The sequence below is a fragment of the Meles meles genome, chromosome 4 (genome assembly GCF_922984935.1).
Source record: "Meles meles chromosome 4, mMelMel3.1 paternal haplotype, whole genome shotgun sequence".
NCBI classification, from domain to species: domain Eukaryota; kingdom Metazoa; phylum Chordata; class Mammalia; order Carnivora; family Mustelidae; genus Meles; species Meles meles.
Window position 1 is genome coordinate 21,880,263 of NC_060069.1, and position 576,716 is coordinate 22,456,978.

Sequence of the window (576,716 nt, forward strand, 5' to 3'; positions counted from 1 at the left end):
ATTCCACAAAAGGTCCCTTGATGATCCATTAGAAAAGTAATTCATGAGGAGTCAAGATGGCGGAGAAGTAGCAGGCTGAAACTACATCAGGTAGCAGGAGATCAGCTCGATAGCTTATCTAAACATGGCAAACACCTACAAATCCAATGGGAGATCGAAGAGAAGAAGAACAGCAACTCTAGAAACAGAAAATCAACCACTTTCTGAAAGGTAGGACTGGCGGAGAAGTGAATCTAAAACGACGGGAAGATAGACCGCGGGGGGAGGGGCCGGCTCCCGGCAAGCAGCGGAGCAACGGAGCACAAAATCAGGACTTTTAAAAGTCTGTTCCACTGAGGGACATTGCCCCAGAGGCTAACCCAGGGTGAAGCCCACGTGGGGTCAGCGTGGCAGCAGGTCCCGTAGGGTCACAGAAGGATCGGGGGTGTCGGAGTGTCGCAGAGCTCGCAGGTATTAGAACGGAGAAGCCAGCTGCAGAGACAGAGCCGAGGACTGAACTCTCAGCTCGGGGTTACCTTGAACTGGTCGCGGGCTGGGTGAGCTCGGAGCGCGGCTAGAGGCTGGGGATACGGGAGTGATTGGGTGCTGTCCTCTGGGGGTGCACTGAGGAGTGGGGCCCCGGGCTCTCGGCTCCTCTGGGCCAGAGACTAGGAGGCCGCCAATTTCATTCCTGTCCTCCGGAACTCTACGGAAAGCGTTCAGGGAACAGAAGCTCCCAAAAGCGAACCCGAGCCGATTACTTAGTCCAGCCGCCAGTAAGGGCGGTGCAATCCCGCCTCGGGCAAAGACACTTGAGAGTCACTACAACAGGCCCCTCCCCCAGAAGATCAACAAAATATCCAGCCAGGACGAAGTTCATCTATCAAGGAAAGTAGGTTCAACTCCTAAGAAAGCCTCGCAATTCCAGAGGAGGAGAAAGCAAAGCACGAAACTCATGGCTTTCTCCCCATGATTCTTTAGTCTTGCGGCTACATCAATTTTTTTTTCTTTTTTCTTTTTTCAATTTTTTTTCTTTTTTCTTCTTCTGCTAAATTTTTTAAAACTTTTACCCTTTTCTTTTTTAACGTTTTTTGACTAGTTTATCTAAATATATATATTTTTTCTTTCTTTTTTATATTTTTTCTTTGTTTGTTTTATTTTTTAAATTTTTTTCTTTTTTTTTTCCTGAACCTCTTTTTATCCCCTTTCTCCCCCCCACAATTTGGGGTCTCTTCTCATTTGGTTACAGCACATTTTTCTGGGGTCTTTGCCACCCTTTTAGTATTTTATTTGCTCCTTCATATCCTCTTATCTGGACAAAATGACTAGGCGGAAAAAATCACCACAAACAAAAGAACAAGAGACAGTACCGAAGGCTAGGGACCTAATCAACACAGACATTGGTAATATGTCAGATCAAGAGTTCAGAATGACGATTCTGAACATTCTAGCCGGGCTCGAAAAAGGCATGGAAGATATTAGAGAAACCCTCTCTGGAGATATTAAAGCCCTTTCTGGAGAAATTAAAGAACTAAAATCTAACCAAGTTGAAATCAAAAAAGCTATTAATGAGGTGCAATCAAAAATGGAGGCTCTCACTGCTAGGATCAATGAGGCAGAAGAAAGAATTAGTGATATAGAAGACCAAATGACAGAGAATAAAGAAGCCGAACAAAAGAGGGACAAACAGCTACTGGACCATGAGGGGAGAATTCGAGAGATAAGTGACACCATAAGACGAAACAACATTAGAATAATTGGGATTCCAGAAGAAGAAGAAACAGAGAGGGGAGCAGAAGGTCTATTGGAGAGAATCATTGGAGAGAATTTCCCTAATATGGCAAAGGGAACAAGCATCAAAATCCAGGAGATGCAGAGAACCCCCCTCAAAGTCAACAAGAATAGGTCCACACCCCGTCACCTAATAGTAAAATTTACAAGTCTTAGTGACAAAGAGAAAATCCTGAAAGCAGCCCGAGAAAAGAAGTCTGTAACATACAATGGTAAAAATATTAGATTGGCAGCAGACTTATCCACAGAGACCTGGCAGGCCAGGAAGAGCTGGCATGATATATTCAGAGCACTAAACGAGAAAAACATGCAGCCAAGAATACTCTATCCAGCTAGGCTATCATTGAAAATAGAAGGAGAGATCAAAAGCTTCCAGGACAAACAAAAACTGAAAGAATTTGCAGACACCAAACCAGCTCTACAGGAAATATTGAAAGGGGTCCTCTAAGCAAAGGGAGAGCCTAAAAGTAGTAGATCAGAAAGGTACAGAGACAATATACAGTAACAGTCACCTTACAGACTAATAATGGCACTAAATTCATATCTCTCAATAGTTACCCTGAATGTTAACGGGCTAAATGCCCCAATCAAAAGACACAGGGTATCAGAATGGATAAAAAAACAAAACCCATCAGTATGTTGCCTACAAGAAACTCATTTTAGACGCGAAGACACCTCCAGATTTAAAGTGAGGGGGTGGAAAACAATTTACCATGCTAATGGGCATCAGAAGAAAGCTGGGGTGGCAATCCTTATATCAGATCAATTAGATTTTAAGCCAAAGACTATAATAAGAGATGAGGAAGGACACTATATCCTACTCAAAGGGTCTGTCCAACAAGAAGATCTAACAATTTTCAATATCTATGCCCCTAACGTGGGAGCAGCCAACTATATCAACCAATTAATAACAAAATCAAAGAAACACATCAATAATAATACAATAATAGTAGGGGACGTGAACACTCCCCTCACTGAAATGGACAGATCATCCAAGCAAAAGATCAACAAGGAAATAAAGGCCTAAATGACACACTGGACCAGATGGACATCACAGATATATTCAGAACATTTCATCCCAAAGCAACAGAATACACATTCTTCTCTAGTGCACATGGAACCTTCTCCAGAATAGATCACATCCTGGGTCACAAATCATGTCTCAACCGGTATCAAAAGATTGGGATCATTCCCTGCATATTTTCAGACCACAATGCTCTGAAGCTAGAACTCAATCACAAGAGGAAAGCTGGAAAGAACCCAAATACATGGAGACTAAACAGCATCCTTCTAAAGAATGAATGGGTCAACCAGGAAATTAAAGAAGAACTGAAAAAATTCATGGAAACAAATGATAAAGAAAACACAACAGTTCAAAATCTATGGGACACAGCAAAGGCAGTCCTGAGAGGAAAATATATAGCGGTACAAGCCTTTCTCAAGAAACAAGAAAGGTCTCAAGTACACAACCTAACCCTACATGTAAAGGAGCTGGAGAAAGAACAAGAAAGAAACCCTAAACCCAGCAGGAGAAGAGAAATCATAAAGATCAGAGCAGAAAACAATGAAATAGAAACCAAAAAAACAATAGAAAAAATCAATGAAACTAGGAGCTGGTTCTTTGAAAGAATCAATAAGATTGATAAACCCCTGGCCAGACTCATCAAAAAGAAAAGAGAAAGGACCCAAATCAATAAAATCATGAATGAAAGAGGAGAGATCACAACCAACACCAAAGAAATACAGACAATTATAAGAACATACTATGAGCAACTCTACGCCAACAAATTGGACAATCTGGAAGAAATGGATGCATTCCTAGAGACATATAAACTACCACAACTGAACCAGGAAGAAATAGAAAACCTGAACAGGCCATAACCAGTAAGGAGATTGAAACAGTCATCAAAAATCTCCAAACAAACAAAAGCCCAGGGACAGACGGCTTCCCAGGGGAATTCTACCAAACATTTAAAGAAGAACTAATTCCTATTCTCCTGAAACTGTTCCAAAAAATAGAAATGGAAGGAAAACTTCCAAACTCATTCTATGAGGCCAGCATCACCTTGATCCCCAAACCAGACAAGGATCCCACCAAAAAAGAGAACTACAGACCAATATCCTTGATGAACACAGATGCAAAAATTCTCGCCAAAATACTAGCCAATAGGATTCAACAGTACATTAAAAGGATTATTCACCACAATCAAGTGGGATTTATTCCAGGGCTGCAGGGTTGGTTCAACATCCGCAAATCAATCAATGTGATAGAACACATTAATAAAAGAAAGAACAAGAACCATATGATACTCTCAATAGATGCTGAAAAAGCATTTGACAAAGTACAGCATCCCTTCCTGATCAAAACTCTTCAAAGTGTAGGGATAGAGGGCACATACCTCAATATTATCAAAGCCATCTATGAAAAACCCACCGCAAATATCATTCTCAATGGAGAAAAACTGAAAGCTTTTCCGCTAGGGTCAGGAACACGGCAGGGATGTCCATTATCACCACTGCTATTCAACATAGTACTAGAAGTCCTAGCCTCAGCAATCAGACAACAAAAAGAAATTAAAGGCATCCAAATTGGTAAAGAAGAAGTCAAACTATCACTCTTCGCAGATGATATGATACTATATGTGGAAAACCCAAAAGACTCCACTCCAAAACTACTAGAACTTGTACAGGAATTCAGTAAAGTGTCAGGATATAAAATCAATGCACAGAAATCAGTTGCATTTCTGTACACCAACAACAAGACAGAAGAAAGAGAAATTAAGGAGTCAATCCCATTTACAATTGCACCCAAAACTATAAGATACCTAGGAATAAACCTAACCAAAGAGGCTAAGAATCTATACACAGAAAATTATAAAGTACTCATGAAAGAAATTGAGGAAGACACAAAGAAATGGAAAAATGTTCCATGCTCCTGGATTGGAAGAATAAATATTGTGAAAATGTCCATGCTACCTAAAGCAATCTACACATTTAATGCAATCCCTATCAAAATACCATCCATTTTTTTCAAAGAAATGGAACAAATAATCCTCAAATTTATATGGAACCAGAAAAGACCTTGAATAGCCAAAGGAATATTGAAAAAGAAAGCCAAAGTTGGTGGCATCACAATTCCGGACTTCAAGCTCTATTACAAAGCTGTCATCATCAAGACAACATGGTACTGGCACAAAAACAGGCACATAGATCAGTGGAACAGAATAGAGAGCCCAGAAATCGACCCTCAACTCTATGGTCAACTAATCTTCGACAAAGCAGGAAAGAATGTCCAATGGAAAAAAGACAGCCTCTTCAATAAATGGTGCTGGGAAAATTGGACAGCCACATGCAGAAAAATGAAATTGGACCACTTCCTTACACCACACACGAAAATAGACTCCAAATGGATGAAGGACCTCAATGTGAGAAAGGAATCCATCAAAATCCTTGAGGAGAATGCAGGCAGCAACCTCTTCGACCTCAGCCGTAGCAACATCTTCCTAGGAACAACGGCAAAGGCAAGGGAAGCAAGGGCAAAAATGAACTATTGGGATTTCATCAAGATCAAAAGCTTTTGCACAGCAAAGGAAACAGTTAACAAAACCAAAAGACAACTGACAGAATGGGAGAAGATATTTGCAAACGACATATCAGATAAAGGGCTAGTATCCAAAATCTATAAGGAACTTAGCAAACTCAACACCTAAAGAACAAACAATCCAATCAAGAAATGGGCAGAGGACATGAACAGACATTTCTGCAAAGAAGACATCCAGATGGCCAAGAGACACATGAAAAAGTGCTCCACGTCACTCGGCATCAGGGAAATACAAATCAAAACCACAATGAGATATCACCTCACACCAGTCAGAATGGCTAAAATTAACAAGTCAGGAAATGACAGATGCTGGCGAGGATGCGGAGAAAGGGGAACCTTCCTACACTGTTGGTGGGAATGCAAGCTGGTGCAACCACTCTGGAAAACAGCATGGAGGTTCCTCAAAATGTTGAAAATAGAACTACCCTATGACCCAGCAATTGCACTACTGGGTATTTACCCTAAAGATACAAACATAGTGATCCGAAGGGGCACGTGTACCCGAATGTTTATAGCAGCAATGTCTACAATAGCCAGACTATGGAAAGAACCTGGATGTCCATCAACAGATGAATGGATAAAGAAGATTTGGTATATATACACAATGGAATACTATGCAGCCATCAAAAGAAATGAAATCATGCCATTTGCGACGACGTGGATGGAACTAGAGCGTATCATGCTTAGTGAAATAAGTCAATCGGAGAAAGACAACTATCATATGATCTCCCTGATATGAGGACATGGAGAAGCAACATGGGGGGGTAGGGGGATAGGAGAAGAGTAAATGAAACAAGATGGGATTGGGAGGGAGACAAACCATAAATGACTCTTAATCTCACAAACAAACTGGGGGTTGCTGGGGGGAGGTGGGATTGGGAGAGGGGGAGGGGGCTATGGACATTGGGGAGGGGAGGCGAACCATAAGAGACTATGGACTCTGAAAAACAACCTGAGGGTTTTGAAGGGTCAGGGGTGGGAGGTTGGGGGAACAGGTGGTGGGTAATAGGGAGGGCACGTTTTGCATGGAGCACTGGGTGTTGTGCAAAAACAATGAATACTGTTATGCTGAAAAAAATAAATAAAATGGGGGAAAAAAAGAAAAGAAAAGTAATTCATCACAGATTGGTCCCTGTGTCGATGTCTTATTTTCTTGAACACACAAAGGAATACGAGAGAAGACAAAATGATGGGCTTTTTTTTCCCCCAAAAAATGCTTTTATCTAAAGTATACATACTTTTAATACATACTATGCTGTGTTTATTTGAGGGACAATCTGAACAAAATTTACTTTGTTCAGTCAATGAAATTGCTGTAAGCTTTATGATAAAAATCAGAAGAAAATGGCCCAATGAGAACCATGTTCATATGTACAATTGGCCTTTGATCACACAAAATAGAACAAGACTGCTGGCCTCCAGAGAACTTCTCTGGTTCAGTCTGCAGATGCAAGCCTGAAAATAGAGCTGTCTAGAAGGCTTAGTATTGGGGAAGGTCATAGAAATGACATGACCAACCATCGATCCATGAACTGGACCCAGGACATCGGTGGCTCCTCACATTGGCCTCTGTCTTTGAAACGTTGGTTCTGCTTACCTTTTCTACTCTCAGAGGCTGCTCCAAGGACATAGGACACAACCTTAAGATGCTGATGTGGTTTATATGACTGAACCCAGTTAAGGCCTCTAAGTAAACTTGTAAGGTTCGGGAGGTGGGTGTAGGACCCCCGTCTTGCTGCTGCCTAAGACGACCCGCATATGTAGGTTCCCTTTGCTTATTAAACCTGCCCCTTGCCCACCTGGAATAGCCTGGCTTTCTCTTCCATCTCTCCCTACCCTCCACACATGGAGGTCAGTTTCAGATAGTACCAGGAAGCTCCCAAGAAGGTTATAAACCAACACTAAGGAGAGAGAGATTACCAGCAGGAAGGAAAGATGAAAACAATTTGGAAAATGTGCTCAAGATGGCTTCTTCTCAATTCTTGCTGTCGTCAGCTTCCTTGGGTTAAAAATGAATTTTAGGATGTACCGTTCACACTACAAATCCCAGTGGAGAGATCTCTTCACACTTGAACCAAAGGCATAGATCCAAAAGGCTTAATCAAGCAACACCAGGTGCAGGGGTTTATGAAAAGGATGTTCCAAGTTTTCCAAATGCTCTCATGGGAATTCTGGAACTACAGCAAGACTCTTTTCAGTATTTTTCCAGGTCTGATACTTCTCCAACCAGTTAGAGAATCATTTTTTTAAAACTTAAGCATGTCTTGCATCAATACTGAATTTAAAAGAATAACATTAAGCATCTCCTTTCCTTCCTTGACTGCAGAGGACTTGGATTTGCATTGGAATCCCACCATCAAGCCAAATGTGTCTTCAACAAATGCACCTAAACATTTATTTTTGCCTTTCAGCAAGGTCAGGTGAAAGTGGTCCATGAATTTCTCCCATAATTCACAAGAGTGAGGGCCAAATGGATGTTTTCTGGACATGATGATATATAGGAATTTTAAAATTTTATAAATATATTATGAAGCGTCAAGCTGCAGAGCAAGAAACTGAATGACCAATATTATGAAAATCATTTAGCTTTATTTATAATTAAAAAATGGAAATGAAGACGTTAGGATAGCATCTTCCTTATAAAATTGATAATAAATAAAAATATCCATGGTGGTGAGGATTATGGACAAAGGCCATATTCATATACTACTGAGGGCGAAGTGGTACAACCTGTCTGGAGGGAGATGTGGAATTTGGCAATACTTATAAAATGTTTATAAAATTCACATACCCAGGGCACCTGGCTGGCTCAGGTGGTTAAGCACAGTTTCAGTTCAGGTCGTGATCTCAGGGTCTTCGGATCAATCAAGTCCCACATGGGGCTCCTGGCTCAGTTGGGAATCTGCTTCAGATTCTTTCTCCCTCTTCCTCTGCCCCTCCTACTTATTTGCTCTTCCTCTTTCTCTCTCTCTCTCTAAAATAAGTAAATAAATATTAAAAAAGAAAATTCACATACACTTTGGATCCTAAATTCCATTTCTATGACTATATGCTAAGAAAATAATTAAGGATGCATACAAGCCTTCAACTTCAAGGATATCCAGCACAGTATTTTTTAAAATAATAACAGAAAAGCAGAATCTAAGTTTTCACAATTTCCCAGTTGAGAAAAATACTGTATACCCATAAAATGGAATAGGATTTTGCCATTGGAAATCAGACTGCAGATTTTTTATTGATACAGACACTTGTAGCATACTTTTACCTAAAAAAGAGATTACAAAAATGATGATTTTATCATAGTAAAAGAAAAGTATAAAAGGTGAAAATGTGCATAGGATTCTGATGGTGTTAAGTATCAACTGGGCCAGGGACTCAGGAATGCCTGGCTTTTGCCCTGGCAAGTTTCCCAATTTCTTTCAGCTTTTCCAAAGAAGAGAAATTTAAGGAACAAATTCAAACAGTAAACAGAGTACCAATTTAATAGCTGGGTCAGTGCCTGAGATGTTCATAAGACTTCTCAGTTAAAAGTGAACTAGCTGGAGAGTGTAGGGGAGCGCATGAGTCAGTTAAGCGTCCGACTCTTGATTTCTGCTCAGGTCATGATCTCAGGGCTGTGAGCTCAAACCCTGCATGGACCTCTCTGCTGGGCATGTAGGCTGTTTGGGATTCTCTCTTTCCCTCTCCTTCTGCCCCTCCCTACCTGCCTCTCTGTCTCCCTCTCTAGAAGAAGGAGGAGGAAAAGGAGAAGAAAGAGAAGGAGAAGGAGAGGAAGAGGAGGAGGAGGAGGAGAAGGGGAAAAGGAGGAGAAGGAGAAGTGGGTGGGGGAGAGAAGGGGGAGGAGGAGAAAAAAGAAGAAGAGGAAGAAGAAGGAGGAGGAGGACGGGGAGAGGAGGGGGAGGAGGAGGAGAAGGAGAAGAAGAGGAAGGAGAAGAAGAAAAAAGAAGGAGAAGGAGGAAAAGAAGAGGAGGAAGGGGGAGGAGAGGAGAAGGAGAAGAAGGAGGAGGAGTAGAAGAAGAAACGAACTGGGAATCTGTGTAGGGCGTCTGTCTCCCCATCACAGCCAAAAGCAGGGATTTCACTTAGGTGCACATCCAGACAAGAGAGGAGAGTCAGACCTGACTTAGCTTTTTGATCTCACTGCAAGGAATGAAAAGAGCCAGTAAACATGAACTATCAAGGGAGACCCACCCTTTAATGACAGTGAAGAGGCCCATTAGTAACCATGACCCCATGATTAACATAGAATCTCATCAGTAAAATTATCTTCCCTAGGTTGGAGGAGTGGGGAAGGAGGTGTGTGTGTGTACATGGGATGAAAGGCAGACCAGAGCCACAGGGTCCTGCTAAACGACATGATTTCATTAATCTGCTGTGGCATAACAAACCACTCCAAAATGCAACTGCTTCAAAACAATGACACGACTGCTCACAATCCTGTGGGTTGCCCGGGCTCTGATGTATGGCTCTGCCCCATGCAGTGGACCTGAGCTTACTCAAGCGGCTGCGTTCAGCTCAGAGCTCAACCTACACCAAAGCCTCCAAATGGACTCCGGGGCCTCACTCGTCATTCAGGAGTGTTGCCCGAACCTCTTTGTGCGCAGTGACTGGCTTTAAAGTAAGAGTGTTCTAGGAAAATACACCCTGTTCTAAAAGCGTGCCTGGGATCCGCCTGGATTTCAGACAGAAATGATTGTCGTGAAGGAAGAGGTTTATCAAGATCCCTAGAAACAAGATCAAGAGGAATAGTGGCTTGGTGTGTGATGTAGATTAAAAAGAGTTGGCATTGTGGGCTCTGGATTGGTTAGTTTGTATTGTGCATTAAAGATGCCAACACAGGGGGCGCCTGGGTGGCTCAGTGGGTTAAGGCCTCTGCCTTCCGCTCAGGTCATGATCCCAGGGTCCTGGGATCGAGCCCCACATCGAGCTCTGTGCTCCTCAGGGAGCCTGCTTCCTCCACTCTCTCTGCCTGCCTCTCTGCCTAGTTGTGATTTCTCTCTGTCAAATAAATAAAATATTAAAAAAAAAAAGCCAACACAGGGAAGCCATTTACTATCTCCAGATATTCGAGAGCCTGGGAGGGACAGTGTCTCTAGGATCAAAGCCCCAAATACCAGGGCATCAAGAATAAGAAAATACATGGGACACCTGGGTGGCTCAGTCGATTAAGTGTCTGCCTTCAGCTCAGGTCATGATCCCAGGGTTCTGGGATTGAGCCCCACATCGGGCTCCCTGTCAGCTAGGAGTCTGCTTCTCCCTCTTCCTCTGCCTGCTGCTCTGCCCACTTGTGCTCTCTCTCTGTCAATAAATAAATAAAATCTTAAAAAAAAGGGGGGGGGATAAGAAAATACGTTCCCACCAGTCCCAACAGGCACACTAAGCTCTTGCCAGCTTCTATTTGAATCATGTTTGCTAAGATCCCTTTGACAGGAGCAAATCACACGATCAAGGCAATAGGAGGGGATGGAACAAGGGCACGGATACGGGAGATATTGCCCATTGAGGCCTGTCATTGTAACAGCTCCTGCATAAATATTTCCAAGTGGAAGGATATTTGCCACGGTCAACAATGGTCACTCCTGGAGTCAGACTTACATACTGTTCCATCCTTTTATCCTATTTTGTGGTTTTTATCCTATCGATTGTCCAATTTTCAACAATGAGTATGAATTATTTTTGTAATAAGAACAAAGCCAAAATTAATTAACAAAATAAATACTACTGTCTTACATAAGTTTCCCCAGCAGCTGAAGCTAAGACGAGGATTCTTGTACAAGTGATTTAGTGCCCCCATGAGGAAAACCACCAGAGGGCGTGAGAAAAGCGGGACAGGGCCGGTGAAGGAGCTGACCAAGAACCTCAGCCTCAGCCTGAGACCCCAGGGAGCTCCGCAGGATGAAAGGGGTCACGGAGCTTTTTCACCATGAGGCTGTACTCCATTTCAGTTAGCCATTAGCTGTGGCTAACCCTGGGCAGGAAGGAATAATCTCTCAGGCATCTCCTGGGAATACAGATCCCATAGGGAAGACAAGTGGCTGGAGAAAGATGCTGCTTTCAGCCCTTATCAGGCAAGCTCAGAGCAGTCAAGGGACAGGTGTAACCACTCCATACGTGGGCCAACATATCTAGTGGAGCTACTCCAGCTTATTCTAAAAGGATGTCTCTGCGACACCTCACATGACTGCCTCCAACATCTGTCCTATGTTCCAAATGTGCTCTCAAAACAGAAAACAGACATCCAATAATATATACTGGGCGAATAATCCTTTTAATGTACTGTTGAATACTATCACCTCACACCAGTCAGAATGGCTAAAATTAACAAGTCAGAAAATGACAGATGCTGGCAAGGATGCGGAGAAAGGGGAACCTCCTACACTGTTGATGGGAATGCAAGCTGGTGCAGCCACTCTGGAAAACAGCAGGGAGGGTCCTCAAAATGTTGAAAATAGAACTACCCTATGACCCAGCAATTGCACTACTGGGTACTTACCCTAAAGATACAAACGTAGTGATCCGAAGGGGCACGTGCACCCGAATGTTTATAGCAGCAATGTCTACAATAGCCAAACTATGGAAAGAACCTAGATGTCCATCAACAGATGAATGGATAAAGAAGAGGTGGTATATATACACAATGGAATACTATGCAGCCATCAAAAGAAATGAAATCTTGCCATTTGCAACGACGTGGATGGAACTAGAGGGTATCATGCTTAGTGAAATAAGTCAATCGGAGAAAGATAACTATCATATGATCTCCCTGGTATGAGGACATGGAGATGCAACATGGGACATTAGGGGAATAGGAGAAGAATAAATGAAACAAGATGGGATTGGGAGGGAGACAAACCATAACTGACTCTTAATCTCACAAAACAAACTGAGGGTTGCTGGGAGGAGGTGGGGTTGGGAGGGGGGGAGGGGGGTTTATGGACATTGGGGAGGGTATGTGCTATGGTGAGTGCTGTGAAGTGTGTAAACCTGGTGATTCACAGACCTGTACCCCTGGGGATAAAAATACATTATATGTTTATAAAAAAATAAGAAATAAATAAAAGATCAAAATATATATATATATATATATATATATATGTATATATATACTGGGTGAATTGACGTGCATATATGTGAAATGCAACATTTCCCTTTTGTGGGTATACCACGTATCCTTAAAGACGTCTTCAGAAAAGGGGGAATCTAGAGAGTATAGCAGGAGATTATAGATGAAATATCACTCTTTCTCTTTGAATGGCTCTACAACTGTGATGATAAGGCAGATTTTGCCACACTTTCAAACAAAATTCTCCTCTGGGCTAAAATCATGCATGAGAAGTTTCAAGGGGGAAGGATAATTTTTTTCTAAAGGTTACAGGCCTAAATTATAAACTCAAGTCAATAAGTTAAACGTCTAAAAATTCTAAGAATAGGGGTGAATAATAAGAGTGCTTTCTCAACCAAAACCACAACCTTCCCTCTGCTGCACTCAGAGAAAGCAGCAGAAACACATCTTTCTCCCCAAGTGGAAAAATGGGTAACAGAAAATCTACCAGATGCCTTAAATTCTGTGCACTGACAGTGTGTTTCCATCAATCTCATTTTTTTTTGTCTGAAGTCTTATTTTCAGGTCATTACATTCAAATACCAAATCAGGCCATATTCACCAAGATGCTCTGGGAGGAGGAAATGCCTTTCATTTAAAAGGCATGCTTATGTTCTCGGTTTTACCATCAACGATGGCAAGTCTCCACTGAAGGAGGGAGAGATGATGGCTCATAGAATCTTAAGTAAGCAATTTGGTAGAGGTTCATAGAAACATGGAGAAGTCTAGAGGTCTCTCTGTTAGGTGAACTATGGACGGGACAGAGAAGGGCCTTGTCAATTTCACTAAATGGAGAAATGCCCCCCCCCCAAAAAAAAATAGAGGGAGAGAGAAAGAGAGATATAAGGGTTCCAGCACTGTCATGGTCCAAGTGAGATGGAGTGGGAAGCCAAAGTCCTGCCCACCTACCTTCTTCCCTAATTGTACCCACCTTCAACAACGGACCTATAAAACTGACCAGAAAGGAAATAATTGAGGCCCAGAAAGAAAAAAAGAAAAGGCACACAGCTCTCACTAGCTCAAAAGATAGCCCAAACTCTAATCCAGAAATATTATGACCTTTCCACATCATTCCTCAACCATTGATTAAATATAATTTTATTCTTTTCAGTATAGGTAAGATATTCCAGACTTTTTTAGAATGATTTTTATATAAAGCAATGCACAAAACAATAGATAAATCTTTTAACAAATTGTTTCTTTTTTGAAATTTGGATTCTTCAACTGACCTCATTTTTCTCAAGTAAGATTTGCAGGGGGACATATATCTAGCAAACTAATTTTCTGTTTCCAAGCTTCAGGTTTCAATTCCTTCTCTCCTCCATCGTTCTTTCTCCTCCTTCTTTCCCTCCTTCCTTCAATTCCCCTCTCCCCAACCCCACTTCTCACACTTCAATTAAACACTTGACAAATCAGCTCCTTCCCCTCCTCATAGGGGCTCACCACAGGCCATCTGTTCCTGATATTGCCAGGAAGGGCTGGGGAGATCTCTGAGAGATTCTGCAGGATAAGGGTAGTCTTTTGAAAACACCAGCTGCTCTATCTATGCCTGGGAAGTTGAAGGAGATAGCATTGCATGCTGACACTCCCTCCCCCTGAGAAGCAGTCTTTAGAAGAGGGGTGAAATCAGCAGGGGTCCCCTGATAGGGGCTTGCAAGCTGACTCCACCCAGTGGGGGACAAGGAAGGGAGAGTATTCAAAGTCCTGAGGGGTCCTCCCCTGGGTGTTGCCCTCATCCAGCTGGCAGGATACAGCAGCTGCCAATGGACAGGAAGAACATATTCTAGTTTCTACTCCCAAACCAGAAGTTCCAGGCCAGTTTGAGTTACTTCATTTAGCGTACTTTAGGTGAAATCCCATTAAATGACATATATCTAACTGTTTTGACCTACAAAATGGTCAAAGCCAATCTCATGAGAGTCTACCCAATCCAACCTGTCTGATGTCTCTGAATGACAAGGAAATCATGGCAGAGAAAGAAAATCTTTGGAAGGCCTCCATTCATCATTTTGACTGTACCAAAATAGTGATTCAGAGTAGCACTATTAACTCCATGATAAAGTTTACACTCATCATGGTGGCAAGCAAAGCCCTCTGCAAGTCTTCTGCCTAATTAGTAGTATTCATTCCTATCTCCCAGCACCCACCCACCCTGTCCTCTGAACCTTTTCAAACCTTTCTCTTCCTCTGCCTCTTGAAGTTTCAGGGTAAGTCGTAGAAGTTTGCAGAAAGTTTCCAACCTACCTCTAATTTATTTGCACATTGCATTTAATTTGCTAGTCTTCTTAAAAACAAATGATAAGACATAAGAGTCATAATCAAGTAGGGTGAAGTTGGTATTCATTTCCAGAAATGGATGTTCATTTAAAATTGACATGGCAGATTGAAAAGACAATCTTGAGTTTCTGTCCAAACAGTAATGTTTTGCTTGCTCTTCAACCAGTAAAAGGAGAGTCATGTCAGGAATAAATTTCAGTGTAGTGCACACTTCCATGGGGTTAAGGAAACTGACCACTGTGCATTTTCCAGGGTAGTATCACACAGAATCCTTGGGAGGAAAAAATAATTGTTTGCCCAGTACCTTCTGTGGGGGCACCCATGTGGGATCTTCTTCCAGGAGTTACTCGGGTGATTGGTTTCATAAAAAAAAAAAAAAAAAAAAAAAAAAAAAAATGGTGTTTCTGGCACTGTGTCTTTCCATAATAATGAGAAACTATCGGAATCATGAACAAATCAGAGCCCAACTGACCTCCTTGCTAATAGTAACATTATAAGGTTATTGGGTCTGTTTAGGAACTGCAAACATGTTCCACTACAGAGGCCCAGTGTCCTTGATTGGCTCCCTTCCCAGAGCTTCTACAGACCACATGTCTTATGTAAGACTCTGACCCTGCCAGTGATTTATTTTCTGGGCATGTGATATAGGATATTTTCTGGAACATTACTAATAAAGACCTTCATCTATGATATGTCTCCTCTATCAGAATGGGTACCCCTTCTTCTTTGCACCTATCTCTCCTCTTACTTTTCTCTAATAGACACTTTTCCCCTGGACTTTTCTTTTTTTTTTTTTTTTAAGATTTTTTTTTTTTTTTGACAGATAGAGATCACAAGTAGGCAGAGAGGCAGGCAGAGAGAGAGAGAGGAGGAAGCAGGCTCCCAGCCAAGCAGAGAGCCCGATGCGGGGCTCAATCCCAGGACCCTGGGATCATGACCTGAGCCGAAGGCAGAGGCTTTAACCCGTTGAGCCACACAGGTGCCCCTGGGCTTTTCTTTCTTTCTTTCTTTCTTCCTTTTTTTGACTTTCAGAGAGCTTGAATCAGGGATTGATGAAAGCCTGTTTTAGTTTGGGTTGCCCCAGACACAAGATTCATGCCTCTCCAAGACACAGATTCAAGTGCAAGTAGTTTATCGGGCAGGTGATCCCAACAAACACTCACAAGGGAGTGGAGAAGCAAGATGGGTAAAGGAAAGAGCCAGAACATGTTCAATATCAATGAAGAAAACTTTATGGGTAGTTGGAGCTTAAATTGCTGAGGACCTCTGGGAGCAGCATAGGACACATTCTTCAGAGGTACCCCACCTGAGGGGTGCAAAGGAAATGGAATTTATACACCTACCTCCTCAGTCATTCAGGGAGTGGTAAGTTCCACAGAGGTTCTGACTACCCAGCAGAGGAAGACATTAAGCAAAATAACTGCTGGCAGTTGGAAATTAAGGGGATGAGTGCCAGGAGTGGAGAGGGGGTACTGACAGTGTCTGCTACAAAGCTAAAACTGAGTTAAGGGAAAAAGAAAAGCAAGTGCATTAGGAAAAACAAAATGAGAAAGATTAATCAGAAGAAATTAAAAAAAAAATTGTTCTAGAATCTCAGAGGGCTAGTTAATCCATTCCTAGTCTCCAACACAGACCATCCACAAATTATACCGAAATGGTAGTTGTAGAAAAAGAGGCACTATCCTCCACATCGTGGTTGAAAATGTGAGCCTTCATCCCAATCTTTCATAGTTTTCGTTCCCATCATCTTCCAATTCACACTTCTTTTCTTCAGGTAGACCCATCTCCTTCCTGCCCAGTGTGTTCATGCCAAGCTCATGGTAGCCACCGGGCCTTTGCTGGTGCTGCCCAATCTGCCTGCACCCTCTCCACATCATGAAAAGCTCCCCATCTTTAAGACCTAATTTGAACCCTCCTCTGCCCATTGAGGTCCCATCAACACTGATTGTTCCCTCCTCTGCTCTCCTTGTTAGTTGTTATGGTAGGCAGAATAATGGCCCCCAAGAAGTCCACATCCTGATTCCTAAAATCTGTAAATAATGTTACTTGGCAGAGGGACGTTGTAGATGTGACTAACTTAAGGATTTTGAGATGGGAAGATAATTTTGGATTAGCCAAGTGAACCCAATGTATAATTAAAAATGGCCTTAATGGGGCGCCGAGGTGGCTAAGTGGGTTAAAGCTTCTGCCTTCAGCTCAGGTCATGATCTCAGGGTCCTGGGGTCGAGCCCGGCATCAGGCTCTCTGCTCAGCAGGGAGCCTGCTTCTTCCTTTCTCGCTGCCTGCCTCTCTGCCTACTTGTGATCTCTCTCTCTCTCTGTCAAATAAATAAATAAAATCTTTTTTTTTTATGGCCTTAAAAGACAGAAGAGTCTGAGTCAAAAAAACAATGAAAAAATCCCAAGGATGTGACCCAATTCAGAAACGGGGTCATGGGTCCTAAACTCAATGAGACTGGTGTTCTTCTCAGATGAAGAGAGACCCACAGGGTGATACCATTTGATGATGGGGCCAGAGATTGAAAGGATGCATGTAAAACCCAAGTATGCCAATGATTGTCGACAACACCAGAAGCTAAGAGGAAAATATGGAACAGATTTTCCCCTACAGCCTTCAGAAAAAGCATGGCCTTACCAACACCTTGATTTTGGACTTCTAGTCTGCAATATTGTGAGAAAATGCAGTTGTATTGTTTTAATTCACCTAGTTTGTACTTCTGCTAACATCAGCCCTAGCAAAAAAATCCACTACCTTATGGATTTGCTGTGAAGATTAAATGTAATTGTAAGTGTGAAGTCCTTAGACCATATCCTTGGCATACTGGAAATGTTAAATAAAGATAAGTTGTCATCATTCCTTCATAATTATTACCATTAGTATCATTAATCATAAAAACACTACCAGAGTCACCGCTGGCATTATCTCTTAAGTATCTCATATGCAGAGATCACTTTTTATACCTCCTCACTGATAATAAATCTTTTCAAGTTTTCATTTTTAACTTTTAATGTGATAGACATACAGAGCTCTAGCTAACATAAACAGGGGCTCTTAGGGTCCTCAATAATTTTTAAAAGTGTAAGAGGTCCTGAGAGCCAAATGGTTGAGAAATTCTGAAAGAGACTCTTTAAAATTTGAGGCTTTATTTATTTTTAGTTCTTCAGGCCCCTGGTCTTCCATCTTCACACGAAATCATTGGAGGGTTGGATTTGGATAGTGATACCCTAAAAAATTATCTTATGCTTCTTTACTACTGGCTGAGTTAAGAGTATCTAAGTGTACGTTTGTGTGTATAGTTGTATACAACAATTCTACCACTTGACAATGTCCCAGTTGAGATTTTAAGAATGAACAAGGGGAAAAACAAAAGAAGGGCCCAACATGCACTTGCATGAGAGAAAGTTGTGTAGCAGGGGAAGGAATAGAAATGATATTGACTATAAAAAGCTAGACCCTTGCAGACAAGTCAATACCAGAGAGATTCATTTCAAAATTCTCTGACTTCATTCTTTTTTTTTTTCTTGGTTACTTTGGGAGGCATCAGAATTACTTAATAACGTTTTGTGTAATCCCCAAATCCAGGCAAAACTGTCCAGGCAAATATGCCATTGCTTGGACCCTGGCAGGGATTTTCTTTTTTGCTCAAGATGCTCAGATAAGAATCCAGAAAAGGCAGGTATGGTATCTGAATCTAGTATTCTCAGCAGAAGGCAAGTGCCATAATTCTGGAAGAGTCCGTGGTTTCCTACATTATGGTGCTCATCGGTCACATCCATTCCAAGTCTTTAGAAACCCAAAAAGGGGAGCTTTTGGGTTGGACACGACCGGGCTGTCAAGTAGACAGCTTCTGAATGCTGACCCAATTCTGACCATTGTGTTTCAGCAGACTGATTTCCCAATAGCCCGAGAAACTCTCGGGAAATGGGGACAAGACACAGGCATGCTTTGTTTCGCAAAGAAAGTCACTTTGTCTGTTCTTAATTCTTTCTTCATGGAAGAATAGAATTTATATTAGTTGACTCATCCACTTTCTTGCCAGAGAAGAGAGAACACACCAGCTCCACTAATCCCCAAGCTAATTCCTTGCAGATGTGTTCTCAAAGAGGCCTGAAATATGGACCCTGATTGCCCCTGAGGATTGTTGCAGTAACCTGAGAACTCTACTCGGGGAGCTAGACATTGGAAGGGAGGCTGGATCTGGGGGACCCATCTTCATGCAACACAGTAGATTATTATTTTCCAAGCAATAGTTTTGCTTTAGCATTCTTAAACCTCATATTATCATCCCTTTGGCAAGAGATTATTTGCCCCTAATTCAATGGTTTTGATGATGATGATTGACTTATTGATCCATGAGGTATTATTGTATTTTGCATTGTATTTTTTTCCCAACCACTTTTCCATCCTGTAACACTAGGAAGATTCTACAATTTTATGATCACTTTCAGTTATTGTAAGACTAGACTGGACAGTTCAGTGTCTTCAGTTTAATCAGACGTCTGATCCGTTTTCCTCTATACGAAATATTCCTTCATGCACCTCTCTCTTTGCTTAGGATTCTCTCTCTTATTTTATAGGAAAAGCCAACAAACCAACCAACCAACTGCATGCAATGCATCCCGCTAGGCTAATGATCTTTCTAAAATGTAAAGTTTTCTTTGCCTCTTCCCCAGTCTCTTGATGTTTCATTTGTGTCTAATTTATTCACTGCTGGATCTCAGGTGCCTAGTACAGTATCTGTCAGAGAATTGGTGCTCACTAGGTATTTGCTGAATCAGTAATTGACTGAATGTCCCAGACCAGGAAAGGGTGTGACTTCGGAATTCAGGAGGTTAGCAGAGCCCATCTGGTTGCCCACACTTAGTAAGTCCTAGAAGGAGAGTCAGGCCACCAATTCATTTTCAGCTTCATGGATTATGGGGCTAGTACCACCATCCCCCACCATGTTATTTTACCCTTTTCCCCCCTCAGTCTTACGTTCTAGTTTCTAATCCTGGGGACAATCAGGTGGAATATTTCATGACAATAAGGCACTTACAGCAGCAACTCCTACTGTTTGCTCAGCACAACTGGACCCCGGGCATTGTTTTCTGTATTACCTTCATTTCTTACTACCACTCTTGCAAGACAAGGATTATAGTCTCCATTTTCAAGTGAAGAAACTGAGTCATACTTTAGGGAATGTGTTCAAGGTCTCAGTTAAGAAGTAAAAGAGTTGAGAAATTCAGAAAAATCATGTCTCAATCTTTGGTGTGTCATTAGTTCTCAAAGTGATTACATGTGGAAATGAAAAGGGCTATGGAAATTAACGAATAACTTAAATACATATTTTTATCCGTGCTTTTCATTTTATCTTACTCCTTTCTGCATAGCCTTCATAACCACATTGTTTGTCCTAAACAGACAAACAAACAACAACAAAATAAATTAATAAGTATAAATAAGCTTCAATACCTTTGAAACACAATGGCTGTTTTTGTTTTCTCTTTGTCTCTCTCTCCCTCCCTCTCTTTTTTCTTCCTTTCTCCTTCTCTCCCTCTCCCTCTCCTTCTTTCCTTCTCTTTTAGTTGAGAAGTTTTAGTTTAGACATTATTTATGATTCATGAAACATGACCATCTTTGATCTACCCATGGTTCACTTTTGGCATTATATTTATTATTTCCTAAATATTATCTAATATAACACCTATGAACCCACCATCTAATAATTTAAAAACTAGAACAGCACCTGTAACTAGTATCTATTTGTATCTTTGTGCTCTTCCTATATCGAAACACCCTATCATATTTAACTTTCAAAACTAAAACTCTATCCTAAACCTCGTGATCATCACCCTTTGCTTTTTTGTTTCTTATTTTTGGTTGCATTCTCTGACAATGTAACGAATCATTATGTCTTTTTACTTACTTTGTTGGTCTTTAAAATAATGAATTCACGGGCCTAGTAAATAACTATTTTCAGCATTTCCAGCCCATTCTAGCTTCCAGAACCATACTGTTCTTAAAGAGTTAGAAATAACCAAACTTTAAAATATCCAGCTAGACTTCCATCAAGGAAGAAAAAAATCACAATGACCTAGGCTCAAAATCTTAATGCTTTCTCTGACTTCAACTTCTCCCTCACCTCCAAATTCTATTTTGACTATTTATTAGTATACATTTAGACTTGGAGCAACTTAACTTGAATTTATAACCTAAATTCTACCAGGCTTTAGGTTAATTTTCTGAGGGATCTTCTTAAGTTACCAATTATCTAGTTAAGAACAAAATTGTAAAGACGCAGTCTTTGGTTTCCATAAGCCAAAACCTTCTGAAGAAACACACCAGACACTCCCCTTATAGGGCAGAAGGACAATTTGACCTCTGATAATCCCAGGGCAGAAGCCAAAGCGACCATACCTTTCAAGTGATCAGGCCCTTCAAGGTTGTATACACAATATGGCCGCTATTTAAGGAACCAATTTGGTCCGTCTCTAGTGTCAGGGCAGGAAATACTTTGAAGGGACTGATAAATTGTTTGATAACCTATCTAAATAATAGTAAACACCCTACTCATATTAACCCTTTCAGAATCCTGGGGTAATTCCATCTGTAACGAAACAACCAAGATGTGAAATGAGTAAGCTTTAATGATTAAGAATTAAATACAACTTAATTAAATTCTTTCTTTAAGGGATGATGGAGTGCTGGGTTAGACAGAGTGCTCTTGAAGACTAACACCCATTCTCAAGAGTATTGTCTTAGGTCAGTTTCCCTAAGTGGAGTCTGAGAGGGGCGTTTGGCTGTAAACAATTCACTGAGAAAGTATTCTTAGGGGAAAAACTTTAAAACAGTGAGGGAAGCAAAGCAGGGAAGGGGGGTGAATTGAAGCATGGGACTCTGGGAAAATGAAGCTTTGGCCTGACCACTTCTACCCCCTGATAGGGGAGGGCTCTAGATAAAAAGATACATGGTATCTCAGTGAAGACTCCCCCCTGACAATCAACCTAATTAACATATGCCTCATCTCATTTAGTGGTGTGTGTGTGTTGGGGGGGTGGGTAAGAACAATTTGGATCAATTCTTAGCAAATGTCAAGTATACAGTACAGTATTAATGAAAGTAGTTACCATCTGCACATTAGATCTCCAGGACTTATTCATCCCACATTACTGAAACTGTGTACCTTTCATTAACATCGAATTTTCCCCACTTCTTAGCCTATGGAAATGACATTTCCAGTCTCTGCTTTTAGGAGTTCAACTTCTTTAGATTCTGCATAGAAGTGAGATTATATAATAGTATCTGCATGTCTTATTTAACATAATGTCCTTCAGGTTTATCCACGTTGTTAAAAATGGCAGGATTTCCTGGATGCCATTCCAGAGTGCGCATGCACATGTGTGTGTGTGTGTGTGTGTGTGTGTGTGTGTGTGGTCTGTGTGTAGATAGATCTATATACCTCACATATTATTATCCACTCATCAACAGATAATTAGGTTGTTTCCATATCTCAGTTATTGTGAATAGTGCTGCAGTAAATACGGGGCTGTGTGGAGAAGGAGATCCTTGTATACTGCTGGTAAGAACAAAAATTGGTATAGTCATTGTGGAAAACAGCAAGGAGATTCTTTAAAACATTTAAAATAGGACGATACTCTTAAAAATACTCATCCTTTGACCCAGCATTTCCACTTCTCAGAGTTTGCTTTCAAGAAGCAATTAAGAATATCATCAAAGATCGAGCCGCCAGATTTGCACATTAGTATTATTTATAATAGCAAAAATTTGGAAAAATCTAAAGCCCAACCATAAGGGATTTATTAACTGAATTGTTGTCCATTCACAGTAAGGAACACAAAATAGCCATTAAATGTTGTAGAGCAATATGAATTCACTTTAAGGAAACAATGTTTAACTTAATTTTTTCAAGCAAGCTACAATTGATGATGAATTGGATGATGTAATATCGTTTTCCTAAAAGAAATTGTAGGGGTGCCTGGGTGGCTCAGTGGGTTATAGCCTCTGCCTTCGGCTCAGGTCATGATCTCAGGGTCCTGGGATCGTGTCCCACATTGGGCTCCCTGCTCAGCGGAGAGCCTGCTTCCCCTCTCTCTCTCTCTCTGCCTGCCTCTCTGTCTACTTGTGATCTCTGTCTGTCAAATAAATAAAATAAAATCCTTAAAGAAAAAAGAAATTGTACAATATGTACAATAAATAATGTACAATAAATCATATGTTGGCAAACCATATGTACCACATGTATAGAATACATGATACTAGATTATTTACAGACATGTAGGTGGACCAATCGCTTAGCAAATAGACAGACAGATAGCTAGACAGCAAGCTAGAGAGCCCAGAAGGAAGTATGGCAAACTGTCATAGTGATCTTTTCCGGGACGCTGGAATTAATTACACGTGATAGTAATCTTTACCTTTTTGCTTATCTGTGTCTCCTAAGTGGACTTATTTTACTTTTATAAAAAGAAAAATGTACTTGTCAAAAACATATGTTCCTGATAAGATGTGTCTGTCAGATAGGAAGGTACTCCTAAAAAATTGGCCCCAGGGTAGCTACCACTCAGAGCAGAGGCTCCTTTGAGGGACCATCCGTAGAGCAGGTGTTGCCGCGGACTTGCCCAGCCTGTGTTGAGGCTTCTATGCACATGGCCCCTTCCAAGTCATTGCTTACAGATCTTCAAGCCTTGGTAGAGTTTGTAACTTCCCCACTCTTCTCTTAAGGTTTGTCATTTATATACCCAAAGACTATTTGCTCCCGGAGCCCCCAGGCCACTCTGTTAATTTGCTGCATGGTCCTCAGCTTCCAGGCTACTTGGCACAAAAGCACAACATCAGATCTTGTCAATGGATCAAGAGCCAAGCCTGGAGGATTCATGTTGTAGGCGATAAATTGTCCTTCCCCAGGGCCCTCTTTCAATACTTTCTGTCCTTGAAATTCCACATATTTACATCTCTGAAAGGTACCATATTGCAGAAAATGCTATATTATGATTTGATTGGCAATAGCCCTCATGAGGAAGAATTATTCAACTCATGATATATTTGTAGATGTGAAAGATGAAAAGGATAGGTGTATTTTTTAAAGTATATATGCTACCATGATCTCATCATGTCTTTTTTTAAAACTATTAATTGGGAGAAGATGGCCTTCAAAGCATTGAAATATAGAGTTACCCTGGCATTCATGAAATTAAATCCATATGGTCGTGATCTAGTACCAAATTCCATCTGTGATTATTTTATTAGGATTTTTGAATCATTATTTGCGAGATTAATCTATTCTTTTCCTGCTGCCCTATTCGAGATACCTCTTTTTCCCTTTTTTCTGTTTAATTGATGATGATTATTTTATGGGGGGAAAAAATAGAAAGCTTTTCTCTTTAAGTCATAGAAGCAAACACTGAAACAAAGATCCTGGGTAACCTACTTATTGAGAAGTTTCTTCCAGAAGAAACCAGTGTAGCAGGGATGGAAGCAGGCTAGGGCAGACAAAGAAGTCATGCCATATCCTCTATCTAATTCCACAGGGAGCTCCAGCATGTAAACGGTGCCGCAGAGCTATGCCACCTTGAGGCAGGGGGACAAGGTTTGTCCCTTCACCATAGGGCATCATTTGCTGTGGGATCCTCCAGGGAAATAAGCAGAACCAGTCAGATATTTCTGGGTGAGGTGGCTGCCGGAGGCAGGGGCAGTTCTCCTATGTAGGACACAAGTGTGAGCCAGTAGCAGTCAATAATTATAGCAGCTCAAGAATAGGCTACTCTGGACCATGAAAGGAGGTCAAGGTGGGACACCAAAAGCATCCACTGAATTTCCCTCATTTTTCTATGCTCTGGAATAGTCAAGATATACTCAAAATAATCCATCACTTAAGGGACTGAAGAATTTAATAGACAAAGTATGAGATGGGTATTTACTGAGTGGAAAATTCTTTGACCACATTCCCAGTTGCGTCCTTGACAACTGGTCTTCTTAGATTTTCTTTTTCTTCCAGAGTCAGCTTTAGTCATTTGTATTTTCTTTTCTTCTTTTTTATTATGCTCAATTAGCCAGCATATAGTAATCTTTAGGTTTTGAGGTAGTGTTCAACAATTCATTAGTTTAGATAACCATTACTTCACCCAGATTTTTAGAATGTTTATCATAAAGTTACACAATGTAAATTATCATAATTCTTTTGATTTGTTTCTTTAGTTGGGCCAGTCCTCAAGTTATGGTGGCTGCAGTGTGGCCCCTTTCCTTCTGGTAACTTCTGTCCACGAAAGTGAGGGATTGTCCGCTCCCTTTGGGTTTGATCTTTTGACCCTGAAAGAAGTGTCTACTTGACTACACTTCTGGAATGCATTTCCAAGTCCTATTTTTTTTTTCGCCAATTCAACTATATTCGTGCTGCGGTAAAGTGAGCAGAAAAGGAAAATGCCCACTCCCTGAGGCTTGATTAGCAGTGAGGCTTGCATGTCAATGTGTAACAAAATGGACTGAATCCACTGTTCCAATGTTTACTATAATTCTCTCTTTCCCAAGGCCTCAATTAGGCTGGAACTTGAGTCAATTAACAGCCTTCTTACTGTGCTCGGAAGCCTCTTAAGGCTTCATTAAAAGAGCCAATGGCTTTACGCTTTGTCAATTCATCTAAACCTGAACAACATACCCCAAATTCCCTGCCCATGTTGTTCTAGGTTAGGATTGGCCACAGAGAAACCTCATTGAAGTTTAGGGAGCAGAAGAGTATCCACAGCAATTTTGTTAACCTGTGAGGCAGGTGTGTGGCGAGGTACTGATGCTGCTCATACACACCGTCATTGGTCTCTGGCTGACTTGGGTGGTGAGGGGCAGCAGCTGGGCTGGCAGCTAATTCAGGTTCTACCAGATCTCTGCCTTCAGCTTCTCTCTAGCCTGGACCAGGTGTGTTTTCAGCTCTATGGGGAGGGGCACTAGCATTTTCAGTAGGTCACTCACTGGAATTAAATGAAGTGAGGGATAGGCATGGATATCAGCTCATCCTTGCAGATTTCATTTTGCCATTGGTGTCTGCCACTACATTTGATCTTCCCTTCCCAACTGTCTGCCCAGGACCAGACACAAAGACACCAGTCTTCCATAGACACTTAATAAGCTCCAAGACCGTTTAAGGTCTCATCCTATTGAATTTAGAGTGGGTTTTTTTCTTCTGCGCTTGACCCCTGACTGATATTAATGATCAAGTTCATGAGGCCTGGCTCCTTCTTACCATAAAATAAATATTTGTCTAGAAGCTTCCTTAGAGCCCCTGAAAATCTACTTCTTCAGGGAGAATCTGCAAATTTGTCAGAATCTGAGCCCCATGGCAAACCCACTCAAGGTTTAAGCTGAAATCTCCTTGCCATGTGCATTGTTTCAACTAAAACTCATAACACTGTGGGACACCTGGGTTGCTTAGTCAGTTAAGTGCCTGACTTAAGCTCATGTCATGATCTCAGGGTCCTGGGATGGAGCCCCATATCGGGCTCCCTGCTCAATAGAAGTCTGCTTGTTCCTCTCCCTTTCCTTCTGTCCCTACCCCCCTGCTTGTAGGTGTGCTGTCTCCCAAATAAATAAATAAAATCTTTAAAATAAATAAATAGGGGTGCCTGGGTGGCTCATTAGGCTAAAGCCTCTGCCTCTGGCTCAGGTCATGATCCCAAGGTTCTGGGATCAAGCCCCATATCAGGCTTTCTGCTTAGCAGGGAGTCTGCTTTCCTTCCTCTCTCTCTGCCTGCCTCTCTGCCTACTTGTGATTTCTGTCTGTTAAATAAATAAATAAAATCTTTAAAAATTAAATAAATAAATAAATAAAATTTACAGCATTACAATGTAGATATTATTTTTAAACTTTATAGATATAAAAATAAAAGCAAAGCTCAGAGATTATGTATTTGACTTACAGTGACACAGTTGATAGGTTACAGAGCAGGGATTTACACCCAGGTCCATTGGAATCTAGACAGGGGCTGTATTTTCCATGTTATGTCCCATATCAGTCAAGACTGAGCTGAGGCAAGGCAATCAAAGGCAACAGTCCTAAAGTTCCCTGATCATAGAGATTCCCCCCTTTTCAGCTTACTTCTTTGAAGCTTCAATCTCCTCTATCCAGCCTTTCCTCCCAACTTCTTTTTTTTTTTTTAATATTTTATTTATTTGACAGAGAGAAATCACAACTAGGCAGAGAGGCAGGCAGAGAGAGAGGAGGAAGCAGGCTCCTCGCGTTCCTCCCAACTTCTAACATCTCTCTTTCAGGGGTGTGAGCCTTAAAAGTACCTTAAATGGGCAGGCAATCAGGGTTTGGGAAATGTGGCCTGCTAGTTTCAGACACTTCCTTGTCCAAAAGTGTGCTGCCTGGAAGTTCTATTTACCACCTTTCAACTCCACACAGGTTGGATCCTTGGTCCTTGTTCGTGTATTTTGAGTCCGACCTCCCTACCCTACCTGTCTTTTGAGTGTTACACAGTTTTAGTACAAAAGGTGACCTTAGAGATAATTTTATATAAAAACCTCCTTTTACAGGTAAGGATACTGAACTCAGAGAATAGAATTGACATGATCAAGATCACATCTTGTGATTTGCAGTTAATATTAGGGGAACCCCAGTATCTGATTGCGATTAGAAGCTAAGGGAAGTGCCAAGGACCACAGCCATGGACTTGGCATGGGTTTAGCACATGAAAAGCTAGATTATCCTACTAACTTCTGAAAAGGAGAACGTCCAATACCTTCAGGTTTTTATACTGACGGAACAGAACATTTTGTTGTTGTCATACTTGGTTTAATCCCTCTGCCTCTAAAACCCCCGAGAAGTCCATTTTTTCCCAGTGTCACAGACAGCTGTGCTCTAACATTGCAGCAAATTAAAAAGTAATTACCTCAATAATGGGTTAGTTGCTGAATTTAATCACTCTGAAAAAGTACTTGGCTTTTCCACGTATGGAATTAAAAAAAATGTTTCTTTTCTGTGTGGTCCATCATTTAGAGGTCCCTAAGAATTTTATGCTTTGGTGACCCAGACTGACATTAATAGCAGAAGACAAGTGGGTGGATGGATGGAGCCAGAGTATCTACAAGAGTGAAGGAAGGCTGGTGACCAGTAATATTTAGGGAGCTAATTTTACACTTATCTAGGTAAGGGGTAACAACAAACAAACAAACAAACAAAAAAAACCCCAAATCTCACATCCTGGGGTTTTTCAATAGAAAAAAATCAAATAAATATGATATAATCAATATTTTTATAACTCGTAGCCACATCCTCTCTCTTTCCATCTACTAGGTTTTATCCAATTTCTCCATTTCTGCCTAACTATAGTGAAACTCCCTGTTAATTCAACTGAGTTCTACCTTAAGCAGAAAGTCAGGTTTTCCCTTTATGCCGCATTCTGCACAGGATTTCCAAGTCCCCTACCTTTTCTCCATAAGGCTTGCAAGTATCCAAAATGACTAAGCATCAGGTCATTTGTTGACAGGTGTACCCATTAACTATGGCCATAATAGTGCTATGAAACAAACAACCCCAAAAACCCATGCTTCAGAACAACAACGGTGTATTCTTATAGATCTGTGAGATGGCTGACATAAGCTAGATGTGGCTGAACTCCTTCACTCACCCTGTAGCTTTCTGAGAATCCACCAGCCTAGGTTGGGCTCAGCGCTGCTCTACAAATCTCTCATCCCTCTCTGGACTAGTAATCAGTCCAAACATGTTCTTCTAATAGTGATGGCAGAGGCCCAAGAGCAAAAGCAAAACAAATCTGCTCGAGACCTGGTCTTGGTTCAAACATCGTCATTTCTGTCACATTCTATTGACCAAAGCAGGTCACATAGGCAAACCCAAAGTCAAGAAGCAGAGAAGCACTCTTTGCTAACATTGGGAGGGAGCTGCAAAGTCACAGGGCAGAGGACATGAATAAAGGGTGGGTAAATAATGGGGACTCAATCTAGGATAGCAGGATTTTAAGATTTTTATCCTAGAATCCCTTCCATTCTGTTTTTGCTCTAAGAGGGAGATTCTTCATTCTCACTCCCACTCCAATGCCTCTTTTGCTCTCCAGATCACTCTGTTTTACTTTCTTTTCTATCCTTTCTCTCCCACTTCTCCCAAAGCAGGTTCATCTAAAACTCTCAAGGGGAAAAGCCAACTTCATGAGGCTGCACCCAAAAATTCAAGTTGCAAGTATCTTGAGCCTTCATTTTTGATTCATTAACTAGAAAAAAATAGAGATGCGGCTAGCTTTAGGTCTGGGCTTTTTATCTCTCTCCTTCTTATCAGTCCTGCTTCTCTTTTTGTGGCCTTATTCTTTACACAGCCTCCTTCCATGTAGCAGGCAAGATGACTGCCAGGAGCTCCAAACTAACATTCTCCAAACCCAACAACCCTTCTTCCAAAGTGTACACATTAACCTTAGCTCTGTTTGGATCACTTGCTTATGCTTGCATCATTCACTATAACTAAGATAAAGGAATAACCTTATTAACCAATCCTGGTCATGTGCCCACTGCTGCAATGGGTGGTAGCAGGCTTTGCTATTACGACAGCAATAGGACCACATGGCATGGGACAGGGATTATTCAAATGAACCAGGGGAAGGATGTTAGGAAAGCAAGCTGGCCAGACAAAAACTCAAGCTAGTGAAGTACATTAAAACTAACGACTTAATTATTTTGCAGGATGGCTACTATTAATGCCAGGAATATCCCCCCTTCCCAGTTCCTATATCCACTTATCTCCATTTGCATGAAAACTTTTTTTTTAATGTAACTGGGAGAAGATAGAGGAAACTATGAGAGAAGAAGAATTTGAAGAAGAAAAAAAATGGTACATGAGATGGATTAAAAGAAGTCTGTTTCCCCACTGGTTTCTTTTCATTAATTTTAGAGTCCCTTTGGTGGGAGGAGTCATTAAAAGGGAAGTGGATCAAAGAGGACTTTTGATATTCTGGGTCCAAAGAAAAGTTCTTTGGGGTCCAGTTGAAGTGGAAAACCTTTAGAAAGAAGGTTCATTCACATGCATTTTTATGGCATAAAACACCATCTTTAGTGTTCCAAGGACTTGAAGTAGTAGAAGTATCCAGAGCCATTTCCATCCTCATTTTGCTGGCTTGGCAATGGAGGCTTCTTGTAGCAGTTAATCAGACATCAGATATGGCTAGGGGAAGCCAAAGTGTGATCAAAAGATACTTGTGAGCCCCTCTTGTGAGACTGCAGAAGATGATATCCAGTTTGAAGAATTGTCCAAATACTAAACTAAGTCATTTAATGTTATTGAAATCCTTAAGTTAAAGGAATATTCAAAGTAGGATAAATAAAAGATTAATGGTGGCACTTGTTACAAGGTACTGTTCTTTTGTTCATTTTTAAATCATTTTTATTGAGAAATAATTGACATACATCACTGTGTAAATACAGGGCATACAGTGGGATGGCTTGATTTATATTCATTGTGAAATGATTATTATAATGGATTCAGCTAACAACCATCTTCTCATATGGATACGATAAAAAGAAAACATTTCTCCTCATGATAAGAACTCATAAGACTTACTCTCTTTATAACCTTCCTATATACCATGCAGCAGCATTTGCCGTAGTCAACATGTTGTACTTATATCCCTAGTTCTTATTTATCTTATAACCAGGAATTTGTACCTGTTGACCACCTTTCTCCAGTTTCCTCTCCCCACCTTCCATTTTTGCTCATCACAAGTCTGTTCTCTTTTTCTATGTGATTCTTTTTTGTTTTTATTCATTTTTTTTTGATTCCATATGTAAGTGACATCATCCAGTATTTGCTTTTCATTCATTTCTGACAACAGAAACAAAAGGAGACATAGAGAACGAAATTGAAGAACATTGACTGGAGGGGTACCTGGGTGGATCAGTCGGTTGAGCACTGGACTCTTGATTTTGACTCAGGTCCTGATCTCAGGGTTGTGAGACTGGACAGTGGGCATGGAGTCTGCTTCAGATTCTCTCTTCCTCTCCTTTTGCCCATCCCCACCCTCCCTCTCTCCCTCTCTAGAAAATAAAAACGAACAGACAAACAACAAACCATTAACTATATAATACAGGTAACCCTTAACTGTATAAAACAGGTAATCCCAAATATCTTCTTTACAGTAAGGTCATCACAAAATGAAAAAGTACACATTTGAAAAAGAAAAGAACTTTTCTCTGCATGTTCCTTCTCTCGTTCATTGGTTAATATGACAGTTTATATTCCGTATTATTTCATGGAGCTCTACATCAGACAGTAAGATCAGACATAAATACGGCCGTAATAAGAGCAACACAGCTTTTGTTTCTTCCCAGAGTCCAACATAAAAACAGAGCACCTAGATATCAAAGCCCACAAACACCAAATGCACCAAATCATGAATAAATAATGATATAAAAATTGGTTACTTTCAAGGATTGCAGAAAACAAATTCATTGTTTTAAAAACCAGCAACTAAATAAAGTTACCTTTCCTATGGGAACTGTACCACTGAGTGACCAAACCTTAGATGAAGGGAAATACTTCTTAATAAAATGATTCTAGCTCAAAAGTGCAAATAAAATGCTAGACTTAGAGCATCACCATTTTGCAATCCCCAAATAGCTAGATGGAAGCATCAACTTCTGCTAAGATACGTAACTACGTACCTGCTGATAAAAGAACACATTACCTAGACTCTGGCCAAAGGGAGTGAAGCTGAATCTGATAAAATTTCATTTCATTGTAAATTTGCATAGGTATAGAGGGACAGAGTTGACTCCACCATCGTTATATCATAAAACCCAGAATGTGCAAAACTACAGGTGAAACGGCCTAGGTCGGTTAACAGATAAAATATAAGGAAAGAAAAGGATAAGGGGGAATCTATAGATTTAAACGAACATTTTAAAAAGTTTTAAGTTATTAAACTTGGGCAAGTTTAAACTATTATATTAAAGAATAAACCTTTGCGGGGCGCCTGGGTGGCTCAGTGGGTTTGGGCCTCTGCCTTAAGCTCAGGTCATGGTCCCGGGGTCCTGGGATCGAGCCCCACATCGGGCTCTCTGCTCTGCGGGGAGCCTGCTTCCTCCTCTCTCTCTGCCTACCTCTCTGCCTAGTTGTGGTTTCTCTCTGTCAAATAAATGAAATATTTAAAAAAAAAAAAAGAAACCTTTGTGAGATGAAACCATCAAGAAAGGAAAGAAAATGATTATTCAAGAGGTAAGGTGGTGCTTACTTTTGAGGGCCTTCTGTTGGGAGAAGCACCTGGAAGCCTCCTGGGGAGCCAGCAACACCGTCTTTGTTGACCTGGGCAGTGATTTCAGGGGTGTTCACTTTATCTTGTTTCTCCAACTTGTACATTTGTGTTCTGAGGTTTCTGTTATCTGTATTTTCTTTTAAAATAAGAAGCACAAGTTACAAAACAATAAAGGGCAAAAAAAAAAAATACAAATGGAAAATAACACAATAAGGTTACCTTAAATTCAAGGCCATCTTTTCATTGGAACACCAAAGCCAATCATCTTGGGGCAGAAAAAAGGAGACAGGCTGTCAGTCCCCGCCAGAGATGAGACCCTTGAGACAGCAAAGTGTCAGAGAAGAACCTGCTTCAGGAATCCGACAACTTCCACCAGGGGGAACACACTGACATTCCAATCCCCCAGACAAGCAGAGAAAGTAATCATAAAGATACTTTCAAAAAGAAATTATCAATGAATGTAATCCAGGCAAGGGGTTGAGAGGATTTTACTCTCACTATAGAGATTATATTCGTAAAATGGGAAATAGAATCCACTAAAGGCAAATGCACTTTGTCACCAACTTTCCTGGAACAGCTCTGTTATGGGAGGCATGGGCCTCATTTTGTCAGTCATCTTACAGAAGCTATCAAACTTCGTCATATACTTCTGAGCAGTAGTGACTCCTTAGTGAGCCAGTATAAACTGAGTAACCTAAATGGGCACCTCAACTTGTCTATCCCGTGACCCTCCAGGATAAAAGAGATTCATACATTACCTTTCCTTTTCTTAATTGAAATATCTTTCATATAATATTGTGTCAATTTAAGATGTACAACATGTTGATGTTGATACATTTACCTATTGTAACAGGATTGTCATTCAGTGATAGCATCTCTATCATGTGACATAATTATAATTCCTTTTTTGTGTTGGGTTGCCCCTTTTTTTTTAATATTTTATTTATTTATTTGACAGAGAGAGAGGTCACAAGTAGGCAGAGAGGCAGGCAGAGAGAGAGGGAGAAACAGGCTCCCCACTGAGCAGAGAGCCCAATGCGGGGCTCAATCCCAGGACCCTGAGATCATGACCTGAGCCGAAGGCAGAGGCCTAAACCACTGAGCCACCCAGGCGCCCCGGGTTGCCCTTTTTTGAAGTAATTTATTCTTCATGCTAAATCAGCCAAAAGGAATGTAACTGGAGTTCTAGTCCCAGTGGGACAAGCAGCTCTGTTCTGTCTTCCTTCCTTAACACTTCCCAAAGAAGACGACGAAAAGCTTTGACCAGGCCTAACTGGGACAGATTGAGTTAGTGGCAACATTTCTTTACCCGTCTTTGGATCCACAACCTTTGCTAAGCAAATGAGTAGCTCTTCCTCCCAGAGGCATTCTTCTTCCTTTCTCTCCCTCTCTTCAAGAATGAATGTGAATAAGAGTGGCAACGTGCCAGTTCCAAGGGAGGCCTTAAAAGGCATCACCTGTTTCCTTTGTCCTTCTTGCACTTCTGCCATTAACACGAGAAGAGTTTCCCCCAGGTCACATCTGCCTTCTTATTTCAGACCCCAGCGTGGCTCTCCACAAAGGAGACCTGAGCCCAGTATGCAGTGAGAAGCTAAGCCCAGTGACCCCGACAACTTGCAGAACTACCACCAAGCTGGCTTGGCCAGTTGGCCAACAGACACGTGAACTAGAATGCATGCTGCTTTAAGCCCTGGAGTCTGCGGTGGTTTGGTACATCACCACAAGTAGCCGACACACCAACTAGGCTACTGCCATGTGTGATCACTCGCTCCTGCCTTAGAATACCAGCCTCCACTTGACTTGTTCCATAGCTAAAACACAAAAGTGTGCCATTTTCCGTATCATGCTGTCCTCTTTTTTTGTCTTCTCCTCCAATCCCTGATCGCACACTAAAAGAGAAGATAATGCAATCCAGACTTCTGCAATACAACCCGTGTATAAAATTAGTACTAAATACATATATATATTCTTTGCAGCCTTCATCTTTGGCCTCACTCTTGCTTTCTTCTCTCTCAATTGTGTGATTTTATGATTTGGTCCCTCGCACGGCCTACATGAGTGGAGTACATGTACTCCCTGCATTGTCTTTAGCCTCTATTCCTAGATAAGGGTTAGAAAGTAGGGAGGAGGAAAGAAAGCAAAGGGAAAGGAAAGTTTAGCTCCTGTTCATGTTCCATTTTAAACTGCATCCCACCTACGGCCCAATTTGTCATTTCTGAACCATCACTCTTACCTGTGATTCATTTTTGCAAGTTTTGTCATTCCCAATTTTGCAATTTCAAGACACTACAAAAGAAATATGCCGGGAGATAAAGAAGATTCTCAGAAGGAGAAAACCGATGCTATCTTCTCCCACTAGACACGTTATGAGGATGGAGTGAGATTGCCAATGATCCTCTTGGAGGCAAACAAAGTGCCACAAAAAGACCACCTCATAGGTCTCCCTTTCATCCCATGAACCGGGATAAAGTAGCAGATGCCTCACATCCCTCCTGTAAGCATGGGGCTCTTCTCCAGAGAGCAGTCTCTACCCAGACAGGGCTGGATGGCCAGCATCATCACTGAGAAAGAGAGTGACCACGACAATCAGTGCCTCCTTCCCTTGGAAGTTTCTCTCTTTCTGGCTGGGTTACAGCCTGGTAGCCACCATGGCTGGAGTTCACATTCCTGATGCTCCAGACCACTGAAATCTCGTCTGTGAAATAGCCTTCTATCTTTGATGCAGGGAATTTTTTGGATGATCATCTTTTCACAAAACCTGAACCAAAAGTTTCATGACGACATCAGCGAAACTAGGAACTGCCGAAGAACCTTCGGACACCAATGTCCTTAAATTTTGCAATTTGGTTACCCCAGAGGGTAACCTACTCTCTACTAGGTTACCTACTGAGGGAACACTGCTGAACACTGAATGGGCACTATTTGCTAAGTACCTTATATACCTTATATTTTACTCAATTCTCAGAACATCCCTATAAAATATGTATTTTCATTCCCATTCTACTGACCAGGACGATTAAGGGCCAAGGGAGTCAGTTACCTTCTTTAAGGTTATACAGTTGACAAAAGGGATAACTGCTTGTGGGAAAAACAGGACATCTCACCAATTTGGCAGAGGTGTTGTAAAGAGAAGATGCATTATTATATGATGTCACATGGTATTTAGGTGTGCAGGAAAGGCTCACGTTGTCCTCATCATCCCCCAACACCCACTCAACATACAGGACTCTCCTCACTCACCCATTCACTCATTCTTTCAGCAAATTCAGACTGAGTACGTTCTCTGTCAGAGACTGTGCCAAGTACTGGGATGTCCAGCCCTCAAAGACAGATACAGAAACATAAAAAGAAAAAAGGGTTTATTGTCGGATTATACACGATATGCTCAGTCTACTTTGCAGGTAGCCTTTAGATTAATATGCGCTTCCCTCTTACGAAAGCAACCAGATTGGGCCCAAGAACTGTCACTCACACTAAGTTCCACGTCAAACTTAAATTTAACAAATGTCTGGGCTCCGCTCTCCCAGAAATGGAGAGCCAGTTTTGTCCGATCGCCCGGGCCAGCCGAGGTACCTCACCCAGCTGCGAGAGACTTCCCTTTGCTCGGTGTAAACAGAGCAACGCTGCCGGCACCAACAGCACAGGCGCAGCCTAACCCTCTGGTCCGCGCCCTCGGTGGTCTTCGCCTTGCTGAGCCCTTCGGAGCTCCTTTCTTATCTGCTCGGATGGATGCTGCCTGACTCATGAATGGCTGAATAAAAGCGTAGTGATCAGTAAATTGTCTGTGGAGGATTTTCCTTCACACTAAATATGGCAGCATCGTCTGTGGCCTGGTCTTGCCAGCCAGGCTTCCTGATCACTGCCATTGTGGGGACCAAGCCCTGCTCTGTGCCCTGAGGCTTCCAGAAGCTCTGTTTTCTCCTGGGGAGAAGGTTAATGTGTGTTTGGAAGAGGGATAGATGGGCTCCAATCAAATCTCCGCAGTGATCAGTTCATTATGTCATATTGACTTGAAAACTTTCATTGAAATTCGCCTCTTACCCACAATAATGATGATGGGATGCAATCAAGCCAGGTATTAGTTCCAATCAGGGGCTTGTTAACTTCCTAATTAGCTCATTGTGGCTGCCGTGTATATAAAAGGCAGACCCTAATGACAACCACTGAAACTTCACTTTGTCTTTCTTACTCTTGAGTATTTGGGTCCTTCTGTTTTCACCTCCATAACAAAAGCCACTGAAGCCCAGCGTGGGCTCCGAATCAGAAAGCTGATTTCGCCAAACTGTGGAAAGAACCAAGATGCCCTTCAATGGACGAATGGATAAGGAAGATGTGGTCCATATACACAATGGAGTATTATGCCTCCATCAGAAAGGATGAATACCCAACTTTTGTAGCAACATGGACGGGACTGGAAGAAATTATGCTGAGCGAAGTAAGTCAAGCAGAGAGAGTCAAGTATCATATGGTCTCACTTATTTGTGGAGCATAACAAATAACATGGAGGACATGGGGAGATGGAGAGGAGAGGGAGTTGAGGGAAACTGGAAAGGGAGATGAACCATGAGAGACTATGGACTCTGAAAAACAATCTGAGGGTTTTGAAGGGGCGGGGGGGTGGGAGGTTGGGGAACCAGGTGGTGGGTAATAGGGAGGGCACGTACTGCATGGAGCACTGGGTGTGGTACAAAAACAATGAATACTGTTACACTGAAAATTTAAAAAAAAAAGTGGTTTGAACAATGGGATACATATTATCCATAACAGAGACCAGGAGTTTATACTAAAAAGTTTATACTAAAAAGTCTAGCTTACAGCTAGACTATGGAGACTATGTCTCCAGCCTCCGGGCAGTTAGATGGGGCTGTCGGTCAATATTTAAGTTCTCTCCAACTGAACATGAGTGGTAGTAAGAGGTCACTTTCCGACATGGCTCATAAAACCCCCTTGATGTATGTACATTTTCCCATGCTCTTTCTCTTTTCAGTGGCTTAATACAAATAAGAAGTCAGAGCAACAAGATGGAGGAAGCCTGAGTCCCTGAATGACTATAAGGAAAATAATTGTTCCCACTGTCTTGAATATCATTATATGAGCAAGAAATAAATTGCCTTAAGCTGTTGATTTTAGGGGGTTTGATTTTTTTATAGAAACTTAGACTACCCTAATAAATTATTTTTCTTCCTTTTTTAAAAGATTTTTTTTTTATTATTGACAGAGAGATACACAGTGAGAGAGAGAACACAAGGAGGGGGAGTGCGAAAGGGAGAAGCAGGCTTCCCGCTGAGCAGGAAGCCTCTGCTGGACTCGATCCCAGGACTCCAGGATTATGACCTGAGCTGAAGGAAGATGCTTAAGGACTGAGTCACCCAGGTGCCCCAGTAAATTATTTTTCTATATGAAAGAGATAGAAAAAAAAAAGAAATGGGTTTGAGTTGGCATCTCAATGAGAGCATCAAGGACTCGGGCTCTACACTCTCTGTTCTTCTCTGCTCTACCCAGTGTGTTGGCAAAATCTCCCAGCACAGCTGCAAGACGTCTGCTGCTGCAAGCATCATGCTCTCACCCAAATGGTCCAGGATCAAAAAATGAAAGGATTTCTTATATGCGTCTCTTTTATCAGGAAGTAAAACTTTCTCTAGAAGCCCTCAGCAAACTTCTCCTTATTTCTCGCTGGCAAGAACTGGGTCACACCCCTCAGTCATTAGCGAAAGAGCTAAGAACACCATGAGTAAATAAAGCGAACTCTGATTCATCCCTTAAGACTGGAAAAGGGTCCCTGCCCTCTTAACTTAAATTGTTTAACTACCTGTCTGATACCTGACCCAAACTGAGCTCTGCTAGCAAAGAAGAATGAACTGGTGTTGGATAGGAAACCAACAGAGTGGCCACTTGTCCTTTCCAAGCCCCCAAATTGTACATTGCAAAGGCCCAATATATAGTCCATCTGTGACAGGATCCTACCCACCGATGACAGAATTGGGAAATGCAGACAGGCACAAAGTCTCTTTAGCAGAATCAGACAAGAGGTTGGGAGCTTTTAAGAGTTTACAGGGTCTGTTGATAAGCAGGGCAGACCACGCTGAGTGGTGTGCAAGAAACATGAACACAGAACTACAGGAAATTAAAAGCAGGAGAGAGGAACCACAATTGAAGAAGATGAATGGTCGTTTGGAATAGGCCTTCAGAGTTAGTGATACTGGAGAAAAATATGAGGATTAATTTAAAATGAAAGGAAAAGCATAACCAAGTGCACAGAAGAGAAAATACTGAGAAGAGAGGAGAACGAAGCCACAGAGAGCTCTACTTTCACGTGTACCAGGAAGGCTGGGCAAGTGAGCATACAGATAGCCCTAAGAGGGAGTTGTCTACTTTACAGCATATACTCAAAGCTCCTTGGCCAGAGTATTATGTATGGGTGACACCTCACTTTGCCCAAATCTTATCATTGACCTCAACTCTTGAGACGTCACTAGACAGATGTTTCCTGACGATGCCAAACAAACCTGCTTTCCAACCCTCTCTCAGACCTAAAGAAGTTTGTTTCCCCCTCCCTTCCTACCAGGTGTCTTCTATGATTCCTCTGCCAGAAACACATCCTAATCCATCCCTTTGATTCTCTAATAAAAATTGTAAGGGCCTGGTTGGCCAGAGGGAGCCATTTCGTTGTGGGCTTGGGTTGACCCTGCCCCTCCCGGAGGAACTTGCTTGCAGGCCCCGGATATGGGGGTGGGCCAGGCCAGATGGAGACATCCAATCAGTGGGGCACCCATATATTTGCTGTGGTGAATTGGAATTCAGTTGGCCACTGGTATTGCTGACCGAGCGTGACTGTGCAGTTTTCCCTGTGTGTTGCAGTCTCATTGGCCAGCTGTGTGTGGGCCGGGCTCTAACACCTCTATAAACATTGGTCTGTGAAGCATGGGAGGAGTAGTGTAGGAGTGATAGTGTCGGGGTCGTCAGGAGCAGCATCTTGGGGAGTGTGGGGATCTGGGGATCTTTGGGAGCAGCATCTTTGGGGGAAGGGGAGGCGTCGGGTAAGGGGAAGCTTCGGGTAAGGGGAAGCGTCGGGGTCCGTGTCCTGGTCGTGGTTGTCTCTTTGTAAGAGTCGACCCTGACTGGTCAGTTTGATTTTCGATGCTTAGCATGAACTAAAGCTTTGCTTTACTTTCACTTTGTGTCAGTCTCGTTCCTTTGATCACGGAACCTAACAAAAATGACGTGTGTTGTTCATAGATCTACTTTGCACTAGGCCTCAACTCTATGTAGGACTGTGCCATGGTCTTTAGCTACCTTATTTCATTATATGTCATCCCAGTCTGAAGAGAGAGATACTAATATCTCTATTTTATAGGTAAGGAAATTTGAACTCCAAAAAGTTAAATAATTAGTCCATAATCACAGACTTAGCATGTGGTAGAGAGACAGGAGTTAAAGACAGATGTGGCTCACTCTGAAGTTAATGATTTTTCCAGAACTCCACACTGCTTTATTGAGACAATGACCATGCTATATTTTCTCAAAGAGATTTTCTTTTCCTCCAACTATATTCTCAGTCTTCCTGAAGATCATATTAATGTCAGGTGTCCCAGCAAGCAGCAAGTGACAGAGCCTTTTAAAGCAGAGAAGAAACAAACAACAAAAAAAAAGGAGTTTGACAGTGTCTTAGGGAGGAATTGTAAAGATACAAGGAACAGAAATCCATTTGAAGAAATTCATGAAAATGGAATTTCTATAAGGTTCCATAAGAATCTCATGGAACCCAATTGCAAAAAAATGCAGCTGGACTCTTGGGAACTGGACTGTCCCCAGGTAGTTAGTGTCCCCTTACCACTTCTCTTGGGTCCTGTGTTTAGCTCCAGGCTCACATTGTCTATAAGCTTCATTCTTCTCTTCTCTTCTGCAGAAAAACATCTATGCTCACTCATGAACATCCCAATGACAGTCTCAGTCTTTGTGTCAGCCTGACATTCAAAATCAACTTCTTAGAAATAACTGACTTTGTTCATCCTTTTTCCAAAGTCTCCATAAAGAAAACGGCCGTGGCCCATCTTGATCAAATATTCTCCCCTAATCTGTTCACTGTGGCCATATGAGTTGTAGGGCTGCCCTTCTGGGACATCAGGCAATGTAGATTCTCTAAGTGACAGGCATGGAGGTGGGTGTGTTGGGGTAGGAGGGACAAGTCATAGTGTGGGGAAATTATTTTGACACATCAGACTCTCCATAAGGCTGCCACAACCACAGACAAAGATGACGGGCTCAGAAATCACATGAAAAAGAAGCAAACTACTTCAAGTCATAACTATAATAGGGTTAGCCACTATTTTTAAGTAAAAGAATACCTTTTATCATTTGTGAACTATTTTAAAGGACTGGGTAATATACAGGACACCAGAGTGGCTCAGTCAGTGAAGCATTTGACTCTTGGTTTCGGTTCAAGTCATGATCTCAGGGTTGTGAGATCCAGTCCCACATGGGGCTCCGCACGCTGTGCAGAATCTGCTTGAGATTCTCTTCCTCCCTTTGCCCCTCCCCCCACTTTCACACACTCTCTCTCAAATAAGCAAATCTATATAAAGGATTGGATAATATAGAACAGAGATCAGTTAACTAAGGCCTTGGCAGTACCCTGTTTTTGTAAATCAACTCTTATTGGCTGTGGCTGCTTTCCTTCTACTATAGTAGAACTGAGTAGTTGTCAAAGAACCCCTATGGCCCACAAAGCCTAAAACATTTATTATCTCACCCTTTAAGAGAAAGTGTGCCAAGTGGGTTAAACCTCTGCCTTCGGCTCAGGTCATGATCTCAGGGTCCTGGATCGAGCCCCACATCAGGTTCTCTGCTCAGCAGGGAGCCTGCTTCCCCCTCTCTCTGTCTGCCTTTCTGCCTACTTGTGATCTCTGTCTGTCAAATAAATAAATAAAATCTTTTAAAAAAAACTATGCTGCTCTGTACAGGATCACTATTTTCATTAGGTAATTTACAAAGTCATTGTTAATTTTTGGAAGGACCACATAAAGGAGGCTGGCATTCTGGAACACCAGGGTGAGTCTGCTAGAGTACCATAGGCCTTTTATAGAAAATGGAAAATGGTCTTCTCAGGGTTAGCATTGGGCTCCTAAGTTAGGTCTGGTCTCGCGAACGACAGAATTCACTAACACATGCCGGCACCTCTTCTAATTTTCACCATCCCTGAGGAGACATTTTGTGGGTTGGAGATAGATAATAAAAGCCTTCAACTGAAAAATAATCTATTCCTCAGTGTGTGTGTGTGTGTGTGTGTGTGTGTGTGTGTGTTTATTACAGGCTTACAAGGTGTCACTTAACAAATTGTCATTTTAATTCCTGAGGTAGCCATAAATACCTATATCCTGGGCTGGACACCATAGCATTCAAAGTTAGAGCCCTGGCTTATCCTCTTATAAAACTAACGTGTGTCAGGATTTCCTGTCTCCAAAAGGCAGCACCGTTACTGGCATTAAGTGTGACAAAAAACGTGAAAGGGTTTCTTTTGAAGCATCTAGGTGCAGTATAAAACAAGATGTTCTTGGGGTTATTTATTTAACATTCCAGCCGATCTTTAATAAAGCCCTGGATAGTGACAAAACCCATTCTCACCATACCATGAAGGAGAGCACAGTGTTTCTTGGGCAGCCCATCTATGCTATTTCTTTTGAACACACTACCTCACGGAATCCTCATAACCACCTAATGAATAATCCACCCTGTGAAGTAGGTACCATTATTTCCATTTCACACATGAGGAGGCAAAAGTGAAATGTTTCTCAGGGTCAACGAGGCTGACCAACTTATCCTGGTTTGTTTGAGGCTCTCCTGGTCTTAGCACTGAAGGTCCCACATCATGAGAACCCCTCAGTCCTAGAAGAGCCACAACACTGGGTCACCATAAGCACAAATAGAAGCCCCAGCTTAGCCCCAGCTCAAACCTCAGCTGCTAAGTGCCGATACTTAATGATCTTAATAGCTTAGCTATCTACACATTCACTTGTCCTCACTGAGTTCATCTTATCACAATGTCCACATTGGAGGTCTGAGGCAGTTGCCAAGAATGTGTTTACTCACATGATAGATTTCTCACCACTTCATAAAAAAGGTCCTTTTCCACAAATGCTAAACCCCAACAGAGGAAGGACCCAGCCAGAACAAACCCCCGTGCATGGTTGCCTTCATCATCACTGGTTCAAGTGGCAATAGGATGAGCCCTCCTACCACTTCTGTTATTCCTCGGCAAAGGCCTAGGGTAATCAGAAGGCAGCTAGAACACTGGCTGGAAGTGGCCAGAAGACAGAAGCCTGGACAGTAGCGAACTTGAAATCTTGAAATAAGTCTGGTTTTCCTCTGGCCATTCCCCTCCCAGATGCTTCACTTGCCTTCTTCCCAGCAACTGAGTAACATCACGCTTTCACTTTACCCTTAGGGAAACATGCTCCTGAATAAGAAGCTAAAAGCAATCACTCTGAGGTGGAAAGAGAACTTGAAATTCTAAATATCCTCTCTAGAAGGAGTTCTAGGTGCTATGATCTAGCCCAAACCAATCCTATGAAAAATGAGAACACTGTGGACTACAGAGAACAATAGATTTTGCACCACCACTCATCTCTCACACTTACATCTTCAGGCCAAATCTCTCCCCTGAACTCCAGACTCATATATCCAACAATTTAGCGGACATCTCTATTTGGATCTATAGTAAGTACCTCAGATTTCATATGTCCCAAACCAAATTCTCAGTTTTCCTTTGTGTACCATATGATACGGGTCCCCAAGACCACCCTTGGGCTTAAGGATTCACTAGAAGGATTCACAGGAACAGGAAGAGTTGTTATACTCACAGCTGTAGTTTGTTACAGTGAGAGGATACAGATTAAAATTGGCAAATGGAGAAAGATACATGTTCAGAAGAAACCATATGCAAGCTTTCAGGAATCCCTCCCAGTGGAGTCAGATGGGGGCACACTTAGTTCACCCAGGATGGGGGAATTGGTATATGATAACACATACACAGTATTGCCAGCCAAGGAAGCTCACCCAAGTTTTGGTATTCAATGATTTTGGGGGGATGGAGGGGGTTAATCATGTAAACATTCAGTGACCACACAACTGATCTCAGTCACTCAATCTCTGACTCCTGAGAGTAAACAGTCATTCACCGTAATAATAGTATAATAGATAGTATAATAGTATATAATATAATTATAATATAATAGTATAATAGATAATCTCATCTCTATTTTGGGCCTATTTCACGCACATTGGTATCTAGTGGTCCAACCAACTCCTCAGACATACAAAAGGGCTCTATCAGGCAGAATATCCCAGGGGCTCAGAGGTTATCTCACAGGAGCTGGTCAAAGATCAGTCCTGAAGACTAGCTTCTGTGCAGTCTGCAGGGTTTGAGCAATGCAGACCTGCTGGGTTAACCCTTTCCTGCACACCTTACTTCTCCCTGCCTTCTCTGTGCCAACAGAACCTCGTTTTTCCAGATATCCAAGCTGAACCTGGATTAATTCTTGACGCCTCTTGTTCTCCTTATCCCACATCAAATCCATTGGTAAATCTTGCTAGCTCTACCTACATAAGTTATTCAGAATTTCAACCACTCCACACGACCATGGGCCAAGCTACCATTATGTAGTACTCAGGTTACTGCAGTAGCCTCCAGGCTAATCTCTAGGCCTCCATCCTTACTGGACTGCGATCTGCGATCTGTCCTCACTCAGCACAGCAGCCGGAGTAGATCTTTTATGATGGAAGTCAGGTCAGGTTCCCCTCTGGGCAAACTCTCCACTGGCTTCCCATTTTATTTTTATTTATTTTTTTTTTTTTAAAAGATTTTATTTATTTATTTATTTGACAGGCAGAGATCACAAGCAGGCAGAGAGAGAGAGAGAGAGAGAGAAGTAGGCTCCCCGCCGAGCAGAGAGCCCAATGTGGGGCTGGATCCCAGGATCCTGGGACCACGACCCGAGCTGAAGGCAGAGGCTTTAACCCACTGAGCCACCCAGGTGCCCCTGGCTTCCCATTTTAATGTCCTAGGGACATCCGCTCTCTTCTACGATTACTCCTCATCAAGCCATAGTGGTTGCTTCATGGTTTGTTAAACATATATACCACACTCCTGCCTCAGGGCCTTTTGGACTTGCTGTTTTGCTTGCCTAAGACACTGTTCCCAGATATCAACGAAGAGGAGTCATTCTTTCCAGACTGGTCCTCAAATGTCAGTGTATTAGTAAATTCTACCTTGACCATTGTATGTAGAATGATAGTCCTGCCATAACCTCATCACAGCAGCCCTAATCCTGTTCTAATTTTTAAATGTTACTTGTAGGGGCCAAGGGTGAGGGTGAAATGTGCCACTTTGGCATATTGATTATTTTACATAAAAGTTACTTAAGAAAAAACAAATGCAAAAACAAAACAAAACAACAACAACAACAAAAAAAACCCCACCTCTAACAACCCCGCCACCTTTGTCTCCAGAAGCAAGAAATAAATCTATCATGCAAAAGACACTCTTCCAATACCAGGAGGCAAAGAGATCCTTATGATCAGAGATAAGAAATTGAAAGCTAAGAAGGCTGTATAAACAATCCTTGTAACTTTTTTTTACCACTGCAGCCCAAGTTCTGCTTAGATGTCTTACTAATTGAAACTCCCAACATTAACTTTTCTTTTGTTCTGCCAATTCCTCACAGATACTTGTCTCTTTGTTTAAAAAAAAGCATACAAACTGCCTGCCTTGGTCATTTCTTGAGGTCTCAATTTCATTTTTGGGTTTCCCTGTGTACTTAATAAAACTGTCGGGTTTCCTCCTGGAAAAACCTTAGAACAGAGGAAGAATGATAGTCATGATAGACAGAGGGAAATTTCTTCCTCCCCCACATACTTCTTATGGTACATCTTTATGTTACTGTATATTTACCTGTTTGTTTATTGCCATCTCTTACAACTAGATACAAACATTATGGGGATAAGAACTTTATTTTGCTCACTACTACGACCCATGTCTAGGTAAATGCTGGATACATGATTTACTAGAAATCCACAAAATAAATGAATGTGATCCCCAGACCAGCAGTAGCAGCAGCAGCAGCAGCAACACTAGGGAACTAATAAGAAATGCAAATAATCAAACTCCAGCCCAGACCTACTCAGTCAAACTCTGAGGGTAAAGGCTGGCAATCTATATTCCACGAGTCTTCCAGGCGATTCTAACACAAATAAAGTTGGAAAACCACAGCTCTTATAAATACCTTACACCCGTTACCTACAGATAATGAAGTCTGGAAAGACAAAATTCCTCCCTGGGGCCACACCCCTGGATTTTAACTACAAGGGTGTCTGGTTCCTGCCGCTGCCCACTTCCTCACCATACTGTGATGGCTGCAAATGAGATTACTCTCCTCTCCTAGAAGTTCTTACATTTCCCTCATTGGAGAGAGGTGACCAGCACTATTTCCTACTCTGAAAGCACAGTAGACTCTTCCAAACAGTTGCCAGAATGAGGCACAGACTAAGACCATGCCAGAAGCTACCTTCTTGGAGGGACAGTGACTTCTTGGACCTCCTGTCTGACTGCAAGACACGCGTTGCATCTTCAAACAGCCAGCAGAAAGTCCCCACCTCCCGGCTCCGCCAACACACCTATCTGGGCTGCTCTCATCACCAACCAAGCACAACCACCGTGGCCTCCTGGAAACTGGTTGTTAAGAGAAATGAATAAAAGGAGCTCTGTGTGATGTGGGAAACAGAGGCAGAAGAAAATCATTAAAATTCCTTACCTACCGACAAGCCCTTGAAACAGACAGAGTGGCGCTCCCCTGGAGACTCAACTGTCCTCACCTTGAGGTTTTGCTAAGGACAATCCTAGCCTTACCCCTACCCCAACAGGTCCAACCAGGATCCTGTAAATCTACTTTAACAATTCCTTTAGGAAACTTTATCTCTAAACCTCCAAGATAGTGTCGAGAATCATTCCCAAGCATATGGACCACTGATATCCATCTAAAGGGTCTCACGGGAAGATTTTTACTACTGGTAATAAATAACCTTTCTCCCAACAATAGCTAGCCCCTCAAGGTCCTGGAGACCTTGCTTCCAAAAGTCCTTAGGGACTTACATCATCCATAATCCCCTTTGTCCTCACCCACCGCCAAGTCCACCCCTACTCTGCCTTTAAAAACTCTGACTGTAATCTGGTTCGGGGTCCAAGTCCCTACTCCGCTGTATCGGGTATTCTTGGGCCCAAGCTTAAGCGTGTTAAATAAACCCTCGTGTGATTGCATCGGTGTTGGCTCCTTGGTGGTGTCTCAGATGCAAAAACTCGGGCATAACACTGTGGACCTGAAAACCTTTGGTAATAAAGCAGACCCACAGCTTCGAAGATCTCTTCCTGTCTCAGCTGTCAGGTGGAATGCTAACTGCTGGTCCAGGGAGAAGCAGCTGCTGAGATTACCTGCATAAGAGCTCTAGGACAGCAAGAAGCCTCTCCTGCAGTCGGAGGCCTGCCAGCTGCCGGGGGTCAGCATGGCTCATCCTGGTCCAGCTGCTTACTGACAGTTTAATCCCCTTTGGTGTCCCACTGTCCTCCATCTCTCTGCCACCCTTCCACCTTCGTCTCCAGCCATAGGCTTTATTCCTGGGGAATTTTAGTAAGAAGAGGCAACCTAACAGGCATAGCCTCCCCCTGGTGATTCAAGAACCAGAAGGACAAATAAAGTTCACTTTCCCCCCGTTGCTCTCACACAAGCCCCTTGCTTCATTTCCTCCTTAAAATTCAGTCTCACTTGCAGTGTTTTCTGTCACATCGGGCAATCTTTGAAGGTTTAAAATTGCCAAGAGGAAATTGGCTGTGCAGACCCAGGAACCTAACTGCTTTTATTTATCTAAATGCTAAGGACGGCAGCTCAGCAGATCAGGAGAGGAGAAGGCAGGTGGGTGGTGGTGGGGGGCGGGGGGGATGCTGCTTGTCTGGACTATCATCGGGCCCCAGCTAAAAGTAGCTAAAAGTTGCCTGCTTTTCAGCCTGAGCATCAGAGTGGTCAACTCAGCAACTGTTTCCACAAGGAAAGCCTGTGACAAGAGCCAGGAAAGCTAAATGTGGCCTTTGGGGTCCTGGGGGAATATAGGAAATATCCTTTGACCCAGGAACGTGCATCCTACAACCACTGAGTCTCAACCAAAGTTGTACCATGGCCGCCTTTTGCCATGGGCCATTTCTAGAAAATCAGCCACATGAGAAATAGAATGATATGAAATGAAATAAACTAGAATTAGTTAACAGAAATAGTGGGCCAAACGCTTTAAATATATCAGCCCTTATGCCATACACTTCGATTTCCTGAGAGGCGGAGACATGGAAGCAAATGAGCATGACCTCAGACGTGAACAGATTTGCTTTCCAGGGTTACCTACAAAATGTATTCCCGAGTCAGTCCATTATGGTTACTGGACCTCTCCTTGCAGGTGGCCAAAGGGGCTTCTGTGAGCCCTGGTTGTCATCCTGCCGCAAAGTAGAATCCCCTGGGGCTCAGAAAATACCAAGGTCTTGCTCTGGGATGTAGCCTGGTCACTGGGACTTGTTGTCAACTTTCCCAAGCGATTCTCATGCACTAGAGTTGAAGCACCGCGGATGGTAAGACGTAAATGAGATTCTGGACGTCAGCCCCTGCTAGCTGCTTACTTAATGCCTCCACAACCGTCTTCACTGCTTGTCATCCCTTGCAGCAGAGAAAGAGCCTGGCGTTAAGAATGTGGGCTGTGTGGGCTCGGAGGATCATCTATCGATTTACATTTTTTCTAGGTCATCCACTGTAACCTGGGACAGGCGACTGGCAGTGGCTATCTTTAGCAAGAGATCACGTTACCGGACCTGAAGGTGATGTCAGTGAGATAACCGTAAAGGATGATATACATGTAAGGAATTATTATTAGATCCCGTAAGGAATTGGGGATTGGGGATTTCCCCCTTGTGAGAACGTTGCAGATACACACCTCTAAAATTAGACACTGAATTAGCTTAAAAAATAAGAAATTTAAATCCAGCCATGATAACTCCTTACTTAACCTCCCAACTGATATCATTCAATTATAATATTCTTCAGGTTGGGATAACTGCTCCCTAATTATAGAATCCTAATAGGGTCTGAAATATTACTCCTGCTCTGACAGCTGACAACTGAAATTCTTCATTTTCTGTTCCATCCTACACCAATTCTCAATTCCTAGCTTCTCATGTCTCCATCAAATTTTATATTCATTTTGAAAAGCAAAACAAACCAAAAAAAAAAGGAAAGAAAGAAAAGAAAAGGTAACCTGAACATCACAGCATTGGGATCACCTGAAGTCTTCCTAACTTCATGGCTTTCAAACAGAGAGACAAAGACATTGGTAATGATGACGAGGAATAAGAAATAAACTTAGTTTTCAAAACCCAGCCATGACTAGGCTGAGCATAAGAAAGCATTAGTCATACATTAACTTGAAAATGCATCATTTACACTGCACTTTGGCAATGTTCAATGTGTTTGTGAATTTTAATTGGATGAACTAATTTATGTTTGGTAATTGTAAGGAGAGTTTGAGTTCTCTATGACAGCATATCTGTGTGGACGAGATCTGTTGGCTTCAAGGATCACCCCCGGGGCTCTACGTGTCTATGTGATAACGGGCAGGGGAGGAAGGACACAAAGCAAATACAGATAGAAGATGAACCCTGCAGATGGTGGGTGAAAATTTAAGGGCCCTTGTGGTATCTCTGCGAATAGGGTTATACAACTATGTCCAACTGAAAGCAGACCAGGAGAGCAAGCCCAGGAGGAGCTAGATGGCAAATGAGAATTTAGCCAGGTCCATGGAGGTACAAGTGAGTTGAAATGGACAATCACGTAGAGAAATCCTAAAGGAATACCAGCAATAGGGACACACACACACACACACACACACACACGAGCCCAGAATGAATTCCATCCGGTGCCTGCAGAATTCAGGAATGAGTCATGTCTTTCCAATGGGCACATACTGCTCTTCCTCCCTCTTCTGGTAATCATAGCTCAGGAAGGATCAGAAATGGAACACACTGGGATTTCAGCAGCAAGGGATTCATGAACAAACACACCAGGACTAAATGGGAAAGGTCGGAGCTGGTATGGCCCAGCCCCCAAAGTCAGGCCCAGGAGAGTCAGTAGAGTTATAATAAAAATAATATTCACAATAATAGGTGATGGGCATCAACTATATTCTTAGTACTTTAAATGCTTTATTCTCACTTAGTACTGTCAATAACCCTACTTATAAGTTAAGATTCTTTGGGCCAGAGGTGCCTTTTTGGCTCAGATGGTTAAGCACCCAAACCTTGATTTCAGCTCAGGTTAGATTTCTGGCTTGTGAGATCAAACCCAGTGTGGAGCCTGCTTAAGATTCTCTCTCTCCCTCTGCCCCACTCCCTACACTCTCTATAAATTACTTACTTACTTACTTACTTACTTAATTTGTAATGTTCTCTTACCCAAAAGAAATAAAACCTCTTACTCAAACTGACTTAACTAGGAAGTAAATCTATTCTCTCTATAAGGCCATAGACAGTGGAAGGGCAGACTTCAGGACTAGGTTGATCCAGCAAGTACTAAATATCTGCCTGTGTCCATGCTCTTCCAATCTCTGTTTTGGTTGCAAGTGTAACAAGACATAGCAAGATGGCTACAGTAGCTCTGGGTTGTCACATCCAATATGTAGCTGGAAAACTAACTCTCCTTGTGGCTCTCTCTTAGGAGTCAGGGAACTGGGGATTAGCAGATTTCCCTTCAATTCTCCGTGAATGTTACTAGGACATGTGCCCATTCATGAAGCAAGTGATGCGAAGCTCACTCTCCCTGAGGGTCTATGGAGGAAGGATGGAGACCCGGATGGAGCTGGAGTTCAGTTAGAAAGAAACAACAAGACTATGTCTACCACACAGAAACTGTTGTTACCCTCGGAGAGAGAAAAAGAAGCCCAAGGAAAATTGAATAAATTTCCCAAGGTCACAAAACTATCCAGGAGAAGAATCAGGAAACACTCCAGGGTAGTCTGACTTCAAAGCCCCTACTTCAGACTTTTAACCACACTGCTGTGCGGATGAGACAGAAGAGGAAAGTTGAAACCAAGAGAAACAACCCATGGATATCTAGCAGTAATGTAGGGAAGCCAAATCTTTTCTTTTCTCTCTCTTTTTTTTTTAAAGATTTATTTATTTATTTAACACACAGAGAGAGATCACAAGTAGGCAGAGAGGCAGGCAGCGGGTAGGGGGAGGAGCAGACTCCCTGTTGAGCAGAGGACCTGATGTGGGGCTCTATCCTAGGACATAGAAATCATGACTTGGGCTGAAGGCAGAGGCTTAACCCACTGAGCCACCCAGGTGCCCCAGGAAAGCCAATTCTTAATGCTGTAGAGTTTCTCAGCATTTCGTCTCTTGTCATCCAGGATTCAAGCCAGTAGCTGGGTCAAAGGGAGCAAATCCAACCTCCTCAAAGAACTGGGCAAGAAGTGAGGCAGGGTTTGAGGTTTCCACACATGTGCACAGGCTAAGACCCTGCAGGAGGGCAGGGTGAGCATCCAGGGAGAGAACCCAACTGACTGACTCCAGCCCCTACGGAAGGAAGTCCAAGGCGATGGGAGACCTGGCGTTTGAACCTGGGGAACCAGAAGCTGGCTGGGGGAGGTAGGGACTGATCGAATTTCTCAGCCCTAGACCACCTTACCATTAGCCATGTGGGGGAATCCACAGTCCCAAATGGACCTTGTGACTCCTTAACACTTGTTCAGTGCACGACAAGCAACAGCCACCGTCTTTCACCCATGCCAGCCTCTAGTCGGAGACAGCCTATTAAGCAGGTAAAACATCTACAGCTGGAGTAATGGAAACAGAAGTGAAGAAATAATAATGAGTTTAACACAGGGTTTTCTTTTCTTAGTAGAAAGGCTGATAATTGCTCAAACTCTGTCCCTTATCTCAGTTTAAAGACACAAAGTTTTCCTTCAAGAATATACTGGAGACTAATAAGCATCATCCGTGAAAACCACAGACAATATATTTATTCTATCTCTGGCCCCTGTTGGCTTCTGAATATGTTCTTTTTCTCAGTCTTCTCTTAGCTGTGAGGGCCCTCCTCAAAATCTCTCTGTTCTCGGGTAGGAGCTGTCTCAGTGACCCACCTTAAAACAACTTCTGAAGAGACAAAGACAAAGACCCAGGGCTGTTTTCCAAGAATGCTATTCCTATAGAAAATTTCTACACATTGCTCTTCCTGGGTAAAATAATTTTTTAAAAATATTTTATTTATTTATTTGACAGAAAGAGACAACCAGAGAGGGAATACAAGCAGGGGGAGTGGGAGAGGGAGAAGCAGGCTTCCCACCGAGCAGGAAGCCTGATGCGGGGTTCGATCCCAGGACTCTGGGATCATGACCTGAGCCAAAGGCAGATGCTAAATGACTGAGCCACCCAGGTGCTCCTTGGGCAAAATAATTTATATTCAAATCACAACAAAGCAACACATGAAATGGGAAGCTGGGCAAGGATCTGGCTAACTTAAGGTAACGAGGCCCCAATTTCTCTTTAATTATGTGGATCACTGGCAAACATCAGGCGTGGGTGGGAGGGGATCTAAATTCTCCCTGTAGTAAGGTAAAAAGTTTTCAATTAACCTGTGCATGATTCTCCTGCGGTTCCGATCACAGCTGTCCCGTCCCCAGTGTGCACACAGCAACTAAGGACTTCCTGCTATACGCTGCCCTCAAGAGAACATGGCCACAAAAAAAAAAAATGCAGAGAAAAAAAAAACCGGTGGTGGCACAACCTTGAATTTCAAAATGCACATCTGAGGTCCGTGGCGAAGACAGTTGCTTTTAAAAGGAAAGGCTTTCTTGCAAGAACCTGGCTATTTTGAGTAGCAAGAAAACAAACAAACAAAAAACAAAACAAACAAACAAACAAAAAAAAAAAAAACGCTTGTGATCAATAATAGATTTCAGGTTGAAAAGCTGGCTACCCCCATTCCATTTGAGAGCACTGGGGGGAAGGGAAGAATAGACCAGGAAGAGACTGGGGGTTGGGGCAGCATGGAGGATTGTGTGCAGAGGCTGGAAGAGACCACGGAACCAGTAAGAGAGTTAGTGTCACAAGATTCCTTGGAATCTGCCTGCACGAGGAGGTCAGGTGACAGCACTAGGGAGCTCTTGGGAATTGAATCAATGTTTGGAGACCTTCGGGTTGCCAGCGAAGACTGTACCATACACTTGACTCTAGCAGGTCATCAATAAACAGCATTCACCCACAGTAGCCAGAGATGAGCCTGTGAGTCCTCCAGTAACAGTGATATCATCGGACTCTCCCCAATTGTGCTCAGTCTATGTGAACGACTACATGAGTCAATTGACCCTTGTCAGTGATCCAGGACAATCAGGAGCCCCACGAGTCTGAGGAGAGGGGACTAGAAGCCTAGAAATCTGCTGACCACAAAGATGGAAAAGACTATCATAGGATGGAAGATCAGACTTTCTGGAGATCCTTTCAAGCCCCTCCAATGGTACATGTCCCCGCCTTCTCTCTCCAGCAGAGTTGGCTTACAGCATTGACCTATCTAGGTCAAGTTCACAATATCCATTATAAACCCAAAGTGTATTAACAGTCCCTCAATAATGTCATAATAACTGCCTTCAGCTCACACAAGTGTTCACAGGATTTGGCCAGAAAGACTGAGAATCTTTCTGTTCCAACACAAGTATCAAGATCGAGACCCAGCTTGCCGACTTAAGTCTGGATGCAGGTCAGCACTCCACAGCCTCAGAAGCTCCTTATGAATTCTCCAGGGATCACCTGCCAGTGAGAGAATAACATCACCCCACAGCCTCAGTTTCCTCCCTATAAAACGAGAGGGATGGGCCAGATGGTCTCTATAGTCACAGATTCTATGATTTCCAGAGACTTTGTCTGGACACCAACAGAAATCTTTCATTTTTTTAGAAAAGATCTTATTTATTTATTTGACACACACCCACACACACATAGAGAGATCACAAGCAGGCAGAGAGGCAGGCAGAGAGAGAGAGGAGGAAGCAGGCTCCCCACTGAGCAGAGAGCCCGATGCGAGGCTCAATCCCAGGACCCTGAGACCATGATCCAATCTGAAGGCAGAGACTTAACCCTCTGAGCCACCCAGGCACCCTGTAATCTTTCATTTTTATTTATTCCTGTCCCCAAGACTAAGAGCTGTAAAGCTAACAGGCAATCAGCAACAACAAAAATCGAGAAATGCAGAGGAAAAGAAAACCACATCCATTCAAACAGCCTGATTCCTCAGCTGTCACTTAAAGATGCTGCCAACAGCTGGAGTTCTACTGATACCGGCTTTTCCTCGCCTTGGAGACCCTGCCATCCTCACCTAATGGGTGGGCCCAAGGAGAAACAGAACAGGGATATAAACTAGAGAGGAACGTCCTTTGCCAAGCTGTCACTGTAGGGTTGACGGATGAGTTTTCTTCTTAAATGTAGACTATGCCTCAAATTTGAGCTGAGCTCTTACTTCTGACTCTCCTTGGTTTGGGGCTCGTCTGTCATTAGTCTTAGTGACTCTGACAAATGATGTCACATCCCGAGTGTTTCTAAAATCAACGGTCATAAACAGACTACCTGTGGACATGCTTTACATGCTAAAATGCCCACCTGGAGCCTTAAAATATATATATATTTTAATTAACTGCCAAATTTGCAAAAGAGAATAGGAACTGACAATTTTACTGGAGCCCGGCAGCAGCTGCCCCCTTTCGGGATATGTGGCCGCACTCTCCTCAGTCCCCGCCCTGCTCAGTTGCTGCCTGTCCCTGTAGGCATTTGAGTTTATACACTCTGGGGTGAAATCACAGCTACAAAACAAAACCCACCTCCACCAGCATCCTAGAGGATTCTAGACACTCGCAAAATACGGTGAATCAAATTCCTGGAAAGTTCAGCAGCTTCTCCATGACATAGACAAAATTCCATTTAAGCGGGACTTGAAGGTCTTTGCACGGGAACAGTTTTCAACTCATGCCTAGATGCCTCGGAATATTTGGTGAAGAAATGATCTCAGTGGAGAGGGAAGCAAAGATTCCTAAGCGAGACTTCCTTGCAAAGACTTTACAGAGTCTCCGACCTCCTGTGACCTCTCCTCCCACTTTCTCCACAACCTTTCCTTCCAACATGCTTTATACATCCACGTTGTAGCTCTGATTACATTGTATTCTAATGATTTGATTAAAAATCCATCAGCTTTGGCTGATCAACTTGCCTGGATGGCTCAGTGAGTTAAGCATCCGCCTGTGGCTCAGGTCCTGATTCTGGGGGTCCTGAGATGGAGCCCTGCAGAGGACTCGCTTCTCCATGGGGAGCCTGCTTCTCACTTCCCACCCCCACACCAGTAGTCCTCTCTCTCTCTCTCAAATAAAAAGAAACAACAATAATAAACAAAATCTTTTTAAAAATCAATCAACTTTGCTAACCTGGGGACTTCAGGGGAAGAAAACAGTGCATCCTAAATCTTAGCCTCGTGGTTGGCACATAATAAGCGTTCAGAATTTGGGTCCTCGAATCACCCAGGAGCTGTTTAGGCAGCTGCCATACTCAGTGCCAAACCCTGAGGCAGGTCCAAGGACGGAGCCCTGATCCACACTGCAGCACATACATGTGTGCCTGTGTGCGTGGTCGCAGCCAGCCGTGTTCCTTGTGTCTGAGGCTGTAGATCACCAGAAATGAAAATGAGCACAGTCGGATTAGACGCTGGTGCCTCCTGAGCAGCTCCCCTTATACTTGGCACCTTCTGAAGTTGGAATGTCAATGGCAGCCCCATATCAACATCCCAGTTCCCAAGCACCGCTCAGCCTGGTCGCTCTCAGACTTAGTAGCCTCTATGGTCAACAAGCCACTTATGCGGTAGAGCTCGAACGGCTTGGCAGACAAGAACCCTTAGGATCTCACTCCAGCTGTCCAAGCTCCTGCCTCCTGTCCAACTCATCTCTCCTCTATCCTCTGCTCTTAGGAAGCCTCGACACTCCAACAACCCCAAGGGGCATGGCACACTGCCCAGAAGGGCCATGTTTCCACGCTACCAAGTCTTTGGTCTGCTGTCTCCTCTGCCAGGAATGCTATCTCCCTGCTTCACCATCTGGCCGCAGCAGCACGCCAACCTCCGGCCAGGCCCTCCAGCACGGCGGCTGGGCCGGGGGAGCAGGGCTCGGACAGGTGGGCTCGTGAATGCTGAGAACCGTGTGTCCCCGCTTCTGCAGGCAATAACGGAATAGTCAAGGCTGTTATGACAGCGGTGGACGGGGATGGCTCCAAGGCACAGGATCGTACGGCATCCACAGGACCAATGACAGCCAAATGACAGGCCTGCTCGTTCCTGAGCAGACTCTCCAATTTCCTCTGCCTGTTGTTTGAAATCAGCAGTGCCCACCTTGGACACAAATAACCCCCAAAGTTTTAGGAAAATCTGCAAGGGGAGCGGAAAGAGCTTACATAAGGATATACTCTTTCTTCCTCCAGTGGGTCAGGAAGAGCTCAAGAGAGCAATGTGGGAAATGAACTATACGGAGCTAGATCTGCAGCCCAGTGACCAGGCAGGGAGACCCCCTCGCCTGGATGTTCTCTCAGCACGAAGCACACCTGCTCCGCACCTCTTCCTGGAAAGAACGACACAGGACTCAGGAAATACTCAAGCCAGATGGGAGATGCCCTATTGGGTGCAGATGGGGAAATTCCATGAAATAATGAAGTTTGTATTTTAGAGCGTTTGTTATATGCCTGAGTTATACACTCAGGTTCTGAGCGGTTTGCTCAGAACATCATGGGCACGAGTCCCCTTTAAAACTCACAACACGGCATAAAGGGTGCCCGTTCTAAAAGAGGCTGGGGAGAGCCCTGCGTATCGGTGACCTGAGGAACCTTGTTTGGGTCGGTCAAAGCCACAGCCAGTGCTGAGTCCCGTCTGATACAGCTCTATAAAAAGGACTGTTTTCTCTTTTTTTGGCCAATCCAAGCCTCTCCCAGAGGGAGAGAAGAGAAGGTCTTGACAGCGCATTCATCTTGCTTCCTATTTGGAATCTGAAACGGAAGGTTCCAGGTGAGGCCACTGTGTCTGGGCTTGGGGCAGTATTTTCGTTGAAGGGAAGAGTCAGAAGGAGAACGTGGAGTTGTAAGGCCTTCCTAAAAGGACTCAGGGCCCATTCAGGACATTCCTGCTTTGATGTAGGCCTGCTCTGTCCTGAAGCATATGGCCTTGGGTGTCCGTGTCTGCTTAGGTTAGCTCAGAAAAGTTTGCAATCTCTGGGGCACCTGGGTGGCTCAGTCAGTTAAGGATCTGCCTTCAGCTCAGGTCATGATCCCAGGGTCATGGGGTCGAGTACCACGTCGGGCTCCCTGCTTAACAGGGAGCCTACTTCTAACCCTTCCCCCAGCTTGTATGCTCTCTCTCTTCCTGACAAATAAATAAATTAAAAAAAAATTTTTTTAAATGGAGGAAGGGCATCAGGAAGGAAGAATATCCATGTTTATTACACATTCCATGTGCCAGGCACACCAGGAGGCATTGCTACGTGGGTTGTTGTGTTGATGTCACAACTCTGTTCGGAGTTCATTGGACACTCAGGTAGTCAGGGCCAGGGTCCCCAACAACAAAGCAAAACAGCCAGGCCAGCCAAGACCAAAACCACACCAGCATCATGTTTTACAGCTATGACAAGACCCCAACAGCAACCTCTCTGGCAGCCTCTGAGGAGTGACTTTTGCAAAACATCCTGAAACAGAATAGTTAACCATAAAACATTGGTCACTATCACAAGTCGAGGCGGTTAGTCTCCTGATGTCAGCCCCAAAGACCATCAACACGTCAACAGCATCCTGATGGGTAGACAGGTGCATGATCAAAGCCCTGATTGGCACACCTTTGCAGCCAATCCATAGAGGTCCCACAGTCAAGATGTTCAAGACAGTTCTGGGAAAGATCTTATAAAAATCCCTAGTATTAAACACAAAAATAGCAACCCTCTGGGATCCCCTCTGTCTCCAGGAGCTCTGTGCTATTGCTCAACAAACCTTGCTTTGCTGCCCACCACTCCTCGTCTGGTCTCCCTCTTCATTCTTCCAAGCAGCATGACCAAGAACTGGGGGCACTAAGGGGACACAAATCCTATAACACCTCTGCTAAGGACAGTGCTGTGACCATTTTACAGATGAGCAGGCTATAATTCAAAGAGAGCTTCTACCCTTCCCCTACTTTAGGACTTTCAGAATCTTGGCTAAGGGGGAAAGAGTACGTCCTTCTGTTTCTCACTCTGCTCCCAAAACAGGTCAACTAAGAAGGGGGGTTAGGAAAAGGGCAGCCCTCTGTGGTCCTGGTGTGACCTGGCTTCAGGACCAGGTGATTCCCTCTCATATGAATGATCATGAATGATGACTATGATACAATGGAAGTTATTACATATTATTTTTGGCACTTGAAGACCTCAGTGAACAAAACAGACATAACCCCCTGCCCCAGTAGAGCTTTTATTCTAGAAGTCTCTGCATCTGGGGATATCGCTATGGATTCTCCGAGGCTCTTGCTCCACAGGCCATCCCTGTAGGCAGGCAGGTCATCTCCTCCAACCATCTGCGTCCACGCCACATCAGCGCCTGAAGGGATCTCTCCAGTGTTTGGGAGGAGGAGTTTGGGCAGCGCTCTTTCAAAGCTCCAGCCAGACCCTCCAGTGTGTCTACTTGCCTCCATTGCCCATGGCCTTCCCCTTAGTCCTGTGCTTTGTGCTTCCTCCTTGAGAAGTGTTCTGGCCATTTCTCTTCACTTCAGGTCCTTCCCAGGAGGAATTTATATTCCAGACCTTATGTTGTACAAATTCCAAGGGGCTATACACCAAGCTCTTGGAGAAAGTCCCTTGAAGTTCTTTCACTTGGGTAGACGTGAGAGGACGTGCCCTCCTCCTAACTCCTGAAGGGAGTAGAGAGAAGACAAAACCACAGCCCTCCACTTTCTTCAAGAAATGCTCCTCTCTGCGCCTTTTCAGCCTTCACCTCTCCCAGACTACAAATCTGTGCTGGTACTAACCACCTGTGGCTTACTGAGCCCCAGAAATATGACTAGTTCAAAGTGAGATGCGTTATAAATGAAATTCAAATTCACACCGGATGTGGAAGACTTTATTTTCTCATCAACAAACAGAACAAAGCAAGCAAACAAAAACAAAGTAAAAAAAAACCAAACTTCTTAATAATGTTCATATTAAAGACTTGTTGAGATGATCATATTTGGGAAACATTGGATCCAATAAAAGATAGTATTAAAATTCATTTTTAAAACTTTTTCATAGGACCACTGGAACATAAAATTACATCTGTCACTCCCATGCTCTTTCTGTTGGGTAGCGCTGTATTAGATGAATGATCTGGTGACACAGGAGGGCTGGTTTCACAGTCTCAGCCTGTCCTGCACGCACAGTCTTGCAATTCCACTGAGAGGGTGCAGGCTATGACTGCTATTGTATTCTGCTAGGCCTTTGGGGGGCCTAGAAATGCATTTTATATATGCATTTCTCTGGAGAGCACTGTAGCAGCTCTCACCAGATTCTCTAGAGGTCTGTCCTGCTGTCTCTCAAAAAATAAAAAAAGTTTAGAATTCTTATTTAGTATATTACTAATGTATTTCAGGGACTAATGCATCATCCAGGGTTGAAACCAGGAAATAAGAGAAACATGCAGATCTGCGGTCTACAAGGCCAGTGTAATTCCCAAGAGCTTTAAGAAATGCAACTAAACCATTGCCTGAGGTCCATGTATGGTGTTCCAGGACTGGAACTCTATTTTTAACTCTCATTTGGTGTATTTCAGAGTCTATTATCTTCAGGTTCTAGGTTTCATTTCTTTTTTTATTATACTTTGTTGCATTTTCCCCCACTAAAATGGTAACAGAGCTACAAATCCAAAGGAGAGACAAACAGAGGAGCAGAAAAGAAAGGGGAAAAAATAGCATTATCCATGGCCCTTGGAGTTAAAAAACCTGGGTTCATTTTGGGGATCTTCCTCTTGGTTTCTTTCTAAACTTGATTAGAACTTTTGATCTCGCTGAGTTCTTTGTTCTTGTCTGTGAAATGTAGAAAACTGTGCTACATCAGAAAATGTCTTTGAGAATTAAGAAAAATCACTAATTGGAAGAACTTCCAAGATGTTATTTTCCTCATTTTGATCTCATCAACCAAGCACACACACTGGAAATATTTTTGTATGTTTCCTTTCAAATAATTTTCCAATAAGCAGAAATTTAGTGGTAATGAACAGAATATAGATATGACTTTTTGGCATGCTTTCTGAATTTCTAATTTGAAATAACTTTAGACCAACAAGAAACTGCAAAACTGTAGAATCCCTGTATACCATGCATCTAGCTTTCCCTATTGTCAACATCTTACATAACAGTGGCAAAACTATAAGAAATAAGAAATTAACATTTGCACAAGACTTGGAGTGAAACTATTTTATTTGGCTTTTGTTAGTTGCTTATTTCAGGATTAAACTCAGAATCCCACACTGCAATTTGTTGTCGTGTTTCCTTAGTCTCCTTCAAGTTGGTAACAGTTTCCAGTCCTTCCTTGACTGTCATGGATTTGACACTTTTGAAGAACACCAAAATATCCTTTAATTGGGGTTCGGGGGTGCTTTCTCATTAGTAGACTGATGCTATGCATTTGAGGTAAGAATACCACATAGGTGACGTGCCCTTTTCATTGCATCCATTTGTCTCTTTACTGATAAAGTTACTACTATTTGCTTCGCAACTGATACATTCCTCCAGGCAGATACTTGGAGACTCCGTCTCTCCTCAATCTTCTTTCCTTCATTTTAACAACTATCAATGGATCTATTCTTGCCTGCAACAATCATTACTAAAATGTTCTAACAATGATTATCTATTTTCTTCATTATTTCTACATCTCTTCATTGAAATTATTCTGTAAAGGGGAGAGCTGCCTTTCCCCCCATATTTATTCGTTCCATATTATTATGTCACTATGGGCTCATGGATCTTCAGTTAATTATTTACCCTTGTTAATTATTTTATAGTTCAAATTGTTTCAGCCTTGGATATTGGGAGTTCAGTTTGACTCTTGTGACCTTTTAGCATATCCTCATCCTTTTTTGAACATTTTGTTACTCTTGGGCATTATGAACAGGCTCCTGGCTCATGTTTTAGTCCTCCCCCTGCTCCCCCCCCCACCCCCCCACCCCCTCACCCCACCCCCCCACCCCCCACCCCCCTCACCCCACCCCCCCACCCCCCACCCCCGGCCTAAGGTATTTTATTTTGGTTTGTTTTCTGTGCCCTTGCCCCAGCTACAAGGGCTTTTCACAGGCATACCACAGGGATTTCTGTTCCTCTCCCTCCAGACTGAGGATTTTATTCCATAGGGGAAATAAGAAGGGTGCAGGGTCTTAACACGAGTCTTATGCCTGTCCTACAGCAACTGCTTTTAGTCTCCCCTGGGTCTGCACCAGATGGGGGTTTTCTTGGGAACCTTCTTGGTCTTCCCTGTGAACAACTAATAGGTTTAGAGAAAGCCTACAAGAGCTTCCTGTTGTTCCAGGATTTTTTGTCCCCTTAGTAACTGAGGTCTTGGTCACACCGCTTGGAAGAATGAAGAGGTAGACCAGACGCAGAGTGGTGGGCAGCAAAGCAAAGTTTATTGAACAAGAGTACAAAGCTCCTGTAGAGAGAGAGAGGCCCGAGAGGGTTGCCCCTGGAGTTTCTAAGTTGAGGTAGTTTTATGAGCTCTTTTGCAGAACTATCCTAAGCAATTAGAGTGAGTCATGCCAATCAAGTCTTTGGTCACGTATGTGTCCATGAAGTTAATGTCCACGTACAAATAGTCGTGGTTTTTTTTTTCTTTTCTTTTCTGACTTCTGGGGGCTTAAGTCTTAACTGCCTCTTGCCTGTGATACTGACAAATGCTTTGTGGATAATTGTCTTATTTTAGGACGTGTTGCAGAAGTCCTTTCTGCAAAGGCTGCAAAGCAGAATTTCAGTGTGGTCCTGTCTAAGCTGCGATGCAGGTTGGCCATGCTGTGTGGATTTTAGCTGTTCTGACTCCATATTGTCTTGTTGGGGACCCTCGATACCTAACCATCCAACTGACTCCTAACGCTGGGTCTGTAGCCCCCAAGGGCTTTATACTATTCTACCAGCCCAGATTTGCTGTCCACTATTTTGTCAACTGTTCCAGATGAATTCTTGCAGGTGCCTGTCTCACCTCAGGTTTTAGGTACATTGGTTGCCCTCTGGCAGGTTCCAGAAAAGCCAGCACCTTGCATTCTGTGTGCCTGCATTCGTGTGGCAGGGATGGGGGTGATGCTCTCCCTGACTCCGTGCCTAGGGGAACCTAGAGACCCAGCCTGACTAGGAGCTTACACCTGCTCCTGTTAGCAAGTTTCCTTCCTCCCTGGGTCAGGGACCCATCCTCGTGAGCCTAACCTTCCTGATTAGTAATCATCACACAAACATGCACAGCTCCCAAGTGCTATCAGGCTGAACTTTTTGTAATTACAAATTTGCTTAACCTTTGGACCTCCCTGTGATTCTTCAGTAACTGCTTCTTGTTCTGCAGTTGAAGTTGAGAGAATCTTAGCATAACGCCGCTGGCTCTCAGAGAAAGTGCTGGTGCCGTTGGGAGCGGGAAGGAAAGTGCTGGTGCATCCATGATGCCAGGACAGAGCTAGAAGCCGAGATGGGCAAGTCAATCCAAAAGAGTTGAGTTCAATAAATATTGGGGGCCTGTTATGTGGCAGGTGCACACTGAGCAAGTCTCATGGATTAGAATGACATGGGTCTTGCTTCCTCTTCCTACGCAGCCTAACACATAAACAAATAATTGCACTAAATTGTGATAAATGTTGCACCAAAGGTATGGACAAATATGATAGGAAAATAGGTAGGCAAGCATTGTTCTTCTCCTGGGGAGTTCTCAGAAAGCCAGAAGAGCAGAGCAGGCAGAACCTCAGAGGAGGATGTGAAGGTAAGTAATTTTGGAGGTGATCCCAGGAACCACTGGTGGAGAAGTGGGATGAGAGTGAGGAGAGAGGAAACAACAAGAGGCATTTTGCAGCAAGATCGATGCTGCAGGAGAATCTGGGAGCCCCCAGGCAATCTGCACCTGGAGTTCTTCTGCCCTACCAGTAATCCTGCTGGTTACAGCTGAGAGCTGCTGAGTCCGGGGACAGGGACAGGAGTTCTGAGTTAGTTCCCCTGCGTTGGCGGCTGGTCTGGCCACAGGCCGGTTGTGGCTAGAGGGCTCTCAGGCAGTCACTGCAGCGGAATGTCGGAAGTCAGGTTGGCATGCACAAAAAAAAAAAAAAAAAAAAAAAGATGCTGAGGGGCCAGAGGTGGGCTGCTGGCAGTATTGGTGGCGAGACATGTCATTTGAGTTGAAACTTGAAGGGATGAGTGGCTCCAGAGGGAGGGGAATCCCAGCATGGGGGAGATGGAACGGCAGCAGCAAAGCATGAGAGACAAGCCTGTGCTCAAGAAAATAGCTTAGGCAGGTAGGATCAGTGGAAACCAGCTGGGAAATCCAGTGTGTGGAGGACTTGGGATTTACTCTGTAGCCAGCAAGAAACAAGAACCAGCGAGAAAGAGCAGGTGAGGAGATATGGGAGAGGTGGGGTGGGGCGGCGGTGATCAGGGTATGTTGTGATGTTCTCCCCCACCCGCCTCCTTCTCTCTCCGTCTCCCCTGGATCTAGTTCCACATACAATTTCAGATCACTTCTGGGTTGTGTCTGACCCCATTCCAGAGCTTGGATTTCAAAGGAAAATGGCAAGTTCTGGTCCTTGAGGAGCTGACATCCCGGAGCTTTACCTCTCCTAACAACTTGGAAGAAAAAAAATGATTTCTCCTCCCTTCCTCCTTCCCAGAGAGCCTGCAGCACTCCGGGCTCAGAGTAGACCTTCCGTTTGTATTTGTGAGGGAATGAATAGCATTTGTTGTCACCCCTCAGCAATCAAAGCAAAAAGAAAGAGCATCAAGGCCCAGATTTCAGACCAGCATCCACTGGCCACAGGGAGATAGTGATAAGAAGAACAGCTAACATTCATTGTTTTATCATGTACAAGGAACCCCTTTGAACATCTTATAAATGTTAAAAGAATTAAAACTTAAAACGCCCCTATGAGGAAGACATTGTTGTTCTTATCTTACAGACTTGGAAACTGAGGCACAGATAGGTTAAGTGGATTGCTTCAGCGACAGAGTTGAGATTTGAACCCAAGTGGACGGGATCCAGCACCCACACACTGGACTGCTGTTCCTACTGCCTTTCTAAAGAATGAGACAATGCGTGTGATTGTGACTTTCCCTGAGGCAAACCGTAAAACAAACCCACTGTACGGTCAGTCCCCGTGATTCCCACGAGGCCCCTCCCACTCAGATGTCCTCTCACTGTGGCCGCCCAGGTCCTGGTCCTAGACCTGGGCCAACCTGTCAAAACAGAGCGACCTTATTTGCCATTCCCTTAAGATGCTTTTTAAAAATAAGGATAGCTAATCTAATAAACCAGCTGTGTTTTCTTTCCTCCAGCTCACACCTGTCAGACATCCGTCATGGATCTTTCCACCAAAAAGAACCTTAGAGGCCACAAATAATACAACTTGTGTTTTACAAACAAAGACATGAGGCTTAGAAAAGTTGAGCGATGGGGTGCCTGGGTGGTTCAGTGGGTTAAAGCCTCTACCTTTGGCTCAGGTCATGATCCCAGAGTCCCAGGATTGAGCCCCACATGGAGCCCTGCATCGGGCTCTCTGCTCTGCGGGGAGCCTGCTTCCCCGCCCCCCTCTGCCTGCCTCTCTGCCTACTTATGATCTCTGTCTGTCAAATAAATAAATAAAATCTTAAAAAAAAAAAAAAGTTGAGCGATTTACCAAATGTCACACAAGGAGGCAGTTACTAGAAACGTGTTTTTTTTTTTTTTTTTTCTGATTCAGTTTTCTCAGTTCAGAATGTTCTTCCCCACTTTCTCTACCTCTCTAGGTCCTACTTCTCTTTGAAATCCAGCTCAAATCCATCTTCAGTGGGAAATCACCTGCAAACAATAACAGCTCAATGAGCAAGCAAGCAGATCCGATGTCCTGGACAAGCTCTGGTCTCAGGAGCCCACAGCAGTGAGCCTCACACCTGGAGAAGCCGGGACAGCTTTCTTCTGCTCACCCATCATCTCTCCTGGGAAGTGGACTCGGATAAGAAACTATATTTTTAGGGGGCGCCTGGGTGGTTCAGTGGGTTAAAGCCTCTGCCTTTGGCTCAAGTCATGATCCTAGGGTCCTGAGATCGAGCCCCACATCGGGCCCTCTACTCAGCAGGAAGCCTGCTTCCCTTCCTCTCTCTCTGCCTGTCTCTCTGCCTGCTTGTGATTTCTGTCTGCCAAATAAATAAATAAAATCTTAAAAAAAAAACCCTATATTTGTAGAAGCAACTGTAGGCTCAACATGGGGACAGTGCTGTACTTCATTCCAAATTCCTCATAGCTCAACATTCCTAACAGACAGTCTGTCTACAAGAATTCAAGGAGAAGCATTTATGTCCTTTGGGCAAGCAAAGCCCTTTTTTATAAAAGAAAAAAAAAAAAAAGATTTCTCAAGCAATTCCTAATGAAATAGGTAGGACTTGTCCCTCTCTGTATTTGCTCTCAAAAAAGAAAGAAAGAAAGAAAGGAAGAAAGAAAGGAAAGAAAATAGAAAAAAAGTTTCTCTCCAGTCTAAATAAACCTTGACAGCTTCCCAGAAGCAACCACAGCCTGCTGAATAAACAGAGAACATTTGAATTAACATTTCTTAGCTCCCTTAGCAGACAAGAGTTGTTTTTTTTAACTAAGAATGAAAAACAATTTTAATCTGATGATGTAATCCTTGGCTTCAGCAGGCCATGTTTCTTTATTCTCTCAACTGGGTTGTGGAAGGAAATTCAAGGAAGTAAGGAGCAGGGCTGAGGTTGATCCGAAACTACAGTCTTCAGACTTTAGTGTGGGTAAGAACTACGTGGAGATCGTATTAAAATGCAGATTACGATTCCATAGGTCTGGGTTATGGCATGAAACTCTGCATTTCTAGTACATTCAGTTGACACCATTGCTGCCGGTCCTCGGATGGTAGTTTGAGTAACAGTGGGCTAACATTTACTCTCAAGCATTCAGCATGGCCTCGGGGTGAGCCCAGGGTCTTTTTTCTCTCACTTCACTGTCATTGAATAAACTCGTGCGTATACCCCCATCAGTGCACTGAGAATTCCAAAGTCTCAGAACCCAGTCCAAAACTCGGACTCCCTCCATGAGAAGTCTCCGTTTGGTGTGCTCATTCTCCCTACCACTTCTTAGACGTGTTCCTCTCTCTTACTGTCTCCCCTAAATGGCGCCACCACTCACCTATTCAAACCAGACACTCCTGAGTCCAGATTCTTTCTTTCCCACTTCTTTCTTTATCACTTACATATCTTTTTTTATATATATATAATCAACTTTACTGAAGTATTACTTACACATAATATAATGTACCTACTTAAAGAACACAGTCCAATAAGTTCTGACAAACTGTACAATTATGTTACCACCATCACAATCAAAACGTAGATATTCATCACTTCAGAGAGTTACCCTGTGTCTCTTTGCAGTTGATGGAAACTCACCCCAAACCCCCTGGTAACTAGTAATCTATTTTCCATCACTATAGTCTTGCCTCTTCTGGAGTTTCATGTAAATGGACTCATTATAGTATGTACTCTTCTCTGTCTGGCTTCTTTCACTTAACATAATGCTGTTGAGATCTATCCGTGTTGTGTGTCTCAGTAGATGGGTCATTATCAGAGCTGCATAGAAATTCATTGTATGACTAGCTATACTGGTAGCCACTGGATGGCTGAGAGTTAGCTGTTTATTTCTGTTGGCTCTGAAAAGAAAAAGCAAAGGAGCTGCTTGTCCCAGGAATAACTGCCGTGCAAGGTCGTCCCACACAGAGCAAAAAATCACATGCAAAATCACACAGAGCACATACAAAATCAAGTCAATTTTTTGAGTGGACTCTTCCACATTAATATCAGATGTGTGTGTGTGTGTGTGTGCAGCTGTGTGTACATGTATGTGAACACACATGCTTTTAGAGCCATAGGAAGAGACTGGCAAATGAAGAGACAAGGGAAATGCCCCCCATCATTTTCTGCTGTCTACCTTAACCCTCTCCTTGCATCCTGGGGAAAGATGGCAGACACTATCCATGAGATGCCCAGCATTCATCCAGTTACAAGTGGGGCTTCTGAGGAACTCAAGGCTTAGACCCAATTCTAGGCAGAAGCATAGACACCACTTCAAGCTCTGGCTAAAATGGACAGAGACAGGCTGACAGACCAGACGCCAACCATGACAGCCCCATCACTCTGGGAGAGGCATCTCTTGATGTTCTCCCTTCAAGACATGCCACAAACCACCTAAGCAAACAGCATCGTTGTCTCTGGGCTGCCTCCACAAGCTGGTTATTTATTTGATGACTGCTGTCTCAGTCAGGCTGGAGGACAAAACCAACGGCACGGAAAGGGAGGGGATATCCCTCACTCCCTGTGTCCAGCAATTCTTAGGGCTGTGACTTTAGAGTTCAGTAATGGAGTCTGTCCCACTACCAAGCCCCACGAGGTGGCCTATGTGGTTTTCTGATTTTCTTGGTTTCTGAGAATAGCTTTGTACATAATAAGCAAGAGAAACTGTGGAGAGCAACATCTCCGTTTCAGCCGTTACCATATTAAGAAAAACTCCCCTACCTAGAAATGGAAAAAATAGGATAATGGTTACCAAAATCCTTTAAAAGGGAAAGATTAGAAAATCCTTTAACTTAGTAAATTCCAGTCCTCAGCAAGTTTCCTAATGGAATATATAAAAAAAAAAAAAAGGCAAATATGAGCATATTCAGCCTCGTGTTAAGTATAATGGGAACCAATCTAAATGTTTAAAATAGGAAACAATGCCGGAGCTGGGGAGAGCTGAGGTGGCTGGGTGATGGACATTGGGGAGGGTATGTGTTATGGTGAGCGCTGTGAATTGTGTAAGACTGATGATTCACAGACCTGTGCCCCTGGGGCAAATAATACATTATGTGCTAATAAAAATAAAACAGGTAACAATTTACATGTGCCTCAATAGAAACTATTTAAATAAATAATGATATGATGATACAATGAAATATTGCTCAAATATTAAAAAGTGATAGTGTAGATCAAGAGTCAGGCAAGTCTTCCTGTAAAGGGCTAATAGTAAATATTTTAGGCTCCGTGGGCCAGCTTGTTCTTGTTGCAAATACTCAACTCTGTCACTGTAGCTTACAAGCAGCCAGAGACAATGCATAAATGAATGAGCATGGCTGTGTTCCCATTAAATTTTACTTACAAACTCAGGCAGTGGGCAGGATCTGGCTGTCAGGCGACAGCCTGCTGAAGCCCGGTGTAGAGGAGGATTTTCTCGACATAAAAATGTGCCCACTTATATTGATAAGTGAAAAAAAATGGAATTAGAAAATGTGCAATATCCTTAAAGAATAATAACAAAATGCCTAAGCCTTTAAAAAAGATCTGAATGGCAGGATTATAAGTATTTTACTTTTTCCTTTGTGAACAATTTTTGTATTTCTTTTTTTCTGGGGGAAGGGACATGTGAATCAGAAAACAGTGTTCTAACCTAAAAAAAAATACCTTAGAGAGACACTGTCCTAATATGTAGATAACTGTGGTATTCTTAAAATCCTCCAGTTTTTGGCCACTGTCATCCAAATCAGAAGCGTCACACTGTCACCAGACACAGCACCCAGCTAGCAAGCATTAATGGAACAAGCCCAGCCCAAGCCATTTGTAATTCAAGTATGGCTTTTTCAATACATACTTCCAAATTCAGCCTGAGGGCTCTTCCCAGACTGTCTTCTTCCATGAGTTTGAAATGATGTGACATTGAACAAGTTTTATAACCCGCAAAGCGGAGCCCTTGGACACTTCTCTCTAGGCTCATCCTGTAATAAAAGTCCACGATTCAGTGGCTCTGCTGAGGGACCGTTAGCTGCTCAAAGGGTGTAGTTCCAAGTCCTCGGATGCCAGTTAAATCTACAATGGTTATAACAGCTAAGATATTGAAACTTTGAGGACAGACATTGCCTCCTCAAAAAGTTGATGAAAGTCTTTGGTTGTCTTCTAAAGCCTGCTGAATTGTGATCATGGGATGTGGACATTTTCCGTTCATGACCTCAGGTGAGCTCACGTTTATGGCAGGTTAAACTGAAATGGTACACCGGCTGAATGTGAACTCAAATTTAATCCACCTGCTATTAAAGGTGGAAAGAGAGCCCATTCTATCTACCCTTCTTCCTCCCTTCCTTCCTTCCTCCCTTCCTCCCTTCTTTCCTTCCCTCCTTTTAGAGAGAAAGCAAGAGCAGGGGGAGAAGCAGAGGAGAGGGAGGAACAGATTCCCTGCTGAGCCTGGAGCCCAACATGGGACTCAGTCCTAGGACCCCAGGACCATGACTCGAGCTGAAGGCAGATGCATAACCGACTGAGCCACCCAGGTGCCCCAGGAAAGTCTATTCTAGAAAGAAGAAATGAAATTTAATTTGTTATGTGGATGGATTTAGGAGGACAGGTAAAGTTGTTTGAGGTGATGCTTATAGGAAACTTACCATTAAATTTTACTTTAAAAAATACATCCCCAGCTCAATATACCTGAGGAACCAGAGCTCTGCATAATTTCTGTCTGAGGTAATAATGTCTGTGGTCTATAGGAATACAGCAAAGGGAGGCATTTGGCTGGCAGGCAGAGAGGTAACTACTACATGAGCATTCCTCATTTCCAACAAGTTTCAGCTAAGAGCAAAGTGTTCATTTTGTGGAAAACTGAAGTTCAGAGGTAGGAATGACAACCCTAACGCTTCCACCAGCCACCATTATCCCCTCTCCAACACCAGCCTCCTCTCTAGACCTCTTGGGAACTTCTAATGAGCTCTTCACAAGGCAAGATTATCTAAGATCCACAGAGAATGGGCTCCCAACTGACCTCTATGAAATGGCTTGTCTTTGACCCGCTGTGTTCTTCCTTCACGAGCAAATCTCTCCACAAACTATGCTATGAGCTGAAAAATGAACTTTGAAGGTATAAAAGAAGGTTTGCTTTGTCCAGCTAATCCACATTGGCAAAGAAATCAAGCCAAAGGTCAGGTAAAGAGGAAGAAAATGGTAGGGATGAAGTGGGGTAAGAGGCCTTGTTTCTTGTGAGTTATCTCGGGCACTCTCCATTCTCTACCTGGCTTGAACTTTTGTAACATTGTTGGTAATCTAGACATGCCATGCCATGAATCGTCTTGGTGTCCCGTATAGTTGGGGGATGTAGGTTATTGGTTACAAATAAATCATCGATAATTAGACATCATTGTGAGTGTGTGTGTGTGTGTGTGTGAGAGAGAGAGAGAGAATATAAAGCCACACTTATACAGAACATATTGGAAAACTGTGAGTATGGTTCAAAAAGAACAGACAATAGGCTTTTATTTTTTTTAAGATTTTATTTATTTATTTGACAGGCAGAGATCACAAGTAGGCAGAGAGGCAGGCAGAGGGAGAGGGGGAAACAGGCTCCCCACTGAGCAGAGAGCCCCATGTGGGGCTTGATCCCAGGACCCTGAGATCATGACCTGAGCCGAAGGCAGAGGCTTTAACCCACTGAGCCACCCAGGTGCCCCAGACAGCAGGTTTTAAACATGAAATAACTGAAATGCTACTCTGAAGTTGGCTCTGCTACCTTTAGCAGGAGGCCGGGGAAATCCATCAAAGGCCGTAAGGATGGAAGGGGCAGCGCGCCACAAAAACCTCAGCTGACAGAGGCTTTAGCCTTTGACCTCGTAACTGTCACTTGCGAATAACTTGCCAACATCATGCCTCTCTTGTCTCCCTAAACTGAAACTTTTGTTCAAAACTTTGCTTCGGGTTTTCATTCAGGTTACATCCAACAAATGTTTCCTGAGTTTCTGTAGTCCTCGTTTCTGAAACTGCCATTCATGAAATGTCAGCAGGTGTAGGATCTAGAAGCTTCTTTAAAATACAGAAGCCCAGGCCCCACCGCAGCCCGACGGAATCAGAACCCACGTTTTAGTAAGTTCCACAGGTAATTCGTACGCTTGTTAATGTTTTAGAAGCACTGGATTATGTGATGAACACTTGTGGTGTGAATAAATAAAGGGGTGAATGAGCACTTGGCTCAGGAGAGGCTCTCAGTCAGGATGACCCAGCTCTGCCATGTTTACACAGGGGGAACTCCCCCTGGGGCCGGAAGTCCCATGAACAAGCTCGGCACCAAAGCACAACGGAAACTTCCGTGCCCGGTACAGAACTGGAATGTGCGAACAGGACGAGTTGGGCCCCTGTAAGCTGAGGAAAGGATCTACCTAAATATCATTATCCAGTGGACACTGACAACTTGGGCTTGATGCAAAGGTCATTAGCCACGGGGCCACTCTGTGTCTGGTGAGTGGCAGGCTCTGTTTTGGGTTTCAGGTGCTAAGTTTATTTGGGATTCAGCCAAATGGGTTGGGGTGAAAGGCCAGTCCGGGGCCTGGGTTACAGTCAGGCAGATAACGCCTAGAAGAGGGTCCGATGACAAGGGTAACAGACGGTGCTAAGGGCCCTAATGGACACAACGGGCAGGCCAGCAGGAACAAGGCGAGATCCCAGCAGTTGTGGGTTGGGGAAGAGGTTTCCTGTGACTTTGAGCTTGTTAGTCACACTGGCTGCCCAGGCCTTGGAAGGCCTGACCCTACAGGTTCACAATCCGCCCTGCAGGCTGAGGAGTAGAGTTTGGGGAAAGGCTGAGGCATACTCCCGCCCGAAGGAGGGGAGTGGTGGGGAGAAACAAGGGCAGCATCACCGCCCAGAATACAAAACACGCCCTCAGGGAGCAGAAGAGCTATTATAAAGAGGTAATCACAGGTGTTACAGTAACAGAGCAGTAAACTGACCACAGGGAAGGATGTCTATTCCTTCAGCTTGCTCGCGGTTACTCCTTTGTCTGCCATCACCCAGTGGGCTTTCTGACAAATGAAACAGAACAGCGAGGCCGACAGTTGTTCCCGAGACTTCCTGATTCACTTTGATTATACTTCTTCCCTGCTAACATCTTTTACTTAAGAGACGGTTGATCTAAGTACCTGGAAGCAAACTGAGATGGCGGAGTCATGAGGCAGGAAAAGTTTGGCCAGAAATCTCTGTCGATGGTCAGACGCAAACGCTTCCTGGCAAGACAAAGCCAAGTTCATAAACATCTACGTTTTGTCTGCCCCAAACCCAACTGCTCGTCATCCTGAGAGTCCTCCTTCCCACCCTTGATTCCTGGCGTTCCTTGGGCTCCTCTCCCTGGGTCTCCAGGGATGGGCACCTCATTTCCCTGGACACAGTGATCAGCTCAAGGGCAGTCAGGGGACCCAGGTCAAAGTCAATCAGCATATCCTATTACCCTCTCTTCTTTCAGCTTAAGTGGAGAGCCTGTTGTCCAGCTTGGTCCCCTGAGACTTAATTCTACAATTTGTCCAAGTGGTAAGGGAATCTTTCCGATGGACCAGGGACTGGAAGGATGTAATTCTAGTGTCCCCGGGAACCACTGTGGGAAGAAGACCTGCATGGAAGTAAATGCATGATCGAGGAGGGCAAAACTCAGAAAAGAGCGTCCAAGAAGGAGAGAAAGAGAGACAGAGGGCCTTCCTGATACCTCCTGAGCCCTTGAGTTTAGCAATGCCTCACACTTTCCCATCCTGAAGATTTCAGCTAAATGAGTCAATTGATTCCCTTTTACTCTTTGAACCAGTTGGTGTTCGAGCTCTTGTACTCCAGAGTTGAACAGGATGCTGGATTATCAACAGACCCTTCTGGCACCGGCTCACTGGAACCCATGTCTTTAGGGTTAGACATCGTCAAGGAGACAGTGCTGGCTGGGGCATTTTAAAAATGAGAACACTTTCAAGTGCCTGGGTGGTTCAGTGGTTAGGCATCTGCCTTCGGCTCAGGTCATGATCTCAGGGTCCTGGGATCAAGTCTCACATCGGGCTTCCTGCTCAGCAGGGAGTCTGCTTCTCCTGCTGCTGCTCTCGTTGCTTGTGCTCGCTCTCTCGCTCTCTCTCTCTGTCAAATAAATAAAATCTTAAAAAATAAAAATAAAATAATAGGGACACCTGGGTGGCTCAGTTGGTTAAGCATCTGCCTTCGGCTCAGGTCATGATCCCAGCATCCTGGGATCGAGTCCCACATCGGGTTCCTTGCTCTGCAGGGAGCCTGCTTCTCCCTCTGACTCTGCCTGCCACTCTGTCTGCCTGTGCTCACTCTCTCTCTCTCTCTGACAAATAAATAAAATCTTAAAAAAAAATAAAATAATAAAATAATAAAAATGAGAAAACTTTTAAGTGAGTCAGCAAGGTTGTCATTTAACCTCTGGGAAACGGCAACTTAATAAAACTGGTATTGATTTAGTGTTTCCTTGCCCACACATTGAACCATGTCTTATATGTTAGCACCTTTAATTCTTACGGCGATACAGTAAGAAAAGCACCATACCTCTGAAAACGGAGGTTCACAGCAGTTAAGTCATTTACCTTGGGTCTCACAGCCAGAATATCTCACTTTATCTTTGAAAGGCAAACCTCCGGTCTGTTGTGTGTGGGTTTTTGTTGTTGTTGTTGTTGTTGCTGTTGTTTTGTCCATTGACTTTTATAGACTAAATGCCAGATTTATTTTTGAGCCGTTTAATTAGTAAGTATTACCTGCAAACTTACAACATATCAAGAGGTTACACGAGCAGGGTCATCAAAGCACTTTATAGAAAGTTGGGTCGTACTGAGAACATTAAAATGTGGGTTGGATTGTGAGTATTCCCGCGTGGCTCATGCTCCAGCAGTGAACAATTATTGAAATGCTGGAGTGGTCTGCATTTCTGCCTTTGGAAAGAGTGAATAGCATTGTTGTCCTGTAACTATTATAAAGCATTCCTCGGTGAAACATACAAAGCAGATGCTAGGAGCTAAGAGGCAAAATGACACCATTAAATAAGGCATAAAGAGAATTTTTTAAAGTCCCATAAATTGAGTAATCTTATCTTGATATAAACTAAGAGTTTTACTTGGCGAGACTGAAAACAGCTGGGTATTAGAGCCGTGCAAAATCTTGGTTTTCCTCCGGGGTTCCGGGTTTTCTTGTTTTGTTTTGTTTTTTACCACTAGCTATTGGCTTCTTAATGTTCCTGAACCTGGTTTTGTTTGTTTCATTTCTACAATACTATTAGTTACGACCTCTTGCACAGTGCCTGTTATGACGACTAGAAATCTAGAAAGTGCTTTGTACACCGTCTGCATGCAGTAACCACTCAACACACCTCTCCCTCCCCAGGACAAAGTAGAGACTGTGAATTTTGAGGTGAGAACTTTAGAAATTAGTCCCATAAACTTACTGTTCGAGGTAAATCTAGCACTTTTTTAAATTAATCTGATTACTATGAAGTGGACCAAAGACTTTCTGATTCAAATAGTATTGGTCGACTTCTTATTTGTTTGTGTGTATGTTTTTTAATCCATGTAACTCAGTGAAACTTTTGAAAATAGAAATGCTAGTTAAAGATGAGGTCAGAATTTCATTTCAAAGTTAGCAATTCACTTCTATTATTTCTGAGGGAAAACAAAAACAAAAATCTGTGGGTTTATAAACGCTCCCGAGGCTGTTACGGAGTCTACGGGATAAAGTAGGAAAGCAAATATCGTTTCCTGATATCTCATATCTTTAATGTATAAGATGTACATTTAAACTATTTCAAAATTTAGGAGAAAGAGAAAAAGGAGACAAACTTTGAGATTAAATAATATAAACAGTATTGCCTCTTGAGGTCATAATGTTATGTAGAACAAAATATTTTCCTATTAGACACAGAGTTAAACAGGGTTAGCATATAAACCAACACACTCCAAATCTAGAATAAGGGAAAAGTAATGAAAGAGTTGAGGAGACGACTGGAAACATGGCGAACATAAAGCTTCATGCCATCTCACCTGACCAAGGAAAATGCTAATCAATAGGAAAAGAATTGGAAGATTCTGTCCACCTTCTTGAAAGAGTGGAGGGGATGAATGCGTATGCGCACATGCAGGCAGGAGCAAAGGCAGGATGGGGAAGGACTGGTGTAGGAGGAGAAGGGGCCAGGAAAGTGTTTCTGGTGGCAGTTCTCCTACTGAATCCTTCAGGAGTGAAGACTATGGCCAGAAGTGAGTGCTTTTCCTCCCCATATCTGGCATTGTCTAGGCAAGCAGACTGTGAAGGACCAAGTACTTCACTACCGCTTTCTGCCTTTCTGCACTGCTGACTTTGGAATACCCTTTCCAAACTGGAGCACCTGTTACCAAAATGCGAAGGACACTGCCGGTAGGACCTGACCAGGCAAAAGACAAGAGAAACAAAGCAGGACGTGAGACCTTTGGAGATTGTCTTAACAATTTTTTTCCAATGAAAATAGTCTAACTGAACAGAGATGAGATGCTGATAAGCATTTCAATGGAATAGTCACTTGTTATGTAATTCACGCTGAAAGGTTCATGTTTGTCCTAAGAATTCATTTTTTGGAAAGGCAAAAGATATGATCATCTAAAAGGCTCACAGTGGGATGATTAATAAACAGAACTCAAATGCATTTTAAAAATAAATTAGCAGACACCATGATGCTCTTCACTTGGGTTAAGGTTATTTGAAAAAAAAAAAAAATCTCAAAGGAAAACTGGTGAAGGACAAATGAGAAAACCATTCCATCTCTCTTAGAGACCAAAATGGGAGCCAGCTACCCTTTCCTTCTAGATGGCAGGGAATTTTCCCTTTAGCTGAGCTAAGTCTGTGTGTGGTGAATAGTGGCGGAGGAATACCACTGCCCCATCTAACGGTTCTCTCAACTTACTGGGACTTCTTTTCTTGAAATTCTGACCTCATTTGATCTAAAGTATAACAATAGAAGCACGGGGTGGGTGGGGAGGGCAGAGGGAGCGGCTGACCCTAGGGATGGAAAAGAAGGCCTCCAACCCGTTCTAGGAGGCCAGAGGAGGGACGTCACTGTGCCTAGTTTCGTTCCTGCTTAAAGGGGACTCTATACCAGGCCCACGGTGACATATCTTCGGCACATGTACCATTAAGGGATTATCAATCCACTTTCCTTAAACCAGAAATTTTAAGTGAATTTTAATTTGGCCATTTATATTTTGCCAGTGCCTTGCGTGGTCTTCCCTAGAAGCACACCCCGAGGTAAGGGATGGATGCGTCGGGAAGTGCCGTCAGGAAATGTGATGAGCGGGGAAGAAGGGCAGGGATCAGAAGGAGCCAGGTGAGGATGCCCGGCGGCTGGAACCCCCTCGGTTCCACGGAGGGTGACTGACGCAGGTCTCCAAGGGAGCTGTGAAACAGTGATGGGCCTACCCCAGAGCTGTCCCGGTCAGGGGCGAGGGTGCTGGAGGGTTCCTTCCCCTCAACATCAATATAAGGGGTTAAGGGCTATTCTGGAGAGTGAAATTTCCAGGTGTACCCAGTGCCAGCCCACAAAACCGGTTTCTGCAACCCGAGGACAGTTCTCACCAGAGACATCCAGATGCAGGCTGTGGGGAGAGAAAATCCACAGGAGGCCACAGCTACAGAAACAGCACAGGAGCTGCGGAGCTGGGCGCATACTGGCTGATGCTGCCCGAGTGCCTCACCTTTACCCAGATATGGAATTCTTACACCGAGTCTGGGTTCAATAAGCTTAGAAGGTGGAATCCACTAATGTCTACCTTCTACAGATGAGGCAGCTAAGCCCTAGAGAGGGTGGGTCCTTGCTCTGCAGTCATCCAACAGAAAATTCTGGAGCTAGCATTCAGACCCAAGTCTGCGTGAGCCGAAGGCCCAGATCCTTAATTGTGTTTACCTCTTGCTTCCTGTGCAAATAAATTGAGGGAATTTTAGACTTTAAGTGATTTGTTTCTTGATCCTTGAACAATTCACAATATGTGCACCTAGATCCTTATTATGAAAATTACAACTGCTTTCCTGGGTTATAGAAACAATCTTTTTGCATGTACCAAAGATGGTTAAAACATCTGTGGGAACATTGCATGGCTCAAGAGATAAAACCAGTACATGAGTAAAATTAACTCATGCCATTTTAGTCTTCATATAGTATGGCAGCAAACGGAATCTGCATGATAGGGACAACTTTATATAAAGCTCGTATAAAGAGCAAAATGAATATGAAATTACGTGCTCAATCTTGAGAAGAGGGACAGAATCTTTATATTTGGATGCCATTTTCCTTTACTCATGGCTTATGATACATTCTTTTCTTTTGATGTATTTTTTAAATTGTAGTTTGTAGCTATATCAAGCTATACTCTACAATTCCCTATTTAATTCCTGTTCTCTGCCATACAGACAGAACACTGAGAATAATCAATTTGTTCCCATTTGATAAAGAACTAAAACGAAAAAGCAGATTACCCTGCAGAGTTTGAAGGATGAGGTTCTCCCAAAGGTTCTCTGGCTTCTAGAAAAAAAATTTCCATTCCCACTTCTCATGCCGGTGACCGAGGTCTGTGGGTCTGTTGGTTGGGTTAGCCTTGATTTTCAAACAGCCTGCTGGAGACATCTAACTGAGTCCTGGGATGGGGACTGGAAATGCTCTAGAATTCAGGTCCTGTGGTCTGAGGTCATCTTCCTGAGATTACTTTACACAACTCTTCCTTCTCCAGGTATGTTGATACTGTGATATTTCATATTTTGTGCCCCAGTTTCTAAGATCTCCTGATTCTTATGCTCTTTAATATTACATTTGTGGCAGACATACCCTAAGGCGACCCCCAGTGACCCATTTCCTTGTATAAGGCCCTCCCTTTGAGTACAGGCTGCACCTGTGACTTGTTTACAACAACTAGAATGTAATGAAGGTGACGGAATGTCACTCACCTGATTTGGTTGTGTTATAAAACTCTCTTCCTCGGGTACCTGAGTGGCTCAGTGGGTTAAAGCCTCTGCCTTCGGCTCAGGTCATGATCTCAGGGTCCTGGGATCGAGCCCCACATCGGGCTCTCCGCTCAGCAGGGAGCCTGCTTCCTCCTATCTCTCTGCCTGCCTCTCTGCCTACTTGTGATCTCTGTCTGTCAAATAAATAAAATCTTAAAAAAAAAACCAAACAACTCTCTTCCTCCACAACGAGAAGGGAAAGAGATCAACTCTCCTGTGGGTCTTGAAGAAGCAAGCTGCCTTGATGTGAACTGTCTATGGGCGAGGCCATATGGCAAGGAATTACAGGTGGCATCCAGTTGCTGAAGACTACAGCCCTACAAACACTGAACTGAAGATCACATGATCTTGGAAGAGGATCCCAAGCCTTGGATGAGACCCCAGCCCCCCTCCCACCCTTTGATTCCAGCCTGTGAGAGGACCCTGTTAAAACATGCTCAAACTTCTGACCTACAGAAATTTCGAGATAAAAGAATTTGCGTCATTTCTAACTGCTAAGTTTATAGCAATTTGTTACACAGGGATAAAGACCTGATCTACCTTCTCACATTCACGCAAAATTTAACTATGGCATCTGCTTTGTTTGGCCAATGGGAACTGGGAAAACCTGATGCAAGTAGAAGCTTGACAGGGGAATCCTGGATTTCTGCACTGGCCCTTGCTGCCACCACAAAAAACACCTGGGCTAGGTGTAAGAGACACGTGGGGGAGAACTGACCTGTCCCATCTGGGTCCATCTAGACCATCCAGAACCAGGCAACCTGACAACTGACCGGAGGCTCATGACGGAGCCCAGCTCAGATCAACAGAACACGCAGCTGACCTACAGATTCATGAGAAATCATAAATGCTTGTCCTTTTCAGTCACTAAGTTTGGAAATACATGTTATGTGACATTGGTGGCAGTAGAGAGTTGCCACCAATTAAAACTGTGGGACATATTTGAACATAAACATATATGATCACCTTTTGGGAGTTTTTTTTTTTTTTTAATCAGAAGACTCATAAGCATAAAGGAGAGATTGAGAGAGTTGGTCAGAGAAAAGCGACAACAATTTCCTATAAACTCTTGACAAAAGAGAGATTCTTTTCCAATAAGATTGAAAATACGTATTTAATTTTCTTTAGCAATTTACAGAGCATATTTAAGCAACAGCAAAAATAAAGGTCACTTGGATCTTTTATATAAATCTTTCATAGAGGCATTGCCTTTTTCTTCTCCTCCGGGGCCTCAGAATTTGTCACCTTGGAGCCCTCAGTGTGCTCCCAGCAGCAGTGTTTTGGAGGTCTGGGAGGACAGAATCACGTGCAGAGGAAGAAGCCCATCATCCCTCTGCCTTCCATACCGCGCACCGTCCCCAAACTCCTCACATTCCCTCTAATGACACAGGGTCCCCGACAGGAAGCCTTGTAGCTGTGCACTTCCTCCTCTTGGAGGAACTGGCAGCTGGGGCGTGTGCCAGACAGGAAAGAGGCCTGCAGATGGGACTAGAACAGAAAAGGTTCTGCTCCTGCAAGGTAAGGGAGAATAAGCAAATTGAAGATACTTTCCCATTCTGTGGGTGCAGTGGGGCTGTGGCTGTCCAGAACACGGAAGCTCTGGGCCACATAAGATGGGGGGCTGTACTCCCCCCCCCCACCCCCCAGAGGATATTTCTCTGTTCTTTTTGATCTTCCCAAACTCACCACTGGGAACAACAGAATACAGGAAGCGTCATAATTCAGTTTTGATCCACTAAATGTCAGTACACAAAATGCACTCGAAAGATTGTCCTTTGAAGTGATTTTTGTTTCCCATTTTGGAAGAGCAAAATGATGGCATCTTTCCATAGCTTGATTATCAATTGGTTTACTCACAAACAACTGAAATACATAGAAATGCTGCTTTTTGAATCTAGCCAAGTGTAAATGTATTCAGATCTGCCCGCACTTATCTATTTAAAGCCCACATATATCTCTTGCAAAATTTGTTTTGTTAGAAAAACAGGCCCGAGGCCATGGATAAAAGATGGGGAAGCAAACATATTGTCAGCAGTAGAAACACGTTCACTGAATGCAGACACAACCTGTGTCTTTGAGAGGAGTCTAAAGTCTTTGGAATGCTTCACAGGGACCTGGTCCTAACAATGGGATCAACACATTACCAGGGCGCCTTAGGGGCCCATCTGCTACTCTCCTGAGGGGTCAACTCCTCGGTGACAGTGCCGAATGACCAGTTCCTCAGGAACTGCACGTCGGGGAGAGACCCAACCCGTTGCTTCCAGGAGAACCCAGGGGCAGGAATCATTCAAGCATCAGGAACTGCCAAGCCCCTTGCCAATCACCGGCCACCCGGGGACTGGCCTGCTGGGAGGTGCCAGGCTCTGGGACACCACTCGCCTCCTGCTTGCCCTATGACTTCTCAGTTTTTGTTTGCAGACTGTCCTACCTCCTTGAAAGAGTCATCTTTTATCTCTAACATTCGCCTCCCTCAATGTCATGCAGGGATCATACAAATACGTCATGCATTCCTTCTTGGTCCCTAAGCCAGCTCCATCTCCTTCCAAACTCACTGAAATATGAGGTAAACATACTTGTATGAAGGGCAAGGAAAACTAAAATTTATTAGCCATTCGTAAGCATTATATTCCTTTCCAGAATTCTGACTCAAATGGAACTTGAAATGTAAAACTAAATCATGGGTTAAAGGTATTATTTTATAAGTGGCCTCTGCAGTCTGACTTGTGGGTGCTGAGACCTTCAGCTGTTGTTCCTCTGGGCTTGTTAGGTTAGTTCAAAACCTCTCTCTGCTGGTTTTATGGGACGGGCTCATCACACATTTGCAAAACCTTCAGCTAATTTTTTACTTGTGAGCGCATCACATCAATTCCAAGCACCTACTCACACTTGCTGATTAGCTGTCAAAGTGACACTGGTTTTCTATAAACAACAAAATTTCTATCTTTGTTCGGAGGAAACAAAGGTAAAGCTATTTCCAAATGACAGCCTCTACGCAATCGCGTATTTCCTATGATGCATGCACTTCTGTTACCTCTAAGTACACGTCCTGGGTACAGTGCAAAGCTTCATGGCACAAAAGGGGGGGGGAAGGGCAGCTTGCTACAGTTTGAGGAATAATATTCAGTCTTCTGTTGAGAATAGAGTTCACTTTTATGATCAAATCAATAAACTTTTAAAGATGCTAACAACTGGTTCATGACTGCTTCTATGTATTTAAAAAAAAAAACAAAAAACTAACCTGGCTCACAGACTAAGAATGCTGCTATGCTTCTAGGGTGCATGATGTTCATTTTTAAAATAACTGTTGTTTATGGACCCAAAAGACATGTAAATTTGCAATATCCATCAGTCACTCCGTCAGAATCATAAAATCTTTCCCATCCCTCTTGCAAATCTCAAAGTAACATCACAGCAGGAATGTAATCAACCATAACAGTTCTATTTACAATATGCAATTTAACCGCAATGACACACATAAGAATTTCTTTCTTTATCACAAAGTTGTTTCCCTGAGACATTTGTGTCTTCCTATCAACGTGAAAAATGGCATCCAAGGGTAAGCACACTGTTAGCAGCACATTGCAATGGAAAAGATAATCTATCCGAAATTCTGTCCATTGCCATCAAAGGACACAATCCGGAATATCTAAAGGTACATAAAATATACTTATTATTACATTTAGTTGTTGAACATGAAGAATTTCACGTTTAGATGGAATTTCACCCCAAGAGTCAAGGTCACCCTAGGGAAGCACTGAGCTTCCCTTGCTCACAAGCTCTTCATAGCTGTATCTCCCGCTTGCCGAGGAGCTGCGGCCTGGTTCGTCTCCATCGCCTCCAGCAGATTTCTGTGTTCATGAATACGCACCGCAGGAAAAGTGAAAGGCAAGCAATAAAAGTAGCTTACAAAGGAGTTTTTCCTGCCTTCAAATAGAAGCTGAAGCCATTTCTACAGGAGTCCAGCATATTTGCTGTACGTGGCTCCTCACCAGTCCCACGAAAGAAAAAGAGACAATAATAAAAATAGTCTGCAATTCAGCCAATCAAATAGAGGGATGCGGATACGATGCATATTAATACTGATACAACTGACTAAGCAACGTTCTTGCCTTCCCACATCTTAAATATGAGTGGCGAGTAACTGATGATATTGTTGGAGTTGCATGCCCTCAACCACTCTTGTATCTGTTGTTGATCATCAAAATTCGTAGTACTTACTAGTCATTGATGGTACCTCTAAGGAGACCCTACCTCCTGATCATTTCCATCATTTGGGTAGACTGCATAACAGTGTTTCTTAATTAGATTCTGCTTTCAAATGACCAGAGTGTGCACACCACCCAGCGCCATCCAAGTGTCCACGTTAAACTTAAGCAGCGTTTCTCCAGCAAGGTCCTGAAATTCACCCAGGAGCACTGGGTCTGGTATCCATGTCACTATTCCCTGGAGACCTCCAGTGAAATAGCACATATCTGGAAGATATATGCAATATCTATATTTTGTATATATACAAAAAATATATACAATATATTATCATTTGAGAAAGAACAAGGTCAACAACTGGCAAGCACACATGCCTGCGGCAGTCACTTCCTAAATGGAACATTTTGCTTTTAAAAAGCAAATTAAGGTTTCAAGTACACATATTCAGACAGAGTTCGTAGATCAAAACATCATTAACTGAAGCATTTGTGTATCCAAAGCGATCTGGAAAGTTTGATTCGTATTCTCTCCCATACCAATATCCAGTGACTGAGAACGAGACGAAGTCACAGGGATACCATTGCACAACAAATAATTAACAATTATACAAGAGAAAGAGAAAAAATTTAAAGGCAATCAAGAAAGATCATGAGGCCTATTACACTCAAGTAACAACATCTTTGCACTAGAGGGCAGTTTGGAGAGTGAAAGTAAGATGATGGTTCTTGTTCCCATGTGAGGCCAGGGGGCTTCTCATCAGGAGATCAGAAAGTGAGGGCTTTTGAAAGGGCAACATCGCTATGGGGATGAGACTCTGTGCACGAGATGGGTCCCTTACCAGCGCCCAACTTTCTCTTAGAGGCCTGCTCTTGAGCTGCGAGAACGTGAATCCAGCGACTGGTAGACTATGAAGGGAATCAAACAGCACACATTCGTGACCTTGGCAAAAGAACGCATCTGTCAGCATAGAGTTAAGAGACCTAAAGCTGCTGACATCCATTGGTTTATCTTTGTTAATTCATCCTGGCTTCTAGCATAGTAAATGCCACGTCTATGGTCTAAAAGAAACCGTTTGATGGAAACATTTTGTTCCCTTTCTGGTCAACTGTATGCATTCAAAAACACCTTCAAACAAATCATTTCTCTCTCTCTCTTTTTTAACCAAAACGCAACCTCTGAATAGTATTCTTTTCTAAACATCGTTGACAATATATTATCATTTGAGAAAGAACTTTATTGTTCAAACTTTCATCCCAGCAGCTTGGTTTATTTCTAGGTATTGGCTTCTATCACAATGAAAATTTATGCCCTTGTAGGCCTCTGCCTCTTAAATAACAAGGAAATGTGCCCATTCCATACATGAAAAGATATAAAAAATAGTAGTGCAAGTTCAAATTCAGTTGGGCTAGGAATAAAATTTTACCTGGGTAAATCAACAAAATCATAGCATTTTGATTTTACATATAAATTTCACATATGAATGGAATTGGTTTGAAAGCTGAAAATGACATTTTTCACTACTCTAATTGCATCTGTTATTTTAAATTACAGTATATTTATAATCATTAATTTGGCCTAAAGACAAAGATTCATTGGCAATTTTCAAAGGCATTAGTTAAAGGAAATTTGGATAGCCTTTAAGTGTTGAACAAACAAATTGTAAAAATAGTATGGGTTCACATTAAGAGATTTTCTATACTATACAAAAGGCTATTATGTTTCAGACACTGTAAATATATGAACTAAATCCTGTTCAATCATACTAAAAATATATCAATGTAAATAAAGATACCAGAACTAAGTGAGAAGTAAATAAAAAGCATAATTTCAGCTTTCAGATTACTAATTATATAGAATTAAAATGTTCTTTAAGCAGTTAGAAGTGCAGTCTGACTTGGCAATAAGGGCATTTCTGGATATTAAACCAGTTATAAACCAGTTGAAGAGATGTTAGCCCAATAAGAATCTATAAAATTTCCATCACAAAGTCTCTAGGAATGAAACACTATCTGGCATTCTGATTTCCAGGTTTTGTAGGAATGTCTCAATGAATAAAGAAGGGACTTACATTTAATTGTATAACTTGTTTTCATTTTAAATCCCCAAACAATAAAACATAGGTAATTTTAGTGAGAAGGGACTTAGAATAAGGAATATTGCATCGCTTTCATAGATTCTATGAACTCTTCAAAGTGCTCTAAAAACACTATAAGTTTGATTAGCAGCAAAGCATTAGCCTAATCAAAACCTCTCCTCCCTCCCCCCATATATATGTATATATACACACACTCTGTACAGCAATATATCCTGTTAGTCTAACTTACATCCGACAATTTGACAGTTATTCCCAGAGGCTGTGCAAAGGTTACAAATACTGTCTACTGTCTTCAGACCACTAGCACCCACCAATCCTTTCCTTAAAACAACAACAACAACAAAATTCAATCACCTATTTTAAATTTCTTTTAAAATAAAGGAAAAAATTGGGGAATACAATGAATTGCCCATATATTATTACTCTGGGGTCTGTAATTTTCTCTTTCTAAAACTATTTTTATACACACATAAGGCTAGATGCCTTTAAACATAGTTTCTGCAATCCTAAATATAAAACATTCTGTTGAAAAATATGACTTTGTTTTGGTTTGTTGTTGTTGTTGTTGTTGTTTCTTTTTTAACTTGGAGGAAAGTTCTGTGAGGTGCAAGTTTTCTCCCCATAGATGAATTCTGCAGCATTTTCTCCCAGGAGCACACTGACAGCCCTGTCATTCTGTGTCTACCACATCCGGGGAGCAGAGCCTTCCCATGCTGGAAGTCCTAGCACAGGACATGAAGGTCCTAGCACAGGACCTTCAGAGAGAGGCCTGGAGGGGCCAAGGCATCCTGGTCTTGTCTTTTCCACACCCTTCCAGCAGCTCCCAATCCTTGGGCGTCTGGTAGAGCTGAAGTCCAGAACTTGAACTTCACTAGGAAAACGAAGTCCATTCAAAATGCTGGGTTTTCATCTTTTGGTTGGGTGAGTCTTGGTCCCCCACGGATAGGAGTGATATCTAGAAGATTCAGAAGTGGCAAGAGTTCACTATAGTCATATATATATTTGACTTCACACATGCAACTTCAAAGGCAGTAGCTCAGGGATATATGCAAATAAATCCCAGGGAAGAAAAGATGATTCTAAACATAGTAGGATGGGACAATTTTAGAAAGCCACATTTTGCTGAAGTTTGGGGCTAACAGGGTCTTTCTCAAATTATAAACTCTGTTGGAAATGATAACCCTTTAGAGAAGAAAAATAAACACCCATTCAAAGTAGCTTATAGTTTTAAACATCTAATTTACATGTTATCAGTTAATTGGGGGGAAAAGCAATGCAAACTATAGATTTCTTTTTCTCTTGCAAATTTTACTTCTCAACGCAGATTTCATTGTTAAAAATGTTAATGTGTACCCCTAAGTATATAAGGAGGATATGTCTGACGTCTGTTCACCCACAGGATTCAAACAGTTTTACTCTCACAAACAACAAGGATAAAATTGAGGCATGCTAGGCTGTCTCCTTCTGGTAAGGAAGCTAAATGTTTATAAATGTAAACTATAATTTAATCATACATTCCTGCAAAGATCGAGAATAGAGCATGCTTTGGGCTGGCCAAGTTTGTTTTGAGCTTATTTTATTGTCTTTATACTGCTTTCTTCCTCTCAACTCATTCTGCCTCCCCTTCCCGGAAGCCTGGAAGTGAAGGATCCCCCACTTTGCTTAGGGCTCCTTGATGCTATTTTTGTTTCTGTTACTATTTTCCTTTTCCTAATGCAGCATTTTGTGCCCAAGACAAGCTTCTTAAACAACAGTCCAAGTAGTCTCCCCATTATTTAAACAGTTGCAGTAACTGTCCCTGAAGAGAGCTAACGGATAATGGTTTTATCCTGAGGCTTTCGGTTTGATGATAGCTTCTATCGCTAACTAAATATTCACTCAGGGACCTAAGCTAAAAGTGTCCATGTCAACAGACACATGAAAAAGTGCTCCACATCACTTGGCATCAGGGAAATACAAATCAAAACCACAATGAGATACCACCTCACACCAGTCAGAATGGCTAAAATTAACAAGTCAGGAAATGACAGATGCTGGCAAGGATGCGGAGAAAGGGGAACCCTCCTACACTGTTGGTGGGAATGCAAGCTGGTGCAACCACTCTGGAAAACAGCATGGAGGTTCCTCAAAAAGTTGAAAATAGAACTACCCTATGACCTAGCAATCGCACTACTGGGTATTTACCCTAAAGATACAAACGTAGTGATCCCAAGGGGCACGTGCACCCGAATGTTTATAGCAGCAATGTCCACAATAGCCAAACTGTGGAAAGAACCTAGATGTCCATCAACAGATGAATGGATAAAGAAGATGTGGTATATATACACAATGGAATACTATGGAGCCATCAAAAGAAATGAAATCTTGCCATTTGCAATGACGTGGATGGAACTAGAGGGTATTATGCTTAATGAAATAAGTCAATCGGAGAAAGACAACTATCATATGATCCCCCTGATATGAGGAAGTTGAGAGGCAACATGGGGGGCTTGGGGGGTAGGAAAAGAATAAATGAAACAAGATGGGATCAGGAGGGAGACAAACCATAAGAGACTCTTATCTTACAAAACAAACTGAGGTTTGCTGGGGGGAGGGGTATAGGGAGAGGGGAGTGGGGTTATGGACATTGGGGAGGGTATGTGCTATGCTGAGTGCTGTGAACTGTGTAAACCTGGCGATTCACAGACCTGTACCCCTAGGGCTAATAATACATTATATGTTTATTAAAAAAAATAATAAAAATTATGGAAAAAAATGTGCCATGTCTTGGGTTCATGCTTTAGCTCCTGTCTGGGTGTTTGGGAGATGCGTTTAAGTTTGAACTGACTGTCTGAAGTGGTAAACTTCAGTAATACAGAAAAGATATATGCAATTCTCTGTGTGACCAACATCACCAATGATATTTTGCAATGATGATGACAATGACAATTAAGATGATGACAAAGAGAACGAGAACAGCAGCAGATCTGGGTAGATGCTGGTGACTGGTCTGGGAGTTCAGACCACGTGTCCCATTTCTAACCACAGCACGAGGGCTGATTTCTGAACTTGTGTTTCGTGTGAAAGATTGCACAAATACTGGGATAAACAAGGTTAACAGATTTCTTACAGCGCATCTCAGACTCTGTGATATGGTAATGTGTGTCAACAGCCTCTAAATTTGGAAAAGTATACTTTCAGAGTTTCCCAAATCTATTTGATCACAGAATTTTATTTTTCAGGGAGCATCTATTGGCATCTTTGATAATATTGGCTATTGGCTATTCTGTGGAACCTATTAGGGAAAATACATTCTTCTGGTTCCAAATTCTTGTTCATGTCCAGGGATATTTAGCATCCTCTATCTTTTGACCGTGGAAAAATCATCACTGACTACCTGATTTGGTTCATATTTGGAATTATGTGTCTTTCTAGCATGTGAACCCTTAGGTGCTTCTAAGTGGAGGCTGACTTATCTTTTGGTAATTCATCTGGAACACCAGTAAACGAGTACTTCAAGCACAGCCAAGGGTTATTCTTACTAGTAAACTGTGAAGAGTCTTCTCTCAAGATATAGTCTCTCATTGTTATAAGAGCATGAAAAGGAAATATCATGGATATAAGAATGTTTTGTGAGTGATTCACTTTAATTTGGAGCATTTTGAGAAAATCTTATGTATGTCATATCCAACGTATTTTTCTTGAACTTGATCATTTAAACCATTTCTCCATATTCTATGCACAACTCTGAATATAACTGTAAGTAACTTTTTGTCTTCATTATTAGGCATCTGATTATCTATTCCTTTGAATAAGAAAATTTGCGATGTCTTTTAATAGAGGGGTACAGCTTTGGAAGTAGAAATAGAAAGTAGAAATAATGTTTGAATTTTTTAAAACTTAGGGATAGAACTGAAAAGGGATAAAATTACGTTTTAAGGAAAAATAAGAGCTCTCGTAAGAGCTTCCCTAACTTCCTTACACACCTGGTTTTTCACTCATGCTTAGCGAAGTTTCTGCAAAAATAAGAAGCCATTCAATGCTCAAGACCCTGAGTCTCTGAGAATATGCAGACAAATTATGACAAAATTGACGTTTGCCCCCACTCCAAGCCAAAGGCACTTAAAATAAGGAGCTAAGAGTCTAGAACAAAGACAATCATTCTCTCCATGAAAAGCTGGATGTACGCAGCCCAAGAACAGAAAATGAAGATTCCAAGTCTCTCCAGGGAATGTGAGAGGAGAGCAATTAGGAAGATGGTGATTTCTATTAATAATATGCCTTTGGAAAATGAGAATTATTCATCATTTGGTCGTATTTTGGAAATATATTATCAAGCCCAAAGAGCAAGCAGCTGAATAATCTTATGTGTGATTTATATAAACAACTTGTTGAAATAAGAGAAGTAAAAAAAAAAAAAAAAAAAAAAGGTTGGAGACTGAACTAACCTCAAAAAAGAATCAAATTTCCATACAAGAACCTAACGGGATGCTCTTGAGGCCTCTTTCTCTTACCATGGCGAATAGCTTTAGAGACAACTTCTGGAATGACTTAAACAGTGGTCACAGAGAGCTTCAGCAGTGGGAAGGAAGGCAGCTCCTTCAGGCATTAAAGGCCACTCTGAGAGAACAAACTGAAGGAACATGGAGCCACAGAGAATGGGGATGTGGCTGCTTATGATCAGTCTCAGGACTCAGTTGTGAGGGGCTCCTTGGAAAAGTCAAGAGACAACTCATGTGTAGATACTGTCAGTGCCCTCATCCCCTCATCCACGGCAAGCGGGCCTGCTTTCCAGCTGCCAGCGCCTGCTCTTCTCTTCCTGAGTATTTCTCCGGTCTCTGGAATCTGTTCTGTTCACCCTTACAGAAGGCCAGAAATGCCAGGGAACTACCATTCTCTGGGGAAAGGCTGCAAACAATGACCAGTGGAAACACGAGGACAAACACCCTAGGACAAAGGACAAACATCCCTCTGCCCTTGAGTGGGGTGGATACCTGAGGTACCTGTTCTGTGACTGGCTCTCAGATTTCCCCAGTGAGACCTAGCCCCGGTCAGCCACAAGAGTTACTTGCTTGAAAATGAAACCTTTATTGAATTATTTCTTCACTCCCCTACCAGTGTTTCCAGAATTGCCTCTCAAGTAAACTAACTGCACCCAAATCTTTGTGGCCAACACTGTGCCCAACAGTAAAATGCAGGAATCAGAACTGGCCAGAAGTGATAAAACACTGTATTTTTAGAGCACAAATAGTTCTTATGTTAGAAGATAATACACAATAAACTGAGGTTTCTTACTTAGGGTAAGCAAATGGCAACACGTAACAACAAGTCCTTCTTCCACAAGCATATCTTTTTTTTTTTTTTTTTAAGATTTTATATATTTATTTGACAGAGAGAGATCACAAGTAGACAGAGAGGCAGGCAGAGAGAGAGAGAGAAGCAGGCTTGCTGCTGAGCAGAGAGCCCGATGCGGGACTCGATCCCAGGACCCTGAGATCATGACCTGAACCGAAGGCAGCGGCTTAACCCACTGAGCCACCCAGGCGCCCCTCCACAAGCATATCTTAAATTCACCAGAAGTGATCCTTTGTTTAGTTGCATTCCCCCCTGCATTCTATACAAATAATGGGTACATTTCAGTGATGGAACTCCGAGTTTACAGCTCTACTAGCATGGAACAAATGCTTAATTTAAAAACAAAAACAAAACCAAAAAACAACCTAGAAATGCTTTTCCATTTCATTATGTTTCTTATTTTTTTCTGGGAGTAAATTACCACTAAGCTATCACCCTTTCTTTTCAACAGAAAAATAGCAGCTGCATCCATACAAAAGATGGGCAACATATATTCTACCCATGGTTGTATCGGTCTAAGCCAAGATTTACAAAAGTATTTAAAATAAAAGTTGGGAAAAAAAGCTCTGGAATCCAGGATAACTACATCTAACATCCAATGATCTCAACTGAACTTTCACATTTAAAAGAAAACTCTAGATCTCACCTGGTAGATGTAAAGTTGTAATAACCACTTTCCTCTAGGACTTCTTCAATCACAGTCTGACGTTGAAAAAAAAATATTCGGGTTAGTACTGAATTAAAAGCAACAAAATAAAATAGTTCAAAGGCACTACAAAAACCTCACCTGCATCTGCTCATATGTTATTCCCTCCTCCAAGTCCGAGCTGGTCCGTAGACCTGAAATAGATAGGTTACGGGAAGTCTGACCTTCGGTTCACATTTTCTTAGTTGGACTTTGTTGACAATTACAACTCAACTGTAGTGAAAACAGGGTCAACTTAGTCATGATGAAGAGAAGTACTTCTAAGCACATTCCAGAGCACCTTGCTTGGAATATTCAAAAGCTTTGTTTCTCTTCTTTTATTTTTTAATTTTTTGTTATTGTAGTTTCTCTTCCTTTAATAGTGGCTCCTTTCGGGTGGCCATCACAAAATAATACACAAAGATCTCGGAGCATTTCTCGGGGTATAAACTGGGCATGTTAGAGAGTTAGTTAGTTAGTTAGAGAGGCATGTGTGAGCCCACCCATTTATGTGAACACAAAGGACAGGTGAGGGATATTCCCAACACAAATGACCCAAAGGGCAAGTTTTCTGATTTAAAAAACTCTCCTTAAGCTACAAGCAAAACCAGTTCATGTGTGCTAGAAAGAAAATGAATTCTTAGAGGGAGGCAGAAGTAGGCAGGGGAAGACATGAAGATCTGGCTCTTTCCATGACTGCCTACAGGGAAATACAGCACACTTAATGCTAGGAGGCAATACTTTCTTTGCCAGTGTTTTTGTTTTTGTTTTTCTCTTTTTTTAAGTAGACTCCCTGCTGAGCAGGGAGCTGACGCGGGGCTTCATCCCAGGACCCTGAGATCCTGACCCGAGCTGAAGGCAGACGCCTAACAGACTGAGCCACCCAGGTGCCCCTGCTGGGTGTTCTAAAGATGATAGACTAGCACCTCACCCAACTGAGTGCCCCCCAAAGCAATGCTGGCCATCTTCTACTGTGATCAATTAATACCGGTGTGTGCAGGGAGGCCCAGGAACCCCCTCCACTTAGGAGAGACAAGAGGGAATAGGTTGAAGTGGAGGGGAGGCAGGAGGCTGATGAGTCCTGGCAGCTCCTCTTCAAAGCTGTGAGCTAAGGTGTTCCCCAAAGTGCCTGCAGGCTCTGCTGGGCGAGCCTGTAGCCAGCCTGCTAGAACGGCACTTGCCTGCTCCACCCCAGGTTGGCCCCTCCAGCTGCCCTGGACATCCGTTGACTGTCTCTCAGGCCACCCCGAGATTTCCACCAGAGCTCCTGGTTTCCGCAGAATCGCTACTGTAAGAAGTCTGGCCTACAAACTGCCTGACCTGCCCTGGGGGCGTTTCTCAAAGCAAAAGACTTTAGACAACAGTTCATCTTGATCTTATGGGTTTCTCAGGGACTATTTTAAACAAAATTCAGCCTACAGGTTGGCTTTATCCCAGGAGTCCAAGATGTAGGGAAAGTTTGAGATTAATACGTGAAATGATTTGCCTAATTTGAGGAGTGAGGGGATGGAGAGTCTCCCTTTAAGCCGTCATATCTATCTATGTGACTGAGTGATGTAACTATAGTTTGTAGGGATTTGAAAATTATTAAGGAAACTTGAAACTTCAGAGTAGTTTGAAAACCTCTTCTGAGAGTTCAGTTATCTTGAGAAGAGCTACATTATGCTGAGCCCCTGTTAATGGTCAAGTACCTTTTATATGTTTACATTGATTCTCATTGTAACCCTATAGTGCAAGTTCCACATTTACCCCCATTTTATAGGCAAGGAAACCGGGGTTCAAGAGGTCAAATAATTTGTCCAAGGTCAACTACTAAATGCTGGAGCTGAGATTCAAGTTTAGGCATCCAGGTTTTGAGAATCTGCACCTTTAATCCCCATGATACATTGTCTCGTCTCCCTATGTGAGATTAATGCAAAAAGGAAAATCAAATTAAATATGTGTGATGTACATTCTTCACGTAAGTTTCAAATGTTCTCCATTTTGAATATTCAAAGTCTTCATTTCTGCTTTTTATCTCCCTGGATGCTTTTGGGCATTTGATTTCCCATCATCAGATAAGAAGAAATAAAAGGAAATACAATTCACTCAAACAGATTCTGCTGTTTGTTTATGGCATGAATAAATGATCAAGGAAGCTGCCACAACAGGGCATGATAAACCTCACAGGGAACTTCTATACTTGTACTGTGTATCTCTTCCAACTACTGCCATAGATAATCAAAATAAGCTCTATTTTTCTTTTAAATTGAAGATAATCATTTAAGGATAGCTGTTGATCCAAACAATATATTTCTTTATGAAAACCAGATTTCCTGTGGTGAAGACCATTACCTGTCGGGTCATCTGGGGACAAGCTGTTTCCACCCGATGGGCGATGTAATAAATGGTAATCTGCTGTGAAAAAGTTGGGCTCAATGGGTTCTGGAGATCCCTGAGATAACTGGAACAGAAAAGGCAAAGCCACATGTTATTCTACTGTCAGAAGCAAAGGACAGGAGACCTCTTTCCCTATGTCTCGGCGTGGAGAATTTAGTGCTTGTGGTTTTCAGGCTCTTGTAAACAGAGAAAGGCACATTCTCCTTTCAAAAGAACTTCCAAATCAGAGGCAGGCAAATTACAGTGAAAGCAAGGTAGATAATTCCCTGGTCACATGAAAACATAAAAACAACCCTGCACTTCATGGCTTTATGAGAGCAAGATAAAAATGGATAGAAAAATAATGGCACAGGCTTGGGACATCAAAATGTTCTTTGTATCAGGTGTATGAGAAATAAACTCAATTATTCAGCAGAATGATATGCTTATTAGCCCACATCATCATTGTTTTTTGTGTATCTCCTCTAAACAAAGCCTTCTTGATTGACTGGGGCAAACGAGTTTCTTAATACATTTTTCTAAATTACCATTGCTTAATTTTAATCTCCAAACATTAATCCCCAACACTCTAAAGGAGAGAGTAATTCACTAAATGACAATTGTTTGATGCTCTCCCACAAAGCTGAATTTTTTTTTTTTAAAGATTTTATTTATTTATTTGACAGAGAGAAATCACAACTAGGCAGAGAGGCAGGCAGAGAGAGAGAGAGAGAGAGGGAAGCAGGCTCGCTGCTGAGCAGAGAGCCCGATGCGGGACTCGATCCCAGGACCCTGAGATCATGACCTGAGCCGAAGGCAGCGGCTTAACCCACTGAGCCACCCAGGCGCCCAAAGCTGAATTTTTTAAGTGGAATTTTAGGCTGTAAACATTTTGCAAACTTCTTTTACCTTTAATTCCAACCAGCACTTGGGCTGGTCGAGTTTTCATGCCATGTTAATATAACATACTTTTAAAATGCCAATTCTTACTAATAAACCAGAAATAAATGGCACAATTTAGACTATGCAACAGCAGTTACCTTGGATTCCCCTATTCTGCTAATGAGTTAGAATACACCATGGTTCAATCACTTGAGAAAACTGGCAGTATTCATTGAGATACAATGTTTACCGTATGACTCTGTAATTCCACTCTTAGGTATACACACGAGAGACATGAGGACCTCTGACCCCAAATGTCTACAGATGGAAAAATAGATAGATTGTGGTGTGTTTATACACTGGGATTCTGCAAAGCACAAAAAACAGCAACATGAATGAATGTTGAGCAAAAGAAGCCAAAAACACCAAAGAAGAGATATATAAGATGTATAACTTCATGTACAGCCATTTTCACAAGCAGACAAAACTAAACAGTGGCGATGAAGATTAAGATAATGATTACGTTATGGCAGAAGATGGGATCTGACCAGGAAAAGGCAGGCAGGAGCCTTCTTCAGTACCGGAAGTGTTCTACCGAGTGAAGTAAGTGGTGATCACCCGGAAGAGCATGGACGTGCAAGTCCACAGAGCGGTACAGGTCCCTCACTGGGTGCATTCTGCATTTTATACCTTAATAAGAACATTTCCGATGAGTAATTGATCATTATTCCATCTGTGTACTTTGGACACTACAAATACAAATTATTTCTGTGTTTACCAATCTCCATGTTGCCAAAGAATACTACACTCCAGGAAAAAACTATGGTTCCATCCTTTGTTATTCTTGAAAATTTATTTCCCTTGCTTCACTGACAACTGATAAAACGAATAGCCCATCTGTAAAATGACAAGATCGTAAGATTGCAGGAGGATCTGATGGTCACATGCCTTAGTAACATTCTCATCAATGTTATTAGGACGCCACAGAGGTAGGCCTAAGCACTCTATTTCTTATAGCCAAGCTAGTAGGTTGCTCCAACTAAGTTTCTTGCTCTGTCTTGTAATGCTGAGAATGATTTCCTGGTATTGCCTTCCAAATGACTTCAGATGGGATTGTTTTTCATGTGGTTGAACATCGGAGTAATTTGGCTGCCTAAAACGCTCATTCTAATTATAGAAAGCTTAGTTAAGTCAACTTAATTATTAAATAAACACCTTGGAATCCTAGCTCGTCCAGAGACAGGAAGGTATTTAAAGCTACACAGTGAAATGTGTGAATTGTGAGCTGGGCAGGTCAAGATAGCCATTTTATAAAAAAGGACGAGTCCTTTTCGTTGTTTCAAACCTTGAAAAGAGGAGTGTTTGAGGATGCGGGTGCCTCCTCCATTAACAGTCTCCTTCAGCTTAAGAACTGCAAATCCTCAGAGGAGTGGGCCTGTGGATGAAGCCAAGGACTAAAATTCATTGGTCTTGTGTTTAAATCCCAGGTACATTTATTTTTCTTCCAGAAACTTCCCAGAACTTCTTGCAGTTCTAGTTTCTGACATACATATTCTTTCAGCGCATCTTTTTTTGCCCCTTAACTCTGTGTCGTGCTCTGAGCGGGTCTTGCAAAACAGAGATGGAAACCACCGGATCTCATATACCAGTGATCTATCCAGCTTGTTAGCACCATGCCGGGCTCCAGGGAGGACACAGCAAGGACGCGCGGCTTGCCATGTGACTGGGAAAGTGGGCTCATGCCCACGAACAAGAAGGAGAATGAACTATGAAGTGTAAAATGAGGCAGGGAGTCCCGAGCTTCCAAAAGTCCGACCTGATTTTCAGAGCCCTGTAGCAGAAGCCCTGGAGCCGAGCCTTGAAGGACGGATTTGGGCGGATGCAGGGAAGCAAGGCAGACATTTCAGGTGAGTGGAACTTGGGGGCAAAGGCTGGGCACTGCCTACCAGTAGCAAGGGGATGAAAGGGTGATGACAGAAGTCCACGGTACAGGGGTGAGGGGATCTAGGTTGAAGAGAGGAAGGCAAATGCTGTTCATTAATTCAGTGGGGATTTTTATCAACTCTTATGTGTCACAGATCCAAACAATAAGAACAACCAATGGTGGCCAAAAATTGTACTCTCAGGGGGCGCCTGGGTGGCTCAGTTGGTTAAGCAACTGCCTTCGGCGCGGATCATAATCCTGGAGTCCCGGGATCGAGTCCCGCATCAGGCTCCCTGCTTGGCGGCGAGTCTGCTTCTCCCTCTGACCTATTCCCTCTCATGCTCTCGTTCTCTCTCATTCTCTCTCGCTCTCAAATAAATAAATAAACTCTTTTAAAAATTGTACTCTCAGAGCTAACTTCCTAGTTATGGAGGACTATAGCTGTGAAGTGTCCCTCTGCATCTACGTGAAATTACAACTGTGCGGAATGCATTGAAGGACGGGCCGGTGGTTCTCGGAGGTAATGGGCAGGTTCAACTTAGACAGGAGTGGCATTCCTGAAAAAATGATGCACTGAGAACTGAAAGAATGGGAAAGAGTGAGTGAAGGATGCGGCGGGAAGATCTGGAAAGGCGGGAACACGAGCATTTGCAAAGACTCAGGAGGAGGCTGCATGGTGGACAGACGGGATCTGCGGCTGGTATGAGACCATGAAGAACGAGAGAGGGATGAGATGAGGACCGAGAGGTGGGCAGGGCTTGGACCAAATGGGACCGGGAATACTGTGGGGACGATTTGGCAGTTTCTACTTAGAGCCCCTGAACAGCTTTCTGTGTGTCTGTGTGGGTGGGTGCGTGTATGACACGGTCAGATTTCTGTTTTGAAACAGTCATTCTGGTGCAATGTGTACCAGCAGTCTGCATGGGCTGGGGACATCCGGGTGGAAGCTCCTGCAAATAATGGGGGACTAGAACACTGGATGCCAGTGTTTAGATGGTGAGGCAAGAAACTGGAGGCTTACAAGGTTTTTTGGTATGCTTAAAAAAAAAAAAAAAAAAAAGAGCCGGTATGTTTAGAAACTTGGTCTGGCAAGATGGATTGGAGAACAGGGAAGTCAGCAAAGAAGCTGCCCAGAGAAGCGTTAAGACCTTGAACCAGGTGGTAGCCAAGAGGAAGATCGAATATCCTCCCCTAATAACACCAGTAGCTCCTACAGCCACCTACTGAGTCCTTAAACTGTCCGGTCACATTGGGTGTTCCGTTTGGTTCCTACAACTACCTCTAAGGTAAGCATTATCTCAGGTTTACAGATGGGGACATCGAAATGGAATTTGCTCAAGGGTCACAGCTGGTAAGTGGCAGAACCAGGGCTATAACCCAGGGCTTTAACATCAAAGGGCAAGTAAAACTGCCTACAGGAAGACGATGCAGGTGTTAATGACCTACGGGACAAAAGAAATAACATGGAGCAGCTGAACGTGACTGCAAGGTTTAAAGACTGAGCAGAAGGAAAACGTGCCTCCAGCGATAGCGAAGCAGATGTAGGAAGGAAGAAGGTGGTGAGCCCAATTCTGGACACACCAGATAGGCAAGAAAAGGCTCATCCCGTAGGGGGACTATGGATGCTACCACAGAACGGTTCAGAGCAGCCCCTCTGGCGGGCAGAGGCCCCGAGGTGGTCCAGCAGTCCTGGGCCTGTGCCATGTCGGCCCTCTCTTGCTTTTCAAACATTCAGCTTAGAGGGGTTCTCCCATCTTTGGCATATATGCTCTCTTTGGAAGAATGCTTAAGACCCTCTTTCTGAACTGCCATGAAAGGTTCTCCTGCTCTGAATAAACATCTACAGTTCAAAAGAGCCAATGACCGTACACACTTTTGAACCAAAGCCAAGCAAATATTAAAGATCACTGTATCACTGTTACTACCCCCTCTCCCCCAAAACTCACTCACTGATTTTGAGCAAGTATTTAGCAATTTTAGCACTTCATTGTTCAATTGAGAGTCTAGTACTTTTTAGGCCGAATCTAAAAGAGAAACACAAACTGTAATCTTCATTAAATTCCCCAAACTGTATCTTCTCTTCCATATCATAAAATAAGGTTATCTTTGCGGCAGAACAACTATGCCAATTATTTGGCATCTAATCAGATGAGGTAAAAAAGAAATGAAACAGCAAAAGTGAAATTAGGGGCCAGAGGGGATAAACTTTTTAAGGTACCACATCACACAGCACTCACCCGTCCTCTGATCTTTTTTTCCTTTAGGTTTAGCTGTCTTCTTCGACTTAGTTATAATACGTTAAGACATAATATATTGTCTTATTTTTCATCTTTTCTAACCCATAGCTCCTTTTTGTTCTTTTTTATTAGGTTTCTGTAGACCACTTCGTCAACAGACATGTCCAGTATTTATATTCCCTTTTCTCTGATACGGAAGCGCCCACGCACACGTACGCATGGTGCCTTCACAAGGATGGTCCATCATCATGTCCATGGGATGCACATCGCATCCCCGCCCTCAACCCTACTTCCCCCGGAAGCAGCCTTGCTGCCCTGCTGTTTACATTTCCACCAAAGATCGTGTTTAGCAAAGAATTCCACAACTCAGCAAAGGCTGGCAAACCACTGTCTTGTGCTATTTCCAACCACGAGCTCTTCCTCCCAGGACCTCCATTCGGACACTGAAGGTGGTGTCCAGGGAGAAAATGAACAATGGCCTGACCCTGCTGGGCAGGAGAGCCCTGCTCTAGGAACTTCTCCACTCGGTCCAAACAGGTTGGCGCTGGGCGCTGCTGATTTATGATGCCTCCATGGGGCCCTGACAAGGGCTAGGCAAATATAAGGCATAATTATTATGTGCATCAAGAGACATTAATTAAAGCATGAAGAGAGGAGCAATCTGCTAACTGGAAAAGAGCCGGAAACCTGGAGTTGGGAATTAGAGAGACTGCCAGCTCCTGAATAAGGTAAGCTTGACCTTGCTGATCGGAGTTGAAGTACAGATTAGGAACCAAAGAGAAGTGCTCGTCTTTCCTTGCAGTTTCTTTATATAAGAACAAGGGTCATTTTTCCTGTACAATTCCCTAGTCTGGATTTCCTGCTTATCCCCATGGTGTCATTTCACATGTTCTCTCGTCCCCTGTATCTGCTACATGTGCGCGGCTTGAGGTAGAGCAGGGGCTGGTAAATTTCTTTGGTAAAGGGTGAGATAGGAAATACTGACAGATTTACAGGCCGTGTAATCTGTGTCATGGCCACTCAACTGTACCTACGTGGTGGTGAATGTGACCACAGACAATACGTGAGGGAAGGCGTGTGGTCGTGTTCCAGTAACTTTATTTCCAAAAACCATATTTAGAGGCTTCCTCGGACGCAGATCCAAGCCTTTAGCAAATATACTTCATGGATGGTACTGCACATCCATCAGGAGCCATATAACATCTGGCTGTCCCTTTTTTGCGGTATTAGCAAGCCACTGGGTTGATGTCTAGATCCATCATTCCACTAGAGGCTGCAGAACGGCAACGTTTTTTTATTCCTCTAGCTCTTATTAGCTGAAGGACTACTTTAATAAGAAATTTCCCCTTCATCAATTTAGTTACCCTGGGATAGAATTCATAAGGCAACGGCACAATAAATGTTTGATTCGTTCCTTTTGTAAATAATTTTCAAAGTAATGAGTTGGTTACTTAGCATCCTCCAAAGGAAACCAATGAAGGATTTTTCTTTTTCTGTCATGAACTCTTAGATTTAAACTTTAGTTAATTCTTTCAATCCATTGCAGTCATTATTCTTATTGATGCTCTAATTATCCAATAGCTAGCCAGTGGGAGCCTCTTTAAGTTGGTGCCTGAGTCCTTTTGACACATCCTCAGTAATCCTTGATGGCATCCTCACTAGACGATCTATTACGTCAAGACATTCCACCTAATTTAGTCCCTGCTCTAGCTCTATCGGCAGTCAGCCGTATCTCCGAAGAGGCGCGAGTGCTAAGGAAGCTCACTGCTGCTTGCTTAGTTTCAAGACGACTTAGAAAATATTAGGAAATACGTGCATTTTTTAAAAAGATTTATCATTGGGGCACCTGGGTGGCTCAGTGGGTTAAAGCCTCTGCCTTCGGCTCAGGTCATGATCCCAAGGTTCTGGGATCGATCCCCGCATCGGGCTCTCTGCTCCACGGGGAGCCTGCTTTCTCCTCTCTCTCTGCCTGCCTCTCTGCCTAGTTGTGATTTCTGTCAAATAAATAAAATATTAAAAAATAATAATAAAAAAATAAAAAGATTTATCATAAATTCATACTCATTCATACTGGGATCTCCAATTCTAATTTGAATTAATATATTCCATCTTGTTTTTGTTTCTCCTCTCTCCCCTGCCGAAAATCCTAGTTTCGCAAAACACTATACAATTACTCCCATGTTTTATTCCCCTCACAATTTTTAGCCAAGGTTGAGCAGATTGGACAGAAGATCAGCTTAGGTAAGTCATAAATAAAGAGCTTAGTTTCTTAGGAAATGGCTTTTCTATTCTTTCACTCTTCTATATATCCTGCTGGGTCTCGGGCCATTCATTAGAAGGCACAATCACCCCATAATGATTCCTCAAACTGGAGACATGGACTCCCTGGATCTCAGGACAAGTTTCAGAGGGGAGGGTGGAAATCAAGTGCATTTTATGAACTATCACTGCTTGCTTCTTCCACGGCCCTAGGGTGGGGGACTATTAGTCAAAAAAGCTAACTGGCCACTCCACCAAGATTATATAGGGGATAAAAATCCATTTCTTTTTTCTTTAAATTTTATTTATTTATTTGACAGAGAGAGAGCACAAGTAGGCAGAGAGGCAGGCGGGGGGTGGGGAGGGGAAAGCAGGCTCCCTGCTGAGCAGAGAGTCCGATGTGGGGCTCGATCCCAGGACCCTGAGACCATGACCTGGGCTGAAGGCAGAGGTTTTAACCCCCTGAGCCACTCAGGTGCCCCTAAAAATCCATTTCTAAACAAAAATTGTCACAAACAAAAGATTACACTAGAAAGGGAGAAAAACAGAGGCCACAGACTTTTCTCATTTGTGTTTAAATGAGGGCAGGAGGGCTTCTTTTTATATCCATATAAAAATATATAAATACGGTATATGTCAATATATGTCATATAATATGTTATATACATCAATAAAGAATAGACCCAATATAGACTATATTACACAGAATTTATTTGTCAACATAGAATATATTCTGTATTCGACGATCATACATTGAGCTCTATCATGTGCCAAGCACCGTGCGAGACTGCAGGTAATCAAAGATGCATATAACACTCCCACTGATTTTGGGGGCAACAAAAATGTAAGCTAGATAAAGAGCTATTTAAAACACAGCAGTGTGAGGGACAGCTGGGTGACTCAGTCGTTGGGCATCTGCCTTCAGCTCAGGTCATGATCCCTGGGTCCTGGGATCGAGCCCTACATTGGGATCCCTGCTCAGCGGGAAGCCTTCTTCTCCCTCTCCCATTCCCCCTGCTTGTGTTTCTTTCCTCTCTCACTCTGTATCTCTCTGTCACTTAAATAAATAAAAGGTTTAAAAAAACATTAAAAATTTGGGACGCCTGGTTGGCTCAGTAGATTAAATAAAGCCTCTGCCTTCGGCTCAGGTCATGAATCCAGGGTCCTGGGATCGAGTCCCACACCAGGCTCTCTGCTCAGCAGGGAGCCTGCTTCCTCCTCTCTCTCTGCCTGCCTCTCTGCCTACTTGTGATCTCTGTCTGTCAAATAAATAAATAAAATCTTAAAAAAAATTTAAATTTTAAAAAACTACAACAATACGGTGAAAAAATGCCTGAAGCACAGAGAAAGGGAAGATTAATTCTGAACAGGGAAAATCAAGGGAGATTTTTATGGAGGAGCTGGCCTCTTGGTTCAGTGGTGGAGAACAGGAAGCATGTTAATATTCCAGGCAGAAGATTGGTTTTCCTCACAGAAGAGGAGGCCTGCCTCCACCATCAGGAGGGTAAACACCATGATGGTATGAACCACCACAGCTTGTAATTATCAGAGAAGGGGACCATAGCATTCCTCACAGGAGAATTTAAATTGCCTCTAAACGACGCTGAAAAGAAGGCTAAGTCTATGCCCCCTTGAGTTCCCTCACCCAGGCTCCCTGGACGCCCTCTACCACCTCATTAATCCCTTTTCATTCCCCAAACCAAGGACAGAAGGTAAGTGCTCTAAGAGAGGCTGCCACTGTTCCGGGGAAGGCCAACAAGGCAGGCGGAGCCATTTTAACGAAAGAGAATCTTTCTTCTATCAGGAGAGACAAGAAACACAGCAAGGAAGGGATGCAAACCAGTACACCTCAGTAACAAAAGAGCAAGCGCTCTGTTTTAAGGACGTGCATGGGTGGAAAATCACAGCATTGGGGAAGAGTTGGAGGCACCCCTGTGCATCAGACAGCCTGCTGCGGGCACTTTCATCTCTTAAAGCTGGGATTTCTATTAAAATAAATTTGTGTACAAACTGGATTATTCTGCATATCATTTTAATAAGAATATTAAACCTAGCAACATGTAATATTTTCATGGGAGATTTGAGCCTCTGTCTTCCTAAAATATATTTATTGGTACTCACGGTACAATATGTAAATATCATAAAACAAATATCCGCAGTCTCATCCACCTGTTTTGAGCTCCTTGAGCTTTGTTTCTGGGCCTGATTGGCCGACACAACCGTGAAAGGAATTGTGCTCTTTCATCTCTGATGAGGTAGATTTCTGTTTTGTTTACCTGCCACTGTTATCTCTTTTCCCATCTCCTGTTTGTGTAGCTGCAGGCACCACAGAGGGAAGGCAACAGAGCAAACACACTGTTTGCATTTCTTTACCAAAGAGTCCATCATACTGCCTGAATAAGAAGTATATTTATGCTTAAGACTGGATCCAGGAAAGGAGAAACTTTAAAGAAAAAAGTTCATTGGCCATGTGATTGTTTCAAAGTTTAAGAAGATGATAAAACAGATGATAGACAGACAGACAAACAGATAGATTGATAGATAGATAGATAAAGATGGATACATTAAAATGGGAGCAGGCCCAAACTGCTTGAGCCTCAAGTCTTTCCAGGACAGGAGAAGGGGAGCTTGTGACCACCTCCAAGGGATGCATGGAAATGGCTGTCAGCCAGGACAAAGGGGTTTCCTGTCATCAAGGTGTGCTAAATAGAGATAAATAATTTTCCTTCTGTCTGGTTGATTTAACTTCTCTGTGATTTAGATTTTGTGTATGTGAACAGAAATATTTACCAACACCCGAGGTCTAGGAGATTACAGAATATCGAAGATGGAAAGAAGCTTAAAAAATACAGTTGGCTCTTGAACAACATGGGTTTGAACTGCATGGGTCTACTTATCTGTGGACTTCTTCTAGTATAGTACTGTAAATGTATTTTCTCCTCCTTATGATTTTCTTAATATTTCTTATTTCTAGCTCACTTTATTGTAAGAATACAGTATATAATATATAACATACAAAATGTGTGTCAATCCCCTGGTTATGCTATTGACAAGACTTCTGGTGAATAGCAAGCACTTAGTTAAGGTTTTAGGGAGTCAAAAGTTTTATACATGGATTTTCAGGGAACCTGGCTGGCTCAGTCGGTTAAGTGTCTGACTCTTGGTTGTGGCTCAGGTTGTGATCTTATGGGTCATGAGATCAAGCCCCAAGGCTGGCTCCACACTCAGGGGGATCTGCTTGAGATTCTCTCTCTCCCTCTGCTCCTCCCTCAACTTGCACGTGCTAATGCTCTCTTTCTCTCTAAAATGAATAAATAAATATATATTTAAAAAAAAAGACTTTCAGCTGTGCAGGAGCAGGGGATCAGTGCTAGTCCCCGTGTTGTTCAACGGTCAATAGTGGTTCATTCCACCCTCGTAGGTGATCAAAATCATAGCTTCAGATGGTTAAACGACTTGTCCAGAGTAGCACAGCTCAATTTAGAGGCTTGTTGGAGAACGTTCTAATAAAATATTGGGATAGAATTCTCTTTAAAAAGGCTAAATTATATTTTTTTAATTAAAGGTATTTAAAAACATTTGTTTTTAGGAAAACAAGTAATCATACCAAAAGAACTTCCTGTTAAGCTTCTGAGATGACGGCCACAGAAATAAAGGTGAGAAAATCAGAGGCAAGACATCCTCAATTTCATATCATAAGCAGGGCTACTATGGTCTGAATGTTCGCATCCCCTTAAATTCCTATGCTGAAACCTAACCCCTCGGGTGACTGTATTGGGAGGCAGGGTCATTGCAAGGTAATTAGGCCATAGGACAGAGCCCTGGAGTGCTCTTACAAAAAGTGCTCTTATGAAGAGGCCCCAGACAGTTTCCTTGCCTTCTTTGCCAAGCAGGGAAAGAAGTCACAAGTCTGTAACTGGGAAAAGGGCTTGTACCAAACCTGACTATGCTGGCACCTTGATATTGAACTTCCAGCTTCCAGAACTGTGAGCAACCTCTGTGGTTTATAAACTCCCCAGTTTATGGTGTCTTTTTTATAGCAGCTTGAAAGGACTAAAACAATGATAACATCCTTTAATAGAGGATAGAGTTTAAAGTACAAAGCAGAGAAGGTATAAAATTTAGCTCTTCTGATGTGTTTTTGTTAGCCAGAGAAGAACTCCTAGGTGTTGAATACTGTACCTTTTTAATTTCAGATTTCAAATTGCAAGGGTTACTCTGCTGGCTGAAGAGGGATTTCTTGAATCTCTCAATAACCCTTCTTTTCAAATTGTGGTGCAAAGCTGGAGGAAGCTGCATAAAATGAGAAAACAGTTATTATAAGCAAATTGTTAACCCTGCACAGATGACTCCCAGGCAGCATTCACTGAGGGTCAGTGTAACGATATTAATTCAAAGGGAATAAAAAAGAATAAAAATTCTACTTCAAATAGCATGATGAAGTGCGATATTGTTTCATTCCATAATCCAGAAGGAATATGTTACTCTTCTCTCTTTCAAAACGCTGCTTCTATTTGTTCTATTGTTCTTTCATTCTATTGGTATTATTTTCACAGAACAACAACACTGCAGCTATAAATTGAATTTGGTAAAAGAGAGACTTCACAAGGAAAGATGCATATTCTAGCAGGTGTTCAGTGCTTATGTCATGCCCAGGATTTTGCTAAACACGGGAAGCAAGGCATTTGTCCTGAGGGATCTGATACTTTAGAACAGGAAGTACATATCTGCATTACTACGTAGTCCTGTGCCTGTCTGTGGATGCTCCTGAGTATTCACATAGAGGGAAGTCGGATTCTAGGGACCAGTTTTGTCAAGAAGAAAATGAATGGGCATACATTGGGGCTGGGCCAGGATGAGCTGGATTTAATAACTTAGTAGGAAGTCCCTCTTAAAATCTTAGAAAATATGGTGATTGGATGAAACTGGGGATTTCAAAAATTGATTTTGTAGTGCTTTGCAGTTGAATTTAGACAAGGAAACCAAAGATCCTGAAAAGCACAGAGGGATGAAGTAAAGTTTGGGAGAAGGATAAGAGAGCAGAGAAATAGGGTCAGAATGATAAGGGGTTTCAGAGTGCAAATAATGTCTGGTTTGTTTAAAATATGGAGAGGACCTGGAAGGAGACGAAAAAGAATCATTAAGAACAAAGATGGCTAAGTAGGAAGGAAAATGCGGTTGTAGGCGCTCTTAAGAGTAAACGCAAAACCAAACAAATCAAACAAACAATAAAAAAAAGAATATAATTCAAAGTTTACATTAAAAGAAAGAGCAACATGGTAGTGACAATCATTTACCCACCCCCACTCCATTTTTCTATCCTCTCTTATAGCTTAGGTTTGGTGCCCTGTGACGACTTTGGGCCAATGGAAATTATATGTGTCATTCTGAGGATGAGGAAATGCAAAGCCAGTATGTTTCCTCCATCCCTGCCCACCCTGGGCAAGGAGTTAGGATTTGACCCATTCCAGATGGCATAGCCACAAGGAGGAGGGCCACCTGACCTGTCTAACTTTAGCTAAGTGAGACATAAACCTCTATTGTATCAAGCAAAGAGATTTCGGGGCTTGTTAGTATAATGTAACTTTCCATATCCCGGTTACTACAAGAAATGTCTGTTTATTCAAGTTTCATGAAGCAGGGGAATGTATAAAAGGTACTAGGGAAGTGAGTAGGGTCACTGGGGGCTCACAACAGCTTATTTTATAGCCAAAGAAAACCTGTTCATCAGTCTAAACACAATAGAATATGGGACCCATTAATAAGCACCATAATGCTATAAGCAGAGAAACAACATAATTGAAATATGCTTTTACAATGCAGCTATAATCCTAGGCAGTCCTTTGACTCTATTTGAGTCAAAGCAGGTTTAAGTACAGAGGAACCAAGGCTCTACTGAAGGGTCTGAAGCCCTTTGTTATACTGAAAGGTTCTGTAAATGACAGCGCTGAATCTCTACTGAGCTCTTTTTATGTCAATACTATAGCATTCTTGTACTTTGCTCCAGATGTAATCACTCTCCCTATCCCCAGCAAACAGTCATAATTATTGCTGTCATTTTACATAAAATGAAAAGGGAAATAAAGAAATGTGGAGAGAGAGAGAGGGAGAGAGACAGAGAGAGATTTCTTGGCATTAATGGGCAAATTGTCGGAAGACAGATGAGAAGGAAAATGAATATACATGATATATGTGTGCATGAGAGATTAGCAAAAGTGAAATGAGGTTTACTTAAGAGGAGGACCAGACAATGAAGAGAAGGGTTATTTGCACACTTTCCTAGCAAAGGAATTGGTTAGAGTGGAGAAGGGATGGGAGAAGCGCCTGAAGATAACCTTTTGGGATTTGGTAATTCCCTACTGTTTGACACTGGAAGTTGCCACTTCCCAAAATCAAACACCAGAGGGCAGTGTTGGCCTAGGACCGTCTAGTTGTTGCCTTGCATGATTCTAATTGCCAATGAGGTGAAAGGCAGAAGCCAGCTCTGATACCTCTAATTGTCTGCACAGCAAACTTTGAAGGCGTGAAGACCAGTGGGCCCTCAGTTTCTTTCCAAAGAGACTTACCCCAACACTGGCAACTATCAGTATCAGATTACTAATTCAAATATTCTAAAAATCCTTGCTATTTATTTAACTTGATAAACTTCTCGTTAACTTAGAGTTGCTTTCATTGCTCCTGATCGCTTGAATTAATTCTCATAAAAGCTTTCTTGAATAAGTTAACAGTGAACTCAAGATTCACACACAAGGAAGTATTAGAAAGCTATTTTATCTTACTGGAGAAATTGTCACTATACACAGCATCCATCTTGAAAAGTTTCATGGAAGAATTTAAAATTTTACACAGAATGATGACTCATGCATAGTTCAATTGCAGAAAATGTAACTATGTTACTATATTATATTTAAAGACAATTACACTAAGAATATTAATACCTGCGATTTGTATGTGCCAGTTACTATGATCACTCCTTTATGTGTATTATGTCACTTTTCTCCCCACAATAAACTTATAAAGCAGGTACTAGTCTATAGGTAAGGAAATCAGAGTTTAAAGACATTATGCAAACTGCAAAGATATTTTCTGATGTAGTGTGTCTTTTAACACAACTATTATCCTAGAGCAAACATACCACTATAGCATTACTACCGTTTAATACTTTATAAATACTTCACATACTTTATCTCCTTTAATACAATAGCCCCATAAACTACCCGAATATTACCGATAAAGAAACTGATTCTAGAAAAGGTGAGTCTCTCACCACCCATCGAAGAGCTTATTTTTTGTTTGTTTTTACCACACCAAACAAAGTCACAACAGGAAAAAATGAAATCTGATCTCTGTGTTCTATACTATAGTTTCTTGAACTTGCATTATATTCAGAGACTTTCTAAAAACACACTCTCTAGTATCTCCAAGAATATGTTAGCAGACCATCAGTAGGTGAGAGGATGCCATTTGAAGTGACTTAAATAATATCTTATTACAAAAATAAACTATTTTGATATATTGCTTCTTAAGAGGAGATTTCTGTAAATGCTAAAAAAATACTCAATGATTATTATCAAAATAAATAGACAAAATGTAAGCTTTCTTTTAGAATTTGCAAACCCCGAAAACACGACTGCACTTAGATACATGGGTTTCCCCTCAATTCTGTTTAATCTGTCCCCCTTGCCATTAGTAGCCAGGAGACCCAGATAAGAGAAAGTAAGGATGGTTCTAGCTTCATCTATCACTACTGCTGAAAAAACCAGTCTGTTTCACTGATGACAGTAGCTAGCAAAACGGGGGGAGCACATTGCTGTTCCCGGTCACATTTTTTTGTTTTGTTGGCAACAGCTGAGAGCGTTAAGATGGCAGTCCAACGCAGATCCATGTAAACTCTCTATCTGTCCTCTAAGAGACAGCTGTTTAATTTTTTAAAGTTGCCATATGCTGATTTTCAAAGCATTCCTTTAACAAAGCAATCAAACCGTAAGTACGGAATTAAATCCAGACCTTCAGCGGGCTGCATGGTTCTACCCAAGCAATCATACACAGACTCGGACCAAAAGGGGCCATATGTATACACTGGTCACCTTATGTGCCCAAAGATCGATTCTGGTTTCCAGCAACGGAAATGAACCACTGATTTCATTCTCAGCAGGCTGTCCTAAGATCACAATCTCAGTTTTGATAAAAACAGATGTCAAATCTGTTTTGACAGCGTAAGGATTTTAACATCCTGCCTTTTAAAATAGTTGCTTTTAGATGATTTCCAAGATCTGTCTCCATGGAAACTGGATGGGAAAGGCCACCACGGGCCAAAAGTAAGCAGTTTCCTCTGTAAGGTTATCTGCGGTTGTCAGGAGGGACCTGGCCCTGCGACTCAGGGCAATTATCACAGCAGAAGTCTGCTAGGGAGTCTGACCTAGAAATAAACACGCAGACAAGAAAAGTTGTTTGTTTGCCTGTTTGTTTATTGGTCCAGGTTTACTTTCAGCAGTTTTCCTTTGTAATTAGCAGACACAGAAAACTGATCTTGGTCTTTAACCTACAGCAAATTCAATAATATAATGTTTCGACTTGTTTTTATCTCCTTTATTTGAAAGGCACATTGACTTGGGTTAACATTGTCATTTAAAGGTCCCCAAAGGGGGGCAATGTCATAAACCTTCAAGTATTCTGGAAATACATTTTAAAAAAAACCACAATGGTTACGTCTGAGCTTGTAGCAAGGAATGCCATCTTGCCAAAAAATATGAAATCATTTGGTATGCTGGTAGTGTGAGAGCATAATAATAAGATATTTATAATCATTTCATTCTTGCTTTAACATATTTTGAAATCCAATAAAGAAATGGAATACATACATTAAAAAGTTTTTTATTATATAAAAATTAGCAAGACAGGCATATGGAAACTATATTTAAATTTCAAAGCCTATTTTCTCTCAATTTAGTACTTAAGCATTGAGTAACCAATAAGCTATTTACAGCTATTTCCATAACACTAAAGTTAAGAATGCTTCCCCATATTTCTACATCAGCATTTAAATGGAATGCATTTTTGAATATAATATCTTTACTCAACAGAGGTATAGCAGATTATGTTTTGATTTTTTAAACAATTTTCCACGTCCCCTCACGTTGCTGTGGACCCCTATACCCTCTTTCATTTAATCAGGTAGACAATTCAGTGGGATTGCCTAAAGGAAAGGCTGACAGCAGAAAATGAAGGAAAGACTCTCAAATTCAATTTCAGACTCACGAGTCTCAAAAGGCTAGTCTTCATGGTGATTGAAAAGAATGCCCAATTTGGGGGAAATGTGATGAATAAGAGCCAGGCTAGGGAAAAAGGGAAAAGGGGAAAGGAAAGCAGTGAGAACTCAAAGGTGAGTAGGTCCCACAGAAGGGAGCCCCTTGCCTATCCCCCCAGGCTAAGTGCGCCAGCTGCCCATGGGTTGCTTCTCAGCTCCAAATCCGCCCTTCAGTGCCCTGCATGTGATACCGGAATTTCTTCCTTGACACGATGTTCAGCTCCCTTGGGAGAGAGCACTGGAGGGATGCTAGAGGAGGAAGAGGCTTGTGCCTCAGTCCTGCAGCCCTGAGTGGATAGCTGGAATAGGAATACCCAAGCGGTGCTCACTCCCAAGCAACTTCAGTGGCACCAATCTTGCAGGCAGCTGCCCAGAATGTTCCACGGAGTAGCACCTACCACTGGACAGCCTCCTCTGGTCCCATAGAGGGCATTTCCCAGTCCAAGCCTCATGCGCTGATTTCCAGCAAGTTCCACAGCAAGACAACTCACCATGGATGACTTGCCCCAGTCCCCCAGAGGAAGACTTCCTTGCAAGTTTCTCTAGCACAGCACCTCATTGGATTTCTCAGATCTTCCCAATAAGGTCTGGACTTCAGCCTGGGATGGGGTTGTCCTCTTTTATTTTGTTCCTTTCTTGGATGCTCTCTGCGCCAGCCTTATAAGTAGTGACTTCCTCGTCTGGACTTCCTATATTCTTTAGATTTTTCTTTTCCCCTCCTTTTTAAATAATACCCTGATGTTATTAATAATTTTAAGCAATTTTTTATATTAAATCTTCCCTGTTGAAATTACCATGTAGTTTCTGTCTCCAAACTGGACCCTTGCTGATACAGAGTGGTTCCAGGAAGGTCCCAGGAGAAGGACCAATACAGATGGGATTTGGGAATTGGTTTGATGGTTCCCCGAAAGTGAGTCCAGTGCTGAGTTTTGCCATAGGACCGAGGATGTGGGTAACCCATGGCACGCAGTGGCATCGCAATCAATCAGGGTGTCACTGTGATAGCCAACTGAACCAAGTGCCCCGCGAGCTCACGTGGCTGCCGCACTTAACTTCTAGGCAGTATGAGGACTACGAGGACTGAGTTGGGGGAGGCATTCTTCTGAGTGCATCCAAGCACTTAAAAAAAATGACAAGCCTGGGTCCTTTAACTCTCGGTTCAAGTCAGAGGCTAAGACCCAAAGAGATTCCATTATAGCTATAAAAGGACCTGCTATTTCTTGCTACCATAGCACTGATATGGCTGATAATCAAATACGAATTTAATTGGGCAGGTTGCTAAATTACAATGTCAGTTAAGTGCACGCCATGCCAAATTTCTCATGTGAAAGTTAGGAAAAGAATGGGATCCTAAAACTTGAAATAGGGACACTTTGCTGGATCCAGATAAAAGTATCAATCTTGAAATTCAAGTCACTTGGAGCTATCATTGCCAGCAGAGGTAGCTTGTCACTCTGTGTCTGAGATGTCAAACCTTCTTTTGCTTGAAAACTTTACACCAAACACATCTGGGACCGATGAGGAGTGATACCTTAAAAAGGAATGCTTATTCCTCATAAGGTCCCCAACAATGAGGCTCAAGTCCATTACTAGGGTCATGACTCAATATGATTCCAGGGAACTGGTATGCAGTATGACCCAAGAGGAAATAGCTTATCCGTCAAAAGAATTGCAAGACTTTGTTATTATATATCAGCAGCAACCCAGAGAACATGTGTAGCAGGCTCTCAGGTTTTAGGCCAAGGGGGATGAAATACAGCACTAGAACAGGCTGAATCCATTCATCTGAGTGATCTCACTACAGAGTTCAGATTTCATGTATTAGTCATGCAGCTGAAGGTGACTGCTTAATCGGTCGGTGTACTACAACTTGAACTCAGTGGTGGCCTACATTTAATAGGGATAAAATGCCAGAGCTTCCCTGGTATGTGGAGGGGGGAATTCAAAGGCCTGGAGATAGGAATGTTGGGGTAGATTTACCATATGTGACCTGCACACTCACTCCCCAATTACATTCAGCAAGAACACTGAGAAGCGACTCCTGTCATTAAGGCAGTGAGAAATACATTAGAGGGGGAGCCCCGGCATCCTTAAAAACTACTGTGGTTGCTTTCCTTTGTGGGCCAGGGACAACACGGAAACTACAGGATTCTGATGAGGATCATGCGACCCCAGAGGAGCAAAAGCCAAATGACAGCACTTAACCACCAGCGACAAACTCAGGGCATTTACCATAAAGGGTGAGAGAGATGTACTGTTAATTAGAATGCCTTGGCCCATAGAGATTTTTGGTGGTGGTTAACTGACGAGGGTGTTCCTGAGAAGGAAATAGGTGGTCAGTTTACTAGATTATTCCTTAGTCTAAACAACAGAAAAGAAACACTAGGCCTGGTAGACAAAACAAAAACAAAAACAAAACAAACCACCAAAAAACAAAACAAATAAGAAAAACAGCCCAAAACCAAAACAACAAAAAACCAAACTGATTTTGTTGCTGTTGCCACAGTGGAGAGTCACAGACTCTCCTATAGTTTCTAGACTTCAGTCAATTCAAAGACCCAAAGCCCTTGATTAGTGGGAAAGCTGGAACCCCTTTAGGAAGGGCCCCCGAAACACTGTTGTTAAGTATACGCTATAAATTTTCCTTCAAGCCTTGCCCAGAGAGACCTGCAGCCATTTATCAGAGTGACTGTTCACTGGGGAGAAGGAAATACACAGCCTTTCAGAGAACTGGACACTGGTTGTAAACTAGCACCAATTGCTAGAGTCTGATCGTGCCACTGTGGCATACCAATTGGCATGTATCTTTTGTTCGTTTGTTTGCTTTTGGGGAGAGGTTAAGTGTAATAGACCAGTATGACTTACAGTGGACCCAGCTGGTCCACAGACCTGTGGAATTTCCCTCCAGTACTTGAATGTATAATTGGAATTGCCACAACTGGCAACTGACAGAATCGCCGGATTGGCTCTCTGGATCTTAGACTGAGGAAATGTTTATATGTTTCGCTCTTTGATATGTTTCAAGTCCATGGAACAGTAGCACCTAATCACAGGCACCTAGTAACTATATGTCGAAGGAAGGAATGAATGAATGAACTGTATAAGATATGCGATCATAAGCTGCAAAACACTTGTTACTTTCTTCTCCAAATGCTTACACTTCATCTATAAAAATTTCTTTTCTTATTAACAATAGGACTTTCGTCAACTTTGATAAATGAACAATTTGCTTATCAGATAGCTTTCTGTAAATTATTAGATAGATAGATACTAGATAGATTTCTGTAAATTATTAATAGCCATTTTCTAATAGTGGATGCATCCACAGTGCCTAAGAGTCAATAATCTCAGACCTTGTGTTTTCATTTCTCTGAGATGTTCTAGTTTTAACCCAGCATCCTCAAGATTAGTGAGTGGGCACTCCTATTCTTTCTTTCCTGTAGCGAAGCTGTTCAGAACCCAGCTCTGTCCCTTTTCACCCCCACACTGGAGGGCCGTTTGTATTGTAGTTTGTTTTTAATGGGACACTGACAATGAGTAGGTTAGGAACCACAGGGGAAACCTGCCATATTTGCTTTTTTCTTTTTTTTTTTTTTTAACCCAATGACCTTTCCAGCCCTGCTGCTAAGCCAGAATATTCCCAAATATATGTAGTTGGAGAGGATAAAAATCAGCATTCATTCCAAGTGAAAGTCCCACAAAGTAGTTTTCAATAATATCAGCACCAAACTCGTTCTTAAGATGAAAAGGAAATAAAAAGCTAGTGCGCTAACCTGTGTGATGTAGATGATTTTGTGCAGCTGAATTAAGATCTGCTGAATAGGATCGCTGATCTGTCGTACCTTCCTCTGGGACACAGCAATCCCTGCAGACGCTGCGGATGATACATTCTGCAGTTAGTCAAGATCCTGGTTTTCTCTTTCAAAAGTGATATTAGTGAAAAATGGTATAAAATTCTGAAAAAAAAATTAAGCTAAGATCCTTATCCTACCAATGAAATAATATGCAGAGACCCTGTAACACTTCAATATTTTACAATATGGGATGCAAGCCTTCTCTCCTTTACTTATAAGACTGCTAAGTAAAATGACCATGTCACCTTTTTTAACATCTAAAAGACTCTTGGAAATTTTGCCGGCAATCATGTCAGGCCGTCACCAGGAGTCAGTGGTGCTTTGGATACTGCGACCTTTGAAAAGCTGGGCTTCAGATAGGTGCAGTTAACAGACTATCAGCCCGTTAAATTTTACAGTCATTATGCCTTAATACCATATTTTAAAACTAATTTTATTAAAACTACTAATGCAAATGCTGAACAGGCAATCTTACAGAGGAAAAAACAAAAAGAACAGAAACAAACAAAAACCAAAAACCAAAAAAGGTATCATTTGTAACCATCAAGGGACTGAAAGTGATTGTAACCTTTGATTAGTACGAATTTTCACCTGGATTTTTCTCCAGGTCTAAATGAGACACATTTCATAACTTATCCTGAGTTCTTATCATCCAGCCACACCACTTTTCACAGTTTGAGGCTAACTTGGCATCAAACTGCATATGAGCTGCTTTCTCGGCTTCAGTTGTCATAGCCACAAGTCGCCCATTCTAAAATTTGAGGAATATAAGACTCTAGATTAGCCGCAAGGCCACCTCTGACTCTTCCCACTCTCGGATCCACACTGGAGAAAATGGAAGAGAGACTTCAGGTATGTGGATGGATGGAATCCTCCCCCCAACCCCCAGTTCCTCTTGCTCTTGCCCTTCCTTGATGTGACCTATAGCGTGCTTTCTACAAAAAGCAAAGCTCTGAAGGCCCTCTCTACTTCCCTCCATACCACCTTGAGTCTGTAGAAAGTTCAGTGTGAACATAATCATTGCTTTAGCAACAGCTAAAATTTTGAAAAATAATTCTTATATAAATGCTTTCTGAGAAAGTTTGCCTATTTTACCATAAAAAATTGTTTCCAGAACATTCAACGAAAAAATTTCATGTAGTCATTAAAAGATTCAACCTGTTCTATTATAAGCATGTGACAATTTATATTTAGGACACAGACACAAAAAGAAAACAATGTTTAAAGAAGTACCATTTTCTTTATGGGTATCTTTACTGAGTTGAGAAATACATATAAAGAATTATCCAGTTCCAGCTTATCTGCATTTAATACGTTGTTTAAATGTTTGAAATGCAAAAGATTTACCTACCCTAGGCACTGTGTCTAAGTCCTTTTAAGCATCAATTACTTGACATTAGGATGATGTTTGATAAATTACCCTTAGGGTAAAAATGTGAAGGTAAGTCGGAAAGAATTAAAGTAGGTCTAAAATAGAAAACAGAATGCTGGAGTATCTGCTCCAGCCTGCAGAGATGGCCACGTTGTACGTATGTCAAATTTTCTATGGTTTCCTGTAGAAATGATTCTTAAAACGTAAGTATTTGTTTTTCTAGATCCATACCGAGAACTACAGACCGTGTAATGTGGCCAAAACGCTGTTGCTACAGGAACACTAACTTCACATTTTCTGAAGCTGGAGGGTTTGATCTTTTGGATCACCTGTGTGTTGACTACTCTATGTTTTTGATACGTGGACTTAACATTCATAGGGAACGAGTTAAAATCTCACAGCGTGGCAGAGAGTTCTGAGATTGTGATGACATTTTGAGTGGGATATCACACGGGTTTGACTCTACCTTGCCACAAGAATGTGCTCATCTGTGGCCCTAAACACAAAAACAGAGATGGTTAGCTAGAATGCCTGTCTTCTGAACTACTCAATTATGCAAAGCAACTTAAAATTTTCTTAAGACTTCTTGACCACTCTTCTCAGTCCCAGTAAATCTTGGTCATTCAAAATAATTTTGATTGTTCATTCTCTAAAAAAATCAATTTAAAAATGTTTAATTACACGTGTCCATCATAAAACAACCCAGGTATTACAGAAAGGGCTGGAGGTTCCCTGGAACGACCCCCCACCACCCTAGCGCCCCCCCCCCCCCAGAAGTGACCTCTGACATCAGCTTGGTGTGTTACCTTCCGGTCCCTTTTCTATCCATTTACTGTGTACTTTCAGAACAGTATTTTTCAAATGCTAGTTGAATCCTGAAAGCAGTTTAATGGGTCATGACCAGCATTTTGATAAATGGAATGGAATGACATGGAACAGGATAGAAGAATTTCAGAGTGCATCGCATACAGTAAGGGTCTGCTCAGTTGCAATATAAAATGTGTTTCCTGTTGAAGGTCATTTCCAAAAGAGTTTGAAAGCTACTATTGTAGAAGTCTAGTATTACCTCATGCTTTCTTTCTTTATTTCTCTCTTTTTAAATAAATGGGGACACATCATAAGGTTGTTACAATTTTTTTTTTTTTCTTCTTGACTCAGTCTGTCATGGAGATTCTTTTTTATCAACACACACCGTTCTAGGCCAGCCATTCTTTATAACCACCGTTAAAGAGTGCTACATGTTCTGCATGTGGCAGTTACTTTAGCCACTTCTGTCTTAGAGGGAATTTAATTTGCTTTCAGTCTCTCATGATTATACATGATGCTGCTGTGAGCACACAGGCACCTCATTGTGTCTAAGGACAAAAGGTCTCTTCAGGGAGATAGCAGAAATCAAATAGTTGGGCCCTCAGATACACATATTTCTTATTTTAACAAATACATATTTAAGTAGCTGAAACAATTTGCACTCTGACCGGAAGAGAGTCCATTTTTCTACACCTCAATCAACACTATACATTATCTAACTTCTCAGTTTTGCCGATCTGAACTTGTTTTATTTTGTGTTTACCTAACAGAAGGCTATTGAACTTCTTTGGTGAATTTCCTGTTTCTGTCCCATGCTTCTTATTCATAGTGATTTGTAAATGCTCTTTATGTAGTCTAAATACTAATGATTTTATTGTATTTTGTATGTTAAGAGTATTTTTACCCAATTTGTTACTTCTTTTCAATTTAAAGGGTATTTCCCATCCCTATCACCAGATTAAAGGTAATTTTTAGTCTTAGAGACCACCAGAACATTCTCTCAGATACCTACTGCTGCTGTAAAATGGCAAGACAGGATCCTAAAACCAGTTCAGCACTTCAGGGGTGCTCTGGCAGGATTACTGAGATGTGAGTAATCTCATGAGTTAGGATTGGAGGAAAAAAGGAACTCTGAGACTACGAATGATAGTTCTATATACTGGTTATACCATTTACAAACCCTCTTGATTTCTTGAACTACTTCAGCTAATCCTGGGTATGAGAACCATTAACCCCCCCTTCTACCTGATCAAATGCTCACAAATTTTTATATTTCCTTACATCAGAATGTATGTTTATTTAGTCCTTAATAATTTTAGGAAAACAATAGTGATAAAAATTCACATAGGTACTGTTTTATAAATTTTTATTGTTTATTTAAATATTGATAACTACCAAATTTGTGGCAAATGTTAGCCATACCATTCTGAGTTTTAAAGCACTCTCTCTCAATAAATCTGTCAGATCGGCAAACTAAAAATACTACGCTTCCTAACTTTTCACAAAAAACATGCAAACATAATTATGGTGATAATTTTGTCCTGAATAATTTTATTAAAATAATTTTTTCTTAAAAAATATCACAGAAGGTGATTATATTCCAATGTCAGTCATATATAGTATTCCTATGATTCATATAAAAACATATAGTTCCTACTACAAAAGATAGACAATATTTGGTCCTATTAAAATTTAAATCAAACCAAAGTTTAAAATTGACTCAATTTTAATTTCCTTTTCCAATTTTATTATAATAGTGACTTTAATTAGTGGATTTAATTTTAAAACTTCAGGAAACTTCAAAATTTCTTATAAAAGTTAATTTATTTAAAGGTATCAGAAATTTTTTAAAGTAATTATATTTGTTATCTTACTCTGGTGAGCATGACCCTAAACAGCATTTGTTTTTTCCACCTCTCTAGGGTAAAAAGTAGGAGAACCTAGAGGAAGACCAGTGATTTTTCAGCATGAACTTGGGGCAGACACTGGGATGGGTTTTACATATTCAGCTTCATCTAATCCTTGAAAACTTCTGAAGGGTAGCTGTTCTTGTCTCATCTTACAGATAGAGAGAGTAAGATTAGATGGGGCACTTGGGTGGCACAGTCGGTTGGGCTTCTAACTCTTGGTTTAGGTTCAGGTCATGATCTCAGGGTCATGATATCAAGTCCCACATGGGGCTCCCATGCCCAGAGCAGAGGCTGATTGGGATTCTCTCCCTCTGTCCCTCCCCTCACTCATGTGCTCTTTCTCTAAAATAATAAATAAATCTTTATTTTTATTTTTTTTTTTAAGGAAGGGTAAGATTAAGGAAACTGTCCAATGACATCACAGAGCAGGTGATGGCTGGACCATGAAATGAAGCAGGTCCTAAAACAACCACTGACTCAGTCTAGACAGGAGCTGAGGGGCTCCACTTCTCTTCCTGACTCATCACTAACACAATTCCTCTGGTTACCTCCAATATAAAATAGTATTTATGCTCCTTCCCAGGTCTCAAATACTATTTCTCTTAAAAGGGTCACTATTTTTTTTTTAATATTTTATTTACTTGACAGAGAGAAATCACAACTAGGCAGAGAAGCAGGCAGATAGAGAGGAGGAAGCAGGCTCCATGCTGAGCAGAGAGCCCAATGCGGGGCTCGATCCCAGGACCCTGGGATCATGACCTGAGCCGAAGGCAGAGGCTTTAACCCACTGAGCCACCCAGGCACCCCAAAAGGGTCACTATTTTTAACATGATGTTCTGTCTAGGCCTTTATACGTTTAATGGATTAAATATTTTTGGAAAGCATCTACATGTAGTAAACCGGAAGCATTAGGTCTTTGTAGTCTGTGCAATACACTCTCTCTGGTTTTTCACTCATGGCACATTACAATAGACAAGTTAGGGGTTCTTTCGTGGTGCTTTGAGACTTGATTTATGCTATATATCCAGTCTACTGAAACTACAATTCACAACACAAGCCCTGAAGCTGTTAATTACTACGATTTGAACAAAATATGGGTTCCACTTCAAGTTTGTAACCAAGCTGACCAAGATATAGTATAAACTCCTATTTTCTGAATTCTCTCTGCTAAGAGTCAGGAAATTCTGAACAACTGCAGAAGAGAACATTTTGGGTTCTGAAGAAGCAAGAAATATTTTTACTCTATGGATTGGGCCAAAACATATATTGGCTTCTCTGTATTTGACCAAATGCCCTGCTGAAAGACAATGTAACCCTTTAAATTTTAGTATAGTAAATCAGATTTGCTCTCACCTTTCTCCTTAGCTTCTGTAAAATGAAATAAAGTAACTGAATTATAGTTCAAAACCACAAATGTTCAACAATCTACCCCTACGGCTAACAGCGTAGAAGGCACCAGAAGTACAACAAAGGACACTGCACCTAAAAATGTTCATGAAAAGTTCACCCAGATAACCAGAAGATGGGGGATAGAGAGTTACATTTGAGAAGACTATGGAGAATTGGTAAGCCTTCAATAAGCAGAAGCATAGGACATGGATTTGGTGTGGGTGTGAGGAAAGGTATACATGAGCGGCAGCTTCTGAGCAGAAGGAACGGTTTTCAGCAAAAGCAGGAGTCAACTAAGTGAAGGTGTCAGCAAGTTGTCTAATTTATCTAGTGTGCCCTATAATAAAAAGGTACAGTACTGAGTATAGCTAAAGAGGTAGCCAGGCACTGTATACGATGGTGAGGAGCCATAAGGGAGACTGTGCTTCAGGAAAGGTGATCTCATAAGAAGAAGCCCAAAGCCAAAGTCAGAAGATCTGGTTTGGAATAGCATGTGGTAGTCATCTGCCCATGGGGAACAGATGCCAAGAACACTGCTGAAGACTGGATCCCAGTCACTGGGAGAAGGACATCCCATGGAAAGTGAGAGGGAAGTGACAGAGAGGATGATGACGACTGGGCTTGGGCATGGAATCCTTCCCAAGACTGACCAGCACTTCCACAAGCAGGTAGGAATTATTAGGAAGAGACTTGACAGTCCGCACCTAGTCACCCCCTTTCGCCTCCCGCCCGCTCCACTTCCTCCCACTTTCCCTGGTGGTACTTCCCACAGGATGGCAGGAAGCTCCATTAAAGTCTCAGCTTCTTTTACTCACTGGGTGATCAGACTCTTTCACCCCCTTTCATTGGACTCTTCAGAAACAAACTGTTTAAAGGCCAAAAAAGCAAGGCTACATTGAAGACCTTCCTTCTTTTTTTTTTTTTTTTTTAAGATTTTATTTATTTACTTGACAGAGAGAGATCACAAGTAGACAGAGAGGCAGGCAGAGAGAGAGAGAGGGAAGCAGGCTCGCTGCTGAGCAGAAAGCCCGATGTGGGACTAGATCCCAGGACCCTGAGATCATGACCTGAGCGGAAGGCAGCGGCTTAGCCCACTGAGCCACCCAGGCGCCCAAGACCTTCCTTCTTGAATTCTGGCATAATCACCTTTACAATATGCACCTCACATCCTGTTCATGTTTAATTTGTGCATGTATGAGGATTAGGGTTTTCCTCCCTTCTAAACGTGGGACCTCTTTAGTTACTTTTCCAAACTATAAAAATATAATCTCGGGATGTGTGAAGTCGAAGTTCCTAGAAGTGATTATATAATACCCAAGGAAGATGCTGTGTAGAGAATTTACTGCTACATCATTTCCTACACTTACTTTTGACTTCAGAAGCCTCCTATTGTCAAGCAGTGGAGTGTGAGGCTAGCATTGCCCAAGATGGGGTAGCAGAGAGGAACCAAAGAACAGAGAGAGTACATTTCTGGGCTTTAAAAAGGAATAGTCTAAGTAGAAGGCAAGAGAGATTCAAAAGAATTGTTGCCAAGCAACATTTCCCTCCCATCCTCCCACCCCTCTGGCATAAGAAAAGCTCTGAGGAGGGAGGACAGAAAGACTAGAAGAAAAGAAGTCTCAGAAGAGACTTTAGGCAGTCTGGGTGGTGGCAAGAGGAAGGGAGAGTTGGATGATGGAGCTCTCCTTAAGTTGGGGATTCAAGAGTGGTAGGGCTGTGGGCTCAGGTCCTGTAGGGAACGCTGACAACACTAGTCATGAGCTGTTCCCTGCACCACAGCAGGGAGGTAGGGTGTGATAGGAGAGATAGCTCTCCAGGGTGTCAGAGGCAGAGGGCCTGCTGAGTTCTGAAGTCTCCAGGCCCAGAGAAGTGGAGAAGAACCAGTCAACCCTCCCAGGCCCCTGAGATGGTGAACTGACAGAATGAGAGTGTGTGCCCTATAGAGGTCTTGCTTTCATTCATGGCCACGAATGAAACCATGTGGACTGGGAACTGGAAATCAGGCAGGGCCACTACATTCTTTGGATGCCAATGTGGAAGGATAATCGTACTCAGTAGTCAGATCAAATACCAGCACAGGCAGTCTCAAAACCCCAGTACCATAAGGCCAAAAATGCCACTCAGAGAAGAACAGAGAGAAGAGCAAGCCTCAGCTTGTCTAATTTTAAGTTGACAAAGAAATCACTAACACACTGAAATTTACCTATAAGGTAATTGACCCTGTGTTCTGATATGTGGAATGGGGCTCCATATAAGAATTAAGTTTAGTGTTGGGAAAATATAAGAAGTTAGATTTTTGGTGTTGAATCTGTGGCCTAAAAACAGCATATGCATTTGGTGTACTCCGAACAGCCTGACTTTTCTCCACTGACTTAGTTATTTCTTTTACGATGCTACAATGACTATGCTTGCTCCCTTTAGTCTTCCTAGAGGGAACATTTTTTTAAAAAGTCAACTCTATTGATGTAACCCAGATTTCTCAAGAAGAAAATACTGTGGTGCAAAAACACACTATGTTCAGCACTATGGATACAAAACGAATCAAGCAAACTAAAGAACAAAACAAAACAACACAGAAAAAAAAGATGGCACACCAAGCCCCATTCAATTACCTGAACAAGAAGAATTTATCCCAGTCATGGAGAATAGGCAAAATTATTATTGTATGAATCTCGGACAACATGCTAGAGCATTTTCTAATAATTCCATTTGATCCCATTCTAATGCTACTGGGTAATGTCCCAGTATACCTAACCAATAATTCACACCAATAAAGGTACAAGCAGTTTACATCCTGTAGTGTTCATGATTACCCTGCAGAAATTGATGTATTGGTATGACTTTACAGACTGATCAATAAGTTAATTACAAAAATATGTAGTTTTATTTCATCAGTCTTATGCTCAATTTAATTTAACAATGTTATTTCAGCTTTTCTTTCTTGACTAAACAAATCCTTGTTCTTCAAATGCTCTTGGAACTAGCTCTTTTATTCTCCATCTAGTTCTATCAATAATGGGTTAAATAAAACTAAGACACTTGCTAAAGAATAACTTTAAGAAGAATTGTGCTTTTGCATTCCGATACAGTAGAAAACAAGAAATAGTTATACAATTTTTTTAAATTAATTAACACACTCTCTAAAATATCCCAAATAATCTATAGAATCCACAGTGAGGAATGTCAGTTAAGAATGGGTGAGGTCTGGACGGCTGGGTGGCTCAGTGGGTTAAGCCGCTGCCTTCGGTTCAGGTCATGATCTCAGGGTCCTGGGATTGAGTCCCGCATCGGGCTCTCTGCTCAGCAGAGAGTCTGCTTCCCTCTCTCTCTCTCTCTCTCTCTGCCTCTCTGTCACTTGTGATCTCTCTCTGTCAAATAAATAAAATCCTAAAAAAAAAAAAAAAAATGGGTGAGGTCTGGGGCACCTGGGTGGCTCAGTCAGTTAAGAGTCTGCCTTCAGGATTCCACGACAGGGAGATTGAGCCCCCTATAGGGCTCCCTGCTCAGCGGGGAGTCTGCTTTTCACTCTCCCTTTCCTTCTGCCCTCCCCTTGCATGTGCTTTCTCTTTCTTTAATAAATAAATAAAATGTATTTTAAAAAGGTGGAGGGCACCTGGGTGGCTCAGTGGGTTAAGCCGCTGCCTTCAGCTCAGCTCATGATCTCAGGGTCCTGAGCTCAAGTCTCGCTTCAGGCTCTGTGCCCAGTGGGGAGTCTACTTCTCACTCTCCCTCTGCCCTGCTTGTGCTCTCTCTTTCTCTCTCAGTCTATCTCTCTCTCTCAAATAAATAAATAAATAAATAAATAAAATCTTATAAAAAAATGGGTGGGTTCTATGGGATACCTGGGTGGCTCAGTTGGTTAAGCAACCAACTCTTGACTTCAGCTCAGGTCATGATCTCAGGGTCCTAGGACTGAGCCCCATATCAGGCTCTGTGCTCAGTGGGGAGTCTGCTTCAGGATTGTCTGTCTCCCTCTGCCCCCACACCTGTGTGCACACTCATTCCCTCTTTCTCAAATTAATTAATTCATTAATTAAGAAGAATGGTGAGGTCTCAGCTATATGAGAGGGCAGGTGGTTGGTTAGCTAGAAGAAAGAGGTCTCTTGCCTCTTTCTTATTAATATTGACTCACCTGTTACTGTACTCAATATTCAAACTATCATATGAAAATAATTCAGAGGGGATTGTAAACACTCTGAAACTGTTTTTAAGTTCTATTAAAAAACATTAGTAATAATAGTCTGGAATTTGAGAGCCTTTGTCTTTCTCCATTGACTCAATTATTTTGTACATTGCTACAATCTATCCAAGCCACACTGACCTCCTTTATTCCTACTGAATGGTATTGTAGTTTTCTTCCCCTCCTTCCACTTAGCCTTCCCTCCTGGGCAAAAACCCCCAAGGCAGGGTTGTGGGCTACCATTTAATAGCTGATCTGCAATTTGCAAATTTTGGTCTTGGATTGGACCCCTCAATAACGTCCATGAGACTGAGTATCTCTTTGGAGAGAAGAACTTGAAAAAATCTACATCTCCAGGCAGCATTCACCTGCGACCTATCTCCTTTGGCAGGAAGAATTAGGAAGGAAATCACCACTGGTAAAAGAAATTTATTGCCTCCCACCGCTTCCCCAATCTTAAATCTAACATTAAAGTATCATTTTTCCCCATTCTTTAAGTCATCATAAGATGACTTATGCAAGTTGCTCTCAGTAGCAAGGATGAACAACAGTTTCTATTGTGGTAATATGCATCAGTTACTCAATAAGTAGTTTTCAGGGGCCTGACCTCAGAGAAAGTACCCAAGATATATTTAAACTTTCCTAAATAAATATATTATAAATTATATTTATAATTTGGTTGGGAAATCTAACCAATATATTCAAATCCCAACAACAATATTAAAAAGTATATAGGGGTGCCTGGGTGGCTCAGTGGTTTAAAGCCTCTGCCTTCCGCGTGGGTCATGATCTCCGGGTCCTGGGATCGAGCCCCATATAGGGCTCTCTGCTCAGCGGGGAGCCTGCTTCCCCTCACTCTCTCTCTGCCTGCCTCTCTGCCAACTTGGGATCTCTGTCTAAATAAATAAAAATAAAATCTTAAAAAAAATAATAAAAAAATAAAAAAGTATATAATTATATGCCAAATTGCATGGTATAGACAAGTATTATAAGACATTGTATTAAAATCTGGGGAGCACTTTTTTATATGCTAAAAGAATGGCCATGAAATAAAGAGAAGGCATGTACTCCAAACCACTTTGTCAATTGCAAAATTTAGCATTAATTACTGTATGTCAATAACTAACTTGAAAGTGAGCTACTGAAGGTTGCTAATGACAAGGGCTGGAATATTAAGCTGTGCTCTCTGGAATACTTGGATGAAACACTGACTACTTTATTTAGATCTGACCTTTATGAACAAAAGACAAGTATAAAAATAGCTTCTCAGTCATCTAGTAAGGAAGCATATTTAAGAGCCCAGAAATCATGAAGTGACAATTCCTATTCAAAATGCAGAGCATAAGAATTCCCATATATCAGCTCAGTGCCTGGCTGTTCGCTGCTGTGAAATGGAAAAGTGAGCAAGGAAGAGGAAATGTCAGTGTTACTCTAGTCAAATTAGGCCATATTCGTAGTTGACATTACATTTGCACTTGAAACTTGGGCTTGATTGGCGCTTCCCAAAATTTACATTTGACCCCTGCTAATGGCATCCACATTATTAAAATGTACTCTATGTACTTGACAAGGGATAAAATTCTCATAAAATGTTTTGGTATGATTTAGTTTTCATGGATATATGACACCATGTCCCCTACCTCAAGAGGAAAGAACTGTTTCTTTTTTAGACACAACACACCACATGCTTCCCCCCATTCAAAATATCCAATTGTTAGACTGACACACAACAGAACCAACCAATTATTTTTTAAAGAACTGAGTCTCCTTAATACAGCATAATCTTGCATGTTAATTAGAATAGATATAAAACTCTTCCAATTTTCTTTTCTATTGATTATATTAAGGAGTAGGTTAGTATAAAGCAAGTATATCATCACCATTTCTCAAACAGTAACTAATGTTCCTTCATAACAAAGAAAACAGACCTCAGGATAAGCAGATAACAATATGTAGTTAGAATTTAATATTTCTTTTGCTTATACTTCATTTATTTTTACAATTGCCATCTATTTTTGGTAAGTCATTCTATACTGGTTTCCCATTTGTAGCAAGAATATAAACTCTCTAACTAAATTTAAGTTGAGAAAGTGAGTCAAATTAAGAAACTTTTATTAGGAAAAGAATAATACAGATGATACTCTGATATGGTCAAATTTGTGTACTTAGGTAATCCATCAGTGACTAAAGTTAGGGAAATGCAATTAAAATACTTAACATGTTAAAAATGTTTGTTCGTTCATTCAATCCATGTTAATTAGTGTCAGTATTTTCATCCATGCAGGGTAGAAATTCTTAAGTTTCCATTTCTGTTGGCAAAGAACTGCATGTATCTGTATATGTATATGTCATATGTGTAAAATATGTATAAAATGAATTCTTTATCCAATCTAGTTAGTATTAAAAGACAGTAATAGTGCTAACTTGAAATGGTTCCATAGTTATTCGTTCTACAGGAGTTTGTATCACCACAATATGAAGCTAGAAGTTCACTTCAGGACTACCAGACAGATAAAATTATATTATAATAGAGCCACTTGGTACTCTAAAATCACAGCTCTCACCATTTGTTTGGCCGGAGCATATGGAAAATGATGTTTACATTCTAGATATGGTCCTGGGAGCACACCCAGGTTTTGACAAAATTCTCCCCTCCCTGAAAATTTTTTCTGGAACATTTAGACAATACAAGGCTGGGGCTGTTGGTTATACACAGTGTTCCTTTCATCCAAGCATGTTCTTATCTATCCAAAAAGGCTAAATCAAATGTTAAATAAATGAAAATACATTAATATAGACTGCTTGTAAAAAAGAAAAGAAGTTAATTATCCACACATTTCAGTGCTTTACCTATTTTGAGTAACTAATATTCAAGATATAACTTACAACTGCCCAAACCAATAGTGTCTCATGACACCTTGGTCCAAACTTGCTTCCCTATTGTTGGAGGGCTCTATTAATGTACCTTTTCATTTTCTCAAGCTAGAGACAATGGAGGTAACAACTGGAATGGAGCATGATTTGCAGACGTGGTAAGTTAAGTGGATAGGGCGGGTACCAGATGTTGGTGATTTGGTAAAGCAACAATAATTAAAACTCAGCCACAACACTTTAAAAAGTATGACTTCTATATTAAGCAGAAAAGTAATTTTGCATTAAGATGCAGAAAAACCAAGAGTTCTTTTACTTAAAATTAGAATAACCCATAGATACCAACCCAAATGTTTTCATATGCACTAATATGTCTATAATATTAGTAGAAATAGAGTTCTGTGTGGGTGAACTTTAGCAGTCACTGACAACACTATAGTATATTCTACAATATCTGTCAGTATACTTTACGATGGTCTAACACACTCTAAAAAATACAATAAATTACATGTAAACTGTGCTATAATGCAGTTAGTTTGTTTAAAGGTCAAGAGATCTGACCAATTTCATGGATATAAAGTAAGTCTTAAACTAGGCCAATTCAACATGCCCTTTAGGAAAAGGAATTCCTATTATGAGTCACAGCAGAACTGTGAATTGCTTACATAAATACATTTTTCTGCTTTGTTATTATAAAATCAATCAACAACCACTTTAGCTTCATGATTACGTTATGTATAAACTTACCTTATGCCAAACAGCATGGTCAGCATGATAGCTATGACATCTTAATAACAAAACCATCTTTTTTTGCATCTATGCTGATGGTGTAAATGGACCCAGACTGTCAATAACTCTTCCAAAGCAAATTTAATACATTTGAAGACATGGACTAATGTTACAGTAAATCAATTCACATCGCTTATGTTCACCATAGGTGTTAACTCTACAAAAGAATGTGAATTAAGGAAGCCAAAATGAAAACAGTAATGAGCAATATTTCAAATTAACCAAAACAGTAAAGTAGAACTTTATACTAAAGAGGCACATACATATTCATACGTATGTTAAAAGTACAATCACCATACGTTTTCCCTGAATTGTCCAGGTTTAGCTAACAGTTTAACTATTACTATTGAACTTTGGTCCTCTTTAATAGAAATTTGAAACATCAACTAATACACTCTGTTTTCCCCCAAACCATTACTTTTATGTTTTAAGAATCTGTAATTTCTAAATTATTAGAAAAACGTTATATAATATTGCTTTAATCAAATACGAAGTATTTGAAGTAACCAAAAAAGACTATCTAAGTCAGAATAAAGGAGATAAACTTCTCTCCCTCATATCATATAGGTGTAGAGTTTATAGAAATATGAATGTAGGGTGCTTGGGTGGCTCAGTTGGTCAAGCATCCAACTCTTGATTTTGACTCATGTCATGATTTCAGGGTCATGAGACTGAACCCCACATTGGGCCCTATGCCAGGTGTGGAGCCTGCTTAAGATTCCATCTCCCCCTCTGCTCCTCCCCACCCCCTTTTCTCTCTTTCTCTCTCTAAAAAAAAAAAAAAAAGAAGAGAAAAGAAAAAAAAAAGAAATATGAATGTAAAACAACTATTATTTTTGTTCATAGGTATACACTTTAAGCACAGATAATTGAACGGGTTAACATCCCCACCAAAACAAAAATGTAAACTTTAGAAAAACAGCCTATACTATATTTCAATCAAATAAGTGAACACAGAAAGCATTTTGATACTGTTAAATTGCCAAACTAATAATCATGGACGAACAAAATGAAATTCTCCTGCTGTTTGTATTAAAATTACCTCCCAAGAATCATTCAGACATTTCAGGCCCAACTATAATTCTGTATTCACCCATTGTGGGCTTGACATCAACTTGATCTAATAAGTACTACCATGATCTTTGAGATTGCGAAGAATCACAGCGGGAAGGCTATGGGACTGCCACCCCGTCACTAACTCGGCCTCTATCTCCTTAACGTGGGCCCTGAGCATGAGGGGTGGTACTTTCAGAAGCAGGTCAAGAGGCAGCAAAGCTGAAGAAATAAAAGGGGGAAAGATATGAGACTGTAACATAAATCACACTGAATATCAGGGAGGCATGCACAAATTTGTTACTGCTAACACGCCATTACCTGGTCTTGGTCTGTATCCTAATCCAGCAGTGAAGTCCCTGAAAAGAGAATTAGGGGCTGTTAGAAGGATTTACTCAACTTGGACTTGACTAACATTGACTGAAAGTCTATACCTTACTATGGTTTATAATACAAACATTAAAAAAGATTATTTTCCTTCAAGATGCTCTCAGAAGCTTAATAAAGAGGAAAACAAGCCCATTCGAACCCATAGCAGACCTCACATTCTACTGGCACATCGAGAACCCTATCTCATCACAGTGATTTATAAGCTCTAAGAATAACTAAGAAACTACATCTCAGTGTCTTGGATAATCTTTTTATACTTAAAATCAAAATGATAATGTTACATTAAAGTAAGTGTTTAGGGGCATTAGTTAGCTCAGTCAGTTAAGCATCTGACTCTTGATTTCAGCTCAGTTCATGATTCTGGGTCATAAGATTGAGCCCCAAGTCAGGCTTCGTGCTCAGCAAGGAGTCTGCCGGAAATTCTTTCTCTCCCTCTGCCCTTCTGCCTCACTTCTGGGCATGCTCTCTCTCTTTTTAAAATAAATTAAATCTGTAAAAAATACAAGTGTTTAAAATTTCACATGTGGTATTTTTTTATGCTTTGTTCCTGTCATCTTAAAAAAGAAATTATAACTATTCCTATGAAATAAGATGACTTTTGCATTTAAGAGGACTACCTTTTCCCCTGTTTTCAGTGTTATTGACATCACTCGTTTGCCTTGGCCTGAAATTCTAGACTTCCTGAGCATTTTGCATTTTTGGTCTAGTGCCTTCCAACCCCTCGAGGTGGCCTTCAAGACCACCAGGGACAGCCATAAATAACCTTCAACCTTGTTTTTTTCTGCTGATATCTAGAGCTAATTTCTTAATAGTTATTTTGGAATGAAATAAGAAACATCTGTGCCCTGACAAGTTATAAGAACTATACTAAATTTAATGTAACACAATGTAATGCAAAATTTAAGCCCAACAAAAACATATTGAACATCTACTACATTCAAGGCACATGATAGGTATCTGCTGAGTAGGAATGGAGGGGGGGATTTAAATACAAATAAACATGGCTAGTAAATCTCTTACCCCAACATTTTCATTTTAAGCACAGAAATCTGGATATGTAAATGCAACACATACCTAAATTATGAAGCAAAACGAAATTGGCTCTCATTTACCCTCCGCCCAACGAGAGTACAGGAATAATACTAAAGCCGATTGTAAGTTCCTTCCCCATCCTTTTTCACTCCTCCTGACCCCCCACCAAGCCAGGCCTCTCCTGATCCCACCATTTTCTCTGTCCCTTTCTCAGCACAAGTTCTCAAGTCAGTGAAAAGTCTATAGTAGTCAGGGGTGGGAGGTTGGGGGAACAGGTGGTGGGTGATGGGGAGGGCACGTTTTGCATGGAGCACTGGGTGTTGTGCAAAAAGAATGAATACTGTTACACTGAAAAAATTAATAAAAAGGGAAAAAAAAAAGTCTATAGAAACTTGCCATACTTATACAGTTAATAACTCTCCCTAGTTCTGGGATAAGGGCATGTTTAAAGAAAGAAAATGGATAAGCCCTGCCCTCAGAAAGGTCAAAGAGGGGCATAATCTCAGTAGTATCCAAATATGGGCAGGGTGCTTCAGGGCTGAGCTGAGGAGCAGAATATCTTTGGACACATGGTATATCACAGCATGCACGAGTAACCCTGTGCCATAGCCTTGTAGACAGGTCTACCACTGTCCAACAGAAATGCCATGCAAATCACAAATAAAAGTTTAAATCTTCTGGTAGCCACATTTTCAAAAAGTAGAAATAAAAGGGTGATGTTAATTTTAAGAATATATCCTATTTAACCAAATTTATCTAAAATACTATTTTAGCAGGCACTAACTATAAAAAACTAATGAGATATCTGACGTTGTTTTACATTCAAGTGAATATTAAAATGAAATTAAGAATTTCGTTCCTCAGTCACACTGGCTACATTTCAACTGCTCAAGATCCACATGTGGCCAGCAGCCTCCATATTCAACAGTGCGTGCCAGACTCTTCTTTGGAAGGTCTTGTCATTGTCTTTGTAAACATTATGCCTGAGGCTAATACTCATGGCCTGTAGCTGCTAAGCCAGCAATACCTCTTAGACAATCTTAAAAAAAAAAAAATAATAATAATCTTAAAAAGATCTTAAAAGATCTTTTATTCCTAAGGTTACGGGTACTTTTGATAGCTGATAACCACTCACATGCCGAGCTAAGTAGATGACTATTCCAGTTGTCCTGAAGAACCCAAAGCTTCAAACATTTGTACGTATTAAAAAAGGGGCCAGTGATATATGTGAAACAGACTATCCTAACATTGCCAAGTTGCTGTTACTCCTTAATATAACGCTAAACTTTGTTACTCCTTAATATAATGCTAAACTCCTCCTTAATGAATTTTAGGGGATCTTTAAAATAACCACCACACATTCATTAAAACAATATTTATTAAGGGCCCACTATGTGTAGAAACTGTGCCAGGCAATACAGAAGGGATGGTGAAAAGAAATAGTCCCTCATCTTGAAACTCACAAGCTTGCAGGGGTATGGCAGGAAAACTGTTAATTTCTCTGGAAATTATATCATGGATCACAAGAAAGATTAGTCATCTGAAATTTCCAAATAGAACAGACTCATTGTAGCCAGAAGTGACAACATTTAACTATACGACTGTTAGGTCCACAGATGGGCAAAAGATTGAAATTATGCAGAGCCTGAGGGAAGTCTGCCTCTAGACTGAACCGGATTGAATGTTTATGTCCAACAGAACATTACGGCTGCAGAGGACGGTTTCCCTTGATAGTGTAAGTTGGAAACCAGACAAAAATGATTTAACACAAAGAGAACATTCCAGAAATGTTCTTTTCTGGTGAAAAGGCTTAATATAATGAAGCTTGTGTCTTCTGAAACTTTTGAAATGGGAATTGACTAATAGGACTTCAGGCTGATGAAACAGAATTTCAGAGAAACGGAAGGTTTCAAAGGATTCTGAAAGGTCATCCCTTCCAACTCTCTTCAGATCTGGGGTAACTTCATCCAGAATTTATAAGCCAAAGCAGAAACTGAAGCACTGGATCGGAATATTGGCCTACAACTTCCACCCCAAAGCAGTAACAGGTAAAGCGGAGACTGAAGGTATTAGCTTTGAAATTTATTAAATCCACTTTTCACTGAATGACTTCAAGTAAAGGGTAAATTACTTGGATAATTACTGTGTCAGAAGAGCCTTAGCCATGGGGGCGCCTGGGTGGCTCAGTGGGTTAAGCCGCTGCCTTCGGCTCAGGTCATGATCTCAGGGTCCTGGGATCGAGTCTTTGCTCAGCAGGGAGCCTGCTTCCCTCTCTCTCTCTCTCTGCCTGCCTCTCTTCCTAGTTGTGATTTCTCTCTGTCAAATAAATAAATAAAATCTTAAAAAAAAAAAGAAAGAAGAGTCTTAGCCATGAAGAAGATAGAGTTCTAGAATTTTTATTTTATAAAATTCTTCTGAATATACTTATGAACCAAGGGAGGTGCATTATGTTACTTAATTCAATTGTGAAAAGTAGTATTAGCTGATGTTGATAAAAGGAGAAATATTTAACATTTTGAAATGAGGGGGTGACTTACAGTATTAAGATAATGCCTTCTGAGGCTACTGTAATCACATCATCTGAGCTAACTAGCACTTAACTGCTTAGAAGTCTCTTTCAGGTAGCAACACTCATAATGTGTGGAAAAAAACCGGCATTATGCGGGGTTCTCTTGTCCCCTATCTGTGAAGTTAACGGCAGTGATGTCACTACCGGAAAGGAGAACAGTCCCCCTGGGGCTCTCCTCTCCTACTCCAAGAACAGCTAGAAACGAACAAGCAATTAGCCACAAAAGTTTAGAACTAGCCCAGGAAAGGAATAAAGTGGTCTTATTGATAATACATTGTTTCGGTAAGACTGTTTGATAGGCTAGGTTGATTCTGGCAAGTAGTGATCAAACAGTATTTATTTGATGTAAGTAAAACTAGATATGCACTATGAAAAAGGGGAGTAGAAAATACCCACAAGTCAAAATAAGCAAGACTTCAGCTAAAAGGAGGCAAGACCGATGGGCCCTGAGGTTATACTAAGGTCTTTCTAGTCACATATATAATGCTGGATGGTCTCAAATGTCCACAGTTGTCTTTGATGTGACTCAAAGACTAGAGTCAGTTCACATGCTTGAATATGATTATGCATACCCTGATTTATCAAAGAAGTTGCGAGCCATAGGCATCTCCCAAACCGCAAACATTCAATGTCTCAGACCAACCTGCCAACAATACCCTGTTGCCTTGGCAACGGAATGCAAGCAGGCATGGAGAAATCTTGTTGCCTAAGCAACAGAATCTTAAAAAAGGGGGGGGGGGGTTGCTTAAGCTGTGGTTATGGCAAAGGCTCATAGGTTCTAGTCGGTAGGTGGGATTTTAGTCCTCTTCTAAAGAAAGGTATCGAATATATGGTAAGATAACAGTCATTCATTTGTTAATTAAAAAGTATTTGTGGCCTGGCACCTGTGTGCAATACATTGCATCCTGAGAAATGCAAAGACAGCCCAGGCATCGTCTGGTATGTGACAGTATGAAATAATAAATATTAATTGAAGGAATGAATGAATGAATATTCTTAAGAAAGCCATAATACATGGCCAAAGCCTACTAGGAGTGAGTGCACGTAATAGTTCAAGAGGTTGAAGCCCCTGTGTGCATTATTAAGTTCCACTATACAGGATCATTTATTTGTAAATTGAAATAAAATGTTACAGTTCATCGGGTGAGAACTATCTACCTATGTACTGACACTTTAAAATCCAGATAAGAAACTGATGAAAGTCAAACCCATTCCTAATTCTTTCCTAACAAGGAGTAATGGAGGCAAAATTTACATGATTTAAGTTGAAATTTCAAATGATTAAAGTTAGAAATTTCAAAAGCAGTCTTAATTATCGATTTTGGGTTTTTTTTTTCCTTGACACAGACATTAATTAAGCAAGCTCTTGACTAACTCCATCACTGTTCACAAAATATCAAATAAACAGTAATAATAAGGATATTTACTTAATATGATTACTTCAAAAGAGCTATTTTGTGACAGATGGCTATGAAAAGTAAATTCCACTTTCTTACTCCTTATGATTTCAGAGATGTACACATTAAAATAAAAGATGATTTCCACAAACACTATCATGCACTTCAACCTTTCTCAATGTATAAGTAGGGTTCAAATCTCTAAAACTGGAAATGTAAAAATCGTACAACCACTCTGGAAAAGAGTTTGGCAGTTTTTTTAAAAGTTAACAAGATGGGACTGGGAGGGAGACAAACCATAAATGACTCTTAATCTCACAAAACAAACTGGGGGTTGCTGGGGGAGGTGGGATTGGGAGAGGGGGAGGGGGCTATGGACATTGGGGAGGGGAGGCGAACCATAAGAGACTATGGACTCTGAAAAACAACCTGAGGGTTTTGAAGGGTCGGGGGTGGGAGGTTGGGGGAACAGGTGGTGGGTAATAGGGAGGGCACGTTTTGCATGGAGCACTGGGTGTTGTGCAAAAACAATGAATACTGTTATGCTGAAAAAAATAAATAAAATGGGGAAAAAAAAAAAGTTAAGCATACACCTACCATATGTTCCAGTCATTTCACTTCTAGGTATTTACCCAAAATTTTTATTTTTTTATTGACTTTTTAAAAATTTATTCATTTGAGAGAGAGAGAACATGAGTGGGAGGGGAAGAAGGAGAGGAAGAGAGAGAATCTCAAGCAGTCTCCACACTGAATGTGGAGCCAGATGCAGGGCTCTACCTCAGGACCCTGAGATCATGACCGGAGCCAAAATCAAGAATCAGATGTTTAATCCACTGAGCCACACACAGGCTCCCCAATGCAAGACTTTTAAAAGCATGTATCCATACAAAAACACAAATGTTCATCACAGCTTTATCTGTAATGACCAAGTACTGGAACTCTAATGTCCATTAACAGACGAATAGAAAACAAACCATGATAAATTCATACAACGGACTACTCCTTCACAATAAAAAGGAATGAACTATTGATACATTATGAAAACTGCATGGGTAGATCTCCAAATAATCATGCTGCCTAAAAGAAGCCAGACAAATAAAAGTATGTACTACATAACTCCATTTAGATGAAATTCTAAAATGCTGACTAATCTAGAGTGCAACAAGCCGATTAATGAATGCCTGGGGTTGGGGAGTGAGAAACATAAGGGAAGGTAAAAATGGACACAAGAACACTTGTAGGTGGATATGTTCACCATCTTAATTGTTATTTCACAGAGATATACATATTCAAAACTTATCAAATTACACATTTTAAATATGTGCAGTTTATTTTGTGTGAATTATACCTCTTTGAAACTGTTAAAACAAACTTCTCACATTCTCATTTAAGAAAAGTTGTTCAACTAGACCATCACATGACCTGTGTGCATTCGTTAAAAGCAATATATAAAAATATATACCATTAAGTTCATTGTTGGCTGCCTTTCGTTATTTATTAGCTGGAACTTCTTGTTAGTTCTAGTTATCTCATGGTTCTACATCTTCAGGAGAACTATTAGACCTTAGTAGAATGAGTCTATTGCAACTAAAGCAGTTACTTGGTGACATTCATATTGAAAAACATCTGTAAGAGTATCCCAGGTGATGTTTCTGCTAATGATTCTCCAATAACATGCAAAGATGTAAAAAATGAAGATGTAAAATCAATTGGCTATTCTAGTAAGTCAAAAGCCTAAAAGCAAATTATACTACGTGAATACACATACAGTATGAATGACCTGTTTATTATTAGGAAATGTAGGTCAACTAGAAGCTCCCCAAAGTCCACTGCTGTAGTATAAAAACTGCTCCATCGACATCTTCAGATTTTCTGGGGAGCCAGGAGAGCACTGGGAATGGCTGCTATATGGATGACATCCTGATGGGGGAGATTTCATCTGGAGACTTGGGAATGGGGATTTGGAGATTCATCTCTGCTTTGTGAATGGCTCCAGTTCCAGACCTGAGGAATGGGGTTCTCTCTACTGATCTGGTTGTTTTCAGTTTGGCTTCTAGGACTTTTGGTGATTTGAGGATGGAGGCTTGAGATCTGGGGAGGAGTTTGGCAAGGAAAGGAGCCCAAAAGAATTATTTGTTGACTTCATGTCATTTCTGCTAAGTAATTCATAGATGGAACATATATATAACTTCCAAGAGTTGAGAACTAGCTCTCTCTTGGTCTTGTGATTAATTATAGTCCTGAAAGCATTTCATCATCTGGTGATGACTTGGATCACCAGGTGCCTTTCAGTCCTAATGTGATGTTTCCTCTCATCAGCCTTGATACCAATATCTCTCTAGGGAGGACAGAAGCTGCCCTTCCTAGTTCCATTTGCCTAGTTCCATTTGCAGGTCTATGGTGAGTTATTAGGGAGCTACCTTGGTTCTTCAGCAGATAATTGGCTTAAATCTGGGCCCTGATATCTGTGTTGACATAAGTTCAAAATTTATTCTTAAGTTTTCTCTTTGAACTAGGTAGCCAGGATGATGTTTGAATTCTAAGCTCTAGTAGACATGCTCAGGTCAAACATGCACTTACCTATGGCTTTTTCTAAATGAGACCAAGTCTCTTGTTTAAAGAGCCAGTAAGGCTCCCCAAGAAGGAGATCTGCTCCGGGTCTCATTGTAACTGGTCTACCATTTCATATATATGGCATAGAAGAGCCAAAAATCTCTACAGCTTGATTTTCTATGCATCTTTATTCTATTTTGCAGCTTTGCTACCTTGTTTTAGACTCTAACTTCTTATTTAACATCTAAATATTTTCTATTATGTCACTTTGTTATTTTCTTTTATATCCTAACATTTAATTTAGCTTCTAAATATTTTCTAGTACGCAGTGTGGCTATCTTCTTTAAGATTCTAACTTCTCATTTAGCTTCTAAATATTCTGCAGGATGGCTTCACATTTCTTATTGGTATAAACCAAGAAACCCAGAAAAATCCTAAACAAGTTAGATTGCAAATAACTCAAGCTTTATTTAATGTCTTTTAATTTAAAGAATCATAAGTACATTTTAGAGTTGTCGCTTTTCAATTTAGAGAAGCTCTGGGTATTGTTTGGAAGGAAATCAAAAGTCATTAATCTTCTTTCCTCTCATTTGGCATGAATCATAGGCTATCTTTTGTCATTTCTTCTCTTCTGAAGTCTGCCCTGGTCTCCCTGTTACACTCTGAGTTCCTTGAGGGAAGAGAGCTTGTCTTAAAACAAACCGTGTTCCCTGATGGCATGCACACTCTATCACACACAGTACAGTTTTCAAATATGATTTTAGCTTCGGTCCTATTCACTTAGGTGACTTCTGATCCATCAACCTCAACATTTGGGTCATTTCCCATTTTCCACCTGTTGATGTGGTCATTAGCCACAATTCAAAGGGGTTAATGTAATAACACCTTGTAATAACCCCTTTTTCAATGAGCTTCAGTTTGAACTTCTTTCTGTTGATTCTGTTGAACTTCACCCAACTAGCTATAAAATGTTAATATGATGACTAGCTTTTAAAAACCATCTCAAGGGGTGCCTGAATGGCTCAGTGGGTTCAGTCTCTGCCTTCGGCTCAGGTCATGATCTCAGGGTCCTGGGATTGAGCCTGACCTTAGGCTCTCTGCTCAGCGGGGAGCCTGCTTCCCTCTCTCTGCCTGCCTCTCTGCCTACTTGTGATCTCTGTCAAATAAATAAATAAAATCTTTAAAAAAAAAACCATCTCAAACTCTAGAATATGTAATACATATGTTTCTTTTGTTTTTGAAGGGCTGGACTTCAAGTGAATTCTTGCAAATAACACAATTCCATGAGTCCTTTGAGAAAAAAAAAAAGACTAGAATTATTTAACAATTTCAAGATACCTAAATTTATCTGATTGGAAATTCCCATTTTAACATAAAATTCTTTTAACTGGGGAGTAAAACCCATATGTCATAATGTATTTTTGCACTAAAATACTTGTTTTGCACTTCTTCTATACATTTAAGCAATTTCATATCAATGAATAAATTATCCAATAATGGAAAAAAAAAGCCTTCTGATCATGTTCTTAGAAATATAAATAATCACAAAATTGGGAATTGTTAGATTCCCGAGGGCGCTTGCTAAGTAGTTTGCAGGAAAACATGTGGAACATTTTCCTATGCAAACACTGTTCCCAAGCAGTTGGAAAGATTTCCAGATCAGCTCACAAAAATCTATTCAACTTGCAATGTGGTTAAGACAGAAGCTCTGATGCCAGAGTCCATGGTACCAGGTGTTCAGATTCCCAGCTCCATAGCCATTTCTCCCAACCCTGTCTACCCCCTTGCTGGGCCAAACGAGCAAGAGCTCCCATGGCTCCAGGCTCCTGTGTGGGGCTTCCACGTCTGTAGAAAGTAGGGGTAGAGGTGGTGACTTAAGGACAACACGACAGAAGGTAGGCTATGAGAGAGAACTACAAGCCAGGGAAATTCCTTAGGTGATCTTATCATTCAAGTCCCAATTCCTCCAGATCCCCCATTCTCGTTCTCCATTCTCCTTGGGGTTTGGGACTGTTTCTCTTTCCCCTGCTCTCTCCATTACTTCTAACCACCACTCCTCTGCACACTGGCCCACTAAAAAATGTGTAGGCTTTCCTCAACGATGCTTCTGGTATTTTATGCACTCGGATCAGTTTTCCTTGGGTTTTTGTTATTAGCAACACTAGAAACGAGTTAGGAAATGGAAAAGTTTCACGCTAACCTTTCCTGAACCTTATGTGAAAAAAAAATCAGTAATCAATGGTATTGTATCTTTGACTAAACAAAAATGATTTTCTATAGGAACTCTCCTTTGCCACCTAAATGAACCCCTCAGGATTTTGCTAGGCAGGTTCTTCATTCTGAATTCATCTTCCCAACAGCACCCTTGAGCCCAGAAGCGGACAAGAGTTCCATTCTGGCTGCCTAGCACCTAGAACCTGCTCCCTCCAACAAAGACCCTAATGGACGTAGATCCAGGAGCTCAGCCCTCCCTTCAGCAGTGAATAGAGTGTTAATTCAAACCAGGCCCCCCGACTCTCTCACACAGGACACCGGATCCTGAGAAAGGTGACACATGGATGGAACAAACAGACTGGGAGCTCCTTTGTCCCAACACCAGGGCCTTTCTGAGCCTGTGTCTCCTCTACAGATTGCAGTGGCTCACCTAATTTTATTCCTTCCTAAGTTTGATTCCCTGGTTCCTCATTATGTGAGCTCCCCAAAGCCTTTGACTGAACCTCCCTGTTGCACAAGTCAATCAGAATCATGTTATTTTACCTGGTCCAGAAAGCCCAACTGCTAAAGCCCAGCATGGCCTTAGCCTTTTGTCCCAGGGCATGTAGCCACGCCCCCGACCAAGGTCCCCCGCAGCTTCACTTCATTCCAGCCTCAACCAGCACCTTCACCTCAGAGCTGTCTTCCCTCAGGTGTCTGCCCATTTTTATATTGGTTCTTCCTCACTGACCACCCTCCTCAAATCTAGACCATCCTCACAGCAGTGAACATAATCTAATGACCAGAAACCACCAAGTATTATCTTTTCTAACCCTCTTCTCTGCTTTTCTAGCTTAATTTTATCTCTGTCTCCCTTTCTTCAGACACAGAGAAAGGGGCCGTCCCTTCCTCTTTCCCAGACCTGCTCTGGGCTCCACTACTCTGTGCCAGTGTTCCAGCAATTTCTTTCCCTCTTTATCTCTCCTCTCTACTGGCTGCCTCTCCTGAGTCCCAGGCACCCTGCAGTCATCCTGAGTCTAAGAAGGTCCTTTTCCATCAAACATCGCTCGTCAGCTAACTGGCCAGCTCACTGGTAGCTTCTTTCCCATCTCTGCTTCTGCAACTTCTGAAAGTACCACGATCGGGCTTCTACTCCTGTACACCTCACCCCGTGTCATGGAAATCACCCTCACGAAGGTCATCAGGGACTTGCAAAAGGTCAGACTTAATAGTTTCATTTTAGTCTTTCGTCCAAGAGATAACTGTTGGAGAAATTGCTGGTGGTCCTAAAAGAGTTCTTTTTCCTTTTAAAATAGAATCCCCCAAACATATTTATCCTCCCTTTCAGCTGGATGTGTTTATATGATTAAGTTCTGGCCAGTGGTATGTGAGCAGAAGGGATGAGCACAATGCCTTAGTCATGTCCTTAAAAGGAAGGGGCCTGTCTCCACGTGCTCCTTCCACTTCCTGCTGACTGGGATGTGGAGGTGATGGGGTCCACGTTTGCCACATTTGCCACGAGGATGAGCCCTATACCCTGGGGTTGTGGAAAAACAAGATATAAGGAGCCAGGGCTCCAGATGGCCTCATAAAGCATAACTAACTACTCCTCTGGTCCAGCTCTGAGCTCCACTAGGCTAATGACTTAGCTAAAGATCACAAAGCTAGATTAAACCCAGGTCCAAGCTTAGTACTCTTTCCAGTACGCTCCCGGTAAACTGCAATCTGTGCTGGGAGGGTGGGTCTAATCAGCCTCTACCACCCATATCCATGGTGACTTCTGGCTACCAGGTTTTAGTTTAGCCACCAATATGGCTCTCTGCAGACTTCTGGGAGCTCAATGTGTACACACCTTGTTTGGGATTGTCTTTCTCCTCCTGAGGCACTAAAACTTCTCTTTAAAATGCCTGAAACAAGAACATAAAAATAGCTTACATTTTCCCTGTTCAAATATTTTATTTATTTATCTGTTTATTCATTAAAGAAAGCTGCATTCTATTATGTGAGCAGTATTTAGCATACTCTAAAGACGGTCTTCATTTATAAAAGTATCAGTTAAAATAGAAAGCTTCAAATTACTGTTTACTTGACAGGATTGTTTAAGGTCCTTTTTCCAAAGGAAACTAAACAAGCAAACTCTGTTATTAATAGCTAATAAAATACAATAAAATATCTATCTCAGAATTATCCTAAAGGCCTTGACAAGGTAAGTTACCACACGCAAGTTTAAGGGTTCAACTTTTCCTTCCTCGCTTCCCCACTGACCTTCCTCACCATTGTTACCCCGAACATACAAAGCTGAATTCATCTCAAAACAGCCAGTAATTAACGGCTTGTAGAATTTGCTACATAGGTATGAATATTTTTTCCTGTATAGCTTTCATGTTTTCCTAATCACCAATCAGGACATTTTTATCTAGCAAGTAGGAATTTATGGGAAAATAGATCAATGACGGAAACAGATTATCCCAGAAAATCTGGAACATCTAGTCACTATTTTATGGACAATTAACTTTGGAAAGGAACAAAAAAATGAAGCAAATGAAGAAACTCCTTAGGGTTTTACTTAGGTCCTTGGGGAGACTATTTTAAACTTTCTTTTATGAGATTTTCAAGGTATAGTCATTAATGAGAGGAAATCGTTTACACTAACTTTATTTCAGAATATTTCTACCTATCTAATTAATGTGCCTTCAACCTACTCTTTTAAATGAATTATTCTTTCCTCTCCATATTCTATTTTAACCTTTCTTTTCTTTCAGTTGCAGATTTGTTGAACAAATTGAATCCTATCTTTCCTTATAATCTTTACATTTTTCCAAATATATCTTTCCTTTTCTTTTCCATACATCATACCCCAGACTATTTACTTTCCTGTTTTAAATCAAGAGTCAGAATTAACACATGGACTGAATTTACATATTCCACTTTTTCATAGTAATAAACAATTAAAATATTTATTTTTCTTTAGTGTTTGAAATATATCTCTTCATAATGGAAATAAAATTGTACAAAACGTAGTCTACCCCAGGACTAATTTCTTCTCCAGGTCTCTAATCCCTATAGACCAGATTCATAAGAAGTCACTTCCATTATTCTTGTGGTTATTTAGTGTATCTCCGAATTCGTTATCGCCACTCGCCAGTTGGAATCTGGGTTTGCTGGTAGAAATAGTGAAACTATTCACTATAGAATAGTGAATAGAAGACCGCGGTGCCGGCTGGCCTCTGGGCCAGTCAGAGGGCTAGACCCACCTGTTCTAATTAGCACCGCACCTGGAGAACAAACTTCTGCCTACGTACATGATGGCATTTACTCAACTCCCAAGCGTGATTCCCAAACCATGACCTACCGGAACCCTGCAGGCCAGCAAAAACTTACTGAATGTAGATTCTTTTAAAGGGCTTGAACTGGAGCTGCTGGAGTTGTCCGAAATGTCCAGTTCATCATCTAGCTCTGAGTACATATCTGTATGTGAATCAAAGAGTAACAATAAAATAAAAAGCAAATAAGCCTCGAAAGAGACCAAAGTCGAGAGCTCATGCCTGCTGTCCCCGTTTCACTAGAAATACCTTTCTCGATATTTTCCAAGTTGAAGTTCTCCTCTGACAGGATTTCATCACAGGCCTTGTCTTCCTCCTTACTGCCGGGGGCCTGGAAGCCCTCGGGGGGCAGGTCTGCGCTCTCTGAGAGTTCGCTTTTCAGGCTGGCCGCCCCACTGCTGCTGCTGCTCAGGCTCGCCTTTTCGAAGGTCTCCTGCAAGACAGATCTAGCTTAGGGTGGCCTTTCCTTCCTTCCTTTGGAGGATCCAAAGCTTGTCAGCGCGGATAAGAAAATGCTGGCTGCGTTCTTACAAACGTTCGTGCTCAAGTGCCAGTAACATTGTAGCCACACGCTGGCGATAGAGCTCCTTCAGTCTGGGACTAAGAAGAAAGTGTAGCTGCACCGCCGGACAAACAAGAGTGGATATGCCAAGATGCTCAGCGACAGAGGTCTGTACAGTCTGGCAGAAGAAAGTGTGGCACTAAGGAAAAGATATGTGCCAATGAAGCCGAAATTACTTTCCTTTAAGTTATCTTAATAATATTTGCTCTGTCTCGGGTGCCTGGGTGGCTCAGCTGGTTGAGTGTCTGACACTTGAGTTCTGCTCAGGTCATGATCTCAGGGTCGTGGGATCGAGCCCCACACTGGACCCTAATGCTGGGCATGGAACCTGCTTAAGATTCTCTCTCTCCGTCTCCCCCTTCCCCCCACCCCACTCTCTCTCCCTCTAAAAACAAAACAAAACAAAATAATAGTAATAATAATAATAATAATATACTTGCTCTCTAAGTCATGGGGATAAAAAGTAGAGCATAAGGAGTATAGTCAATGGCATTGTGACAGCACTGTATCATGACAGACAGTAGGCACACTGGTAGTGAACAGAGCACAAAGTTTAGAATTACGGAAGCACTATGTTGTACACCTGAAACTAATGGAACATTGTATGTCAACTATACTTTAATATTAAGAAAAAAAACTGCTATCAAATCTCAGCACCACAATGGGTAAGTAGGGCTTAGTTTTTTCAAATCTCAGGGAACTTAGTGGCAGACACAGCCAGGCCATGGAGGCAGAGAGGTGCGGTCCCCTGAAACATGAAGACCTGGGCAGTGGCTCCAATGATGACCAATGCTCGCTAGAGACACAGGTCCGTGGTTTTTTGTTTTGTTTTGTTTTCAGATACTTTTTTCCAAAATGAAAGTGACACCCACAGCTACCGGGGGAGGTTCCTAAAAACTCCATAGTGATGGAATTGAAGGTGAAGAAAACCTAAGACGTTACGAGTGACTGGACTTAGAAGTCAGCCTCTGAAAGCTTTCACGTGTTTCTGTTCACTAAACAAGACAAACAATGAAAAGAATATTGAAGACATGTTGTGCCATGCAAACTGTGCAACCAATTTCTGCTTATTATCTCTGTTTCCTGAGAATTTTTTCATTGTTCTTTCCTCAAGCTTTCACCAAGAGGCTTGGAGATAGTTCTCATTCTGTTGAAGCCAACATGCAGTTCAAGGAGCATGTTAATTTTGTTCGGCTAGTCCTCCATCCCACATCTTCCTGCTTTCGTGACTCAGCATTGTTCATGCCTGCCTTTTGGATCTACTCTCGTCTGAGAACTTAGAACCCAAAATGGAAAATGCTTCGGACACTCTTTGGCATTGCTGAATATGTGCTTCTCTGACATTTTCCCCATGCTTAAGACTCATAAGGGGCTTCCAAAGTCAGCCTCAGCTCTGCCCAAGCTCAGCCCCTGACACCAAATCCAGGAGGCTCCTTCTGAGGCTCAAAACTTTCCTGCCAAACTCCCTCAACTCCTTCCATGCTTTCCTCCTTTTTCTGTCCCAACCCACAAATCCTTCTTCTTCCAACATCCTCAGCTAAAGTCAGAAATGTACATAGAAATAAATGTAGGGTTTTTTCCTCCTATGGCTTTTTTTTTTTTTAAGATTTTACTTATTTATTTGGGAGAGAGAGAGAGAGAGTAAGAGAGAGAACATGAGAAGGGGGAGGATCAGAGGGAAAAGCAGACTCCCTGCTGAGTCAGGAGCCTGATGCGGGACTTGATCTTGGGACTCCAGGATCATGACCTGAGTTGAAGGCAGTTGCTTAACCAAATGAGCCACCCAGGTGCCCCTCCTCCTATGACATTTTTATCCAAAATTAATCATCCACTGCCCTATTCTACTTTTTAAAAAGATTTTATTTATTTATTTGACAGATGGAGATCACAAGTAGGCAGAGAGGCAGGCAGAGAGAGAGGAAGGGAAGCAGGCTCCCTGCTCAGCAGAGAGCTGATGTGGGGCTCGATCCCAGGACCCTGGGATCATGACCTGAGCCGGAGGCAGAGGCCTAACCCACCAAGCCACCCAGGCACCCCTCCATTGCCCCATTCTAAAGGCCATAACTAGATTTACAACCTTGTAGGGACTATACACTCAAGATGTGTCAATGCTATCAACATTTTAAAAAAAAGAGAGAGAGAAAGAGAGAGAGAGAGATCATTTTTGGGTTGACAAAACTGTTTATTGCACGGAAGCAACTGCATGCCAGAATCCATGTATCTCTAAAACTCGCAAAACTGCAGCAAACGCTTTGTTTCTTTTTAGACAGACATGGATAAGATATTTTTCTTTGGACAAATGAAGAGTGAAGAGAAGCTGTGAGTCCTGATGCAGGCATTCCAGACTTGAGGACCTTTGACTTGCAACCAGTAATCAAGACCCAGTTGGGCTGCAGGTGAAGTCATTTGCAATCACCAAAATTGCATCCATAAATAATTGGGTGCTTGCTTAGCATCTAATAAAGGGGTATTCGCATTCAGAGAGAGATGCTTTTTCAAACTCTGTAAGCATGGAAGATATGATAAAGCAATGTAGAATGTATAGTTGTTTTAGTTTTTTTTTTTAATCATCTGTTTTTATAGGCTCTTACAGCAGTTTTTGCCTCATAAAAATCGATAGAGTTCTTGACCTTGACATAAACGATATGCCACATTTTCCTGAATATGATTTCCAGAGTTTTTCCTTGTGGATATTTGAGTACCCAACTTATTACCAACTCTTCCCTTGAACAACTGGGGCTATTTCAGTCCCTTTTGGATCCCTCCATGCATTGGATAATGTTTTGTACATACCAACTGCTTAATAATTAGTTGCTGTATTGAGATCAAAGGGAGAAAAGGGCCAGGAAAGCAGGTGAATTCCCCTATATGGTGAGTAGGTTTTGTAGCTTCTAAGTTTTTTGTTTGTTTGTTTTGTTTTTATCTTGCCTGTTTATCCAGAATCCTACATTGTGATTTTTCTCTAAGAGCTGAAGAGACTATCTGGTAACACACCAATAAGTAGGAGTGAATGTCTCCCTTCCTTTTTCCCCTTTGCTCTTACAAGAAGTTATAAAACTCCACTCATCTGGATTAGAGATGGCTGGCCCAGAAGACAAAATGCCTCTGTAACCCAGTAGGCATTGGCCAAAGGCAGAGATGCTTAAATGCTTTTAGCCTGCGGGTTGAGGCTATTAAGGTATTTTCAAAAGTTGCCTCCAGCAAGTACATAAACCTATTAAAGGGAGTTGGGTGTATGTGGGGGGGGGGGGGGGCGCAGGGTGGGGACAGCATTGGGGGATGCAATTTGGCTGCTGTCATCTTTTTTACTTTCTAATTACTTAAGATTTTTCTAGGAATAGGAGATGGAGCTAACTATATATATTTTTTGGCATCTATATATTTCCTAGGAACGGATGGACACATTCTGTGCATCAATATGGCAGCAAGAAGAAGACAATGCAAATCAGACAATAAAATTATCCCTGATATGGAAATCATCACCGTTACAGGAGACACTTCCTGTCACAGTGCTGTTATAGGCACAATTATGTTTAGCTTGGTTTTGCTCATTATAATGTAATTTTTTATGTGTGCACCAGATTATAATACATTTTCAGTTGAATAGCAATTCTAACAGTAACAGACTGACATTGCCTAAATTAACTGCAACAGTAGGGAAAGAATTAAGAGAGTCTATTTTATTAAAACTAGTGCAAACTTTTTAAATTGCCCAGAATGTTTTATCAGGAGAGACAGAGAGAGCGAGAGAGAGAAGAAAAAAAGTGAGAAATAAATATAAAGCATGACACTAACTATATCCTGTAGATGCCTTACTTTAGAACCATAAAGAAGGCATCATTTCTTTTGTTCTAAAATAGTCATTCTATTTGAGCTGTGTCTTTGCCTACTATCTTCTATACCTTTATAATATATAAAATACCTTTATATATATATATATAGGTATATATAAAATATATATAGGTATATATAGGTATACCTATATATTATAAATATAAATATATATATTTATATATATAAATATATATAGGTATATATAAAATATATATATAAATGTATATATAAAATACCTTTATAATACCTTCTATTACCTTTGTTTAGGTAATAACTGTGACCTTAGTTACATAAAGTTAGGGCTACCCAGTGCTTGACAGCAATTCACCTGGCTGAGGTGATCTTTTTTAATGGCAAACCACATTCCATGCTTGTCATGGGTGACAGCACAAAGAAAACCCCAAATATGAGACAGATCGTTGACTAGGTATTATTGTGCAAAAATGCAGTCCCTAAATTTCAAAGTATTAAAAAAAAATCAGCCAGGGGCAACCTCAGTTGGTTGGGTTTCTGACTTTTGATCTCGGCTCAGGTCATGGTCTCAGGGTCCTGGGATCCAGTCCCACATCAGGCTCCCCACTCAGCAGGGAGTCTGCTTCTCTCTCTCTCTCCCTCTTCCTCCTCTGTCCCTCCCCCAACTTGCATGCTCTCTCTCTTTCTCTCTAAAATAAGTTAATAACTCTTAAAAAAGAAAATCAGCCAGTGTGACCAAGAGGGCTGAAGGGGGTCACACTGACCCCGGCCACAGCTGAGTGGCCTGACCAGTTCAGCAGGTGTGGCAAGAAGCTCCTGTCTAGGACCTCACTCTGAGCCACTTGGTTTTGCCACTGTAGAGAGGTGGGCCACAGCATCAAGCTCGGAGCCTGGTCCCTTACTATGGTAGCTGCGGATCTTTGAGCTTCAAAGCTGTTTGGTTGATATCTATGTCTATTTTGTTTATGAAACCCTGAAGTATTTCCCTGCCCCTGTGCTCTGTACATCAAGTAGAAGAGCAAAACGTTCAAATGAAACCAGAAAAATTGGTGTGACAGGTGCTGAAAATAACTAAGATTTATAAGTATTGTATAATGAAGGAAATGTTTTCTTCAAGTTTGGATATTAGTTGTTTTTCTTATTTTGAACTTCCTAACAATATTCATACAAAGCTAAATATTTTGCTTTAATATAATTAATTGCATATAATTATGACCCCACTATTATCATGACACTCTCTTAATTAGAACTTCTTAAAAGCACAAGAACATACTAATGAACTGTCACTAAAATAAGTAAATTAGAGGATGAATTAATTATTACAATTCAGTCTAAAATTCCACTATTAAATTTACCATGCTTGATAATGTTTCACTGCCTCCCCATAAGTATCTAGCATCTGCACAGGTTCTCTATTATTCCTAATTCAAAGATAGGTTTTCTAGAAGAAATAATAAGGATGAGGAGAACAGTGCCATAATCTGAAGTTATACCTTATTAAAAATACAGAAGATATGGTCCACATCAACTGACTAACCACCATTTTATTTCAAAACTACATACTACCACAGGAAAAGAACTGAATGTGTGGGAATATTTTTGACAGCATTCCAAAGGAAGCCAGAATCAGGTAACATATAGAAGAACCATTTAACATACAGAAGAAACCATGCACAGAGAATCATTAAGTGGTCACGTTTAAAGGCATTCTAATTTGGATTGCTCAAAACAAGACATGGAGTTGCAGAGCCGCACTGCTTAAGGTATGAAACAGTATGTTCTTAGACATGGGTAGCATTAGTACAAGAAACCCCTCAGATTAGAACCTTGCTTACTGTTTCCTTTTTAAAACAGAATTACATAAGGGAAGGTCTAGTTCTTGTCAAATCACACACTTGGTACATCAAAATACCAAACCGATTAAGTGCCAATAAACAAAGAATTAAAAACCAAGGCAAAGAATCACCGTCATCTTTTATCCCTCTTCCCACTTCCATCCTTGACTCTCAGCAGTCGATTCACACACGGCAGCCAGCTATATAACTTTAAAACATTATGTCACCCCTTTGCTCAAAACACGTGTCACTCAAGTCTGTACCGTGGACCACAGCATCCTCATCTCCCTTCCCCTGCTTCCCTGTACTCCAGCCACACAGGCTTCCTTGCTGACCTCTTAAATCTGGCAGGCATGCTCCCACCTCCGAATATTTGGATTTGCTGTTCCCTCTGCCATCGATGTTGTGCCCCCAGATAATTGCACAGCTCACCCTTTTAACATATTCAGGTTTCTACTCAAATGTCTTGCAGGTATAGTGGCTTTCCATGACATCCCTATTTAAAACAGCCTATCTTTCCACATCTACTAATCACTATTACTTTGCCTTTATATTTTTGTCCATGGTACTTAGGTGTATATTAATTCACTTATAATTTGTCTTCCTCCATTGTGAAGAAGGAGTTCTTCTCTTTACTGTTAAAACACAGACTAGAATAGTCCCCAGAAGAAAACAGATCAATCTTGTTGAAAAAGCGAAGTAAAAGACTGATTTTTCAAAGTATTGCAAAGCTCTTCACCATATTAAAAAGAAGGGTAGAAATCAAAATAGCAGCATTATTTTTCAAAGAAACTGACAAACTCATTGCAAAACTAATAAGTAAATATAACAGATCTAGAATGGCCAAATCAAATTTGACAAAGAAGAATGAAATTGGAGCACTCATACAACCTAATTTCAAGACTTACTAAAAAGCTACAACAATCAAAATAGCGTGGTATTGGCCTTAGATACACAGATCAATGAACAGAATAGAGTTCAGAAGTAAATCCACATATATAGTGTTAAAAGATTTCCAACAAAGACCTATAGTAAAATCAGCGAGCAAACATTAGACATTTTAAGAAATGATGCTGGAAAAACTGGGTACTCATATAGGAAAAAAAATCCCAAATTTCAATATTTTTATTATTCTACACATGAAATTAAGTCAAAATGGATCATAGACCTAAACATAAAATCTATCACAAGAAGGAATTTACAAAAATAAAAAAGAGCCAATTTTTGCAGCCTTGGGATAAACCAAGACTTCTTCAGCAGCACTAACAATAACAAAAAACTAAATAAGTAAATTGGACTGCAACAAAATTAAAATTTAACAAAACTTCTGCTCATCAAAAAAAAAAAAAACAGTCAAGTCATAGACTAGGGAAAAATATTTGCAATACTTAATATTTGCAACAGAGTTCTATGTGGAATATACACAGAACTCCTAAAGTCAACAAAAACAGACAAATAATTCAATAAAATAATGACCAAAGATTTGAATAGATAGCGCGCACGCACACACGCACACACACACACACACACGTAAATGATCAATATGCATATGTAAAAGTGCTCAGCAGCCAAGGTGATCAGGAAAATCAAACTAAAACCACAAAGAGATACCTTCCTGTGCCCCCTCCAGAGGTTAAAATCTAAAAGACTGACAACACCAAATGTTTACAAGAATGTGGAACAATTGAGCAACTCTCATACATTCTCCTAAAAATGCTAACCAGTACAATTTTGGAGAACTGCTTGGTAGTTTCTTTTTGAATTAAACGCACTACTACCTTAAGACCCTGAAATTGTACTCCTAGGTATTTGCCTAAGAGAAATGACAGCATCTGCACAAGAAGACTTATGTAAGAAAATTCATAGCAGTCTTGTATAAAACCCCAAATCTGGAAACAACAGTGTTCATCAACAGGAGAATAAATTATGATATGTTCATACCACATGACACTATCGAACATTATAAACAAAGAACTATTAAACACAACATCACGAATCAATCTCAGTGACATTAGGTCACGTGAACTAAGGCAGACGGTAAAGAGCATGGACCGTTTGTGATTTATACGAAGTCAAAATAAGAAGCAAAAGTAATCCACAGTGTCAGAAATCATAAGTCTGTCCATGGGCAGGGAACCATATGGGAAAGGGCAAGAGGGAAATTTCTGAGTTCACAGAAATGTTCTGAATCTCGTTTTGGGTGCAAGTTAACCATGTGTCAAAAGTTACTAAACACAAGTAATTAAAATTTGTACATCTTCCTGTAGGCAAATTATATCTCCATAATCAAGGGGGGAGTTATGGTGTGGATGTGAGAATGATATATACATTTGTGCGGGAGCCTAAAAGGCATTGCTTTATTTTCTTAAACCAAAACAAGTATAGAATGCTGCCAAAACAAGTCATGATTTTTCCCGATACTTCTTTCACTGCATCATTATTTGTTGCATTTTCACAGCCTTGGGGGAAATTCGGTCAACAATTAACCAGACAATAAAAGCAAAGATGTTCACAAATATATTGTCCCTTTAAAATACATCATTTTCTACATGGCTTAATTTAATCTCTTAGCAGAGGATTGCAGACACACGCCTTTAGTGACATGCTCAGAAATTGTAAATGACATATGGTGTAATAAAAATAAAACAGCTCAGATAAATAAATAGCACAACAGTTTTTTAAATTTTCAGTAAGAAAATGAGAATCAGGTAGTTGCATATTTGCTCAATTCCTATGTGGTCCACTTTAAAGATATTTGAGAATTTAGGATTAATATCAAATGCCTGTCAATAAAGTTTGCCAAGAACATATACAGATTGTATTAGAAAACTACAAGAAGATTCCATTTCTTTAAGTGAAATTATAAAGAGTTGGTGGATTTAGAAAATAATCCTTGTGGACAAGTGCTCTACTAGCTGCTTCCCCCAGCCCCAAGGTAGACGGAATTTAGGATAATAATTACGTGCGCCGTATTTCAGTAGTTTGACAACATGAGACTATCACAGAAATCTCCCTTTTTGTATTTTTGTAATTCACCAAAAGCTTAGAGTACATTTCTAGGACTCATTATGGGAACATTTACTCATCATCTTAAGCATGAGATGATTTATCAAGATCAGATGTGATTTTTGAAAGATCATCTTGGTAGGCACATAGGGGATGGTTAAGGGATGGAGCTGATTCTAGATAACCCAAGTAGAATGGATTTGATCATTTGGAAGGTCTTTAAAGCTGAGGCTTCTTTGAGATGAAAAAGAAACTCCATCTGTGGACAGCAGGTTCAGCCCATGTCCTAAAGTTTCAGCCTGCCCTTCCTGCCAGCCTATCTTATTACCTAGCCAGCCCCCACAATTGTATAAGATAATTCCTTCCAATAAATCTCTTCATATGTACCTTCTACTGGTTCTGTTTTATACATTCTCTGTAGGACTGTTCTGTACACGGCATAATATTAGCAGACCTGGCTGCCTCCCCTTAAGTGCCAGTAGCAGTCAACATCATTGTGATAAACAAAATGGCTCTCCCTCCACACGCACACAGTTTCTGAGGACCTTGTAGACAGTGCAGAGGTGGTACACTGAATCACTGCCAGGGTTGAGGAGGAGACCAGAGAAGCAAGGAAGCTGGATATTGCAATGACCCAATGTGAGACAATGAGATGAGAACTGGAAGGTTAAGATGAATTTGTTAGGCATTTCAAAAATAGGACTGGTAAAAGATTGCTAATGAAATGGATGTAGGATTTGAGGGAGAATGAATTGAAGATGTCCAGGTTTCAATTAAGGTGATGAGGTGTAGAACATGACTGGGTTAAGGAAAGAGAATCCATTTACTGTGGGACTTGCTAAGCATGAGGTACCTATTAGACTCATGGGTAAATGTCCAGCTCAAAATTTAGGTCTGTCATGCGGGAAAGGCTGGGATCAGATACATAGTTTTGGAGGTCTTCAGAAAATGGATGTGTTGTAAAACTCATCCCAGTGTATTCGGCCTTCTTAGAAAATACTGTGTACTTTTCCTTCCCGAACGCTTATACTGTTGAGACCAGACCAGAAGGCTGGGGCTTATACACCCAAGGAAAGTCCTAGTCCTGAATGAAGAACAGCTGGACAAGAGGAGGATGTGGTAGAAGGGCAGTTTCGAGCGTGCAGATGGGGAACTGGGAAGTCTTCCTGAAGTTCAAAGAAGGAGCCAGAGAGAAGGATAGAAGATAAGAAGGTAAGTTCAAACATCTTTGTTCTTCCTCCTCACATCCTCTCCAGCAGAGGTGAACCTTGTGAGTGAAGCAGAACAGAGGGTTTGAGAGAACAAGTCAGGTTCAGCCAGAAAAGACTGAAAGTTCCAGAGAAGCTTCGTGACCATCATGACACTCTATACTATGTAGCTAATATGGGCATTTAGTACAAGGCCCGTGAGGGTAGAAACACTGTGCTCACTGTGGTATCCCCTGTACCTAGAATAGTACCTGATACCTAATCGGTACTCCATAAATATTTGTTGAATGGATAACGTAGGGCTGATATTATGCCCCCACTCTCTGTTAGTTCCCCATGGACTACGCGGCATAGGTGGGAATCCAAAGCTCCCATGTGCCACAATGGGAACGTAGAAAATGGATATAGCGCTCACTGGTGAGTCCACCAGGTTTTCACTTCATGGAGGGAGCAGACAGCTCAAACCAGGGATTCTGCCGTAGGTCGCCCAAAGCCACAGAGAGAGGTTCACCTCATCTGAAGTCAACGGAGGCCAAAAGAAGAAGGCAAAAACACACAGAAACCCCTCCCAGTGGCATGAAGATACCTAGGCTTCCTCCTGTATCCAGCTGCCATCTTGGGAGACAGAGATGGAGAGGAGAGCCCTTGAAATGGGAGAGAAACTTTTAGACCAAAATAGCTGATATAAGTGTTCATGCCTATATCCACCATTTTCTGCTATCAGCAGGAACAGGGGTTCAAAACAAAATGATATATGATTATGGAAGATAAAGTTCCCATTTTATACAAGCAATTTTTACCCAAATTCATATGAAATGAAAAACCATGAAACTGGACAGAGCTCACTGAAGAGAAGAGCAAGAAGAGAAGCAGAACATCAAAGCTTAAGAGTACAGGGTCGGAGGAGAGAATAAGAAAAGAGTGTTCAGAGACGTAAGATGGAAATCAGGACAGAGAGGTGTGGTTAAAACCACAGGGGGGGGAAATTCAAAAAGGAAATATGAGTGATAAGGAAGAACTACCCTTCAGTTTGATAATTTGGTTGTTAATTACTCTGGAGAAATATAAGGTTTCAGTCCACATTACCCAGGTTCAATCCAAACATGAGGTATGAATACCATGACTAGGTATTCCACAAATTTCTGCCAGCTAGCACCAGCCTACTTTCCCAGAATTTTCAAACTATATATATCAAAATATGCATTATAAATCAGGAGATCCAACTATCAGTCCAAGGTCTGAAACCAGCAAACTAGTTTGGTGACCTTGGAAAAGTCTCTTCTCTTGGTTTCCATTTCCTTGTCTTTTAAGTTAAAGCATAAAACAATACCATTTCTAAAATGTGATTAGTATGGGGCGCCTGGGTGGCTCAGTGGGTTAAAACCTCTGCCTTCCGCTCAGGTCATGATCCCAGGGTCCTGGGATCGAGCCCCGCATCAGACTCTCTACTTAGCAGGGAGCCTGCTTTCTCCTCTCTCTCTCTCTGCCTCCTCTCTGCTTGCTTGTGATCTCTGTCTGTCAAATAAATAAATAAAATCTTTAAAAAAAAATAAATAAATAAATAAAATGTGATTAGTAGCCCTAAGTGTGCTAAGCTGGTATATCCAGAGCTCGTGCACTTTTACTATGCTCTTCCATGCAGGAGTGACTTTCTTACCTACTTCAAGGCCAAAACTTACACCACTTGTTTTGGGAGCCTCCCTAAACTCTATCAGCCCGGGATATCCGTTGGTATTTACCAAGATTTCCTCCTGCATAAATGTCTTGGCTTCCCAGGTAGACTGTATAAGTCACTTCACGACTGCGACCACTCCTTATAATCTTTTGTAACCTTCACAATAGCAAGCACCATGTCTTACATTCAGAAGATATTCAACAAATCTTTGTTCTTTTATTAATTATAAACTGCAAGCATTTTCAATTTTTCTTTTTGTTTTGTTCCCTGTTAGTCTTATGGATGTGAAAGTTCTCCAGACTGAAAAAGCTCACTCTACTGGTAGAAAGAAAGAATCATGTAGCTTTAAAACAGAGATGGTGAAGATAATAGTACCTGTCAAATATCACTGGAAGAGAAGTGGGAATCCCTGCAAAACTCACCCTTCAAGAACTTGCTCCTTTCACTGATTACCCATCAGTCTCCCTAGTACATTCAACTCTGCTCCATTTGTACACATAGAAATATGCTTTATTTACAAATGTTAATATTAGCTTACAGTTGGATCCACAAAATCCCACTTATCTGAATGAAATTGGAGTTTTCTATTGATTACCCACATTTTTCAGGCTGGGTTTTAACACTCATCCTTGCATTTGCTGGTGAGGATCTAGGCAGCATGCAGTTTAGAATTTTCTGCAACTGATTTTTCTGTCTGGGATACAAGATGACAACCACAGGGCGGCTCCTCTGTGTATTTAACATGTTGTGCATAATGCTAAAATGCCAATCATGATTTTGATTACTACAATGCCACAGTACCCTCTGTAGCACAATAGACTTTTATTATTACATATTTAAGTAAAAATTACACCTTATTTTTCTCTGCTTGGTTTTATTCTTTTTAAAAAATATATTATTTATTTATTTATTTGAGAGAGATAGAATGAAAGCAAGTACGAGCAGATAGAAGAGCAGAGGGAGAGGGAGAAGCAGACCCCCAGCTGAGCAGGGAGCCTGACTCGGGGTTCGATCCCAGGACCCTGGGATCATGACCTGAGCTGGAGGCAGACGCTTAACTGACTGAGCCACCCAGGCACCCTTAGATTTTATTCTTGACTCTGCTCTCCTCATGATCTTTATTTTGAATTATAAAAATTAGACAGTTTAACATTCTTTGATAAGAAAATTTTCTTCTCGGGGCGCCTGGGTGGCTCAGTGGGTTAAGCCACTGCCTTCAGCTCAGGTCATGATCTCAGGGTCCTGGGATCGAGTCCCGCATCGGGCTCTCTGCTAAGCGGGGAGCCTGCTTCCCTCTCTCTCTCTCTCTGCCTGCCTGTCTACTTGTGATCTCTCTCTGTCAAATAAATAAATAAAATCTTTAAAAAAAAAAATTTCTTCTCTTTCTTAGGTCTAAACCACAGTACACAGGCATGAAATTTATTAGTGAAGATTTCTGTGTCCTCTTGAAATATATATTAATATCTGTCTTTACTAGACTATTGCCATAATTGAGAACAAGCGAATATGTGAAAAAGTTAGTAGCATACACCCCATGACACAGGAGTCCTTAACATTTCTTATCAATTGTTTGCTCGCCCCTTAATTTGCAAAATTCCAGCAATTCACAATGGCTCTCCTTATCAGGGCTGAGAATTCATAAAGTTTTACGTAATGTACCCACTAATTTCCCTTTCCTTTGACTATTGCTTATCATTGGATTGTGTAATTGTATTGTTGATATTAACTGCTCTGGGAGACATTCCACCATATTTGAAATGAAATAATCATGATACTATAACAAAACTTAAGAAAAAAAGAAACATAAAATTTTATACATGTAATTTTCCATCAGCAATGGTGTCGATGTATGTTTTTAAAAAGAAATAATTAGTACTTAGCAAGGATAATGCCAATTAACTGCATGCTGTCTTTTGATTAAATGTAATCATATTTCCTTCTCAGTTCTTTAATAAAGCTGCACTTTTCCTTTTAACTAACATTTTATTAATCCAGAGATGAAAAACGATCAGTATACATAAAATAGTGCCAAAGGAGATGATATCTGATTGTTCTTTAAATGTAGTAATATAAACTGCCAAGAGGCAAAGCACTTCTCTATGGTTCCTATGAGATTGAATGCTCCATGAGGGCATCAAGGCTGGCTGGTAACACGTGCTCAATAGATACTTATTAACTGCATGAAAACCACACGTGGATTTGGCCCTAACGGACCAGTTAATACTGGATTAGCAAATTGCACCAACAATTATTTTTTTTAACATAATCATTGCTCACTTTATATAACTGGTGCTATCTTATAATTTTGTGTCACTTTTTCATTTGTACAATTTATTCAAATACATAAATTTACTTAATCCTAGTGCTTTCTGTGATAGGTAATATGTTCTCCCTAATTTACAGATGAATACAGAACCTCTAGAACCTCGAAACTGCCTTGACTACGGTATCTCCCTTTGTTTAACCCAGTCATGGCCTGAGAGCTGGATTTCTACAGCTAAAATGGCTCTCCAAATACGTACTGAAATATTGATGGATGACATGATATGGTGGTTTGGGTTTGTTTCAAAATAACCTACGGAGGGCAGGGAGTGGATAGTGGGTGGGCATTAAAACAGTATGTGATTGGCCCAAAGTAGCAAATTCTTGAAGTTGGGGGGTGGCTACACGAAGCACAATCTTTGTTTCTGTAAAGGCATGAAATTTTCCACAGTAAGAGTTTAAAAAAAAAAAAAAAAGGCTGTGCAGTAAATAAATAAATAAAACAGTCATTCTCAAGGTGTTTTGCTAAAGATAAGAGGATTTTTGTGGTTAGATTTTAAACTAACTCCGCCCATCCCCACATCAGCTAAGGGAATCTAATATAAACGGACTCTTTTATATCCAACTGGAAATTGGCTAAGTAGCTTTGCAGTGCAGAACTTACCTCAAATACTTAAGATATATAGAAATGGCTAAATTTCTTGCATTTCAGTTTCCTGGGAACACCGTACTCTGAATGTAACATGACATGCATAGAAAGGTGTGTTTCTCATAGTTGCCTACTTTTTACGAAGTCAGGTAGTAAAATAACAAGAAAAGTGAGCTTTAACTCGCTGTATATAAGATTTAACTGTGTTCAGCAAGAGCTATAACTCCAAGTTATATGCTCCTAAACATAAACCAAGGCCTTAGATAATCACCAAGTATTGTTCTGTGAAATTACAGTTGGGCTCAGCAAGGCAATAAAGATGAGTTTTTCCCCCCCAAAGGAAAACTACACTGAATCTTCAACTTCCAGATTCCAAGAATGTCAAGACAAGCACACCACACAGTAGTGCTTTCCTTTTCATAGAAACGAGTTTGATGGGAAGTCTGTTATCCAAGAAATCAGAGGAAGGGAGGGAGGGAGGATGGAAGGAAGGAAGGAGGGAAGGAAAAGAAATTACAGCTGTCTCTTCTTTAAAACGAACTCTTCATATTATTTTCCCAGCTGAGGTAGAACAGGTCTTTAGGGTCCTGGAAAGGAATTTGATGACCGAGTACTTTGATTAATAATGGGTGTTATGACCCTATTTCCATTTCCTTGGGCCCCCTGCCCAAGAGGGAAGAAAAGAATATGTACCAGGTTGAAGGGTCCCTGACTAGATCCCCGCTTGGGGGAGCCAAGAGTATGAGCAAAGAATGGATCATAGGTCATGATACAACAGAAGCACACGGGGAAAACAAGAGACAGCAACAAGAGCATCACTGGCATGGTCACTTGCATATGTGGACATTTGTAGCTTTTCCCTTTTTCAAGCTCTGCTCAGAAACAAACTTAAGTATCAAACTAATTTAAAGGTTATTGGCAAGAAAAATTGAAGGACATATTCTTATTTGAAGCATGGCAGCATTATTACCACCACAAACAGTAATAAAAACAACTAGACTAAAACGAAAAAGTTTTAAGGCAATTATTATTTCCTTCTCTGAATTAACACATAACATTTTCATCCATATTCCCCAAATCACGTTTCTGAAGAAATAAAATCTATGTATTCACTGCTATCTACACAAAGAGCATAGTGTAAACTTAATGGAATTGCTAAGGGATCTACTTGATGCTGCCAGTTTTGCAATACAATAAATTAGGGGTAGCTCATTGGAAAGCCATTTATGTTGACTTTAATTTTAATTTTCATTATAAGGTCTAGAAAGGAATCCAAATATGGAACTATATAATGGTGAAATACTGCATGTAGCAATTAATGTTTTCCTAACTTAAGATAATGCTCCCTTAAGACAAGCCTGAACCACTGCAGGTGACTTTATAACGGAGTACATCGTGAAGACACTGACAGCTGTGCACTTACATGACATAACAGAGCCAGCTCATGGTGACACGTGACCGCATTCCGGTTGGCTTCCATAAAGTACCTCTGTGTACGCTTCCGTTCCCGTTCCAGCTTCTTCTCCAAAGCCAGCTGGGATGTGGACAAGTTGTCTAAATACTTCATCATGACGTCTGATATCATCGAGCTGACTTCTACAATATCTGGGCGGGCTTCTGCATCAGGAGTGAGGCACCTACAAGAAGACAAGCTGATTATAGCTCTCTGGTCAATGTCAGGACCAGGCCACGGGTGTGGAAGGTCAAGGTTAAACCCCCCACTGTGTGTCCACCATGGTGTTCACACCCAAGAACTCCTGGGATAAGATGAACATCAAGCACAGCTTGGAATCCAAGACTTCTCAAAAAGTATTTGGAAAGTTTGGGAAGCAAAGGGAGGCAGCACTCTTCTCTTTGCAGTTGGGATGTCAGGCAAGGGCTACTGGCTGAGCATGAAGCCGCTCCTCGGATCTCAGGACAGGTGGATATAGTCATCTTCTCCCATGTGAAGTCGTTATTTTCTATAATCACTGCCAAACCATTGGTCAGTGAAACAAAGAGGGATCCCAAGAATGTGGTCCCTGACACACCAAATGGAAGGTAGGTTTCTAGAGAGTCACAACTTGTTGGCCTTTTCTAGCTGGATAGCAGCAATATCAACCCAACTTGAATAGTGTGTGTCTTACAAAACCTGAGTCATAAAAATAAAATGCAATGCAGTTACTTAAATGTTTAAGATGTTTGTAATAATTTTTTAAAGTAACTAATTGGACATGTTTCATGCTAATATTTTCTGTGATTTGGAGGTAGGAAATGGCAATCAGCTGACTAGAGTGAACATTATTTATCGTCTAGGTAAATACTAATAGAAAGCTATTCTAGACACAGTGGAATCAATTATCAAGATCATTGTTAGCATGTTTTAAGTACTTCGGCATTCACTATAGTATTTTGTCTATTTTTAAAATTTATTATTTTTTTTAGATTTTAGTTATTTGAAAGAGCAAGAACTCGCCCATGAGAGAATGAGAGAAAGAGAACGCATGTGCACAAGTGGAGGAGGGGAGCCGAGGGAAAGAGAAGCAGACTTGTCACTGAGCAGGGAGCTGGACACGGGGCTTGACCCCAGGACCCCGGGATCATGACCTGAGCTGAAGGCAGACGCTTAACTAGCTGAGCCACCCAGGCACAGCAATATTTTGTCTATTTTTCAAATTCAAAATATGCAACTTTACTGAAGTCATTTGCTTCTTAATAAACTTGAACTTATTTGGACTTTGAAAAAAGGATCTAATTTTCACTTTTTGTATTTGATTTAGTGACCTATAGTTCACACAACTCTCACCTACACTGATGTCTCCAGGAAAGATTTGAGAACTATTCACCACAGAAGTCAAAATAAGACTCTAACTTGTTAATTTGCTGATTACTCTTTGTTTTTTACTTGATTATGAGTAAAATATACATATCTTAGACATTATCGTCTCATGCTTAATCTTTATGTTATTTCTCTCTAAGGCAGTGGGTTTGCACTATGGTTATGAGATGTACTTACCCATCTGCTGAATTCATATTTAATGAAGTTCAGTCTATGCATTTATAACAAAGAAAGACAAGGCCAGCTACATAATTCTGGGGGTGCCCAGTAGAAAATGAAAGTGTGGGGCTCCAGCCCAGAGTGAGGAAGTCAATCTCCCCTCCCATAGACCAGTGTCCTAAATCATGGTAGATAAGGAGACTCCCAAGTGATTGCAAACTCCATGTCATCATGATGCTCTTGGTACCTGGATTGGAGGTGGGCAAGAGGCCCCACTAAGCCACCCACTGAGTGCACCCTGGTGCTACCAGCCTGGTTAAAGATGGCTTCCTTTTTGCCTCACCTCAAGATTCAGCAGGGTACATACTGCACCCTGATCCTCTCCTTGTCTGCATTCACAAACCCATAGGGGAGGAGGGTGAAGATGGAACACAGGCCTTCCCTGGTGACAGACACAATCACCATACCAGGGAGGGGCCACGGGGCCAGGAGCAGACAGTTGAGAATCTATGTCAGAGAGGTAAGAAGTTGGAGGGACCTCACAGTAACTGAGACTTCCAAGCCCCAAACATACATGCTTCTTGTATCATCAGACTTCATTTCCAAAACACAGAATATAAGGATTTCATGACTTCGAATACAGAGTCTTAACCCCTAAGCCCAGGACTGTTTTGAGTATGGGAGCCCTGAGCATTGGTCATAGCACGTGAAGCTGAACGTCTGTGCCAGTGACATATTTGTATTCAAATTTCTTGTTTTAGTTCATAAACATGAAAGAAACTAAAATGTTGAATTTCACCTTCTAATTAAATTGGTTTCTTTATCCACCCTCACTTAATTAGCAAAAGTAATTAAAGCTGATAAAAATGGTTGGTTGACCTAGCGTTGCTTATGACTGCCATGGGAGGGGGAAAAAAAAAACAACAACCAGCATCTAAGCCTTTCATTAGTGCACTGGACTAAAGTCTTAGTCTGCAGATATTTAAACTGATTAAAGATAATATTAGCATTTGCCAATAATATCTGCCCTTTTCCAGATCCCATCCCTATCTGCTTGCCAAAAATCCACTTTTTTCCAAGTCTCCATTAGGAAGACTTCTTAGATCACCCTCAAATGACTTATCAACCCTTTTTTTTATATCCTCATTACATTTAAGTCCTTAAATTACTATAATATTGTATTGCAATGATCCATTTCACCACTAGAAACCAGAAATTTCTTGAGAGCACAGACATATGTCACCTTCACTGTGATCTCCTCAGCATGTAAAATGGAATCTGTGTCCTATAGGTACTCAGCAGATGAATGAATGAATGAACGAACTTAGGCTAACATCTAAGAATTTATCTGTCCCATGGGGGGCGCCTGGGTGGCTCAGTAGGTTGAAGCCTCTGCCTTCGGCTCAGGTCATGATCCCAGGGTCCTGGGGTCGAGCCCCACATCGGGCTCTCTGCTCAGCGGGGAGCCTGCTTCCTTTCCTCTCTCTGCCTGCCTCTCTGTCTACTTGTGATCTCTGTCAAATGGGTAAATAAAATCTTTAAAAAAAAAAAAAAAAAAGAATTTATCTCTCCCAAAAGATATACCCCAAATATTTGGCCACAAACTTTTCCAGAAACATCTCTTTCCATAAGGTCTAATTTAGTCTCAACTCTCTGAAATACATCCCTGCTTAGATATTTCAGAGAAATTCCTTTTTTTTATTTATTTATTTTTTTTTTTTTAAAGATTTATTTATTTGACAGATAGAGATTACAAGTAGGCAGAGAGGCGGGCAGAGAGAGAGAGAGAGGAGGAAGCAGGCTCCCAGCCAAGCAGAGAGCCTGATGCGGGGCTCGATCCCAGGACTCTGGGATCATGACCTGAGCCGAAGGCAGAGGCCTTAACCCGCTGAGCCACCCAGGCGCCCCGAAATTCCTTTTTTTTAAAGATTTTATTTATGTATTTGACAGAGAGAGACACAGTGAGAGAGGGAAGCAGGTGGAGTGGGAGAGGGACAAGCAGGCTCCCCCCCCCACCCCCCACAGCAGGAAGCCCAGCATGGGGTTAGATCCCAGGACTTGGGATCATGACATGAGCCAAAGGCCGATGCTTAACGACTGAGCCCCCCAGGCACCCCAAGCAAATATTAACAGATCTTAGAGGAGAAAAAAAACAATACAATAATAGTGGAGGGCTTCAGCACCCTATCAGCAATGGATAGGTCATCCAGACAAAAAAATCAACAAAGAAACACTGGAATTAACAACACTTTAAAACAAATGAACTGGTATATATATATATCAGTATATATATGATATATAAATATATATATATATCATATATATATCATATATGATATATATGATATACATATCAGTTCATTTGTTTTAAAGTGTTATATATAATATATATATTTATATATATTACATATATATGTATATATAACATATATATTATAATATATAAATATATAAAAACATATATACATATACATATATACATATAAAACATATAAACATATACATATATACATATAAAACATATATATATATAAAACATTCTATCCAATAGCAGCAGGACACACATTTTTCTCAAGCACACATGGAATATTTTCCAGAACAGATCACATAAGAGGCCATGAAACTAATTTCAGCAAATTTAAGAAGACTGACATCATACCAACTATCTTCTCTACTACAATGATGTGAAATTAGAAATCAACAAAAGGAAAGTAAGAAGATTTTAAATTTGTGGAAACTAAACAATGCATTTCTAAATAACCTATGGGTCAAAGAAAAAATCAATAGGGAAATAAAAAATTCTTTGAAACAAATTAAAAAATGGAAAATGTAACATATCAAATTTTGTGGGCTGTTTTAAGAGCCCATAGCAATAAACACATATATTCAGAAATTAGAAAGATCTCAAATAAACAACCTAACTTTAGACTTCAAGGAACTAGAAAGAGAGGAACAAATTAAACTCAAAATTAGGAGAGAGAAGGAAATAATAACAGAGTATAAATAAATTAAGTAAATTAAGTGAAGTCCAGAAAAGCAATAGGAAGAATCAATGAACTAAAAGCTGGTGCTTTGAAAAAACAAATGGACAAATCTTTAGGTAAGCTAAGGAAAAAGAGAGAAGACTCAAATTTAGAAATGAAAAAGGAGGCATCACAGCTGATACTACAAAAATATAGACAAGAAATGGATAAATTTCTAGAAACACACAATCTACCAAGACTGAATCAGGAAAAATAGAAAATTTGGACACACCAATCATGACTCAAGAGATTGAGTCAGTAAAACTCTCAACACAGGACACTCCAGGACCAGAGAGCTTCACTGGTGAATTCTACTAAACATTTATTACTACTTTTTTAAAGATTTTATTTATGTATTTGACAGAGAGAAATCACAAGTAAGCAGAGAGGCAGGCAGAGAAAGAGAGGAGGAAGCAGGCTCCCTGCTGAGCAGAGAGCCCGATGCGGGGCTGGATCCCAGGACCCTGGGATCATGAGCTGAAAGCAGAGGCTTTAACCCACTTAGCCACCCAGGCACCCCTCTACAAAACATTTAAAGATGAATTAACACCAGTCCTCTTAAGACTCTTTAAAAATATTGAGGAGAAGGGAACACTTCCAAACTCATTTATAAAACCAGCATTGTCTTGATAGCAAAACCAGATAAAGACACAAGAGAAAATTACAGACAAATATTCCTGATGAATATAGATGAAAAATTCTCAACCAAATATTAGGAAACAAATTCAAGAATGCATTAAAAGGATTAAGCACTATGACCAAGTGGGATTCATCCCTGGGCTATAGGAGGAGTCAACACACACAAACATGTAATTTGTCACATCAGTAAAATGAGAGATTAAAACTATATGATCATCTCAATACATACAGAAAAAATATTTGACAAAATACAAAATCGCTTTATGATAAAAAATCCTTTACAGATTGGGTATAGAAGGAACATATCTCAACATAAAAAAGTCAAAATATGGCAAACCCACAGGTCACATTATACTGAATGGAGAAAAATTGAAAGTGTTTCCTCTGAGATCACGAGCAAGGCAAGGTTCCCTACTCTCATCATTCCTATTTAGTATAGAATTGGAAAAGTCTTAACTAGAACAAAACAAAGAAATAAAAGGCATCCAAATCTGGAAGAAAGAAGTAAAAATTTCTCTATTTACTAATGATATAATCTCACATATAAAAAATCCCAAAGAGTCAATCAAAAAGACTGTTGGAATTAATCAATGATTTCGGGAAAGTGGCAGGTTACAAAATCAACTTACAGAAATCAGTGGCATTCTTTTAATACTAATGATGAAGCACTGGAAAAAGAAATAAAGAAAACTATCTAAATGGCAATGGCATCAAAAATGATAAGATACTTGGGAATAAATTTAACCAAGGAAGTGAAAGATCTATACAACAAAAACTGTAAGACTTGGCTAAAAGAAACTGAAGAAGACACAAACAAATGGAAACACATTTTGTATTCATGTTTTGGAGGAATAAGTATTGTTAAAATGGCCATACTACCCAAAAGATCTACAGATTTAATGCAATTCCCATAAAAATACCAAAGGCATTCTTCACAGAAATAGAAGAAACAATCCTAAAATTTGTGTGGAACCACAAAGGACCCTGAATAGCCAAAGCAATCCTGAGAAAAAAAGACTAAAGCTGGAGGGAGGTATCACACGTCCTGATTTTAAACTATACTACAAAACCATACTAATAAAAACACTATGGTACTGGCACAAAAACAGATCCATAGACCAATGGAAGGGCATAGAGGGTCCAAAACTAAATCCCAGCATATCCAGTCAATGAATATTTGACAATGAAACCAAGAACAACCACTGGAGGAAAGACAAGCTCTTCAACAAACGGGGCTGGGAAAACTGAAGTATATGCAAAGCAAAGCAAGTGGCCCCCATCTCACACCACCCACAAAAATTAACTCAAATCCATCAGAGACTTAAACCTAAGAATTGATATCCTAAAACTCTTGGCTCAGTGGGTTAAAGCCTCTGCCTTCTGCGCTGGTCGTGATCTCAGGGTCCTGGGATCCAGCCCCGCATCCGGCTCTCTGCTTGGCGGGGAGCCTTCTTCCCCCCCCCCCCCGCCCCCACCCCTGCCCTCTGCCTGTCTCTCTGCCTACTTGTGATCTCTGTCAAGTAAATCTAAAAAAAAAAAAAAAAAAAAATTCTTGAAAGAAGAAAGGGAAGGAAGAAGCTTCCTGATATTGATCTTGGCAATGATTTTTTGAATGTGATGCCAAAAGCACAAACACGAAAGCAAGAAACAACAAATGGGACTAGGACTACAGCAAACTCAAAAGCTTCTGCACAGCTTTTGCTACTCCGTTAACAAAATGAAACAGCAGCCTATAAGCAGAGAAAATTTTTACAAACCACATATCAGAGAAGGGGTTACTATACAAAACACATAAAGAACTAAACACAATATAATAACACTTAAACAAATAATTTGCTTAAAAATGGGCCAAACACAATAGATATTTTTCCAAAGAGGCCTTCAAAATGGCCAAAAGGCACATGAAAAGATGCTCAACATCACTAATCATCAAGATGATGCAAACAGGGGCACATAGGTGACTGCTGGTCAAGTAGCGGACTCTTGTTTTTGGCTCAGGTCATCATCTCACGGTCACGAGATCAAGCCCTGCGTTGGTCTCGGCACTCCGCGTGGAGTTTGCCTCAGATTCTCTCTCCCTCTCCCTTGAGCCCGCTCTCTCTCTCAAATAAATAAATCTTAAAAAAAAAAAAAAAAGATGCAAGTAAAAACCACAATGAATCACCTTACACCTGTTAGGATGGCTATCATCAAAAGGAAAAGAGGTAACAGATGATCGTGAAGATTCAGTGAAAAGGGAATATACACACATTGCTGGTGAGAATGTAAACTGGTCCAACCACTATGAAAACCAATATGGAGATTCCTTTAAAATATTAAAAAATAGACCTACCATATGACCCAGCAATTCTGCTTCTGGGAATACACCCAACAGCAAAGAAAACAGAATTTCAATGAGGTATCTGCATTCCCATGTTTATCGCAGCATTATACACAATAGTCAAGATATGGAGAGCCAAATGCCCACCCTCATACGAATGAATAGAAAAGAGGTGGTACGTGTATACACGGGGATATTACCAGCCAGGAGAAAGGAAGATAGAGTCCCATTTTTGACAATATACATGGAACTCGAGCACATTGTGTTAAGTGAGGTATGCCACAGAAAGACAAGTACTGTATGATAACACTTATATGGAATCTAGAAAAATCAGACCTATTAAAAAATGGAGAACAAATCGTGTTTACCAGGACATGAGCAGTGGGGGGATAAGAATGATAGTGTCTAAGGATACAAACTTGTAATGAGTCGTAAACAAATAATGGAGATCTAACGCACTGAATAATGAATACAGCCAATGATATTGTAATATAATTATGTAATGTGATGAATATTGCTTCATTGGCAATCGTATTACAATATATAAATATATCGAAGTGACACACTGTACACTATAAATTTACAAAATGGAACATGTTAAATTTACTTTGGGGAAATTTTTAAAAAAAGAGAAAACCAAAGAACTGAAGGTTGGGTGAAAAATGTAAAGATCCACTTGCCCTTAGAACTAGCTGAAAACATTAACTGTGCTAGTCATCATAACTGCCTCTGAAACAAAGCACCAGACGGCTTCTGCAACCAGGCACAGATAGAGAGATGTAAGGCAATTAGAAGATTTTGTGCATAAAAGGAAATGTTCTTCTCTTTTAGAAAGTAAACAGACAATATTCTCTGAACAGGGTACTGGAAGGTAAAAATAGTAATGCTGGTACTGGGCAGAGCAACAAAATGGATTTATTTTCTGCCCCAGACTCTTCAGGGTTGCTAAGTTATTCTCCCAGTGCAAAAGCCTGCTAGGAAAGAAAGTTCCAGTGACAGAATGTGCTGATACACCACATGAACGAACAAGAAAAAGGAAGGAGATTGCATGTGAGACACACAACCGCATGCGCTCTACCCAAGACAGGGCGTAGAAGGTGAAAATGAGAAGATACAAAAGCAAAACAAGCAAGAAGATCATGTAACTAGAAACACCAGGTGTGAAATTAAAAATGAGTCTCGTGAACTTGCCCATGGAGGCTCTCTTGCATTTCAAAGGCTCTATCATGTTACTGGTAATCAGCTCTGAGCCTGAGATTTGCTGAGTCATAAATGATCATTAAGACTATTTTTGCCTTTATGTATTCCTTGCATCAATTTTCCAAAGAAAACAGGAAACTAAGAAAATAGAAGATTAAATTTGCTTCCTTATTCTTTTGGAACTTAATTTTTAAAGATTAAAAATCCAAAGCAAATTAAATATGTAACTGCATAAAATTCATGACTGAATTTGATTTTATGTCAAATTTTCTAAAGATAAAAACTTTGTGATGTGAACCCAGACAATGAGTCTTGAAAAACCTTAAGTGAAAACCACATCTGCTATAGAATGCACGGTCATCTTCATGTATAATCAGTTATAAAATTAAAATAAAATTGTCAGTTCTTACTTATGGCATCTTAGTTATTTTGAATTGAAAGTGCCCTTACAGGGGTGCCTTGCTGGCTCAGTTGGTTAAGTGTCTGCCTTCAGCTCAGGTCATGATCCCAGGGTCTTGGAATTGAGCCCCACGTTGGGTTCCCTGCTCAGTGGGGAGTCTGCTTCTCCCTCTGCCTCTGCCCCTCCCTACTCCAAACCCTGCTTATTATCACTCTCTCTTGGGCTGTCTCTCAAATAAATAAAATCTTAAAAAAAAAAAAAAGGCATCCTAACAAATATTTAATCTAGAGTCCCCTAGTAGTGATCATTCATACTCTTAAACATTCTGGTGACAGGGAACTCACTATCCCCCCAGCAGTCTGCCTCATTTGGGTATCTACAATTCTGACACACACTTCTAATGACAAACTGACCTGAGCCTCCTTGGAACTCCACTCCATGGTCTTGGCTCCACTTTCTGAAGTTCCACAGAATAAACCCAATTGTTTTCACATTTTCAGTGTCATTCCATTTTCATGCTTGTACCCCCAAACTTGTTAACTCAACTGCCAAGCCACCATGGAAACAGCTCCATTTCTTTCCATCAACAATACCACCACTCCAGTCAGACCTGCCATCACGTCTTGGTGGACAGCTGGACCTGTTTCGCCTCCTGCCCCCATTCCCTGCTGTCTATTCTCCACAAAGCAGCGAGGGTGATCTTTGTTACAGAAGAAATTTTCTCTATATCCCACATGTAAATAACCTTAAGTTTTCTCCTCAATACTCATGAAAAAAAATCAAAAACACTCAAAGGGGCCTGTCAGACCTAGTCAATCTGGCCCCATCAGCCTCCCCAGGCCCTAATCATTTTGGTTATTCTCTCCCTGACTTAACATGCTACATCTCCAACTTCTTTTAGTTCCTCAAACTAATAAGCTCTATGTTGGTCTATGAAACGCTTCCTCTACTCTTTACTATTTGAGGATTAATGGTTGTTCAGGTCTCAGATATAGGCTCTTTCTTCATAGAAACTTCCTAAAGTCCCTAGAGTAGGCCAAGTCCTTCTGGAATCACTCATTGATCCCTTTACCATTCTTCATCGAGTCTATCATAATTTAGTTTCTATGCTTAATTCCATAAATAGTAACACTACTATTATTAATAATAATATCTAATTTTATTGAGGGTTCACTAAGTGCTGGGTACCATGCTAAAAGCACTGAAAGCATTATCTTATTGAATCTTCAGAACTACCCGGTGAGTGGTTACTATTGCTACCCGTACATCACAGATGAGAAAGGGGGATAGGTGGAAGAATAGGGATTAAAACCCAGCTGATTCCAGAATCTACTGACATTCTTAACCTTTCCATGTGATTTTGGTACCTGACTCCTCCACCAACTTGTTAGCCCCAGGCACATGGATACCAATAGCCAGGGAGCCTGTCAGAAGCAAATTAAGGTCCTGTTTGCCCAGTGCCACAAAATCAGAATAATGTCTCTGTATATTTTCACTGTGCCACCCCTCCCCTACTCTTTGTGGTGCTCAAATACCTATGAAAAGAAGAAATTAAATGAGTAAATCTGGTATTCTTGTCTTGACATCTCTGGAGACTTCTTGAATTTTTGAGTCACCCTCCAGAAAACAAACAGCAGAGAACAGGTCCAAATCATGGAGAGGAGCAATTTAAATACATTTTTTTTGAATTCATTAGCAACAGGGCATGATCTAATATATGCAGAATTCAGATTATTCGAAAAGGGGTTTCAGCTCATTTCTCCTAATATTAACAATGACAACTGCCAGTATTGCTTAAGATTTACCATTCATTCTTTTATTTATTCTTTTAAATGAAACAAGATGGGATTGGGAGGGAGACAAACCATAAATGACTCTTAATCTCACAAAACAAACTGGGGGTTGCTGGGGGGAAGTGGGATTGGGAGAGGGGGAGCGGGCTATGGACATTGGGGAGGGGAGGCGAACCATAAGAGACTATGGACTCTGAAAAACAACCTGAGGGTTTTGAAGGGTCAGGGGTGGGAGGTTGGGGCAACCTGAGGGTTTTGAAGGGTCAGGGGTGGGAGGTTGGGGGAACAGGTGGTGGGTAATGGGGAGGGCACGTTTTGCATGGAGCACTGGGTGTTGTGCAAAAAGAATGAATACTGTTACGCTGAAAAAATAAATAAAATGAAAAAAAAAAAAAAGATTTACCATTCAACAAGCTTTATGCTAAGTGATTTTCACAGTTACCTGGTATAATTATTATACCAGCCTAACTGGATGAGGGAATAGAGATGCAGAAAGAAGGGTCAAATGTTTGCTCAGAATCTGCAGTTAGTAAAACTCAGCCCTGGCGGGGCCTAGGGCCCTTAGAACTGTAGAGGACAGCATAGTGCTGAGCAAGGAAAGATTCAAGATACAACTCTACAAACTGTGAGGAGTACCTATTAATGCAAAACGATGAGCTGGGAGGAGAAAGTGAAGGGAAAGTATCTCTTACATTCCATCAGAGGTGGTGCTAAGTGCCAAGAAAGATACAGAACCAAATTTATAGGGAAATGGGCAGGAGAATGGATAGGTATTCTATCTGGATGACTCTGGGATTTCTATAATAAGGAATTGACTCAGCTCTATGGGGCAGGGAAGTAATCTTGAGCCAACTTAAGAGCATGTGTTGATATAGAAATAACAACCAGTCGGAAAACAAGTCATTTATTTATACAACCAGTACTCGTTAAGGGTTGATCTTGCCCAGGCACTGCTCTGGGCACTGGAGAACTATGAACCAGATTGGAAAAGTCTGAGCTCTTGTAGAGTTTTCCTTCTGGTGGGGACAAGACAGGCAATAAAGAAACAGGTCTGCGGGCGTGTGCACGCGTGCGCAAGCACACATACATACACACACGCACACACAGGTGTCTACCATGTTGGGAGATGGGTGCTGCAAGCTTTAGAAAGCAGGCAAGGGGGCAAAAAAGTGGAGAGGCTGTGGGGGATCAGAACGGGCTCCCTGATGATGGGAAATAACAGCAGAGACACAAAGGAAGTGGGGGCCTGTGCCATGCATGTACCAGAGGGAAGAGAAGTCAGAGAAAAGGGAAGAGAAGGATAAAGGACCAGAGGCAGGCACATGCCAGGACTCGCAGGGAGCTCCCTGTGGCTGGCAGCGAGGGAGCAGAAGGCAAGTGGGAGAGAAGGGTGACAAGTCAGCTGTGACAAGCCCCGTGAAGTCAGAATTCTGTGAGTGCAACAGGAAATGACTTTCATTAAACTCCTACTATATTGATGGCTGGAGCACTTCTTTCTGACTTTCTTTGAAAAATTATTATACAACATAACATGACCAATTTAAAAATAGAAATGAAAAAGTGCTTGCAATATTATCATCTAACATGGTCTTCTTTAGTTTCCAATGTCCTTGTCTAGTCTTTTCTGACATTCATGCATGTATTTACAGTTTTTATCATAGTTACAAACAGCTCTACATCCTGTTTGCTTTACTAAGCTTCTTATCGTCTTTGTTTCACAGGTTGATACAAAGCCTTCTGAATAATCATTCTAATGGCTACATATTTCAAGTGCATATACCACTTCCTCTTGGACACACTTCAGTGGCTTCCAGATGGTCACCATTACTGGTGATGCACAAATATTTTTCTAGGTTTGGATTATTTGGGAGCCCTTCCTCTTCATGAATATTTACACAGTAAATCTGTAGAGATGAGAAGTATTTCTTGATAGTCCCGAAGGGTTTGAAATGGTGAGAATGATTACCTGCTGATGGTATCTGTCACTCTCTCAGAGTAGATGCCTTCTGGCACCGGTTCATATACCGCCTCCACTATCTGCAAAACAGACAGACCAGCGTGATGGACGTAAAGAGGCCATTAGTATGTACAATACTTGGCCACAACATGAAAGCTGCTCAATGAGCATTATAAGCATGCACAAATTTTAATCAGAAACAAAAACATCCCAACAAATAAAAAATTAACATCAATTAAGCAGCTCTTGAGCACAGATTGTATTCTTCAAACTGAGTTAAAGTTAGCCTCAGATCCCCAATAAATGAGTGTAGGATAATATCAAGTGCTGATTGCAGGCAGTCCAAACCACAATTAAAAATAAAAGACCAAAAGTAATTTGATATATTTATTTGTATAATTTTCTATGATAAATGAAGACAATTATAGGGGGAATGCGCCATAGTACATGATGTATATTTAGAAGAAAGGGGGAAAAATGAACTGGATCATGTGGCCAATAAAACAATGTGCCTGCTTTTAATTGACGGTTTTATAAAAATCACAAATGTTCTGTTTAGGAAGAAAAGGAATGGCATTTTTAGCAACACAAGACCCTTTTGTCTCCCAACAGTGCTTACTTTTGTAGCCAGAGAGAGCATGTTGGTGCTATAGAAGGGGGGATTCAGAGTTGCCATCTGATAAAGGATGCAGCCGGCTGCCCAGACATCAGCCTTCTCCCCATACGGCTCACTCTTCAGTACCTCGGGGCTGAATTAAAATAAGGGTGTTAATAGATACTGAAAAAGGGAGAAGAAATCGGCACAGAAAAAGAGTCCAATTTTCAAGCAATACTTGGAGATATGAGAAAAAAGAACTGAAATGCTTCCTCACTGATTCAAGTAAACTTATTATAGAAAGTATCTTTGAATTCTCCCAGACTCAGATGAATCAAGAAACACAATCATGCAATTCCATTTTAAGCACTAAATATCAATGAGCCATATAAATATTGCCCATTAATTTTCCAAGGAAGTTTTTATTTCCAGAAACAATTACCCCTCTGTGGTAGATGGAATTGTTGGCCCCAGTTCTTTACCATTCTGGAGATTTCGTGCATCTCACTCTTACAATGGCCTCTTGGTGAGCAGTATGCATTATCCACACCTGCCTCTGGTTTTGTTTTGTGTTGCTTTGGCCAATGGAATATGGAAATGTCAGTGAACCACACCAGAGCCTTTGTCTTAACAAATATTGAGTGCTTTCATTTGTCCTTCTAGGAGATTCTGTGCATTACCAAGAGAAGACATATGCCAGTGACTGCTCTCCCACCAGCTTGGGTCCAGCAGAAGATACATGAAGTAGATCTAACCCAGATGATGCATAAATCTACAGCCTGAAGAAGACCTAGACCTGTGAGTCTGACAATAAATGCTTATTGTTGAATGCCACCAAAATTTTTGTAACTTGTTAATCAGCATTATTATGGGAAAAACGGACTGATACAGTCCTCTCTCCTTTGCTACTCAACTCTAGCCTAAGAGGCAGGAAGAAGACCAAATCTAAATACATTGCAGAAAATGACAACATCCATCAGGTTCATGTCTTCTGAAATTCCCTTTCCAATCTGGGCATGGAAGCTGTCAGCTTCTAAATAAACTTAAGCCATGAGAATTTATGGATTTGACACCTTTTGTTGTTTGTTTGTTTGTTTGTTTTTTTAATGTGGAGGCAAGTGAAGTTCCCTTGGATATTTTGGAGTAACGTAAGTTTCCTCTATCATATTTGTAGAATGAAACTCAGCCAAGGGTTGAAGGCTTTTAATACCCACACATCCTAAATTAAATAGTTTAGCAATTCATTCTATGGTGTATTTAGGACTATGCTCAGCCCTCTACATAAATAGAGGAGGGATTAAGAGTTAACTTTGATGGTGGATTAAGGTACAAAGAAACTGACAAATTGATATTAGAATGATTAAAGTAGACATAATCAATGGTGACTATCAGGAATAATCAAAGAGTTGCTCTTTTTGTGAGATTATGAATTCCTGATTTTAGATTTACATTACGTGTTTGCAGAGGAAAAGTATGATTTCTAGGTCTCTCAGCTGAGCATTTCATTTTTGGTATTTTGAGTTCAATAATATGGCAATGGGGGAATTGGGAATGAAATTTCCAGAGCTCTGTTCTTTTTAACTGTATAAAAAAGTATCTCCTGTTGTCACCTGGTCAACTGTTCACATTCAAAAAATGCCTTCACAAAAAATAATGTCCTGTACAGAAAAATTAAAAAAAGGTCTTTATTTCCCCACAGGCAAATTTCTCAGGTTTTAATCTACGGAGAACTCAGAGGATTTGTTTCACATTTCCAAAAGCTCATGAAGCAGATGCTATGAGTGTTCTACCCATTTCCCCTCAGACCCTTTTTCCATTTCCTGTTCCTGGTACGCTTTCACTCTCAACAGCCAGCAACTGTATTTCTTTGGAGGAGAGCCTTCATTTCTTCTGAAAAAATAATGACTCCGCCTGGGGGAAAACACTTGTAACAACAGAGTTTACTCAGTTGATTTTTCTCCTCACTTCACCTCCTCCTCCTTCTCCGTGGAGACCACAAACTCCTCTCATTCCCACAGGTGTGCCCCTTTGCACTGTGGCTTTGCAATTGCCATCAAGCGCTGGAGTCTATTTCTCTACACGTTGAATCTGGACTTGATATGACTTGCCTTGGCCAAGAAGATACCAACGAAAGTGATACAAGGAGAAACTTAAACTTACTCTTTGGGGCTTTTTCCTCCTTCCTGCTATTGAAAACCCTACGAACACAACCAGGTGACTCAGCCCAGGTCTGCCTGCTGGATGATGATAATATATGACCAATTACCTCCACCACCAGGACATATAGACAGTCAACCATAAGACATGTGAGTGAAGCCATTGGAAACCAGGTGACCACAATGCATACTGATCTCATCCAAGGCACTGATCAGCAATCCTCACCGGGACCAGCCCAATTCGCCAACACACAGTGTATTGATTAAAAAAAAAAAAAAAAAGTTTATTGTATTAAGCCACTGAGTTTTGAGGCAGTTTGTCAAAGCTAAATGATATAATAGCTTTCATCAGATTTTCAAAGCTGTGCACGAGCCCCTGAAAAAAGACCAAGAATTACTTCTCCGAAAAAGAATAAGAAAGGGAAATTAAAGACAAACAACGCAGTTGCCAACTAGCATTTTTCTTCCAGGATAAATTTCAACTATCCTCTAAGGTAAGAATTACATAATTAAAACCAAAAGCAATGACAAACAGAATACAGAGCCTGACTTCTAGAAGCCACAACAAAATGTTCTGTTACGGCTGGAAGTCCCCCCAAAATTCGTATGTTGAAGTTCCCAACCCACTACTTCAGAATGTGATCGTATTTTAAAGATATTTGGTATGAGATGATTAAGTTGAGAAGATGCCACTATGATGGGCCCTAATCCAATATGACCAGTGTCCTTGCAAGAAGAGGAAGAGACACCATTAGCATGTACAGAAGGACAACCATGTGAAGATGCAACAAAAGGGTGGAATCTGGGCCTCAGAGGAGACTAAACTGACCTACACTTTGATCTTGGACTTGCAGCCTTTGGAAGTGTGAGAAAATAAATTTAAGCCACCGCCACCTGGTCTGTGGTATTTTTGTTATGGCAGCCTTAGAAAACTAGTGCAGGTTCTATGAGAAAATCTACTTAACGTTTTTTCACCTTCAAAAGAACCCAGCCTTTGGGAAATAGGACTAAAGTCACTGATTCAATTACAACTTACAAATATCATATAAGTTTTTTGGTGGTTATTATTTAGAAAACACTTGAAAAATAATTTGTTGTCTTTCCAATTTCTCTGCTTAAGGTGAGCCCATCCACATTTATAAAAATACAGAGATTTATAGCTAGCAATGCTTCATTTAAAGGAAAGAAGTTCAATAGTATACACACACACAATTTAAAATGGGTTTTCTTTTTTCCAAACAAGAACATTATTCTGTATTTTAAAAATGGTTATTCCTATGTGATCCAGTCATCCAAAATCTTTTAGTGATAAAATAAAACATAACTTAGGTGATACTAAACAAAAATAGGGGTTCCTTTGGCAAAGGTTAAAATATTTACAATTAAGTGTGTAAGAATTAATCCGTTGTCAGTTAAAAGAAAGTATTTATTTTTATTATTGCTGATATAATATACGACATGGTATTGTATCTAATATAAAACAATGTATTATAGACTTGAAATTTGTTAAAAGCAGATCACAAGTATTCTCATCATTCACACAAAGAGGTAACTATGTAATTGAATTTAAATAAAATAAAACTTTAAAAAAGAAGTAACTATGTGAGGTGATGGGTATGTTACTTAGCTTGATTGTGGTAATTATTTCACAATGTGTAAGTACACTGAAACATCACATTGTACAACTTAACTACATACAGTTTTTAACTGTTAATAATCCTTCAACAGTGCTGGAAAAAATTTTAAGTGAAACCAGGGGTAGGAAAGAGTTAAGTGGATGGTAAGGGACAATGTGTATTTATTATAAATATTTTAATAAATAAGTAAACATAACTCATAATCAACAGCCTTTGCGATGGAGGTGGACACTAAACACGACCTTTGCTTTATAAAATCATAACTTACTGACAGTGAAAATAAGGCAGAAGAACAATGAGGTTGGAAGGCTGCTTAATTTAATTTTTATTTAGATCTTAAAATTCTACCACTAAACCTTCACTGATATATAAACAATTAAGTTGGGTGCCTGGTGGCTCTGTGGGTTAAGCCTCTCTCTGCCTTTGGCTCAGGTCATGATCCCAGGGTCCTGGAATCAAGGCCCACATAGGGCTCTCTGCTCAGCAGGGAGCCTACTTCCCGCTCTCTCCCTCTCTCTGCCTGCCTCTGTCTACTTGTGACCTCTCTCTCTCTGTCAAATAAATATATAAAATCTTAAAAAAAAAACAATTAAGTTGCTAATTGTCAAATATTCTTATTTACTAAGTGAGGTAAACAAGAAAAACAGTGAAACTTGATGTCTTTTAAACATTTTAAAACATGAGTATTTTGATAACTTTTAAGTAATTTAACAATATGATGATTTATGTACATTTGGAGGGGGATCTTTTTTCCTTTAAACAGGCCAAAGTTAACGAAATTAGATAACAGATGTCAAAAGGTTTTTGTATTTAGGTAAGTATATTCTTCTTTCTTGCAATCGTCATATTATCATGTTTGTTAAGGTTTTGATTACTGGGCTCACTCCAGCATGTGTACTAAAATTAGAAGGATGGAGTGAAGATTAGCCTGACATCTGCACAAGGATGACATGCAAATTTGTGAAGCATTCCATGCTTTGGAAACAGGGAGATGATAGGATAGAAAAAAGTACTGTACATTAGGACTATCCTTTAGTCAAAAGCTGTTTCCTCTAGGGGTAAAGAGTAAAAATTCTGATCCTGCTGTATATCTATTCTGGAATTAGCAGTTAGCAAAAGCCAGATTTCTCACTGTTGGAGAGGGACTCTACAGACAAGCGAGGAAAAAAGTGGTTAGATGTACTCTACCGCGGGTATTAAAATAGAGTTGGAGACAACACCCTGAACTCATGTTTAGCCTATTATTGATAACTATGGTTGCATATAGAAATAGTTTAGATAGCTGTATATACACAGGTTAGTACACACATATACATATATCTCCTTGCTCTGACAGCTGAAGGGGCCTAGAAATGACAACATCCCAGTAGCAATGAACACTCTTAGCACCAGATCTTGGTTGGTTCTTTCTTTTCTTTTCTTTTTTTCTTTCTTTCTTTCTTTCTCTCTCTCTCTCTCTCTCTCGAGCCACCCAGGTGTCCCCAGATCTTGGTTTTTAATACCATTCTTTAATAAAAAGAATCAGGACTCCTTGGAGAAATGCCTGGTTCTAGGACGGGGGAGGATATATACACTATATACGAGCCTGGAGAATCTTGTATTGCCAGGAAGTTAGGGTTCAAAAGAAAAAAAAAACTTCTAAAGATAAGGTTATGTCAAAGGGACACAGAATAAAACCTAAAGTGCTCCCAGTGACCAAATGTGGAACAATTTGAGCAGCAAAATAAATAGAATCATGTATTAGTCAGTTTGAGGTACCATAACAAAAGACCATAGATGGAATGTTTTAAGCAAGAGTAAAAAGGAATTTATTTCTCACAATTCAGAAAGCTGGGAAGTCTAAGATCAAGGTACTAGCCAATTTTGTCCCCCCATAAGGGTCCTCTTCCTGGCCTGCAGATGGCCACCTTCCTGCTGTATCCTCACGTGGCTGGGAGGTGGAGGAAGGGCTGTGCTGAGGGTGACTGATATTCTTATAAGATGACCTCGTGAGGGCCCCATCTTCCTGACCTCATCTAAACCAAGTACTTCAAGGCCTATCTCCAAACACCATCACAGGACCTTCAGAAAACTAGTTTCCACCTAAATCCAGGAGGTAAAATTTCAGAGAGACTAAGAGGAGACTGCTAATTTCAGAAGGCATTCTGGGGGGTTGAAGCAGAAGAGCAGGGCAGAGGGGACGGAATGGTGGTCAATGACAGCCAGTGGAGAAGAGACCCAGGCATGTCAGGGATAACAGCCCTCCCATCCTCTCTGATAGTAGTGGCCCAGCTGGGTCCTTAAACCTAGTCTCTCCAGCTCTAGGCCACCCTCTCCACAACCACTAAAGTGACCTTCCCCTAACAGAAAGCTGATCCCTTCACCACTTCCAGGGAATAAATCACGTTCTGCCATTGTCCTGTGAGTCTCAATCATGAAAAACCACAAAAACAAATAATGTAAAATCCTTCCTTGACCCCAAGTCCTCCTGTGAGTACCACTTTTTTCTTCCGTTCCAAGCAAAGTCTTTTGAAAGAGTAATTCCTGTTGGCCCTCTCACTTCCTCACCCACCATCATTCAACCCAACTCTACTCCAGCATCTGTTCCTATCTTGCCATTGGTAGGGTTTTCCCTTAGGGCACCAGTGAATTACTAACTGCCTCACTTGTTTTAGGTGACGTCCCATCAATTTTTGACACTATCAACTAAAACTTACTTGTTGAGACACTATTTTCTTCATTTATTCAATAAACTGCTCCGGAGTACCAGGCACTGTTCTACCTGCTTAGAATACATCAACAAAAGCACTGGCCCTCATGGAGCTTGCCTTCCAGTAAGAAACAGGGAGCAGGGAAGATAAAAAGCACAACACAATGATTAAAAAGTAAATTATATTACACAGTATTTTAGTAGATGGTAAATGCTATAGGAAGTGGAAAACCTGGATTAGAATAAAGAGTCGGGAGCGGATGGGGGCAGGCTGGCTGCAATATTAGAAAGGGTAGTCCCTCTGTCCTCTCAGTTCCCATATAATGGCACTTTTGTCTTTCATCCAGGTGCTAAATGATGTTTTTCTTCTCACTCTTCACTCTCTCCTTGAATAATTTCTTTCACACCTAAGTCTTCCATTAAAACTATATGTGGACAATTTCCAGATCTAACCGACAGCCACAAGCCCCTCAGGCACACATACCTCATCACACGGTAGTTCTGTTACAAACCACTAATTCTTAGGATGAAGTCCTGGACTCTGAATGATTTGTCTATTTTACCAAGCAGTGCTGAGAACCCAACCAATATCAATAACCCTCACATTTTCTGAAATTTCTTTTTTTGGCTGGGGGTGGAGGGCGGGCGGCAGAGGGAGAGAGCGAGCCTGAAGCAAGCCCCACACCCATCACGGAGCCCTACATGGGCCTGATTTCAAAACCCTGATATCATGACCCAAGCTAAAATCAAGAGTTGGCCACTTAACCAAAGCCACCCACGTGTCCCTTTTGAATTTCAAGGGCTGTTTCTGAGGTGTAGCAAAAGGGCCAAGGTATCTCTGCGGAGAAAGGCCAGAGCTTCTGTACCAGGGAGATAGTTAGCCCCAGGGAGCCATCTTAAACCCCGGGGTCTGTTTACTTCATAATTCCTGGTGGGACCTGTGACTATTTTTGCCCCAATATTACCTCCTGATGCAAACATTTCTTTTTATTTTTCTATTTCCATTTCTGCTTCCATTTGCATGTCAAACATTCCTTTGGTTTTTAAAGATGTGTGTGTGTGTGTGTGTGTGTGTGTGTGTGAGAGAGAGAGGGTACGCACATGTATGGGAGCATGAGAACTTTTTCTTGATCTGAGAAACTTGGGGCTGGCTACTCTGCATCCCACTGAAACTTTTCCATCTCAAGATCCAGTGTTTCCACAGCATCTGCCACTTCAGATATATCCGCAGTTCCTGGTGTGTCCACCATTATCACACTAGTGACCTGTAGATAAACTTAACCTGTCAAAGGCTAGCACTTGACACAGAAGATAAACTTACAATACGTGACAACTGTGAGTTCATAAGAATGAGCTTGTATATAGCACTAATGAGCAGAAAGAAATTCTAGAGCTGAGGGAGATTCATTTGTTGAAAGGCATGTGAAATTGGAGAAGAAATTAGAATTTTTAGAGAAATTGAAAAGCTATTATTGAGAACGTATCTCATTGGCAAGATAATGATATCGCATCTTAGAAGTGGTGTTGAGAGACATCGTAAAAGAAAATTTTGCCTAACAAATATTAGAAATTACTAATAAAAGACTCTTGAGTTGTTTAGGACACAGTTAAGGCTAAATGTTTAGAGATAAGTCTCTTGTATTGAAATAATTAACCCAATAATATTTGCTTCACTGGGTAAGAATAGAAAGGGATTTTTGCATCCCACTGCAATATATTAATTCTAAGTCTATTAAAAAAGTACATTTAGTTCTCAGGTTCTGGCCATCAAACTTTCATCTCCCTAGACTGCCTTAAAGAAGACGGAGAAAGAGAATGAATTCATCATTGTTAAGAGAAAAAGAAACAAAAATGTAAATTTTAAAAGAATATAAACTATCTGTCTGGGAACACAAGATCCACTATTTGCTCACTGAAGAGGCAAAGTCCCTATGAATTCGTGAGGACAAAAATCTGACCTGAAGTGACATAATTAAATGTATAGGCCAATAATTATAGTTTGTTGAGGCTGAAAAGTGAATTATGCTCTATCTTAGAATGATTCAATATAAAACATTTAGCAATAATAGTATGGATAAAGAGGATGTACCCACACAAGTGTGTGTGTGTGTGGGTGGGTGGGTGTGTGTGCACATTTATCATTGCTAGAGGTGGGTAAATGTTCCTGAGAAATAGCTCAAAAACCCATCACTATGGTGGGATGGGAATCAACAAGACTGAACAGAAATGAGGGAAGTTGGGAGAACCCAGAGGAAACAAGTGGCTAGGGGCATTTTCTGGAGGATGAGCAATGTGATACTCAGATACTCAGTGAGATAAGCAGTGCTTAGCAAAAAGCACTCTAGGCAGAATGATGAATGCATTTGCAAGATCCTTCCATGTTCGGATTTTTTTTTTTTCTATAAGACCTTGCTTATTAAGTCCCTGCAGGCATAGGTAGAATATGGTCTAGTCACAGCAGTGAAAGGGCATTCTCATCAGCCCAGTGTGTTTCCCACTATGCAAGGGTGAAGGGAGTGAGCTGAAGGGGAGACAGAGACTGGGGGAGCTGCCACTAATGTGAAAGCCAAGGAAACAGGGAGAAAAGGAATTCCACAGGATTGACTGGATGTGAGAAGGAGTATAAGAGAAGGGAAGACCCTTCATTTCCAGGCTTTTAAGTGTCTGGCTTGAATGACGGAGTGGGTATCAGTATCATTAACACAGATACAGGGGGAACAGGTGTGGGAGAAGATACTAGAACAGTTTGGAATATATTAATTTATGCCTATGAGATCCACAGTTGAGGATAGGCAATGGGTAACAGCATTCTTGTTATTAACAGTCACTTAAAGTCTTATCCTCAGAGGTTCTGAACTCTCATATCACAGAAATTTCTCCATTCATAGAAGCCTGCTGCCATTAAGCAGATAAACAGATTTGATACCTAAACAGTTCCAATAATGTTCTAAACACAGACTTCTTATAGGGAGGAAAGAGAATTGGATGACACAGTCAGGAACCATGGAATAATATACTATGCCTGAAGAAAATCTTTATCACAAATTTTAGGGCCTGCTTGCTCCTACATTGCATCTAGGATTGGCAGTTTTAGCCAATAAAAATCCAAGACAGTCAGTTAAATGTGAACTACTAAAATAATGCATTATTTGGGACAAATTTATATTAAAAAAATACAATACCTGGGACACAAACTGAAAAACTCCTTGTTGCTTATCTGGAATTCAAATTTTATTTGGCATCCTGTATTTTATCTGGCAACCCTAGTTGGAATGTTATTTGTGTACTCTCTGTTATTTCTGTTTAAGTCATCCTTCTTATAGAAAGGCATACCAAAAGCCATTTACATATTAAGTACGGTTTTCTTCACTTACTTTATAAAAATAATGAAGCACTATATTTATATGGCATTTGGGACATTTCTCAAAAAGTACCACATTTCTCTCGTGTTACATGGAGACATGTATTAATGTATCTTAACACCAATGAAATCAATGATTTGAAAGTTCTTTTAAAGTACAAAACACATGAATATATGAAATATTAAATCCAGGCCCAATGAACATATCTTATCTATAAATGATTTAGTTAAATAATAAATACACCGGACTATGACAATAGCCTCATTAGTTCCAAGGTCGAGGTAGGCCAAGACTGGTTCCTAAATGCCAAACCTTCGCATTGGGTCACCTTGGATTGGGTTCAGGGAGATGTATGATTTAGGCCCCTAAGCAGCATTTTATAAGTTAGAATGGCAAGACACTCATTGGGTATCTTCATCAATATACTTTCCATGAATGAGCAGTAATGACTTTTAAAACTGACCCATCGTTTCACTGACTAATGCAATACTTCTTTAAACCGGGGAAACATTTATATGTAATGCTTCTAAAACTCAAGATAGTACAAAGACTGAATAGATCGATGTTGTCTTATGCAATAGGAACTATGAATACCAGTGTGACTGTCGATCTGCCTTTAACTGATGTGATGTTTTAACTGGAAAATGAAAAGTCAAGTTAGACTCAATTTTCATTTCCCCATTACCTGGGCAGGTAGCACAACTGATTTCAGATCATTTTATATGACACTGCAATTTACTGCAGCACAGAATCTGCTCAGGAGATACTTATGTGCAAGTGTCAGGAAAAATCCTATGTGCTGTACAAATGCAAAGTACCATCATCACCATCAGCATTCTTTATTTATTTCACAGCACCTTTCATGAGGACTGTGTCCATAAGTTAGGAAAAAAACGGGCATCACAGCAGATGTGGTAGTGAAGAGGGGACCGTCATATTTCTGAATCCTGAAGACAGATGTCTGACTGGACAACCAAAGGACTATTTGACCTTTGACCTGTTCAAGTCAAAGTCAAATAGGCCAAGAACTCTTACCTCTCTCGGTGAAAAAACTTGGCAGTGCTGACCATGCTGCCAGGCTATCTTTTCCACCAGGTCCAATTTGAGAAAAGTATGTGTGATCTCGAAACACTCGTGGTGGCCTACTCTTACCCTTTTGGAGCTATGCCAGCCTCCCTCCAGATCTTTGCCCCTAGTTCATGGCAACACTTACCTAGCACATTCACTCCCTTTACCACCAAGCAATGCCAGCCTTTAATACATAGATCAAGTTCTACCTATCACATGAAACTTTCTCTTACTGAGCCAGCAAACATGGACGGCCTGACACCAAACTGAAAAAGCACTACAGCCCATACTCTGCCCTAAATGTACTTTCATCAACTCAACAAAAATGTATTGAACACCTACTATGTGCCAGGCACTGTTGTAGATGCTGGGCCATAGCAGTGAATGAAACACACCAAAAACCCCTGGCCTTACAACATTTATGTTATGCTAAGAGAGACAATGAATATATAAGTAAATAAATACAAATTTATTAAGTACTATGAAGAATATAGATGTTATTTAAAAGTGAAAGTATATTTCATGAGTTAGCATTTAAATGTTGTGTGGCATCAAGCAGCTATTTGACCTTTGGAGGGTCTCAATTTTTTCATCTCTATAAGAGAGCTTTATAAGATCTATTCCTGTTTTGAAATGCTGCATTCATCAATTAAGGTTTAAAAACATCTTAATGACAGATATATACACAGTTTTATAAGGAAGATTAAATTTGTTTTTCAGTATGACCTAAACATTGGGGATAGAGTCAACATTATATTCAAAATTAGAGTGCTTGCTACTCAGAAACAAATCTGTGGGCAAATAATTTTTGATGATATATTACTTTTGCTACACTACTAAAACCTGTTTTTTATTTAAGATTTTTTTAAAGATTTTGTTTATTTATTTGATAGGCAGAGATCACAAGTAGGCAGAGAGGAGGCAGAGAGAGAGGAGGAAGCAGGCTCCCTGCTGAGCAGAGAGCCATATGTGGGGCTGGATCCCAGGACCCTGGGACCACAACCTGAGCCTAAGGCTTTAACCCACTGAGCCACTCAGGTGCCCCATTATTTAAGATTTTTAAACAAACAAAGGATTTTTTAATTCTTTTTTTTAAAGATTTTATTTATTTATTTCACAGAGATCACAAGTAGGCAGAGAGGCAGGCAGAGAGAGAGGAGGAAGCAGACTCCCCACTGAGCAGACAGCCTGAGGTGGGGCTCAATCCCAGGACCCTGAGATCATGACCTGAGCCAAAGGCAGAGGCTTTAACCCACTGAGTCACCCAGGCGCCCCGGATTTTTTTAATTCTAAAAGATAACTAGCATATATTTCAAAGTCACTTTTAAGAATTCATCCTTTTAAAAAAAAAAGTTTTTATTTATTTATTGGACACTGTAGGGATATAGAACAAACAGGGGGGAGTGGCAGCCAGAAGCAGGCTCCCAGGAGCCCCAAGAATTCATCCTTTTTAATTGTAGATGTTTTGGACTGAATCCTGACTGTATTTCCTCATAAAATGCTAGGCAAATAGATCCGAAATCTGTAATCAAAACATTCCTCTTTCATCTCTTAAACAGAAGTTCCGTAACTCTGAATGAGTTACAAACGAAAAACCTTTGCTGTGGCCTTTGGCAGATTTTTCATGACTGATTTCACTCTGTCTCCCTGTTCTCGATAAGTGACTCATTTGCTAAACCCCAACAAAGAAAGCTATCAATAGCAACAGAGTCACTGTGATTTGGGGAGTACAGAAAAGCCTCTTTCACCCACAGTACCGTCCCTGAGGTCAATGTCTGCATCTCACAATTAGAGATCCTCTTCTTTTGTGTTAAACACTGGAGATGTTCCCAGGAAATTGATAAGGAGAAATGACAGAGGAGAGATGAAAACGCAGGGCATTAGTGCCCATAGAACGGATAAACTGGTTGACAGTGAGCTAAAGGCAACGGCCTGGTAGACGGAGCTCAGGGCCACATGGGAAGCATCTTTATACTACAGTTCCTGGATTAGAGTATGAAATGAAAACAGAGTAGAGGAATATGGAAGGAAGAGATTCCAGAGAGAAAGGAAGACAGAATTAAGTCATGTTTCATGACAACTGCTCTTTGCTGACTGTAACTCTGATAGGACAAAAGAAACTTTTCCTTCATACATGGTTTTGCTGACATTCTGCTCTACCATAATTGGTTATTATATCTATTAACCTGACTAAAATTAAGGTTTTAAATAAATAAATAAAATAATAAATTAAAATAAATAAAATAAAAGCAATTGTCCACTGGATAACTCCTAGATTTCTGTGTAAAAGTTAAAGAATGAGGGTCCATTTTTACCACCATTTTATCCACATTAAATTGCTAATTTCCTTCCTCCTATAAGCAAAGAGCTAAATGGTCTATCTAAACTTTTCTCTCATTCAAGTCACTGAAATGCTAGGCAGGCAGTTTTTGCTTTCTTTAGAAGCATCAACCTTGAAAATTTCCATATTCCCAACTCCTAAAACCATTGAAACTAATTTTAACAATCTGAAACATTTATAAAAATAATCCCTTCTTCTCTCTTTTATACACAATAACTAGAGATATTCAAAACAGGAAGCACTTCATTCAGTACCAAATCCATTGCGTTCCATTTAGGAATTAACTGTTATCTGTGTAGTCCATGGGATACCAGCTCTTTATGGAGAAAATAAATCAATTTAGCAATGAACCTGGTGTGGCTGAATGGAATGACACCTTGACACTGTGGGACTGTGGAAAATTAGCTATCTTCTTTGTGCTTTGTTTCCTTCCCAGTACAACAGGAAAATGACCTGTCAAGTATGTTATAAAGATTGCCAAATGCAACACATTTTTAAAATATAAGGTACAGGGATACCATATTCACTCAAATAATTTCTACTCCTCCCTTTTCCTCAAATGTTAGAAGTTTAAATAGGGGAAAGAGAGAAAGAGAAACAGAAAAAGTGAAATAAGGATTCTACTTTGCTTTGTTACTACATTTAAGAGATTGTCACTTTAATTTATTGTACCAACACTGAAAGATTCAATGCTTTTAAGCTGATTACTCGATCTGTTTCCTTTCCTTTTTCCTGCCTCACATTGAGGTCTTTTATCCATTTCGAGTTTATTTTTGTGTAAGGTGTAAGAGAATGGTCGAGTTTCATTCTTCTATGCATAGCTGTCCAATTTTCCCAGCACCATTTATTGAAGAGACTGCCTTTTTCCCACTGTATATGTTTTCTTACTTTGTTGAAGACTATTTGACCATAGAGTTGAGGGTCCATATCTGGGCTTTCTACTCTGTTCCACTGGTCTATGTCCTTTTTTGTGCCAGTACCATGTTGTCTTGGTGATCACAGCTTTGTAGTAAAGCTTGAAATATGGCAATGTGATGACCCCAGTTTTGTTTTCTTTTTCAGCATTTCCTTCGCAATTCGGGGTCTCTTTTGGTTCCATATAAATTTTAGGATTGTTGTTCCAGCTCTTTGAAAAATGCCATTTTCAAATTTATGAAAAGAATAAACTAACAAGTTTTGTGAATGGGTTCATTGTCTAAGAAAACAGGTCATACTCAAAAGGAGGGCTCTTAATCATAAATTTTCATTTGTCAATGAAAAGACAAAGAATTCCAGACAGAGTCATTACAAATTCAAGCCAACAAGAAATAATAAAAGTGACTGAGGGTCAAAACAAAAATGATAATTTATAATACTAATATGAAACAAAGGAAACAGGACAAGCAAACAAAAAAGTATTTAGTACAAGGATAGCCACTTGTCACTGATGAAAGGTAAAATTGAAAATAAAGATTCATGAATCATAACATATTTGCACTAAACTGCATAAAAATTAACAAAATAGGAACTGTTATAAATATAAAGACCACTATTATGTAATGATGCATGCCCCCCCAAATTCATTATTTGAGATCACAACCATAAATGTGATGGTATTAAGGGGGGGGTCTTTGGGAGGTGGTTAGGTCATAAAGTCAGAGCCCGCATGAATGGGATTGAATGAGACAAGTGTGACATTTTCAAAGAAACCCCAAAAATCTCTCTTGCCCCTTCAACATATGTTGGACACAGTAAGAAGATAGGTCTCCGTGAACCAAGAAGCAAGCCTCACCAGACACCAGATCTGCCAGGGTCTTGATCTTGGATTTCACAGCCTATGTAACTGTGAGAAATAAATTTCTGTTGTTTATAAACCACTCAGTCCATGGCATTCTCTTACAAGCCTGAACTAAGATAACCACTAAATTAAAAAACAAACAAACAAAACACAATAGTAGATGGAGATTTTTACACACCAATTTATCACTGACATAAATAAGGAAATAGAAGATCTGAATAATTTGTCAATAAATATAGCCAGATAAACATATACTGAGCTCTGTGACCTAAAAATAAAATACAGTGTTTTCAAAGAATCTACAAAACTTGCATAAACTTAACTATATTTTACATGTGGCAGACTAATCCTTGGTGACTTGCCGACAAAGCACTTTTACATGTAAGCATGCCCTTGTATACTCCTTTCAAACATTATTTCTGGGCTTGGCCATGTGACTGGCGTTAGCCAATGAGACATTGGTAAGTGTTATGCTAACAGATGTTTGGTAAGTGCTTGTACATGGACGCTATATTTTTGTAACTCTAACTCTTGAGATACTCTCTCTCAGCTCTCAGCCACCATAATGTAGGAAATTAAACCTGATGTAGCCATCAGATTCACATGATGTAGCCATGTAAAGAGAACACATGGAAGTAAACCAAGGACCCAATATCCCCAGGTGAGCTCCCAGCAAATGACCAGTACCAACCATCACTGGAAGTTATTTCTCCTGCTCTATTGAGCGGCCTAGTTGATGTGGCATGCAGCAGATATAAGCTATTCTCAAAAGCCCTGATCAATTTGTAGAATTTGAACAAATACTATTTTTGTATTAATACACCCATCTGGGGGTGAATGACTATCTGAATCATCAGAATATAAGGAATTTCTTAACTTTCTCTGAAAAACTGTAATTATATAACATATATTCTATGATATAATAAAATCAAATAAAAAAATAAGCTTCAAACATAGAAAAAGCCCCAAAATATTTAAATACAAAAAACTCATTTTATTTCTCATTGTCTTTATTTTCTTAAATCATTTAAGAAATTTGATCTCTTTCATTTATGACACACACAAAAATTAATAAAATTAATACACTTAAAAGGGATGAAGTTATACAAAGTGTGTTCCTCAGCCACACTGGAATGAAATTAGACATCATTAACAGAAGGAAATTTGGGGAATACATAAACCTGTGAAAATTAAACAACACACTCTTACGTAACCAATAGATCAAAGAAGTGAAAAGGATAGCTGGAAATACCTTGAGATGAATGAAAACAAAAATGCAAAATAGTAAAAAATATGGGATGTCTCTATAGCAGACTTCCAGGGGAATTTACAGCTAAAAATGCCTATATAATAAGAGAAGAAAGATCTTAAAAATATTTTCTAACCTACTACCCTAAGAAACTAGAAAAAGAAGAGCAAACTAAACCCCAAGCAAGGAAGAAAGATAGTGAAAAGACTAATGCAGAAATAAACAAAATGGAGAATAGAAAAACAATAGAGAAAAGGAATAAAAACAATAGTTGGTTCTTTTAAAAATCACCAAAATTGACAACCTTTAGCTAGATGGACCAAGAAAAAAAGTAAAGAGAAGACTCAAATTACTAAAATTAGGAAGGAAAGGGAAACACTACTGTTGACTTTAAAGAAGTAAAAAAAAGGGGGGGAGGATACTAAGAACAATTGTACCAAATTCAATGACCTAGAGGGAATGGAAAAATAACTAGAAACACACAAAAATACCAAAATTGACTGAAGGAGAAAAAGGGAAATCTGAATAGACCAATAACAAAAAATTGAATTAATGATCAAAAAACTCCCTGCAAGGGAAAACCCAGGACCAGATGACTTCACTGGTGAATTCCACCATGTGTAAAGAAGGAATAGCAATCATACAGAAATTTTACCAAGAAACAGAAGAGGAAGAAACACTCTGTAACTCATTCAAAGAGGACAGTATTACCATGATAACAAAACCAAAGGCATAATAAGAGAAGAAAACTACAGACCAGTATCTCTTATGAATACAGACTTAAAAACTTCAACAAGACATTAACACATCAATGTGGATGGAACAGGAGGGTATTATACAAGCAAAATAAGTCAATCAGAGAAAGACAATTATCATATGGTTTCAGTCATGTGGAATACAAGAAACAGTGCAGAGGATCATAGCAGAAGGGAGGGAAAACTGAAAGGGAAGAAATCAGAGTGAGAAAAACCATGAGAGACTCTTAACTATAGGAAGCAAACTGAGGGATACTGGAGGGGAAGTGGGTGGGGGATGGGGTAACTGAGTGATGATCAGTGCATCATATGCAACTGATGAATTACTGAACTCTACATCTGAAACTAATGATGTACTATATGTTATTTAATTGAATTTAACTTAAAAAAAGAAAAAACAAAACACAAAAACCACTAGCACACCAAACTTTACAACACGGATTAAGAATTATATACCATGACTAATTAGGATTTATCTCAGAAATTCAAGATTGGTTTGAAATATGAAAATCAATCAATGTAATACACTACACTGACAACATGAAAGAAATTATCTCGATAGATGCAGAAAAAGCATTTGATAAAATCCAACTCTCTTTCATGACAAAGGCACTCAACAAGCTGGGAATAGAAGGAAACTTCCCCAACCTAATAAAAGACATCTGTGCAATACATCAACAAAGTGATCCCCCATAACGGTAAATACAAACATATAAAAAACAAAACAAAACACAGAATTTTTCCTGATGCAAAAAGGACCTTCCAATGCCCCCCACCCATTTTTCCTAGTGCATTTACCTTAGAAAATTTGTCATTGTGTGCCTCTGGGTGGCTCAGTCGGGTAAGTGTCTGACTTTTTTTTTTTTTTTTAAAGATTTTATTTATTTGAGAGAGAGAAAGAGTGAGAAAGCACGAGATGGGGGAGGGTCAGAGGGAGAAGCAGACTCACTGCTCAGCAGTGAGTCTAATGTGGGACTAGATCCTGTCAATCCCAAGATCATGACCTGAGCCGAAGGCAATGGCTTAACCAACTGAGCCACCCAGGTGCCCCTAAGTGTCTGACTCTTGCTTTTGCCTCAGGTCATGTTCTCAGGGTTGTGAGATCAAGTCCCACATCAGACTCCATGCTGGGCATTGAGCTGGCTTAAGATTCTCTTTCTCTTCCTCTCCCTCTACCCCTCCCCATTCCCTCTCTCCCTCTCTAAAAACAAACAAATAAAACCTTGTCATTTTGAATCCTTTCCCTGTCCCTTGAAGATACACATAAATCTTTTTAAAACCTAAAGAAGCCTCTTGTCAGTTTTACAACCAGGAGTCTTTTTCTCAAGGATCTGAGACCCATCTCTGAAATGAAACCATCAAAGAACACAGTGCCCACACCTCCCAGTTCCCAATGGAGGGTGGGAGTCTAACTTCAGCTAACAGCTGGCTTCAAGTCACAAGCCTACCTCCTGTCATAAAGATATGAGAAATTTGTTTTTCTTTTGGATAAGGGCAACTAGCAAACACAGGTGGCTACCCCAATTACCAGGTGAATTTAGCATGAACTATGTGTGACAAATGCTGCTGTCAATTCCACTTACTTGAAGACTAGTTATTATTTATCTTGAAACATGTATGTAATGGATTGCATCTGCTTAGTTACATTCTCTTTAGTGAATTACCTGTGATGCAGACCCTATTCTGGTTTGATGCTTATTCAATAATAAAACTGTTTTCTCTTCGACTTTTGTGGAGAGTTTGTCTGACTTGGCAGGAGATTTTCTTTTTAGTTTATGTTTCCCTAATATCTCCTAAGATTGGGAACAAGACAAGGATGTCTGCTGTCATTTCTACTCAAAATTGTACTGGATTTTCTAGCCAGAGCAACTAGGCAGGAAAAGAAAATAAAAGGTATTCACACTGAAAAAAAGAAGGAGAAAAACTATTTCTATTCACAGATGGAATGATCTTATATGTAGAAAATCTTGGAAAACATACAAAAATAGTTACAGCTAAGGTTGCATGATTTAAGATCAATATACAAAAATCAATTATATTTTTATATACTAGCAATGAACAATCCAATATTAAATTAAGACAACAATTTCATTTAAAAGAGTATCATAAAAGTATATACTTAGGAATAAATGTAACAAAAGAAGTACACTACTTGTACACCGAAAATTAGATAACATTGTTGAAAAAAAAGATGACCTAAATAAAGGGGAAAATGTCTTGTATTCAAAGAGTGGAAGACAATATTGTTCAGATAACTGAATTAGATTCTCTTATTGTTACAACAAATTATCACAAACTTAATAGCTTAAAACACAAATGTATTATTTTCCAGTTCTAGATGGCTCCAAAATGATTCTGTCAGGCCAAAATCAAGGTTTTGGTAAGGCTGCATTCTTTTCTGAAGGTTCTGGGGAAGAATCCATTTCCTTTCCCTGCTTCTTCCAGTTTGTAAAGACCACCCCCATTCCCTGACTTACATCCCTTTTCATTTTCAAAGCCAGCAATGGCCAGTTCAGTCTTTGACATAACACATCACTCTGACACTCTTCTGCTTCCCTTTCACATTTCAAGGCACTTATCATTACAATGGGAGCAACACTTCCAGCAAGACCTCCATCTGCTACCTTATTCCCCTTTACCATGTAAATGGTTCCAAAGACTACATTAGGATTGTGAATATCTTGGGGCAGAAGGTAGCAGTGCAGGGAAGTGGGGGGTTCACCTTTCTGCCTATCACAATGGGAACATTCACAAAATTGATCTACAGATTCAACTCAGCTGGGGTTTTTTGCAGAAATTGACAAGCTAATCCTAAAGTTGATAAGAAAACACACAGGACACAGAATAGCTAAAATATCTTGAAAAATAAGAACAGGGCGCCTGGGTGGCTCAGTGGGTTGGGCCGCTGCCTTCGGCTCAGGTCATGATCTCAGGGTCCTGGGATCGAGTCCCGCATCGGGCTCTCTGCTTGGCAGGGAGCCTGCTTCCCTCTCTTTCTCTCTCTCTCTCTCTCTGCCTGCCTCTCTGCCAACTTGTGATCTCTCTCTGCCAAATAAATAAACAAAATCTTTAAAAAAAAAAAAGAAAGAAAAATAAGAACAAAGTTGGAGGACTCACACTTCCTGATTTCAAAACTTACTACAAAGCTGCAGTAATCAAGACTGTGTGACAGGTATAAGGGTATGAATATTTCAAATAAATCTTTATATTTATGGTCAAATGATTTTTATAACAATGCCAAGAAAATGCAATGAGGAAAGAATTATCTTTTCAACAAATAGTTGTAGGACAACTAGATATTCAGATGCAAAAGAATTAATTTAAAACTCTATCTCATATCATATATAAAAATTAACTCTAAATTTATCACAGATCTAAACATAAGAATTAAACTATAAAATTCAGGACGCCTGGGTGGCTCAGTCATTAAGCATCTGCCTTCCACTCAGGTCATGGTCCCAGGGTCCTGGGATCAAGTCCCACGTCAGGCTCCCTGGTCAGCTCGAAGCTTGCTTCTCTCTCTCCCACTCCCCCTGCCTGTGTTCCCCCTCTCACTGTGTCTCCCTTTGTCAAATAAATAAATAAAATTTCAAAAAATAAATAAATAAAATAAAATAAAACTATAGAACTCTTAGAAGAAAATATAGATTTAGATCTTTACGACCTTGAAATAGGCAATGATTTCTCATATATGATACTTAAGCACAGTAAACAAATCAGTAAGTTGGATTTCATCAAAATTAAAATTTTTATGCTTCAAAGGACACTACAAGAAAGTGAAAAAAGAATCCACAGAATCCTGGAAAAATGTTTTTAAGTCATATACCTAATATGGGCCCGGTATGCAGAACCAGTAAAAATTCTTATGATTCAATAATTAAACAAATATAATCCAACTTACAAATGGGGAAAAAAAAAAGTTGTTCAACATCATTAGTCACAAGGAAATGGAAATCAAAACCACAGTAAGATAATACATCATATCCACTAAGACGGCTAGAGTCAAAAAGACAAATGTTAATAAGTGCTGAGGACACTAGGGAGAGATTGGAATCCTGACATGTTGCTGGTGGGAATGTAAGATGGGGCAGCTACTTTGGAAAACAACTTGGCAGTTAGCCAAAGAGTTAGACACAGAGTTACTTTATTGAGGAGTATGACTCCAGGCTGTGCCGAAATCCTATGTGTGATCTTTCAGGTCTGACCATAAGCAGTTGCAAGGCTTTGATTAGCAGATCTCATGGATGATAGTTGCCCTCCCCACACCAGACCTGGAGCATTGTGAGTATATTACAGCTCCTAGAGGGAATTACATTCAAGTACTCAGCCCACCCTGAACCCCCACCAGCCATTTTCATATGCACAGCTGCATTTCTAGCTCAGGCACCTCTATTCAGAGGCCTCTTTACCAAGGACTTAACTGGGACACTTTCCAGGAACCTCAGCCAAGACCACCTTCTGGGGGCCCTGCCTGAGGCAGGGCTCTCAGCTGTTGGCAACACTTCCATATACTATTAATGAATAGCCATACACACTGTAAATGTATAAAAACATGGAAGAATACACACCAGCTTCAGGGTAGTGGTTACTTCTGGGGAAGAAAGGAAAACAGAGTTGGGAGAGACCTCTAATTGAATTCATAATATTATTTCTTTAAGGAGTTTTTTTCTTAAGTGAAGATAATAAATTTATTAAAACTTAATGTGCAAAAAGGGATATTTGCTAATGTTGAAAATTTTCATAACAAAAAATAAGAAGAAATATTAAAAATAATGGTTAAGACTAGATAGTGGGATTATATGTGACTATAATTTTTTTCTTGACACATCTATATATTTTTCAAATTTTTCCAACACAAATTTCTTTTATAATGGTAACAAATAATACATGTGTCTTTCAAAAATGTATCACTACCAGTAAATTTACTTAAGCAGAAACTGTAAAAAAAAAAAAAAAAAAAAAAAAAAAAGAACCGGTACAGGTACCTGGCTGGCTTAGTTGGTAGAGCATGTAATTCTTGAACTCAGGGTTGTGAGTTTGAGCCCCACATTGGATGGAGAGATTACGTTAAAAACAATACTTAAAAAATGAACCAGCATTAAAATTTCATTGTGATATAAAAATCTCCAAACAGATTTGTTAATAGTTCAGGGTTGAGAATCGCTTTTTTTAAGAAACAAAAGCCAAAATTAGTATCCAAAATATATATAGAACTTACACAACTCAACACCCCAAAACCAAATAATCCAATTAGAAAACAGAGAGAAGACATGAACAGACATTGCTCCAAAGAAGACATACAGATGGCCAACAGACACATGAAAAGATAACCATCATCAGAGAAATGCAAATTAAAACTACAATGAGTTAGCACCTTATACCTGTCAAATGGCTAAAATCAAAAACACAAGAAACAAGTGTTGGTGAGGATGTGGAAAAAAAAGAACCCACATGCACTGTTGGTAGGAATGCCAACTGGTGCAGCCACTATGGAAAACAGTATGAAGCTTCCTCAAAAAGCTGAAAATATAACTATTCCATGATCCAACAACCACACTACTGGGTATTTACCCAAAAAATACAAAAACACTAATTCAAAGAGATACATGCACCCCTATGTTTACTGCAACATTATTTACAATAGCCAAATTATGGGAGCGGCCCAAGAGTCCATTAATAAGAGAGATGAATGAATAAAGAAGTTGTGGTATATATATAATGGAATGTTACTCGGCCATAAACAAGAATGCAATTTTGCTATTTGCAACAATACGGATGGAGCTAGAGAGCATAATGCTAAGTGAAATAAATGACCTACTGCATACCACATGATTTCACTTATATGTGGAATTTAAGAAACAAAACAAAAAAGTAAAGGAAAAAGAAAAAGCAGAGAGGGAAGGGCAAACTAAGAAACACTCTTAACTATATAGCACAAACTGATGGTTACCAGAGGGGAGGTGGGTGAGGAATGGGTGAAATGGGTGAAGGGAATTAAGAGTACACTTATCATGATGAGCACTGAGTAATGCTTAGAATTATTGAACCACTATATCGTACACCCGAAACTAATGTAACGCTGTATGTTAACTATACTGGAACCAAAATAAAAAGCTCGATTAAAAAATTCAAGCCAGGAGCGCCTGGGTGGCTCAGAGGGTTAAGCCTCTGCCTGTGGCTCGGGTCATGATCTCAGGGTTCTGGGATCGAGTCCCACATCGGGCTCTCTGCTCAGCAGGGGGCCTGTTCCCCCCTCCCACCCGCCTCTCTGCCTACTTGTGATCTCTCTCTCTGTGTCTAATAAACAAATAAAATCTTAAAAAAAATTTCAAGCCAAAATGTAAAAGCTGAAGTTTATACGTAGCCAAATTATAAGTGCCATCAAGAACTAAAATGCAAATAATTATAGCTATAATCGTTATTCCTATCAATTAAGGTCCTTTTGAAAACATGACCTTAAATAAACCAGGATTATCTGAATGTGTTTATTCAAGCTATTACTGCAAATTACTCTGTGTAGAGCTATAGTTAATGATTAATAGTTCTTTTTTCTTAGAGCTGGAACATCTCATTCAATAGTTTTCAACGATTTTCTAGCACACTCTCTTCTTATTAAATAAAGTGCAAATGGCCAACGAATAGAAGAGATCAAAACAAAGATACTCTGAAGTAGGAGGCTGAATCCAGAGTTCCTGCTTGCTCCACAGATGATGCTCTCTCTCACACCTTTAAGTCTCTTCAAGGGCTCCTTCCACTCTGAACAACATTCTCTATCTCCTGGTTTCTGACTACCACCACGCCCCTCACATTCTTCCACAGCGGTTTTCTCTACTGGTTGTGGCCATAGTTCTACCTGCCACAGCTATCACCCTTGCCCCTGCAGTCTTGCCTTAGACTTCACCACTCCCCTGAAATCCCTAACCTTGGTAATCACTGTCTATCCGCAAATCCAAGCGGTATTTTCCTTCAGGTTTCCCTCCTAAACCACTCTTGGTAACCACTACCTATCTGCAGATCCAAGGGATATCCTTCAGTCCTTCCACGGAGTCATGTATTCACCTTGTGAAAATGACAATGCTCAGTACTTAGCCTTTCCATAGCATGGGATGCTATTGACCTTGGAAAAGCATTGTGCTCCTTCTTGAAAACTTCCTCATGTTTTGTCCGACACTATTTTCTCTGGCTCTCCTTCTTCTACCTCCTCTCCGCCTACTCCTTCCAAGTCTCCCCCGAGGCTTCCTCTGTGTCTACCCCATAAATGCTGTGACTCCTCAAGGTCTTGCTCAGCACTTGTCTGTTTCACAACCAGTCTCACCCAGATGCTGATGACTCTGCATCTCCTCACCGGCCAAGAACTCTTCCCTGAGGCTCTTAAAGCATATTTTGGGTTACTTACTGGACCTGACAGCCTTACAACCTCAAAAGCAACTCAAACTCAACATGCTCAAAACTAAATTATTCACTTCCCCTTCTTTGTAAATTCTTCCCTATGTCTTCCCTAACCATGTAGATGCTATTGTGGGTTGAATTATGCTCCCCACAAAATGTACTGAAATACTAAGGACCGATGAATGTAACCTTATTCGGAATTAGGGTCTTTGCAGGTGTCATCAAGATGAGGCTACACTTGATTAGGATGGACCCTAATCTAATACGACTAGCATCCTGATTTAAAAAAAGAAAAAGAAAACACAGACACAAACAGACACCCAGGAAGAATGCCATATGATGACAGGGGCAGAGTTTGGAGTGATGTATCTACATCTATGCCCATTCCCAGATCTGTCCTGTCCTCCTGGACAGGAGGACATCATCAGCTTATTCAGTGGAAAGCTCCACTTCCTAACACTGACAGCTGTCTAGTCACCCACGGTGAGGCCTTGCTCCATCCTGGATTCCCTCATGGCAGCCTTGGTGAGAGCTACAGGCATTTCTGCACCCAGGCCTCTGCCAGCTGCTCTATGGGAGACTGGCAGCATACTACTGCTCCCACAAGACTTCCTAGTGGGGTTGAGTAACACAACCCAGAAGGATGGAGAAATTACAGCCTGTAGGATAGAAGTCTTTGACCAGTGAGAGACAGGAGATTAATTCTTCTCCCTTCCTCCCCAAGTGTTCCTTTAATATACAGAGGTTTCTCAAGATCTGTCCAGAGACATCCCACATGACCAAGTAACCGGCTGCTTCCTAGTGAAGCTCTGACCAGCTTGGTGACACACCACACTCTATTAACTGTCCCTCTTTCCTTGGTGCCCTGGAATTAGCACTCCCGTTCTTAAAAAAAAAAAAAATCATGTTTCCCATTAAAAGTAGAGATAATGATGATCCATTTCATAAGACCACTGAAGGTATTATATGAGACAATGCCTGAAATAATCAGTGCTCAAAAAAGTGTTACTTATTATTATTAATAATAAATAGACGGGGATTCATCACCATTTTTGCATTCCTCTCCCACTTTTGTGGAGGGAAGAGGGAATTGGAGAAGTGTGCATCTGATGTCCCCTCTTTAATCTTTACTGTACTCATTAAAATCCATTAGTACTACACCTGTGCCACAGACGCACTACAACTCATTTATGCAGAAAAGGCACTTATTAAAGGCCATTAAGAGGCTGAGAGAGTCTCTGTGAGGACCCCAGGGTCAGAAACAATACTCCTGGCACAGTTAACATCACTGACCCAGGCAACAGACATCAGAATCCCAACATCACAATCTTCCACCACCACTTCTGCCCTTGCCCCAAACTGGACTCTGCCCAGCATATGCCCTCTCCCGTTTTCACTTGCAAATCCAACTCTTGCTGAAGTTATCTGAATGATGGCGTCTGAGTCACATGATAACCACTTGCTACAGCTATAAGGGAGGTGAAGAAAACACGTTTTTCTAGTGACTTGCTTAAGGAGAGGATATTCATCAAGTAGGAAATTCCCCAAAGGTAGAACCTGTGTTCCAAAGTCATCTGGACAATCAGAAAATATGACAAATGTCCAGTCTCTATGTGTTTGTGGAATTGTCCCAAACCAAATAAAATATAACTCCAAATAAAAAAGAAAAAGAGGGGTGCCTGGGTGGCTTAGTGGATTCAACCTCTGCCTTTGGCTCAGGTCATGATCCCGGGGGTGCTGGGATCAAGCATCAGGCTCTCTGCTCAGCGGGGAGCCTGCTTCCCCCCCCACCTCTCTGCCTGTCTCTCTGCCTACTTGTGCTTTCTGTCTGTCAAATAAATAATAAAATTTAAAAAAAAAAAAGAAAAATAAAGAGGAATTGGGGGAACAATTTACCTATTGAGGGAATTCTTGTAAAGTATATCTATCATGTATCCAATGCCTGGGACACTCAGGTCTGGGGGTGAGCACAAGCCATTTTGTGAGTTGACCTAACAGGTTCCTGGGGTCACAGGAACACTTTGGGAATGCTTTGACTCTGGGTCACCCCTTGCCAGCCCTTAGCCAATTCCACAGAGTAATTAAAACAAGGAGTAATCAAAGTAAACAGAAACAAATTCCATTTCAGCTCAATGTGAGTTATCAGCCATGAGTTAGAATGTTAGAAGAGAATATTACCTGGTCAACCAATATCTGTAACATTAAGATGATAGAGTTTTTATCCTTATTAAAAAAAGACATATGAAAAAATGGAAATGAAAATATTGAAACAAGAATACAGATCACTTCTATCAAGTACATCCATCCACTGTACCACTAATTAATCTTATTTTCAAACACAAAGTCTTAAAATTATGTTCTATTTTTCTCTCCACTATATATACATAAAATAAATCTCACCAAGAACTTTTAAGTTTTTCCTTTGAAATTTATATACTATCTCTTCTTCTTCTTCTTTTTTTAAAAAGACTGTTTTTTAGAGCAGTTTTAAGTTCACAACGAAATTAAAAGGAAGGTATGGAGAATTCCCCTGAACCTCATTCCCAAACACCCTCTTTCTCTTTTGTTCCCATTAACAGCAGGTCCAAATCAGCCCTCACCCGGATTATCACAAAGACTTACTCCATTAAGTGCATTCATTCATTCATTCACTCATTTACTGAACAAGTATTTACTGAGCACCTACTATATGCCAAGACCTCTCTTTCAGAGTTTTGCTATAAAAGAAAAGAGGGAAGTGGGGCAGCAGCTGAAGAGAAAGAGAAGTGTTTGTTTTTAAGATGGGAAAAATGATAGTATGCTAGCAAATTGGTAGGACTGAGTCAGTGGAAGCAGAGAAATTAATACAGCAGAATGGCGAGGGGAGCATTCTGGAGTGATACCCTGTAGGAAATGGAGACACAGCAGGAGGGCTGGACTTTGCTAAGACCAAGGAAACAGTCACATGAGAGCAGGACCATTACAGTCCATTATAGTCCATTATAAGGACACAGGGCCAGCTAGGTGGGAAGGCATGGAAACAGAGCTAGGAGAAGTTCTCTTCTGATTGTTCCTGCTTTCTCAGCAAAATAGGGATCAGGAACACCCGTGCTTAAAGCGGAAAGTCCTCCCTCTTGTGCTTGATCTGTCTTAGTCAAACATCTCTTTACACCTTCCAGCACACACTTCCCATTTCCCCAGTCTCCTGCAGCTCCTTCAGCTACCTGTGTCCTCCAAGCTTGTTCTGCTCACCATTGATGTAGAAGCAGAGGGGTTCATTATAAACACTTGATTCCATCAAAATACAGGTTATTTGTCCTTAATTCCTTAGTACAAAACTTGAAAATATAGATTACTACATAGGTGATACCCATAAGCAAGGAAACACAATTTTATTCATATGAGCAGAGCAAAAACAGAAAATAATGAAAATCTTTCCTTAATTGTATATGAACAGATTAGGAGGAAAGGTCCTGTTAAGCAGAGAAGGTGCCATAAACATGCCTACTTGCCAGCAACCAACAATTTGGTTAAAAACTACTCCATTGAAAAGCAGTCCGTTAAGACTGATCTGGTTTTGGGGCGCCTGGGTGGCTCAGTGGATTAAGCCGCTGCCTTCGGCCCAGGTCATGATCTCAGGGTCCTGGGATCGAGCCCCGCATCGGGCTCTCTGCTCCGCAGGGAGCCTGCTTCCTCCTCTCTCTCTGTCTGCCTCTCTGCCTACTTGTAATCTCTCTCTCTGTCAAATAAATAAATAAAATCTTTAAAAAAAAAAAAAGACTGATCTGGTTTAAATTCTGACATTGATACATATAAAGATTGATACAAGCAAAGACCTAAGAACTTCTAGCTAGCTATTCTTTTTTGTTTGTTTGTTTTGTTTTTTTTTGTTTTTGTTTTTGTTTTAATTTTTTATTTTTTTTCCATTTTATTTATTTTTTCAGCGTAACAGTATTCATTCTTTTTGCACAACACCCAGTGCTCCATGCAAAACGTGCCCTAAAGATACAAACATAGTGATCCGAAGGGGCACGTGTACCCGAATGTTTATAGCAGCAATGTCTACAATAGCCAAACTATGGAAAGAACCTAGATGTCCATCAACAGATGAATGGATAAAGAAGATGTGGTATATATACACAATGGAATACTATGCAGCCATCAAAAGAAATGAAATCATGCCATTTGCGATGACATGGATGGAACTAGAGCGTATCATGCTTAGTGAAATAAGTCAATCGGAGAAAGACAACTATCATATGATCTCCCTGATATGAGGACATGGAGAAGCAACATGGGGGGGTAGGGGGATAGGAGAAGAATAAATGAAACAAGATGGGATTGGGAGGGAGACAAACCATAAATGACTCTTAATCTCACAAAACAAACTGGGGGTTGCTGGGGGGAGGTGGGATCTAGCTAGCTATTCTTATCTTAATGGCCATAAAAAACTCTGGTGAAAATGAAAATTTCTTTTAGAAAATGAGAAATTAATCACCAATGAATATCCCCAATTATTGGATTTTCCACATATTGATAATTATTTTGCTGTAAAAACTTCTTTGCCTTCTTAGTTCTAATTGATTTTCAGCCGATTATACATGCCCTATGTCATATGAATTAGGGAGAAGCTGGAAATAATTTTTAATGTCTTAAAAAAGAAGACTGGTTGGGGCACCTGGGTGGCTCAGTGGGTTAAAGCCTCTGCCTTCGGCTCAGGTCATGATCTCAGGGTCCTGGGATCGAGCCCCGCATCGGGCTCTCTGCTCCACAGGGAGCCTGCTTCCTCCTCTCTCTCTGCCTGCCTCTCTGCCTAGTTGTGATTTCTCTCTGTCAAATAAATAAGATATTAAAAAAAAAAAGAAGACTGGTTGCCTAATTTATGATTTACCCAGATACTAGAACACAATATGTATATAAAACTAAGGTACAAAAAGAGCATTCATTTATATCAGTGCATGTATGTATGTGCATGGGTATCTATGTATTTGCACAGAGAAGGATTTGAAATTGAGACACAAAGTGGTTTTTTGAGATTTGTCCCACCTCTGGGTTAGTAAGATTATGAGTGTTCCTAATAGGATTCTTTTCTCATTATTTTCTGCACTAAAAATATACTGCTTTTATAATAAGCAAACAATAGAAGAAATTTTAATCAACAAGTTTTGAACTTTTGGGGGACTCAGGGGTTTGTTCTTTGTTTTATTTCTGATTGTCATCCTTTGGTTTTTAATTCACTTTCAGTTCATGATGCCATATTTGGCAGGATTTTCAGATATTTCTGTTTTTATGATGGCAATATACATGTACTATTGGTAACCTATCTTTCCACTTAACAATATACTATGCATATGATTTTAGGTCAACAAACACCTTACTATAATACCACTTACCATTATTTACCTAGCCAACCTAACCAGGCCCCCATTTCATTGTACAGTAGCCACAATAGTTGGAAATAATCTAGAAATAAAATATCAAATACACAGGGGAAAAAAAAAGAAAAAAAGTTAAAAATAAGTAAAAATGTTTATGTATCTAAAAACAATTCTGAAAATTACAGTTAACAGATCACTGATTTTAAAAATTTTAAAAATCAGTGATGAGAAATATTCATTTATAGTAATTTCATTATTTGTTTACATTGGCACCTCCTGAATGTATAGTGAGGGTAACTGTGGGGAAGGAGGAAGGGAAGAAAAAGCAGAGACTGGAAGATCTTCTACGGACATTTACAATTTTAATTTTCTCCATCAGTAAACGAAGTCAGTAAATGAAACAAAGTAAAATCAGCCCTTATGTGGAACAAAAGCATATATTTGAGCTAAAAATGCAGCACTAAAATTGCACTTTAAAAAAGGAACTTGTTTTCCTCCTCGTCAGATGAATTCATGTGGCCTTCCTAAGGCATTAGAAAAGGTTTAGTATGGGCAGCTTTTGGGGGAATATCTGGAATCCCTAACGGCACGTTTAGAATTATGAAGAAACAGGGAAGAATTTTAGAAGGAAAGACTTAGAATCTTTCACTATATGAAGAACTATTAAAAGGTGGGTTGTGATCCGCTCCTTTGCACAGTCACTGAAGTCCAAAAAGCATTTCAAGTCATAAGAAAAGGACCTCAATTAGACATAAGAATACTTTTGGGTTTTTGGCTTTCTGGCTATAGAAATTTCAAAGGCAAAGGCCCAAAACCATGAAAAGAATTTATAAATCACTTCCCTTGGAGACTTTTTCCCCCTTAACCTGTCATGAAGATGGTGAAAAATGAACCAGATAAACACTTGTTAAGTTTTGCTTCAAGAAAGAATAAAAATTAAATGTTCTTTTTCAGGTTTCTCTAATCCTACTGCTTTATGGTATCTATTAGCAGGACCATAATGAGAACCAATTAACTGTAAATACAGTGAGGAGTCTGGGCAATTAAACAAATGGATTACATTCCCCCAGCGATTACACTCCAGCCATCAAATTATCAAGCACTGCCTACTTCGAGTCACAAACAGAAATTAAATTCAGATCCAACAGCCTTTAAATTTTTCATCATACATCGACTGCCATTTGCTTGTCTCTAATGAAGTTTAAAAAAAAAAATGCTAGCATATCGGTTGACATCACATATTTTGTATTTGTATTCAAGCCAAATATCACCAGCTTTTAAAATTCAAGTACATAACTAAATAAAGTAATTATGGTAATTTTGCAAAGAAGGATAATACAATCTCTCAATTCTAGTATATAATTATACAAATGCATTCCTCTAAATATAAAATCACATAAAAATGTATAGTCTTGCTCCTTAACAAAAGACTGATTTTTAAAAAGCAGTCAAGCAACTACCAAGTAAACTTCAGACAGCTTTTATACAAGCTAGTCGACACACTCACGGGGAGAAGATTCCTATCTGCTTCTGATTTTTAGTTATTACTTTCACAGCTATTTTCAAGTGATCATTACATCACCTGCATCACATTACCATCTTCTTTACGAGTCCAGAACTATAGGGAGGGAGAAAATCTCTCAGGATGAGATTGGGGGGAAAAAAAAATCTCACCTCCATCTAATGAGGAGTAAAATCTAAAACAAATTGTTGGGGAATTCTTTAATGACTTCCCCCTATCGACACGGAAGACTGTCCAGAAAGAGCTGGGAAGATTTTATGTTTGCTCAAAGAACAGAAGAGGATTGGCCACATTTCTGCCCGGCTTCCACAAAGACTTCGAGGCCACATTGCAAGTGATTTCTCATGCACCAGTCGGAGTGTTTTCCCTTATAAGTCAAAGCAGGTTCTACAGGTGTCTTCGCTACTCCCCCTTCACGCTTACTTCTTCAGAGCATACTGGCCTGAGTTCCAACCATTTGCATGTTTGTCTGAGGATTTTTCTTAACCCATTGGACGTTCTTTGCCGGCGGCACAACAGGCCGGAAGTATCAGTCAACTTGTGTATTTCAACTTGTGTAACCGACCTTAACCAATGGTGGGTATGACCTGGTGTCGTTGAGTTACACATTTAAACTGGCTCCAGTAGGTTTGAGATCCAGTTGCCCATAGTGGTGAATTGCCCCCAAGAAACTCTTCATTTGTTGTCTTCCCTTCCTTGTCTCTCTTCCCCACGCCTCTACCCTTGTTTCCTAGGATCCCCTTGCACATGAACCCTTGTCTCAGAGTGTGCACCGGGGGCAACCTGAACTAAGGGTCAAGCGAAAGATATGCAGCAAGGCTAGGCAACCAGAGGAACTCACTGATAGGCTTTGTACATACAAGAAGAGCAAAGTTGCAGCTGGGTCTTAAAGAAAATGGAATCTAGGGTTTGGACCTTGCCAGAACTTTTCCTCTCTTCCTCTTATTCTCTCCAAGTACTGGCCTCTTCTCAGATGGACCTCCGCTATGGCTACAAACATGGCCACCGCCCATTCCTGGGCCTTTCACATTCCAGTTTCACCTCTTTACTGAGTCCCAGCCAAGCACATTCTCAGAAAAGAATTCCAATTGGATCAGCTTCAAAGAAGAGAACACTCCCACACCTGCCATTTTCCCAACAGGGGCAGGAATGCTAGGACTGGCCCACCTTGGGAGGAACACCAAGTCTGGGCAGCCCAAACAAGCCACAGAGGCAAGATCTCTAACACAATGGGACTTACTAAACCATCTAGAAGAGTACCTAGAGTGGAGTGGGGGAAGAAATATTTTCCTAAAGAATAAAGCTGTTGGTCCCAGCTAGTGTGCTCCCTGCTATACTCCAAATGCTAGTGCAATCTACTTATCTCTATCTATTTTTCTAGCTACCTATATATCTGTCCTCTATCTTTTTAATCCTCACAACAACCTTATGCAGTAGGAACTATCACTATCACCACCAGCTTTCAGATAAGGAAATTAAGACCCAGAAATAGTAAGCTACTTGCCCAAATTCAAACAGGAAGGTGTAGAGCCAGGAGAAAACCCAGGCTGTCCAGCCTAGAGTCTGTACTACATTATACTGGTTCTTATAGAAGGACAGCCCTGCAGGCAAACCCAATGACATCTCATTGCTACTCTCACTGCTGTGATTTGGAGCACGGTTTTATAAAGTTTATGGATGAAGCAGGTTTTGTTATAAAAATTGGGGATAAATTGAGGTAAATAAGGTAATGCGATCTGGGTGGACTGGGAGGAAAATGCTTTATGGGGAATAGATAAGGTTCTCCTGAAACCCTGGAATACTAAGATGATATTAGGTAATACACATAAAATCTTTCAGAATTTACCCACCAAATGTGTGGATCCAGCAAGTTCCCCTTTCTGTGAAAATGAGGTTTTGAAATGGTTGAGTGCTACCAGTATGTATTGAAGTTACATACAGTTCACATTTTCAAATCTTTATTTTGTCATTTTATTATAGAGCATAATATTGTCCCAGATTGACAGTTTATTGTTTTGTTGTTATGTGTATTTTTTTGAAAATTCCTTCCCTAAAGGGCAGCTTGAATTTCAAAATATTGGACTTGTAACTATTCCTACTTTTTGGGAGAAAAACAATATCTGCCATTTCAAAAGATGTTTTCTTTTATTGGCATTGTGCTATAGCCTCTCCTAGGATTGTTAAGGGCATTCTGAAATGTCAAGATTAAAAATCAATAATTAACATTAAGTTTAAAATGTAATAATAGTGCAGAGTGTTAATATTAGCTGAATAAGTTATGAAATAAACTGATGTAAAGGGATTATGATTGGTAATGTCATTGGGTAATACATCCATAAGAATAATGTCATTGGGTAATAATCATTGGGTAATGTATTGGGTAATACATTCATAAGAATAAGACAGTGAATGCAGCACTGATTGCAACATAACTAAAATGTTTCTTTAATTATCTACCTCTGATATAATTTGACCTTCATATTTCCCCATTGTTTAAATCCTCTGCCTTCCCCCACAGTTTCCTTTCTCTGTTTACCCTCATCACTGTTCTCTTTTCTCTTCTTTCCTTCTGACCATTTGATCAGTCAGCCAGACTCGCTTCCAAGGAAGTCCTGCCATAGTGTCTTAATGGAAGGAAACTATAAGTCACTTTGTATAAATCCCGCCTAGTGCACAGACCAGGGTACAACCATTATACAGAATAGTGGAGTGCTCACTCCACCCCTGTGGGCCTGTCCCTCAAGTTCTGCAGCACTGGCAGCTCCCCATTCTACCCAGAGCTTTCCATACCGTTCCTACGGACTTTCTCTGTGCACCTGCCAGAGGCTCACGTAAGCACTGTGTGGCTTACTAATCCTTGATCATTCTACTCATGTGTGTATATGTGTATGTGTGTGCATCTCCCCAAATTATATTGAATTCTCCCTATGGGAAAGAACTAAGTTGTCTGATCCTGACAATTGCTGACGTACCTATGTAAGAAACACGTGAAGTGACGAACAGTTTCACTCTGCAGGTCTTCTGAAGAAGAGTATTTCCATTAAGGGACTGCCAGGCTGAGAGATACCCAGCAGGTCTATAATGCCAAGAGGAAAATTCCAGGTCTCCCACTATTCCAACATAAATCCCAACCCAGTCAAACCACAGCTCCTGCTTTCCCCTAAATATGCTGAGTCTGTTAAGAATTGAACTGAAGGAGAATTTCATTTTCACACTGTGGAGATGTACCAATGCTTGAAGTATAGAGAAATAAATTATATTGTATTGTGTGGAAATAAAGGCACTGACCATGCCATGGCAGTAGTGTGAACCTATTCTACTAATGCCCCATCCTCAGGTGTGTTGGGCCAAACCTTGGACTTCATATCTTAGCTATCGATTTAATGCCTCCTAGCTCCTAATGCAGCCTTCAATAAACAATGGCATTCCTTTAAGTATTTTTCCTATAAAGTGAGCACCATGTTAAGTTATCTCTGCAAATAGTGCTAGAAGGACACTGACAGATGGGAGGGTTCCTGCAATTCCCAGCATGGGCCAGGGGTAGGCAGTATAGGCATGAGGTGATCCAGGGGAACCCTCTTAGAATGCCACTCTATCACAGTCTCGTAAAAGGCTACCTGGAACAGATTCGAGGGGCCCTCAACAAGAATCAGCTCTCACTGTCAGATATGTGAGGCTATCTCGGACCTTCTGGACAAGACAATACTTCAGTTGGATGCATCCATGTAAGTGAGCCCAATGAAACCAACCGAGGAACTGCACAGCACACCCATACAAACTGTTGTTAAGTAATTATATTTTGGGATGATCTGTTCTGTAACAGTAGATAATCAAAACATATATTATTTCATCATCAAGTAATTCATCTAATTTCTTAATTATTCAATAAATTGTGTTTAAGAATAGGAGGACATTTCCTTTGGTCAAACCACCCCTCCCCCCGCCACCAGCAAAAACATGTTAAAGTAAAACATCTGACCATCCTGTAATCCCTTTCGCACTTACTTCTAATAGGAAATGTGGAATATTTGATATAATGCCTTGAATATCAAATGTTTAAAATGGCAAACTAGACAAATAATTCAGGTAAATGTGGAGAAAGACATCCACTGCTTACAGACCAATGTTTACTTGTAAAAAGGACTTTAAAAAGGTAAAGAAAAGGAGATGTAGAAACTGAAGATATATGATTTGGAATTACCAATCAAAAAAGAAGCAAGGACTTCCACTGACAAAATCAAGCATGAGAGAACTCCCTTTCTTGCTTTTTGTGCTGCTGGGTAGACATTATGGGGTGGAACACCATTAATAGATACTCTCTAGTGGTTTCTATCTTTCAGCTTCCATTTAAATTCGTGGGACCATGTGACCTATTCTACTGAGTCTTAAGATGTATTCAGAGTTCAATTTGTGTAAATAAATCCTGAGTTTGTTCAAAATTCACTCCTACCTCATCTAAGGGTCTGTGTGTGTGTATGCGTGTGTGTGTGTGTGTGTGTTTGTCTGTGTATTTATAGAGCCTTGGAGGGTCTGTGGGCAGAAAGGGTGATCTTATATATTATTCAGGTATATCTTATCCTGCTGGGCCACAGAGAAGCCATAAATAAATGCAAATACAGGTAAAAGCATCCCCACATCCCACCTGCTCAAGGCCCCAGTATGGAAAGTTCTCTTTCTCCAGGTTCCCTGTCTTTGCATGCTAAACACATACTCCTTCCCTTTCACACTCCTCAGCTGCTAGAAAAATCTTGATCCTTCCTAGTAACCAAAGCAGCCATTCAGGGAGCAAACATAGAGATAGGGAAGGAGAATGAACTATAAATAAACACAGCATAAGTAATTCTTCTCTATTGTAATTATTAAGAAATGAATCTGAGGGGGGCCCTGGGTGGCTCAGTGGGTTAAAGCCTCTGCTTTCGGCTCAGGTCATGATCCCAGGGTCCTGGAATGGAGTCCCGCATCGAGCTCTCTGCTCAGCAGGGAGCCTGCTTCCCCTTCTCTCTCTCCCTCTCTCTCTCTGCCTGCCTCTCTGCCTACTTGTGATCTCTGTCTGTCAAATAAATAAATAAATAAATCTTTTAAAAAATACTGTTAAAAAAATAAATGAATCTGATTCTTAGACACCATACAATCTATATAGTCAAATGAGTGCCATCCTTTCAAATTTTAGAGTCCAATTAGCAGATACCCATCACTGTGGTCTAATGAGCGCTTCCTATATGCCAATCCGGCATTGTTCCAAGCACGCAACCTGTACTACCTCACTTAATATGACAACAATCCTAGAAGGTAGGCACTATTAATAATCTCAGATTACAGATGAGGAAACTGCGACACAGAGAAATTCAATCATTTATAACTCTCAACAGTAGACCCAGGACTTAAACCCAAGCAGTCTGATTCCAGAGCCTATTCTCTCAATAATAACCCTACCAGTCTGCCTGCCAATTTCACATCCTTTTCCCAATTATGCTCTCATTCTTTAAAATTCTTCTTTAGCAATTTCCCTCAGGACCAATTTATAAGTCATAGAAGAACACTTGTCTCAATAACTTCTAATCATTCCACATTTTATTTTTTTTAAATGATAATATCCTGCACGATCCCATTAGTCACTGTTCTGGTAACTATGAAAGATATAAAGTAAATAAATAGAAAAAATACAGCAGACCTTGGCACAAAAGTACTTACTGTTTCAAACTAAAAATGTTCCCTTTAAGCTTCATGAAAGCAAAAGTCAGAAAAAATTCAAAAATATATTAGTGCTTTAGACCCTGATAAAAACACACATGGATTTTTCATCATATTAAAATATAGAATATGGAATATTTATACAATGGAATATTATTTACCCATTAAAAGGAAGGAAATCCTGCCATTTGCAACAACATAAATGAACCTAGGGGATAATATGCTAAGTGAAATAAGCCAGACAAAGACCAAAAAAAAAAAAAAAAAAAAAAAAAACTGATTTCATAAAAACTGAGAGTAGAGTGATGAGAGTGATGGTTGTTCAGGGCTGGGGAAGGGAGAAATGGGGAGATGTTGATCAAAGGATACAAAATTTCAGTTACAAGAAGAAAGAGTTCCAAGGAGCTAAGGTACAGTATGTGTCTGTGATTAATAATATGGTATTGTTTGCTAAAAAGTTGCTGAGAGTAGAGCTTGAGCATTGTTGCAAGAACAGAACAGAAGAAAGTTAACTAAGTGGATGGATGTGTTAATTATCCTGATCTTAATAATCATCCCATGATGTATATGTAAATCAAATCATTGTGTTGTATATTTTAAATATATACAACTATACGTGTCCATTTTCCCAATTACTTAATAAAGTTTTTAAAAAGGCATTTCAGACAAACAAAAATCCAGAATGACTCATTTTCACTTAAAATTTTTTTTCATTTTAATAACTCAAAATATTTATTAAGATTCTATAAGTCTGTTCTTCAAGCCCCAGGGAAACAGCAGTGAACAAAGTCAACAACAGCTCCACCATCATGGAGTTTGTGTTTTAGTGGAGAGACATAGGATAGATCAATTAAAATATGACATAATGTCAGATAGAGGCAGATGCCATGAAAATATAAAGCAAGAGTAAGGGATAGTCAGAAGGAGGCTGCTGTTTGGGGTAGGTGATCAGGAAAACCTCCCTCCAGGAGTGACATTAAAGCAGATACCAGAAGGAAGTAAGGACATAAACTCTGTGGCTAGCTGGAGAAAGAGAAATCATGTAGGAGCATCTTGAGGATCTGAAGGAACATCACAAGGGGAGAGAGATGGAAGATTAAAATTTTGTTACAGTCAAAAGAAGCAATTTTCTTTATGGCTCATTGTGTCAAGTACTGTTCATAACCATGCAAGTATTAGATCATTCATATAATAAATACTTTTTGTGAGCCTATAAAATACCAGACTCTGGGGTGGGGATAGTGGTGAACAAAATCATCCAGGCATCTCACAAAATAAGTGAAAATTTCAACCATATGAAAGAAAAGTGCATGAAGTATATAGACCAGGGAAAATACATGTTGGCTAGGAGGTTTCTCCAGAGAAGACAACACTCCAGCAGAGAGATGAAGGATGAAAAAGATTTAACCAGATGGCCAGTGGGGAGTATTCCAAGCAGAGGGAGCAGCATGTGCCAAGGCCCTGCGGTCAGTGGGAACACAGGTGCAGCAGCTAGAAATCAATAGAGTGAGGGCAGGGCTAAAGTAAAGATGATGACTCGGCAGGCGCTAGAACATGCAGTGTTGTGGGCTTGTAGCCACACTGAAGACTTGGTCTTTAAATAATGAGCACCTGGAAGTTACTGAACTGTTCTATGCAATTTAAGAGTTCTGAGTTTATTACCACATTTTTAAGAATGCAAGAGGTACAGTCAATTGTTGGGTGTGCTTCACTTTGTCTCTGCTTGTCCAAGTTTATCTACAGGTTTATTATCACCCATCCAATGGAAACATCCCCAGCTTTCCTTTAAATTACCTAATGTCATAATGTGAATGGGATTACACTAAGCAATAAAGTCTCAAAGAATTCCCATTCCAGGATTAGTCAAAGTTTTCCATTCGTTTTAGCTCATACTTTCTTATTACCCAGAAATCCCAAATAAGTGTTCCATGAAGAACATGCCTAAAATGTTTCTCAGAACTTCAAACTCTAAAATTTGCTCTGCAAATGCCATTGAAGATAGTGTGCAGTCTTGGACTCTGGAATTGAAGTAAGACATGCAGATAAAAACCAGAACCAAGGACCATATTTGGAGGTTATTTTCCATGAGAAGGATAACAATGACCTGCTTCATTATGAATCAAATCAGAGGAAGAAAAGGAGCTTTTATTGACCTTCTGTTCTAGCACAATCAGTCCAGTGTCCACAAACCATTTATCTAGCAGCTGAGCTATAGAATAAAGAATGCTCTGAGGCACTTCCTACAAAAGTAGATAAAGAGAACTTTCTTCCATTAAATAAGGTAATATTTGAGGAAGCAAAGGCAAAAGAAAGAAGAAAGGACAGGGGAACATCAGACTCATCAAATGCGTGGGCCTCCAGAAGGCAGGAACAGACATCCTATGTCTACATTAATAGTCACGGAGAAGTTCAGGATTATACAAAGATTATAGAATTTGGTGGGAAACACTTTGGGGATGGCTAAAAAGACAAATAAAGAAAAAGGCAGGAGGTATGAGACTCAGAGCAGGGAGGTATCATGAAATATATCTGCTTTATTTTTGTCCAATTCACAAACTCAGAAAATGAAGATACAAAAAATTCAAAAGGAACTGGACGTGTCACTCAGTTTATTAGGAAACGTCCTAATTTTGCATTCATTACTTGAGAGAATAACTAGCCAACAGAGTCAGAATCCTAGTAGGAACCCTGACACTACTCTGAATATTCTTGCAGGAAAGGCATTTTTAAAATAAGACTGTTACTTACAGAGAATTTCCACCCTCCCTTGAGAAGATTTATTCAGAGTCCTATCCCTGGAAATCAATTGCACAACAACAGAGTAGATTAAAAAAGAAGGTGGAAGGGTCTAGATGGCTTGACCTGCTGAATAAGATTTGAGAATATTTCCCTGAATGTGTTATGTCTACTGATGACTCTATCTGCTTGCTAATTTGAAAAGATTCAGACAAATGATACGTGATCAGCAAAAGAAGATTCTCACTGCCTAATAATTAATGGATTGTAAAGGAACCCTCAAAGCATGCTAAATAAGTTACAAGTGTTTCAATTCATCAAAATATAAACACCCATGTACCCAAGAAGCGACCAACGTTATAAACATAGGCCTAAGTATATTTGTCAGCATTTATTCATTCACTCAGTAAAATGTATTCAGCACCTATTATCTCCTGGGTGCCAGGATACGTATTGGTACACAAAAAAACCTTTCTCCTGTCCTTGAATGTTTACAGGAAGACAGAGAAAAACAGTCCTTTTTCGAGCAGGTACAATAAAATATTCCAAGTGTCATGGTGAGTAGCGAGTCTGTTAGTTTCTTCACAGATTCTTCAACAACAATAGCATACCTACTATGTGCCAAGGAACGTTTCAATTTATAAGTAATAAAAGTGGTCTCCATGAGGGGCAGAGTTACCCTAAAGACAATTTCTTGTTGTTATTTCAAACACACATAATGATGTATACTTGTGTACGTGTGTATTATCTGGGTAATTGAGGAAAACATTAAATAAGCTCCTTTTCCTAAAATCGTCTTTCCTTTGCAAGCCAACACATGAAACTAAAGCCCCAAACAGTTAGGTGTGCTGTTTGAGAACCATAAAATAATTGTCCTTACCAGGAATACAGGATTGTTCCAACAACAGACGTGAGTTTACTGTTTTCTTGTTTTTGCTTTGCCAGCCCAAAGTCAGCTATAATTCACAAAAAAATGCAATGTTATTATTATCATGGTTCCTTAGCTTTTGACATTCTGCACAATAACTATTAAAGTTCACAACAGAAAGCTTTAACCTTCTGTCAAAAAGCACCATGTGCCAATCTTCCACACTACTCACAGTCTTAATTAATCACATGCATACAATAGGCCACTGTGCTAGATATTATGAAATAATGAGATTTATCACTAAAAAGCTAAAATAAGTTTTGCTGACTGAAAAGTAGGGCAAAGTACTTATCGAACTTGTGGTTGCACTTTTTAGGTTATCTTTATAAGTTTCAAATAAATAAAATGAATCTGATATTTTGGCATATGCCAGGCATCACCTCATTTGGACAGAAAAAGAAAAAAAAAGCTAAAATAAGGCAAGCCTGAATAACCACCAGAGAAACCTGAAAATCTGATATTAAATGGCATCTAACTACTATCACAGTAAATAATGATAATGAGAATCATCTCAAAATATATATCAACAAACAATTTTGATTTTTAACTTAGAACACCAAATATTTATACTTAATATGAGCACTAGCTGTACTTTTTTTTTTTTTTAAGATTTTATTTTATTTGTTTGACAGAGAGAGAAAGAGAGATCACAGGTAGGCAGAGAGGCAAGCAGAGAGAGGGGTGGAAGCAGGATCCCTGCTGAGAGCTCAATGAAGGGCTCAATCCCAGGACCCTAAGACCATGACCTGAGCTGAGCCGAAGGCAGAGGCTTAACCCACTGAGCCCACCCAGGCGCTCAAGCACTCGCTGTACTTTTCTAAGCACCTTTAGATATTTCTCTTTTTTAAACCACTCAACAACTTAGGTCAAAGTGAAGGAAACAGATATTCTTCATAGCCTCTAACACTTTCTTTGAGAGATTTAATTACCAGGATTACACAAAAAGACAGTGCTGAACCAGCGCTGAACCAGCGCTGAACCAGCGCAAGAATTCAAGGTGCTATGCCGAATAAGATTTGGTATTCACAATATCACTTTCCACAGGGCACCAAACGTTTATAAAATTTTACTGCAATGTCCTTTTTTTTTTTTAAGATTTTATTTATTTATTTCTCAGAAAAGAGAGAGAGAGAGCAAAGCAGGGGGAGCTGCAGAGAGAGAGAGAAGCGGGCCCCCCACTGAACAGGGAGCCTGATATGGGGGCTCTCTATCCCAGGACCCTGGGATCATGACCTGCGCTGAAGGCAGATGCTTAACTAACTTAACTAACCAGGCGCCCCTGCAGTGAACTTTAATAAAGGTATTTGACCATGTGTCTATACTAGAAAGACATATGTCTTTCAGGTTCAAAATATTCCAAAGTAGTTAGACTTCAAACTAATAGTAATTCACATTATTAGTAACAATACCCATTTACTAAACAACTTTGAAATAACACAAATTGAGCTGCTTGCATGAATTGCCTAATTGAACACTGCTAGCAATCCTGAAAGACAGGTGTTATTATGGTTAGTGCAGCTTAGCACTTAAAGCAAGAACTCAGGAACTAGCCTCAGTTCAAATCTTGGCTCCATCATGTGCTACCAGAGTAACTCTGGGTAAATTATTTAATCTCCCTTTGTAGTAGTTTTCTGCCTCTAAAATAAGGATTATAACAGCATAAATAGTAGTAAATAGTATGACACAATAACAAAATCTGAATAAGTTAACATATATAAACTCAGAATAATACAGATTGAACAACTGATACTTATTATTCAGTCTTCGCAGCCACCCATTTTATAAATGAGAAAACTGAGGCTCAGGTTACTTAAAGATTGAGTAACTTGCCCCAAGGTCTTACAAGGAGAAATTAACAGTAAGATGTGAATCTGGCGTTTCTTAATTCTAAAGCCCCAAACCTTATCGAAACACAGGACTACCAACAAAGAAAAACCAGGCCCAGATGATTTCAATAACAAATTCTACCAAACATTTAAGGAATAAATATCAATTTTGCACAAACTCTACCAGAAAATAGAACACTTCCAAACTCATTTAACAAAGCCAAGATTACTCTGAGATCAAAGCCAAAGACATTAAAAGAAAATACAACCTGAGGGTTTTGAAGGGGCAGGGGTGGGAGGTTGGGGGAACCAGGTGGTGGGTAATAGGGAGGGCACGTATTGCATGGAGCACTGGGTGTTGTGCAAAAACAATGAATACTGTTACGCTGAAAAAAATAAATTAATTTAAAAAAAAAAAGAAAATACAGAACAAAATTCCCCATGGAAATACACACACACACAAAAAATATAAGCAAAAAATATATAAGCAAGTAAAATCTAGACATAGATAAATATAAGCAAGTAAAATCTAGACATAGATAAAAATGATAATACATAAGGGACATTATGCCAGAAATGCAAGGCTAATTCAACATTTGAAAGTCAATCATAGAGTTCACCAAATCAGCACATTAAAGAAGGAAAATCATATGATCATATGTATGAAAAGAATTTGACAAAATTCAACATCTGTTCTTTCCATAAAAGTATAAATAGGTATGTACTTCCTTAACCTGATAAAAGGCATCTATAAAAAGCTACAACTAATTCTCTACTTAATGTGAATATTTTTCTTTCAAAAACATGGGGCGCCTTGGTGGCTCAGTCATCAGGCCTCTGCCTTTGGCTCGGGTCATGATCTCAAGGTCCTGGGATAAAGCCCCATGTCAGGGCTCCCTGCTCAGAACCACGTTGGGGCTTCCTTGCTTCTCTGTTTTCACCCTGCTCCTGCTCTATCTCTGTCACTATCTCTGTCTCTCTCAAATAAGTAAATAAAAATATTTAAAAACAAAACAAAACAAAGCTGGATGTCAACTAGATTTGTTGTAGTGATCATTTTACTATATATACAAACATCAAATTATTATGTTTTACACCTGAAAGTAATAAGATGGCATGTGTCAATTATATCTATTAAAAAAGAAAACAAAAGGTGTGGCAAGCTTGTTAATATATTGCTATACACTTTGATGAGATTGCTACATTAACAAATTGTTTAATGTGCCTTTCATAACTGAATTCTTAAAATAAAGCAAAAACTTTTTTTTTCCTTCTGAAGAAGATAAAGACAAAGAAGAAGAAGATGGAGACAAAAAAGGAGGAGGAGAAGGGAACACACTACTACAATGGCAGAGAAACAAATATCCAGGAATAATATGATAAAAGACATGAAAGATCTATGCAGGGAAAATTATACAATTTTGTTACAGTCATTAAAGACTAAAATTAATGGAGAGAAACTCGAAGTTCATGGGTTAGAATTCTCAATATTACATAGATGCCATTCCTTCTAAACTAACTTATGTAATTCCAATCAAATGCCTCCAAATATTTTGGGTAGAATTTCACAAACTAAGTATAAAATTAACATACTTAATAGAAATAGAAACAAAAGGAGCCATGGATTTTGATAAAAAGACAAGATTTCCTATAAGATATTAAAAACTATTACAAGGTAGTATTAACTGAATGATACAAAAAGAAAAGAGAAAAACAAACAAGAAAGGCAAGAATGTTCCCTCTCACCATTCTTATTCAAGATTGTACTAGTGGTCCAAGCTGAAGTAAGTAAGCAAGCTAGTAAGTACGATACTTGCATACAAATCTTTGCAAACATAATTTTTAATTTCTTTTTTAACAAACTTGTTACAGTGAGATTACTGGATAATACAATAAGTGTATGGTTAAGTTTTTTAAAAACTGTCAAACCAATATATTTTCTCACCAGAAATGTATGAGTTCTAGTTGCTTCTAATGCCTACCGGCATATGGTATTATCAGATTTATTTATTTGCTTACTTATGTACATATTTATTTATTTATTTTGGATGTTTTTTCCCTCAAGTAAGCTCTAGGCTCAAGGTAGGGCTTGAACTCATGACCATGAGAGCAAAAGGAACAAGAGTCACTTGGTCTACCAACTGAACCAGCCAGATGTCGCTGTTGTCATTTTTTTTTTTAATTAACCATTCTAGTAAGTATGTAGTGAAAGTTCAGTATAGCTTTAATTTGCACTTCCCTAATGACTTATAGTTTTGAACATTTTTCATGTACTTATTTGTCATCTGTGCATCTTCTTTAGTGACATACCTTTTCAAAATGTTGCCCATTATTTGATTGGGTTTTTTGTTTTCTTATGATTGAGTGTTGGGTACAAATTCTTTATCAGGTATATGATTTGCAAATATTTTCTTCCAGTCTGAAGCTTGTCTTTTCATTCTCTTAATGTCTTCCATAGAACAGAGGCTTTAAGCTTTTGTGAATTTCAATTAATTTTTTTTTCTTTTATATATTGCAGTTTTAATGTTATAGCTAAGAAATCCTTGCCTAAAATAGTTCAGGCTATTCTGCTGAAAGGCCAGATAGAGTAGAGCAGCCTGCAGGATGAGAGGCCCAGCTGCAGCCAAACTCCAGAGCCTACCTGCCAGCCATGTGAGTGTCCATGCTTCACCCTGAGTCAAGGCTTCAGACGCAGCCCCAGCTGACAGCTTCACTGAATTCTCTTAAGACACCCTAAGCCAGAACCACTCAGCTAAGCTGCTCCTGGATTCCTGGCCCTCAGAAATGGTGTCTTCAGCTACTAAATTTCACAGCAATTTGTTACATAGCAATAACTAATACAACTGCTACCACCTTAGTCCAAACCGCCATGCATGTTCACGTAGACTACCACTCCCTCCAAAACATAATTCTCCATGCCGGAGCCAAAATGATCTTGGGAAAACCTAGAGCAGAGACTACCACTCACAGTTAAAGTTCAACAAAGACTTCTAATAAATACTAAGAATAAAACCCAAACTCCTACCAGGTATAGAAGGCCATATATTTCTGGGTTTTCAGAAAAGTCTTTCTTGACCATACTATCATAAATATTTGTCCCTTTCTTTAATACTTTTCTTTTACATTTGGTCCATATCTTTCATTATCTAATTTTTTTACATGTGTTTATACATCATTATAAATGATATATTTTTCTAATTTTTTTACATTATACTGTCATTTAAAATCATTTAAAATCTTTAATCAAATTTCATCAAAGATTACCAGACATGTTACATGCCATGATTAGCTTTCTATAAACAACTTTGCTTTCTGTATACAAATCAATGTCAATGAAATAAAAAATAAAACTGTGTATGAGGAAAAGAACTTTATTAACCTTGTTTCCAACTTTATTCCCAGACTTTGTCAGCTTAATTAGCGGCAAAGAATGAATTGTGTCTAAGCAAACACTGAGAAGAGCTGCAGTGTCCAAGGGACTTGGCCTTAAAAATATTAGAGATCTAGATTTTATCCATGAACAAAATGTTGAAAAGAAGTCATAATATAAAATAGCAGCTCCCAGTAACTTCCTCAAGTTTTATCATCTTCAAGAAATTGGCTCAGTTTATTGGTCTGCTTCATTCTTGGAAGCCTTATCAAAATTCTCCACAAGATCCGGAACTTCCTCATCCTCCTCCTCTCTGGTAACAAGTGGTGGTTTTCCATCCACATACTGTGTGGGCAGAGCTTCAGCCAGTCTTTGTAAACTAGTCAGACTGTCTGCACCAAGTTTGTTGAAGATAACTGGGTAGCATTTCTATTAGCTGCTCTGTCTCAGTACGGCCTGTAAGGGAGAAAGTGTTCACCACCAGGGCTTCCCGAACTTTCAGGTTGTGAAAGTGGATTTCTGTTCCTTGGTTTGTGAACACATTCACTTCTTCAATACCAGAGATATTGTTTGCCCCTAACTTCTTAAAGGAGACTTAAGCTTTTTATCATCCGCTCTGGAGTTCTATGAACCATCTTTCGGGGGCAGTTCCTTTCCCACCAATGTGTACTTGTGCTTGCAGTGTGGTGAGTTTCTCCTGATTTGTGATAGTTTCTTTGATCTTGTTGGAGCAAAAATGGGACCGTGAGGGTGACAAGGGGTCTGTCTTTGTTTAATATTCATTTATGTATTTAGTGTTTATCATTCTTAACTAGTATGCAAGATCCATACTTTGTGTTATCACTGTATATTGACAGAGCTATATCTTTTGATAAATATATGGATACATAGTTGACCCTTGAACAATATGAGGGTTAGGGGTGCTAATGGCCAGCACAGTCAAAAATCCATATATAACTTTGATTCTCCCAAAACTTAACTACTAACAGTCACCTGTGGACCAGAAGCCTTATAACATAAACAGCCAACAAACATACTTTGTACATTATGAGTATTATGTATTGTATTCTTACAATAAAGTAGACAAAAATGATATTAAGAAAATCATAAGGAAGAAAAAATACACTTACAACCCTGAACTGTATTTACTGAAAAAAAAAATCCATGTATAAATGGACCAGTGCAGTTCAAACCCATGTTGTTCAAGGGTAAAATATATATGTATATCTATCTATCTATCATCTATCTAAATATCTAATTTTCTAATTATATATCTATCTGCCCTCTCAGTTCAGTAGCAGTAATGAAAAATAGTAGAGGGTTAAGTTTTACAAAGTATTTTTAAGACTATTCACAAGTTAAGGGCACCTGGGTGGCTCAGTTGGTTAAGCATCTGACTTGATTTTAGCTTAGGTCATGATCTCAAAGTCCTGGGACCGTGCCCCATATTGGGCTCCACAAACAACAGGAAGTCTGCTTGAGATTCTCTCTCCCTCTCCCTTTACCCATTCTCCTCTGCTCAGGCTCTCTCTCTCAAATAAATAAACAAATATTTTAAAAAGGACTAGTCATGAGTTAGACGGCTTGCTTTAATCTTCCCATTACTCCTTGTGTGTATTGGAGAAAATTAATAGAAATAGTATAGCATATCACTATTTTTAGGAGCTCACTATAACTTTTGCACACATAGACTTCATGTACTTACAATCTAAAATAATCCTTTAACTTTTAGTCTTAGTGCTACATAGAAATTATCTTGTTTTTATAAAAATACCATTGATTTTGAAAGACAAAAACTAAGGAGTTGTACTTACAAGGGTTCTACTCACTCTATGTAATGTAGATAATGGCAGAGACTCAGATGGATGTCTACAAAAACACAGGTAGTTGAAAAGTATTCATAAAGAGAACAAAAGCTAATATTGTTTGGCCATTTGGCCCATTTGGTAGTCGTGGTAATGTTTCTATTACTCTTTCTACATTCATGATCATATTAGGAGCAGAGGAAAAGGATTTATTTCAGAAACCATTGTCATAAAAGCATTCATGTGCTATTATAGAAATTCAAAATGACAACAGATGACATTTTACATATGGCACATTATGCCTAAAAAATCAGTAAAAAAAATCTCTCCTTTGATAAAATGAATGATACAGGAAATGCTAAAACTGTAGCCTGTTTGTGCTACAGCCTATAGCTGTCAACCTTCAGATAGAAAATGCGTGTGGCCTCTGGTTGAGTGCTTAGATTCTTGCTCTGTCGTTTACTATCTGTGTGACATTGGATCCACAACTCAACTACTCTGTTTTCTCCAAAAGAACCTATGAAATTTATCTTTTGCAAGGAGTCATAAGGTATTTCCATCCCTCTCCATAGGGCACTTTCACCCACCACCTGTCTCAGTAGCTCCCAAATTCAAAGCCATGCCAGTTCAATCCCAGTTATAGGCAGCACCTGGCCCTTCATACCCCAGACTGAGCTCATCATTCACAGTCACCCAGGATACCCCAAGCAGCAGATGGCATCTCATCTTCCCCATTTTCTGGGCTTGAAATCTCTGCCTCTTCCCTGTTGCTCCTATATTTACTAACTCCTCACCTCTTGTATCTGACTCTTTCTTTTTATTCTGTGACCATAGTTTAAATATACCAGGAGCTCAGGCCCTCCCTTTTCCTGCAAGAACCTAGGTGCATCTCATTAGAAAACTTTTCTTTCTAATTCATTCCACAGGAATTACCTACCAATCCCTATCTTCATTAAAGCAAGCCCCCATATAAGTGTCAGAATGTTTCCTGACTGCTATTGTTTATAAAGTTTCCAGCTGCCCTAGGCCTTCAATACTGTCCCTTTACTCACTGATTCATCCATTTCTCCCATAACCAGATCAGAAACTATCCATATTGACATAGCCCATAGGGACCAATGGTAGACATACACATTAAACAAAGTATCACATATATAAATTTATAATTGTGGTAGGATCACTAAAAATCAGGTAGATCTATAATACTATGAGAGAGTAACACAGAAAACACAGCAGTTCAGGAAAATCTGTGACAAATGGTGATTGAGGGAATACATAACAGAGGACAAGAGTTACCTAGGTAAGAAGAGAAAGTGGAAAAGAGATATCCAGCAGAGGAACCTGCATGTGCAAAAGTCCTGTGATCAAGGAAACATGATCCATTAAGGAACTGAGGGAAAGTCCTGTGATCAAGGGAGCATGGTCAATTGAAGAACTGAAAAAAAGGCCAGGTTGGTTGGGAGGGTAGACAATGAGGGGCATGGCCAGATGATGTAAGACCCTGCAGGCCATGTTCAGATGACAAATCCCTGTCAATATTGCCCAAATTAAAATGTCCACCTCAACAAAACTATTGGATTCCTCCAATTCATTCAACACAGTTCTTGATTATGAGCCCCCCATGCCCACCAGGATGTCTTCTTTACCTGAATTGATCTTTCTGGGGGAATACTATAAAGAGAGTTGATGAAGAGATGAACACTAGAGCCAGATGTAGTTCATCCCTGGTACTGTCAACCTATTAGCTAGGTGATTTAAGCGAGTTTTCTAACCTCTCTAACTCTTTTCATTATCTGTGAGAATGGGAATGTGCCTGAGAAATTGAATGAGGTAATGAACATATAACTTTCCTCCCATAGTAAATTCTTAAGAGATGTAGCTATGGGTGGTTCCTCTTTTCCTTCAAAGCACAGCTAAAACTTTCACCATGATAAAAATGTCTTTTCTGAGTAAAATAAAAATGATGAGTGACTGTGACAATTTCAGGAAATGATCGGTTGAAATCTCTATAGTGCCAGGCAATGACAGAGGCAGCTACATGAACACTACCGTATAATATTTCAGAAAGATATCCATCTTGTAACCTCTCCCATCTCTCTACCTCTCGGCTCTTTCCTTCTGCCTCAGTAAATGAAGGCCAACTTCCAACTTCCACAGTGACAAGATCATCAGTAATATCCTCTCCAGGCAGGGTTCTGTGGGGGAAATATGGGGTTCTTGGAAAGATGCTCAACAAACCCCTGCCTCTTTGGCACTTCCTCCTCTGAAAGCCACTCAAATTCCTAGGGTGAGCTCTTCCACTGTGCCACCCACCCTTCCAAAGCTTCCTTCCCCAGGGCAGGCCTTTCCCTGGATGAGAGACAGTAAATGTATTTCCCTTTCTCAACGGCATCATTATTTGATTGCTTTCTTTTGATAGAATCATCATCAAAAAGAGTTGTAGGATGAAAAATTCATCTCCTGATATAAAAGTACTTTCTGAATTCTAGGTAACTCCATATCTTTGATACGCAAACATCATTTCACTCTAGGACATCTACCAGTAGACTAGATTCTCAGGGGAAACCAGTGTCCTTACTAAATATGGACTCTTCTAAAATCACTTTCCAATGTGGGCTTTGTTCTGGTTACTATGACTTGGAATAATGAATGAAACTTTTAAACACATGGTTCTAATATTAAACAGGAATACTAAGGGTCAGATTCTTATAAAAACAGGAAGCCAGGCTCTTCCTCTTTCTTATTCTCCCTCTCTCTCTCTCTCTCTCTCACACACACACACACACACGCACACACACACACACAAACACACACACACTGTTTGTGGCATGATTATAGAGTTTAAAAGGCTCCAGTGGCTTCAGTACACTTGGGAGGCTGGGCAGACTGATCAGATGTGTAGTAGCAGGCACTGTTGAATTAGTCTGTGTAAAAATAGGCACTCCTACCCACTCACCATGCTGTTTCAGAGAACACACTTTGGGAAAACTCACACAATGAAAAAAAAAAACATGTCCAGAACACATCAGATTCTACCCTTTACATTAAATATTCCTCAGAGAACTAAATCATAACCCAATGTGCCCATATGAAAACACACACTAAAATAAATTTTATTATCCTGGTCCTTTGGTGCTTTTATAGGCCATATAAATCCAGCACTGGAAAGATTTTAGTTCCAATTTTTTCCTATGATGGTAGACATCCAAGCCACCCTTATTCACTTATGCAGTCAACTAAGGTGAGTCCCTCCCACCAGGAGAGCCTAACAATCATCTGGTCAAGATCATCATCATCCTGAAATCTTTCTTGGGACTACCATTCTCATCTTTTCCTGGAAGCCAACTGCTATTCAAATCTCAGAATTGCAGAATCACCCACTGGCGGTGTGAGAATTTCAGAAAATTTTTTAGAAATTAGATTTGACTATTTCCCTACTTCACATGACCTAATAGCAATATAAGGTGGGCTTGACAGAAAATATTCTTGTTTTCCTAGGGACATGAAGGTAATTTGTTGAATGAGAGAAATTCTAGAAATAGTGTGGCTATCCTTACTACACAGATGTTACACGACGGTATGCAACATGAGTGACTCAATAGTCTGTAGTCTTTTAAGAACACTCAAAGCTCCGTGTTGGCTTAGATTCAAAAATATACTATATCTGGTTTATGAGAAGTAAACCACACAATGTGTTCAAAGAAAGATCAAGAGACCTACAAAAGCTAAAGACTCATTATGTGCCTACTTAGCTAGGAGATTTTGGAGGGGTATGAGATAATATGCATAGAAGGACTTTGACTTCCCTGTCGGAATGGTAACACTAATTCATTTTTCCTTAATGACGTAGATTTCTCAGCTGCAGCTGAACCAACCAATAACAATTAAAATCCACTAATCCTCTAGAAAACAATTAAAATGCCAAGACTCTAGCAATACAAGAGAAGTCTAATTTGATTTCTCAAACTTTATTGGCACTCAATAGAGTAAATTCCTTCATACTTTGGGTTACATTATTCACTGCGATGCCAATGGGAATTGCTTGTAACTTTCCCCATTTATGCACCTGATTTCACTTTTTTTTTTTAAATATTATTTATTTATTTGACAGAGAGAGATCACAAGTAGGCAGAGAGGCAGGCAGAGAGAGAGGAGGAAGCGGGCTCCCTGCGGAGCAGAGAGCCCGATGTGGAGCTCGATCCCAGGACCCTGGGATCATGACCTGAGCTGAAGGCAGAGGCTTTAACCCACTGAGCCACCCAGGCGCCCCACCTGATTTCACTTTAATCCTCATTTCCTCTTATATTAAACACTCTTCCCACAAAGTCTTAACTGTCAAGGTCAAGATCTCAAAACCAACTAGCTTCCCTAATCATCATTTTTCATTTGTAACTGGTTTCTAAATATTTCTACCTGGGTATATTTTAGTTCATTTGTTCATACATTCATTTGTCTATCCATGTAGTCAATAAATATTATAAAGTGCTTTCTGAGAAAAAAAGTAAAGAAAACCAGTTTCCTTTACCTCAAGGAGGGAATGGCAATAAATCACTGCCCTATGTGCTGAGAAAGACAAGCCTGCTATCCTTAAGGAGCCCAGAAATAGCACCTGTCAGATGTGGCCATCAAAGATGCCACCTGGAGGAATGGCATTTAAATTGAGTAGCAGAGGGCATTCTAGGTAGAGAGAACACAATGTTGGAAGTCACAGAGGTATAGGACCACAGCATGGTCTGTTCAGGAGGGAGCAATTTGTCCCATGAGGCTAGAGTAAAGAGCAAAAGTGAGATCATGAAGAAAGGAGTTTAAGCACCCTAAGGAATGTCATAGGGAGCTACCTAAAGGACTTTAATCAGGAAAGGATATGATCAAATTTCTAAAGCAGTATGTCCAAACCCTTACACCTTAAATCCCCTCACCCAATTCTCTGGTGTCACAATCTTCACAAACTCAGACTCTTTCTCACTGTTCTCACACCTCATTGACTAAGCACAAAATCTTTTAAATTCTGGGTCTCAAATAATTGATGAATCTAATCCTTCTGCGATATCCTCTTCTGCTGCTGCCATAGGTGAAGCCCACATTACATCTTCCTTGGAAAACTGCAAGGGCCTTTGGCAGCAAATACTGAGGACTAGCTCTCAAAAAGCCATTAGGGGTGCCTGGGTGTCTCAGTTGCTAGGCGTCTGCCTTTAGCTCTGGTCGTGGTCCCGGGGTCCTGGGATCAAGTCCTGTATCGAGCTCAATGCTTCCTCTGCCTGCTTGTGTTCCCTCTCTCACTGTGCCTCTGTCTAATAAATAAATAAAATCTTAAAAAATAAAAGAGCCATTAGCCACCCCTTTATCCCTTTCTTAGCCCCAACTATAGAGGCTGAAAGCTCACCTAGACAGCCTCCCTTATATCTGGGGGTGGTATCATGACTTGGCTTTGGCCAACACAAAGTAAGACATATAATGGGACTGAAAGATTTTCTTTAATGATAAAAGGAAATAGCCATTTGAAGAACAGAATTGGCTTTTTTTTTTTTCTTAACCAAGCTGCCATCCTACTTCCTATCTGAAGCTCTGGCCAATCTGCTGAGGATATTGGAGGGAAAAGATAGAAATGCCTAGATCATGGTTGACCTCCTTGAATTGTTAAACCAGCACTAGAACTGCACACCTCCAGACCCCTTGTTATGAGATCATTACATGTCCTTACAGCATAAGTCATTGTCATTCTGGCTTTTTGCATCCAAACAGATCTTAACTGATACATCTTCTGAATTGGGGATCTGTCTTCAGTCTTTCCCTATGGTGACCCTACCCTGCCATTCCAATTATCCTCCACATTCTATATCTGATCACATTATTTCCATTCTAGAAACTTCTAAAGATAAATCTCTGACTAAACATCAATGCCCAAGCTCCTCACCCACCAAAGTCCCTATTGTCTTGACACATTGAACATCACGCCAGTGCCTAGGCACACTGTACCACTTCAGTTCTCTAACCTTTTGTATCGCCGTAGCCCATGCCTGGAATTCTTTCCTGCTCAACTTCTCACCTGAAGGCCCCACAGACAGAGTCAATTACATTTCCCCTGCACCTGAAAGTTGTGACAGTCCACATTCTCTGGGGAGGAGGAACATATCTTCACCTTTTTAAACTTGACTTGCTTTGACCCATGAAGTCAGGGCAGAAGTTTTAAAAAAGAGCAGAGGTATGGTTGCCATGCTTTTGCTTCCCTGCCTCTGCAATGTTGAAGCAGGTGTAAAGGAGCTTCAGACAGCTTGGGTCTCTGAGCACAGCTCCCTTAGTGGCCGACATCACACACAGAGTATGAGCGAAGATAGAAACCTTGCAAATGTTTTCTTTTCTTTTTTAAAAATATAAAGTGTGTTATAAATTTCCACTTATTTATTTATTTTAAGTACTCTCTACACCCAACATGGAGCTGAAACTCAGGACAAATGTTTTCTTTTGGTGGGCAAATGTTTTCTTTTCTTTTTTAAAAATATAAAGTGGGTTATAAATTTCCATTTATTTATTTATTTATTTTAAGTACTCTCTACACCCAACATGGAGCTGAAACCCAGGACCCAGAGACGGAGAGTGGCATGTTCTTCCAACTGAGCCAGCCAGGTGCCCCAAGGACAGCTTCTTCTGTAAAGGGCCAGACAATAAATAGTTAAGGCTTCAAGAGCCCTAACATGTGATTTTTGTCATATATTCTTCTTCTTTTTTTTTTTAACAATGATCTAGAAAAATAAAAGCCATCATTAGCTCACAGAACATTAAAAAAAACAAGCCACAGCTGGATTTGTCGCACAGGTTATGGTCTGCCACTGTTTTAAGCTGCTGAAACTTTCAGGTCACTTGTTACTGCAGCATAACCTGACCTATCCCAACTAATATAATAGTATTTTTTTAATATAATAGTATTTTGCATAGACAACTTTCTTGTTTTTATTACCCTGAAATGCAACTAGAAGCTCCATGAAGATAGCGACCATGTCTGTCATATTTGTCTTGTTCACTGCTGAATGTTGCAGCTCAGGAATTAACTGCTGAGCACAGAACTCAAAGTCTTCCCCATAAGACTGAGATTTCAAGGGACAGAGGACATGACTTTCATCTAATATCCACCCCTCCATGCCTGGCACATGAAGGCATTCAATAAGCACTTGAGTCTTTGATAAATGTTCCACTGAACCAAGTATTTTTCTGTTGTTATTACCAGTAGCAACAGCCAAATAACATTTAAGAAACATGCAGAAATGTGCACAGCCTGTTTGGTTGCAGGACAAACATGTGACCTCTTGAGTCATGCACTAAAGCCCATGTCTGAAATCTATTACCACAGTTGAGTTTTGTTTTTTCCTTTTCCTTTTCTTTTTTTTTTTTCCTTTCCTTCTTCTTCTTTTTTTTTTTAATTTGGGATCGGGGAGAAAATGAGAGCATAAGAGGCTTTTATTAAAATGTGGGTATTTGAAAAGGTCAAGAAATGTGAAATGGTGGGTCTGCGAACAAGCTATTTTTCCAACAGATCCCCTCCTTCAGAGCCATTCTATAATGGGATAGTACAGTGTAGGTCTTTCTTGACCTGCTGAAGCACTTAGAGGTGACCTTGACTATACTTTGCTTAGTGTGCTACTGACTCAGGTCTGTTTCCTTGTGTGGCATCCAAGATTGCAAATAAGTGCAGAGGCAAGACCTGGACATGTTTCACAGAACAAGTCATTAAAATATACAGTCTTTTAAATGGAAATATATTTGGACATTAAAATTAAATACCATTTGTAAAACCACACAAACCTAAATATTAGTATTTAACATAAAGTTAGTACTTTCTACTCTGCTGCCTCATGAAGGCAAATTCCCAGCTAGTGTGCTTACTATAAATAATTGCACACCAACCTCAATTTGAAAACATCTAATTCATCTACATTAAGAAAAAGAGAAGAAGAGGGAAATTTGATTTTTCTCAAACTTTTTTGTCTGGTTACATTTTCAGTACATTTTGTCTCATGGATCTTAAACATCACTTGTCAATTCTGTGTATCTTTCCTGGGAGTAAATAAGCCTTCTAGCACAAGAGAAGAAAAAATAAAATATGACAAGACTGCCCCTTTGTGGTGACATGATTTCATACACAACCCAGCCTCTTTTTATAGGCTCTATGAATGGCAGCTTTATTTCAACCTCCCAAAATATGGGCATCTTCTATATTTGGTTTCAAATTAATGCTAGATTTTAATTAAATGATACCCATCATAAAAATAAAAGTCTCTAAAGTCAACATTTATACCAATAGTGATAGACACTGAAAAATATTTTCATCACTATTACATTTAAAATATCTTTAAGTCTTTAAGTGATATTAAGTCTCTTTGGATTATCTTTTTAGTCATAAAATCATTTTATACTCATTGAAAAGGACAATAGCACATCAACATCCTGTCCACGTAACTGTTTTAATGGAAAGAAACTAGATTAAGGTAAGATTCTGTTCTGAGGTATATCACTGATTCTTATTTGAAACTAGAAAAATATTGCCTCATTTAATGCTAAAAAGTTTTAAAAGCTGAATATAATTTTTAAGTTAGTAACACTCAAGTATAAGTCTAATAAATATTAACCAAAAAAAGGCTGGGCAGAATGGTGATGAGGGGCAGGACAGAGAAAAAGAAAATAAAAGTTTATTTTTCCTTGTAAACAAAGTAACTTTTTTTCTGGGAGTCCTTCACAATTTGAGTACAAGCAAAAATATTTATTTTTTTTTAAAGATTTTTATTTATTTATTTGACAGAGAGAGATCACAAGTAGGCAGAGAGGCAGGCAGAGAGAGTGAGAGGGAAGCAGGCTCCCTGCCAAGCAGAGAGCCCAATGCGGAACTTGATCCCAGGACCCTGAGATCATGACCTGAACCGAAGGCAGCGGCTTAAACCACTAAGCCACCCAGGCACCCAAAAATATATATTTTTTTAAAGATATAGAGTATAATGAAAGTGGGATATTTTGTTATATCTAATGTATAGACCTAATAATATAACAGGCTTGCCCATTTGGGTTTAAAAGGTAGATTGACTGGGACTCATGGGTGGCTCAGTCAGTTAAGTGTCTGCCTTGGGTTCAGGTCATGATCTCAGGGTCCTGGAACTGAGTCCCACAATGTTCTTCTTGCTCAGCAGGGAGCCTACTTCTCCCTTTGCCCATTGTGCCCCCTGCTTGTGTGCTCTCTCTCTCTGACAAATAAATAAAATCTTTTTTTTTAAAGGTAGATTAATCATATGTGTGTATGTCTTCTAGCTCTCAAAATCTTGCTAAAATGAAGGGAAATAAATTTTCTTTAAGAAATTACTAACTTGGGGTGCCTGAGTGACTCAGTGGCTTAAAGCCTCTGCCTTCGGCTCAGGTCATGATCCCAGGGTGCTGGGATGGAGCCCCGCATCGGGCCCTCTGCTCAGCAGGGGCCTGCTTCCTCCTCTCTCTCTGCCTGCCTCTCTGCCTACTTGTGATCTCTATATGTCATATAAAATCTAAAAAAAAAAAAAAAAAGAAAAAAAAGAAATTACTAACTCATAAGGACAATGAAAATGGGCTTGGTGACAACAGAGATAAGGATTTCAATGAATTTTTGTAAGATGAAGAATATACCAAGCAGAAGTCCCAAACCATGTGTCTTAGAATAAGAGGGCCAAAAGGGAGCCCATTTACCCTGTAGAGCACAGTGTACCACACAAGGAGAAGTGAAGTTAAGAAAAGCTCAAAGACAGAGTTAAGATCAAGTCCACAGGTCCAGTTAACATCAAGTCCACAGGTCCCTTCCTACATTCACACATGCCACTACTCAGTATCTGAGTTCCCTCTGCCACTAGAAGAGAAAGGGAGATTTTCCAAAGACACTGACAGACCAGAAAGAAACAAAGCAGAGTATGGATGATCCCATGAGCATTCAAGGAAAATCTATCAACTGAACATATTTCCCTGAGGCCCCTCTGTCCACACCACTCCCTAAATGACAGCAACAGATAGACATTGCCTTAGTCAAGATACTGGAGCTGCATTCTCTGGAAAAAGTTTGAATAATAACTTTGGGGGTTTCCAAAGGAGAAATGTCTTTGTGCTCTAATGAGGTCCACAGATGGCAGCCTTAGCTGGAACTCACGGAGCTTCCAACAGTTTATTTAGTGTCTTTGTCAGCCCAGAATCAAAGACATTTGAGAAAAGTCTCCATTAGGAAAGACAGATTGAGGGTGGGGTGGAGATGGAACCAGAAGATACAGAAACAACACAGGGTGCTAAAGAGAAAAGTTTATATTACCCTGAGAGAGAAGAAAATCGGGATTCCATGAAAATAAAATTAAGAACAAGATAAAAGGGGAAATTAAAATTTGTGAAAATCAAAATTAAATATTCAATAGAAGTACTAGAAAATTAAGTTGAAGAAATAACTGAAGTAGAACAAAGAGACAGAGCTGAAAACTAAGAGAATAATTATTTTTAAATTAGGAGATTATTTAGCATATCGATCCAAGACTAATAAGAATTCTAAAAAGTAAAGGAGAAGGGAAAATAATGAAGAAATAAGCAGGAAAATTTCACAAGACTGAAGTTTTAAGCCTCCAATATTGAAGTACACACCTAGTTCCAAATACAATGAATGAAGAGAGGCCCATCCAAAGCCGCAGATGAAGGGAACAACCTAAAATTTTCTAGATAAATAAAGAGCTCATATATCAAGTAATGGGAATCAAAACAGCATTGGCTTTCCAAACAGCAAAACTGGATATTAGAAGACTGAAGTAATGCCTTCAAATTTGAAAGGATAATGACTTTCATCTGAGAATACTACACCCACTCAATAGAGTACAAAGTTCCCCTAAAAATATTTTGTGACATGCAAGCATCCAAAAATTTTAAGAACATTCCAGAACATTCTTTTTAAGGAAAGTACTGGAAGATACACTTCAGCACAACAGGAGAGTTAAAAAAGGAGAGTGTGTAAGTGATGAATCACTAAATTCTACACCTGAAACTAATATTACACTGTATGTTAACTAACTGGAATTTAAATGAAAACTAGAAGGGAGGAAGGAAGGAAGGGGACAGAGAGAAAGAAGAAAGGGAGAGAGAAGGGAAGGAAGAAAAAGGAAAAAAAGAAAGAAAAAAGGAAGGGAAAATCATAGGATATAAGAAAGACTCCAGTTAGAAAAGAAGCGAATGTGAGCTCCTGGACAATGGCCATACAGCAGACCTAACTTCAAATCCCACTGCCTCAAGTGGCTACCAGAATGGAGTATCCAGGAAAACAAAACTGAGAGCAACTGCCATGTTTGGCCACATGGAAACAAGTACAGAGAGGGCTTTTACAATCTTTTTGGAAGACTTGGGAAGAAGAAATAATACCTACATTGAAAATTAAGAAAACAAACAAAAGAGAAGGCAATTATTAACTCCAAGAAAAACAAGAAGGTCTATGAGAAAGAAAAGGTGATCAACATTGAACAGGAATTATATAGTAATAATAATGTAAACATTAAATATTGATTCAACCCCAAATTGTGCAATAACTATATAGGCAGAATGGTAAATGGGAAAGAAGAAGAAATATGAAAACTAAATCCTCAACTATCACAATGGAAAATCAAATGCCAGAAGAAGCTAAAGAGAATGAAAATTTTCAGAAAACAGAGAATTGGGGATTGCAAAGAGGTAAATGTTTCTTTGTAAGATTTTTAGCACTACTTTATTTTGTAAACTATTTTGATGTGCAGTATTGATTACAGAATATAAATATAAAATTTAATAAGCTTAGATAGAAAAGAAATCAAGCTACTACAATAAAAGATTAATCTCAATGTATTAAATGTAACCAAGGAAATGATTACAGCTGGTTTTAGTGAGAAAATAAAATGCAGGGTTGGCTATTACCCAGAAACGTGACCTGAATAGCCATCAAAGGCATCATATACCCACACAAAACAAAATTAAATCTGTTCAGTCCTATTTAATAATATATAGGTATAGTAAATTTGATTTTTATTAATTCTCATTAACTTATAAATCAAAATATTTATAGGTATATAAATGGGAACAATTCTTAAGGAAACACAAGTCTAATTTATAAAAAGAAAAAAAACTGAAAGTTTATGGCAAACAAAATTATAATTAATTTCAAACGATTAAGCAAATTTGTGTCCAAGGTGAAGATTCACAATTACTTTGTCTCATTTTATATTTCTGCCCTGGCCTGGAAATATTTCCAAGTAACTTTGCATTGGAAGTTAGCTAGAGTTCCTGTTTGGGGTTGCTTTTTATATTTTAAACTAATATAGGATGCCCTTAGAAAAATCTGGACAGTAAATATAATTGTTGTTATTGAAGACACGTGGTGATGGTTAAGGTGCACATTTGGAATTGCCTTCATGAAGAATTAGATTCTATTAAAACTAAGAGAAGAAGCTTTAAAATGTTACCATGTGTCTCTCACACCAATAACATTTAGGGAAGTGGTCCCCAAAGCTAAACGCCTAGGGCAATCCACTGGAGGGCAGGAAAAGATATTGAAACCGTTATTTTGATTATTTAGTGCACCCCGTTATATTTTATTTGAGGACTTTATATACTTTATATTAAATAACCGTACAGTGATGCAGATATAGAATTTATAAGTAAGCATATATACATTGGTAGTATATTACAAAAAATGTTTTACTGATGGAATGTCATGAGCAGAAAATATTTAGAGACCACTGATTTATATGCATATCCCTACTTATAGTTGGCGAATGACTAATAGTCCGTGAGAGTAACACTAGTGTTGATGAGTGAAGAACAAAAGAATGCAAATTATCAATCTAGGCTAAGAAGTTAATTTTAAGTGATGATTGAGAATATACAATTGTCGGGGGGAAAAAATAACCTCCTCACTTGTAAAATTTTAGGCATACCTGTATCAGGTGATTTGATCAAAACTGATGCTGAAATAAACAAATACCTAGATTTGTCATAGCTCTTGATATGCACACTTGTCACCCATATGGTACAGACTATATTAAAGTAGTTCAAAACAATGTGTTCACATGGTGGTCATAAAGGCTTTTGCTGATGAAGTGGTGTTCTATAGGGAGAAAAAAATGTAGCCACCACTGAACTGGGAATTAAATATTTAAACATCGAACAGTACTTTATTCTCTCAAATGGGCAAAATATAACTCAATCAAGAACTACACTAGAGGGGCGCCTGGGTGGCTCAGTGGGTTAAAGCCTCTACCTTCAGCTCAGGTCATGATCCCAGGGTCCTGGGATCGAGCCCCATGTCGGGCTCTCTCCTCGGTGGGGAGCCTGCTTCCTCCTCTCTCTCTGCCTGCCTCTCTGCCTACTTGTGGTCTCTGTCTGTCAAATAAATAAATAAAATAAAATAAATAAATAAAATAAAAAGAACTACACTAGAGACGGCCCAATACAGTAGCCACTAGTCACATAGGGATGTTCACTTAATTAAAATTTGATAGAATTTAAGATTCACATCCTTAGTCACACAAGCCACAATTCAAATGCCCAATAGCCATATTTTGGACAATGCAGATATAGAATACCCCCTTAAGTACAGAAACTTCTATTGAACAACTCTCTCTTGAATAATATTCAGCAATTATTAAATTAAAATTTTTAAGATTCTGATACTTACTAACTGTTACTTTGTCTTTGTCCCCCAACATAATGTTGTTTGGTGTCAGGTCTCTATGCACAATCCTCTTCTCCTTGTGTAAGTACCGAAGAGCTAAGCACAGCTTGAGAGAGCAAATAAAAAACAAATTTTATTCTCCCCAATATACATATCACTACCGATGACTACTATACACATGCCTAAGAAATCAGCTCAGAAATTTATTGTCTGGTAAAACAAAATTAATGAAAACAAAAGTGTACCTGTATAAATATTTTCCATAGTCTTTCTTCAACAAAATGATGTTGTTTTTCCTTCAAAGAACTGAAATGCTCTCCAAGAGGGACCCCTTCTATAAGCTCCATAACTATATACAACCTATCATCTATAGGAAAACAAGGAAGACATAATAGAAATTTAAATTTAATATATTTAGAAAAAAACTTATGAATTAGAACCTGAGCTTCCCAACGTGTGTGCAGGCACAGCAGTGAAAAGTTAGAGGCGTGCTGAGATATGGATCCAGTCAGTCCTGGAGGCAGTGTAGGTGAGGGGCTCTTGGGGCTCCTAGGGCCCAGCAACAGTCTCTTTTGGCTATGGACTACCTTGTAGTGCAAGTTTACGCTGGCAAATATTATCATTTTCTATGTACACCAAGATACAGAACAGTTGGGAGGTGCCAAAGAAAACAAGGTAAATGATGCCAAGTCATGGAGCCATTTCCTAAAGAACAAAACCCACCTTTGCTCTCAATATTTTAAAATTTACCCTTAAATCATGTCAGAAATTCAGAAAATTGCATTTTAAACTATTGTTTGATAGTCTCATGGATGTACCTCATAGAATTTTACACGGGAATCATGCCAAGGTCTTGCAATGACACAGGTGAAAACATAACCCACCACAGAAATTTGCCATGCCCCTCTAGAACAGAGAAAGCTGGACTTCTACTGGGTTTATCTTATGGATAGAGGGAATCCCATAACTGATTGCATTCATCTCTTTGCTTTGGATGTCAAGAAACAAAGTAAATGCTACTTTCTCCTCCCAAACCAATATGAAACTATTAACAATGGCATGTGACATGTATCCTTTGTGATATCATGGATGTATATAAAATATATACATCCACAATATTCACAAAAGTGGAATATTTACTATATATGTTCTGCCACTTATCCTTTTTCATTCAGCAGCCTGGCCTAAGAGTACACACAGATCCACGCCATTCTTTCTGCTGGCTGCATAGTATTCTACAACACAGATGGATTATTCTTTATTCTCCTAAAGACGGACAGACATATTGTTTTCAACTGTTCATTATTCCAAGAAATACTCAGTGTATATACTAATCTCACTCCTAGCTTAATTTTTTCCTTTCTTATATTAATTGATTTTTTTATTGAAGTATGATTAATATACTGTATTATATTAGCTTCAGGTGTTCAATATAGTGATTTAATAGTTCTATACCATACTCAGTGCTCATCACAGTAAGGTACTCTTAATCCCATAATTCCCTAATTCAATTTCATATAATTCCCTAATCTATTTTATCATATCTTATGTATTTTTAAGCCACTTTCAGTTCTTTTTGTAAAAGTTTTGTTTTTAAAGTAGTCTAAATTGTGTCACTTCAGTAGTGCAAGTCTGAAGCCAATCCTGATCTCTAATGGGATATGCACTAAATTATAAGAAATTATTCTAGTATCAAGAATTCTAATATGAAGGGAGCAGGATTAACTGGACAGTTTCAGCACTGGGTTCCTCACCTAGGGGAAGGGAGATGGGTAAAATCTTAAAATGCCACATTACACAATAGGTTTGCATGGTAATAGCACTTATAAAGTGGCAATGAGGAAGTCCCAACCGTTGCCTTGTACTTCTTTAAATCTTCCTCCAAATGATTTACTTTGAAACTTCATATGTGATGCACATCATTAAGGTTTCTCAATACTTTTATTGTTTTGGTCAAAGGTCTTCAGCATGTTACTGATTTGGCTTTATCTCAACTTTTTTTTTTTTTTTAAGATTTTATTTATTTATTTGACAGACAGAGATCACAAGTAGGCAGAGAGGCAGGCAGAGAGAGAGAGGAGGAAGCAGGCTCCCCGCTGAGCGGAGAACCCGATGCGGGGCTCCATGCCAGGACCCTGGGATCATGACCTGAGCCAAAAGCAGAGGCTTTAACCCACTGAGCCACCCAGGCGCCCCTTATCTCAACCTTTTGATCCTTGTACCTAAGAGGGCCTGTCTGCAGAATCAGTCAGGGCTCCATCGCCACCTTGTGGTAATTACCTGAACTTCACATAAAATAAATCTAAAGACGTAGCGCTCCCAGTTTATTAGGGGGGTGAAAAATATCACCCGAGACAACGAAAACAATTTTTCATTTTGTCTTATATAAGCTATCATCCTTTAGTTTCTTCTCTCCTGATCCTACTATGGTTTTGTGTGTGTATAAGAAAAGAGCTATAATAACTATTTTGCTTTGTTCATGCAGTGTCTTTTACATAGGAGTCCAAGTACTTTTTAACTATCTGTAGGTCACTGATTATCATATCACTGTTTCACTGATCAATAAGTAATGCACAAGACCCTCCACAAGTACAGAAAATACTTGGAAAAAAGAAAAGAATTGATTAAGTTTATTTTGTGACATTCTAATATGGATAGAAATATACAATATAGATACTTTTCCTTAATTAGAAAGATCATGAAAACTCATACTTACTTTCCAGAAATGTTTTGTAATAACGTACAACATTGGGATGATAGAGCTATAAGAAAATAAATAATAAACATCACATTACTTGAAAATATAATTGGACTATAATCGAAAATAATTGAAAACAACACAGAAATTATTGTATTCATTTTTATCTATAAAATTAAGCATTTCAGGATGTCATCTAATTGAGATTTGAGATTTTTATCATGTTTCTTATTATTTGCTACCTACAAAGCTAATCTGAAAATAGCAATCTCCCATATAGCCTTATCAATTAGAATTAAAAACTGATTGTACTTTATCACCTAATTTAACCAAAACAGAGAACTGTAGAAGTGAAAGTAACCTGAAGAATTCATATAGCGCTCCCCATCCCAACATTACACACACATTGCAAAGAGAAGAGAACTGTAATGAAACAACTTATGTTGATATTGTACACCATTGCCTCCCCATCCCTATTACTTAAATATTCCTATGTACTGTTTATGTCTATTCACACTTTGTGTCTTTCTATGTTCTCCAAAATGGTTAGTATGAAACTGAAGTAATCTAAGAGTTCACATTATAATAATAGTTGGAAAGGACTCCCTTCTTGGCCAAACTTTAGTCAGGCTTCTCTGAGCTCTCTTCTTGACTAGACTTCATTCTTGGACTGCCTAGGTTTACCAAGAATCCTGCCAAACCAGATTAGCAAGATCTCCCCACTCTTGATATCCCAATCAAGTTCTTCATCATCCCATCTTTGATAGCTAATGAAGTCCTTCCAAGTAATTTTCCATCCAGTCACCCTTTCACCCAGCCTCCTGGTTGTAAATTGCTAGCTGTTGCTATTGTCTTTGAGTTGAATTCAATCTCTCTCCCCTGTTGTAATAGTTTGACTCCTATTGCAATAGTCTTGAGTGAAGTCTTCCTCACCATGTTTAAGAAGTGTTCCGTTCTTTAACCTAAGTATACCTCAGGATATGATGTGGAAATTCTACTTTTTCAAAACTTTACTTTTCTATAAGAATACTAAAATTTTTATAGTTGCTTATTTATATTTTAAGTTTCTAGGCAAATTGAAATTTATTCTATCACAGAATAGTTGACATTACATTTATAAATGGCTTGCATTTCTTTCTGGTCTCTTTTCTTACCTTTTTGAAGGGAAGTCTGGTAACTGTCCACCACAAACCTCCTCTCCTATTCCTCCATTGCATTTGAGTATGGGTGGAACATGGCTTCCCAGTCAGAGATTACATCTCTCAGCCTCCCTTGCAGCCGTGAGGACTGCCACTAAGTTCTCACCAAGGGAATGTAAGGGGAAACACATGTGCTCCTGTGTCTGAGGCCTAAATACCCTCCCCCCACCAAGCTCTATTCTTTCACCTTGGATGCGAACATGCCTGTGCCAGTTTCAACCATGTGGATGAAGACAATAGCCTAGGAGGTAGCAGAGCAGTAAGGGAGAAAGAACCTACATCCCCAAATGACTGCTTGGAACAGAGAACACCACTTGGTCCACTTGGTCCAGGTTGGTCCACTCACGCTAGGATTGTTACAGGAAGAGAAACAGCTCACTGCATTGCAAGGCCTCTTGTTTAGGCCAATGTATTTGGAGCCTCTTTCTGACTGCAGGTTAGTCTTATTCTTAACAAACACATTCTCCTTTTCTAGTTCCATTTCTGTCTGCCATCACCTCCTCCCTTTAGAGCCCTCAATGTTATAATCCTTCCCATTGGTTCAGTTCTCTCTTAAGAGTGCAACTGTACGATTTTGAGTTATCTCAAAGCCCAAACCCAAGCCTCTCATCTGTTCTTACCTGATACTCTCTTTTCTTAGGAAGTGTGCTAAAACAAGGTCTACCTCATCAACTGTCAAGTGGCCAGCAGATTTGAAACAATACGGGACCAGGTAAGCAACAGAATCATATTCTAAGCCTAACTCACTGGTCAGGACCACATCGAGATCAGGGTTCAAATGAAAATACTTGATCAGCTTGAAGCAAAGGCCATGCTCTAGCCTTGAGCTACAGTGAAACAGCACACTGCTGAAGATCAGAGTGTCCCACGCAGGAGCGCACACTAACTTCTTCAGGTCCACTCTTTTAGTATATATGAAAGTCATCTATAAAATAAGCTGTTAATGATAGTATGTACTGCAATTTATGAATTGGGCTAGAACTACATATTTCAATGAATAAAGATCGTCATATTTATTTGGTGATCTTTATGTCCCAGCACAGACGCAAATTTAACTGAGCAGGGAAGCTGGTCGCTCTCCACAGGAGTTACAAATGAACAGTATCCATAATGAATGTATAAATAAGGAAAGCTGAAAAAGAAACCCATGTATTCTTGGATCACAAAATCCGATCTCACTTCTCTTCTGACATGTTTATTCTTTCTCCCCAAACAAACCTTCATAATGATAGTTAATTGAGTTGTTACATTATGTCTGAATATTCCGCTCATGCCAATAAATAATAACCCATCTTGAAAATCTACTTTTAGATTTAATAAGCTGTATTTGGGGAATGTTAACAGCTTGGTTTCACTTGACAAAAGTCAGGGGACTCTTAGTCATATGCTTATGCCTGTAACTAAGTAACCAAATATTCCACAATATAATGAGAAGGAAATGGAGATGCTTGCAAGGAAAAAAAAAAAAAAAGGATGTTTCATATATGTGGCACTCTGCTGTAAACCCAATCATTCCGCAACCCAAGCACGGATATCAACTCCAGAAAGTCTTTCTACAGTTCAATGTCAAGCCTGCAGAAAAATAACTAAAATATTACCACCTCAATATCAATTATTGTAAACAGAACCAGTTCTTAAACAGCATGGATGAGAATAGCACAAGAACTCTACTTTCTTTCGATGACACTCAGTTAAGGAACATATCCTCATAAACAAGAAAAACGTTTACCTGCTCTTTAATTATTGTTAATTCAGAAACAATATTCTTTACACTGCTGTCTCGGTCTTTTTTATCCTTTCCAAATGCTGGGTTATGTAAATTGACCTCTTTCATTGCTAAAAGATTTTGGCCACTACGCTTTCTAACCTAAAATAAGACCAAAAAATAAAATAATAAATAATAAATAATAATAATGGGGTGGGGGTAGAAAGAAGGAAAAAAAGAGATCGGTTAATAAGTCACACAATTAAAACAAGTAATCTAAATAATCTACATAAGTAACAGAACTTTTAAAATTCTGTCTATACACTAAGCTCAGCTCAAAAAACTGGTATCTCCTGGATCAGTCTGCACTATTCAGTAGGTTTTCCTGGGTAAATATGGAAAACTTTGGTATGAATTTAGAGGAAGTCTCATGCACTGGGACTAGCCATTTTGACTATTTTTTGTGAGCCATTAGCAAGGACTTTTGTCTTCAAAGATCAGTGTCCAATTTCTAAAGCTGAGAGCTGAGATAAAAATAACATAAAATAACAATAGTACAGCTATTTGATGGGCAAAAACAACCTTCTAATTTGTATCTGTTTTTCAATAGCGAGGGTTCTAATCCAGTTGCATGGGTGTGTATAAGTGGGATGTCTGGCTTGCTTCAGAATGTCAGAAATATTGTTCCCCAAGGGCAAAGTCACCTTGTAGACACAGCCAAAAGCTCCACTTCCAAGATGATCCAAAATTGCATAGTTGCCTATATATTTCGAAGGAGCTTTATTCTGATTAATGCTTTCAAGATTTTCAGCGATTTGCTTCAGTTCATCCTCCTAAAAGAAAAAATAAAAAGGAAATGGGCACTATGATAATTTTCATTCCTGACCACATACCAGCCTGACCAAATATATTTAAAACTCAGGACTTACCACTAACAAATTCAATTTTGATACCAATTCTTCATAAGCACTGATATCACGAACATAATGTCCTATATCGATGAAGATCTCAAACAAGTCAGTGGGGAAAAGTCTACAGGGAAAACATACACACAGACATTTCATGTAGGGCTTGGTAACTGTTGCTCATTCCTTCCCTTTGGGACCTAGCTTACTCACAGATTAATTACATTAAACAAACTTAACTTCCTTAGGTTGTCAACAAAGCGGGGGCAAATAGCACTCACCAGCTTATCTCACAAAAATGAACTAGAACTACGGTTCTTAAGGGTTAATGAAAAGCAACCAGAGAGGGAAATTTCTAGAGATGTGGGGTACAACATTGTGCTTACAGTTAACAATACTGTGCCCTACAATTAGAAATTTGGTAAGAGGGCAGATTTCATGTTATGATACAAATTATACAAAAAACTTGTTTGTAAGATATTTGGAGGTACAGGCCTTAAACATTTTGGAAAGGAATGTTTATGGGGTGTTTATGGAGTGCTGAACACTTTCATAAATGCCATTTGATTCAGTCCTCATATTAACCCTAGGAGGTAAATACTAACCTCATTCTTAAACGTTTTATGAAGATAAAAAAAAAATACAGGTAAATGAAAAAAATGGAGAGATTTATGAATCATTTGCAGGGTACTGGTTTTAAGGGCTTAGTAAAATCACTAAGTCCATAAAAATGGATGGTTTAGGGCCATCCTAAAAGGTCATAGTAAAGTAAAAGGTTATAGTAACTTTACTTCTTTTTCTTCCCTCAAATTCAAGCATCATTTGTAAATAAGGTAGCAACATAAAATGCACCAATGCTTCTGAACAAAATACATTATATTAACTCAAGTTCTTACTTCTATCCACATTATCGATAGATTTCTAGTAAGAACTTGGGCCTATGATTTTGGCCACCCTGGCCAAGCCAGGGGCATGAAGACCACACATGTAGGTAACTACTGTTTGCTTCCCAAGGGGCTGATTTTCCTGTCACGCTCACCAGCACAGCCTCCTGACCCAAGAATGCCTAGCCTCCTCCCCTTCAAATGAGCTCCTGCCCTATGAAGGATACCTGACATATGCTTCTCTTCCATTGATTCAACGCATAGACCAACTTTGGAATTTCTAAATGCGTAAGAACAAGCACATATTTTGATGCCATCCATTTAAAATGTTAACGTCCAAGAAAAAAAGGAAAACTAAAAACCATAGCAGTCACAGTAATTAAGAATTACACTGATAGAGAGATTTATTCCCTTCCTTCATCATTTAGTTCACTTTCAGGGTTAAGATATCACTAGGGTAAGTCAGTGTTACTATGTGCAGATTCTAAGAAATCTGAAAACACATGTTTTGCTTACTGCTTCATTCCTCTCTCACTGTTTACATCTAAATCAGGTATGTGAAAACCGTGCACTCTCATGCTCACTGGTCACTTAAATTTCTCTAAGCTCATACCTTTTAAAGAGTGGTCTGTTCCTTTCCATACTGAAGAGAAACCTCAAGGCTCTAAAGGCATAACACTGGAAGATAAAAGGGTGTGTGATTCTCTAATGGTAGCTCAGCGAATTAAAAGATCCCCAGTATAAAATTATCAAGAACTAAACATTAAAGTGACTTTATTGTGAGTGGCTGGGTTCCATGGGAGTCAAAGCTTAGGACTAAAACCAAAACCCATCAATACCTGGGGTAGGTCTCATATTTTTAAAAAGTGTTTATGTTGTAGAATGCTCGGATGTTACCCTTGTTCCAGTTAGTACTTGTCATTAATTCCTTTCTAGAAAGAACAAAACAAATGCAGAGACAGAAATAAAATTCCTACTCTGAGAAAACCAAACGTCCAGAGATTTTCAGGAGCTCCAGGTTTATTTTCTTTCTAGCCTGCTACGTATGCCTCAATATTTATATGCCTTCTATGAGAAAATAAACACTTGAAATGATGACATATAAAAATAGCCACAGGCACATTGGACTCAAACTTGACAAATTGGTCTCTTGAGTAAAGAGTCTTAAGCGTTCCCCAAATAGAACAATCTACAGTAACTCCCGAGAACACTCAGAAAGAGGCCTGTGAGACTTGACCGAAGAAAAATAAACGTCTAAATGTCTGATGGTTTGCAGTGCCAAGAAAAAAAAAAACAGAAAGCCCCCGGCCTGCAGTCGGGCCTGGACACGGGCCACCACGGGGGTGATCAGGGTCTGCTGAACTTGGATCTGGAATCATTCCATAAAATTAGTGGTCTGAATACAGAAGGTCCCAAATAAAATTGCCCAGAGAAGCAGGCAGCTGACACAACGCCATGACCGAGCCTGGGGGAGGGTGGTGGAAGCAGTGAGAAAGTACAGGACACAAATCCTCCTCGAAAATCATTTCTTTCTTTCTTTCTTTCTTTCTTTCTTTCTTTCTTTTTTTAAGGATTTTATTTATTTGTTTGACAGAGAGGTTGAGAGAGAGTACAAGTAAGCAGAGCAGCAGGCAGAGGGAGAGAGAGAGAAGCAGGCTCTCAGCTGAGCAGGGAGCCTGATGCAGGGTCCCAGGACCCTGGAATCATGACCTGAGCTGAAGGCCGTCGCTTAACCGACTGAGCCACCCAGGAACTCCCTCGAAAACCATTTCAATGTGAATTTTTAGGAAGCAGCAACAGGCTTGACAAAATGCATCTGCAGGGTGGATTTGCCTGACTCTGTGGTCCAGCATTACATCACGCATCTGTGGCACAGCAAAGAAATGAAGTCCCACACCCGTATGTTCTCATGGGTAGCTCTTGAAAACCTCTGCCTGCCAGTCCACGGATGCCACCAGAACCTCTCTGCTCGTTTGCATTCTCGCTCTGGGTGACAGCCCTTCAATCAGGTTGGGGGAAACATGGATTCTTCCCTCCTTTTCCTCATGACTTGGGGGGGAGACATGAGTGGCAAGTACTGCAAAGGCTTACTTTTAATCAGATTTTATCTTTCCAGTATCTTCGGGGACACTGGCCCCCTGATGCGCACTCTTCAAAACAGCACACAGGTGCAGTAACGGGCAGCCTCTTACCTGTGAGGCCTCACCTCTCTCCCCTGACCACAACCCCAGCCCCACTGGGCAGCCTAAGCACACTCTGAGCTCCCTGACTCTCCCACCTTGTACACAGTGTTCTCCCTGTGCGGAGTGCCCTTCCACCCTTTTAGCAGATGCCACGGCTGCCCCAGGCATACCCCTTCAGCAACTTGGCAAGTCTCTTCTCATCTACCCAGACCCATTTTATAGGCTTTCCTTGTAAAGATGAAGTGTTACCAACTGTGGTTAGCGCTTAAAGATGGAATATAATTTCCCTCTTACAGTTTTCCGATACATAAGCAGTGTTTTGGAAAAAAACAGAACTTACTGATCAGCAAAGAAATACATAAATAAAATCATCTGATCGCCCCACCCAGCGAAACCACTGTTAAGCCCTTTGTGTTGTTTTAACAGCATTTGTTTTCAAGCCAGCCTCCTGCACCGATGTTTTCCCCTCCCAGTCTCTGTAGTGACTGGGAGGGAATTTATATTATCACAGTTTCCCCAGATTTCAGTAACTCAATACTGAAGAACAATGGACATGCTTATTACCTGTAATAGATTCGTTTTTGCTGCATTCTTTTGTTTGTTTGGTAAAATTAGCTTTGCTATTGTGTATACACCATTTTCCTGGAAGAATAAAGAACCCGTGTTATCTATGACCAGTGACAATGCCATAGAGACACAGAAGCACAAAGAGGCAACTACACAACCTCAAAAATTAATGTTAGAGAAGAAATATTCATAGAATTTTAGTACTTTGTATAAGTTTACAGGAAAACAGTAAATATATCAATGTGATACTTTTAAGCACCGAAAACTACAACCACAATCTAAAATTTCAACTGTCTTTAAAGAGGATAAATCATAAAGCATATCAGGTTAAAGTCATTTAAATACTTGAAAAATAAAGAGTAAGGAATAAAAAGGGACTGAGTAAAGGGATCCAAATATCTTTATACTTTGCATTTTAATTGTCTAACTATGAAATATAATTTCTCCCTTTATAGTTTGGTAATAACTATACACATAAATAAATTATTATAGGAAAGAACATAGAACAATAAATAAGAGTAATAGATTTTTAAAAATGAAAGTGATCCATGAAAATTACAGAAAGTTATCCTTCTAGACTTACTCTAATATATACACAGAATGAACAAAAAGTGCTAACTTATTGCTACTTTTCTATTATCTATTAAATACTTGATTTGCTGAACTCTATTAAACATGGACTTTTGTATTAAAATTGTGCAGAGCTTTACCTGTCTTTCTGCATTTCGTCTTTATAGCTATTCTGTGAGTCAGTCTATAATTTTCCTGCTTTATCTATGACAAAATCAAATCTTAGAGAGACTAAGTCATTTTTCCAAAGGCTGAACCACCAAGAATGACAGTAGGAACTGAACCTCACATGGCCAAGTCCAAACGCCCTGCTCCACCTTTACCCCCCGATGTGCTGAGATTGCCCTCCAGCCTCTAATCATCAGTGATCTGATCTCTTATGATTTTATGTATTTGTGTATTTTGAAGTTGAAGTTGGAAATATTGTATGCTACTTCCATATACTGCTGTGTATGTGGTGGACTGATGAACGAACTATGCTTTGTGAAACTGGTTTCTTGGCAATAAATATGTTGTTGTGGTGGTGTTTCAGTCACCTCTAGCTGAATAACCTGATATGCTCGTAATTCAAATGACTACTATCTTCAGCTGATGGTATCCTATATGTCCAGAATTAAAGCAATTCAAAATTGTTTTAAAAAGAGATAAAATGAGGGGCGCCTGGGTGGCTCAGTGGTTTAAGCTGCTGCCTTCGGCTCAGGTCATGATCTCAGAGTCCTGGGATCGAGTCCCACATCGGGCTCTCTGCTCAGCAGGCAGCCTGCTTCCCTCTCACTCTCTCTGTCTGCCTCTCTGCCTACTTATGATCTCTCTCTGTCAAATAAATAAAATCTTAAAAAAAAAAAAGAGATAAAATGAAAAAAACGTACATAATATAGGGAAGAAACACCATAGATTAACCAAGGGCAGGTCTCTCTAAGCCAAGTGAGGTAAAGGAAGGACAAGACTATAAAATAGGGGGCGCCTGGGTGGCTCAGTTGGTTGGGCGACAGCCTTCAGCTCAGGTCATGATCCCAGGGTCCTGGGATCGAGTCCCACATCGGGCTCCCTGCTCCTTGGAGAGTCTGCTTCTCCCTCTGACTTTCTCCCCTCTCATGCTCTCTCTCTCAAATAAATAAATAAAATCTTTAAAAAAAAAAAGGCTATAAAATAGAATTCTAGGAACACCTGGCTGGCTCAGTCAGTACAGCATGTGACTCCTAATCTTGGGGGTTTGAGTTTGAGCCCCGTGTTGGGTGTAGAGATTACTTAAAAATACAATGTTAAAGGAAGTTTAAAAAATTAGGGATGCCTGGATGGCTCAGTAGGTTAAGCATCTGCCTTTGGCTCAGGTCATGATCCCAGAGTCCTGGGATCAAGTCCTGCATCAGGCTCCTTGCCTGGTGAGGGAGCCTGCTTCTCCCCCGTCTGCTCTGCCTGCAGTTCCCCCTGCTTGTGCGCTCTCTCTCTGACCAAGAAAATAAAATCTTAATTAAAAAAAAGTTTAAAAAATTAAAAAATAAAAGAGAATATAAAATGGAATTCTAGAACTTAAATAAGACCTACTAAAACATCTTAAAACCACAGCATGGGATCTCATACGCTGCATTCTGGGATACAGAGTTTGCCCGAGGCGGGGTCCATGAGCACAGATGTGAAATGCAGCCAGAGCCCCGAGAGCCACGTTCTCACCTGGACCACCTGGTGGGCGTTGGTGTCGTTGAGCACCAGCTCGGTGAGGGCGGCACAGCAGGCTGGAAGGAAAACCACCAAGTGATAGCGTCTGTCATCACCAACTGCGCGGCACACGGTTCTGTCAACACTCTAGCTCCTCAGGGAATCCTGTGAGCAGAGTCAGTCCTCCTAACACAGTACCCTTCCCTGCGACATAGCTCTGGGGGGAGGGAAACTGATTTGCAGTGGTGTCTGCCTCTGCTCGCCATGTAATTCGTGCGCATCTACACCTGTCAGCAGCATTTTATTGAGCACTTACTTTGTACAGGGAGGCAGCTTCATCATAAATAATCCCCAGTGGCCAGCAGGTGCCTGGCACTCAGCAGGTCCTCAGTAAATACATCTACAATGGTTGGATACATGAGTACTTCAAATACATGATCCAAATTATCCCTTGTAATAAGAGGATGTACCGTGACTATCAGCATTACTGATGAAAAGACTGAGGTTCACAGAGACTGACAGACGAGGCCACAGAACTTACTAAGGGAAAGGGGCCAGAAGTCTAAGTGCATCTGCCCAATGTTAAATCCCGCCCCTAGAGCACCATCCTCCCTACCCGCTCAAGACCATGGCAGCAGCCTCCCATGACGTTCTGTACCGAGCTGCCTCTTGTCCAACCAGAAATGTGCTGGATCTTATGGCACAGAGCACCTGTAAAGGGTGCTACCACTTTATGGGGCCCTCGTGCTGGCCCTGCACTGTGCCTTGGACATTATATATATCCTCATATACTTCTACCAGCCTGCCCTCCTGCTGCTCCGCACCCCTACCAGTGCCTCTCTGACCCCTCCACTGGCTGCTGCAGGGCGCCCAGCGCGGTCAGCAGCACCAAAGGCCAGGTGCCCTTGTGTGAACTTGTTCGGTGTTGTGCCAAACTGCCAAAAGTGTGGGCGTACATCCCTGCTCCTGCTTTTGTGCGGCAAGAGAGGCTCTGTCCTCCCTTTAAGTGCTCAAGTGGAATAATGAAGGCACCCCCTTGTTTCCAGGGGAATGGGTGTGTGGATTATAGAATCTCCCTGAAGGAGGGTGCCCTGAGATCTAGAAAACATAGGAACCATGATTCTGGCCACAAAGCAAGCTGAATTCTCCAATCCAGCTTTACCAGTAATAAGGCTACTACTCTGCTCTCTTTATGTCTGATCTCCATGCTGGTCTCTCAATGTGTTCAGAATGTGAAAGGGAGAGAAAAGTCTGTGGTATGACTAACATGCAGGCCCAACACGAGTCCTGGAGGTTTTAGTCATCTACGTGGATTTACCTTCATAGTTTTTAAACTTACAAATTGTGCCTACTTCCTATCACCATACATAACAGAGAATAATAAATTATTATCACCATCACAGAGCATGATAAAACGATATGCCAAACAGTATCAAACAGTAAAACATAATAATGTGATATAAATACCTGCTTGAAGAGAAAAAGTATTTTCTTGTATTTCCCGAGGGCTTAAATCTTCTGACAAGTGAAGCTGCTGGATTCTGCCCGCTGCATTTGCACTCGACAGGCTGCCAATGGAAGAACGATCGGAAACAAAATTTCTGTCTCTGAAAAAGAAAAGTGAATGTATAGTTTATCAATTTTCCCTCGTGGCCAGTGCTTTCTGGGTCCTGTTTAAGAAATGTTTGCCTCCCCCAGGCTGTGAAGTTTTCTCCTATGTTATCTTTATTGTTTCACCTTCCAATCCACCTAGAATATATTTCTGTGTGTGGTGTGAGGCAGGGGTCCCTTCTTTCCTTCCTTTTTTTCTTCCTCCCTCCCTTTCTTCCTTCCTTCCCTCCTGCTTTCTTTTATGGTTACTGAACTAACTCTATCACTCTGTCATTTCTTCACAGCTTCACATGCCCACCTTTGTTTTTTTGTTTTAAGATTTTATTTTTAAGTAACATCTACACCCAGCGTGGGGGGCTAGAACTGACAACCCTGAGATCAAGAGTTGCATGCTCTACTGACTGAGCCAGCTAGAAGAGCCCCTGTCCCTCCCCCACCTCTGTTTTTGAACACTATTCTGCTGCTATCAATTCACCTAACTACATGTCAGTCTTCTTCATTCTGAGTTTTCTTTTTCAAACCAATTCTAGTCTTTCCTTATTTTGGTAAAGATCTCTTCTTTTATATTTTTGAATTTTTTTAAAACAGATTTTATTGATTTATTTGAAAGAGAGCATGCACATGCATGCACATAGGTCAGGGGACAGGAGCAGAGGGAGAGGGAGAAACAGACTCTCCACTGAGTGGGGAGCCAGATTTGGGGCTCCATGCAGTGCTCGATCCCAGGACCCTGAGGTCATGACCTGAGCTGAAGGGCAAATGAGCCACCCAGGCGTCCCATCTTTGAATTTTTTTATTCCTTTTGCTTTATTCTCTTACCTAGGATATCAGTTATCCACAGGTTGAAAACTCATCTTCTACAAGCCATATCCTTCATTTTCTAATGGTTCTCATTCGTCTTTTTTCTCCACATTATGTGCAATTTTTCAAGTGTCTCCTTCCTTGTACTAATTCCAGTTTCTGTCTGGTACTCTGATGAATGTCTCAGTTCCATGGATTATTCAGTCTTTGTCTTTTTCCCTAGCTCTGCAATATCTCTCCTTCCCTTTTTATTATCCTAGCATCTCATCTTTAATCTAAGGTCATAAATGTCATGTTCTGTTTAATACTTTTGATAAAATAAAGCATATTTTTCTGTTTACTCAAGGTAACACCTTCCACAATAGCTTCTTCATGTCTTTTATCCATTTTGTTCCTTTTTGTTTAATGTGGCTACTATATTTTTTCATTTATTTATTTTTTATGGCAGTAGCTCTACCTTGATTTCTTTGTGCCTAAGTATTGCATAAATGGATTCACCATGGCTTCATTCCCATGTCATCTGGGCCCACTAGCGCCCTTCCTTCAGGTAGCATAAGGAAAGTAATGGAGATAGGTCTAGGGATAGTCACAGCTGGTGATTTCATCTGTCAACCAAATTATGTTAAACTCAAATTTCAGAGAACACTCCTCCTCCTCAAGTCTATCACCCCTCAGGAACTGTTCTGGAGTTTAGGATTGTAGGTGAATGGGCATGAACAGTTTTCCTGGAAACTGCCTTGACAGCAATCCCTGTTCCTGCTCATGCCTGCAGACAGCCTGGCAACCTCCACCCCTTGTACCAGCTCCAGGCAGCGGAGGGGCAGGCGCAAGCTCTGAAAGGATATTGCTTACCCAGCTGGGGTAATAAATTCTGCCAAAGCACTGAGACATATTTAACATACAATAAGTGCTGACATGTATCATTTTCCCAGGAAAGAGTTTTCTAACGTTGCAGCATAGAAATGGACTTGCCAACTGACTCTTTAGATATGAAAGAACTCATTTCTCCCAAGGATGGTTACATTTTGAGGAAAAGAGGAAAACTGGTGCCTTCTTGTATTAAACAATCTACATGGTAAAACAGTTTTATCTCTGAAGTATTGCCTAACCGTCATAGAATTTGATTTTATCATCAAGAAAATAACTGCTCTCCAAATGGGCAATTCATAGCTGTTGGAATAGTTGTATCGACCCCCCATAATACCCACCACTACCATCAGCATCACCATCAGCATCCTACAGAAGCAAGCAAAAAAAATGTAAAAACAAAAACAAAAAACTTTGCTAAGTGTTCAAGGAGCTAGCTTATTATGCCACAGTCCTAATGAAAGATTTGTAATTTATACTATAAAGTATTTGACATTTTTACATGATACTCATAAAAGAAAGTAGGGGCACCTGGGTGGCTCAGTCACATAAGCGTCTGCCTTTGGATCAGGTCATGGGCTCAGGGTCCTGGGATCAAGTCCCGCATTGAGCTCCCTGCTCACTGGGGAGTCTGCTTCTCCCTCTCTCTGCAGCTCCCCCTGCTCGTGCTCTCTCTCAAATAAATAAATAAGTAAAAATAAGAATCTTTTAAAAAAAGCAAATAGATTATCAATAGCTTATATATTTTCCTTTGTTTTGGTAATGATAGGAATAATGAATAAAGCTATTGTCCATAACTCTATAGTCTGTTCTTATGCTTTGAAACATTCCCTCACAGAAAATGAAGTTGATAACATACAGTTCCATAATATACATAGAGGTACAACAAGCACAAGGTCTGAATAACACTGATGTGATAATATCTGGTTATACTGAGAAAGATAAGTCACTCTGCTTTTATTAGAGAGATTTATTGATGTATGCACATTACAAGGGTGATTCCTTTCAGTAGACATATTCTTTTTCAACTTTGATTCAGTACCTGTAGGGCTGAATTATGCTTGATAATAATTTTAGGTACTAGAACTTTCCCATTGATGATACCAAAAGATATCATTATCCATGGCTTCAATATATCTAATATATACTTATTGAAACATACTTCAAGAAAGTTTCAATTTGAAACTATTTTAATAACCATTCCTTCTCCATACTCAAGGTTTTGAATGTTGTTAAGGTGTTAACCCACCTTAAGAGCAACTGGACCAGGTTCAGTAACATGGCAATCGTTTGATCAACATTTTCTCCCATTTTAACTAAGGATTATGCATCTGTTCTTTAATTACAGGTTTTGCTTTCTCTTTGTAGATGAATGACATACAAAATGTCATGGAAATGTAGACTTTTTTTTTTTTAATTTTTATTTCTTTGACAGAGAGAAATCACAACTAGGCAGAGAGGCAGGCAGAGAGAGAGGAGGAAGCAGGCTCCCTGCCAAGCAGAGAGCCCGATGCGGGGGCTCGATCCCAGGACCCTGGGACCATGACCTGAGCTGAAGGCAGAGGCTTTAACCCACTGAGCCACCCAGGCGCCCCGGAAATGTAGACATTTTGGCAAAAAAGTAAATTTAAAGTAAAATTGCAAGTAAAATCTTTATACTTGTTGGGATTACAATATGCATTGAGTGCATCAAGGAAAAGGTGGTAAGCTAAATGTTTTCTTGTGGTCGTTCAATCTACATTTGCAGACTGATGGCCTTCTCTATTCCCAGCACTGTCATGGAGGCTGGTGATGCAAAGATAAATATTTCAGGGCTCCCAAGAATATGCCCCTGATATTGATTTCAAGTATGTTTGTGGCAAGTATAAGTGATTCTCCATAACATGAAGGACCAAAGAGCAGGAGGAAGCAAGCTGATCTGACATTGTATGGCAGAGTCCCCAGACTTCAGTGACGAAGGCAAAGTCGGCCATAGCCCCCCTGACTCACCCTCGTAAAATATGAAGAAGCTGCTTGATGCCTCCCCAAATGCGAATTTCCACACTGGTCTCAGGGTCCTCACAAACCTGAACCAGAATCCAGACAACACTCCAGAGCAGCTTCAGGTGGTCAGAGTGGAGCAGACTGAGGAGGACAGGTATCCCCTCATAGAGCTTCACCTGCTCTTTCACTTGGGGTTCAGCACAAAGTAGGCGCAGTAACTCCGCAGTTAGTCTGGATGGGGTTGGAGGGGAGGGGAGGATGAGAATCACAGAGCAGTGGTTACTGACTTTACATTCGGACTAGAGTTATCACCACAGTGGTGCTCTAACATTTCCTATGTCACGGATCAACATAGGTTTTCGTAAAGGATTGGATCACAGCAGAGTGTTTCAGGCTTTTCTAGCTGTACAGCTTCGGCCAGCACATGCAAAGGCAGCCATAAACAACACATAAAAACAAATGGGCATGGCTATGTTCCAATAAATCTTTATTTACAAAAACAGGGAGGGAGTCAAATTTGGCCTGTGGGACATAGTTTCCTGACCACTGTTCTAAGTCATAGCCTCCCTGTAAGCCCACTGGTCTGGCTAAAAACTGACTAACCAGCAAGCAGCTATCAAGTATATACAATGGGACCTGCGTTGTGCTCAAGACAAAAGAAATAAAATTTTATCATAGTCTTCAGAAACTTACAATGTGGTTACAAAAACAGGACATTAAAACAAAATGCCAAAACCACTATAATGCAAGGAGATTAAATGCAACGTGCCCAGTGAGTATCTGGACAGTAAAATAAAGATAATGATAGCATAGGACACATAATGTTCAGCAGAGTTCTGAAACATTATAATGACAGACATTTCCTAGAACCATCCTTAACCATCCAGTCTCACACTCTAAACACTCTCCCTGGACAATGCCATCCATTCCCATGACTTCAAACACCTCCTCTATACCAGTACTGCGAGCTCAGCCCAGGCAGCACTTTCAGCCTCCAGAAGTTCTAGCTACATGGTAGTCCCAGGTACTCATCCCGCTGGGTCTCACCTCAAAGTCATTATTCTCCTCCCCAAACCGGCTCTTCCTGTTACATCCCCAGTGTTGATTCATGACATCAGTCTTTTCAATTTTCCAAGCCAGAAGAAGGAACCATCCAAGACGCTTCCTTCTCCTTTCCCAATCCACCACTTCCAATCAAGAGTGCCCCCTTTTTCCTAGGCAACTGCTGAGATTAATTCTCTTGCAAGTCATGCAGCTGTCTAACCCCACTGCTCCTCCCATTCTTGTGATCCTTGATTGTGCTCAAGACAGAAGCCTCACTGTCACCAGCCTCTCAAATCTTCTCATGCCCACACCGCTCTACAGTTCCTTTCCCTGAGCCAATTTTCTATAGCCCCAATCCCTCCTAAACTTATGTGCTCTGACATTCAGAACGTATATTCTTTGGCAAATAGTGTTCTTTATCTCCTTGATCTTTCCACACCAAACATCCCCTCCCTTGTTCTAAATGGAGCTCCTTGTGTGACTATATTCCCCATGCCACATACCCCACACACTGCTATCAGAGTACTCCCTGCAAAATAAATCTGATCATGCTTAAAATCTTTCTGTAAGTCCCCATAATGTGCATGGATAAAATGCACACTCTTATTTGGCACAAAGAGCCGACTGCGACCTGGATAAAAGCATCTTGTTGTTCTCTATAAAATATAGAAATTGATGGGGTATTGTGCAGATCAAATGATGAACACACAGAAGTGCTTACAGTGTGGCCTGCCATATAGAGAAAGCTAGACCAAAATTTGCTATATTTTTAACTTATTTTATTTTACTTGTTTTATTTTATTTATTTTAACTTATTTTAACTTATTTAACTCACTTATTTTAATTCATATTTTTAACTTAACTGTCTAATCTAGTTTGCTGACACTTTCCCTCCTGCACTCTGTTCCAGCTGTGCCCAGCCATGGAGTTCCTCTAACACAGACCACTTCCTGCCTCCAAACAGCACATTCTGTTTCCACTTGTTCTCTCCCTTTGCCTACATAACTCCCTCTTCCTTCAGGAAACTTGGCGTGGCCCCAGGCTCTGACTGGGAGCTTCTGCTCTATGTTCCCAGACTGTCCTTGACATCCATCAACCTTACGGCTCACGGTGCTCTGGTGCAACTACTGACGTGCATGCCTGTCCCCTCTCCGACGCTACTCACTCTATCTCATTCATCTCTGGTACTCTAACACCTGTGCAGAGGTTGTTTTCCTAGAAATGAGTTCAGGTGAGCAGGTCTATAAGCATAGTTTGTGAAAGAGAATAAAACTAACTTTGAAGAAAGACTCATGGGGATTTACTATGGTTAAGTGTCTGGGTTTCATTACTTGATATTTCTGTTATCTGTTTTACCTCTTCAGAAAATCATGACTTACTTAACTAGATATCAGATGATGTAGGTTGCAACTCTACTTAAAAACAACCTAATGACTAACTGGATCCAGTAATTCTTTAGAGCAATATATAGTTCAATCAAAAATGAATATATTTTCAATTCTGTTTAGAGTTATAACAGGTGGTCATGAAACAAGTCAGTAGCTATCCTCATTTATTTTACTTGCCTTAAGTGAAGTAGATTTTAACAATCTAATAATTTATTCAATATACAATCTCAAATTACCAAAAATAGAGCCACTTCAGAGTTTCTTTCCTTAAAAAGACAGGATGTAAAAAAAATTCAATAAACAAAAATATTAAAGATGTGATGATAATATTTATATAATTTGATTCTATGCCCAGATCAAAAGTGATGCAAGACCAAAGATAAATCAATACACATATTTGTTCTAGTTTCTTTATAAAAACTTAAATAGAAAGCAAATGACAAGGTGAATCATGACATTCAGTTAGTAAGGTAAATAGCATGACATAATAAAAATAACAATTATCATTTTCATCAAATATGACATTGTCTTGTTGGCAATCCTACCTTTTGGAAAGCAAGTCATATTCATGCAAAATCATCAGCAGATTTTCTACAATGTTGAGTTCACTTATCTTCTCCCTACATTCTGGACTACAAATTAAAAACTATTAGTAACTACTAAAAACATACTTTACCATATCCATTCATTTAATACCCTTGTGTTCTCGTATTATCTTGGAAGGAGAAACAAAAAGCAATATAGCTCCATGGAGCCAGGCTACATCAAATTCTAACATTCAACAAATGTTACATGTCATCAATTTAAATTTGTTTAATAACAGTATGATGACAACATGATTCCCTTTCTCCAGAAAGAATGATAGGCTTTTCATTAAAAAAATAATAACAGCATTGTTCACAACAGCCAAGATATTAAAATGACCTATATGGGCCTACATAAATATAATTGAATATTATTATTCATCCATAAAGAAGAAAGACTCTGCCGTTTGTGACAATATGGAGGAAGCTGAAAGGAACTGTGCTAAGGTAAATACTGTATGATATCAGTTATATGTGGAATCTAGAGATGAGCATGGTGAGTGACTGTGAGGGGCTGCAGGAGGGAAATAAGATTAACGGGTACAAACTTTCAGCTAAAAGAATGAGTACTGAGGATCTCATGTACAGCATGGAGACTAGAGTTAGTGTGTGTTTTACACTTGAAAGTTGGTGAGAGCACATCTGAAGTGTGCTGAGTGCACACACACACAAAGAGTTAAGTATGTGATGAGTATATTAATTCTCTTGAGCTTGATAATCATTCTAGTCATATAACGTATGTCCCATCATCATGCTGCACACTTTAAACACGTGTAGTTATATGTGCCAATTATTCCAAATAAAGTTAAAAAAAATAAAAACAAGAAAAAAGCATTGATTCACTTATTGGCATAAAAATATATTTAACGCACTTTTATTTAAAATAATCATGTCTATAAGGGAACGTGTCATGCAGAATTATTTAAAGGGTAAAAGTGTTTGAAAATATTTTATATGTTAGAACGAATGTACAGTAGAGAACTTATTTTTAAGGTCAGAGAGATAAAGTTGTCAAAGATACAGTTGTCAAATACTGCTTTATTTTGAAGATTTTATTTATTTATTTGACAGGCAGAGATCACAAGTAGGCAGAGAGGCAGGCAGAGAGAGAGGAGAAAGCAGGCTCCCCGCGGAGCAGAGAGCCCGATGCGGACCCTGGGATCATGACCTGAGCCGAAGGCAGAGGCTTTAACCCACTGAGCCACCCAGGCGCCCCTACTACTGTTATTTTGAAAGTGCAAGTATCTGAGCATTGGATGAAAGACTAGGTAAGTGTTTCTGGTCAAGAAAAAGAGAAGAAACTGTCATTTTCCTTCCCAACTTAAGTTTGAAAATGATGCTTCTTCATTCAGGATCATCTTCAATATATTAATGCTACTTCATGCTTAGTTTTCACAAATTATAACTATGTAGATAAGTAACTAGAGAAACTGATCTATTTTTTTTGTCTCTCCCACCTAAACCGCTATGGCAGCGGAACTGGAAAGATATTAAAATACACTTACCTTTCGGCTAAACTAGCCAGAGCCAGAAGGGCACCCAACAAAACATTAGTATCTCGGGCACCAAGTAAATTTACTAATGTCTGAAAAATGAAGTAAAAGAAAGTTTCATTGCGTAAGTACCACAAGTTTCTTGAGTGGTATAATGCTTCTTTCAAAGACCATTGAAGCTTAACCTCAAAAGGAATTTTTTTATTAAGCATTCACGACACCCAGCTCTTTGAGGGGGTATAGCAACCTCTTCCGGGTTTGAAACTCAAGGCCAGTTCCTTGTGGCCATTCCCTACCCAGGGCAGAAGAAAAAGTGACCAAGGTACATGGCCAAATTTCTCACTCTTCCCTCTATTTTCATATGCCCAGGAAGGCCCCTCTGCCTCTTCTGCCTCTCCCCAAGGACAAGAAGGGAGACTAATGATAGGAACTATGATACTGGGAGCAACCAGCCATTGTTTCTGAGTTCATGTTTTGAACTCATTGTGAACCAGGCATTGTGGTAGGCCCTTTCCCAATTGTGGAACTACTTTTCACCAGAGTGTTGAAAACTGTCTTTTTACCCCCAAACTAAGCAAGATATGTCAACATTACCAAGCACTTCCTTTGCCTCCCAGATTCCTAATTGATGTTTAAAGAGCATGAATCGATGCTTCCAGACATCATGCTAAGTAATATGACTTAACTGGAAGTCTGTACCTCATCAGTTGCCTTCTCTGAACTCCCATTACTGCAAATTCATCCCTCTACTCTCTAGACTTTTAGAACTTAGAGTTCTCCAAAAGTGCACACCCAGACACATTCAGGCCAGAGCTGAGAGCCATGTTACAACTGCTTGGCTGATTTTTGGTTTCTGTTATATCAATTTTCCCCTTTATGATTTCATTCATTTTTTATGAAGCTATCATCATCTTTATTTCTTCGATCCCCTCTTCTTATTCTTCTCTCACTTTTTTCTCTGATCTCCTAACACATTCTCCAAACTTGAGTCACTGACATAACATTCTCACAATTTTGCCATATCCACTTAACTCCTTAATGCTACTCAAAAATGTTCCTCAAATTCTAAGTGGCAATATCAGTGAAATAGATACAGCTATTGAAAATAAAAGTGTTGATAGGTATAGGACCTAGAATCATCTCTTACATAACAAACAGCACGTGGTAACACGTTTTAAGCAATCCTGCTCTAACATATGCTCAAAAGTGGCCTCTTGGGCTATGAGAAATCAACAGATTATTAAAACTTGGCTGTAGGCAGCTACCATCTAAATAGTTTTGCTATAGATATAAATTTAGTCCGTTTTGACTAAATGTGCATCCATTCATCTTGAAATGCATGTTTGATCCATATGCCTGTAATATTATACCATCTGATTATAGGGTTGAACCATATGAAATTGCCCAATAGACATGACAATTTCATATGGTTCAAGCACATACAACTCCATGTGCCATACGGAATGTATTGATATGTATACACACAGTTTGCTCATTTGTAAAAACACACACTGAGAGGCTGTTTATATATAGCAGGGCTTCTCAAGCACCATTTAAATAAAGCAACAAACTTGGTTGTTAATAAGTGGCATAGGAAAAAAGAAAAATAAAAAAGAGTTTCAGAAAACCTGTTTGCTATTCTATGTTTACTCCTTAGGCTGATGAAGAATATTAAAGGCTTGGCAGAGATTTACAATTCTGGGCTAGGTTAGCAGGTTTGTGAACTATAATTTTAGAAACCTGATCACAGGACTCTGAACCCCAGCATGTGAACCACTGCCATAGGAGACAAAGTGTTCCCTCCATCTGAGGCCACTCACCTTGTGGGCTCCACTTGTGGTGACCCATTCTCTTTGGTCTTTGACAGCAGCAAGTTTCTGAAAAATATCTATAAAGGAAGGAAATAGCTCAAAGAGGGATTCAGCACCTAAGGGCAGCAGTATTCATAGAACCACAGGTCTAACGTGTTGATGGGCAAGCAGAGAAAGGGCGCATGGGAAGACAGACAACACAAAAGGAAAAATGGAGGGAGGAGGAGGAATAGGGTCATTTTTTTTTTTTTACTCTGAGAAAATTACCTCTGAAGTTCAACTAATAATTATTATATATTACTATTATAATAATACAAATGGAGACAACAAAAAAGGCAAACATCTCCTTCGCTTAAAGTTGAATGAGTCCCTCAACATGATTACAACTTCGAAGTGAGTCCTACTCTTCAAAGATCCATCCTATAGAGATTTCAGGTATAAAGAGGAGAGGAAGGCCACTGAAGGTGATGGACCCAGCAAGGCTCCTCAGCTGAGGGGAACAGTTGTTCTCAAAGAAACTTTCTGGTGCCCAGGGATCACCACGTACTCTCCTTTCGCGGTAGCTGAGAATCAGTGTGCTGTCCTGGAAACAAATACGGGAAACCAAACCCTTCAAAGAAAATGGGTCAGCATCCCACAGCAACAGGGGACCTACAGCTCATCAAACCTGGAGGGGCTGCAAAGTGGGGCTGGAAAGAGCCTCCAGAGAGAGAAGACTGAGTTCCACACACACAGACCAATATTTCCACATCCTCGTCATCAAGATCTTTATTTTTTTCCTTTTTTATGCTCACAGCTTTTAAACTTTATGAGGCAGGTATTACTATTAACCCAACTTTATAGATGAAAAGTGAACAGCCTCCAGCATTTTAATAGAAATCAAAGAAAGCAAAAAACATTTTTATCAAAATCTGCCATTATGGAAGTCCCTCTTGCATTAAAATAAACTTGTGCTCAGTGACAATCTGCAACATGAAAGTGGGCTTTTCAAGGTAAGATTGTGATTTGAAGTTTTCCTTCTGGGTATATTTTGCCACTGAATATAACAATTGGCAGGGACTCCTAATACCAGAACTGTGTGGATGGGTATACTCATAAATATTCAAAAGATCTTTTTTCCTACTGAAAAAGCCATCCCGCTCATTTGGCAAGTGGGAGAAGTTGCCATGTCCCCGTGACAACACTTACACGTCATGTTGACCAGCTTGTCCACACTGTGCGGCTCCTCTCCGTAGCCGAGGTACTCATTGGCCACAATCTCCATGTACTGCAGGAGGGACCAAGCCAACAAGAGTCAGAAGCATTAGTAAAAGCACAGGAGCAGATAAGGGACAAGACGTGTACTTCTGAAAATGACCGGTAGATGGCACAATGGATTCACCAAATAACACTCGGGACTTCTGGGCCAGGTTCACTCAAGTGCAAAAGGTAGCTTGAGTTTCTAGATTCTTTGCCTTCTCTTGCATGCCCTGAGGTTGAGGGAGGGCCCATGGAAAGAGTGTATAAACTCTCAAAAAATGACGTGTGACTAAATAAGTTTGTGGTGTAATTTGGCTCCAAATTAAAAAAAAAATTTTTATCTACAGCATACACCAATAACAGTAATCAGAATAAAATGAGCATGGGGTAGTCTGATAATCACTTATTGTAGATACCTGATTATAATAAGAAATAAAGTCAGAGAAACACACATAAAATTCTAATAGAACAGGGGTGCCTGGGTGGCTCAGTGGTTTAAGCCTCTGCCTTCAGCTCAGGTCATGATCTCAGGGTCCTGGGATCGAGCCCCACATCAGGCTCTCTGCTCAGTGGGGAGCCTGCTTCCCCCCCTCCCGCCTGCCTCTCTGTCTACTTGTGATCTCTGTCAAATAAATAAACAAAATCTTTAAAAAAAAGTTCTAATAGAACAAGGGAAGTTAAGGTAGATAAAAGGATCCTTTACAATATAATTTTGCAAAAGACAATCCATTTCATTAAATGAGGTAAACCTTCAGCCAATTAAAAAAATAATCTTAAAAACAAAAACTAGATATGTTTCAGCAATTTCCCAAGAATGAAAATATAATAAAATATAATAGATTTTGCATTAACTGGCCATTAAACTTACTCTTCCATTAATAATACAGAATGAGTTTGCAGGGCCAAAGGCTCATTATGAAAACCATTCTTTCTCTACGTGGTAGGAGACTGGGCTGTCCCAACCCAATGCCATGTCTAGAAATTTTGCCTTATCATACTAATAAACCCAAACATTTGACTGGTTTAACTTGCTTATCTTCCCTCAGTAGTTACAAAAGCAGACAAATAAATGGAGTTAAGATCGATCGTTCCTCACATCGTCATGTATTTGGAAATATTTTAGTGAGCATAATTCTTTTTTTGTGCAACAATTGTGAACATCTTTATAACCAATATTTTCCCATCATTTGGTTTGTGCAATGTCGAGGATCTGGGCCTGCCAGCCAACACCTATTTCTTTTCATTACTAACTAAAGACATGTGACCTTTTATAGAACTTTCTTGTTTCGGCAGGCTGGGTAAAATTAGCTGGAACAAAATGTCATGGGTCCCTTCCTGCTCTGTGAGTATCCTGCCTCACACACACTTATCCACCCTGACTGCTCCTCCGCTTGGCAGGCAGCCTAAGTTAAGAAAGCCATCTGCCGTCACACACCTATGTAATCCTTGCCCAGAGCCATGGCACCAAACGGAAAGGCAAAACCAGCCACCGCGAAGGAATCTTACCTGAGCTAGGTTTTCAATTCCACCCAAGCTATGGAGTATTTCCTAATAAAACAAAAACAACAGAACATACACAAAAGATGAGCGTGGAGGGGGAAGTATATTTTACATGTAAGTTCTTGATTAAATCATGAGATCAATAATTATTTTTGAAGTCCAGGTCCCACATAAATATGCAGCTCTTTAAGGTTTGCTATTCAAACCACATTAAATATAAACTCTTAATAAATATGAAAGTGGGGTTGAAATTAAAAGAATGAAAATATGCTCAGACCTGCAGCCTGACTCCTCATTCCTTCTACTTCCCCTCATGTCATCATAAAATGTTACAGCTGGAAAGAGCTGTTAAGATACCGCTCCGTCACACTGCAGATTAGGATAACTAAGACCCAGAATGGTAAGCCATTTTGCCTAAGTGACCAGCCTGGAGAGGAATGGAATCCAGCATCACCAACTCCCACGACCTTCCTGTAGGGCCCTGCCTCGTGTGGTACACAGAGAACAGCATCAGCCTCATGGAGAAGCTGGTTAGAAATGCAGCATCTCCACCATGCCCCAAACTCGCTGAGTCACATTCTGAATTTCCACAAAATTCCCAGGTAAGTCACCGACAGTAAAAGTTGACTAGGATTGCTCTAAGACTATAGGGCTCCTCCTTGAAATGAAGAGGCTAATGTTCTTATTAAACCCATACTTTAAATGAAGGTAAGAATAATCATCACAAAATGTCTCCTGATACAGGCTTTTAAATCCAATGCCCAATAAGAAGGCATTTCATGAAACTACTGAAATTACTCTAAAAGCAGTAATTAGGGAAGACAGGGTGGGAGGTTGCAGTCATGAGAGGGACCAACTTGGAACTCTATTAATAGCAAGTGCTCTCAGATTATCCACATTGACATTTATCTTCGGGCAAACGTGTTTCAAGTTACCCTAACCTGTTTAATTAAAGCTGTACTCTCCTTACATGCACACAAGGAAGTCATTTGAAAAACAAATATTAGCCATCATTACAATTCTGGGAAATGCATGGTGATGGGTACTCAAGCATGAGGGAGAAGAATCTAGTTCCACCTTGAAATCCACTGAGTGGGTGGGCTGGAAAAAAGGCTCAAGGTTCTTGAGGCCTCCTGGTCAAGGTTTCCTTACTGTATGTGCAATAAATTTGGAAACACTAAACATACCCATGTTTAAATTAAGTATGAAGCGACACTTACAACTCAATTAAAAATAGTTCCGTGGCTACCCACTAATTTGAATTTTCACCATTGCTATTCACTCTGGAAGAGCTATAATTAAAGAACAGAAGAATATTGTATACATTATTCTTAGTTATGGCAGAATATTTTATACATATAAAAATAACATTTCAAGGCTACTAATGTTTATTCAACAGGTTTTTGTTCTTTTTTCATTCTTATTACGTAAAAGCCCAGCATCAGGCTCTGAAGAGGACACAAATATGTAGATGACTGTGGCCGACCTCACTAAGCCTTGGGCAAGCATAAGGTAGATATACAAACAACTAGCATTTAAGACAGAATTTGGTAAGTGCTATAAGGAAGTTATACGTGAAGTGCTATGATGTCCCAGGAAGGACACATAATATCCTGCTGAGAGGATGACTGAAAATGTCATAAGGGTGGTGGCCATGGAAAAGGTTTAGAAGGATGGACAGATCTGCTGAGAAGAAATAGGTGAAAACCGGGAAGATTGCAAGCAAAGAGAACAGTAGGTCCAAAGATGCACAGAAGTTGTGCAAAATAAACATCAAGGTGTTCCATAACTCCAGGAAGCACTTCTGTAACTCCATGAATGGCATTTCTGGGAATAATGTCAGAAAAGCACGGTGGGACCAAACTGTGTGAAGGCTTAGCTGTGAGCCTGAACCTGACCTTCATCATGTGGACCATGAGATCGGATGACAACATTGTGTGAACAAGGGGTGATTAGAATCAGCTGTGAGGACCACCCTCTGGTTTTGCAATGAACTGGAGGGGGAAAGAAAGCCACCCGGAAGCCCAGTTGGTTGGCAGGGGCAGTGGGCAGGAGAACAGAGAGGCAGAGACAGTCTATGTAGTAGTGTGATCCACCAAACATGAAGACATGCTGGAAGAAAAGCAACGAAGTAGACGACATCACCATATTTGAGCCCGAGGACTGAGAGGAAGCAAGATAATTGAACAGATCCAAGGAAGGAGGGGGGAAGAGTCTAGGTTAGAGAAGACTCCACTTGGGACATACTGAGCTGCTGATGGGATGTTCACTTGAGAAAAGCAGAAGAGACCATGAAAGACGAGGGGAGGGCAAAACATTGAAATCTGAGAGTTGATGACTTGAAGAGGATTGAAATTTGAAGCTTGGGAGTGAGAAGACACCAAGAGAGAGAATGTTTAAATGATTGATCACGGGGCGCTGGGGTGGTTCCGTTGGTTAAACGTCTGACTTCGGCTCCGATTATGATCTCAGTGTCCTGGGATCCAGCCCAGTGTCAGGATCCCCACTCAGCAGGGAGTCTGCTCATCCCCTTGCCCTTTCCCCCATTTGTGCTCTCTCTCTCTCAAATAAATAAAATAAAATAAGGAATGCCTGGGTGGCTCAGTCAGTTAAGTGTCTGCCTTCAGCTCAGGTCATGAACCCAGGGTCCTGGGATGGAGTCCCGCATGGGGCTCCCTGCTGAGCAGGGAGTCTGCTTCTTCCTCTGCCTGCCACTCCCCCTGCTTGTGTGTGTTCACTCTCTTGCTCTCCCTCTGTGACAAATAAATAAAATAAAATCTTTAAAAAAATAAATAAGTAAAAAATGATTGGCATGGTCATTTTAAAATTTTACCTTAACGAGTAACATATCTATCCAGTAATCACTATTAAGAATTGGGAACTAAATCCTATTATCCAAACTCCATTCTGGGAATAGCGCCTTTATTATGTGGAGTGGGTGGTATTAGGCATTCTGTTTTAAAAATAATAATAATTTCATGACCAAATTCAAATCAGCTTGGGAAATGATAATGTTAAACAGAGTTTCCTTTTATCAAAGGACCCCTCGGAGCCTTTAACATTCTGCCGGGCATTCTAAGCCTCCAGTGGGAGGACAGAGGGGCAACTTTTCCCAAACAAAGATCATTCACTGAAGCACGCTTCTTTTCACAGAATGCGTATGAACTCCTGTGGAACACAGGAGTAAGTATAGGAAGGGGAAAGAGGCTTTGTCACTCTCTGAGAATGTCGTTACATACTCGAGAAATTACCCGTCATGTACGAAATAAACACTGCCCCTCACCCCATGCTTCTACGTAGACTGGGGCAAGGCCACAGACTCCTGGTCTTCTTTATGTTTCCTTTGGTCATGCCCATATGACCGCTTTCACCTGAGGGTGTCAGCTGGAGAAAACCAAGACCACAAGGTCTGCACATACCTGGGCTTAACAGTTCTGGGTCCTAATCTGAAAAGCAAATATGACTGCATGCTTGAATTACAGCAACACTTCCTGGGTGCCCCATCAGACCTTAGCATTTTCTCCCTGGTCACAAGCCTGACGGTCACAAGCCTGGGTTCAGTACCTCTGAGCCCAGTGACCTGGAGAAAGTCGCCATGTCAATCTGCCCTTTAGTTCAGTGTGCAGTATGTAACGAATGCCCTTGCTCTGACTAGTCCCTGAGGTTTTCCTTCCCAAAAAAATACAATACAATACTGTAATACAGATAATGAGTATGTTCTCAAAAAGATGGGAGCACAATGCAGCACCCAAATGGGTGCTGCTAGTGCACAACTCTTTTTGCCCCAGCTGCAAATGTCAGTGCCGTTAGACACTCTCGTCCCAGATCTAGTCAACAACCACATCAATGCCAGGCACACTGCAGAGAGCCCTTAATGCTGATTCGCAAATGCGATCACTTTACTTCACCGTTCAAAACTCAAGAGTGGTTCCATGCTGCTCATGCTGGGGTCATGATTTTAAGGCCCCTCTGTGCGCTGGTATCTTATCTTTCCAGATGGAAGAGTAATACTCTTCAAAAAACTTGCTAATGCTCTATTTGTAGGGGGTGAGTCAAAGGAAAATATAAGAGATGGTTCAAAGTTTCCTACCTTGGCGTCTGGAGGCAAGGTGGTGTCACTAAAAGGATGAGAAGTTGATTCTGAAGGCTTAAGGTGAGAGGAAGAAGCAAAGGGCTCCATTTTTTTTTTTAATTTATTTATTTGACAGAGAGAGATCACAAGTAGGCAGAGAGGCAGGCAGAGAGAGTGAGAGGGAAGCAGGCTGCCTGCCGAGCAGGGAGCCCGATGCGGGACTCGATCCCAGGACCCTGAGATCATGACCTGAGCCAAAGGCAGCGGCTTAATCCACTGAGCCACCCAGGCGCCCCAAGGGCTCCATTTTTAAAGTTGCTGAGTGGAAGGCACTCTCACAGTGCTTCTCAAACTCTTTGGTCTGTGCTCCTTTACAAATTAAAAGTTACTGAGAACCTCAGAGAGTTTTGTTTATGTGGGTTACATCCATTCGCCACCTTAGAAGTTAAAGGTGAGACATTTTTAAAGCAACTGCACAGGAATACACAAGCACCCACTCCCTCAGCCCTCACAGACATGGCTTGTCACACATCCTGCCATCGCTGGAGAACTCCACTGCACACATATAAGGCAGTGAGTGTAGAAGGCAAACAACATCGTGGCATTATTTTTAAGATATTTTTCGCCTGGTGGAAGCCCTGAAAGGCTTTCAGAGACCTGTAAGCGCTCCCCGGGTCACACTTGGAGAACGATGATGCTACTGTGTCGTACACATGGCCATCCAAAATATCCCTGGAAATTTGGGACTTACACAGAGAGACAAGTATGAGACTGGAGATAAGTACTTGTGAGCAAAAGACAATGTTGACCACGACAGGTGAAGCCAAGAGCATGGAAGCTAGGGGAGAAGATGATTAAAGAAAAGAACTTCGGGAAGGTTAACATTTAGGAAGTCGGGATTAAGAAAAAGAGCAAGTAAAGAATACAGAAAGGCGCAAAGTGCTGGGGAAGGGCCAGAGCCCCATGGGGTGGGTGAAGGCAAACAGAAAAGGTGGGGAAGCCTGTGCGCTGCGACAGGAGTTGAGGAATGCAGGTGCTGGGAAAAGGTCACTCAGCCTATCTTTCCATTGTGGTTTCTAATATAATTGTAGGTAGCAGCTTTTAAGATCTTCACTGTATCCTCAATAAGCAACATGCTCTGGCCTCACAAGAATGAGTGCAGGTGGGCATTTATGTTTCTCCTACATGGGCCTCCAACTATACTTGAACTCTCAGAACATGTCTTTCTTAATTATGACAAACTCTACACATGTATACCTTCATAATGGCTACTCTTTCATTCCTTCCAGCTTCTTCTCCATTAAACAACATACTGAAGTCTCTGGCAGGCAAGAGCCCATCTACAAGCCACCAGTTTGCAATCTCTGGATCAAGGAATGCTGACTAAAGCATGCTTCCTGGGAGAACCTTGTACATGGAATTCAGCGTGCAAGTTCTGCAGCCCATCGGTCCTGACAAACAGGAAGTAGGTTCAAGAGACATAGCCTGACTTTTCAAGAAATGGAGTAATGAAGGTAAGGTGAAGATTTGAAGGAACACCTGGGTCAAGGAGAGGACATTTTTATGACAATGGAAAATAGAAAGGGAGCCACTGACATAGTAAGAAAGAGAATAGGTAGAGGGGAAAGCCTTGGCAAGGAGGAGGAATATTTCTCCTGAAACAAGAACAACATAAAGTTTCAAGGTAAGCCAAATATTTCAAGCAACAAAAAAGAGATAATAAGAGAGCTCCCACTGGGATGGCTTTGGTTTTCTCCATGAAGCAGATGATGCTGTGATTTGGTGGGAATGATGGGGGTAGTGTTTGAGGAGTTGGGGTTGGGCTATGAGAAGTGGACCTGGTTTGGACCAGCCTCTGTGGATCCTGTAGCACCGACTTAACAAGAGGTGAAAGAAATGCCTAGCAAGGGTGAAGACTTGCTGAGATTCACTGGCATAAATTATAGTAAATCCTAGCAAAGCTCTGTGACTTCGGCCAACAATTCTTGGCAACTGCCTGACCACATGCTCTTCTTTGTGGAAAGAGAGTGTGGGGGAGAGATTCAAAGAGAATCCCCTTCTATGGAAAGGCTAGAAATCAGGGAAAGACTTCCTTTAATATGTGTTTAGTCACAAAATGCCATAAACAAAGAGATCGCTGAATTCTTTCCTGCAGAGAGCAGGGCAATCAACCCAGTCCCAATCCATCAAGAACGAGACTAAGAAAGGCAGGACTTCAGATGGGGATCTGCAGAGTATGAGACAGCTGTCATCAATTCTCTGAACAGAGAGAACAGCTCAGAGTACATCTATTTTTCTAACTTCTGTAAATCAAAAAACTAGATTTCCTGCTAACAATCCATCTTCATGAGAGTCAAAGAGGGCGTTATTAATAATTAAGTGGGAACAATGAGCACACTCTGGGACTGATCTGGGAAAAATGGAACACACGGTCCACCCTTATGAGATATGCTCCACACAGAATTGCAAATGGCTTCTCAGAAATACATGGAACACACAGTTCTGTAAAGTAGGTCATGGGGGAAAGGATGCTATTTTCCCAGGAAACTTTGAGCAACCAGGACAGAAGGCCATTTGGAGTATGTTCTGAGGCCCACAGTCAAAGCTAAATGATAATAGCACAAAGCCCACTCAGAATACCAATGAGGAAGTGGTGATTCTTCTTAAAGGAAAGTAGTGGAACCACCAGGAATCTCCAAAGTCTCAAATCAGAGCAGGCTCTGTAGCTGACTAGTACCAAAATACTTTTTTTAAGTGCCAAGTTTGGAAAACGTGGTCACTGGGGTTGTGAAAAGAGATACATTCTGACCCAAAACAATTCATCAATAAAATCAAATCCTAAATAAGAAATACCTAGTGGTCTGAGCTTCCTAGTAGCTTATCAGGACAGGATGTAAAAGGAGATGCTTCTTAGGGGGAAAAAACAATCTGTGAAAATTACTGAAGCATGTATGAACACTAAGAACACTCTAGATATTTAACACTGCAAGCAGAAGCAACAATGACTGAATAAGCCGTCTTGAGGCTTCAGAGGAGTGGTTCTTAAATTGTGGTCCTCTGACAAGCAGCATCAGCATTACCTGGGAACTTATTGGAAAGCTCTTCAGGCCCTCCCCAAACCTATGGAATCAGAAACTGTGTGATGGGCCCTTGCCATCATGAAGTCCTCCATGTGCTTCTGATGGACACAAAAGTGTGAGAGCTGCTGCTTGATGGAAGCGGCTATCTACCAGCCAGTTACTGGAAGAATGAACTTTCAAGGGTCAGGTGAAATATTAGGTAAGCTTCTCTTTAGAGTCTCACTGCAAAAGCACCAAGTCCTGGCTACGCAATGTGTGGGCCATGGACCAGTGGCATGGGCATCCTCTGGAAGCTTGTCAGAGATGCAGAGCCTTCGGCCTCACTCTATGCCTGCCGAATCACAATCTGCAATTTACAAGATTCCCAGGGGCTTCTTAGGTGCATCCAAGTTAACAAGGCACTAAATGAGGGGCAGCACACTCCACTAACTAGGGAGGGGAGGGAAAGGTTTTTGACCTCGCAGCCCTCATTTGAGACAAACGGGAGGGTCCCTTGCTCACTTCTAACTCAGGGTCTGAGGCTGGATGTGGGGAAGGGCGCGGCCTCTGGAGCAGCAGCCAAAAGTGCAGGCCCTGCCTTTCCCTCTGGCGGCCTCTGGAACCCCCTGGGAAGGCCCCCGCTGGTCACAGCTGACATTGACATAGTGAGCTGCTGAGCCTTGGTGTAGCCAAGTGTACACCTCTCTGATTGCCAGTGGGTTAAGACATACACCAAAAGTTCCATCCACTTGATCCCACAGCTCATATAGCAGAAAACTTACAGATTGTTTTGTCTCTATTAAAGCTATATCTTTTTAGATAGCATGTGAGATGCCTCCTAAATTTGAAGGCTACTGAGTTGTGAGAGAGGAAAAAGGTTAACATGGTCCCAGTTTTTTTCAATCTCATCTTCATGAAAAGTAAGAATTATCTTTATTTTTTCCAACCAACCTGGTAACACGGATCCCTCATTAGTAGTCTCAGACAGATTAACACTCTCAGAAAATGAATAGATGGGGCTCGATGAACCCACTCTCTGAAAGAAGAAAAGAGAAAGCACGTTTGTCCATGTTTAAAAGGCCAGTGTGACAGAGCAACACAAGACGATGAAGGGGAATAAGGAATATGCAAAGGAGCAGAATTAGTGTATTTCAAACTTAATCTGCGGTAAGGAATGTTAGTTGGTACCTGAACACTCACACAATCGCAGTGCAAAATACATAAAGGCTGTCATTACCCTCATGAAGCAGAGGCCTCAGAGTGATTTGGCTGCCAGTGCCCTTTTGGCTGAGGGCAGCGCCAGACCAAAAGACATCGCTAAACTTTCCAATAATTAGGTTTGAATCAATAAGAATTTATGCCCGGATAACTTAGTATCCAATTTGAAAAAATAATACACATAATTATAAGAAATGTGCTTTTATTTTGTTCTTGACCACATTTACTTATGAATGGGGTATGGGCACCTGTAGGCTCTAAACAAATTCTCAAGCCTTGTAACCAGATTGCATACTACCATCTTCATCTTCTCTTCTAGCTGAATTTCACATCGTATTTGCTTTTACCATGACAACCACAGAAAACCCAGCTCCATAAAAATATGCCGTCATCTAAAGGAAGGCAGCACAACCTTCATATGGAAACCATAAAGTACCTCGGTCTGACAGATACGGTGTAGCTCTGTTTTCCTTGCAAATTTAAAAGACCCTGTGACACCCCTGGGGGTCCTCTGTAGCTTCCAGTTTGGGAAAATGCTATGATAAAGTATTTTCTTAGGTCAGTTTCCCTGGAAGCAGAACCTGAGACGAAGGTTGGTGTGCAGGTGAATGATTAAGGAAGGACATGTCCTCGGGGGAGACCACTGAGGGTGGGGAGCACCAAGGAGAAGGGGAAAAGCAAGCATGGGCACCATCTCAAGCAATACTTGTCTCCCACTGCCCTCAAAGCTAGTCCAACAGTGGCGCTTAGTATAAATGTTAACAAATCCCTAGAACAAAAAGTGCCTTTTACTCCATAGTTAGCCAAGAAAAACTGAGGAAGATGACAAAAGCTATTCCAGACTAGAATCCACATAATTTCTCCCAACCTCTCCCACCTGTGCCACAGCTGAGCTAGTTATGCATCCAGAAAGGTTAAGAGACTTTAAAGATCCGCCCCCTTCCATCACCTGGTACCTTTGCTTCAGCTGAGGTCCCAAGCCGACCCTTGCCTGGCCTGCCTCCTATTAATCCTTAGACTTTGGTGGTAGAATTCAGCTTCGTCTCCTCCACGGTCCTAAGAAATACAGCTCTGCCCCCAAACCTGCACATCTTGAAACTGAGCGCACAAGACCCACCCTCCTTAAAGGCAAAATATCTACGGTCACTGCCCCTGGAGGTGTCACCTTCCCCCATTCTATTCTATCCCAAATCCCATCCACTAAGACTTAGCTCATGAGAAGGAGCTTGGGAAATATGTTTTTCCCATAGTCTTATATTCCTAGGGATGCCTGAGTGCTCCTGATAGATTAGAGGCTCCATCAGAGGCCTTGCTCTGGAGAGAGAGGCTAAGCAAAATGTCCCCAAAGCATCAGTGGCTGAGAATTGCTCCTGGCAGCAGCTGCCCACCATAGCTACCATCAACCACAGCCCTCTTTCACCCCAGCCACCATGACAGTAACGCCTTTGCTGTGGAGACAAAGTTCAGTCTCTTCTGAGAAGAAAGGCAGGGCTCAACCATCCCAGGGCTGCCAGCCCAGACAGAATTCGCCAAGGCCACAGTGGGAAGCTGCACTGTTGTAGTTCATGCGGACTTCCTTGCATGGGGAAAAATAATGCAAATTCAAAAAACACTTTGAATTTACAACCATTACCTATGGGAACACTTGTAAGGATGTGGTTATTCTGAGGCTCCTATTACAGAGAGAATACCTTTTATCTTTATAAATAGGGAGACGGCACATGGCTGCTTTCCCTTTCAGGTGCTGGGGTTAGCTAAAGATAGCACATAGCCTGAACTGTGGTGCAAAGATACGACAGCCCAAAGATCAAACAGAAATAATGATCAAGTTGCAACAGCTGCTAAAAATCTAATGAGGTTTAATGCTGATTGCTTTTCATTATTTAAGAGGAAAAGCTACGGGACATATTAAGAGGTGATTCATGATACAAATATGTGTGCACTGGTATTTTTCCTGTTAACTATACACACTCTTCATGAGGAAAGTTCATGACCTTTGCAATGTTTTTCATATTAAAAGAAATATGAAAAGTTTTCTTCTATTTCCTCCCCCCCCAAAACAGAAAAGGAAAAAAAATTCCAGAATAGGCTTCTTAAAATTATTGTTATTAAAGGAGTATAAATAAATGAGTTCCAGAAAAGTCTCAGAGTTAAAAGTTCTGTTCCAAGCAAATGGCATTTTTTGTTTTGCAATTTTGGAACTGAAGCCCAAAGCTATTAATATTTCTACATGATTCTGGCCTCTGCTGTTGTAAATGTAAATAGAATTCCTGGTGTCTGAGTCCTCTGGCTTCTCCTCTCTGAGCACTGACCTCTGAAGGAGCAGTTGTTCCTTCCTTGGCTCCCAGCCCTGAACCCCCCACAAGGACGCAGCGCATGGGATGGATCTCTGGTATTCAAGTGGAATGGAGTGCTCTGTAAGATGATAGAGATCTCTGTTTGCCAAGAGTTGGGGGACTAGGAAACACAGAACTTAGTGCAACCGGAGAATTACAGAGAATAATAGCGACCAATGGTAAAAACAGGGGCCCTCGTTCTACTGAGGCAGCAGAGGTCCCAAGGAGCAAGAGTGGCTGGCTCCAGGCTGCACATGAGAGCAGAACTGGGGGCTGACTCCCGGGCCAGTGCTCCTGCCGTCCCTCCCATCCCCACCCCAGGTCCCCCAGGCGGGGGTGACTAGGGAGACAGTGACTCTCCAAAACGCAGCTACTGTGGGAGCAGGAATGTTGAGCACAGCAGCCGGGGGGTCCTCTGGGGCAGCTCTGAAGAAGCTGTCCGTCTGCAAAGATAGTGTTTCCCTGGAGGCTATGTCCCAATATAGCCGCCGCACAGCAGCGGATTCATGAGCAGGCAAATATTTATCCCCTCTTGTGACTGAACTTTTGCCACTTCTTTCACAGGACTATTAATACATGGCAGCGTGATCAGCTCCCACGGCCTTTGTCCATGACCACCTGCCACGTTGCTTTTAGCATCACACGCCACTTTCTGCTATCGATACAAAAAAGGGAAGGAAAAATGGCACTGGCCGCATAGCGTTGAAAGGAGGGTAGTCAGGGTTTCACCTTCTTGCATGGTGAAAGAGACAAATAAATGTACGATGTGAGAGCTCCATGTAAAAGCCAGCCACAAGGCAGTGGTGTTGGATCATAAAGCTGCAAGTACCAAGGTCAACAAGACAGCCAAATGGCTCTGAGGTTAGCTGACTCCAGGGGCAGGTGCGCAAGCCAGAGGTTCACCCCTGACCTCATATGTACCATGGTTTGCTCTGATTCTTGCTCAAAACACGCAGCACCTTCAAGGTGGGGTGTTATTTCAATTCCCCTTCTCACTGACACACAAAACAACACCAAGAAAACTTCTACCTTCAACTCAAAATTTAGGAGGGGAGAAGTTCAAGCCTGTTTCAAAATAAATATTATCCCAAATTCATGAAAAGAGCCCTGTGGGGGTATTTTTGTGTATGGGGGGAGACCCTAGAAGAGTAAAATTCACATCAAAATAGATATGGTAAAACTTAGATGAAAAAAGAATATGTGTGAAGAAATTAATTCAAGGAACCTTTACTGACTTGTTCATTAATCTTAACGGGTCTTTATTTTCACCCTAGCCCCAAATAGGCTCCCAACCAAAAGTCCATCTAAAGGGTCTTTGCTGGTTCCTACAGTCAGTCATTGAACAGCAAAGACTGTCTACATGCATTTCTTCTACATAGTTGATGGCAGTTTCAGAGGTAGAAAGCTTTTACATATTACTCATCACCTTCTCGTAGCCAGGCACTGTTCCACACCCAGAGGTACAGCAAAGGACAAAACCATGCACTTGGGGCACCTGGGTGGCTCAATGGGTTAAAGCCTCTGCCTTTGGCTCAGGTCATGATCCCAGGGTTCTAGGATCGAGCCCCACATTGGGCTCTCTATGCATAGCAGGGATCCTGTTTCCTCCTCTCTCTCCCTCTCTGCCTGCCTCTCTGCCTACTTGTGATCTCTGTCTGTCAAATAAACAAATAAAATCTTCAAAAAAAAAAACCATGCACTTGTGTTCATGGAGCTTACCTTCTAAAGGGAGAAGATCAATGCTAAACACAAACTAATAAAAATTCATATGAGGTGGCATACAATGCAGCACAACAAAGGTTAAAGTTTAGGAGTCCAGGGGATACTATTTTCAGGCAGTCAGAAAGGTTCTCTGATAAAATTAGCATCCAAATGAATTGAGGAAGGAGTCTAGGTCAGAAGAGCGAAAGAGTTAAGTATATAGTCCCCGAGCAGAAGTGTGGTTGATTATGCAAGGAACAGCAAGGAAGCCCGTGGGGCTGGAGCCAAGAGAACATAGACAAGTAAGAGGAGTTAAAGTCAGAGAGATGGCAAGAGCCAGATCTGCAGGACTTTGTAGAATAAGAACAGAGGCTTCAGACTTATTATTCTGGAAAGCCACTAGAAGGCTCTAAGCAAATAACTAACACAATCCAACAGAGATTTTGAAAGGATCGTTTTGGAAATAGTGTTGAGAACAGTATAGGGAGCCAGAGATCACAGCAGGGAGCCCAGTTAATCTACTGCAATTGTCTAAGCAAAACATGATGGCAGCTTGGACCTGGTCAACATATGGAGAAGAGTATAGCTCGGGGTGCACAAGTTAAGCAGGAAAAATCAAAAGTCTTGTTTTCAGTATGTCAACCTTGAGACGTCCAAAGAAGAAAAAGTCTACTAAGGCATATGTAAAACAAAAGATGAATCAATAGCAGTTACAACTTACAAAGTACAGTCTGCCGGAGTGACGCTGATAAAGGGATGGGTAGACTTACGTAAGTGCAAGTGTTTGGGGGTTGGCTGACTTTAGCCATAGAAACGTGCTTCCTAGAATGTGTCTGGAACTCAGTGGCTGGCTCTCGGAATCTCGCGAACTGATGGGAAGCTGTCATTTATTGATTTGGCCACATTCAGATTGGTTCTGGCGGTTACATGTGGCTCAAGAAAAAGCACTGCTTTCCTGGGAAGGTGGGGACATTTTAATTTCAAGCCTGTTAGACATCCAAGTGGACAATTTTTGCAAGAAGCAACAGTAGAGAGCAGAACAGAGAGAACATGATTACTGAAGTGATATTTTCTGGTGCAAAACTACTTTGATTAATAAATAACCCAGGAACCAGGCAGAGGAGAAAAGAATATCAGCTAAGTCTTGTCTGAGGACCCTGGGCTTGGCCTTAACCTCTCAGCGACTGCATGTATTAATGAGGCTGGACTGGACTTTTCCTTCAGGGTCTACTCCAGCTCTGTAATTGGATGATGTCTTTTGTATGTGTGTGTGTGGATATATATGTATATATTTGAGGAGAATAACATTTCAGGAGAAATAAAAATATAAGAGTTAAATATTTTCTCCAAGATACGTGATGGGAAGATGCTTGTTTTTGTTTGAGAATTACACGAGGTCCTAGGTTCTTAAAGGTTATTTTCTTCCTTTGTACATTTAAGATTCTGAAACTTAGAGCAAAAGAGCGACAAAAAGGCAAGATCCTAAAGGAGTCTCAGCCAATGAGACAGCTCTTTTAAAAACTTTACTCTGGATAACATACGGGTTTTATATGTGCATAATAATTTCTCAAATAAATGAAGAAAAAAGCATAGAATTTTTAAAACATTAGAAGGAAAGAGAGCAAGAATTAATGGAACTACTTCTAAGAGTGGTATAAAGGGTAATTTTTCATTTTTTTATCACTTTCTGTATCCTTACATTTTTTTATGGTGCTCAAAATATTTTAATACGGAGAAATTTCACTACAGGAAGACTCTCTCAGAACCCATGCTCTCCAATAAAACCAGTGACAATGGCTTTAGCTGGATATAAGACACCCAAGCCCTGTCCACTGGGAGTTCAGTGTATGGGAGAGAGGAACAGGACCCCAGGGCCATGAGACGAGAGGACAGCTGAGGGGCCAGAACAGCGAGGAAGGCAAAGACGCGGGAGCAGCAGGCTTACGGTGGTGAGCATTAGCATGGACGGAGGCTCAGAGGTGAGAGAAATTCACTCTCCAGGGAATAATCAGGGGCTTGCTGTGACCTTGGTGAGCCCCATGGATGCACGAGGCAGGAGCAAAAGATGAGGCCAAGTGGGAACAAGATCTCAAGGGCTTTGTGAACCACTAGGGAACTGGAGTTTTACCCCTGTCCTTAGAGGATGGCCAGACTTTACCAAAGTGACCAGGCTTCCCTTTTCCCAGGTGAGGAGGAAATCTTTAAAGGACCCTACTGACCTGTGTGCTACCTGATGCAAGAAAATCACAGAAAAAGCATCTCTCTATCAACTTTGTACATTTTAAGAACTAAATCAAGAGATTGCTTCCAGTCCTTTCCTCTCACCTCCCCAGATAGGATCTGGAGAGCCAGTGCCGAAGTTCAAGCAAAGCTCAAAGAAGAGTCAATTGCGTCGTGACCTAGGCCTAGCTTGGACATGGAGAGCAAAGGTCTATCTGGTAAACAAATAACTGCGTAGGTCCTATTGGTTAAAAGTACCTGTGAAGGCCCCAGGACACTCTGAATAGCATTTCTAAATTGTGAAGTCTCTGCCAGATGCTTTCCCTGTCTCAAGGGGTTCTTTTTTTTTTTTTTTTTTAGATTTATTTATTATTTTGGGGAGGAGGGGCAGAGAGAGAGAAAGGGAGAGAGAAACCCAAGCAGATTCTATGCCGAGCCTGATGCGGGTCTCTATCTCACAACCCTGATATCAGACCTGTGCCGAAATCAAGAGTCAGGTGCCTAACTGTGCCACCCAGGCACCCCCAATTCAAGAAGTTCTTAAGCTCTTGTGTGGAGTATAAATAAATATCTTCCCAATCTAGACTTCTAACAGATGCATTTCCAAAATACGCCAGTTTATAGTAGACATTTCTGAAAATGGGATGTAAAATAGTAAGGACACCAACTTGTTCTTATTAGAAAAGTGACTGCATTTTTAGGCCAAAAAGGTCATGCTAAATGGGTCAGGTGGCTCTCTTTTAATGGAAATTTGAAAACCTTATATATACTTGTGTCTACAAAAGTTACAGGCAAGGAAAGAGAAGATCTCCTGGCAATTGTGGGATAATCGTACCAAGAAGAGACCAGTTAAGTGAACTCACTTTAAATAAGACCAAATTTCATTTATTCTTGGGATTGGGAGGGAGACAAACCATAAATGACTCTTAATCTCACAAAACAAACTGGGGGTTGCTGGGGGGAGGTGGGATTGGGAGAGGGGGAGCGGGCTATGGACATTGGGGAGGGGAGGCGAACCATAAGAGACTATGGACTCTGAAAAACAACCTGAGGGTTTTGAAGGGTCAGGGGTGGGAGGTTGGGGGAACAGGTGGTGGGTGATGGGGGGGCACGTTTTGCATGGAGCACTGGGTGTTGTGCAAAAAGAATGAATACTGTTACGCTGAAAAAATTAATAAAAAGGGAAAAAAAAAAAAAAAACCCACAGAACAATCAACCAACCAAAGAAATGCAAAAACAAAACAAAAAAAAAAACAAAAAAAAAAAAAAATAAAATAAATAAATAAATAAATAAGACCAAATTTCATATTAGATAGGAGGGGACATGACTTAATGAAAACATGATCTTAAAATATAAACTATGAAACTGAGATTTATTTTATTTTACATTTAGCAAAATTTCAGTTATAATTGCAACTCTGCCCTAATAAATAGAACAAAGCAAGAATGGATGCTGCTGACATCTGGGGGCACACTTTTTCTGACCAATCATATAACATGATCCAATTCTATATATATATATATCCAATAGATATATATATGTGTGTGTGTGTGTATACATGTATATATGGAATATATTCCATAGATATTGATATCTAGATATCTAGATATCTATATATAGAATATATATAGAATATACATGTACATATATACATGTATATATTCTATATATATTCTATATATTCAGATTTTCAAGTTCATTTCACAAATAGATTATGTTATATTTGTACTGTGTTACAGGATCTGCACATTGTCTTGCAGTCAGCACGGAATGGACCAACAAAGAGGGAGCTCCGAGGAACAGATACACAGAAGAGATATCTGAGTAGAAGTCAATTTTATAAGGCGTTAATTAGAGGATATGTCAATTTTGTGACAAGTTTTACTTCCCTATACACCCTCATAACAACCTAGTCTTGGATACCAAGTTCTCTTTGTACTTCTCTGGACAGGCAGATGAAATGTAAGGGGGGGTGGAATTATTTTCTAACAGTAGACTCTCCTACACACAAATGACCCTATGGCAGAAAGGAAAGTTGGGAAAATACAAAATTTGCTTCCATACTCTGCCACACATCAAGATTCACGACCACGAGTAACCAGAAGTAACCTCAGTTTCAGACACGATATTTTCACTTGCCCTTTGAGATTGACCATGAGGTGTTTGCAGCTTACAGTGTTACCTTATCTGACCCTGGATTAACAAGTCCTGTCTCATTTCAGATGCCACCTGGCGATTTCATTTCTGAGAACGAGGGAGTAATCACAGGTCAGTCTTAGGAAATGCACCCAGAAAGGAGGTATCCAGAAGTGTGGTTTAGGGGAAGATTACAGTTGGGGAGAATGACATAGATCAACAATGAGAACAGCATCATTCAGCCATAAACTGACTGATGACCTGGAAGGACTCACATTCTACTCCCCATCAGCCGTATCTTCAGGGTAAAACTGAATGGCATAGCATCCTGAACATGCCCAATCTTGTCTACAGCCTGAACCAGAGCAAAGACCAAAGTCCGCAGTCCTTCAACCTCCCCAGTATTTAGTTGTCATAATAGAAATAGTTTATATCCACCATATTTTCCCTTGTATTGGGATACTGGGTAACTGTTTTGCTGACCAGAGTAGATGCTGAGTCCTTAGAAGAAAGGGGATCATGTGTCCTATTCATCTTTATATTTTCACCCTCTTTTCCTTTCCCATTGTTTATTCCCTCCCTTCTCTATGCACAGAAGATATTCAAAAATTAAATTACTGAGCTGAATCCAAGCTTTCCAGCCAACATTAAATCTGATGTTTGCAAAGAAGAGGATAGGAAGCTATACCAGAAAAGGCCCCGAGATATAGTTCTTCTATAAGTCTAAATTTCAGTGGAAAAGGAGGAGAAAAGGTAATTCTGGCTATCTTAGCAAGGTCATACAGGGTGAGAAACAATAGAAGACCTTCACACTTAAGCCATCTTTGACCTAACCCTGCTTTTAGAATAGAACTGAACGTAACAATCTGTCAGCAGCCAGAGGATGACGTAAAAGGATGCCCTTGATGTTCAACATTCCTAAATTCCTTCTCCTGCTATGAAAGCAAAGAGATCTATAATCATCTCTTCCTAGTTTGAAGATTTCCAGGGACTACTCATGTTGCAAGTCAGTAATTCCATCCAATCTAAGAAGGCTCATTAATCACTAAGAATTTGAAAAGGTTCTGACAAGAGATCTCTTAACTGCAGAACTGTTAAGATCTTTTCAACTGCTGGATGCCAACCCTTGCCCGATTAGTTTCCCTAACAATTTCTGCCTCTAGTGCCCTCAGGCTGGGGACACAGTGACATCTCTCACATCTTAAATATAGGGAATGCTCTGCCTTCCTCAAAGCACTAACCTGATAAATGGTCTATTGGACATCCCCTGAAGAGCTGATGGTAGTCGTCTTCAAAACAAATTAAAGAACATCATTGCCTAATACCATTTCAGGCATAATTATTCTGCTACTAACCATTGTCCTACTCTGTTCAAGCTCAAGAAGAAAACAGTCGGGGACAACTTCATGTCCTTTGTAGCAGTGTTCATTAATCTTTCAACAATCTTTGAGTATATTGTCAAGAACTAAGCAGGGACCCAATTCCATAACCATGACAAAGATTTTAGGCTTTTCGTGTTCTGAGTCAGTCTAATAATCCTCTGCCTAAATCAAGTACCAAGGCATAACAGATGCAGTCCCAATCCTTATTGCTTTAAAGTAAACAAATGTATTTGGCAGCCACTGTCCAATACTTACATACATAATACTAAATAACCCCCTTCTAAAGGTCAACTCATAAGACTACCACTCAGGCATATTTAGTGCTGATTCATCATGGAGGATCCACCGAAATACTGTTCTACTTAAAGTCAGCTATTGCACTGAACCAAGTCACATGGTCAGGCATTAAATTATTTATATTTCTCCTATCTTCCAGAATAGGAGTAATTTTTTCCCATCTCACTGGGGAAGAATTCAGATATCTCAATCAAGTCCCAAAGCAATGGGAAAGATTTAAGGTTCTTTATAGGCATCTTTTCAGTTGATGCTTGAGGAGAGAGCCTGGGCCTCCAGGGAAGAGTAGAAGGCCAGGTCCCACCATGACATAATGCTAGGGGCCACCTCCATATCTGGCAGCACTGTAACCAGCTCTCACTTCAAGAAGCCCAAATGGATAGAAAATTCAGTCCTGACCGCAATCCAGCACTAGTCAATGGTTCATTGAAAGACCTGTTTGTTAGACAGAGTCTAGAGGTCTTGCAAATCCTTCTCTAAAGTCCCAACACTGCTCTTGTGTTAAGACAAAGAAGAGCAATGGAGAGAACATTTGACTTGGTCCTGTGAGGAAACATTGTCATTGGGCCATGACTGGAGGTTATACTTTCAGCCTTTTCCCAGAGTCAAGGCTGGGGCAGTCCATCTAATCAGTCCTTGTATCAACCACAAAAGCGTACCAAGAGGATGCTGGCATTGGGGTTGCCCAATGTCTGCTTCATAAGAACCCTGGCAATAAACTCCTTCTAAGTATCCAAATTCAGAGTAAGAATAATAAGAAAAACAGTATAATGTGGGTCATACCATTTTACCTTAATGCCATAAAATTTGGCTAAATGCAACACTTAACCAGAGTAATTTTAATAAACTCACCTGCAATGTCTATTCATTTGCCCATTTTATCATTTATTTATGATTTATCATGTATTTATGCCTATTTATGATATTTCCTCTATTTTATCTTTTAAGTATGTTGCGCTCAATATCACAAACTGCTTCAAACCACATACTAGAAATAAGATGTATAAGATATGCCATTCTTGGGTAAATTGTTGGTCTTTTCTGGGAGAATCTTACCTGCAGATGAGTCTATTTTTCACCAAGGCTGTAAAGATCTCCTGAAATAGTTTATGCTGGGGATGTTTGCTGAAGTTCCTCTCATTCTTGTAGTTTATACTGATATGGAACAAACAGAAAAGCATTTTGTAATAGAAATCTTTTAGCCCGTCTCAAAGTTCCCAATGCAAAGTTCCCAAGTACAGACCATCTGTATTCATGTAGATATGGAAAAATTCTTGGGGTTTAACATATTGCTAAAGGCACATATCAACTGTTAAAAAAGGAACTAGAGGGGTGCCTGGGTGCGTCAGTGGGTTAAGCCTCTGCCTTCCACTCAGGTCATGATCTCAGGGTGCAGGGATCAAGCTCTGCATTGGGCTCTCAGCTTAGCGGGGAGCCTGCTTCCTTCTCTCTCTCTGCCTGCCTCTCTGCCTACTTGTGATCTCTGTCTGTCAAAGAAAGAAAGAAAGAAAGAAAAAGAAAGAAAGAAAGAAAGAAAGAAAGAAAGAAAGAAAGAAAAAGGGAACTAGAAAGTCAATTATAATTATAATGAAGATTATAACTGAGCATATATACTTAATTTCATCATTTAACTAAATTATAAGTACTCATAAATATTTCGCAGCTAAACTTGTTTGGAGGGGGGTAAAAGTGGATACAAAGAGAAAGAATGATAAGGACATATTATCTAGACATTGTGCATGAGGCAGTAAACAATTCTTCCCTTCATTTTTGCACCCACAACCCCATTGGCTGCTATAGCTATTAACATCAGTGTTTACCATACATATCTCCTTGTAGGTAATATGGATTTATCAAACACAGCCTACACCCCTTCAACCATGAAAGTTGCTATGGTTGTGGTTGCTGATTGGTTGATGTGTATGTGTCTGTGTCTGTGTACATGTGTGCTTAACCAAGTCTGCAGGTATCCTATCTTCAGCTTCTTTCTTCTGATATAGCCAATTAAAGAGGTTACAAATACTGCCAAACATTCCACTCTAAAACTGGGAGAGGATAGAAATAATGCACAAAATTGTGACATCACTATAAAATATATGATTACATGATTTTTATGGATATTAAAATAGATCAGGTTTAAGATCCAGGCCAAACAAGCTGGAATTACATGAGCATATCACATCAAAGGCAAGTTCTGTGGTCTTACCATTTGAACTGTTCTGCCTTTGCAGTCTTTCAGATGTCATTGGACAGTGTGTCCCTACCTTAGCCAGGTGAGGGCTGTAATGCATTCTTAGTACCCGGGTACCAGTAGACTGACTGTGTAAGAATTTTTGAAGAATTTAGTGTTCCTCACTAAATTGAAACTGTATAACGTCCTGTGATTTTGTGGAATATTAAATTCATTGTCATAAAATGACAGGGAGACAAAGTCTAGACCAAATAAATAAATGATCATTCTAGAATATTCATCTTGCTATTTCATGCCATTCATTATTTACATGACACTTAGTGCCAGATGAAGTCAGCACATTGTAAACCTGAGAGAACCAGCTCCTGGAAGGGGAGTGGCCCACAGAATGTGCAACTTCTAGGAGATCTAAATGGTGACAGGAGAGAGCAACATGGATTGACAGTTTCCATGTTAAAGGTGAGGTACAATCCCTTCAACTGAAAAACTCGGTTGCTTTGACAATCCCAGTCCTTTGCCACCACATCTGTTCACAGCAATGGCTTCTTTTATGCCTCCTCACTGCTGGCAGCGTATGGACAGGCCAAAGGCTGAAGACAAAGGCTGGAATCAGCCAGGCCAGGTCAACAACCTGGAACTTCTTTCTCGTGGAATAAGTGCCAAAGGTATGGCAGCAAGGTGTCCTGAAACACCCAGGTGGCTCCAGCTGCAGTCATTAAGCTGTATTTACACAATATTCTGGAAATGATTTAAGCATAATGAAAATTGTTAAGAATCCTCATGATAAATTTTGAAACAGCTTAAAAGTTTAGCTCCTGTGACAAGGTTTTGAGCTAATTAGAATAGGCTGCTGAAAACAAGGGAAATACTGCATTCTTACCTAAAATTTTCAAGTTCAACAGCTTCTGTGGACTCATGCCACTGACCTCGGGCTCTGTGTCCACCCACCTTGATGACGTGCTCAGTCTTCGTCATGCTATTTTGGGCACTATCGAAGTTAATAGCTGGAAGCTATGAAAACAGAAGCACAGAACCCATGAGGGTAACAATAAAAGAAGTAACAAAATGCGGGAAAGGGGTAGATTGAGGCCGAATAAAGGGAATGAGTATTTTTCCCAAACAAATAATTACCATGGTAACCAAGCCAATGTAGTTTCCCAAGATTTAAACATCTCTGACTTAAAACATTTATTCTCGCTACCTGATTTCGCTTTATTTCTCTTCATAGCTTGTAACACCCCCTGTCATACCTTACAGTTATCTATGTATTTTTAGTCTCCCTTGATTATAGTGGCAGCTCAACATGACGAGAACTTTGAACACAGTCAGGCCTGGGCCTTAGGAGTTTTCAAAGCTTCTTGGATGATTCAACTGTGCCAGTTTCCAGATCCAGAGAGTTTCCAGATCCAACTAGAACTCTCCGGTAGAGTGTGAAATCCTAAACTGAGAATAAGTCATCATTCATTCAAAACTTGCTAGCCACACACAGTGCTTGCCAGGTGTCAGGGACATAAAGGTAAAGAGGATTCTATCTCTTTTAATGAGTCTGAACATCCTGATTAGTCAATCATATTTATAAAAGTCATGAATTCACCAAAAGAAAAGCAAAATTTTGTTTAAAAAAAATTGCTTAAATTAACTATAGCAACTATGTGTCCCCATTTCCAATATTAACTTGTAATTATTTATATAATAAATTCTAAGTTATCAGTACTAAAATAGTTTCACTTATCAATTCGCACCAATAATTAGGATAACCCTGAGTATTGTTTTTTTGTACTGTAATAAAGCTGAGCATAGTGCAAACAAATACCTTATTCTTTCTAAAGTACAAATGAAGGATATTCTATAGCTAGTGAGATTATTACAGAGGAGGTAAGTAGAGCATAATATAAAAAATAAAAGATCTACTTTTTATTCTATATATTATAATTATCAAATAAAGCTACTATATGTTGTACTTATCCACCCAAATATTTGACACAATTCCACAAAGAGATATCATCTATCCAAAAAGAGTATGTCTGACTTTCCATTAGGCAGTCAGCTTATAGAAAGGACATTGTTGGGCACCTGGGTGGCTCACTTGGTTAAGCGACTGACTGCCTTCTGCTCAGGTCATGATCCCAGAGTCCTGGGACTGAGTCTCACATCTGGCTCCCAGCTCCGCGGGGAGTCTGGTTTTCCCTCTGACCTTCTCCCCTCTCATCCCCTCTCTCATTCTGTCTCTCAAATAAATAAATAAAAACTCAAACAAAATAAAAATTAAAAATTGCATTGTTCAATGGCTAGCAAAATATATATATATATATATCATGTGCCAGCACAGTTGCATTTTCAAAACATTAATAATAAATCTTTCATCCTATTAAACTACCTATCTCAGTATAGCAGGCCAGTCAGTCCACAAACACTACAAAATAACAGGCCACAGGCACCCAAAAGAGTAAGGCTTATTGGCTAAGAGAACAAACCCTCGGCCAGATGCCCTGGGTTTAATACTACCAATAGGTAGCTGCACGATCTTGGAAATGTTACTAATCTCCCTGTGTATTAGTTTCCACATCATCAAAATGGAAATAATAATAATAATATATTATATTATATATATTACACATGTATATAATAAAAATAGTAATAATAACATAATAATTATGTGCAGAGTTATTATGAAAACTGAGTTATTATTTATAAAGCACTCGCTATGTGCGTGGCATAGTTTTCATGTGCTTTATAAATACCCTAATAATCCTCATGATTATTCTCATCATGCAGATGAATTTGCTAACCAAATAAAATGTGTCCTTACAAATTAGATGACCCCTGGGTGTGATAACCTAAATGATACTGGCCATGAAGTCACAGCAATGGGCAAATGTTCCAGGGTTACACAGGAAACATCACTATGTAGCAAACAGGAAGTGGATTTTCCGGGTCAAAAGTTTTTCAAACTACCTGCCATTCCCGCAACTTCCAGAATACTGATCACAAGACGGAAGGTAGCCAGCACAGAGAAAAATAGCCCAGTCCACTCAGGGAAGAGGGGTGGGAAGATGCCGCAGCCTGCAGCCATCCTCTTTGCTGGCAGAATAGGCAGCCAGAATTGGGAATCAACTCATGGAGATTCAGTTGATAAGATGGACTTGGCAGCTATAGTTGCAAAGACCATGAACATATTAGAAGGAAACTTGAAGCAACCAGCCCTCTTTGGATGAAAACAATGTGAGTTCAGAGTCCAATCCACAGCCTTCTCCCTTGCCTCCCCAATTGCTCTCCATATTCCTCATCATCTACTGCAGGAGGTCCAATGAAATCTGTATGATACTATTCACCTACCTGGTGTCATCACAATCAGGGTATCCATGTGAGCTCCCCCTTACATATTTCTTTATGTTAAGCCATTAGCTCTTTTAAAGCATACTACATTTGACAGATTATTCTGCGCAACCCAACATCTGAAACTTCGGACATAATAAATGTATCATAACACAAAATGACATAGATCACTTTAAAGTGTGTCCTGTCCTTTCCCACAAGTGATGGACTTACAGGCGCTTGGATTTGAAACCTATTCAAAAGGCACAGGACTCAACCATTGGTCCTCATGACCACCATCAGCATGGACAATACTTACATGGAGTTCACTGCACACGAGGCACTGTTCTAAGTGCTTTGCAAGTATTAAATATATGTAATGCTCCTAACAACCCTATGAGATGAATACTATTTTATAGATGAGAAACACTAAGGCCGAGAGGGGCTAAGTGACTTGCCTGAGGGTCACAGGGCTAGCAAGGGACAGAGCTTGTATTCAAATCCAAGCAACCTGCCTCCCTCTCCAACATGCTCAGACCTCCACCATCCGTGTATGTATCTCTAGGGATGAGAAACGCTGTCCTGAGTCAGTCCTCTTGCTTTTCACCATTCCACCTTGCGCAGTGGGAAAATCTCTCACCGTGCTCTGTTCCTGTCTTCCAGTCCGGTGTCATCTCTTCGCACAATATTTGAAAAGACTAAATCGCTTCTTTAAATGTGTAGAGGGATTTCTGGGGGAATCCCCAGACTCTACTCTATGAGGAAAAACAACCCTGTGGAGAGGCCTCTCACCCACAAACAGCGCCTACTTGCCAGCCCCAGTAACCCCATCGGCAACCCCACTGGAACCTGAACCAGAATCCAGGTTAAACTGCCCTCAATTCAGGACCCACAAAATGGGTGAGAGAGTAAATGATCATTGTTGCTTTAAACCACTAAGTTTTAGAATGATTTTCTATCCAGTATTTGATAATAAATCTACCACGGACTAAAATAAGAATCCACAAGTCCATATAACATAAATAAACACATGAGTAAGCCAAACAGTTCAGTCAAATATAAAACTGTGCCCCAAATTCTGGCTGCATCGTATCGGTCACTTGTCCCAGAAACCGCCGTAGTGTTTGACCACTCCATGCCTGGGCGTGTGTTGCAGACTGATCACTTTCAGGACTCAGCTCTAACAGCCTCCTGGTGAGGACCTGCCCCTTCCTGGCACAGCGGTTCACTCCCTCCCTGGTGGCATTTCTCCACTAACCTCTCTGATAGCACTTACCACACCTGGTACAACTCCGAGTTTACAGATCAGCCTCTTCCCTTTGAATATGGCCACCCTGAGGGCAGCATCCTATCTGTCTGTCTTTGTGTCCTTAGCACCTCTCAGAGCCTGGCACACATTATATACTCAAAGGTGAAACTGTTGAATGAACGCTTACTTTATCCCCTGTCTCCTTGTTAAACGGATTCATTGTTCGCCACTTTCTAGATGCATCCATCCGTTCTGCACTTCTATTCCAGACACATCATTAGTCAGCAGTGTGATGAGGCACTGGGCATACAGGAAGCAGGACAGCCATGGTCTCTGCTTTCAAGGAGTTCAGGGGTGGGGGAGGGGAAAACCAGCATGAGAACAGGCTGCAGGATGAGTGAACAAGGGTTTGTTGTGGTAGAAGGAAGTATAGGCTGGGCCACAGACCAGGATGCCAAGAGTCTTTCAGAGTATTCCAGACAGACTTTTATGGGTGGGAAGACAGAGGACAGCTATGTGTGTTCTAGAAAATGAGAGGTACCTGAGCAGCTTGAATAGTAAGAGTGGAAAGTGAAGAGACTACAGACTGAAGCGAAGGACTTTCCTAAAAACGTGTTTGTGTCATTTCTGGTTGGAAATGTCAACACTCCCTATGGCTTACAGAATCAAACACAAAATGTGTAGCTGGGCCTTCAAACACTGCACAATGTCATCTAGCTCTAGGTATGACTACTTCCAATAGAAATATTTAGTCACCATTTTTCTTAAATGCTTGTGATTTTCCTTTCTTCAGACATCTGATTATTTTACTCACTTCACTGATAATGCCTTTCCACCAATTCCACTGATGGAAAACTGGCCCATTTTCCAAGGACCGTCTTCTTCCTGTGATTTGAGCTAAGAGTGGAGTCCTTACACCTGTCAAAATCCATACGCCCACTGTCCATACCATTCCTTCAGGACTGTCTTGCTGCGTCATGTGCTACAGCTGCATTTCCTAGACCTCCATCCTTCAGAACACAGGAACTGTGCCTTATGCCTTTTCTTTCCTAAGTACTTATCAAAACCTCTTTTATTTTAAGGTAACGGGTCTATAATGAATTCATTTGTTCTTTCTTCTACCCTTTTTACTTACTGCAAACCAATTTCTCAGCTTCCTGTGGCTTTGGATACAGAGGGAAAAATCCGAATTCCAGCTCTTGGTAGATTACTTCAAGCTTTGTGGAAACCTCTGGTGAAATCTCCAACCAACTTTGTAATTTCACTATGCTTCAAGAGCCCTGGGGCAATTTCTTTCCTTGAATTATTTGTCTTTACTGGTTATGGTTATTCTAACCCTGCCCCCTCAGTGTTCTGTCCCACTATTGGAACTGTCCCACAGAAGGGCAAGCTCTAATGTGGTTGAATAACGCACACAGAGATAGAGTAGTCAAGACAAAGAACGAAAGTAGAACATGGAACGCAAGGAAACAATAGAGAAAAGTGGCTTGGCTCATTAGAGATTCAGATAAAGGACATTCAGTTCTTTGCAGTTCTCTGCCTAAACCACAAAGTAAATTTCCTCTGCAGCCAATTAATTGGCCATTTGGGTCCATTTGCAAATAACAGGCCAGATCTTGTTAGATCAGAAATTCAGGTGAGTGAGCCTTACTCCCAAATTTCCCTTTTCAAATTGACTGCTAAAAAAATCTCTGAGCCAAATGTGTGACCCACTTGCATATTTCGATGACTATCTCTGTGTGTCTCACTCTACTTTGTCCCTAACCCTTAACCTTGTTCTTCTTTTTTCTTTGGCCCTGGTTTTAATTTATGATAAACTGTCATACTTTGTGTATCTTTGTAAAAACCTCCTTACATTCTTTCTGGAACAAGCAAGATATAAATAAATGCTTGACTTATTCTTTCCAATATCATTCTTCTCCATACTATTTTACTAAAAGGAGAATAGGATGTTCAGAATAACATTTATTATTCCAAAATTTAAAATGAATTAAGGTTTAACAAATAGAAGTAGGAATGAATTTTGTGAGCCTCGGGATCTTCATATCATTGAGGACATTTTCATTTCTTCTTAGAACCACCTACTTTCTGAATAATTCAAGCATTACAAATATGCATTTTTATACACGTGAAAGACGTTACAAAAAGCTATGCCATGTGAACTTGTCAGACAGCAAACTGCAAATTCTAAAATTGGTTAAAGAAGGAGGAACTATTAAATTCACTTTAGTTAACTTTTGTTAACAAGAAAGTGGTGTTGAGACAAAATAGATCTAGCAGCATGAGCTTCAAAGTTGGAAAATTAGAGGCAAAAACCACCATTAGAGGGGCACCTGGGTGGCTCAGTCGGTTGAGCTTCTGGCTCTTGATTTCAGCTGAGGTCGTGATCTCAGGTCATGGGATGGAGCCTCACATCAGATTCGGCTTGGGATCTCTCCCTCTCCCTCTGCCCCCACCCCACTCATGCATTCTCTCTCTCTCGCTCTCAAATAAATAAATAAATAAGTCTTTAAAACAATAACAACACCATTGGTGTTTCTGTTACTCTGGTCATGAAGTTATACATGCTCATGACAGAACCCAGTCCTTTTTTTTTTTTTTAAGATTTATTTATTTATTTATTTGAGACAGAGAGAGCAAGCGAGTGTGCGCACAAGCAGGGGGAGTAGGAGAGGGAGAAGCAGGCTCCCTGCTGAGCAGGAAGCCCGATGCAGGGCTCAATCCCAGGACTCTGGGATCATGACCTGAGCTGAAGGCAGAGGCTTAACCCACTGAGCCCCCCAGGCACTCCAGAACCCAATTCTTAAACCGTAATTCCAATTTGACAAAAAGTGACCAAGAACTAACTAAACTCAGGATACAGTAAAGCAGAGGCAAAGTCAAAGTTGCTGGCATTGAGAAATATGTAATCTCATCTAGAAATAAGACATGTAGATAAACGTTTCCAAAACAAGGAAGATCATAGTGCTATAACCATGAAAGAAAGTGCTTTGGAAACAGAAAGAATTTTCAGAATGCAAAATAAAGGAAAGGCTTTTTTTCTGGAAGCAGTGTCACTAAATTTGGGTTTTAGAAATAGATGAGATTTTAGGGAAGAAATTTGGGAGAAGGGAATAGTAAAAGCAAAAAGTAGAAGTCTTTGACATCATGGTTACATCTTAGGATGTACAGTGAAACAGAATGGGAACTACAACCAAAACCATATGTGAGTACCTGGCTTACCTTCTAAGAAAGAATGGATGTGATTTGGGGGTAATTGTCCATGAAGGCTTGTGAGCAGCAAGCCAGGGAGTTTTTTTTTAGCAGCGTAGAGATAGATAAAGAGCAAGGTGAATGCTGACACAGCTGGATGGGAAGAAATTGTTCCTGAGGCCATAGTATGAATAACAGAGAAGAAGGACTGACAGGTGAAAAGATATTTTATGCCCCTGTTTACTCTGAATCAAGGATTATCCAACTATTTTTTTAACTGGAATTTAATTTCCCAAATTATTTAAAAGTGTCTCAGGGGCTAGAAGCATCTACTGCAAAGAGGCAGTGTTTGGGTTCAGATCTGTATTCCAACCATCAGCTGGCTCTGTGATCTTGAGAAAGTCTCTTAATTCCCTGTGCCTCATTTTCCTAATCTATAAAAGTGGGAGATGTGGTTACTAAACAGCGTGATACACCAGACACATAGCAAATGTTCCCCAAATAAAACTACATTATTTAGCCTTTATGTGCCATCAAATCATTAGGAAGTTATCCTTGACTATAAATAAATAGACAAAAATGTAGTTCTCGGTTAGTTTGATGGATATAAACAAATCCATCAGGATTCCCGCCATTTGAGCTCTTAAAGAAATTTACTTAAACATGGGGCACCTGGGTGGCTCAGTGGGTTAAAGCCTCTGCCTTCGGCTCAGGTCATGATCCCAGGGTCCTGGGATCGAGCCCCACATCAGGCTATCTGCTCAGCAGGGAGCCTGCTTCCCTCTCACTCTCTCTGCCTGCCTCTCTGCCTGCTTGTGATCTCTGTCAAATAAATAAAATCTTAAAAAAAAAATGTACTTAAACAAGTATAGCATAGTAGACTTTGGTGCCAGGTCACTGCAGTTCAAGACGCATCCCTATCATTACCAGTTACTGGTGCTGACTGTCTACTGTTAACATTAGAATTAGCACTTGCTGTGCTGTGCCCCAAATCCTCATGGATAGCCTCGAATCTCAGGAGCCTCCCAAGTCTTACAGAAGTAAAACCAAAAAGAAAAGTGTAAAGATAATTTCAAACAGAGGTGCAATTCTTTCGTCCATGTAATAAAAATACAAAAATGCTATCATAAAAATAACCAAATTCACCCATTTCTAGCCTCTTCATGAGATAAAATGTGCCGCAAGCATCAAGAGCCGTACTGTAGGAACAGGGCAGCATGAAGAGGAGTGGAGGGGAGAAGAAAGGCAACTCAGTAATCAGTGTTTGGGAAAAAAATCAGATTCCCTAAAGCTCCAAAGAGTCAAACACTGGGCATTCAATAGAATAGTACACTGTTTCTAGACTGAAGGGCTTTGGTAATTAGGACACATGGCAATAAGCAGAAAATAGAGCAGGGCCCAGCCATGAGAAAAGAATAAAAAGGCTATAGACCCTGAGTCTTGGCAGAACCTAAACCAGGTATGAGAGAGACAGCCACATGAAGAGAAACAAGACATACTTAAGAACTAAGAAATGCAGAAATATTATTGTTCATAAAAATGTTAAATCAATCCCTTTGGAAACACGTGAGTTCTCTTTTATTAACACATGTGCAGTCTTTGAAAACACTACCTGTTGTTTGCTTGACTGGACGTTCAAAAGGCAACGAAGTCTTTTAAGATCTGAATAGTCCCTAGGAGAAAGAAGAACACAATGTCAACCAACTGAAGATTCCCGGAGAACTAGTCAACCCCCTGATGGAATTGCCCCTTCGAGGCCTGTTTCATAGATGGAAACCTACACACACTAAGCATTTCCTTCAGAACTCTGGAAATAATCAAACATTTCAGTAAACACCATAACCCAGAGTAACCATTGTCAAGGGTCTACTCTATTTCTCAAAAGCCATTAAATCTTGTTGCTGGCCACTGTCTGAGATACTAATTATCAGGAAGGGGTTACCTGGTGGTGATTCCTTGTTGTTTTTTATCAGTTGATTTTTCTGTGGTCTTCACCTTTTTATCTTGATCAGGCATTGTAAAACATCAATGCCCCAGAATTAACATTGCATGCCTTTCAAAACAAACCAGAGGGGAAAACTTTAGTTGGGTTGTGTGTTCCAAAATATTCTCAGGTCAAAAGTCACTTTATAGTACTTATTTAAATATGCAAAAGCTAACATTCATTTATAATACAACAATAAAAATGTTAACATGAAATTGGAAGAACAAATACTGTGAAAATGTCTATGCTACCTAAAGCAATCTACACATTTAATGCAATCCCTATTAAAATACCATCCATTTTTTTCAAAGAAATGGAACAAATAATCCTAAAATTTATATGGAGCCAGAAAAGACCTCGAATAGGCAGAGGAATATTGAAAAAGAAAGCCAAAGTTGGTGGCATCACAATTCCGGACTTCAAGCTCGATTACAAAGCTGTCATCATCAAGACAGCATGGTAATGGCACAAAAACAGACACATAGATCAATAGAACAGAATAGAGAGCCCAGAAATCGACCCTCAACTCTATGGTCAACTAATCTTCAACAAAGCAGGAAAGAACGTCCAATGGAATAAAGAGTCTCTTCAACAAATGCTGTTAGGAAAATTGGACAGCCACATGCAGAAAAATGAAACTGGACCATTTCCTTACACCACACACAAAAATAGACTCAAAATGGATGAAGGAATAAATGTGAGAAAGGAATCCATCAAAATCCTTGAGGAGAACACAGGCAGCAACCTCTTCGACCTCAGCCGCAGCAACTTCTTCCTAGGAACATCGTCAAAGGCAAAGGAAGCAAGGGCAAAAAGAGCTATTTGGACTTCATCAAGATCAAAAGCTTTTGCACAGCAAAAGAAATAGTTAACAAAACCGAAAGACAACTGACAGAATGGGAGAAGATATTTGCAAACGACATATCAGATAAAGGGCTAGTATCCAAAAATCTATAAAGAATTTATCAAACTCAACAACCAAAGAACAAGTAATCCAATCAAGAAATGGGCAGAGGACATGAACAGACATTTCTGCAAAGAAGACATCCAGATGGCCGAAAGACACATGAAAAAGTGCTCCACGTCACTCAGCATCAGAGAAATACAAATCAAAACCACAATGAGATACCACCTCACACCAGTCAGAATGGCTAAAATTAACAAGTCAGGAAATGACAGATGCTGGCAAGGATGCGGAGAAAGGGGAACCCTCCTACACTGTTGGTGGGAATGCAAGCTGGTGCAACCACTCTGGAAAACAGCATGGAGGTTCCCCAAAAAGTTGAAAGTATAGCTACACTACAACCCAACAACTGCACTACTGGGTATTTACCCTAAAGATACAAACATAGTGATCCGAAGGGGCACATGCACCCGGATGTTTATAGCAGCAATGTCTACAATAGCCAAACTATGGAAAGAACCTAGATGTCCATCAACAGATGAATGGATAAAGAAGAGGTGGTATATATATACAATGAAATACTATGCAGCAAGATTTCAAAAGAAATGAAATCCTGCCATTTGCGATGACGTGGATGGAACTAGAGGGTATTATGCTTAACAAAACAAGTCAATCGGAGAAAGACAACTATCATATGATCTCCCTGATATGAGGAAGTTGAGAAGCAAATGGGAGGTTTGGGGGGTAGGAAAAGAATAAATGAAACAAGATGGGATCAGGAGGGAGAACAAACCATAAGAGACTCTTAATCTCACAAAACAAACTGAGGGTTGCTGGAGGGAGGTAGGTAGGGAGAGGGTGGTTGGGTTAGGGACATTGGGGAGGGTATGTGCTATGGTGAGTGCTGTGAAGTGTGTAAACCTGGCGATTCACAGACCTGTACCCCTGGGACTAATAATACATTACATGTTAATTTTAAAAATGGAAAAAAAAAATGTTAACATGAGTAGCATTTCGGGGCGTCTGGGTGGTTTAGTTGGTTGAATGTCTGACTAGGTTTCAGCTCAGGTCTTGGGATCGAGCACCGCATTGGGCTCTGTGCTCAGCGGGGAGTCTGCTTGAGATTCTCTTTCCCCTTTTTCTTCTGCCCCTTCTCCCTTTTCCAAAATAGATAAGAAAATCTTGGGGGGAAAAAAAAACATGAGTAGCATTTATGGTTTATCATTCAAAGGCCTTCAGATACTTTAGGGCACAGTTTAATGGTATAGTAGCCCATGAGTTTCTGTTATCTGAGTCACCCTTGTTTTCAAATATTCTGACCAATTGTTCCAACAAACATACTATTCTCCTTGTCAGGAAAAGTGCCCCCATTGGAATTTTCCAAAATATATACTCATAAGCAAATACCTGGAGCCCAGCTAATGCTTTTATGCCTTCTTACTTGTCTTCTCGACATGTATCCTTAACTATATGCTTCTAATTCCAGGGGTTCCTCCCTCATCATGGATCATCTGCCTAAGAGCCCAGAGAAAGCCCCATCCACCTGTCAATAGCATTACGGTGTCAAAAGTAAACACAAAACTTCACTGGATCTCCAGAATTCCTAAAGCTTTCAAACTGTCACCTGATCCCCAGGTGGGTCAATGGCAGTCATAAGCTCTTCAGCAAGAATTGGGCCAGTCTTGCACAGCCCCTACACTCACTCAACCCCCCTGTCGAAAACAAGCCAACAGGCCCAAAATAGAGTCACTTATGCTAATCCCCAGGTAAGCAAATTTAACTACATTTTCAGCCCTCCCAGATATGAACACTTAAACAAGCCAAGCAGGAATGATCAGATCAGCATTAGTTAAATAATCTGCCTGATAAACCCATGTTACCCTTTAGGGAAAAGTAATCTTGCAATAGTCTACTTTTTGACTAGCATTACTTCCTTGTTCCTGCTCCTTTCTGTCTATGAAGCTCCTCAGAGTTTCTTCCTATATGCTAGAATGGATGTTGTCTAATTCATGAATCACTGAATAAAGTCAATAAAATCTTTAAAATTTACTCAGCTGAAGTTTGTTTTCAAACAATCTGGACAGTCAGTCTGGCCAGCCTGGGAATACAACCCAACAGGCATTTCAGTCTTCTAGATAAGCTTTGTAGTCATCATGGCCACCCTTCCTAGGATAAATTTTAATGCTATTTCCCACTCCCACTCAAAAGCTAAGTAAGAGATAAGGCAGATTACTTAACCATTGAACAGAAACTATTTATTTGTTTGTCCTTTTTTCCTTAATCAATTTCTGATTCAATTGTTTTAATCTCCAGACTAGAAATAAACAAATAAAAAGCTGAAGACACCCTTACTTTCAGTTACATAGCAATTACAAAATTAAATATACTATTGGTTTAATTTGATTGGATGTAAAATTTTCCAACTGTGCTTTAATGTCACAGCTTGACTCCAGAGTTATTTTCAGGCATGAGAAAGCATGTATTATTGTCTTATAATTGCATGCCTCAATCTATTGTGAAATCGAAGGTCAATTCCAAGTGTTTCAGAGATATTTAAAGGTAAAAGGAATGTGCCAATGGGTGTTTCACTGCAACAGAATGGAGTGAAACTTCATTTTGTGAAATGAACAAAGTTTATGTAAGGATTAAAAAATTATTTTTCCAGTAGAGTAGTCATATTTATGACAAAGAGTTGAGCTGGAATTATCAGTTGGGGACCACGGCTCTCTTCACAGAAGAACATCAAGAAAAGCACAAAAATAGTATTTTAGGACTGTGCTTAGGACATAACACCAGGGATTCATACAATCAAGAAATACTTACTAAACATTTACTATGTCCAATCTCAGACTGAAAACTGTTAAAGGTAAAGCAGGCTATCACAGGCATATGATTCTCCCGCAAGCAAATAAAAATCCACTTAATGACTTCAAACTATGTTTTGTGATGTACTCAGAGATTGATTTCACTTTCAGTTTTCTATAAAAGAAAGAAGGAAGAAGGAAGGGAAGAGGAGAGGAGGAGAGGGTAGAAGAAGGAAAGAAGGGATGACACAGGCGATCTGCAAATAATTTTTAAAAGCAAAAGATCCAGTGCTTCTTATATGTGGATATTAAAATGACCCCAAAGTTCTAAAATAAATGGAAATCCAGTCAAAATTAATAGAATCTGATTTTACTTTCCCCTCAAGGACAGAGGGAAAATTCCACATAGACACATTGGCCTGCTGGCCTCCAATTCCTGTGCAAACCATAGCTACAGACTGTGTTCGAAGTAGGAAATGAAAGCCACAAGGATTAGCACATGAAAATGTGTAGAAAAGCTTCTGCCAGAAGGAGAGCATATCTAGCCAGATCATACCCTGCTAAACACCCCATCTTATTCCCCTGTTTAATCTGCATAATTTGATTGAGCCAGTGTGTGAACAGGAAATAATCATCTAATAGTTTTATCAGTTTAAGATTAATGTCTACTCTGTGAGCTGGAAGAGTGAGAATAGATAACTCTCTGGGAATGTTTCACTTAATTAAACAGTAAACAAATCCACCGGAATCAGTAGAAATAGACAATTGCCTTCAGATAAAAAACAAAATCCTTTCCACTTGATGGCTGTTAAAATGGAAACTATTCAGAAGAAAACTTCGAGAAGTAGGGAATGCTCTGAAATATCTCATCTAATCCCATTTTAAATCAGCAAAAACAATCACGTTATACCAATGGTTATAATCCAAAACTGGGGATGGGGGGAAAGCAGCTTGCATCTTAAATTGCTCAGAGGCAGAATACTTACTGAGGAGGTGTTCTCCAGAGAAGTCAAGCAAGGATGCTACCTAGAGCAAAAGCTCTCCAGAGGGCAGCCTTGGTGTGATTCCAAGGGGAGCTCCAGAGTGCAGATTATGTCTCAGGACTGTCTAAACTTGAGGGAAGGGAGCAGAATTTCATGTTCCTGTTTAGCCTTTAGTCATTGGTTAGGGGTCCTCAAGGGAGGTCGTAACACCCCAAACACTCTTATCTGGGGGTAAAGGGACTCTACAAGCTTGGGGGGAGTCCTCCAAAAAAGAGACATAGGAACTGGCTGTAAGAAGCAAAGGAATATTGAAGCCAACACCTAGCACACAAATAGTCCTAAGGGATGGGAGAGGCTCTCGGTAGGACACCCATGTCATTCACTGTGATCACCAACCCCAGTGGGAGAGCTGCGGACAATGAGGATGCAAGAATCTTGCTGGGAATACACATGAGCACAGCCTCAACTTTGCCTTCTTTGCTTGACCCCTCCAGGACTTTCACTTCTCTGATCCCTCTACCCTTTCCCTCTTGCTCACCTTCACTTCAGCCCTACTGGCCTTCTTCCTGGCTCATGAACCTCCTCTAACCTCCCAAACCTGATGCTCCTCCTCAGTGCCCCCAGGGCAGCTTATACGCCCCTTTTGCAAACATGTGCGCAAAATATTGCAATTGCATGATTACCTTATTAGACCAGGAATTGGACCTCCCTGGTTCACTTTTTTTTTTTTTGGCTATAGCTTAAAGCCTAGTTGGCTGGTTTGGGATTTTTTTCTCTATTTTAATTCAGTTAATTAACATATAATGTGTTATTGCTTTCAAAGGAACAGGTCTGTGATTCATCAGTTTTATATAAAACCCAGTGCTCATTACGTCACGTGCCCTCCTTAACGCTCATCACCCAGTTACCCCATCCGCCCACCTCTCTCCCTTCTAGCAACCCTCAGTTTGTCTCCTATGTTTAAGAGTCTCTTATGGTTTGCCTCCCTCTCTGGTTTCATCTTGTTTTGTTTTCTCCTCTCTTCCTCTCTGATCTGTTTTGTTTCTTAAATTCCACATACCAGTGAGATAATATGATAATTGTCTTTTTCTGATTGATTCATTTCCCTTAGCATAATACCCTCTAGTTCCAAGGAAGGCAAACAACAAATATTTACTGTATAAAAAAAAGAATGGACCAATGGATAAAAGAACTATTTAAAAAAAAAACCTGTGTCATCACTCTTTCAATTCAAAAACCTTTCATAGAGTTTCCTCATAAATCAAATCAACGGGTGGATGTTTGTCATGTTATAATAATCTTGAATGTACTTGGGAATTATCTTGATTATTCAGTCTTGCGGAGAGAAATTAGAGTTCTATATAATATAATATGCATGAACTGTGCTTTTCAAGCAACCTATGAAGTTTCTTTTTCTTTTTAATTTGCAATCTATTATGGGCCAATACTTTTGGTCCATATCCTGTTCAACAAGGTAAGTCAGCTCGGATCACGTGGTTGGATGTCACAGCAATGTTGAATTGCTGTCAACATTTCGAAACACTCTCAATTTTGTACTATCTCCTCGTGGACCAATAACATATTAGTCTGCAGACCAACCGAATAGCCTAGAAAACTGAAGTCTCTCCTTTCGAATAGCAATATTGTTTTCATAGCAACCCTAGATGATTCTCTGAGAACCACTGCCCCAAGTTCAGAGCCTGCAAGGACTGGGTAGTTAGTTATGAGTTCCAGGACAACCAGAAGAGGGTGCGAGGGAGCCTAGAAGAGGAGAACTGTGGCTGAGAAGTTAGGGCTGAACCTGGGCTCCCCTCTTAAGCCAGAGCAGTCCCACTTCCCGGGGGTCTGTGTACAGTTTCATTTGAGAAACAAAATGCTAAAAACAAAAAAAGATAACCACTGATTTTTCTAACATTTATTTTACAGATGAGATGAGGCCAAAGAAATTACAATACTAGGCACATAAATACTTATGTTCAGGTGGATTTTCCCTGGAAATTCTAAGTGGGAAAGCTGAAATTTAGTAATTTTTTCTTTTAAAAAGGGAGGGGACACAGAAGTGAAAGTTTATGTACAAAATCCTTGTGCATATTACTTGAAGAACAGAAAGTTTCAGTATCTTTCATTTGCACATTTCAGCCATGGAACTCAAATACTATCACAGAAGGGTGAGAAAGGATCTTTCCACGCCTCATGGGATAGCGAAACCGGGTTTGGTGTTTACAGCCCTGGTCAAGTACAGACAAAATCACAGTACTGACTCACTGTTGAATTTTTTTAATCCATTTTAAAGAGACTCTCAAAGTAATTCTTTCTTATCTTCTATTATCGTTTGAAATGTGGGTTAATGCTAAAAGAAGTCCCCAGAGACACACACCTCATTTGCTCATGATCTCTTGGTAATTGCAAGGTAAACACCTATGACAGAGAAAGAAATCTATACTATGGTAAAATTACCCAATTGTCTGTAATTAATCTAAATTGTACAATATAAACCCACTAACTAAATAACAAGGTATTTGTAATATGGTTTTCAGATTCTCTAACCAGAAATTCTTTTTTATTCCACAGTTGCCTTAACTGTCCAGAAAATCCTTAAATGGCCTCATCTTTACTGAATATGAAACAGAAAGCCATTTGATTCATGATAGGAAATAGCTCCAAATCCCACTAATACTTTTTTTTTCTTATTAATCACTTCGGTGATTAATTATTTACTTCATTTACTACATTTACCAATGGTTGAGAAAAAAACAGCACTTAGAAAGTAAAAACAGTAAGAGTGTTTAACATGACTCCAGTTAATCACCACTTTGGCTACATCAGGTTTATTATTTTGAAAAAGCACTAAAATAAACTGTTATGAAGCTTACCACAAAAGGAAGTTCTAACTTCCTTGTACCGACAAATGGGAGTCCTTATTTCCTTTGATGAATGACAGTTAACCTCCATATCAGATTACAAGTTACAGATCTGTCTGTGCTCAAGTACACATTAAAGAAACCGAGAGCATTTTCAGCCCCATAACTATCTGGCAATGCAAAACAAAAAATCATTTCTCTAAGTCCTTTACTGTAGATTTTTTTCTCAATATTCCCTTAATAGCGGTCCTTTGAAAACAAAGGGTGTCAAAATGCATTAGTCAGGTGTTAATTTCTTAATCTTGATCGTTGTGCCATGGTCATCAAGATGCTAACACTGGGGGGAAGCTGAGTGAACTCACTATACTATGTGAACTCACTATACTACTTTTGCACCTTTTATGTAAGTCTAAAATTACTTCAGGATAAACAAAATACATTGGCCACTTGAGCAGTTTATTTAATTAAAGTGCTGTGAGAATAGAGAAAGGGTCTCCTTTTTACAAAGAATAATTACACTTAATCTCACAGAGATATAGTGCTTGGTCTTTTCAAACTGGTTGTGTTTTAGAAAACAATATGCCCTGCACAGAAAGTGTCAAGTTAGATGGGTCAAATAACTGGAAAATAAAACACGCACAACACACACACACACACACACACACACACACACACACACACACACCACACCCCCCTTGAAAGTAAAGTGATCTAAAAGTCAAGGAACTCCTGTAAGAAACATGACTTGCTTATACCTGTACCTGTTACAGCTCAAAAAGGCTTCTCTAAACTGTGGACTTGATTTTATCCCTAATGTTACATTGTAATTGTTCTTCAGTGGGAAACAGGTGTGGAGCCAGCCGAACAGAAACAGCTGTTATATGTAAAAACCATAGAGAATATGGACGTGAGGGTGTCTAACACCTTCCAGGCCCAGGAACGGAATGTAAATGCATGACAGGCATAGAGTAGATCCAGTCAAAGCTTCAGTCAAACCTGAGGAGGCATACCCTCTCTAAAGGGATTTAAACCCACATTTAAAAATGAAGCAAATCAAAACTCCTGCACGGGACAAATAAAACAGATCTATAGGCCATGGGTTGAAGATCATGATTCCGTACCTTCGTTTGGCCAAAGAGGAGACCGAGGCCCAGAGAGATAAAAGGTATCCATGGCCACAAAGCACCTTTAAAAGACCCCCCCCCCCCCCAACCCCGTATACCTCTGGAGGCCTAAATCCTAATGGCAAGCTCTGGGTAGATGGGAAAGGGAGAACTTGTTGACATTGGCCCTTAGCCGAGGGCAAAGGGTGATCTAATAGCAACTGATGCTTGCATAACTTCACTTCCTGGACCCTGGGGTGCTTGCAAACATCTATTCATTCATCTTGCCTCACTCATGTGAAACAGGTAGGCGGTGTATTTTCGTATCACCATGCAGAGGAAAACAAAGACGCAATTGCTACAGAACCTCCACTGGCAGGAATACGTCCCCAGCTAAAGGGCAAGTATTATCATGGCCTTGCTCCTGAGTCAAGTAGACTTGACAGCTTCCTTGTGCAAACTGTTTATACTTTAAACAATTTTCTGTCTTATATTCAAACAAGCAATTGAAGATATAAAGAATAAAAAATTCCAGTCGTATTCTGTCTCCCACTCACTCCCACAAGTATTTATTGACATCCGCTGTATGTTAGACACTTCTTTTTTTTTTTTTTAAAGATTTATTTATTTGACAGAGATTACAAGTAGGCAAGTAGGCAGAAAGGCAGGCAGAGAGAGAGAGAGGAGGAAGCAGGCTCCCAGCCAAGCAGAGAGCCCGATGCGGGGCTCGATCCCAGGACTCTGGGATCATGACCTGAGCCGAAGGCAGAGGCCTTAACCCGCTGAGCCACCCAGGCGCCCCTAGACACTTCTTTAAGACTGCCTTCAGGGTCCCTGGGTGGCCAGTTAGTTAAGCAACTCAGGTCATGATCCTAGAGTCCCAGGATCAAGTCCCACATCAGGGAGTCTGCTTCTCCTTCTGACCCTCCCCCCTCTCATGCCCTCTCTCATTCTCTCTCAGATGAATAAATAAAATCTTTAAAAAAAAAAAAAAGAATTTGCCCTCATTTTCCTGTGGCCAGTACTAACCCAAGTTGGACTGCAGGTGCTGCTCCAAAATCAACTAGAGTATGTGGCAACAGACACCATTATAGTTTTCTTCTTTTGAGGCTTTATTCCTGTTCAAATTTAGACCTTTCTCGGTAAAGGCAATAGCTGCAGATATGAATATGGTTTCTATGGATCCCTTCACTGCCACTACATAATGGTATCTGTGATATGTCTGTGTTCATGCCTTGGGTGGCTGCTGACCTAAACCTACTCAGGACATAGTTTGTCATATCTCTGTGTTAAAACAAGTGAAACCGCAGACCCATATATTAAGTAGTGATATTGAAAAGGAAAAAAAGGTCCAGATGATATGAGGGGAAAATGTATATTAACCAATCCATGAGAGTAACTTAAGTAGCACACCAAGTTTCTCTTTTCTCATTGACCCCAAACACAGCAAGAGTACATTCTGTTCTCTGTTTTTGTGTGTAAGAGAAAAGTGAAAATGATATTCATTCATTCCTTCCTTCAAAAAGTAATTATTGATCCCCTCATATATGCCAAGCACTGAGGATACTGCACTGATAAGACATGGTCAAAATATATTCTCCCAAAGCTGACCATCATGGTAATAAATCACGATAACAAATGAGTCCTGGTGATAATAAATAAGTATGGACTGAGCCCAGCACCCTAGACCTTCTAAGGGTGAAGAGAACAAGTAAATACATTGATGTCCATAACAACTGGAGGCACTATAAGAAACTAGAGTACTTTTAAGCCATAAAATTCAATTACATTTCATCTAGTAACACTTTGTTTTAAGTGCATTTTATTATTTACTATAGTCTGAATGTGCACAAACTCTTCTGGGCACTGCAAAAAAGAATCTTTGCACATCTCAGTATGTGTGAGAAGTCAAACAATATGAAACTACTGCTATTGGACCTTAAAGGTGGTGGTGGGGGGGTAGTTTCTTGTGGTACAGGCTACTACAAGGGACTAAATAAGAATACTAGGAATGTCATAAAGCAGAGGAAGCTAACTTCTAAAAGAGATTCTAAATCGAATGAATTTGGGGGAAAGGAAGATCACTGTGGGCTGAAAAGCCATGGAAAGGCTTGTGAACTGGGGACGTGAAGAAGGTCCAGAAAAATGGGTAGGGCTTGTGAAGAACTTTTCAGAAGAGTGAACGAATAAAGGGATGGAGGCAAAATCCTGGGAGTGGTTTGGGGAGACAGCAAGTAGATTAGTTGGACTGGAGCTGAGGAATGTGGAGAGAGGTGGATGATGGTACGTGGATGAGTGGCAGCCTCTAAGTCTACGGCCAACTTATGGAACAAAATAGTCACAAATAATCTCAAAATACAGCACTTTGGCATGAACATTAGAAAAAAAATGGCACCTTTCTCTTCCTCTTAGTTGTTTGGCCATTAAATCCTATTTTTCTACCATTTCTAATATGGTCTCTATCTGTTCACTTCTTTCCACTCTCATAGCCGACACCCTCATCTCCCTCATCACTCACCTAAACTACAGCAATCCATTCCTAAGCAGTCCCTCAACTTCCATTTACTCTCTCTGCCCAACAACATGGAATCCATTCTCCACAAAGCTACAAAAGCACCCCTTTTATGGACAACTCTGACCAATTAAGCCTTTGTGGGCTTTCCATTTCTGTTGAGGTAACAACAAAAATTAACAAGGCCTATGAGGTGTTCCATGGGATGATGCCTCTGTCACCCTTGCCAGTTCCACTCACACCTGACCCCTGAATCCCTGCTCTAGAGCGGGTTCTGCTGGACACCCTGGGATCTCTATTCCTGGACTCAAGGAACAAATTGGTATGGGAAGACCTGAAAGACTCATCTCTCGTGTCTCAACTTACACATCCATTCTTTAAGGTAATTTCCACTGGCATCCTCAATGGGGCCACAGCTTCACCGGGCACTGCCTTGCTGCTCTTAATAAAGGGAAGATTGCAGCAATAATCCAATAAATACAGGTGCCTGTCTCCTCTAGTTACTACAAACTAGTCAGGGATTGGGATGGCGGCCCGCTCACTCGTCCCCAGCATCCAGCACAGCATTGTTAGTTTATAACAAAGGTATTCGACAAATGGTTGCTGAATGAATGAATGAATGAAAAAGTCCCAAGTGAAACAGGATTGGGAAGCTCCATCTATAACCGGAGTATCACTAAGTATGGGGAATAAAGCTAATGGGGACAAAACTATCAGCAAATAATACGTTTGCCACTGCTGACCAGGATCCAGATGTTACAGAATGTTGATTTGACAAAGCTCACATAAACACAAGGAAGCCACAAAGTAAATGTTATTCATGTTAGATATGGACTACCTCGAGTATACAGGAACAGGACAAAACCATCTCCTAAAGATGAGTATTCACATGTGTGTCAAGTGTAGCACATAGGTGGACATTCTAAGAATGTCACATGTTCTCAAATACTTCACAGGTTTGAGAATGTGAATTCTTCTGGTTACACCACTGAGAGGTAGTCCCAAGGAGCAATGGTGGTGGACGAGACCTGCCACGTGACCTCAGATAGCCCCAGGATCTCTCTGATTAGTAGTTTCTTCATTCACCACAAAATAGAAACAACAGTATACCCTATCATCAAGTGGTAGTTGGGATTAAATAAAACAAAACACCTTCAGCACCGTCAATAGCTATAGAAATGTAAGTAATTGTTATTATGATAGCTGTTTGTAAATATTGTCATGGGTAATACTACTTATTACTTCAATCTGAAGAAACTGTCATGCTCATTTTTAATCATTTGTTACATATGCTGACTTTGATTCATTGATAACAAATAGTAGACAGAAAATGAGAAAAAAGTTTTATTTTCAAAACCAAAAATAGTCTCAATTTTAATTTTTTTAAATATAATATTATTCAAGGTTTACTATAGTAAGCATTTTGGTATATTCATTTAATCCTCAAAATGATCCTATGTGGTGGGTAGTGTTAGATCTCCAACTTACAGAAGAAGAAACTGAGGTACTGAGAAGCTAAGTAACTTGGCCAAGATCTCCTATCTAGTAATAAAACAACAGTAATAAGAGCAAATGTTTACCTGGTGCTTAGCATATGCCAATGCTATGCTCAGTGCTTTCCATACCTTAACTCGTACAAGTCTCCTAACAAATCTGGAAGGCAGCTACCATTATTGTCCCCTTTCACAGATGAGTGAACTGAGGCCAACAGAGGTTAACCAATGTGTCCCAGGTCATACAGCTGGTAAGTGGCAGAACAGGAATTTAAAGCCAAGAAGAGCCTTCCGTGTTAATCAAATGCTTTAATAACTCTCATTTATTGGTGGAATTTTTCCAGCTCTCTGTTAGCCTAAGTGAATTTTCTAGACAAATGTTTACCATTTTAATAATCAAATATTACTTCATATACACTTTTCTGAAACTTTCAGGAACAATACACTAAACATTGTGTAACTTTTTCCTGATGGCCCAGGGTCAATATTATGGCTGCTGTGCTTTCTCCATTCTGCCTCCTGTTTTTATTTTTTTTATTTTTTTTTTCCCTTTTTATTTATTTATTTTTTTTTCAGCGTAACAGTATTCATTCTTTTTGCACAACACCCAGTGCTCCATGCAAAACGTGCCCTCCCCATCACCCACCACCTGTTCCCCCAACCTCCCACCCCTGACCCTTCAAAACCCTCAGGTTGTTTTTCAGAGTCCATAGTCTCTTATGGTTCGCCTCCCCTCCCCAATTTTAACTTTCATTAGGAGGGTTTTTTAGTTTCTTTTCCAGATGCAAGCTAGTCAATTGTCATTTTGTCACTGTGACTTTGCTAAGGGCTGTGACGCTAGAACCCAAGTCAATTATAATTATCCTCAATGGAAGATTTAATAAACCTCAAGTTAGACTTAGGTGCATGACCTTTATTATGACTATTGAAATTTCAGCTGAAATGAGGGTAAGACTGACCTCTAGATAAGCATGAGTAATGATAAGAAATCATCTATTTTAGGCAATGTTCATTTTCATGGGTTCTTAAAATCATCATACATGTCACCTGGATACAAGTATGTTTAATGTTCACTTTCCTATGGAAATAGACCAAGTCTTTCAAAAATATAAGACTCATTTCCAAATCCAAGCCACACAACCTGTCCCTAGGCAGACACTTTCTATCCCCTTACCCTGCTTTATTTTTACCTGTTTACTTGTCTTCCCCCACCCCAAGAAATACAAATAGCTACATTTACATGGTACTTCCCATGTACCCATCACAGTTCTAAGAAATTTGTCAATATGGATTCATGTAATAGAACAACTCCATTTTACGGGAAATTGAGGTGCAAAAAATGAAATAACTTGCCAGAGGTCCCATATTGGGCAGTGGAGCAGCTGGCATTTGAGCCCAGATAATCTGGCATGAGATTCTGTGTCCTCTGGACCCTGCTCTACTATCCCTGAGAATATAGATTCTAAAGGAATAGTGACATTGTTTTGTTCATTGCCAAACATCCAGATGCTCAATAAATATTAACTGCCTGAATGACTTTCTAGGTCCTCTCTGCCTATCTAAGTGCTTAAACTCAGTTCACTCTAACTTTGGCCTCAAAGATGAGCTGGCTGTGACTCGCAGAGCAACATTTCTGGCCCTTTCTTTCACCTACTTTACGGGTTATAGTTTCTTTTGACCCACCTTAGCTGGCATGGTGCCCTGGACCAATCAGATGGTCAACAAATACTCATTGAGTGAATGAGTATCTTACCTGTTTGGGAGCTGTTGACAATACACCAAAGCTTGTGATCAAGTCAGATAGTGTGAACAAGTAGGAGGAGGAGGTCCTAGAAATTGCACTTGAATGAATTAGAAGATTGATTTGTACCTTCTGTGGGCTGACCATGGAAGTTTCACAATTCTCACACTCAGTGCTACTTTTTCTTTTTTGTTAAGACCTTTTTTTAGGGCAGCTCTGGTTTACAACAAATCTGAGAGGAAGGTACAGAGGTTTCTCATCTACCTCCCATTGCCACACCTGCATAATCTTCCCTATTAACAGTATCACTCACTAGAATGGTACTTTTTTTTTTTTTGAAGATTTTATTTATTTATTTGACAGACAGAGATCACAGAGAAGCAGGCAGAGAGAGAGAGGAGGAAGCAGGCTCCCTGCTGAGCAGAGAGCCCGATGCAGGGCTTGATCCCAGGACCCTGAGATCATGACCTGAGCCGAAGGCAGAGGCTTTAACCCACTGAGCCACCCAGGTGCCCCTAGAACGGTACTTTTTATACTGAGAATGAACTACATCGGTACATCATGATCACCCAACACTCTTGGTGTTGTACATTCTATGGATTTGGACAAATGCATAATGAGATGTATCTATCACTGTAATATCATACGGTATTTCCACTGCCCTAAAAATCCTCTGTTCTCTGTCTATCCATTTCTCCCCAACTCCTAACCCCTGGCAACCACTGATCTTTTTACTGTCTCCAAAATTTTGCCCTTTCCAGAATGTCATATTGTTGAATTCACACAATATGCAGAATTCAGATTCTTTTCAGATGGGCCTCTTTCACTTAGTGATATGCATTTAAGGTTCTCTCATGTCTTTCCATGGCTTGATAGATCATTTCTTCTTAGCACTGTATAATGTTCCATTATCTGGCTGCATCACAGTTTATCCATTCACCCACTAAAAGATATCTTGGTTGTTCACAAATATTGGCAATTGTGAATAAAACTGCTATAAACATCCATGTGAATATTTCAATTTCTTAAACGTGAAAATTTACTAAGTATAAGGCACTGTGCACTTGATATGAATTGTCCACATTTAGTCTTTAAGACAAGCATGTGAGATGGCTACTATCATCAGTGCACTGTACAGATAAAGAAGCCTATTGGAGGCAAAGTCATTTGCCATGGGCCACTGAAAATGCTGAAGCCGGGATGCAAATCCATGTATCTCTGACTCCAAAGCTTTTCTCTTGCAAGCTATGCTGTACTCTCTATTTCCCACTTGAAACCCATGCCATGCAGTAACAACCACCATCATACTAATTATGAAAGATAGACTCTGAGGTGAAGTAGTTTGCAATTACCAAGGATCTTGAAATCTAAGTAAAACTCATAATTTCAATATTCATATTTTATAAATAAATCTTCACTGGCCAGAGATTATTTCAGACTTTTCTGGAACTAAAAAAGGGTGTCATGAAAAGTAATGGCTTCTCATTTTAGAGATTTGTTCGCTTAACCAGTATTTGTTGAGCTCCTGGTATGGGCATGATACTGTGAGAGATACAGCAAACGCTGAGTAAGACTAATGTAGCCTCTGCCTTCACAAATAATATCTAGAGAAGGGAAGAGAAAAGTAATGGGGCAACACAAAGAGCAAGACTGGAGAATGAGAATAGGGCTGGGGAGGGTGCAAAAAGTGGAGTCCATTGTGGGCAGTGTGAACAACAGATGAAATTACAACACGGGACAGACACTGGCATGTTCTGGGAATAAGTGAGATGGAAATGCTGATGGGAGGCCTAACTAAAGAGCTGGAGTAGGATAATGCACAATCTTTGCAGGGAAAAAAAAAGACATATATATATATATATACACACATATATATAATTTTATTTTATTATTTTTTTTTTTTACAAGAGAGATCAGCCTAACTCTCCTGGGGAAAATGGTTCCAGACCAGAATCAGGGAAGCTGGATGGGTGCTGAATTTAACCTAGGAACTGGCGGAAATTTTAATATAGTGAGAATGGAGATGGTGATGTGGAAATTGGTTTTTGATGTCTATTGAGAAGCTAGAGGCTTGATAATTGATGGATATGCAGAAGAGGTGGTGTCAAAGACACTGCCCAGAATGTGATTTTAGTAACTGGATAGGTCTGCCCAAGATAGGGAACCCAAAGTTGTGGCAGTCTGGTGGGAGTGGAGGGAGATAGCTTCTAGGGTCCCACGGCTGGGGAGTTAACTGGCAGGTGGATTTGAGGGTCTGGCGCTTCGTGAAGCAGCCTAGGCTGGAGGTGGACGCTTTCCAGTCATCGGCAGACCCGTGATGCGTGAAGGCGAGGAAGTGGACAGCCTCACCCACGTGGTGCAGAAAAGCAAAGAGGGCAGTCAAAGCAGCATCACAGAAAGGGAAGGCAGAAAAGCGACGCCTGTAAAGAATTTCATGAATGAGGCTGCAGAGGTATCGGAGAAGACTGGAAGAGACACGCTCCAGGTAACCAAAATAATTCCTTCACCGAACTGAAAGCGCCGTCAAACATCGTTGATGGCACCTGCCCACCATCCAGTCGCACGACACCAACCCTTCTGCTAAGAGACAGGCTCAGGGCGACTCGCCTATCCGCGCCAGCCCGCACTCCCTGCCCCTGCCCCAGGGCGAATGAAGCTGACTCCCGGAGGCTTCGGGCTGCTCCACAAGGGCCTGTGGGCATCTCCTTGGAGACCCTGCCTCAAACCGCGCGCCGGCGCAAAGGAACGCCCGCCCCTGCCCCACTCACCGCGCCCGAGGGGGAGATCCCTCCTTCAGGCCAATTTCTGAATCTTCCTCCTCATCGTTTCTGCTGCTGCCACCCGCGGCTCCGGATCGGGGGACCCGTCCCGCCCACCCCCCCAACCCACTCCCTGTCCCCTCCACCTCGGGGACACCACTGCCTGCTGCACCGTTGGTACAATCAAATCCTGCTTTGGGCCACCAACCGGCGCTGGCTGAACCAATGCCAACACCCCTTCTTCCGCTTCGCCGGGGCACCTCGGCCAATCAGAAACAGCCGTGCTGCGGCGTACCGAGCGCCATAGCGACGGGTGACACCCGCCTCGGGGTTGCCGTAGCAACCACAGAACGCGCAGGTTCTAGCCCCAAGGCTGCAGGCAGAAGAGGAAAGTGGTCCTTCGGGCTGTGCCGGGCGGGTCCAGTGCATCCTGACCTAGAGCTACAAGCCTACGGGCAGGTTTCTTAAACCCTGCATTTTTTTTGGGGGGGGGGGGGGTACTTGTGTGCAACTTTTAGCATATGAAATAAAACGGGTGGGATGGAGCTGCTGCTTCTTAGGGTGCTTAGGTTCAAGAACTGCTATGGCCTAAAAAACCCTTCTCTTCCAAAGCAAATAGTTTGAAAGGATCAACGCTACATGCTACATAGCTTTCATATAGTGCGAACACATTTTCGGTTACTCAAGGGCACTCCACACCTCAGGCAATGACAATAGAGTGTTGTGAAAATAAAAGGGACCGGGCATTCAAGACATCTGTATTGTGGTTCACCTAGCATAGGCAAGTCTCTTCACCTTTTGGTAAATTCTGAAGCTTCTTGAAAAGAAGTCTGAATTGCATTAAAGTCAAAAAGATTATGAAGCTTTAAAAAATGAAAAATATTCATGCTCATTTTATGCCAGACACTATTCCACGACATCAACTGATAGTAATTATTTTTCATCCTAGTTTAGAATTGAAAATGGAGGTAGAAGTTTCCTAAGTCGCCCAGTTAGTTACTGGAGCACGTAATAAGTGCTAGAGTCAGGGAAGAACGTACACATTTCTGTGTAGGTAGGACTTACAGTTTGAAATGAGAGCCCAGTCTTAACCACATTGATGCTCCAGATTTCTTCAAGTATAGGGCCTACTCGATCCCATCTTAATATTGCTCAAATGACCACCGTGTCACTTAGTACAGTGACTACAGCTCCCAAAACTTGACTTAAAACGTATACAATGAATCTTTACCCGATGTGTCTCTGCTTTGAATAATGAAAAGCAGACCTAATGGGATAACAATTAAAAATATGTATTCTACAAGATGGGATTGGGAGGGAGACAAACCATAAGTGACTCTTAATCTCACAAAACAAACTGAAGGTTGCTGGGGGGAGGGGGGTTGGGAGAGGGTGGTGGGGTTATGGACATTGGGGAGGGTATGTGCTATGGTGAGTGCTGTGAAGTGTGTAAACCCGGCGATTCACAGACCTGTACCCCTGGGGATAAAAATACATTATATGTTTATTAAAAAATTTAAAAATTTAATAAAAAAAGAAATTTAAAAAATACGTATTTTAACCTACAAGAACAAGGTCCCATTTTGGAAATGTAGAAAGGGGAAATGAAAGCGACTCAAGTAAATACAACAGAACTAGTTTAACTTCAGAGAACATAAAGCCAGCAAGGTTACTATTACCAATTGGAAAACAGAAGTTGAGTGATGCAGAGTTGAAAAATGTTCTCTTAAAGACATCTTAAATATTTAGCTATGAGACAAAATGATTCCAATTACTTCTACCCTTCATCAGAATACTGAATGTGCTTTCTATCTTTCTCTTTCTCAACAAAATGGTAAACTAATATTTTGGCCTTTCCTGAATAGAAGTGAAACTTACATAGAAGATTAAGATGAAGGGCACTTGCCTCTCAAGGAGAGGAGTGATGAAGATCCATGGCCCTGATGTTTGCTTAAGTTTATGGCTTATGTGGTAGGGCTCAAACTTGTAAGCCCTAACATCCATTACCTTTTTTGTTTTCCAATACCCCTTCTACTATGTTGAAATGATTTCACAGACAATGTAAATTACCTAGTTCAAAAGCAAAACAGAATGTCTTAACTATAACATAAAGAATAAAATAATATAAAATAAAAATAAAAGTAATGTAAATAGGTACCAAAATAGGTGTAAATTTTCAGGATTAACAAGAGGACAAAATCACTTGCCCAAATTTCTAAGATACTCAGGACTAAAAAAGGGTATCTAAACACGCATGTACACACACTTTCACTAGAGGAATGAGAATGATCCTATAGACTGACAGAAGGTGAGTACAATTTGAAGGAAAAGCAGAACTGAAAGTGAGTCCAAAAGAGCAGCACAGAAACCGAAAGAAAGGTTTTCCAATCAGGAATGTTCTCATTCAACGCCTAACAGAAGACATGTAAATGTTAGTCATAGAAAGAATTAACTGATACTCAAGAGATCAGATATGCTTTAATGAGCAAGATAAAACAAAATGAGTAAGATTTCCTTTCCTCTCAACTTCTTAAAAAAAACAACAAAAAACAATAAACTCAAAGTTCTATACATGGGAATAATAAATTGACAAAAAACTTTTTCTTAAAATAAATGTCAGAAAACTTTCAGATGAAATTTCTAAACCTCTAAGCACCTTTCTCACTCCCAAAGGTTATCAAGTTCATGTTGGGATATCAGAAGCTGTTTCTTATTAAAGGGAAAATAATGGACCAGCCTACTCTTAAAGGGCTTTAATTTCGATACTTCTTATCTATTAAAAAGTCATTGTGAAACACACAGTACTTTGCTTCATCTTCTTTTCTGTTTCCTTCCTGAAGCCTATGAATATTAGGAAGCAGGAAACAGAAATCACTTAATATCCTTCATCCCCCATTCCTCTGCATAAGAAAGATATGCAGCAATTCTAATAATCAAAGTACAAAATAAAGACAATAGCCAACAACTAATTCAGTAGACTTTTATTGCTCTCTCAACTTCAATAACATCTCTAAAAAATAGTTTTCTTCTAACAATTATGAAACAAATTTGAAAGGCAGAATTGTTCACATTATAGACTTGGTAGAGACTTGTACTTCATATAAATGAAAAATACCAGTTCTACATTTTAAATGTTTAATTTACCTTGGATTTTATTACAAAAGAAAATATTATCATTGTAATTATAAAAGTCATAAAAATTAGAACTGTACTGTGAAATTATACCAAGCTATCAAATACTATATAAATGAACAATAAAATTCAATTTCTATTTATTCAAACATAGTAAACATTGGAAGATAACCCCCCTACAAAACAAACAAAAATCCCCCCAGATTTTTAATATTAAAGCAACAAAAGAAAAGCCACAACACAAAAATCAATCAATGCACAAAATCTGATTTAAAAACCACTGGGGTTTAACAATTACTATAAGTCAACTGTAGAAGTCAGTATGTGCTAATTAAAGTTTTAAAATGACCTTTAGATGATTCCATTTCCAACTATATGTTTTCCTATTATTGATACTTATATTACTTTCTGATAATGTTAGAAAAGAACTTTACATTAAAATTGCCAAATTTTGAATTCTGAACACTATTTTAAATTTTCAATGTCCTTAAAATCTTTAAGCTTACTTTCTAAAAAATAAATAATTGTTGGACTAAACCAAAAAACATTTCACACATTTGTATTATATATGATTAACAATGATGTAATCTACATAAATAAATTTAAAACATTAAGTTATTTAATTTAAACATTTTTGAATTACAATGTTATATCAATGGCTTACACATCCAAAATCTGAGCACTTTAAAACAGGATTCACATGTTGAGCACATTTAAAGAACTGATGCACATGATATGATCCTTGAAAAACAGCAAGCTCTGGTGTAATACCTCAGTTTCAGAAACCATTTTATGTTTTACAGAATTCTGAACCTGTCTTTGTGAAAGGAAAAACTTAGAAAGCTATTATATACATACATAAACTTGAAGCATGAGGAAGAAACAAATGCTTTTTGGATGGAGAAAACAAAAATTAGTAATTTTGAGTGGTAAAGAAACCTGCTTTATAAATACATGCATTAGCACACCATGTTTTACAAAGACTTGGCAAATATGAACATTGATATGCCACAGCTTTTTTCAACTGAAGAGATTTAAGATTTTAAACATCATTTTCTCTCTCTCTCTCTCGCAACACACACACACACACACATACACACACACACGAAAGACTGTGTGCTTCACTTCAGCATATCTAATATAAGAGAATATATAGAATCATCCTTTTATCATAAGGAAGTTCATTCATTGTTTTCTCAAAAGCTGCTATTTTAGAGTGAAATAGCATTCAAAAGAAAGTAAATTTCAAATGGTCAACATCAGGATTTATTATAGTCTCTGTAAACAGACATCTATAAATAAATAAAATAGGGTGGAGAGAAGAATATCCTGAGGTGGCTCTGTAGCCAGGGTATTCAGTAGCACTAAGCTCCATCCTGGAAACCAAGGCATCTAAGAAAGTGCAGGGCTGTTTATATTAATTTATTTTGTAAATGGAATATGTACAGGTTTAATTATTTTGCACCTTGAGGTAAATCAGTACACTGCAATTACTACTGCTCATTTATACCTATTTAAGGCAACATTTAAAAATTAATATATGTAGTAAATTATATTTTTCACTGTCTTGCAATGAACACTATCCATGATTGTTATTTTTTTAAAAAATAGTGGAAAAATACTATAACCATTTAGAACAAGCAGTTAATTACTTAATAAACATGAGTTACCTTTGCTTTTCAATGGAGTAGTAGTATCAGATTATTTTGTAAGTCAAGTAGTCAAAAGAAAGCAGAAACCATTAACAATTAGAAACAGTAAAAACATTTTGAGTGCAAAGTATTTTGCAAGTCATGGTTTTTCTGGCACTGGACAATTACTATACATAATTAAATAAAATCACAGAAACACTATGATCCCAGGTAGTTCTCAGTTTAAATTTTAAAATCCCTTCCTGTAAAGTAAGCACATCTGTTAACTCTATGATGTCCAGACACAAAGAAATGATGTGAGGAAATCCCCTTGTTCGGGTACACCAGGGGAGTTTACAAAATATAGCAGCAAATACTGGGGTCTTTGGAAATGATTATGCTGCTACGAATAATAGGAATCATTTCAGTGGAAGCCCATAAAGAATAATAAGCACCGTGGGTAATACTTGATTATCAATTGAGTCTAACTCTTTTTCAGGCAGTACCAAATGATGCCAGCTCTATTTTCTAAAGAAAAGTAGCTACATTTCCAACTTCTCATTTGAGGCAGAAGTCGAATTCTTTAACTAGAATCTGACAATATGGTCTCAGATGGGGAAATTATATCAGCTACCGAGCAGTTTACAATGGATTCAAAACACTTCAGAATTGCTAAAATATCAGCTTTTGGCATTCCTCATGATCCCCTATAGGATCAACTGTTCATACTTTTGAGTTTTAATTACAAATGACTAAAGGGAGCATTGGAATTTCATTAAAATTTTCATCCTAATATTCATGTTACAATTTTGGTATTTCTGTGGCTTCTCAATACTCATTTGGTTTTCATAAATTATCCTCTTGCCAAATCACTTTCACAACTCCATTCATCCAGTCCTACAGGCTTAACAAGAAAAACATTTATTTATTTCATGTAGAGCTAAGATTTTATAAAAGATGACTAAAAAGATCTGCTAGAAGTTAAAGATAGCTCAGAAAAGCAGAAACTAAATAAAATACTAACACAAACTAGAAAGAATGCCATCAATCTGAGCTATACATAAAATGTTTAAATTCCTTTTAAGATACAAATATGGCAGTGCTTTATATCAAAGATGTAAAATCTGTCAACTGCTTTCAAAGATAATAAACCGTAAATGCAAGTGAGCACCAACTATTTACATTAACAATTTAAATTATTCTGTATTTGTTACCTTTTCAAATGTTTATATATCTAAGTATCATATCAATGAAAATAAATAAAAGTTTATAATAGATCACAGATAACAATCTATTAAATATTATCTATACCATAGAAAGAATAACAACGTAAACAAGAAAATGAAAGGTAATTCTTTAGAATAAAGTAATACTGATCATAAACCCATTAAGAGAATTGTGATTCCTGATTATTTAGTCATATTACTTGTAATAGAAAAATAATCAAGAACTTGAACCTGATAAAACTTAACCATATTTTAAGTAAGAGACAGCAAAGGCAGAGAACAGAGGAAGTGTTCTGGGCTCTTATAAAGGATTAGGATTCAAAAAAAAAAAAAAAATTCTACAAAGGCAACAAAATTTAACTATTATGAACTGGCATTTTACAGCTTCTAAAATCCATAAAGTTATGACTGGTATGGTGTTAAATTATAAAATCACCTGCAATTTTACTTGCCTATTCAAATAGAAACCTGGATGTGGAGGTTTTTTAAGATTTAAAACAAATTTTAAAGACACAAAGGTCAAAACTATAGTTCTTATCTAGACAGTTTCTATTGTTCTACCGGTAGAGCCAAAAACTCTCCACTGCTTGTGAAACATGAAGGACATCTGCATAAATGAAACATACATACAGAGAAGCCATGACATGTTACCATTTGTCTACAACAATGGCATAAAGACTCCCTGTTCTTCCCATAAAGAACTAACAAAAGTGAAATAATATGTAAAAATTTTTAGTAGCTCAAGTAAAAATTGTAAATATATGGACAAAGTACATCACATAAGGTTGGTATGAATTACCACTGATGAACAAATAGATTTAAAGGAAAAGTAGATTGAATGCATTTCCCTACATCTTTCTACTGCAGAACAGAAAATTCTTTTTTCAACAGAATAAATATTTGAATAGTAAGAACCATGTACCTCATTTCTAAGAGACCATTTCATTATATACACAGTCTCCATGGTGTTCCTAACAAACTTTAGACACTACTTCAAAAACCCAGAGTCACACATAAACAGCATGACTTACAATATTGTTACATATAGTGACATGAAATACACACATTATATATATATATGTGTGTATATATATATATATAAATAAAATATATATCTGTATAACTATATATATAATTCCTCTTGGTTCAATTCTATAACGAAGTTTCAGCATCCATGTATTTCTTTGTTGGTTCATCTTCAAAATTTATTTTCACACTCACAGGTTTTTCAGGGCTATTTAAAACAAGGAATGAGAATAAATGATTCTTATTATATTCAAAAAATGGCCAACACTTAGTATCCACAATAAGCCTTTTGAAATTACTATTAATACTATAAACATATGATTCACTATTATTACTTTACTGCTTTCTTTTCCTACCAATAAATTTGATTAGAAAGACAAATATTAAAAATTCTTAGTTTTTTTAATGGATATGCTTGCCACTGAAATTCATGTTTTTTTTTTTTACAATTGAAGAGGAGTTTCTTAAAATTAGTCATATAATGACTAAGTCTAATTTATTAGTTTTATTTTATAAATAAACAGTTGTAGCATGTAACATTTCACTGACAAATCCATTAAAAAAGCAACCTTTGTGGGGCACCTGGGTGGCTCAGTGGGTTAAAGCCTCTACTTTCGGCTCAGGTCATGATCCCAGGATCCTGGGATCGAGCCCCACAACCGGCTCTCTGCTCAGCAGGGAGCCTGCTTCCCTCCTCTCTCTCTGCGCCTGCCTCTCTGTCTGCATGTGAGCTCTGTCAAATAAATAAATAAAATCTTTAAAAAAAAAAAAAAGCAACCTTTGTTAATACAGATAAACATCAAATAATTTTCTGCAAAATGTAACAAATTTATTTCTCTCACCAAATTTGGTTCACAAATAAAAAAATCAAAACACATATATTCTGTATTTTCAAATTTATATCAAATACAATGATTTCATGTCCATGGATTTAAGTGACTAATTTAATTGTAACATATGAATATCTGTGTTTTGAAAAAACTTTTCAAATGTATAATAACACACTGTGGTTTGCTGCCTTCTCCAGACAAGATTGAAGGAAGGACCTCCAAACATTTTTTCTGTTAAATGACATAACCTATACATTGTCCTTCTTCCCCTATAATTTGGAATTGAGGGGCAACCTCAATGAAAGGCAGAAGCATAAAAGATACTTTTATATTATTGTATGAAATACAATAATATCATTATTATTGTAAGGTCTTTACATCTGCAACTATACTAATAATCTGGGCCACAAGTGCTGACAGAGTGTGAAAAATTATTAAGAGTAAAAAGAGCATTAAGCTAAATTCTAGCCGCATGGAATAATCAAAATGACAAAGAGTTCACTTTTAAAAACTTTTAAGATCAAAGACAGAAAAAGGGAAATAGTCCAGCTTAAAAAATCAGAAGGCAAGAAATGATTAAAAAAAAAAAAAAGGTCGGGGGGAATAATAGAGATTAAGTAGGAGCAAAGCTCTAAGAAGAGGTGAGGAAGGAATGAATAAAACCTAAATAATTCCATAGTCTGGCTATTGTAGACATTGCTGCTATAAACATTCGGGTACACGTGCCCCTTCGGATCACTATGTTTGTATCTTTAGGGTAAATACCCAGTAGTGCAATTGCTGGGTCATAGGGTAGTTCTATTTTCAACATTTTGAGGAACCTCCATGCTGTTTTCCAGAGTGGTTGCACCAGCTTGCATTCCCACCAACAGTGGAGGAGGGTTCCCCTTTCTCCACATCCTCTCCAGCATCTGTCATTTCCTGACTTGTTAATTTTAGCCATTCTGACTGGTGTGAGGTGATATCTCATTGTGGTTTTGATTTGTATTTCCCTGATGCCGAGTGACGTGGAGTGGCCAGAAAGACAGTAACTAATCAATCAGAAGCAGCCAGTGACCATTTGCCCAGGAAAAATGTTTTGATCTGATGTCCAAGCAGAGTATACGGACACCCAACAGTGTCTGACACAAAGTGCACACAGAGTATTTGTGCAAAATGAATGACTGCGTGCACTACAGGATAATACCTCATTTCTCCACAGACCCAAGGGATTAAAGTAGTAACGGTTATCAAACTAGAATCCCTTAGATTCAGGCTTTGAAGTGAGCGTAAAAGAAAGAAAAAATGGATTCCTAACAAGAAATCTAAGAGAGGAGTTATGAAAATTGTTATGGAATACATGGTCCATTATAAAATCAAATGGTGTTTATATCCATGGATTAAAAATTTTTTCCAATTATCTTCTAGGAAAATGTTTATCTCATCCGAAGAAATGCCAGGCTAAAGCAAAACAAGGAAAACAGTCATGTCTATCTTTTTTTCTCGGACCATCAGAAAGCATGATTGAGGCAGTGTTCACTTAAGAGTATTTATGTAACCCCTAGTAATTATCTCTCTTTATATGGTTTTGATATTTTATATACTTATTCCATACTGCCATATGTATATATTCATTTTTATTATAAAATGGCTCAAATTCTTTTTGGAAATAGGCAATTATGAATTTAAAAAGTAACCAATCGGCACTTATATCTGATTTCCAGTATTCGGCACAATGATGGATAGACAGATAAAAGGAAGAGGGAAAGAAAAGAAGGCTGGCTTTGTTAAGAGAATATAACTTATGCAAATTGAGTTACATTTAATGTTTTATGAAATAGCTATCTACCCATAAGTCGATTAAAAATTGACTACAGTTAGAAAATGCGTAAAGAGTTACAGCTACCTCGTGCTAGATCTGGTTACTTTGGCATTCTCAGTATTCATGGAAAGTGCCTTCCACTGTGCAGTTTTGGCCATTTCATCTGATATGTTAACAACTGAGGGATCAACACTGAAGAACAAATACACTTTTTGGTTAGTATTCAGTACTTGCAAAAGCATTAATATTGTCACTCTTTATTAATATTTGTCTTCATCAATTTTAAAATTGAGAAAACTCTTTGTCATGCATTTAAACCAAGGTCTAGCAAAACATCAGAATTTCAGAGTTCTGTTATAAAGGTTTCATGGGGAATTACATCCTTCTATATAACCAAAACTAGGAGTTAAGATTAATTAAACTGGCAGTGAAGCCCAAAGATAATCATCTTGGCTATACACATATTATTGAAGTAACAAAAGAATACATTACATATAAAAAATACAGACTCAATTCAATTAGAAAACTTTTTTAACTAGGACAAATTTCAACCTCATCAACTAGAGATCCAAAGTACATAAGGAAAACTTAAGATCATGATTTAAAAAAAAAAAACAAAAACTAGTTTTTAATTCTTCAAAAAAATCATTAGAATGAATGATGGAAAAGGCAACACTTTAAAAATAAAAACAGAGTTCTGAAAATGAACAGATAACACAAAAACAGCTTATAATATATCACTTTTAGCTGACATTCACATTTTTAGTTTCAAAGTGTTAGCCTATCAAATTTATCAAAATCAGAATCAAAAGAACAAAATACTGTCCTTTCATTGTAAGGGATAAATGTAATCATTCCCTGTCTCTATAAAATATTGCAAAATTCCTTTGAGACTGCAAATTCAAAAATGATGATATCCATAAATAATTTTGGACTCAAGGTTGCAGTTATTAACTATGAAGTTAATAGAAATATATTTGCAAGTCCTTTTTCCTCACCAGAAGAGTAATATTTCATTCATACAAGTGACAAATACAAATGTCAAATTAGGCCTTAAGTTCACATTGCAAAGCTACATGATCAAATACAAAGCTACCTGATAAATAACTAAAAGGCAGTAATTTTAGAGAGTGTTAGCTCTGTTCACATCTTAAATCCAAATGTCGTTTAAAATATAAGACTTCTGAGAAATGTGACATGTCCCTGCAGAATCTCTAGAAAAGGTGGTTTACCAGGTCAATTTTTTTAAAGTGTACAAAATTTGAATGCTCAGATTCACAAGGGCAGAGTCCACCAACTGGAAACTATTTACTCTGAGTAAGTGTTTCTGTGGCTGGTTGCCAACTTCAAATAACTGAAGAGAGACATTCCAGAAGCACTTTCTAGCTTCAAATGTCCCCCTCTAAGAACTTTCCCATTAGTAGAAATTAAGACCTTTTTTTAAAAAATAGTACATTTTGTTTTTTTCCCAAAATAAAACGAGATGGGGAAAAAAAATCTGTCTATATTAAATCACTTTCATATTTTATGGAGTTTTACAGTTTCCCAATGTTTTCCTTTATTATCTCATCTAATTTTCATGGCAAGTAATCCAAAGCTACTTAAGATTTTAAATTAGGATAGATCAGCCAATTGCTGGCATTCTTTAATGTCCAAATTTTAAGCAAAGCAGCCTTTATCTTGGCCTATGTGATCACTTAAAAAGACAAAAGTAAAGAGAGATAATCACTCTTTTTGTTAAACATCAGATTGTGTAAGTATACATTCCACTTAAATTTGTCAAGGCCTGTGTATAATCACACTGAGAAAGTGATAATGCAGGACCTATAGAAACTAAGCGGCAAATAATCTCAACAAATTGATGAGTCACTAATAACCATCATGGCAGTTCCTATACTCTTTTTTTAATTACAACAAAGTTAATATATTAACTCGTTTAATGAACATTTATAGAATCCAGCAAAGCCGGGCATTATAGCTGTGTATATTAAGATGTCTATACTTGGCATTTAGTTTAAAGTATATTACATAAGAAAGATTTGAAAGGTGACACAGAGTAATATCAATGATGAAAATTAATAGTAATAAGTATAAAGGAATATTATTTGATGAATTCATTTATCAAAACTAATCAACATGTACAAGCCTAAGTAAGACCTTTGTAAAAACTATAAAGATTCATTAAAAATGAAAACAAACCCAAAGTTAATAAATACCAACAAAACTTTTCCATTAACTGGTCAGGGAAGGAACCTATATACATTCTAAAACTGACTTTTCTACTATCAATAGCTAATTAGAAATAGAAAAAATGTGGAAATAGGAATCAGATATGTACATAAATAATGTAGGTTTTTAATCTTTTAAAACTACAAAAAGGTAAACAGAAGAATTTACCACTGTCTTTAGTTCTTAAATTTACATGTAAATCACCAAAGTCATACATATTAAGCTCTATATGGAACTCAACTTTTTCATAATAGGAGCACTCACTGCCAATGGTCAAGTCACAATTTGGAAAGTTATCAGAAAATGGGTTACAAAGGTTAATTTTCCAGCACACACTGATGCAGGCCTAATAAAGGACAGAGAGGGAAAGCTATACTGATTTTAAACTTCATTCAAACAGGAGTGATGCAAGACAAGTACTCTTGTCTCCTTGGCATGGAAGTTGGTTTAAGGCTCTGGTCCAAGTCAAGATTTTTCTTCCCTCCCGCCTACAAACCTGCGAAGGGAAGGACCATGAGATTTCCCTTTCAAATTCCCGAAGACCCCCTTTAGTTGTTGACATTAGGCCAGGTATCTGTTTTGTCATCTTTTTAAAAATAGAGATCACTACTTTAACAAAGCATTACTTGGCTTATTCATGTACTTGACATGTACACAAAACACATTTTACAAGATAAAGTTTTATCTCACCTATATTTTAGGGCCTTAACCGGAATCTGTAAGAGACTTCCCCCTTCAAATGGAAGGTGCACGGTGTCATCATCAGCTTGAAGCATTCGTTCAGCTTCCTTCAGAGCACATACATGAAAAAATTACTTTTCCCAGAATATTTTAGCAAGGACCAATTAATATATAACATCTTCAAGAATTAGAAACCCAAACTGACAATATATTTAAACATATTTGTCATGACTGAAAAAATCCTTTTACAACTATAAACACACACTGGCAGCACAAAAGAAAACCACCACTTGTAAAGGCTAAATTTTAAATGGTTATAACTTTCATTACTTTCAGTTATCATGAATACTATGTTAAAATTAATTTAACTACATAAATTTTATTATCAATTATTAGTATATAGTAAGATACAATTTTGTGAAATCTGATGGCTTTCATTACAATACAATATAAGCAAAACCTCATTTGGATGAGGCAGGGTTTCTCAATCTCAGCAATACTGACATTTAGGGCCAAACAATTCTTCGTAGTAAGGGGAAGTCTTGCATATGTAGGATATTCGGTAGGACCCCAGACCTCTACCCACTAGATGCCCATCCAATTCTGACAATCAAAAGTTTCTCAAACACAGAAATAAGAACCCTGAGGAGAAATGTCACCCCAGGTGGAGAAAAACATATACTGGAGACATGACCTAAAATCATGATATCGTAATTACTGGAGACATATCAGGATGGACTGGGAGAACATCTACACTCTTCTTTCTTACCACTAGAAATCCCACTACTTGCAGGTGACAATATGCCCAGCTTTTAAAAAATAATCATTAAAAAAAATAAATAAAACCAGAGCTAAATTTCCCAGCATTCGTAGTAACTCCATGTGGCCATGAGATTCAAGTGGAACTTACTGGATGACATTTCTGGAGACTTCTTAAAAAACATGGATAGCAGGGGAGAGCCCATTTTGCTTTCTCACCCCATCCTTTCTGCCATCTCTAATGCTAACATGAGAGCTCAGGCTCAGCATTCATTTTGACCTATGAGGGTATTCTGAGACTGGAAGCTGTGTGCCTAGGCTGGGGGGAAAGCGGCACAGGCTCTCCAGACAACTCTGGGGAGCCATCACACTAGATCACTCACTCTTCTCAAGACTTCTATAGGAGAGCATAAACGCTTGTGTTGAGGCCTCCTATACTTTTGTCTTCTGCTATGTAAACTGAACCTTATTCTAACTTAATGCAGAAAATAATAAACAGGTAATTTTAACCTAAGTATTTTATAAATGAATTGCATCCTCTTTGAAAATTCACCAAAAGCTCATAAACATTTACATATATTTCAGTTAGTATCCTAATTAATGAGTCATAATTTCTGTTAAAAAATAAAAACCAGTAATTGTGCCATAAATTAGCACTGAATAATCAATCCAAGCTATGAGAAAAAAAAAACAAACTAAGGCATAAACACATTTGTCTGTTAAGTTTTAACAAATCCATTTCCATAAATACTATGCAATATAATAAGGTATAAATTATGTTGCCTTCTCTCAAAAATGAGGGGGAAAAGTCATGTTGAGATCCCTATTTAAACAGGACCACAATATTTAAAATCTGTATCTTTCTTCTTATCTTTGAATTTCAAGCAATATTCTCATTCTAATGGGAAAACGGAGTAGGGTACTAAAATCAATACAATCATCTATGCTACATGTTCAATGTCTACTTTTTCTTCTTACTAAGCAATAGCATTGAGCTGGCTATTTTAAAAAAAATCAAATTCAGAATAAAATATTCATGTAAATCTCTGTATACAAAGTAACTACCGGACATAATACTGCAAATTAAGACTACAGTTTAACACGACTTTCTGTAAAAAGATTAAATTTAAAGTCCTTTTTGTCATTATGCGTATGTCAGATTATTAAAATGTTAACACTGAAATGTACAGTAAAATGTGCTGATGTATTTAATGTGCTTGTATTACCCATGCTTCACCTATGTTTTAAAGACTGCTAAATTCTCTCACTTTTAAAATTAAGTACACATGTGATATGTAATTTTTGAAAGGTTTTTTTGGGGGGTCAAGGCTTTGGAGGGGCAACTTAAGTTGGTAAAATGCATTAAGAGCTAATGTCTTAAACAAGTTCCCTACTAACCTATGCCTCAGTTTCCTTATTTGTAAACTGGGAACAATAGAAGTGCCTATGCTTCATAATAATAAGGTTCTTAGGAGGATCAAAGGAGCGGATTCCTGTAAAGTGACCACAAGAGGGCCAACTACTCAATATGAAATATTAAACAAGTGAATAGCATAAATTTGAAATTCTGGTCTTTTTACCTCTTTCTCTTTTTTCTTTTTGTCATCTTCTTTCTTTTTCTTACTTTCTGGCATGAGATCATCAAGCCAACTAAGTTCTCTCTTTGTGAAACACAGATCCATGAGTTTTCGTACAAAGACTAATGCAAGAACCTTAAAAAAGTGGGGGAGAAACTATTAAGTAACATCTAAAAATATACAAATTATGCCATTTAAAGAGAGAAAAAGTATCAAATCATAAATAACAAAAAAGTAATTCATGTATTTTATGTAAAAATCACTTCAGGGGCCTCTGCATGGTGCAGCTGATTAAGCATCAGGACTCTTGGTTTTGGCTCAGGTCATGAGATTGAACCCCGACTGGGGTTCCACCCTCAGCAAGGAGTCTGTTAAAGTCTCTCTCTGTCCCTCCCTGCCTCCTCCCCCTCTCTCTCAAGTAAATTTTTAAAAAATCACTTTATATACCATCTTATTTCAAAGGAACGGAGTCACCTATTTATCTTTCAAGCTTCCAGCTCAAAGAAAACATATAAAAGAAATGGCATTTTTAACCTCTTCCTATATAAATCCCATACATTCTGCATAAAATTATAAAGCAGATTAAGCATGGTATCTTCACAGTACAAGATCATTAATTTTTATGATGACCTTAAACTATATACATTATATAAGCAGATGTGTGTGTGTGTGTGTGTATATATATATATATATATATGAAAGAGAGTGTATAGGGGGAAGGGGGACAGACAGAGAATCTTAAGCAGGCTCCATTCCTGCCCAGCACAAAGCCCAATGTAGGGCTCGATCTCGTGACCTGAGCCAAAATCAAGAGTAGGACACTTAACCAATTAAGACACCCGGTCACCCCCAAATTGAAATAAATTTAAAAATCTCTTGAGCAATTCATTAGAGAACCCACTTGCCAATACTGGCTTTAGACTTCCAATTACTTATGTAAAAAAGATACACCATTACTTTAATTTGTTTTCCTTTAACTGCTACTAAGGTTCAAGATGTTTTCAAATGTCCACTGGTTTCTTCTGTTCTTACCATTTTCCTTATTACCATCTTTTGCCTGGTTTTCAATTGCCTTGTATGACTTTTATTCATGAGTTCATAAGAGCTCTGTGTAGTTCAGATAGAAGCATTTTATCTGCCCTGTATGTTACAAACACTTTCTCCTAGTTCACAATCTGATTTTACTATGTTCATATAAAACATTAAATTATCATGTGGTCAAATAGATCCTTCCTTTACAGCTGGGTTTCCCTATCCTTTTGAACAGTTACCCTCTATCACTAGACTACATAAATATTTTTCAAAAATTTCTATTACATTTTAACATTTAAATCTTCATTTATGGTTTCTTTCTGAATATGGTATCGGTTACAAAAGCAACCTTACATAGCTCCCATACATAGTTAAATCTTCTAAGACTATATACTCAATGTATATAGTTCACAATGACAACACCCTCTCCGAATACACACAAACACACATGTAAATAAAACTCATAAAATTCAAACTTGGAAGTGACATTTTTACAATACTAAGTATGCACAAAGAATATGATATATCTTCCTCTTTGTTCAGATCTAAATTTTATGTACTCCTCAACATTATTATGGATTGAATTGTGTCCCCCATGAAAGATGCATTGAAATCCTAACCCCCAGTACCTCAGAATATGATTTTACTTGGAAATAGGGTTGTTGGAGATATAATTAAGATGAGGTCATACTGGAGTAGGGTGGGTTCCTAATACAATATGCCCAGGGTCTTAATAAAATGGTCATATAAAGACACAGTGATACACAGATCACATCACAAGGTGCCAGTTTGGAGTTACACAGTTGCAACACAATGCCAAACTTTCAGCAAACCACCAGAAGCTAAGAAGAGGCAAAAGAGTTCCCTTACGGGTTACAAGAGGAGCATGGCCCCATCCACACCTTGCTTGCAAACCTCCAGCATCCAAAGCTATCATACAGTAAATTTCTTTTGGTACGTCAATCAGTTTTCTTATAACCACCCACTCTAACAAAATTCTTATTAATTCTACTAGGGCTTTTAGTCTTTTTTCACTTGAGTTATTTGAATTAACGGGCAAACAATCATATTATCTACAAATGATGTTACCTCTCCCTTCTAACAAATATTATATTATTCTTTTATCACAGAACCTTCAGTTCATATCGAGTAACAACAGTAATATTGTGTTTCCCTATATTGGAATTTATTTACAAATTTTTATGCACAATGACTGCAATTTTATAAGACTTTCTATCTTTAATTATGTTGGTATTTCTTATTTGCTGCTGAAGTATCACACTCTATTTAATCATGATATTTTACTTCTAGAAACACAAAAATTTATTTGCTAATATCTTAAGATTTTTTGGACTTATATTAGTTAAGTGAGAAGTCACCATCACTCTTTTTAAAACTTTACTAGGCTTTGTTTGGTATTAAGATCTTGCTAGTATTTCATGAGAAAAAAATGTAGACTTTTCCATCTCTTCCTTTCCTTTGGTCTAGAATAATTCCAGAAGTACTGGAATTAACTGTTCTTTAAAATCAGCTGGGCCTGTGATCCAAGGGCAGATCTTTGGCCATTTTTTCAGTCTCTTGTGTGCAACTGAGTTATACAGATCCATAAATTTTCTATTTCTCTTTGGGCTAATTCTTGGAAATGTATGTATAGAATGGAAATAACCCATCTCCTCTAGACCTTGGGTTAAATCTTGCCCTACCTGTTCTGTATGGCCTGTGACCTAAAATAAGGTTTTAAAGATGCACATTTGGAATTGATTTGATGATAGGGAACACTAACTTTGAACCTCAGCCCAGTGAAATATCTCAAATGAAAAAGAATTACATTCTTCTCATTAGTAGTCTTTCATTTTAAAAAACTGTACAATTACTTTTTAGATTTTACCAATAAGAAATTATGGAAATTTCTCTCGTGTTATAGAAGTGCCTATATATCTTGTGATCTACAAAGCGGAAAATATTTGACTCTTTACAGAAATAAAGTTCGTCAACCTCCACTCTAGATGTACAAACTTACTGCTATAGATTCATGTAGTACTTTCTTAAAGCCCCTCAAATCTCTTCCACTACTGTGATTACATTTCTTTTCTCTTTCTTAATCTTGTACATTTCGCTCTGTCCTTTTCTTCTTTACTCAAGTTGAAAGGAGCTTATTCATTATTGAGCTTTACAAATAAAAAATTTGGTTGCATTTTTAAAGAAGTCTTCTTGAATAATATATGTAGTGAAGGGTATACATTTTCCTTATGAACTTTAGATGTATCTCACCAAATTTGTTAAAAATTCTCTGCTGCAATACCCACAATGTTTTTTGAACTCAGTTTTCAACCCAGGGATTATTTCAGCATTTAATGTCTAAATACTTCACATGTTTTTAGTGCTTTTCATTATTCATTTGTAATTTATTTGTGATCAGGAAATGTAATTACCTGCATAATTTTTATAGCTTCTTAATTTTTAAAGACTTTCTCTGTGGCCAAGTACATAACCAGTGTTTACATGGAATTTACAGAAGGATGAATATTCTCTGTTTGCAAAATTCAATATTCTGTGATAATTTAGTAAACAATGTTGTCTTCTTAATATTACCTAAAATTTTTATTATTTTTTAACTTCTAGATCTGTTAAGTTCTGAGAAAGATGTATTGAAACATTCTGTTAAAAAACTATGCTGTTCTAGCTGCTTTGCTTTTTTGTATCTCATTATCATCTTTGTTCCATAAACGTTGCTTTTTTAATCTCATTATCATCTTTGTTCCATAAATGTCCTAAACTTTAAAGTTGTTTAAAAATACAAAACAACATTCTATAGCCCAGGAACTAAAAAAAACAAACAAAAATGTGGAAAATAACAAGCGAATTCAGTTTCTAAAGTGACTGGCTTAATGGCTACGAAAGGGCCAGTTCATATTTTGAAACACCTAAGGTACTTAAGGTGGGCTATTCCCTTTCTCAAATACAAATATTACTAATATGTTATTATATTACTAAGAAAAAGTAAAATACTGTTGAAACATAGAGTGTTATTAATCAGTGACAAAGTCTGAAAAAAAAAAGCCTTACCATCATGGGAAAAACAACTGCAGCAGCTGAAGCTTTTATCACCCACAAAAGAACCAGACAAGTGAGCTGAATGACTGTGAAAATATGGACTTTCCAGAGAGGCACGTAACGAAGATATATCAGATCGGGCTGATGCTTAGCAGGCATTCCAAATAATTTTATACGGTCAAAAAACTACGTATTGAATGGAAAACAAAACAAAGCAAGAAAAAGTTTTCAACAAAAGCATCATTTCTGCTACTTGGGAAATTATACAAAACCTCAGAGTTTTGTGATTTAAACTGTAACTTCCTTGATATGTTCTGATAGTATAGGAGAATACTGCAATACAGAACATCTGGACCCAAGGAGAGGGGCAAAAATCAAGGCAATCATTCTAAATTAATGCAATTAATTTAATCAGAAAACTCAAACCAAAATGTCTTAAGTTGGGGGATTAAAATATTTAGATATGCTTATTTGCTATAATCAACTGCATAAGCCATTTACTTTCTTTGACCTTGTTTTCTAATATGTACAGCAAAATAACAATTTCCAAGGTTCTTTCCAACTCTAACATTATCAATGCTATAAAATAGCCTTAAGTCACAATTATTAAACTTCCACCCAACGCAAAGGAAACTATGAGCAAATTCCTTGGTCTTTCTGAACTTTAGTTTCTTCATTTATAAACCAGGAGTAAGATCTCACAAAATTATAAAAGAAAAGTTGTAAAAGAAAAAGTAAAAAAATAAAAAAATCAAGTGAGTTGATGAGATCATTTCTTGACCAGTGGAGGGGAGATCCAAGACTATTGGGAAAAAAAAAGATGCAATCTCTGTGAAGCCTTGCCAGCCTCAGCTGGCAACATCAGACAATATGCTTTCCATGATAGGTGTGGCCACGTGGTGCTAACAGTGCTTATGGAGCCAAATGTTTTACACAAAGAACTAAATAAATTTTATCAGGTTGTTTTCTAGGAATTATTATAAACAAGACAAACAGAGTAGGGAAATCACTGGGTTCAACCTTGGCTCCATTGCTTACTTGATTAAGAACAGTCCGTAAGTCCCTCTGTTTATTAGTTGACAAAATTAGTATTTCTTCCTTTCCTGCCTAACAATGTTGTTTTGCGAATCACAGAAACTAATTTGTGTACTAGGCTTTATAAATGTAATGCACTGCACAAATGGCAAGTATTAACCATTCCAGTCCTCAACATCCCCCCTCTTACTATACCAGTCTTTATCAATAGTTACAAGGCCTTTCACTGGCTTCTATTAAAAAGAGGTCATGATCAACTAAGGGTTGGCGGGGAGGACAGGGAGAGGCTGGTTGGGTTGTGGACATTGGGGAGGGTATGTGCTATGGTGAGTGCTGTGAAATGTGTAAACCTGGCGATTCACAGACCTGTACCCCTGGGGCTAATAATATATTATATGTTAATTTAAAAAAAAAAAAGATCATGATCTCATTCTTGAGGGTAAAAATGTGTAGTAAGCAATAATCACTCGGAAAATCTGGATTTGAAGTCATCAGCTAATCTGCCTCTCAGAATATCAGAGTTGAGAATACTACCATTATAAAAAAACAATCTTTGCAAATGTAAAATATGTTTTAAGTTTCTCTACAAAATCATTAACTACTTAAAACTTGCCTGGATTCCTTTTAATGAGGAAACTCCCATATAAAGGAAAACACCATACAGGACAGGCATTGGAATAAACTGTAAGTAAAAGGACCACAGTTAGAACCCATGCTACTAAAACAATTTCATAGCAGTAAAATACACAAAAACACAGTGAGTACCTATGGAGGTAGAATTAAAAGATCTTTCAGTGATGAGACCTAACTTATATTCTACAAGAAAAATGCTAGTAAACAAGAGCCTCTTTGAAAAACTATCTTCTACATGTTTTCTTCATGAAACGGGAGAATGTCCAGTGGTTAAGCATGTGAGCACTACAATCAAGACTGCTTGGTTTAAAAAGCCAGTTAACCTCTTCTTGAGCCTTAACCTCTCTATGCCATAATTTCTATAACAGACTGCATGAAGATTAAAGGATTTCAAATACTAAAATACTCAGAAAAGCACATGGTGCGTATCAATCATTCATAAAGCTTTAACCAGGAATTAAAATAAAAGCTTAATTTAAAAAATTTGTAAGCACATTAGCCATTAATTTTTATATCACTACCATATAGTAACTATTATACAGTAGTATCATTTACTGATATAATAATTGAACTCCACTCCAAAAGAAAGTCCTTATTACTTTGGCAGTTAGAGGGATCCCAACTGCCTATCTACCATGTCTAGGCATCCTATAGGAAAGCCATTAACGGGCTCCATCCACCTTCTCAAAAACAAGAAACAAGACCTAACAGCTACAGAGGAAAACCACATTCACTCTCTATGAACTGAGTATGTCCTTCCTAAGAAACCCAGGAGGAAAAGGTACTACAGGGAGAGAAGAAAACAAGTTAAAAATCTAATAAATATCCTCAGGAAATTCTGAGAGATTATTTTACCCATAAAGCAACTTTAGAATGCTAGGAAAAATAATCAGAAAGAAAAAGGCTTCTAGATTTAAACATATAATTATCAAAATAATTAATTTTGTCCTAAGAAAACTGACTGGGTCCTAAGGCTTGGGCAGTTACTATTCAAGCAGCAACAGGAACTTAGTGAAATAGGGTCTATTTCTGCCTCCATGCAGGCAGATCAGACTGCTTAGTCCTCAGTGAACATACACGTATCATCATAATACTCATTATGTGTTCCCAGAGGGCTTACATTTTTATAATTTAACTTACAGAAAAAGCCTGGACAGTTTAATTATAATTACAGCACAGAATGCAAATGTTGGTAACCATTACAATAAAACTAAAAACACAGTCAACCAAAGGCAGGTGATGGAAGGAAGACTGGCTGGTAGACACATAGTGTGTTAAATCCTCATAAAACATCCGACCTTACATAACAGACTCCCAAGCTTTTTGGTCTCAGGACCCTTCTAGGTTCTTCAAAGATAAACTGAGGACACGCTCCCCAAATACTTTTGCTTCTGTGAACTCCCAGAGGTCATCCTTAGACTAAACTTTGAGAATCACTGTCTTAGGTAAAGAGACTCAATGTAAAAATAATAAAGCAAAAAATAAAATTATAAAAGCATGTAAAACTATAATGGTTGTAACTACCAATATAACTTTAAAAAATAAAGATGTTAAAAAGAATTTACCTCTGGAGAGTTGGTTCTGGAAAGCAACAGAAAATAGGAAGACTAACTTTTCATTTTAGGGCTTTCCTGATGTTCTATTTGAATTTCCTGCCTATATACAGTCAATACTTAAAAAATTTTAAATGCAACCTTCCTTAGTAGGGGACAATATCCCCAAAAGAGTACACTAAATCTTTCTCCTCTTTTGCCAGGTACTTCCAACAATACACTCACTACAATGCAGTAAATGCCCCTTTACCTATCTGCTTCACCAACTAGACTGCCAAGTTCTGAAAAGCAAACAATAATATATCCTATTTATTATTATTTCCCCCAGTCTTAATAGCAGAGTAACTACTCAACAAATACCTGGTGAATTAGTCCGTTGCTATAAAGTTCATGAGATGAAGGCCAAAGAAGTCTAGCATACAACTTTAATTTTTTAAGTTAATATAGTAACATATATACACACTCCAAGTTTGTTCCCCAATATATAAATGTACATAGCTCTCTGCTTAATATTTTTTTGCAATAACTAAAACACCAAAGGAAAAAAATGGAGTAGAGTTCTTCCCACGATGAACTGAAAATCTCAGATTATACACTTAGCTACATTTGCTATTGTTATATTTTTTAATCACTAGATTCATTAGGATATGTATAGTAAATACCAGATGTAACTAAAAGATATTTAACATAAAGTTCTTGCATTAAACGTAGTTCTTGCATTCTTCATTTATATTAGCTGTGCTTATTTTCTAATGAGCGCTACTACCTTTACTTCATTTAGCTGATCAGAAAGAATACATTTATTTAATTAATAGCAATTATTTTCACATTTTGGTCAAATAATTCTATCAACCATATTTCACTATTACTTTCTCTAAATGCCTATAAAATCTTCTGGGTATATTTAGATCATATGATCTTTTAGATCATAACAAAGCCATGGATTAACTCCTTCCAAAACTCTATATAGTCTTTAATACTATCCTTCTATAATATTTCTAAAATGGACACATCTAACACTGAAATCCCTCCTATATTAAACACGATTTATCAAAATATTATTTTCCAAGTAAATTCCAGGAAATGAAACTAATTTTAGATATTTTCATGTTTCATTTTCATATAAGCAAGTATAATTTTAGGACAAAAAAGATTTTAAAATATTTTACCTTTAGTACTGAAGTCATGAACACAGATAGGCCCATCAGAATAAAAATCATGAGCCCTGTAACTCGCTGTTCACGAATTCCCAAAAACTTGGGTTGCTCCCCGGGAGCAGAACATTCAGATTCAACTTTCAAGCTGTTGACATGACTTATGGACAACACTGTTGCAGCCACAAACCATGGAAGTCCCATGATAGAGCAAACTCCCAACATAACACCAACCATGAGCAAATCAAGGTGGTAGCCAGCTCCCTTCTGAAAAGTGAAATGAACATGAATATTTATAAGTCAAAACTATTCTTTTAGGTTAAAATACTACATTACTTTATACACAGGGAAGAAATTAATTTTCATCTCAACATTTTAGTGTTCTAGTCATTATGAAAATATCTCAAACTCTTGAAGAAATTACAGACCTGAGGCAAAGTTTTAGAATTACCTTCAATTTGTGCTCCTTTCTGTTTATGATTACAGCCGTAATTTGCTGGTCCATAAAGATGAGAATGGTACAAAGCAGAGCTGGGATGGCAGCTATTAATAAAGTCCACCAAGGGTTCTCTCCCAACGGGCTTATGATCCAGCCCCTACTTGGATCAGTGGGCTGTTAAAAAATTAAAGATAAAGACGTTTCTTACTACTGCACAAAATTTCTGCAACATGGGTTGTGTCTATTCCAAGAAATTCCAAGGGGTTAAAAAGAACTAGATTAAATCTTGGAATGTGTAGTGAATTATCTGCAAAGATAGCCACAAGAATGGTTCCCATCCCTCGATGCAGGTCACTTGGCCATGTAGTCAATCTTTCCATCTACAGGAGAAATCCATTTCCTCCCCTTGGACCTAGGATGTCCTTATAGTTTATTTCAGCCAACAGAATAAAGCCAAAGGGACACTGTGTGACTTCTAAGTCTTGATCTCAAGGGACCTTGCAGTTTCTCTAACCCTCTTGGAACCCTGAGATTAAGCTGCTGAGTAAGCCTGGATAAGCCTTCTTGAGGTTAAGATACAACATGGTGAGAGAGAGAAAGGAACCAATTACCCCAGCTGCTTCAACCATCTGATCTGAGCTCCCAGACATGGGAATGAAGAGATACTGCCAATATCAAAGCAATGGATGACTGCAGCCATACAGAAAGATCCCAAACCAAGAGACCAGACCAGTACCAGGCTAAGTTTGGTACCAACTGCCACTGATTTCTGAACAAATAAGGTGTTGGTGTTTTACAGGCTTTATGTTTGGGAGGTTTGTTATAGACAAAGCAGAGTGTCATTTCAACATGCTCCTAACCTACTTCGAATAAAGTGAGGTCATCTACCTACTAGATCAACTCCTAAACTAAACTGCTTTGAAGATCCTACAGACTAGTGATCTTGGCAGGGTCAGTACTAAAGGGTCAGAGGCAGGGTCAGAACTGGGCCTCAGGACATACTTTTCCAAAGATCTGGCAATTTATCGGACTCAAACACATTCCAATGCTGTAACATAAAATTTGTTTTATAACAAAACATTTTAAAAGATCCTACAAGGTTAGTATTCTTGGAAGGCACTGAATATACTGAAATCTAAACATGTTTTCATTACCTAAACTTCATTTTAAGCCTGTATTTTCGTCGCAAAAACATGTCAATACAGGCGAACCATAAGAGACTATGGACTCTGAAAAACAACCTGAGGGTTTTGAAGGGTCAGGGGTGGGAGGTTGGGGGAACAGGTGGTGGGTGATGGGGAGGGCACGTTTTGCATGGAGCACTGGGTGTTGTGCAAAAAGAATGAATACTGTTACGCTGAAAAAAAATAAATAAAAAAAAATAAAAATAAAAATTTAAAAAAAAAACAAAAAACAAAAAACAAAAAACAAAAAACAAAAAAAAAAAAAAAAAAAAAGAAACATTAAGTATTTTCAAATGCAGGCATTCCAATTTTCCCACACCGATACACATTAAGCTGTTTGATATTAAAAATTGTACATGAATAGAAATATTTTATATGTACAATACAAAGTTCTTAAGTGTTCCTTGATTTATTTCCCCAAATATATCTTATGCCCCTTGAAATCAGTTTGCTACTTGAAAGCTAGATCAATAAACAATTAACAAAAATATATTTAGGAATAAAAGTAAGGAGCAGGGCCCAGGATTAAAGGAAATTACATCAATATTTTGAACCAGTATTAATTTATAGTTTCATTTGGTAAAAGACTTGGTTTAAAAAAAAACTTTCATATAGTTATCTTTTGATGGCCAAAAATCTTCAGAGGCTCAGTATCTGTGCTTTCAAACGAAGGTATCCAAATTTTATTATATACTTCCAGCAATAAAACAATAAAAAAATTTTTTAACATAATTGAGTATACCCAATGGCTCTATACACATTTATGTTAGGTTACTAATGGTTTTCCATATAGTAAAATTCATATAGTAAGTATTACAAAGCTAAATTTTTCTTATTTTTAAATAAAAATCTAAGTAGACCTTCTATATAATTTTAGTGGATCATTTTCCACCCATGCACTCTACTTTGGAGACTACTGGTTTTAAAAATAATTTTTCCCCAGCGAGAAATAAAACAGACTAAAATTATATTCATTTTATTCCTTATTTCTAATCATCTTTAAACCTTCTGTTTTTAAAAGAAGTCATATAATTTGCTATAAAGATAAACATAACCAGTGACACAAATACTCAACTGTAAGAAATTCCAGAAACTATTCAAAAGCTACCAACTCCTACTTAAAAGGGAAAACAATTTTTGAATGTATGTTATGCATATGCTATATTATGCACAACATAGCTACAGGCTACTGATGAATGCAAAGAGTTCATGGATGATCACATAGGCATCATTCTTCTTGTGGAAGAATACACTTAATTCTCTCCTGATTCTGCTAGAAATGAGACATGGAGCATTCCATTTATTGTCAGATAACACTACCCTACTAATAACTAGGATCTCCTTGTTACAATTTTAAATTCAAGTTTGAGTCACTTCCTTATGAAGGAATAAAAAATGTTTCTTTCGCCTGGAAAATACATCATGAACTCCAGTTACAACAGCAGGGTCAAATTTTTTAAATGACTCCCAAGTACCATGGGTATTTTCATTCACTCTCTCTGATGGGACTAACTTCGATACCTTCTTGCTTACTTCCTAAATAGGTTCACTTGTCTCTTCATATCTTGTCATCTTTTATGTATGTGAGAAATATATATTTCTATAAAGTGTCTAATTTTAAATTAGTTCGGTATCCCCAAGTAACAAATAGCCAAATATTTTAATTCTTACCTCGAATTTTTCAGGAACATGAAGTTTAGGAGATGGAACTCCTACAAGGTAGTCAATTGCAACCATTATTACTATTGTGAGAAATACAGCAAAGTCACTGATTGTCGATCGCACCTATATTAAAGGGATTATGTTAAAATAAATGCAGAAAAACTGTGCCTTTTCTAAATAATTCTCGCCTTTCAGATTAAAATATGCCACTAGAAAATGTGAATAACGTTTTTAATTATTGACATGTCCATGAAATACATTTATATCTAATATCTTTTCAAAAAGAGACAGAACACATTTCACAACTAACATACTACTACCATCCCATTCCTCACGGTACCATTATCTTCCTACCGTTAGTTCAGAAATGGGATATACATTTTTCACTATCAATAAGTTCTTTACCACTATTTGATATCAAGTATTAACCCCAAACAATGTATTACTGTTCTGAAAAAAACCAAGGTAACAAAAACTAAAAACATGAATACTATCAGGACTCCAAAACCACACCCCAATTACCTTAGTAGGAAAATACCGCTTGGTCTTAAATTGCTTGAGGAATGAAGACAGAAAAAATGTTGTGAAAAATAAGATGACACACCAAAAGAGCACATCTGGAATATAAGGTCCATGAAGACTACAAGCTGATCCTACAAATACACCATGAAAGGTTCTACATTCCTGGGGAAAAAAGAAGGAAAAAAATAGAAAAAGGAGAAAATGAAGAAGATTCTCAAGTATCTAATAAATTGTCAATGAACTCCACCGACTCAAAGATTCTAGTGACTGAAGACATGCCATTATTTTATATTTCACTTAGAAAAAAAAAATACTGCCAAGTCAACTTTAACATATCATCAACTATAAGATATACTCTGAGTTCAGAGATGTTACAGTTTGAAAAACATGTGTATCTTAAGTCACTGAACTGAAATACAGTGTTTTGCCAAGTTATACCACACGGTCCTTTCAATTCCATATTCCCTTTAGTGAATGTCTTGGAGTGAATAGTAATTCCCACATATTTTGTATGCATTCGTGCTGATCCGCCATTTTACTATCTTCTCTTTATTTCCAAACAAGTCATTTAAAACAAAAGCAACTGACAGAAAATTGCTACTGCGTCTACTTACAATGCTGAATAAGAAATGGCTACAGTGCTAAATTCAAATCAGGAATAAAAACCAGGTGGCTTTTCTGACTTAACTGAAAACCATGGGATTGAAGCATGGGACTAGTTGCAGCAGAGCAATCATTCAAGTAGTAATTTTATTTTTAAAAATTCTTCATCAATTATATGGCATAATATAATGTAATTTTCTATTGACCTAATTTTCCTTTTGGGGAAAAAGTACTGAAAGACAACCAGAGATTAACAATGATACATATCACTAATGTTACTTACATTCTAAGGAGACTCATTTTAACAAACACAACTCAGGTTTACCAAGAGAGAAATAGTCAAAGGATTATTCTCAATTTCTAATTGCTGAGATTAGTACAGCTACAGATTTACATCATGGATCACAAAAATAAAAGCTGTAAGTATAAAAAACTAACAAAAACAAAAACTGTGGGCCTTTTGAATATCAAGAAAACAAACGCAGAAGACCTTTATCTGTAGTATCAAGACCTCCTATTCACCGTGGTATGAGGTCTTTTTTAACAGATCACTTTCATTTGAGCACCTCTATTAACTCTACCTCTTTTGTAGGAAAACTGACTTTTTAATAAAACAGTGAAGCATTAATCTAGGTTAATTATTGATAAATAAATATGTTTTAAATCAGCACTGTCCTACAGAACTATCTGTGTTGACAGAAATATTCTATATCTCCATTGTCTAATGTAGCAGCCACATGAACTGACTGAGCTCTTGAAACATTGCTAGTGCAACTGAGAACTGAACTTCTAGTTAATTGTATTTAAATTTAAATTTACATTATTAATTTAAATTTAATCAATTAATTTAAATTTAAATTAGACACATTTGGCCAATGGCTACTGTAGTGGACCATACAGACTTGAATTATTAGTGAGATAAAATTGCAGATGGCACCCTTCCAATTATATATCGATACCCTTCCAATAATATAACTATTATCTTTAGTGAAAAAACAATGACCTATAATGGCTCATATGATATAAAAAGCACCAGAGAAGCTCAAGAGCTCTTGATTTTAATTGATGTTGCCAGAATCAGTTTATACCATAATACCAAAGCCCAGTCTGGGAAGTGCCCTGAACAGATACTCTATGGCCAGAACAACATCATAAGAACATGTGGTAGTATTCAGTACACAGTAGGTGCTCATTACATGTTTTTGTCCTGTTTCCCTTCTTAGTTGCTTAAGTTACACTGGTTTCTACAGACTAGACTACAGAGTAGACTACTACGCCACAGTTAAACCAAGTTCAGTTTGATATCGAGGACATTAGGAAAGGATTCATGATCTTCTAAATAAGCTGTTCATGGAGGAGATAAACTGACACATGGAGAACAGAACAAGGGATGTGGACTGTTCTGTCAACCCCAGTATATTCAACCATAGTCCTAGTAACACTTTCTTTGAATTTATCAATCTACAATCTACATGGAATTAGAAACCAGAAGTATATTCATACTTTTTAATTAATTAAATCTTGGAAGTCACATTTAGTTCATTTTTATCCCCCTTACCAGGTTCATTCTTTCCAGTGTACACTTTTTTACTGCATGATACATAAACATGTGGTAACTCCTGTCTGCTCAGCACACCACCACACTCTGAAAACACAGCATACCTACTGATCAAGAGGAAAATGTAGGTCTACTCATAAAAAGCTAAAGAACTAGGTTAATGTTTGCAAAATCCTTTATTTTATCATGTACTCACAGAAACAGTGAGATTCCCCCAGAAAATATCATCTGCTGTTAAATTCTTTTCCTTCCATATTTTTAGAGTTTCATTGCTAGGGTTAGGAGGTTCCATACATACACATCTGAGAAATGAGAACAGGATAAAATTTTAAGGGTCCTGCATTTCATGTTTACATTTTATTAAAGCAATCACACAATGTGGTAGCTTTTTGTTGCTGTTGTTAGATCTTATTTATTTGAGAGAGAGCACGCATGCATGTGTTGGGGGGAGGGGCAATCGGAGAGGGAGGAGCAGACTCCCCACCGAGCAGGGAATCCAGTCATGGGGTTAGATCCAAGACCCTGAGATCAGGACCTGAGCTGAAGGCAGATGCTTAAAACACAGAGCCACCCAGGCGCCCCTTTGGTAGCTTTTAATTAAACTTTTTTCCCATGCTACAATGCATGGAGACTAGAAAGTGAAAACACATCAGAAACAATGGAAGGAAACAAGATTTGCCCTATGTAAATAGAACATAATTAATATACAAATATCAATACAATGATATTTTACAGAGTACTTTAATGAAACCTGTAACATATATCCCTTGGGGAGGGATACTATTTTCTTTAAAAATATGACAAGATACCACCATGTTTAGCAAGGTCACTCTCCACTAAATCTTACCTACTTAACCCCCAGGGGAGCTGTTCTGCCTCCCTACCCACACATACACAAAACACACAGATTCCCAATAAAGCGATACTCCTATGAATGCTTTGTACTCTGACAAGCCCTGCCTACTCATGATCCTTCTTAAGGATCCTTAAGATCCTTCACTGATCTTAAGATTCATTCTTACAGAAATAAAGTAACATGATTTTTCATCAGGACAGGACTAGGAAGGTCATAAGGAGATCACAGAGTTCGGTTTATATCCAGAACTATTTCACCTAAAGAAAACCTAGGAGCATACACAAAGAAATCTCTAAATGTGAATTTTAAAAAGAAAAAGAAAAAAATAATAAAAAATAAAAAGAAGAAACACACAGGAATATTCCCAGTTAGCTTATGAGCTGTTCTGAGAACAGGCAAGAGAAGAGGCTGGACTTAGGATTCATTCCACGCTCTATCATTTACTAGCTGACTCAAGGCAGGTTTTAACCTCCATGAGGTTCAGTTTCTTCATACACAAAAGGGGCTATGATACAAATAATCAAGTCACATGTGATATGAATTATGCAACACTGCTAACACAGTACCTGCAAATGTTCACAGGATGACAGCTGACCGAATCATGATCACGTGTAATTACTCAGTTAACCAGAAGCAAATACTGTTCTGATTGGCTAGCACTAGTTATAAAAGCCATGCTTCATAAAGATCAAAGGAACAGGAAAGAGGAAAAAACCAAGAATAACACTTAAAAAATTAACTAGTTTAAGAGCAAAGATGATAGCACCAAACAGAGTTGGCATCAGAGTGTCTCTCTTCTCCTCAAATAGGTCAATGTCTCATAGAAATTTTCATACCCCTCCCTACTCTGTCCATCAAAGTTGAGTATGCAAGGAAGGGATGGAGGGAAAGGGGAGAGCACAGGGATTTGAGACTTGGTAGCAGTAGGAGGGACTTGTACCCTTGTTTGTTGTTACTTTCTCCATGTAAGTCAACCGAATCCAGGATCACAATTACTCCAAGCATGACTGCTCAAAACAGCAAATATAGGTCTCCATCTACCTAGATACATTTAATTTTAACAACCTATTTGACTTTACTGAATATATCTGGCAACCTTTTGTAACTATTATAATTACTTTTCAAATCTTATTTTATTCTAGAGTCTTTAAATATTTTCAATTCATGATTTTCTTATCACAAGTACTGCACCAAATATTATACATGAGAGTATACTGAAATTATAATTTAAAAATAAATATTATCAGACTTCAAATAAAAATTATCAGACTTCAAAAAATGTTAATAAAATAAAATTTTATCATACTTTAAAATAAGTATTATCAGACTTCAAATAAAAATTATCAGACTTCAAAAATGTTAATGAAAATGCAATATACAAAAAATGTAAGAAACAGAGGAGTGCCCGGGTGACTCAGTTGGTTAAGCATCTGCCTTCAGCTCAGGTCATGCTCCCAGAGTCCTGGGATGGCCCCACCTCAGGCTCCCTGCTCAGCGAGGAACCTATTTCTCCCTTTCCTTCCCATTTGTGCTCTCTCCATCTCTCTCTCTCTCTCTCCCAAAAAAATAAATAATATATATGATATATATATATAATATATATAATAATATATTATTATTATTATTTATATATATTATATATATTATATATATTATATATTATTATTATATATATAATATATATAAAAAAGAAAAAGAAAAATATAAGAAATATTATATCCTACATTTAGGATTTGGCTAAAGAATACAAGATCTAATATAATTGCCTGATTCAAATCGATGGTGGTTACCAACTAAATTTAAATTGACTGAATCAATTCAAACAGAAGACCAAAAATACCCATACTTGAATAAGTGGTTTCAAGGATTAAAATGATTGAATTTGTTCAACTGTATTTACGTTCATGGAGTGCTCTGGTAAAATCTCATCTGTCAACCTCCATATAGCTAGTTGGGTAGTTACAGCTAGATATACAATGAGCATCACAATGCAAAAAAATTCATTTTTTTGGCTCAGACATCTCTGCAAAAATACATTTTAATACTGGGGAAAACGGAATACACTTACGAGTAGTGGGTCAGTTCTTCTAAATTGTTGTGCATATTAAATGCATATATTTCTCCTAAATGAAAGAGCTTCTCCAAAGCCTCATAGATGAATATGATGCAAATTAGAGCCGCAAAAGCCTCCTCTGTGAACCGGGTAATATAACACACAAGGCTGCTCGCATCTGTTGCAACCAAAACAATGCACAAGAAAGAAGTCCATAGACCAATACTGGTTCTTAATGACAGATAGGAAAGCTGATAATCTCTGTTTAGGGAAAAAACATGGACATGATCAACATACACACATGGCAATGTATATCTTTAATTAAAATTTCGTAACAGGCAATAAAAAGAGTATGGAAACATAAGATCCCTAAAAAAAGAGCAAATTACCGGATAAAAATAACAACTAAAGAAAGCTGTCTGTACGTTTCTGCTGTAACTGAAGATTACAGAATTATAATGGTTATATTTTACCTATACAAAAGATTGACAGTGAAAGTCTACCAGGTAATTAACATTCCAAAAACAAAGACCTCACTTTGAAATCAGTTCTAGGGAGTAAATGACAGATGTACATTCTATAGGACAATTGGACGTGACTCTCTGAAGACCCAGAAACTCTGTCAACATGGTAACCACATCCCTGTCCCCTTCACCACCGCCACCAATACCATGCCTCCTGCCACCAGTGTCACCGCAGGAAGTGACTTCATTTTTTAAACGCAATGTCAAGTAAGAAATTAAGACCACAGGGTCCAGAACACTTCAGGACACTGCATTCCCTCTTAGTCTATGTAGTTAGTATGCCAGATTGGAATCAGAATCAGCTTGCTCAGTGAAAAAAGAATCAGAACAAGATGAGTTAGATGAATCAAATATTTAATAATTTAATTTAAGTTGTTTCAGGCTAAAATATTCAACTACATTTGTCTCACAAAAGGAACAGTACTGGCCATGTCAAATTCCAAGTCTACCAGCCACAGTACCACGCACTGATTCCCACTGTGAATGACCCGGCCAGTGGAGACTGACAACACAACAGATAGCTATGGCTGTCTGATTGATAAGGTCTGACAGATAAAGTCAGCTTCAGCCTCCAAGATCCACCTCTTTTTAAAATTCCTTTGTATGACCAACATACCAACTAATCAACAATTAGTTTAACACCTTCTTAGTGGGTTGAAATTTGCTAGGACATAAGATTCTTACTGCCCGAGTGATTTGTTGACCAGGACTCAAATCCACTGATTTTATACTCAAAGTGACTGGGGTAGGAATGATAGAAGGGACCAGAGTAGGGTCAACTACATGGTAGCCCCAAAATGCTGAAAATATATATATTGATCAGGTCCTCTTTTTCAGCTACTAAATATATAAAATACTTCTAACTAAAGTTAATAAACTATGTAATTATACACATATGATAAGTAAATAACAATTACGTACCTGCAGAATTTAAATAAAATTTTTTCAAACACTAAAACTGGACCTGTGCTCCCCAATATTGTTAGAGGTTGCCCAGCAAACAACGAATAGGCAATCCCAGTTAATGATGCTCCAAAAAGAGACTCTATTGCACTCTGTTTAAGGAAAAAAGAAATGAATAGAAGTAATACATCATAAACCTATCTCTAACCTACTAAAATACATATAAGACATCTGGAAAATAAAAATACTAATCAAGCAGTTAAAAATACAAAGCAGAAACAACTTTTAAGTCAAATTTAAATTTTAAATATGGAAAATTACAAATACATTTTAAATACATAGGGAAAACTGTTTTGTTTTCATATTAAAAGTGAACTTTTACAATCAACCTTTATTCAAAAACGTATTATTGTGGGAGGCCAGGAGGGAGGAGTAAGTGGAAGAGAGATAGATATAGAGATTTAACTCTATCTATAGGTATTTCATTTTTTAAGTTTGTGGGGAGTACAAAGACATTTGTTATTTTGGATGTTTTTGTTATGTCTGAAATAGTTCACTTATAAAAAAACAAAACATTAAATATTCCATATGGTGTGCACAAAAAAACTTTCAAGTAAATAAATTAGAAATTAACAACTGATGCTATGGTTCTCAAAATGATTTCTAAAAAGCAATTTTCTACACATTTTAGAGAAATTCATCTTATATGATGGGCTTAACTACCAGATACCAAAAATAAAATGCTTTTATCCTAAAATAGGTGGAAAATCTCTTTAAAAACCTCACAGCTACCATTAAATGAAGAGGTGGTTAAAAAAGAAAAAAATAAGAAAATGAAAGCATCAGGAGAGTTTTACTTAAAGCGAGCATGTCGTTTCTGTACCACTACCAACATTACCTTCTAAATGATTAGGTTATTAGAGAGTAAGGGGCACAGCCTATGCCACTAGACAGAGGGGAGGGATCAGAGAGAGAAGAGCAGTTTACCATTTACAAACATCAAGGTCAACTGGAAGGCACTCTCAAAAGAGGAAAAGCCCATCGTTGGTAAGGCAAAGAAAAGCAGCTCATGAGAAACACCCCTCCTGGACCTGGCAGGCAGCAGAGCAGCAGGCAAGAGCGGACTTCAGAACCAGAGTGGAGCAGGAGACCCATTTCTACTAGACTTTAAGTCATAGCCATATCTCAAACGTTTTAAGCCCAACCTTTCTCTTTTTTAAATAGGAGTGACCAAAGCCAAGAGAACTTAAGGAAGCCGTGCTTGTGCAAACACCTAGCAAGCCTACAGGCTGCCATACAAATGCACTCAATAAATGGCAGTAAATCTCATCATCAGAAATAACAGCGTCTTCCAAAATCAAAATCACAAAAATAACAGTATGTAGTAAAAGCATTACTCAACTATTACTATAAAAAATAGGATCAAACTCACATATTTTTGGCAAGACAAAGTGTCCATATTAACTGCTAAGCCATTATAAAATCCTTAGTTCAATTAAACTGTATAATTTAGGAATGAATTTAAGTAGAGCTCAAGTCAAAGAAAAAAATGTCTAAATAATGTCTACAGAGATAAAAAAGCAAAAAATTCAGAAGAGAACCAAGGAGACGGCAAAGAAATGCTAAGGGCAGGGGGGGCAATGAGAGGGAGAGGCACAAAATTACAGTTTTCCTTCCAAAGATCATGTTGAAAAGGCAGAACCTGCCAGATGAAGACCTTCCCTTCACTACTCCCCCACTGCTCTCCCAAAACCTTATTGGCACATTCACTAGTTCCTTTACCCAGATCTATTCTTTTTCTAATTTTGTCTCAATTATGTTCATTCCCAAACTGAAAGGTCTCTCTCCCTAAAGAAATCACTGCCTCACCACCCTGCCTTCCCCTCGTGACATTCACAAGTTTCCACTGTAGCCATCAGAAGTCCTACCGTTATCCTCCCCATACACCTCTCCACTGCACGGCACTGACCACTCCACATTCCTCTTTCCCCTTTCTTTCTCAAAGCCTCTATTTTGGTTTTTGCAAAATCACATCACGGTGATTCCTCTTTTGAAGTTCTGACAGTGCCCATGCCTAATTTGCCATTTTCCTCCTCATTCTCATTCTTCCTCTAGTCCACAAATGTAACTAACTTCCCATTTTTCTCCTCTCCAGTCACTGTAAAATCTCTCCCTTTTTTTTTTTAATATTTTATTTATTTATTTGACAGAGAGAGATCACAAGTAGGCAGAGAGGCAGGCAGAGAGAGAAAGAGAGAGGGAAGCAGGCTCCCTGCCGAGCAGAGAGCCCGATGCGGGGCTCGATCCCAGGACCCTGAGATCATGACCTGAGCCGAAGGCAGCGGCTTAACCCACTGAGCCACCCAGGCGCCCCTAAAATCTCTCCCTTGTTAACCTCATCTATTCCCAACCTTTGTTTTTCCTCCTTGCCACTCTACAAACTCTGGAACTGTACCTCCTACTTGAGGTTCCAATAAAGCACCTGAAAGCAAATGCATAATCTCCCCACCACTCTGCTCTGCAATACTCATGTTTCCAATTTCTCTGTTCCTGGTACTTCAGCCGTTACAGCTCTTCCTTGATATCACTCACATGTGGCACAGCACACCATGATCTGTTACCTACATATACACTATCTTATCTTCTTCTCTTCGGTCAGGGTCCATCTCACAGCTGTCTACATTCCCCCAATGCCTCAAGCACTCCCACATGCAAGCAGTACTAAACAGCGGGATGAGAAGGGCAGGCAGTGCTGGACAGTCGAAAAGCAAGCAGCATTTCCGTGATCGTAACAGACAAGACACATCTCCAGGGGATCAGCAGAGTTACATATACAGTTTGAGACAGCATATAAAAGCAACTTACTAAAAATAGATTCCCTTGATACAATGACTGCAGAATAAGGTAAAAGAATCTAAATAACCAAAAATAGAGTTTCAAAGGAAATTTCAGTTGTCAAGTTTGTCTCAGGTTCAGCTCATGAAGTATTTTAATTGAATAATTATCATTACTTAGTTTTTGGCTATTTTTTAAATCTTTTGTCTGTAAAAAATGAATTTCCTCCCAAGAGTAAATACAATTAAATAAAATACACTCAAGAATTACAAATAATCTCATTTACATGCCATTAAAACGTATATAAACAAAAAAATTAGTCTTTCAACATTTTACAAAGCACTGGATACTCTGTTATCATGCCTCCCACAGCCCCTTACACAGCATTACCAAGAACAAAAAATCATAAAAACTTTCATTTTAGTCATATCAAAATATGGGTGCAGTTTTCAGTTATACTCTCTAATTAAAATGTTATCTACCTTCACACAAATTTCATAACAGCAAAATAACACTAAAAATCCACCATTTGTCTACAACTTCTGAAGACTGGTTGTGGAGTCAGGGCCTACCCACCAGGGCTGATGAGTTAATAATTGCATGGCTCTAATTAACCCTATGATGCCTTACAGAATATCAAGTAGCCCTGCTGGTAAATTCCCCCACCCATGACCCACCCGGCATCAGTTCAATTTGTCTCCCACAGGCAACCCTTCCCCACTCCCCACAACAAAGACAGTACAAGCCTTTTACTCAATTTATAAAACCATTCATCCAGCAAGCCAGGTTAAACTTTTTTTCTTTTTTTTTTCTTTTTTCTTTTTTTCTTTATTTTATTTATTTTTTACCTCAACTGTGCATCTTCTCTTGCTCAAATGGCTTCCCCATGTTTTCCATAGCAATTACCTTTGGGGGAAGTCTGCTTTGGGACAGGTTAATCATGCTGTGGGCAGACTCTTCAAATCAAAGTATGAATAGTGAGACAAATGCATACACACACTTGCCTCTGAAGAGCTAAGAGCCTGGCCACTACCAATCTTTGTACTCACTATTCTGCCTTCTGTAGCTTCTCCAAGCAGCCCTCCAAAAGTGATTACAGGAGACATACAGGCACAGTATAGGAAAAGAATCGAGGCCAGGCACTGTAGACTTAATGCATCCTTGAAGTCACTCAAGAAAAAAGGTGCTTTCCTTTTGATGTCAAGTATCAAACCACCAAAAAGCCTAAATAGGTGAGATGAAACTCGTCAAACTGTACACTAGAGGATTCTAGCTAGTTCAAACTAAAACTATGGGCTACATAAAACTGCTGGTGCCTAGTGTTTCGTCAACAAAAATTAATATCCTATTTAAATCATGATATAAATTATAGGAGATACACTCATTTAGTCTAATCCACTGATAGAGGAAAGGCAGATCTCATTAAGTTAAAAGACACATAAACATCTGTATTTTATGGACTATATATTAAGAAGACTGCAGGCAAATGATTTTATATGAGTAAATGTAATTTCAGACACAAATGCACAAGAAAATATACAATAAAATAGGTAAGACCTAACACTCCATTCATGAAAACGAGCATAAGCAATTCTATCAATTATTATCTACATTATAAATCTTAAAGGCAAATATCAGAAATATCAGGAGGCAATTATAATATAAATCCTAAGTCCCCCAAATACCCTTTAATATGAATATAGTATGTTGTGCTTAGACTCAGTAGTGAATCAAATAATTCTAATGACTTTTAAAATTAGTACCTCAATAACATAAGTATTTCTTGTCCAGGAGAAAAGCCTGTAAACCACTTCAGAGCATTTAATTTACTGAATATATACTCAAGTTCATGTGCATATTAGTAAGACTAAGAGGTTTTAATTAGGAAATTTAACATCTATATTTGTACATTAAAGTCTTAGCATTTTAATGTGAGTGTGTGTGTGTGTGTGTGTGTGTGTGTGTGTGGTTTTATCAGACTCTTGGATACATCTTATATAAGCTCTGTGAGGGGTAGGGGCTTTTTCTTGTTTACTGCCTTTATCACCAGTGTCTAGAACACTGTCTAGGACATAGTAGGTACTCAGTAAATACTAGAGACAACTCAGTAATTCAAAAAGGTTTTGTGACTCATAAAACATACAATCACTCTGTAGAAAATACACCAAAAAATTAATCTTACGCTTTAAAATGCTTTGGATGTTTCAAGGTTTATCATTCTACCTTTTTTTAAAGTTAATACTAAAATAAATACTAAACACACATTGACAAGTATAAGTTACTCTATAAATAATCTGACAGCAAGGGAAATCAACTTGCAATGAAAAAGGTGCCAATCTAGAAAATGAAACTGTATATTCAAATCAACAACTGTTTTATATTTCATAGGAGGCTCTCGTGTGACCATGAAATCAATGGGAGTCTAACTTGGTATTTCTCAGTCAGAGATCTGAAGAAATACCACTAACAGGTAGTATTAGACCACCACTTTCCGCACCAGGGCAATCTTATTCTCTATGATAGAGACTATCTCATATATATTCTACAGAGACTATTTTCTATGATAGAGATTATAATACATTAGGCAGTGAGTAAACTGTAGGTTTTAAGTTTCTCTAAATTTTATATTCAGTATGCCATTTATTTTTCTTCTATATAGTATTCTTTAGGCATGTCATCAATGCCACCTAATAATGTTTCTGTATAAAATAACCTGATTTGCTAAACAAATATTTAAGATTCAAAATCTCTTCTGTTCACACCACCACCAATAGATAACAATATCAATATCCACATGCTTTGCTATGGTATGGAAATACTGTAACATTTCTCTACTTCTACAAAATATTTTAAGACAATGTTTGCACCCAGCAAATATTTCTGTATTTATTACAAAAATTAACATCTTCAATAGTTTTTCTAGCTAGGTTTCTAAAGCTTATTACCATGGTTTAATTATGCTTAACTCTCTAATTTTACATTATCTCATGATATAATGCTCATTTTCATATTATTTTATAATGTCTAGGCACACACACAGAAAATATCAGTTACAATTCCTCTCTATTCCTATAATTCTCTATCTTCATATGGAGAATTTTAATAGCACTCCATACCTTCTTCAAGAACCTTCTGTCTGGGTAATGTAAATCACCCTATATACTATGTAATTGCTCGATATTCTTACTGTATGATCCATAATATTTTCACCTTAAATTAAAACCTGATACTCAAAATCCAAGTATATACTAGTAAAATTTATTTTTAAATGAATTAATTTTCCTTATCATACATTTACAAAATAATACTTTTTTAAATATGAAAAAAACACTGTATAAGACTAACTTCCATATATTTAAAAAGAAAAAAAGAATTTTTATGCCTTCTTCATCAAATCAACCCCTAGCCCCCTAGAAGACTCCCACATTGAATCAGTATTTGTACCCACCGTCCAGTCCTCTGTAGCTCAGGCCCAGCATGGTGGTCGGCCTCTTTAGGAGTATCACCTGAGCTGGGGGCAGATCCATTGGGAAATACAGGAATCTTTCTCTTTTCCTGCATTTCACAAAAAACACATTTTCAGAATTCTGTTCTAAAAAAGCTAAGACGGTACCCTTGAATTAGAGGGAATAGGAGATCTTATGTTGATTACATATCTAATCAGTACTCCTAGAAAAAATGAGTCCTAATATAAACTCCATTTCAAATAAACTGCACTTTAGAACAGCATCTAATATTTGTCTCTATTAGTATTTTATGCTTATGATTGGCTTTTTATATTTTGAATTTTAATATCAAATATACTATGAAACACATTCATACACCTATTTCAAATTATGAATCAGCCATAGGAAAATAAATACCCAATAAAGCATCTCTCCAACCAGAATATTTAAAATATTGTTCATACTAACTAATGAAAAGTATTATTACATTAATAAAAAAGTAAATGCCATATTTATTTTACCAAATTACTTCCCTGAAGCCATTAATACAAGAGTTATCTGTTAAACACATTTTCATAAAAATAAATTTCCCATTAAGCCTTATTACTAATTCAAGATTCTTATGATAAAGGATGTCCCTGCCCCCCTCACCTGAAGATAAAGAAGCTAACTTCTAATTTGTTACTTCTAGGGATGAAAGGTCGTATGTGACACAGGGAGCAAGAGGGAAGGAGACAAAAAGAAAAACAGAAGAAAGAGAGAAAGGTAGGGGAGGAGTGTTCATCCTTGGAAATCCCGAGTCAAAAGCTCTGAGTAAACTACAAACTTAAACTACTTGGTTTATATGTTCAGTAGCAAAACTTATCTATAATTGTATGTTTACCATTTGAAAATAAATTAAAACTAACATATTCTAGCTCAAAGGGGAAAGAGAATAAAATTATAGAATTCCTAAAAAACAAAAATAATGAAAAATATTATGTAACACAATCTATGGGATACAGCAAAAGCATCATTCAAGAAAATTAAGCACTTATATTAAGAAAAATGAAAGGATAAAAATAAATGAATTAAATATCTAACTCAGGAAATAAAATAGCTAAAAGCAGAAACTGAGCCACAAAATATTTTTTTAAAAAGGAAAAATGAAATAAGTTGTAAAAGCTTTTTTATTTGAAAAAATATAAACCATTAGCTAATACTCAGCAAAAGATATGACAAGGAGGCAACTTCAAACTGAGGGAAATTTTCTAAACACATATACACACACAGACTATACTGTATAATGTTATGCAAATAAATTTAAAAACCTTGATGAAATAGGTAATACACAAATAATACATAATTTCCCAAAACTGACACCAGAAAATAGGAAATAGGTAATGTTCTAGGAAAACTTAAGACTGACCCCAGAAAAAAACCAGAAAGCGTACACAAGTGAATCACCACAGAAGAAATAAGCATATTGCTGAAGCCCACCACACAAAGACTCAGACTCAGAACATTTTACAAAGAAATTCTTCCAAACTTTTAGAACCAAATCATTCCAAGCCATTTAAAGTTTTGACACCACAAGGAGAGGAAAATTTACAAATTTACCGTTATGAAACAAATGTAACAAAGATGTCAAAGCGTGAATGAAGACAGCACAAAATACTGCAAACTAATCTACTTACAGTGATGCAAACAACTCAAACAAAATATTAGACAGAGACAACCAGCACTTGGAAGCTGAGTCTGGGCTTATTCTATCAACACAAGAGTGTTTTCGTATTATATACTCCTTTACTATGGTTTGCCACAATAATCAGTAAATAAAATTCATACAATCATCTCCAGAGATGATAACATCTTTTTTTTTTAATTTTTTGAAAAAATTTAACATCCACTTTTATTAAAAATATCAATGAAACAAAAATTAGGATACTTTCTTAGCATGATAAAAATGTGTATTTTGGCCCCCAATGTCAGTGACTTAATGAGAGAAACATTAAAAACGTGGACTACACAGTTCAGGGGCGTCTGGGTGGTTCAGTGGGTTAAAGCCTCTGCCTTCGGCTCAGGTCATGATCCCAGGGTTCTGGGATCGAGTCCCGTACTGGGCACTCTGCTCAGCGGGGAGCCGCCTTCTCCATCTCTCTCTGCCTGCCTCTGTGCCTACTTGTGATCTCTGTCAAATAAATAAATAAAATCTTTAAAAAACAAACAAACAAACAAAAAACACATGGACTACAGTTCAGAACAAATTCAGAAATGCCCATTTAGGGGAGCCTGGATGGCTCAGTGAGGTGAGCTCTGAGTTTCAGCTCAGGTCCCAGTCTCAGTGTCATGAGATGAAGCAGAGTCTGCTGGAGATTCTCTCCCTCTCCTTCTGTCCCACCCCCTCTACTCTCATCTACACAGAAGTATTTTCTCTTTCTCTCTACAATAAATAAATTAATTAAAAAAAAAAAAAAAGAAAAGAAATGTCCATTTAAAGTCAACTACCACTTAACACTACTAGAGCTTCAGTAAGTACAATTAGACAATAGAAAATGTCTTAGAGCTGGAAGAATGAGAAAAGGAGGGATAAAAATATCTGACTACAGATGATATAACTGGAAAACTTACATACAATGAGAGAACTAAGGGAGGAAGATCAAAAAGAAACATACAGCAACAAATACCCTTCATATATAACAGTAACAAACTGGTGATATAATGGAACAAAACCCTCATTTACAACAGAGACAATAAAGACAAAATGCTAATGAATACACTCACCAAGAAGTGTGTAAAGCGCAGATAAGGAGAACTTTATTGCATTCCTTAAGGACAGAAGAACTGACTTGAAATAGGAAAAAAGTGGGGGAAAACATACCATGTTCTTGAATGATTCAATGTTACAAAGATGTCAATTCTCCGTCAGTTCATTTACAAATTTCACAATTTTTGAAAAATCAGGTTTTATTTCTGGAAATTAAAAGCTGATTTTAAAGCTTACATAGAAAAATAGACATGCAGAAACAGCAAAGAAAATTCAGAAAAGAAAGAGTAATAGGTCAAGAGGGAATCTAGACCTACTAGATATTCATATATGCTAAAAAGCCTCAGAAATTAAAGTGTGGAACTCGTCCATGAACAGACAGGCTATGGAAAAGAAATTCTAGAAACAGACCTGAATGAAAATGGAAATTTAGAAAATGTAAGGCACCAGCACTTAACACTTAACTTTTTAATAAGCTGAACAAAAAGGCAGCTAAAAATTTAGATGAAAAGTAAACTTGGATGCATACTCCACATAATACACCATAATAAATTCCAAAGGATCAACAAGTAAGCTCAATATTAAGAAAAGGAATTTTTTTTTGAGGGTGGTTGGAGTGAGGAACTACAGATAACCAAGAATATTCAACTTCACGAATGACATAAATGTACATTAAAACCACTTTAAAGTACTTGACATAGTAGGATGAAGATAGCTATCGGACTGACAAATACTGAAAGTGTGACAACACAGTTAGTGAGGCTGTAGGGAAAGGACATTCATCCGCGTTGGAGTCCAGAACAGTGCAACCCAGTAAGAAGGGATTCTGGTAGTATCGACTAAAATTGTAAGTAAGTTCCCATGTGAGCCAGCAATCCTATTTCTGGGAATCTACCCTACAAATAAACCTGCATAAGACTAAATTGGCATATCAATACTGTTCTATGCTTTGTAAAAGCAAAAGCCTGAGCCCAGGAAAAGCACAAAGTACGGGATATCCATAAATGACCCATAACAAAGCTGTGAGAAAATGAAAAATATTTCTAGGATATCGTATGATTGAATTTCCAGGATATATTGTCATATGAAAAAAGCAAAGTGCAGAACACATGTGGTATGTTAACTTTTGGTAAGAAAAAGGAAGAAATAGGACTATATTCATATTTCCTTGTACTGAATGAAAATTAGAAGGATAAACATAAAACTAGTAACAAATGGTCCTCTCACAGGAGGTGGGTATAGGGTTTTATAAGAAGGTAAATGGAATATGGTAGGAGTACACCTTCTCTGAGTGTACATTTTTATATATAATTTTGATTTCTGAATCATAAAAATATTCAATTCAAAAATATTTTAACTAAGAAAAAGTAATTCAGAGAATTGTGTAGATTCTTACCTGAGAAGGAACATTTTTTGGTGGCTCTATGCGTATTGAAGGATCCCACTCTCCTGGAGGTAGGACAGTTACTTGATCTAAAAATTCATCAATTCCAGATAAGAGGTCATTTCTGTCTTTTGCCTTATAGGCTACATCATGAAAAATCTACCAAAAAAAAAAAAAAAAAGGGTAAAAGGATTTTAAAGCTGAAAGAAAATTCTACACATGGTAAATCCACTTTAGATATGATAAATAAGTCTAACACTTAATTACAAATCTCTGCTCCAAATAGAGACAGCAGTCCTGGTCAATATAAGTCATGTTCAGTGAAAAGGTTCAAAAACGGAGGAGAGAAATTATGGAGAAAAAAAGCAGGAAGGGGAAAAAGATGAAATCCTGAGCAAAACCCAAAGAAATGATATCCTGAAATGCAGGATGGACAAAATTTCAAGAAAGTGGCCAATAACTTCAAATACGGGGGAATGGGGTAGGGGAGAAAAAGACCAAAAAGCATCCACTGATCTTGACAGAAAGGTCTCAAAGACCTTACCAAAGGCAAATAGTTGAAGAGGTAATAAGATAAAATAGTACAGACAGCAAGGACAATTTTGTAAGCTTCACTATGAAGAAAAAGAAAACTATAGTATGTTTCACAATTCGTGTCTGTTTGAAAAGGATCTGAAATTCCACTTCGAAGAGATTTTATAATATGATAGTCATGATGAGTATCTACCTCTTGGGGTATTTTAATTACCTCATCTGTCATGAGAGTGGCTATTGATCTTCCAATTTCATGGTACTGTGGTGCCTTGCCTGCGGGACCCAGTAACAGAAACAAAAATCTAAAGAAACATTAAAATACACAGACTTTAATAAAAACAACATATACAAAAAGACCAAGGCAATCATAAAGAAATAATTCAAATGTAAACACAGAAACAACATTCAGATCTCGTTTCCACCCCCCTCACTAATCACTGAGAAAAAAAATAACACTCTACTCATAGTAAAGCAGACCACAAAACTAAGCAAGGCATTCATAATTAACTTTCTACCAAGTTACTGCTCCCCATCTTCTTTAGGGTAAAAAAGTAAAGAATTGAGAGTTTTATGTTAGAAGTTCCCATTTTCTTTACCCTTTTGAATCTGAATAAGCAATTTTATCTCATCTGTACTGATGAAAAAGTAAATTAGCAAATAATGGAAATACCTATCCCACTAAATACTTAGAAGTAACGTTTACCTAATAAAATCGTGCAGAGCATACACAAAAAATTCATAATCCCTCAAATTATGGTGGATAAAGACTCTACTGTGGTAAATAAGGGACTATGCAGGGGCGCCTCAGTGGCTCAGTCTGTTAAGCGTCTGCGGCTCAGGTCATGATCCCAAGGTCCTGTGATGGAGCCCCACCCCTCCTCAGCAGACAGCCTGCTTCTCCCTCTCCCTGCTACTCTACTTGTGCTCTCTCTGCATCTCTGTCAAATAAATAATTAAAAATCTTAGAAAAAAAAAAAGGAACCCTGCAAGGAAAAAGAATTTTTATTCACAACTCCACAAATTTAACATCAAACTTCATATTATTTTATTTTTTAAATTTATTTATAAATGACTAAATAAAAAGTATTTAATGTCATACTTAGTTATATCCTCATTAACACTACAGTAAGATATTAATATTCACACCCAAATTGGAAGTACTCATCTTCTTGTTTTATGAGAATTTAAATGTGAATCTATAGAATTCTTTTTCTCATTTATCTTAATACTATACCACTAATGTAACCCAGGAAAACATACCAGAAATAGGCACATATACTCTAATCAAGTTATAATTAATTCTTCATCTTTACTATTATAAAAATGATTTTTGATATTTTTAAAATTCTTCTTATTTACAATTAAATTTATACAGCTAGTAGCTAATAAACTGATTATCCTATAACACAACTTGCTAATTCTTACGAATACGGAACAGAAATTTTTGGTCAGGTCAGAACAAAGCATTTTACCTAATTCAGAGGCATTTTATTACATTTAATCAACCCTATGAAGTAATCACATCTTCATTTTATAAATGACGCTTAGGAAATTTCAGTCAGGCTTGACCTTCCCAGAAAAAGTGGCCCAGCAAAGATTCAATTCCATTCTCACTCCACAGAACATAATAGGTCTAAAACGATGAGCTGCCTTTAAACCAAAGCTCCTAAAACACCAAACCTCTTATAAAGGTATAAATGCTAATTATTTTTTAAAAGGATGCTTTCTTTTTGTTTTTAATTCCAGAAAGATAACTCTTATGCTCTACTAGTCAAAGCATTCGGTGCAATGACAATATTAACAATTAAAATAAGCTTTTAAAAGCAAAAACGCTCCTTTTAACCAATAGATAAAAATTTTTAAATTTGAGCCATGCTGAGAGTGTTAATCAGAACGAACTCTACCTCGTAGGAACAGGGACTTCAGTCAACCCTGAGAGGAGAACAGCAGGAGCCAGTCTCACAAATGCAATTATAGGTCTTTCCAAAAAGTCTACTTCTCCCACCAGAACATTGGATGCCTCGGCTCCCGAAGGAATTTTTCTCATGAAATTCATATCAACCTATCGACAAATAAATAATAGTTAAAATCAAATTTGTATGGTATTTTTAAGTCTATTTAGAGGTAAATAGGAAAGAAAAACTCCTTTTAAGGCTACTATTTGCTAAAAAACCAGTAATCTAATAGATGTAAAAACACCAAAATTCTCACACATATAAAGAATGGAGTAGACAAATACAAAAAAAGCAAGCAAAACACATCTATCAAACAATGCTCCCAACTGTTTTTTTTCTTTACTATTTTAGAGATCTAAATTTTCAAACATACAAACTAGAGAAAATTTTCAGTGATTATAGCACTATTCATTAAAAACTATTAGGGACAAAAATATATTCACAAACTAACAATGGCTCATGAAATTATACACAGTGCTAAAAATTATTCATTTCATGATTATTTTTACTTAATCTTAGAAATGAATTAGCCCTTTTATATTTTACATATATTGTTATAAGTCCTTTTTATTTTAAAAAAGCTCTGTGTATTCCTTGGTATTTTCAGTAGATGGCAAAAAACTGTTTTTATTTTTATTTAAAACTAAAGTAAATAGCCATCACTGGTACAGATTTAGGATAGCGCTATAAAATCAAATTTAGTAGTCTGTGTATAATTACAAAGAAAAGGTTATCAACATCATATCAAAGTATGGGAACTTCATTTCTATGCAGTTTCACACGAGTCACTATCTATGAGAAATGAAACCAGCACTTACAGCGGGCCTCTTGAGTCCCACACTCAGTGTGCCACAACTACAGTGCCAGGAGGCAGACTCCTGCCCAACAGGAGACAAGGAGGGGTACACAAGGATAGGCCAAGTAAAAATAAGTAAAACTATGACAGAGGAACAGAAATAAATGGCATCTGCCATATCTAGAGAGATGTCTAATGAAAATAACACTGATCAATTTAACCAGAATAAGCTGCAGTATGGTTACTGAACACTTTCCACTCATCTGAAATAACAGAAGTACCAGTAAAAATATGGTCAAGTTAGAAGAATTAAAAATACTTCTATAATTCTAGAGCAAGAAGCTCAAGCAAAGCTATACTGCAAATCATTTATTTACACTCCTTTTCTGCAAAATGTGATTTATAGATTTCATACCATAAGAGGCTTAAGGAAATGCATCTTACTTCAAATAGTCACAGTTAATTAAAAGTCTTAAATTGGATACAACGATGTTAAAATAGAGTGTCTTACAGCAAACTAATCAAAAAAGTTGTAACAGCCACACAGAATCCATTATTCAGAAGGAGTACTCATAAAGTATGCTTTAAATTCAACTGCAATTTGAACTTAAGGGTTTTTTGCCCAGTTCTTTTGAAATTTTGAGTTTTCTATTTTTATTTCACCTAAATACTCATCTACCAAAATAAAAAATCACAGTTGAGACAGGAGAGTTGTGTTTAAATCCATGCCTTTACCTACCCATGGGGATACACCAATACGTTTCCCAGGGACATTCCAGAAAATACTGACACTGTAAGACAGTAATTCTGGGATCTTATTACAGCCAAGAAAAGGCTAAATCACCAGTGCTGAAACATAATTCCCAGAATTATTCTTTTTGCTGGAAAGTAGCTCCAGAACAAATGACAAATTCAAAAGGTACTAAAGTTTCATGATATCTATGGGTAGGTATAAGATGGAAATACCATATTATTCACATATTCTTTTGTCAAAATTCCTAAAACTAGTAATATATAAAGATATTCAAATGCTCTTAAGACTGTTAACTTTGCCATAATTTTGACCTTAAGTATCACAAGTATCACATATAGGCTTGTAATCACCAATCTATTAAAAAATTATTATAATCAGTGCTAATAAAAGTCACATTGCTAGTGATTTTCTTAGTGATTATGAAAATCTCGGAGATTATGAAAATTTACAGTGAATGACAGAATTACCTTGCTGAAGTCAACAGTACTATTTTCTCTGCTTCCTCCACCTCCATTACCTTTAATTTCTCCACTTTTACTATTGTCCAGGTTTCCAGGTGCAGACTGTGGAGAGGCCAAAATACCTGTATTTAAGAACCAAAATATTCCAAATCAGTAAGGAGGAAATTCACTTTGTAAACTGACTCTGCTCATATCCTGAAAGTGATAATTTATTAAAAGCAAATGTGCAAGGTTTAAAAAAAAAAAAAAAGTGCCAAGTGTTAGTATCATACCAGCAAGACTAGAATAACATTTTAAGCAATAATGAAGCTGTATATTTTAACATTTAAAATAATATAATTGGAATTTACACAAACGGTGGCCATTTGCAAAAAGAAGGAAAAAAGTGAGTAGGTGAGGAACACAGAAAATGGAAGACCTGAGTCTGACTACACTACAAATACTCAGGGAATGCACTCGCGATGTACATAACACACATGCCAACTGCAGAGCTTAATGATGCCAAATACAGCTGGCATACTTACATCAGTAACAATACTTATTTTCTGATAAACCTTAAATGCAACTCAGACAAATCGGTAAAATTAGCTTGTTTAGATAACAAATGATACACATTCTATCATTAGTATGCTCATTTCAAGTGATATTCAGCAGCAATATTTCACAACAATAAAATAACCTAAAAAAACCCATAGCCTGTGACCAACTGTTATCACTATGAAGTCTGCAAAAAGCTCAAGTCTCAATGTTTATAAAGTACATAACACAGATTTCTACCACTAAATGTATCTCACTTTTTCAAAACACCCAGGATATTCTGGTTCAAGAATACAGTTTATTATTGCCCCAAACACTGAGCACAGGAAAAAAGATGCTAGGTTGACCTACAACAGACCTTTTAGTTTTAACTCTGCCACTCACACAACAATCTAGCTACCCACAGAAATTCAATTAAGCAGTTTGTGCCTAAATCCTATAAACTTTAAAGCTAATATTGGTAAATTTCCTGAATTTTAAGCACATTGGATATATCTGTTCCATGAGAGGGAATTTTCATCTTTCTAGAACACAGTGTAACTAATAATTGAATCTACGTCATTTGGGTTTACTACTTAAACTCAGTGACTGAAGACATTTGTGATATCCCCTTCTCTTATTAAATACCTAAAACAGGATGTTACCATGACCCAAAAACCCAAGTATAAAAAGCGTATGTAAACTGTTGGGGTAGCTGACTGGCTTGGTCAGTGGAGTGGGCAACTTCTGATCTTGGAGTTGTGGGTTTGAGCTCCACACTAGGTGTAGGATTACTTAAAAATAAAATCTTAAAAAAAAAAAAAAAACAAACCACAACAGCATATACAAACAATTTAGCTACATGCCCTGGAAGTGTTAAACAATTCTCAAATAAAAACTATATGCTAAAACTTATCTCATTTCTATCACCTTAGCTTAGCAGAATAGTTACTATGATTCCTCTTCTTTGACCTCTGCCTCTGAAATTCCAGAATGGAGTTCATTCCTTTATTAAAATACATGCCCAGTTTAGGGGACGGGGGTGGATAAAAAAAGGTTAACCAGCATTTTTCAGCGGCATACCATTAAGGCCTTGGTGTCAAGGTGTCAACTGCACGTGACCATCAATACATACACTTCTAACTACTAAACATATTCAGTCCACCCATGTATAATCAAAAGAATATATATTCAATTTCCTAGAACAGTGTCAGCCACCATATTTTAGAGAGAAGAGTAGAATGGAGACTATGGGGAGAATGTAAGGATATAGTGGGAGCGGGAAGAAGAAATGATGTGGAAATGCAATACTGATAAAGTTAGAATAGGATCTCAAGTCATCCAGCTAACCTGGACATCCTAAACCTATTAGAACTGGCATAAGAAGTATACGTTAGTTTTTCACCAGTATCCTCTCTGTGCAGTCCTTCGCAATCTCAGCTAAGTTAAAGTTGTTTCTCAACCAGTAAAGGAAGTCTCCCTGCTTGTACAATAAATTCCAGTGCTCAGAATTAAATGAGTAAATTCCCCAAAATTAAAACTATCGCTAGCACAGATAACTCAGAAAGACTGTACTTCTTGGCTTTAAGAAAAAAACAACGTCTGTATATATATAAAATCAATACTTGGATTTTAAAATCATACTTTGGTAAATCTATTCTTTTGTCTTTACAGTTTTTCTCACAATAACATATCTAGAGAAAGATAAATCCAAGATACCGAGTCTTCTGCCACTAAAAGATTGAAAATAGAAGCAGTTGGAGCAGTGGTGCACAAAGAGAAGATTCTGTCCCCCGAGAGATATCTGGCAATAGGGAGGGCCATTTTTCATCACCACAACTAGGGAGTACTACTGGCAGCTAGTGCAGAGGCCAGGGATGCTGTCGAACATCCTACAATGCACATGATAGCCCCTCATGACAAAGACGAGTCCAGCCCAAAATGTCAACAGTGCCAAATTTGAAAAACAGGGAGTCAGAAGATAGTTACAAATACTAAAACTAAGCTTAACTCTTTTACATGTAATTATTCTCCAAAACATAATAGGAAACACCACTTTCTTTCTTACTATGGGTATGCACAAATCATGATCCCATGACACAAGATCTAGGACATCAGTCTCCAAAATGATGCTAAGGCTACTTTCCTCCTGTAACATAACAGCAGACTTCAAGGAAACTCAACCAGGGTTTCTAGGTGTTTCAAGGTAATACCACAGGTATTACCACAGGTAATTATACCAGGGAACAACATATAGCTGCTCCTATAATTTTAATTACATACCTTCTACACATGTCCTTTTAAACAGTAATTATGGGCTTTTTCTTGTCTTTACAAATTCCTCTCTTTTCCTTCCATTCTAATTTCTTTTCTTTAAATCTCATGGCATACTTATGGCAGAGGAGGAAAAAAAAAAGCTTAATTTCTTCAATTTTCAGTTAATTGCTACCTTTATCTCCTTAACAACATGGCCTAACAAGCTACTGTGAAACCGTCTATCATCTCCTAGTTCCTATATAAAATTTATATTCCCTCATAGGAGCTGGTAAAACAAGAAATGTTCAGTATTACTGCTAGATATAAGTAAAAACAAATGCAAAGGATTTACTTTAAAATCACTTTTCTTGGGGCACCTGGGTGGCTCAGTGGGTTAAAGCCTCTGCCTTTGGCTCAGGTCATGATCCCAGGGTCCTGGGATAGAGCCCCACATTGGTCTCTGCTCAGTGGGGAGCCTGCTTCTCCCTCTCTCTCTGCCTGCCTCTCTGCCTACTTGCGATCTCTGTCAACTAAATAAATAAAAAAATCTTTAAAAAAAAACCACTTTCTTCAAAGAAAAATAGTAAGTCTTGCTGGTTCTTTCTAATTAAGACTGTTGATAACTTCTGAGTAAATAATTATAGGTATTTCTTTTTGTTCAGTTACCTCATTACTATACTATATATTCTCTACAAGGTATTAAAATCTACAATGATATATTATACTGCAGATTTTGCTGTGCATAGATCTGAGTTCAATTCCTGGTCATTTATGGCACGATCTTAATAAGTCTTTGTCTTCTTCATTTGTAAAACAGGGAATAACAAGAACCTCAACAAACTGTTAGGAGAATTATAAATATATTTGAAAAGTAATACCACTGCATGTAGAACTAGAAAACAATGGAAGCAATAGCTATGGTCATAATTAATGTACAATGATTTAGCCACCATATGTCCCTTTTTTACTTCTAAAAGTATGTATTTTTTTGGCAACTACAATGAGCCTTGATTAAATATACTTGGTATGTCTGGACAAATTCAGTACAGAGAAGGAGAAGTTTGTCATATGTGATAGGACCTTGAGAATTTTGTCAGAGGACTTAGGCTATCACTTACTAGTTCTATGATCCAGGCAGAAGTTCTCTAGCTTTTCTGAGTTTCTGAGTTTTAGAATCTGAGTTTCTGAAAAATGCGTGCATCCACTTAACTGACACAAATTTTTATATACACTGAATAGGCTAATACAACAAACATAAATTATCAGTGAAGTGTTAAATGTTATCAGTATTATGAAGAAATGGAAAAATACTTATATGATTAAAACCACTAGCTAGCATTTACATGTCACACTGACACTTAGCTGTCAGTAAAAAAGCCACTAAAGAATACTTCTTTATATGAATTGAGTGGAAAGATACACATGTTTAAATGTACATATAACTAATACATTATGAAGAAACAAAATTACCATAATATATAACACTTGGATGACTAAACCTTTCATCCACTAAGGAATAATTTTTCTAATTCACAGACAAAAATATATCCTAGCCACTACTCTAAGATCTCTGGTCCTAAGAATTTCAAGGTCAGTTTGGAGTAAAGGTAGCTATGACATTAAACAGAGGACAAACTAAAGTCTATCCCAAAATATAATACTAGTCTTAAAATAATGATTCCAGATAGCCATTAGAGAACTTTGATCTTCAAAATATAATACTAGTCTTAAAATAATGATGATTCCAGATAGCCATTAGAGAACTTTGATCTTCTCAGAGACAAAAGGAGGAAAAGAACATTCGATCCTATTTGTGTTAGGAAGGTTAAAATATACTGCAGTCTTTGGAAAAAAGCAACAAATAGTAGCTGAAAGGCACATCACCTCATTCTAATTTATGTCCAAGATGTGTTCATTCATACTATGAAGGAAATGCACAAGAAGCCACCATTTTTTTTAAATCTTGGAAAATTAAAAGATTACTTATAAAAATTTGTTTTTCTGAACCATTCAAATGCCCTGACCTGTAAAATCTCAGTAAAAATTTTTGAAAGAGCTTTAAGTTATGTGTAGTTCTTTGCAGTCTTTTTGTAATCTAAAAATGTTTAATACTTCTGTTCTTTTCTACAATATACTATAAGGGAAAAAGAAAAAACATGCAGAAGTCAAAATAAATTATAAGCATTATCTACATATGCTGCTAAAGCTCTGTGCTGAAAGGCATTCCAAGTGCAAGTGATCCGGAGGCAGAAAGCACCACACAAGGAGGATGCGAATAGTTGCCTGGAGTCATGTCAACATTTTCCTCCTTCTTCTGTTCCTGGCCTCTCAGTGCTTCTAAGTCTTCCTCAGGCGGATGAATTACTACTGTGGGAATATCATCACTGGCAGGTGAAACCAGTAGTTCTGGGGCCTGAAGCTGACTCTGCTGGGAACTTCTGGAGGTCAGGCGACTGATGCTAGGGCTGGAAGGAGGGCTGTTTTGAGGGGTGGGTACTGGGGTTGTACACCTTGAGCCTGCAGGGCTTCCAGCTCTTGAAGAAGGAAGAAGATGACTAAGAAGAGATAAAGGCGATTCTCCTCTCAATGAAAGGTTTGAGGCAGACAGACCTGTTCGCAAAGAGTGGCGGGAGGCTGAAAGGCCTTCCCCTGAGATAAAACAAATAAATGAAAAATGATGAAGTTCATTGCAGAAGGCAAACAGACACACACACATAACATCAATTTACAATGTAAACTGCAAGCTTTAAAGCCCAAAATTTCAAATTCATGCTATTAGAGTTAGCATGGCAATCAGATGTTTAAATGTTAGAAAGGTAATGAAAACCTGCTTAAATTATACTTAGTTCCCTGAAGGTGTATCCAGAAAACAAAACAGAAAATAAAAAACAATGCAAATGATAGATGGTGGGGGTAATATTCTGTTAGTAATCAGAATATTCAATAATGTGGCTTTTTAAAAAAAACTATCAATGCAAAGTTGATAATAAATAGCAAATAAGAATGTAGTATAAAAATAATCTAAGAAATAAAACCCTAAACAAACCTTACAAGCACTGATAGATTATATTTAGTGTATTTTTCCTACACTGTACTCAAGCTGCTATAGGTAATTCTCTCACAAGGAAAGTTTGCATTATCTAATAATTCCTAACTTAAAATTGATATCAAATCTCTACATTAGTCAGTAGAGCATCACCTACTGGTAGTGCTCTCAAGTAAAATTTTAAAATATAAGGAAAGTTACAGGAATTTTTTTTTTAAAAAGTGTCAATTTGAAAGAGTATTCTTCAGCCCTCTAAAGATACTAGTAAATGTCCTAAAATATGCATCCATTTCTAATACAGCAGATAAAATTAAATACATACAATTTAATTTAGTAATAAAGTATTTCTCACCAACAGTGGCAAAAATGAGGTAAGTCTAGCGTATTTCAAAAGGTCGTATATATTTCTATTTCAAAGACCTGGTATTCTAAGAAGTGTAGCTTGGTGGAATAATACTAATTTTAGGAAAAACATGAGAACTATGACAATCAATCTGATATGATCTAAGTTATCAAAGCCACATGCTCAAGAGATCCCAGAAATATTAAAAAAGATGAACCTTAGTTCATAAACAACCACAACTTAGTTAAAACTAAAGCTATATGCAGAAAACTGTTAAATTACAACTATAATACAAAAAAATGACATGCACATGCTAAAATGATATTTAAAAGAAAACAGCCATTGTCTTATGATTAAAAGGAAACAAATGACAATCAGGGAATATCAGGAACAATTCCACATGAAGCATAAAGATTTAATAGGGTCTCTCTGAGTAAATGAACTCATTTCAGGAAAGCTGAGAATATACAGTACATGAAGATGAAAAAGACACAAAATGTGGCATGGATGGCTTAATTTTAAATTGAACTTAGGTCCATAAGAGATTTCTTTATTCTTGAGGTTACTTAAATATACAAACGCATCATTTTAAAGAGATTAAAAAACTTTTAATGGTTAAATACTCAGAAGAAAATGGACTTAAGAATGTCACACTGAGCTGCAAAAGATGATTACTGTCCACTCTAGATATATTAAACCCCATCCCATCCCCAATGGCTGTTTGTTTGTAGAATACTTAAAAGCCATCCTATTATTGCAGGAACAAAGAAGATGAGCAGAAAGACATTGTGGTCCATCAACCATCCCTCTTAACTCTAATCCTTGGGTAATGGTATCAGCTAGAGGCAAGAAGGATCCTCCTAAGCAACTCCAGCCCTTTGGACCTAGGTTTTGCAGAGTCACTGTCATCAGAGCTCTCTTTGAGAGCCAAAACAGAACCCCAGGGAAGTATCCTCTGCCTCCAGATGTGCCAGCCTTAAAACAGTGATGGAGGTGAATGGCTACAAAAACAATGCATCCCCACATAAGCCACCAGGTCCCACATAATCCACTCCTAGACCATGAGAGTTAGGAGCTAGAAAATGGTCTGTGCCATTCTCAATGGTTTGGAAGACATCAAGGAGGTCATCCCTAGCTTAAGAACAAACCATCCATAAAAAACCTTACACAAAGTGTATAAATAATAGGCAGTCAAATCATCAAACCAACCCAAAAACACTTATTTATGCTCCACAAATAAAGTATATTTGGGGAAACAAACAAAAAAATCACTATGAAAAATCTACTATAAATAATAAAGATTCAAATCCAAGACTTAGAATAAAAAATTAAACTTACAGATTGTAATTTATGTCTCTTTAATCAGTTATTCAAGAGTTCTTGACAAAAACAAAAAAGCAAGAAGTAATTTAGGATTGGCTATAGTGATAAATGTGCCATTATAACAAAGTGAATACTTAGTTTTTTCATCTGAATGATTTCTACAGATTAACTGTCATGTTATAAAGAATATTTTAGAAATGATATTTTTAAATACAAAAATAACATTATTACTTTTTAAAAATAATAAAAGAGATAATAAAATGATCTACAGAATTATCTGGAAAAAATATCTTTCTGCCCCCAAATGCTAACTGTATGCTGGAATGCTATTAGAGTAGAAGTGTTAGTGAAATTGGATGCCACAACTTATCTCACCATTCCTTTCAAGCAAGTGAGGGTCAGAATGTTTCTTGCCTATATCTGCAAAAGATCGAACAAGGGGAATCCGACTGGTGAATCTTTTCTCATTCTGATGATGATGTCTCTTCAGAAGAGCTTCTCTGACATTCTCTCTTATGGATTCATCCAACTGGCCAGAGGCTATCATGTTGTCCAATACCATATCTATTGAAAGAAAAATAACAGCCATTTTTATTAAATAAATGAATACTTGGAAGACTATAACATAAACCATAAAATGTACATGAAATCTTACTGAAAAATAAGACGTGTAAATAGTTCTCTAGAAAATATCATTCTCTTCTGATAGTGAATAATGTATGCATAAAGATAAATAAATATGTGCTAAAGGGGAGGTGGGTGAGGATGGGCTAACTCGGTGATGGGCATCAAGGAGGGCACTTGATGTATCGAGCACCGGGTGTTATATGCAACTGATGAATCAACATTCTACCCCTGGAAGTAATAATACACTATATGTTAACTAACTTGAATTTAAATGGGGGAGAAAAAAAAGAAAGAAAGATAAATACGAACATTATCTAAGAAAAGTAAACAAGTTACATGGAGACCTCTATCTTTTGTAAATACTGTTATTTCTAAAGAGGTCACTATTCTACACTAATAGCCTTCCTATAGTTGAAAGTGCTTTCCTGACATGGACACAATAAATTCTATTAAAACTCAGTATTCAGTAATATTGGCTTCCTAAGAAGTGAAGGTATTTTATTGCCTCACTTCACATTGTTGTCAAGACTACAGATGAGTACTGGACTCTTTCATTCAATAATTAACTACTTACTGAGTACCTTACATGTTGGGAATACAGAATTTAACTAAGGAGATCAAGTTTCCGCTCTCACTCTTCCAGAGGTAGAAAAACCAATGAGCAAATTAAAGGATAAAAATATCATGAAATAATAAATTCTAGGAAGATGAGTATATCAGGCTGTGACAGAGGTATGGGGGGAATGGAGAGATTGATGTAATGCCATATGATACATTATTGTAGTGGTTGGACTATTTTTAGACTATAAAATATATATAAATATTTTAAAACAGTGCCACTAATTTGAGATAAAACAGTCAAGCTTTCAAACCTAAGAGATTCCTCTGAGAGAAAACTGGAATCAACCTAATAGGTAGACTGTAACATTAACATAAGTACTACAGCCTACTACACAAAGGGGCGTTGGATTAGAAGACATTACATTGTAAATAATTAAAACATTGCTCTGTGTTATGCGATACCTGCAAAGCCAAAGTAATGTCTCCTAATACTATTCAAGAAATCTGTATACTCACAGGGAACTGACTTCCATGTGAGATCCGTACCTGTTTTTCTACACTTTTTAGACCTTTCTTCCTTCTCTTCCTCCTCCTCAGAATACTTTCTTTTTCCTGTACCACCTGCTCCTTGTTCTCATGTGTTCAAAGTCTATAAATAAGTAGTAAATAAGTAGTACATTTAATGTCCTTGTGGATTTTCCCCAGATACCTTGGTCCAAAAACTGAAGAAACAAAAAGCTATTTTCGCTACATTTCCAGAAACAGACTGCATATCTTGCTATGGCACTAGTCACTTCCCTTTTGGTACTGTAGTTGTGCTTGTCTGATTTATTCATCTTCTAGACTCTAAGTTTATTAAAGACAAAAAGGATTATTTATATGTGTACTCCTCATGCTGTCTTACGGAGGACAGAAGTTCAACCAAGAGCAATTAATCAATGGTCTAAAATCCCACCTCATTTTCCTTATTTAAATATCTCTAATTTCAGCACAACACAGGTACTGAAAAAGTCAAACTGCTTAACCTGCTATTTCATCTAGAGTGCTTGCTCTCATGTCTAGCATCACTGTTCCATTTAGGATGCAACTTCTTAGTTCAAAAAGACTGTGCAAAGAAAGAGTTGCCACATAAGGTTTACTCCATCGGTCACCGCCATCTTCAACATCCTCTTCAAATTTCAGCCATCTATAATATGTCAACACATAAAAATATTTTGTAAACAATGATGATTTCATTTGCTTATTTTAATATAATAAACATATGCTTGTTCTTTTTTTATATATATACTTGTCCTTTTAAAGAGAAAGAAAAGATTACCACTACCAACACAAAATTTGGCTACAAACTCATTTTTACAAATCGAGCTAATGGTCCACTCTATTCACAAGTTACAGTCTCTACAGTTCCTCATTCTGTTCTAGCTACACAATAATAGGTCTACAAAGAAAAACTATGGAACCTTGTGGTTTCCACTGCTAATCCTCTTCTAAACTGAACATATGCAGCAGGACCTTAATTTTTGAAATTTATTTCTCTAATTAAAGACATTAAAATGTGTAATTAACATATTATTACTTCTATGCTATGTTAAAGTGGTAAGGATTACTTAAGAAAACCAATTTTGAGAATAAAGAGATAAACTAAAGCTGTAGCTTCCAGACAAGAACAAATTCTCTCCTCATTATTTCAAAGCACCCAGGAACTCATAAATTCATTATATTTACAACACAAGAAAAAAAATCAGGAAAAGCCAACTAAATACTGAGACTAATAATACAAGTATTATTACCTGGCAGTTTCTTTCCATTCATACTCTTCTCCATCTCTGTAACACAGTTCATCCATTTCCGTAAAGAGATCATGTGGAATGTGCTCTTCATCATCATCTTCAGTACCAAGAATGAACTGAACTCTTTGGGATGGTGTGTCTTGACAAAAGAATTTAAATACACTCAAAAATTGCCACAATTCATTCAAAGATAAATTCAGTTTGAAAGTGAGATGCTTTCAAATAAATGCATTTATTTGAATATTTAATATATTTAAATAAAAATATATTCCATCAAAACTTTTATTAAAATACTATAAATCTGGAAGAAAACAAAGACCAACAAACCAAAAACAAAGAGTATCACAGAAAGATCACCTCCATAGACAAAAAAGAAAAATTATATCTTAAAAATAAACAAGTGAGGGGTGCCTGGCTGCCTCAGTCAGTAGAACATGTGACTCTTGATCTCAGGGTTGTAAGTTTGGGCCTCATATTGGGCACAGAGATTACTTAAAAATAAAATCTTTAAAAAAAGTAAAATTGGGGCACCTAGGTGGCTCAGTGGGTTAAGCCGCTGCCTTCGGCTCAGGTCATGATCCTGGGGTCCTGGGATCGAGTCCCACATCGGGCTCTCTGCTTAGCGGGGAGCCTGCTTCCCTCTCTCTCTCTCTCTCTGCCTGCCTCTCTGTCTACTTGTGATCTGTCAAATAAATAAATAAAATCTTTAAAAAAAAAAGTAAAATTAAAAATAAATAAATGAAACTAATACAACTAACTGATGTAAAAATAAATAAAAATATGCAATATCTGAAACATGGAACACTATACTCAAAAATAAGACTCTTTTCTCACTAAAAATATAGAAAATGTTGGACAAAACAAATTTTTAAAATATGTAATATGTAGCTAAGATCAAAACTGAAAAAGGAGAATCTCCCAAGGTCCAAAAAATTACGAGAAAAAGCAAAGCGAGAGGTATATAGAAACTGGCTTTTTGTACTACCACAGAGAAGCAAAATTCTGTCAGCTAAGGTTAGGGAGGCAGGACAAATCACTGACATAAAACAGAATCCCCACTCACAGCATCTGAATTTAAACTACCTACACAGTCAGTATAGGGTCCCTTGAAAAATTAGTATAAACTCTAGTCCAGGACAGTTGATAGCCCTAGGACAAGAAAACAACCACAAGCATCAGCTGAAAACAAAATCAATTCCTGATGAATATGAGATATGAAGTCAAAATCAAAATCTACACCGAAGTAAACAAACTTGCAGGCACTTGCAGATGCAATAAACAGGTTAAAGAATAGGTTAGGACGATTAATTTAGGAAAAGACAGGGACACCTGGGTGGCTTAGTTGGTTAAGTTACTGCCTTCGGCTCAGATCAAGATCCCAGGGTCTTGGGATTGAGTCCCACGTCAGGTTCCTTGCTCAGCAGGGAGCCCACTTCTTCCTCTGCCTTTGCCCCTCACCCTTGCTTGTGCTCATTCGCTCTTTCTCTCTCTTTCTCTCTGGCAAATAAATAAAATCTTAAAGATAAATAAATTTTTTAAAAGAATTTTTAAAAATAATATTAATAAATAAATAAAGGAAAAGACAAAGCTGAAGAAATCAGACTGCATCAGTAACAAATAAGAAGACGGAAAACTAAAGGTTCAGAAATGTAGAGAAGAAAGTAAGAAAAATCAAACAGGAAAACTCCAGAAATTAGAAAATACAGAATAGGGGAGAAGCAATAAAAAGCAAATTTGAAAATTTTCCAGCATGTTTATCACATAGGTCCTCATATTAAAGGACCACCCTGAGACATATGCGGGACAAACTAAAACATACTATGACTGAACTTCCTGATGTTTTGAACCTTTCAACATTTAGGTCTTACAGTTCTCTTGTCAGATTTACTTCCAAGCAATATTTTGGGTTCTACTCTAAGTGGTTTTTTTAATTTCAATTTCTGATTGTTCATTGCTATTCGAGAAATATATAGAAATATAATTGTATATCTTATAACCTTTCTAAACTCACTTAGTTCTATAATTTCACAGATTGCCTAGGATTTACATACATGATCTTGTATCTGTAAGTAAAAACAGTTTTACTTCTTCCTTTGCAATCTGTATGCCTTTAATTTTTCTTGCCTTATCACACAAGCTAGGTGCTACAATACCATGTTCTACAGAAGTGGCAGAGGACAACCCTGCCTTTCCCGAAATCATAAGGAGAAAGCATTCCATCTCTCAGCACTAAATGTGTGGTTGACAAAGTGTTTTTGTAGATGCCGTGTATCCGGTAGAGGAAGTTTTCTTTTATTCCTTCTTTGCTGAGAATTTTATCATGAATGGCCGTGGAATTTTGTCAAAGGCTTTTTCTGCACCTACTGAGACAATTACAGGGGTTTCCTCCTTTACAGTGTTAATGTGGTTATTTATATTGATAGTTAAATTTTATACCAACCCTGTTTTTCCAAATGGTTATTATACTAATATCCTATTGCTGCTATAACAAATTACCACAAACTTGATGGCCTAAACACAATTATTGTCTTATATAGTTCTGGAGACCAGAAGTCCAAAATGAGTCTTACAATGCTAAAATCATTGGCTGGTTCCTTCTGCAAGTTCTAGGGAAAAAAATCCATTTCCTTACCTTTTCTAGCTTCTGGAAGCTGCCTATGTTATTTGGGTCTGAACCACTTACTACAACTATTTGCTTCCATGGTCACAACTACTTCCTCTCTGATCTTCTGACTCCCTCTTACTAAAGGATCCTTGTAATTATAACTGGCCCACTGGCATACTTCACTCAACTTCTCCATCTCAAAATCCTTAATCTAATCACATTTATAAATTCAAGTTTGCTATAAAGTTAACATTCACAGTTTCTGGGCATTGGGAAGAGAGATATCTTGGGAACCATTTTTCTGCCTACCACAGTAATAATACAGTATCCTTTTTGGATATTATGGGGTAAAATATGTTTTTAGTTTGTTAACACTTTCTGAATCCACATTCGTGAGAGATATTTAGTCTATAGTTTTATTTTTTTGTAACAACTGTTATTCAGTTCTGGTATCTAGGTAATGTTGGATTCATAACAATGAAATGGGAAGTGTTCCTTCATCTTCAATTTTCTGACAGTCTCTCTAATTTCTTCCTTATATGTTTGATCAGATTCATCCATGATGCCATTTGGGAGTAAAATGGCATTGTGGGAATGTTTTAGACTACAAATTTAATTTCTTTATACACATAGGGTAAGTAAGATTATCCATTTTTTTTTGTTAGTTTGTATTCTTAAAGAATTTCCCCATTTCATCTTAAATTACCAATTTTGTTGGCATAAAACCATTCATAATATTCCCTCATCAGTCTTTTAATACCTATACAATCTGCACTTAAATTTTCTGATGCTGGTAATTCATATCTTTTTTTTCTCCCTCATCACTCTGGCTATATAAGTTTATCAATTTTATTTATATTTTCAAAGAACTAGATTTCAGTCTATCTGATTTTTACTCTTGTTTTTCTGGTCTTTACTTGATTCATTTTCTGCAACAGCTTTTATTTTTCTTTTCGTTTCCTTACTTTGGTTTAATTTGTTCTAGGTTTTCTCCTAGTTTCTTAAGTTAGAAATTTAGGTCACTGAAGATCAGATCTTCCTTCTTTTCTAATATAAGGATTAAATGCTTCAAATATTCCTCTATGCACTGCTTTAACTGCATCTAACGAATTTCAATTTATACACAGTCCTAACTTTGTACAGTACCATGCTAACAGAACCTGTATACCAGAAGCATGTCCTCACTTTGCAAGATTTTATCTCAATCATTCCCAGTACTGTGTTTTTATTTTTATGAGTTCAAAATATTTCCTAATTTCTTTTCTGATTGCTTCTTTAACCCAGAGATTATTGAGAAGCATCTGTTTAATTTCCAACTATCTGGGGATTTTTCTTGGTAATTTATCTTTGGTAAATTATCTTGGTAATTAAATCTTTGTAATTTAATTCCATTGTGGTCACAGAATATACTTTAAATCTTTTCAATGTATTAAGACTTGTTATTGACTGGAATATAATCTATCTTGGGAAACATTACATTTACACTTATAAAAAAATGTATTCTGCTACTGTTGGGTGGCGGGCTCAAGGAATATGAATATCAACCTAACTGATAATATTACTCAGGTCTTTCATAACTTATTGACTTTTTTTTTCTTGTTTTATGCATAACTAAGAAAAGAGAGTTGAAATCTATAACTTTTATAAATTTATCCAACAACTGTAAATTTATCTCTCTTCTCAATTTTATCACTTCTGTTTCATGTATTTTGAAGCTGTTATTATATGCATATTCATGTAGGGTTGTTACATCCTGGCTTCAGCAATTTAATTTGTATGTGCCTTTGTGTGATTATCTTCATGTTTCTTCTTGGGTTTTGCTGAGCTCCCTGAACCTGTCCAGAGTTTACATTAAACTTAAAGAAATTTTATAACTATTATTTCTTCAAATATTTTTTTCTGTCACCTTCCTTGCTGGCACTACAAATATATATATGTTAGACTAACTGATATTGCTCTACAAATTACTGATGCTCTATTTATTCATTTCAGTCTTTTCTATTTCACTTTGGGTAGTTTCTATCACTATGTCTTGAAAAATCACTATTTTTTTCCTGTACAGTCAAACCCTCTGTTAATCTTACTTAGTGTATTTTTTCACTTCAGAGACTGTATTTTTCATCTCTGGAATTTCCTTTTGGGTTTTCTTACATTTTCAGTTTCTCTGTTCGTCAGTCACATTCCCTATCTTCTTGAACATACAAAGCAGATATGTTATAGTTGCTTTAACATGTTTGCTTTTGAATTCCATCAATTCTGCCATTTCTGGATCTGTTTCTACTGTTTTTTTTTTGTTGTTGTTGTTGTTGTTGTTTTCTCTAGTTATGGCTCCTATCTTCCTACTTTTCATATTTCAAGTAATTTGTAAATATCAGATATTGTGGATTTTATATGCTTAGGTGCTGGATTTTACTTTATTTGTTTTAGTAGTACTGTACTTTGTCCTGGAAAAGAACTTTAATTCTTTTAAGACCTGCTTTAAAAATTTTTAGAACAAATCCACTGCAGCTTTTATACTGCAGTGTAAAATTAAGATCCATATTAGGGCAATACCTTTCTGAGAACTCTCCACAATGCCCCATATGTCAAGATCTTTCCTCTCTGTCTGATGGAAACACACCCTACTCCCAGTCTTATACAATATCCAATATCCAAATAGCCTACTGTTTTCTGATGGCCATTTCCCAGGCCTCAAGTAGTTTCCTTTACGACCTTTGGAAGCTTCTCTGTGTATAGCTCTCTACTCTCTGGCACTCCATACCTGACTGGCCTCTTTGGCCTTCCCAAATTCCAATCTCTGTCTCAACTCTCAAAGCTTGCAAGGTTCTGTTCCAGATTCCCCTCCCTGTGCTGTGGCCTGGAAACTGTCTCTAGGTAATACGCTCAGGCAAGTATAAGGCTCATCTCACTTTCCTACCCTCTCTCAGTGGTCAGAATGGTACAATGTGTTGTCCAATATCTGTACGTTCATGTTTTATGCACTTTGTCAATTTTTCTAATTGTTTAAAGTAAGAGGGAAAATTCATGTTATTACATCATGTCCAGAAGCAAAAGTCCTATGTAATCTACATTTAGAGAGTGGACACTGGGAAAAAAAAGACCTCATTCATAGCAATTTCTTGGATACATATTGGCAGTTAAAACCAAAAGAAACCTACTGCAGTGGCATAAAACTTTTCTAAGGATAGTTATTCCATCAAAAAGTCACAAATATTTCCTCCACTAAATTCTTCAAACCACTATATTTAGACTTCACATGTATACCTTAGCTTGAAACATCAAACCACCTATCCTAGTGATCATACTTACAGTTTTGCAGATAGCATTCTATAAAAACATGATGTACCCTTTTATTCACATCAATCAGAGAAGCATAATGATCTATTCAAAATAGCAGAAGATATCCTAAACTGGATGGATACGTCATACAGAACAGCAAAATAGTTCTAAATTACTTAATATCACCAAAGTCTACCAGTGATCCTTTCTGAAATTGGTACTGGTTTCTCCACTGCTACCTACAGGACTTTTGTTTAATTATGTGGCCACTCAGTACTTTGTACTAGGCCATCATATACTAGGCCATGTACTACTTCTTAGTAGAGGCTTCTAAGAGATTCCCATCACATTTAGTCTCTCTAAGCTGAAGTATCTCCATCTACAAAATGAAAACAATACCCATCTTTTAAAAATGCAGAGAGGAATAAAGAACATGTGGTATACACACAATGGAATATTGTTCAGCCATAAAAAAGAATGAAATCTTGCCATTGGCAATGACATGGATGGAGCTACAGTATAATGTTAAGCAAAATTAAGTCAATCAGAGAAAAATAAATACCATATGATTTCATTCGTATGTGGAATTTAATAAACAAAACAAATAAGGAAAGAGAAAAAAGAGAAAGACAAACCAAGAAACAAACTCTTAACTACAGAGAACAAACTGATGGTTACCAAAAGGGAGGTGGGTAGGTGATGGGTGATATAGGTGATGGGGATTAAGGAATGCATTTGGTGTGATGAGTACCAGGTGTTGTATGGAATTGCTGAATCACTATATCATACACCTAAAATGAATATAACATTGTATGTTAAGTAACTGGAATTAAAATTAGAATTAAAAAAATATATAAATTAAAAGTGCAGAGAGAATTAAATCAAAGAGCATATGTCAAGGGCTTGGTGGAATGCTTAGCACAGAATTAGCACTTCATATGTCACTATTTTCTTATGTTCACGTTGTAGCTATATGACCCGTAAGATTCTTTCCTTCTTCGCTACAAAAACATTCCTATAGCAAGCACACAAATGCCTCCAAGTACAGCTCATGTAACTTTGCTAGAATGCACACACTAGAACCCACAGTGTAGAGATGGCCACGCAGGCCCATTATGTCCTAAAAAAATAATGATGCTTTATATGTCCACTAACTACAATATCCTAGAAGTCCTCCTCAAGCTGTACAGCATTTTTGGGGGGCTCTCACCATTTGCACATTTCAGAGCCACTTAAATCAGTACAAAATTTTTTTCAGATAACATTCTCTTTCCTCTACCATATGCCTTTTTTCTTTCTGATTTCCTCTGTCTATTGGCCCTTCTGCATTTCTCTTCTTTGAAACAAACCTCTGTCCTTTCACAGACAATACTATCAAATGAGAGCACTCTTTTTCTGCACAGATAACCAAATAGTTCAATTTAGTGGATAAATTTTTCTAGCCAAAAAATGGAAGAAAAATTAATCTTATCCAGGACCCTGAAGATTCCAGATATTTGTTCACTGCACATATAAATAATGAAATATATAATAGAGAAAAATATTATTACTTCAATGAGTATATTCCTTGGAGAAAAAAATATTACTTCTATATTCTTCAAGGTTTATAATGTGTCTAAATTACAGCAGACATAAAACTTAAGAAAAAAAAAATCTACTTTTTAAACAAAATTTGTCAGGAAAGAATTTTAAGGTTTTAACAAGGAACTACTGTTTTCTCTTACCGTAAGAAGGAGACTCCCGTCCATCTTCTTTATCTGATTCTTTATCTTTTCTTCTTCGGTGGTGATGTTTGTGACCACGATGCCTATGACGCCGACGACTCTCTTTACTAAATGGGACGTGAACACCAATATAGACAGCTCGATGACCTAGCCAAAGGTTCAGAAACATTACTAATTTTCCAAAAAGGAAAGAATATACACAAAAGTATACCAAATTTTACTTTGATAAAAAAGAATTATATCTAAGCTCATGTAATTAACAATGTTATTTCCTGTTCTTTTCCTTTATAGAACACTAAAAGAATGCTATGTCACGGGTTAATACCATTGATTGATTAAACAGTTTACTTGTGTAAGCATTACTTTGGCAAGGCTAAAAAGGTATTTTGGGAAAGAAGAGGTTGGCCTATCTGAAATCATACCATGTAGACACAAATTTATTCCACCGACATTCTGATATCAAACCTAGTTAACAGACATCCTTACGAGGTATGTTTTAATGATAACAAAATACCTTATAATTAATATTCATTGGCAGATATTTATAAATATTTATTAATTACAGTTTTGAAAATCTCAAATCAGCAAGGTCCAAATTACTAAAAGCTACATTAAATGTAAATGATCCAAATACTCCAACTAAAGGGCATAAATTATTAGATTGGTAGGGGGAAACAATACAATAAGGTTATCACATGCTTCTGAAATATTAAAAAAGCTACTGCTGAATTTGCACAATTCCCAATTTGTACTGTGACCAACAAAATGGTTATGAAAGGTAGTTTCTGCTTTTGTCCACTAAATAAAACTTAATCAAGGAACTAGAAAGCTAGCAGCACTATGTCAAATACTGAGGAATGAACTTGATTACTTAAATAGTTTAAGTAACGTTCCTTTCTATGTTACATGGAGTGAAAGTAGTGGTGGGCTACAAGTTTAACTAATTTGCAACTCTGCAAATGCCTTCTGACATGGTGCTGCTTTTTGACCTTACGTACTTTAAAAAGTAACATGCTGAAATACACATAGTTAATGACATTCTTTTCCTAACAAGTTCCATAAGATGGTCAGAAAATAAATACTTCAAGAAATTCAAGATCCTCAACTTTAGATGAGATTTGAAAGTACAGTCAATCCTCATTATTTGTGAATTCTTTTTCAAATTTGCCAACTTCCTAAAATTCATTTGTAACTCTAAAATCAATACCCATGGCAATTCTGCATTCATTTACCAATATCCATTTACAAAAAAATTTGAGTTTTCTGAAACACACATACTCAGCTAAGTTTGAAAAGGGTGACTCTTGATTTCTTGCTTCAGATGCCAACACGATAATATCAATAAACTAAGTCACTACATTTAAAATAAAACAGAACTAGATATACAATGGACTATAGATATACAACAACTAAAATTATTTGCTTTACCATCTTCCAATGCCTAGTACACAGTATGCACCAGATAAAAAAAAATTATAGAAATTAAATACCAATAATTTTTTAAGCCCAAAATTAAAAATCAATTGTATAGCATGGGGGGAGGGAAGATGATGGAAATGTTCTAGAATTAGAGTGGTCATGGTTGCACAACATAGTGAATATACCTTAAAAAAATTAACTATGCACTTTAAAATGGTGAAATTTATGTTAAATAAATTATATCTCAATAAGAAAACTAAAAAAATTATAACAAAACTCAGTGATATTACTATTTAATTTTAGTGAGACTGTTTTCTTCTGAATACTACAGAAAAGTGGAAATTAAAGAGTCATATTCTCATCACTGAGCAGTGGGAATTACAAGGTTGTACTCCAATTAGTACTAATGGCTCTGGCACACAGCCCTAATGCACCAAAATAAAAATAAATTATAGGAGTTTCCAATTTAGAAAGAATAAACAGGAATATGAAAATCTAAGGCTTGTTTATTTAGCTTTTATTATCAACCTTAGCATTCTGTGTTATAACTCTCTTTCCTTTCCTTTCTTTCCTTTTTCTTTAACCTTTACTCTGTCAAAGGGCTATTCAGTCAAACGCAGATAAACGTAATCTCTCCCTCAAACCCCACACTGAAATTTAGATATGTATCAAGTACACAAAGCTAAAGGCTCTGGGGTAACAAAGGGAAGCAAAAAAAAACACATCCAAATGCTAGTCTTCATATTCTAGATTGAACACATTTGAGAGGTAACATTATATGGTAATAAGCTTCCAGATAACTGAGATTCCTTTCAGAAGCCCTAGGAAGCCTAGATTTCTAAAGATGATTTTAAAAAACAAGGCTTTCTGGGGCGCCTGGGTGGCTCAGTGGATTAAGCCGCTGCCTTCGGCTCAGGTCATGATCTCAGGGTCCTGGGATCAAGCCCCGCATCAGGCTCTCTGCTCCGTGGGGAGCCTGCTTCCTCCTCTCTCTCTGCCTGCCTCTCTGCCTACTTGTGATCTCTCTGTCAAATAAATAAATAAAATCTTAAAAAAAAAAAAAAACAAGGCTTTCTTCCATCTCACAAAGTAAATATGAAGAACACTTTTTTGCCTTCTTTCCATCTCTTTTTTAAAAGCAACAGACTAATATCCTTATATGGTACCAGCTTTCACAGAAGGCTTTAACTTAAAAACATAGTTCCCAAAAAGACCTCAAAAGTCTATCAGAACATTTGCCAGGAACACCACCCTAACCAAGGGTTCAAAGTTAATAATACTAATAAGTCACATTGACATCACATGTCCCCAGATATGATATACTCACTTCTGTGGTAAGCTTCCCAAATATCCATAATCTCAGTCTGTGCATATGATAACATAAACAAACCCAAACTTAGAGACATTCTACAAAGTAGCTAACCACTACCCTTCAAACACGTCAAGGTCATGAAAAACAAGGGAAGATTAAGAAACTGTCATAGAGGAGACTAAGGAGATGAGACAACTAAATGTACTACTGGATCCTGAACTGTTTGACATGATCCTGGAACAGGACACCAACATCAGTTGAAAACTGGTGAAATCTGAATAAAATTTAGTCTAGTTAATAAAACTGTACCAATGTTAATTTCTTCATTTTCATTAACAATGATGGTTATGTAAAATGTTAAAATTTTAAAAAGCTGCTTAAAGGGTAACAGAACATGGTACTATCTTTGCAACTCTTCTGCAAATCAAAATTATTTCAATCAGAAGGAAAAAAAAAAGAGAGAAGAAACCATTTGCCAGGACTTCTTCCTGGAAGATAGAATGACATATAATTCATTTGTTCCACAATTCTATGCTAAGGTATCATAGCATTTGAAAAGGCTGGTGCAACTGACCTATAAAATGAACATTTAGATGACTAGTAATAACTGTGGCTATGGCATTCTGGATTGCTAAAAACACACATTACCTAGCCTCTAGAAATGAAAAAAAAAATAATAAAAGAATCAACTGACTTTTTAACTTTGGTATTTTAATTTCCAAGGTAAATAATGGCAACCAACAAGGAAAATTGAAAAGCATCGATTCTAAGGGTACCTAGGTGGCTCAGTCAGTTAAGTATCCAACTCTTGGTTTCAGCTCAGGTCATGATCTCAGCGCCATGAGATTGAGCCCTACATTAGGCTCCACCCTAAGCTTGCAGCCTGCTTGAGATTCTCCCTCTCTCTCTAACCCATACCCACCTCCCTGCTCACGCTCTCTCTCTCTCTCTCAAAAGAAAAAAAAAGCATAGAGATTCTGAAATCTTTGTTATATCAATACTTTCAACAAAGAAAAATCAAGGAATATTCTAACTGCAGCTATGAGTATGGTTATATGGGTGTCTGCTATATTATACCTTGAACTATATTTAGAAAAGTATTAAACATTCTTTTAAATGTATTCTCTACTTCATAACAACAAAATGTTTCCACAAATAGGTAAAATTTAAAGCACACTAACAAACTTTCATTAGTAATTTATCCTGCTAAGCATAAGTTAAACAAACTTACTTTCTAGTTCTTCCTTTTCAAACTTTGTGTTCACAGTTGAACTGGTTTTGCCAAGATCCACAACAGCTTCTTCATCAGGACCCTAAAAAGAAATTATTCTCATTTACTCATGACGTCAAATATATACTATATACCTACTAATAGGGGCATTATTTGAAAAAGCAAAGAATTAAGTAACAGATTGCCTTCCCCTCAAAGAAGGTAACTATAAGCTAACTAATTACAGCTAACTGCATTCTTTTTCAACATAAGCTTATAGGCTTTTTTTTTTTTTTAACACACAAGACTATTCCAAATTTCATGGTAAGAACTGAGGTGATAATTTTTTGTTGGTCTTCTATGGAAGTTACTAAGTAACTGGTACATATATTCACTACAACAGAAAGACAATCCAGATCAACAATTAGAGAAAAATGGGGGGGGGGGGGTGAGGGAAACCCTTGGATATCAATATGGAATGTTTTTGGTTGTTCTTTGCTCTTAGGTCCCCTAATTAAAAGGAAACACTTAACTCAGCTATACCAGATTGTATTATGGTTCCATATAAAATGGTCAAAAATGCATCTATAGGAGCGCCTGGGTGGCTCAGTGGGTTAAGCCTCTGCCTTCGGCTCAGGTCATGATCCCAGGGTCCTGGGATTGAGCCCCATATCAGGCTCTCTGCTCAGCCAGAAGCCTGGTTACCCCTTCCCTTCTGCCTGACTCTGCCTACTTGTGATCTCTCTATCAAATAAATAAATAAAATCTTTTAAAAAAATGCATCTATAGACTAAACATGTAGTACACTTCCACTCATAAATTAACCAAGAGCCAATCAAAGTTACAAGAACTTATTTCTCTACAAAGGAAAGGCACAGCAAAATTTAACCTTTAAGGAGGTTCTAAGTTTGAGCTGTCCAAGTCTACCTTCATAATTTTGTTCCCTTCTCCAGTTCAACAAAAAGAAACATATTTTTGTAAAATACTGCATAGACTATTTTTTAAATGAATGAAATTTTAGTTTTACCTTCCCTTCCCAACTTCAAACTTAACTTTGAAAGGAACATTAGTATGCTCAAGATTCTGCAGCACAGATAGGAACAGATGAGGAAATTCCCTTCCCTCAAAAAGTCTTCATTTTGAGCTGTGGCCCATACTGAACCCTTGCTCAGCATGGGTCCGTTGTAGCTGTCCGAGGAAACTTGCCAACCTTTACCATTGTTAGGAGGCCTTGCACTTTGTCCTATATGACTACCGCAACACGTCTCAACAGGTGCACCCTGACTGGGTAGGCAAAGAAGACATCACCACTTCTAGCTCCTCAGGAAAGTCTATTCCATTTTAAAACTAGAAAACAGTGTACAATACTCAGTCAACAATGAACAAGGACTCGGCTATGTTCAACAAAGCCAGGGACTAGGGAGACATATTGGAGAAGACATTCAAGAATTTGGGAAGATATACAAAGGTTCTGAGGAACAAAACTACGTAAAATTTTAAGAGTGACCTAGATCAGCTCACACAGTCTATGCTATGTGTGGAGTATGCTGAAGAACCCGGGATATGAAACCTCATTCAACAAACCAATCACACCAGGGAGGTCCTATCCTATAATGCTTTTGTCAAAGAATCAAACCAAAAGATGAATGCAAGGAAAAGGATGGCCCAGGAAGAGGCTAAAGATCCAGAAATACCCTGGAAAGCACTGGGGGGCATGATGAACAAAGAGGTAGATAAGCTGAAACCACTGTTCAAAGCAGGCAAAAGGATGGGCAACAGGAAATGGACAATATTCTGGCTCAGATGAAGTCAAAGTATTACAAACCTTCCAAAGGAGGAGGGGAAAGAGCTTTCAAAAAAGAAAATAAATAATCTAATTCATTCTCTTTGAAGGTCCTTATGCTATAACTGGAAATTTTGCAGGCAACAGAGACAACTGGAGATAAGAGAATCAAATAATAAAATTACAATTTTAATTATTATACATAAATATGTTTATAGATAATATAGATATGTTATGTTTACATAAACATATTTATATATAATATATAAATATATGAATATAATTATAGTAGTAACATTAATTACAACATTAATATCCCACTGAATATTATTTTTCTAGAATACAGGTACTTTTTTATCAATCAAATTATAGCACTTTTTAAATTTTTCAAGACATATTTTCAGCCATTCCCATTTTATGGCTAATCTCATTGTCCAGGATCTCCTCTAACACTTAGAACAATAAACCGGAAAGAATACAGTTAGCTTCTAACCAATTTCAAGGGCCAAGCATAAACTGGAAGACCATTTAAGAAAGGATCAAACAGGAGGTTGGTTAAAATGATCTATTAACATCTCCTCCAATTTTGATCTATATTAGCATATATTTGTGTACAGCTTTTTTCAATGCATACAATTTGTATACAATTGTGCCTTCCTATCCAGATTCTGTGTCTAAATTCTCCAATCTTTAAATCAGGAGCTGAATCAATTTGATTAACTTTTTATACAAATACCCTGCTATCCAACTCTATTTGCTTCCCAAAATTCAGAACCAGAAACAATACATTAAGGCAATGCAGATCTCTTGATATCCAAATCCACTTTCTGAAGATGAAACATTCAAATATATAATCAAATAGAATTGAGTATCAAGAGGTTAGGTTATTGTACAGAACTTTGAAGGACTGCTGTTCAATTTAATACAGAAAAAGCAGAGAAGTCAAATGACTTGCTAAGGTTCCGTATCTACAGGAGTGGGTAACAGACTGTGTATTTTCACATAATGGACTGAGAAAGACAAGTGACAACAGTATGTATGGTTCATCAAACTGCCTCACAACAATCAAACACCAATAAGTAATGAGGAAAGGCTAAAATAGGAAACACAAAAAATACACACATAGAAACACACAAAAAAAACAAAGTATAATTAGTAAGCATTTCATACTCTAAAACCTTTAGCTCTCCTCTAGTGATTTCATGTACAGGTAGAATATGAGCAGTCTCCTAAAAGATGATTATCCCAAGAGGTAGCATACTGTGTATTCTAAAAGGGATTAACTGCTCCCATTCTAAACTTTCATTATCAGAAACACTGCCTAAGATAGGAAGGAAAACAACAGATTTTTCTCTTACCCCTAACCAAAAAAAACCCTTTTATTTCTACAGATATATTTACATGTTTAGATGTACTAACAACACTATCAGCTAACACTCAAAAACAACTTAACTAGGTTTCAAGAAGAATGTTCTCATGTGTAACTGGTAGAACAAACTAAAGTTCAAATTTTAAGAATATAAGAAATTTATAATACTAGCACTGTAAACAAGGGGAGGAGCATCTGCATTCCTCCTTTCTCTTAAAAACTTTTCATAGCTTTTCAACAACTGTGAAACACGAATCAAAAAGGCAATCTGCTATAAATGCAAACATCAAATTAAGTAGGCCACACAAACAGTCATCTTAAAATATTACAAGTAATTCAACAAAGTCTGCAGGATGCATATGACTTTATATATTGGAAATCCCTTAGAATAAAGCCATTGATGTTTCAAGGGGACAATTCATTTCTGAAATAAATATACTGCATTTTAGGGGCACCTGGGTGGCTCAGTGGGTTAAGCCGCTGCCTTCGGCTCAGGTCATGATCTCAGGGTCCTGGGATCGAGTCCCGCATGGGGCTCTCTGCTCGGCAGGGAGCCTGCTTCCCTCTCTCTCTGCCTGCCTCTCTGCCTACTTGTGATCTCTCTGTCAAATAAATAAATAAAATCTTTAAAAAAAAATATATATATATATACTGCATTTTAAATCCTATCATTTTAGGATAATGCCTCAAGCCGTATTTCTAAATACAGAGTATGTTTATATACTATATAAAGTACACTTGAATTCTTTAAAGTACATACAAAAATGTATTATACAGTAATAAATATTTGGAAGGCTAACCTTCAAACTGTCTCATAGCGATAATTAGGAAAGCAATAACACAGAGACGATCATATACTGTTTAATTTTTTTTATTACAACAAACATTTAATTTTAGTAATTTAAAAAGAGATTAAGTTCAAATTTCAATCTGTTAACATGTCAGTTATTTTTATATTTGCATCTAGGAAAAATCTTCATTTTTTTTTTTTAAGATTTTATTTATTTATTTGACAGAGATCACAAGTAGGCAAAGAAGCAGGCAGAGAGATAGGAGGAAGCAGGCTCCCTGCCAAGCAGAAATCCCGAAGCAGGGCTCGATCCCAGGACCCTGGGATCATGACCTGAGCCAAAGGCAGAGGCTTTAACCCACTGAGCCACCCTGGTGTCCCAAAACTTCATTTAATAACTCCAAGAATATAATGGGAAACTAAATACAGTAACAGCAAAGACCATCCCCCGACATCAAAATGTTTTTATTCTTAACATCAGATAAGTGAGTGATGTAAGCCAATGCCTAAAAAGCCTTCCTAAAATGAAATAATCCCAAGGCACTGAGAAAACTGAAATACATGGAAGAATAAAAAAGCTACCCAAGGGGCACCTGGGTGGCTCAGTGGGTTAAAGCCTCTGCCTTCAGCTAGGGTCATGATACCAGGGTCCTGGGATAGAGCCCCGCATCGGGCTCTCTGCTTGGCAGGGAGCCTGCTTCCTCCTATCTCTCTGCCTGCTTCTCTGCCTACTTGTGATCTCTGTCTGTCAAATAAACAAATAAAATCTTAAAAAAAAAAAAAAAAAAACTACCCAAAGTATGTCAATGTAAGATTGACTCACGCTGATCTTTAGAAAATTATTTGCATTGGTTTCAAATTTCTATTCCATTTCTGTTTGTAAAATAAGGTTTCTAATCAGATTATAAGTGCTCCATAACAAGGAAGACAATAAAGAACTAGACATAGAAGATCATAAAGAAAGTTTAAATTCTCTGTGTATGAAAGGACACATGTACAAGATTACTTATTGCAGCTTATAATGGAAAAGATTGGACACAATCCAAGAGTCCTTAATAGAGGAATGGCTATGCCAGTGGAATACCAAGGTACTGGGAGGTATTTTTCATGCCAGTACATATACTGTCTAAGACCTATTATAAAATGAAATATACACAAGGTAGAGAACCATATATAAGGTCTACTACTTTCTTCTGTGTTAGGAAGTACCCAGAATAGGAACATTTTAAGTTGCATAATGAAACACTGGAAGACATACAAGAAAACAGTAAAATTGGTTACCTCTGGCAGTAGATGTAGACTTTTGAATTTATTATTGCTTATATTCTCTGATTTATTTTTAGCCATGTGAATACAGAGGAAGACTTAAGAATGCAATCTTCTGAAAGTCACTTACCTATCTTGGTCCTCATCTACAGAGCATAATACCCACCTGAAAGCATTGTGGAAGGATGTATTACATGAAAATGCCACAAAAAAGTATATAACCCATAGAAAATGCTCCCATTTTTTACTAAACTAAATGAGGAAACTATTCCATGTTTAATAAAAAAAAAAAAGCTCTCTAACTAGATTAGAGAGGCCTTATCCTAAAATAGTATTACGGTTGTATGAAGAATTATTCACAGGAAATACATGCATAAGTATCTAGGAGAAAATGCCAAGATACAGCAAGTAACTTTCATAAGGATATAAAACTATTACTCTGAGACTTTTTAATGTATTAAAAATTCAGGCACACCTAAAGGGTTTACTAAAATTCACCTCCCCTTGCTCTATGCTAGATGTGCTCATTCAGTAGGTTAAGATGGGTAACAAGTACCTCTATTAAATAACCCCCTTATGTGATTTTGGTGCACACCAAAGTTTAAACACCACCTCCCTCCCTGCATTATGATTAGGACTAAAGTACTACACATGCTCTTCAATAAAGACTGCTTCATGCTCTTAATCATTTTAGTAAGCCTGCCTGGGACTACTGTCAACTTCACTTACATTGTTTTAATCCTTCAGAAAATGAAAAGTATATTCCAATTCACAAGACAATACTGTATGTTATACACTTAAACTGAAATACAAAGAAACCTAAATCAACAAATAGTATTTTAAAAGTTGATTTGTATGTCCCCAAAACGTGTAGGGCAACTTATCAAAGTATGTATAAAATAACAATGTTGTCCCCCCTCCAAAATACAGATTTCCTCCAACATTTCCAATTCCTAACCATATCCCCATCTACCACCAAAAGTTGAACTTATTTAGGAAATGTAAATTTATGGGCAAAAACCTTAAGAATAGGGCAAATCATCTTTTCTAATCCAGTTAAAAGGAGATCAATCATCAATGCCTACAATTTCATAAAATAAAAAGCCGAAGAATGATATTCGTAGTTTCTAAAGAACTCACTTGGCATTTCTGATTCATTCCTCAAAATATGCAGAAAAGACAGAAGAGGTATGTGGGAAATTACTGCAAATTTAAAACAGCAAATTTCACACTCAGGCAATCAAGCAATTCCCACAGGGGAAAAAAAAAATTAAAGTCTTGAGAAAAATGCCTTGTGCCCGGTGCAGATAGATTCGGATGTTGGAGCAAAAAGCCTTCAAAAATCTATTTTATATACCACTGTTAAAACTAAACTCAATCAATTTTAAGAAAAAGTTTCAAAAGAAAAAAGTGAAGTAACAAAGAATGTAAGAGTAAGAAAACTAAGAGGTCTGAGGCATAAAAACTGCCACATAATGGACTCCAATAAGAAAGAGGATTGCTAGTGACACACTGTATTGTCACGTGCTTCATCACAAGGCACAAGAGTCATGAACAAATGGAAAGCTTCATCAGGGTTCTACTTAAATTATAAATCACAAATATTTATTATATTATTTCTACGGGGAAATGCATTCATTCCAAGTTCCAAATCAGTATACACACACACACCAAAAAACATACAAATCACTTATTTTATGGTTATCAAGTAGTATATGTTTACTGAAATAAGCATAATAAAATCTATTTCCAAAACAGGCTTTTTAAAAAAACTATCACAATCTTATTAGTAATTAAAATGTGTAGAAAAGCACAGGCATTCTGCACTAAAGGGAACACACACACACACACACATCCAATCAATGTTTTTCAATGAAATAAGACCCAGTACGTGTTCTGTCATCTCTGGTCCTCATCTCTGGTCAGCACGAGGTTATCATTACCTGGCTATTTTTAGGGTTCCTTTGCAGTTTTCTAGTAAAAACGAACAGGAGACAGTCAGAAAAATCCCTTAGCAATATGATCGGTTTGCCTCTTCTTCCACTAGATAATAACCTTGTTCCCCGTAAATCCAATAGATCATGAGAGAAGTTTCATTCCCTTAAAGACTAGGAATTAAGGAACTCATCTATTCAACAAATATTTACTGAGTACAAACTATGTGCCAAGCATATTCCAGGTACCAGGGATACATAAATGAACAAAAAACTGTAATACCATCAAATTTTCAGCTTAACAGTTAATTTACAGCTAAGTGGCTTTCCATGATTAAAAAAAAAAAAATCTGGAGGTAAATGAATTATCTTTTCCATTCCTAATCTTAATGAATAAGACCTCACAGACTCATAGGTATCAACAGGCTTTACTTTTTCATTCAATGTTCAGGTTTTATATATACATTACATACACACAGCTTAAGCGACATAAAATCACACTGTAAGCTGGTGAAAGAACTGAAATTAAAAGCCAGGTCTCTACAGAGTCCCAGTTACATGGGTTCTTTACCCACATGACAAGAGACCAAGGTCACTATAATATATGCTGAGAACACACAGTACTTTTTCTTTACAGCATCTGTTAAAATTTACAATTATATATTTATGTAACTACTTCTTCAATGTTCTTTACATACTTATATAACTACTTCTTTAACTTCTTTCTACTATCTCCCAATAGAACAGTAAGTTCCAAGAAGAGGGGAATCATGTTTGTTTTGTTCACTAGTATGCCCTAAGCATCAAGCAGGATTCGTAGTAAGCTCTCTATTACTGGAATGTTGAGTATGTTTCAAAGGACAAGACTACTCAGCTAAAAATTTACCCTGGATTTACTTAAAGACTCCTTATGAACACAATTAAAGCTCAAACATACAAAGGTATTCAGTATTTTGTAATGTAATAAATCAGTTTATAAACAAAAAAGCCCATCACCAACACATGATAAAATTAAAATTCAATTCACAAGCGGGAATTCCCAGCAAAATCAAACTATTTGAAACAGACTTTGTAACTACGTAACACATTGCACTAATTCTTCCTGTAAGTCATTTTTCCATCTGAAAAAGCACAATCTGTGATTTGTGTTTTCTTGGCCAAATGACCAAAAACCAAACTTTAACAGGTCAAAGGCATCATATTAAGAAAAAAAAAAAAGAATATTAAAAGATTATTTAACAATATACCATAAATCTAGTTTTTTATCCTTTTGGGACCTTTGAGGTTTACAAAATCTGTTTTAAAACAGCATAAGATCCCTATCACAAATTAATTTCTTCATTACTTAAGACATATGGCCACAGGCCAAAAGTAATACCTCCAAAAAATTATGATTGTAACTACAAAGAGTTATCAAATATTTCAGTTTATATTCAAAACATACTTAACCATTAAAGACAAAGTGATTTCTTTCCCGGTATCTTGGCCAAACAGAATTTTTAAAAGCCTCATTCCAGTAATATTAACTGATCAAAAAACTATTTTTATAGAATAATAATGATGCTACAAACATTGCTAACTTTACACCAGGATCTACTCTTTGCAGCATACGACTTCCACAGCCAAGGACACAGAGGATGATACTATTCTAAGCCAGTGCTAATAAGCCTGACATTTCTTCAAGCTTCAGTGGTAAACTGAAAAAGTTAGATCTGTTTGCAAATAAAACACAAGATCACAACCAGGTACATACAGGTAACTTCTTCTCCAGGCGAAATCTTTCCATAGCAATATATAAATGGCTTGTCTTTGACAATGTAACGCAGTTAAGTCCCTTGAAGATTCCAGGGACAGTGAGTACACAGATGATTTAGGTCACTGTGCTTTGCACAGATGAACTCTCCTAAGTTGCTTTTATGGTACAGCCAATCACAGTCTTCTAAGTTACCTAATCTTCCAAGCTAATGACTACAACTTATACAGAGAGAGTGACAGCAAAAGAGACTAGGAGCATAATACACACAGTTAGTAGTAATAGAAAATACCAAAAGAGAAATATAGCAACCAGTTTTCAACTGAAACTTACTGTAACAGTAGTTCAAAAGAGAACATACTCTAAGGATATATGGGGATGGCTACGTGAGTGAGTGAATGAGGGTTAGATAGATCTTAGAGAATAAACTGCCAACAACATAGTTCATTCAATCTAGCCCTTTCACTTAATTTCAGGAGGACCCAAAGATGTCTGCATCTGAAAAAAGTTTTGCCTTTGTTACTCTAATATTTATACCACCTTATCACAACTACATTAATAGTATATAATATAATAACTATATTAATAACAAGATTAATAATTCAACAAAATTATTTAATCACATTATGGTTTACAATTATTTTAATCTTTTAGCTAAAAGAGGAAAAAGAAAATGAGAGGCATTCCTCCAACTTTCAGACTCAAGATCTCTTTACACTCTAAAAATTACAGAAGACCTCGAAGGGCCTTTGTTTATACAAGTTTAACATCTATATTTACCATATTGGAAGTAAAACTGAGAAAACTTTAAAACATTTAAATTCAATTTAAAATAAAGTCATTACACATTAACATAAATAGTATTTTAATGAAAAATAATCCTTTTCAAAAATAAAAGCTTTAATGAAAAAATAAGCTTTTAAATTTCTGCACATCTCTAACACCTGACCTTAATAGAAGACAACTAGATTCTCATATCTAATTCTCTAATCAAGGATATGATTTGGTTGAATTATATAAAAATTCCAGATCCTCAAAATACTCTGTTGTCAAGGGAGAAGTGTTTTAATACTCTTTTCAGGTAACTGTGGATATTCCTCACAATACTGCACCAAATTTAAAAAGTAGTCATTTTTTAGATTTATTTATTTATTTATTTTAAATAAGCTCTATGCCCAAGGTAGAGATCAGGACCCTGAAATCAAGAGTCGCATGCTCTACCGACTGAGCCAGCTGGGCATCCCAAGAAGTAGTCATTTCTTAAACGTCAGTTTGCAAGGTAGAATCTAAAACCATTTCAAATGAATGCTTTTGTACATGTATACTGAAATCCATTAGACTACCATGCACTTTGAATGGCTCTCTCACCCATTTCTAAAATACGTGTTCACTGGGTACTAGAACTTTTCCAAACCTCACATTTCATTATATGATATTAAAAATATATATTGTTAATATCATCAATAACCTCATCAGAGAAGTTCAGCTGGTAGATAAAACTTTTCCAAATTTCTTGTTTTATCATGAAAGCTAGATTTATTATCATTGGTAACAAATATTACCAGTTCTTTTTGTTTGAAGTGGTAAGTTCACTTCCTTTCTTAGGAAATATTGCCAAATATCAAGTCTAAATAACCATAGTTTTGTCTGCAGTTACTTTCAAGTACAAAAGCAGCAAGCTTCAGCTCAGAAGCCAAGCAATCACACCAGTGTATTTACCCCAATTACTGTTTCTTCAGTATGTAACAGAAGTGTTTTCATGCATTCTTCCTATTTTGTCATTCAGAATATTAAAGTAATGTGCACTCAAAGACTCAGATTTACTAAGACGGTTTTTACTTCTTCATCAAGGACATCCCAGTGAAAACCTGTTTCATTTTTTAAACTGAGAATGCCTATCAGGGCTGTTTGGTGCCTCTGCCTTCTTTTGAGCTAAGGGACCAGCAGTTTTACTCATCATTGCTTCTGCACCCTCAGTACAAATTCCACAACAGTGGAAAAGGCAAATAATGTCTTGAACTATTAAAAATAGTTTTGACGTTACAGATCCCCTGATCTCAGGGACTGGCAGAGGTCCATGGACAGCACTTTTAGAACTACTGTAAAAGGCTATATCTTGAAAATATAGAATTAAAGTTTTGGGTGTGGGGTGGCTGGCTCAGTCAGTGGAGCGTGTGAATCTGGATCTTGGGGCTGTGAGTTTAAGACCCACACTAGGCACAGAGCTTACTTTAACTAACTAACTAAATAAATAAATACATAGTTGTGGGTGGATTATATTCTTTCTCGTTTCTCTATGATACTGTTTGTTCAACAAACATTTTAAAGAACGAAGACTAAAAACTATCATTCTATTATTCTGGGTATCTAAGAAATAAAAATACATATTGAGCACCTATTATGGGCCAAAACTATGCTAAACATGATACATACTGCATTATTACATAATACATTTAACCTTCAAACATTTAATTTAATCCTCTCAACACTAACTAAAGCTCAGAGAAGTTAAATTACTTCTCCGAAGTCACAGATCTAGTAAGCAGTAGGTTTAAGATTCAAACCTAGTCTTTCTCAGTCCATGCTTTTTCCTCTATTCCAACGGTCTATAAAGAAAAATAGATATAAGATGTAGATCTTATAAGATATAATAGATATCTTCTATAATAGATATAAGATTCTATAATAGATATAAGAAATAGAAATAATAAAAAAATTTCAACTATAGATGATTAAAACAAAATTCTAACTGAACATGAATTAATAAAATAAAATGTGTACCAAATCCATATAGATTGTACTCTTAATTTAGGGTACCTGGGTGGTTCAGTTGGTTCAGTGTCTGCCTTTGGCCCAGGTCATGATTTCAGTGTCCTGGGCTCCATCCTAGGCTCCCTGCTCAATGGGAAGTCTGCTTCTCCCTCTCCCTCTGCCACTCCAGCCCTTGTGTGCACTTACACTCTCTCTCAAATAAAATCTTTAAAAAAAATTTTTTTAAATGCTTGGGTGGCTCAGTCATTGGGCGTCTACCTTCGGCTCAGGTCATGATCCCAGGGTTCTGGGATCGAGCCCCACGTTGGGCTCCCTGTTCTGTGGGAAGCCTGCTTCTCCCTTTCCCACACTCCTGCTTGTGTTCCCCCTTTAACTGTCTCTCTCTGTCAAACAAATAAATAAAAATCTTAAAAAAAATTTTTTTTAAGTAATAGTAATCTAAATTAAACTATTCTCTTTGGATACATATATTTTCTCCCTGGAACCATCAAAGCCTGTAACAATGCAAATAAATGATATTTTTTATAGAAATATCTATTTCCCAAAAACGAAGTCTTACTACCAGCTAATCCTGTAAAATTCAGAAAACATATACCAGATAAATAACAAAGTAAGAAATTTAAAACCAAAATAATATATCAAACAGAAAAACAGTGTTTTAATTTTCCACAACTTTACAGGATACTGTAGATAGCAGCCAAAAGACATACTATCGCCTTCAAACTAAAGCTTCTATTTTATTAAACTTCTCTAAGATAGAAACCCCAATGACATCAATAGTTCCCCTAAAGCATAAAACTAATCATATTTTTTTTTAAGATTTTATTTATTTATTTGACAGAGAGAGATCACAAGTAGGCAGAGAGGCAGGCAGAGAGAGAGGAGGAAGCAGGCTCCCTGCAGAGCAGAGAGCCCAATGTGGGGCTCGATCCCAGGACCCTGAGATCATGACCTAAGCCGAAGGCAGCGGCTTAATCCACTGAGCCACCCAGGCGCCCCACTAATCATATTTTTTAAAATATTCAACCTTTCTATGATTTATAGTTGGCAAATAAACATAAATTTTTAAAAAGCAACTAGAAAATATGTTAGTCAACAATTTTTTTAAAAGATTTTATTTATTTATTTGACAGACAGAGATCATAAGTAGGCAGAGAGGTAGGCAGAGAAAGAGAGGAGGAAGCAGACTCCCCGCCGAACAGAGAGCCTGATGCAGGGCTCGATCCCAGGACCCTGGGACCACGACCCGAGCTGAAGGCCGAGGCTTTAACCCACTGAGCCACCCAGGCACCCTGTTAGTCAACAATTTTAAAAATTCTCAATAGATCACAACCAGAATGAAAAAAAGTGTCTGCAAACAATCAAGTTCAATAGCAATTCCCACAACAACCTCTTGAAATTTACCTCCTGTAGAAACTCTTGGCCCTCCCCACTATATTTAAGAACTTAACATCCTGGTCAGCCATAGGTCTCAAGCACTGGATTATAAAAACCCTGAGCACAGGGATTTAGGTAAAAGGAAGGAGGGAAAGCGGGGCGGGGGGGTGTCGGACACATGTATAGGAGAGAGAGGAAAGGAAGGTTAAGAGTCCCCAGGAAAGGGAAAAGAAGGAATTAGGTACATACAAAATTTTAATTTCCTAAATTGCAAAACAGAATTGACTCTACATCAAAATACAAAAGATCCATTTCTGCAGCACATTACCTGTTGTGACAGTATCCTGGGTACTACTAAAACCAATATTCAAACTAAACTTTAAAATATCAAGTTTACAGATTAAATAGAAAGGTAAAATAAGTTTTATTCCACCACTCTCTTGATAAAATAAAAAGATATTAACTCAACATATAAGGTACAAAATTTAAACCTATTTCTTTAAAGATTTTTCCGCAATCCTTATTTTAAGGCGATCTATTGAGGTATGATTGACATGTAGGCAGCTGTATGTGTGTCATACATACAACTCTATGAGACTGGGGATACACACCCATAAAACCATCTCCACCATCAAGGCCACAGACATATCTGTCACCTCCCAAAGTTTCCTCCCACCCCCCCTTATTATTGAGTGTGTGTGTGTGGTAAGAATACTGGACCATTATCTGTCAAAAAAAACTTTAAGTATATAACCCAGTTTTTTTTTTTAAAGATTTTACTTATTTATTTGACAGACAGAGATCACAAGTAGGCAGAGAGACAGGCAAAGAGGGGGCGGGAAGCAGGCTCCCTGCTGATGCGGGGCTCAATCCCAGGACCCTGGGACTATGATCTGGGCCGAAGGCAGAGGCTTTAACCCACTGAGCCACCCAGGCAGCCCTACAATACAGTTTTCTTGGCTGTAGGCACTATGCTGTGTAACACATCTCCAGAACTTAATTACCTTATGTAACTGAAACTTTGTACCCTTTAACCATCACCCCCCTCACCTCCTCCTACCTGCAGACCCAGGCAACCATCCATTCCACTGTCTGCTGTGAGTCGGATATAAATGAGAGCATACTGTATTCGTTATTCTGTATCCGGCTTATTTCATTTAGGCATACATTTACATGAATCAAAACAGTCTCATTTATTCCCTTGTTCTCTCTGCCCCATTTTCAACCTTTTCTCCATTTCTGTAATGCAAATTCAAGTATATATATTCTTAGCAAAAAAGATAGCCATATTACAACTCACTGTTATATACGTAACTTGCTTTGTTCCAATTAAAAAATATACCTAAAGATTTTTCTGTATCAGTACAAGGCAACTTCATCTGGAAAAAATTAAGTAAACCTGTACATGATAGAAATCAAGACTTACACAAGGCTCCCTACTCCTCTCATATCATGTCCACTCACCAGACAGAACTACTTTGTTTTTGCCTTATAACTGTTCTTGGTAGCTAGAGTTGTCATCATAACTTTAAATGTATCATTTTAGGCAATATCTGCTTATTTTACAAAAAGAAAAATAAGGATTTTCCACCATCCTGACACAAACACACCTTTTTCACTTACGTGAATTAGATTTCTATTTTTATATAAAGACTGATAACAACTACCTTCCGTTCCATATTTATAGTGAAGCCTTCTAAGTAAGCTGTGTCCTATGGTTTGTCTTGAATTTTAAAATCCATGTTAAAAATACATGTAGAGTACTAGGATTACTTAAACACTACTATCTAGTTCAGAATCAAGATTTATGACTGGACCATTAGAAAATGTCACTAAACCCCGTACTGCTCAAGAAACTCTCTCAAATATTACACTCAAGTAAATCTCTTTCAATGTAACTTAAGTATAAGTAGAATATGAAGAACCTGCCCCAAAATGATAAATTACTGACTAGATATCAAAAGCAAACATATTAAAATGCAAAATACTAAAGATTTCAGTCCTTGCACAAGTCATAAAATTCCACTATCTCTAAGACAATCTATTCCCAATAAAATCATGAAAAAAGGCGGGGGGACACTTTGCCTAAAAAAAAATCCAATATACTATAAAATTATGATAAGTATGGTACCAACACAGAAACAATAATTATATATTTTATAAGGTAAAATTGAGTCAAGAAACTGAAACTAAGACTTCTTTGGTTTTCCAGTTTGATAAAACGAAGTTGTCTACTTCGTTGTCAAACCACAGGTAAAAATAAATTCTAGATGGATTACTTAGAAGGGTAATATCTTGGAGTGGGGATATATTCTTGGTCAAGATGAGAAATCTAGAAGTCATAAAGAAAAAGACTGATAAAGATGTATTTTAAAAACAAACATTTCTCTAAAGCAAAGAACATCATTAGAGACAAGGTAGAACATAAGGAAATATATGCAGAATGACAGACATGTCATTATATATCTCTAATACAAGAAATTTCTTGATTTAAAAAGGAAGTAAAAGGCATAAAAAATAGACAAAAAATATGAACCAAGTAATTTCCTTAAGAGAAAATATAAAATATAAAAGACCAATAACCGTATAAGACACACATTCTCACTACAGGTTCAGCAAATTTTACTCATCAGATTAGGGGGAAAAATAAATTAACATCTAAACCAATACAGGAAGGGAGACACAGACACTCTCATAATTCCCAATGGGAATATAAATTTCTCAAAACTTTCTGGAGTGTAAGCTAGCAAGAGTCCATTTTTTTAAATCTTTAAGAATATTCTTTGTGGAGCAGTATCACTCCTGAGTATCTACTCAGAAATAAAAGCACCAAAATGTAAAGATAAGGTCAAACATGCTTACTATTCAAACTGGCAAAAGAGAAAACAACCTGAAAGTAAATAGAGAACAGCTAATTACCATTAGATATTAGAAAGACACAAAGAATGAAACAGAACCTGGAGGTTCCACTCTATAGATACCAGTTAGTATATTAAGAAAAAAAGCAAATGGTAGAAGTATCATATGTAATATGATCACATTTTTATGTTTTATAAAGGATAAAACATATTTGTTAGTAAGTATTTCTATAAACATAAAAGATAAAAAGTATAGGAGGATGATATACTGGTCTATTTCAACAAAGATCACGCTTCTCTAAAGATGTTAAGGATCTATTAATTCAACATGTAGTATATGATTTAATATCAGAAATAACCATTAAAAAGTTATTAAACATAAAAAATTATCATCTTAGTCAATTCTTCAAAACTGACCAATTCCAAGGTGCCTGGGTGGCTGAGTCCGTTAAGTGTCCAAATCATGGTTTCACCTCAGGTCATGATATCCCAGCTGTGGGATAGAGCCCCACGTCAAGCTTTGTGCTCAGTGCAGAGGCTCCTTCAGATTCCCTCTCCCCTCACCGTTTCATTCTCTCCCCCCGCCCCCGCAAAATAAATAAGTACAATCTTTGAAAAAAAAAAAATGTGATCAACTCATGTTCTAATAGAACTTTGATAACAAGGCAAGTAACATTTCAAAAGTGCATTTCATGAGGTCAGAAGATGGTTCAAAATTTTCAACACATTCCCATTTTTTAAAAATGAATTTGTACTTAAGAGTGTTTCTTGGAAGGGGCACGTGTACCTGAATGTTTATAGCAGTAATGTCTACAATAGCCAAACTATGGAAAGAACCTAGATGTCCATCAACAGATGAATGGATAAAGAAGATGTGGTATATATACACAATGGAATACTATGCAGCCATCAAAAGAAATGAAATCTTGCCATTTGCGATGACGTGGATGGAACTAGAAGGTATCATGCTTAGTGAAATAGGTCAATTGGAGAAAGACAACTATCATATGATCTCCCTGATATGAGGACACGGAGATGCAACATGGGGGGTTAGGGGGATAGGAGAAGAATAAATGAAACAAGATGGGGATGGGAGGGAGACAAACCATAAATGACTCTTAATCTCACAAAACAAACTGGGGGTTGCTGGGGGGAGGTGGGGTAGGGAGAGGGTGGTTGGGTTATGGACATTGGGGAGGGTATGTGCTATGGTGAGTGCTTTGAAGTGTGTAAACCTGGTGATTCACAGACCTGTACCCCTGGGGATAAAAATACATTATATGTTTATAAAAAAAAAAAAAAAGAAAGAAAGAAAAGAAAGGATGAATACCCAACTTTTGTTGCAACATGGACGGGACTGGAAGTAATTATGCTGAGTGAAATAAGTCAAGCAGAGTGAGTCAAGTATCATATGGTTTCACTTATTTGTGGAGCATCACAAATGACATGGAGGACATTGGGAGATGGAGAGGAGAAGGAAGTTGAGGGAAATTGGAAGGGGAGTCGAACCATAAGAGACTATGGACTCTGAAAAACAACCTGAGGGTTTTGAAGGGGCGGGGGTGGGAGGTTGGGGGAACCAGGTGGTGGGTAATAGGGAGGGCACGTATTGCATGGAGCACTGGGTGTTATGCAAAAACAATGAATACTGTTATGCTGAAAATAAATAAATTAATTAATTTAAAAAAAAAAGAGTGTTTCTTGGGGCACCTGAGTAGCTCAATCCTTAAGCCTCTGCCTTTGGCTCAGGTCATGATCCCAGGGTTCTGGGATCAAGCCCTGCATCAGACTCTGCTCAGCAGGGAGCCTGCTTCCCCCCTGCCTCTCTGCCTACTTGTGCTTTCTGTCTGTCGAGTAAGTAAATAAAACCTTAAAAGAAAAAAAAAAAAAAAAGAGTCTGTTTCTTGGTTTGCTCCCTCTCTTTTTTTTCCCCCTTTGCTCACTTATGATGGTTACCAGAGGGGAAGTCGTGGGGGATGGATGAAATAGGTAATGGGAGATTAAGGAGTGCAGCTGTTGTGATGAGCTCCCAGTGTCCTATGAAGTGGTAAATCACTATATTGTACCCCTGAAACAAATACTGCACTGTGTATTAACTGGGATTTAAATAAAAACATTAAAAAAATAAAAACTGGGGTGCCTGGGTGGCTCAGTGGGTTAAAGCCTCTGCCTTTGGCTCGGGTCATGATCCCAGGGTCCTGGGATGGAGCCCCACATTGGGCTCTCTGCTCAGTATCGAGCCTGCTTCCCCCCTCTCACTCTGCCTGCCTCTCTGCCTACTTGTGATCTGTCTGTCAAATAAATAAATAAAATCTTTAAAAATAAATAAAATAAATAAATAAATAAAATAAAAATAAAAACTATAATGAATTTGTAGGCACAGTATAAACTAACAATTTTCAGCATCATGTGGGAAAATTATATAATCACATAAACTGATTTTTTTAATAAGATGATTTTCTTATTTAAATTCAGGAAAAAAAAAATACTAAAACAAAATTCTAACTGTGAATTTCAATCGGCCCAAGGGGGAAAAATTCCCCACCAAACAGTTTGGTGGAGAATAGTACAAGAATCAAAATGATTTTAAAAACATGCAATATCCATTTAGGTTCCATTTACAGTCACCTTTTCAGTATAGCAGTTCCCCATCCTTATCAGCGGGAGATACAGTCCAACACCCCCAACAGATGCCTGAAACTACAATGCCAATCCCTATATATACTGTTTTTCCTATACATACATAGCAATAATAAAGTTTAATTTATAAATTAGCTCAATAAGAGATTAAAAAGAATAACTCAAAACAATTACGACAATATACTGTAATAAGTTATATGAATGTCATCTTTCTCTCAAAATCTTATTGTACTGTATTCGCCCCTTCTTGGGATGATGTGAGGTCAAAAACCACCTACGTGATGAGATGAAGTGAGGTGCATGACACAGGCATTGTGATGTGTGTTAGGCTACTACTGACCTCCTGACAAAGGTCAGGAGGAGCAGCTACCTCTCAATCTCCATGGAAAGCCAAACTGTTGATGGGGCAGGACTACTGTACAGGAACACAATACTGTGGTAATTGTTAATGATGTGTAGATAACGCTGCTGACATAAAGCAGAGGATCCCGTAAAGTGTCTTTATCTGGCCAGAAAAAGGTGGAGTGCATCCCTTTTCCTAATTAAGAGAAAACATGTTTTAAATTAAAATTTAAAAAATTAAATTAAGTTAAATTTTAAAAAATAGAGGTGTGATGAGAACAATCTGCTTTAACAATGATGGACGGTGGGGGAGGCGCCTGGGTGGCTCAGTTGTTAGGCTCAGGTCATGATCTCGGGATACTGGGATGGAGCCCCACATTGGGCTCCTTGCTCAGTGGGGAGCCTGCTTCTCCCTCTCCCACTCCCCCCAGCTTGTGTTCCCTCTCTCACTGTCTCTCTCTCTCTGTCAAATAAATAAAAATAAAATCTTAAAAAAAAAAAAAAAACAAACAATGATGGACAGGAATTTTGTTGTGTTTCTTTCTTACTAGCTTTTATGGTATCAGAGGATAAATGTAAGATATGATTTATTAAAACTTTCTATATGCTTTACATACATTCTTTCATTTACTATCCTAAACATTTCTAGGAGTAGGTATTACTACCCAAATATATAGAAGAAACTTAGGCTCTAAAAGGGGAAGTAATTTTCCCAAAGTCCCACAGTTTGGACCTGGAGGAGCTAAGAAATCATGCACTTTTCAGGCCACTTACAAACCTTATTTTTAATTCTCATAAGAATTCTGTCAGGTAACATAGCTGATCATTTTCCCAGGGCCATCTGACTTCAAAGCCAATGCTCTTTCCACTAGGCCACATACCTTCCCCTAAGTTCAACTACATATCATTTTATTTATTCTACATAAAATTTTAATTGCTTATATGCCTAATTTAGGAAATTGTAAGTAAAATATAAAGTACTCAGTCACAAAAATATTCACCTAATTATTTTAAATACTACTTTAAATCTATTAGAAATTTGGAAATAGCTATACCATAAAATAACTATCATCAAAAGCAAAAACTTTAACATAATAAATCAGCATCAATATTATAATAAATTTGGGGGGATATTGTTTTGCTTTGGTTTCCACAGAAAAATTTGAAGCAAAGAGCCAAGAAAAGAAGAAAAAAACCCTGTAAAACAAAAACAGGTCTCATGTTTCAGAGAGATGCATAGCCAGTCCACACCTTTCACCATTGCTAAGTATCACTGCTGAGTTCAACGGGCTTAATTCGGGCAACCAATCAAGTTTTCACCAAGTATGTCTTTATCGACGTATAAGATCGCCATCTGGTGGCGATCATTAGACATGCGGAATGTCTAATGATCATGGAGAGAACCACTCTAAATTCATGTTCTAGGCAGGAAATTATGGGTTTGAAAAAACTTCCGCTGGAGCTGCTTTAAGAAACCTGAACGTTAATTTCATTCAGATCAGAAGGTAAAGAACCACTGAGGGGCGCATGGGTGGCTCAGTGGGCTAAGCCTCCGCCTTCAGCTCAGGTCATGATCTCAGGGTCCCGGGATCAAGTCCCGAATCAGGCTCTCTGCTCAGTGGGGAGCCTGCCTCTCTTTCTACTTGTGATCTCTCTCTGTCAAATAAGTAAATAAAATCTTTAAAAATTTTAAAAACAAATTTAAAGAACTACTGAGTAAATATTCCATTTATATGTTAGAATATTTAAGAAATAATAGAGCTATATTTTTCATAAGGGCATTTTTACATGTACCACTGAATCATCAATGGGTTACAAAGTAGATTTTACAGTTTTTCTTTTTAATTGTTTCAAATACCTGCAGCATTTCAGGAATTTGGGGGGTTTTTTGTTTGTTAGTTTTTAAAGATCTTATTTATTTACTTGACACACAGAGAGAGATCACAAGTAGGCAGAGAGGCAGGTGGCGGGGGGGCGGGGGGGGGGGGGCGGTGTGGAGCAGGCTCCCTGCTGAGCAGAGAGCCTGATGCAGGTCTCGATCCCAGGACCCTGAGATCATGACCTGAGCCGAAGGCAGAGGCTTAACCCACTGAGCCACCAAGGCACCCAGGAATTTTGTTTTTAAACATATTCTGAGGTGTATCTATAACTTCATGAGAATTAAACAGCTGAAGAATCTAGTTCACAAATATAGTTTACTATAATGTAAATATTGTCTTATCAGAAACTTTCCAGGGGAGCCCGGCTGGCCCAGTTGGTGGACCATGAGACTCAGGATCTTGGGGCCATGAGTTCAAGTCCCACACTGGGTGCTGAGATGACATAAATAAATCTTAAAAAAAAAAAAATCACCATTATAAAAAGTAGCAACTCTTCTTGGGAAAGTATCTTTTTCTTAAGATTAATACTTCATATTTAAATGCTAGGGACAAAGGAGATATAGTTCAACTTATATCTTCACTGAGAATATATTTAGCTGTAATACTCCTAAATGTTAATTACAAAGAATTTTTCACTCTTTTAGGTCTCATCTTGGACTACTGTTAGGAAAATGTATCTAAGAAATTAAAAAATATTCTGATTAGTCAGAATTAAAATATAACTAAAACTGCTTTATATACAGGAAAATCACCAAAGTTAAAATATAGATTAATATAATGCACTCAGTGATAGTTAAACACAGGCTTCCATAGAAATGACTTCCTCTTTCTCCCTAAGGCATTCAAAACCAATTCAGGGTAACTTTTCTAACTCTAATAACCTTTTAACCTTTTTGGTCTATGATCCTTGATTCTATATAATAGATTCTATACATCAACTGGGGCACCATTGACACTTGGGGCTGGACACTTCTTTGTTGTAGGGGGAGGTCCCGTTCGTTGCAGAATGTTCAGTCGCATATCTGGCCTCTACTTACTAGATGCCATAGCACAGAAATCCCCTCTCCCCAGCTATGACCATCAAAAAACCTCCAGGAATGCCAAATACCCCTTTAAAGGCAAAAACACACCCCAACACACAAATCCACTGAGGAACCACTGCTTTAACTGCACTGGGAGCTACTACTTACTTCTTTAAGATCGTATAAAAGAAATCAACGAAATCTACCAGATTCTTCCTCAAAAGTTGTCATGAATGTCCACGATAGTAAAGCCCTCATTCTCTTATAAAAGCTGCATTTAGCAATGAACCCAACAGGCAGAAATCCATCTTGAACTTGCATTTAAGATTAACAGTTTCACTGAAAGCGACCTGTTATTAGTGTATTCCTATCATAGTTTTGACATAATACTTTTAAGTAAATAAAGGCAGGATGAAGATCTTTTTACATACGCATACTTTTCAGATACTACAAAACAAGCCTCTCAGGCCTTACCTATTCGCCTAAACCTTCACATTTCAAAGTGGTTTTGGTACAGAGCACCTCTATAGTAACTCCTTCAGATCAACTGAATATACTAGAAAATCATCGTAACTTGTCCCTGTATTTCACCACAAGGCACTTATTTGGTTAATCTATTAAATCAAAATTCTTATTCTTAGAAGGATTGACATCAAAATCCTTAAAAGGATCTACATCAGCTTGACAGCAAAAATTGGAGATCGAAGCAGATGCAGGCAGAAGCTAGGAGTGACATCAAGCAGCACATCACAAAGCAGCCATGTGTGGGAAATGAGGAAGAGGCAGGTTCGAGAGAGAGCTGCGCTCCAAAGCCACCTTCACTCTTTCGGAAGCTTGTCCAGAAAAAATTCCATATACTTACAATAAAGATCTCTTTAACTACACAAGTTTAGATTTCTGATCCCAGGCAACCAAAAGGATCCTGCCTGGAATACTCAAAATAATTCTATTTGTTTTTACTTATCAAGATAAAAGCTCCATTATAAACTGTAATAGTTTAAAAAATTAAGATTAAAATGTTACCAAATTTAATTATTATGCAGATAAACTGGCAGATCTTTACCAATTACAATAAATGGTTGTTGCAAATACTCTGATACTAGCTCTTTTTTTAAAGATTCGAGTAATAATTATCTTTCAAAAGGCCCAAATTTGAATAAAATTAATACATCAGGCAATTATCCTCAAGCTCAAAAACACATCATCTAACTTTAAGTACTTAAAGCAACTAATTGCTCAAACAAACACTATGGTCAGACATTTTATTTTGTATTCTCCCAACAGTTTCCATATTTGTTCTCTAACAGGAGACACACTTTATGGGACTAAAAATAAAGGTTCCTTCTAGGAGTAACTCATTTTACGCTTATAGAAGGCAGGGAAGTAAAGAAAAATGACTTGAGGTTACTGAGGAACATGACAGATCAAAAACTGGGTTTGGGCCTATGTCTTCTTTCTCCCAATATTTACTAACATGATAGTAAAGCAATTTTGTAAAGGATAAGCTGACAAGTACAAAGAGGAAGAAGAAACTACAGGGATGCCTGGGTGGCTCAGTCGGGTAATCATCCAGACTCCTGGTTTCCACTCAGGTTGTAATCTCAGGACCTGAGGATCCAGCCCTGCTTCAGGCTCCAAGGTTGGCAGGGAGTCTGCTAGAGAATGCCTTCTCCTTCTCCCTCTGCCTCTCCCCTCTGCTTACATGTCAGCTCTCTCTCTCTTTCTAAAATAAATAAATCTTTAAAAACAAAAAACAGGAGGCAGAAAAGAAGAAACTACAACAAATGAGAAACATCATAAAATCTCTGGAAGATATAAAGTGCATGTTGCAATGGTTAGTGCATTTGGTAAATAAATAGCAACCTTAAAATAGGTGGCTATGTGAGAAATAAAATCGGACTCGGAAAGCAAAACCATGTTTAAATAATGAACACTGTAAAATTTTGTTAATTGAAACAGCTTCCAATTAATGACCTAATCCAGTAAGTTAAAGTTACATTAGTGTAAAATTACACTAAATACTAATGAAAATAGTGTCTATATATGTACACACACACACACACACACACACACAATGCAATCTGTAAACAAGTTTACTTTGGCTAAAGATAAAACATTACTTTAATGTGTATAGATTCTAGAATCAGATTGCCTGAATTCAAATCCCAGTTCTATTCTTTACTATGCAAAAGTGGGCAAATTACCTAATCTCACTGGATCTCAGTGTCCTCTCTTGTAGAATGTGGACAGTAACAGTATCACAACTGGTAAATTATAAAAATTTAACAAGATAATGAAGGCAATGAGCTTACACAAGTTCCTGGCACAAAACAATGTAACATTAAGAATTAGTACCATCCTGAGGCACTTGGGTGGCTCAGTGGGTTAAGCCTCTGCCTTTTGCTCAGGTCATATCAGGGTCCTGAGATTGAGCTCCACATTGGGCTCTCCGCCCGGTGGGGAAACTGCTTCCCCTTCTCTCTACCTGCCTGCCTCTCTGCCTCCTTGTGATCTCTCTGTCAAATAAATAAATAAAATCTTAAAAAAAAAAAAAAAAGAATTAGTACCATCCACTACATGATCATCTTTACTGCTCATACTATGTTAATTTCATTTTATATTTAAGTGAAATTGAATCTATTCTTAATATATTTATCACCATTTCCCAACTAATTTCAAGGTCCGTGGAGATATAAATTCTTTTTCAAGAGACTGAGAATTGGGGGGTGCGGGGGGAGAGAAGCACGTGCACACACATTGGTGGGGGGAGGGAGAGAAGAGGGAGAGAGAAAATCTTAAACAGACTCCATGTCCAGTTCAGAGCCCGGACGGGGGGCTTGATCTCACAACCCTGAGATCATAACCTGAGTCAAAATCAAGAGCTGCACACTTAACCAATTAAGCCACCCAGGCGCCCCAGAGACATTAAGTTTCTTTACACCGAATTTTATTAATTCTGTACATATACAAAAAATTCTTAGTGGTAAAAATGAAATATTCCTTGTTAGTTTACATTTGATACAAGTCACATATGGCTTTTTCTTTTCTTTTCTTTTTTTTTTTTTTTTGGCTTTCATTTCAAAACGTGGACATTTTGAAAGGTAAAAACTAAAAACAAAACAAAAAAACTGATCCCAGCATAGGTAAGACACATACTGAAACTTGCCTTTCCAATTGTGATAATGGTTTCATACTCATTTGAGTCCCTCCTTATGAATTCTAGGAGACAGAGTAAGCAATCAGTAAATGTAGCCAGGAAATAATATTCAAACCTGAATCTAAGAAAATTGAGTACCAACCTTTATACCCAAGGCCTGTTCAATGCAAATGATTTTCCATTCATTTTATACAAATTTGCATCTTACTGGAAATATAGTATGCACTATGATAAATATCCAAGTAGCCCTTGCATTATCACAAAATTCTTCATTTGAATACAGGATTTTAAATCTACCTTTTCACCAGCTAAATCATTTGGCTATCTATATATATTTCAGAAATGTTTATACCTATCCTTATACAACATACTTTTATTTGTTCTTTTATCCACTTAATCATCGAACAGATATTTATCAAGTACCTACTATGTGCCAATCACTGTGGTAGGAGTAGGTATATCATATGCCCAGACCCAAAGATGATAAAGTCTACTAGCTTCAAATAACTAAAAAAAATTTGACTGTGGTTGAAATGCAGAAAAGAGGGAAGAGTGATTAAGACAGATAAAGGTAGGTCAAGATGGCGGAGAAGTAGCAGGCTGAAACTACATCAGGTAGCAGGAGATCAGCTCGATAGCTTATCTAAACATTGCAAACACCTACAAATCCAACGGGAGATCGAAGAGAAGAAGAACAGCAACTCTAGAAACAGAAAATCAACCACTTTCTGAAAGGTAGGACTGGCGGAGAAGTGAATCTAAAACGACGGGAAGATAGACCGCGGGGGGAGGGGCCGGCTCCTGGCAAGCAGCGGAGCAACGGAGCACAAAATCAGGACTTTTAAAAGTCTGTTCCACTGAGGGACATTGCCCCAGAGGCTAACCCAGGGTGAAGCCCACGCGGGGTCAGCGTGGCCGCAGGTCCCGCAGGGTCACAGAAGGATCGGGGGTGTCGGAGTGTCGGAGAGCTCGCAGGTATTAGAACGGAGAAGCCGGCTGCAGAGACAGAGCCGAGGACTGAACTCTCAGCTCGGGGTTACCTTGAACTGGTCGCGGGCTGGGTGAGCTCGGAGCGCGGCTAGAGGCTGGGGATACGGGAGTGATTGGGTGCTGTCCTCTGGGGGCGCACTGAGGAGTGGGGCCCCGGGCTCTCGGCTCCTCCGGGCCGGAGACTAGGAGGCCGCCATTTTCATTCCCGTCCTCCGGAACTCTACGGAAAGCGTTCAGGGAACAGAAGCTCCCAAAAGCGAACCCCAGCCGATTACATAGTCCGGCCGCTGGTAAGGGCGGTGCAATCCCACCTCGGGCAAAGACACTTGAGTCACTACAACAGGCCCCTCCCCCAGAAGATCAACAAAATATCCAGCCAGGACGAAGTTCATCTATCAAGGAAAGTAGGTTCAATTCCTAAGACAGAAGCGCAATTCCAGAGGAGGAAAAAGCAAAGCATGGAACTCATGGCTTTCTCCCCATGATTCTTTAGTCTTGCGGCTACTTCAATTTTTTTTTCTTTTTTCTTTTTTCAATTTTTTTTCTTTTTTCTTCTTCTGCTAAATTTTTTAAAACTTTTACCCTTTTCTTTTTTAACGTTTTTTGACTAGTTTATCTAAATATATATATTTTTTCTTTCTTTTTTATATTTTTTATTTTTTTTTTTAATTTTTTTCTTTTTTTTTTTTTTTCTGAACCTCTTTTTATCCCCTTTCTCCCCCCCACAATTTGGGGTCTCTTCTCATTTGGTTACAGCGCATTTTTCTGGGGTCTTTGCCACCCTTTTAGTATTTTATTTGCTCCTTCATATCCTCTTATCTGGACAAAATGACTAGGCGGAAAAAATCACCACAAACAAAAGAACAAGAGACAGTACCGAAGGCTAGGGACCTAATCAACACAGACATTGGTAATATGTCAGATCAAGAGTTCAGAATGACGATTCTGAACATTCTAGCCGGGCTCGAAAAAGGCATGGAAGATATTAGAGAAACCCTCTCTGGAGATATTAAAGCCCTTTCTGGAGAAATTAAAGAACTAAAATCTAACCAAGTTGAAATCAAAAAAGCTATTAATGAGGTGCAATCAAAAATGGAGGCTCTCACTGCTAGGATCAATGAGGCAGAAGAAAGAATTAGTGATATAGAAGACCAAATGACAGAGAATAAGGAAGCCGAGCAAAAGAGGGACAAACAGCTACTGGACCATGAGGGGAGAATTCAAGAGATAAGTGACACCATAAGACGAAACAACATTAGAATAATTGGGATTCCAGAAGAAGAAGAAACAGAGAGGGGAGCAGAAGGTCTATTGGAGAGAATCATTGGAGAGAATTTCCCTAATATGGCAAAGGGAACAAGCATCAAAATCCAGGAGATGCAGAGAACCCCCCTCAAAGTCAACAAGAATAGGTCCACACCCCGTCACCTAACAGTAAAATTTACAAGTCTTAGTGACAAAGAGAAAATCCTGAAAGCAGCCCGAGAAAAGAAGTCTGTAACATACAATGGTAAAAATATTAGATTGGCAGCAGACTTATCCACAGAGACCTGGCAGGCCAGGAAGAGCTGGCATGATATATTCAGAGCACTAAACGAGAAAAACATGCAGCCAAGAATACTCTATCCAGCTAGGCTATCATTGAAAATAGAAGGAGAGATCAAAAGCTTCCAGGACAAACAAAAACTGAAAGAATTTGCAAACACCAAACCAGCTCTACAGGAAATATTGAAAGGGGTCCTTAGTCTAAGCAAAGAGAGAGCCTAAAAGTAGTAGATCAGAAAGGTACAGAGACAATATACTGTAACAGTCACCTTACAGACTAATAATGGCACTAAATTCATATCTCTCAATAGTTACCCTGAATGTTAATGGGCTAAATGCCCCAATCAAAAGACACAGGGTATCAGAATGGATAAAAAAACAAAACCCATCAGTATGTTGCCTACAAGAAACTCATTTTAGACGCGAAGACACCTCCAGATTTAAAGTGAGGGGGTGGAAAACAATTTACCATGCTAATGGGCATCAGAAGAAAGCTGGGGTGGCAATCCTTATATCAGATCAATTAGATTTTAAGCCAAAGACTATAATAAGAGATGAGGAAGGACACTATATCCTACTCAAAGGGTCTGTCCAACAAGAAGATCTAACAATTTTCAATATCTATGCCCCTAACGTGGGAGCAGCCAACTATATCAAAAAATTAATAACAAAATCAAAGAAACACATCAATAATAATACAATAATAGTAGGGGACTTTAACACTCCCCTCACTGAAATGGACAGATCATCCAAGCAAAAGATCAACAAGGAAATCAAGGCCTTAAATGACACACTTCACCAGATGGACATCACAGATATATTCAGAACATTTCATCCCAAAGCAACAGAATACACATTCTTCTCTAGTGCACATGGAACCTTCTCCAGAATAGATCACATCCTGGGTCACAAATCAGGTCTCAACCGGTATCAAAAGATTGGGATCATTCCCTGCATATTTTCAGACCACAATGCTCTGAAGCTAGAACTCGATCACAAGAGGAAAGCTGGAAAGAACCCAAATACATGGAGACTAAACAGCATCCTTCTGAAGAATGAATGGGTCAACCAGGAAATTAAAGAAGAACTGAAAAAATTCATGGAAACAAATGATAATGAAAACACAACAGTTCAAAATCTATGGGACACAGCAAAGGCAGTCCTGAGAGGAAAATATATAGCGGTACAAGCCTTTCTCAAGAAACAAGAAAGGTCTCAAGTACACAACCTAACCCTACACGTAAAGGAGCTGGAGAAAGAACAAGAAAGAAACCCTAAACCCAGCAGGAGAAGAGAAATCATAAAGATCAGAGCAGAAATCAATGAAATAGAAACCAAAAAAACAATAGAAAAAATCAATGAAACTAGGAGCTGGTCTTTGAAAGAATCAATAAGATTGATAAACCCCTGGCCAGACTCATCAAAAAGAAAAGAGAAAGGACCCAAATAAATAAAATCATGAATGAAAGAGGAGAGATCACAACTAACACCAAAGAAATACAGACAATTATAAGAACATACTATGAGCAACTCTACGCCAACAAATTGGACAATCTGGAAGAAATGGATGCATTCCTAGAGACATATAAACTACCACAACTGAACCAGGAAGAAATAGAAAACCTGAACAGGCCCATAACCAGTAAGGAGATTGAAATAGTCATCAAAAATCTCCAAACAAACAAAAGCCCAGGGCCAGACGGCTTCCCAGGGGAATTCTACCAAACATTTAAAGAAGAACTCATTCCTATTCTCCTGAAACTGTTCCAAAAAATAGAAATGGAAGGAAAACTTCCAAACTCATTCTATGAGGCCAGCATCACCTTGATCCCAAAACCAGACAAGGATCCCACCAAAAAAGAGAACTACAGACCAATATCCTTGATGAACACAGACGCAAAAATTCTCGCCAAAATACTAGCCAATAGGATTCAACAGTACATTAAAAGGATTATTCACCACGATCAAGTGGGATTTATTCCAGGGCTGCAGGGTTGGTTCAACATCCGCAAATCAATCAATGAACCATATGATACTCTCAATAGATACTGAAAAAGCATTTGACAAAGTACAGCATCCCTTCCTGATCAAAACTCTTCAAAGTGTAGGGATAGAGGGCACATACCTCAATATTATCAAAGCCATCTATGAAAAACCCACCGCAAATATCATTCTCAATGGAGAAAAACTGAAAGCTTTTCCGCTAAGGTCAGGAACACGGCAGGGATGTCCATTATCACCACTGCTATTCAACATAGTACTAGAAGTCCTAGCCTCAGCAATCAGACAACAAAAAGAAATTAAAGGCATCCAAATTGGTAAAGAAGAAGTCAAACTATCTCTCTTCACAGATGATATGATACTATACGTGGAAAACCCAAAAGACTCCACTCCAAAACTGCTAGAACTTGTACAGGAATTCAGTAAAGTGTCAGGATATAAAATCAATGCACAGAAATCAGTTCCATTTCTGTACACCAACAACAAGACAGAAAAAAGAGAAATTAAGGAGTTAATCCCATTTACAATTGCACCCAAAACTATAAGATACCTAGGAATAAACCTAACCAAAGAGGCTAAGAATCTATACACAGAAAATTATAAAGTACTCATGAAAGAAATTGAGGAAGACACAAAGAAATGGAAAAATGTTCCATGCTCCTGGATTGGAAGAATAAATATTGTGAAAATGTCCATGCTACCTAAAGCAATCTACACATTTAATGCAATCCCTATCAAAATACCATCCATTTTTTTCAAAGAAATGGAACAAATAATCCTCAAATTTATATGGAACCAGAAAAGACCTCGAATAGCGAAAGGAATATTGAAAAAGAAAGCCAAAGTTGGTGGCATCACAATTCCGGACTTCAAGCTCTATTACAAAGCTGTCATCATCAAGACAACATGGTACTGGCACAAAAACAGGCACATAGATCAGTGGAACCGAATAGAGAGCCCAGAAATCGACCCTCAACTCTATGGTCAACTAATCTTCGACAAGGCAGCAAAGAATGTCCAATGGAAAAAAGACAGCCTCTTCAATAAATGGTGCTGGGAAAATTGGACAGCCACATGCAGAAAAATGAAATTGGACCACTTCCTTACACCACACACGAATAGACTCCAAATGGATGAAGGACCTCAATGTGAGAAAGGAATCCATCAAAATCCTTGAGGAGAATGCAGGCAGCAACCTCTTCGACCTCAGCCGTAGCAACATCTTCCTCGGAACAACGGCAAAGGCAAGGGAAGCAAGGGCAAAAATGAACTATTGGGATTTCATCAAGATCAAAAGCTTTTGCACAGCAAAGGAAACAGTTAACAAAACCAAAAGACAGCTGACAGAATGGGAGAAGATATTTGCAAACGACATATCAGATAAAGGGCTAGTATCCAAAATCTATAAGGAACTTAGCAAACTCAACACCCAAAGAACAAACAATCCAATCAAGAAATGGGCAGAGGACATGCACAGACATTTCTGCAAAGAAGACATCCAGATGGCCAACAGACACATGAAAAAGTGCTCCACGTCACTCGGCATCAGGGAAATACAAATCAAAACCACAATGAGATATCACCTCACACCAGTCAGAATGGCTAAAATTAACAAGTCAGGAAATGACAGATGCTGGCGAGGATGCGGAGAAAGGGGAACCCTCCTCCACTGTTGGTGGGAATGCAAGCTGGTGCAACCACTCTGGAAAACAGCATGGAGGTTCCTCAAAATGTTGAAAATTGAACTACCCTATGACCCAGCAATTGCACTACTGGGTACTTACCCTAAAGATACAGACGTAGTGATCCGAAGGGGCACGTGTACCCGAGTGTTTACAGCAGCAATGTCTACAATAGCCAAACTATGGAAAGAACCTAGATGTCCATCAACAGATGAATGGATAAAGAAGATGTGGTATATATACACAATGGAATACTATGCAGCCATCAAAAGAAATGAAATCTTGCCATTTGCGACGACGTGGATGGAACTAGAGCGTATCATGCTTAGTGAAATAAGTCAATCGGAGAAAGACAACTATCATATGATCTCTCTGATATGAGGACATGGAGAAGCAACATGGGGGGTTAGGGGGATAGGAGAAGAATAAATGAAACAAGATGGGATTGGGAGGGAGACAAACCATAAATGACTCTTAATCTCACAAAACAAACTGGGGGTTGCTGGGGGGAGGTGGGATTGGGAGAGGGGGAGGGGGCTATGAACATTGGGGAGGGGAGGCGAACCATAAGAGACTATGGACTCTGAAAAACAACCTGAGGGTTTTGAAGGGTCAGGGGTGGGAGGTTGGGGGAACAGGTGGTGGGTAATAGGGAGGGCACGTTTTGCATGGAGCACTGGGTGTTGTGCAAAAACAATGAATACTGTTTGCTGAAAAAAATAAATAAAAGGGGAAAAAAAAAGACAGATAAAGGTAGAGAAGGGGGGAAAGGATAGACCTTTCAGGGGGTAGGTAAGTTTTATTTTTTTTTCCTTTCCTTTATTTTATGTAAATTCAATTAACATATGGTATATTATTGGTTTCAGAGGCAGAGGTCAGTGATTTATCAGTCTTTTATAATACTCAGTGCTCATTACATCACATGCCCTCCTTAATGTCCATCACCCAGTTACCCCACCCCCTCACCCCCTTCCCCTCCAGCAACCCTCAGTTTGTTTCCTATGATTAAGAGTCTCTTATGGCATGTCTGCCTCTCTGATTCCGTCTTATTTTTCCCTCCCTTCCCCTTTGACCTCTGTTCTGTTTCTTAAATTCCACATGAGTGAGATCACATGATAACTGTCTTTCTCTGATTGACTTATATTGCTTAGCATAATACCCTCTAGCTCCATCCATGTCACTGCAAATGGCAAGATTTCATTTTTTTGATGACTGAGTAGTATTCCATTGTGTGTGTGTAGCACATCTTTATCCATTCATCTGTCAATGGACATCTGGGTTCCTTCCATGGTTTGGCTATTGTGGACATTGCGGTTATCAACACTGGAATGCAGATGCCCCTTCAGATCACTGCACATGTACACAGGTAAGTTTTAGATTCACCCTGAGAGCAATGAACTTTAAAAAGGGGAGTGTATGTATTAGTACAAAGACCCCCCGAGCAAGGAAACAATGTAGAAACTGGTGACAAAGATTCTCTCTTTTGACCAAACTTTAATCAGACTTCTCTAAGCAGACCTGGGGCTTCCCTCTCTGCCTTTGTAGGATTCAGTTTGAGTGAGAATCCTGATAAATCATTAATGAAAATCCCTCATCCTTGGTGTCTGGCCATCTTGGATATTTCACCACTCTGTCCTGCCTTCCAGATTCTGCCAGCTGACCTAACAAGAACCCCCTTACCCTCTGCTGTTTGCTCTTAGTAATTTTCCATCTAATGACCCCCCCGCCCCCAATCTTGCTTCTTGGATATAAATGCCTCTTGTCCTTATTAGAGTAAGAGTTGGATCCAATCCCTCTCCTCCACTGCAGTGATCCCTACACCAATTCCATGATGGTCTCCCTTAAATAAAGTCTGCTTTACCTTCTTTAGCAAGTGTCACTGAATAAATTTTTCTTTAACACTGGAAGCCAACTGGAAAGATACTGCCTTATTCTAGGCAAAAGAAGATAGAGGCCTGAACCACAATGATCAAAGGAAGTATGGAGTAAGGAGACCAATCAGAGAAGGGATGCTGAATCCGCTGGATTTGGGGTTTGGGTAGAGGGAGAGAAAAGTCATGACAGTGCTCACATTTTCAAATTTGAGCCAAGCAGATAGTGTGCCATTCACTGAGATATGAAACACAGGAAGAAAAGGTTTGGTAAGTCCCATATAAGACACCACAAGTTCCAGGTGAGCGATGCATTTACTCACTCCAGGTGAGTAAATGAAGTGTATGAAGCCCCTTCTGGTTTCCTCCAGTGCCTCTTTGAAGAAAGTAGCAACATTTACTAAGACTGAGGGGTGAGAGAATACATTCTGACCAAAGCAAGACTGTTTGGTGTACCCATTGCAGAGAACAGGAGAGAATTAGACAGGGGAGTATTTTCTGTTTGATGAGGAACCAGAGGGAAAGAAACATCGATGTATGAGGTACCAATCTAAAAAGCTGGGTAACTTAATTTTTCCAGTTGTTCTAAGCATCTTCAACACAGTTAAACTGCCTGAGAATTAGGAATTTACTGAAATAGTTAATACCAAGAGACATGATGATAAATGTCCTCAAACAACAAAGCAAATGCTGGAGATATGGGCTATGGATTCTAAACCGGACAGGAAAATGCAGGCAATAGACCAAAACAAAAATGAAAGGCAGGTTAAATAACTGGAGCGCCTCAAGATTCACAGACTAGGAATTATGGGAGAATACTGTTACCAGATCACATTTACAACATTACAAAACAGAAACAAATATTCCTACAAGAGCCCACTGAAGACTTCTCAGTCATCAAAAGTTCAAACACCATTTAGGCTTTAAAACCTGGTAAAGGAAATTAGTTCTAGAATGGCATAATTTAGAGGAGCCTCTCATAAGATGCTAGCCAAGCCTAAATACACTTAAACCTATCAAGAGCCTAAATCTCAATTATATGAAAATTATTTTCACTACAACCATCTTTTCAGTTAAAAACTCAACACAGTGGTCAATAGCTAAAGCTATTGCTAAGGTGCTAAGATGATCCAGTGAAAAACATGACCATTTCGTCCAATCCCTAAAAAATAATTTAACTCTTCTAGGAATAATGAATCTGGGTAAGAAGTGGCTGTAAGAGAATAACTTCAGATACTTTAAAATACTTTTATTATAGGGGCACCTGGATGGCTCAATCAGTGGAGCACACAACTCTCGATCTCAGGGTCACACAGTTTGAGCTCCACACTGAGGGTACAGTTTACTTAAAACAATATATTTTTTTTATTATAAAAATAATATATGCTCTAGGACGCCTGAGTGGCTCAGTTGGTTAAGCATCTGCCTTCGGCTCAGGTCATGATCCAGAGTCCTGGGATCAAGTCCCAGTCCTTGCTCAGCGGGAGCCTGCTTCTCCTTCTGCCTGCCTATCCCTGCCCCGCCCCCGTCTGTGCTTGTGCTCTCTCCCCCTCTCTGACAAATAAACAAACAAAAACCTTTTAAAATTTTTTTAAAAATAATATATGCTCTAGGTAAAAATTTCAAAAATAATCTTCTATTTACCCTTAAATTCCACCTCCAAGATACTCAATATTAAAAATATCCAATATTAAATCACCTTCCAATTAATACACTAAAAAATGGAATCATAAGGAACATATTTTGCTTTCCTCACTAATACCTAATCTGCAAATATATTGAATTTAAATTATAGTTTATAAGCGGCACCTGGCTGGCTCAGTTGGTAGCACAAATAACTCTTGATCTCAGGGTTGTGAGTTCAAGCCCCATGTTGGGTGTAGAGATTAAGAAAAAAATTACAGCTTATCAAACAGAATCAGACTCATTTCTCCTTACATCAATAAACTACTGAACCAAATGGAATCTCCTTCAGATCCCTCTCCAGAAAAAAAAAAGCGTAAGTCAATAAGGATTACCCTACACAATATATACAATAAACAATATGTGTCTTCTTTCAAACCTTCTCTATGTATTTACATATACACAGATCAGAAGAATTACAGTTTAATACCATTAACCAGTCCATGATTCTCATCTTGCTTCTTATTAAATCTCAAAGCAGGTAATGTACAGCAATAGAGAACTGATTCAAGTGCTCAGGTATTAAAGGTAATATTTTTCTCTATAGAGTGTTCCATGTAAGTCCTTTACAAATGACCATCTTCATAAAAATACTACAATACCTCAGCTACTTGTGGGTCAAACTGACTAAACTGATTAACTTTTTATTTACACATATACATATAGGTTGTTTTGCTGACCACAATCCTAAAGCCTTAAACAGTTGATGAGAGTTTAAAATTGAACAGAAGAATATCTGTTGGAAATTCTTCTTTCTCATTATACCTCACTTATTATGCACGGAACCAGAAGTTAAATTCTGCAATATAAAACCTTCTGATGTAGCATTAACTTAGACATAAAAGATAGTGTTTAATCTAGATATTTATTTGGGTTTGTTAAAATTTTAAATGAAAAAACATTATATACACACACACACACACACACACACACACAAACACACACATATATAAAATTCCCAAAAGAAAATAATCAAATGTTAACCTTATAGAAATGGATTTCCAATTGTCTCTTAACAGGAATCCCTGGGACTACAGTATACACAGTTACCTGTTTACATCTACATATGTATATGTAATGAAAGTTTCACAAAATAATTATTCACCCAGATGTACTGTTTGGTACTTTCTGTTACTTTTTTTATGCTTGTGATAACCCAATAAATTGTTTTTGCAAATCACTAATAAATCACAACAGTTTGAAAAACTGAGGAGAAGATTCAGGGAATGAATATTTAGGGTTATCCTTCCTAAATTTTACTTAACAACACCTACTTTAAAAGCTGGACAAGCAGAAGCTAGTCGAGGTTTTAGGTTTGTAACTATTTTGAATAATGAGGGACAAAGTGAAAAACGGTAAAACTAAAATTTTACTTCACAATCGACACCGTGAATAAAAAGTTCTGATTAAAGGCCCTAGATCTATGCTCTAAAACAAAGGTCAACTTCATTTATGTCATACAACAAACTAAAGCAAAAGCTGTTATCCCTTGAGTAATTAAAGGCATGAACATTAAAACACTAACCAACAGATCCAACCGAAATTAGTCTATCAATGCTCACAGATTACGATGTACGTGCCATTCTCTTGAGGCAGAATGAAAAATACAGCTGAAACGATATCATCGGGCTTTCTACAAAAATTTTTCTCAATAAACTTTACTTCTCTAATCAGATACCTCTACCTATTGTAGAGACAGGGAGATGCAGCAACCCTTGATAACCTGAGATTCACTGCCAGCAAATCAGAATCTCAAACTGCCCCTGTTTGAAGTGCACAACCATTACTGAGGAAGCACTAGCACTCTAAGTATAAAACAATCTGTAGTGGCCAATCCACTCAATATTCGCTACTTAAACTTTTTAACCCATTTATTGCTAAATCAACCCAATTAGGAGATGATAGCAAAGTAAATTAACATAAAAATTGAGTATAAATGCAATTATGTAAAAGATGGAATTTGTATTTTTTAACTGTGATCTGGAATGATGAAATTTAATCTAAAACTTCTGTCCCTTAGGGAAAAGGGAAAGAAGGGAACCCTCTTACCCTGTCAGTGGGAATGCAATCAAGTACAGCCATCCTGAAAACAATATGGAGTTTCCTCAAAAAGTTGAAAATAGAACTACCCAGGACCCAGCAATTGTACTACTGGATATTTACCCCAAAGACAGAAATGCAGTGATCCAAAGGGGCACTTGCACCCAAATGTTTATAGCAGCAACATGCACAACAGCCAAACTAAGGAAAGAGCCCAGATATCCATCGATAGATGAATGGACAAAGATGTGGTGTGTATACACACACACACACACGCACAGGAATACATAACACATAAACACACAAGAAATCCAATATCAAAAGAAAATAATTAAAATAAGATTTTAAAAGACCACAACAGTCTAATAGCAGTAATCAGCACTCTATTCTCAAAAGGAAAGACATATTACATTTTAAATGTTTGGTCAAATGGTTAAATATGAAAATAATCAGACTATGGTTTAAACTTCTAAGTATTTTGTCCCTGATTCCTGACACAGAACTCTTAAATCCCTTGGCACTTCCTGGATGACAGCAAGGTCTCTTGTTCTAATGTGGTGACTCCTGGATGGGGGCTGTTCGTGGTTAGAAGCTTGGAAGTCAGCCCTAACCCCACTCTCTGAAGAGGGGAGAGGGGAGAAACGAAGTTAATGACTGTCATGCCAACTCGATGAAACCTCCATAAAACTCCACAAGTACATGGCCTGGAGAGCCTCCAGGTGGCAGAAGCACGTGGGTGGAGGTGCTGGGAGAGGAGCCTTCAAAGAGACTGACAGAAGCTCCACAATCCTTGCCCTATGCATCTCATCCAGCTGGATGTTCATCTGTGTCCTTTATCATATCCTTTTAGAATAAGGTGGCAAACAGTAAATAACCTGATTTTCTGAGTTCTGTGAGCTGCTCTAGCATATCAATCGAATTCCAGAAGGGGTCAGGGGAACCTCCACTTCCTAGCTGTCAGTCAGAAGGACAGGTGACAACCTGGACCGGGCCTGGGCATCTGAAGGGGCAGCTGTGTGACTCAGGGTACTTAACTCAGGGGATCAGATGCTATCTCCAAGGGGACAGTGCCAGAATTGAGTTAAATAGCAGGACACCCAGCTCCTGTCACAGAATTTCTTGGTAAGAGGAAACACCCCATCCCACATCTGTTGTCAGAAGTGTGGTGAATGCGGCAGTCATGTGAGAGGACAGGAAAAATACAGGTAGAAGATTGAGTTTTTCCCAATACCTAACCCAGTTAGGGTATTTTCCCAATACCTTCCCACAGACCCATCCAGAATATCCCAATGTCAGAGGATAGTCAAGACTCTATTTTCTGTTTCTTTTCAATCAATATGTAGACTAATTGTTTTAGAATTCTGTTATATGAGGTATTTCATAAGAATACAGGTTGGTTACTAATTACATGTTTTCACAGGCACATTCAGCATTTTATGCACAGTATATTCTTTTCCCTGATCCTGAAGAAGCCCTATAAGTATTATAATTTCAATTTTATAGATGAGAAAAATGAGATTCAAAGATGTTAGTTGCACAAGGCCACCTGGTGGCAGATTACGTATGAGAACCCGGTGTTGTGTGAAACCCAAGCACACACTTGTCGCACCAGGGGCTAAAGTTAGGCTGCGTCCAAATTTTACCTTCTCCTGAAAATAAGGTTTTGGCCTCGTGGTTATTTAGTGAATTTCCTATTAACTGAATAAAAACAGTTCAATAAAATAAAATGAAATACAAAATGAAGGCTAATTTTAGTCTAATGAACCCCTTATTCCTAACAAAAGGGAGACCAATATGCCCAGATTTAAACAGGCTCCTAAGGATACTGCTAATGGTATGTGCGAAAATGGATAAGGAAATTCCTCCTGAACATATTATAAGGTCATCTGGGAACAATTACAAGCAAAACAAAAATAAAAACAGAATATTCCTGAAAGGACTCTCCTGAGTCAGTGCACTTGCACTGGCCAGTAAACACGGATGCATGGACTGGGAAGTTAGGGAGGCAGAGTCCAGGAAGCAAGAGGGCCAACAGACCACAAAATCACAAAATTAAAAGCAAATGAACAAAATATATATATATTTTTTATGTAAGTAATAATCCTTAGGGCGCCTGGGTGGCTCAGTGTGTTAAGCCTCTGCCTTCAGCTCAGGTCATGATCTCAGGGTCCTGGGACTGAGCCCTGCATCGGGCTCTCTGCTCAGCAGGGAGCCTTCTTCCCTCACCCCCTCTCTGCCTGACTCTGCCTACTTGTGATCTCTCTCTGTGTCAAATAAAAATAAATAAATAAATAAAAATAGATTTAAAAAAATAATCCTAACGAATTAAGAGAAACAGCACAATTTCAAACCAATATATGTAACAGCTGACATCGTATCTGAAGTTTGAGATCTCTTTTCTTGCCATTAGTCCTTTTATAATTGTATACATTAAAACTTGCAGATTTTCAAAAACCATACATTACACAAGTATTAATGTATTTAGAACTTGTGAAGTATCTTAAGAATCATAAAATTTTCATTTTAATGTACTTAATACTCACTTGTTTGAATCATATCTCAGTTTAAAAAAATATTAAGTACTATTACTCTAAGATCAGTCCAAAGTGTATTTATTCAATATTTCCCCTCAATAGAACCAAGGCAAAAAATATTCTCTTCTACTGGCAATTACATCAAGCAAAGCAGTCTTTTCTTTGATAGTAACACCCAGATTCCTATAAGATTCCTTAACTGACTGATTAAACAATTAACCGTGTTTAACTTCAAATCTTAGGAGTTCATATTATCCTAATATTCATTCCCTGACCAGAACAGACCTGGGGTTTAATACATAGAAATTAAGGAATACATTGATTGAGGAATCAACAATGATCCAGAAAAATGTATTAGATTCCTTGAATCTGGAGACAAAGAGTCAAATTTCTTTGAAATATTTAATTTCCATTAATATTAGCAACAAATTCGCAGAAGTTATAGTAATAAAAACCTTTAAATATAAAAATACAGTTAATTATCTAAGGCAAATAGAGCTTTCAATTATCACACATGTAAAATTACCTAATGTGATTAATGTTAAATGGTAGTGACAAACAGGATCACTGACTACTCAGGGCTAATGAGAAATGGAACAAGAGGGAGAAGTGGTGATTTAGCATAGACCATGAGCTCAAATCTTAGCTTAGCTTCCTACTAACTGTATGGCCTGGGAAATTTCAGAAAATCTGTCTATGAGTTCACATCTGTAACAGGGATATAAAGTGATTGAAAGATACCTAATAAAACACATGCCTCAAAAGAGGCTCTCTCTAAAGAGTTAGTTACCTGTTCTTCACTTGCCCCAGAGCAAAGGACAAAATCATAAATCCTATACTAGCAATTCACAACAATATGAGAATCATGGCATTCCTCCTCCTTACCCAGCACTCCCCTTCGAAGAGGTTTCATTATTCCATCTGAAGTGTTGGGAAGTCTCAGAATACCACTGAGGTTTATACTCAAATATAAATATAAAAATTCTTCCAAGAGAAGAAAAAAAATGATTCTCTCTTCCAAATTACTGGCTTCTAAAAACTGACTAAAGAGAAATCATTTCTTAGTCTTATTTTTAACTAGTTGTCTTAAATGTAGGGACTGACATTTCACAAGGACTACATACAACAGGAAGAATCCATAGTTACAGTGATGTAACTGCCACACTGCATAGCTCTATGGGAAAGCAGTCACACCGCACTCAAGGTAATGGGCCCTTCTAGAACAAAACAAGGAACACAGTTCAGTGGTGGCCCCTGCAACTGTGCCGCTGTAACCTCAACAATTAATCGTAATTAGTCTGGATGATTTCTTTCTTAACACTTGTGATCTTCAGTTGAAGGTAAGTATAAAAATCAAAAGGAAAATTCTAAGTGTAAGAATATATGTAACCAAGCAGTTCTTTCCTATGCCCAAGGCACTTCATTTACAACACTTTTCTTTTTCCATATCATGCCTTCTACTTACTCCTCCATAATCTAAATCCCCGGAGAGAAAGGACTTGAAAGTGAGAGGAGGATCAGGACATCAGTACCATGCAAACTCAAAGCTGTCAAAGGACCCAAGATTCAGTAATAGAGTTAGACATGTAATATGTGATTTTACTCATAAGCATGTATTAACAACTCTGCCATTCATATGGTGCTTTTTTAACACGAAAAACTAAGCAGCCAATATCATATTAAATTATACCAAGTCACTCATGAAATAGCTAGACATGTTAATCCACGACATAATGTATGAAACCATCCTATTTTATTGAATACTGTGTTTGCACAGTTCAAAAACCAAAACCACATAGAAAGGTACATATTAAAGTTTTGCTCCCACTCCTGTCTCAATTCCTGTTCCCTCATACCCCTCATGGCAACCATTTTTTGTTGGTTTTCTGTTTTCCTTTCCCCTGTATTTATAAAAATACTAGTAAATACAAATACACATTCTTATTATCTCCATAAAGAAAAAGCACTGTATAGTGCCCTCTGTCATTCACACTTACTTTTTTAATCAATTTATCCTAGAGATCTGTCCACATCAGTACAAAGAGATCTTCCTCAATCTTTTTTTATAGCTGTAGTACCTCACTCTGTGGCTATACCATAATTTATTCAACCTAACCTTATCAGGTTGTTCCCAAAGCATCTTCTTAAGTGATTATTTTTTTTTAAAGATTTTATTCATTTATTTGGCAGAGAGAGACCACAAGTAGGCAGAGAGGCAGGCAGAGAGAGAGAGAGAGAGAGAGAGGGAGAAGCAGGCTCCCTGCTGAGCAGAGAGCCCGATGTGGGACTCGATCCCAGGACCCCGAGACCATGACCCGAGCCGAAGGCAGCAGCCCAACCCACTGAGCCACCCAGGCGCCCCTTAAGTGATTATTTTTCAAATCTCTCCTGCTACTGTAACAAAGTGAATTATCACTATTACAGGCTTTGCTTTCTTACACCTGTATTAGGACAGATTAGTGACCTACTGCTCATATTTTGTAAGAACCACCAGAAGTTTCCATTTCACATAACTATATTCTCTCCCCACCAAAGTTTAATGTATTTATTATAGGATTTCTCAGAGCCTTTAATACACCATTATACAGTATGAATCTCTGAAAAGTATAGTGTGTGACATTTCCCAAACTTAATTGGCAAAACCTGCTACAAATTAAATATTCCACAAAACAAACCATAGCAAATACCAGGGCTGTAATAATTATTGTCATCTATTTAAGCAAAATATAAGACTTCTATGAACTTCTAAGAACACCAGCTGAGCTAACTTTTAGACTAAGCATTCCTTCACTACTTTTTGGATTATAAACCCCTTTGAGATCTGAATGTCAAGCCATTTGATCCTCTCCCAGAAAGAATGCATACAAGCATAAAATTTCAGTTTCTGGGGATTCATGGATCACACAGTCCCTCCCCATGGTCTTATCTATTTTGGAAACAATTTTGAATTTAAGTGCTGTTTTATCTGTGGCACCATTAATACTCCAAATGTTAGGACAGAACCCAGAGCTAATGAAAAAACAGCAGAGAATTCACCATGAAGTGTACCTTGGTGCAAAGCAAACAAAGCACACTCAAAGGGATCATGTTTAATATCAATTAATTAATGGTATCAAGCAAAGTCAAGTCTACTAAATAATTATGGGAACTATCACAAGGGGTTATAGTCTGATTTTTACACAGAGGTCTCTCATTTTAAATACATATATTAGACTCTTACAGGATTAAAAAAGTTGGGTCTTTAATTCATTTTGTACAATCTGATCTTAATATGCAGGATTTTCAGAATGCAATACATTTCACATCACACAGCAGTATCTGCTGCAGATCTGAATGTGACAATGTGAATGCCCAGAGGAGAAAAAAAATCCTGGGAATTTAAAATGTAGAGCAAAGAATCCCCAAGCATGATTACAGTCCAGTAGGCAAAACGATTAGAGCAGAAGTATTAAATTGAAAAAGCGAAAAATGTGGGGCTAACATATTCAATTTGGGATTGGTATTCTACAGAAAGGCAAAAGGGCTTTCAGGGAGAGCCGGTGGAGACTCAAGTCCAGACCAGGCTCCTCTCATGGAGTCTTGTGCTAGTCTGAATCTGCCTACAAGGGGCATCTGTTGTAATTTGGACAAACAGAGTCTAATAATACCCTTCTTCCTTCCATTTCCTGACACTTCCCCCCAAAACCCAACCTACCCATGGCAAAAACTAAAAAGTGCTACAATTACAAAAGAGAAAAGATGTTTTTCTAATCACGATGACACCCCAGAGCCAAACCATAATAGAAAGGAAATCTAATTTAAATTCTTAACAAAAATTTGTCTCTTTGGGGGCACCTGGGTGACTCAGTCCATTAAAGTGACTGCCTTTGATCATGATCCCAGGGTCCAGAGATGGAGCCCCAAGCGGGGTTCCTTGCTCTGTGGGGAGTCTGCTTCGCCCTCTGTCCCTACCCCTGTCCCTGCTCTGTGCACACACTCTCTCTCAAATAAATAAATAAAATCTTTTTTAAAAGATTTTTAAAAGATTTAAAAAAAAATCTTTTAAAAAAGATTTGTTTTGGGGTGCCTGGGTGGTTCAGTCGTTAAGTGTGTGCCTTCAGCTCAGGTCATGATCCAAGGGTCCTGGGATGGAGCCCTGCATTGGGCTTCCTGCTCTGAGAGAAGCCTGCTTCTCCCTCTCCCACTCCCTCTGCTGTGTTCCCTCTCTCATTGTGTCTCTGTCAAATAAATAAATAAGATCTTTAAAAATATTTTTGTTTCTTTCTTTCTTTCTTTTTTTTTTTTAAGAGAGGGAGAGAGAGAATCTTAAGCAGGCTCCACACCCAGCATGGAGCAGGATGGGGATGCTCAATCTCCCAACCCTGAGATTAAGACCTGAGCTGAAATCAAGAGTCAGATGCTTAACTGACTGAACCACCCAGACACCACTCAAAAATGTGTTTCTTAAGAGAACTTTTTTTCTTAATGAAAACCTCTCCAAATACTACCATGGAACTCAATGGGAAGAGAGTCTGCTACATACATTCCTATCTTTGTTGAATACATCAATTGTCTAAGTAAGAGAGTCTGTGTAAGTATCTTCAGTATTTTTCTAGAATAAAGAATGGTATCGGGCACCTGGGTGGCTCAGTGGGTTAAAGCCTCTGCCTTCGGCTCAGGTCATGATCTCAGGGTCCTGGGATTGAGCCCTGCATGGGCTCTTTGCTCAGCAGGGAGCCTGCTTCCCCCTCTTGCTCTGCCTGCCTCTCTGCCTACTTGTGATCTCTGTCTGTCAAATAAATAAATAAATAAAATCTTAAAAAAAAAAAAAAAAAGAATGGTATCAAGCCGAAAACAATCTGCGGATAAAAGAACATGCACCAAACATAAAAGCACCAAGTGTTAATTATATGCTATGGCAAATGATGAGAAGAAGAGATTAAAAGTATCGTGTTTTCCTTTCTCATGCTCTTCTGAGAAATTAGTCCACAGTCCATTCTATAATATAAAGTATGGGCAGGCTGCACATGTGAATCCATTTTCAAAGGTATACCCAATTCCCAAGTTCCTAGTCAGGGATGACATAAAACTCAACAGCTTCTCCAAATCAGGCAACTGACAAAAAGAAGTAGTACAGTCCTGAACTCCAGAAAAAGAGGACAATTCTATACTGTCTGACAGGTAAACAAAATAAAAACTAGTGACACTAATCTCATATTCTCTACAAAAGAAAAAGAAAGAATATTTAAAATACTAAATTATCTTTTCTATTTCATTATGAAAAGGCAGAGTATGCTTTACCCTTCACTTGGACATTGTTCAAAAAACTCCTTAGACTTATTAAAATCCAAATATGGCTTAATAAAAATTAAAATATTTAAAAATATCCTCTTTGGAGTAAATATGAAAATCTTATAGTCAAACTAGAACCATTCTGCACTGACAAATCAGCTCCAGATCAAAGTGCATATTTATGTCATAATCACATTATCTTCCTAAACCAAGCACTGAAAAAAAAAAAAAAAGTGGCCACTCTCATCTTATAACAGTCATTAAAAATGTCTAGCTCATGAAGTGACGAATCACTAATTTGGGAAACCTAGCAATACTCGAGGCTGCTAAGTCCTGTGCCCTCAGGAAGACTGTTAAAAGCAACAGTACCAAACACTATCCTACCATCATGCCAAGCACAGACCCCTACATGGTTTATTATCATAATTACAAATAATCCTAAATGTCTCCCCAAGTTATAAAATTAGATGAATATTACTTAACAAAATACATGAAGTAGTTTACTAAACAAAAACAGAGGCAAATTTCACTGTAAGCTAGACTACTGAGATAGGTACGTGCTTTGGACAGGAACCAAAAATTCTCTTGGTTCAAAAGTGGGCTTAAAAGCATCTCGGCAGGTTGTGGCACCCTTACATAGATAAACACTGGTCTTTCTTACTGATACATGGTTACTGCAAAATTGGAAATACTGTATCCATAAAAAGCAGACAACTATAGACAAATCTATAGTCAACAAGAAGAAGCTATAATATAAATCAAAAGCCACGCTGACTATAGCACTAACCCTCTGAATTTACCTGTATGCTCCTTTAATGTAAATAGCCCATTTTGTCAGCTGCAGATCCTATTCACTTTAAGATCATATTTGTGGTAAAATATAGCAAGAAAGAAGGGGAAGGAAAGAGGAAGAAAAACAACCCATTACAGGATGTTGACAAGTTTAACTACTAAGGCTTTAAAATATATTGGTTAGCATACCACATACCACTAAAATAAACCAGGTTCCTCTAACAACAGGTTACTTTGGCTTTCGATTTTAACCTACTCAAGAAACAGAAGACTAGTATAAAAAAACATTCTAATTTTCAAACCCTAAGCTCTCTTAGAAGAAAATCTATACTTATCACTCTCAATTACCAAATAAAACAATTCTTCAATCCAACTCAATTGTCCTACAGTTTCATTTGGACAGATGAGATTCCCTGTCTCTCCCTTTATTACAACTCCATGGACTGTGATGCAGAGAAACCAACTAAAGGCAAAAAGGTAACTAAAATTCTGATACTATGTTGGGTACATATTATCTCTTGAGTTATCAATACCTAACCACAGATCCCAAACAGTATGCTTACAGACCCACCAGAAAAACCTACTTGCCAATGACCACTGAATTCACAGTATATTGTTACTATCTTTTATTTACTGAATGACTACTTTTTAAAAAGCATTTCTAATGAACTCAGGAAAATGTTTGAACTGGCACTCATAAATAGAATTAGCAGGAATGCAAATGCTATCACTGTGTTCACTATACATGCCAAAATAAACTCGGTGAGGTTAGGACTCTACTTTGTGTGCCCATATCCCCAGTGCCTGGCACCTAGGAGACAATTTAATACCCATAAAATGAATGAAATTGTAAAACAACAAAATTCATGAAACAGACCAAAAATTTCAGTGGTAACAGAACTATGTTAAATAGTGTACTGCTTAAAAGAATAAACACTTGCCAAAACTTGGGAACCTTCTAAACAATGTTATCTGTTGTAACACAATATTTAATACCAGAAAATAAGACTGACAGTTCACTTCTAAGGGAGGCCTGCAATAAGTTTCTGTAGCAAAGCAAACAAAAGTTGCATTTTTGTAAGATAAATGACTTTCCTCCTACCCCAAAACCACGATCAATGAAAAGAACAGAATTTTAGAGGCAGAAGAAACCTCAGAGCCTAAATTATGGAACAGATGGCCTTGTTTCAGAGCAATATAAACTACCACCAATTTATTCAAAAATTTTGCATAATCACATACCCAAGATAGCATTTTATAAATATTAATTTTATTCTACTTTTTTGGCTATGCCAAGTAGCTGCCTGTTAAAGAAGAAATGACTGATGAATATCATAATCTTACATTTTTATAACTTTTCCAGGGGAAAACTGATGAGAAAAAATAAGTATCAAGAGAGTTCCTCTCTTCCAGTTTTTAAGTTACAGTGGTCTGTACTACTTTAACCAACAGTTTTCCTGTTCTCCCATTCTGGTTTTAGGCTGTGTGCTGTGACTGCTTATTATATTTGATTTCTATTACTGATTTGTATACGTTTGCTGTGGCCAAGTCTTTACCTTTGCAAAGATTTAGAAGGTATACCCTTCCAAACTGCTCCCCAGCCAGGCCATTAATAAGTGCTTGATAATTCCTTTGTCCTTCATTTGAATGTAAGTCCAAGTACAGCAGAGCTGGTTCTGTCTTGTTGAATACTACAAAATAGGTTCTAAGTGTTATTACAATGAATGAATGAATCACTGATCTGGAAGGCAATGGCATTACTATGCTTCTTTTGCTAGCTAACTAGACAGTATTTGAGAAGACATAGCTTCCATCTAGCTTTATGAACACTAGAACGTTCTTTAACTGCTCTGAATTGAAAATTTGCAAATGTGACAACACTGTTTGATACACATTAACACAGAAAGTGCTAAAAAAAAAAAAAAGAAAAGAAAGAAAGAAAGAAAGAAACCTCCAAAACTCAGCTTATTCAAATGTCACACAGTATTCCATTACCATCCCTGTGACTTGATCTTCCCCAAAAACCACTGCTAAATGACTTCACTGTCTGGAGACTCCGTTTTCCTCCATGTTTTGAGAATTTGTAAGTGAACATACTGAAGTAATAATGAATGACCAGTCTCCAGGGCCTTACAATATTCTTTAAAAAGATTGGGCGGGGGGGTGGGGGGGGCAAACTGGAAGAAAACTCTTGAATAAAAACACACGAAAAGCAATTTTCCTATTAGTTGTGAAAGACTGGAAAATTTTCAGTGCAACCATCCCTCCTTTGCTGATCACAGAGTAAGAATTGGAAGTAGGAAAATTTATAACACTTCCATGGCCTTTTGAGTCAGGAGCTACAAAGAGAGAAGAGAAAAGAGAATCACAACTGTGGGGACACATGTCTTCTACATGAAAGCAGGAAGTCAGTTTCTCGAGCATGGGCCGCTGGTCCAGCATCCTAAACGGGAACGCTGGCCTTCTAAAAGCTCCCCCCGCCAACCCCCTCCTCGAATCCTGAAGCCAAAGCCACCCGGATACGAGATTTTGCTAGGCTGATGAAAGAAGGAGCAGCTCAGAGGGCTCCAGACACTTTTCCTCTTTCTACTTGGCCTGCGGCAGGAGGATACTCCCCTGGTTCTCGCCAAAAGAGGAGGAGGCGGACCAGGCAGAGTCAGCAGCGAAAAGCAGCCTTGGCCGCGAAGGCAGCTCGTCCACGCGGCCGGAGAACTCACCGAACAAAGCACACCACGCGGACCTGGCAGGGAGAAGCGAAAGAAGGGAAAAGATTCACCCCAACTCTTCACCACTGCCTGAGGCTAGAAACAGGTGGAGCCGCGTTCAGAGGGAGAAAGAAGATGGGTTTTCGATGGGCTAATCTGAACTCCAGCGCCAAGGTAGCCGAAACGAAGACCCCGGCCGGGAAGAACGCCCGGGAATAAGGGAGGTGAGCGCTGAGGGGAGAAAGGAAGAGCTGGTCGGGGTCAAGGGCGGACAGACGGGCCCCCGGGGCCGGAGCCACAGCGAGGATGCGGGTAACGAGGATGCCCGCGGCGCGCTGCCGGCTGCCCCCACTCGGGCCTCCAGGGCGCCGCCGCCGCCGCCGCCGCTCCCTCGCACCCGCGCCCGGGGCGGCCACACAAAGGGGATGGCGAGGCGCGCCGGCTGCGGGGCTGCAGAGGGGCTCCGGGCCCGGGACGAAGTGGCCGGACCGCGACGCCAGCCGCGCCCCCGCCTTTGTCTGCCTCGTTCTGCGCCCCTCCACTCCCGCCGAGGAGCCCCGCCGCCCGCGGCGCCCTCACCCTGTTCGTTACCCGGGTGAGTAGCGGTCTCATCTGCTCGCCGGCCCCATCCGCCTCCATGGCCCGCCGGCCAACCCGCGGAGCCGCTACCGAGCTGCCCCGCGCCGTCCGCCCGCCGCCGCCGCTGCCGCCGCCGAGACCCGGGCACGCGAAGGAAAACGAACGTGCGTCCGTGAGCGAGGCGCGCGCGTGGGGAGAGCCGTGCGCGGCAGACGCGGGGCAGCGTGTGCGCGCGGCGGCCGCAGGCTGGCTCTCGCGGGGGAGCGAGGCCGCGGCGTGGAACGTGGAGCGAGAACTGAGCGAGCGGGAGGTCTAGGCGGGGGAGGAAGAGTAACCCGCGTAGGGCCCGGGGGCGGGGCCGCAGGCCGTGACGCGCGCGGCGCCCGGGCCCCGCCCCAACACGCCCCCTCCCCGCCTCCCTCGTCACGCCCCCTGCCAGTTTGGCACCGCCAGCCGGCTCCGCGCGTCCGCCGGCCCTGCCGGGAGGCCACCGGACACGGGGAGGGAGGGAAGCGGGACGGGCATTTGTTCCAGCCAATCCGCGGCTCGCAAAGGTCCGCGTGCACCACCCCCAGCCACCTCCTCACGAAGCTCCGCCCCTCTTTGTAAAATCTTTACTGAAACGGAGCGTCTAACTCGTTTTTCGGGTGGAAGGTTCTCCTGACGCTTTCAAGTGCGGTGGGGTTTACCACGGCACCTACCTCCTAACCACGTTCTTTAGAGTAGCAGGATGATAGGAGGACTCCACCCGTATGAAGGACGCTCACAGGAACCCCAAAGGAACTAACGAGTCTTCAGGACTCGTGCAGGGGTTTTTTTTCCCCTCTCAGTTCAGGAGGTGTGAACCCCAGCTCGGGGCCTCTGAAACAGGGAGTCCTCCTGACGAGGTATCCTCGTGTGCTTGTCCCTTTGACCCGGCACCACGGCGGCTCCCACACTCGTGAGTCCACCCCCACATATCCACACCTGGAGCGCAGCTCTCAAATATCTACAGCTCCAACTGGGAATGATGATGGGACCTGCCACCGACGGTCACGGAAGGGTTCAGTGGCTTTTTATCCGCAAACCTGCGTAACCCACAGCATGCTTATTATGGACATTATTGATAACAGGGTTATCATGTGTATTTTTTTAAAAGATTTTGTTTATTTATTTGACAAAGAGAGATCACAAGTAAGCAGAGAGAGAGAGAGAGGAGGAAGCAGGATCCTCGCCGAGCTATCGTGTGTATTTTTAAAAGATAAAGTTAACTAATAAGAGCTTCATCGGTGCTTTGGAAGGAAACTTTATGTTACAGAGGGTCCAGAGCACATGTCTTATCCATCTCCAATAGGATATTAGCAAAGCCCTTTGTCAGAAAATTAAGGATGCTGCAAAACTCGTTCCTGGTTTGGGTCCTAGTCCCCTTTTGTTCTCAACTTCCCAGAGAGTTACTTTGAGGCTAGCACACATAGATCCACTTACTTGGATAAGAGGAGATGTGCTTTTAATAATAGCTACCATTTAAAGAGGTCTGCAGTTAGAGACTGTGATGTTTTGCAAACATGCTTCATCTTTAATCCTCACAACACTACAAAATACGTTTTTATTATCCCCACTTTATGGGTGAGGAAACTGAGGCTCATAGAGATAAGTGGCTTTAGGTCCTAGTTAGTAAACCTGCTCTTTCTGTTGCACCATTCCATATTGTTGCACCAACAATAAGAAAAAAGGAAGAAAAGATGAAAAGAATGAAAAGAATATGGAGAAAGAGGGGACCTGGAATTTAAAAAAAAAAAAAAAAGCACCTTATAAAGTTGTTGAAGGCATCCATCACTTGAACCCATACCATCTCTCTCTAAGGTGAATATGATTTATATTGAAGAATTTGTTCTGGACTCTCTTACAATGTAGCCATTAACTGTAATTAGTGTACACAGAACACCCTCCATTCCCTTTCTCTGCCTTATTTTTCTGTACAGCACTTACCCTCTTATAACATTTTATATATGTTACGCTTTATCATGTTTATTGTCTGTACACATACATTAGCATAGTTTTATGGATGCTTCATTCAAGCATACATAATGATGGGGGGAGGTCTGCTTTCTTTGCTGTTAATTCCTAGTACACCCAGAAGAGTCCTCGGCCCTTGTAAGCTCTACTTGGGTTAATTGAATGAAGTGGGGGCACAAGGGGACATCCTTTAAGACCTAAGAGCATCCTGGGTGACAGCTGAGGATGTGACCAAAAGTAGTAACAGGAACAAAGTAGGAGCCATGACCCTTGGAGCCAGAGTTGAAAGAGCTAAGTAGTCAACTTCAAGAAGGGCTTAACAATATACACTCAGGAGGGGCTCCTGGATGGCTTCGTTGGTTAAGCCACTGACTTTTGATTTCAACTCAGGTCATGATCTCAGGGTTGTGAGATCAAGCCCCACTCAGCTCCGTGGTGAGTGTAGAATCTACTTGGATATCTCTCTCTCTCCCTTTGCCCCCCCCTTCTCAATAAATAAAATCTTTAAAAAACAACAACAAATATATATACATATATACACACAGGAAACCATGCTAGAAAAATGAGTTTCTCTTCATCCATCTTGCAAAAAATAAAAAAAAAATTAAAAAATAAGCCCTTAGTTTATTTAATTCACAATTATTTTTGAGTGACTTCTGTGTTGCCATGCACTTTTTATACTCTTCACTTGATCCCAACTACTAGCAAAACAATGTAGTAAAGGTCTGAATTATAGAATTTATTACTCTCAATTGCCCATTTAATTCTGGCTTAGCCAGAGTTCATCCTGAAGTGATATTGTGGTGAGTAAAGAAGATAATGTGTTAAAATCACTTTCATCAAAGGTAAATGACTGTAATGTTCCAAGGTGCTGAAAGGCAAATTATTATCTTAAGTATATTAAATATTCATCCAAAATGTAGCACAGGGAGACAATTGCTAAACAAAGGTGAATGTGAACCTAAATTCATCACTAACAATGGATTTATAGCACTTAAAATTAATGACATTTAGCTGTAGCCCAAGACACTTCCCAGGTTTCTGGAACAGTAGGTAATATTAGCAGAGACATGGATACAACATCTTGGCTAGATCTTCATCCTGAAGAGAAATAATCTTCATCTAACAGTTCTCTAAGAAGCCAGGACATACTTTGTAAAGACAAATAGCAGTTTCTGTGTCATTTTGAAAAGCGTGAAACCAACCTTTAGCAGAAGATCCATTAACAATTATGAATCTCTTCATTACCTCTTCTAGTCATGGCTGAAATTAAATGTTTCCAATCATCCACACCCATGAGGAAAACTAAACTCCTTGAAATAGTGCTTCCAAGAACACCAGGGCAGTTGTAAGGGGAGGAAGACAATAGGAAGATGACAGGGGGGAAAAAAGAAGTAGCTCTTTTTTCAATAAATTTAAAAAACGGAAAAAAAAGCAGACCTGTTCCCTGATTTCATGGAGTTCAAGGCGGAAGACATTGATATACAGACAAATGCCAACAATGCAATGTGTGCGGCTCTAATATGACCATGGGAACCTCAGTGAAAAAGAATGGGATGGTTTTTGCTAGAGAAGGAAGGGAATGAGGGCTGCCAGCTACAGGAAAAGGACAAAACTAAAGCATTTGGAAAAGTTACAGAGAAACACATTAGATTTAAACTGAGTTATGAATGTTAATGGTATTACTTGATCAAACTGCTGGGGGAGGAGAGGAAAGAGATGACATTACAAGCAGAGGTAACAACAAGATCAAGGGCACTGGAAAAAAAAAAAAGCAGAAACAGACTCATAAATACAAAGAAAAACTGGTAGTAGCCAGAGGGGATGGGAGAAACAGGTGAAGGGGATTAAGCGGTACAGCTTCTAGTTATAAAATAAATAAGTCATGTGGACGAAAAGCACAGCATAGGGAATATAGTCAATAATACTGTAATAATATGGCCCGTTAAAAAGAAAATTCAAGAGTAAATTTGAAGATTTAATTGACCTTATTAAAGGATTCATGCATCTGGCAGCATCCCACCTACCAAGTAGAGGGGAGGTCCAAGGTGTCAGACAAAATGGAAGGTATTTACAGGAAGGAGGGTGGGAAGAAAGCTGTAAGCAAAATAAAAGAAAGGATTGTTTTAGGCAAGATCATCTTCCTTTCCGGGAATAGCAGAGGATCTTATTATGAGGATTACCTCATCTTTCTGTAAGGAATGGAAGAGGGTCCATGTGACACATTACCTCATGAACACTGCTCAGAAAATTCCTGACTGACCAGTTAAAACTACATTTCTGGGGGATATTGAAACTACAACTGGGGGACACCTGACTTGCTAAGCATCTGCCTTCAGCTCAGGTCAGGATCTCAGGGTCCTAGGATGAGTCCCACATCGAGCTCCTTGCTCAGTGGGGACCTGCTTCTCCCTCTGCCTGCTGCTCCTCCTGCTTGTGCTCGCTCTCTCTCTCTCTCTCTCTGACAAATAAATAAATTAATAATCTTAAAAAAAAAAGAGGGGGGCGCCTGGGTGGCTCAGTGGGTTAAGCCTCTGCCTTCGGCTCAGGTCATGGTCCCAGGGTCCTGGGATCAAGCCCCAGATCGGGCTCTCTGCTCAGCGGGAAGCCTGCTTCCTCCTCTCTCTCTCTCTCTGACTACCTCTCCAACTACTTGAGATCTCTGTCTGTCAAATAAATTTTTAAAAAAATTAAAAAAAAAAAGAAGAAAGAAAGAAAGAAACTGCAGTTGGGTTTGGTGACTTGGCCCGGCCCAAGTGACATTTTGGACCTGTGGTTTTCTTTTCAACAGGTGACAAAAGGTAACTACACTTAATCATCGTGAGCATTGTGAGCACATAATTGTCAACTCACTATGTTGTACACTTGAAACTAATATAACATTGTATGTCAACTATACTTCAATAATAATTTTTTTTTTTAAAGATCAAGGTTATTGATCGGAAGAACAGGATAACCCAGTGGTGAAGCATCCCTCCCCATCCAGGCAAACTTCCTGAGACAGATTGCGTTTGTGATTGTTCTTGTGTTTTTGAGCAAGACTTCATTTTGCCTGCCTTCTTTTTGAAACCATAAATTGGAGAGAATCATAGTAGTATCCTCCTGAGTTTGCAATGTCAAAGATTAATTGAGAACATTTAGCACAACACCTAACATCTAGGACAATGAAAATACCATTTAGTCACATAATAATGGATACACGCCATTATACATGTGTCTAAATCCAAGGAATGTATACTACCAGGAGTAAACTGTAATGTAGTCAATGGACTTTGGGTGATTATGATGTGTCAGTGCCGGTTCATCAGTTGTAACAAAAAAGTATCCCTCTGGTGAGCACTGTTGTTAAGAGGGGAGGCTGTGCTAGTGTGGGGGCAGGGAGTACAGGGAAAATCTCTGTACCGTCCCCTCAACTTAGCTCTGAACCTAAAATTGCTTTAAGAAAATAATCTTAAGGGACACCTGGGTGGCTCAGTTGGCTAAGCTCCTGCCTTTGGCTCAGGTCATGATCCCAGAGACTGGGATTGAGTCCTGCATTGGGCTCCCTGCTCAGTGGGGAGTCTGCTTCTTCCTCTGAGTCTCTCCCCTCTCACATACTCTCTTTCTCTCTAAAATAAATAAATAAAATCTTTTAAAAAGTAGTCTTAAAAAAAAAGCCTAAGAACAAAGCTTACATTCGTGCCGCAGGAAACAAATAAAAGCATTTTAATCTGCTTTCACTAATAAAAATGGTGGGTAAAGTATATGTTTAGGTACGTTCATTGATACATTTTGGTAGGAAAAAAAATTGGCAATACTATGTCAGCAAGGGGATTGGTTAAATATATTTTGGCACTCCAAATGATGAAATACAATTTAGCACCAAAAGAATGAGTTATATAAGTATGCCTATAAGGAAAGAGTTTCAAGATATATTCTTAATATTAAGTGACAGAAAAACAAAAAGCAAAGTGAGTAAATGGGTATATTATGATGCTTTTTGTAAGGAAAAAAAACCAATTATATACTTATATCTATATCTTTTCCTTCTAGAAACACATACAAAATTATTTGTATATCTATTAATGAATTATGCACACATGGGGAAGGAACTACGATTATTGTACAATGTACAATTATGTCAAAGACTATAAGCAATATCATGATCAAATAACAGAGCAAGTTAGGAAAGGCCCTGGGACTGAATTCTAGACTGAGTAACACTCAGCTCATTGTTTCTTTAACAATGCTGACTTTTTCCAAGTCAGTTCAAAGTCATTGGTCACCATCTAGTTTGCTCATGCATTAGTTGAAATACTATAATCCACCATGGAGTAACAGATGGCAAGTGAGTACAGAATAGTGTACATTGGCACTTTGAGATATGACAGGAAACTTCTTTTAAAGATTGTTACACACTTTGATTTAGGCAATGTTCTTTAAAAGTCAGAGTCCATTTTGGTAACACCTAGGTACACCTGGGTGTGGCTTGTGTTTTGATTGCTTTCCAAGGACCATTCCTCTCTGCACTTGGACTAGGAAAACATTGAATGATTCTTTTCTGGTTTTTTTTTGTTTTGTTTTGTTTTGTTTTTGCTTGTTTGTTTGTTTTTATTTCTCAGCACAACTCTTTAGATATACTTAAACTTCTGTAAACACATACCCCTTTTATGAAAGTGATAACTTCAAGCAGGTCCACAACTGAGACAACAATGAATTCTGGAAAAGAACTCATCTGAACCAAAGGAGAAATCTAAAATCCCAAGGCCCATCTTGAGAAAGAGAAACAAAGGTTTAAAAGATTTTTAGGGAGGCAAAGATGGAATCAAATTTCTTCAAAGGTTACCATGCATTGAGTTTGGGTTGTTTTTTTTTTTTTTTAAGATTTTATTTTTAAATAGTCTCTACACCCAGCGTGGGGCTCAAACCTACATCCCTGAGATCAAGAGTTGCACACTCCACTGACTGAGACAGCCAGGCGCCCCATACCAGGCACTAATGTTAAAATAAATACTTGGGTTGCTTTAGATCATCTTGAAATATTCATAATCATCTTATTTTATGATAATCTAACACTGACAGGAAAAAGACTTTGGCTCTGCATGACACTGCATGTTGTCACTAACACCTCTGGACTTCTGTTTCCTGATCTGTAAAATGGGGATAATTGAGACCACAATTCTTTACCCTCAATTGCAAACTCCATAAATCTCTGAAAAACTAAACGATTTTCATAACTCATCTAACCGCAGAAACCTCACCTAAACTGATGTGAAGCTGTTTATAGTTTTTTTTTCCCTTATTGTGAATATCCATCTGTCTCATTACCCAAATAATGGGTCTGATAACAGGATGATACCCCAGACCCCGTTTAAGGATGCTTCATAGCATACACAATTGGCATTATGTCATTTGTCTAAATTCTGAAAACTTCTGAAATCTAAAAGATCTGGCCCTAAGGGTTTTGAATAAAGGATTGCACACCTACAATACTTGTTCCTTTTATTTCAAAGGTGTGGCAATGGCCAAATAAGGCAATAGATAATAAAATACTTGACAGAATGAGTATCTATTTTAACTTAGGGAGCCCTGAAGATCCTACTTTCTATAACTTCTTCAGTACCAATGATCTCTCCTCCTGCGCTAGAAACAGCTTTGAGATCCTGCCTGTCTTACGCTTCTCCTGTTCCAGTCATGCTGTCCCTGTCCTTAAAGATCTCCCTTAAAAACAGCTTTCTGGGGGCACCTGGGTGGCTCAGTGAGTTAAGCCGCTGCCTTCGGCTGGGGTCATGATCTCAGGGTCCTGGGATCGAGTCCCGCGTTGGGCTCTCTGCTCAGCGGAGAGCCTGCTTCCCTTCCTCTCTCTCTGCCTGCCTCTCTTGTGATTTCTCTCTATCAAATAAATAAATAAAATCTTTAAAAAAAAAAAAAAAAACCAAAAAAACAGCTTTCTGTGATTAGGGGTTCATTTCCCACCCAGGACCTGTCCGCCTGGATCTCTCTTGTAGTTCTATAGCTTTGCTTTGCGAAACTCAGGCTGTTAATGAATTGCCAATAGAGAGTGGAGAGAGATCAGATCAAGTGGAAATTTAAGCCCTCAGGGTGCTTCCAAATGCTCTCTAGACATCCTAGGGACTTCTGTAATCTTTACTGCTTGAAGCCAGAAGCCAGTATATGGTAACTTGTGCCTGTAGGTAAAAGAGTACACCTACTTTCTCTCTCTTTCTCTCTCTTTCTCTCTCTCTCTCTCTCTCTCTCTCTCTCACACACACACACACACACACACACACACACACACACACGCATACATGCAACATAAGCCCTAATCTTAGAAATTACAGGCCTAGTCAAATAAATTATGGTTCCTTTCTTACATAAACTGATTCATTTTGTGGAAAGAGCCAGTCCAGCACATGTCACTGGGCACACTAACCCACATGACAACTCCACCTAAGTATCATAACCGTGTCCTTGTAACCTGGGGTCAGTGAGGACTGAGAAGTGGTAAGCTTTCCTTTTACTTGTTTTTCATCGTTGAGTTCCATTGACACATCAAGCACAGTTGAAAGCTGAGAATGGCGAAGGAAGATGAAAAAGATATTTTACAGGGGCATCTGGGTGGCTCAGTGGGTTAAAGCCTTTGCCTTCGGCTCAGGTCATGATCTCGGGGTCCTGGGACCGAGCCCCTCTCTGCTCAGCGGGAAGCCTGTTTCCTCCTCTCTCTCTGCCTGCCTCTCTGCCTACTTATGATCTCTGTCAAATAAATAATAAATAAAATCTTAAAAAAAAAGAAAAAGATATTTTACAAAGTATGAAGCTACAAGCACTGCATTTTATCTTTTCCTAAAGACAGTTAACCAGAAAAATCACCAAGAATTTGGAAATGTTTTCACTGGAAGACTGAGAATATATCCCCCACCAATGAGAATACTAGCGTTATCATTTACCAATGACTCCCTCACTATATCTCCTCTTTAAATGCCAATTTACTATAATGTTTATAATATAGAGATCCAGGCCATGGTGTCACTCATAAGCTGCCCTTAGTATATGAAGATGGCATGACTCCTCATCAGTAACATATATTCTGTAAGACTTTGGTACAATAGTAGATATAGGTTGATATGGCTCTTTCCACACCCCACCTATACTAATCGTTTATGAAACTGGGTTGTCAGAGTTAGGAATACAAGGCTGGGATCACAGGACACAGGGAGGCTAATTACTGTATCATAAATCACATCCATTTCCTAGTGCTTATTGGCCCCAATGGATCCATCTAGTCAAGGGTAATTTCTAGCATCTCCCTCTAAAGACACCTCCTGGGCCTAAATTGGTACAGTCTTTCTGAAAAGCAATTTGGCAACATGTATTAATAATCTCAAAAAATGGCATGTTCTTCAATCCAGTAATAGCATCACGAGGAATGTCTTAAAAGATGGGTCATAGATATGGACATATATTTGTTTATATACAATGGGGTTTATGCCAATGTTATGTTATGAAATGTATATATGAAAGTGAAAAATTAAAAACCATCTAAAAATGAAGCAATGAAAAAGTATTAAATAAATAAATAAATGTATGCATATCTTCATGATGGAATATAATGTACTCATCAAGACATTCTAAATTTTCATGGAAAAATGCTCACTGTATCAAGTTTTGTTAAAAGATCTATATACAAAGTTGACATTAAGTATAATCCTAATTATAATGACCTATCAATGAATGAGCAATTGAAACTAATATATTAAAAGTTAACGATAAAATGATTAAACAGAAATAGACGAAAATGCTGACAGTGAGTAGGAATACAGGTCATTTTTCTTTATTTATTTATCTTAAAGATTTACTTGAGAGCACGTGCCACATATGCATGTGGTGGGGGGGAGCAGGGAAGGGCAGAGGGAGAAGGAAAGAATCAAGCAGATTCCCCACAGAATGGGGAGCCCCATGTGGAGCTCCACCTCATGACCCTGAGACCACAAACTGAGCTGAAATCAGAAATGGAATGCTCAAAGGACTGAGCCACCCAGGTGCCCCAGGAATACAGGTGGTTTTTAAATTTTATTTCTTTTTTTTTTAGGTTTCTATAAATTTCTACAATGAATAAATTACTTTTATGCTAAGAAAAGAAAGCTGTAAACATTATTTTTTTTATTTAAAGATTTTATTTATTTATTTGACAGATAGAGATCACAAGTAGGGAGAGAGGCAGGCAGAGAGAGAGAGAGGAGGAAGCAGGCTCCCTGCCAAGCAGAGAGCCCGATTTGGGGCACGATCCAGGACCCTGGGATCATGACCTGAGCGAAAGGCAGAGGCTTTAACCCACTGAGCCACCCAGGCGCCCCTGTAAACATTATTTTTAATGTTATTTCACAATGGTTTAGAATAAGAGTATTTGAAAGTTAAATATCATGTTAAATAAGCCAAGCACAATAGTAGTAACTAAAACTAAATAGTGTATAAGGATATTCATAACTTGTTAAGAGGGATGACTTCTCTCATTGAGGCCAAGTCAAAACACTCAATGGCTTAGGGGTGTCTGGGTGGCTCCATTGGTTAAGCATCTGCCTTGGGCTCAGGTCATGATCCCAGGGTCCTGGGATGGAGTCTTGCTCAGAGGGGAGCCTGCTTATCTCTCTCCTTTTGCCCCTCCCCCTACTCCCTGCTCCCACTCTCTCTCTCTCTCTCAAATAAATGAATAAAATCTTTAAAAAAAAAAGAAAGAAAGAAAACCCTCAATGTGTTAAAGTCAAGTCTTCTGTGAGGTGTGTAGGGTATGCTGTGGGCATCCAAAAAAGAGAAGAATGTTTTCAGAGTAAATATTCCCAATGGCATCTTTTCTGGATAAGAAAAAATACATATTTTAGCAAAGAGAAAACAAAGGAGTTTCAAAAAGTCTCATGTCCAGGAAACTAAACCCAAGTCAGTAGAGCAGCCATTGCCTAGCAACCTAATGAGGGTTTCATAAAGGTGGCATTTAAGTCCATAGGTCATCAGCATCAGCAAACACAAATTTGAAATGGAAGCTTTCTGCCAATTATTACAACAAACTTTCGAAGACCTGTCAAATAATCCTTCTTTAGAAGGAATGCTTCTAAGATTACTGCCTGGTTGGACGAGGGTTTTTGTTTTTGTTTTAAATTTTCTTAGACCAGGGTTTCCCAAATTTTCTTATTTGTGTCACCTGGGGTACTTATAAAATATGTGGATTTCCCTAGAGATTCAGCAGGACCAGGATGGGTCCAAGTACTCCCCAATTTTACCACGGGCCCTAGATGATTCTTCTGACCAGCAAATTTGAGAAATATTACTATAAACTCCCATCTCCCTCCTAGCACTTCTTGCTCATTCTAATAATGTGCTGTCCTTACCTGTTTGCTGACTTGTTTAATGTCTGCGTCTATCACCAAGCAGTAAATTCCATGAGAGCAGGGGTGCTGTGTACTCATCCCTGCAGCTCCAAGGATCAGTATGGTATCTGGCATACATGACTAGGAGCTCAGTAGATATTTCTTGAATCAATCAATTGACAAATCAAAATGTACTTTGTTGTATCAAATAAGAGCCCAATTTAAGTATCAGTAGTCCTCAGGATTGTAGAAAAACCCCTGCCCCTGGAAAGCACAAGGGAAATACAGAATGCATGACACTCTGTCAGGGACCTTTTGTTACCTGAAGGAAAGTGTCCATGCAAAACTAGAAGAATATTGCCAAAGAGGACACACTGACTGCCCAGGCACTTTAAGACATCAAATTCATAAAGAAAACAAATATCCTCTCCATTTCTCCCAATCTGTCTAGATAATATCTATTACTTAGCTGATCTGATATGGGGGGGGGGGGGGATTAGCAACAACAACACAAGACTTAACTCCCTGGCTCCTTTGAGGTTACTCCAGGGAAAGGTGATTGCCAAGCAGGTCAGGGGTCCCTCTTTCTCCTAATATTTAGGCTCACCAATGACTGTAAGGCTAAAGAATGTTCTATAGAAATCTGGGGTCTTCAAACTCTCCCTTTAGGACAAAACTACTCTCTGGTTTTTAAAGGATTAAATTCCATATTAACTGGATGAAACAGGGCATCTGTGTAGATACATAGTAAACCTTTGCATACCCAAGCATTCATTGAACAGGGGTTTCTAAAATGTGCACTGAATCAATGTGTCAGGACAAAACTAACTCTGGCGAGCGAAATACAGGGAGCTTTCCAGTTGTAGCCTATCTACTGCACAACCACAGCTACACTTCTATGGAGATGCTCCCCACCCTGCCCTCACTTTGGGCAATCCTATCTATAGAAGTTTATTAACCACCGTGACCTGGGCTTCAGATGTTGGGTCACTGTGGCTCTGTTCTTGACTCTTGGCTAAGCCTTCCTCCACCACTCAAACTCAAACCCATCAAAAAGGCCCCGATGAGGGACGACAAATGAATTGCCTATGGACCAGATCTAACCAGCCACCTGTTTTTGTAATTAAAGTTTTATTGGAAGACAGTCATGCCCATTCATTTGTATATGGTCTAAAGCTGAGTTTGGCATCACAACAGGCTAGCGTAGTTGTGACAGAGATCATTGACACACAAAGCCTTAAATATCCACTGTCTGGTCCCCTTAGAGGAAAAGTTTGCCTATTCCTGGCCTAGATGCATAGGGCCAGATAATAATAATTATTGTAATGAAAATCTTAATGTGGCATTTACCACATGCTAGGTAGTATTCTAAGGTCTTGGCATATATTAATTTATTTAGACCTCCCTACAATGTTACGAGGAAACTAAGGCACAAAGGGGTTAAGATAACACAGCTAATAAGGACCAGTCTACATAGGAGAGGTATTATAGCATAAATAGGTTATCATTAGGTTCTAAAACTGATGAACAAAATCATAATTTAGAGGCTTGAGTAAAGCGGTAAACAATTGACAGTAAAGGTTACAAGAACAATGTGGTCACAGAAGCAGGTTATTACTAATACCACATTCAGATCACTTCCAAATTCTTTTACATATGCAACTAAATGAAAAAGTATGTTTAAGAAAATAAAATAGAAGTTACCTAAAACAATGCTTTTTTTTTTTTTTTTAAGTATTTGTGGGATGCCTGGGTGGCTCAGTCGGTTAAGCATCTACTTTGGCTCAGGTCGTGACCCCGGCATCCTGGAATCAAGTCCCACATTCGGCTCCTTGCTCTGCAAGGAGCCTGCTTCTCCCTCTGCCTCTGCCTGCCTCTCTGCCTGCCTGTGTTGTCTCTCTCTCTCTGACAAATAAATAAATAAAATCTTAAAGAAAAAAATTTCTACCAGAGCTTCTACACTTATCTTTATTTTTCTCCCAGAGCTTCTATATTTAAATTGTAATTTCTGCTTCAAGATAGTCACCTTGGAATACTCTTCCTTTATTAAAAGTAATTCTAAATGGTCTTGAAATTTATATTTGGAAATTATCTTCAGAATCAGTTTACTCACATAAGAAACCCAATGTTTTAAATTTATGGTTCCATAGTTATAAAGTTTATTTTAGTCCCAAGTAGTATTATGGTTACTATTTAGTTTTATGGTCCATGTTATTCACCAGATGTGGCCCCTAGCAACATTTGCCTTCTTTAGAAAAGTAAATTCACTCCAAAACAATTGTACAGATAAAGATTTTCCACACCCTTATCTAAATAGTTCACTACTGGGGCGCCTGGGTGGCTCAGTGGGTTGAAGCCTCTGCCTTCGGCTCAGGTCATGATCTCAGGGTCCTGGGATCGGGTCCCACATCAGGCTCTCTGCTCCGCGGGAAGCCTGCTTCCCTTCCTCTCTCTGCCTGCCTCTCTGCCTAGTTGTGATCCCTGTCTGTCAAATGAATAAATAAAATCCTTAAAATAAATAAATAAATAAATAGTTCACTACTACACACCAGAACCTGGTACATAGTAACTGTTGAAAAATAATTGTTGAACAAATGAGTGACTTTCTCAAAAAGAAGTCCCAAAAATGTTTTAGGAAATCACAGCCCTGTTGGAAAATCTCTTTGGGCAATTGCTTAGGGGAAACAAACAAACACACACAAACAAAAAAACATGCATTTGGTTCATCAAATTTCTTTGATTCAGCTATTCAACAAATACTCATTAGAGCCAGGAGTAGCTACATAATAATATGTGGGACCCAGTGCAAAATGAAAGGCAAAATCCCTTGTTTAAAAAGTAGCAAACAATAGTGTTTTCCTTTTTTCTGGGGCCTCCTTCTCAACCTGTCATTGTGTTTTTTATTTGCTACTCAGAGTTGTGTTCCTTTGGACGAGTAGAGACTCACAGAGAGTGCTGGACTCACAGGCAATATGACTCTGTGCTTGAGTCCATATGTGGGCACAAGAATCTAACCAACCCTTCTGGGTTCCTGCACCAAAGTGGGTGTGGCGGAGAGGAATGGGAGAGGAAAGGCAGCCGTGGTCACTGGGTGGAGTAGGGAGCATCCCATGAGGGAGGACCGGGGTTCCAAGCCTCTGGTGTATGCTCTATTGTTCCATTGGACTTCACTTACAAAACATAAGTCCAAAGACAAATGATTAAAAAGTTCAAGGGATGCCTGGCTGACTCAGTCAGTGGAGCGTGGGACCTTAATCTCCAGGTTGTGGGTTTGAGCCCCACCTTGGGTGTAGAGATTACCTAAAAATAAAATCTTTAGGGATGCCTTGGAGGCTTAGTCAGTTAAGTGTTTGATTCTTCATTTCAGCTCAGGTCATGATCTCATGGTTGTGAGATCAAGCCCCCCATCCTCCACCACCCATGGGCTCCGTGCTGGGTGTGGAGCCTGGTTAAGACTCTCTCTCTCTCCTCTCCCTCTGCTTCTCCGTCCCTCAAGCACCTGCCTGTGTGCACATGCACATCCAGGAGCTTTTCATCTAAAATTAAACAATACAAAATAAAATCTTTTTTAAAAAGTTCAAGACACCAACTGACAGATATCAAAACCAAAACCAAAACTTTTTCCTAAGTGCTCATGAAGCTGGCCCTATTAAGACCCCACTGTGCAGTAGGCAGTAAATATATGGCATGAACAAGACAAAGATGGACCTTTCTGTCTAACAGAGAACAGACAAGGAAAGAGGACATTACCCTGCAGGGTCTAATAGCATCGATGTGAGTACTGGTAGCTTCAGTCTTCGGGTCAAGAAGGAGACCCAAATACAGAGACTGCTAAGTGAGACCTGAAGTATAGGAAGAAACTATAGAAATAATCCCTGAAAGTATACTCTTTATAGGAAGACTAAAAGCAAAGGTAGAGCAGTCAGAGGAAACAGCACTTGAAGATCTAGGGGTGGAGAGTATGAAGCAGGCATTCCAGAAGAACCTAAAGAGATTGGCTAGAGTGGGAATACACAATTCAGGGCTGGCATGTGGGGAGTGGGGATTTTCTGAGAATAATGGGGAGCCACCCCGCGGCATTTACACAGAGGCACTTGATCAGAGCTGTGTTATGTGAAGTCACCCAAGTTACAACAGGAAGAAGAAACAGACCATGTGGGGAGAAGAGAAATTCCAAAGGGCAGGGAATCTTGTAGGGAGAGCAGTCAGGCAGGCAAGGTCAAAGGAGAAGAAGCAGAAGGCAGTCTGAAGATATGCGGGAGGCACTAGATAGCCACACGGGCTCCCACGGGGATGAGAAAGACCCCAAATACAAAGACTGATACATCTAGAACCCATTTCGATAGCCATCTGGTAGCTGGGAACCAAAGGTATCAAACAGGGCTGCAGACTGAGCCTGCACTGACTGTGCCTCTTTGGGAGGCCTCGACCAGATGAGCCAGATGAGCCGGACTCTTACCGCTCACTGTTCCAGAACTGTCACACAGCACTGAGGCCTGACACGTGTTCCAGAGCCGAAGAGCGGCACTCATTCCACATCCTTCGTTACAAAAGAACTTACTCTGCAAAGCAAACGCAGTAACCCTGAGAAAATGCTATCTGAGCAATCCCATGAATGGGCCAGAGGTAAAATACAAAGGCAAATGTTTCAGCTTCTTAAAAAAAAAGCACAGGATATGTGCCTGTGCTAGTCCTTAGGGCTGTGCGCATGGAACAGCATCACGGGCTAGTCAATGCTGGGAAGAGAGAATCCTAACACATTCAATTTGCCCTACAACTTTTTGAGTCCGTGAAGTGTCTACCATATCATCAGAGTCCCCGGCTTGTCCGTCGGTGCAATAAAAGTGATCAATGGCTTCAAAAGTCATGTTGCAACTACAGAGCTGATTGGCCAAGCAGTTTGGCAAGGGCTGTAGGGGCTCAAGAGGTGGTCAGAGGAGCTTGCTGGGCACCATGATGTTTAGAAAGCACAACCCTAAGATGTCCTTCCTGACTTTGAGAGGTTATTATTTGAGTTGGGAAAGCCATAAGAAACCACTGAGGGCAGGACTCCTGGGTGGCTCAGTCGGTTAAGTGTCTGCCTTCAGCTCAGGTCATGATCTTGGAGTCCCAGAATCGAGTCCCATGTTGGGCTCCTTGCTCAGTGGGGAGTCTGCTTCTCCCGCTTTCCCTCTCCCCTCTTGTGTTCTCTCATTCTCTCTCAAATAAATAAATAAAATCTTAAAAAAATACAAAACACTGAGGGCAGAATTTTAACACCTGCTGAATAATTTAATGTGAAATGGAAGAGGTCTAAGATTTAATGAGAGAAGGGCTATTGGCACCATTAATTTCTCATAGGGTATCAACCACTTTTTCGTGTTGGGTTGTAATTAATTGCGCCCATGCCTTCCTTCTCTGTTGAATACCAGTAAGTTCCATGAGGACTGGGAACATGGTCTCCTCATTTTCGCCTCCCTCTTCGCTTTCTATACAGTATAAAGATTTGTTAAATAGGTCAACTGCTCAGCATCTTCCTCTTTGGCAAAGGGATCCTGGCTGGTTTTTTTTTTATAGACGAAATTTGGGGCGGGGAGTGGATTCTCTTAGTTAAAACGTGAGAGGATGTTCAGGGTCAGGATGTTTCTCGTTCTAGTCTTTCCTGCGTGTACTGGGAGCCACCGAATCGCTCTTCAGCTCCCTGTGGGAGGAACGAGTAAAGCTGTCCCTGATCAGACCACAGTAATCTGAGTCAAGGATATGAAACAAACCCTTCAGGAAGTGAGCCGATTAAATGTTATTTCCTCAGATATGAGGTTAATAAACAAAATTTAGTTAAAGAATCAAAACACTTTAGACTCTTATGTTCCCTAAAGGGGTAGAAATAGCTGAGATCCTGTGGTAAAGATAAACGAGGACCATGGGAAATTTTTCTCATTCTCCCCATCCCGGGGTCTTATACTTCATGCTTCATGCCCAGCGTGACGTTAAAACCAGAAGAACTTTTTTCTTTCCCCTTTTGTCAGAGGGTAAATACCAGCTGGAGTTTTGTGAGCAGTGAGTAATACACCTGGCACAGGACCAAGGTAACCACCACCTGAAAACTTTCCACTCTGCTATTATTCTCCAGCTCGGGAGTCTTAGGGTCTGACTGGGTGAACAAAGGGTGCTGCCTTCATGGGCGCTCCCCCACAGGACGTTTCCTACAGCACGGACTGCCTGGTTACGCCAACTCTCACTTTCTCCCCTGCGTCCCGGCCATGCCCAAATGTTTGGAGATCTCAGAATGATTTTTTCTTCTCAGCATACCTTTGGCTTCTCTCTCCCCTGGCCCCAGCTTGGAACATCCTCAGAGATGGAAACCAACCTTCATATCATAACAAGAAAAATATATTTCGGGCTGTCCATGTAGCAGAGGCTACACTGACAGGTTTCTTCACATAACCCTTGGCCTTTATTTGTACGCTTCCAACTGTCAGTACCTGCCTCTTTGTCCCCAAGGCCATTTCCTTAAGCCCAGGGAGGCTGCTCTATCTGGCACAAAGCAGGCCTCAAGCTCAGGAGAATCAATATGGCCAGCAATAGCGATAACGCACTCCAATAGCAACTGGGGATGGATACCCTGGCTTCCCGGCCCCTCAGTCGAGATAATTCTAAAGTGTATGCTTCATGGTTCACAGTAGGGCTGAGCTCCTCTCACACCTTTGATGAACGGCATTTGCCATCCCTACATCACACCCACGCTACCATACTATTTCCTGTCACTCCCAGATAAACGACTAGCTCCTGAGTCTTTGTCTTGGGTCAGCTGCCAGGGACACTCCGACCAATACGGTCAGCAGGTGCCTCCCCAAATTCTTAGAATGGATTCCAAAGTCAAATAGCCATAATTTTCGAATCATCCATGGGATGATGAAAACTTGGTAATTTTTCTGACTGAAAAATTGGCTAAGACTGAAAGTGGCTAAACTTAAGCTCCTTCATTCGCAGCATCCGTGTTCTTCAAACTTGCTTCTTCATGCTCTGAAAGTGTTCTTCTGACTGAATGACCTCTGTTGGTTAAGTAGTTTAACAGAATGCATTTCCGATCAGTTTAATGTGCTTTGAAGGTTACGGTACAAGCCTCTGAATCATGATTCACAGGTATTTTCCAGAACTCTTTCTGATGTACCAAGTGACCTTAGCCATTTTAATCCCTATGTTCAACCAGAATGTGCTGTGCTGTGAAATCATAGTCCGTACCTGGTACAACAGATGTTTTAGTTTTTAGACTTATTTAATTATTTTTCACGATTCTTTATTTTCCCTTTTCCCCAAATACTGATTTATTATTTTTCCCCTGGCCCCAGCTTATCACATAGCTCACATATCTCCCTCCTATTACTGTTCTTTTATGACAAAATGGTACAATTACAGATAATATGTGTACAGTGGATGCTACGTGCCCAACAGGTCCTTCTCAGATCAAAGGATATTGACTGCTAAAGGCTCACAACTCAGTTCCTCTTCAGGAACTGTCCTGAGCTGAAGGTTATACTCCTCCCTGGGGACAACCAGCTTCCAAAAATGCTCAGACCATTTGTCTCAGTTTGGAACGACTCTAAAGAATCATTCCAGCTCCGAAGCTCTGCGTAGGATCAACTAAGGCCTCTTTGCAATTACACTGTGGTTCACCTTCTCCTCTTGCCCTTCTGCTTTTCTTGCTCTTTGCAAGTGCTGCTCTCCAGAGCAACTCACAATCAGACTTCTGTCCAAAAATGTAAGAATCACAGCAGTCTGTTTCCCAGGAACCTGGCCTCTGACACTTCCAAACAAAATTAGAAGGTCAAGAGGGGTAAAAATGTGTTCATTTTAGATTACTATCTTTGTGTACTCTGCCTAGATTATATATAGGTTGGTGTCACAAAAACTTCCAAGGTGCAGTATATATTTGTATATACTGCTATTTGAAATATATAGAAAAATAAAATGTGTAGATCTGGTTGAACCCTAGAAAACAAATGTAATGGCACCTGGCATATGAAAGGAGCTCAACAAATATTTCCTGAAACTTTCACTTGGCTTTCTTGCAATAAAGTGATTTATACTTGTCTCATAATTCAGTGCTTCAAAGACTGTGCATTTTTAATTGTAAATAACTGTGTGTTTAATAAAAGTGTTCACATTTTGGGGTGCCAGGCTGGTTCAGCTGGTAGAGCATGCAACTTTTTTTTCTTTTAAGTTTTTATTTATTTATTTGTCAGAGAGAGAGAGAGATCACATGCATAAGCAGGGGGAGCATCCGGCAGAAGGAGAGCAGGCTTCCCACTGAGCAAGGAGCCTGATGCATGACCTGATCCCTGGATTCTGGGATCTTGACCTGAGCTGAAGGCAGATGCTTAACAGACTGAGCCACCCAGGCATCCAAAGCATATGACTCTTGATCTTTGGGTTGTGAGTTTGAGCCCCATGTTGAGTGTGGAGATCACTTTAAAATTTGTTTTAAATTAAAAAAATTATTTTATTAATGTTTCAATTTTATTTATTTTTAAAAATTTTTATTTAAATTCACTTTAATTAATATATAGTGTATTATTGGTTTCAGGGGTAGAATTTGGTGATTCATCAGTTGCGTATAATACCCAGTGCTCATTACATCACATGCCCTCCTAATGTCTATCACCCAGTTACCCTCCCCCCGCACCGCTCTCCCCTCTAGCAACCTTCAGTTTATTTCCTATAGTTAAAAGTCTCTTATAGTTTGTCTCCCTCTCTGATTTTATCTTATTTTTCTTTCCCTTTCTCTTTGTTCATCTGTTTTGTTTCTTCAGTTGCACATATGAGTGAAATCATATGGTATTTGTCCTTCTCTGACTTTTAAACTTTTTTTTTATTTTTTAAAAGATTTTATTTATTGGGGCGCCTGGGTGGCTCAGTGGGTTAAAGCCTCTGCCTTCGGCTCAGGTCATGATCCCAGGGTCCTGGGATCGAGCCCCGCATCAGGCTCTCTGCTCTGCAGGGAGCCTGTTTCCTCCTCTCTCTCTGCCTGCCTCTCTGCCTACTTGTGATCTCTGTCTGTCAAATAAATAAATAAAATCTTTTAAAAAAAAGATTTTATTTATTTATTTGACAGACTGAGATCACAAGTAGGCAGAGAGGCAAACAGAGAGAGAGAGAGGAGGAAGCAGGCTGAGCTGAGAGCCCGATTCGGGCCTCGATCCTAGGACCCTGAGATCATGACCCGAGCTGAAGGCAGAGGCTTAACCCACTGAGCCACCCAGGCACCTGCTGACTTTTTTTTAAACAAAATTTTTAAAAAGATTGATTTATTTATTTGACGGAAAAAGAGAGAGAGAGAGAGAGAGCACAAGCAGGGGGAGTGGCAGGCAGAGGGAGAGGGAGAACCAAGCTCCCCGCAGAGCAGGGAACCCAATGCAGGACTCAATCCCCGGACCCCTGCATCATGACCTGAGCCAAAGGCAGTCGCTTAACCAACTGAGCTGCCCAGAGGCCCTCTGACTGACTTTATTTCACTTAGCATAATATCCTCTAATTCCAACCATGTTATTGCAAATGGCAAGATTTCATTCTTTTTGATGCGTGAGTAATATTATACACACACACACACAATGGAATACATATATATACATATCACATCTTTATCCATTAATCTGTCAATGGACATTTGGGCTTTTCTCATAGTTTGGCTATTGTGGACATTGCTGTTATAAACATTGGGGTGCATGTCCCCCTTCGAATCACTATAAAATATTCACATTTTAATGTATATACAGGTAAATAAAACAATTTAAGATAAATTATTTCTTGGGGCACCTGGCAGGCTCAGTCAATAAAACATGTGACTCTTGATCTTGGGATTGTTAAGTTCGAGCCGCATGTTGGATGTAGAAATTACTTAAAAATAAAATCTTATAAATAATAAATAAATAAATAAGTAAAGTTATTTCTTTAACTGCAGAATAAGGTGGCTCGTGCTCCCTGGCTTGCTGTTCTCACTATACCTACATTTAATTTATGACAATTGAAAAGATAGATGGAATGTAAAAAATGTTCATTTTGTGAGTAAGAATTTCAAAACTTAGCGTATCTAAAAATAATCCATCATTGTTCCTAATATTCAGCCTTCCTCTCACCATCATTATGGTGGAAATAATTCAGATATCCCGAATGCTCCTGAGGCTCTCCTCCATTACTCACAATGCAACATCTTCTCGTCACCCACCTCCCGTATCACCCCCATTCTCATTCTTGGGAGATTTATGAACGTCTTTCCTGGTAACTTTTTCCAAACTCAGTCATATTTGAGGACAGGGGTGGTGAGGGACAGGTTGTAAAGAGGAGATTTTGCTACTGATAAATTAATTAATTAAAACAAAAAAAGTAGGAAGTAAGGCAATGACCAACTAAAAATGAGAACCAGAAGGAAGAAAAGGTAAAAGGGTTACGTTTCTGAAATGGTGTTTCCTGTGAGTTTGCTGAAGGCACATCTGATGATGTTGCTTCCTTTATTTGTAGTCCTTCAATTGTGAGCCGCTCAAGTCCCTTGTTAGTTAGGGTCATTCTAGCAGCTATAATAAATAAACCTCAAAATACATGATGCTCATGCTTCATGAAAGCTTATTTCTTGCTCACCTAAACTGTTTCTGGGTGGTGGGTGGCTCTCAGACATGCTCAGGCCCCCTTGTATTGTGTTTTGTTTTACTAGGTAGCTCCTTCCTCCCCCAAGGCCTCACCTTCATCAGCATCCAATCAGTAAAGGAAGAACAGAGCAAGGAGGAGACATCTGTGTTTCCTAAAAAGCTTGGCTCAACCATGGCATAAACGATTTCCTGCACACATTCTGTTGGTGAGAATTCATGACCACAACAAACTATGAAGAAACCTGGGTAATATGGTCTGATGGTATGCTCAGGAGGTTGGGGGGGGTGGAGGTGGGGGTGGAGCTCATTTTTGCTGAACAGCTAACCTACCCTGACACAGAGCCCTTGTGCATCTTAAAAAAGATAAGTGAATACCAAGCTTCTCCAACCGTCTGGGGGGGATCTTAAATGTGCCGCCTGGCTGACTCTTAGAGCCCTGCAATGGAAGTCCACCTTCTTCAACTCTCCTTGTGGCCCCTAATACTTAACATCTCATAATAATTCTAATTTTTCAGTAATAGTTGTACCTATACACCAAAATAGGCCCCACAGTAAAGCACTCTGTCTCTCCGAGACAGGGTAGATGGCCTCTTAGGAACTGACTGAAGAATTAAGCCTGTCTTTCCTCCCTCCCCCTTCCCTTTCTAATGAAGCAGTCACATTGTTTGGGAAGGTTTCTGAGATCATTATCTGGATGCCTCATCATTCTGACACCACTACTCTGGGCACTAGAATTTCAATCACCAAGTCCTGTGAAACTTCACCAGTTCTTTTTCTGAGCGTCTTGCCAACAAACAGAATCAAGTTTTTTCATAAAATGACAATTACAAAAAACAAAATCATTTTTTCTCTTGACCCACTATAGGAGAAAACAGTGAATCTTTCATTTCAACATTCAAACCAGAGATCAGAATTTTATTTGAAGAAGATGACAACTTTGTGGCTAATGGTATTCTTTTTGTACTTACTCACTCTTCCAGATGAACGACTGAGAATAATTGGTTATTCTGAAGATGGCTTCACAAGAGAAGAGCTTATCACCCACATTGTATTTTTTCTTTTTTTTTTTTTTAGTTCAGAAAGGACATTCCTGAGGGAAAATATGATCAGGTTTATATGAGTCAAATGAAACTATCTGTGTAGGAGGCTTATGCTTTGTAGCATAAACGGTTAACTCAGGCGTGTCTACACACAGAAGAGCCAAATTGTAATTAAGAACCTTCAGTGAACACCACCACACTAGATATTATCAGTGTTTACCAGTACTGTCTGCTCATATTTACAAATCACTTTTTAATGTTCATGAAAGTATCTTACCTCAATTATTTATAACTACTCATATAGCATGGGTGGATAATCTTTTTTTTAATTACCAGTTACATCCCCTAAAGCAAAATCAACCTTGTAATTAATTTAGAGTTGTTTTTCCTTAAAGAAATATTAAGCATCAAAATCACTTTCTTTTCAGCTAAGCAAAGAAAGGAAAAAAGAATACTTCGGGGCACCTGGGTGGTTCAGTTGGTTAAGCATCCCACTCTTGATTTCAGCTCAGGTCATGACCTCAGGGTTGTGGGGTCAAGTCCCCAAACAGGCTCTGTGCTGAGCATGGACTGTGCTTAAGATTCTCTCTCTCTCTGTCAAAAAAAACCATACATACATACAAAATTTAAAAATACTTTAAAGTATATTTTATTTCCATATCGTAGCTGGGTAAGAGGAAAGGGAACGATGAAGAGGTGAAGGAAGAGGTGAAGGGAAGGGTGAGAAATGGAGACAGAGACAGATAGGTGAGTAGACATAAAAAAAGAAAGGAAAGTTTTAATAAAAAAAGGGAAATGAGGGGAGAATCTACCTAGGAGGGAAAAGAATTGGGGAAATTTTCTCCCATATGATAGCCACTGTGATGAGAGCAACTCAAGGTTGAATGAAATCAAGTCCAAGATAGGTCTAGCTGTGGGTGTTAGTTTCTTACAATAGACTTTATGAAGAGCCACATCTCTCTCATCAGAAAGATACTCTTACTTAAGTGATTTTTCATAATTTGCTTTCTTTATGAGTATCAGATTCTTTTAAAATTTGAAAAATTTACTTTAAAGTAAGATCTATACCCAACATGGGGCTTGAACTCATGACCTCAAGATCAAAAGTCACATGCTCTGATGACTGGGCCAGCCAGGCACCCCATAGATTCTTTTTTTTTAATTGACATATAATTTATGTACCATCAAATTAGCTTTTTTAAAGTGTACAGTTCAAGGCTTTTGATAAATTTACAAGGTTTTGCAATCATCATCACTAATTAATTCAAGAATTTTTACATACATCACCCCTAAAAGAAACTTTATATACTTTAGTACTAATTCCCCATACCCTCCATCTGCCAGCCACTGGAAACTAAAAATCTTCTTCGTATCTTTGTTAATTTGCATATTTGGGAAATTTCATATAAATGGAATTCTATAATATGTGGCCTTTTGTGTGTGTTGCCTTTCATTTAGCACATGTTTAAGGTTCATTCATGTTGTAGCATTGATAGTACTTCATTCCTTTTTATGGGGAGATAATATTCCATTGCATGGGTCTATCGCATCTATTTATCCATTTATCGGTTGATGGACATTTGAATTGTTTCCAATTCTTAGTTATTATGATAATGTTGCTCTGAACATTTTTGTGCAAGTTTTTTGTGAATCATCTGTTTTCAATTTTCTTGAGTATATGCCTGGAATTGGAATTGCTACGTGACATAGTAATGAGACAGTTAACCTTTTGAGAAATTACCAAACTGTTTTCCAAAGTAGCTGCACCATTTTATTCAAGCCAGCAGTCTGTAAGTGTTCCAAATTCTCCACGACCTCAGCAAACTTGCTAACGTCCAACTTTTTGTGTATACTCATCCCAGTGGGTGTGAAGTAGTTCTCATTGTGGTGCTGATTTGCATTTCTCTAATGACTAATGAGTTGAGCATCTTTTCATGTGCTTAATGGTCATTTGTATATCTTTGAAGAAATTTCTAGAACAACTCTTGCTCACTTTTTAATTAGGTTGTCTTTTTATGACTGAGTTGTAAGTGTTCTTCAAATATTTTGGTTACCAGATCTTTGTCAGATATATGATTTGCAAATATTTTCTCCCATTCTGTGCATTGTCTTTTCATTTCTTGATACATAAAAGTTTTTAATTTTTTTAAGTCCACTTTATTCATGTTTTCTTTGTTGGATTATGCTTTATGTGTCATATCTAAGAAACTGTTGCCTAATCCAAGGTCATGAAGACTTACCCTTATGTTTCCTCTAAGAGTTTTATAGATTTAGCTCTTACACTTAGGTCTCTGATCTATTCTGAGTTAATTTTTGTACATGATATGAGGTAGATGACTACATTCATTCTTTCGCATGTGGATATAAGTTAATCTAGCACCATTAGTTGAACTGGACTATTCTTTCCACATTTACTTTTTTTTGGCACTGTAGAAACTTAATCATTTAATCTAGGTTATCTCATTTGTTGATAATTGTTCATGGTATTCCCTTGAAATCTTTTTTATTTCTGTAAGATTGGTTATAACATCACCTCTTTCATTCTTGGATTCAGTACTGTGAGTCCTCTCCCATTTTTTTTTTTTTTTTTTTTGCATCAGTCTAGCTAAATTTTTAAAGTTTTGTTGATGCTTTCAATAAACCAAATTTTGGGTTTTTAAAATCTTCTTCCTTATTCTTCTATTCTCGATTTCACTTATTTCTGCTGTAATCTTTATCATTTTCCTCCTTCTGCTTGCTGTGGGTTTAGATTATCCTTCTTTTTCTAGTTTCTTAAGGTAAAAGTGTAGGTTATTGATTTAATAGCTTTACTCTTTTTTAATATAAGTATTTAAACCTATAAGCTTTCCTCTAAGCATACTATAAATCATTGTATGTTGTATTTTTTTTCATTCATTTAAAATTATCCCTAATTTCCCATGTGATTTCTCCTCTTACCCATTATTTAAGAGAGTGTTAACTTCTAACACACTAATTTATAAATGGGAATTTCCAAAATTCCTTCTGTTATTGACTTCTAATTTAATTTCACTATATTCAGGAAACATACTTTGTATAATTTTAACCCTTTCAATTGTTCTGAGACTTCTTTTATTACTTAATATATAGGTCTATCCTGGAGAATATTCCATATTCACTTAAGAATGTGTTTTTAGCATTTTGGGGGGTGTTCTAGAAATGTCTGTTATGTCAAGATGGTTTATAGTATTGTTTAAATCATCTCTTTTGGGGCACCTGGGTGGCTCAGTGGGTTAAAACCTCTGCCTTCAGCTCAGGTCATGATCCCAGGGTCCTGGGATCGAGCCCCACATCGGGCTCTCTGCTCAGCAGGGAACCTGCTTCCCCCCCCACCCCCCGCCTGCCTCTCTGCCTACTTGTGATTTCTGTCTGTCAAATACCTAAATAAAACCTTTAAAAAAAATCATCTCTTTCTATGGTGATCTTCTGTCCAGTCATTCTAACAGTTTTTCAAGGTGGGATTTTGATGTCTCCCATTATTACTGCTGAATTTTCTATTTCTTGCTTAAATTCTTACTTTTTTGCTTCATGAATATGGGGACTCTCTTCTTAGGTATATATAACATTGAACATTTTTGTGCAAGTTTCTAAGTTTCTATATAAGTTTCTAATTATTATAACTTCTTGATGCATTGACCCTTTTATCATTATAAAATGCATTTTTTTGGTCTCTAGTAACAATTTCATCATAGAGTCTATTTTGTCAGATATTAACGTAACAACTTTAGCTTTCTTTTGGTTACACTTTGAATGGTATATCTCTCTCTATCATTTTACTTTTATCTTATTTGTATCTCCAATCTAAAGTTTGTTGCTTGTAAACAGAATATACTTGGAGCATTTTAAAAAATCTGTTCTACTGGGGTCCTGGATGGCTCAGTGGGATAAGGGTCCAACTTTTGATTTCAGCTCAGGTCATGATCTCAGGGTCCTGAGACAGAGCCCTCCATCAGGCTCTGTGCTGAACATGGAGCCTGTTTAAGATTCTTTCTCTCTCTCCCCTACTGCCCCTCGCTCCACGTCTACACACACACTATCTCTCTTTTTTAAAAAATCCATTCTACATTAATTGGAGTGTTTAATCATTTACATTTAAAGTAATGTTAAGGTGGGATTCACATTTGCCATTTTGCCATTTGTTTTCTAAACGTCTTATGTCTTTTTTATTTCTCTTACTCTGTCACTGCCTTTTTTGTGTTAATGTCAGGTTTTCCCACTAGTAGTAATGCTAGTCTTGACCATTGACAAATAAGAAATATCAACTATTTTGAGGTCACTCACGTGACTTTAAAATCTCATTTGCAGTATTGATTGTTCTTCACTATTCCAATAAAACTAAATCATGAGAAAGATTTCATCTCATGGTTTAGAGTTTAGTCACTGCTTACTTGAAATATTCAACATATTATTAATAATAAAATATTTTTGAAAAGTTTTACTTTGTCTTTTAAATCCTTTCATTATTCATTCACACACAAGAGCCAACTTTACTCTCAGCAATGATTTAGGCATGGGAAGACAACAGAGAATGATATAGACAAGGTCCCTGTCCTCATGAAGCTTGAGTTCTAGTGGGAGAGATAGTCAATGAATAAGTGAATAAGTGTATTCTAAAAGATATAGAGAGATAAGGGCTAGGAAAAAATAAGGTAGAGGAAAGACATAGAGATACATAATGAAAGGGCTATTTGGGGTTGGGGGAAACTGAGAAGTGCTCTCTGGGGAAGTAACATTTGAGCAGATACCTATATGAAAAGAGAGCTCAAGTCATAATGATCTGCTAGGGTACTGACTGAGGTAGAAAAAACAGCAAATGCAAAGATCATCAGGCAGAAGTGTGCTTGGCATGGTTGCAGAGCCACAAAGATTCCCATGTGTTGAAGAGGAATAAGTGAGGGAAGACTGGTGAGAAATGAAGCAGGTGAGGCAGCCAGTGATTATATATGCATGATCTTTAGGCCTTATTCTAAGCCAGTAGAGGATTATAAACAAGAGAATGACATTGTTAGTTTTATATTTTAAATGGATCACTCTGGCTTCTGCCCGGAGAATAAGCTGTAGGAGGGCATGTATGGAATTTGTAAGACCACTGTGGTGGACACATGTTAAGTTGACCTCTAATGAATCATGCTCTTGTATGGGAATCTCCCCTGAATGTAGGCAGAAACTATGACTTGTTTCTCATGAACAAAACATGGCAAATATGACGCCACTCTCTTGATTATGTTACTTTACATAAGACTTCATCTTGGCAGACTGGAATATGAGAAATTCTCTTGATTATATTTAGGAAGCAAACCACCCATGGCCTATGGAGGGGGACCTTGTGTCAGAAAACTATGAGAGACCTCTAGAACCTATAAGCAGTCCTCCACCAGGAGCCAATAAAAAAGACAGCCCTCAGTTCTACAACCACAAGGAACTGAATTTTGCCAACAATCTGCGTGAAGCTGGAGGTGGATTCTTCCTGAGTCGAACCTCCGAATGAGAATGCAACCAACACCTTGATTACAGACTGTTAGGCCCTGAACAGAGCATCCGGTGGAGCTATTTCCAGACTCCTGACCCACGGAAACTGTGAGATACAACTGTGTGTGGTTTTAAGCCACCCAGTTTGTGGTAATTTGTTACACAGCAACTGAAAACTAACACAACGAACTAAGATGTTTTTGTAGTAGTCTGGGCAAGAGATGATGATGACTTGGACCTGGCTAGTGGTCATGGAGATAGGGAGAAGTGGTCTGATTTGACATATGTTTTGAACATAGAGTCTATACATTGTGCCAACAACATTTGACAATAGCTTGGATATGTCATGTGTGAGAAAGAGAAATTGAAAATGACTCCAAAAATGGCTCCAAAACTACAAATACCCAGCTTATAAATAAAATCTGGTCAATCCCTGTTGACCTGCTGTAGCCCCTCTTCCAGGAATGCACTTGACCCTTTCCAAAGCCAGGCTTATTCTACCCATTCTTCAAGGTTTAACTGAAATGTTTCCCTTCAGTGAAACCTCTATCAGGCAAGATAGTTGCTTAATTTTTTGTTCCCTTTGTCAGTTTGGGCTGCTATAACAGAATTCCATAGACTGGGTGACTTATAAACAATAGAAATTTATTTCTCACAGTTCTAGAGGCTCAGAACGCCAAGGTCAAGGCACTGGCAGATGCGGTGTCTGGTTCATAGATAGTTGTCTTCCTGCTACATCCTCACAGGGGAGAAGGAACAGGGAAGCTCTGTAGGGCCCCTTTTTAAATAAGGCACTAATTCCATTCATGAAGACTCTACCGGGGTGCCTGGGTGGCTCAGTGGGTTAAAGCCTCTGCCTTCGGCTCAGGTCATGATCCCAGTGTCCTGGGATCAAGCCCCGCATCGGGCTCTCTGCTCAGCAGGGAGCCTGCTTCCTCCCCTCTCTCTGCCTGCTTCTCTGCCTACTTGTGATTTCTCTCTGTCAAATAAATAAAATATTAAAAAAAAAAAAAAAGACTCCACCTTCATGACTTAATCACCTCCCAAACACCCCACATCCAAATATCAAATCCCCATTGGGGGATTAGATTTCAACATATAAATTTGGGGGGACACAAATATTCAGTCTATGGCACTCTCCTAGAACATTGCTCAAAAAGATCTACTCTTTCTCAAGAACTGTAATTTATGTTTATACCTCAGTCTCTTACATAAGGCAGATATCTCATTTTTCATCTTTATATTCTCAAAGCCTAGAACAGAGTCAGGGATATCTAGGAAATATTCACAATTTGACGAATGAATAATTTCAGTTTTTCGGGAACCATGTGAAATCATCAGATTAATTGTATTTTATTGGATTCTGTCCTCTCATATCAACATAGCTCATCTCACCATACGATCAATTAAAGCAGAAAATATGTGAACTCAGATACTACCTGTGTAATAAATAGATTGCAGTGTGATTATTTGACAGTGATAACTCCATTAATAATATTACTCATATTATACGCACAGTGTCTGTATGCATTCATGTGCTTGTTCATGTATGTGTGTGTCTGAGAGGAAGAGATAGAGACAGAGAAAAAGGAGTCTGTGTAAGCTGAAAATAATTTTAAATCCAATTTGAAGTTCACATACCTTCTTCATTTATTTTTTTTCTACCCTTGTAAAAGGATGAAATAAGTTTGTGAAAAGACTTTGAGACTGATATTCCAACTACTTAAGAATGTGGAAAATGGTTAAGATAGATGCTGGGTCCCTTTAAAAATGGAAAGGAATGTTCCAATATAAAAAATATAGTATTCATAGGCTACAGTTTGTTCAAACACACCGGGGTGAATTTCCAGGCTTCAATCCAATTGTATGATGCAGTCAGAAGCCCTGTGCCTGCTCAAAAAAATGTCTCAGATCAAAGACTTTGAAAACTTTTAGGATCTTTAACTCTCCCATGCACAGTAATGTTGGCCATTTCATCCAGGACCAGAAGTTCAATATTGAAGCTAAGAGACCAATGATTATCGTTTCTGTGGTTCCAGAAAACACACACACACCTCCTAAGAGGACAAGTAACCTGAAAAGATTGTTGGAAGAGCCTCTCTGAGTCAATTCACCATTTGCCCTAAAGTGTTCATTTTCCTACTCTTATTCTGGAACACCCAAATTCTCCAATAAATCATAAATACATAATTACTGTCACTTGGGAAACTTTTTGGCAGCAAGATTTATGACCTGAAGCATGATGGAATTTTTGTCTCTCCAGTTAAAAATGATTCTCAAAGCAGCCCATTACTCTGGTTAGAGTTATTCACAGATTGGAACCAAATCTGAAATGCCAACCCCAGAAGAAACCCAGACCTGAAAACTACTAGAAGGGTTTTCCATGGACATAATCAAGAAACAGAACAATCCAGGCTGTTCAAAAGGTACTCAATCTAAACTTAGTTCTTAGGCAAAGATGGAATAAGTAAGTAAGAAGTAAGAAGTAAGTAAGAAGTAAGAAGATATCCCCTTACTCTTTGTGACATGGTGAAGTTAATGAGAATCTAATGGCTTCTATTTAAAGATGGCAGATTAAACACATTCTTCCTAAAACCTAAATGCAACATTAATACAAATAATTTTATAAGGCATAAATCTACAATGATAGAACAGGGAAGAAAACTATAGAAACAAAATTTTTGAGATAAGAATATAGACAAGTGGTGATCAAACTGGAAAACCCAAGAAAACTGAATCTTAAGTCAACAGTGGGTAAATTTAGCTTAAGAGTCATTAAAAGGGGGGCGCCTGGGTGGTTCAGTGGGTTAAAGCCTCTGCCTTCAGCTCGGGTTGTGATCCCAGGGTCCTGGGTTTGAGCCCCGCATCGGGCTCTCTGCTCGGTGGGGAGATTGCTTCCTCCTCTCTCTCTGCCTGCTTATGATCTCTGCCTGTCAAATAAATAAATAAAATCTTTTTTTCAAAAATTTTTTTAAGACTTTATTTATTTATTTGACAGACAGAGATCACAGGTAGGCAGAGAGGCAGGCAGAGAGAGAGGAAGGGAGGCAGGTTACCTGCTGAACAGAGATCCCGATGCGGGGCTCAATCCCAGGACCCAGGATCATGACCTGAGCTGAAAGCAGAGGCTTTAACCCACTGAGCCACCCAGGCGCCCCAATAAATAAAATCTTTTTTAAAAAAAAAATTCATTAAAAGTTTCAGGAATTAATGAAACCCTCTAAAGGGGTGTGTGTGTGTGTGTGTGTGTGTGTGTGTGTGTGTGTTTGTAGAGATAATATTGATAGAGGAGCACTGGTATAAAGATGTTTGTCCCTGTATCTCCTCTCCCACTCCATGTGCTTTGGTAACCTGCCAATCCCCTACCCTGACAGATGTCTGAAAATTTATTCTCTGGGAAGAGTAAAAGCACAGGGTCTCTTCATTTGGGTAATATCAGACACAGATGAGTAACAGGGTCCATGACAAACCCAAGAAGATTAAGTGAAAAAATTCACAGCATTCTAAGATATTCCCCACTCTCCCACCCAACTCTCTATGCCAGCAACATTGGCAATCAGACGTGGACTATCCTCTGAGTAGGAGACTGAAGGAGTATTCCTTGGAGAAATTTGACCAACTTAATAGAAAAGACCTAAATATACTGAAATCAGTGGTTCTCTAATTTAGAGCATCACACACACTCAGAGCTTTCAATCAGCTTTGGAGTTTTTCATTATTAAACATGAACAGATTTACTTGTGGAGAATAAGGAATAACATGGAGGACATTAGAATAAAGAAAGGAAAAGTGAATTAGGGAAATCAGAGGGAGAGAGGAACCATGAGAAACTGTGGACTCTGAGAAACAAACTGAGGGTTTGGGGGTGAGGGGGATGGGTGAGCCTGGTGGTGGGTATTAAGGAGGTCATGTATTGCATGGAGCACTGGGTGTGGTGAAAAATCAAATTAAATTAAAAAAGAAAACATGAATGGAAAAATCATTGACTAGCAACATCCAAGGAAAAGCTCTAATATAAGAAACACAGAAAATAACAGCACAACAGGGGGAAAGCCATTCAGAGGAAACACACTTGCACAAAGTGGAAAATGTCAAATTAATATAATTAATATCCTTAGAGAAGAAAATATATTACAACCATGAAACAAAAATGAGATGCTATTTAAGAAAGAAAACAAAAAATTTAAAAAAACCTTTTGGAAAATAATAATATTAGAGGAGAAATGAAAAATTCAATATAATAGTAAAAAGGAAAATTAAGAAAAACTCCCAGAAAGTGGAACTAAAATATGAAGATGAAAAATAGAAAACAAGATGTAATAAAAAGAGAGGATAAGTCACAGACATCCAACAACTAATTAACAGGAGTTGCAGAAAGAGAGAACGTAAGAAATGATGAGAGGAACTTGGCAAAGAAATCATTCAAGAATACATCCCAGAAGTAAAGGACACCAATTTCCCCATTGAGAAATCCCACCAAAAGCCAAGACAATAAATGAAAACAAACTCATGCCAAGACCTATTATTGTGAAATTTCATAATAGTGAGAGCAAATAGAAGATCCCAAAATCTTTCAGAATGTAAGAATAAGGAATATAAAAAGCTGGTTTTCGGAATGGCATTGGATTTCCCAAAGAATCCTGAAACCTAAAAGATACTGGATCAATGTCTTCAAAATTCTGAAAGAAAATAATTCCAATCTAGAATTCTGTACCCAAGCAAACTATTAATTAACTATGAAGCTAGAATATATGCATTTCTGAATATGCAAAGCCTCAAATGATCTTCCTCCCATATAACTTTGCTAAGAATGCTACTTGGAGGATATGTTCCACTATAATGAGAAAGTAAAGCAAGAAAGAGGAATACACGAGATTCAAGAAAACAGAGATCCAACACAGGAGACAGGTGAAGGTAATCTCTGAGATGATGGTGAAGGGAGATCCTAGAACACCAGCCCTCTCAATTCTAGAGCACAATCAGTTTAAACTGGAGCATATACAAGAAGGGTATTACTAGCAACCATTCTAAAACAAACAAACAAAAATCCAAAATAGCTGAATTTGATAGATTATCTGATACCCTTGAACATGGTCTCAGAAGATGGAAGATAATTTGAAGAGAAATTAATATAAAATACATAAAAATGAAGCAAATAAAAAGTGAAATTATTAAAACCAAAAAAGCAAGAAATTATACAAGCAAAGAAATCTAATCAGCATATTCCAGAGCTCAGCCATAAAAACAATTCTTGATTTTTTAAAAAATATTTTATTTATTTATTTGAGAGAGAGAGAGAGCATGAACAGTAAGGAGAGGCAGAGGGAGAGGGAGAGGGAGAAGCAGACTCCCAGCTGATGAGGGAGCCTGGCATGGGGCTCTACCCCAGGATCGTGGAATCATGACCTGAGCCAAAGACAGACATTTAACTGACTGAGCTAACCAACCACCCCCAAAACACTACATGATTAACTGAGTATTGACATAATCAAAATCTATGCCTCAATTAGGATGTCAGAGAGGAAATATCTGTGTAGCAGAGGCAGAATGAGAGCACTAACCCCTTATTTTTTAGATTAGGAAGTCAACAGATTATCTCTAAGTATATAAAATCAAGAAATAACAGGCTAAGTTTGTTAGCTGGACATATTGAAAGATATTAGAAGAACACCTGAAAGGGTAAATATGGTTGCTTTTGGAGAGTGGGAATTAAGAAGGGGAAGGGATAAAACTCAAGGATTGCTATTTTCCATACTAAGCTTCATTTAACTTTGAAAACAATGTATATACAACTGCGATAAAAATAAAAACTTGGGGGCGCCTGGCTGGCTCAGTGGGTTGAGCCGCTGCCTTCGGCTCGGGTCATGATCTCGGGGTCCTGGGATCGAGTCCTGCATCGGGCTCTCTGCTCGGCGGAGAGCCTGCTTCCCTCTCTCTCTCTGCCTGCCTCTCTGTCTACTTGTGGTCTCTCTCTGTCAAATAAATAAATAAAATAAATAAATAAACAAATAAATACTTGTTGGAAAAAAAGGTTAAATGACAAACTTTGCATCAAAATCATCTCTTAGAGTACCTATAATTTCTTAATTTGTTTAAAATAAGAGTAGGAAGATTAGATGTGTGCCAGTTTTTTGCACAAGAGGAAGTCAATGACCCAGAATGTGGAAACTAGGAGCACATTGTCTAAGAGCACATGACAATATCTCATCTTTGGAAATTGTATGGACTTTATCAGGCACAACAAGGGAACAATGATATATTTTTCCTTATTGGCCCAGCAAGTCTGTTGAAACACAAATCAATGAAGCAATTTGAGCAAAGACCTTCAAGCATGCATGTGTAGTAAAAGCATTTGCTTGGTCCGAAGAGAAGTATGAGGTAGTTCAGAATTATGAGACAAGGTAATGAGATAGCTCCATGAAATGGATCAAGGTCTCACTCTCAGAGCTTATCTGGAGTGGTTCTCAACCTGAACTACATACTAGATTCATTTGGGGACTCTTTTTTTTTTTTTTTTAATATTTTTTATTTATTTGACAGAGAGAAATCACAACTAGGCACATTTGGGGACTCTTAAAGACTCTTGATGTCCACCATGTCCTGGACCAATTAAGTCAGGATCTTCTTCAAAGTACCTTGAGAGATTCCAATGTGTAGTGAAGGTAGAGAACATGATGGTAAGGCATGAGTTCATGAGACTGGCTATCTGCTGTTTCTGAAAGCCATCAGAGCCCAGGATAAGGTAGAGAGACATGCTCCATAGGGAGAGAAGTTGGGTATCCTACCCTGTACCAGGTCCAACCTGCACTTCTTACCCAGCCCCACTCTCAACTGGCACAGTTATATGAATACATCTTCTGGGTCATTGTAAGGAATGTACTCTCAACAGGGTGTCATCTGGGACACCCGGGTGGCTCAGTCAGCTGAGCGTCTGTCTTTGGCTCAGGTCACAATCCCAAGGTCCTACGAGTCCTACATCAGGCTTCCTGCCTGTCACTCCCCCAGCTTGTGCTCTCATACTCTCTGGCAAATGAATAGATAAAATCTATTTTAAAAGGGGGAAAAATTTTTTTTAAGATTCTTTTTTTTTTTTTTTAATTTGAGAGAGAGAGAGAAAGCATGAGTGGGGAGGAGAGACAGAGGGAGAGGGAGAAGCAGACTACCCGCTGAGCAGGGAGCCCAACGTGGGGCTCCATCCCAGGACCCTGAGATCATGACCTGAGCTGCAGGCAGACATTTAACTGACTGAGCCACCCAGATGCCCTCCCCAAAATATTTATTAAAACCAAACCAAAACAAAATAGTGTATCATCTTCTCCTCCCTCACTCACCAGAAGAGCTCTGATTGGCCAAAAGCTAAGACACTGATGGGGAGTGGGTCTTGAAGGCAGAGACCGTGCTATATTCTTTCCCCTTGAGCCCTAGAGTCCAGCAAAGTAGACCATTTTTTTTTTTTTTCTATTTGTAGGCCACTGGCCTTCACAGGGTAAACTCAGGCATACTGGCCTCCTTCGTTTCAGCATCCCTGCCTGTGGGACTGGATCTCTCACGAGAATCCAGGGAATGGGAACGCAAGGACACCGACTTGGGCGACTGCCACAACAGAATACCATCGATTGGTGGTTGAGACAACAGGCACCTACCTCCCGCGCGAACTCCACTTCTGGAAGCTGGAAGTCTGAGGTCAGGCTGTCAACACGGTTGGGTTCTGGTGACAACTCTCTTCTAGACTTACAGAACGCTACCTTCTTGCTGTGTCCTCACATGACCTCTCCTTCGTGCACAAGTGAGGGGGAGGATGGGGGACAGAGAGTCAGGCAGAGAGACAGAGACAGAGAGGAAGGGAGGGAGGGCTCTCTAATCCCATTATGAGGGCTCCACCCTTATTACCTCACCTAAGCCTAATTACCTCCCAAATACCTCATCTCCAAATGCCACCAAATTGGGAATTAGGGCTTTAATATATGAATGGGGGGGAGGCACAAATATTTAGTGCTTAACAGAAGTGTTTCACCTCTGGTCTGGCCCTAGCTTCCAGCAGTCTTCCAGGGGTACCAAGCTTTTGACTAAGTCTCAGCACCTGGAAGGTATTTTTATTAAAACCCATCCAGTCATCGATCTTTGCGTGTACCCTTCCTCACTTCAAATACCTCAGAGAGTAAATTTACTGAGTAAATTTACTCAGTAAATTTACTCAGAGAGTAAATGGGAAAATCTAACTTCTGAACCCTTTACTAGAAGCACTCATTATATTTTACAGGGAAATCCCGAGCTGGTCCTCCATTACCCCCTGATGGTTAAAGAAGCCACTGATGTTTTCAGTCTCCCCATCCATTAGTATAAGACTTTCAAACACGGGTGTGTGTGTGTGTGGAGGCGGCATTATGCTAAGCATTACAGGAAACCAGGAAGAAAGTCTTGTCTCCTAGCTCACAAAGCAGGGGTGAAACTCAAAATATTTCACAATGGCAGAGGCATAGGCAATGATTATTTACAAGTCAATGTAAGAATATTTCAATATATTAGCAATGTGCACGGTAATCCCCGTGTGGTTCAACCAAGTATTAGCCTTGCCCCAGTGCACTTAGGAGTGCAATGCTGCGTGTGCATTAATGAATTCAGGAATGCACCTAGGGATCTGGAGCCTCCCGCCCCACAACCCTCACTTTCTCCTTTCTGTACTGAAACTTGGATTCCTCCACTTGGGGCTATCCAGCCAGAGAGGGGTGCCCTGCCGGGAGATAGGGCCCAGCGTTAGTTAAAAACCTGAATCAGTCTTTCCACCAGACAGGCCCTGGCTTGGGAAATAGAGAAGTGAAAAGAAAAAAGAGATCCTTCGATTGGGTTGGAGACAGGGAGGGAGGGTCACCAGCAGAGTGGAGGGGAGACTCCGAGTTGCCTCAAATTACATCTGTCCACACACGCACACGAAATGTTGCTTAAAAAATAAATGAGGTTAATTTCTCTTTACGGGTTCCCTTTCATCTCAGGGTTTCAAAGCACTTTGCCACAAAAGATCTCCACCTTCACTCCTTTTTTAACCTAAATATAAACAGAGGGCCCTAAGGGTTAAAGTTCGGTAAAGCCCTTTGAACATTCAAAAGAAAAAGCACTAAAGAAAAAAGTTATTTCTCATCATTGTAAGATCCAAGGGGCCGAGCAAGGACCACACAGCCAGAAAACTCTCCTTCTGAAGAAAGGCCACGCCTCCGCTCCAATGACACGCTTGCTAATTAAAATCACAATTAAAACCAGCAGGGAAGCTGGAGAGCAGGGGAGTAAATCGCCCTTCCCCACAAACAGAAACACTCACGCCTGACTCATGCAGGATATATCAGATTTTCTCCAGCAGGCATTTGGAGAAAAGAAAAGAGATTCGAGTCCAGGCCGCCCTCCATCTACTGACCCAGTAAACTCCATGTCTGAGTCGGTGACACATCCCTGAGTCGCAGCCACCTCAGCAGAGAACCCAGTGCTGGATGAGCCAGCTTGGCTTCCGGTGCGTGGAAACATTTGCCTCTGCGTCTTTCAGCAGAGGAAAGTCTCCGAATCTCCCCAGTTACAGCATGTGAGTCATTAGTGGGTGTTTGTGTTTTGGGTTCTGGGTTAGAGTTTCCACCCTTCCTGCTGTTGGTGTCCTCCGGCCAGGGAGAGCAATGGAGAAGAGAGAAGGAGCAATCAATGTGTGTGGTGGTAAAAGCGGGCGCCCCACAGCGGGTTGGCCCAACAGTTGTACCAGCAGCTCGTGCTAAAGATCACCCTTCCCTCCTAAACAAGTATCTGACATTTATAAATAACAGTGGGAAAGAGGAAGGGGGAGGAAGGAAGAGAAAGAAGTCAATAAAGGATGTGATTGAGCTAAGCGGAAGTAGAGTCTAGTCGAAGTAAAAATAGGCAACTGCCTGTTTGTCCCCCAAAGGAGGGATGGGCTGCTGATGTTGATGACACTCTACAGTCCGGCTCTGTGGTACCAGTCCTTGTGGCCTGGCAGTGTGGCCAAGGTGGGGGTGGCGTGCGTAGATGGGGCTGCCAATGTCCCGAAACAATTCTAGAATGTGGAAGACCACCCTGGCTTTGACGGGCTAGTTTCCTGTTGTTCCCTCCCTTCAGTGCTATGCCTGGCACCTTTTGTTCCTGGAAGGGACCTCAAGACCACCCAGAATTTCTACAACAGGAATGTTCTACAAGGTCCCTGTGCCGTGCTGAGACCAGGTGCCAAAAAACACCAGCTTGAAAAAAAAAAAACCGATCTGACAGTTTGGGCCGCACTAACAGCTGGTTTTTACTTCACTGACACAGACGGTGGAAGATGTTTGGAAAAACTAAAGGTGATCATAAAGATATAAACACAAACCAACCAAACAAACAAAAAACCCAAACCCACCAAAGTTTTAGCTCATGGACAGCTCAAGCAGATCTGATCACAGGCTCCCGGGTTTCCCTCTAAGAGAGCAGAGAGACTGCAAGTGAAAAGAACTTCAGCTTTTAAACTGGTGTGAGTGTGGAAGGCAAAACTGGACCGGTTGCATGCAGTTGGAGGCTGGCTACTATGTTTTATTTCAAGAATATATAATTAAAAAGATATCTGGAGGCCCACACACTCTTGCTACATTAGGAACTTGATGAAGCTCAGAAAAACAGAGCTCCTGCCCTACCAGCATCCCAAATGTTAGTCAACCTACACAAATCCTTGGCAGAAAAGTTGAGACAAAGCAAATGAACTCTGCTGTCATTCTAGACTGAGTCACAAAGGAAGGAAGAAGTACTATTTGATTCAAAACATTCTTATTTGGGGGAGTAGAAATCATAATGCACATCACCACTAAATGGAAAACAAAGGTTGTAAACTCAGGAGCTGTTTTCCTGGGACCTTGACATTTTACAATAAAAGCCTTCATTGTTTACAGAATACTTTTCACATTAATGTCTCAGTTTCTTGTTATTCGAGATAATTATCTGTGGATATTACAGAACTTCCTGAACTACCCATTTTCTGTGGGCACATACATTTGAAAGATACCCGAGGCCTGTTCCAAAACAAAACAAATTAAAAGACACTCCTGATTGGGACATTCTGTTTAAGTCATTATTCATGACGCAGCTCTAAGAATTCTTGCAAAGAAAGTGAAGACCTGGGATTTGACTCCAGAGATATTTCATCTTTCCCAAATAATTCTCTTAACCGACTCAGTCTTGGGTGCCACTTCTTGGAAAAGCGACTGATGAGATGTTCTCAAATCTCATGACAACCCATCAAATAGCTTCCCTATCCAAACTGAGCTTGCTGCCCAGCTAAGAATTTAAGTAGGCTCATCGTGATCATGTGTTTTCTGTCAACCCTGATTCTTTAGCTATAGATTATCAATGTAAGTTCCAGACCTGGCCCAAGTCAGGCCAAGTAGAGAACTGCCTTGGAATTCTGTCCAAGTACAACGTGGCAAAGAATCCCATACTCCTTTGATGAGAGCGTGAGATGCGCAAGTTGGGGGTACAAGGTTCCTTTTTTTTTTTTCAGAGGAGAAAGAAATGAACTCACACCTAGAAAGGTGAGACAGAAAAGTGCTGGCTGCATTTGAGCTTTGGGTTCCATTTGTCCCCAAGATCATTCAGCTTGTCTTCAAGCACCTGATATCCCAGAATCCTTTAAAAAATGATCTCTGCTACCCTCTCTGCCACCACCCCAAGCTCCTTACGTTTCTGACTCACCAAAAATGAGTATCACTATTAAATATCGTGATCCATTTGATTGCGAAAAAATAAATAAATCTTTGGCTAAAGACCCAAGGGACTCCACAGAGATATTTAGGTTGTTAAGACTCTTTCAAGTGTCTGGACAGCACATATTGGATATGCACCCTTATAGCTGTAAGACCAGGGGATGGCATCTCCACCCTTCTAGGAGCTAAAACCCTTGTCTGACTTATAATGAGCTTTGTTTCCACAGGATTTACTGTTCCTTGCTTACTGTATATTTCTGGCCCCCACCCCCAAGCTCCCCAACAGAAACTATACAAAGCAGGGATGTTGGTTTTGTTCACTGATGTATCCAAGCACCCAGAACAGGACTTTGCATACAGTAGGCTCTGAAGATTTACTAAGTGAATGGGCTAACCTTTGTCTGTGTCCAGATCCTGTTAGGTATGTTAGCTCTTCAAGGGTACTAGATGAAACGGAAAAGAGGGAAGATAGACACAAAGATACTTGGAACAAAAAGCAACCTTAAAAGTCAAAAGAGAACCATTTTTAAATTTAAAAATTTGGAGGGGAGCCTGGAGGTGGCTCAGAAGGTTGAGCATTGGACTCTTGGTTTCAGCTTAGATCATGATCTCAGGGTTATGAGATCAAGCCCGGCATCAGACTCTGGATTCAAACAGGTGTGCCTGAGATTCCCTCTCACTCTCCCCTTCCCTCTCCACAGCCCCCCCACTGCTCATGCTTGTGCTCTCTCTTGCTAAAGTAAATAAAATCTTTTTTAAAAAGTTAAGAATGTGGACACCTTTTGCTAACATCTCTGTTTTAGCAACTGATCAATAGTGAAACAAATGTATCTCTCTCCTTCCCACCTTTTAATCATCTCCATTTTACTTAGTGCCGGTTATACCATTATTATACCGTTATATATTCTTTCTTTCCTTTAGTAATAGGAGCCCTTCACTTTTAGTTAAACAAATGGCAACCTAACCAAGAACCAGCAGCTAGAAGTTCAAGTGACTAAGCTTTGACCAATAGGATATTAGCAAAAGTGAATTTTTTTTTCTCAATTGTGCTTTTCTTTTCTTAAGGATTGATTGATTGATTGATTGATTGATTGATTTGAAAAGGGCAGTGGGAGAGGAGCAGACGGAGAGGAAGAGAGAAACTCAAGCAGACTCTGTGCTGAGTGAAGAGCCAGGGCTCCATCTCACAACCCTGAGATCTTGACTGAGCCAAAACCAAGAGTTGGACACTTAACTGACTGTGCCACCCATGCGCCTCTGAGTGGTGCCTTTAAAAGGCATGAGTTTAAACCTTTTTTTTCTTCCCATTGACTATGATACAAGTACGATGGTAGAATGTTGGGGAAGTTCATCAAAGACATGACTGCTAGCTTATCCATGAGCTGGACCCAAGCACTTGGAGGCTCAGCGCCTTCCCTGTTCCTGGAATGTGGGTTCCAAATTTATTTCCCACTCCCAGAGGCTGCTCCAAGGACACAGACTTGAGACAGTGATGTGATGTTGAGAACACCTGCACAGTACATATGGCAGAACCCAGTTAAGTTCTCTCTATGAACTTTTAAGATACGGTGGGAAGGTGAGGGGATCCCCTCATCTTGCTGCTGCCCACTGCAAGCCTCATATGTGAGTTCACTTTATTCATTAAACCTGCCACCCACTACCTTGGAGTGGCCGGCCTCTTTCTTCCATCTCTCCCTGCCCTGCACATATGGGGGTAGGTTTCAGTTTATAACCAGAAATCTCCTGAAGGGGTTGCAAACTGCAACAGAACCCAGACTACACTGCCAAAGGGAAGCTTTCTGCCAAGGATGGCAGAATAAAAAAACAGAAGTTAAGGTTTATGACATCATGCATGTGCCATATGAACCCCAGACAACTCACATTTGAATAGTTAACATGAAGGAAAAGTAACTATTTTATTTTGAAACACTTTTGTGTTTGGATCTTTGCTATTTTACCCTAAGCTGCAAAATGACTAACACACTAATACAGTCAAAATTTTTCTGACCTGAAACTTTTCCTGTCTTCAGTTGACTCACACCACATTTATGTATTTTAAGTTTGTTTTTTATTCTTTAAAGTTTATTTATTTATTTTAAAAAGATTTTTATGTATTTTTTTGAGATTTTATTTATTTGAGAAAGAGAGATTGAGTGAGAGAGAGAGGGAGCATGAGTGGGGGAGGGGCAGAGAGCAAAGACTGCTCTGAACAGAGAGCCCACCTTCTAACCAACTGAGCCACCCAGGTGCCCCAAAGATTTTATTTTTAAGTAACCTTTAGGGCCCATGTGGGACTGGAATTTACAACCCTGAGATCAAGAGTTGCACCGTCTTCCGACTGAGCCACCCAGGCACCCTGATAAAGTTTTTTAGAAGAGGTAGCTTAATCCAGGCCCCAAATTAAGGACAAACATTAAGGAAGCAGGGACTATTCCGAGTTTCATGGTGGGGAGGGAGGACAGGCAGAATGAACAGCTGCCTAAAGTCAGGAAAATGCACCTTGTTCAGTCAGCGTTGATAGTTCACGTAGGAGGTGTAATGAACATATTTTTGGTTTTGTTTGTTTGACTTCCTTTGCTTTCAGGAACTGCCCCTCCATTATTGTTTGTGATTCTGATTTTTGGCAATCATATGGCCCCGCCTTCCACCTCATGGGAATGGATTTGAGACTCAGTCTGTCCAACCAGGGCACTCTATGCACCTGTTCTAGAACATGAAACAGCGCAGGAGGAGGCATGTGACCTACACTGAACCCATCAGAGTCCTTTGGGGAGATTAATAAAGGCGCAAGAGGAGACAGAATTATCTTCTCTTCTGTGTGATTGCTAGTTATGAAGACGGAGTAAATTTAGCTTTGCCATGGGCATAACTGATGTTACTGAGAAAAAGCCTGCCTAAGAATTAAGTCAATTTGGAAGGATCAGGAGCCTGGAGGAGAAGAAAGGAGGTCCTGAGGGCAGAGTTTGAATCCTTGGAGCCAAACTGTGCCTGAAGCAAAACTCTCCTCCCACCCTGGGCTCTCCAGTTACAGGAGCCGATCAATTCCTTGTGTGTTGCTGCTTTGTTTTCAGTTTTGTCACCTGCAACTGAAAGAAACCTGAGGAGTGCTGGACTAACCAAAGCTGCGATTAGAAAGTGGACACCCGGGTGTTAACGGTGGCAGCCCTCCGTGCTCGACAAAAGAGTTTGGACTTGCTTTTGAAGACGACAAATGAGCCCTTTATTTATTTTTTTTAATTAATTTTTATTTATTTATTTATTTATTTATTTATTTATTTATTTATTTGACAGAGATCACAAGTAGGCAGAGAGGCAGGCAGAGAGAGAGGGGGAAGCAGGCTCCCTGCTGAGCAGAGAGCCTGATGTGGGGCTCGATCCCAGGACTCTGGGATCATGACCAGGACTCTGGTCATGACCTGAGCTGAAGGCAGAGGCTTTAACCCACTGAGCCACCCAGGCACCCCAAGATGAGCCCTTTAAATGAGGAAGCTGTTCAGGTGGGGTCCTGAGGATTCTTCGATGGACAGAGCACACCGGCTGATGAGTCTAGCCTTACCGCTTCCTTCCAGTGTTTTCTGGTCTGCAGAATGGGGATAATTTCAAGTACTTGGCTGGGTGGCTGGGAGAAATACATTAAAAAATATATTAAGCACCTGATACATTGTCTGGTACATTTGAAGCATAATAACTCTTCCTATAGTGATAATGGAGGCGGTGGTTGTGGTGATGGAAAATGGGGAGCAGGGGGAGGAGGAGGGGATGGAAAATGGCGGAGCAGGGAGAGGAGGAGGAGCAGGAGAATGGGAGGGCTGCTCCTGGATGAGCTGGGCAGGCGGGGAAATGATAAGGATGGTGTTGAGAGACGCTGGCAAACAGCACGACTGTGTGCAGTCTGGAAGTACCAAGTGAGGGAGAGGCAAAAGTCAGTTATGAACCAAGGTTAAAATATCTGTGGAACTGACTGATTCTTGAACTTTCTCTTCTTCTGCATCCATACCATGGAAAGTAGGAACAACAACAGTGAAACAATGTTACGTGTGTGGCTGTAGCCGTGCTTGCGAATGGGTGATGGAAGACTCCAATGACTCCATTAAGTATTCTTTCTACCCGGTTCCCACGACAGAATTCGCAGGGTCCTGTGCAAAATGAAAATTCAGGTTCTTTGTTCAAAAATTCAAGAAAACAGTTTTTTCCTTTCTTCTAAGGTCTTTTTCTTGATCTATGAAGGCATTTTTGTTTGTTTGTTTTTGCTTTTCAGTGTCACATTATCTGAGATATAGGGACACTTAACAGTGCCAGCACAAGCCCTCCACATGCCTGGGGCCCTGCCCTTCAACTTGGTTAAGTGCCTGACCTTTATCCTTCCCACGCTTGTACCCAGGCCCACTGCCGGGAGCAGAGGGCAGCAGTGGTCACTGGGTAGGGATATAGGAGCAAGCAGACAAGAACAGGAGACGGGGGTGGGGGAGGGTGGGACTTTCGGTGAGTTGAGGTTCCAAAACCCAGCACATGCTTCAATGTCCCATTGGGCTTCGATTAGAAAATACAAATAAAAGATAAGATTGGGGTGCCTGGCTGACTCAGTCGGCACAGCATATGACTCTTGATCTCGGGATTGTAAGTTTGAGACCCAGGTTGGGTGCAGAGAGTACTTAAAAATAAAATCTTAGGGCACCTGGGTGGCTCAGTGGGTTAAGCCTCTGCCTTCGGCTCAGGTCATGGTCTCAGGATCCAGGGATCAGGCCTCACATCGGGCTCTCTGCTCAGCAGGGAGACTGCTTCCCTCTCTCTCTATCTGCCTGCCTCTCTGCCTACTTGTGATCTCTGCCTGTCAAATAAATGAATAAAATCTTAAAAAAAAAAAAAAGAAGAAAAGAAAAGAAAAATAAAATCTTAGGGTGCCTGGATGGCTCAGTGGGTTAAGCCTCTGCCTTCGGCTCAGGTCATGGTCTCAGGGTCCTGGGATCAGGCCCCGCATCGGGCTCTCTGCTCAGCAGGGAGTCTCCTTCTCCCCCCAACCTCCCCCCCACCCCGCCGCCTGCCTCTCTGCCTACTTGTGATCTCTCTCTGTCAAATAAATAAATAAAATCTTTAAAAAAATAAAAAATAAAATCTTAAAAAAGAGAAAAAGAGAAAATTATCAAATATTTCTAGATGGTGACCACAGACTATTGAACCCCAAGCATGTATGTGATCCCCTTCTAGGATGGTTAATTTTCTATATCAACTTGACTGGCCCGTGGGGTGCCCAGATATTTGGTCAAACATTCTGTGAGTTTTTGCAAGTTTCTGCAAGGGTGTTTTTCGATGAAATTAATATTTAAATTAGTAGACTGAGTCAAGCAGACTGCCTTCTCTAATATGGATGAAACTCATTCAGGCAACTGAATAAAACAAAAAGTCTCACCCTCTTCCAAGTAAGAGTTTTTCCTGCTTTCAGACTCATACTGAAACATCAGCTGTTTCTGAGTCTTGAGCCTGCTGACTTTTGGACGGGCACTTACACAAATGCCCCTCCTGATTCTCAAGCACGGGGACTCCGACTGAAATTAAGCCATCAGTTTCCCTGGGTCTGCAGCTTCCTGACTCACCCACCAGGTCTTGGGATTTGGCAGCGTCCATAATCACAGGAGTGATTGAGTCGTTATAATAAATACCCCCCATACATATACTTACATGTATGCATATCTCTATCTCTATCTATCTCTATCTCTATCTTTATCTCTATCTCTATCTCTATCTCTATCTCTCTCTCTCTATCTATCTGAATCTGGAGAATCCCAACTTTCTGGGTACAGGGCTTGTGTGACTACACTGATCATATAGCTATGAAGCCGGCATTGTCCCTACTTTCCCCAGTTGCTTCCACATCCCATACAAAGGGAGAGAAGGGGAAATTGACTAGTGGGGAGAAGAAATTGCCTTGGTTCTAATGAGCGGCCAGTAATGTCTTGCATGCTAAAGTACAAGGAAATTTTTAATGTCTAACAATAAAGTTATAGACCCCATAAGATAGCTTGCAAATTTCTAGTGTTCTAAGATCACATATTGAAACCGATTGAGGTAAAAAAAAAAAAAAAAGAAATACTAATTTCATATGCTAAAGGGTAAAAATTCAGAGGTAATTACTGAGTGAAGGTCCATTATGTGTACAACGAGCTCAGCTCTTTACCCTCTGCAAGGTCAACAGGACATTTTGTGCTGTAGGATGACAAGGCCTTATCCAACACCCTGGGGCCAGATGTCAGAATTCAGAATTATCTTGGAATTTTACAAAAGTAGTACAGTGTAAGTACTGTATATTATTTACACTTGCAGCAGACTCTGGGACAGCACCCTGTGCTAAAAAGCATTAATATTTCTGAAGTTAAACACGTGAATATTTATGCTAGTTGGCCAAAGACTGTAAATAGCCTCCTGTCAGTTTAGGTAAGATTTTGCTTTCAAATGAGTTCAGGTGAGGTCAGATTTTGCTGCCAAATGAGTTACAAAAACCCAGTTTGTAGAGCTTTCTGGATTTTGGAAATGCAGGTCAGGGTTAGTGAATTTGTAGTTCCTGTTTCCATGGCTGACCTCACCTGTCATTCATATTCACATTCCTATTGCAATGAAGTCAGAACAAAATGGGGGGGGAGGGCCCTTGCAGGGAGAGCATCCTGTGAGGAAAGGCCCCAAGGAAGGTTTAGGGTTTAGTGTTGCAATTGCTTTCCACACCCTTTGGCCCAGTCACTGAGCGCTACATGAGCCTAGAAAATGAATCAGAACCAAGATGCAAGAGACAAAAATCCCCACAACCTCTCCTGGAATTGTTCCTTCATGCACTGTAGCACACCCACAGAAACTTCCTCCCAAGGCGTCCTAATGGCAGCTGCTAGCCCTTGGGGCCCCGAACTGGGGAAAGACATCCAGCTCTTTAAAAAGCACTCATGTCGGGGCGCCTGGGTGGCTCAGTGGGTTAAAGCCTCTGCCTTCAGCTCAGGTCATGATCCCAGGATCCTGGGATCGAGCCCCACATTGGGCTCTCTGCTCAGCAGGGAGTCTGCTTCCCCTCTCTCTGCCTGCCTCTCTGCCTACTTGTGATCTCTCTCTCTAAAAAAAAAAAAGGCACTCATGTCTGTCCACTGAGGGGCTGGGTCTTATTTAACTTTGGCGAAAGGGCTTTAAGAGAGTGTCTGCAACATCCAGTCCCAGGGAGATTATTTGGAAGCATTGTCTTCAAATACACGGGGTGGAGAATTATCTGTGATTATCACATACACAGGTAACTCCCCAACCCACGTTCTCTCAGCATATCTCTCATCATGCTGTCAATTCAATTGGTGTTTAAAATATAGCTGGAGGCTTTGTTAGCATTCTTCGATGCCATCTTGGAAATTCTCAGGCCATTGTAGGAATATTGCGGTTTTCTTTAGAGGATGGTAATTTCCAAGAAATTGAATTTTCCTCCTATTAAAGATGAAGGAAGGCTTTGCCCACAGGGACCCTTCTGCAAGGCAGTGCCATCTCATCCATCTTGGAATCTTACCTACCCTCAAAGGACTAATGCCATCACTGCTGAAAAAACCAGGAACAGAGCCTTTCCTGGTTCCTCCAGTTGAACTCTGACATCTGAGTTCTCACTGAACATTTTCAGGATCTCTTATGTAGCATCAATTACTTTTTATCTTTCAAAATTATATCTTATCTCTAAATAAGACGGGTTTGGGGTTTTTTGGGTTTTGTTTGTTTTTTTCCAGAAAGCACTCGTTTTTACATCTGAGACTGCTCCTAGGCCACAACCTTAAATGGAAGAAAATACTTAACAACGTTCTTAACGAATGATTTTGGACTTAAATTCATTTTCCTTATGGCAATCTGGGTTAAAAATTCCTAGTAACCTAGTAATTATTGCATTTTCCAGCAAATGCCCCACAAATATGTTAAGTGGTGTAACAAATTGTGTACTAAAGATTTCTCCCTTAATTATTATCAATACCTTGTTATACTCTCATTTGTTGTTATGAATACGGTGCACTTAACTTTATCTGCATTTGTTTCCTTATTAGTTCACTAAGCCTGAGTGCCTTGGTCAGTTAAGCCTCTGCCTTTGGCTCAGGTCATGATCCCGGGGTCCTGGGACAGAGCCCCACATCAGGCTCCCTGCTCCATGGGGAGCCGGCTCTTCCCTCTGCCTCTGCTTCCTTCTCTCTCTCTCTCTCTCTCTCTGTCTCTCATGAATAAATAAATAACCTCTTTTTTTTTTTTAAAAAAAAGGATATCTGATAAGTTATTGGTGAAACTGGATTAGAAAGATATAGTGTATTATTTTTAAAAATCAGATTACTCACTAATTACTCAGTATCAGTCACTACTGATTGTGCAATAATGAAAGTAAAATTTAAAAGCAAGAGGCTCAAAAAGGAGTTAGCAAATCAGACTATGAATGGAATGTGTAAAAGAATTAGGACTAAGAAATTTTAAGACTCACAGCTGTCCCTAGGAATTTAACCAACCACAGTGTTCACAACAATAGAGTATATAAAGGAATGCATGTTATATTGGTTCACATTAAGCCAGGGCTTTGAAGTGCTGAAATTCTAATGAGAAACCTACATAATCCCCATTGCTTAAAGAAAGAGAGAGGGAAGCAATTTATTCATCACCAGTAACAAGATCATTTGCTGTATTGACATGCTAAGGCAATAAATAATCTAAGATGTGTTTGTTGGAATTAGTACATTTATCTCTTAGACATGCAGAAATCAGTATTTAATTAACAAGGAAAGGTGCCAGATAAAATATAGAATGCCCAGTTAACTTTGAATTTCAGATAAACAAAAGATAATTTTTTTAGTATAAGTATGTCCCAAACATTTCACAGGTAGTTGGGATTGGTATTTCAGTTCTGATTTTTTGTCACCTTCTGATGTCCTCATTCGTTCATTCATATATTGATTCAACACTAATCGTTGAGAGCCTTACTCGATGATGAGTACTATGCCTAATATTCACCCACAGTGGTGAGCAAAACAGAGATGATCTCTCCTCCATCGTCCCTGCAGTTTAGCAGGCTGATACAGAAAAGTAAAAAGACAACTGCTCTAGGGGTGCCTAGCTTTCTCAGTTGGAGGAGCATGTGATTCTTGACCGTGGGGTTGTGAGTTTGAGCCCCACACTGGGTATAGAGATTGCACAAATAAAAATAAACTTTTTAAAAAAAGGCAATCACTCTTCAATGTGATAAATGTCACGATTCACCATTTTTCTATTAGAGGGGCAGGTAGTGCAGCCTTGGGTCAGAAAAAGACTCTCAAAGGATTTAATATCTAGATAAGCCAAAGGCAAAAATGTTGGGGAGGCAGAGACAGGTTCTTATCAGAGAGTACCTACCACAAAGGCAAGGCTTGGGGGATGAGAGATACAATGGAACACTCAAGAAACTGAAAACTCCAATATTTAGTATGGCTGAACCATGGTGGTGGTGTGTGAGGAGGTATGTCAAGGCTAGATCACCGCGGGCCTTAGTTAAGCCCAACTGAATGTTCCAGGCAGCAAAAAGACCAAGGGCCTTGCTTGACTACCTGCCTAAGAAGGTCACCAATTATACAAACTATCCATATGGATAGCTTGTATTAGTAGAGGGATATGCTGTAGCTTTCTTGTGAGGGTGAGCTATGCCCAAACATGACAAAATCATGTGAAAAGGAAATAAAAAAGAATAGTCAATGAAAGGCAAAGGAATCAAGACTAGTGATAAGCATGGATAAATGAGAAGAAGAAGAAGAAAACAATGTCATCAGCAAAAACAAATAAGCAAATAAGGTAGTAAAGTTACCCTTTATTGAAAGTTGACTATACACCATGAACTACTTTAGTACAGTGTAGATGTTATTTAATTTAATTTTCACAAATGTACTAAGGAATTGATCTTTGTTCCTATTTTCCAGACGAGGAAAATTGTGACTCAGCACACTTAAGTCACTCTTCCAAGATCACACAGCATGTGAGTGTTGGAACCAATATTTACACCCCAGGTTTTTCTGCCTTGAAAGGACAGTTGGGCTACTCATAGCCTCTGGCGTGGCCATGAAAGAAGAGATACTTTTCTCAGGGAGGGTCAACCTGGCGTTTCTGAAGCAGCACCCTTCTGTGCTGAACAGAACAACAAGAACAGTTCATAGGCACCATTAAGTTCATGGAATGCTGGGCTCTCCCTGCTGGGAGGTTCAAAAGCGTCCATGCGTAGAGCTGACAAGGCTAACAGAGAAAGATACTAGAAGTTTTTCAAGATTCAATATACTCACCCATTATTTCTTAGTTCTACTGATTAAGATGAACATGATGATTTAGCCAAAAATATATATAGAAAGAGATATCTATCTATCTATGTATAAAAATTCCTGACAGTTAACTTATGAATATTTAGAGAAGAGCAATATTCATTTGCAGCCAGCATTTGGAGCTATGTTCACCAAGATGTAGTCATGTTGGGCTAGTCACATTTCCACCTTATGTCTTTGTAGTTCTGCTGAACTAGACAATCAGGGGAATGCCATAGAAGTACTCAATCTTGATTTAATTCACGTTCTTATAAAATTGTTTTCTGATATCATTGTGAACCACTTTGAGAGTGGTAAGTTGAGTGCTACCTCAGCTTAATAGCGGTATAGAAACTGAAACAATTACATCCCAAGAGGATGACAACTTAGGTGTATTTAGTGATATACTACTCTAGGGCATCATACTTAGACTTGTGTTTTTCAATATATTTTGGATGACTCGAGAATGTGATCTATCTTTGAACTTCAGTTTCATAATAAAATAATTGCTGGAAGCCTTCATATGGACATCTGAAGCAATTCAACCTAAAATGTCCAAAACACATCATTATCCTCTCTCTCAGGCTTGCCTTTCTCCAGTCCTCCTCAGCTCAGTTAACAGACCGTCATGTTAGTGGCAAGTACTTGACCTCACCTTTAACTACCTTAGGCAACAAAGTGAAAGCACTGTCTCGGGGAATCCAAGGAATTTTGTATAATCAAATTGTAGGAGGGACAGGGATGCCAATGGGCCCCACGAAAAACTGGAGGAAGGTTTCTCAAATGTTATAGAACTCTCCTCTCTCCACCTATGGGCTTCATTTTCTTTTGCCTCAGACCGCTCCTTCTGTTTGGTGGAAAATATGGCTGCTAGCTCCATCATGTATATCTTGAAACATTGTCTTACTTCAGGCTCCTGTAACAAAATACCATAGACTGGCTAACTTAAATAATGAACAACCTGTGAGAAATATCTCACAGTTCTGGAAGATACAGAGTCCAAAAGCAGGACAGTGTCTGATGAGTATCTGCTTCCTGGCTTGTAAATAGCCACCTTTTCACTGTATGGGGGGTACATGGCTGAAAGAGATCATTCCTCTCATATCACTTCATATAAAGGCCCTAATCACATTATTGAGAGCTCCATTCTCATGACTTAATTATTTTCCAAAGGCCCACTTCTAGATACTGTCATGCTGAGGACTAGGCTTCAACATATAAATTTCGGGGGTCACAAACATTCAGTCCATAACAACCTTGTGTCACTAAAAAGGCCAGACTGAAACTTGCTTCGGTTCCAAGTTCAAAATTCTGGACGAGGACTCTGATTGATTTGGTTTGAAACAGTTGCCCTCCTCTGGATTTATTACCTGCTGCCAGTAGATTGGGGTTCTACGATTGTCAGAGGGGAGGTGTCCTCCTCCTAGACAAATGAGTTAAGACCATGGGGCCAAAATTATGGAAAAAAATATTATCTCCCTTAAAGTAACTTGTTAACAGTTTTCAAAAGAAAAGGTATATTTTTTTCCTCAGTAAAGAGTCATAGGTGTCTATACTATCATCATGACAAATCCATCCATTCAAATCACTGAGAGTTATCCTAGTCTCCTCTCCCTCTTGAACTCCTCTAGCCATCAGCCAATAGGTACCCAAATTATCAAATTTGCCCCCTCCCATTTTTCCCACTAAGTTCTACTTTCTTACTTTAGATCTTCTTCATTTCTTGCCTGAAAACTGGTGCTAGTTTTCTGGGGGCACTGTCTTCTGTTTTCATCATACTTCATATAACCATCAAAATGAACTTCCTAAAACACAAATCTGGTCATACTGTCAAGATTCTCCATCACCCAATGGATAAAGTTCTAAACCTCACATACAACACAAGGTCCTTCCTAACTAGGTGCCACTTCTCTAGTCTCATCACCACTGACACCTGATTTATTCATATTCCAGGATTTGAACTTGCTTTTTCTGGAAGTTTGCCCAGATGTCTAACTCAGAAAAACAAGGAACATCTACTTAACTGTGAAGGAAGACAATTACGAAGGCCTCCTTTTTCAGCTGTTGATGGGGAACTGATCTCACACAGAACCTGAGGAGGAAGTAAATAAGGAGACACTCTAGTCCAAACTTTCTTTATTTTTACAGATGAAATACTGAGTCTGAGCCAAATAAAATTACTTTATCTATGTGCTGGTGATCGTGAGCCTACATTTTCTGATTCCCATTCCACTGCCCCAAATCCCGAGGGAAGTGAAAACAAATCTTACAAACAGAAGAGTCAACAAGGAAGGAAGGGAAATATAGCCACAGGGAATAAAGATCCCGAAGAGGAGGAGAAAGTGCTTTCATTTTCTGGAACCATCCCTGACCCCCAAATGTAAAGGAAACAAGAAAAGCTTATGAAGGCTAAGGAGAAGAGAGACCAGACACTACACACAGGAAATGGAGGCATAAGAAAAGGGGGAAACGGAACAATGATGAGCTTAAGAAATCATTTCTTTAGAATGGGGTGGGTTCAGGGCCAGGAATAACGGGCCCAGATGGTTTTAATGATCAGACTCTGCCTCTTGCCTTTCATCTGACTGTTGTAGGAACTATCACCAGTGAAGGGCCATATCCTGTCAGTGGGCTGCCTCACACGCTCCCACTGGTGCCTTGGAAGTATTTCACTGAAGCTGGGATAGTTTCTCATTTTCAAACCTCACATCAAGAAGTCTGCTTACCCATTCCCAGGACTGCTCCACTATTCAGGAATGTGGTGGAATTTATATGGTTAATAATTCTCTCAGTCTTGGAAGTCTCTTTCGGTCCTGTCCTTCATTTACTTAACATATACATGTTGGAATATAATTTCTGGATCACCTCAACCTCCTTGATAAAGTAAAGAGTTGTTGACCTTTTTGAGAAATACAGAAATACCAAACAACCTGAGACCAAAAAGGATTTTTTTTTTTTTTAATCCATTTGACTCTGAGGAAAATAGCTGGTAAAAATTCATCTAGAAAGAATTGTCCTCTCTTTTCTCCTTATTGCCTTTCCTCAACAAAAGTTGAACTATTAAGAGATCTCAATGTTGAGGCCACCTCCAAATACTGAAGTATTCATAAAAATTTTACCCCATGATAACAAAGCAGAAAAGTAACTCCAGGAGTTCTGAAGTGAATCATTGGCCTTCCAGAGACTGACCCAAACTCCTTTTCCAACACTCAAGTTAATACCAGTGTACTGAGACCCCAGACTGTGTTCCTCTTTTTCTTAGTTTGGAAAGAATGACTAATCCCTGTATACTATTCTTGGACTGTTATTTTGGCCAATTTAGGAAGAATGGACAAATACTAATAATATCCTACGTTTATAGCACGTTCACAGTTTACAAAGGCTTTTTCCATTTACTCCTCATGGCAGTTCCCAGATGAAGTGACTTGACCTGGCTCATCTGTGACCAAGTGGTGAAACGAGAATATAAACATGGGTCTTCTAAACGGAGACTTCGGTTTTAACTGTGCACTAGACAGGATACGTAATGGCCGCTGTAACCAGCAGCCTTCACCTTTCAGGGGTGTGGCGCAGTAATGGGGATTCTGCTTCATACAGTCACGCAGGGATTCATGTTCACTCCCGTGCATCACGGTTTTCCACATGTGGTCTCCAAAGCCACTGGAGAGTGACAGGGAGGGGAGAGCACACACAGGAGATTTTGATGGGCCAGGCCCGGAAATAGAGCATGCCACTTCGGCCCGGGCGCTTTTATCCTGAACGTCATCTCAGGAAGAGAGGCCGGGATGTAATTCAGCTGTCTGCCCAGGTCCACGAGCCTTGGACCTGGAGCTTCACCTTTAGAATTTTGGTTTATCAAGCCTCCATGACGTCTGTCCTGTTGAGGATGCCATGTTGAGCAGTCTTTGGAAGTGACTCTTTTTCCTTTCTAGCATCTTTTCCTCCTTTCAACCCAAATGTCTGTCTATTCCTATTCGTTTTTGGCCCTTTCCCAGAGGCTGTCTTGAGATCTATTCAGTTCTCATTTCGTTTAACTCTTCACCTGTGTATTTGTCTTTCCTTTCATGAACCATGAGCTCTTTAAAGACAAAAACATGTCTACTAGCACAATACTGTGAGATACGTTCAGTCCAATCTCCTTCATCAACCTTCCACTTTCACACCAAAACCCTCAATTGTGCCCTACTATGTACCAGAAGCTATGCCTGGAGCCATAGGCAGAAGCAAAGAGGAATTAGCCATGGGATCTTAAGAAGTTTATGAAGAATGCTAAGGTATATATGCAACAAGGCACGCAAGTACGGTGCTAAAGAAACAGAGGGAAGAGACTGATTTTGAATTGAAGGGAAGGGGACTGGAAGGACCTCACTGAAGAATTAATAATCATTAAAGAACTAGCAGGCGGTTTCTGAGTCGTTATCGTGTCCTAGGGCCCACATGACAGTGCCCTATGTGTATTATTTCATGTTAATCTCGTAACAACCTTATAAGATGGCATTAGTGTTGCTCCTCTTCGCCAGACTGGAACAGACACTGGGAATTTTGCAATAAGGGACATTACTGGGACACTGGTGAAATGTTTTTTTGGTTTTTTTTTTAAATATTTAGTTATTTATTTGACAGAGAGAGAGGTCACAAGTAGGCAGAGAGGAAGGCAGAGGGAGAGAGAGAAGCAGGCTCCCCACTGAGCAGAGAGCCCGATGCGGGGCTCGATTCCAGGACCCTGAGATCATGACCTGAGCTGAAAGCAGAGGCTTAAACCACTGAGCCACCTATGGGCTGTAGATTAGCTAGATAATAGCATTGTATGAATGCTAACTTTCTTGATTTTGCTCATCGCTTTGTGGTTATGTAGGAGAATGTTTTTGTTCATAGGAAATTCACCCTGAAGGATTTAGGAATAAAGGGGCATGATATAAATTTACTCTCAAATAGTTCAGAAAATAGTAATAATCGTGTGCGAGAGAATGGGTGTACACATGCCCACGTGTGGGTGGGGGGAGAGAAGGAAAGAGAGGAGGGTGGAGAGGGAAGACAGAGATAAAGGAAAATGTTAACAGTTGGTGAAAGTGGAGGACAGGAGGGTTTGTGCTGCTCTTGAAATATTCTGTCGTTTTCAAATTATTTCCAAATGAAAAGTTACAAGAGAAAAGAAAGGAAATTGACAGAGAGTGATGATTGCTTGGCGCATACAGCTTGCAAATGGTGGGCAGTGGTTTCCTGCAGAATCCACTGGCTTTGCCACCTGGGCACCATAAAGGACACAGATCTTCTGTGCCTCGTCATTGCTCTGGCACTGCCCACCTCCTCAATCACGCTGCAGCTGCTCAGGACCGATGAAGTGGGAAAGCTTTCCCACTTGGCTGGCACCTGCTGCCGATCAGGCAGACACTCTTCTCCCCTGTTTCTGGATTTGGATGAAGTAGCTTGCTGCAGGGCATGGGAAGGATAGAAGGGAGAGAATGATGCATCCAGGAGGGCAAGGTACGTCCTGCCTGCAGGCCAAAGTGCCCCCAAGGGGAAGCTGGAGAAAAGCTTTCCCCTTCTCCCTGTCTCCCTGCGTCCCATGGACTTGCATCCCACTTCTGTGTGAGAGAAGATCTGTGTGCTCAGAGTCCCACCTGCACCTGTGTGCCACATGGTGAAACATCACATCTTATTGTTCCACATCTTCCTTTATCCCACTTTTCTTTCCCAATCCTTGCTGCCTTGGATCTCTGCCCCCTGAATGCAGCATCAGCACTTGAATCCGTGCTTGGGCTCGGATTCAGACATGCAGCCTGCAAAATAACAAGATGACAGTGCTCCTAGCTTGAGCTGGGTCCTAAAGATGGGCCCTAGCCTGACAGGCAGAATATTGAGATAAAGGCACTACAAGCAGAGGGAGTGGCCTGCAGGAAAGCCCCCAGGATAGAGGTGAATCATTTGGTTGGGCAGGTGAGCACAGGTAATGAAATTAAGATGTACTAGAAGATGGTGGACATGGATGCCTGTTGTAGAGTTCAGACATTATTCTGTAGGTACCAGTGTAAGCCAAAAGGACTTCTTGAGGGGGGCGCCTGGGTGGCTCAGTGGTTTAAGCCTCTGCCTTCAGCTCAGGTCATGATCCCAGGGTCCTGGGATCGAGCCCCGCATCGGGCTCTCTGCTTGGCAGGGAGCCTGCTTCCTCCTCTCTCTCTCTCTCTGCCTGCCTCTCTCCCTACTTGTGATCTCTATCTGTCAAATAAATAAATAAAATCTTTAAAAAAAAAAAAAAAAAAAGGACTTCTTGAGGTAGGATGGATAAAACAACAACAACAACAACAATAACAACAACAACAACAACTAGTGTTTATTAAACACGTACTATTTGCTAAACTTTGCACTAAGCATTTTTCATAATATATTTTATGTACTACTGGCCATAATCCTATGAAATGGGTACTAATTATTACTCTCTAAGGCTTAGAAAGGTTAATGAACTTGCTCAAGTCACACAGAACGTGCACTCCAGATTCCACACTCTTTGCCACCAGAGCTGGGATTAGAGACTTAACTTCAGGGGAAGTGTGGGGGACTGGTTGGTGGTAGAGACCTCAGAAGTAGAGTTGCTCTGAGTTAAAGATTCAGCCAGCCTCTCCCAAAGAAGAAGCTGGGAGGCGGTATAAAACACACCTTTTCTTCTCCACATGCCTTTTTTTCCCCAATGTATTCATTCAAGATAATAGTTATAGCACAATAGGAACTGATCTTAAACCTGGGGATCAGAGAGGGAATGAAGTGGTCTCGCCTCTCCTCGCGGGACTTGCAAATTAGTGACAGAGATAGAAATTAATCAGAGAATACTGTATCTATCATCACAGACTGCCATGTGCTCTGGAGGAAAAACCGAGGGTGTGAAACGGGCAAATTCCCGGGATGGTCTGGTTTGGCAGATACCTCAGAAAGTAATCCCTCTACTGAGAGGCTGGGTGGCGAATGAAAAGTAGCCAGCCAATGGAAACAGCACGTTTTCATACCTTCTAAAACTAAGCAAGTCTGTAACTAAGCTCCTGACTGCTTCCTACCCTTCAGTCTGACTCCAGTGGTTCTCATCTCTGTTAATGAAAACACCCATCTTCCAAGTTGCCTGAGGCCAAGGCATCGTAGGCACCTTTGAGTCCTGTTTCTCAGTACTCAGACGGAGTCCATCAGCAGGTGCCATTGCCTTCATTGAGGAAATGCACGCGAGGTCCCAGCCCTTCCCATCATCACCACCATCACCCCTGCTGCCACCCTGGGCCAGTCCAGGCTCATCTCTCAGCAGGATCATTGCGATAAGCCTCCTTCGCTGGCTTCCTTTCTTCTACTCTTATTCCCTGCAGTCCCTTCTCAACAGTGATCTTGTTAAAATGTCAATCACACCATGTCACCTGTGCCCAGGACCCTCTGCCAACTCCCCATGTCTGAGAAGAATCCAAAACCTTACAGCGACCCATAGGGCTCTTTGTGACCCCAGGCCCCTCCCCAGTGGCTCTGCTTACCTCTGGGCCCTCTCCTACAAACACTCTCTGCTTCTTTGGCTTTACTCCAGCCATGGCAAAATACTTGCTCTTCCTTAACCCCCACCCTCAAACTTCCGTACTTCCTAGTCCATCGGCCTGGAAATCCTTGCCCCACCGCCACCCCGCTAGCATTTCCCATCCTGCTTCCTGTTCCACAGGAATCCTCACCATCTTACAGACTGTGTCTTCTAATCCATTCTCTTGTTTATGGTCTGCAGCCCATCATCTCTAGAATGTCCATTACTTTTGTGCCTACTCATTGCCCTGATGCTTGCCTTGAAAATAATATCTGCCACATGGTGGACACTCAGTAAGTAGTTGTTAAAAAAATTAATAAGAACTTTTGAGGGCTTGCTCTGCTAGGCAATTTGAAGAGAGGAGGTCCTGGAAATCCTCATGGATTTCCTTGGAGATCAGCAAGTACCTGGATGCATCACCCTGGGGTAGACAGTGTGATGCATGCCTCAGATCACACTGCAGGAAGGAAGTTCTTATGCTCTCGGCACAACCCCTTCTAGGGATCCCCTCAGCTGAAGAGAGCTGCCCCGCCCCCCCCCACCACCGACCCCAACCATGGCATCTCTCTTCCAGATCCATGCAAACCCAGTGGTTCACTGATGTCTGGCATAAAGGCCCTGCCCTCTTGCCCCAGTCCAGAGCTCTGAAGGATCCTCCCATCTTGAGAACTCCCTGTGAGGTTGGCTGAGGCCCTTGCTGGCCCCACATGATGGCTCTCCCTCCCCATCTGCGTGATTGTGCTACATTTCCTTCCCTTCCCATCCCCAGATGGGGATCCCGGGAGCCCTCCCCTGTGAGCCTCCTGTTAACCTCTTACACACTAACTCCATCTCAGCCTGTGCTTCCCTGGAGACCCAGTCTGTAACACTCTCCCCCTCCCCAAATCAAGATGCATCTCTGATTGGGATATCGATATTCAGTTTCATTGAATTGGTCATTACAGGCAAAAACAGGCTATCTCATAGAAAAAGACTGTTGGTTTCATAAAGGCCAAGAGGTCACTCACCTCTGAACTCACAAAATCAATAGCATGCCATTAAGGAGAAAACATGAAGAACTTCCAAGGAGCTCTAAAGAAAGGGGATGTTGTCATCTGGGGACTCTGGGAATTTACTGACATGCTCAGGTAACATAGATGCTTTTAACTGGGACCTCCTGGAGACAGTTCATGCCCCTTTGTGAGGAGGATGGGAAGGCTGTGTTCTTCTCTGTACCTTGACTTCCAAAAATAATGAAGGTTAATGAAGTTTAACTTTCAGGAAGACTGGGGTAGGCAGGGGCAATGTGGGACACTCATAGATTTCTAGGCATACTTGTACACACATTGTTTTAACATATCAGGAGAGGGTGTTTAAGGTTTACCCATCTGATACAAGTGAACAAAATGTGTAAAGACCGTAAATAAAATACATGATTTCTTCATGTCTTTGTAACTGGTGGATGCAGGAATCCCCCTACTGAAGGCGTACCTGGTGATCCCTACTCCAGTCCTTTCTGCCTACTGTTGCTCCCTACAAAACAAATCTGAACAAGTATTAAACCATTTTAGATGCTTCTTCTAAGATAACTTTTTGCTGTTTACATAATGACCAAGCTCCTTGCCACAATATTGAGTGTCTTTCAAACTAAAACCACAACCATTCTGGGTTCCATTCTAATTCTTGGGACAGTTTCCCTCCTCCCTGCCCCCATCTTTCAGAATCACTTTCTGTTACTTAAAGAAGCTGGGCCCTTTGTCCCAGCTCTCTGTATTTGCATTTGCTAATTCTCCTTTCGCCTTTCCTCAATTCTGCCCCAGCTTTAATAAGACCTGTCCACCGACCTCTGACTGTCTCCAACTCTGGCCATAATTCATTGCTTCCACCTTTGTTCTCATGTAGCACCTTGTTTGATCACTGTTTTTTCTTTTTTCTTTCTTTCTCTCTCTCTCTTTCTTTCTCTCTCTCTCTCTCTTTCTCTCTCTTTCTTTCTTCCTTCCTTCCTTTCTTCCTTCTTTTCTTTCTTTTCAAATCACAATGTAAATACATATGTGTATGTACAGAAGCTTGCGTTCATATTGTACGATACAAAAATACACAGAATAGCAAGTATGAATCCCCACCCATGTTTTGATTCAGAAGTTGGTTGGTGAGGGTAGGAGAGGTACACAGGTGTTCATCACATTATTCTGTATACCTTTTCATATCTGAATATTTCATTAAAAGAAGACAGTCTTTCCTTTTCTTTGCCACTCATTGTCAGCCAGAAGTACTGTTAACAGTTTATTGTGCACTGGTTTTTCTAGACCTATGGCTGTGTTTTCAAACGTATAAATAGTCACATATACCCATGCGATTATTTTTTTATTCAAATAGAATCATACTATTACTATTGTTCTATAATTTTTTAGTTAATAGACTTATTTCATAGAGTAGGTTCAGGTTTAAAGGAAATTGAGCAGAGTACAGAGAGTTCCCTTTGATTCTGCTTCCCTATCAGTATCCCCCTGTTATCATCTTGTGTGGTTCATGTGTTAGAACTGATGAGCTAATATTGATACATTATTAACTGAAGTCCACGTGTCTATTAGGGTTTACCCTTTCTGTTGGGTTCTCCAGGTTTGCCAGATACATCATGTCACCGATCCACTGTGACAGTATCATACAGAATGGTTCCCCTTCCTGAGTACCCGCTGGGCTCCACCTGTTCATCCCCATGCCCCACCCCCCGCCCCCACCCATCTCAGCTGCTGGCAGCCATTGATCCCACTGTATTTGCTCTTTTACCTTTTCCAGAAGGCCAAAGAGTTGGAATCACACAGCACAAATTCCTTCCAGACTGCCTTCTTTCACTGAGCAATATTCGTTTTCGGCTTTTAGGTGTCTTTTCATGGCTATAATTTACTTTTTTCATTGACATTGATCACACACCCATGGAAGTTTATCACTCTTGGGATGCCAGAGTGGCTCAATCTGTTAAGCGTAGGCCTTTGGCTCAGGTCCTGATCCCAGGGTCCTGGGTTCGAGCCCCGCATCCAGCTCCTTGTTCAGCAGGGAGCCTGCTTCTCTGTCTGCCTGCCATTCCCCCTGCTTATGCTCTCTCTTTCACCAAAAAAAAAAAAAAAAAAAAAAAAAAAGAGGTTTTATCACTCTTTGTTTTGGATGTATTAAGATGTGCATATTACAAAATAAAAAATTTTTAAATGTGCATATCACCCAGAATATAGGACTCACTAAGACTCTCTCTGAAGCACTTCGGTCATCAATAATCGGTCAATCCGGAAATCTCTGACTCCTGAGAAAGTATGAATGGCACCAAGTGCCTCCCTTCCTTCACGCAGAAGACTGTGTCACATCTTATTATAAACGAAATAATGAATAGAGTCTGCTGTTGTTTTGCTGGGCTCTGACTTCGGAAATAAGCTCTACACTCCTCTGCACTCCACCCTCCCACCCCAGTAAAGGTTCAAAGTCTTCCTAGCTAAAGCTCATTCTGAATTCTGAAATAACATCTGGGCCACTAAAGCATGATCACATGACTGTGTAATATTAATTTTCCAAAGAACAGACAGAGTACAGAACATGAGCTGACTTGTTCCAGGAGCTTTCACACGAAGCTCCTGGAACAAAGATTGTGAGGGGAACCCGCACTCCTCCCCACGCAGACGGGAATCTCAGAGACATTCTGTGGGGCATACTGATCCTGACTCTCGCAAGAGCCACGAGGTTGCAGGGCATCGAGAAGGATTGTGTTGGGGTTCAGCAAAATACAGCAAGGCAAACAGCCTTTGGGCCCCTATTCCTTTTAGAAATTTTTAAAAACAGTATCCAGGAAGAAGAAAAGCCCAAGAATGGTTAAGAGAATCTGCAAAACAAATGAAGGCCATGGCTACGCCCACAACAAGCAGGAACTCTGAGTGGATTTTAAATTCTCATTAATATATTAGTGTGGGATCACACTACTTCCCTGTCTGTGGTCCTGAGAAGCCGTAGGCCCCGGGCTCGGAGAGCATGTGGATGGCTTAGGAGCTGTGTCCGAACCTTGTGTCCACACTGAGGGCGGAAGACGGGTTTGTCAGCAGCCCCGGCCCTTACCCGCTAATGCCAAACCATAGAGTGACACAGGGGCCAATGCAGAACATACTCCCTCATTGTCAGGGGGAACGCAGCAACACAAAGCTTGCTTTATTTCATTTTGTGTGAGCACCAAAAGGCAAAAGATTATAGCACATGGCACTTTTTTCTTTTCTTTTTTTTTTCTGAACAGGAATGGAGCAGATGGGATACAGGGCATCTACACAATTATTTTGTTACCCATGGGTTATTACTGATGTTTGCTTCTTCTCAGAACAGAACCATCTGGAACTTTAATGTCATCAGACAGGTGTGTGCGTGAGTGTGTGTGTGCAGAGTCTCTGACTGACGATGGGATGTTCTGTCATCGGTCCTTGATTTACAGCCAACCCAGCCTGTCCCTGGCAGAGTTAGAAAGCAAAATCATAGAGCACCAGAACGCAAGTTTGGGAAGGGCTCTTAGAAATCACAGTTGCCAGGCAATAGAGATGGGAAATCGAAGCAAAAAAGAGGAACTTCTTAGGATGATCCCACAGCTCGATGACCATCACGGCGGGTTAAGAACCCCAAACTCCAGCAGCTACAGTGGAAAGAACACTGGCCGACGACCCAGCAGATCTGGGCCCTTCTACCAGGTCTGTCATGCACTGTGTGGATCTTACACAGGTCACTTGGCCTCTCTGTGTCAGTTTCCTTCTTCATAAAAAATGACTATATCAATTTAATAACTGTCTTCTCTCGGCGGTTTGTCGGAGCAAATGGGTCTGAAGGTGCTTTACAAAGTGCTCCACAAAAATAAATGATTGTGTGTCTGTCTATGTATTGCATGTGTCTATACTAAAATGTGGTCTGTATGGTATCATGGGAGAAGCGTCCAAATTTGTTCGAATTCTTCAGGTTGTTCCACTGTAAATTATAAATCTCAATTCAAACTTGCTTAGAAAGGAGGGAGCAGGGAAAGATGAAGGTTGGGGTGGAGAGATTGAGATTGATTTATTGATCTCACAACTAAAAAGTCTAAAGGTTATAGGCTTCAGGTTCTGCTGGACCTAGGGATTTAAGTGATGTCATCTGGCCTCATCCTCTCTTCTCATCTCAGTTTCCTCTTGAATGTCTCCATTCCTACGCTTTCCACAGTGGCTCCTGGTAGATTCATGCTCATACCACCTTTCCAACTGTCTGTTGCAATGGAATGAGGAGCTCCTTGCTTTCAGCTACCTGACATATGGGCCTGACTTGGATCATATGCTCATAGATTTTTTTTTCATTAACATATAGTGTATTATTTGCCTCAGGGGTACAGGTCTGTGAATCATCAGGCTTACACACTTCACAGCACTCACCATAGCACATACCCTCCCCAATGTCCATAACCCAACCACCCTCTCCCTATCCCCCTCCCCCCTGCAACCCTCAGTTTGTTTTGTGACATTAACAGTGGTTTGTCTCCCTCCCGATTTTTAAAACGTGGGTTGAACGGGTGCCACATATGGGAGTAATTTTGTACATGGTCTTCAGTAAATCATTTCTTCTCTTTTTTCTCTCCTTTTTAAAGGTTTGCTTAGGTGGGTGTGTGAAGGATGGCTAAGAGTTCAAAATTGTATGGTGAGAACTATACTGAAGGGATTGGAGAAGCTTAAGAGAGAGGCAATCGTGGATAAGCAGAGGGACTGTGGTTACTGTTTCAGATACTTGAAGGGCTGACGTATGGAACACACTTTTGATGTCCTGAGTAGGTGCAAAGGCTCCACTAGCAGCCCAGGGGGCATTCAGAGATGGGGAGATTTAGAACAAATGGAGAAGCACTTCTAACATTTGGGTTGCCAACACTGAAGTCGCTTGCCCTGGGATGTGCTAAGTTTCCTGTCACGTCACGTATGGGGGCAGGAGTGGGGACAACCACTTCTCACAGATTTATAGAGGGGATTCAGGTCTTTTTTGAATATTTTCCCTTAAAGGTGGTATAGCAAATGCTCCCCTCACTCGTGGCCCTCAGACTTTGCCAGGCCATCACAGTCTGGCTGACTTCCACCTTCCAGCATCTGCCCCTCAGAGCCTGAGGGACTTTTCTGGAACTGTACAAGGTCACCCTGTCATCCTGTGTATGGCAGGTTTGAAGGGCTGCAAATTATTATACCCTTAGGAGTAGCCCTCCACCAGTGACTCTTAGGAGTTGGCATATAAATAACCCCGCCATCTTGTAGGATAATTCCCAGGACATGTTTTTCGCTCTTTCCAGAGTTTCCCTGGGAGGTTAGGCTCCAGCTGTCCACAGAAATGACTTGCTTAAAGACACACCGTGTATTGGCTGTCTCCCCTTCCCAATCTCACTTTCCTCTCCCCTACGGTTGTCCCTGGGTCACTTCCCAAATAAACGACTTTCACTGGAATCTCATTTCAGGGTGTGCTTCTGAGGAAATCCATATTAGGAATGGTAGCTCTTAACAGTATAGTCAGTGAGCATCCAACCGCAGGGGTTACTCTGGGCTGTGGGTGCCACAGGAGACGTCGAGGTAGCTGAGGTGTGACTCCTAAGTATGGGAACCGTCGGTGAAGAAGAGGAAGATCTACTGCTCCATGACGCATTCTGTATCAGAGGGTCTGCAACATTATGAGAGGCAGCCCAGGAGCAGTGAGGCAATCAGCCTGGGAGTCCTTCCACATTGACTTGGTTTCCACAAGCAAAGAATATTTTTGGAACGAGAACTCCTGGAGGCCAGTCCTCCTTGCCTTTTTTGGCCAGGGTCTGCCTGGGACACACCATGCATATCCATGTTCTTACGAAAAAGTACTTAACAGTGATTCTGTCTTTCCCTCACATGCTCTCCCAGGCTGAGGCCAGCCAGCTGGAGAAGCCGGCAGCAGTCAGTCAGGGTGGGCATATTTCCAGGCCCCTGGGCTGCTGGGCCGTGACGCCAGCACCAGTAAACTGAGCTTGCTTCGTATCCTTTTTTTTTTTTTTATTCATTTACGCTTCTTAGTAATCGCTATACTGAACCTGGGGCTCAAACTCATGACCCCGAGATCAAGGGTCACATGTTCTTCTGTCTGAGCCAGCCAGGCACCCCACTGAGGTTGTTTCTTGATTTTAGGAATGAAAAGGATGAAAATCCCCCAGTCCTCCTCACCCCTACTTACCTTCAATTCCAATCCTGCTTCCTCCGTTAAGTCTTCGTGGACCAGCTTTCTCCCTGCCTGCCACTCCCCCTCCTCCCCTAAGCTCCTCTGCCACCAACTGTGGGACGCTGTGAGCCCTTCCCTCTTCTTGCTTTGAGTTACCACCAGCCTTTCCTTGTGTACAACTCTTCTTTGTGGACAGAAGCAATGCTGTTTATCGAACACCATGTTTTATTGGTTAAGGAGTACAAAGTTTATGGGGAGTCAAAGAAATGTAAATATACACTTAGAAAACTTGAAAAACACACATGTCCCTTTGGGAGGAAAAGGATACAGAAGTTTTTACAATCACACTATGAGATATACTTACATAGCTATTAAAGAGAAAAGGTACACGTATCCGTAACTAAATCTCTTTGGACTAATACAAACTCTTATACATGGTCCCAGGGTGTGTGTGTGTGTGTGTGTGTGTGTGTGTGTGTGTGTGTGTGTGTGTGTGTGTGTTTGTGTGTGATGAAGAACCTTCATCGCCTTGAGGATCAGTGTACCAGCACATCACCAGGCAGACACTCAATAAATGAGAGCTTATAAAAGAAAACCAATAGAGCATTGAGAATCAACAAATGAATGACCAGTTCTTCCAAGTCATAAAAATAGGTGGTAACCAAGGACCATTGCTTATGGTTACTTTATAGACTTTCCACAGTTTAAACCTACTGGGTACAAGACTCAGATTTCTAGAGGGAAAGCTGATCCATTATATTTGACCGGAAGAGCCTAGTTTCCAGAAAGATCCAAGGACATACTGATGAGGTCCAAATTTTCTAGATGCTATTTGTTTCTGAACCCTGGGACATGCCATCTTTAGTGCAATCATCCTTCAACATCCAGATTTTTCCTGAGGTTTGAGCAGAGGCTCCTGACTGAGAAACCCAACTACTTAAAGTGTGCGCTGTGCTAGTGGTGGTCAGCAAACTAAGGCCTATGGGCCATATCCAGCCCACTGATAGGGCTTGTAAATAAAATTTCATTAGAACACAGCCATGCCGTTCATTTATACACTATGGCTGCTTTTCGCAATACAATGAGAGAGCTGAGCAGTTGTTGACAGATACCAAATGGCCTGCAAAGTCTGAAACAGTCACTCTCCGGCCCTTAGAAAATATTTGCTGACCCAAGCTCTGTATCATGTGTGTTAAGAGCTCAAATATGCCAACATATAAAGATACATTCCTTTGTTTCACCACTGTAAGTTTTATCTCTGTTATAAGGAGTATAGTCTTGGGGGCGCCTGGGTGGCTCAGTGGGTTAAAGCCTCTGCCTTCAGCTCAGGTCATGATCCCAGGGTCTTGGGTTCGAGCCCCGCCATCGGGCTCTCTGCTCAGCAGGGAGCCTGCTTCCCACCCCCCTCTCTGCCTGCCTTTCTGCCTACTTGTAATCTGTCAAATAAATAAATAAAATCTTAAAAAAAAAAAAAAAAGAAGTACAATCTTGAAGGCAAAGACCACTCACCCATCCATGTCTTTTGTAGCTCCTACAGAAGCTTCTTACCATGTCACTCAAAGCCGCCCAGTCAAGCACTGATGGCTCCTGCAGCCTCACGCCCCCTCAGCTTCCTACACTTTCCAATCTTTCTAGTCTAGGCAAGTCCACAGTCTTATCTGACCTTGAGTATCTTTCTCTACCCAGCGATTTCTCCAGGACTATCTCAAGCTCCTTATCTCTCACTTTGTCTGTCTTTCCCAACACTCCAGTCAGAAGTCATCTCTCCTTTGTTTGAACTTTGTCAATGGGCTTTGCCTATTTCCTGAAGGACGTAGAAACTACTTCATTCTTTAGATACTGCATCTCCCCAAACAAGTAGTTAGTGCCTGGAGGGCAGGCACTGGGTCTTGTGGTGTTTTCTATTGTCTCCTCCCTTCCTTACTTCACAAACTATCAATTGTCTTCCTAGTAGAGGCTGTTGTGGAGGTGGGGGCGGGTAGGTCCTGGCTGACCAGCGTACAAATTTGGACTTACCTTCTTAGGTAAATTAGTACCTACAAGAATTAGTTTGCATATTGTTGCTTTGCATCAGGGGAGGGTCATCCCAAGAGGAAATTCACCATCAGATGAAGAGGGTGGCATGATGTTTGCTACCAAAGCCGGGTCCAGGGATTCATTTGTTTGTACTCTGGGGAGAGAAGGAGCTATTGCGAAAGAAGAAGGAGCAGAATCTTGAGAGGTTGTGTAGCTCACAGGACATTAACCCTACTGCCTTGGGGCCGGGTGATGATGTGGCTTAGAGTCTGGGGTCTTTCTCCTAATTTCTATATAAAAGGAAGGACTACAAGAAATACAGCTTTTCTTTCTTTCCTTCTTTTTTTCCTCCCCACCCCCTCTAAAGGTTTTCCCCCCTCAAAGATTCTTCCCCGCAAAGTTTTTCAGCTTTGGGAGTTCTACCAGTTCTCCCAAAGCTAAGGTGCATCCTGGCCAAGGGTCCTGATTTTCACCAAAGCCTTCTTTAAAAATATAGATCTTTACTCTTACTCAGCTATGACGAGGCCAACAGATCAGGGACAATCGCCACTGGAAAGACGGTTTGTTACTCATAGCTCCCGAGAGGAGGGCGTGTGGCACGTCTTGCAGGGCCACAGGGGAAACACTGGGATCAGTTATGAGGCAGAAGAGGGGGAGCAGGAAAGAGGGAAAGAGGCTTTATTGTGATTTCCATGGAAAGGAATTGTGAGGCAGGGCCAGCAGAGTTAAGACTGCCTAATTTGAATAATTTCAGCTAGTTCTGGGCTACAGGGGCTGTCTCTAATTGTCTGGCACGTAGCCCTGGGATGACTGGGGTAGGAGATAGTGACCCTGAGTGTAAAAGCCCAGGAAAAAAGGTGGTGGGATATGGGCTCTGAATTGGTTGATTTGTATGCTTGTAAGTTTGCTTAAGGCATGCTTACAGGTGAATCCTTTGCTATAATATAGGAATAAGCTAGCCGTGGGGCAGGGATGGGTCTGGGAAACAGTCCTTCCACAGTCAGTAGGGCTCCAAGATTGCAAGCATCAGAAATATAAATTAATATAAGTCTCAACAATCATGGTTATGGTTAAAGACTGTGTTAGTTCACTGTAACAAAACGCCACAGACAGGGTGGCTTAAACAACAGAAATGAAGTTTCTCCCAATTCTTTGAGCTGGAAATCCAAGATCGAGGTACTGACAGGGTGTATTTTCTTCTGACGACTCCCCCTTGACTTGCAGATGGCCACTTTCTCACCGTGTCCTCTCACAGTCTTTCCTCTCTGTATGCATCCCTGATGTCTCCTTATGTGTCCTGTTTTCCTCTTATAAGGACATCAGTCAGATTGAATTGGGGCTGACCCTAAGGACATCGTTTTAAATTAATCACCTCTTTAAATACTCTGTTTCCAAATATAGTCACATTCTGAGGCGTTAGGGCTTAGAGCTTCAATGTATGAACTGTGGAGGCTTCGACAATTCTGCCCATAACAGGTACATTGCTCAAGTAGCCTGTGGGATTGCTGGAGCTGAAGGACATACGGAGAGGTGTCAGCAACAAGACCTCTGAGGGCCACGTGAGAATAAGGGCATGGACTTAGCGGACAGTGGGGAGACACAGGTGAGAGCTATGAGCCAGGGAAATTTGGGGAGTATGTAATATTATCTAGACCTATGAGCTTTGGGAGTCTTAACAAATTTAGAGCGCTGGGACAGTTGCTCCTGGGACCGATTATCAATACATCCATATTGAAACAAAATTCCATCCATACCAAAAGCCAATGTCCACAACCCCAGGAGATCCTCTTTAAAGAGCATAGCAATCACATTTACCTGTAAGAACAGCTACTGATCTGACAATACAGAGTCTAGGCCCTCTCTTTGACCACAAAATTTCACTCAAATCTCTGAGAAAAATAGCATCAACAGACTTGAGTGTCTGAAGGATAGTACACAATGTCCAGTTTTTAAAAGTTTTATTGGAGAACAAATTGGTCATTTATTTCCTTCTTCTATTCCCTTCCCAGGGGAGTCTGGTACAGTCTACCTTTCTCCCTATTCGAACTCGAGCACCCCCCCCCACACACACACCTTTTCTCCTCACACCTTCAACATCCACTCTTCTAGACAGCCAGATTTCTTCCCTCACTAGCTACCTGGCAGGGCTCTGCAGAAATCTTTTTATTCCCTCTGCCCTCTGAGATGCTGGTTGGAAACAGCTGGCAAGAGCAAAGGTACTTGCCTCTTCTGTATGTGCCCTCCTTCTCATAGGAAGCATAAAAGCTTTATTACTAGTAGACTTTCCTTACCTCTAAAAACAAGAGGAAGAAGAAGAAGAAGAAGAAGAAGAAGAAGAAGAAGAAGAATGAGGAGGAGGAGGAAGAGGAGCATGGATCAGGGCCAAGAACTCTGACCCCAGCTCTTAGGGGGCAGGAGTCTGGATTTGCCAATTACCATGTGTTTTCAGGAGTATCAAAATTAACCAACCTGTAGGCCTGGTAGAGTCAGATTTAGACACCAGTTTCTGAAAGACTTTCTATCAGTCAAAGTTGTTGGTTGCAGTCAAGCAAAAAGAGAGGATTTCCTCAACTGAAGGGAATCAGGAGGTGGTTCACATAGTGGACCAGAAGCAAGGCTAACCTGGCAGGATGGGGAAACAAACCTTGGAGAACAGGTTATAGTCACCCACTTATAGCAAATACAATGTATAATAGAGCCACTTCCAGGCTCAGCTTATAAAAATTCTCCATTAGTGATTCTCATTCTCTTTCCTGCTCTCCTGTGCAGGAGGAAGATGGCATCCATCAGAAGCTTTTGTGTTAAAGGTGACAGAGCCCCTGACAACTTGACCCCTATATGACTGCAAGGTGGGAGGTCTCCTTGCTAACTTGTTCATAACCCGTAACATAAACAGCAGACATGTATTGTCCGGGCTTGGGTCATTATACATTGGTAGGTACTAGTACACCTAACTTGTTTCTTTGTTTATTCTAAGGGAGACGAAGAACTAGCACCGTCCTTAGAATGAGACAGATGTGAGTTCAACTCCATGCTCCTCTAGAAATTTCCTAGGACCCCTTTCTTAGTCTCTGTTTTATAAAATGAGATTAGGAGTATCTATCACAAAGGGTAGATGCAAGGATTAAATGGCATGATGAATGAAATAGCTCTCGCGATGATTGGAACACAGTAGGTGCCTAGCAAGTAGTAGAACATGAGCAGGGGATGGGTGTATGGTGGGAAGAGGTGTATAAATGGGAAATTAGGAGGCTAGTCTCAGTCCAGCACTGCTCCTCCCTGTGTAAACTTGGGGAAATCCCTTTACCTCTTTGAATCCTTCTTTGCTTATCTATACAGCAATGGTGTGGGATGACTCCTGGGGTTTTCACAGCGTGATAACTCTAGTTCTGTAGGGACCCCTCTGGGAGGAGCTGAACAGAGCCAAACAGACTCTGGTCCCTGCCTCCCTTCCAAACAGAGAAGCTCTGATTCAGTTCTGACACACTGGATTTCCAGAAGAGAGTTTGTTTGAAGAAAATTATCACTGCTCTTGTGAAGAAATTAAATATCAGTGTACTCCAGGGTCTTCAAAATCCTTCCCCACTCCCATACTCTAGATCCTGGGAGGGCCTGAGTGGTGATAGCTTAGCCTACTGCATTGTCTTGGGAGAGGATTTGTCCTTCTTCCCTGGCCTGACCAGTTTGCCAGAAGCCAAGGGCGACTTTCATTTTCCAAGACTGCCCAGGCATAAAAGTACTCAGGTGGGCAGAATCATGACTATGAATAAGAACTAAAAATGCAATCAACAGGTACAGTCCCTGGCACCAGGACATAAGGGAAGGGCAAGTACACAATGGTCCCGGTTGGAAAATGCTGAAGTCAAGTGGAAGAGTGGGCATTCCCTTTCTGACCAGTAAACTGAAGACAGGAAAACAACAGGCTTAAGGCTCACAGAGTCATACCTAGGAGAAAGCAGCTGGCTCCTGGTCAGGACCTTCAGCGTTCTAATAGGGCTTTCTTTTCCAAACATCATAGGAAGCGTAGCCAATAACACACACATGCCACAGAAAGAGGGTTGGCCAAAGACTACATTATTTTACTAGTGTTATGATCTTTCGGTCCCTCGGTCCACAATTATTTATTATATTCAATGTGTGTGGATACTGTTTTAGCTGCTGGGGGTAGAGACAGATCCCTATATTCTATGATCTAGCCTGGGGAGACAACATAATTTAATAATCAAATAATTACATACATCGAGGGGTGATAACTGTTAAATAAAAGGGACAGAAAATAAAAGGAGGGTATTACTTTGGAGAGTTCTTTAAAAAAAAAAAAAGATCTTATTTATTCATTTGAGAGAGAGTGAGAGTGCTCACAAGCAGAGGGGAAGAAGCAGAGGGAGAAGCAGACTCCCCAGTGAGCAGGGAGCCCAAAGCTGGGCTCCATCCCAGGACCTGCTGATCATGACCTAAGTGGAAGGCTGATGTTTAACTGACTGAGCCACCCACATGCCCCTTGAGATGTTCTTTTGAGGAGGTTGACATTGGGGCAGAAATATGAAGAACGTAGGCTCCCTGGGGATGAGTCGTGCAGGCAGAGGGACAAGTAGCCATGAAGGCGCTTAAGGCGGGTTGGTGGGGGGAGCAGAGGGCTGCCAGGGAGTGAACACGAAGAGGGGCAGGAGCAGGGCCATGAAGTGGGAAGCAACAGGGGTTTATATCACTTAGAGCCATGTGGTCCCCAGTTAAGGATCTGGAATTTATTCTGAAGCCATTGAAAGATTGTGAGCAGAGGCGTGACTTAATTCTTAAAAGGGTGGCCCTGGGTGATGTGTCAGCTATCGGAACGCAAAGGTGGAAAGAAAGTGAGCAGTTGGGACTTATGTAATAACTCAGGCAGGGGATGGTCCTGATGAAAACATGGCGACACCAGAGGACATGAGAAGCAGTGGGATCCTGGATCCTTCCGGATCCGTGCAGAAGGCAGAACAACTAGTCACACCAGCAACCGGGACGTCACCACTGCCTTTGTTCTTCCCACAGCTTCTTCTGCTGTTCCGAGAATCTCCTTCTCCCCTTCCTCCACCCAAGAGAGAATATTTCTTCTTGAGCAAAGAGAGGGGAAAGAAAGCAAAGGAAAGAGGCAGAAAATAGGATTAGACATGAACAAGAAAACAAAAAGTAGATAGAAAGACAACAGAAGAACAAAAACAGAAGAGGCAGGAACGCCAAGAAGAAAAAAAGCAAGAAAAAGAAAGAGATGTGTTCCATCATTCTAGCTTTTTCTTCTCCTTCCTTCTCTGTGGATAGCAGAAAAGCCAAAGAAAGGTTAATTCTTCTACAGGTAAAACCCTCTTGGGAAACACTGGTAACTGTTCCGTTTTCAGGGGCCGTGTGCACAGCGCCAGGTTGAAGGAACAGAAATAAAATTTCAGCCAAGAAAAAATGAAACCCAGAGACGGAGGGTGAGCTGGATGCTCAGAGACCTCAACTCAACCCATCGTCCCTTCTCATAAAGCCCCAGTCCCCTGCACAGCAATAGGTGCCGGCCTGTGACACTATTTTCCCTGTCATCGTCCGGAAAAGAAATACCTCATTTCCAAAGAGAGAGAAATTCCCCATCTCCCCTACGTCCCTTTCAAAACGGCAGAGCTGGTTTTATGAAGTGTTTCATGAAGTCACAGTACCCTTGGGGGTAACCAGAAACCATTGTTTTCACACGGGGGAGGAAAAAAAGGAACCGGAAGTTACATTCTCCTGGAGAATATAATCATATCCCCTTGCCAGCGTGGGCGAGAACATTCCCTGACCATTGTAGCTTTTTGATACTGTCACTGAAGGAAATGTTGGTCATAAATCCTGATGAAAGATTACAGGAGCCATTTCCACTTTGGAGCATTGCAATGTGTTTAAGTGTTTAACATAATCTTAAAACGCAATAACAACCTTCCTCTAATTTAATCTTCGGCCTTCAGCTGTCAACACAGATGCATGAAGCTGGTAAACGGCGAAAGGAAAAAATAAAGAAGCGGTTGTGCGGGAACCAAAGATACTTTCATTTCCCTTGAAGCCAGGCTTAATCAACAGTTTCAAAGAGGCACACAAGCAGGCTGTTTGTATGAAATTTTGCCGGAAGGAATTAACTGAAAAAGAGTATTTTCCCTTTAGAAACTGCAAAGTTCCAACTGGGACATCTTATATAATAGTCTTCTCTACTGTGAACATGCGATCTACTTACGGAACTTACTTTAATAAATGAAAACCCAAAATAAAGGCAGGGCAAAACCAACACTGTCCACTTCAACTGCTTTCCAGTGCTTTCTGTACTCTCTCCCTCTTCGGTGCTTATTCTCTCCATACTCTTCCCTTTGCTTGTCCTACCAAACCCCACATTCCCGAAACATTTTCAGGTTGATCCAGAAAAGATGGTTACCACAACATCTGTGGTTCCAGGCCTGCTCTCACCTACCAACCGAACTCAGTGAAAAAACTGTTCTCTTTTTAGCCTAGAATTTTGAATTAAGTTTTGTTGTCCTTACTTCCTCAGAAAGACAGGATGAGCTTTTACCTGGGCTGAGGAGTGGGCTTTCAAGGCAGACCAAAAGCCTCCACCAAATTCTGAAAATACATAGACAGTGGGGCCTTCTCCACCATTTGAGCTACGGTGTTTTCTCCCTCTTTCTCTCTCTTTCTCTCCTCCTCCTCCGCCCCCCACCCCCACCCCCCACCCCCACTGCCTGTCACACACACAGTCTACTGGGAGAAAGCCTTTGGGTTTTATCAGTAATTCTGACTCTGGAAACTAAGCAACTATCGTTTTGGCAGGGTATCCTCAGGAGCTGAAGGTCAATACGCAGCTGGCTGCCTCCTACAAATTAGGTGTGCTAGTAACTTCCCAGTTTTTATCTCCTCCTGGAGCAGAATCCAGCTGAGTACGTTAGATGGAAGAACAGGCCCAGTAACCATGGACTTTGAATCATCACTTCCTAGATAGTCCACTCTCATATCTCCGAAACCAACTGGCGACAGCTAGACAAGGTAAGGAAGTCATGGGAAGGAAGCCCATAAATCACTGACCAATGATGTCAGAAGAAAGGCTTTCTGGGTAACATGTCAGAGCATTAGAAGAATAGAGCCATTTAATTACACTATGAACTAAATTACATTTTATTATGTTAATTCATATAATGAGTAATACTAGACTCCCACAGGTTTTATATTTTTTTTTAAGATTTTTTTATTTTTAAGTAATCTCTACACCCAACTTGCAGCTCAAACTTACAACCCCAGACATCAAGAGCCACACGGTCCACAGACTGAGCCAGCCAGGCGCCCTGGTTTTGTAATTTTTAAAAAGCATAGCCTTCCTCATCCTCCTCCCTAACCACCTGAACTATTTTTCTTCCCTGAAGCATCCCTTGGGAACAAGAATTTATAAGGAACCCCCAGAGAAGTGGAAATCTCAAGTGACAAAAAGATGGCATTATTGAAAATGAATATTCCACTTGAAAGGATACTTGTGTGAGATTATTTTGCTAAGATTATCATTTAAATGTGGTTCTTTTATAAATTAAAAATAAAACAAGTTTGCTTCAAAGTGAGGACCCATCTCTTCACTAAAAAAGGCTAGTTTATTTTAGGAGCAGCCAATAAATACTACATGGTCATTCCCTCTTCTTTTTTTTTTTTTTTCTGAAAAAAAAAAAAAAAATGGTTTCCATTTTTATTCAGCAGCATTATTTATTATTCACTCAGATGTCAAATATATATTGCTCGTGTGTTCAGTTGAAATACGTTGGACAAAAGCTAGTATGTTCAATAATGAAAAATTTTATATACATAAAGTTTGTATATATTATATGTATAGCTAGTATATATTAGATATATACATATACAATACATATGTAATGGGGCGCCTGGGTGGCTCAGTGGGTTAAAGCCTCTGCCTTCAGCTCAGGTCATGATCCCAGGGTCCTGGGTTCGAGCCCCGCATCCGGCTCTCTGCTCGGCAGGGAAACTGCTTCTTCCTCTCTCTCTCTGCCTGCCTCTCTGCCTACTTGTGATCTCTCTCTGTCAAATAAATAAATAAAAATCTTAAAAAAAAAAAAGAACAGTATGGTCATCAGAATTAAAAAAAAAAACAATACATATGTAATACTATACATACATATACACATACGTATACAATATATATTATATTGTATATATAGGCACACACAATATGGTTTCCACAGATAGATATAGTTTGGCACAACCCACTGAAAAGCCTAGAAGAGCTACTGCTTTTGAACCACAAAGGTATGAGGAAAATATATTTCAAGTATTTCCATGATCCTTCTAGCAGATACTGCTCGTTGAGAAACCTAACATTTTCTCACCTCTTTCCTTGTTGCTTTCTTGTCACCAGATACTTGCCTTCTCTGCTTCCCTTGCTGTTGGAGAGGTACCTGGTCAAGGCCTGGCCAACAAGTCATAATGACAAATTTGCTGGGGACATCACAGTAAAGTTTCGTTTTTCCAACGAAAGGCTGGATGATGCTGGCATGTTCTCTTCTATTTTTCTTCTTCCTTGAATATGGATGTGACGCCCTGACATCCAGCGGCCATCTTGTCCCTCTAGAATGATGAGCATGCGTGAGGAAGGAGCGCACTGAAGATGGCGGAGCTAAAGAAAGAAAGAGAGGTTCCTGGGTATTACTCAGCTATCCTGCTAACTGCTTCCTTTCAGAATGCACCCAGAAGCATTCCTAACTGACATAGAGGCTCCAAGCCCTGGACATGCACTGAAACAAAACATAAACTCCAGAGCTCCAGGGTGAATACAAGTAATGGCAAGATGGAAAGTGACAGATAAGAGGAAAGGGAAAGTAGGGAAACATTGTCTAACTTGCCTGGTATGACAAGAACTCAAAAGAGCCTGAGGAAACCTCATAGCACTTTGACTTGATGTTCTTTTAAGAGTTAAAATAAGATTGGGGGGGGAAAAAGTCTTCAAATGACTACACCTTGCCAATGGGAACAATCTGAGAAATTAGCTAAGTAGTCTAAAAGCAGAACCAAGGGGTGCCTAGGTGGTGCAGTCGGTTAAGTGTCTAACTCTTGGTTTCAGCTCAGGTCATCATCCCAGGGTCAGACTCCGTGCTCACATGGAGTCTGCCTGAGATTCTCTTAAAAAAAAAAAAAAAAAAAACTTAAAAAAAAGTTTTAAAAAGCATAACCAAAAACAAGCCACACCAAAACCAAGCCTGACCAGCCCACTACTCAGAAAGTTACTTAGAGGAGAACGGTGGGGGGGAAACAGGAGTAGAGAGCAGAAATGGAGGGAGGATGAGAAGAAGAAAGAAGGGATCATTTTTGTCCCATCGCAGGCCCCCGGAGAGAAGCCTGCTATTGGACCAATGTCAGTGGTTATGTATATCCGCTAGGATTCCTTTGCCATTTTTGTACCTACTACATTTTTTATGCACACAGACTCGCAGGGTGCTTTCACTCCTAACAGTCGGAATTTGGGTCTCTCAGTCAGAGGACTGTCTGTAGTTCCAGACCTCCCTCTGTTTGTGTGCGCAGATGGCCCTGAGAGCCTGGGGATTTGTGCACTCCCAAGAGAGCCTTTAACCGCTGATGGGCACAAGAGTATAAATACTTCAGCTTCCTCCTCTCTGTTTGAGACAACTACCTTCTCCAGAGACCTCCTGCAGCTTTGAAGCAGTCCTTCCTTGGTGAGACCATGCTTGATACTGATCTACTGACCAGCTTCCTTCTAGTCCTCATTGAAACTCCCCACTGCCTTATTATGTCATCCCAAGAATTTTTCCTAATAAAGCTCTTTAATGTAAATCTCAGTCCCTGGGTCTGCCTCTGGTGAACCCTGCCTAAAATGCCTTTTCTATGGGATATAAATAAAATGGCTCACTGAAGGCCAGCAGAGCATAACAGCGAAAGAAGTTAGGTAGATAGTGAGTCAAAAAGAAAATGGGAAGTTTTGCCAAAAGTCACAAATTTGAGCCATAATTCTTTGGGCTGCCCACACAGGCCTGATTGTCACTAGAGTGAGACGGCAGTAATTTCCACAAAAGTACAAAATAAATTCAATATCCTCGCTAAACATTAAGCCATTTGTACCACCTGAACAACAAAATCTAATATTGCTTATAGCTAGTAAGGGGGATCAGCAAAGAATGGAGAGCAGAACGAATACCATAGCACAGATGGAAAGTGTTCCGGAGCCCGGCCTTCTTCCTTTCATGGAGACACAAAGGAGATGCAGAGCTCTCTCTATTTATGTATGATTTTTTTTCCAACCCAAGTGAGTGATCAGCTGCGAGATTGAATTAAACAGCTCTGCGTTATCTTTCTGGTTAAGGAGCTAGCCTCTAGTGACTTCGGGCTCCAACCTCACAAGAAAATCAGATGATGGCTCAGATGATCTGAAAATTCATGTGTCTTTATGCTTGGCCCTGCTTGCTGCATGGGGAGTGATTTTAGCTAGAAGATAGCAAGTGGGTCAACATGGAACCAAGTTGATTATTTCGACAATGTAAGGACCAGTTTCTGAGGCTTTGGGAAGACTGGTTTCACGTAAAGACTAAACCTTTTATTCTTCTTCATTTTTAATTAAATAAAGAATCTGAGAACCAAAAGGCCAAGAGAAATAGGAAACCATTGTATATAACATGAATATCAATATGTCTAACAGGTTCATTCCTAATTCACTACTCTAGAAAGAAAATATTCTGCCTTCCTGACAAAAATGAACAACTTCTAGAAAAGTTTAACCCCCTTTAGTAAGAATAACACCTTTAGTAACTCAAAATGCTAACTGACAGTGTAGGTATCATCTGAGTTGAATAGACATTTCCAAATTCAATGCTACTCTCATTATTAAAGTAGGAATAACATTTAGCATTAAAAAAAAGGACAGGGTGCCTGGATGGCTCAGTGGGTTAAGCCTCTGCCTTCGGCTCAGGTCATGGTCTCAGGGTCCTGGGATCGAGCCCTGGATCGGGCTCTCTGCTCAGCGGGAAAACTGCTTCCCCCTCTCTCTCTGCCTGCCTCTCTTCCTACCTGTGATCTCTCTCTCTGTCAAAATAATACATAAAATCTTTTAAAAAATTTTAAAAATTTAAAAAGAAGGACAAGTGGAATGAGTCAACAGAAAAGAGATGAACTTGGACCTTTCCGTAGGGCTTTATCAAATGTACTTTTAGTGTAAATGATGACAGTTTGTGATTAGTCCACAGGTTGAATTGATTTCAAAATGGATTATATTAAGGAGATAAGACCAAGTTGAGTAAGGTCAAAAGTTTACTTTTTATGGCCACAGTAGGTCACTTTGCCTTCTGTACTTTCATTTTTTTGTTGAAGTATAAATGCATAGATCTTATATTTGCAGTTTGCTAACTTTCGACAAATGTATATATATCCACGTAACCTTCACCAAGATTTCTGTTGCTCAACAGTACTATTCAGTCCTACAATGTGCTACAATGTATTTACCTATTCCCTTGTTATGGATATTTGCATTTGCTTCTAGTATTTTGTTATCATGCATTGGGCTGCTTGGACATGCTCATATAGGTTTGTTTGTGGATATGTTTTCAAGTCTCTTGAGTGATATCTAAAAGTAGAATTTTTCATTGTAGGATAGGATTGGCCTTAACTTTATAAGAAACTCCAACAGTTTTCCCAGATGGTTGTACCATCTTCCACTCCTTCCAGTAACACAGAAAGGTTCCAGTTACTCCACATCCTTGTCAAGATTTCAAAATGAGGATCTTTCTAATTTTAGCTACAGAGTGGATGGTATAGATAGAAATAATTTTGAAAAACAAAACAGACTCAGATCTCAATTATGCCCATCCCAATTTCCAGTGAATTCTTACCACCTTTGTAGTTTATCCTGATATTACCTCCTTTGCATTAATTATTTCATCTCTTGGCCAGTAAGAGTAAGTTACTGTTTGAAGGACTGTGGAACGAACTATTCCAAAACAGATGAAATTTTTTAAACATTCGTGTTGTTTTGTATTATTTCTATCTCTTTATTCTTTCTGTTGTTCTATTGAACACAAATTCTCATATTAACACCTCCTTTCAAAATGAGAAATTCCTTAATAGAAGAAGCTAATTTTTAAGTGGTATAGAGAGAGAGCACAAATTTCTACGTACCCCCTACCTGGTTCTTCGAAAATAATAGAAAGTGTTTTCAAGAACACATTCTCATTATGACACCGTATATGCAATCATCATTTTCTTAAGTTCAAGCCATATAGATTGGGTCATGTTAGATAGATGTAGTTTCAGAATCAATCCTAGGTTTTGGGGGCACTGGGTGGCTCAGTTGGTTGAGCATCTGACTCTTGATTTCAGCTCAGGTCATGATCTCAGTGTCATGGGATCAAGCTCTGTGCAGGGCTCTGTGCTGGGCATGGAGTCTGCTTAAGATTCCCTCTTCTTCTGCCATTCCCCCAGCTCGTGTGTGCTTGCTCTCTCTCTCTCTCTCTCATAAACAAGTAAATAAATAATAAATAAATAAATTTTAACCTCTCTCTTCCTTCACTTACCCACATACAAAGTACGGATAATAATACTATCCACATCCTAGAGATTATGAGGAAGAACTAATATGTAGTAACTGTTCAAAATTGTGTTGAACGCATTTTAAAAGCTACATAAATGTACTATTATTATTCATTTGGAAAGTATTTATTAAGTATAATTGAATGGAGTACAAAGATTATAGGGTCCTATTTAGGTTCAGAGGTAAAGGACGCAGTTGGTTGGTGATGTCTGCCATGCTGTGTGTGCGAGTATACGGGGAGGGGTCGATTGAATTGCGGTACACATGCCAGATATCGGTTACCTTAATTGAGGCACTCAGAATTGTACCTTGTTTTTGAAAAACTCCTGCATGTGATGTGGAACTATGCTTAACCTCATATTAAGTCAGAGGCTGTCCACTCATGGCCTGTGAGCTAAATCTAGGCATGGGATGCAAATAGTGGCTAACCCAATGATTGGCACAAAGTAGATGGTCAGTAAAGATTTCCCAAATGAACTTAGTAAGCAAGTATGTGAATCAGCGTTTCTATACCATCTTCCTTTACTACCTAATCATTCTCCCTTTCTGTGGACTGGAAATTTGTGTTAGTTTCTAGGTGTACCTTATTTAAGGAACAGCAAGGCCTAGTACAGTGTGGTATATGCAAAGAGGAGGTACTGAATAAACTGAGTACTCTTCATAGCCAACAATAGATTTAGGAATAGATGATAGATTAGAAACAATCCATCAGGCAATACTTGTTAAAATTTAGATATGGGGAGACCTTGACTGATGCCTCAGCTCTGCAACTTTACTAGCTCTGTAAATACAGGTAAGTTGGCTGACATTTCAATTTTCTTATCTGCAAGACAGAAATAATAATTCTTCCCATAGAAGGTGTTGGAAGGCTGCAACGAGCTAGCATATGTAAAGAGTAGAGGCACTCAATAAGTGCTAGCTCCCGCTTTCTTTATATTTGCTGAAAACTAAAACTAGCAGAAGAGTAGTAAACTGAACATTTTTGTTGTCTCTCTCTCATTGGATAGCAACTGTGGCCTTTGTCATAGAAGGCAACTGACTTTACCTCCCGGTCCAGGTGTGGCTCATGTTTGGTTAGCCCACACTCATCCCTTTTGCTAGACTAACTGGTTTTTTGTTGTTGTACAATTATTGTAATAAAGTAAAATAATAAATGAAAATATAGTAATACTATGTAGTATTATATTATGTTATAATATAAAGTACATTTTTCATCATAAATGAAAAGTATAAAAAGTATAAAAAGCAAAGCTGGGTCCTCCCCCTTAGGGAAGCATCAAATTAGTTCATGGCCCCAAATAAATGATGCAGTAAGTGAACAGTCTACAGACAAATGGGCCACAGCCGACAGTCAGCTGAGGCTAGAAGCCAGGCTCCCCTACAAATTAGGCCCAAGTTACCACTGCCCAAATCACAGCTGTGCGAGAATGAACACTGAGGAGGCAGAACCTTCCAGTAAATCTGGGCATTGGTAAAAACATGATTTAAGTCATACTAAAAATAGTGTAACCGTGGTGTAGCTTTCATCTCTCCCACCTCCAACTAAGGAATGGACAAGATAAGACACGAACTTGAAAGCATGAAGCCGTTTAAAGCATTTATAAACAGTATAGGGCGCTAGCAAGCCAGCGCTCCTGGCTCTCCAAAAACTTGAATTGCACCCCCCCCCCCCCCCCCCCAGTACAGGTAGGATTCGTTGCCTGCGGGCGCACAGAGAGCAGACGCCCCTGTTCCACCGAGGCCGTCAGCCCTTCAGGAAGTTGCTGGTCTCACAATTGGAAGCAGGGCGTGGTGGCCCGGGGCACCCACGCCAGTCTCGCTGTCAATGGTCACCAGCGGACACCTCCAGGCTCTGCAGCCTCCGCGTCTGAGGCTTCGCGCCCTCCGCCCCGAGGGCCGCAAATACTGCAGGGACCGCCTGTGGCCCAGGCCTTGCCTCTCCCCACGTGGAGCCTCCTACTCCAATCCACACTTCGCACACATACCAGCCCTCACCGTGATCCCTGCACCGGGGAATCCCCCCTCCTAGTCCAGGAACCCCTGTGACTCCTCCGTGCCCAAGGGGCGGTCAAGGGCGCTGGGCTCCGGCACCCTGTGCAGGCCTCTGGCGGAGTGCCGCAGCTGCTTGGCGTTGAGGCCACCGTGGAGGACAGGAGGCCACGTCTAGTGACTGGTTGTTGGTGCAGAAGGCAGTCAGCGCATGGCATTTCTCAAACACTGCAGGATTCGATACAGGAATGGGCAGGAGCCCAAGTTATAGACAGTAATGCATGAGAAGAGGCTCTTCTGAGAGCTTTTGGGAAATAAATATTCTTGCTGTCACAAAAAGGGTTTCTAGAACCTGCTTATCTCACCTTGAATACAAAAAATAATGAAGGACTGTGGCAGCCATAAAATGTCACTGACACACATACCGGGGCTTCATGGAACTGAACTGAGACCTTGAGGTCACTGATCTGCCTGAGAAAAAACAGCCTGGACACCTCAATTTCCTCTGCACTCTGCTCAAGTGAGTCCTGGTATTACCTGCATTGTTTAAGGCACTTTGATCTCAAATCTAATAGTGCCTGTGATCTCATGTAGGAACCAATACGGAAACCAAGGTCACATTCCATCCCTAGCACTGGTCCTGGGTCAGACTGTGAAGCCACTTAAGTTTGCCTCTAGGCATCTCCCACCTCTCTGCTGGTTTTCTATTGAAACTCTTCTTCCTTTCCTCACTCTATCACCCCTCCAATTCTGTTCCCATTTTCTAACCCTGTGTTCCCCTCTCCTCTCTCACTGGAAGCAAAGTGGAAAAAAAAAAAAAAAAGTAATAATAAGACAAAGTACAAAGTGCACCATCTCAACATACTCTCAGTTGGGGGGAAAAATGGGACAGAGCCTTATTCATACTAAAGTGTAAGTGACTGATATATTTCCATGTAACAGGAGTAAAACTGCAACAAAGTCCAATGAGCCTGATAATGGTGAGGTTGCTAACATTGTCTATAGTAAATCAATAGGCACTGCTGTCCTTGAAGCCTTTCACATCATGTTGTGAAAGAAGCTACCATTTATACCTCCACAGCTAATGTGTCCTCGTCTGATTTTTATTTTAGGCCTGCTCTATGGCAGCATCTGGAAGAAAGCCATGGCATCTCCATCCTACTGAGATTGTAGGACCTAAAAATAACAAAGGAAGTGAGCCACTGGAAAGCATCCCATCATTAAATATTCAGGAACCAGAGCATATCTGATTGTGTCACCTTATAAAGTCTCTGCCCTTCAGAAGTCTACAGGGTCAGAGCTGGGTATGCCAGCCAGCGGGATAAACACAGACAACTGTGTCCCTTACTCCTTGCGCTTGGACTGACCCACTTCTCTTACATTAGAGTTTTAATTTCTTTACCCTCCCAAATGTCCCCCATTCTCACATTTTAACCACAGGACCAGCACCTACTTTCCTGCTCCCTTTGTTTAAACAGTCAAATTCTGTGGTCAACCAGATTGTTAAATGTTTACTTTCTAGGGTTGGACATTTGTCCTGTAGAAATTGCATTTAGGACCTGGTCCTACCCATTTCTCTAGACTGGGCTTTGACCACATCCTTCTTAATTCTATCGACCCATTTTGGTTAGATTTCCAAATTCCACCATGTAAAGCCCTAAGGGGTTTGATTCCACATCAGCTATGTATTCAAAAGTCTTCAGATCTCATCAAGTATTCTTTGGCATCTAGAGAAGAATCCTTTTTACCTCTGTGCTTTACGTAAGCTATGTAGCTAAGACCACACGTCTCTGAGCCTGTGTGATTGGGTGACCTTCTGGGTCCTTACGGTTAACCAAAGTCTCCCTCCAGCCTGAGCTCCTCTTTGACCATCCTCCCCCAGGACTTTATCCCCACACAGAGTGAGACGGCCCTGGGGACTGTGGTTTATCATAGCCTAGCTGTGAACTCAGCAGAACCAGAGGCAGGATGCGGCAGAATCTATTTGAGAATGGAAAATCCAGATCCGGGCAGATGGATGTTGTATTCGGAGGAAATGCCATCACATGACCAAAGTTCCTGCTCCGAGAAGAGAACATACAGATGTTCACATACCAAAGAAGTCATGGTGTTTCCCACTGGATAAAGCAGAACTTATTATTTCCCGTCCTTCGCAACCCTAAAGCCATAGGAAAACTCAGGCAATCGAAAGGAAATGAGGCTCATGAGCACGGACGGAAGGTTTTTCTGTATCCTAAGCAATACGGTTCCTTTCTTTATATGTTTGACAACCATGGGACAGGAGGAGAAGGGTATTTATTTAGTTCTCATTAATAATGACCTTTACCTTCATATGAGGCAAATGTATCATTGCAGTCATAATGTGATTTCAGCAGAACACTTGATACCTTCTAGAAGATTCTGCTTTTGTTACTTAAACATATTTGAGTTTAAAAAAACACAGCATTTCTCCCTTCTTTCCTTCCTTCCTTTCTCCCTTCCTCCCTTAGGTGACACAGAATGACCTGGGGTTATTCTGCAAAGATAAAGTTCAATTGCACAAACATTTGTTAGGTTCCTACTCTGAACAGAGGCAAATCCCGTACACACATAAGAATGAGCTAGAAATTGGGGTGCCTGGGTGACTCAGTCAGTTAAGCATCTGCTTTCGGCTCAGGTCATGATCCTAGCATCCTGGGATCAAGTTCCACATCAGGCTCCTTGCTCAGAGGGGACCCTGCTTCTCCCTCTGCCTCCTGCTCCCCCTGCTTGTGCTCTTTCTCTCTTGCTCTCTCTCTGGCAAATGAATAAATAAAATCTTTTTAAAAAAATAAACTAAATAGAAATACGCCCTTAAGAAGCTTCATGTAGTTAAAGATGGAAAAAAAACAAATGGATGGCAAATGACTGTAGTATAAAGGAGAGTAATAAAAATTATGACCACAGTGGTATGGGCTCTCAAAAAGGGGAGAGTGTCATGTAATGCATTAGACCTCGAAGGATGGACAGATTTTAGAGCAAGAGAGTGGTGGAGCACAGACTCGCTGGGTTATTTCAAACCATCCTTTGAATGGTCATAATCATTGAATTTGACTGTTCATGGGTCTTGGCAAGTATTTTGGCATCACCTTCAAACCCGAGAGGTCAATTTTCCACATGTTTCATAGGGAAGAAACCATATATGTATATTGAAAGTAATCTCTAAGCCCAACATGAGTCTCGGACTCACAACGCTGAGATCGAGTCACATGCTCTATCAACTGAGACAGCCAGGCGACCCAGAACTGCGTAATTTTTAAGGGAAGGTTTTAAGGGGAGCCCAGACATTCTTCAGACACCCTCAGAACCTGGCTAGGGGGTCATGGCAGCCAGATTACTGGCTGGTCATATTTGTAAAGTCCAACTCTAGAGGCTCGATGAGAAAAAAACGGCATAAAGAGATATCCATCATGATGGTGTGATGGGTGAAATTTGCTTGCTACTTGGCACGCGCTTTGAAAAAAGATACAAGAGCAGCCTTTTGTGGCTGTGGATATGAGTATTTTGATCAGAATTACTCAAACTTTTCTGACTAGAACGATCGTATTTTTAAAAATGAAAAAAATCTCATCACTGGATCCCGGGAAACCTGGATTCTTTTTCCATTACCAGTGCTCTCTGACACGTCAAAACGGGACACTCTCAATTCCCCTTACTTCATTTCTCCCGTTTTTTTATGCATCATAAGGTTGAAACAAAGTTACTAAGGGAAGTGCTGAAAATGTGCAGATGGCTCACAGACAGCCTCTTGGCTACCTACTGTCTGTCTCTTCTTCTCTTTCACACCCGAGAGAAAGGAAGACTCAAAACTCCAGACACAAAGCCGATGGGGACAACCCAGGTTCAGAAGCGCAGTCAGTGGACCAAAACTTGAAACGGTGCGGACATCGAAAAGATGATACTAGTGAGAGATTGCCAGAGGGAACCGAAAATTGTCAATCTCAGAAATACCAGTAGAACGGAAACCTTGAAGGGTGACTGACAGAGCGATCGACGGGTGTGAGCTCAGGGAGCACGCCATGGGACGTCCCTTCCCTGTTACTGTCCCCTGGACGGTTGTTGTCAACTGGGGGCAGTTTTGTTCCCCAGAGGACGAGTGGCACTGTCCGGAGATATTTTTGGTTATTGCAACTTAGACGGGCGGGTACTGTTACTGGCAACTTCTGAGCAACAGCTTACCTTCACAAAAAGAAATGTCCAGAATGCCAAGCTGAAGAAACCCTGCTGGAGAGCGTAGATAACAACGAGGTTCACGGCTTTATCATATTTACTGTTGTTTTTCTGGTTATAAAAAGTGATCAGTCACATGGAAAAATAATCCCTATTTAATCTAGAACATTTTATCAATACATTAAATGATGTTTTGTCATCATCCCAACAATTATGCCACAGAAGTTCATAGTCTGTTCGTTCACCCCCATGGCCAGAGGTTATGAACAAATGTCAACAGTTCTTGGCTGCTGAGTGTCGCTAAAGCACATGATAAAGTCCATACTTTCTCTAATCGCTTAAACCAACAGGAAATACTTCGACATTATTTTTGTAGGAAAAAAAAAACAACACAAAAAATTGTGGTCAAACTCTTTCCAGGAAAGAGTAATTTAACATGTTGAAGAGAGAGTAACATCTCTCGAAATGTTGAAACAAATGGAATTAGTTTCAGATGCCAAGCTGGGCTCCTGGGAGCTGGCACCTGGTGCCCAAGCCCAGCGCCCCTGGTGGGGCTGTGGGCGGCGCTGTCACCACGGCAGCAAGAGCCGGCAGTGCGGTGATGAGAAAATTGCAGGAATTAGGAGCCCAAAGAGATGAAAAGCGCCCTGATTACATTATGGTGGTGGAGGCTCAGACAAGCGGGGATGACAAAGGACCTCCTACAGGAAGGAACAATTTGGTTCGCTTTAGTGTGCTTCCAGATGTCTGCAGCCCAGACCAACACATCGGCAGCAGCTCTGAAAAGCTTTCATACGTCTGGCTGAGACTGCACCGGGGGAAGGGCACAGATTTACTTGAGAGATGGCCTGCCTCGATTTAAATCCTTATTTGCTACTTACTAGCTATGTGATGGGAGCAAATCACTTTACCTTCCAGTGCTTCATCTGCTCAGTGGATTTTGTTGTTGTTGTAAGTCTCGCAAGAGACATTGCCCGTGTTCTGCCAGACCTTCCAGCCGCCCTTTAACATTTTTTGCATCCTTTCTCTGGCTTCTCTGTCCCTTTGCTTCCACCTGCCCATTAACACCTGCAAGTCTCTTCGTGGATTTCCTCAGCGTCCTGGAGCTGCTCACCTGCAGGGGCAGGGAACTGGAATGCCTTGGGAGTTCTCTTTACCCTGGTCCTGAGCCGGGACTATGGGGCGGGGTGGGGTGGGGGGGCTCTCACTGTGCAGGAAAGCTCAGCAATCAAGGCCCAAGGCATGATTTACACTGCAATGTGGGATCAATGCTGCGGGAATGTACCAGAAAGTGCACCTACCCTTCTTCTTCTTCTTCTTTTTTTTAAGGGTTTATTTATTTATTTGACAGAGAGAGATCACAAGCAGGCAGAGAGGCAAGCAGGGGATGGGGGCACGGGGACTGGCTGCAGGCTCCCTGCTGAGCAGAGAGCCCAATGCTGGACTGGATCCCAGGACCCTGGGACCTGAGGCGAAGGCAGAGGCTCAACCCACTGAGCCACCCAGGCACCCTGCATCTACCCTTCTTTTCCGTCCTGCTGCCCCTACTCCTTTACAGGTTAAGGGAGCACTGCTCTTAATACATCCCTTGCACCTGAATCTTGCCTCAAGAAACTTAAATGACAATTCACATCAGGTACTTAGACCATCCCTGGTGCGTCATAAAAGCTTAATAAATGATCACGGATATTCCATTTCCAATTCTCCTTATTAAATGCTGACTGTGTGCCAAGACTGTGTCACTTACCTCACTTTGTCATGTTGTCCTGCCCTCCCCCAATCTGTCTTTCCTACATAAGGGAAGGAAAAGCCAGAAAAATAAGCCAAGCTTGAGCTGACAGGAGACAAACGAGGACGCGACACCAGAGTCAGTTTCAGTGTGCAGAGAATTACAGAACAGATGCTGGGGTAAGCGGGCAGGAGCAAGTCTCAAATATTGGTATAGCTCACAGCCTGCCATGGAAACAGGATGGGGTCGGAGCGAATCAGTGTATGGGCTGGTAAATCCTGGTAACGACCCTTCCAGCTGAAGCGATTTTCTGGCAGCTGGGAAATCTGAGTTTTAATTAAGCCATCCAGGGAGTTACTCAGTTTTCCTGGGGATGTCCACGTGTATACATAGGCACACATGTTAATAAACTTTGGATTGTTTTTCTCCTGTTAATCTGTCTTTTATTATGGGGGTATCCACTAAGAGCTTAGAAACATAGAGGAAACTTATCTTTCCTCCATTACAATGGCATATCTTCACAACTGGATGGCCTGTTCTCTGAAGGAGGGGGGGGGGGGCTCTATCTTATGTTTTTTGAAACCCCCTAAAGTATTTAACACTAGGCCTTCTACCCAAGTGGGTCCTCACTCATATTCATCTGATTCATGTTTCACTGTATGGGTCTATCCTATAGAAAGAGAACTGTGAAAAAAGTAAAACGCCAATGTGAATTGTGTTTAATTACAATGTAGTAATCACAAATGACACTTCACCAGCTCTCTCTCTAGCTCCCATCTCCTCGACTCCTCTATGTCCTTCGTCGTATTTCAAACAGGTGGTTGTGTGTGTTTTTGTTTTTGTTTTTGTTTTTATTTTGCAGAGAATTGACATCTTTATTAAACTGAGCTATTTTGTCACTAAACATGGTATTTCCCTCCACTTACTTAGGTTTTAATTAATTTCCATTAACAATGTTCTGTGGTTTTCATTGTGGAGGTCTTACCAATCTTTTATTAGATTACTAGGTGTTCGATAATTTTTTAGCATTTTATCTTATTTTTCATCATGATAAATTGTACTCTTTGAACCCCATTTCCAATTTCCCCCATCCCTCCAACCACCTCCTTTCTGGAAACCATCAGTTTGTTCTCTATAGTTAAGAGTCTGTTTCTTGCTTTGTCTTTTTTTTTCTCCTTTGCTCATTTGTTTTGTTTCTTAAATTCCACATGAATGAAATCACATGGTATTTGTCTTTCTCTGATTATTTTGCTTCCATTATACACTCTAGTTCCATCCGTGTCGTGGCAAGATTTCATTCTTTTTTATGGCTGAGTAATATTCCATTGTGTATGTATATATCACCTCTTCTTTATCCATTCATCTATTGATGGACACCTGGGCTGTGCCCATAATTTGGTTATTGTAAATAATGCTACAATAAACACAGGGGTGCATGTATCCCTTTGACTTAGGGTTTTTGTATTTTGGGGGTAAACGCCCAGTAGTGTGATTGCTGGATCATTGGGTAGTTCTATCTTTAACTTTTTGAGGAACCTCTGTACTATTTCCCCCAGTGGCTGCACCAGTTTGCATTCCCACCAACAGTGCACGAGAGCTCCTTTTCACCACGTCCTCACCAACCCTTGCGTCTTGTGTTGTTGATTACAGTCGTTCTGACAGGTGTGAGGTGATCTCTTATTACAGTTTTGATTTGCATTTCCCTGATGATGACCGATGTTGAGCTTCTTTTCATGTGTCTGTTGGCCATCTGGATGTCTTGGGAGAAATGTCCGTTTATGTCTTCTGCCCACTTTTTAATTGGATTATTGGGGGGAGGGGGTTGTGAGTTTTATCAGTTCTTTAAATATTTTGGATACTAACTCTATTTTTTGGATAACTAACTCTGTTTTCTGTTCTTCTTGTCTTCTCAGTATTTGCATGGTTGGTGTACTGAGACTACGTCAACAGCTTGCATCTGCCCATCTCCCCTCTTTCTCTTCCTCCCTCCCAATAACCTGAGTGTGTACATGGAATGAGATTTCTGCCAGGGGACCAGGAAGTAGAACGTGATGTGCTGGAGAGGACACCGAGGTGGCACTTGCTAGTGACTGGTAGTTTGCACCCTCCTCCCACATTCATATGTTGACACCCGATCCTCAGTATAAGGTATTAGGAAGTGGGGTCTTTGGGAGGTCATCAGGGCATAGAGGTGGGGCCCTCTGTGGGATTAGAAATGAGATTAATGCTCTTGTAAAAGAGACCCCAGACAGTTCCCAGCTTCTTTCATGCACACAGTGAATAAACTGCTGTCTTCAAACCGGGAAGCTGGTCCTCACTAGAGCCCAACCAAGCCAGCACCAGATCCTTCCAGACTCCAGAAGAGTGAGGAATCAATTTCTGTTGTTTATAGGCCACCCTGTGTGTGGCATATGGTGATAGCAGCCTGAATGGACTGAGGCTGTGACCAATGTTTTCTGTGCTTTCCTGTGCCTTGACCCAGTTTTGAGGTCCTGTGCAGGTCACTGATACGTCTCTGGACTTATTGGTGAAATGAAGGGATCAGGCTAGATCTTCACCACCCAATAAGTAACACTAGCCACATAATGGCTATTTACACTTAAATTAATTACAGTTAGGGATGCCTGGGTGGCTCAGTTGGTTGGATGTCTGCTTTCAGCTTAAGTCATGATCCCAGGGTCCTGGGTTCAAATCCTGCATTGGGCTCCTTGCTCAGTGGGGGGCCTGCTTCTCCCTCTGCCTGCCACTTCCCCTGCTTGTGTGCTCTCTCTTTGACAAATGATTTTTTAAAAAGTAATAACAATTAAATAAGATTAAGAATTCATTTCTCACTTATACCAGTCACATTGGAAGAGCTCAACAATCGCCCCTATCTAGTGGCTACCACGCTAGACAGTACAGATGTATAACATCCCCACCCTTGCCAACAGTTCTAGACTAATGGACTCTCAGATCTTTTCTAGCTCCAGGGCCCAAAGGCTCCACACCTAGGGTAAGGAAACAAGTTCACCACAGCCTAAAAATGTGAGCCAATGAATTCAATTTCTGCATGATTTAACGTAACTGTGGAAAGAGAAGTAAAGTGGTTATGTATTATTAAGAGGTCTGGACGCACTGAAACAAAACAAAAACTGTGAGGTACTGCTGATTTGAAGAGTTTTATTCTGTCTGGAATGACCTTGAAAGCACAAACATTCGGAATCAGCATGGCACCATCAATGTCCTGGCTGGGCACTGATGAGATAGAATGTTTCCCGGCTGCATTAGATGGTGTTCGCCTGTTTTTCCCAGGCTTCCTCTCCACGCAGCCAGGGCTAGTTGATCAGCATGTCCTGGCTGGCTGGTGCTAGAGATGGGAGCAACTCCTTAGAGACGGCACCCAGTAGTGCCATCCAAGACCAGCCAACACCCAGGCCTGAAAAATCCACTCTGATTCTGAAGTCACATGTGCCCTGTGTTGACTGGAGCAAGGCTTACACAAGAGGCGGTGATGGGTTCCTATCATGGTCCTCGGTGAGGAGAGCTGGCTGTGTGTTACTACCAAAGCAGGAATGTTTGCATGCTGTTTACATGATTGTAATGTTATTAGTATTTACTAAGAATAGCAATGGGTATTTACTGTTTGTGGCATTGATTATGATGTCCCAGGGACTGTGCTCAATAGCCTACATCTCGTAGCTCATTCATGCTTTGAAACCACCCTAGGAGTGAATGTGGCTATACGTTCCCACTGCCCTGCTCTAAGGAAGATGTACGGGTCCATCAGATATGAGCCGCACCTCTCCTACTCCTCCTGGTGTCTACGACCCTGACCTCCATAGCCGTGGGGGAGCTCGTGAGTGTTATGGTTCAAGTGGAACACCTGCATACTTTGGAGCCAGATACACATCACCTCGGCAATGACGATTGGGCGTCACTACCAGCTGAGGCTGGGCTGTCTTCCCTGGATGGCTCAAGCAGCTACTCAGCACAGGCCATGCTTCTCGCTGGAATGGGAACCGGAGGCTCATGGTGCTGAGTACCCCCACAGTCTCCTGGTGCCAGCAGCAGACACTCATGCTGTCTGGAGGACCCTGGAGGACTCTGGGTCTCTACATGAACCCTCTAGAGATGGTTCCTCTATCCCAAGTCCCACCAATCTATTCCCCAAGCCAGAGCAGTGGTGAAACAGAGCCACACAAAGTCTAATTTCATAAGGTTGTTTTGAGGAGTGAATGAGATATGAGATACAGCTCATTTTGTACCATGTTTGGCATGGAATAAACATTCACTTCATCGCCCCTGTTATTTCATCATTGCCATTGTTGATGATAGTTATAATTGTAGTAACAATGGCATGGATAATACTAATGCTGGTATTTTATTGTTAATAACCCCTTCTTTGCAATTCTTGAGTCCAATATTGCCTGTCTGTGAGTGTTGTGGGAAAGTCGAGATAAAGATTTGCTCTGATCCATCATACCATCTTCCATGCCTTGACCTCACCCACACCCAAAGCATATATTTCCAATTACATTTTACAGATATGGAAACTGAGGCTCAGAGATATTAAGAAAGTTGTCCAAATGGATATCTCTAGTAACACTACGCTCACTTTTTGCATTTCCACCACACATTCTGGAATGGGAAAGAAAGAGACGAAGGTGACATCTGAGCGTAGTGTGAAGACAGCTCGTGGCAGTGCGCTGAGCGTGAGGATTTCATTAGTGCTGTGCGTCGTGGCTGAAATACAAGTTTTCTGAAAATGTAATGTGTCACTGTCAAGAATGGCTCACGGAAAGGGATGATGTGATGTTGCTGCTGGCTGAGCTTGAAAAAAATTCAACCGACCAGCCAGCCATGGAGTCAAGAAAGACAATGACATAAGATCAACGTGGCTCATCCCTGGAATCCAGTTGTTTGCTTTGCTCTAAATCAACCCAGTCTCAAAAGCCACAACCAGCCAGAAGTCTTTTAATGGCTAGGGGAATGTGGAGTTGGGATCTGTGACGATTATCTGAAAAGTGGCTCCTCAGGTGGGAAGGCCAGCCTGGACTTTGGGCTTCCATGGTTCTTTAAGGAAGAACCTTGGGTCAACTCCAGAATTATTTCTGGAGCGTAAGCCTGGTCCCAGGGCTTATTCTTCATTCTGTCATTTTCATTATGCTGTTTGCATTGCTTTTATTAATGGGTTGGCCAAGGGCTACTTCACTGGTCACTAAGGCCAGGGTAATAAAGTTAGCTTTCATGTTCATAAAGTGTATGTTCCTTGTAAGGACAGAGACCAGTTGCAGGGTGTGGTTTCCTAAGAGTTAGAAAGAGGAACTTAACAGCTCAGATTCCTCAGTCAGCAGAGCAGGGTCCAAGTTCAGTCCCCCTGCCCATTGGCTGTGCGATATGGAATGAATCATTCAATCTCTATAAGCCTCAGTTTTCCTATTTGTCAAATCAGAATAACGAGAGTATCCATCTTGCAGGGTGGCTGGGAGGATTCAATGAGCAAAAGTCCTTGAGGTACCTGGCACAGTGCCCGACAGAACATAAAGCAGGGTCTCCCTCGGCCGTCCTCAAACTTCCAAACAGCCCATCGTCAACACATTTAACAGCTGGAGTGGGGAGGGCATGGATTCATCAGAATGGATTCTGTGATAGCCAGCGTTTTGCCACTGTTTGATACTCTGTTTCTGTTATTAACTATTTTGTATCTCATTCGTGGTATTAATTGTTCAAGCAGTGTTAACTCTGGTTATTATTATTGCTGTTCTCACAAGGAGGGGAATCAGAAATTCACAGGGCCGAGTGCCCTGCACAGTCTGTACACACACACTGTGTGTCGTATTCCTGAGCCTCCTATCCGCTCCCCACCTTGTTGCCAGGAGGAAAGGGCTTCACCATAGCAAGCAGCGTTCATGCGCCATCCATCAGAGGAGGAACTGTTCAGTGTTTCAGCCGTACTGAAGCAGATGAGAAGATTCCCTCACTTCCATAGCTGAACACTTCCAAGCGTGTGCAACGTCATTACTAAAACATGACCTTGTATCTTCACCAGATAGAGGCAGTTTTTCCTACCCTTTTCATGCTCAGTGGGAAATTGATGAGATCAAGCCCAGAGAAGACAGAACGAGCATGTGAGGAGACAGAGATGAAAATGATGGAGACTCCTATTTATTAGAACAAAAGCAGAAATAAGGAACAATACCACTTTGTGTTCAGATAATGGATTCATTCATGGAAGACTTACAATGGTCTGCCATGGGGGAGGAGATTATTTCCTTCCTCATCTGCACCAAAAAATGTGGTTTCCAAAATACACAAGGCTTTTGATTTTCCTCCACATGGTTACTTGGGTTGTCTGATTTATCGGAGTATTGGAACAATTGCTTTTGGTGTTACGTCATTCTTAAACACAAGCTCTCGGAAGGAGTCCAAAAGTACACGTAAGCACAGGTACCATGAAATAAGGTAAAAATGCATTAGACGCATATGGAATCTTATTTTCCCTAAGGACACTAACAAGGATCTTTTATACTTTCTCTGTGAGATTAGGAAGAGTAGAAATACTTATGCCCAGAGGATATTTCATAGGGAAGGACAGGGAATTAGAGCACTAAAAATAAGTAGGTGGTTCAGTCAGTTAAGCATCTGGCTCTTGATCTCAGCTCAGGTCTTGATTTCAGGGTCATGAGTTCAAGCCCCACATTGGAGCCTACTTAAAAAAGAAAGAAAGAAAGAGCTTAGTTGTAATAGGATTTTCAAGTTCCTCCTGTCAGATTTTTAGATAGCTCATTATTATACTCGAATTTATAGCCATTTGCCCCGGAATTGAGTTCAACTCACCATTGACAGTCTATTAATATAAAGCTGTTTGTCTTAAGAAACGAAGAAGGTAAACCAGTTTTTAGGCAGATATGAACTGTGGTACACAGACCTTCATGTGGCTCCTTGTTTATATTTGTGCAACCTTCTCCCCTTGAGTTTGGGAGAAATGTGCTGCTTCCTTCTAGCCAATAGACTATGCTCTGATATGTATATTGTCAGTCTTGGAGCAGACATCGAAGACAGTATCTCTATTGCTGGCTCACTAAGCCCCTGGATGGGGAGAGCTATATGGAAAGGCAGTGAGGGTGGCCTCTGGAAGCTGAGCACAGAACTGTGTGAGAGTCAGCTAGGAAACAGGGACCCCAGGCCTACAAATGAACTTGGCCAACAACTTGAAGGAGCTCGGCGATGGATTTTTTCCCACTCAAGCCTCTTATGAGCTCGCAGCCCTGGCTGACACATGAATTGCAGTGTGGTGAAGATCCTAAAAAAGAGAACCCAGCCAAACTGGGCCCTAACTTGCAAGATTATAAGGTGTGTGATGTGAAGCCACTGAGTTTATGATGATTTGTTACATAACAATAGAAGACTAAAACATAAACTTCTTTTTTTTTCTTTAAATACATAAAACGTTCACCAGTCAGCAAGTATTGATCTCCTCTGTGACAGGCATGTAGCCAGATGGCATTGTGATTATGCAAGAAATATAGGACCCATTTCCTGCTCAGAATCTAGTTGGAGACGGAGAATTCTGCGTAGATGGAGGGGGCAACATTGGCTACAAATTTCTCTGAATCTCTCAGATAAACAGACAGAGCAGTTAGAGTATTAAAACTAAACACAGGGGGCACCCGGGTGGCTAGTGGGTTAAGCCTCTGCCTTCGGCTTGGGTCATGATCTCAGGGTCCTGGGATCGAGTCCCTCATCAGGCTCTCTGATTGGCAGGGAGCCTGCTTCCTCCTCTCTTTCTCTCTCTGCCTGCCTCTCTGCCTGCTTGTGATCTCTCTCTGTCAAATAAATAAATAAAATCTTAAAAAAAAAAACAAACAACTAAACACAGGGACACTTGGGTGGCTCAGTCAGTTAGAAGTCTGCCTTCCACTCAGGTCATGATCCCAGGGTCCTGGAATCAAGTCCTACATCAGGCTCCTTGTTCAGTGGGGAGCCTGCTTCTCCCTCTACTTGCTTCTCCCTCTGCCTGCCACTCTCCCTGCTTGTGTTCTTGCTTCTCACAAATAAATAAATAAAATCTTTAAAAAAAAATGCACTCACAAGGGAGCACAGTGCGTCAGTGTGAGAACAGCCACTCCAACTGGAAAGCAGTTCTGCAAGACTCGTCGTCAATGCTTGTGCAGGGAGATGGCAAAGCAAGAAATCTTGACAGCTCAGGGGCTGCCTGGACCCTGAAAACCCTCAAAACTAACAGACAGGAGCTCTCTTTCAAGGCAAAGCCCTGCAGTGAGGTGAAAACATTGGACATGGAATCCAAGCTGAGCAGGTCTAGGACACTGGGGGCAAAGGAAAAAATAAGGTCCCAATATCAGTAGGGAAGGAAGCAGCCCAGATATGAGTCAGTCTCAGAAAGTTTGAGGACACACACAGACACACACGTAGAGTTTATCACTTTGTGAAAGCAATGGGACAGTTCTAGAGCCCTGAAATTAGAAAAGCTGTCCTGGCCATCCTTCTTTTTCTAAACACAAAGGAACATTCATTTCACTGAAAAAGTTACAAACAGGGAAAAAAATCATGGTAGAAGCCTATACAAAATTATTAAAAGAAAAAAGAGAATAAAGAGCAGAATGATATCCTTACAGACTGTGAAATCATGCCGGGAACACAGGGTCATGTGAATTCCCAGAATTCTCTTCTTTATATGTTTCCAGGGCCTCAAGGGAAATTTTTTGTATGTAGGATTTGGAGAGTAGACACGAAGCAGCAGGCATGTCAGAAGGCTGGGGCAGGTGTTTTTTGACAGCACACAGACGCTGTTGTTTGTCTGCTGGATTGTATGGCTGGCATTGGCAGCCTGCACCTTCTCCTGGGTCCTCCTGCAGCTTCTCTGAGTCCCGGGCCATGTCTATGAAGATTGTAGGTAGTGAAACCGACATAGAGTTCCAACTCATACTCATGGATTGCAGCCTCACATCTATCTTCCTTTCCTGCCTGTCCCGTGGACTCCAAGCCCCAGTGTCTGACACCTGGTCTTACAGAGATTGCTTAATGAGTCAGCACAATTGCACACAAGTAAGTCCCTTTTTAACTAGATATAATTTTCAAATGGTTCTATATAATTGAACTCTGATATGGAGAAGTTACTCGGAATGATTTCAACACCCACTGTACAATCTCAGTTATCAGTATGTTATCAGATTGTAAAGACAAATAGATCAGTGAAACAAAATAGAAATTCCTATGGTCGATCGATTTTTGATCAAAGGATTAATGCAATTCAGTGGCACAAAAGATACTCTAACAAATGCTGCTGGAATAATTTGATATCTATAAGGAAAAAAATTGTCTTCTCCCTGTACATCACACCATACATACACAGATTTATTTAAATGGTTCATACTTCAAAGCATGAGAGTAAACCTATACAAATTCTAGAGGAAAACATGAAATAAAAATCTTTGTGAACCTAAGGTAGAGAAAGCTTTTTTATTTTTTATTTTTATTTTTTAAAATTTTATTTATTTATTTGAGAGAGAGACAGGGTGAGAGAACATGAGAGGGGAGGTCGGAGGGAGAAGCAGACTCCCCATGGAGCTGGGAGCCTGATGTGGGACTCGATCCCAGCACTCTGGGATCATGACCTGAGCTGAAGGCAGTCGCTCAACCAACTGAGCCAACCAGGCGCCCCAGAGAAAGCGTTTTTAGATAGAACACTAAAAGCATTACATATAAAGGAAAAAATAATAAATTTACATTCATTGAAATTGAAACTTTCTTTTCCAAAGCATCATTAAGAAAATAAAAAATGAAAAAATAAGCCACAGGCTGGGAGGAAAATATACACAATACCTAGATCTGACAAAGGATTTGCATTCAGAATTTATAAAGAACTTTCACAACTCAATCACGAGAGACACGCACTTAACTAAAAAATGGTCAAGTCAAAACAATTACAACTTTAAAAATGGATTTCTTTTTTCCAGGTGTTTGTTGTCTGATTTTTATTCTAATGTGGTAAGAAACTGGTCAGTTTCAAGTAGGAAAATGATGCAATCTGATGATTTACATAAATTACCGTTTTTCTGTTTCCTATAACTCCTAGTACTGGCATATTACTTAAAAACTAACAAATTAGCTCACCATTTTTTAAAAAAAGCATCACAGACATTAAACAGCCACATCACATACAGACACAAATGTATATGTGGCCAAATAGCACATGTTAAAACGTTCATAAAAGAGATGAAAAGAAAACCACAATGAAATTTTCTTCATGCTGAGTATAATAGCTAAAATGAAAACTTCTGATAATATCAAATGTTGGTCAAGATATGGAGCAACTGAAAAGCTCATCAATTTTTTTATTGGGAGTGTTAGATGACATTACTCTGGAAAGCATTTCAACACTTTCTTAGGAAGTTGAACTTTACACATTTATCAAGTGATCCAGCAATTGCGTTTCTAGGTATTTATCAAAGAGAAATGAAAATATATGCTCAGTAATAGATTCATATGTATAACATTATTCATAATAGTCCCACACTGGAAACAAACCAAACATAACCATCATAACCATCAATGGATGAATAGATAAGCAAATTGTAGTACAGAGATACATTGGAGAACCACTTGGCAGTAAAAATGAATGCATTATTGATATACATAATATCATGGATGAATCTCAAAAATGTGCAGAACAGAAGAATGTACTCAAGAGAGTACATACTGTCTGCATTTATATGAACTTCTAGAAGAGTCAAAACCAATGTATAGTGATATAAATCAGATCAGTGATTGCCTGAGAGAAAGAGGGAAGACAGTGACAAAGGAATTTTTTACAATGATGGAAATTTAATAAAATCTTTAAAGGGTGGGGGGGCACCTGGTTGGTTCAGTCAGTTAAGCGTCTGCTTTCAGCTCAGATCATGATCCCAGGGTCCTGGGATTGAGTCCCTGGAGCTCCTTGTTTTCAAGGAGCCTGCTTCTCCCTCTGCCTGTCATTCCCCCTGCATGTTCTTGCTCTCTCTCTCCCTGATGAATAAATAAAATCTTAAAACAACAACAACAAAAAACCCAGAATGGGGCACATGGGTGGCTCAGTGGGTTAAGCCTCTGCCTTCAGTTCGGGTCATGATCTCAGGGTCCTGGGATTGAGGCCCACATCGGGCTTTCTGCTCAGCAAGGAGCCTGCTTCTCCCTTTCTCTGCCTGCCTCTCTGCCTACTTGTGATCTCTCTCTGTCAAATAAATAAATAAAATCTTAAAAAAAAAAAAAAGCAGGTGGCAACTGCTTAAAAAGAATAGAATGATGGAAATTCTCTATATCTTGATCGGGATGATGCTTGTATAGATGTAAACTTTGTCAAAAATCTTCACCTGCATATTTAAATTGTGCGCACTTGATTGCATATTAATCACACATCAATCAAACTGTTATAAAAGAAACGTGTGGGCGCCTGGGTGGCTCAGTGGGTTGGGCCACTGCCTTCGGCTCAGGTCATGATCTCAGGGTCCTGGGATCGAGTCCTGCATTGGGCTCTCTGCTCAGCAGGGAGCCTGCTTCTCTCTCTCTCTCTCTCTCTGCCTCTCTGCCTACTTGTGATCTCTCTCTGTTAAATAAATAAATAAAATCTTAAAAAAAAAAAAGTTTAAAGAAACGTGTATTTCTTAGGTCTGTCCATTGAAAAGGCCTAGCAACAGTGATTAACCATTGTCAATAGATACCTTAGCACTTTGACTGTGACGCCTTGGAAAATTGCTAATTCCAGTCAAAAGCATGTATATTTCCATATACAAAACGAGCTTACTGCATTTTGTCATGCCATAAAGCAAGGTAGTTCTAAAGACTACTAGGGTTATTTCAAAACAACAAATGTCATATGAAAGCTCCAGTCAAAGATGTAGCAAATTAGCACCAATAATAAGTTAAAACCCTCAGACATGTTTAAATCCATAAGTTCCTTACAATACTTGAAGAACATCAACTCAACTAATTGGATTCCTTCAGAGATGTTAAAGAACTACTTCATTATTTTTTAGACTGGGAAATAAAAAAAATCAAATGTTTATCCTGCCTTTACTAAGCAAAAAATGACCAAATAGTTGATATGGGAATTTACTCTTTATAGAAAAGTTGCAGCTAATAAATAAAAATAAATAAAGGATGAGTGATAGGGGCGCCTGCTTGGCTCAGTGGGCTGAGCATCTGGCTCTTGGTTTGGGCTCAGGTCATGATCCAGGGTCCTGAGATGGAGCCCTGTTGGGCTCTGTGCTCAGCAGTGAGGTGAGTCTGCTTCTCTCCTTCTCCCTCTATCCCTCTCCCCTCCACTTGCATGTTCTCTCTCTCTGAAATAAATTACTAAATCCTAAAAAAAAATAAAGGAATGAGTAGTAGAGTTAGAATACTACCATCTGTTTTACTGGATGATTAATGATCACTAAGGGTTGATAAGATCACAAAAAGAGAGAAAAACCAGACATTCCATACCTCCCAGGAGACATGCACAGTACCACCTAAGGTGTAGTTTTGCCAAAATAATAGGAATTGAGGTTAACCCCAATTAAGTCTCCTGAACTGACTACACATTTACGGGAAATACAAGGCATAGAGAAACGTGTTTAATAACACCACGGGGATGCAGCAACAAAATTCAGACTGTGGGAAAGTTTAAATCAAACAACTCAAGTTACTTCTACAGAAAATTGTAAGAAGAATAAAAATAAAAGGGATGTTAGAAGAATCTATAGGTTAGAGATGAAACAAATCAAACAATCATAATCTATGGACATTATTTTGATCCAGAGTGAAATAAACAAAATGTGAAAACTATGTAAAATCAAAATGTGAACACTGGATGTTCCTTTATATTAAGGGATTATTGTTAATTTTTTTCAAGATTAGAAATGGTGTTGTGTTGGGGGAGCATTGAGATACTAACAGATGAGATGATATAATGTCTGAAATTTGCCTTAAAATCATCAGGGTGGGGGGACCGGGTGTGGATATAGGTGAAGTAAGTTTGGGCATCTATTGATTATTGCTGAAGATGGGTTATAGGTATGTCTGATTTATTAAGCCAGTGTCTCTATGTTTTGTATATGTATAAGAATTTCCATACAAAAAGTGGAAAGTAAAAACAATGTACTTGAGGGTGGAAGAAAAAGATTGACACATCTGGAACAGTTAGCAAATCATGCCAAACAGTTCGATGTTAGGACCTACATATAGGCTCAAAAGACCAAATTTTATTCCCCAAACCGTGTTTCAACAAGGGGGTGAGTGGTCTTAAATTCTAGCCCTGGTGGGTCTCTGTCATGGGTCTCCAACTCAATGATTTTATTCTGAACAGCAAAGTATTAACGGGAAACAATATACTAACTTGGAACCACTTCAGTCAATACTGGTTTGAAATTTACAGATATCAACTGGTGAAGCTGTTTTAAAAGCAATGCAGAAATTTAATCAAGATGTAATAATTATTCCACTCTGTTGTAAATGTTGGTGGCTTATCATAAAGAAGCTAGTTTAAAACAAGATCATTTTTTTAAAAGCAACTCAGTGATTACACTGAGGAAAATGCAAATATAAGCAAGCAGTCCTACTATTAGGTGAATAGCTACCTGAAGCTTGGGATATATTTCCTAGCAATAGCCCCATAAGGGATCTCAAAAGGGACTTATTTGGAAGTAAAGGCTTAGTTGGAAGTAAAGATGATATCATCTGGACACTGCAATTAATGACTCAAAATGTAGCCCGAGTGATGACTAAGAACTTCAGTTGCAATGAAGTTCTAAATAAAACTGTCTCAGGAAATGTGAAATAAGACCAAAAGGGAGTATTTCCAAATCAAGATACGGTTTTACATAAAAAGCTATTTTAAAAATTTCTCTGTGTTTAAATGAATACATTAAACATGGTTAAGTAGACATTTGGCTATTTCATCTACATCACCAAAAGCTTATGAAACCAAATTGGCCAAATCTCTTTTTTCCTCTGGCAGGGGCAGTTTCCCATTGGGAAAATAAGTGCTTGCTTCCCATCTGGAGTTGGCTGTTATCCTGGTATGTACGGTAAATTCACTGTGCTGTAGGATAGAACCTAGATAAATGCAGGCAGTGGCAGGGTTCATGATGAATTGTGGGATTAAAATGGGGAGGTTCTGGACCAGTCGCATGGAGAGCTTTCCAGATGTGGAAGAAGGGATGACTCAAGACATTCCCAAACTAAGATTTGACCTGGGGCTCTCACCCAAATAATAGTTGGGAAAGGACCAGGTTGGCTAGCACGGAGGGTCCAAGCAGAAGAATATTAGTAATAAGCTGGCCGTGTGGAGTGAGACCCAGACAGGTGAGGAATCTTCCTGCCAGTCAGCCACAGGGCTTTGGATAAATTACAGTCAGGACCACAATGTGAGTTTCCCAGGCCTTTGACACTTTTGTCTTTGTGGATACCTTCCTTCACAAAAAAAATAAAAACGTATATTTTATGACTATATTCGTATGAAGATTAATGTAGTCCAGACTGAATTTATTATTACATACCTACTATTACAGTTATTTTTTTCTTCCTCTTTTAAAAGAAATTAAAATTAAAACATTTTCCCAGTCCCCTAAAAGTATCATGGGCCTTAGGCCTTGTGCCTGTTGTGTCTGGTAGATAAATTGGCCTTGATTAATGTTGGTTAATGCATGTTTTATATAAGTCACAGGGATTTTATGGTTAAATAATTGTTCTGGCCATTTTTTATATGTGGACCAACCATTTTCTCTATATGGAAAGGTAGGTCTCACCTGGATCACAAAATGCTTCCACGACAGCAAAGCTGGTTCAGGAAGGATGAGATCATTTGTTGTGTCTACTGTTAGCCATGACCATGAAATGTGCTCTGCCCCCTGCCCCTCGCCCACCACATGGAAAGCAGAACTTAATGGGAGAATGCAGTGTATCTGAAAGGTTTTTTAATCTGGGTCTGGTCACTGGGGAAACATTAGGACACTAGAAATAAGACAATGCGGGCGCCTGGGTGGCTCAGTGGGTTAAGCCGCTGCCTTCGGCTCAGGTCATGATCTCAGGGTCCTGGGATCGAGTCCCGCATCGGGCTCTCTGCTCAGCAGCAAGCCTGCTTCCCTCTCTCTCTCTGCCTGCCTCTCTGTCTACTTGTGATCTCTCTCTGTCAAATAAATAAATAAAAAAAAAAAAAGAAATAAGACAATGCTCATAATAATGGAAGTTGGAGTTGGGAAAGAAAGTTGGATGTCTTCTAAGTAAATTATACTGGGCTTTGGTGCTGGAGTGTATTGCCTTAAGATCGGATGCTTGAATCTGATTTCCATAACGTCCTTTAGAATTTCTATCACTACTTCCTTTTTGTGCTAACTAAAACCAAAAAATAAGGAGGGGGAGTTTGGGCCCTTTTCGTTTTAAAACGGCGGCAGAGCACCCTTTGGGACTGGGGTGATACTGCAGCAGAGATCACAACTAGAAATAGACTGCACAGAAGCGCCTGGGTGCTCGGTGGGTTAAAGCCTCTGCCTTCAGGTCCTGGGATCGAGCCCGGCATCAGGCTCTCTGCTCAGCAGGGAGCCTGCCTCTCCTGCCCTCTCTGCCTGCATCTCTGCCTACTTCTGATCTCTGTCAAATAAATAAATAAAATCTTAAAAAAAAAAAAAAAAAGAAATAGACTGCACAGGCAATGGGGGGATCAGGAGGAGCCTGAATGTTTACCTATGTTTACCTGCTCAGCGGAGCTGTTCCAGAAGGGTCAACTAGTCAATACTTACCCCCCTCCCCCCGAAACTGTTCGAGTGCTCTGCATCAACTTTCCATTTCAGGGAGGTTTATTGATCCCTTTTTGAAACCACCAGGGCTGTACTGAAGAAACATTTATCTGCCAATGAACTACAGGAGGACCGGGGAAAGAGAGGCTTACCTGCAGGGACAATAAGGTTAGAGGTTGGAGGGTAGAAAGGAGGGTGGTTAGAATTGAGGGGAAGGTGGGGAGAAGAGCATAGGCTAGGGCCTTACTACTCAAAGTGTGGTCTCTGGACCAACAGGATCTGCACCAGAATATATATTTTAACAAAATCCCCAGAAGATTTGTCAATATAGTTGAAATTTGGGGTGCACTGCACCAAGATGTTAGCTGAGAGAATGAGGGAAGGGTAGATTTGAAAAGCATAAGAAGATAACAACGAGAAACACCTGGGTGGCTCAGCTGGTTGAGCGTCTGCCTTCGGCTTGGGTTGTGATCCTAGGGTACTGGGATCAGGTCCCACATAGGGCTCTTTGCTCGGTGGAGAGTCTGCTTCTCCCTCTGCCTGCCGCTCTCTCTCTCTGACAAATAAATAAATAAAACATTTTTTTTTTTTTTTTTTAGAAAAAAAGAAGGTAACAACGAGCAGGCTTTGGAACCTTGATATTTTTAGAGATGGAGATGACTCAAATACGACTCCAAGAATACAAATTTGGGAGACTAGAAAACAAGTAATTTCCCAACACTCATTTGCCTACAGATAATTGACGGTCTAATTAAAAATTGTATCCATTAATTAAAGCACTGTCAGATCACATGTTTTGTTTGCCGAGTTTGATGTACCCATTAGCATTATTTTTATGCACTTGAGAATAATTAAGTTGTCTTTTCCTGCTTGCTAAGTCAAACGCTGGTTGTGCTTATGCATCTCCACTTCCTTCTTCATTATTTAATCTGGATTTTCTTTGTAATGCCGCCTTGGACATTGCTCATTGCTAGGGCCTTTGCTAGAGAGATGTCAGCTTCCTCAGTGTGTAACCTACTCAGTTACAATTAGACAGCATGAGTGTTAGACGTGTACTTCAACATGAGCCCCCATAGAGGATCACTGGGGCACCTGGGGGCACAGTCAGTTACGTGTCTGCCTTTGGCTCAGGTCACGATCCCAGGGTCCTGGGTGGGAGCTCCATAGCGGGCTCCCTGCTCAGCGGGGAGCCTGCTTCTCCCTCTCCCTCTGCTGCTTCCCCTGCCTGTGCTCTCTCACTCTCTTTGTCAAAAAAAAATAAATAAATAAATAAAATCTTTAAAAAATATAGAGAGAGGATAGGTAAGAAGGTTCTGGCATCCTGGGGCTATGATAAGGATAAACTAGCCATCATGGGTGACTTATTGATAGTACAGGAATTCTAAATTGAGTGACTCTGGATTCCTCTGTTGGGCAGAAGAATGAAGAAAGGAAGGGACAGGCATTGCATCTGTAAGGGGAAAGAGCACCCTCCTGGTACTCATCTGCCAGGCAGATACCCAGAGGCTGACAGTTTCAGTGACTCATCCAATGTTCTGACTGCATGATACCAGCTTCACAGATACTTGCAAATATCTTATAACTGAATACTCCTTCCATTCCCATCCCACCATTTCCTTTCACCGGGTAGGCACTCCTCTGCCCCTTTCCCTCTCTCCTCCAGAGGCAGGGGGGAAAGCACCACTGAACATACCCCACCCATCATCACCTGGCTTCTTCCGAATTAGAAATTCTAATTTGGACCAAGGAAAAGTCTTCTCGGAATCTTTTTCTCCCTGGACCAAAGGAGAGAATACAGTTCCTTTCTGACTGCTAAAGCGAGGGCATGATGAAAGCAGCATGCATTGCTTTTCATAGTACGTGTGATCTGTTCTTCAAGAAAAAGAAGTAACTCCAATGAGGTTTGGTGCCTGGGATGCTGAGAGGTTCTGGCTCATCTCTCAGGAAGCAATTGCAAAGCGAGTTCAGTGGCCTACAGCTTACTTTACAAGTCTGGCTAACTGCACTTCCCAGACATTCTTGTTTCCCATCTCAGGTTCCAAATGTGTAGCCTGAAGGCTAGATCTGGCCTGCGGACATGTTTAGTTTGGACTATCCAGTGTTTTTACAAAATTTCAGCCAAAATTTAAAAATAGGGAAGTCACACATTCTTTGTAGGATGAGGAATAGCTGGAACTGGCTAGTGAGTACCTACCATGGTCCCCACCATTCCCAATCACTTCCCTGACCTTGAGGCCGAGAGCCTATGAAGTAACGGTACAGAACTACAGAGATAAAGATATCAATAGATTGGTCTCGGACTCTTTCCTGGCACAAAGCTCCTGAACCCTTGTAAGTTCCTAAGTTACAGAGCATTAGGAGCATCTTTTATTCTAATAATTGGCCCTTGACCCCAGTTCCTGACACGTGGCTCCTAAATCCCTTGTAATTTCCTGGGCAATAATAGTGTCTTTTGTTCCAATGAGGTGATTCTCTATGGGCTCCAGGATGGAGCCATGATTAGAATGACCAGGCCATGATTAGAAGCTTGGAACTTTCAGTCCTGCCCCCAATCTCCAGAGAGGGGAGACGACTGGAAAAGGGTTTGATGGTCCATCCTGTCTACATAGTAAACCCCCCCATTAAAATACCAAAGTACGGGATTTGGAGAGCTTCCTGGATGGCAAACACATCCACACGCCGGTAGAGCATGTGGATGCAGCCCCAGCTGCAGGAGGACAGAAGCTCACATGCTTGGGACCTTTCCAGACCTCACCTTCTGTCTCCCTTCCTGTGGCTTTTCATCTGCGTCCTTTATCATACTTTATATGGTAAAATAAACGGTAAATGTGTTTCCCTGAGTTTTGTGAACTGTTCTTGCAAATCATCAAATCCAAGGGGAGGTTCATGAGAACCTCTGATTTGTAGCCAAGTTGAACAGAAGTTGTGGGTCACCTGAGAACCCACCACTTAGTGATTAGCATCTGAAGGGGGGGCAGTCTCACGGGATTGAGCTCTTCACCTGCGTAGTCCGCCTTACCTCCAGTTAGTCTCAGAACTGGATTCACTTGTAGGACACCCAGCTGGTTTCATAGAGAATTACTTGGTATTTTGGGGGGGAAAATCCACACCTCTGGTGTCAGAAGTGTAAGTGTGGCAGTAGCGTGAGAGTAAAGGAGAAACACGACAAGTGAATTTTCCTATTCAGGGCTGGTTTTCCTTTATTGATTTTTGTTCTTGCTGTTATTTTTCTTGAAGTAGAGAAATATTTCTCTGGTCCCATGACTTTATTAAGAGGGAAGTACCAAAAAGACAGAATAATGATTCAAGGAAAAGGGGAGTGTACAAATTTCTTTTTGGACTTCTGGAACATTCCTGCATACTCCATATGGAGACTGTATGTGTGTGTTGAAAGACAACTCAGGACCCTGGTGACGGCCTGGACCCCATGGTCAGGGAAATGAATGGCTCCATCCTCTCCCAGATCTGGAAAGCAGTTCATAACTTGGCAGTGACAAAACAAAATTTGCAAAACCACATGACATAGTGCGTGAGATGTTCCCACAGGGGCACGCCTTGAGCTCGAGCAGCAGGAGCTGGTGCTGTTCAGTGGTGTGGTATAGGAAGTGTCATTGTATTTTCATTCCTGCCTTTCTTGGGGGAAACCTGTTCTCAGCTCAGACCTCAATCAGGAAATAACTCATGTCAAAGGCAGCCAAATAAAGATCTCTGCCACCCTCCCTCAGACCTGTAGCACGGCACATTAAATGAGATTGCTGTCTGAATGAGGTTGCTCAGAACAGGACCATAGCCCGAGTGGTCTACGAACAACAGAAATCGATTTCTCACAGTTCTGGCGCTGGGATTCGGTATCAGGAGGCTGGCATTGTCAGGCACTGGTCAGAGCGCTCTTCCCGGTTGTAGACTGCTGACTTCTCACTGCATCTTCACACCGCAGAGAGCTGAGCTCCCGACTCCAATGCGGATACTAATCTCATCCTGAAGGCTTCACCCTGATGATTTCATCTAATCCTAATTACCTCCCGAAGGCCCGCCTCCTAATATCATCATCTGGGTGGGGGTGGGTGGGGGTGCGTGGGGGGTGGGATTTCAACATCGGAAGTTTGTGGGCACCACCAGCCTGTCGTCCACAACACGGACCCCCGCCAAGTTTAGAGAGCTGACCTGCAGCGTCTGGCAAGCAGAAGACAAATCCACGTGGGATAATGAGTGGAATAGCAGCCCAAATCTCCAGAGTGCATAGGGAGGTTCTCATCTTTGAAGAAAGCAAGACAAAGATAAGAAAAAAATTCAAACGTTAAGTATATGCATAGCAGACCTGAGCGTTGGGATATTGCAGCGCGAACAGGCAGAAGACAATTAGTAGGACCCTAAAGGAGAAGAATCCAGACCAGATGGGATTGATTCCCTCAGCTAAGACCCCTCATCTACCCCCTAACACTCAACAGTAATTCTTTAGTGGAAAGAACCAGAAATTGCTACAGATTGCTCTTGGTGGGGTGCCCAGTGGAGCAGAAACTATGTTCTTTTTTGTTATTTTGTGAGGGAGTGGGGACAGGGCGGTGACAACGGCCAGCTTTTTAATGTTCAGGGAAGTCTCTTCAGGAATCCTTAGGAGCAGAGGAACATGATGAGGCATTCATTGCTCTGGACCCTCCCCCCTTACTGAGCTGTCCGCCAAGGGGAGGCAGGAAAATTCTGTAGGGGACAAGACGGATTGAGAAGCTCCAGCTCTTACTCTTTTGAGATTCAACATGTTGAGAATCTCTCTCCAGTTGAGGTAGGTCCACTGATAGCCGCCATCAGGGGAAAGCCTCAGAAAGAACTCGGGAGAGGGAGTAGGATGTCGGGGGTTAACCAACAGTCAGAGCAGAGAGAAGTGGTAGAGAGTGTGGGGGAGGGTTAGCAGTGGCATGGCACACAGCCGAAGGCAAATACACACCTCAGGAGTTATGTGAAGCCTATGAAGGTTAACTAACAGAGCTGTATTCTTGAATCAATCTGGAGTCGGGACGCTGTGGGCCCAGGCATCACTGGACCGGTAAGAGTCCCACTGTCATGGGGGATAAAGTTCCCTCAGCCTGCGTAGCATCAGACTCAACAGCCATACCCACAGCCAAGGCCCCAGTGGTATGGGACCCTGTGGTACTTTGCGGCTCTCTCCCCTACTTTGGGTTGAATAAGTCCCCAAGGTTCTTAGACAATTCAAGGAGTGGTGAGGTGGTCCTTGAGAGAGATGCTGTGTTTCTTGATAATATCAGTAGGGTTGAATCCCCTTGAGCTGACCAACTGAGCCATAAGTTACCTGGTCTGGGTAAAACATAAAGGCAAAATGCCTATGGTTTTCAGCCTGTCACACAGATTCAGTCCTTCTTGCCCAAACCCCTGACTGTTTTCACGTGACTCTGAGTCAAAGGAAAACTCATACCTGGACAAGGAGGACCCTACTGAACCCTTGCACGTGTGACTCAGTGGGTGAAGCAGGTGATCAGGCCCACCTTGCTAATTTCGGTCTTAATCTGGAAATACAGTATGGTTCACGTGCTCAGGTGTCTGAGGTGGGAGTGGGGTGGGCTGAAGATGAGTGTCAATGGGGAAGAAATGTTTGCCTTCCCTAAGACCATTTGGCTGCCAGAGGGTGGCGACAATCACCCGTGGCAGGTACATTGCTTTACACCTACTCAAGGCAAGCCTCGAGCAAGGCTGATGGGGTGGGGGGAGTGTGCCAGCCCCCCTGGGAATGGGCTTCAAGCACAGAAGCCAACACAGGAGTGGGGACTGGCTCATCTCAAAACCCCACCCTAAACTGTGGGAGCACCCGACTTGGGAAACACAGCCGTCGGTCAGATGCACCTGGGGACGTTTTGGCATGTTTCAAGGTATACGAATCAAGTTAGCACATACCAGCACAGCTCAAAATAGCAGATAATAAGCATTAATCTCCCTAATAAATTCATTAGTCAGCTGTATGGTCTTGAAAGAGGTTTGTACACCCAGATCATAAATTAAGCCCTGGATAGACATTAACCTTCTCTGCTTTGCTCTGCAAATCTCTTAGTAGCTCTAATGGGATCAAAAGTTTCTTGAGCCTTCCATAAGATCCAGCTTTCCTCCGCCTAATTACACTGATACAGAGCTTTGCAGAACGTTTTTATGGTATAGTTAAAAAAAAAAGTAAAGCCTAATCTAATGTCTATGGGCATACTTATTGGAGAAAAAGAGTGACAATGTACACAGTTACTTGGGATCCTGGGATCCCTGTTTCTGGGAACAGATATTCCCTAGGCCATCTTTGTAGGGAGCTTGGAAAAGTTATCCATCACCCACGTGGCACGTCCTGTGGGGTGGACTCCCTTCATACCTGGGGCAGCAGGCTCTTGGTACATAAGGCCAACCAACTGGCCAATTGTCTTTCTCTGGCTGTTCCAACCCATATTTCCAGGGTATAGTACAATATCTCCCTTACAGGGTATTTTTTTTTTAAGAGGGTATTTTTTTAAAATAAACTCTACCCCCAACATGGTATCAAGAGTTGTGTGCTCTACCAATTGAGCCAGCCAGGTACCCCTTGGGTTTTTTGTTTTTTTTTAAGATTTTATTTATTTATTTAAGAATGAGGGAGAGACAGCGTGTATGTGCAGACGTGCAAGGGGAAGGGCAGAGGGAGAAGGAGAGAGAAGGTCAAGCTGATTCTGTGCTGAGTGCAGAGCCTGACATGAGTCTTGATTTCACTACCCTGAGATCATGACCTGAGCCAAAACTGAGAGTCTGACATTTCACTGACTGAACCACCAGGTGCCTCCCATGGGGTATTTTCAAGATTAATTATACATTACCTAGTCAACACTTTGCATTCCGTGGACTAGCAAAGCTTAGGGAGATACTGGGAACTGCTGACAAAATGGCTTTTCTGCCATTTTTCTGCCAATTATTCCTCTCCCTCAGTCCCGGTTTCCTTTTTCCTTTCCCTCCGCTGTGTACTGCCTGCTCAACCGAGAAAATCCTGCTTTTGCTCCCCATTCTCTCACATCTTCACTCTGAATCGTGGCACAGACATTCCGAATGCTCACCTTTCCCGATTCTCCCTCAACTCAACCCCTAAACCCTATCCTTTCAAACTCTGCCATCAAGCTCTGCTATTCACTGAAAACTTTCCAGATGGTCCCTTGTACTTTCTCATTCCCTCTTTCACTTCACTCATTACTCAGTCTGTGGAGGTACAGGTCCTCTGCAGAGCAGCAGTGGGTTCTAAAATATTTCGGAATTTAAATCTCCCAGGCAGCTGACATCCATCACCAAGGGCTAGATGAGAGTCATGGCGACATGCTGAGTGTCTCTGTGGCAGGCATGATTCTAGGTGCCTGGGGATATGGAGGCAAACGAAACAAAAAATATCCTTATCTCCTCAAGCTCACATCTTGGTAGTACAACCGTTGACTGTTGGCAGACTTTGCAGACTTGTCATGATCTCAGACTGTGGGATCGATGTTCAAATGCAGAGTCTGCTTGAGATTCTCTCTCTCCCTCTCCCTCTGACTCTCCCCATCTTCCTCTCTAAAAAAATTTTAAATAAATAAAAAACTAAAATTAAAAAAAAAAAACATAGAAATCCCCCCCCACACACAACTGTGTTTTGATGTATCCTGATGAAAACATAAGTACCAGTATTCTATTAAGAATGTCATTGTCAGGGGCGACTGGGTGGCTCAATGGGTTAAAGCCTCTGCTTTCGGCTCAGGTTATGATCCCAGGGTCCTGGGATCAAGCCCCACATCGGGCTCTCTGCTCAGTAGGGAGCCTGCTTCCTCTTCTCTCTCTGCCTGCTTCTCTGCCTACTTGTGATCTCTGTCTGTCAAATAAATAAATAAAATCTTAAAAAAAAAAAAAAAGAATGTCATTGTCAGGGGCACATGGGTGGCTCAGTGGGTTAAGCCTCTGCCTTTGGCTCAGGTCATGACCTCAGGGTCCTGGGGTAGAGCCCCACATGGGCTCTCTTCTCAGCAGGAAGCATGCCCCCCCCCCCACCCTGCCTACTTGTGATCTGTCAAATAAATAAAATCTTAAAAAAAAAAAGAATGTCATTGTCAACAAAAGGAAGATCAACCAATGTTTAGATCATTTATAGTATCCTGCTGATGGATTTACCCTTCCAAGGAATTTTTTTTTCCTAAGAAATCTCTATGCCCAATATGGGGCTTAAAATCTCAACCCTGAGATCATGTTCTACCACCTGAGCCAGATAGGTGCCCTTTCTAAAGAATTTATAATAGAATCTAAGATCACTTGCATCTGGAAAACTCTTATTTTACACAAATAAATATATTTATCTATGCACTCCTTATTGTTTTTTTTTTAAGATTTTATTTATTTATTTATTTGACAGAGAGAGAGATCACAAGTAGGCAGAGAGGAAAGCAGAGAGAGAGAAAGGGAAGCAGACTCCCTGCTGAGCAGAGAGCCCGATGCGGAGCTGAATTCCAAGACCCTGGGGTCATGACTGGAGATGAAGGCAGAGGCTTTAAACCACTGAGCCATCCAGGTGCCTCTCTTTATTGCTTTTTAAAAATTTTTCTATGTATTTGTTTTCCCATATTATAATGCAAAATGTAGGTTTTAAAGGGCAGACAACAGAAGAGAGTGTGGGTGTATTTTCAGTCCTTTGGTGTACTAGTTGCATGAACTTAGAGGTGACGGTCAAACATTTAAGAACACTTACAGTCAGGACCTGGTCATTCAGAACAAGTACGGCCTTGTCGATGTGTATCAGCTGAACATAAGTCCCCAAGTGACTCCTCAAAACTGTTTCCTCTCAGCTAAAGGGGAACAAATGAAATTGAATATGCACATATTAGTAGACTGTAAATATGAGCGCCAACATGTTTTTTGATTGTTTACTTTTGGTCAGTCCAGCATTGTGGAAAATTAGAGTGTGCATTTTCCAGTTGTCAAGGCCTCCCCCTCTGTATTATGTTTTCATCATTTATATAACCAGCCATCATACTTGCTGGCCCATGACGACCTCTGAATTTGCAGGCCCTGAATTTGAAGCTTTCCTAGGTCCCCATTCACTGCTGACATTTCTGGTTCTGGTTCGTTCTCACTGCCTGCTTAGCATTGTGCTGTTTCAACAGGACAGAGCAAGTGCCATGGGAGACAAGAGTTAAATATATTACTTCTAGATGCCTCTAAAGCTCTACCCTCTGTCTCCCAATGATTTGGGTTCTGGGTGCAATTTTATTGCTGAGAGAGGCAGTGACCAATTTTTTTTTTCTTTAAAGATTTTATTTTTTTATTTGACAGAGATCACAAGTAGGCAGAGAGGCAGGCAGAGAGAGAGGAAAGGAAGCAGGCTCCCCACTGAGCAGAGAGCCCGATGCGGGGCTCGATCCCAGGACCCTAGGATCATGACCTGAGCCTAAGGCAGAGGCTTTAACCCACCGAGCCACCCAGGTGCCCCGAGGCAGTGACCAATTTTTAAGCATATTTGAGATGTGAAACCCAGACATTAAGAGTAATATCGGCACAGAAACTTCTCCCCTTTCCTCATCCACCCGAAGAACTTTCACTTTCTGGGATTGGTTAGAGAGGGCTGTTTCTGGCTGGTTGCACATGTGCCAGTCTAGGATGAAAGGCAGGAGTCAGCTGCATGGTGGGATCTTAATGAATTTCTGGTCCAGTGTGGTTCACTTCTTAGGGGACGGTTTTGGGGGCTGGCGATGAAAAGAGAAATTGGGAAGTTGTTCAGTTTCATATCATTTAGATCCCTGTTGTCATGGCCTGAGATACCATACTGAGGCAGTCCAAGGTCATCTTCAAATTAAAAAAAATCTTTTTCGGGAGCACCTGGGTGGCTCCGTCATTAACCTTCTACCTTAGGCTCGGGTCATGATCTCAGGGTCCTGGGATCGAGCCCCAAACTGGTCTCCCTGCTCAGCAGAAAGTCTGCTTCTCCCTCTCCCACTCCACAGCTTGTGTTGCTTCTCTTGCTGTGTCTCTCTGTCAAATAAATAAAATAAAATAAATAATCTTTTAAAAACCCACAGCTTTTTTCAAGTGTATTCCTAGAGCCACCTGAACAGTACATTAAAATGCAGATTCTGCTCAACATCACTGGGCATCAGGGAAATGCAAATCAAAACCACAATGAGATATCACCTCACACCTGTCAGAATGGCTAAAATGAACAAGTCAGGAAATGACAGTTGTTGGCGAGGATGCAGAGAAAGGGGAACCCTCCTACACTGTTGGTGGGAATGCAAGCCGGTACAGTCACTCTGGAAAACAGTGTGGATGTTCCTTAAGAAGTTGAAGTTAAGAAGTTGAAAATAGAGCTACCCTACGACTTAGCAATTGTACTAATAAGGATTTATCCAAAGGATACAAACCTAGTGATTTGAAGGGGCACATGCACCCCAATGCTTATAGCAGCAATGTCCACAGTAGCCAAACTATGGAAAGAGCCCAGCTGTTCATTGACAGATGAATGGATAAAGATGTGACATATATCTATATCTATGTAGATATATCTATATATCTATATATATCTATATATATATAGATATATATCTATATATATCTATATATATCTATATATATAGATATATAGATATATCTACATAGATAGATATAGATATCTCAGGCATCAAAAAGAAGAAATCTTGCCATTTGTAACAATGTGGATGGAACTAGAGTTTAGTGAAATAAATCAGTCAGAGAAAGACAAATACCACATGATTTCACTCCTATGTGGAAATAAAGAAACAAAACACATGAACATAAAGGAAGGGAAGGAAAAATAAAATAAGATTAAAATTGGGAGGGAGGCAAGCCATAAGAGATGGTGAGCTCTAGGAAACAAACTGAGGGTGGAGGGAGGGGAAAGGGGTGAGGGGAAGGGGTAACTGGGTGATGGGCATTAAGGAGGGCACTTGATGGAATGAGTCCTGGGTATTATATGCAAATGATCAATCACTAAAATCTACCTCTGAAACTAATAAGACACTATATGTTAACTAAATTGAATTTAAGTAAAACATTTAAATATATATATATGGCAGATTCCTATCAAAGCTCGGCCCCAAATCCCTATGACCCACCTCAGAGTTTGCCTGCAGCTCTGATGGATGGTTCCCTGCACTGATCTTTCCACTATTCTGCCCGAGGGCTTTTTCTGGCTCCTGGGGAGTGTGTAAGTGACACGGAATTCAAGCTCAGCAAGACACCCTCAACCAAGAAGGGGAAGGAGTCGGAGTACCTCTCCAGCTTCTCCAGCTTCAGTAGGGCAATTCTAAGGCATGTTCCTCATGGTCCTTTGGAGGGTCCCCAGAGCGACTGAGCTCTGGTTACCATGCCAGCAACCAGCGCGCTAAGGCACAGTTTCCCTGCCTCGCTTTCCTGCTTGCTTGTTTGTGTCTCTGGAACCATCAGTCCAGTAAATTGCCTACATGCCCATCTTTGTTTCAGAGGCGCCCTTAGGGGAACTCAGAGTGAAGAGCCTCAGTGGACAAGAGGTGGTGAATGATATTGGGTAACAGACTTTGGAGCCAACTGCCTGGATACACATCCAGGCTCCACCACCAACTAGTTCATAACTAGTTAACTAGGTATCAGTCACTCCAGTGTCAGGTTCTTTGTCTGTAGGATAGGAATGACAATAGTGGGTGCCTCATATGGTTGTTGGGAGGATTAAAACAGTTCATACAAGTGAAGTGCTTATGACAGAGCAGGGCACACAGTAAATGTGTAATAAATGCTTGCTATTACTATTATCTAACAAATCGAAGCTTCTTGGGTGGTGCCCAGAAATATGCTTTTTAAAGAAGCTCACCAAATGATTCTCATGCACAATAAAACTTGGGAACCGCTGAACTAGAGACACACCCCTCAGCACTCCTACTCACAAAGAGAACATTTTAGGAAGTCTACTCTAGTCCAACAGACAAGCCGCAGAGCATCTTTTGCATGAGCAGCCTTGAGAAACAAAGACTTTCTTTGGCAGCGAGGGAGAAAACAACGACAGGTGATTCCAGGCTTGTGGGATCACACTCATCCTCCCTTTTTCAACCCACGGTTTTAGCCATATCCCCATTGACCATTAGGTAAAATAAATCCTAAAATACGCTAGTCCTTTCAAACAATAGGAAGTGGTCCCCAAAGGATGGCAGCACCAGATCACACGGGAGCTTTATTAGAAATGCAATTCTTAGGGTGCCTGGGTGGCTCAGTCGGTGAAGTGGCTGCCTTTGGCTCAGGTCATGATCCCAGAGTCCTGGGATCGAGTCCTGCATTGGACTCGCTGCTCAGTGGGGAGCCTGCTTCTGCCTCTCCTCTTGCTTTGCCTACTTGTGCTCTCCGTGTCAAATAAATAAATAAACATTTAAAGAAAAAGGAGAAGAAGAAATGCAATTCTCGGGGCACCTGGGTGGGCCAGTCGGTTGAGTGTCCAACTCCTGATTCCCGCTCAGGTGTTGATCTCAGGGTTGTGAATTCAATCCCCATGTGTGTGTGGGAGGGGGGGAGGGGGGGGTCCGTGATCAGCAGGGAGTCTATGGAGACTCTCTCCTCTCCCATGAGATTCTCTTGCAGGATAAAATTGGAGAATCATTGTCCTAAACTGAGGGAATTCTTGAAAACCTCTCTCCTTTTGTCGCCAGCGAGATACAAAAGATTTTTTTTTTGGCAAGTGTTCCTTTCAATCAAATACCAGAAATGCAGTTGTTTTTTTTTAATGAAATCTCAATTCTGCTTAGTACTTTAATCCTGCTTAGTAATAATTGTGACTAAAGGGGCTCAAAGGTAAAGTGTCCAAGGGTTATGTGCTTGCAGGAATACTCCTGAGTTTTGTAATACTAGGAATATTAGAAAAATATGATTGTTTATTCATACTAAGTCATAAATGTTTCTTGCATCTAGCTGGGCAAGGCATCTCACAGATGATATTCTAGTGTTTGGGCCTTCTGACTCAGAAAGAATACAGAATAACAACAAAATGGAAGAAATGGAATAACTTAGGAACTTAGTCCCACTGGGACTTACGAACTGTAGGTTCATTTCACCTCTTTTTATCCATCTCTGACTTCTTGGCCTATTTTCTGACACATAACTAAAAGAATTTTGGTGGTAGTGGGAACTGATTTTTTTCCAGGTTATTTCTGGAACATTTGAGAAGATCTCTACTGTTCGAGTATAATCTTGTTTAATCCTCACATTGTCCCTGTGATACATCATTACTTTCATTTTACAGATGAAGAAACTGAGGCACAAAAGTTAAATGACTTGTCTGAGGTCACATATAATGAGGAGGATTAAATCCAGGCAGCCTGAGTCTCCACCTGCTGCTGCTAACTAGTAAAACATAAGCTAGCAGGGATGTCTGGGTGGCTCCGTGGTTTAAGAGTCTGCCTTTGGCTCGTGTCATGATCCCAGGGTCCCGACATCAAGTCCCACATCGGGCTTCTTGTTCAGCAGGCAGCCTGCTTCTCCCTCTGCCTACTGTTCTCCCTGTTTGTGCTTGCTCGCTCTCATTCTCTCTCTCTCTCACACACACACACAAAGAAAGAAAGAAAGAAAGAAAATCTTAAAAAAAAAAAAAGGATGGATTTATTTAAAAAAGAACAAGCTAGCAACTATTAACAATTTCTTTCAATAGCAGAAATAATTAGAACATTTGTAAAATACGATAGAGGATCTGAAATGATAAAATCTGAATTATAAAATACTTAGGATAGACAGATCTGAAATTTTAGAGCCACTGTAGATTTATAGAAAATTTGCAAAAATACAGAAGTCCCAGATATCCTTCACCCATATTCTTCCAATGTTAACATCTAACTGTGACACATTTAACAAAAATAAGAAATTGACACTGTTAACTTGGCTACAGACTTTACTCCAGTTTTAACAGTTTTACATTGAATATCTTTTTCTGTTGCAAGATCTAATCCAGAACACTGTGTTGCATTTAGCTGTCCTGCTTCCCCAGACCCCTACTGTTCATGAGAGTTTCTCAGTATTTCCTTGATGTCTATAATCTTAAATTTTGAAGAGAACTGGGGCAAGCGTTTTGCAGATGCCCCTCAGTTTGGGTTTGTCCGACAAGTTTTCTCATGATGAGACTGGGGAACAGGGTTTGAGGGGAAGAAAACCAGATAGATGAAGAGCCCTCCTCATCTCATTACATTAGGGAGGGTATGATATCAACATGACCTGTCACTGGTGATCTTAACCTTGGTTAAGGGTTATGGGTGTGTGCGCTATCTTCTGTTTTCCATACTCTATTCTTTGGAAGTGAATCACAGTTAAGTACAGCCCATACTCAAGGAAAGAGGAATGAAGTTTCACTTTCTGGAGTGGGGCATCTCTACATTTATTAACTGGAATTCTTCTGCGTAGAAGATCTGTGCCTTCTCCCTCATTAATTTTTCATTCATTTTTTTACATCAATATGTACTCAGGGATATTAAGTTTATTCCTCATGTTATAATCCAATATTATCATTATTTATTTTGTTGCTCAAATTATTCCAGTTTTGGCCATTGGGAGCAATTGCATCTTGGTTCCTATGTCCCGGTGACATGCTCAATTCCTTTTGTGTGTGTGGTGGGGGCAGGATGTGAGAATTTGTCCATTTCTGAAACTATATAAGATGATCTAAGCTCATTTTCTCTGTGCCAGCCATTTCTCTAAGCAGCCCTGGTTTGCCTCTTTTTTTTTTTTTTTTTTTTTTTTTTTTTTTGGTGATAACATTTAGAAACCAAGATCTTGACGCTGGTTTTGTTCAGGGCTGCTGAGTGTCTTAACTCCAGGCCCTGCGAGCTGACAGAACAAGGAAACATGTGTGTGCATATTATCCCATGTATGTATACTATATATTTGTATCTAGCCACCTGCGTGTATGTATATTAAAATACATGTTAAAATAAATTACATACGTATATATTAAATATATATTAATGTGCCTAACTTAAAGATATATTTATACATCCTACTCTAATCTAACACCGTAAAGCACATTCTAGCCCTTCCCTACTGGGTGTTTGCAACTTCTTTCTCTCACAGTAGTACTTCTTCATTCAGCCAGTATATACTGTTAACCCACAGTCCTGCAAGAAACAAATTTACCAACTGGAGTAAGGTGCTTATGCAGAATTCTTTTTGTCTGTGGGCACAGCACCCAAAGTACCATTTTCAGAAGCTACTGTGGCTCAGCTCCTTTCCCACCCCCTTTGGAGGTTATGGTTTAGATTTGTGAAACAATTAAATTCATTTATCACAGTTAGTGTGCCATTCTGGGATGTGAGAGATTTTTATAATTCATCTGAACAAGGATTTATTGACTATTAGGATTCCTAGAAGCCATATTATGCTTTGTATGTTTTCAGTGCATTTTAGTGTATGTATACATGTAAAGCTCCATATATCATTGTTCCAATGGAGAAAAGTATCCATAAATACAGGAAAACAAAGACCAATAATAATAATAATAAGTCACCAGGGGGTCTATTGCCTGGAAATAACCATAGTCAAAATTTTAGGATACTTTTGGAGTGCTTGGGTGGTTCAGTGGGTTAAGCCTCTGCCTTTGGCTCAGGGCATGATCTCAGGGTCCTGGGATTGAGTCCCACATGGGGGCTCTCTGCTCAGCAGGAAGCCTGCTTCCCCCTCTCTCTCTGCCTATTTGTGATCTCTCTCTTTGTCAAAAAAATTAAAATCTTTAAAAAAAATTTTTTAGGATACTTTCTTCTAGAATCATTTAGTTAATAAATTAAAAATGCTATTATGGAATTCATATCATTTTGAATCTGCTTTTTTTCCTTGGTATATCATGAACATAAGAGAGTATTTTGATATATAAAAACATAAATTAAAAAAAATCTTTTGTCCCCTTTCCCCGGGAATTTCAGATTTATAATTAGAGATGCCAGCAAATGCTAATATACCCCTACCAATAAACAACTGGGACTTCTCCTGGCAACAGGAACTGATTAATACAATGTGTGCAAACATTAATTGATGGTGTGAATTAAGAATCGAATCCCCGTTTTAAAGATGTTACACACGCAGTGCAATCAAGAAAAGCATTTAACCAGATTTGTTCATGAATTTCATTGCGTGCTGCTGAATAGCTAATTTATCATTGCATCAGTCTGTAAAATAATCTATTAATAAAATTGGAAGTAAAATTGGGCATAGATTCATTATCTCAGTCAGTTGCGGATGCTCACTAACGAACAACTTCCCTGCAGATGAGGTGCAGACCTCATTCTCATTCTCAGCAGAATGGGGAGCGCATTTCTGTCCTTTATTCTTCCTGTGCTGAGTAACATTCCAGCAACTCAACTAATTCATTAAAGTTAGTGGAAAACTTGAGTGCATGCTTAATCTTCTTTGGTGTTAATTAGTGTTGCCGTTGGCTTAAGAAATGTTTCATAATTTGCTGAATTGAAAAATCAATTGCTTATCAGCTTTGTAAAGGTAACTGCATTTTCAGCTAGTAGCTCTTAGCTTTTGTGGAGAAAAAGCTGGGCCCTTGGGTCATCATTGCTTTTCAGAACCTTTGCTTTCCCACTGCTGTTTGGATTCATTAAAAGTCAGAGTAAAAATCCTAGAGAATCTATCCAGGGACTATTATTAAGATTAGATTCAGAGAAATCTAAAAAATCCACAACTAAATGAGAGAGGAGTAAAAAGCCTGAAGTGAAGTATTTATTCAACCAACCAACCAACCAACCAACCAACCATCACTGATTCAGGACTGACAGCATGGGGCATCATGGCTGCACCACTCCACTTCCAGCCGTGGGGGGAGGGGGAGGAGGGAGAGGAAGGGGGGGGTTGGAGGAACTGGCCCTGCATGCACTCCAAACCTGGGGGGCCGAGGACCCAATGCTGGGGGCCCAGGCCAACATGGGCAGCCACAGCAAGGCCGAGAGTAAGGCAGGCAGTGCTGACACTGTGACCTCCACCCCTCCCAGAACCAGCCCCAAACCCTGGCAGGGGCCCATGCCTGCCCCTAGGCCCTGCTGGAGAGGCCAAGTGTCAGCTGCCCAGGAGGTGATCATCTGTTCTCCTCGTCTCCCAGAAGATGATCAAATTTTTCTTCAGACAAAACACAAGATAGACAAGAGTCACAGATTCTCTCTGGCGATGGTGAGGGAGAACGGAGCCTCATTGCCTAGTCTGACTGCCAACACCCAAGAGCTTGGCAACTGCCCCTACACCTAGAGACAGCCTTCTGCTCCATGTCTAAACTAGAAGTTCTCTTCAGCCTTGTCCAGAAGAAAACTGAGCTGCTCGTCACTGACCACTTGCTGTCTCCAGTCATCTGTCCTGCCAGCCACTCGTCTCCCTGTAGGAACGTGAAGAAATTGTTCCACTGGCCATTTCTTCTTCAACATTGTTTGTATCCACAATGACTCTTATGCAGAGAAGACAAGCTGGAAGGACCCGTTCGCCTTGATGCTCAGTCTGGATATCGGATACCAAGGTACCAGTTGCACGGAGGCAGCGGCGCTAACTGGGCCAGTCTTTGAGCTGTGCAACTGCACGGTCAAGCTATCAGCTCATACACTGCCGTGCCCCTGCCAGACCTTCCTACAGCCTGCTGGAGGAGGAGGACGGACGGTCTGAACATCCCTGTACATTTTCACCTTCTTGTACAATAAAACCCTTGGCCGAGAGTGCTGGTTCTCAAAGAGGATCCATGGGACCCTTGGGAGCATTGTTCCAGGAGACATCTAGGACACCTAGAGGACTCCAGAAGGATATCCACGACTCCAGGCAGCGTTCCAAGGACTCTAGGCACCCATTACCCACGTTGCCTGGCCCACACTTCATTCCCACTCTGTCAGTTATAATTTTCATTCTTCCCTGTGAGATTTTTGTCATCACAAGAAAAATCGAAGTTTCCCCAATCCAGGTCCGCAATAACAACAACAACAGCAACAAAAGATATGGTTGATAAGAGCACGGGAAAGTGAGCACCCTCACATAACACTGATGGAAAAGTAAATCAATATATTTTTTCATGAAGGGTGGCAGAAATTTGACCGTATCTGTTAGAACTTGAAGTATATATATAATCCGTTACCCAACAAGTCCAAATCTAGGATATATCCTATGAAATATAGTTGATCCTTATTTTTCATGAATTCTGCATTTGCGAATTTGTCTACTCACTGTCATGAATTTGTAAACCCCAAATCGTTACTCTTTTTTTTTTTTTTAAGATTTTATTTATTTGACAGAGATCCCAAGTAGGCAGAGAGGCAGGCAGAGAGAGAGAGGAAGGGAAGCAGGCTCCCCGCTGAGCAGAGAGCCCGACACGGGGCTCGATCCCGGGACCTTGAGATCATGACCTGAGCCAAAGGCAGAGGCTTTAATCCACTGAGCCACCCAGGCGCCCCCCAAATTGTTACTCTTGACACTATCACGGTCATCCATGGACATAGAGCAGCAAAAACTTTGAGTTAAGAATTGATTGACTGTATACCTACAGATGTGAAAACAACCCATGTTCATTGAGTTCTTTCATTAAATGTATTGAAAATAGCAGCATAGGCATTTGGAATTCATGAAGCAAACAGAAAAACTGCCCTTGCAGAGTTTACGTTCTGGCAGAAGAAAGGTCACTGCAGAAGAGTCTGAGAAAACAGAAAAATTTAGAAAAAACCTTCAATGTCCCAAAAGAGGTGACTGACAGCTGACAGCCCCGGTGATCCCCCTCATAGGTACATCTCAAGAAAAATGAGGCATATGTCCAAAAAACACACACGCAAGAGAGTGCTTAGCAGCTTTATTTGTAGTACAAGGCTAGTCAAATTATGATACATACATATAAGGGAACATACCGCAGACCCTGAAAATGACATACATTCATGGACATAGAACAAGTCCAGGAGTCATTGCTGATGGAAAAAGTCAGTTTCAAAATAACATGATACCTTACACCCAAGTTTTTGAGAATATATAGTTATATTAACACACACACACACACACACATACATTTGTAGAGGTCTATTTGGAAGATTTTTACAAGGGCTTTCTCTTGGTAGTGGGATTTCAGAAAATGTGTACTTTGTTATTTTATCTTCCTGTACTGTTTCAATTTTTTTTTAAGATTTTATTTATTTATTTGAGAGAGAGAGACAGAGAGAGCATGGGGGGTGGTGCAGAGGGAGAGGGAGAAGCAGACTCCTTCGGGGCTCCATTCCAGGACCCTGAGATCATGACCTGAGCAGAAGGCAGATGCCACCCAGGTGTCCCTCAGTTTTGTTTTTATTTGTTTTTTTTTTGTTTGTGTTTTGGTAAAGTTGTATATGAGAGTACATTAGTGCCATTTCCTAGTGCAAATCCGCAGTGGGCACGCTTTCAAGGATTTATGTGCTTTACCAAGTGTACCTTTTCTAGGAGTCTCTCGGAGGATAACACATTTGTTCTTCAAGGAGTCCTGACTTGCCTGGTCTTTTGTTTGATGGTAGAGAACAGGAACCCCCCATGTGTCCAGAAACCTTCCACAAATGTCACTTCTCACCCCCTCACTGAAACCCTAAGTGAAGCTCCTTCAAGGACTGGTCTCTTTCAGGAGCCACCACTCTAGGTGGCAAAATTGGGCATCTGTCACAGCCACTGCCCCGTGCTCCCCACTCCTCTACCAAAGGAGCAACTCACCTTTTTTTTTTTTTTTAAATTGGAAAATACATATGAGAGAGATTGTGTTCTCCAGCTCCCTAGCCAGCAAACCCAAGCCCCGGATGTGAAGAGCTGTGCTGGGGGAGGTGCGACGCTCCACTCAGCATTCCGGGTCCAGATAAGAGAGAATGGCTTCTGATACACCTGTGAAAATCCAGGGTGCGGGGGAGGGAGATGGAATTGGTCCCAGAGCTGTTTGTGATCATCTTGTTAGCTGTCTTGTTAAAGAATCTTTGTTCCTGTGTATGTGTATGCGCACGTGTGTGTTTAGTGCTACTCAACTCAAACATGTTCCCAATCATAAAAGGGGGGTTTTGTTGGAAAAAAATGGGTCATGGCTCATAGCATAAATTCATGCTCAGAAACAGCTGGTAAGCAAATGGAGAGACTACTCATATCCGTTTGGGCTGACCGTATGCTTAAAATGTCTGCTTAGATGTTTAGTTAAGACTGGCTCAGTCATTTAAGCGTTTGACTCTTGATCTCAGCTCAGGTCTTGATCTCAGGGTCCTGAGTTCAAGCCCCATGTTGGGCTCCACCCTAGGTGTGGAGCCGACTTAAAAAAAAATTAATAAAAATTGACATGTCACATGTCAGCCTGTTACCAAGGTCCACATTCTGAGACATGTCTGTGCTATTTTTGAAGCAGAGGTAGAGGCCCTGAGAGGGCACACTGCACCTCACGTGCTCTGAGGGGCATCGACATTGACAACTGCCAGGTCTCCACAGCCCGCTTGCTTTGTCTCAGGCAAATGCCCTCTCTAGCCCCCTAAGTGGGGTGCAGAGCTTGTCATCAGTCTCTACACTGCATTTAAGGGGCATTCTTGAGAGCTGATTCTCAGACTTCACTGAGTGGGACATTTTAAGAAACAATGGAGCCTGCATCTGTCCTCCAAATAATCTGATTAAAATGGTCTGGGTACAGTCTGAGCACCTGGATTTTTAAAAACTTCCCAGGTGACTATGATGGGCAGCCGTATCTGAGAGCCACTGTCTCAGAGGGCACCTTGTGGGGCCAGATTGTATGGGGGGGTCTGGCTTCTCAGAGGTACTTCTCATCCAGTCTAATGATAATCTCTTATTTGGAGAGGCTACAGAAATCATGAAAGCAGCAGCTTCATAAATAAAATCTTAAAAAAAAAAAAAAGAGTTGGACGCTTAACTGACTGAAACACTCGGGCACCCCTCTGGGGCCGCCTGGGTGGCTCAGTGGGTTAAGCCTCTGCCTTCGGCTCAGGTCACGATCTCAGGGTCCTGGGATCGAGTCCCGCATCGGGCTCTCTGCTCAGCAGGGAGCCTGCTTCCTCCTCTCTCTCTACTTGCCTCTCTATCTACTTGTGATCTCTCTCTATATATCAAATAAATAAAATCTTAAAAAAAAAAAAAAAAGAAAGCAGCAGCTTCTCATAAATAACCATGCTGTTTACAGACAGAGGCAGAGACAGCACAGTGCAAGTCATGCACCGAGCTGAACGGCAGCAACTAAACCGCTCCTCAACTTCTCGTCAGGTAACCCAAGGATGCTCCTGACAGGGAATAATACGACGTTATGCCGTATTCCAAACAACTGAAGCAAAAATGCTTTAGGGTGCCAGGGAGCTCATCTCATGACTTGTCAAAAATAGCAGTTGGCTCCAATTATGGCGCAAAATAATCAGAAGGAATGCCTTCCAAGATATGTTCTCTATGCTTCATGCATTGTTACAAAGACAATCTTTTATTCTCACAAATGATGCCTCTTAATATAGAGGAGATGCATTGAGCACCGAGATGTAGGGCGGAATGCAAGCCCAAGAGGCATTCCTATATGGAAAAGGAAGACCTTTTTTTTTTTGACATCAGTCAAGATCCCTGTCCCCACCTCCCACTACCTCTTTAATTTGGCCTTCCAAGCAACTAAAGGAGCCTCAAGACAGAAGCGATATGCTTTAATTAAGAGATAACCACCGTGTATCTGAAGTTGTGCCTGCCACAATGCCAAAGACTCATCTACAGATTTCCAAGTGTAGTCACCAGTCTAAGGCAGGGAGCCATTATGTTTATTGTTCAAAAGTAGTCCCCTAAGGGTGTGGAAAGCAAGACTTTTACTCTCTCCCCCCACCCCGGGTTGGCCCATCCCTCACCCATTGAAGCTGAAGCAACAATTAGCTCCGCTACAGTTTAATCTCATTTCAAACACTCCACCCAATACGTCATTAATCCTCAGTGTTGCCTAAATCAGCAATAAGGTACAAAGGTTTCCTCAAACTGGCAGTTTTAGACCGGATACCCTCATAAACCCAGAGGCTTAAATATAGTTCAAGGGTTATGACGGAGAGAAAAACAAATCTCAAATGGACCTCCTTCGAATGCAAGGGTTACAGTGAAAACAAAGGTGATTTTAATGGAGTTGTGGCTCCAGGAAGAACCCCTTGAACATATCCCCTGCGTTCTGGTTCCTGATCCTTTGTCTCCTTTACCTTTTCCTCCCACGTTGTCCTTGACAAGGGAACAGTACTTGAAGTTCTTGAATTGGACTCCTAGAATATCCTCTTAGGTGTGGTTCATTTTGCTGGTCTCTTTGGAGATCACTGATCATCATTAGAACTTTTCCTCAGAATTGACAGAGAGGCGCCATTTGACCCTGCAAGGTCATGAAGGACTGTTTAGAAGAACAATAGTGTTAACTCTTCAGGCAAAAGGTCCTCGAGCCTCATACCCTCCTTACATGTTTAAAACTGCTCTTGCTGCTTCCTGTCCAGCAGTTTCGGAGCTTGAGGCCGTTGGCCTTACATCTGTCATCATTTGGTCAAGCAATGAGAACATACATTTCCCGCCCACTTCCCCATTCCCTTGCCTTCTCCGCTGACTTCCGGCAGGAATGGGGAAGGGGCTTCTATTAGGGGAAAGGACACCAAAGTTGTTCACAACCAGCTCTAAAGAATTAAAAAATCTGACCCACAAAGGTCAGGAGCTATTTCAAGAATATGAGGCAAGGGGGAGAGTAGGGAGTGAGGGATACAAGATGTTACAGGCCCCTTGCGGCGCTCAGCTAAGGAAACACTGGCTGCTGGCACTAGGAGCAGACGAGAACCAATCCGGCCTGACCACCCTTGCTATCCAGCTCCCACCTCTAGCCCCAGAATTTACTTTTCCCCTCACAGCAGCCAGATAAATGCTGTATCATATCTAAATGAGTCAGAAAAAAACTGGATTCTGAGCTTTTCAAAAGCCACATTCAAGGTTAACGTCTTAATCCTCCAAAAGCTGAATGTGTGTTGGAGATTCCTCAAACATCATAATATTGAGGGCCTGGGGAGCCTGGGTGGCTCAGCTGGTTAAGCATCCAACTCTTGATTTTAGTTGAGGTCTTGATCTCCTGGTCATGAGTTCATGCCCCAGGATGGATTCCATGTTGGGTGTGGAGCCTACAAGGAAAGGAAGGAAGGAAGGAAGGAAGGAAGGAAGGAAGCAAGGAAGAAAGGAATACTAGGAGCCTGACAGGGATGGGGCTAGCTTTCCCACTTTTTCCATAGAATGACTCCAAGGCACAAGTCCAAAATTCTCTGCCCCATCACTCAGCACCTGCCTGGCCAACGAGTCACATATCAGACTTCCCTGATATGTAATTTTAAATGATTTTAAATGATTTTCACTATTTCCAACCCCCCAAAGGAGGTGAAATGCCAAGGACCAGTGTTTTTCAGAACACTGTTGGGGCAGCTGCTGTGTGTGCACCTGAGCTAGACAGAGTCAATGCATCTCCCCTATGTTCAAGAGGCTTGGTTGATGACCTTTGGGCTGCCAGCCAAGGTACAACATCACTGGATGCCTTAAGTCCTCACTTGGCTTCTTAGGGTTAACCCAAAATGCAGAATTGCACAGGAAGTTAGGCCTGGGGCCATCTTTGAGCATAACCAGTCTGCCTTCACGTGGATCATTGAGTAAACAAGCCCAGAGCGATCAAGTGACTGGGTGGACCAGTTAGTTTCACAAAGCTGTTCACAGTGTCCAGCCACAACTCCAGATTTCCTGACCTGTGGACCAGACAGATGTATCACCCTTGACTTTTTTCACGAGACACCCAGGTTGGCACTAATGAACAGTATGCCTCTGGGTGATTGACACTCTGCTTGCTCCCCGGATGCCCCCTTCCCCTTTTTCATCTCACTATCTCCTACTCTTCTTTCAGAATTCAGCTCGTCAAGGCTTCTCTGGCCCCAGGTATGAGACTGGGGATCCTCTACGTGGCCCGCTGTGTTCCCTGCCCACACAACACCCACCTCATGTCACTGGAACCCTCCACTAGCCTGTAAATTCCTTGAGGGTGAAGATTAGGACTGCTTTGATTTATGCAAAAACAATGCCCAACGCAATATCTGACGCATGTTGGTGGCTCATTCCTGTCTGGTGAGGGACAATATGAGCTACATTATCATTAGTGCAGGACACAGCCCCAGGTACGTGGTGATAAGCTTTACTTTATGGGCTCTCTGGAATTCAATAGTCCACACTGATGGCAATGACAATTGGTTATTTAAAACATAAATAAAAACTCACGAGTGTGTTAAGCAAGGTCCTGGTGTGGTAAAAGCCCCTTTTCCACATGAGGACTAGGAAGGGGAAGTCCACAGAGGAGCTGAATTTATATAACACCTTAGTAGCCAGACTTGAACTTCAAGTGCCCGTTAAGGAACACATGCTCTTGTCACTAAATTTGCTGCTTTTGGTGTCACTTAGACAAGAGGATTTTCTCAATAGGGTCTTCCATCCTCCGCCCTTTAGGAAGAGAGAAGAGTGTGGGTTTCCCCAGTCCTGTACCCAATGTCTTCTATTATCTTGTCTGACCAAGGTTAAAGTGTAACCAAATCGCTAAGACTTCTTAGGTTCTTATCACTAGAAACATCAGCTTTGGAGGCAGAAATGGGCCCAAAGACTTCTTAGATGTGAGATCTGGGAGTCAGGGTGTACCTATTATAACTATGTCAGGTGACGGATGGAAGGGAAGAGTGGCTTCCCCTGCTGGCTTGGATCAGAGGAAATTGTTGGCTTCTTGCGGCCCTCCCCCTTTTCCTCCAATGAGGTTAACTCAATCAGCCACGTGGAAAAGAAATGCTGTCTAGATTAGGACTGAAGTGTCATAAGGTTATTATTGGGAATAATAAGCATTCTTCACAATCTGTCAATTATATGGCAGTTAGCACTAATAATAACTATTACTATTTATTACTGGTATTTATTTCTACGTCAGACTTAGGGTGGAGATGGAGAATGAGGCTTGGAAAGAATAGCTACTGAGAGGCTCTGAGGTTGGTCGGAAACCCTCAGCGTCTTCTCGTCAATTCTGCAGCCTGGAGGCCTAAAGCCTGCGAAGCCACTTAAGTGCCACAGCCCCCTGCTGGCCACAAGCTAAAGTGACATCACTGAACTTCCCTTGAAGACCCACTCCAGAGGAGCGCTGGGGGCGGTGGAATGGAGAAGTGACCTCACTTATAAAGCTCACCCCACTTATTACAGCCAGAGACAGCCAGAGCCTAAAATGGACACAGCCAGGTGCTCCTAGAGCCCCCCAAATTGCAAATGTTGATGGAAAGTATGTCCCTGCCAATAAACTGTTGAGTGCTTCCTTGGAGAATCAGGATGGCTGTAAGTAGCAGCTTAAAGGTTTAGAATTTGTCCTCAACATTTATGAAATCCTAACACACTACTTCCTCTTTATTTCTTTTTTTTTTTTCAAAATAAAATGTCTTGTTTTATTAACAAGCAAAATATAAAAATCTAACTCGTGGTAATAACTTGTGTAGGAACATCAACCATCTGAAGGATATATATGGGTGCCGGGAGTGAGTAGAAAAAATTCTAGGCATTGTGGTCAAACACAAGAAAACTTTGTGAATCTCTTCCCCAGAGTTAAGTCATTCTAAAAAAACTTCATTATATGGTTTTCTAGCCCCAGCTAGATCTGGAGAAGGTTAACAAAGGAAACATGAGCACTATTGGAGGTAAGTAAACGGCCACAGGAAAAAAATGGAGCAATGACAAAGACCTCTAAGAACTCAGCCCCACAATGAGGTGAGCGCTGAGTTGGGTCATCAAATTCCCAACACACCTCTATAACCCTTGAGTGGGAGTGGACCCAGATTTTGTAGGATCTGAAGCTTATACAATTTAAAGGACTTTTTAATTTTTTTTAAGATTTATTTATTTATTTCAGAGGTTGGGGGAGAGAGAGACAGCAAAGAGGAGGGGCAAAAGGAGAGAGAGAGAGAGTTGCAAGCAGACTCTGAGCTAAGCACAGAGCCGGGCGTGGGGCTCGATCTCATGACCCCAAGATCATGACCTGAGCTGAAACCAAGAGGCGATGACTTACCCGACTGAGCCACCCAGGCACCCCCAAGGGACTTTCCTTAGGAAAGAGAATAGAAGGGGTGCATAAAAAGAATAGAAGGGGTGCATGAGTGGCTCAGGGGGTGAAGCATCTACCTTTGGCACAGGTCATGATCTCAGGGTCCTGGGATCGAGCCCCACATTGCTCTCCTTGCTTAGCGGGGAGCCAGCTTCTCCCTCTGCCTGCCACTCCCCGTTCTCTCAAATAAATAAATAAAATCTTAAAAAAAAAAAAGAATAGAAATATGAAATGCACAATTAAATATAAAAGTGACTGTTTACTTCCAATGGCAAACACACACACATACCAAATTACCAGAGTTCTGAAGAGTTACGTCTCCTTTTACTGAGATTTCTCAGCAATTTACTGGAAATATTTACATGCAAATAATTCCTTTGCAACCTTGCTTTTTAAGGGCATCCCCCCCACCATGCCATCCCATCGCATCTATCTGCAGGAGGTAGGTTTCTATTTTAGTAATAATGTAATAATAATAAAACAAATGTACCATCCAAACTAGGTTTATAGAGCTATACAAAGAGGATTTTTCTCCCATAGATTTCTATGTCTTTTGTCTTTTTTAATGGTTTTATTTATTTACTTGTCAGAGAGAGTACACAGCAGGGGGAGTGGCAGGCAGAGCAGGCAGAGGAAGAAGCAGGATCCCACTGGGCAAGGAGCTGGATGCGGTGTACATCCCAGGACCCTGGATGATGACTTGAGCCAAAGGCAGAACTTAACCAACTAAGCCACATAGGTGTTCGCCTTTTGTCCTTTTTTGGTAGGGATTTACCCAACTGATAGGGATTTAATCCCCTGCATGAAAACAGGTTCCCTTTGAGCTTCACTACATGGCATGTTTCTTAACTCAGGAACTGAAAAGAACATGAAAATTTTCTCTGGTGAATGATGGATAGCCAGAGATATCTAGCAACCATATAGCTGAGAACCGAGAATTAGGAAGTGAGCCCCAAATATCTCTTTCTGGAGCTCACAAAATCCTGAGCTCTAGAGGAGTCCAAGATTGTGGAGAGATAGGAGACTGAGTTTTGTCTGGTCCCAGGAGTTCAGCAAGAGAGCTATCAGATCATTCGGAATGCCTGCGAACTCTACTGGAGATCAAAGAAAAGAAGAGCTGCAACTCTACAAATAGAAAAGCGACCACTTTCTGCAAGGTAGGCAGTGCAGAGAAGTGAATCCGAGGTGATACATGGGAGAAGAAACCGCAGAGGGGGAGGAAGCCTCCGTCAGCCAGCTCCCGGCAAGCGGTAGAGCAACGGAGTACAAAATTGGAACTTTTAGAAGTCTGCTCCACTGAGGGACAGCGCTCCAGAAGCTAAGCCGGGAGTGGAGCCCTTGCGGGGACAGTGTGGTCTCAGGGCCCTCAGGGTCACAGAAAGACTGGGGGGGGGGGGGGGTCTGAGTGTGGCAGAGCTGTCAGGGATCAGAGTGGGGAAGCCGGCTTCAGAGACAGCCGAGGAGTCGGTTCTCAGCTCGGGGTTACCTTAAACCGTAATCTAAGGCAGAGTCAGGCCACTGGTCTTCAAGCAGGGACCCCACAAGTGGCAGATCCGGGAGACTCACCTTCCTCCTCTGGGAGGAGCTGTGTGGGAACACACTGCAGGAATTGGCTGGGTTTGGTGACTCCAAACTGGGATCTGTCAGAGGCTGGGGAGTTTGGAGTGTGGCCGGAGGCAAGGAAGACAGGAGGACTTGACTGCTTTTCTCTGAGAACTCACTGAGGAGTGGGGTCCCAAGCTCTTGTGTCCTCCCGGCCGGAGACTGGGAGGCCGCCATTTTTCATTCCCGTCCTCCAGAGCTCTACGGAAAGCGTTCAGGAACAAAAGCTCCCAAGAGCGAACCCGCACAGATTGCTTAGCCCCGCCCCTGGCAAGGGCAGTGCAATTCTGCCTTGGGCAGAGACATTTGAGAATCACCCCAGAAGATCAGCAAGAACATCCAGCCAAGACCAAGCTCATGGATGATTCCTTAAGAAATTAAAAATAGAGCTACCCTATGACCCTGCAATTTCACTACTGGGTATTTTCCCCAAAGATACAGATGTAGTGAAAAGAAGGGCCACCTGTACCCTGACGTTCATAGCAGGAATGTCCATAGTCACCAAACTGTGGCAAGAACCAAGATGCCCTTCAACAGACAAATGGATAAAGAAGACATGGTCCATATACACCATGGACTATTATGCCTTCATCAGAAAGGATGAATACCCAACTTTTGTAACGACATGGACGGGACTGGAGGAAGTTATGCTGAGTGAAATAAGTCAAGCAGAGAGGGTCAATTATCATATGGTTTCACTTACTTGTGGAGCATAAGGAATAACATGAAGGGCATTGGGAGATGGAGAGGAGAAGTGAGTTGGGGGAATTTGAAGGGGGAGACAAACCATGAGAGACTGTGGACTCTGAGAAACAAACTGAGGGTTTTGGAGGGGAGGGGTGTGGGGGGTTGGGTGAGCCTGGTAGTGGGTATTAAGGAGGGCACATGTTGCATGGAGCAGTGGGTGTGGTGCATAAACAATGAATTTTGGAACACACATACACAAACATTAAATTAAAAAAAAAAAAAAAAGAACTGCAGAACTCCAGCACTAGGGGAATACAGAACATTGAATTCATGGCTTTCCCCTCATGATTCTTTAGTCCTTCAATTTAATTCTTTAAAAAAATTTTTTTCTTTTCTTTTTCAACCAATTTCTTATCAACTTTTTTAAAAAAAATCTTTTAAAATTTTCACTTTTACAGTTACATTCTCTCCATTGTATTTAATTTTATTTTTGTATATATATATAAGTTTTTCTTTCTTTTTTTTTTTTTTACAATTTTGGGATGCAGTTTCTTCTAATAGACCAAAATACACCCAAATCTAGCGTATGGCTCTGTTCTATTCACATGTCTGATCATATTTTCTCTCTTTCTTTTTTCTTCTTCCTTTTGTTTTGTTTTGTTTTGTTTTGTTAAAGTCTTTTAATTTTCCTTTTTACAGGTACATTCTATCCTTTCAATGTATTTAATTTTATTTTTTAATTTTATTTTTTTTAAAGATTTTATTTATTTATTTGACAGAGAGAGATCACAAGTAGACAGAGAGGCAGGCAGAAAGAGAGAGAGAGGGAAGCAGGCTCCCTGCTGAGCAGAGAGCCCGATGCGGGACTCGATCCCAGGACCCTGAGATCATGACCTGAGCTGAAGGCAGCGGCCCAACCCACTGAGCCACCCAGGTGCCCCTTTAATTTTATTTTTATATATATGGAAGTTTTTATTTCTTTGCAATTTTGGAATCTGTAATCATCAACACAGAATGGTACTGGCACAAAAACAGTTACATAGATCAATGGAACAGAACAGAGAACCCAGAAATGGCCCTCAACTCTATGGTCAACTAATATTCATCAAAGCAGGAAAGAATGTCCAATGGAAAAAAGACAGTCTCTTCAACAAATGGTGTTGGGAAAATAGGACAGCCACATGCAGAGAATGAAACTGGACCATTTCCTTATACCACACACGAAAACAGGCTCAAAATGAATGAAAGACCTCAATGTGAAACAGGAATCCATCAAAATCCTAGAGAAAAACACAGGCAGCAACCTCTTCAGCCTCAGCTGCAGCAACTTCTTGCTAGACACGTCTCCAAAGACAAGGGAAACAAAGGCAAAAATGAACTATTGAGACTTCATCAAGATGAAAAGCTTTTGCACAGCCAATGAAACAGTCAACAAAACCAAAAGACAATGGACAGAATAGGAGAAGATATTTGCAAACAACATATCATATAAAGGGCTAGTATCAAAAATTTAAAAGAACTCGTCAAACTCAACACTCAGAGAACAAGTTATTCAGTCAAGAAATGGACAGAAGACATGAACAGACATTTCTCCAAAGAAGAAATAAAAATGGCCAATAGACACATAAAAGAATGCTCAACATCACTGGGTATCATGGAAATACAAATCAAAACCATGAGATACCACCTCACATCAGTCAGAATGGCTAAATTAACAAGTCAGGAAATAACAGGTGTTGGCGAGGATGCAGAGAAAGGGGAACCCTCCTACACTCTTGGTGGGAATGCAAGCTGGTGCAGCCACTCTGGAAAACAGTATGGAGATTCCTCAAAAAGTTGAAAATAGAGTTCCTGTATGACCCAGCAACTGCACTACTGGGTATTTACCCCCAAGATACAAATGTTGTGACCGAAGGGGCATCTGTACCCCAATGTTTACAGCAGCAATGTCCACAGTAGCCAAACTGTGGAAAGAGCCCAGATGTCCACCAACAGGTGAATGGATAAAGAAGATGTGGTATATATATATATATATATATATATATATATATATATACACAATGGAATACTACTCAGCTATCAAGAGGAAATGAAATTTTGCCATTTGCAGTGATGTGGATGGAACTAAAATGTATTATACTAAATGAAATAAATCAATTGGAGAAAGACAATTATTATATGATCTCACTGATACGTGAAATTTAAGAAACAAAACAGGATCATAAGGGAAGAGAAGAAAAAATAAAACAAGATGAAACCAGAGAGGGAGACAAACCATAAGAGACTCTTAATCATGGAAAACAAACTGAGAGTTACTGGAAGGGGGAAGTAGGGGGATAGGGTAACTGGGTGGTGGCATTAAAGAGGGTTCATGGTATAATGAGCACTGGGTATTATATAAGACTGATGAATCACTGACCTCTACCTCTGAAACCAATTAAATATTATATGTTAATTAATTAAACTAAAATTTAAAAAAAATCCCATGCTCTGAGTGAACTCACTGTCCCCTATAGGCAAAGAGAAGACTGGAAAGGACAAGGGTGTTATTAGTCCTTTCCTTAGAATAAAAAGGTCTGACATCCATAATGGAGAGGACTATCAGGAAACAAAACAAAATAAAATATGGGATACCTGGCTGGCTCTGTCAGTAGAACATGCAACTCTTGATGTCAGGGTTGGGAGTTAGGAAGGAAGACAGGGAAGGAAGGAAGGTAGAAGGGAAGGAAGGAAGGAAAGAGAGGAGGGAAGGAGGGAGGAAAGAATGAAAGGAGAAAGAAAGAGAGGAGAAGAGAAAGAGGAAAGGAAGGAAGGAAGGAAAGAAGGAAGGAAGAAAGGAAGGAAGAAAAGTCGCATCTGTGCTTTTTCTTCTGGTACCGTAAAACCTTCATGTACTCAGGAAACGATTCTTGACAATTTACTTATGTCATAGGATGGATGGGATTGTGGGTCATGTATGATGTTTCTCCCAATTTTCCTAGGCTTGTGAATAAGGGTCATCACTGAAAACAAAAGTCACCAGGGAGCACAGAGTCTCATGTCAGAGAACCCACAGAAGCTGGGGCCAACTGCCTCCTTCCCAGATTTTACCAGAAGGAGCCATCTTAGCAGAGCCATCTCCTTCCTCCAAAGCACCCCAATCCACACAAGGGGGACCTGGGGAGAGAAGGTGTGTCACTTTTTGGGGTGGACAGGTGGGAAGCATTAGAAAAATGAAGCTATTTTGCCTTTCCTCCTCCTGCTTCCATACCCCCAAACCAAGTACAGGGGAACTTAAAAGAATCACCTGGAATGGTTGAGGCTGGCTGGCAAGCATTTTATTCTTTGTGTTGTTACCACACTTGCCAGCCTGCCTGTGTGCCACCAGGACTGGGGAAATAACGTGGAGAGAGGCAGTGGGGTGGGGGATGCTGTCAGCCATCCACACTTGCCATCCTGCTCCACACCCCACTTTCCTGGCCCCAGGAGGTAAGAAAGAGACACATCCATGCCCAAATGCCCAAGGAATGGAAGGTGAGCTCTATGGTTTCAGCTTTGCCTAAGACTATCACAGCATGCACAAGGAGTGCCTCCAAGACTGACCAAGACTGCCACGAGCTAGGGGTCTGTCAGACAAAGTGGCTGGATTTCCAGAGGGACTACTCATGCCTTGAAGGGCTACTTAGAGGCACCGCCTTTCAGCAGGACCCGTTGGAGCTCACAGAGAAGAGTGAGGGCAAAGGCTTACAACTCCCCCCCACCCTCACTTCACTCCTAACTGGTAGATCCCCAGGTCTAGTCTATGGGGGATGGTTGAGAAGGAGGAGAAATCACGTGAATCAGAATTTTCAGACCAAAATGGGTTGTTTTACAAATGAAAGTAAAAGGCCATAATGTTAGGTGGGGGACTTAAGCCAGCACAGACCATTGAAATGATGGGGAAAACATGTCATGATTCGGATTCTTCAATATACTGAGTATTCATACCATTCTTGCGCCATCCCCAGTCATTGACAAGATAGAAGATAATTTCTAATAAAATTACAACTTCAAAAATAGGCCCAAAATAGGGAATGTATAAAATATATATATATGAAAGGATGTTGTTAACAAGACGAGCCGGCTGAGGAGAATCGTACTGGGAATATCAGTGTAGCTCGGAGCTTCCAACAGCCATGTGACATGCACCGTCCATCAGTAGGAAAAAGAAAATAAGCCACGGTTCACGAAGAGAAAGAAATAAACATTTCCTCGGCCCCGAGTTCTCAGAATTTGTCATCAGACTCTTACTTATTAGGAAGTTTCCCTACAGCCGTGTTTACAGGAAAGGCAAGACATTTCCCATGTGACTTTGGGGCAAAGCCCAGTAAACAGCAGTCCTGAGAACAATGCTGGAGGAACAAGTCCTCCCCAGCAGCCTCCAGTCCTCGACTGAACACGACACACTTGTGGCTTGTTTCTGGCTCAACAGGAATGATTCTTCCCTCACACAAAGGAGCTCATAAGACCAAGTTTCTCTCACTAACCCCCGAAGCGTTTCTGTGGCAGGAGAACAAGAGACCAAGGGTAGGCTCCTGCTATTTTAAGAACCATTTAACAAGGTGACTTGGGTTCACAGGGCCCAGGCCTCCCCACTTCCACCACCATGGATCTTAGGGACACAAAATCCCTACAGAAAAGCAAGCTCTGTAAACTCAATGATAGCAGCATGAAATGAAGAAGCAAGGGACACAGCACAAACTTAAGGTGGAAATGTTCTGGAGTATTCCCTCTGCTGCCTCCCATCAGCCATGGCCACACAGGAGGTGGAGGCCTCAAGGGAGAAACAGATCTGCCTCCACCCACCTAGAAACCCGTCATAAATTGAAAATATCCTAAGTCAAAATGCCTTTAGTACCACTACCCTACCAAACATCACAGCTTAGCCCCGCTGGTCTTCAGTGTGCCCACGACACTTCCATTAGCCCACAGCTGGGCAAAATCACCTCACACAAAGCCTACTTGATAATGAAGTGTTGGCTCTCTCGTGTAATTGGGCGAATATTCAACTGAAAGGGACAAACAGAATGGCTCTATGGGTAGAGATTATCAGTGTCCCTACGAGTTGTTTGCGCTGGGGAGCGTGTGGCCGACTGGGAGCAGGGGCTGCCACTTCTCAGCGTCACTGGAGAGGATCTTACCGCAGAGCCCAGGAGAAGATCCAAATTCAAAACTCAAAGTTTGAACTGAAGGCCGATCACTTTCACAACATCATAAAATAGAAAACTCATAAGTGGTGAGTCAGGGACCGTCTGTAGTAGCACATGCTGGGATTGTTTTTGTGGATGGTTACCATGGAAACCTGCGTCTCTGCTCAAAACCTGAGAGCCTTTCAGTATCACATCCTTATGTTCTATACACCCAGAGGAAAAGTACTAGAAAGGAGCTGTAATGAGGGGGAGCGGTGAGGACTGGTGAAGGATGTGAAGCAAAGAGATTTGCCTGTTCTAATGGAGGTCTCAAGAGACAGGCAGAAGATAGATGGGCTTTTGGTGTGGGTCCTACTCTATATCCTGGAACAAATTCACTCATTCATTGATGTATGCACTTTCTCCTTCTTACGTTAAATTTTATGGAGCACCAACCATACTCCAGGTAGCATACTGGACATTAGAAATACATGGACAAATAATATACAGTCCCCACACTGAGGGAGCTCATTGTCCACATGCGAGATACACACACACACAGAGTCAATTAGCCATAGTGCAATTAGTGCAAAAATACATGTAAAATAAATACCATGGAATTGAAAAACTGAGAGCAATGATTTCTTAGGGTTGGTGTGAGGGCTGGTAAGGGAAAGCTGTATTGAGAGGTTAATACCTGAGTGGGGTTTTGAGTGAGACATTTGTTAAATGCACTGAGAAGGGAGAATATTGTCGGGGCAGGGCACAACACAAACACGCGCCAGGTGTTCCACATGTGATGAACTCCAAAACGAGCAATAATGACAACTTTCAGCATGCCCAGCTTCTGTTCAATGTGCTTTAGGGGCATTCTCTTGTTTGCTCCTCAAGGTGACTCCAGAGACGAAATCACACCGTGCCATTTTACAGGTAAAGTAAGTGAAGCACAGAGAGTTCAAATGATTTGCCACAGATCACACTGGTATTAACATTGGGTGGCAGAGTCTCGTCTCTCATTCCAAAGCCCGTGCTCCTAACCGTGGTGTTATTATGCTCATCCCACTGCTCTGGAAAGACCAGATCACAGGACACATGGGGAAGGGGGAGAAATAAGACAAGACTGCTGAGCAGCAAAGCTCAGGCCTCGGTCATGATATCCTCAAGTACCATTTTAAAAAGCTTGAAGTTGGGGGTTTGGGGTCATGAGAAGCCATCATAGATTTTTAAGCTGGAAAGGTTCATAATGAGAATGATAGTATGACAATGATTTTGGAACCCATGTGTAGAACAGAATGGAGAAGAAACAGACTGAAGATTTCAACAGTGAGGAGGAAGAGAGGGAGAGAGCATGTGTCATTCCAAACAGGCAAGACCCTTGTCATCTGGTTCATCGCAATGCCACATCCAGTAAATCACATCCAATAAATGTTGGTTAAATGAATGTTTCAAAGTTGTCTTCGTTGGCTTCCCCTGGAAGCAGACCCTGAAATATGGGTGCCAGGGCAAGAAGCTATTTAGGAGGTGCAGGGAACACCAGTAGGACGTGGGAATTGAGGCAGGGAAGGAAGACAGTCAATCAGGAGTACACTTACTGAGGCAGCTACAATAGTGGAGCACAACCCTGCAGGGCAACTTTGGAAGTCAGTACAACACAGAGACGTCAGTCATCCCATGAGAAGAGGGAGGGTGTTGGGGTATTTACACAACATCGGTTTGTAGCTGAGGGTTGCTTTTGGGGAATGTTAATTTCCTGATACCAAAACAGAGATGTGTGTGGTTGGGGAAGGGGAGGCAGGCACAGAGGTGTACCTGGAAATCACTAGGGTCATGCTGACCTTATCAGGTGCATGCATACGAATGGGGAGGGGTAGGGTCTGCTATAAAATCAATCTTGTGTCAGCACGTTGAAAGAGAGTAGAAGCTGAATTATGAGATATCGTTTCTCCTCAGAGACCTTTCCCCTTGAGTTTCTTTTGGTTTACGCTCACCAGGACAGAGATATGTTTTCCTTTTTCCAAAAAGGACTGTGTTCTCAGTTGTGGGAGACTGGTGTTTAAGACCCCTGAACTTTATTACTTGGGTAAACACCAGAAAACTTCACTACACGGTATGGATAGCTTCTATAGAAGATTATGTCATTCAAAACTGAAAGCTGCAAACTCCAGGAAGCAGTATTTACATCAGAGCTTGAGTAAATAGGAGAGAAGGAAGAGGAAGAAGGGGAGGAGGCGGAGAGGAGAAGGAAGAAAAAAGACTTCTGCTAAAATAAGCAAGCCCCAAACTCAACTCTGGTATCTGTTTGCACAAAACTTACAATAGCACATAAACTTTCTAAACCAAGAGAACCAGAAACTAGCATGAAATTTTTGTTCCCCCAGCCAAGCTTGAAGCTTTTATCTGAGAAGCCACACTCCTCCCCATTCCCAGCCTTCTCCCTCACCTTGGTATCCTCCTCACCTTCCCACCCACCAAGATCTGGTCTACATAAGTTCTTGTTCTCCATCATAAGACATCCTCTGAAGGTAGGTGTCTATCTATTCTTAAGATTGAAGAGATTAAAACCAATAATCCCCAAACTTGTAACACCACTGTGTGCACTCCAGCAGGTGATCAAAGGACACAGACCCAGATACATGGTTGTGCAAAAACCATGGGTGTTTGTTTCAAAGCATGCTCCTAGGGCTATGTCAGAGATCGATGTCATGGCTATGGGGCTAGATTGTTAAATTAAGATAGTGTATTGAGTACCTCAAATGAATGATACTGTCAATGCACTTTTCAAACAAAGGTTTCTTGTATCCAACTTATCAATGGCAGAGAACGGGTGACAAGCCTGCAGAGTAGAGATAGGAGGGCAGTTCAGAGACATATAGAGGGAGAACTGTGTTCTTAGTACTGCTCTGCTAGTCAGCACACACTTCTTTTGGCAAGTGAAAATTGCCGCGGATAGTCTCATAAGAAAAAATTACAGCCAATATCAAAACAAACAAATGGGTTTATTTCATAAGTCAGTATCAAAGTCAAACCCATCAAAACAGAGACAATTTAAAATCGTGTGTAGACCACAGTGCAAGTGTACCTTTGCCCACCTTTGACATGCTTTCTAGTCACTTTCCAGACATTGCCTCATTTACTCTTCTATCCTCGGGAGAGAGGACAGTTCTGGCAAGTTATAAGTATTTCCTGTACTGGGGTGGCATGGGATGGGAAAGTATGGCTGGTGTTGGAAATTTTGAAAAGCACAGCAGAAAACACCAAGAATCACTCCCACTACGGTAAAGGCAAGAACAAAGACATGGGTGTCATTTGAGAACAGTCGGTGAGAGACAACATTTTACAGAGCAGAGTATCAAACAGAGCTCATTAGGCCTGGCAAGACTCATTAAAGAGAGCTTTCGACAGGGCACTGACTCACGGGAGGCAACTCAAGTGTGGTGCGGGGTGGCAGGTCCTCCCTGAGGCTGCAGCCGCTGACAAGATGGTGATGGAAGGTTGGGGAGCTATCTGTCAGTGTCTCCAGGTGCCTCCATCTGGGGCGAAGCCATGGTGCTCTGGCAGGTGCTCACAGAGAGTGTGGTTCGGCCCCACAGCCCGGCGCGTTGACTGCTCAAGACAACCTGTATAAACAGGCAGGTGATGACCATCATCTCCCGGATGAGTAAGGGCTCTACCACTCACATTTATTTATAGTTTGGTTCTACCAATTAGCAAATAATAAAAGAAATAGAGGTGATGATATAAGACTATTTCTTCTATAGGAAATAGAGGTGATGACATAAGATGTAAAAACCAGACCACCTGGGTGTAATTCCAGGCTCTGTTACTATGACCACTATCAGCTTGGGCAAGTAACCACTCTGGGCCTCAGTTTCCTTATCTGAGCTATCAGATTTTACAAGAATCTTGTGACAATTAAATAAGATGGCAGATGCAAAGAATTTAGTGTAATACCTCTCAGTAAATGGGAACTATTACCAGATAGTAATAAGTCCTACCTAGGTAAGAGCAAAACTTATGTGAAAAATTATAGTCTAGATACAAATGCAAATACAAATACAGTTTAAAGGATGTGGAGGGAGAAGGGTAGTGGTGGTAAGTGATGGTTATTGTATCAGCCCGAAGTAGGCCAATACAGTTACTTAGGACATGATATTAAGCTCTGAGTTTCCTAGACTCTAAGGGAAAAAAGAGAATCATTAAGGCCAAGTTATTCTTATTATGTTATTAAATACAAAATTAATACATTATTCATTCTCAATAAATTTGTGTGGAATGCAGGAGTTACACTAACCCTTCTCTCACCCCAGCCTGCCTCTCTCTCCCTTCCCTTCTCCTGAGAGAACTACCTGAATTTACCCTTCAGGAGCATTGCCAATTTAAACCCTGCTTCTAGGGGACCTGACCTAAGGTACCCCTGTGACAAGGAACCCAGATTTACTCTACAGCCATCTCATCAACGCTGCTCAGGCCATGATCATTTTTAGCCCAATTTCTTTGTGACCCCTCCAGAATGGATATTAGGTGAGTATGTGTGGAATGCCTAGCATCATTATTTATTTCTGATTACGCAGGTCCAGAAGAGAGATCTGAATTTTAAAATTTTATTTTCTTGGGAATAAATTGTACTTGCCTTATGCGTGTCTTCAGTAAACTCCACAAAGGTGGGAAGACTCTCATCTTCTTTCCCACATGTTATTGTGTGTGCTCACACAAAGAAGAATTTGGCTATCTGAATGTTGAGAGATTAAATTGAGAGTCACTTTCAGAAGAAGATAATTAGGTAACACCCCCAGAGATACTGTCATTACACTAAGAACCAAGGATGTTATGGGGCTCTTTAAGGAGACTGACCTTTTAGCATTTGAAAATTAATTACACATTGGAGGGATTTTGCTCACTGAATGGTATCTATGCTTCCTGAAAGGAAAATTTCATGGTCCCCAAATGAGTATGTGACTTCATATTTGCCTCTTCTTTATTTTTACATCTTTACTGAAGGTTCTTACACATTGTTAGCTGGAGTAAAAACTAGTGGGATCTTTTGGAAAATTCTACCAAAATTACACAATTTGATATGCATATTGATCCCAGAAATTTTGGTTCTAAAAATGTATCCTGCGGGTGACTTAACATGGATATTCTATGCGAGATTGATTATAATAGTAGAAAAAGACAGGAAATGACCCAAATGCTTGAGTGAGAAACTTGTTAAATGTATCTACATAAAGAAATGGAGCTTCAAAAAAAAAAAAAAAAGGATGAAAAGCCTTAATGAATTGATACAGAGAGATTTTTAAGACTGCTCAATTTTTGAAAATCAAATATGTAGACCTAGCTGCCATTTTTATGGGAGAGAAAAAGGGGGTACCTGGCTAGCATAGTTTGTAAAGCATGTGATTCTTGATCTTGGGATCATGGGTTCAAGCCCCATGTTGGGATAGAGCTCACTTAAACAAAATAAACAAACAAATATATAGGAAAGAAAAAGAACGAGAAATGTCTCTTATTTGCATGCACATCCATCAAAAATCTTTGGAAATAAGAAACTAATAACAGTCATTTCCTTATTTCAAGTTAGGAAGAAAATTGGGCAGTTGCACAGTGGTGGAAGAAAGACTTTCTCTGCAATACATTTTATATGCTTGATTTTTGAGTTATGTTTAATACATTTCTATTTCAAGACAAATAAAGGTAATTTAAGATAATCTTGTAAAATGTGTATTATGTGCAGAGGGCTTTGATCATCACACAGCCCTGCTTTCTAGGAATTTCTAACCCAGTTGATGAGCTGGAAGGCGAACAGTAATCATAATGTAATCATCAATATACCACATTTCACCAAATCTAAAACCAAGTTACAGATTATATAACGTGTCACTAGGAAAAGAAAGAACGTGGCAAATTAAATTATGGCACAATGCTTCCTTTTCATTTAGAATTTGTACTTAATACCCAAAGAGAGATCTCCTTTAGACATTCATTTATACACTGACTTTTATCATATATCACTCTTGCATGATATATGATGTACAAGACAAAGCAAATTAAAGAATTCTTAAAACTTTTTCTTATTACAGTCTAACTCTTCTGAATCTTTTTCACACTGTATTGTCCCTTGTTCTTACAAAAGCTTTGGTGATATAGCATTTTTGGAAAGTGTTCCACTGATATTTCCAGAATTTTCTTCAAAGCTGCTGAATGCTTAGGTGCAAATTTTGATACACATACCCAGGCAAACACAACCATATCATGACCCTTACATAGCGAATAGTGATTGTAACATGAATCCAAATTCCAGAAGTGTTTAAATGTGGGGGGGAAAGTGCTCCTTATAATTGCTTAATGTAGGAGAGGGATAATTGCAAGACAGAAGACATCCCTGGTATATCATGGAAGACTCCTTTAGGGGCCAGAATTGAAGCTGGAGTTTAAAGAATGAGAGGGATTTTCGAGTCAGAGATGAGCAGGATAAATGAGTCATGGAAGCAAAATAGCCTGGCAAAGGAAGTGGAAATTGCATCTGGGGGAGGGAAAGACTATGATATGGCCTTGTAAAGGGAAGAAATGGAGTTAAGGACATATAGGGGCGATTGGGACCCAACTGTAGTGCCCTGAATGGCAGGCTAGGAGGCTCAGACTTCATCCCATAGGGAAACAGGGAACCTGCACAGAGCTGGAGATTAGACACCAGCATTTGGGAGCCATCAATACTGGAGTCTGGGAAGCACTCGTCTGGAGTAGATGATATTAGCCAGGGACAAATCCAGAGACTTCACCTGGCTGAAGAGTGGAGGGAACAAACAAACTGAGCATCAAAAGAAAACAGGAAAAAATATATACTGAGAGAGTCTTGGGCCACAGAATTTTAGTGTCTGGAGGACTATTGAAGATTATCTAGTTATGTTTTCCATTTTATAGATAAAGAGAACTGCCTAGAAGGCACATTATGGCTTCCAGGTGGCAGGGCCAGGTCTCAAAATTGGGTCCTGTCATCTCCTGAGCAGTGCTCCTCCTGATGCAGCATGACAGACAGCAAGCAGGAAAGGAAATAGTTTCAAGGAGGCAAGTAGTCAATAAAGTCCAATGATGGTGAGTGACAAAACATAAGCCTAAAGAAGCCACCGATCTGACCACTGCAGATTCCTGATGACCTTCAAATGTCTATCTTTGGGAGCAGTCTAGGTTGGAACACGGTTGTGAAAAGTTAAAGAAAGGGAGATAGATGTTTTGCAATTAGAGGCACCATCAGGAAAAAGTTCCTTATTTTTCAATGTTTCCTTTTAAAGGGCTCAGTACAGTTCACAAAGGACTGTAGGTTCAATATTATTATTTCCTGGAAATCCTGCAAAATCATGTGACACATTGTCCCTTGGGCAAGACAAAAAAAACATTTACAGGTAACAGGCACACAGATTTCAAATCTATAGCCTTTCAAATCTGTAAAGAATCCATTGTTTTCTTACAAATAGAAATGGACTAACAAACACGTTAATCAATAACAGTCTGGCCTGTGGGTTTCCAAATTGCGCCTCTCTGGAAGTTTCTTCACTGCCTAGTTATGAGATACTGCTCTCCTGTATATCTGCAACACTAAACATAGTTTATGTGGATGTCTGAACTGAGTTCCTTTCAGGGGAACAAAAAATCCTGTCACAGGAATGTCGTCCTGCTAAGTTGGCCACTATCAGAGCCAGAGTGAGCCCCTTAATATCTCTGGGTGGCGGTTTTGTCTTAAGAACATCCTCACTAACAACTGAAGAAATTTAAATTAAAGCAATGAGGTGGCATTTCATATTGGCAAATACGTATTTGATTGACAAAAACGTAAAATATTAACAATGTGCAGGAAATTGGGATTAATTATTACATCTGGGTTTTTTTGACAGTTTACTAATATTTATTAAAACTAAAAATGAAGGGTGCTTGGGAGGCTCAGGCCATTGAACATCTGACTTTTGATTTAGACTCAGGTTGTGATCCCAAGGTCCTGGGATGAAGCCCCGCTTTCCAGCTCTGCCGGAGTATTCTCTCCCTCCCCCTCTGCCCACCCCCGCTTGTACATGCATGCGTGTGTGTGTGTGTGTGTGTGTGTGTGTGTACGTGCGCACGCTCTCTCATTCTAAAATAAATAAATCTTTAAAAAAACACAACTAAAACTGAGCACTCCCTATGACTTAGACACTCTCCATTTCTATCTACAGAATAATTTACGCACATGCATAAGGAGAAATGTTCGAGGATATTTAAACAGTTTTGCTTATAACGGTGAAAGATTAGAAACAACCCATATGTCCATAAAATGAAGGCTGGCTAAATGTATGTGTGGTAAAAATATCAGTAGATCTAAAAGACATATGGTTGAATTTTAAAAAGCAAGTTGTAAACAGATATATTCAGTATAATATCGTTTATTTAAATATACGTTGAATACTGTCAAGTTTCTATGGATATATAGTTAGATGTATATGTGCATGAGTGTGCAAGCACACATTCCAAAACAGGGAACAGAAACAGCGCTAACCAGAGAAGGTGGGGTGAAATTCCAAGACTGGGAGTTAGGGGTTGGGAGAAAGAAGAATTTTAACTTTATCTATAATGGTTGATTTTTTTTTTTTTAAAGGAGGATGTAGTTATGTATAGCATCAAATTATTTTTTTAAGAAAAGAAAATCTTGTTAAGTGCTGTCAAAAACCTCTGATTCGTTTAGGAAACTTCAAATGTGGCGGCGTTATATAGGTATGGCCTGGGACGAAAATGAACATTAAAAACATTTTTTCTACATCTACATGTACATAGTGCTGTATCTGTCACTGTCTGGTCAAGACAGTAAAGACCTTAAAAATATTTTCTATTTAAAATAAAGATTGAAAACAGAGAATAAATATAGCAGCAAATCAACATGAGGTTCCTTTGAACCCTGACATAGTTTTGAATCTGAAAGATATATGTTACTTCAGTTAAAGACTCAAGTACTGGGGAGCCTGGGTGGCTCAATCAGTTAACCATCTGCCTTCAGCTTAGGTCAAGATCCCAGGGTTCTAGGATTGAGCCCCGAGGCGATCCCCTCATCTGGCTCTATTCTCCACAGGACGTCCGCTTGTCCCTCTCCTTCTGCCCCTCCTCCCGCTCATTCTCCCTCTCTCACACATAAAAAAGTAATTTTTTAAAAAAGGCTTGAGTATTAATGTCTAGAGGAGCAAATTGTCTTGTAGTTTCAAACAACAGATGAGTGCTTTTGCTAAGTTTCTGAGACCCTCATGATACAGATGCTGAGTGTAGCTTTAGGCATCTTTCATCAATGCCAAGCCTTCAGAACAGAAAAGAACATGGCTCATTGCCAAATACATTTGCCAAGTCCCAATTTGCAAGCACAATTCAGCTCATTTGCACTTCTATCTTGATCCTGAGTGTTTCTCTATTAAGAAATAATAGAACAATGACATTGTCTCTTGGTTGGAGAGAGCTATGATTTTGGTCACTACCATCCTTAGGGACAAAAATATCCAGAAATACATGTAGATTCCCATTTCCTATTGGGTTGAATGCTCTCCCATGTTGACCTCTTAGGCCAAATCACTGGGACGCACCATAAATGCCAAAGTAGTATTTTATCTCAGTAATTTGGTCAAACAAGCATTCATAGCTAGAGGGAAATAGTGCGGTCCTAATTTCATGAATGAGGATTTTCTAGTGTTCCTTTCTCTGAGGGCCTGAATTAATCAGCAAATGGATCTCCTATCAATAAAAATATGGAAGAGACCCCTGCTGTCTGAGATTTAGAGTCAAGTATTGAGAATATGTTGTGTTCAGGAACCTCTGATACTCATATAAAGGAAGTATAAAACTCAAAGAGTTGATATGAACCATTGCCAACCAGATTGCTAATGGATGAGACAAGAGGGGACATCTGTTGTTTTCCCCTACCCAGACATGATTCCTTTCTTCTGGCAGTGGCATCCTGATTTCCCCTCTCCCACTCTCAGTTCATGAGGTTCAGGTTGGACTGTCCCCACCACCTGGCTCTAGGAGTGCACATGACTCAGATCTGGCCACCAGAGAATTCCATGCTGTTGGTCATCGTCACTGACTCATGATAGACGCTTGATCCAAGCCAGGCTCATGAGAGTCCAGGAAGCACTGTTGAGCTGCTGGGGGAATTCTGGAGCCTAAGTAGCCCTATCTATGCAGAGTGCCTACCTGAAAATAAAGCCAACACTTGGAAGAACAAGGCCAAAGGAAGAGTAACAGTGTCCCGATGGCATCTCTGAGAACCGAAGCCAGCTCGATGCCTTGAATTTCTCAGTTATATGGGTCGTTTAGATTTGTCTGTAATTCGAATGGAGTTTTGGTCTGGACACCAAAAGAATTCTGACTGACAACACCAGTCACACAGTATACTCAGTGTTAAGCAAGCCTATACGGACATTGCCCTTCTACTCTTACCTGAGTCCTAATTCTTTTTAAGATTTTATTTATTTGTCAGAGAAAGCCCACACACACAAGCAAGGCAGACAGCAGGCAGAGCAGGCAGAGGGAGAAGCAGACTCCCCACTGAGCAAGGAGCCCAATGGGGAACTTGATTCCAGGACTCTGGAATCATGACCTGAGCCAAAGGCAGCCACTCAAGTGACTAACCCACCCAGGCATCCCTACCTGAGTCCTAACTTTGCTTCAAATTCCAGTTACGATATGGTTTTGTCCTTCTTCTAAGTCCTCTAGAATCCCACTAGACCTGAGAGGGGTCTCATCCTCCTTCCTCATCTGAGTTCCTGAAATACTGGCTCTTGTCAGTTACCATCCTGTTTGTTTCTAATATATTCATATATCCTCTTTCTCCACATTGATGATAATGGATCTCAAGGTTAGGAGCCATATGTAATGCACTTCTTTATCTCAGCGACTTGTGGAAGTTAAGGCCTGAATAAATGTTCATTGACGACACACATAAAGGGCCGCAGCCTCCGTGATCCAGCTTTGTGGTTTTGTCTCCAAGGCCCCCCAACATATGCCCATCCCCCCAACCAAACATCCCCTTATCCTGAAGTCACTGCAGCAGAATGGGTTCCGTCCTCTGTGCTGCCTTGAATCCCTGTTTGCGAGAGGACAGCTCCAGCAGCCGAGCTCCTCAGGGTTCAGTCAGGGCCTGACTACCGTGACACAACTGTTTGGTTTCTTCACCCCGTCCCAATGGGGAAATTCAGACGAGCAAGAAGGGAGAGAACAAGCTGAGGAGAAAGGAGAGTCCCAGTGAGTTATCCCCAACCCAAACGAGGGGAAAGCCTGTGCTGTGAACCCGCGCCCGAGGAAAACCAGTGAGATGAAGTTTTGCTGCATCATAAGTACATGTTAGAGCAAACACACAGATTTGCCAGGTACAGGCCCTGAAATAAATTACACAGGACTTGTAAGGAACAGGATCTGGGCGGGTGAGAATTTTAATAGCAACACAAAGTATGACTCAGGCCTTGGCTCTGCCCCTCAGGGCCTTCCAACTCTCTGACCTTGGTTTCATCACTGCTTCTGCTGGCTAGACTGGAAAAGGCCTCTGCAGAGTGAGGCGTATTTACATTCCCTTTCTTCCAGCTTCTCTGTGTGAGTGGGGCGAAAGTCACACAAGGCAACCTCTACCAAAGAGAGAAAATGAGTTTTTAAAAGGTTTTCGGGTGGGGGATGGGCTAGATGGGGGTTGGGTCTTAAGGAGGACACGTGTTGTGTTGAGCACTGGGGGTTATATGTCAGTGATGAATCCCTAAAGTCTGTTCCTGAAACCAGTATTATGCTATATTTTAACTAACGAGAATTTAAATTTAAAAATGTGGGGGAAAAAAGGAAAATAAAACATTTTAAAACTTTTTTTTTTTTTTGAGAGAGAAAGAGAATGAGAGCACAAGCGAGGGGTGTGGGGAAGGGCAGAGGGAGGGAGAGGGAGAGAGAGAATCCCAAGCAGGCTCCTCACAATCAGCGTGGAGCCCGACACAGAGCTCCATCCCGCAACCCCGAGACCATGACCTGAGCTGAAATCAAGAGCTGGGCGCTTCACCAACTGAGCCACCAGGCGCCCCTAAAATAAAAACGTTTTATTTTATTTTTTAAAAGACTTTCTTTTTTTATTCAACAGAGAGAGAGAGAGATCACAAGTAGGCACAGAGGCAGGCAGAGAGAGAGGGGGAAGCAGGCTTCCTGCTGAACAAGGAGCCCGATTCAGGACTCAATCCCAGGACCCTGAGATCATGACCTGAGCCGAAGGCAGAGGCTTAATTGACTGAACCACCCAGGCGCCCCAATAAAAACGTTTTAAAGAAAACAGTTAACAAAGTGGGAACACTCAGGGTGTAGAAGTCAGCAGGAGGGGCGTGTTTCAGTAGCTGCTGCCATCACAGATTTACGAAGGGACTCCGCTTTGTAGAGTTTCCCACGCGCTAACAGGTTAGCCATCCTCTCCCGAGCACGTGTAGTGGGCCCAGCCCCACACTAAGCACACAAACGCCCCTCCACTCGACCCTTTCCCCAGCTATTAATTAGGTCGTTTCAGAATTCTGGTTTGACACACGGGGAGGCTGAGGCTGCGAGAGCAAGTAAGCAGCGGTTCTAAGACCGAAACAGTCCTGGCGCTCAGAATCCTCTTACTCCATCCTTTGAACTTCTCCATAGTATTTACCGTATTTACTTCATGAAATAAATGGTGCCCAGAGACACAGCTTTTCTCTTTTTTTTTTTGGCAGAAAACCTTATGGAAGATGCACCATAAAATGACAAAAGCCCAGGTTGCTAAGGACCTCCAGTACCCAATGGGTAAATGATGGCCTTAAGTTACTTCCAGAGGGCAGCCTAAATTCCCAGCTCCCAGGACCTATCCATCCTGGCTCCCCGTGCCTGCTTTCATGGAACTTGCTGTGAATAGCCTGTTGTTTCCACGGACAACAAAACAGATGGGGAGGGGCGCCTGGGTGGCTCAGTGGTTTAAGCTGCTGCCTTCAGCTCAGGTCATGATCTCGGGGTCCTGGGATCGAGTCCCGCGTCGGGCTCTCTGCTTGGCGGGGAGCCTGCTTCCTCCTCTCTCTCTCTCTCTCTCTCTGCCTGCCTCTCTCCCTACTTGTGATCTCTGTCTGTCAAATAAATAAATAAAATCTTTAAAAAAAAAAACAGATGGGGATGGGCGACAAGCCATCAGACGTAAAGAATTGAGCTCTGAGAAGCAGGGTGCTCAGAAAGGACAGAACCAAGAAATGTCACATACGTTCAAATGACAGAGGTGAGCCTAAGGTCCACCACCCAAAATAGGTGGCAAATAGCAGCTTTGCTTGGGAATGGAGCTTAACAAGAGAGACCCATTCTTTCCACTTAGATATAAAGACATTTAGTCCCCAGGATTGTGGTTTTAGTTCTGGAGAAGAGCATGATGTCCTTGCATTCACCCCAGCTGGACTTGGAGACCTTGTGATTGGGTTCAGCTATAAGCCACTTAGGAAAGGCTGTGGGAAACAGAAGCTCCAGGCTTCCAGTACCTTCAGAAAGGCAGCTCACATAGCTGGATCATCCCTCTCCCCTTCCCCCATCCCCCACCAAATCTAAGTAGCGTGTAATGGGAATCAGGGCCTGCCAGACTGACAATGACACAGACATGGGCGCTTTGCCTTATCCTGTTGGGGCTCGTCAGGGAATACCAGCTGCCTGGGAGCACGCCCAGCAAGCCCAGCCATGGACGACTGTCCCATAGCTCTCCACTGCAACTAGGCTGGGAGCAGATCACCTTTGTGAGCACCTGAGCACAGGTCCTCGATTAGAGCTGCACATTTCCTCATTATTCTTAGCACCAGGCTTGAGGACTCCAAGCCAACAGAAGAACCCATCCTGCTCCCAAGCCTTGTGTTACCGGCTCCTGATTCCTATGTCTCTGGGTCCCTACTCTAGTGGCTGGACATTTCACAAAGAGGAAGAAACAGGAACAGATTATCCCGGAATCATCATTTCCTTTACTTTCTGCAGAAGGAAGAAAGTGATCACAGGGCACGAGGTCCTCAAAATGTGCCTAAGATTTTTTTTCTGATCTTCCGTCTCATCCGTTGCCTACCAAGGAGGTAAGATCACCCACATTTTAAATTTCTGGACAGTATTTGCTCTCAGCTTGTGGTTCTTTCTGCCTGCTCCACTGGGCATCATTTTTCCGCGCTTGAAAAAAAGAGAGTGGTGACACAAATCTGCCCTCTAGTGGGCAATGAGAAGCATTTAAAGCATTAAAAAAAAAAAAAAAAAAAAAAAAGGAGCTCCCAGAGAAGAGGGATGCTTAAAATTTTACTGCAGTTCCCAAAACTGACCAGCAGACTGAGATTTTGCCAACACTGCTCAGACTGAATATGCAGACCATGTCTACAGAAGTTGACTTGTAACTCCAGAAGTGTAATGGGTTGTGGGAGAATAGAGAAATTACATCAAGAAGTCAGAATTCAGGGGAGCCTGGGTGGCTCAGTGGGTTAAAGCCTCTGCCTTCGGCTCAGGTCAGGATCCCAAGGTCCTGGGATTGAGCCCTGCTCAGCAGGGAGCCTGCTTCCCTTCCTCTCTGCCTACTTGTGATCTGTCAAATAAATAAATAAAATCTTAAAAAAAAAAAAAGAAGTGGGAAATCATTGAGCTTGGAATCAGTTTTGCGGACACCGAAGAGTCATGTGACTTTTAAATCACTCAACTATCAGCGATCTCATCGGTCCAGTTGATAATAGTACCTATATTGTGAGAATGAAGGACATTCTGGAACACATGATTAGTGCTAAGATTGCACTTCATGGACCCACCCCATGGCCCAGTGTTTAAGCACCGAGATTCAGCAGCCTGAATGCCTGGGTTGAAACTTCAGCTCTGCCATTTGCTGGATAAATGATCTGGGCATGTTTTCGGACCCTCTGTACGTCAGTGCCTCCTGTTACATGAGGATCACATACTTTGCTCATAGGGTCATTCTGAGCAATAAGTGAATCAATGTTTGCAAAGTGGTTACACAGTTTCTAACATGATA

The 576,716-nt window shown here is 40.0% G+C and overlaps 2 protein-coding genes, 1 long non-coding RNA gene and 1 other non-coding gene across 15 annotated transcripts; 2 read left to right on the forward strand and 2 right to left on the reverse strand.

Annotated features, from left to right (window-relative positions):
• Nucleotides 1–78,228: 78,228 nt before the first annotated feature.
• NEK10 (NIMA related kinase 10) lies at nucleotides 78,229–305,673 on the reverse strand. Of its 7 annotated transcripts, XM_046002049.1 has the most exons (39): nucleotides 305,545–305,673; nucleotides 288,334–288,444; nucleotides 288,004–288,064; nucleotides 279,516–279,646; nucleotides 277,501–277,599; nucleotides 266,108–266,192; nucleotides 258,032–258,073; nucleotides 256,475–256,553; nucleotides 255,296–255,363; nucleotides 253,488–253,567; nucleotides 251,944–252,030; nucleotides 248,973–249,197; nucleotides 245,172–245,311; nucleotides 243,720–243,781; nucleotides 241,476–241,553; nucleotides 239,342–239,406; nucleotides 237,869–237,971; nucleotides 237,644–237,772; nucleotides 236,964–237,101; nucleotides 234,054–234,099; nucleotides 231,583–231,704; nucleotides 231,341–231,443; nucleotides 210,617–210,692; nucleotides 170,032–170,161; nucleotides 169,422–169,492; nucleotides 156,527–156,740; nucleotides 140,349–140,532; nucleotides 140,158–140,244; nucleotides 138,629–138,683; nucleotides 126,964–127,001; nucleotides 126,724–126,864; nucleotides 114,110–114,139; nucleotides 112,191–112,291; nucleotides 103,293–103,403; nucleotides 91,785–91,893; nucleotides 89,553–89,605; nucleotides 89,412–89,467; nucleotides 82,175–84,386; nucleotides 78,229–81,605 (listed from the first exon to the last, which is right to left on the reverse strand). In XM_046002049.1, the coding sequence occupies exons 2-38, from the start codon at nucleotides 288,405–288,407 to the stop codon at nucleotides 84,338–84,340; spliced, it is 3,522 nt and encodes a 1,173-aa protein (XP_045858005.1). In that variant the 5' UTR covers nucleotides 288,408–288,444; nucleotides 305,545–305,673; the 3' UTR covers nucleotides 78,229–81,605; nucleotides 82,175–84,337. The 7 variants fall into 7 exon arrangements, with proteins under 7 accessions (XP_045858005.1, XP_045858000.1, XP_045857998.1 ...); XM_046002044.1 differs by lacking the exon at nucleotides 126,724–126,864; XM_046002042.1 differs by lacking the exon at nucleotides 114,110–114,139.
• LOC123939931 lies at nucleotides 129,714–157,686 on the forward strand. Its single transcript, XR_006818008.1, has 3 exons — nucleotides 129,714–130,112; nucleotides 150,352–150,521; nucleotides 157,528–157,686. It is a non-coding gene; the product is annotated as an uncharacterized LOC123939931 (long non-coding RNA).
• Nucleotides 174,677–174,780, forward strand: LOC123941089. Its single transcript, XR_006818181.1, has one exon. It is a non-coding gene; the product is annotated as a U6 spliceosomal RNA (small nuclear RNA).
• Nucleotides 305,674–308,493: 2,820 nt separating the features above from the next.
• On the reverse strand, nucleotides 308,494–425,067 carry SLC4A7 (solute carrier family 4 member 7). Of its 6 annotated transcripts, XM_046001499.1 has the most exons (26): nucleotides 424,751–425,067; nucleotides 376,136–376,217; nucleotides 372,174–372,320; nucleotides 364,566–364,704; nucleotides 363,801–363,961; nucleotides 361,963–362,151; nucleotides 359,159–359,524; nucleotides 354,110–354,225; nucleotides 352,042–352,199; nucleotides 350,352–350,439; nucleotides 349,616–349,762; nucleotides 345,476–345,582; nucleotides 343,077–343,251; nucleotides 339,211–339,344; nucleotides 337,781–338,026; nucleotides 335,053–335,158; nucleotides 332,696–332,857; nucleotides 332,183–332,296; nucleotides 329,340–329,501; nucleotides 328,904–329,155; nucleotides 326,162–326,230; nucleotides 324,526–324,699; nucleotides 320,431–320,562; nucleotides 318,101–318,198; nucleotides 315,266–315,373; nucleotides 308,494–312,758 (listed from the first exon to the last, which is right to left on the reverse strand). In XM_046001499.1, exons 1-26 carry the CDS (start codon nucleotides 424,808–424,810, stop codon nucleotides 312,677–312,679), a joined length of 3,774 nt encoding a protein of 1,257 aa, XP_045857455.1. In that variant the 5' UTR covers nucleotides 424,811–425,067; the 3' UTR covers nucleotides 308,494–312,676. The 6 variants fall into 6 exon arrangements, with proteins under 6 accessions (XP_045857455.1, XP_045857452.1, XP_045857451.1 ...); XM_046001496.1 differs by lacking the exon at nucleotides 359,159–359,524 and having other exon boundaries at nucleotides 424,763–425,066; XM_046001495.1 differs by lacking the exon at nucleotides 359,159–359,524 and having other exon boundaries at nucleotides 424,751–425,066.
• Between the last annotated feature and the right edge of the window lie 151,649 nt (nucleotides 425,068–576,716).

Bases quoted from the DNA above. Each gene is read 5' to 3' on its own strand.
- NEK10 (XM_046002049.1), bottom strand. From the start codon at position 288,407: ATGCCTGATCAAGATAAAAAGGTGAAGACCACAGAAAAATCAACTGAT. The intron at 279,647-288,003 runs GTAGTGTTTTCA...CTGTTTTCATAG, and splicing joins TCCAGTCAAGCAAACAACAG to CTTCCAGCTATTAACTTCGA. The intron at 170,162-210,616 runs GTAAGGACAATT...ATTTTAATTCAG, and splicing joins GGAACAATCCTGTATTCCTG to CCCCGAGGTACTGAAGAGTG.
- SLC4A7 (XM_046001499.1), bottom strand. From the start codon at position 424,810: ATGGAGGCGGATGGGGCCGGCGAGCAGATGAGACCGCTACTCACCCGG. The intron at 376,218-424,750 runs GTGAGGGCGCCG...ATTTCTTTTTAG, and splicing joins TCACCCGGGTAACGAACAGG to GGTCCTGATGAAGAAGCTGT. The intron at 318,199-320,430 runs GTAAAAAGACCA...TGTGCTCTGAAG, and splicing joins AAAAGAAAAAAGAGAAAGAG to GAAGCTGAACGAATGCTTCA.